This window comes from Cimex lectularius, unplaced genomic scaffold (genome assembly GCF_000648675.2).
Source record: "Cimex lectularius strain Harlan isolate CLEC.00 unplaced genomic scaffold, Clec_2.1 scaffold144, whole genome shotgun sequence".
Taxonomy (NCBI): Eukaryota; Metazoa; Arthropoda; class Insecta; order Hemiptera; family Cimicidae; genus Cimex; species Cimex lectularius.
Window position 1 is genome coordinate 239075 of NW_019392700.1, and position 567779 is coordinate 806853.

Genomic DNA, 567779 nt, shown 5'->3' on the forward strand with positions numbered 1-567779 from the left:
TACAAACGAAGAACATGCTGTTCTAAGAATGTTATATAAGAATGTGTGGTGATTAGTGACCGTTAGTCGATTATTTGATTATTCAGAAATCGTGAGATGCGGTCTGGTATGATGTAGGTTTCATAAAAACAATTTCTTTATCGTGCCAACGTTTCGACCTTTATTGAGATCATCTTCAGGGCTCAAAATGTTTGTTTTCTGCGTAAGTGTGCCATTCTTGCGTGTCGTGTTGAGAGTTTTAAAATAATGTTGAGTATGCATTTACGCAGAAAACAAACACTTTAAGCCCTGAAGATGATCTCAATAAAGATCGAAACGTTGGCACGATAAAGAAAATGTTTTTCTGAAACCTACATCACACCAGACCCCATCTCACGATTTCTGAATAATAGTTATATAAGAATTGTGAAGTATATAAAATACTTATTACTATGAACTAAATTGCATAATTTTTGGTCGATTCTTACAGTTGTGAATCGTAATTCTTATGCTAGACATTGCCGGAGGTGTTTATAATTTTATACCTAAGGTTTTCTACCCACAATGGGTTCAGTACATAATTTGTGTTTTATAAACTTAATTTATGTGTCGTAGCTCTATAAGCTTTTTTTCAATCATTATTATTAACTCACTCGTTTTCTGACTAACTAATTTCAGCATATTTATCATTTTATCTATTTATCTCTATTACGCATTTATAATTTTCTATCCCTATTACATATTTTATAAGGGCTTTCTCTTTACTATACATCAATACATTCATGTACAGGCGGAAATCAATTTAAGATATGTAAGAACTTTTGCTGCAACAAGAACCTTACGATGCGATAATAATTATCGCGCTTGATTGAAAAAAAAAATCAAATCAATTTATTTCAGCTTTAAAAATGTATCTGAATTTACGATGTATGTAAAAGCAGGCGGGGAATTAATTCATCACCCGTTCGAGCCGATCAGCCACGAAATGGTGGGACGAGGATAAAAAGATAAGTCCGACCCCGAGGTAATCAACCCGAGGTACGCCTCTTTTCATATTTATTATAATATCGCCAAACGTATGAAGCACGAGCTTGGCAATTATTTACTTTCAGCACCTGTAATCTCGCTGCCCGACCGTTTAATAAATTCAGCACGTGACCTTTTTCTTACAGCGCGTACTATCTTTGAAATAGGAGATGTTCTGATGAAACACGTTGGAAGGAAAACGGCGGATTATTAACGGAAATTAGTTCAATGGGATTACTTATTAAAATCGAAAGTCTACCTTTGTTATTTTACTCGATTGGCGGATGATGTTACATTGTTGCGTATCCATTGTACTTACAAAAATCACTGTAAAACTAAACTAGTAGAAATTCAACGGTGAATAGTCTCTAAAAATCTGTCTAGCAGACGATGTATAAACCAACTCGGCCATTCTCATGGAGGTGTTCGTCCAATACCTCGAGGAAAACCACTTTCCAAAACTTATGGCTGAGAAAAAATATTCCATCTATTTAGATGAGTCGGCGACCCTCATGGCTAACCAGAAAATGACAAAACTGACCAAGGTACTACGAAAAAGCCAACATCTTCAACTTCTTAGACCTTTGTTTTACTTAAAAATAACAGCAATAGTACACATAGACCGCAGGTCCGGTATAATCCATTTAATACCGGAAAAACGACACAGAATGATTTTTAAAAAATCGCGAGAAAAAACGACTATAGAAAAGCACCATCTACAAACTATTGAAAAATGTTCAATAAAAAATTAAATACAAAATAACATCAAATCGTATACCAACAGTATATTTACTTACACAAGAAAAGAAAAGAACTTATTTTGAGGTTTTCACACGGACTTTTGGGGCAAAGTTCGTGTATGTGTCTCGCATGCGGGGAAAAGTTGCTCGATGTGTCCAACCTAATTGAAGGTGCATCCTTGGCTCCATATAGAGAGCGTTTAGGAATGCCACCAGATACGAGAATTGTGTTTTTGCACGGCTACGAGTACCTGAGTTCCCTGTTCCGTTCTTGGAAGAAACAGGGTTGTTCTATTGTATATAATACAGGTAGTTTCATGTAACTAACATTTGTTGAGAGATCACGTATTTATTAGCGTGAATGTGTAGTGTTAGACGGTCGATGGCGGAATATGAGGAGGTACTCGTACACCTTATCGACCCTCAATTAAAGTTAGTTGGTTATATGACAGGTGTAAAAGGCGATGGGGGAATATCGAGTACTACGCAACCTTATGAGTGAATGGCATGTAAATAGAAAAGAATTAATGAAATGTGAATAGGGTTTGAATTTAGGAACTGCATGCGTTGGGTGCTAAAATGACCTATGCCGTTGATAGCACCTGGTCGGATAAGACCCAGGACTGACCCCGGACTGCCAACGGTGGGTAATTCTCGAGGCCTGCCGGTAATTTATTGTAAAATTACAACAGTTGAAACTGCCGAGAAGTTATCGCTCAACTCTGCAAATGTTGGTCTGTATGTGTGGATAGAATATATATATATATATAGGGGTCGCAACAGCAGACGTCGTATCTACCCTCGGTGTAAGTATGTCGCGTTCGAATGCAGGGCCGCTGGACTCGAACCCGGGATCTTTACCTTAACCTTACAGTGATGAGCGCCGTGTCAAAGCCTAAACTGTTGCGGCCACCGACGCCCCGATTGCATTTGCTTTAAAGCAAAATTGTATATAGTTACAAAATAATTATTTTGATTTTTGCGATAGGGGCGATTTCACTATGCATGTATATTATTATTTATGAGTAATTCCTTTTTCAAATGTCGTGTAATCGGATTGGATCCTCGGCACACACAATCCGGTTACACGACATTTGAAAAATGGCAAAAAGGAGAGAAAACTCAAAAGGTGGGGTTGAGATAGGAAGTTGGTGTCCGAGCGGATCGAGGTCACGATAGCTCAAGTGGTAGAGCAGCGGCGTGTCTAGCCGAAGATCGTGGGTTCGAATCCCGCTCGTGTCATTGACTTTTTTATCTCAACTAAAAACCTTAATCAATTGTGATTTATGAATAATGTTTAATCATTAACAAAAATCCTCTAAGACAACTTTTAACCTACCTAATTGAATTTTCTTCCTACTCTAATTTATATTAATTACCATTTCCTTGAGCTCTTAATATTAAATCAAATATCAAGTACATGCAACATATCCGTGAATAAATCCAGAGTCATATTGTTATTCATAAGGGGTTTTGTATTGATCTATTCTGGATCTCGGACGCCGTCAGACAAGGGTTTCATTAGCATAAAGCAAGTAATTACCCGACAGGTATTTACATTTGAGGCGGCCGGTCTGTGATTAGTTTATGGTTATCGCTTTATGGTTTGAAAGGATTCGTTCCGAAAACAAATGATCGCTCACGGATTTCTCACCGGTTTCACCGTAATCGGAACTGTCTGTACTGAAAGAACAGCGATGGTCAATAGCAAGCTGAGTATAATTTTGATGTTGATCTTTTTATTTTTTTATAACTTTTATTGTCTATTTTGACTTACTACCTCAATTTTTTTAATGGGCAGGCTTTTTTCGCCGGCCACCATGTTTCGTGTAGTTTCGTCGGTACCACTTAATTTCTGACAAGTGCATTCCTGGCGAGTAAAGAGCGGCCAGAAGGAGGCAAGTAGCTGTCGAAAACACCCAAATTACCCTTAATGGGTCTGCCGGGTACTCCAGACAGGGCAAATTGAGGGTTGGACCACCCCGCCGCCGAAATGACCAGAAATTCTTAACGATTTTGAACCCGAGGAACCGATGACAAGGCCGGTCTTTGAGAATCATGGGAAAAAATGACAAACCCAACATTTACCTAGCATATGCGGTCCGAAAATTTTCCAACGATCCCACGTAATAAATAATTCCTACTGAACTAACCATAAATAGCATTCATGTAAAAATCTACTGTCATGATAATTAGATACGAAACATCGACGTCGGCATGATTTCAAACGGCTGAACTTCTCAGTATAAAATTCGATGTTTCATACAGAAAGAAAGTAGGCATTTCTTTCCTTTGTTACGAATAGTTTGGGCTTGATTTAATGAAAGTACGATTGAAATGTATTATACTGGGTTTATTATCTATCCGTAATGAAAATAATAAAACGCAAACAAATATAATTAATACAAACAATTATATTTAATAAAATCTACCTCATAAAATATAGGCAAAACTTTGATTCATTAAAAAATTCAATATTTATGAGACAATAATTATATAAAAGGGGCGTCGGTGGCCGCAACGGTTTAGGCGTTGACACGGCGCTCATCACTGTAAGGTCCCGGGTTCGAATCTAGCGGCCCTGAATTCCAACCCGACATACTTACAAATGGGCTTTTTTTCAAAAACACCGGCACCCCGAGGGTTGATATGACCTCTGCTGTTGCGAACCCTCTTAAAAAAATAATAATAATAATTATATAATCTTAGTTTAACGAATACCGGCTAACATAATAAACTGCGGAATGCCTAGCTAGTTGGTGCAAAACCGCCTTAATCGCCAGAGCCAATATAATTATAATTTGTTTGTATTTAACAAATTGTAACACCATGCCATGAACAAAAAAGGTATTTAGTTTACAAAGTAGACCACAAATGGAGAAATCACCAATTCCTTGATACGGGCCTGTACCTTTCAACATTCGAAAGATTTTTCTTTTGCTCTGCACAGAAAAAGCCGCCGTTCGCGTTGGTCCAGTCGACAAAGTCCCTTCTTTCTTTTAACTCGGTAAATATTTATTTTTCGATTTCGTGGGCTGAATGAATACACCGAATACACCCTTGGACTTAGTTACATTTTTTGCCCCTGTTTCGCATATAACGACATCTGTATTTACTAAACAAAGCGAAACATTCACACAAAGCCTTACTTTTTAAGACAAATTATATTATTGAATTATTTCAATAGGAAAGTGTATATAAAAATATTATGTTAATATCATTATATCTGTCGGGGAGTTTAATGTGTATAAATAAATGCTTGAGAGAGAGAGAGAGAGAGAGAGAGAGAGAGAGAGAGAGTGAGAGAGAGAGAGAGAGTGTGTGTGTGTGTGTGTGTGTGTGTTTGTAAGATTCTTTATTTTTAACATATTCCATAAAGCATTACTTGCCATTTGAACATCATAATATTAAAATTTTAAATATTAGAATTATTTAATTACGAATATGGCTTTACATGACGCTAAAATAATTTATTTATTCATTTAGTTTTTTAATTTAATTTATCTTTTTTTATTATTAATTTTTACTCCTCCGTAAAATCAACTACTTCGTCCACAAATCAAAATACGAAAAAATTTCCGGGTCCTATACTTAATACGTCGGTAAATCATCTCCTGTAGTAAACGATTCCTAGCTTGCTGGAGGATGTCCCAGTCCCACAATAGATGATCTACCGTCCGAAGTGCTGATGATTCGCAGGCGTATGCGGGGTTCTCTCTGAACAAGAACCGATGCAGATGTGCAGCCATTTTCTGTGTCCCGTGAGGATCTCCATGATTTGGATGGGTTGTTTTAGATGCTTCATTTTTGCCCGCTTTTCTACTGATGGTATGATCTGTACGGTCAGTGCGTCCGTCAATGAGTTTGCTCGGTGTTGTATATTTCTCAGAAAAATCCACCATTTTTTAGCAGTGAGGAGAAAGTTGCAGTAGCTGCTGGGAATTGCGCTTTCTTTAGAGACATTTTTCGCTTGTGTGTCCGCGTCAATTCCAATGCACCTTTACCAATCTAAAGGAAACACTGCTCCACTCTCATTAGCGCGTTTGATATCTTCAATGAGAGGGAGGTGGATCTTTGCATTACTTATTGCGTTCAGTGTAATTTGACTAGCTGTTGCAATATTTACCATTACTCTATGGAATACGTTGTCGTTTAGACATTCCAGAGCTTTGACAATTGCCGCCTGGTTGTTTGAACAGTGCCCATCGAGCTTAAATATTTCTTCAGCGATCAGTGTGTTTGTTTGGTAAACGGCGAGGGCGCATCCAACATATTCTTCTTCTGAGCTACCATCAGTATCGAAGAGGCCACTAACATCCATGTTGGTTAATGTAAATGTCCCTGGGTGATGACATTCTTTAAAATTTACCGGTTTGTCGAGTTTTGCTTCACTGAAGTTTAACGAGCTCTGACCATTCTCAACTTATTTGAGATGCATTACATCTTGCAGAATCAGCAAATCATCAGCAATTGCGCATGCTGCGCTGAGTAGGAGATTGTACGATACCCGACCGTACCAGGAACACTCATTGTACTCGTCCAATCTTTTTTTATTTATTTATGTCGCGTTTTAACGCATACTGCCATATGGGTACTGCATAAAGCATAAGAGTCAGAAAAGCTACTTTATATATTACTTTTTTCATCTCAACTAAAAACCTTAATTAATTGTAAAGTATTAATTGGTCAAGCGAACCACGAAAATAGTGAATTTATAGATTACGCATTCCACTATCAAGACCTAAGTGCACTTTAGCCGAACGTAAGAGAATATTTTCATTTACCAGCTTTTATTGTATATGTAATCTACATAATCCCTACTCATTATCGTGTTAAGTATGACCCCCTAAACATTTCCCATTATTCACTGTTGCCACTGTTTTATTACTCAGGTAAACTGAACACAAGTGAATTGTTCTTTTTTGGGATGTACAACACTTTCAATTTGGATTAATTGAATCGTACTTTATTATTCTTAGTCCAAGAATCGATACTATTAAGTATTCTGCTATCTTCTATTCTTAACTCCATTTCTGTTTTCCCTGCGATCATGTCGTCAGCGAAACCCATCATTTTGCTATGTCCTGGTAATGCAAGTTTTAGAAGGCTCTTATGGAATAATAGCCTTCTGGCTATTAATAATGGATTCTTCCAGGTCTATCCTCACCGAATTTAAATTTAAACTAGCCTTTCTTTCTGAAATATGCTTTAAAGATACTGGGCCACCAATGAAATAGATGGTATTAAAATCAAGTTCTTTCCTTTTCTTTTTGATATGTGCTTTCCAATTTAATTTTTACCTATTGTCGTGCACAAATTTTTTACTGAATTCTGGGTAGGAAGTACTTTAACAGTGAAGACAATTGGTTTGTCTACTAACTTTCTATTTCTGAAATTTACATGTACGGATTTCTGGTCATTTATTTTAACCCTACAAACATCTGTCCATTCATGGATGCTGTTTACTGCCATTTGCAGTCGGTTCATGGATGTACGAATACATTTTTCGACTGAGGGGGCAGCTGTTTCATCGGCAAATGTTGCGACAGTTAGGTTTTCCATGTAGGTCAGTTGTATACAGCAAGTGTAGCGCGGGGTCTAGCATGCTACCATGTGGTACGGCAGCCTTGATTTTAAACAACTCAGTGTATTAGTCTTGTAGTTTAACTTGGAACAGTCTTTCCGAAAGTTAGGAAGTAAAAAGTTCAGTATATTTGTGTGGTATTTAGTGACCGTTAAGTAATGATTGTTTGGAGATCATGAGATGCGGCCTGGTGTGATGTAGGTTTAGAAAAACATTTTCTTTATCGTGTCAACGTTTCGATCTTTATTGAGGTCATCTTCAGGGCTCAAAATGTTTGTTTTTTGTGAATATGTGTCATTACTTTGTGTCGTGTTGAGAGGGTGAATAGTTCAATATGTTGTTTTGGGAATATGTTTTTCAGCTTAAGTGCTAAACCTTCGTGCCAAATCTTGTCAAATGCTTGCGATACGTCAAAGAATAAAGCTGAATTATATTTTTATCTTCTAGAGCTTTCTCTATAATATCAGTGATTTTATTTATCTGATGTTTGGTTGAGTGTCCAAACTGGTTGGCTTGGTATAATGTTCGGTTTTCCAATGAAGAGTTTGAGTCTTTTTAGCAAAACTTTATCGAATAAATTTGAGGTGGAAGCAATGAGATGTGGGATAGGATGATTCTTCGTGTGGTGGATTACCTAGTTTTAGTACCATGATGATCTCAGAAACTTTTCAGACATTAGGAAATATCTAAATCTTGTTGCTGCATTAAATCAGTTAATTTCAAGATTCCTCTTTTGGGAAGTTTGTTCAAATTTTCTCCTGTTATCCTGTTGAATCCTGGAGCTTTCAAGAAATTAGATTGGTTTTTCTTTCTTTGGCTGTATCATATAATTGCATCAAAAAAAGTAAATGACCACTGATGTGCACTATAGCATCAAAGCCAAAGTTTTATTCCAATGAACAGATTTCAGCAAACGATTTTAAGATAATAGAAGTACAGATTGCCCAGATAATTTTATTTTCGAATAAACTCTAAAAAAAAGTTTTTCCGTCTTTCTCGGGGAATTTCATCAAAGGTCGAATTGGCGATATGCATGCTAATCGGGGAGAGAAAGCCCCCGCTATCAAAATTAAATGGCTTATAATTAATAATTACAAAAGCTCACCCACGTATCAGATGCGTCATCGATAAAATTAACCCCCAGAAAAATTTGAGAGGAAGAAAGAAGGTTAAACAATTCAACAATCCGTTTACCACAATAAAAAAATCACACAAACAATTGTTAAATGTTGTTATATTTTTCATTGTATAACAAGTAATAATATTATGGCAAATATACAAGTAAAAATAAGAACAAATAAAAAAATGGAGAACCTACCCACTGGTAGCACCCCAAAAGTAGACATACACTAATAATTTGATTTATACTATTTTTTTCAGTTTTCACTCAATCTCGTCGTCGTGTACAAAGGGAACATTTAAATATTTGTGTGTAATATTCGTTTGATACATAAAATGGAACGTAGAATAATTTTGCGAGAAATTTTTGAATGTGCGGTTTGAATACGTTGATTGCTTGAATGTATGGCTGAAGCACACATCTCAAGTCAATACATATGTATTGGTTTTAGTAAGAAGAAGGTTTAAAGTAGTATTTTGTTGTACAGTATTAAGTAGTCGGGGATTTTGTACCATTTCATCACTTCATATAATAAGCTGTGTGGATTCCATGTCCGTTTGTCTATGTACATCCCTAGGTACTTTGTCCACTGTTGGAAGGGAAAAATTATTGAAATATGATGGCTACTATTTTACCTACCATGGGTAAAGGTAGGTAGATGGATTTTTTTGCATTTAATTTCAACTTTTTTGTGAATTAAAATTTCAGCAATGTAAGATGATTTCTGCAGTTTTCGCAACGAAAGAACTGCTGAATAGGAGTAAAGATGGACATTCGTATATGAGATAGAATGTCAGCTGAGTATACTTGATATAATATAGGAGAACACGAGCATGGGGAGGTCAATACGCACACATAGCTTGCCTGTACGTGACTGGGAAAATTGGTCAATAGCCGTGCAGTATCGGGTAAAGAGGGTAGGATAAATGCTCTTGAGCATGAACAGAAACAGCTTGGGAGCCAAACTTTTGACCAACGTAAAGAAAGGCTCCAGAACAGTACTATCCTTACTCCAAAGGAGGAGGACAACACAGCCTACGCCGTGACAACACTAGGATAGTTGAGTGGCACTTGAAAAAACCAAATTTATGGTCAGGAATAATATTTTGAGATTTAAAGATTGAAACAATTCTTTTTAGCAAGAGCTTTTCTAAACATCATCCCAAAATGGGTTGTAGACTTATTTGGTCTACATGACTTTTGTCATAAGCAACTGATTAACTGATTACTGATTTATATAAGCTCGAATCTGAACATTCGTGTACAAATGCACACACATGTAGAAAGTTGAGCCACTTCTCGCAGTCCTCAAGGAAAACCAGCTTTTATAATTTACAACTTACAATGACTTAATTATCGGCAGGCCGCGAGGATCACCCACTCTGGGACTTGGCAGTCCTCGGTCTTATCGGTCCAACTGGCGAGGTCGGGCACCGGGTGCTGTCAATTTTAGCACCCAACGCAATTAGTTCTTAATAAATCTAAACCGATTCATATAATCACTCTTCAACACATTCTCTCCGATCACTCAGGATGGTCGGGTACTTGATAATCCTCCATCACCCTTTACACACACGTATTTTTACAACTAACCAAATTGAGGGTCGAAGGTACTCAATATTCCGCGATCGGCTCTCTAATGCTACAGTAATATATACATTCACTCTCAACATGTGCTTGGTATACAAAACTATATACAATAAAACAATCCTGCTTCCTCCAAGAACGGAACAGGGGACCCAGATACTCGTTGCCGAGCTGGAGCATTTCTTTCCATTCCAGACACATACGCGGGCTTTGGCACAAAAGTAAGTTCCCGAGTGTCAACCTCGATTTACTATATTATGATTATATGATAGATATAAACTTTTGTAAATATGCACGACAATACAGATATGATCTTGTTAATCAACTTAACGGTTAAACTGGCTGTACAATTTTATTTTAATTTCGGGCTTTACATGCATGTTTTTTTAAATAATGTTTTTTTATTGATGTTTTGTTTATGTATTCATTGAACACCCTTCGGCAAACGAAATTTCTATGTTGGCCCGTTCCTGTCTTTTATAGTTATTTGGTTTTATTTGTAGTACATATATTATTAGTGTTATTATTATTAATATTTTGTTTTTTATATAATGGCATTTTCGGACAAGTTTCTTATCTTCTAAAATTCCAATAAGTTTAATAAGTCCTCAAATATGTCAATATGACTTAACTCATAATTATTTTGTTTACGAACCGTGTGTCACTGTCGATAGCTGCGTAATAGACCGTGGATCAAAATAGGCGGATTGGATTTTGTATTTCTTTTCTTTTACGATAGAAGAAAACATTGTTTTTCATAATGTAATTTTAAATTAATTGAAAAAATAAATAAAAATGAAGTACAGAAATTTTGACAGATGATAATTAATTTACGTCATATTAAAATGAAAATGGTTATGAAAGAAGGTGCTTACATAATTCTCTATTAATTTTGGATTTAAATTATTTCGAACCGTAATGCGCTGTAAATGAGGAAATTCCATAACGCAATCCATGAGGAGCGCCATAAAACGAAAACAAACGAACCCAAAACAACTCGGTATTAATATCGTAATGGACCGTTTTCGATTAGTTTCTGAACGATTTTGTAATGGATTCGGCCCGTTCCGGAACGGGTCGATTACTTGTCGGATGGGAATCCAAACGAATGTTAATAGACCGGTCGAGATAGTGATCAAGGCGTGGCTATGTTTACATAGAAGATGCCCTATCAACGGGCACACTGTAATTACTCCAATACAGTCTTATTTCAAAAAAGGGGCGACCCTCCACGCTGTGCCACAAACATTTGTAAATGAAACACTGTCGTAATATCTCAATTTAAAATGATGAATGTGGAAAACCAAGGGAAAGTATAGGATGGTGTGTGAAAAGACAGTTTGAGCGGCTTTTAGTGTCTTGGTCCGTCGAGCCTCGCTGTTCAAATAGTAATATATTATGTTCACCATATTCAACAATCTTTACCATTAATGATATTTATATTTATTTAAAATAAATATGTAATATGTAAATTTATATTTATTTTATTATTATTGTTATTAACATTTTTATTTGGAGATCGTGAGATGCGTCTGGTGTGACGTTTTTAGAAAAACATTTTCTTTATCGTGCCAACGTTTCGATCTTTATTGAGATCATCTTCAGGGCTTAAGTGTTTCTTTTCTGTGTAGATATGTCATTCTTGTTCATTCACAACAAGAAATTTTAGCACATAAGCTTAAAAAATTATTCTCAAAACAACATATTGAACTATTCACCCTCTCAACACAGTAATGACGCATCTATACAGGAAGCAAACACTTTGAGCCCTGAAGATGATCTCAATAAAGATCGAAACGTTGGCACGTTAAGGCAAATGTTTATCTAAAAACGTCACACCTACGTCACACCAGACCGCATCTCACCATCTCCAAATAATCATTAACTAACTGTAAACTAAACATCACACTTTTTTTTATATGCTTTTTATTTCTACTTATATAACAATGATTATTAACAATGCATAATACAGGCATGGATCACAATCCGTCTGCCGATACATTATTAATATTTATTTTATTTCCTTCAGGGCAACACCCAATTTAGTAAATTCATTAAACCTTAGCTAATCCCATTTGTGTTTTCCCTTGCATATTTTTAAAGCGGTTTTTTTAAATCAGGTTTCCCCGCAAACGCAGGCAAAACAAAAGACAAAATGATTATATTATGAAGGTTGATCAAGGTTTAAAGCCCAGTGTCTTTCGCACTTCTACCATTAATAAAAAAGGGTCAGGTTGCAATCTGTATGTAAAAAAAAATTGTGAGGATGGGGCATTCGGCCAGGTTTTTTGGTAGTAAGGATGAAGATTATGATGTTAATGATGAAGATGTTGTTAAGACTTATTTCGACCAGGATGATAACTGTTTATCAGCCTGTAAGTTCACACTGGTATAATATTAATCATGTCATTCTGTTAAATGCATTTTTAATGTAAAATGTAACCATGTATGTATAGGCAGCCCTGCAGATGATTTATAAATAGAAATCGAAACGTTGGCATTGATGGAATAATCTTCATCCTTACTACCAGAAAACCTAACCGAAAGTCCCATCCACACAACTTTAAAAAAAAGTTAAATAAACTATTATCTATCTATCTTGAATGCATCCTGGGTATTGGCAACACTGATTTTTTGGCGTCAATCTGAAATGGCCATGTTGGAATCTTCTATGTCTAACATGGCTCTTCCCCCCACCTCTTCATCTTGTATCGATTGTTACATTTGACATACATAAAAGTTTTCATATCCAGTTCATAATCTTTTTAGCCCGTGTTGCTTCAAAGCGAAGGATTTAGGATAGTAGCAGTATTGTTCCTGCTCTGTTTTTGCCCGTGTTTTGGCTACACTGATTTAATTGGCGCCTGTTTAAACTCTCTATCACTAAACTAACACAACACTACGCCATAAAGGGTTGCGAAAACCATACATGGGTATGAATATTATGTTCAACATTTACTTTACGATATTTTGGACCACCTTTTTCATCCTTCAAGGAAGAGAATTGTAAATTTTATCGCTATCTGCTAAATCATAAAATTCTGACAAAACACGAGTTTCAGAATTTTCTTCCTTAATTATATCTAAAACCTATATTGAAAACCCTATAGCTGTTTGCTTGATTTACGCCAAGGATTATTATTATTATTTTCTAGCTACAAATGCAGGCTTATACCCTCCTTACTTGTGTTTATGAAGGCTAGGTCAGTAAACAGCAAGAAATCATAATCATTTAATTTAAAACAATAAATTTAAAAAACCCTAAAAATAAAATATATTTCGTAAAATGTTCAATCTTTTTTACGTGTAAGTAATGTTTCTATGGGTTCTCCATGAGTATGTGATAGATAAAGTCCGCTAATCTCACTCTATTGACCACCATTATCGTTATCGATTTTATTTGTATATTTTTACGTTCAAGGGTGAAAAGAAAGGATTGATTCAAAAGTAAAGAACCAAGCTATCTGGATGTACAACGATTTTCCGTTTATTCGGTCTCAAATAAGCCACACGCCGTGGGAACAAGGCTTTATGTATGCCATTATTTGTTATGGGGTACACAACAGAGGTCAAATCGCTACATATCATACCCGATACTCCAGTCTTTTTTTTAATCTTTGAAAACATTTGCAAATACTCTTGGTTTCGAAGATTACCTACCTTCGAAACCCTTCATTGAAGGGTCGCCGTATCAATGCTCTAAACGTTGTAGCCAGTCCTAGCTGTCTATTGCAGAAATGCTCAACTGTTATATGTAATATTTCATATTTTAGACAGTTTCTGTTATATCTCATGACTCAACGGTGTAATGGCATATTTCATAGTTCGTGGACACGTAATCGCGCGGTGAATAATGCAACAACGCACTTCCCATTAATATTTATAATTTTGCAAATCGTTGAAACTTCGCATATTGTGTTTTAGGGTGTGGTAAATTTTTTGACTAACCTATGGTGTAAAATAATAAATGGTAAATTAACGAAATATTCATGACAATTATTTTTTACGTTATTATTTATTTTATTTGATAAACGGAGACTATCAAACACAATTTAGTAAAATTATTTTTTATTTAAATGTATATTTTGGGGTGCTCGCTCTTTCAGCTGTTTTTAGCTTAAAAGATATCAAGTTTCATGGAACACTATAGGCTACAATTTACAACTTTAAATAAGTATAAATTATCAAACAACAAATAGAAGAAAAAAGAAGAATAATAACATTATCGATTTATGATAAATTTATTTTCATAAAAGTAATTAAAAAAGTGTTAGAACTTATTCCCGTTGTACGTTTTCAGTTAGATGCGTTTTGACATTCCTCATGCATAATCGGTAATATGAATTGTCTGACAAAAACACACAAAATTTCAAGCATTTCAATGCCAATTAGTGTTCATTTTCAAGTGTTTTCAGTTAAAGTTTTTCAGGGCTTTTGTTTTTAATTGCACACATATACCAAACGGTGAATCATGGAGAGCAAGGGGGAAATACCGAGGAGAATATCTTCCCAGCCAAAACTCTCGTCCAAAATAAATGGTTACTCATGAAATGTTCCGAAGGCTTCAGCTTAAAAATGTAAACAGAATGGGCCATTAATTTTCATTTGCCGCAGCGCAAAAAAATTAAATACAGTTGCTTTGAAATGTACAAATTCGTACAATCATGATTTTGCAACTACTACGTAGCCAGAAAACGCCGTGCCGTTTTTTCCCCATTTGTTATTGTTTTAATACATTTAATAAACATTTCTATTTACACGTTAAAGGATAATGCGATAGACCATAATGAAAAGATGTTTTGAACAGTTCCCTATAGATTATAAAATATTTTCTTTCTCAAACCCATAATTCGTGCGTGTTTATATCGTGTTAGCGACCAAAGCAGCTGGTAAAATTTGCAGTTCACTGATGAAACAATACGTGAACGCACTGTCCAAAAGTGGTACAAAAAGTTTAAAAAAATACTACACCAAACAACACGCATAACCTTTAGCTCATGAATATTCGTTTTCCCATCAATGAAAATGGATCATTTGGTGACTGCCAATGGCACGACATCCTGATGTTACTGGACAATACAGTAACTATTATCTAATTATATATGTTAAATAGTCGAATGTGACAATTCGGTCAAAAACGCCTCTCGTTTGTGCCGTGAAAGCAATAAAAGTCAAATGTTTAGACGCTGAAGTTTGTCAATTTTGAGGAATTCTTCTGCTAAGTCCATTATATTTGGTGATCCGATTGACCAAATAACTTCTTTCAATTAATTAATCTTTATGTAAGGTATTTGTTGAAATGAAAAAGCTAGTGCCACGAGCGGGATTCGAACCTATGAACTTCGGCTAAATACGCCGCTGCTCTACCACTTGAGCTATCATGACTTCGACTCGGACATCAACTTCTAATCTCAACCTACCTTTCGAATTTTCCCTCCTATTTGCCATTCTTCTGCTAAGCTTCCACATCATCTCTTGTCCATGTAAGCTTGAGCAAATGGACATTCTGGCGTGCTTACCACAATCCATTGCCATTCAAGACAGAATAGTCTACCAGACACTGGTTATTCTTCAATCCCCTTATTTCCAGAAGCAAACTTTTTGAACCAGTTTTGGATAGTATGCTCATTTAGTGTTTCTTCGCCGAAAGCAGTGCAAATTTTACGAGCTGTCTCGGCCGCCCTAGTACCGAAAGCATACAATAAGCACGCATGAATTATCGATTTTGAAGCCATGATGAAGAAAATGTTTTATAATTTACACTTCAGGATACTTTTTTTATGAGCTGATGCATTATCCTCTTGCTATTACGTATAAATACCAACCCTCTAATATGTAAGTACAAATATTTATTAACGGTATTAAGCCATTAGCAAATGAAAAACCGTCCGAACTTTTCTAGTTACCCATAGATTTGTTTAAATCCACCAAACCCACACTGGGTGTTGGTTTGCTTAAGAGAAACACTTAAAGCTTTTTTTTTTTTAATAAGGAATTTGTGCAAAAACGAGCTTAGAAATAACGCCTTCTAACAAATTTTGCGCTGCGAATTGTGGAATCAAAGGGTCCAAAATGGTAATTCCTATCAGTTCGGACTGGCCGACTCTGTCAAGTTGAATAATTATAGTAATTTTCCTTCTGTATCTTGCTACCCTGGACACGAAATACCGATTTAATATTCTTTTTATTGAATTCTTCCGGTACACGATCAATTACGCTGTTGCGCTAGTCAAGGTTTCGATAAGATCTGTCTGCTCGCATTTGACCCCCTTTGTCGTAAAACACACATATTTTTGCATGGTCCAATTTTCGTTTTCTGCTTGAGATCAACTGAATTTTACTATTATCCTAATTAACGTGATAGTCAAGAAAACTGCACATTACATCAGCTAGCACAATTGCCGTGCTTTGTTCACTTAATGCTTGGAAGTATGCCAATCAAGTTCCTTATAATTTTATAATTTAATAAAATGCATAAAAGGCTATTTTTAATATTTAATTGTATTTTGTAAATTTAATTAATGTGACGTAGCTCTACTATTGTTTCAATTCTCATTATCTAATTTTCTGACTAGTTACATTTGTTACGTTTCGTGGTACGCTTGACCAAAAAATTCTTTTCGATTAATTAATCTTTAATTAATCTGACTAGTGTTCAACATTTCTATCGTTTTATACTTATAGTTGGTTGTTGTACCTACTTGTTTATTTCTATCAACGGACGCAGGATATTTGAGGTCAAACAAATTTAAGTATGTACCAACAAAGAATGGGACAGAGGGAGAAACCCTTCCGTTGGGAACGGCACCATCTGCTGGCAACTGACGGATCTGGAACGGAAAAAGATTCGGTTCTAGAAGGCAGGATTCCCGGAATTTTTTCATTGCAAAATTGGTGTTCATTAATTTGAATAAATTCAAAAATAATAAAATAACAAATTGGTTACTCCAATTTCGTAATTCCTTAATTATATTGAAATTGACTGATATTTTAAACTTTGCAGTTTTGATAACCCTAAATTGTCAGGTTTCAAGAATCGAATAAATGAATATATTTCTATTTTCAGCATAAACACTAGCAAAATTAATAAATGGAGGGATGTCAAAAGAAAAGGACGAGCGCCGAACGTTGATGAAAGGTGTACAGTCAATTTCCAATTCTCTAGTGGAGTCATCGGCCCGCTAAAGAACATCCCTCTTCCCTTATTTGCTGAGCGAGATTGACAATTAACTGTTTTGTAATTGGTGTAGTGAAAAGGAAAACTAGCAACCTCGAAATATTAGGAAAGCCATTACCGGAACCCATTATAAGCCTGTTTGCGTTACGCTTTCCGCTCGTTCCTCCGGGCTAATCGCAGCTTATAGACTAAATTAAACTAAAACTTGTTTCTAAGTATAACCCCGGAGAAAATAAATTGTACTCGGGTAGGAAACAACAATACGTGACGGTTGTCAGCGACGGAGAATATTTTCGTCGATCCCATCCAAACGAAACGGAAACAATTGTTTCGCACAATAGAACAACTGCGCTGTTTGGACTCGATCATTTCCCCTTTCGTACAGTTTAAACGTGCATGATCTTTAAAAGCACACACACTATGATTCACTACACACTACATTCACACTATGATTATGACTAATTTATAGTTTAAAACATTTGGCTACGTTTGAGTAAATAGTTGTTCTTATTCGTGTGATTCAACATAGATGTTCACATCATTTCCAATGATAAATGTTACAAACATACTTTCTATGTAAGGTCTTGGTTGAGATAAAAAGTCAGTGACACGAGCGGGATTCGAACCTACGCCCTTCGGCTAAACACTGCGCTACTCTACCACTTAAGCTATCCTGACTTTCATTCTCTCGGACACCAACTCTCCATCTCAACCTACAACCGTTCGAATTTTCCCTCTTTTTGAAATTTTCAAATGTGTAATGAGGATTGGATTCTCAGCGACTTCTTTTACTTATTAAATATTGACCCATTTACATTTTAATGGTCAATTGACCAAGTTACTTCTTTCAATTAATTATTCTTTCTTTGTAAGGTCTTGGTTGAGATTAAAAAAAAAAGAAATATCACTTCACTAAAACAGCTCCCCGTGGCCACTTCATAAGTCGCTGAGAATCCAGCCCTGATTACACGACATTTGAAAATCGCAAAAAGATGGAAAATTCGAACGGTTGTAGGTTGGAATGGAGAGTTGGTGTCCGGGAGGATCGATGTCACGATTGTTCAAGTGGTTAGAGCAGCGGCGTATCGAGCCGAAGATCTTGGGTTCGAATCCCGCTCATGTCACTGACATTTTCATCTCAACCAAGACCTTACTTAGAAAGAATAAATAATTGAAAGAAGAAACTTGGTCAATTGACCACTAAAACGTAAATGGATTATAAACATTTTTGACGCTCTATTAAAATGATCACACTGCCAAATTGGTCTACATGGTGAGAAGAACCTAAAATGATCCGATTAGATAAAACTGCAACCAAAAATCTTTTGATTTGATTTTTTAAACGCTGAGAAGTTCTTTGCCAACTTTTGTCAATAGCCACAATGATACGCTAGGGAATTACTAAATTTTTTGAACACGAGAACCTACGGTCTTCGGAACTGTACCCTGACGCTCGAATCTCCTGAGCCATTTTTTTTAAATCTCAAATCTCGTTTACAAAAAATTAGTTATTACAGAATGGAAAAACCGATAAATTACCAATATTTGAATAATTAGAGGATTAAGAAAAAATTTCGAATCATCAGCCATGGGCAATTAACGGGACCTGCCGTGCCTTTGCGCTTTTATTGTTTTTCATTGCTCCTTATCACGACGAGTGTTAGTTGAAGTTTGCCAGAAAGAAAATAATTCAAATTATTTAAATAACAATTCTAATGACCGAATGGTCATATAAGTCTGATGAAAGTGTAAAGGGATAATTTAAAAAAAATTGTCGCCCTAGATTTTCTTGTTGGTGTGAGACAGGGATGCCTTTGGAGGTTAATCAGGACTGACAATGGGCTCTGGATTGCATTGTGTTTTGCCTGGCCGATCGTTGTTCGCTTCCATTCCCCGTGTCCAATCCAGTTGCCCAACTCCTGTCCTCCTTTCTGACCATTAACAACACCAAGGATAATTCTTCTTTCTAAAATGGCACCACGAGTCTGGACGAACGATAAGGCGAACAGAGACAAAAATACCATTATCAGTGTTTCATTATTAGTCAAAAGTTGACTTTTCGGAAATCTTATTCTCATATTTTCACTGTAAAAACTAAAACGTTATGGCTTAAACTTCAAACGATATTTGTAATAACTAATAACAATTAAACCACCGTATTGCAATTTTACGTTATTAGTAACAAACAAAAAATTCAAAATTATATAGCACAGTAAACCCCATACTACTTTACCCTTGGATGTGAACCGCAAGCATTCTGAAACGGTAAAAGCTCGACCTCGGTGCGCAAATCAACTGCAGTAGGAATCGTGATCATTTTGGAGGTCCTCCGAGTGGTCAAAATCCCCTTTCAGTAATAAACATAAATCCGGGGATGTCATTCCGTCAATACCGCGGGTCGGAATACATTTTCCACTTCTGATGTATCCTTGTGATTTATTGAAGTCGTCTTACTGCTGTTCGTGTTTGCTCAAGTTATATTTTAAAACTCACGATAACAACATAACCTATTTTATAAGAGTAAGCAAATAATTATTGTGACAAAGGGAAGTATGACGTTCAACTACCCGTTAGTATCGCGGACGGGAGGACAAAGCACTTTACAATACTTTCTTTCATATTATTCTCAATTAAAATTTTCATGTGTCATGCCGGGATCGAACCCAGAACCGCTAGCGTAGCAAATAAAAGTCGGATGCCCTAACCTCTCCTAACTTATTTTGATAAGATTAACAATGTTTCCTTCTCTTTTTCTAAAGTTTTCTTGCTTGTATTATTTTTGTTTTAGGTATATTAGGTTTTAGGTAATTAATTATACACCAAATGGATGTCGGAAGTGAACTGAGGCCTAACGTCAAGCGGGCAAATAGTTGAGAAGTTGTTAAAGAGAGAATTAATGCGTGCGTTCTTGCGTCGAAATCATATTTTATTTTGTTACAAGTTTGTTCTTTCAATGTTTTTCTTGTTCAAATAAAGTTTATCAGCTCATTTCGACTCCAATTGCCAAAGCCACTAACTATATCCTCTTTCCTACATACATCCATAGTAGAAATGATGAATGGTGGAGTGAGAGCGGTGTTCAATCCATTTATGAAAATAGTTCCTACTCACAGTAAGTTGTTTTTCAACGATCCGGATTTCGAGCTTTTAACTCATCATCAGGTGGAAGGAGTTCTACAACCGCGTCTGTCGACATGAATTGCAAAAGTGAACCCGCCGATACCCCCGCCAACGCGATGTTCCAATGAGAAGCTGGTTTTTAATGCCGCTCAATTTTGAACGTGCGAAAAGCGGGGTAAATATTATATTATCGTAGTAAATACTGTAAGAAAATAATTATAAATTAGTGATTAAAGATAAAAGATAAAAATTAAATTAGGATAATACCTTAATAATAGATTAGTAAATTGTGATAAAATTAATAACAATTAAATTAATTAATTTAATTATTTGGACGTTTCATATTATATATGTACATATTTAAAATGGGAGGTAGATATAATCTAGTTTATTATTAATGCATTTATCTCCATGTTCAATTTTACATTTTTTTATTTCAAATTTCTAAAACCAATCTAGTTCTCTCCCTTCGTTGAAACTGTTGTATTTAAATTTGAATTGAAATTATGTTTTCCTTCTTTTAGATGGTCTTTAAATTCCGAAAATTTGTTCGATTTAGGCCAGTGTACTTTAACTCTTGTTTTTATTTCTCTACCGCTTTGTCCTATATATTCAACGTCGCAATCATTGCAATTAAGTTGGTAAACCCCGCTTTTTGCCAAGTTGTCTACATTGTCGTAGGTTTTGAGAGGATGTTTTTAAGTGAACCCGTACTTCTAAAGCTATTCTAAAACCTTCTTGTTTAAAAATTTTACTTTTTCTAATAGTTCACCAATGTATGGCAAACAACGGAAACTTAATTATTTATGTTGGGGTGGCTAAGTCCTATTGTTGCTTCTTTTAAAGTTAATTTTTTCATTTTTTTAACTAACAACCTATCAATATATCGGCGGGTTCGCTTTTGCAATTCATGTCGAGAGACGTGGTTGTAGAACTTCTTCAACCTGATGATGAGATAAAAGCTCGAAATCCGGATCGTTGGTAAACAACTTACTGTGAGTAGGAACTATCTTTTTAAAAGGATTATACATCCATAGTATGCAGACTAGAAGTATTATTTAACCCTTGCACAACACAACTGTCTTATTTGCGACGATTCCTCTTCGGGTTTGAACTTTTCAATAGTTGATTTGTCTAAACGATTGATGGTTCAAGCCTGAAGAGGAATTGTGGCAGGTTCGTCATTATGACATAAAAACTGCGACCGATGCATGATAAATAAAAGAGAAAATTGCAATCTATTTGTAACTAAACAACTATCCAAATATTTAATAGTGATAAAAACAGAATAGAATTCGCATCCTGAGGTGTTGGCTGTTTACCTTTCAGGCCGAGTCTTGAGAAAGAATGCGCCTAATGGAAGCGTTTCGATAACTAAGAGCTAAACGTTGTTTTTCCATTACTCGTCCTCCGATCAAGTCCGTCTCCTTTCACTAAATTCATTTTTTTTTCTTTTTTAATTGCTTAAAGCGGCCCTTTTCCCGAGTAATCTATTGTAATAAAGCCGGCTCGCGATAAGACGGCCAGCTTAATTGCCATTCTCTCGAATGCCTTAAAAACTGTTACCATGTGTGAATCACCTCTTGGGTGGTTTTGGAATGGCTCGTAAAAGCTTGATAAACACTTCTAAGCTTCACCTTGATAAAACAGATCTTCTTTTGGTTCTGTACGATAAAGTAACAACCACCTTCAATAATTAATGGCTTTCTCAAAATTCTCATAAATCAGAGTTACCGACATTCAAAATAACCATTTTGGCGTTGTTTAAATAAATCAGTATGTTTGATATATCATTATAGAAATTTATCTGACGAGTATAGTTTTTCAAAACAAAAAATTATACAGCTCAAATATTGCACATACATACGTTCCGAAGATCATAAAAATGCCAACAACTTAGACAGCTTCTAAACAAAACCACGTGGATTATGTAAATTCGTATAAAATTATGTAGGAATTCCATTTAGTTGTACAGGTAAATTTAACAAAGCGGAAAACAGAGCTGTAGTCCACTCTTCATACCAAACAAACACTGTTTGATTCCATTGTGGTGAATAGGTGACATTAGTATAGTTGACAGTCTTCAAATAAGGTTTTAGACAACTTTATAATTTGCCCCAAAACTCCCCTGATCTCTTTATAAACGTTGAATTTGGTCTTGAAGCGCCTAGAATTCAAATACTCCAGATGCTTAAATTAGTTGATAAAGATATTAAAGCTAGAACGTGATTCACTTTTATGGCGATCATTTGATTACGCACTCAAAAACAGTAGTGTCATCATCAAAAAATATTATCATGGTGGTTGGCTACACCAATTGCAAGATTTGTTGGCGCTGGTTTCAAATCAGTTATGACTTACTGTTCTAATGTAATGAATAATATCATTACTGAAATTATTGAAAAGTAAAAAAAAATATTTATTCTTTAAACCTCGAAACGTGTTTAAATTCACAATATAATCCTTTTTTTAAATATCTTCTTTATATGAAAATACTTGCTTCTACACCGAAAATTGCAAGGAAAAGGAAGGCTAAACGGACATAAAACAGTCTGGTGGAACAAACATCTAGAACGACTGAGTGCTTGAGTAAGGACTTTATTCAACCGAGCCAAGGCCTATAATGAGTGGTACTGTACATACAAAAATTCCTTGATGCAGAACAACAAAGAAATCCGAAAAGCTAAACGGGACTCGTGGAGGAGATTTTGTGAGGAAATCACAGAAACACCTCAATGTGCCCGCACACAGAAGACCCTAGCCAAGGAAGGTACAGGGAGGCAGGTAAGCTTCCTCGCGAAGACAGATGGAAGCTTCACACAAACGGAAGAAGAAACAATCTCTCTACTGATTGAAAATCACTTCCCAGGAGCAGAAATAATCCACGAAGAAACACTCCTTGAACACTCAAAACGAATAAAAACTAAAAAAGAATAGTGGAAGAATGTGGCATCTACAATACAACCTAAAGTGTAAGCTTTGCACTTGGGAAGTTTAGCGCATACAAGGCACCAGGAGTAGATGGAATCTACCCAGCGCTACAACGAAAAGGTCAAGAGATTATCATGCCGTACTTAGTAAGACTATTCAGAGCCTATCTAGTCATGCTGGCCAAAGAGGGGGCCAACATGGACTCTCTGGGTGCTGACCCTACTGTAGTTTAGCATCCTGCCACAAAGGAAGATACAGCTTAAAATGGATTCTTAATGAGTCCAAAACCTGGTGGAACAATACTACAGGCATGAGACACGAGAAGAGATTCATAGAAGGGCCATCCGTAACTTACAAAAGAATTTCTGGAAGGCAACCTCAACCGAACCTGGATTCTGGTTGGAATGCTGACAGGACACTGCCACTTAAGAAAGCACATGCATCGGATAGGAGTACAGACAGAAGAAACACTGTGCAGATACTGCTAGGAAGAGGAGGAGACCGCGGAACACATTTTATGTTTCTGTGAAGGTCTAGGTGCAGGTTCTTACAACTGGGACAGGAAAAACCGCAAGCAACTTAGGAGCTGCTGGCTAGCCTATGGAGGGTGATTAACCACCTGAAGTTGGCTGATTAACAACTATAAAAAACAGGGGAGCACAATAGGTCTATGCAGGCCGAGGTTCAGAAGGGCTTGTGGCCTCTTCTTTTTCCCTATCCCTACTTGCTCTAAAATATAGCTCTAAATATTAGATTATTAGCTCAATTAGCTCAACTTTCAGAAAATTCATAATTAAGGTTTTACATTGGTGGACTTTGTATCTAATAAACACCCAACAGATTTGCCCTGTATGTAATCTGAACAAAGAAAACAAAATAATTATAAATTAATAATAATGGTTCTAAAAACAAAAACGAACGAAACATTGGTCCATTTCTGATTTGCACCATTTACAAGTTTTTGAGGGAAAATGTGCAGTTAACTATTACTTAAATAAGCCATCTATTTTACAACTTGGGGACCAATTATTGTCACTGCTTTAAAAAAAAACAAATTAATGATAATTAATTAGTGTTAGAAGAATAATATAAAATTGAGAATTTGTTAATAAAGGTATTTTTATGCGGTGAACTTAAGACTTAGATTTAGAAACCAATTAAGGAGGAATAATTGAATGAATGGATGAGTTGATGCGATAATGAAATAACAGATTAAAGATAAATATATAAATAAATACATATATGTTTAGTAGTCGTAATTGACCATATTAATTATTTCAATTAATTATTCTTTTTATCTAAGATCTTGGTTGAGATGAAACAGTGTTGAAGTGTGAATGTTAGTGTGAACCCATGACCTTCGGCTAAATAGGAGAATAAAATAGAAGGTGAAGGTCATGGGTTCGAATCCCGCTCGTAACTCTAACGGTTTCATCTCAACCAAGACGTTAGATAAAAAGAATAATTCATTGAGATGTATAAATAAATAAAATAAAATAAAAACGTAATTTAGATAAATGTTGTCGACCCTCTCACGCTAATAAATACATTCACTCTCAACACAAGGCGACACAAAAATATCAATACTATAGAAACAACCCTGTTTTCTTCAAGAATCGGAACAGAGTGCCCAAATACTCGCTGCCGTGTTCAAGTACAATTCTTATATCGGCCGGCATTTCTACGCGCTCTGTATAAAGCCAACGATGTAAAATATATACCTTTTACAACCTTATTTTTGTAGGCCTGAAACCCTGTTATGGATGTACACCATAATAGTAAGACCTTTACTTACATACGGAGCTATAGCATGGGCTGATAAAGCGGAACAAACAACCAAAAGGAAAGAACTCTCAAAAATACAGAGACTTGCATGCATCTGCATAACGGGAGCAATGAGAACATGTCCTACAATTAGCATGGAAAAGATATTGGGACTAATCCCCCTATACCACATGATAGAAAGGACAGCACAGAAAACTATAATTAACATCACTAGAGAGAAACCTCCAACAGGAATAAAACTGAAATGGAGAGACAGAAACAAACTGTGGAAAAACCATCCTTCACTCATGGCTCCAAGAGACGACATGAACAGGAGGTTTGAATTTAACCATAAATTCCGAATACATCTGGGCACCAAAAAGGAATGGGAAAAAGAGGGAAATAACTCCCTCAAAAATGGCACCATCCTTTGGTACACAGATGGATCTAAAACACAGGAAGGTACGGGGGCAGGAGTGTTCGGACCCGGAACCAAATACTCAGAACCCATGGGAAAGCACACCAGTATCTTCCAAGCTGAAATTCATGCAATTGAAAGATGTATCCAATTCAATCTAAATAAAGGATACAAAAACAAGAATATAGCTATCATGTCAGATAGCCAAGCAGCCATCAAAGCACTAAGCTCAAATACCATTAGTTCAAGGATGGTGTTGAACTGCAAAACCAAACTAAACATATTAGGTTCGCAGAATAAAGTCAGCCTCTGCTGGGTCCCAGGACACATGGGAGTAGAAGGCAACGAGAAAGCGGACACCCTTGCAAGAAAAGGGGCTGCCACACCGCTAATAGGACCCGAACCCTTCTGTGGAATAGGAATACACACTATTAACGAATATCTCAGACAGAAGGACAAAAAGAAAATGAGCGAACTTTGGAATTCACTTATTGGACATAGACAATCCAAGAATCTTCTAACCAACTTTAGCAAGAAAGAAATCACAGAATGTGTCAAAGGAAGCAGGAATAGACTGCGAATCCTAACAGGATTCCTGACAGGACACTGTAGATTAAATGGACATCTAAAGAAAATTGGAATAATCCAAGAGGCACATGTAGATTCTGCAAAGAAGCAGAAGAGACACCAACACACTTACTAACAAACTGTGGAGCTACACTAGCCCGCAGGAGGAAGTGCTTTGGGATGTACAATGTGACCATAGAAGAACTACAACCACTGAAACCGGGCCTATTAATCAAGTTTCTTGATGAAATAGGACTCACCGATGTGCTTTAGGCAGAGCACAGGGGATACAATAGCTCTTAAAGGGCGCAGTATACCATACCCTGAAATATTACATCTACATCTACATCTACAACCTTATTTTACATCTTTATATTATTTTTGTTTTAATTTACAACGCTTCCACTGTGAGCGTAACTTACAACTAACACTCAAGGAACTTCTAAATCAATGGTACATAAATCAAGATGTAGCTTTTTAAAATGGGTCTAGTCCAAGTACGTAAGTACAATTGACGGAAAATAATTGTCTCACTAATGCTTGAACTAGGTTGAAATGATTGATAGGAGGAGATTAAAGACTTCGAAAAAGTTCAGACTGTTACCATTAGAGACGGATTCGTCTGCTATGGATGGCGGAATAGCGATGTGTAATGACTGGGGCCGATTGTCTCAGCCAGGCCATGACATGGGAACCGAGAGCTAATTGATGAATAATGCCGCTACGCATTGTTTGTGGCCCGTGGGGGGTTGCGGGGTTGAAAATACAGAGGACCAAATTAAACTTCAACAATGATACGAACCTGCTTTTTGTCCGGGACGTAATTACAAAGGACATTGTCACAATGATATGTGCCCCGGGTTCTTTTCATAAGACACCGTCGACAAAAGGAGTGAAATGGAAAGTTCGATCAAAGGCCCCTTATTCAAAAAGATGGACTTTCTTCTCCGCCGGCGTTGCACAACTTCACATTGGGGCGAGAAGTTTGTTGTTCTTACATTCTTCTCATTTAATGAAAAGTGAGAGGCAATTTTTATCTAGACACGTTTATAATAGGCTGTAAGGAAGTTAAATTGTAAGAATTTTAAATCTGTAAATTGATGTACTGTATTGAGGCTGCCCCGATCATGCTGACCTCACAAATCCACTTGAAGATTACGGCTGACAGATCAAACCAACGAAGATAGGAAGAAAACTTCATGGCTCAACAGAAAACTTAAATGAGTTTGTGACATTTAACGTAAACACGTTTTAAAGTGTGCTTAATATGTTCATACTTGTACGTTTTCACATTATTGCCATAATCCTTTAATAATTTCTACACACGTTTTGGGGCCGACGAAGGTCATCTCCCCCAACGTACTTGGTATTCCTCAGGGCGGGTTTGAACCAACTCCTTATTCGATAATAACTTTTTGAGCTTTTACTCTCCAAAAACAACCACTTCCTTTCACGCTAATAAATACATTCTATCCAATAAATTAACATTAAGACAACACCTGTTACAAACATAGAAGTCTGGTCACATTCACTCCCCAAAGTACTTGATATTCCTCAGGGCGGGGTTGAACCAACTCCATTCTCAATAATAACTTGCTTTTACTCTCTATAGATCACACACTCACCCCCACAGTACTCGATATTCTTCGGGCGGAGTTAAACAACCATTTCCTTTCACGCTAATAAATACATTCTATCCAATAAATTAACATAAAGACAACACCTGTTTCAAACATAGAAGTCTGGTCAGATTCACTCCCCAAAGTACTTGGTATTCCTCAGGGCGAGGTTGAACCTACCCCTTTCTGGAAAAAAAACTTCTTTGGGCTTTTACTTTCCAGAGGTCACACACTAACACAAGGGTACTTGATATTCCTCGGGAATCACGCTAATAAATTACATTCATTCCAGTAAATTAACCTAAACACAGACACAACACAAACACACATAAAAACAGCACAAAACGTGCCCCAAGACTACCCTATTGTAAACTTTTGATTGATAAAGCAATTCATTAAAATACATAGTTCAATAATTGTTTTACACTATTTAATAGTATTGAATTAAGTATTAATGAAATTAAAAGTTCGGTTATTATAGATTGATTATTATTATTATATGTCGGAAATCAGTATAAAACATTGACGTTAATAAAATAAATTAATAGGTGTAGCTTTTTAGGGTTGTAATGTTTGAGTTTAAATACAAAAATATTGAAAAATATAATAAAATATTAAATCAACAATTAGACTTACAGATGTTGTCAAGCAGTGAAAACCACAAGAATCTCAAGCAGTCCAACATTACAAAAACGACTACTTCACATCTGGTGTAAATAGGTATCGCATGCTTATTTCCCTCAACTTCTTGGAACTCAGAAGAGGGTGACTGTTTTACATGGCCGAATTATTCATCATAATAAAAATTGGAATTAAGGACCATCTTCGACCAAATAATATTCAAGTTTCGATGGCTGCTGAGTAAGTATTACATTACAGTTGTATTTATTTTTTATCCTGTATTTAGATTAAATTGGGTACTCAATTAGATAAACCAAGGATTAAAGATATTGTTTTCGGTATCTGAGTTATTGATTTTGGGCTCTAGCACTTGTAGGGCTTTCTTGCTTACATATTTTTCCCACATTAGTTTTTGTTAATAGTTATTAGTTTATTTAAATACTCCGTACTTTAAACCTAAACATACCTAGCTTATCAACCCACATCTATAGAGCAATTGTAAATTTTTATAATTCATGATAAATAGCAAATTAGTTCCTATAATTTTTTTTTACTTATAATAAGGAAGACTTGAACTAACCTAAGCACATATTGTTTGAAAAAATAATCAACATGTTTTAAAAGAAATTGTGTGTCTGCAAGTGTACTTAGTTTAATAGATAGATACTTGGTTTTGATAGATAATGTGAAAATAGATGTTGTCTTTGTCTGTTAGTTCATTTGTTATGTATAGCATGTACTTGAATAGTCTTATTGATTGAAAGAACTCACATACCTACATTTAATGATGTGTTTAATACCTTTATTGTTGTGCATAATGACTGAGGTTTTAAAATATTTTTCTCCTAAACTATTTTAAGTTTAATGTATATTTGAAGGTAAAATGCTCCTTATATTTAATGCACACTAGGAGAAAAAGGTGCAATATTGCCCAGGAGCCAACTTAAAATACTTGTTTACAATTATGTAAACAGATTACTGTAAATAACAACTTTTTTCAAGTAATTAATATTTATGAAAGTTATTGGTCGAGATAAAAAATCAGCGTCACGAGCGGGATTCGAACCCACGATATTCGGCTAAATACGCCGCTGCTCTACTTAATAAATAAAATAGTTAAATAAATAATTAATTAATTGAAAAATGTTAATTGGTCAATCGGACCACGAACTGTAATGGATTTAATAATTAAACTGAAGTATATCAAATAGATTACACGGCATTTGAAAAATGGCAAAAAGGAGGGAAAATTCGAGAGGTAAGGTAGAGATGGGAAGTTGGTGTCCGAGCGGACCCAAGTCTGATAGCTCAAGTGGTAGAGCAGCGGCGTATTTAACCGAAGATCGTGGGTTCGAATCCAGCTCTTGACCAATAACTTTCATAAATATTAATTAATTGAAAAATGTTAATTGGTCAACGAACTGTAATGGATTTAGTAAATAAAACATCTACACAATACAATTCATAAATACATACATTTAAATACTTAGGCTGTTTTTCATGTTGTACCTTAAAAATATAAACGACATTACTGTTCTTTATAAACTGCATAGAAATAATTATGTCTTTTTAAAAGGGAAAAGGTAGGTCGAGGGAAAAATATTGACGTCTGATGCTTTTTTTCTCAGGTTGTCGTATGGTTGCAAAATTAGGATTCCGCTCTACCCGGCAGTGAGTTCTCTTTCAAGAAGGGACGCTCGCTCCTTCATTAGGCTTCTGGGGCCGGATTTTTTCTGGCCGTAATTTTTTTTTTAGGCCGTAATTCGGCAATTTAGACATATTCGGACAGATTCGTATTCCCACGTCCTGGGAAGGCATTCGTCCGGATAGTAATGTCGAAAAATGGCCATAATTTCTACCATCTGTACAATTACTGTAACAAAAAAAGGGAATTTTTGTGGGACAAAAGTCATCGTGAGATTTCATCATGCAGTTGGCCGAAGAACAAACAACAAAATTTAATTACATCGACATTACAGCCTTTTAAACATTCAGCCAGAAAGCCAACAAAGTAACTTGCAATCTTAAAAGTTATTGCAATTAATTAATCTTTTTATGAAAGGTATTGGTTGACATGAAACAATTAGTGTCATGAGCGGGATTCGAACCCACGATCTTGGCTCAATAGGCCGTTACTCTAACCACTTGAGCTTATAGCAGCGGCGTATTGAGCCGAAGATGGTGGGTTCGAATCCCGCTCGTGACACTAACTTTTTCATTTCAACCAATACCTTTCATAAAAAGATTAATTAATTGAAAGAAGTTATTTGGTCAACAGACCACAAAATATAATGAATTTTAAAGGTTATATTAAACCACTGCCCAAAACTTTTTTACCAAATATAATTCATTATGTTTTGTGGCTATACAAGTCAAATGTTAAGTTTTAGACGGTTCACTTTTGTCCTGGAAAGATCGTTGTGCATCAACAAAATTGAGATTTTCAGAGGTCCCTCAGATCACGAAAAAAGGCTTCCATTCCAAACCTAAGAAAGAATGCGTTTAGTAATGAGCTCATGTCCAAATTAATGAGCTTCCTACAGAGTCATCACCGTTTCAAGCGAAAACATCTGTAAGACTGTGTGATTAAACTCATTTCTTCTTCACATTATTTTTTTTCACTGGTACATTGCTTCTATGTAGCTCAGGGAGTATTAAGGCGCATGTTATATTGATGTGGTAGATTTGAAATAAACTTCCTTTGGTCAGTGGTTCTCGCTAAAGCCAAAAACAGTATTTAAGGTTGTTGTTAAACAATTTTTTAAAATACATCTATCTATGTTTTATCTTATTAATACTAACATATAAACTGTTCAAATATGAATAAGGATATTGCCAATTTTGTAGTATTTACTTTCTCTAGCGTATTTATTTCATTTTTATTATAAATTGCATTAAAATGTATTGGAAATTATTATGTTTTTACTGAAAGAAAATTTAATTAAGGGATTTTGAAAAATAACGAAATAAAAGGTTTTAATTCCATAATTTTGTTTATTGAACACAATAATTTTTTTAAACAATTAACGTCGTGTATAATGTCCTCTATTAGCTGAAACCTCTTTGCCCCAGTTATGCATACTGTTAATAAGGCCATCATTAATATTCATAGGGCATTTCACTCCCTAGGTGTTAGTACGCTGCACTCAGTTGTTGCAGGTCATCGCTGTGGATGGTGATCGAAAAGCCTTCTCTGCAACGCATCCCACATGTGCTCAATGTGATTGAGGTATGGTGACATTGATGGAAGGGGCAGATGGGAAATTCCCAGGTTTTCTAAGCATTGATGACCAACTCTGCCTCTATGAGGTCTGTCATTGCCATCCAGAAATCGAAAATACCTGCCAATGAGATACCGGTTTGAGGGATGTATACCTCGATAATTTCTTGAACATTTCTTGAACATGCGAACGGTGAGGTCGCCTTCAATAATATGCTGTCCAGTTCGTCTTCCAGTGTAAATCCCAGCCCATACCATTTCACCGCCTCCTCCGAACTGCACTGAAGAGAGCACGAACTGGGGCATTGTACGCATCCCTCGTTCTCAGTGCACTCTTCGGCGCCTGTTATCACTATATATTCAGAAACGCGACTCATCAGTAAACATAACATCATTCCAATTGGTGTTCTCTTCTAAGTGCTCGCTGCTCCATATTCTATCAGACACCCATATGGACTGGTAAACCGGATCCCTTCCGTAAGGTCGGGGGATGGAGCCGGATTAACTGAACTACGGGTGCAAGCATCTTTCAGCCCAAATGCTTGCAATTGCGATTTGGATTCGTAGTGGTACGTGGTGAGACCCCTGGCGGGTACTCGGAGAGAGACGATTATCCGTTGTACATACACTGGGTAGCCAGAACCAAGGGCTGTGCGGCACACGGTCAGGTGCATTGTTTGGCTGACCCACCCCCTCGGACGGGGCAAGTGGGGAAGAAGGCCGCTTGGATCCCAGGGGCTTGGGCGGTTTTTCTACACCAAGCTCGTGGGCATGGCACTAACCGCCCGCGAGCAGAGGTTCGTCGCCTCCCACCTTGAGAAACAGACGTCTGATAAGGCCATGTGACAGGTGCGGACGATAAACAACCTCATTGTCTTTCTCAAAATGGTGTGACCCAAAAGGGAACTTCATGCACCATATTCTCCTGAGTTGCTGGTGGCCGGCTGTAGCTGCAGGTCGTCTCAATTTACGAATCGTTCGTGTTGATAAAAGCCTTGCCAAAACATCTTGTACTTCATTTAGGGTCTGGTGGGCACAATGGAAAGAGTTCCATCTTGCAGCAATGACAATATTTCTGTCCTACCTTAGCGTCGTAATGCGTAGTGGACTACCAGGCCTCCTATTGGTACTTCCAAGCTCTCGGAATCGGTCTATAGCCCGGGAGGTCTAAGCGTGGCCAACCCGTTTGTGCTGATAAAGACCTTACCAAAACATCTTGTACTTCATTTATGATCTGGCAGGCACTATGGAAAGGGTCTTTTCCAAAAGATAGTTCCTACTATCTTATCCTACAATCCAGACTCTCGGAATCGAGGTAAAGACCTGGAGGCCACGCTCTGAGAAGCGCCAACTGCCTCTGCGATATCCATCTGCCGGTGACCTCGATGAAACATTCTTACAATAATATAACGAACTTGTGGTTCAAGATGTTGTCTTTCCATGGTCAAAGAGAATACAATTGGATTAAAATGGAGAAAAGACGAGAAAAGGTGCTTGTTTACAGAATGAATAATCTTCATGTTTACTATTCTCAAGAAAATCCGTTTTTAACAATGAGGATTAAAAACTTTTTTTGTCTTTGGTTTGTATGTTATATTATGTTTTGTCCAACGAACAAGAATATATTAGCTAAATTAATTAAAATTAATGAATAAAAATAAATTACAAATATCTTTATTCATTTTTGATCAGTTTATGTAGTTGAATAGTTTCATAATATTCTAGGTACCAATTAAATCATGAACCCTTTCCCCTTGGCATCTGCGTGGTGGGGAACGATTTTGGTCGTTTCCGATTAGTTTGGTCGGCTTATTTTTGCTGTTTTGGTCTGTCAAGCACGTTTCATCGTGTAAAAGACTCAGCAATGAGGATAGCGAGAAGTCGTCTAATAAAACAAGAAAAGGATGATAGGCAGACCAAACAGATTGAAAACGTTCAAACCATACGAAATAAATGTTTACTTTCATCTTTAATTCTCCATTTATTTCTGATTATGTTCTATTCAATTTATCTATTTTTTAATTGTGTAAGCAGTTTATCATAAAAATTGTGACCACCACTACAGTTTTCGTTAGTTTGTGACATTTGCCACTTGAGTTGAACCACAGTTTGCTTTTCAAAATAGCATCACATTAGTATATAATTTTTTTATTATAGTATCATTTATAATAAAGCATATTTAAATCGGTCGCCTGTTTAAAACGAATAAAGCTTTTGTTTTTGATTTAATATGAAAGTCAATTGAATAGTGAACAATTTCTAACTCGCGGCTGTAATGAGCCCGAACACATGTCCCCCAAAGTGGCTCGGCGCCTCCCAGACCCAACTAAAATAACTCGATGCCTTTACCCTTTTTTTACCAAATTTTTTTTTTAATATGCCTCGAGGTTCATTTATCCGGACGCGGACACCTCACGCGGTTTATAACGACGGTGTTGACTGTATTATTTTTAGGCAAAACCACTCTCCTGGAGCAAAAATGCTAAAAGCGTTGTCACTTTTTCGCCGTTTGGCCGCAAGGCGCAGGTGAAGATTAAAATAGAACGGATCCGAGTCCCGAATATCGATAATTACAATTTAACTGTGCCTCAATTTTGCCTATTGGAATGCCTCCGTGGTCTAAGGTGTAAAAAATCCTCAAATTTGGCATACGCTCGATATTTTACATAACAGATTATCGACCACTTACAATTAAGCTCCTTTACCAGAAAAGATTTTTGTGTACTGAGCATATCTTCTTTGACTTCCACAACAATCAGATAACTTTTAAAAGATCCTTAATTACATTTTATTTTCGAATGAGAACAAATGTTTATACAATAACTATACAAGATTTTGTAACAATCGGGTGAAGCCGTCCAGCGATGTTCACTGATTCGTGTTCTTAATGATGAAAAGTGTATTATTTTTAATTATTTGGACGATTCAGTGTTGTAGTCAAGAAATTCTAATGGACGATATAAATAAACGACCCAAATTTGGTATTATTAGTTCAATGCGTAACTTTAAAAAAATCAAAGATAAAATATAATTAATTATATTGTGCTTAAGTATTCACCTATTTATATATTTCTTTCTACTCATGTGATTTCACTTTATGTTTTGGTGAACATAAATTAATAATCTTTATGTTCATTGTCTGAATGAATTCCAACCATATGTCTTGGTTGAAATGAAAAAGTTAGTGTCACGAGCGGGATTCGAACCCACGACCTTCGGCTGTTCTAACAACTTGAGCTATCGTGACTTCCATCCACTCGGACACCAACTTCCCATCTCAACCTACCTTTCGAATTTCCTCTCCTTTCTTCCATTATTCAAATGTCTGTAATCAGGATTCGATTCTCGGCGACAAATGAAATGGCCACGGAGAGCTTTAGTGAAAATATACTTCATTTTACTTATTAAATTTATTATATTTCGTGGTCCGATTGACCAAATAACTTCTTTCATTTAATTAATCTTTATATAAGGTATTGGTTTTCATTTCAACCAATACCTTACATAAAGATTACTTAATTGAAAGAAGTTATTTGGTCAATCGGACAACGAAATATAATGGATTTAATAAATTAATAATAATTAGGAATTTAATTTAATTCTGTAGGAAAAAATATTGATGAACTGAGAAATAAGTCGAAACCAAGAAGTATTTCAACAAGATAAATAAAGGTTTTAACAATCTGGATGCAGCCCTGAAATTGACTGTTAAAAGAGCTAGCAAGCCAAAATAAAAGTTGATGAACTCATCTCCCTTCTTTGCGAGTCTTATTTTTTATTTTTTCATAATCCTTAAATTTTTGGTTTAATCAGGAAATTATTTCACCAACTGATTCCATCAGCTATAAACAGTCTTTTTAAAATCCGTGCACCTACACCTAAAAGCACCGGCCTGTGCGGGTCGGAAAGTACAGCCCCCAGGGCTCGGGACCACCCAGCGACCCAGGAGTCCGATGGGCCATTATTTACAGAGTACAAGACCAATTTACATTCTCCCTTCATCAACATCTACATCGATTCAGATAGGGCAAAATGATATCAACATCGATTTGTACCGTCCAAAATTGTTAATGGCACTGTTTTACGAGATTTTTGAGTATATTCAAGGATAGAGAAAAAAGTAAATAAAAACTAGAGCTCTCCATATAACAAACAACAAGTATGTGTGTACAATTTAAATAGCATTAGAATCAATTATTCCATATAAATATGGTTAAATATTATTGGGCATAAAATTATATAGTATCATATGAAAGTATGAACAATGCAGAAAGAAAAATTGTGGCACATACACAAAGTTAGAAAAGAAAATGGAAAAGCAAAGATTCTAATAATACAAAAGAAAGAATGATAAATAGAATAAACAAATAAAAAGTTAGCAAGTGAAACTAGAAGAAATATAATAATAAAGGATACACAGTTAAGTAGATATATTGATTGAAGAGATAAATATGTCTATGCATAGCTACGTATATAGTTAAAAGAAAGGGAGAAAAGTTTGAAAAACGGTTTAGGCGTTGAAACCCCATCAAGGTGAAGGTCTCTTGTTCGAATGAATCCAATTTTGACATACAAATGACCTTTTTTCAGAAACACCCGAGGGAGCACTTCGTTGTTGAAATACTCTCGTTATAAATAAATAAGCAAAAAGAACTAAACGTAATTTGGAAGAAAAACGAATGCTATGATAATAAGGTATTTATACAGATGTAAAATAATAAAAAACGAGAAAGCAAAAAAATGGTGAAACTAAAACAAATATGTTGTTTATTAAACTCTCACAGAAAAAGAGATAGTGAGGGAGAAGGAAAGGGACATTAACATGTAATCGAAATAGAATATAAGAAAACTTTCAAACAAGAGAAAACCATAAATTTAGAAGAAGATTAGAAGAAAATTTTACATAGAAAAGAAACAAGCCTAATCGAAAAGTAGGTATTTAACTGTGGTTATAACTTTCAATAGATTTTTAATCTTTTATGTAGCACTATCAAACCACATGATATTAACTATTATTGTTAATAGGATATAAGAAAATTTCAAGCCAGAGAAAACTATAAATTAGAAGAAGACTAGAAGAAAATTTTACATTGAAAAGAGACAATTTTGATTTACAAATACCAAGGGGTGGAAATGATTGTTTTAATTATGAAAATAATAATTTTCAGCCCATTTATATATATGAAAATGATATGTTTTTTCTTTATAACTATGTCTATATATCTTTTGAATAGATATTCAAGATGGTGTCATCTATTTGTTTATTGCATGAATACATATTACTGCAAGATTTACTATGATTTTTTTATATATGTATATATATATNATATAAATTTAGTGTATTATTTATTTATATATTTACTAACGTATTTCATTATGTATATAAACAGCAATAAGAGACGGAGACTAATTTCACCTTTAATTGCTGTATTGTTGGCGAGGGTTCAACAGCTCACCGACCGGCCAGAAACTTGTCACCATCTCCGCTCAATAGGCAACGCGTTTTCATTTTTCAGTGGTTTGTTTAATAATACCTTATTTGTTTCCAAAAATTAATTTGGCGAGTGGAAAAGTTGTTTAAGTTGTGTTCCTCTTGAAAAATCAACAACACCTAAAAATAATGTCTGTTTTGGTGTGCCTCTTCACTCGGATTTGATACAATTAGGCTGTAAGAATGTACAACCGGGCAAATGTTATCAAACGCAAAAGATAAAATTTAAAAAAGGGAAAAAGGTGGTATTTATAAACGTATTTGTACCTACATGTAAAGGTGTATACATAGGACAGAGGGGGGAAAAAAGTTCTTAACAAAAATAAATGAACACAAATAAAATCGGTTAATCCAGATCATCGGAATTTAAGGATCACCTGCAAGAAAGTAAACACCCTTTTCAATATGTTGACACAAGTTGACTTTCTACACATAGAAGACAAAGGCCCGATTACGGATTGGAAAAAATTTTGAAATCCAGATCCGGAAGAAGAACGCTTAAATAAGATTTCCCATCCTTCCCAACCTTGAATCTCCTAAAAAGCAACCTTAAAAGAAAGTTTGGAATCCCCGACCAACACGTCTAAAACAGAAATTGTATCCAATAAAAAAATACTTCACATCAAAAAAGTCCAAATTTCGGCCCAAAAGCAATGTTCACATAATTTGTTCCCAGTTTTTGTCATGATTAAATTTAATGTTTATTCTTGCTTTGTAGAAAATGTGTAATAATGTCACTTTTAGTTCATAAATACGTATCCATTCGTCCCGTAGCTCATCCAATGAGAAAATATCGAAAGAAACGTAGGGGGTTAGTATTTTAAGGATGTTATGCCACAGACATGTACGAAATGTAAAAGTTATCGCCTCCTCCTTTCGGGTCTGACATGCTGGGATGCTGTGTAAACTCAAAGGCATCCCCCCAACTACATACTACCTTACTTCTGAGTAACATGGTTCTTCCCATTCACCCGTCCATCTTGTCCAGACAGGAGTACCACAAGGTAGTATTCTTGGTCCAATCCTGTACTTTAGATATATTGCTGACATACGTCCTAATACGTCAATACTTCCCTATTCATATTTGCATATGCCACTGCACCTCCTGTCCACTCAGATGGATGATCCTGCCGTTGCTGTTCTACAGTCTCACCTTACCGTCTTCGAACCTTGGCTTCGAAGACCAATGCCAGTACAATAATTTTGCATTACCGCTAGCATTCCTTCATCCTGTATATCTCAACCGTGTTCTTTCTATCCACGACAAACTGTGTTCTCTACTATAAATCGACAAACGCCTTACGTGGAATCCCCAGACTTAAACGACATGTACTCAATAGAAGATACAACCTCTTTCTCGACTCTTAGACAGACGATCCAAACTATCGTTTACATTAACTCAACAACTCTAACCGGCATGGACTTATGGGGCTCAGCCAAAGCGTACAACTCCTACCGAATTCAATCTTTCCAAAACCCTCCATTGTATTACAAATGCTCCTATCTATTTGTCTAATCGTATCCTTCACAATGACCACAACCTCACTTAAGTTTCCCACGTCATAAAATCAAGATACAACAAATTCCACTCCTCACTGGAGCGATCCTAATCTATTAGTAACCCCCCAACTTTTCTCAACCACACTTCCCGATATTCCACAACACCGGGACTGAAACGCCTCATGGTCTCAACTCGAGTGGTAGCGAATGAAATGCTTAGGTTTACTTCCATCGGAATCACTATTGAGTGACTTCTCCACTCAGGGCAATAGAAGTCAATTATATTCTCTATCGTCGTGGTATTTGCTTGTTGTAGGTAATTTTAAATTTGTAAATCTCAAATAAAACGAAAAAATTCCAAATTATGCTGAGTACTTCCACCGAAAAAAGTACAGCCTGTCAAGTCGCAACAGAATTTTGGAAGTAAGAATAGCCTGTAAATTTTGTTGATCGATCGTTATTTAATTGTTCAATGACCACAACCAATTGATCAATGGAGGCTTTTTTACTAAAATAAAATATGTATATCCTAAAATGTATTCGTTTCAGCGAAATAGTAAGCCTGAAAAAGGCAAGATTTTGTCCTAAAATATTATACAATATGTGTACAGTATGTATGAAGTCTCAAGTGCCCATACTTTCACTCTAAGCCAGAAATGTCATATTTATCTGTTAACTTCTCTGTAAACTTGTTCTGTCTCGATCATTCAAACAAATCGAGTACTCTTGAATGACTGATATCCTGTGGACAATATTTGTATGTCATTATTCTTTTCGAAAGAGGACGAATCGTTTTTAATCTACATTTCGGCCAGAATTCCCATTTAATTGTATATTATCCGTTTTTCTGAATATCGCTAGAATGGGAAGAGGTCTCGACAAACGGTCGCCCAGCACGGTTCCGGTTCCAAACCGGAGTTTTTATCTCATGCCGGTCCAAAGGAAACGTCGCCGCCGACTGAGGAATTTAGCGATAACACAGACGGATAAGAATTAATTACGCAACTCCTGGACATCCTACAAGATGGTTCATTTAGATGAGAGAGAGAGAGAGAGAGAGAGAGAGAGAGAGAGAGAGAGAGTACTTGAAAAGAAACAGAAGAAACGGACAATGGAGCTTGAGATGCAATTAAAGACGACCGCTCTTGTAAAATGCAAATGGGCTTCACTCTCCGTGAACCAGCTGACCCCTTCGCCTCTCTTAATTCAAACATTCTTTCCACGTGGAATAATTTTTAATCATATTTACAAACAGCGAAATCAAACGAGCCAGTAAAAACGTGACGATTGGAATGCAAAAAACACAGTTGCTCAACTGATTTTTTGAATTCAAGAAGCACCTGTGCTCACTTGAATTTACTTTTCCTCAGTTACTTTTTCTGACTTTTACTCCGAGCTCTTGTCAAATTCGTTAAATTGAATTAATTCAATGCATTTTCGGCAGTTATAAACAGGGTGTCATTTTTGGATGGCCCAGATGAATTTCCCTTGAACTGACGACGCTGTCACGAAAGCAAAAAATAAGTGTATAATATTTTTTAGTCTAGTTTCAAATTTTTACCTTTTTTTGAAGAAAAATTATACAGATACCTCAAACCCAGTTCAACTTCAAAATTTCAAATATGACCCTACATATCCTGACACATCATTTAAAGAATTTTTTACGCTGAAAATAATCGGATTTTAAATTGGTCAAAAAAGACAAATTTAATGCAAAAAGTTTGAAAAAATGCATTTTGTTTGGTTCGTTGTTAATTCAAATAATTTGCTTCTTCACTAAAGTAAACATTAGTTTCCTTTATTGTTTAGTATGCTATTAGTATGTGAACTTGGTTTCATCAGTCCATAGGGTTATGGAAGAGTGTTTTCTTCAGCCACCCAAATCGACATTTATGCAAGGAACGTTAGACGCCTGTCTTAATTAGAATCCCGAAGTCCCTGGACAAGATGAGAACGATACGACTTAAAGTTGAAATACCCTCGTTAAATAAATCAGCCTAATTTTATCGAAGAATTGTATCATGTTAGAGCCGATGAGCCAACCTCTACACCGTACATACAATTTGTAATATAATTAAAAATAATGAGAAGAGCAGGGGCCTAAGAATACAACATTGTTTAACTTCCATATTTATACTAAACGCAGTGCTTCTTCTCTCCTTAGACTAAACATCCCCTTGTATCCCCATGAGTAGGGTCATTATAGACCCTTTGAAAAACTCCTAAGCTGTGTAGCTTAAAACAACAAAGAGAATGCCTATCTACAGAGTCGACTGTAGAAAAGTCGGCAAAAAGGCGTAGACCTGCTTTTTCACGTAAGTTTAATTTTAATCAAATTTACAAGAGTAAATAATTTGACTAATTATTGTGGAATTCAATCTAAATCTTGCTTGAAATTCCCTCACGAAGTACCTTGTAACACCTTATTTTCCCCAAAATGGCAATTTGTTCAAAAAAAGGCAGGCATACAATTTTGTCGCAACATTGTTACATTGATATACCCTGTAATTAGCCACAACATTACAATTTCCTTTTTTAGGGGGAAAGTACCAATTTTTTAAATAGATGGCAATCTATCAGTCATTAAATAGGTTCAACATCCAACATTTTAGGGGGAGCATTTCTGAAATACTCATAAGGAATGCCCGTGCATTACTGTTTTTTTATCCCACTCAACAGACTAAAATTATTAGAAAATTACACTATTTTATTCCTAACTATTGGAATTAAGTAATGAGAGTAGTAGTTCTTTTTAGTCGTCGAGGTGTTGGAGATGGTTGGCAGACTATTCAAGCGATGGTGTGGTTTTGATGGTTTAACATCCCCCTGACTCTATCACATCTGTAACTTCCTAATGATTCTGAGTTACCTCCATTTTCTGAGGTCCGTGTAATTGATTGAATCTGTAATTTATTCGAAATAATTATTTTGTGGTTGAAGGCAAAAATTAAAAACAGAGCAATAAAAGAAGAATATCAACCGTAGAATGGTTGAATACGAGCATAACCGTTGAAGAAAACCTGCTTCTAAAACTGCGCGGCACCAGTTTATGTTTCACCGAATAAAAGGAAACTCCATTTTCGATGCGGAAATCACAAAAGTTTACATAACTTGACACATCTGTCAGTTCATGTAGGGAGCTGAGGTCCTAGAGCCTAGGCCAAATGATGAACATTTCTCCGGATGAACTGTACAGAAACTTCCATTAATCTTTCCCGAAACTGACAGTAAACCTGATGCCCTCTAGTGGTGATTTGATGACTTGTGCAGTAAATGGCGTAACTGTCGTAACTTCAGATAATTGCAGTACAGCTCACAACTTGGTATTTTTTTCGAACATGAAGGACTTCAACTCTTCTAACACGAACGGAGACATCACTTGAAAGGGCGATAGTTGTTTAGGATTAGTTTATCTTTCTATACCTTTTTTGAAGCTGAGGTTTTTGAAAGAAAGGAAAAGAATTCGGATTTGATAACAGAAGCGGTATGGTGAGATCCGTTCGTGGCTGGAATGCCATCACGGTTGGCGATTTGTCGACGATCGATTATCTAACAGAAAGGCGATTGTCGGCCTCATTAAGGCCACGCGTGGACAACTAAATCCCGCATCAGGTGTGAATGAAGGCGGCCGGCAGTGGTCCAGAGTTGATAACATCTCGAAGCCCGGCAGCGATTTAAACGTGGCCCTAATCGCTCCCAGCCAGCCTGCCGTTTTCTCATGAATTGGCCCGCAATGCTTCGACGTAATTTATCCAGCCGGAGGGGTTATTTGTAAGGAAAATGGGTCAAGGTAATGGCCAAATTTGATTATTCCATACTTAAAAGCTAAAGGGTAACACTATATGGTACACTAATAAAACAATTAATAGGTCCATTATATTTCCGATTGACCAAATAATTCTTTCAATTAATTAATCTTTATGTAAGGTATTGGTTGAAATGAAAAAGCTAGTGTAGTGTAGTTGAAAAATGGCAAAAAGGAGAGAAAATTCGAAAGGTAGGTTGAAGTGGGAGGTTGGTGTCCGAGTGGATAGAAGTAACGATAGCTCAAGTGGTAGAGCAGCGACGTGTTAAGCCGAAGGTCATGGGTTCGAATCCCGCTCGTGACACTAGTTTTTTCATTTCAACCAATACCTTCCATAAAGATTATTAATTGAAACAATTAATAGAGTTGATTTCAACCATTATTTTATAAACAATAACCATTTTGACGTACGATTCGTGAATTTATTAAATTAAAAATAAAGTTGAAAAACATGATTTTCAATCAAGGAGACGGAAAATTTACTAGGAATGAAAAATGGCACTCCCAGTATAAAAAGAAATGAATTACAAGAAACATTTTGGCGTCAAACTAACACTTACACTATTCATAGCCCTCCATGTCACATTCAAGCAAATGAGTTAAAAATTAAACCTTAACTTATTAAACCATGCCTGTAAAGATCTAAACGTATGTCTATGTAGAGCCTGGAAAGATGCAGAACTCCCATAAAATGTAAATATCTCAAATTTTCCGATAATCACTTGACTATGGAGTACTACGTTTCTTGTTATTAGGATTTTTTAAAATTTGCTTTGCATGATTGCACATCTTCGTGTTTTGGGGCGCTAAGCTGGGATCATTCGCTGCTTAGTGTGTGTTTCCCAAAGTGGCTCCACGCGTGGGTAAGAATCATCAGTACGACTGAGACAAAGAGCTTTAGGGCAGACATTTTAGAACTCGCTAATCTCCATTTTTCAGCAATGAACAAGAAAATACACAACATAGGGTGCTCTGCGGTATGAATGGGTTTTTAAAAAATCCAAAGAGTTGATTGTGGACACACTATACAGATCTTTTTTGGTTATACAAAACGTAAAATTGAAAAAAAAAATTCTCAAATGCTGTCGGCCATTGAAGTACCAGGTTAGAAAAACAGTGCCGTTTCGTTCAGTGGCTCGATGGCCATTAGCCGACCGTTACGTAAACACGGACGGGAAAAAAGTGGAAAGAGGATAGTTAGGAGGCAGATGTTGGTTCCGTTCATTTACCGGAGACGGTGCCAGCTAATGTCCTGTCTTGATGTCCCTTTAAGGGCCCCGGAAATTAGGTTCCCCCTTTCACCCCACGCGACCCGGCGCTCATCTATTCCATCTAATATGACCAGCCATTGAGATTAAACGATAAAACTTATGAAAAAGGTATTGTCGATTTGGTGCCCACTGGACTCTAAGGACAATTTTCGTTGTTTAATTAAGGCAAGGGAAAAGAAAGATATTAGAAAAGAACTGAAAGAGAGAGAAGTGAGAAAGCTATGAAAATGAGAAAAAGATACTAACAGAATTGTTATTATAGTAATATAAACTGCGCAAAAATGAATGGGATATTTGTAATTTATTCTTATTCTAATAAATTTAAATACATTATCTGATATATTCTTGTTAGTTGGATAAAACAAAATAGAAAATACAAACAAAAAAATATTAATCCTCGTTTTTAATAACGGATTTACGTAAGAATAGTAAACATGAAGATTACTCATATTGTAAACAAACACCTATTCTCGTCTTTTCTACATTTCAATCTTGTTGTATTCTCTTTAAACATCATCTTGAACCAGAAGTTCGCAATATTATTATGAGAATGAGTCATCGAGGCCACCGGCAGGTGGATATCGCAGAGGCAGTTGGCGTTTCTCAGAGCATAGTCTCCTGAGCTTTAGCCCGATTCCAAGAGAATGGAGTGCAAATAAGAGACCTGATAGTGGATCTCAACTCATAACGATGCTAAGGGAGAACAGAAATAATGTTATTGCTGCAAGACGGAACCCTTTCCATAGTGCCCGCCAAATCCTAAATGAAGTACTACATGTTTTGGCAAGGCCTTATCAACACAAATGATTCGTAATCAGAGAAAAGTTGGCCTCACATCATATCCCCCTTTGAGACAACCTGCAGCAACAGTCCGCCGCCGGTAACCTCGAAGAATATGGTGCAGCGAACGGCTAGAACAGAACACCAATGGGAATGCTGTTACGTTTAATGATGAGTAGCGTTTTTTCTGTATAGTGATAGCAGGCGCCGAATAGTCTACCGAGAACAGGGGATGCATATAATACCCCGGTTCGTGCTCTCTTCAGTGCAGTTTGGAGGAGGTGTAATGGTCAATGGGATTTACACTGGAGAACGAACTGGATTTCATATTCTTGAAGGCAACCTCACCGCAGTCCGTTATGTCCAAGAAATTATCGAGGATACATCCCCCAAACCAGGGATCACATTGATAGGGATTTTCAATTTCCGGATGACAATGCCAGACCTCATAGGACAGAGCTGTTCATCATTGTTTAGAAAACGTGTGAATTTCTCTTCTGCCCTTCCCCCATTGTCTCCAGACTTCAATCCCATTGAGCGCATGTGGCAGCGCAGAGAAGGCTTTTCTTTTTATAGCGTCTGTGGTCCAAGAGAAATTCAGCAAGAGGGAGCTAAAAAGGACACCCTGTATAACATTGACGATAGGGAAAGGCGGTACAGAAAGTGTGATTGGTATGCAGTTAGAAGAATGCTTCGAAGCCCGAAATTTGAGGTGTTATCTATCCCCAGCGGTTATAGGGGCTAGATAGCCTAACAGAGTTCACTGTTTTTAAAATTTGATTCGAGGGATAATTGATAATCATATTTATCTCCGGTAAAATCCTTGCTATCAAATCAACAGAAGCAAAAGTGAGTTTCCACGTCACCTACTCCGATGGGATTTAAACGATAAACTCAGCTTGTTTTCGACCCGGCCGGGCAATGTGAACAAGAGGGCTGTGTTGATTGGAATGCAGGTCGGGGTATAATTAATATTTCTTTGGCTAAGTGGTTGGCCGTGTCTCGGCCCCCGTCCTCTCTTCTTCTTTCTTTATGGTGGGCTTTATCTCGAGAGTGCAGAGCCTTTCCGAAGAGCTGGCTGAGTCACTCTAAGCCCTGCTTTGTGAATCATTATTTGTATAATCGGTGAATAATTTGAAGTTTAATACTGCTCATCATCATTTCCATAACGATAACATATTGTACTACAGTATATATTATTTCCCCACTACATTTTACAATTTTCAATTAGTCTTTTCAGAGGATCTTCGGAAGAGGTCAAAACAGAGAAAACTTCCTTACAGTTTTTCGCCTAGCTTTCGACAGTTTTATACTGTCATCTTCAGGGCTTTAAAATCTTAATAGGAAATTAAACAACATGGTGTTTTGGGCACAGAAGTACATTATGTTTTTTGGGGCTCAGCATCTCATATAAGTCTGAAAAACCAATAAAAGCCTCCTTTTTTTAGTTTTTCAGGTACATGTGATCACAGTACGTTTCCCAAATATATATACATATACAATTAACTTATTTTAAAATTTAAATAACAATACAGTAGGACCACAGATCAAAACAATAAAAACCGATAAAACAAAAAAAAAGAGAGTTTGGTTTTATCGGTTTTTATTGATTTGATCTGTGATCCTACTGTATTGTTATTTAAATTTTAAAATAAGTTAATTGTATATGTATATATATTTGGGAAACGTACTGTGATCACATGTACCTGAAAAACTAAAAAAAGGAGGCTTTTATTGGTTTTTTAGACTTATATGAGATGCTGAGCCCCAAAAAACATAATGTACTTCTGTGCCCAAAACACCATGTTGTTTAATTTCCTATTAAGGTTTTAAAGCCCTGAAGATGACAGTATAAAACTGTCGAAAGCTCGGCAAAAAACTGTAAGGAAGTTTTCTCTATTTTGACCTCTTCCGAAGATCCTCTGAAAAGACTTCTTGTATCCAGCAGGTCGATTATCTAGTTCATCGTTAAATTTTCAATTAATTAATCTTTATCAAAGGTATTGGTTGAGATAAAAAAGTCAGTGCCACGAGCGGGATTCGAACCCACGATCTTCGGCTAAATGGCAAAAAGGAGGGAAATTCAAAAGGGGTTGAGATGGGAAGTTGGTGTCCGAGTGGGCCGAAGTCACGATAGCTAGTGGTAGAGCAGCGGCGTATTTAGCCGAAGGTCGTGGGTTCGAATCACGCTCGTGACACTGACTTTTTTATCTCAACCCATATCTTACATAAAAATTAATTAATTGAAAAAAGTTAATTGGTCAATCGGACCACGAACAATGGATATTTTACAATCTTACGAATGGATATGAGAAGAAACGAAAATTCCCACCTTCGGGACTTCTTCGGGACTTCCCAAACTTCTTGAGGTTCCGCCGACCCTAGCTGGAGAAAAATTAATAATTACAAAAATAAACGTAGAATGCATAAATAAAATTAAGAAACTAAGAACAATGAGTACTGAAAACGAAAGTTTTTTTATTTTGCAGCAGCAATCATTTTGTTCTTCAAATACTTGCTTTAGCTGCGAAAAAAATGCCAGCCTCTTTCAAGAAAGTATTAGATGAGTCTGTGCAAATTATTAATTATATTAAGTCGTGGCCTTTGAAGTCAAGACTTTTCACAATAGTATGTATCGATATGGGATGTCTTCATCATTCCGTTTCCCCATACAGAAATTAGGTGGCTGTCCCGTAGGTAAGTGCTTTCAAGATTACAGGAATTATGTTTGAAGTCTTGTCTCTGTTAATAGACCACAATGTCAAAGATTTCAAAGACGAGAAATGGCAATGTATACTGTCGTATTTTTCAGATATTTTCATTAAAATTAATGAGAGGAGTTGTTGTTTGCACGGGAAATGTATCACAACTTTCCACGCTAATGACAAAGTTCACGCCTTCAAAAGAAAAATCCAGTTTTGGATTGAATCTGTTCACAAGGGAGAGGTGGAGGGTTTTTCTGTGTTTTTATCTCCAGATTATCCAGATGTAAAACAAACTGGAGCTTGCGAACGGCACGTAGATTGATGAAATATGGGAACACCTTCGAAGTTTGGAGATGTCCTTTATCAAACTGTTTTCAATTTCGACAAAGCCAACCCGTCTATCTTCAAGTGAATACGAATGTTGATAGACATTACTTTAGATTCCACCTAGAAGTCTACTTTCGAGTCCGATATTTACTCCAATTTTTGACTCCGTCTGGAATACAAAACAAGCGGTTTCTTTTTCAACCGCTCGTTGAAAAAGAAAAACTTGTTCTTCTTCCATTTGCTACAACTTATGCGAAACCGGATTTTCTATTTATACAGCCATGAACACTAAATACAGAAACTGTCTGGAAGCTGAAAATTAAACATATCCGAATTGTACAGGCTAAAACAAGCTCACTCTTCTCATTAATTCATCAATCATTAATGTTCAAATTATTACTTTTGAATTTGGTTCGGGTTTACTTCCCTTTAAATTCCATTCTGTTCAATTTGAATTTTGTATTCCGGATTTAGTAAATAAAGTTAAGTAAATCTAATGTTTGTTTTCATAGTGATAACCCTCTCCATCACCTAATTACGAATGGACTGGCTGATTTATAAAACTTTAATTTACTACATATACTATAAGTATTTGATTTTAAATACTTGAGTGTGAGGGGTACGCTCTGGATTTTGTTCTGTGAAAGGGGTCCGTTGGCTAAAAAGTTTGGGAAGCCCTGTTATACTCTAAGGAGTTCCTGAGGACGATGTCTCAATATTTGTCGCATGCTTTTGACTTGTTTCCACTGCCCCTGACGAATATGTAAAATAGTTGTTTGGGGAAAAGAGTATTGCCGAAAATTTGGAAAGAAAGAAGCATATATAATTTTAATTAATAAATCAGGGTTAGAAAATATGTCGCTATACGTAAAGTTCGTCACATTACAATTGCAGCCAAATTATTAGAAAAATTACTAATAAATATAACACAGTCAAATAATAAAATGATAGTTTTTTCAAACTACCTATCTCAGATAACACACTCCCGCGGATGATTTCATAATTTTGATAAGCGGAAAAGACAGGAAAGAACCAATGATGTAATGGAACAAATTCATGCTTGAGCTCGTAAAAACAATAATTCTAATATAATAGGGTAGAAGATGATTTTGAAATAAGCATGTACACTATATGTATTAGTAATATATGTTCTCCAATTGTTGTTTTGATGTGCAAGATCAGCAAAATAAAATGGGGATTAGGAAGAGGGGCACCGAAAGTCATATATGATATATATAATGGAGCCATTTAAACATTTCTAACGTATGCTGCTTCGGTGTGGTGCAAAGCTCTTGGGTGTAAAGAAGAATGCAAAGTTGCAAAAAGGTGCAACGAAGAATTTCTTAACACATTATAAGGTCGTACAGAAGTGTATTGTTCGATCCCAATTGTTTATGAGCGAGAATCCTTCCCATACTTAGAAGTAAGAGAACTCGAAGCATCCTGTAATGTGTGCAAGGGACATCCTTCCATTGAAAGACTCCATCTGGAAAGTTGGAACGATCCGCAGAAGACTGATTATCAAGCAGCTTCATCCTTCTATTCAGTACCATATAAGAACGACAGACTTACCTGACCATGGTAATACTACGGAAAATATGCGGACTTTGAAGAACAGACTTAGAGGTGTTTTAGATTTTTTTTAGTCTTGAAGTAGGTTTTTGTGCAGTTTGGTCAGACTGCTCTTTAACAGTTTGTTCCTGATCCAACATTCGTGAATGACAAAACTGCTGAAGAATAACTATCCCATTACAACCTTCAAACATTTTACGTTTGCTTTTCGTGTTTTGTCTTGTTTTCAGACTAAATAATACAAGCACGTACTAAATGCAACCAAACAAGTTAAAACTAGGCTAAAAAAAATTTTAAAACTTGTTATTTGAACAGCGCATGAATAGACACTAGCAAAACTACGTTCACCTATTTTGCATAATATTTCGCAACAATCTATTCATTTTCAGTTTTGTAAGGCTGTTGAACCTGCGACGATTTGGAAATTTCACTTTCTACCAGTTGGACGTTACTTCATCGTTCTGCGTTTATTCGAGCAATTGATTCAGCCGCGATGAAGACAATTTGTCTTGGCATGCACGAAGTACAATCGATGTAAACAAAAGGTATATAATAAATAAAATTGTAAAGTTTGAAAGTAATGCTACCTATTTAATTAGCAAATGATCATAGTAATCATATGCCAAAAATATTGACATAATTTAACCTGAACAAAATACGTCGCTAGTACGAATTAATGACAGGTTAATTAAAAAATTGTTGTTAAAATATACAAACACTCGAACAAAATATCATGTTTCATGTAAATGAGATAATAAATCCCACTTTTATATTAATTCGTCTTGGTAAGCATAATTTGAATGGTTTATTTCAAATAGTAAAGGTATATGATAGAGCATAATATGAGGTATCAAATTAAAACATCCATGTTTAAAAAAACACATACGCACACACTCTCTCTCTCACTCACTCTCTCTCTCTCTCTCACTCTCTCTCTCTCTCTCACTCTCTCTCTCTCTCTCTCTATCTATCTATCTAACTACGTATCTATCTCTTGGTCTTTCTTAAAAATTTTCTTGTCGCCCATTTTCTCAAGTTAAAACAATATTTTCTTAATTACCATTATTTAACCTGAGTAAATGCAAAAATATAAAACAATATCAATTACGGAATTATTAACATATTCATGTTCTTGATCCATACAGTAAAATTTTATAGCTTTATTAGGTGGATAGAATATATTGCCAAAATGTGTGTTTTGTGCAGGACTAAATGAAAGTATATACATTTTGTATACTATATGTATAGATTATTAATGATTATATAGATAAATTTAAAATAATTAATCGAAATTTCAGAATAATCATAACAAGCAAACATTTTGATTTTTAACATAATCAAGGCTAAGCTGTCCAAAAATTGTTTATAAGTGAGAAATTTTCTTGGCGTAGTAAAGACGAACATTGAGCAGGCCAACGGGTACCCTGAGTCACCAAATACTTCTGAAGATGTTGCCTCGCACAGGGAGAAGGCTGCTACTCTCAAACTAAGTGCATGACCATCTGGACCGACTTGCACACTCGAACAAGCCGGATTATTTTGCACCTATACAAAGTGTGAGTACGCGCGCGTTTGATTGCTAAAATAAATTGAAATATGGAAAAAGCCACCAATGACTAGTATTCTATTTCAATCTTAATATAGTTTTGCCCGAATAAAAGAGCATGTTTTCAACTTTTTCTTCGGAACGGGTCCCGTTTTATATGAGATAAAATAAACCGTTGCGAATGCAAATCAGCACTTGATTATTATTCAAATCGCTCAAGACTTTGGCTCGCTTACAGAAGAAAGTGCGCCGCGGTCTGGCGCCGGCTGCACCCCGCCAATGAACCGTTCGACTGAGAAAGTACCAACTGGTATTACTGGGATATTAAAGATAAGAAAGATATTTGAGATGTTTCCACTTTGCCTACTTATGCTTCGAAGAGGGATAAAAACTGGCTTGGAAGCTTTCAGTCATGTCACCGTTTCTTTGATCAACGATAAGTCAAGCATAGAAATCATTTAAAATTACTTCCAAATTGGCGGGTCATAAAAATTCCACGATCGTAATGTCCAGTTAAGTTACCTTGCTTGTCCAAAAAGGCAGAAATCTTTAATTCAATATTACGAGGGCGATGATATATCGTTAACTTGCTAACAACTCTTCTACTGAGTCTTTTATACCTATGTTTATACAGGTCGAAAGGCAAAAAATTCCACCCAATTGATTTTTGTTCTATTTTCTTGATAGAATAAAATTCTGCCCTTAATCTGTCTCATCATTTTTACCATAAATATTTGTTTATGGTATGTTTTAAATTGGGAATATCAATTAGAAGTAAACACACTTAATCCTTAATCCAAACCAAGGATAAAGGATTTTTCAATGTTTACTTTTTACGGAATTTTAAATATTTGTACAGTTTCATTTGAATTCGGAAGTAATAAGCTGTTTAGTTTTCATCTTTGTTTTCTTAATTTCAATTTTTTAAACATAAAAATGACACTTACTTCTGAGAATGTTGCGCGTGGTGTGGCACTTGTTGATGATGGACGTTCCATGATGAGTTACCTACGAAACTCTGCGAGACGCCGTTAAACATTTTCGAGAAACTGGGTCCTACCATAGAAAGCCCGGTTCTAGACGCCCTAGGGTAACAAAACCACAGGATGACCGTTTTCTGCCTTTGAGAATTTTGCGAAACCCGCACTGTACTGTTGTTCAAGTGATCAGCTCCAGGAAATTCGAGGTGTCCAAATTTTTGAACGCACTGCTCGGAGAAGATTACATCAGTATGGACTGACGGCTTTTCGCCACGTAAGAGGACTAGAATTGACCAGAACACACAGAGTTGCACGGCTCGCATTTGCTCGAGAATACAGCCATTGGTCTTTGAACAATTGGTCTGCTGTACCTTTTGTAGATGAGTATAAATTTGTTCTACGATCTCCAGATGGGCGTGAAAGAGAGTGTAGAAGGCAAAATGAAAGGTATGGAGCCTGTAACTTTTCCCAGTGCCAAGCTTTTCAACGCTATGTGGATGAAATTTTGGAACACCATGCCGTTGCATATCCTCGATGAAATCATCGACAATCCTATTCTAATGCACGATAATGCCCGTCCTCATGTCGCTCGCATAGTACAAACGTACCTTCAACAGCATAACATCAGGGTGTTAGCCTGGCCAGCCCATTCTCCAGATTTGAACCCCATCGAACATTAACAGGATAACAGGGAAACTGATCAACTAGACAGACATTTTCGAAAGTTGGCTCTTTAAAAACATGATCTTTCGTCTATGAACACAATCGACTAGAAGGACGTACTATGTGTTTACATAGAAAATTTCATAGTGGGGGAAAAATTAATATGGCGGTTGCTTTGAAAAATTGCAGAAAATTAAATTTAAAAATTTTAAAATCTCACAGTACGAAATTTTCATGTAACGTTATTGATTTGATTAATTAATAGTTATTGTTTTTATTTGGTTTCATTTTCTTTGATATTTTGATATATTTATTTATAAAACTACTAAATAATTACTCCTAACTATTGTTCTTCGTTTGATAAACCATAGCTGAATACGAAATCAAAAGTTTTTCCGGATTTTCAGGTAAGTTTGTGAAAAGAAAAGTAAACGGCGGCCAAGGAGGGTAGTCCTACTTAATCTCAGGTTGTCCATTATCAGGCGCCACGTCCCGGTGGCATTCTTCGAACCCCGGGCTATAAACAGCGAATTATCCCTGGAAATTGGCACAAAACAGATGGAAAAGATAACTTAACCATCCCTAAGTGGAGCCCTTCTTAGCAAAGTAAATGCTTTCAGTCGTATATTTCTTATTGTCAACCATTCTTATCCACACCACTTACCATCTAGAAAACCCATCTGTGTTTTCTATTTTCAACGTACTAAAACGATTTTAATGATCCGTTTAAATCCATTATTCCAAATTATCTCCAACGACTCCAAGAAGACGATAATTTTTGTTTTTCCTATTTATTTTTTCCAAAACAAAACTATTTATGTTATATTTTATGAAGTTTTTCTATAAGGTTTTTGTTTAATTTTCTGTTTTGTCAAAATTGAACAACATATACTACAATTCTTTACTGATAATTGTAAATGATGTATGTCAGTTTGTCTGACAGATAGGGTTATAAGGTATAACTTATAAGTTTAAATTTTGTCCCTCAAAAACATCTCTCAAGCCTAGTCCACACTTGGACAAAGTTGCGCGTCGTCAGGAGTGTTGAGATTCAGCCCCGCAACATGTCCTCTTGAATCTGGAGTGCATCGCGGGTCTACGTGAAACAAGATTTACAAGTCCCATCGCAACGGGATTTAGTGATACAATGTTGTGCAACAGTGCAAGTATAGATGCATGTTGCGGGAGCAGAAAGAGTGAGGTTGAGAGTTTCACGGTGTTGGAAATTAAATTTATAATTTTTATGTTTTCTTTAAACACCTTCGGTGCAACCATTTGCAAAAGATTTTCAAAATCTTTAGGTCTCATCTTTAAAAAGTTGACAGACCCCGATCCATATTCTAGCCTTATTATGTCCAAAAGATGGCGGCATGTACCATTGTTGTTACTAAATCATTTTCGGACCCACCTTCTTCTTTGATTTCTTTTATTTATATTTTTAATTAATAATAACAACGACAGAGAAACACTCGCGAGGCCTAACTCCTGACACATTTTCTAGGGAACTTCCTGTAGACGTGAATTATTGTTGCCCACAAACAAACGCGCAACATAGAATCTGGGCTGTTCCCAATCAAGACGCGCAACCTCGACCCTAGTGTGGATTAACTTTTATGCAAACCTATCATTTCCTTGGAAATAGCCTCAAAACAGAAAGAATTTATCCAAATACAAGTGGAGCCCTTAATAGAAAGTACGCCTAGTGAAAGTACACCCTAACACCAGGAAGTATATTTAAATACATCCATTAATCATATTACATGTATGATGCCGATTCAAAAATAATTTCTACAAAAAAAAAGGAAAACAGGAATATGAAGATGAACAATAAATCAAAAGTAACCAAACTCAATTTCAAAACACAAAAGAAAACTTTTGAAGAATTGACAGACTTGAATGAAAAAATAATTTAATTGTTCAGGAAAGTAAAAATGGAATTCACTATGTCCACAAAACAGGGCAGAATGTCAGGACTCAGAAACCTCGTACTTTGCCGGAGGCCTACTTATGGAGTAACTCCAGCAGTGGTTATTATTTTAGTATTTATATTGTGGCGTGCCAAGTGACATATTTTTAGATCCGCAAAAAAAATATATGTGAGAATACTGCAAACATTTCTTAAATGTATGAATAAGTAGTCAGTTAGCTGGTCCAAATAAAAAACATAAAATATACACAAATATGTTAAAAGCGTTTAATTGACGATTTGATTAGTTCATGGTGGAATAAAGATGTCTTTTTTAAAACATAGTAGAGTAGGAATGGAAAGGAACGATTTTGAATTGGTGTGTGAGATTTAAAAAGTAGATCACCGTGCACTGACACTACAGTATGTGCTATCAGGAGTTTTCGTTGAGTACGACGTGGTCCGGAAAACGAACAATGACTCGATGCCCCGGTGCCGGAAGTGACTCACTCACCTATGCTTCCTATTTGCTTTCGGTCCCACGTCCTTTCCAGCCGGCGCCTGCGATATCAGAAACCCTTGGGAAGAATATGGAGGGAAAAAAGAGTAGTGATAGGTAAAGCCCCCCGTACACCTATGAACAAATTGCACAACTGAGGCTGTTGTGCAAACAATTGTATAGTATATGGTGTTGTTTGAGGCCCTGTGCAACTAGTTGTAGAAATACAAAACTGTTTGAAATTAATTGCACAACGAGTCGCGTTGCGCAACTGTCGCATGTTTTTGTATAAATGATGTTACCATTTCTAGTAATTCATCAAAAGTTATGGGGTCCATTCGCAAATAATTTTTATAGCCAAGTGGTGAACTCAATTGAAGTTCTTTGAGGAGATTTGTGTGGCTAAAAACAGATCTTTTCTTTAACCACTCTGTGTGTATGGGGGACCCTGTTTGCACAACAGGCTGTTGTACAACGTACGTCTGCACCATTTGATCGTAGGTGTATGGAGGGCTTGAGGTTTTATTTCATTACGTCTCAAACCCTTTACCAACTCAAACCATCTAGGTTTCCTTAATCTTTCACTCTTATACCTATCCTTACACCTTATACCAACGCATTTCTCTGTGCTTTGAAAATTATCCACTGACGTTCTGTTTCATAAACCAAACCTGTAACTCTTCCTTAAATCCTGTACCCTTCCTGTAATTGTAAAATACGGAAATTTTAAAAGCCGCTTTGTCATCATTTCAGACTATTCAGTCATCATCTTATATTTAGATCGCTACAGCTCTACAAAACAGTAATGCCATCGCGTTTTGTACGTCATTTCATCTTCCCTTGAGATAAGCAAGTTGTCCACCATTTGGTAGTTCTCCTCACATGTCTTCTAGTCTGTTATTGTTTATGTCCCTATTACTTTGTTGTTTTATAATTATAATTAACTAACAGGTGTAAAAACCAATAAAAAATATTTGTCTTTAATTTTGCCTTTAATTACCTTCCACCATTGTTGTTTGTTTGATTGTGTTGTTAACTTCTCCTAGCCCATTTGCTTAAAAACCTCTTTTGATGTGTGTAGTAAACAATTTGACGAGAAGATATCTTATTACATTGTTTGTTTGGGTATTGGCCTACCGTCTACACTTAACGAGTGGCTTTTTGTACAATTTTATGTTTATCTTCAATAATAAAAAAAACAACTAAACGTATTTTACGCAAAATGTTTTGTAATTTCAAAAGTTTATTTTTTACTAAACCCACCAATTTTGTTGAAATATAGTTTTTTCAATGGATGAAAATTGGTGATACCTTGATTATAAGGGAGTATTCAACCAAAATTACATATCTGAAAAGTTTCCATTATATTACAGATTCCCAATAAAATTAATGTGTGGTGATTAGTGAAGTTAATCGATATTTATTTAGAAATCGTGAGATGCGGTCTGGTGCGATGTAGATTTCAGAAAAACATTTTCGTTATCGTGCCAACGTTTCGATCTTCATTGAGATCATCTTCAGGGCTCAAAGTGTTTGTCTTCTGTGTAATTGTGCCATTCTTACGTGTCGTGTGGCACTCTCGACACGATACGCAAGAATGGCACAATTACACAGAAGACAATCGCTTTGAGCCCTGAAGATGATCTCAATAAAGATCGAAACGTTCGCACGACAAAGAAAATGTTTTTCTGAAATCTACATCACACCAGACCACATCTCACGATTTCTAAACAAATAAAATTAATGGGAAATAAAATTGCGCTTGGACTTCTACGAATGTGTTTTATTCTTTATGTTAAAGCACCACTGTAGAATCGAGCATAAATTCTTGCCTACATCGGGAGACAAAAACGACCAGTTTGAGAATAGTGTGCTTGACGTTTAGGACTTTATTCGTAATTCTTCTCTGCAATGTTTCCGATAGGATGATAGAAAAGGCTGCGAGGCTGATGGAATGATCTCATCCCAGCCCCATTGTTTGCATGTTTTGTAAAGCATGTGGTGTCTCTGGATGTCCTTGTGAAAATCGATTATGGAAGGAGCCACGCCAAGGACCTGCATCACACTTTTGTAGGTTCGAAAGATTTTTTTTAAACTTGAATAATTAAAAACTAATATAGAAATAGGTAAAACATTTAAAGTTTGAGATCCTGGAAAACTCGTTTAATTTGTTATCTTCTTGAAAGTCTTCCAACTCTTTTGCCGAATTCATAATAATTAGAACTTCACCTGCATTGAACTTCATGTCAAAAATTTACTTTTTCACCCAGGGCATTGTATCAAAGGAGAAAATATTCTTAACAAAATATTTGGATTATTTTTAAGACAGCAGATTATTTGGACACATGCTGAACGGAAGCTCAAAAATTTACCATTTCTTTATCAACATAGTTCATCCAGGTTTCCTGTTATTTTATAGGTATATTTTAGGTGTTTATTTATTTATTTTTTTTTTTAATTTCAACCTAATGTTTAACCTAAATAAATACAATGAAAAAAATGTCGATCAGAATACGAAGGGGGTCTAAGGAAAGAAACTTCAAACTACAGGTCGAAGAGAATGGGATTCACTACAATCCATACTTCATTTACTCGCGGGAGAAAAAATGTGAAATTTAACATATTCGGTCCGTCTTTTCTCGCTTTCAGACGCTACTTATAGTTCTCGGGCGTAGAATAATATACCGACATTATGCTGTAACATAAATTTAATTTGCACGCCACTGCACAACAACATAATTGTAGTGGCTTTAGAAATTCGTCGAGAACATGTGATATTGGGTGAATTTTCATCTCCACAATGTTGTTATTGTAATATGTTGGTCAAAATTTATTGCGGTCAGTGGTACGCACATTGATCTGTGCTTCACTAATGATTGATTTATATAGACTTAAAACTGCACACGCACGTACATACGTACATCTTTACGTGTGTAAAGATTTCAGAGTACTTCTCGTAGTCCACCGGTAATTCCAGCTTTTGTAATTTACGATAAATTACCGGCAGCTAATCAGCTACCACAGGTGTTGGCAGTTGGTTCATCCGTTCAGCCGCCGTGGTTGAGCTCCAGGTCTATCAACAGCTAGGTCATTTCAGTCTCCAGGTCCAGCCCCCCAAACTCTTTCCTATTTACATACTAATGTCTCAGTTTGGGAGGTGTAGTACTCGACGTTCCTCAACTCTCACTATACGCCAATAAAGACATCCACTCTCAACCCAAACTAGCCCACACAAAACTATCATGACTATACAATAAAACAACTATATTGCTTCCAAGAATTGGAAGAGGGATGACCCGCTGCTGTGCTCAATCACTGTTCTCATATTGGGCAGCTCTCCTAAGCGCACTCTATATAGGGCCAAGGAATTGTACCCTTTAATCAGGTGGGACACATCGAGCAGCCTTCTCTTTAGGCTCATACGTGAGCTTTGGCCAATCCTACATCGAGTGAGGATGGCTCTTCTTCTACGAATCAAGTCCTCCGAATGCTAGCTATCGACAGTGCTCTTCATTCATAAGAGCTTCTCTGCCGATTTGGCCCATCGTTGCTTCAATTTTCTTTTAATCATGTTTTTTTATGGTACTTTTAGAGATGATTGAGTCCGGAGGTTGGAACGCCCCGGCATTAGCTGCCTCGTCCGCCTTTCGTTACTTTCCAGTCCTAGTACCCAGACAACAACCACCGTTTTACCGAAGTGTTCCAGCTCATGTATCTCCCAAACAAGAACACAATGGGTCGACAGAGAAAGCAAATGAAAAACTTATAAAGTAGAAAACAAGGAAACTAAAACAAGTTAGTAGTCCCTTGTGTGCATAAATTTTCAATATGTTGATCCCTGTATTAAAACCATACACATTCAAGTTCTATACACCCTGTATAAATATTTTCGTAAAGTGTTTTGCCTATGACGAATGATGTACATCTTGAATTTGTCCTAATCGGTTCGGTCGGGATCTGTTTCCACCACAACTCGATTCAATTTGGAGCAATTAGCCAGTCTTTTCCGTAGATGGATCCCGATCGTTCAATAATAACCATAATCCCCTCGCAGCTCGCGCCGGCCTGTTAATTAAATAACGGCTCGTTTCATTCGAATTCGCTGCTGACCGGTGCGGCGCCCGTCTGATTGCTCCAATTGGACGGGGCAATTAGTCCGCCAACACAGCCCCCGTACGCAAACAACACCGGCCTTATTTTCAAATTTGAAAATAATCACCCGAGAAAATTGAAAAATTACAAAGAATCATAAAACCTCTTCGTCGGACATTCTTCTTTTCTCTCTCATTCAATACAAACTTTTACTTTTTAAGCCCCGCGCAAGAAAAAACGCTATTTTAGAACGAATCATAGATGGTAAGAACGTGATCAGTTGCAAAACAGGCAAGCATTCTATCAATCGAACTTTCGTTATAAAGCCCCGCTAGCCACAACTTCGAATCGAAGGGAATAATAATTACACTGCGAACAATAGTAAGCCTGAAACAACATTAATCGGAATCCATTGGCTATGGTCTTCAAAAGCGGTGGGATATCATCTCTATTGTTTAAGCCTATTCAGCTAACAAAGATTTTTTAATAATTATTTAAAGAAAGAGATGAATATTATTTGTTTATTGTTTAGATTTAATATCGAGTAGATCTACGGTGTGACCGACGTTATATGCTTCACTCGCTTTGTTTTAATGTAACAAATTAAAAAATTAAATTAAATAAAATACAAATATTTCATGTTTGCTGATCTATTTTGGCCGATACAGATTGATTTTTCTTTAAATATTGCAGAATACACCAACAAAACTTTTTTTTGCAAATGGGGCCCCTATTACTACGTACTTCCACATTTTTAATAGCGGTTAGTCTCATAAAAATATTTTTAAAAAAAGATTTTTTAAAATCGGGCATGCCCTTCCAAATTTATTGTCACTTTTGTGTGAAAAATAAGTTGCTCCCCTATAACTCCACACCTTCTTAAAGATTTCTCAAAATGCTTTTTAATATGTCTCAATGTTTCAATTTTATGTAAAAAAACAAATACATTTTTTTTAAATTTTTTTTAAAATAAAATAAGAAAGAAATTTAAACAAAAAATCAAAAAAAAATTTTGACAGCTAAAGAAGCCGTCGATAAATGTGTTATCGGGACTGTAATAAACAGTTGAAAAATGAAATATGTATCCCGCGGCTTAAAACCAACTACAGCCCTTGTCAACAAGGTTGTAATAAAATGGTTGTATAACTTTTTTATACAGATAAAGATTGATTTATTTCTCTAAATACTACAAAATACATCAATGAAGGTTTTGTTAAGTTTTTATTCTCCCGAAAACATAAAATATATATTTTTTAAATCGGATATGCTTTTCGAAAGTTATTCTCAATTTTGTGTGAAAAATCAGTTGCTCACAACTTTTTGTCACATTTTTGATAGTTTTTATTTTCCTGAAAACATAAAACAGAATTTTTTATATCGGCCACACCTTCCCAACTATGTCTCAATATCTCAATTTTATGTAAAAAAAAAAAAAAAAAAAAAACATTTTTAAAAAATTTATACAAATTGTCAATAAATTTCTCGACAGCAAAACAAGCTGTCGATATATGCGGTAGTTCTGTAATAAAAAGTGGAAAAAATAAAATACAATAAGTATCACTCGGCATAAAACCTACTACAGTCCTTGTCAGCAAGATTGTAATAAAATGGTTGTATAACATTTTTTTTATACAGATAGACACCAATGAACTTTTCTTTTTTTTTTTCAAACGGGGACCCTATTAATTTTTGTCACATTTTTGATAGTTTTTATTTTCCTGAAAACATAAAAAAGAATTTTTTATATCGGCCATGCCTTTCACAATTTATTCTCAATCTTGTGTGAAAATAAGTTGCTCCCCTATAACGACACACTTTAAAAATGTCTCAATATCTCAATTTTAGGTAAAAAAACAAAAACATTTTCAAACATTTTATACAATCAATTTATCTTTTTATGCAAGGTATTGGTTCAAATGAAAAAGTTAGTGTGGGATTCGAACCCACGAGCTTCGGCTCAATACGCCGCTGCCGAAGGTCGTGGGTTCGAATCCCGCTCGTGACAGCTTCTCTTACTGTCGATAAATTTGTTGATTACTTGTTTAAATTTTTATTATTTAATTTATTAATTCATTTTTGTTGGTAATGTAGATTTTTTTTAATGTATTTGATTTTTACATCAAATTAAGACATATTTAAAAGCATTTTCGATTTTTTAAGGTGTGGAGTTATTGGGGAGCAACTTATTTTCCACACAAAAGTGAGAATAACTTTTGAAAGGGATTTCCTATTTAAACAATTCTTTTTTTGATATTTTCAGTAGACTAAAGACTATCAAAAAGTGGAAAGAAGTAATAAAGTACCATTCTTCTTTTTGTGTATATTCTGCAATATAAGTACATGTATAGCAAAAATTCATTTGCATTAGCCAAAATAAAATACATCAAAAACCTTAAACGTGTATTTTATTTATTTGCCTTCTTTGAAAAAATGGATTGAACATTGATCACCCTGTATATTGTAAATATAATAACTAAAAGAGTTCAAATTAATGTACCATTTTATTTAAAGTAACGAGGTTTCATCAAAAAAATAAATAATTTGGTGTTATTTCCTGTAAAAACACCTTTTCTTTCTTGCTTCAGGTGTCGTCGAGTTTTGTGGACCAGGTTCTGTCGTTGTGTACTTGGTATCGACGGCAGAGTCCCGGCTCGATCCTTTCTCCTCCTCCAAGTTGAACTCTTCTACGGTAAACTGATTAACAGCCAATAACGATTCCTCGGTTCCAATGGACAATTTGACACATTCGTTGGACGGCTCTTCGGGGCGGCCGTCTTTGCCGATGGACAGTCTTGTCGCGCTCGGTTCCGTCATGGGATGGACGGGAACGCTTCTCGACTTGAGCTGCTTTGCCAAGCCAGCTCTGAGGATGTCGTACTCGCTGCCGGCGACGGATCGTAAGTTCGACCTCAAGTCCGCCTCCGGCTCGTCCTGCTTCACAAGACTTCGGGCCGACTTAGGGAGGTCTTCCGAATTCTCGGTCATTTTTCTCAGATCGATCACTTTTTTGCTTCTGAACAGGGAGGCTTTGGGCCGTTTTCCTCCCAAGTAACTGCTTTTCGCTCTCGACGGCTTAATCCCCTTGAGTTTCTTCTTGTATTTCTTCTTTGCTACGGAACTCTTTCTCTTTTCCGTTTTGGCAGTCCTACTCTTCTTACACTTCTCCAGTTTGGCCGGCACTGCAAACCGAAGGGACTTATAAAACACCCCCAAGCCGGTGATCGCGTAACCTTGTTTAGAAATTTTACTGTTTTAAGAAATTTTGAACGTTTTTTCAAGGTGTAAAAGTGTAATTAACAGCTGTTTCGAAAATTATTAAAATAATAATTTACAAGTTAGACTCGTTTCATGCATTTTTATTTTTATAAATTATATGCACGAATCATGCATCGTAATTCAAAACATGTTTTTCCCAAGTCCAAATTATATACATGTCACACAAACAAAGCCTTTGAATGTTTGAAAATAATTTGGGTAGAAGTCATTTTTTTTTCATACAACAGAGCAAGAAAGAATGATCTCCCATGAATTACACAATAAATTCGGTAGTCAAACTATTATTCAATTTTATTAATTTTGGACCAAGTGTTTTACATTTTTATTCAGTCCCAGACTAATCCCATAAATCAATCAAAAACCACAATTCAATGGTCGGAGGAAAACCAACAAAATAAATGCCCATCCATTCCAAAATTCAAAAACAATTATTAATATTTGTTGTTAGAATTTAATCAATTATTATTTAAAATATATTTATGTTCAGTGGTCTAATTGACCATATTATTTATTTGAATTAATTATTATTTTTATGTAAGGTCTTGGTTGAGATGAAAAAGTTAGTGTCAAGGGCAGGATTCGAACCCACGATTTTCGGGGTAATAAAAAAAATAACTGAAATAATTATTTTGTTTAAAAAATAAATTAAATAAATACTACTTCGTCGAAAAAATCAAACAGGAATTAATTAAAAAAGATACCTATTAACTATCCCAGTATTAAAATTTTTTTTGTTATATACGTGTTTCAGAGCAAAAATGTGCTTGAGAAATAACTTTCTTTATTAAAATATCTCTTCAGTTTAATTTTGCTCATGTCACCAGGTGGAGCAGCATTCCAATCAAACTAACTTCCTTTCTTGGGCAAAGCAATTTTTCTTATCTTAACTTTTTTCCTTTTAAGGCAAAATATGGTCTCCGGATCTAGTCGTCTCTTAAAATAATTCATTTTTTCAGCATCCCAAATGGAAAATTTAAGTTGCTTAAAATGGCAAATCGATAAATACAAAAGGTGTAAAAAGTCCAAACGCCTTGTTGACTCAGAAGTGAGTCAGACTAGAGTGCCCGTCTGGAAGGAGCCGGCGTTTATTTTATTTTTCCAAGGGTGACAACAGGATAGCAAGCTGACCGTTTCATTTATATATTGGATTTGAAAAAGACACGATTACTAAATGAAAACACCAATTTTCACTTAGGCCAACGAAGAGACTCTCGGTATAATTTCATAAGGTATTTCTTTCTAGGATTAATTGTAAATAAACAATTCGCTTTTTACCAATTCTTTACAGCCCAAAACCGTCTGTTTTCTCATCTGTTTACCTGTCAAAAAATGATTCAACATATGTATTTTATCCCTTTATGGACCCTTCGTTTGTGAAGAAGCTATACATACACGCCTTGGATTATCCGTTAACTGGAGAGTGAAACGTAGATTTTATATAATGTACTAATAAATAAATGATATTTTATTGGCCTTTAAGAATAAATATCTAAGAGCCTTAATAAAAGGGTTGGTTTTGATATACAGCGCCTAACAACATAATAATAGTTTTACAATGGTCCAAATAGAAAGAAACAAAAGATACAATAAATACTAAAAAGTAATGAAAAAGCAAGTGCCACGAGCGGGATTCGAACCCACGACCTTCGGCTAAATACGCCGCTGCTCTACCACTTGAGCTATAGTGACTTCGTTCCACTCGGACACCCACCACCCATCTCAACCTACAACCTTTCGAATTTTCCCTCCTTTTTTGCCATTTTCCATTTCAATCAAAAACCTTATATATAAAGATTAATTAATCGAAAGAAGTAATTTGGTCAATAGAGAACTAAATATATTGAATTTACTAATAAGTAACTAAAATAACTACAGATCCTTACTTTTCCAAAAAGGTGACCAAAGATACCAGCTCCTAGTAGAATTTATATATAGCTGTGAGTTAACAGTGTAAAACTAGAATTAGATAAAATATTATTTAATTTAATTGTTAATTAATTTATATTTGTTTAAAATTTAATTGTTTAAAAAACAAGCGTAAACATATAGTAGAAATGAAAAAGCAAAAAGGCCAAGGAAATCTGTCAGTTTTACCATTTAAATATAAAATACTTAAACCCAACGTATTCTTGAGTTTATGAAAAATTGTAGTCCAGGCTAAATACTGCAAGAATTTGATAGGATAAAATCATGTCACATTGGATATAATCTTTAAGATTTTTAATTAAAATAATATGAAAAAGTGTTTTGACCCCTTGCCAACTATTTGAACGTCAAGCGCTCCGGTTTATTGGAAATATTTACTCAATTGTGCTTCGTCTTTGCCATTCTATTATATATTCAGTTGCTTTTTTATTATTTATAGTGAGATTTATTGTAGGAATCTGCAGTTCGATCAACTTATAATTTTGGTACTTTCGTACGCGTTTTGCATTTAGCTAACTTTAATGGTGTGTGTTTTACTTTCACGAATATGTTTAATGGGAAAAGACGAAACTATTTGTATTTACGTAGCATTAGTTGTTGCTCTTTTGTTTTGTTTTTTTAAATTTGTGGTGATTAGTGACCGTTAGTCAATGATTATTCGGAGATTTTGAGATGCGGGAGATGCGGTCTGGTGTGACGTAGGTTTTAGAAAAACATTTTCTTTATCGTGCCAACGTTTCGATCTTTATTGAGATCATCTTCAGAGTTCAAAGTGTTTGTTTTCTCAGACTGTGCTGTGAATGTTTATTGAGAGTGCCCACTCCAAACACGACACACAAGAATGGCATAATTACGCAGAAAACAAACACTTTGAGCCCTGATGATGATCTCGATAAAGATCGAAACGTTGGCATGATAAAGAAAATGTTTTTCTAAAATCTACGTCCCATCAGACCGCATCTCACGATCTCCGAACAATTAGTTTTTACAATTTTTGAGAAAAAGGTTAAAAATTGTCACGGTTCACTATAAAATATTTAATAAACAAACACGTGCTTTGTTTAAAAGCTGAACAATTAAAGCGGCCGACGGGGAGCGGATGGGGTAATGTGTTGAAATTACTGTAATAGCCGAGGGAGGCGACCTCTCCGGTTCGCCTCGGCTACTTTTACGCCGACAAAAGCTCATTCAATTAAATTTAATGCAGGTTATTTTATTTGTTCTGACGTGATTGCTTGATTATTCGAATTATCTTTATGGACAGATTCCACGGTAAATGCCTCCCCCCTCCGTACTCACGGACCGATTGACTTGATAATCTAACCGCTGCTGAGTGGCTTTAATAAAATATTATTAAGTTTTACTTTTTTCTTATTTGGGGTTTTTAGCCTCTCTACAAACGCGCAGTCATTTAGAGGAGGACGAAATAATAAAATTCCCCTAGTTAAGGGCAAGCTCGTTTCTTTGCCAAAACGTTATCCATACATAATAAGCTATTTATCCAATCAATGCATTATTACCATTAATTAATTTTTTTTTCAAAATATCTATATTCCTAAAGAAATTTAAAATTCAAAATACATTTTTGAAGATACATCTGTTATACACATTCTCTTAAAAAATTATCTAAAGCCTCCGAGAGCAGAGCTCGGTTTAATTTAAAAATGCTATAATCATAATAGCATAATCAATATTTTGGTTAGGAAAAGTGTCAATCCGTCAATAAAATTTAATAGAACTTACATAGAACTATTTATATACGCTATAATGAAAACTTTTTTCTTTATAAAAATGAAAAATTCCCTTATCGAAAGCTCTGGAATTATTTAAGAATGACTTACTGATACGACGACAGTCCTAAAAAATTCCAGAGGCTGTTTGGATTCGAACTTTTAAGTTGTAATTTTCAAATTAAGTTGGGAAACGCTTCGTCAAGAATAAATACGCGCTAAGATGTTTTATTTTCCATTTGACTGGATATTTGTACCCATGTCCGATCATATAAGATGGTGAAATCTAGAAAGCAACCAAGCTACTATTGTATCGGACAAACTCTATATTTATAAAAGTAAATATTTAATAAAAATACTGACTAACTTCAGTATCGAGACGTTATTTAAAAGGACTGAAAACTATTGTCTCCGTTTTATTATGATTAATTTTTCAACGGTTGCAGAAACTTCCTATGCATTCGATTGCGTTGTCTAACCTGCACGATATTGTATCTATCCTCCAAGAGAAAGAGTAGAGAGTGACATCGCCATCATAAAAAGCCATTTTTACGTTATTAGGGATATTTTGTTGAAACATGCAAGGAACAAGATGAGCCCAAGGATAGATCCTTGAGGAACACCAGTAAGGAAACACACGGAAATGTCTGGATAAGAGATAGGAGTGGACTATTTTTATTATGAAGGAAGGGAAGCTTCCATCAACCTGCTGGCCATACCATTTGCCAAATAGTGTCAAAGGCCTTTTGGATATCTATTAAAACCGTGCCAGTTTGCTTTCTTACTGGCTAGTACTATAAAGACTAGCGTTATGTTACATACTATCCTGGTGATTGGGTAGTGCCAATTAAAAGCCCCCCCCCCACTGAGATTGCTTACTTAGGGCGAGGTATGTAAAAGGTAGAGAAGGCAGCAACTTAATACCTCTCGATGGAGAGATAAAGACAGGTTATAGCTTGAAACTGTTTAAAATGAACCTCGATTGAGTCGAACGTAAGCAAGTATACATATGCTACCACTTATATTATCAGATTAAAAGTCAATTACCACTGCCATGTTTAAAAAGATTCTTGTGTTGGTAATGTCCTGATGATTCATTTCTATATCAATGTCTATTCATCATTAAACGTGGTGATAATTGTTATTTTTTTCGTTTTTATTTCTATTAGTGGGTAGAACGTGTTCTGCACAATAGAATGCATGAAGGCGTTTGCCACGTTAAATATAATCCAGAGTGCAAGGCTATTACACAAAGGTACGTAACAACTCAGTAGATTCAAAATAATACAAGAAATAAATTGTAAAAGCAAATCTTTCGATAAAATTTTCAAAAACAGAAGGAATCAATCTTAAAGGTCTAGACTTACACCGCTACATGCATTACGTCGCGCAATATTATAACCGTCTTTTGTTTTGTAATCGAAAGTAATCAATTATTTGTTTTTTATAACTTATATTATCAGAGAAGATTTCGGCCTTAGTTGGTAAAAAGGTCAGATCACACTGAAGTTAGTAATATCTGGCCTAGATCATTTTGATTCCATTGCTATCCGATTCAAACTGCATGCCACTGTCTGCTAACGAACAAATGGCTGGGCTGATAAAGCAATGGTAATATATTGGCTTATATTTGTAAAATTCATGAAGGTGAACAAAACATTTTGTCAAGTTTTTTAGTCACAATAAATTTGTAATAACCCAGTAAAAGATACTATGTCAAAACAGGGCCACATTTTCTATATTGATCTATATTCTATATTTTATAATTGATAAGGTTGACAATTCTTTTGCCTGCTACTTTACTGACGTCATACTTTGTTAAATTCCCCTAAACGTCAGAAATATCAGCCAACTTTAGATTCCTCATCCGCGTTTTGTTCCCCGGGTTTACAAGTAATAGAACCAGGCGTTCATCCGAGAAAAGGCGATAAGCATTTTATCTCGCCGTGCGTCATAGGGAACAACGTCGGTTGTCGCACAGCTCGATAATTGTCGGTGGCGCCGCAGAAAATAATCGATAGTCCGAAATCCGACGGTTGTCTCCGGCCCCTCCTTCCGATATTTAATAAAGGGCAGGAACCGTAGGAAACCGATGAGGAATTGGCCAGGGGCAATTTTCGGTACACTCGTCACCTCCATCCATTATTGGTACAGTTACCATCCATCCATCTTGGGTCGCATAACACCTTAGATTGAGGCTGGATTGTGAGATTAGGAATGGCATTGTGGTTGGAGAGGGGTGTAGGGTTTAGGAGGTGACAGGTCCAGCTGCTGTTCCTCCCTACCCCTCTTTCAGTCTGATTGATTAACAGGGTACACCCGCATAAGTTTCGTGAAGGTGTCTATTAGAGACGCATCGTACCCTGGTAGTAGTAAAAATGACTTACTCATCACAAGTGCAGACAAAACTAACCTCACTGTAATTCATAATCATCACACCACATTGACAAAATTAATCGTTTTACTTAAATAAAAATAAACTTAAACTGTAAAAAGATCGCACGAACAAATACTAAAAAAAATGAGCCACCATTTGATTATAAATCCAAAAGAGAAATACACATACAGGCAAAAAATTCTACCCAATTGATTTTTATTTTTTTTCATTTTCTCGATAAAAGAAAATTCTGCCCTTAATTTGTCTTATTGTTTTACCAATAAATATTAGTTTACGCTATGTTTTAAATTGGGAATATCAATTAGAGGTAAACACACTTAATCCTTAGTCCAAAACAAGGATAAAGGATTTTTCAATGTCTACTTTTTACGGAATTTAAAAAGTTTTAAAATGTTTGAATTTGAAGGAAACAGTTTCGTTTTCATCTTTGTCTTCTTAATTTCAATATTTAATCTTAAAACTACCACTAAGTGCAGAGGATGTTGCGCGTGGTGTGGAACGTTCCATCAGGTATGCGGTTATTGCCATCGGAGTTCCCTATGAAACTGCGAGAAACGTTTTCGAGAAACTGGGTTGAACGCCCGGTGACAAAACCCCAGGAAACCGTTTTTTGACTTTGAGAATTTTGCGAAACTCGCACCTTACTGTTGTTCAAGCGATTCATCTGCTCCAGGATGTTCGAGGTGTCCAAATTTCTGGACGCACTGCTCGAAGAAGATTAAATCAGTAAGGAATGATGGTTTCTAAAGAGGACCAGAATTGACCAGAACACACGTAGTTGCACAGCGCCCATTTGCTCGAGAGCACAGCCTTTACACGATTGGTCTGCTGTACTTTTTACAGATGAGTATAAATTTGTTCTACGATCTCCAGAAGGACGTGAAAGAGTGTGGAGAAGGCAGAATGAAAGGTATGAAGCCAGTAACTTTTCCCAGAGCCAAGCTTTTCAACGCTATGTGGATGAAATTTTGGAACACCATCCCGTTGCATATCCTCGATGAAATCAGCGACAATTCTATTCTAATGCACGATAATGCGCGTCCACATGTCGCTCGCATAGTACAAACGTACCTTCATCACCACAACATCAGGTTCTTAGCCTAGCCAGCCCGTTCTCCAGACTTGAACCCAATCGAATATTTAAGCGATAACCTCAAAAGACAAATAAGAGCACGTCCACCACTTCCTAATACATTCCACGATCTTGAAAGGACTATTCGTAAAGAATGGGCTAACCTCCAGCAAAGAGACATTTCCAGACTGGTAGAAACTATGCCGAGGTGTCTTCGAGATGTAAGACTATAAGAAAAGAAAAAAGACATACGCAATATTGAAATGTTAATTAAATGTATAAAACAAATTTAAATCGACTTTTATCTGTCCGTCTTTTTTTAGACAAAGACTCAATTATTAAAGTTAAAAAAACGTGAAACTTTGATTAATATATAAAAATCTATAAAAATCAAGTTCTATTACAAGTGGGTGGAATTTTTTGCCTGTCAGTGTACAAATACACTAACATGAGCCCACAAAAGCAAATTCTCACAGGTTTTACAAAAATACATAAACAAAACATGCCAATAAGACCTGTTTATGAGAAACTGATGTTGTTTCTTCCCAATTAGTCTTATCTTTGACATTTGTTAACAAAATTGTACTGAAAGAGTTAGTGTCACGAGCGGGATTCGAACCCACGACCTTCGGCTAATTACGCCGCTGCTCTACCACTTGAGCTTCTTCGATCCACACGGACACCAACCACCCATCTCAACCTACAACCTTTCGAAAAATGATGAAAAATGGCAAAAAGGAGGGAATTTTTGCCATTTTTCACTTCAACCCAAAAACCTTACATAAATAGATTAATTAATTGAAAGAAGTTATTTGGTCAATAAACAACTAAATATTATGGATTTACTAATAAGTAACTAAAATCACGACAGATCTTTACTTTTCCAAAAAGATGACCAAATATCCCAGCTCCTAGTAGAATTTGTATATAGCTGTGGGATAACAGTTTAAGACTAGAATTAGATAAAATATTATTTATTCGTTATTTAATTTAATTATTAATTAATTTATGTTCGTTTAAAATTTAATTGTTTAAAAAACAAGCCTAAACATATACTAGAAATGAAAAAGCAAAAAGGCCAAGGAAATCTGTCAGTTTTACCATTTAAATATAAAATACTTAAACCCAACGTATTCTTGAATTTATGAAAAATTGTAGCCCAGACTAAATACTGCAATATTTGATAGGGCAAAATCATGTCGCATTGGACATAATCTTTAAGATTTTTAATTAAAATAATCCATCTCAACCTACCTTTCGAATTTTCGATCCCGCTCGTTACACTAACTTTTTCATTTCAACCAATACCTTACATAAAGATTAATTAATTGAAAGAAGTTATTTGGCCAATCGGACCACGAAATTTAAATGGATTTAAAATTGCAATATGGAGACATACTGACATGTATGTATAATATCGGATATTAATTCTTCTATCCTTTAGAAGTGATTAAAACTTCAGCTTAAGTTTTTAATAATATGAGTTTTATGAAAAATGTTTATAATGATTTGATTATTCTAGTAATAATGTATATCGTATAAAAACATCTTGTTTTATTAGGTTGTTTATGTTTGAGATGCACATGCAATATTGTCTTTAATTATGCTATTGTGATCAGATCTGGCAATCTTCTTAACAAGTCTGTATAATAGCCGTTCTCCGAGGGCCGTAGCCTTATAAATGCTTGCAATGGAAAAGAAACCGGTTCGGATCCGGCCCAGGCAAGAAACAATCCATGCATTCAAAACCAATAATTAAAACATTAACAAAGAGTCCATCCCGCCGGCCTCTTTGTCCCGGTTTGTTTTTGTTTCGTCTTAATTATTTTTCTTTTCATCTTTTGCCCAACGCATTGTCCGCCTGTAATGAGAGCTTTAATTACCTCCGGGAATTTTTGATTGAATTTATACCTCAATTTTTTTTCTATGAAGCTGACGTGGAATAAATATCGTTCCCCTAAGCAGAGAAATGCTCGTCGATCATGTTAATGCAATTTTCAAGAGCCCCTGAAGAACGATTTCGAACATATAAAACCAGTCTGTCAAACTGGTTTGCAACAAGATTACCAAATGGTTGTAACAAAAATATATCTTTTCTTTTTTAACTCTGTTCAAAGCAATTATTGGAATTTTGAACAAAAAATAAATAAATTCCCAAATCAAATTAAATCGAAGAACCTCGGTCAGGTCACTCGATTTCACTTGCTCTTCGTCAGGCACAAAGTGATAACATTTAAAATTATTATTATTACGTACACATCGAAAACAAATAAATTAGATTCTGTTTAGGGAAAAAATAATAAAATAATACATTTTGTAATTTTATGGATTTTATCATACATGTTTTCAATTAACAATGTCTTGAGAGGAGTTAGCAACCTCAGTTGTTCCTTTAACTTTATACGTGGACTAGTTCTGGCGAGAAGATCCAGGGCCGCTTTAGTCGTCTGACGGATTATAGGGATGGAGTATGATAAACATGGATTGGACTAGTGGTTGGGTTGAGGGAAGGATTAAACGTGGAACTGAGAAAATTTTGTAGGGATTAATTTATTTACAAATGGTATTTCGAGGTCATAGTAGTCTATGATTCTGAGGACTTTGGATTGGAAGGACTTAATTCGTTGGATATTTTGGAAGGTTTAGCGATAAATAGTTCTAGTGCATAATACACTGTTTAGATGGTTGGTGATATCAGGCCACACACCACGGTAATAAAATCAATTGGACATTGGACTGATATCATCAACCTCCTAAACAAAGTATTAAAGATGAGGGCCACAACATCCCACCGCTATATCGGGTTCTACTAGTCCATATGTCCAAATCAGTTAGACTATTGTTTTGTAGTGGAAATTTGTTTTATGTCGAGATGTTACATTTGCGTCAAAGTAGTTTATAAAGATGTCTGCGTCGGTGGCCGCAAGGTTTAGTCTTTGACTCGGCGCTCCTCACTGTAAGGTAAAGGTCCCGGGTTCGAATCCAGCGGCCCTGCATTCGAACCCGACATACTTACAAATGGGATTTTTTTCAAAAACACCGGCACCCTGAGGGTTTATATGACCTCTGCTGTTGCGAACCCTCGTTAAAAAGAAAAAAAAAAGAAAAAAATAGAAAGATATCCGAAGCGTCTGTTCAGTTTCTGTCCTTTTATTTGTGTATATCTGTTCCAGGTGAAGCGTGAGTCAAGTTCGAACCTAAGGTAGCGCACGCAGTCGATTTTAGAGATAGGAATGTTATTGAGAACTATTGCTTTAATATTTAATAAAATAATGAATGATCAATGTTCAGCTATGCCATTCCTATTGCTTTAACATTTTTTACTGTATAACTCTTTTGTACACTTTACATTTTGTGATTTACCTATTCCATTTATGTAAATAGTTTCATAAAAATTTTATCCAAAACTGAACAGATATTCACGGATGTTCTTAATCAAAATTACCTTAAGATCGACATTTTTGATCTATCTGTTCTGGGTAGTTCCGTACTGAAAATGACAGGAAGCCGAAGTGCGTAAACCAACGAGAATAGACGGACCCAGAAAGTGGTCGGTTTCGACCTCTTCAACATGTTAGGTTTTTTTTTCAAATTTTCTCACAATCTATCCGACATCGTAGAATTTTTAATTTAAGTAAGCAGTTTATGTAATTTCCAGATAATACATACAACTATAAATCTCACAGTTTACTTAATATTGTTTGGATTATTATTAATATTAATTGGATGTCCCAAATTGGACACTTCTAAAAACAGAGCAAGATTTGAAGGACTCGGAGGACTAATAATTGAGTTCTGATATGAATTGTTCAAGATAGATACCAAATAAAAGAAAACTATTACAAAGACATTATATAAAAGTAAAAAGGTCAAAACAGGTGAATTGTGATGTTATGTATAGAGTTAGCTTTTATGACTTTATTTTTAACAAAATACCCATCGAAAAATCGGGCAAGTAGTTTGATAGAGTTAGCTTTATGACTTTATTTTTGACAAAATACCCATCGAAAAATCGGGCAAATATTTTGCATAACTGGCAAATAAATCACTATCAAAAACTAATATTTCATATTGTGCGATTTTTTTAACTAACCCTCGGGGTGCCGATGTTTTGGAAAAAAAGCCCATTTGTAAGTATGTCGGGCCGCTGCATTCGAACCCGGGACCTTTACCGTACAGTGATGAGCGCCGTTTCAGCTCGCTTAAACCGTTGCGACCACCTTCGCCCCCTTTACCATTAATTATGTTCAAACTTATTATTCTAGTTTATGGAGTTTATTAATTAAGACTTTTTGAAGCCATTTGAGTCAGGTTTGAGTTAAGCACCTATTGAATTGACCAGAATGTTTTCTGCCTACATTACTTGAAAATTTCTAATTTAAAATTTAATCGGGTTGATATTCAAGGCTTTAAATTATGAAATTATCTAGTGGATAGTGCTGTTTTTTTCGTTATTTTTTTCCTTTTAATAATGACACCGTTTAAACGTCGTTTGAGCGTTATGGACGGCCGAGGAAGCATAAAACATCAGCTAACAATCCGACTTGTCGTGATTTCGGCTTTTTCCCAGGGGCTAAATTTATAAGAGTTATCGCCGGAGAAATACAAGGCCAGGGGCATAATAAACATATATCCAGCCACCGGCTGACAATTACATATCGCTCTCCGGTTTCCCGATTCATTACCCTCTAAAATTAATCCAGGGTGAGTCTCATGCCGGGCGGGGACCGGGAAAAAGGTCGGCAAATGAATTCAACACCGTTTCAAAACCAGCCTTTTCAGTCTAGATAGTTTGACGATTGCCGTTAACCTTTTGAACCGCTTGTTCTCGCTGTTTTTTACAAGAAGAGTCGCCTGAGTTTACAAGAAGACACCTAAGTATCAGTTATGCAATATTATTGTGGGGTACTCAGCTTGATTTAAATTGATTTTATCCAGCCAAAGAAAGACAGTAAGAATTGTATGTGGGTTGAACTATGATGCCGATTGCAGAAGTGAAAAAAATTACGTTACCTTGTTTATATATTTTTTAAGGTATTAAATACGTTTATCAAACTTATAACTACAATACTAGGAAAGGATACTTAATAAAGCTCCCTAAGAGTAGATTGATTAATTAAAGTAAGAGTGTTAATTGTAGGCGTTAAATTTTTAATATTTGGCCCAAAATTATTTGAGAGAAAGATTAAGGATTTCTTTACCACTGGAGCCTTTTCCGTTTAATAAATTTCTTGAGACAAAACATTATATGATATGAGCCTATCTTTCATAATATTATCTTGTTTGCATGTTTCTTTCAATTTTTCTTTTCTTTTTGGCCGGCTAACTTATTGCCGGTTTCTCGCATTTTTGTCCTTCTCACGTTATTTTATAATCGCGAAAAAATGTATTCTTTTCTGCGTTTTTCATCACTTTTCTGCCAAATACCTTTCGTTTCAAGGCGATCTATTTGTTTATTGGTATTTTGTAATTATTATGTTTATTTACCTATCTTCCACATGCAATATTCCTAGAACACATATTACATACACACTCATGCTACTATAAGATTTTATTCTAACGTATGTTTGTCAAGTCTCAGAGTACAAATGACCCCGAGTACCCACCCCTATAACTAATTGGGAGTCGGCCAGGTGAGAGTCACTTCGTCAATCACCCGTCATTCACGCCAATAAATACGTTCATTCTGAGAAATCTTTCATGCCGTATTTACAATTAAAACTGGCAAGACCCTTTTTTATTGCCCAGCACCACTCCCGCTAATAAATACATGCACACTGGACGGGTTCAACGGATGCCGTCGAGCCCTTCCTTCATATTTCTCTATAGATATTAAACCTAATTCGGTGGAGCCGTGGGTACTCAATATTCCGTCACAGCCTCACTCACGCATACTTCATTCGCGCTAATAAATACAATCATACATAATAAGAGCGGGGAATGCAACGTGTGGTTGTTTATTCGCATTTATTGATTTTAAATATACCATGAGACTATCTTTATAGAACATTTGACATATCTTCAGGTAGGTCGTACCATACTCTGTGCGGCGCCAATCGTTCGCATTCTTCTAAAACGTATTTCACTGTTATAACTGCGCCGTACAAAGGGCACTACATGTGTCCCTTTCCAATGAGGAGGTGACCGTGGGTAAGGCGAGTGTGGCCTATCCTCAATCGTGTGAGAATAAACCTCTCCCTCTTTTTCATTTTTTCCACGACCCAGGGTTTCACTCTCTGTTTCACCTCTTTTAACTTCTCAGTCTTAACATTGCAGCGGATTTGCCATTCATTCTTATTGTTTTCATTGCGTTTTCGATGTCCGCTGGGCTGATCGAGGTAGCCTTTCAAAAATTGCATTCCAATAAAATTCATTTTATTTGTTTCATTTACATTATATTGATTTACTTAGTATTTGTAACGTATAAATATGTAATAAACTATATTAAATAATATAGTATTATAATTTATGCAACCCTTGCCAAAGAATAGTAGCATTTTAAAGTAATGAAATTTGATTTGATTTAATAATCAACCTGTAAATAATATAGCTAATTTGTTTGACTTATTTCTTTTATATATCTCTATCTGATAATGTTATTCACTTAATTCTTGGATGTGATCATGACTCCTCCCGCTTGCCAATGACTTCTCAGCTATTTCATGCCTTGTCTTCTGTCCATTCCTCACGAAGTGTCACGCTATTTAACAGCACATTTAAGCCAAATCACATCACTGCCGTTTGACCCAAACATGATATCAGCCCGTGCAACCGGAGACCGGTTGTTACCCAACAAGGAACCCACTTCCGGAAACGAGACGCCTGGAAACAGGCCGATATGGGAGAAACTATCGTATTTCCGTTGATAAAAGTCTGCCGAGGCGCCGCGTTTCGAAAACGAACGGCTGCGGGGGAAAGTCGATGGTAAATATTTGCTGTAATCGAGGGCTGCCGACGCCGCAGCTGTCCCTCGGTAAATATTTGAACAAACTCGGCTCGTATATCGCAATAAACGTCAATTGCTTGATGGGGTTTTTAACCCACCCCGTGATTTTCCTCTCTTAATGATTGACACATCATGAAATTTTTTAGAAAACGACAGCCACTATTTCTCTTAATAGGAGTCACGATCATTTGGCGTTAGTAACATTGAAGCGTTCTTTTTATTACAAATACGAACAGAAACCATTTTGTTTAGAACGAAAGACAATAATAATAAAGGTAAGTACATTTTATAACAAATAACCAAAAAACCTAACCTATAACCCTAGTTTACACGGCAATATGGTAAAATTATTTTAGTAAGTATAGAAAGAAGGTATTTTCTAAAAATGCAACGACATGCTAGAAAAGATACTTTTACTTTCTGGCATGACCAATTCTTGCTGAAATCTGAGTGAGACATTTAGTCTACCCACTATAACAAGAGAATACCTAATCTCTTCAAACAATCCTCGTTGTTTCAATTTAATAAATTTTGCTAAAGGAGCTTGGGACTATAGGAGAACTAGCGTATCACTTTTCGCAGCCCAATTCCAGTTTTTGTAATTTACAATAAATTACCTGCAGGCCTGGCACAGACTCATCACACAAAACTTAAGACACAACTTAACAGAAGACTGACAAATGACAATTACAGACTTCTAGGACCGAAATCTTGACCAACGAAACTAAACTAACCTAAGACTTTACAGCAACCGCTATGGACATACGAAGTGGAACTATGGGATTCTGCGAAGCCATCCAACATCCAGCACATCAAATCCTTCCAATCAAAAGTCCTCAGACAAACCGTCAAAGCTCCTTACTATGTCACTAACCTCTTTATCCATAACGACGACAACATTCTTAAACTATATTGTATTGTAAATTATTTGATGATCTTTCAATCATATCAAAGTTCACAATTCACGCATGAATTCCATAACATTAAATACGTCTTGTAAACTTTCTTCTGTTTGTCTATCGTGCTAACATATAAAAACTATTGTTAGTTATTATTATGTAACAATTAATTAAGGTTTTTAGTTGAGATAAAAAAGTCAATGGCACGAGCGGGATTCGAACCCACGATCTTCGGCTTGATACGCCGCTGCCCTACCACTCGAGCTATCGTGACTTCGATCCACTCGGACACCAACTTCCCATCTCAACCACACCTTTTGAATTTTCCCTCCTTTAGCCATTTTTCAAATGTCGTGTAATCAATTTGATTCTCGGCGACAGATGAAATGGCCACGGAGAGCTTTAATGAAGGATATTTCATTTTAAACTTATTAAATTTTAATCGTGGGTTCGAATCCCGTTCGTGCCAATGACTTTTTTATCTCAACTAAAAACCTTAATTAATTGTATGAAATTGGTCAAGCGGACCACGAAACTAGTGAAATTATTATTTAACGTTCAATATGACAATGTTTAAGTGTGTAATATATTTCATACTGATTAAAACATTTTAAACCTTTTTAATAGGTAAAATAGTGTTTTAAATGTAATAGGTAAAAATAGTTATAAAAATCCGCTTTCTTCCATTTTAGAAAGAGCAATACTGCTGTTTGACAGGTCCACCCACACTGGAGTTCAAACGCTGATCTCAACCTCAAATACATTTATCTTTGAGCCAAAAAGGCAAGGCGTATTCGATTTTAAATCATTGAACAAATCGTGATAAACGGACGGGATTGTAGTTCAATTAATGCCACAAATATTGCTGTAAAATAGTGTATGAGAACGATTTGTTTCAAAATATTATACAGTTCCACTAAATAAACACTCGAGCAATGCCAGTTTGAAATTATGAAAATTTAACAGTGAATTTGTAAAATCTTTGACCAATATTTCTTTTGATATGAACATTGAATTCCAATTTTGTCCTAGCACGTCATATTAACAAGCTTGAGAAAATTCAAAACCAATTACTCCGTCTCGCTACAAACTCACAAACCTTACATGGTTTTGATGAAAGGAGGCAATTTAATATTTACTATAATTCAGACGAGTAACGACTTCCTCAAGAACCTAATGGTAACTATCCGCCGCAACCTGCCTAACTACCTGCCCAGGCAACACTAGCTCGCGGGGCGTCGGTGGCCGCAACGGTTTAGGCGTTGACACGGCGCTCATCACTGTAAGGTAAAGGTCCTGGGTTCGAATCCAGCGGCCCTGCATTCGAACCCGACATACTTACAAATGGGCTTTTTTTCAAAAACACCGGCACCCCGAGGGTTGATATAACCACCTCTGCTGTTGCGATCTCTCGTAAAATTAAAAAAAAACACTAGCTCGCACACGAAAAGTTACGAGAAAAATTAATGGAAATAGGATAGGACACTTTGCCATATATTCTATACTTGCTAGACCTGTCGACAAAAGATTACTACCCTTTCAGACCCTCGACAATAACCTTAGGCGAAATGTTTGAAAACCGAGACAACTAGAAGGTGCTTATGTGCAAAGATCAATCCAGGAAACAGGTAACCCACTATCGCTAATAAAAAGCACAAAGATAATAGATATAAACCATATGTAGATGGACTCAATCAACAAATCTGCAATCCATAGTTTAGATTACCGTACGTAATAAATGTTTAGTAATCATCTGATGCGATTTAAAATCTTTTCTTTAGAACATTTAGCACAGCGTGGAAAGGTAGAGGAAACAAAACGAAAAACTCATCCGTTAGAACAAAAGATGGTTCAAGATCGCTTTTAACATAAGATCCCTCCACGATCTATAACGAGTAACTTTACCGGCAATTATGTGTAAATAATATCCATCGGCCGGATCCTCCCCCGAGGACGAGGGCGGTAATTGAAGCCGGTTGGTATATTGACTGATTCCTCGTAATGACTGGCCGCGGGGCCTCCTCGTCTGCCATTGTCCTAGAACAATAAAAGCCGTCCCGGACGGACAAAAGAAAAAGAAAAAAGACGGACTCGTTTGCCCCGGGGCACCCTCTGATAATAAATTTACACAAAACACACTCGGGAATCGTGATTAAATAAACAACCAGTTTAAAATTTAATGAAGGTTATGCTGGTTGATGTTTTGATGTCAGAGGTATGGTATAAGAATGAAAATTATTGCACAACCGCCAAGCTTTCGATATTTATTATGCCTTTCACAAAGCTATCATAAACAGTAATTAATATAAATATATAAAGATAATTGGACAGACAATAGTGCATTTTTTCATTGTTACTAACTTACTTAGGTGTTAAGTCAGTTTATAAATAAATTTATACCTATAGTTACACTATTAAAATCTTTTTCTTTTTTTTTACTATACACCTCTAACAAATAGTGTCTGTAAATAAATAATTAACTAAATAAATACTATAAATATTCACTTAAAAACATTTGGTTTTTCAAGTACAATGTGACAAGGTAACATACTCATACTGAGCAAACCGTATTTATTTATAAAATAAACTTACAGGTTTTTTTATTATTATTTTTAGCTGGTTTAATTATCTATACTATAATGTTTTGGGAGTTGTCCAGCCGTTTATTGTAGTCTGATGAGGTTTATTAAAATAACAACCTTGATGAACTCTCAAAAAATATGTGTGTAATATTTTTTAGTCTAGTTTCAAATTTTTTCGAGAAAAATTATACAGGGTACTTCAGGCCCAGTTCAACTTTCAAATACGACCCTATACATCATTTCAAACGATTCTTTACGCTGAAAACAATGTTGCAATCGGATTTCAAATTGGTTAAAAAAAGACAAAGAAACAGCGAAACAGCAAGAGAGGAGAAAGAGAGAGTAAAATGAAAAATTATGGAGACACGGAAAAATACAGAAAAGAGGGTTTAAATGAGAGAAATAATCAAAGAAAAATTGTGTTTGTGTGTGTGTTGTGTGTGTTTAACAAACTAGTACATACGGTAGAATCTTTATCCGCGGTTTCCTACCTTCTCCCCTAATTAACTTCAAGAAGAGATACCTCAGAAGAGGATAAAAAAGAAGAAAAACAAGAAAGGAAGATAAAAAATTAAATCTTTCGATTAGATAGCTCAAAGTTTGAAAGACAAAATCATAGAATATGATTCAATAGCGGAATGAAGCATCGACGTAATATGACTGCTAACTTAAGCATTGGGTCTACTCTAACAACATTTCTAGCGGTTGAAATCCCAGACAAAGTAGCCTCCTATAATAATGTTCTGTGAGAAAGATGAAAGAAGCAACTTCTGTGATTTATCAATATCTACTTGTAGAAAAAGTTGAAATAAGGGTACATAAATTCATACGCAGGGTGTCCTTTTTAGATGGCCCGGCTATCTCTTGAACCAATTCGCTATCAAAAAAACAAAAAATACGTGTTTTTTTTTTTTTTTTTTTAGAAGAAGAATTATACATACACATAACAATTATACAGCTCAGTTCAGCTTTAAAATTTAAGTACGACCCTAAACATCCTGGCACATTATTTTAAAGGATTTTTTACGCTGAAAACAAGGGTGCAATCGGATTTTAGTTGGTCAAAAAATGACAAAGTTATGGCAAAAAGTTTGAAAGAAACATTTGGTTTGCTATTTATTAGTCACATTGCCTGCCTTGCATAAAGATACAAAGATTTGCTCTTTTTACCCACACCGGTGCTTAGAGCGATCGAGTCAGGGGAGATGGATTGACAAGCAATTTCTATCTTTTATTGCAGTATTTCAACTGGGGGGTTATGGTTTTTTTAAATGGCCCTTAAATTAAAGCAAACTTAGATTCATCAGTCCAGTATGAAAAACGTTTTCTTCAGCCTCCCAAATCGACACGTGTGGAAGGAACATTAGACGCCTCTCATAATCAGAGTACCGAAAGTGCGGAGTACATCTCTAATTTTATTTTTTGAAAAACCAAAACCCTTCCAACATTTCGGAGAGGAATTCGAATTTTCGCGAAAATACAGTAAAATAATCAGCTCCTAGTCGAAATTAGGCTGTCGATTTCTTTTTACCATAGCTTTGTCGTTTTTTGATCTATTTAAAATCTAATTGCATCATTGGTTTCAATTGTTTTCAGCGTAAAGAATTGTTTGAAATGGTATATCAGGATGTGTAGGGTCGTATTTGAAATTTTGATGTGGAACTGGGCCTGAGGTACCCAGTATAATTTTGTTCCGAAGAAAAGTAAAAATTTGAAACTTTTTTTAATTTTTTTGAAACTCAAAAATATTAAAGACGTATTTTTTTGTTTTTTGGATAGCGTCATGGGATCAAAAAAAATTCACCGGGAGCCCCTGGGTAAGAAGCATATCTTAACCACCCTTCTTTCTTTTATCCAACGTTTATTGGAGAGAGTTTCCGTGGCATAAATGACAATTAATAGGGTGGGGTAAAATTTCCTCAACAAGAAGTTAATACCTCTCCCTAGTAAAAATATAAGGTGTTTCAACCGCTCTATCTTGTTATGATGCTTAAGTTTGGGGTATCGAGACGTACTACGTGCCTGAGAGAATCTACTATTTCTTTATAAAGAAATAGTTTCCCTAACTTCTGATATACCTCATTAACTGCTACATCTCGAAACAGAGGTGGAGCGTCATTGGTTCAAGAGAAATTCAGCCGGGCCATAATAAAAACGACTCCCCGTATAAGAGACAACCGGAACCAATTTGATCACAGAAAATTCCCTCTATTATTTGAATATTAATATCTCAGATAAGATAAAACATATCACAGAATGGCGCTATATGTTGCCCTCAGATTATTTACATCTGTTTGGATATTACATGCACTTCTATCTTTACATATATACATCTTAAGTCAACATCCTATCTAGGGAATTCTCAATTTCGATTATTCTGATATTGCCAAAGTTGAAAGAGTAGTTGTGAACTCGGCAATGTATAGAGAGGGTATAATGTATAAAGAAATGAAAATTAGGTATGAGATCCTCAATTATAGTTTGGCCATAATATTGGCCATATATAACTTTTTGGTAATTATTACAACTTATGCCGTAAATTAGGTTCCATCTCTTCTCCTTTGGGTCCATGCGTTTATACCTTGAAAACATTGTTCTTTCAATTTTGTTATGAAATTTAAATAACACCTTTAATTTATCACAGTTCGTTTTAAATAAGCGTTTTAGTTTGTTGGAAGCACCAGTACGAACGGGCCATAACTAAGAAAGTATTACGAACGCCAGGGTCAAACTTTGTTCGTCGTTATTATTTTGTAGTTATTGAAGCCTACGCATATAAAAACTGTCAAGCGTAATTTTCCCTTTCCAAAATTGTTTCCAAGATTAAAAATTACACGGAAGAAGAAAGGAGAGGGAGCGCCATTTCCCAACTTAACTGGGATTCCTAGTTCACCATTAGGGCAAGCCGTTGAAAAAAATTGGACAAGACAAATAAAACTTACTGATGTTAAATACAATGAGACATCTTCATTCCCTTGCAGCCATTTCCCAACATCACTTAAGCGATTGTGTTTAAAAAAATGTTAGTATTTAATATCCTTGACATGGTGACTCATCACTGAAAGGCAAAGGTCCGGAGATCGAATCCAGCCGCCCTGAATTCGAACCGACATGTTTACAAATAGACTTTTTTCATAAACCTCTGCTGTTGAGGCGAACTCCGTCAAAAATCCATATACATGGGATGTTTCATTTCCGGCGTATTTCGAACGAGACTTTCATCTGGATTATTCTACTTGCTATACATAAAATTTTGGAATGGTTAACAAAGTACTACAAGAGGGAGTCCTTGTCTGACACCCAGGTGCTCATATCATCCAAAAAATTAGAACAGGGGGCATCGGTGGCCCTAACGGTTTAGGCGTAGACACGGCGCTCATCACTGTAAGGTAAAGGTCCGGGGTTCGAATCCAGCGGCCCTGCATTCGAACCCGACATAAACATAAAATGGGCTTTTTTTCAAAAACACCGGCTCCCCGAGGGTTGATATCACCTCTGCTGTTGCGCACCCTCGTTACAAAAGAAATTTAAAAAAATAAATAAATAAAAAAATTTTAAAAATGATAATAATAATAATTTTAAAAAAAGAAGAAGAACGCAGAATTAGAAGAAATGAAAACTTCTTCTCTGGTAACGGACATAAGAGAAATTGTGAATAGTACAAACTACCAGGAAACGTAAAATTGTCATAAGGTAGTCCCCCATGATGGAACGATGAAAAATATAGAAGCAGATGACTTAGTAAAAAAAGCGCAGCACAACTTCACTCATCATCACTTGACGGAAGAATTCTATCAGATATCATCTGCCTACATACTTTGCAGATCATCCACTCCAACACGGCCATCCTGACCGGTAAAAACTAATTCAGTTATTACCGCCAAGCTTTCGACCTTAAGGTCATCATCACAGCAAAACAATTTTAAATATGTCTGCACATTGACAAGATTGTTTTGCCCTGATGATGATCTTAAAATAGGTCAAATGCTTGGCAGTAACAACTGAATTTCGTTTCTTCTTCAAAGCCATACTTTGATCCAAAGTGTTCTTAATATAAGATAACTATATAATGATGCATTGAGTTCAAGTTCATTGTTGGCCTTAGTATAACCTCTTGTAATTTATTAGAAATGTGTGGTGATTAGTGACCGTTAATCGATAATTATTCAGAAATCCTGAGATGCGGTCTGGTGTGATGTAGGTTTCAGAAAAACATTTTCTTTATCGTGCCAACGTTTCGATCTTTATTGAGATCATCTTCAGGGCTAATTGTGGTATGGGGTAATTGTGCCATTCTTGCGTGTCGTGTGGGCACTCTCAACACGACACTCAAGAATGGCACAATTACATAGAAGACAAACACTTTGAGCCGTAAAGATGATCTCAATAAAGATCGAAGCGTGGGCACGATGAAGAAAATGTTTTTCTGAAACCTACATCACACCAGACCGCATCTCACGATTTCTGAATAATTATTTATTAGAAAATTAAAACTAAATTAAGCCGCATTGGATATGTATGTAGAGTAGAGAAATGAAGCAAAAATTTTGTTATAAACGGCATATTTTACGAAAATAATCTTCATACATTTCATCCACAAAGTATTTCATTCATTCACGGAAGTTTCTTCGTGAATTTTTACAGCTTAGATTTGTTGTTATAATCGATTGATTAAATACAGTTTTGTCAGAAAGATTTATTTATGCCTCTATGTTTGCCTCAATTGCCATGAATTGTGCTTACTTTTTCTAAATTAGGCACAATAATAAAGCAAACTACTCGTAAAAAAACAGAAGCTAAATACTTTCTTGGCTTGAAAAATTGTTCTTTTATTGTTCTTTCTTTGTTCTAGTAACCTTCGGCGGACATTTGCCAAAAACCTTTTGGCAGCGCGGAATGTTTGTCGGAAAAAAAAACTCCGGTGGACGAAATCATCCCGCAGGAATCCATTGGGTATGGCTCGCGCTTTGGCCGAGTATTTACAGAAGAAACCACTTAGCATTGCCTTTCAACCCGTCCAGCCATATATCTTCCTCCAGAGATACCTCTCCTCCTCAGTCCTCACCCACATAGCCGCAATGCCCCTCCAGATTACGGATCCATTACTGCCCAGGCCGGAGATGTTTCAATAAATATTTCCCCCTGACCGAAACCGGTTTGGAGATTTTTTTCAATTCAAATAGCTCCCTCTTCATTAAACCGCTTTTAAAATAGGGCATATCTGCAGTTTTATTCGTTCCCTGGTATCATAATTTCAGGGTTTTTTCATTTTTCTCTTTAACGAGCTACATACATATCTATACAAGTTACAATCTCTGGTCCGTCGTCTTTTGCAGTTGTTCGTGGTCTCAAAGATTATCTTATCTTTTTAACTTCGTAGTTTCATCAACCTACATGTACAGAATGCATTAAATAACGGCATTATTACACACTAATAATGAATAAAATAAATAAAATGTGTTTGAGGACCAGATAATCAAAACATTTATTATTTTTAGTTTTAAAAATCCTTCGAAAAAATCATAGATCATTAAATAACTAAATCAACTAATACTAAGGTCTGGAGGGTAATGAAAAGCAGGACGAGGCAGCTAAGGCCAGGACGTCCCAACCTCCGGAATTAACAGCAATCCAGCTCTCTGTCTTTTAAAAATGCGATAAAATCCATTATTAAAAGAAAATAGTAGCGTTGGTGGGCTGGATCAACAGAGCTCTCGCAGTGTCAATGATGAGAAGATATGACCCATAGAAGGGGGGTCATCCTTACCCGATTAAGGATTGGCCATACGAGGTTGATACATGGACACTTAATTTTGGGCCAAAGTCCGCCTATCTATTCGGCATGCAGAGAAAGGTTGCTCAATGTGCCCCACCTAATCGAAGAGTGCAACTCCTTGGCTCTATATAGAGAGCATGTAGAAATGCCACCCGATATGAGAATTGTAGAAGTATCTGGGTCCCGTGTTCCTATTCTTGGATGAAACAGGATTGTTTTATTATATATAGTGTGGATATTGTTGTACACCATAGTGAGTGTTGAGAGTCAATGTATTTATTAGCGTGAATGGTAGTGTGAAATGACTGATGGCAGAATATTGAGTCCTCCATCAACCCTCAATTAGATTAGTTATATATCATTGAAAATGGTGACTGGTTCATTTGGTGGATTGTGGATTTAGGAATTGTTGGTATTGAAATAAACTAGATGTTGGTTGTTAGCACCCAGAGCCCAACCCCAGCAGCCGGATGAATAAAGCCGAAGTCTGACTTTGGACTGTCCACACCTGGGGTGGGTAATTTTTAAGACCTTTCAGTACTTTGATGTACATTACAAAAGCTGGAATTGCTGATGGACTGCAAGAAGTGACGGGCTAAATGCTGTATATGCATTTATGTATGTACATGCACAGATTTGAGCTAATATAATTCAATGATCAAACTAGTACTAAACATAAGAATGTAAAGTCACACATAATTCAGTGCCCTAGCTTCATACAGAAAAGAAGTAAGTATGCCATTCGATTTGAGCTGTACATAAACATAACAAAACGTTGGTGGTGGGTGTTCGTCTCTGAGGACAGCAAAATACATTTTCTATCATATAAGGACCAGGACAAAAATATAATTAATAAATTATTGTTAAAATGGATTTGAATGTAAATGAAATAGATATACCTATCTCTAGTATATTGTTAAATGCATTTTTTTTAATCATCACAAAATTTTGGATAAAAATTTAGTTAACTATTTAAGTAGGTCCAAAGTAATAATATATTGAACGAGCTATGGTCAGGATTCAAAAGAGATATTCAACTACCATTAATTTACTAAGCTTAATTACTACAAAACTGAAAACTAGACAATAAAAATGTAAGTTGTATTTATTATTGTAAAGCAGTACTTGACAATATAAAGACCTTTTTTTCATAAACTAACTAAAATAGGGATTTCTACTAAATTCTTACAACATGGAAAACATACATTTATGTGCAATGAATACTCTGAATGCTTTTACATAGGACCTGGTGTCATGCAAGGCTGTGTTCTAAGCCTACTGCTGTTTAACCTTTTTAACATTTTCTTAAATGATACATAAACATATGGGGGGGTTCAAAGGAATCAGGATGAGATGCTATCTTTAGACCATAATTTTTTGGTGGTATACCTGAAAAATGATAAATCAGCTACAGAAATATTACAATCAATGGGACTTACAATCATTAAGGAAAAATCAAAGATTATGGTCTTGAGAAAGGGGGAAAAACAAGAAATAGTAATTAGGAAACAAAAGAATCGATAATTATGATAAAGGTGGGGTATGTTGTTTAATCTCTTTACAAGTTACAATTTTGACAAAAATATTTCTTAAAGAGATCAAAAGAATTGATGTCATTGGCAGATAAATATACCTGGGGTTACTTTTTATGCTGCAGTTATCTTTCAGATAGCATTTATCCAAAAAGTGTTTCGACCTCGATTAATCCAATTGGAAAGCAACAAATCCCTTGTCAACTTAAATAACAGATTTTTGTAGTGTTTCAATGGTCATAGAGCTTTTCATCCTAGGGATGCAGATTTCAAATGGGGGGGCAGACTTCTCAGGAGTAGAAGCAAGCCATTTTTTAAGGAATATATTTTCACAGACAAAACAAACACCAAACTACAAAGTTTGTCTTTAAAAAGAAGCTGTTGTTGAAAGCCAGTTTCCCTGAAAAACTAGTAGGCGAGTTTTGATTGATGTGTTACACCTGCAATCCATTTTACAATAAATCAGTAGGTATCCTTGGAACACAAAAAGTAAATAAAAACAAAAATTTAACAATTCTCAGCAGTTAATAAAATATGTAGAGTTAAAAGAAAACTTAATTTTATCAATAAAATTGAAATGACATAACACTCCTATAATAATAAAGATGATGTTCTCGAACAGTTGTTAATATTATTATTATTATTATTATTAATTTCATTAGATTTTGTAGTCCAATTGACCAAATAACATCTTCTCTCAATTAATTATTCTTTATGTAAGGTATTGGTTGAGATAAAAATTAATAATAATAAAATAATAAATTGATTAATTATTAATATTAAGAATAACCGCCAAAAAGGAAGAAAAAATTAATATCCAGAAAAATAATTTTAAGTCAAAATGTACATGTATTTAACAAATTGGTAAAATCAATAACTGACATTTATTACCTTGTCCACATTGGTGAATATATTAAAAAATAAAACATTTTAAATGTTTGATTTTGGAAAAACTGATATATATGTGTATATGTAAATAGACAGACTTTTCAACACTTATGCAACACAATAAAAATCAGATATTAATGCATTTCCTTACATGTTTTCTACATAAAATTTAAGAAAACAACTAAAGAATACACGTTACAAACTTTAAAGCTAATAAAATAAAAATTATATTAAAAGTACAAACAATATTTAGAAATGTTTATAATTTTTCAAGTATGAAACAATGAAAGAAAAAAGGGAACTATAATAAATTCTTTTATCTAGACATTATTTATAATTATTTTTAAAAATCTGAGACATTTAGCAAAATGATCGGCTAAATTGTTCATTTCAAACTCAGAGAAACTGATAGGAGGTATTTAGAAAATTAGAAGTTTCTAATCATCGATGATTGGCCTGTCTTCTCAGAAGGACGTATATCTTCTCCTTTATCCAGTCTTTGTTGTATGGTGCATACGTATTTGTACCTTTCTGGTATCTGTAAAAGTCAAATCAGTAAAACAAAGCGTTCTATGATTACTTAAAAAGTACTTGTACTTACACCAAACATGAGAGATCAGCCAGAGCATCAATGAAGTCGAACAACTGGCTTATGTCATAAGTAATAGCAGGAGTGTTTGGATTCTGCCTCTTTAAGTGTTCTTCATAAATCTTGCACACACCTAAAATAAAAATGTTCAAATTTTGCAACTAAATCATTAACAAATGATTTTATACGTATATTTTTGTAAAGTGGTTTCCTTCATCCCAAGCCCGACAGATGTAAAGTTATCACTATTACGTAATTTCAATAAGGCACAACACAATTTAATCATTGCCAAAATAGTCAGTAAGGAAATTTTTTATTAAAATTTTTTTGACAAATAAGGAAATTGTGAGATTTCCACCTGTGGTATGCTGGGTAATGAACCTGTTCCTTCACAGACATTCTGTAGAAAGCAAAATGTCAAAACGCGTCTGACAGTCCTACCCAGCAAGGATAGGCAGAACAAAGATGATCAATAAGGATCAAATTTCAAATAAGGAAATCACTTGTATCCTACAGAAAAGCCTTCTTTGTCTCAGCAAGTCACATTCTCAGAAAGAAGCCTCTTACTTAAGACAAGCTCCATAAACACTTATCCGATAAAGCAAAAAGTGACATAAAATGTTTTGCCCCTCATCCCTGCAAATAGAAATCAATATGCCAAAAATTGCTAAAGAAACAGTCAAACCTCAGATAAGGCCATTCAAACTTTTTTTTTCATTTCCTGAATAGCCATATCCAAATACCATTTTTAACATTTATGTTTTAATTTGTTATTTATATTTTGTCATTTAATATCTCTCAAAAAGTTTACAATTGATCTGTAAACTTGCAAATTATTTGAACTCAGTAGAGCCAGATATTGAAAAATGGAATTGATATATTTGGGGTATATCATAATAAGATGTTCGACTGAATCTATTTCTTTTGAATTAGTGATATTTATTTCCAATAAATACTCGTATATAGCATGGTTAGAGCGTATGTATTCCCCCGTGCACATCTGCCCGATGCCACACAACGCTACCCTACTCTACGCTATGCAATGCAACCAAGTTCTCCACTGTCCAGTTTTTCAGCAACTAGCATCGAGTACAGTCTAAGACAAACGAACCAGACACATATTTTTTTTTTCAAACTAAATGTATTATTGCCGTTATATTAATTTCACACTTATTTTAATATAAACCAAATTAAGCGAGATTAAAAATTCATTAGTTTTTATTTTTAAAAATTAATTTTAAAGGTTTGGCAGAAAATTGAACAAAACACCGGAATACCCTTTTTGATAGAATGAATTTAACTAACAATTTATTACATCGTTTTGCTAATAAAATTTAACTAAAATTTATTACACGGTTTTGCTCATAAAATTTAACTAATAATTTATTGCATGGTTTTGTTCATAAAATTTAACTAACAATTTATTACATGGTTTTGCTCATAAAATTACATAATTTTACGTCGAGTAGCATCAGAAGCGGACACTCATGTTTTTTGTATTTTATTTCAAACTATGTATGTCATTTTGTCGTTATATTAATTATAACATGCTTATTTTAATGTATGCCAAAATAAACGACATCACAAATTCATGAGTTTTTATAAAAATTATTTAATTATGATGGTTAGGCAGAAAATTGATCAAAACACCAGAATAGCATTTTTGATAGAACAAATTTAACTAACAATTGATTTGCTCATAAATTTAACTAAAATTTATTACACGATTTTGCTCAAAAAATTTAACAGATAATTTATTAAATGCTTTTGTTCACAAAATTTAATTAACAATTTATAACATGGTTTTGCTCATAAAATTACATCATTTTCATCGAGTATCTATTTATGTAATTTTGTCGTTATATTAATTACAACATGGTTATTTTAATGTAAGCCAAATTAAACGAGATCATAAATTCATGATTTTTTATAAAAATTATTTAATTATGATGGCTAGGCAGAAAATTGATCAAAACACTGGAATACCATTTTTGATAGAATGAATTTAAATAACAATTTATTACATGGTTTTTCTCATAATAATGCATTAAGAACAAAACAAGCGTTGCAATGTGATACTGATTTGTAATACACGCTGTGTGACTGTATGTGGCATGCGCTTGATGTTGAACAGATGTGCACACCCTATCAAAACAAGACAAGACGTAGTGTAGCGTTGCATCGGATAAATGAGTTCCCTGCTTTATTGCTAAGCCAGCCATTGACTTTGTTTAGACTTTCTTGCATTTCTTCTCCAAGAGTAATGACTTTTTTTTTCCTGACAATGAACAACTAGGCCGTCTGAATAAAAGCATTCCTTTACATGGGTTTTTATGTGTTTAAGTGCTTCATTGTAGGTCCTTCATTGTCAGAATTAGAATTAGAATTACGAGACATCCTAGGACGCCTCTGGCATCTCCCCGGGGGAGTCGCCCACCTTTGTGCCTGAGCGACTCGGAGGTTGGGTTCTTATCAGGCACCATCGACTTCTCTGGTCATTTCGGCGCCCTTACATTCTCTAAAACTAGTCATTCTCACACTCATTCATACAATAAATACATACTAGGATAAACAAACCCAATCACATATGCATATCCTGTTTCGAATCCGGGTCGGAGAGTAGTCGATATTCCACCCTGACCCAGCTTGGTCGAGCAGCAGTGGAGCCTTGAGATAATATGCCGCCCAGCATACTCCTATTCTATCATAAACTTAACATATGACCTATGAGATAAATACCCCACTATATACAACCCATTATTCCAATATCTCTCAAAAACCTAAAAAGTTTTTCTTTAAACTCGCTGCTCAAGCATGGCTCCTACACTCCGGCAGTATTCCATTTCGGTCCTTATACAGGGCCAAGCTGCGACACCCCTCCAACACGTGCGACACCGTGAGTCTGTTATCTTGGCATGCTGGGCACACAGAAAAGAGTTGGACTGAGTGCATTTCCCTGCAGTACATTTTATTGTATAAACTCCTCTGAGAGAGAAGCTCCTCAATGCACCCTAAACTATCATTCCTCTAGAAAATTCCTAATGAAGGTTAACGTATTACCGTTTATACCAAAATACTGTCCAGAATAAGACTCCTCAAAGTTCTGTCAAACGAATTATGCACATCAGTTAATTCTCGTAACTAATATCGTTACCCTGTGACCCATACTGTCAAACTAATCAAACAAGTCAAATAGTCGACATAAACGCAATTTTAATTGTTAATAAACCATGGGATTTTTTTACACTTACCCTCGAGGCATTCGTTGACGGATTCGTAGTCTGAGTAAGTCCTAGTTTCGGCTTTTGGCCCCGGTTGGATCAGCATGATTGTATGTGCCTTGAAAAAAATTGAATTTGAAATTTCAAAATTGGACATTCTCAACTTTGACTCACCATTGTCAATCTTCGGAGTCGAATCGGCCTCAACTAACAAACGTCCGCCGGTTTGACGGCGCGGTTTACACTTATTTCAATAGTGATGAAGACGGAGGAAAAAAGGTTTAAAATACGAGGAGTGATCGGCGAGGAAACAGTGGACAACAAACTAGTTGGGATGTGTTCACCGACTCGATATATCAAAATATCGATACTTTGGCATAAAATCCCTATACTATTGCTTATTCTGCATTTACATAATTCATTTTTTGTTTAAATATTATTCTATGTTCGTAGATATTCCTCTGAAACAAGAAATTTTACTTTCTCTTTTTAATTAAATACCTCAAATAAATCGATGGTTCAACTTTTCGATTTCGATACATTGATTCGATATTTTATTTATTTTTTATGTATCCACTTAATTTATTTATTTTATTTATTTGTTCCCCCATTTACAAATATGTACCATAAAAGTATAAAGGTTATAACTGTACATAAATTTAGAAATATTTATAATTTAAAAAAAATTAAATTTTATTAAAACAATTTGAAATCTGTATTAAAACGTTATAATTATCAATTAATAACTATAACCAAATTCAATATTCATTAATTATATTAATGATACAATGTTTAATTTTCTAATAATAAAATTTGCAAGGTCATCCGACAGGCTCTTGCGAGACAAGAGATGGCCCTCTGTGAACCTGAGACGGAGACGAAGGATCATCCTCACCTGATTGAGGATTGGGCATACACGATTGACACATGGACACCTGCTTTTGAGCCAAAGCCTGCGCAGGTGGTGTCCCACATAAGAGACATGTCATGCCTTGACTCCGTGCAGAGAGCGTGTAGGCATACCGCTGGATTTAAGAATGGAACTCGAGCCTAGCAGTCGTTTACTTGGTCCTCCGTTTCATTTTGTAGAAGTCATGGGAGTATTTTACTGTATATAGTTATATTCCATGCGTTTTGTCATTATGTGTGTTGTTTGATTGCATGTATTTATTAGTGTGAGTGGTGAGGGGTGATGGTGAAATATAGTGTCACAACGCCCTCAAGCAGTGTGTGTATCTAGGTTCGATGGCAGAATATTTATAAAAGTACCTCACTGACCCTAATTTAGGTTAGATTATTAATACTGTGTATAGGTCGATGGAGGAATATCCAGTACTCCACTGACTAAAAAGAATGAGTGCAATGTATTTGTATTAGATGGATTTATTTGTGCAAGTGATCTATACAATTTAGGCAGTAACAATAGCTAGATTAATTTAATAATCAATGTCACAGGAGTGAGAGAAATGCCATAAAAGAGCAATGGCTCTGATTGATTAACTATAAAATATATAAAAATAAATTTAAAAAAGAAAAGAAAAAGTTCAAGCCTGCAAGTACTGGAATAAAAAAAAGACCCCCACATTAGTTTCGGCCTTTCTACATTCAATCCCGTATATATACTCACTACATAAAAGCTTTGCTGACCCTTTATACCAGCTAGATTATAGGACTTTGACAAATAACATTGACACAGTGTTTTTAAAAGACTACTCGAAGTCCGCTCAACACTTAGTACAGAAGGAATTTATAGCAGACATGGCTGAAAACTATCCAGACCACCGGCAAATTTTTACGGTTGGATCACTCTTGGATGGCAGGGCAGGTTGCGCTATTTTCGATTACAAAAGTAAACATAAAGAACAGTATGCTCAAACTCAATCACTGTCTACACTGCGGAATTAACCGCCATAGCTAAAGCGCTTGAATACATAAAAAAAAGGAATGAAACTAAATTCTGCATATTAACGGACTGACGAAGCGCTGGAGATAGTATAAGTAATGTAACCCCAAGCTGCAAAGTTAATAATTATATCATTGCGGATGTTTACCGAAAGATCTTTGAGCTAAAAAAAGATGGAAAAACTGTGATAACATGCTGGATTAAAGGTCATGCGGGTATTCTTCATAACGAAACAGTGGATGCGTTGACGAAGGAGGCCACTGTATATGGTGTACCTCATCAGTTGAAAATTCCTAAAACAGACGGAAATTTTTTTTTCAACAAATTGTTCCAATCTATGGGATAAAGAATACAGCTCAGCAACAGCTCTTGATTACTATCGAGCTTTATTCCCAAAGCTTAAAGCAAAGCCGTGGTTTTCGGAAGGAGGCAGGCAAAAGGAATGCTCCTCTACTATTTTCAGAATCAAAACTAACCATGGCCTGTGGGGGAGTTATAGGCATTGAATTGGAATGCACTTCCCCTAACTGTCCAACATGCGATAGTCCATCAAATCCCAGTCATCTAATACTAGAATGCCCAGAGTACAATAACCAGAGGAAACAATTATTGGATGATCTGCATAGGGACCCCAGTATAATGGGCCCAATAAATCTTGAAACGCTGTTGGCAAGTAACAACATGACGGTCTTGCATTTAATTTATAAATTTCTTAAATCAATCAACATTTCCTTTTAACGTCCGGGAGAAGAATAAAAAATTTAAATAAATGAATAAATATTATATGGCAATATTTCCAATGGGGAAAAAAACAGAAGAGTTGACAATAGTATGGTAATATAGTGTAAAAACCTTTTTTCAACCGCTTTTATGTGATTGTTATGGATGGATTGAAAGGGAGCCCAAAGAGGAAATTGGAAATTGAGACTAATTACTCTATCAATATTTTTTTACACATCCATACAGAGTATAATATATTAAGATATAAGGAGAGAATAACTTAGATAAAAATAACTTACAAAGTAATAACAACTTAGATAAACAAGTTATAAAGAATTTCCGGGATCACATTCATTTCTTTTTCATTATTTTCTGATTTTATTAATTATTTTTGTGTGCCTGAATTCTTTAGTTCTCACCCAATTTTATTGTTGGAGCCTAAATGAACTTTTCCTAGTTTCTCCTTGTATAAATCTTTCCAATGGAGGTAGGTTTAACAGAATTTCTAATGCAATAGGTAGGGTTGTTCTCATTACCCCTGAGATATACAGGTTTTAATCTTTATATGCTGTCTATGTTTGGGCAGCTTGTTTTTGTTGAGCTTTGGCCACCCAGATTACTGATGCATAGGTTATTTTGGGTCTTATTACTGCCTATATAGCCAATGGGCCGTTATCACTGGCGTTTTTGTGGTTATTAGCAATATTTTCCTTTTTGTTATGCTGTGTTGCAGGTGAGGGTTCCACGTAATTTTTTTTATCAAAGATTATCTCGAGGGATTTAACCTCGTTTTTTAACTTCATTATAGAAGAACAGGCCTTGTATTTCTGTTTCTTCTCTTGGTAAATGCTCCTGATCTTCCATATCCATCTTTCCATCCTTTATTTAACATGGTACACCCACATAAGCTTTGAAAAGATGGAAAGTCGGATTTGTGTATTAGAGGCTATTAGTGGCCTTTGTACCCCAAACTGGCAGGATGATCAATAGCTTTATTTTTTCTTTATTTTTAGTTTACCTTTATTTTAAGTTTATTTTTGATTGGTACATTTTTGTTTTAAGTACATATACTAATTTGTAAAACCTAACGAACATCCATTGGATAATTTGCAAAAGGATCTTTTCTTTAACCTAATTTGTTGTTTAATTTGAATTATTATTACTATTATTATTGGCCGAACCATCACTAACACATTTTTCCCTTCGTCGGCTCTTTTCACCTCAAAGAAGCCGACGCCTTATAGAAAAATGTCTTTTCTATACCGACATACTTCCCCACCCCTTCAAAATCCAACGTATATAAACACAAAATAGCAAAATCTCACTGGCACTCTCGACACGACACGCAAGAATGACACAATTACACAGAAGACAAACACTTTGAGTGAGTAGAAATACTTTGGTTGAATATATAAAAAATATGTATTGCATTGTATAAATTCACTTTTCCACATCCAAAATGTAAATGTTATATGTAAACAATGTTTGTAAATCCCAGGCCCTGAAGATGATCTCAATAAAGATCGAAACATTGGCACGATAAAGAAAATGTTTTTTTGAAACCTACATCACACCAGACCGCATCTCACGATTTCTAAATAAGTTTCAAATAATAAAAACCGTGTATTCCTTAGTATCGATTAATGAGGATTCAGCAACATCAAAGGTGGAAAAAAGAAGAGAACGTACGTTATTATAAGATATCATTATTTCAGTTTTACAACAATAAGTTTCAAAAAATATGAAAACTCTCTACGCAAGCCCGGTGAAACCTTACGAAAATAAATTGTTACTGACCACAAACTAAATTAAGTTAGGTTTAGGATTATTCAGGTTTTGCTACCGATTTCTAAATAAATAAATTACTATTATTAATTTTTTACACGCCCTAGCATTTAAACCTTCTATCTTAGTAAATCCATTATATTTAGTGGCCTGATTGACCAAATTACTTCTTTCAATTAATTAATCTTTTTATGTAAGGTCTTGGTTGAAATGAAAAAGTTAGAGTTACGAGCAGGATTCGTGCCGAAGGTCATGAGTTCGAACCCCGCTTGTGACACTAATTTCTATCTTAGGTTAGCCTCATCATAAGCCCTTATGATTGTTAAAAAGCTCTGACTCCAAACATTTACTCATAAACTACTATCCTATTGCCATCCAAAGCTTTAATTTTTCCTTTTAAATTACTTAATTACTTAAATTACTTAATTCCTGTTCTTTAATTAAAATTTCGAATATTTGGTTAGGGAGTCAGATAAGCAATAGTTTCAGCAGGAGTACAGGCTCATAGTTATCCTTTTATTCTTCCGTTCCAATACTATAAATACATTAATGCTACATAACAATAATAATAATAATAATAATAATTTTGTTTTGGCATTGTAGTTTATTACCCCGTAATTCGTATTTTATTTTAGTTCATTTTTGAATTATGTGCGGTTTCATTCCATCAAACATTTTTTTTAATAATCTTTTAAAAGGTTGTTTTACTCCAAGAGATTTTCCATAGGTAATTGATTTATGATAGTTTTTGAAATTAATAATTTTCTAGCTTTGCCCAAATTTTCTTTTCTTGTATGATCCATTGTGGGCTCTAGGCCTTTTTTTATATTTTTAATTCATATCCTTTTGTTGTTATTTCATTATTTAATTGAATTATTTGAAGCTTTCGTCTTTGGAAATATAGACAAAGGTGGTTATATAAATATTGGAAAATTTTAATTAAATTGTTTGAGAATCTTATTTTTTCACCTTCCACTTTGCCTAGACCACTGATTCTGAAATTTAAAAAAAAAAAAAAAAAAAAAAAACGCTCATTTAATTATTAGGGAAGAAAGCAAATCTGAAAAGTTTGTCGTCTAAATATGGAATTCAATAAAATAAGGTCAATAACATTTTAACAACCATGAAAATAGATTCTGCATACCCCTCTGAGTTTTGGTAATATTTTGCACTTGAGACTATTGAAAATGACACGAAAACCAATCAAGGGGCAAAGTTGAATGACCACCAATTTTTTATATGCAGATGAAGGTCTCTAGGCTAGTACAAGGGGCATAAAAGAGCAACAAGACGGCCTATTTCTTTGCCAACTGTCCAAAGGCCATTAGGGACAATCATCCAATTGGGCTAAGCCGGATTTTCTACAATTTTTCTTGACCTAGGAGCGTCGTCGGAAGAGATTAGAGCTTTTTAATTGGTAGATAAGATCACAAGGTCAATAAAGTGATTATTCACTTGATTGTATTTTTCCCCGTTTATAAACCTTGTTTGGTTTATTCATCCTTCTGCAATTTTGTAATTACTCTTTCAGTAAATCCATATGGAAAAAATTGAAAACACAATAAGAATGTTTGATATATTGTCAAATTGTAAAATTCTATCGGCCTTCTCTCTCTAATGTAGATAATTTTCACTCCTGGATGAATGCCTGAAGAACATCTTATTTCATGTCAAACCAGAAATAATTTAATACATCATTAATAGAAATAATAAAGGTAGGGTGGGTATGCAGTAGATTCACTAACCAGGACCATAACAATCATTCACAAAAAGAGAAGAAAAATTAAGTAGCTCTTCATCAACTCCAGAATATTTTTAAACAATTACACGATTTTTGTAATTTCCTTAACTTTTAAGGCTTAATTAGACAAATTGTATATATATAATGCAATAATTTTATGGCCAAAGCTGGAAATTAATTATATAAGGTTAATATCCTCGGAATTTTCATTCGGGAACAAAATTAAAATGCCAGAGAAAAGGAATTTTATAAAATTATACATAATTGTGATAATATTCATTTTTTTTACCATTCGTTTTATAATATTGAAATCAGTGCAATTTTTATGTCTTTACATAATTACTTCACTGCAACAAGTCCCTCCTCTGGATTGTCCAAATCAATTACCTGTGAAACTGAAGTTTACACTGTCTTTCTTTCGTCATAGTTCCATAGATGACATTCAGGATAGTTGAAGGACTTGAAAGGTCGTCTTTTCTCACTAATTATAACAAACTTGTACAGGTGTTCTACGATCAAAGATTATTTTATTCTCTTTCCTGAAACAGCGACATTTATGTGATAATTGAAAATATACTTCAGAAATATATGCTTTTGAGAAATTTCCATAAGCCGTTTTGACCATTATCTTACTTTCCTCACTGAAACGGAGTCTGCAGTCAAGTTTATTAATCAATCAATAACCAAACTTTAAAAAAATCATGAAAAAAATGGACATCACCCCATGTTTTAAGCATTTTGCTTTAGAATTACAAACTGCACAGGATTATTTTGCTGACTCTGAAAGGTTCAGCCTTTATCAAAAACCAGAAATAAAATTGTACTTTGAAAAATAATTTTATGATTATTTAATAATCCAATTGAATAAATGATGAATAGAAACGCTAGCTTCGAGGATCGCCAAAATTGGAATCTATGTACCATATTATGTCAAAACATAAATTAATTCGATTTTCTGATTTTTACTTGCCTTGCAGTTTATATTTTTGAAGAACTCTCGCAATAAGTAATTTTAATTGGGCTAAAAACATTTTAAAATATGTTTGGCGAATGTATTTGCTACCAAGCTGATGCAAAATCATATTGGGACATTACCATTGTTGTACGACCACAGTAGAAAAATATTTATTCATTTATTTATTACAAAACATAAAACACAAAAATTCAATAATAAAAATCTTATATCTACCTCATATATGTAAAACATCAACTAAAATTATTCGTTTTTATTTTTTAGGCTTGTTGTTGAAAATTGTTTTTATATAAAAAATCAGTTTTTTGATGTTTCGGCAAGTTGTGCTATTTCAAGAAATTTCTGTCTAAAGTGTTAGATGTGTCGACCATTCTGGTTCTCGCGAATAATCTGGATTTCAGTACGGTCTGGATGAAAAAACAGTTACATTTGTTATTTGTCATGCTTTTTGACCTATTTTAAAGTCATCAGAGCAAAACAAACGTAAAAATTGTTTCAATTTTTTTTAAGACTGACTTGGTCTCAACATTGCCAAAGGCTGACTGACCCTGGGCTGTTGGGGCTGAGTCAGTCTTAAAAGAAATTTGAAAGAATCGATTAAAAACTTAATTATGCCAATGCAATGCCAAGGACTTGCATTATTGCAATCTGTACAGTATTAAACAATGGAATGCATTTATGACCAGACCTAAAATAGGTCAAAATTTTGGTAGATAACTGATTTTTTTAAATTCTAGATCATTCATGATTTTCAAGAAAAGAAAATATAAATATTCTATAAAAACTAACAAGTATAATAAGAAATTTCTTAAATTTATTACTTCTTCTTTTTTTCTTTTTTTTAATCGCACCTTATCAGTATTACAGAAATCAATAGTACTACAATTATTACCAATAGATACAATTCTAGAAATGCCAGCGTGTAATAAATAATTATATTTTTCAGTTTGTAACTGCAAGTCAAAAAATTTCGAATATTATGAGTGCTAACATTGAAGGAGATTAAGCTTGACAATTGAGAACTGTTGAATTTTTAATTAATAAGGCTATATGTTAGCTAGGCGCAAATGGTGTGGGTGTGTGAGCATAGACTGTCGGTTGGTTAGTATTATGTATGAATACATGCAGTGTGTTAGATAGGCAGGCAAGTCACTGAGTAATATTAAATCCACGGCGGCTGCCCTACTTTTATTTATACATTTGAAATATTCTACTCTGTATGAATGTATTTATTAGCCTGAATAATGGGAGGACGTCGCGGTTATGACTCTGCCGACTTACCAACTGTAGTTTTGTAAATAATATTTTGTACACTGGCTTTAGGAGTTAGGCTATTTCTCGCGTCAGCATCAATGTGTAAACGTAGTCATGGCCGTGATATTGAATTAGGAACATACAGCTGCGAGTGGAACGGTCGATCATGTATTGAGACGATATATCGAGGCCGGGATCGTGTGAGTGCACTAGTGGTCCGTGACGTTGGCGTTGGCTGAGGTCCGGGGGCCGTGTGCAGCAGTTGGCCAGTATAGCCAAGTCGGCTGTGTTGAGAAGGCGAGATCCAGGCTAATGCTGCGAGTACCCTTGCTGTCGTTGTTGTTGTTCCATTAGTGATTGGAGAGAGCTCATCGGGTAGACGAGTCTTGAGGTATGATGTCGTGCAGGGAGACTTAGTAGGGAAGACGAGTCTGAAGTTAATGGAGCAGTGCCCCAGCTTATATATTAATGAATTCTACTCTGATTGGCTGCAGAATGAAGGGCGAAACCATTCCATAACCGTAGTGGCACCTAGCGGGTACCGTGGTAACTGCAGGTGGTCACCACAAAGTGTACATATATGTTCATACCCGATATCCATGGAAAGGATTTTTAGTTTAAAAGCCTTAAAATTGTATTTTTTACACTATCAAGTATTTTCAAAGATAGTTTTTATTTGATGACCAAACAGGACTAGCAAACTCAAATGTATACTCTCTATAATATGTTTGGGACAAAGCCCGCGTATGTTTGCGTCAAGCAGAGAAAGGTAGCTCGATTTGTCTCACCTAGTTGAACGGTGCAATTCCTTGTATGAAGAGAGCGTAAGAATATCACCTATATCATAATTATGCTTAAGTAGTATCTAGATCCCCTAGACCGATTTTGGAGGAAACAGGATTGTTTTATTGTATATACTACTGATAGTTTTATGGCCCTAGCAAATGGTGAAAATGAATGTATTTATTAGCGTGAATGTACAGTGTGAAAGGGCGATGGCGTAATATTGAGTACCCAATAGGCCCTCAATTAAGATAGTTATGTAACATGATGGAGTGATATGTAAATAGGAAAGCGTTTGGGGGGCTGAATCTGGAGAGTGACTTCGTTGGAGGCTGAAATAACCTAGCCGTTGATAGGCCTGGAGCAGCTGGTCTGCCAGCACCTGTGGGGTGGCTGATTATCGAGACCTGCAAGTAATTTATTGTAAATTACGAAAGCTGGGATAGGTGTAAAGAGTGAAGAATGTATTTAAGAGTGTGGAGTGTGAATTGGTTTATATTTAGAAACTGATTGCTTTCGGTGCTGAATTGACCTAGCTGTTGACCCTCGGTGGCTGGACGTATAAGACCCAGGTCTGACCCCACACTGCCAACACCCGGGGTGGGTTATTCTCGAGGCCACATACAAGCTGGAATTGCCAGAGGACTGCGAGGATGATAGGCTCAACTCTGTCCATGTGCAGATTTGAGCTTATATAAATCCAAATTCAGATCTTTAATTTGATCGCAATTATGTAGATATATATGTCTTGTAATTTATATTTATGCAGAAACGCCATTGAATGATGTTTAAAAGTATAATATATTGAATAAATTGTGTTGTAAAGTGTGTAGTATCTATTAGCGAGTTGGAGTAAGGTTAGAACCTAAAAAGTCGTAGACTATCTGATCTCTGTAAAAGACAGTTCGTGAAAATTAATTTGTATGCTCTCGCACTCTCTTCACACTCTGGTTGGAAAAGTGTGCCGAACTGGAACGTTTCTAAAAGTCTCTAAAACTTTGTTACTAGTCCTCTGGGTTCCACAGACAATGAGCGGAAACAAAATTTGAGACAAAACAGTAGAAGCTGGAACGTGCCAACCAGTTGGAAATTAAAAGGACGTCGCACCAAATCGAAAAGAAGAGTTTTGAGTATCTCGATAAGCAGTCTGAAGGCAAACTGAAATTGAGTGACATACCACCCGATACAAAAGTTGTTCTTGGACCCAGCAACGAGATTAGTCCGCATTTGAATTGAATGAGCCCAGTCCTTGCCCAGAATCGCCTTCCAAGACCGTTTAATTTTGTATCCCCTTGATGCTGATTAAATCGACCTATGTCAAGAGTCATCTACGTCTTTTTTAAATCTGTTTTGCCATTCGTCTTGTTTTCGAGGATTTAGCAATTTATATTATTACCTAGTTGTTATTGCTTACAGGTTATTATTTATTAATACTCTTCAAGATAGTTTTAAGTAACATTAAAATAAATTTTTAAAAATATTGCATTATTAAACAAAGATTTTTACAACACATTTTATCTTCGGCAGACGGATCTTCAGATCGATGTCGCATTGGTTCTAATACTTCACGCTATAATTTTTAAATAGAACGTATTTTCTATTCAGTTCTATTCTAATATAATTTCTCAAGCTTTGTATGCGAGATGCTTTAAATTTGCAGGAATTTGCTTGTACTGTTTAAACCGCTCAGTATGACGAAATATAGGTATAAAAGCTTCTTTTAATTTATTCTACGTGAACTTTACGTTGAGGCGGTTAGTTTCAAAACGGCTCAATTATGGTTTAGATATATTTTTTTAAATTAATTTTTATAGGGAAGAAGGAAGGCCTCCATTGTATTATTTCCAGGTTGCCAAAAATTTAAATTTAAATTTTGGATTAGGCTGGTTTTGAAGCAATCTGTTTAACTAATTATTTTGGCGAAATATGTTGAAATTACTCTCAATTTATTGGTCCTAGTCCCACCTATTTTCGGAATCGTAATTTAAATTAAAAAACAAAACAATATTCTGATTTCTTAGGTAGGGAAAAAAAAGTAAAATGGAAATATTGATCTAAAACCACTAGTGATCTAAACCCATGAGTTTGGAAGCATTTTTATACTGGGTTGAGTCGTTTTTGTTCAAAACGTCTCTCCTAGTGATGCATTGAGAACTTGTGAAAACTAAAAACGAAATGTTTTACAAAAAAAAGTGGATTAAGCCGGTTTTCAAAATAATCGCCTCAGTTATAAATTGCCGTAAAGAAATTAAACTTCCCAAAAAGTATAATGTAAAAAAGATTTTGCGGTCCGTCTAGTATCGCGGTATTTCAGTCTTTTTTCCTTTTGATTTCTGTAACATCCAGGTGAAAAGGTCAGAAGCCGAGTTCAGAGATCACACGACAATCATTTACAATAAATAATTTGTTTAATTTCAAAACAAAAATTAACTATTTAATTTGTTTTTCCAATGGTTATGCTAATTATTTGTTCGATTAATTGTCTGGAAATAGATTTAAAAAAACTACAGTGGTTTAATGAAACAACACCTTTAGGTCAATTTTGTAACATAATTTATTTTAAAATATCTTCTCACCTGAGCGAAGAGTATGCCCAAGAATTTCCCAAGAATATGTCCTGTCAATTTTGATTTCTTAATTTGAAAATACGCAAAAATAAGCGAACAAACAACCAGTTATGGGGTGGACCACTAATTTAAACAGTTTTCACGAATATTTGGTCTTCGTATTTTACACGTCCGCGTCGGAAGATCGTCTCGAACTAGGAGGCTGGCAAGGCCAAGGTTCTCGTCTAGTTTCGCTTGTCCGGGAGCGAATCAGCCTCCCTGGCCCCCTCTCTTTGGCGAATCTTCACCTTCGTTCTCCAAGAGAATAAATATGCCTTTTAATCTTCATTCGACGCCGTCAGTTATGAAGATTAGCATCTGTGCAGTCCTCCTCGCCGTCCTCTGCCAGGGCGTCCTCTCTGGATTATCTCGAGACGGTATGGACGACTTTTTATAATTAACTCATTTCGAAATTGGGAAAGGAATATTTTTAAAAACCGTTTCCTTTTTGAACCTGTTGACGTCTGGATTATAACAATGTCAAAATAGTGACGCGAAATAAACCGAAATCAACGTTTTAAAATTAATGTCGCTTCCAAAGCTTCATTTTAGAACCCCTTCCTATTTTTAAAAGGTACTTTTATGCAATGCTACCTAATTTTTAAGGAAGTATGACCTGGAAGCTTCCTAGTAAATGATATAATCGAATCACAGAAATAATTTTTAATAAAATGGTGAAAACTATTCGAAAGAGAATATTTGATTAGAGTAGTTTTTCTCTACAATCCCAGTTAACCAATTTTTGTCAAACTTATTAAAACCATTAAATAAAAAGGTTTTATTGATAAAATAAATATGTTTATTTTAAAACAAACATCACTTACTTGAAATACAAACCACACTACACATTCACACTAATAAATACATGCAATTTCAACGCACAGAGAAAAAAAAACATAAGGCGAGATATCTATCAGTACTATACAACAAAACAGCTCTGTTTTCTCCAAAAACCGGAAAAGAGGACCATGCTCAAGAAAAATTTTCATATCGGGTTTTCATACTCGCTTTTTATATGGAGCCGAGAAATGACGCCTTTTAATTAAGTGGGACAAATCGAACAACCATGTCGTACACATATGCAGGTTTAGACCCAAAAATAAGTGCCCGTGCGTCAACTTCGGATGACTTATGCTTAATCGGGTGAGGATGAACTATACAATCCAGATCCTCCGAGGATCTATAGGCCGTGCTCTTGGTACATGAGATGTTTTCTGCCGATCTGGCCCATCGACGATCCAATTCCTTTTTTTAGTACAATTTTAGCGTCTGAGGGTCCGATCGCGGTGGTTTAGGTCTTCAGACACCTTTTCCGCCTTTTTGTTACCCTACATTCTTCAGGCCCGTGTTTCCCTGAAACTGGACGACCACTACCGTTTTGCCGAGACGTGCCAGTTCAAAGTGTCTTTCCAAGAAGAGTAGGACGAGAGGTCCACGGAGGACCTGCCAGAGATCAATGGTGAATTTATAATTTGAAATTCTGTTATTTCGCGAAAGTAATGTTATTTAAAAGATGTGAATTTAATGTATTAAGCACAGAAAACTTTTGTTTTGACTAACAATAAGTTTGGTTTTCAAAACATTGATATTGAGATTAAAGGAAGAGTGAAACAAGTAGTTTATGATTATTCGGATTATATGCATTTTCCCCCCCATTCACCACCCTACCGTATCTTAGGGAGACACTACACCGTCAGACACTGCAAACTAAAAATTGGGGGTGTTAAACAGAAAAGATGAAAATTTGGAGCTCATCGTCTTTCTCAGGCCTTGAATTATGAAGGTGAGGCTCGAGGAGTGTATGGGGATTTATTTGCCTTGAGTTTATTTATCTTAAAATGGGTTATTTTATTTATCTTTGTATTTTCATTTGTATTATATTATTATTTTATTTTCTACCATGTTTAATTCATTTATTTGTTTATATATATTTTTTTAGTTGATTATTTTGACTAGTATCTAGAACAGAATACTTGCAAAATTGAGGAAGGGAAACAAGGACAGACTAACTTTATGACCCTATAGCATATTTTACCGTTAATTAAGTAAATATATAAAATCAAAGACTCATTCTTAGAACTGACTTAGGGACTGACTATATGATCCCGGAAACATTCTTTACAACATCGTATAAAGACTCAACAGACTATAAAGGAGAGGAGAACTCAGGAGAGCAACAGATACAGTGATGTAGTGTACAGATGGCTCCAAAACAAACGAACCGGATCGGGTGTTTTTAGTACAAGTCCAAAACATGAGTAATCTAACTCATTAGGGAAGTACACTGCTGTCTTTCAAGCAGAAATACACTGCTTCCGCTCTAGAAAATCTTAAAAGATGTAACAATGGCAAAAAAGTCCTCATAAAATTAGATAGCCAAGCAGCTATTAAAGCATTAGCGAGTAAAAAAATCACATCAAAAGTCAGAGAATGCATCCAAAATCTCAAAAACCTAGGGAAACCCAACAACTTGGCATATCTTGGGTGCCAGGGCACAAAGGGATTTTGGGTAACGAAAAAGCAGACATGCTGGCCAGATGAGGATCTGCAAGACCATACATACCCGAACCTAATCTTGGGTTATCAAAAACATATACATAATCCTTCATCATAAAAAAAAACTCACTGCTGCAGTTAGAACGGGCCAGACTCAGAGGAGTGATACGGAACAGAAGTTTAGTTGCATGCACTGTTTAGTGAAAAGTATATACCACCAGATGGTTAAGTTACAACATAACTGTGATAACATCACATTAAATGCCTTGGAAGAAAATATTAAACCCAATCGCAGTTATTTTCAGGATATGTTACACTGACGCTGTAAAATAAATTTAAATGCAAGAAGTGAATAGTTGCGATTATTAATGATGCAGATAATTTATTGATAAGCATTACACAATTAGACAGTAGGACCCCTGTTTAACTGTATGATCCGTTTCAATTATGCAAGATCACAGAAAAACTTTTTAGACCTTTATCTAAGTAAAAAAGTAAGGGAAATCAAGCCATAAAAATATTTTAAAAAATTGGACACCATGTATTTTCTTGTTTATTTCAAACTATATGTATTTTTATAGTTATATTAATTACAACATACTTATTTTAATGTAAACCAAATTAAATGAGATCAGAAATTCATGAGTTTTAATTAAAAAATATTCAATTGTGGTGGTTTGAATGAAAAATCACCAAAACACTGGAAAATTATTTACTGGTAGAATTAATAAGTGATGGTCAAAAATTAAAAAAATATCACTGGCTCAATTAATTTATATTTATTAATAAATGAAGTTCAGATTTTTGGAACAATAATAATCTTAAATTTCTATTTCGGGCCTGTTGAGTAATGATGGCAGGGTAAAGATTATATGCATTGGTGGGAATTTTCCCTACTCTCCTTTTTCGTGAAGGCCCTTTTCTATTCTATTTTCCGTCTATTTTCATAGATTAAATAAAAAGCTTAACTCCTTTGATCTTACGATAAACGTGAAACAATTATTGTTTCTGAGTGTGTTGGCATAAAACATCATCAGTGGTGAAAACCGATTGAAAATATTCACAGAATTGTCTTTATAAATTGTATAATCAATGGATGTTAACAAAATGCTTAACTTTCTGGACTTTCAAACATTAATAATGAACGGATTTGGAAAATTTGCTCCTTGTGCTTGAATTTTGTTCTTCATTTGTATTAACCAATAATAATTTTAATTTGATTTTTAATGTTCCCTTGGTCCATAATTACAGATATATACTTACTTAAAAATTCTTTTGTTAATTGGAGGAAAAGTGTGGACATGGAATATAATTTGCAAACTGGTTAGAGCAGTAGAAAAAAATTAATGTTTGATTTTATCAAACCATCAGAAAACTTGTCAAGCTTGTTTTAACATTTAATGACCTCGTGGGTTATTAGTTGAAAAGGAAAATTTTCCTTATCCATTCTTTTTATATTTTGCCCTATAGTTTTATTTTATTTTATTTTTTTTTTCCAGTGATTGAATGTGTGCCCGGTCAACTTGTCTGGGTGCAATGCAACCTTTGTACTTGCAACAGGCAAGGAATACCAAATCAAGTCTGTGCCAAAATGTGGTGCCCGCCCATGCCGAAGACCACCACTCAAAACTCGGCGGAAACTGACGAATAATAACCTTACCAAACAAACAAAGGTTCTGTAAATTTCCCATGTATATGAAAAAAGATTATTGTAAATATAATTTTAAAATGTCTTTTGTTATTTATTTGTTTTACATTACTCTTTTCCAAATTACTATATGATGAACAATATGCATTTCTCCATTGTTTTGAAAATAATTATAAAATAATTGATTTTTCCACTTAACATCCCATAACCAACTAATGGTAATTAGTTAGTCATTTGGAATACCTATTTATTATTTATTTTAAAGGTACAAATAAGCCCACTTGTATGTAAATATTTTAGAAATAAATTTATTTTTATAAACATAGTTAAATAATAATAATAGCAGCAATAATAATAATATAATAATAGGAGATCACCTGACTATAAAACTTGAAACAAGCAAGAACTCCGCACCGGAAAAAATGGAAATTTAATAATGAAATATATAAGATAATACACAAAACAATAATGGCAATACATACTGTTTAAAATATTAATTATTTATAATAGAATGATGAAAACATATAACGTAAGCAAAGCAGACAGAGAAAAAATTAAATGGAAACGAGTAAAGAAAAGGATGAGGGAAGGAAAAGAGAGGATTCATGTCATTTTTAAAAATTCAGATGCCATGAACCAGAAACAAGCCAGAGAGGAAGCAGAACGTACTTCCCAGGGAAGCAAATTCCACCCTGCAGGGTAAGGAATATGGGGAAAAAGTTTATAGATGGTTAGATATTAAGGACATTTATTTGATTTAATTTTAAATATATACAAAATTAAAACTCTAAATTTATAATTATTTGGAAATCGTGAGATATGGTCTGGTGTGATGTAGGTTTCAGAAAAACATTTTCTTTATTGTGCCAACGTTTCGATCTTTACTGAGATCATCTTCAGGGCCTGGGATTTACAAACATTGTTTAAATTTAACAAATACATGTAGGATGTGGAAAAAAGTGAATTTATACAATGCAAAAAAATATTTTTTATATTCAATCGAAGTATTTCTACTCACTCAAAGTGTTTTTTTTTGCGTAATTGCAACCTTAAGAAGAAAATGTTTTTCTGAAACCTACATCACACTAGACCGCATCACACAATTTCTGAATAATCATAGACTAAACATCACTAATCACTACACATTTCTAAATTTATAATGTTAAGGTTGCTGAATGGGGGGGGGGCACGGTAGCCGAGTGGTTAGCGTGAGAGACTCTCGGCTCGTAGACCTCGCGGACTTGGGTTCAATTCCCACCGTTGCCTCTGGCCCTTTTTTCACAATACCCTTCCCCCAAAATGAATAAGCATAACATATTGTCTGGCATTGGCTAATTATGCATAGTACATAAAGCCATTAAAAAAAATAATAATAATAAAATTAATAAGGGTGGCATTGATATGAAGTTTATTGGAAATTAATAATAACTGGGATTTGTTAGTGTTTAAAAGAATGCCATTATTATTTGGCCATTCATTGAGAGAATGTAGATCGTGGTTGAGCAAAGAGATAGATATATTGCTTGTAGCACATTGAATATGAGTGGCATCAGCATATAAATGAAATCGGAAGAAATTAAGAACTAATAGAAGATCATTTAGGATCATGAAAAAGAGTAATGGTGCAAGCACAGAGCCTTGGGGCACACCAGCTAAAATTAAAAGAGAAGAGGAGGTAGAATTTGAAGCATTAACTCTCCGTTTTGTCAGATAGATGAGATTAATAGCAGTAGAAGAAAAACCGGAAAGATGTGTCAGTTTCTAAATAAGCAAATTTTTATTTACGGAACCAAATGATTGGAAAAATCAAGTAGAACAATAATAGTCAACTTATCAATGCCTAGGTGAATATCATCTGAGATTTGTCACTATGAAATTTTCGGAAACCAGATTGAAAAGGAGAAACGCTTGAATAGTGTCAAAAAATTGGCGACTTTTTCTTGATATTAAAACTCTCATGGGAGATAAAATTTACACTTCTAACTCCAAAAGGGTTGAGTTAGGCCTACCTACAAAATGGGACCTTGCTTTATATTTTAAGTATTGTTTTAAAATTAATGTTAACCTGGGTGGAATTTATCAACAAAATGTTTAAGAAAAGACAAACTCACCACGAAGAGTTGCAAAATGTCAAAAAACAAAATAAAATAGGATGATTTGAAATGACCAAATTAGAGGTTCATCACCCCACAAGAAATCTCACAATCTCTGCTATTGTCAACTGTCAGAAATTGGGTATTTAAAGAATAAAATATGAAACGTACATATGATTATATTTTGTGTTTTTTTAAATAATATATACAACATTCAAGCATATTACAGTGTAACCCCATTACAGAGGAAGGCCGTTATCACAAACACACACACTTAAAATATTATAAATGTATTCATATATAAATTTGTATTCAGGCTTTAATGCCACATGTATATATGCATTTAAATATATGATAGTGTATATAGTTTATAGTCCGTATTTATATATAATGTGTATTGAATATCAAAAAACACTATCCATTTCAAGTGAGCATTTTCTGGAAATAAAAGGACGTTCAACAATGAACAAGCAGTCTCACCGATAATTGAAATTGGCCGGATCGGCCTTGAGGTATTTCGCCTTACTGTTCAGTTCTGGTTCTGCCAAGTATGGCTTGTCAATCTCTTCAACGAGATTTTACATTAACTAAAGCTAACATCTAGCGCACTAACCTATAAACCGACTACTCCTGGACACAATCACAGTTTTTTTTTTGGCTGTTATAACAGGAGTCAAAATTGATGTAGCAGTTTAAAAAAAAATGTATATATAGTTTGTCTTTATCATCCAACTTTTCCATTCTGAAACTGTTTATTATTAAAAAATTATAGGATTAGTCGTAAGAGTGTAAGCTAGTTTGTGCATGTCAGTAATAAACTCTGGATAAAATACCTAAGTATCAAGTGCTTTAACATACATACAAGTACTTACTTTTTTTTTTTTTTTTTTTAAATAACGATGGTAGTTAATTCATGTTTTTAAAATGAATTAACAATGGCTGTTAATTCATGTTTTTAAAATATCTAAAATCTAGCAGTTTTAGAATGGAACTCTCTCAACAAAAGGTACATCATCTTAATAATAATAATAATAACAAAGAGTGAAACAATAAAATTCCAAAGGTTAAATTTTATTTGTTAAATTTTCTGTAAGAATGTTAGTTAGATACAGCCCCTAATTATAACTTACATAATTATCAGTATTAACTTAATAATTAAAAATTGTATTAGTTAAACCAAGACTTTCATTGTTAATTACGCTCATGCAATGTTAAAAAATTCCACTCTAAACTTCCATCAAGGTTCCAAGTTAACATGTGGATTATTTTCGTGATGTTAAGTATGTTTAATTGCCATTACAACATACTAGATTTTTTTGTATGCATAATAAAATAAGTTATAACGAATATAAATAACTTTAAAATGGATAAAAATAAAACAAATATCAAATTTAAAAATAGAACAAGGAAACTGTATAGATAAAGCAGACAACAGTAAGTGTAATTATTAAAAGATTAACCTTTGGAACTAGACTGAAACACTGGGCCAACAAATAACAATTATTTACACATAAGACAACAAAAGTGATGTTTTTTGTTTTTTAAATAAGATTTTGATTTTTTCTATACAAGAAATAACATATAATAGTAAGTTAATTTTAAAAGACCACTTAAGGCTTTTTATTGTAAGCAAAAATAAATTAATTAAATAAACAATAAATATATAAAACACGGTATAAACCAGTTTTATGATATACACTTTACTATAAAAAACTGATGTTTTGTTCCCATCTTTCTACAAGAAAATAAAATGTTAAAACAAAAAAAAAAATATTTTTTTCAACATAATATATTTTATAAAAATTATAAATACAAAAAATTAATTTCTGTATATTTAAATATTTTGAGTAGAATTATATTATATTACAAATATTAGAATTTTTAACTTTATATTACAAAATTTCACAATACCTCCGTGCTTGTACTTACAGTTGCACGAGATATTATATATTATATTTTGTACAAAAATGTTACTTTTCATACTCCCAAGTTTTTTCACATTATCATTATATATAAATAATTATTTATTGACATTTAAAACACGTTTTCCATTTTTTTCCGCCTCCCTTTTCAACACTATTTTTCGTTTGACAACTTTGCCTGTTGTCATGAGTAGCTCTTGACAGTCGTTTTAATGTTTAGCATTTTAAACGATGACTTATTTCTGGTAGCCTGTTATATGTTATTAATTTTACACTTGCTACCTGTCCAGCCTGAAAACAACAAAAACAACATTATTAGAATGTTTTCCATAAAGAAAACATGAAAACATTTACCTTCGCTACAAATCCTTCAGTAAAGCTGACTTCGCCGTCTTCAGTTTGTCCAGTCTCTTTTGAAGATGGTTGTTAGACGTTTCTAATTCTTCAACCTTAGCTTGAAACTCTCTTAACTAAAATAATTGAGAAAACATCTTAGTTGAACTTTTACCATCGAACTTCTAAAACTATCTTTTTATTTATTTATATTTTAAGAGGTAAAAACTGTATATTAAGAACGCACATCATCTATACTTTGACTTCCCAAGCATGTTCCTCCTCCCTCTAAAGTCCATCTATATATTAGAATAACTTATAGTTGGGGAGAAATTAAATTATGAAGAACTGACGTGGATTAAAGGGTAATGAAATGTTCATATTTCAATTAATTATTCTTTTTATGTAAGATCTTGGTTGAGATGAAAAAGTAAGTGTTACGAGCGGGATTCGAACCCATGACCTTCAGCTGCGTGGGTTCGAATCCAGCTCGTGACACTAACTTTTTCATCTCAACCAAGACTTACATAAAAATAATAATTAATTGAAATAAGTAATTTGGTCAATTAGACCACTAAATATAAATGGATTAATATTGTTCATATTCTCTTTTGGACATTCTACTCTTAATTACTTTGTTCATGCAGCTTTATTACGCTTTTTTAATCTGTTAATTTTAATTACAGCAATAAAAGTATAATACCGTATATATTTATAAGCCCTCAAAGCAATTGGTTTACAATGCAAATTTTCTTTATTCTACATTTGTTTGCCCGTTTCTTACAATATAATTCAAAGATTGCCTATTATAAAATCTATGATGTTGTAAGGTGCATGCATGCTAAATTGAAAAAATGCTGATCTCTTTGCTGAGTCTGACTACCTAATAATGTGATAAAAGTTGATCAGTTCAACATGCATTATAAAATCACTTGGAAATCTCAGATCAGTCATAAAAATCAGCTTAGTTGGAAAAATAATTTTCTACATTGCTTTATATTTTGGAAGTAGCCCAGAATTAATTTTTTTGTTTAAATAATAAAACGACTTCGAAGACCACAAAACATCCATATTTAATTTGAGATTTTTAACCATGACTTTTTTTTAATACATTATCAAAATAGACAAACTATAAATAAACTCTCAACACAACAGACAGGAATGACACATCTACACGGAAAACAAACACTTTGAGCCCTGAAGATGATCTCAATAAAGATCGAAACGTTGGCACGATAAAGAAAATGTTTTTCTAAAACTTATGTCACACCAGACCGCATCTCACGATCTCCAAATAATCATGTATAAATAAAGTATTTTATTTGTTTTATTATCTCTTATTCAAACTTTGGCACTAGCTGGCAGAAAGAAAATTAAATAATGATATAACTAACTGGGCAACAAGATAGACATATTATGATTTATTGTGTAATAGTAGGTAGTAAATTGTGTATGTCTAAAATACACCTGTTTCTTTTCTTTCTTTTTTTTTTTTTTTTGTTAATTACGACAGAATTATTTTAATCTAAACAAAATAAAATGAGATTAGAAATTCATGAATTTCAATAAAAATTCACCAAAACACCAGAAAATCATTAGTTAAATATTAACTTAATTAAACTACTAAATGATTTTCCAGTATTTCGGTGAATTTTCTTTCAAACCACTGCATTTAACAATTTTTTATTGAAATTCATGAACTTCCAATCTCATTTAATTTGGTTTACATTAAACTAATTCTGTTCCAATTAATATAACAATAATGTTAATAAACGTCGTTTGTTTAGTATATATGAAAACATACAAAAAATTTTAAACAGCCAATGACAGTAACCACTATTTAAGGCCCTCATTTTATATATTTTTATTTATATCTGATTTTTCTTTCTATCAAAAACCACGCACTCGGACTTTTTCATTGAGTAACAATTTTATGCTCTTTTAACTGCTCACAAAAAATAAATAAATAAAATTAAAATAAAATATAAAAAAACTGTATATAAATTCTCTAATTTGCAGTTCAAATGAAATTGTTCTTGTAGAAAAATCCTTTTACCTGCTTCTGAACTATTTAAATGAACTGTTGCTAGAAGAGGATTCTCAGGTTGGCTGAATGATGAAAAAAGCAAAACTTACTCAAAAGAACGGTGAAAAAAAGGATGCAGTAACCATTGTCTCCTCAAAATCAAGATACCAACCTTATATTGATGCGGAACATTTTTTTTAAACAACAACAAAAACCAAAATGTTAAGTTTTAAAACCATCGCACATACACTGCAAAACAAGATATTTAGTTAAGAATCTGAATTGTAAGACTTGGCCAAATCTGTTTAAATAGTGCATTACATGTCATTTCTGTTAAGAGTTTCCTCTATTCCACAATAATAATTGTCTAAAACAGTGTGTTTCTTAAGTGCAAGTCCCCCTTTTTAAAAATACAACCAAAGTTCATACGATTCAGCCTGCCTCGATTTTTTTTTTTTTTAAATTCGTTGTCCAAAACGAATGATCATATTTACAAACGTCATTTGATAAATTCAATCTATGTTATAAAAATAAAAAATAAAAAAAACAATAAAATGATAGTTCAAGAAAGGCCTCAGTGGTTATAATTTCACTTTCAAATTTCATGCAATCAATAGTGTGTAGTAGTTAGAAAGCAAAAAAATACTCTTCAAAAATTTAATTCTGAATTGTTAATTAATGCAATTATTAAAATAAAAATACAAGTTAAATCACAAGTAAAATAAAAAAATAAAAAATCGTTCGTGCAACATTCAATAATATATAGAGCCTTACCCTTATTACAATAATCCAAATTATGACTTACTGGGATGAAAACAAGGGTAAGAGCATGCATGAAATTGTGAAAAGTGCAGCAGAAGGAGAGGCAGATAAATTATATTTCAATTACAATATACAATAGAGTATTATCATAATTCTAAAGAAAAGTTTTGAAGTTTATAAACCGAGATTACAAAATGGAAAATAACATTTGCATTCATGCAGTGGTAATACAAATATTTGCTTATTTCTCTAAAAATACCCGCTAGGAAATCATGCAACCGCCAAGTTCATACGGTGGGGGGGGGGCAACTAAACTAAATATTATCAACTAATTATTTACAATCAAAGAGACTAGGGGATGCAATTCCCCGCATAGAATGTACAAAATTGAGAGAACATGAGAAATATACAAAAAACATAATACATTCCCAGACACATATTGAATATAAATTATAACTAGAAATGATACAATTATAAAGAGGATGTTTAGGCGCAGACCTCTCTCTGTAGTTTTCGCCTTTCAAGTTTCAGTTCATCTTCCACTTTCTCAGCCGCTTCAGCTGCTGTCTTATACCTCATGACTTGTCCTTCTAACCTTGCAACCTTAAAAAGGAAAAAGAAAAACAATAAGTTCACAGTATAATTGATTTAAAAAAATGTCTATACTCACGGTGGCTTGAAGTGTTGAAACATCTTGCTCTGCTTTTTGAAGCTTGAATTTATAATCTCCTAACTGTTTATTGGCTTCTCCTGTTAAATAATATATATTTTATAATATACTTTGGCTGTTTATTAAAAAAATAAATTATGCATTACTATACATTACAATAAAATTGAACATTTTTGATAAACAACATTAATAGTTGTGTTACAACTTTTCCAATCATTACATATCATTTTTACGTTAATAATGACGGGGAAGAAGGAAGCGTCTCTTATCTTGGATAAGAGTTATAATTTTTTTATTGATACAATTGTGTTGGTTAAAGGCTAATTTTAAAAAATGTTTTTAAAAAAAATATTAATTTTAATAGTAAAAAATTATGTACATAATTTATATTTCAGATAATGTCTATGTTTTCGTTTTCCTATGATGACACATTGTTTGAGCCGATGATCAAGTCTAAAATATCTATTTTTCTTCTTCAAAATATCGTGAACTGTTGCTTGTCAATTCTGAGGAAGGAGGAAATTTTTAAAAAAATTGTCACCCTTTTTTAACATTATTTTTTGTTAATAATTCTATTCCATTGTTATCAACTAATTTTTTGCAACATTTTGGCTAGCTGGAAAGCAAAGCAGAATTTAGGAAAGAATTTTTTTAGTAAACAAACAGCCCAGTAGTAAAATTTATAAAATCAAGACAATGTCACTCTTATTGTAAATAGCTCAAACTTATGCCCAAATAAATAAGCATACAAGTACATAAATCTTAAGCACATCCAGGTTAATTGAATCCTTGGATACTAGGGTTTCTACTGTATTATGTTTTCCTTACATTACAGTAGAATGTCTAGTTATTTTTATTAACAAGTGTTTACAAGATAACAAAACATTATTAACTAAACATTGGTAAAGAATTCAAAAGAAAAGTTTGCATAAACAAGATAGTGTAAATACATAAAATGGACAATATTATAAATTTGTGGCACAAGATAATAAATCATTAACATTTTTGGTATAAATCTACTTAAAAATAAAAACTTACGTTGTAATTCTTCGATGTCGGCAGGATTCGAACCGAACCGACTATTTTTCGATTTTTCTTCTTCCAATTCGAGTTTTACATGTCTTAATTCGTCTTGGAGTTCGTTTCGTTCTGCAGCCAATTTTTTCAATCGCACATCTGGTTATGGAAGAAAATAATAATTAAGAGTGTGGGATTACCCAATCTCTCTCACTCTCGTACACACGCATCTTACCTAAAGAGCCGTGACCTACTGAGTCTAAAAGTTTAGCCATATCTGAGGAGACTAGTGCTTTCCGGTGCTTTTCTCTGCCCTTGCGCTCGCCCCCTCCTGCATCATCTTCCTCGTCGCTCTCCGTTGCACTTGAAGAAGTCTCGCCACCCACTATCACCAATCCTTGTTCCTACAATCATTATTCGAAGAAAAGAATGTTATTAAACAACACATGAAAATGCATAACATTGAAATCATCTCATTCATTTATACTATTTTAAATCAAAGAAGAAAAAATTGTGGCAAAGAAATCAATGACAAACTTGCCACAAAAAGCCAAGACCGATGCCAGTACTTTTTTTTTATTGTTATTAAAAAAACATTTTCTCAATTTAACATATACAACACTCATTATATCTATTTTGCACAAACTCCAAAAAATTATTCTTATTTTGACATATATTTCTCTGCAAATTTGTTACATATTTTTTTCAACATTTTTATAAATTCACTATTTTTCGTGGTCCGTTTGACCAATTAATAACATTCAATTAATTAAGGTTTTAAGTTGAGATAAAAAAGTCAGTGTCACGAGCGGGATTCGAACCCACAACCTTCGGCTTGATACGCCGCTACTCTACCACTTGAGCTATCGTGACTTCTGACCAGTCGTGGGTTCGAATCCCGTTTGTGACACTGACTTTTTTATCTCAACTTAAAACCTTAATTAATTTAATTTTTATAAATTTTAGCATTAATGAACTTGTTTAGGGATGAATAAACATGTTATTGCAATATTTTTCTCTGAAAATAAATCACTATTTTAAATTGCTCAATTTGTACATGGTAGGAAAAAAAGAAAAAAAAAGAAGCCTTATTATACAAATTTCAAATGTTTCAGTTTTAACTTTCATATGTATTATTATTTAACACCATACGGTATTTACCATGGTGTATAATGTTAATTTACTTTTTGTTTTGTATACGTATCTTTTTGTTGTTAAATAAACATTATTATTATTATATTATTATTATGTAACAATTATCAATCCAAATTCAGAATTATTTTATAGAACTGGTGAAATTTGAACTCAATTTGAAGCGGTAAATGGTTTTGAGAGGGTATAATAATAATTATGTATAATGAGTTTTGCACCTCAATCAGTCGGTCTCTTTCTTGAAGTGCTGCCAAAGCTGCTTCGAGGTCTTTCTGGAGTTTTGCTTGATCCCTTTTATTCTGTTCTAGTTGTCTGCATTTTTCTTTATGTTCCCTCTAAATATAATTTTATATTTAACTTCAAAATTGTACAAAACTGTTTTAACAGTAAGGGGGGAAAAATTGTACCTGTAGTTGGTTGTGTTCTTCTTCTAATTCTTCGTACCTATCCTTATAAAGTTCCACTTGATACGCTGCTGCAGCTTTTTCATTGTCCAATTGGGCATTTCCTATCATGGCCCTCCTGAACTTGTCTTCGACCTCTCGAAGTTCACCCTGTAAATAACCGATAACATTATCAAAATGTGCAAAAGAATGTTTAGAACATTTGTTGTACGAATCGCCTCCAATTGCACCGTTTAAGAGATTATCAGCCTCTTCAGTGAGATAAAACTATGTGTAAATAATTTAATCATTTTATTTAATCAGTGACAACTAACCCGCACATCTCTGAGTGAAGTGTTTTCCTCCAATGAATCTTCAGAACTCCTTCGGGACGACTGGTAACTGTTGGAAGCAGAAAGTCTGCTATTGTTCAGCGTAGCTGATACCCTGGCTGATCTTGTAATCCCATCTAAAAATTAAAAAGCCTTTGTAAGCACAAAACTACTATAATTATAGTAAAATCAGGAATAAGGTAAAGTAAAACATTTCAAGTCTATTAACAATATTATTTGATAAAAATGTTATCCAATTGTACACTGGCAATCTTACTTACCAGGAGTACTGGGGTACATGTCATATATCCTGTCGGCATTTTCATCAGATTCTTTTTGCTGCCTTTCCAACTCTCTCATACGAATCTCCCTGGCCTCGGCTCTTGCTTGACGTTTTGCAGCCAATCGAGCTTCGGCCTGTAACAAAAATGAAACAAGGTGAGTTAAAAAAAAAAATAAATAAAATGAAAATAAAAATAAAGAGACAAGAAATACATTTGAGTAGGCTCTATGAAAATGTGAACAGTCAATAAGGAATTGGTTTCATAAGTCAAAATTAATTAAATACTAGTATAGATATAACAAGTTGAGAAATTACAAACATAATAATCCTTAACTGGCCTTTACTAGGTTTATGAAAAAATCAGGAAAAATGCATTTTGTACGTGTAACGTTGAGGTATCTCTTTTACAATTTCATAATTGACCCTGCCTGAACTCGTAGGAAACTGGTTATTTCTAAAATTAAATCTCAATTTCAGCTTCCAAAGATGCTTTAAATAGCACATTCAAAGAATTTTTAATTTGAATAACATGTAACCAAAAAGGAAACCACTTATTATAATATTTAATTGCTAAAAAAAATATAAATGGTGAAGATTTTATACATGTTTAAACTACAAAGCACATAGCTTTCAAATGTCACTGTGGTTTACATATATTGTGGTTTATATAAATAGTATTAAACATAATTTTTAGATTTATCTAATTTAACTGACTGTCTAATTATTTGGTTAAACCGTATTAACTAAAAAAAAATAATACTTTCTGTTCCGATGTAATGAATCTCTGCCTATGCTACAATTAAATCTCATCACAACTTCCAAAAATGAACAACACAATAACAGAAGAAATAAAGGAATAAACGAGCCTTGCTCTTGTTAATTGTCATTTGCTTATAGATGTTGGTAATTAATGGGTGGGGGACACAAGACCAACCCAGTTTTCCATGCAGTGCTCTTTGGGTAACACCTCAATGTTGCCGGCACCTCCTGCAAAGAATCATGAAGATTGAATAGCAATGTGGTGTTGAAAAAATAATGTATCAAACAGAGCCCTCAAAGAATTTGCCGACGTCCTATTGAATCCAGGCTTACCCTAGCATGCTTCATCTTATATCCCTAAGCTACATGTGGTAACTATAAAACAAAAACCAAACATCTGGGATAGGCCCAGAGGTCACCCAACCAGGAAGCAGTGCGAACCAAAATTCGTCCCAATATATGAGCAGATATCCTACAAGGGGCCATGACATAAGTCGCGATAGCTGTGGTAGAAAAATAATTGATGTTCAACAGTGCACTCACTGATGCTACAAGGTACCTGTGAGGATCAGGTCAGTACTGACTGGGGGGGGAGACCCAACGCTAAAGCCATGGAAGGATGCAGTCCTCAAGACTCTGGCGGGGGATGACACACCCAAACCAGTTGCCGGCACCACCTACATACCAGACTCCAAAACCGGGAACTGTATAGGCTCAACTCCCCCTTACTATGGAGGAAGAAGCAGACTCAGTAAGGGAGGCTGAGAGTAACACGAGCCCGCTCAAAAGGATACAACAAGGCCAACAGTAGGTAGAACGAAAGGAGAAGGATATCCCAAACAGGGGTACTCCACTTCAGCCCAATGATAGGACAGGTAGGACAGGGAGGAATAAGGGTACTTCAGGTCAACATCCTTTTGCCCACCATACAAGAGGTTTGAAGGGAGGGCCTGGATGTCACCCTGGTCCAAGAACCTTGGGTACACAATGGGTCTGTGAGAGGAATAAAACCCCAACAGACACAGGCAATATACCAAAGGACATCAACAACTACTGTAGATGACCCTGGTAAACGAACTCCTACAAGCATTGTAACAAGAAGAATAACAATAGTCTAGGCTATGCGGATGAACTTGCTTAGTAGTAGAGCCGTCATGCACACATTACGATAAATTGTATACAACAGGCCCTCAACTTGGTTTATAGGCGGTGCAAAAGGGAGGAGCTATCTTATCTATTAATCCCCACAAAACCATAATGATTCCATTTACAAGGAAAACCCCAATCCCATATTCCAAGGAGGCCAAATATCTACAGATCACATAGACCAGTAGCTTACATGGAGTCAATTCATTATTAAAACCACCCACAGAACCAAAATTGCCTGGGTGAAGTGCAGAAGGCTCTGTGCCAAAAACTGGGGATTAAACATCAAATGACCCTACAGCTATACACCTGCATCTTAAGACCAATACTGAAATGTGGTGTGGTGGGCCAAGGCCCTGCAGGCCAAAGCAATTAGGCTAATACTTGGCACCCAAAAACAGGCTTGTCTCAGTGACACTGGAGCCTTGAGTAGAACACTGGGGCTTTGGATGTGTTATTAAACCTCAGTACCACTCCATATTTCAGCACGGTTAGGCCATATAAATAAACTAATACCATACCACTAACACCAAATAAAATTTGTTACAGTTTTCCAATCTGAAATCAATTAATCAGTCAGGCAGCACTAAAGGCCCCTAGCATCATGCAAGGTAAAGGCAAAGGAAGGTGTTTGGAACTACATGGAGGCCCTGGAAAAAGTCTGTGACACCAATGACCTGACCCTGCTGAGTCCCCTAGGCATTCGGGGTATAGAGGCTAGGTTGACATGTTGGCCAAAGAGGGAGCTGACACAGACTCTCTAGATCTCGAACCTGTGGCCTGGCACCCTGCCACAAAAGAGGATCCCTCTAAAATGGATCCTTAATGTAAGTTTAGTGGAATAATACCTCAGACATGAGACGCACAAAGAGAGAATTATAGAATGGCCATCCGCAAAACTTACAAAGAAATTATTGAAAGGCACCTGCGACCAAACCAGGATTCTGGCCAGACAGAGCATTGCCACCTAAGGAAGGCACATGCACCGAATAGAAGTACAGGCAGAAGAAACACTTTGCAGATACTGCCAGGAAGTGGAGGAGGCTGCAGGACAAGGTCTCTAGGCAGGCGCAGATTTGTGTAAATAGGAGAGGAAAAGCTGCAAGCAAGATTGAACACTAAGAGCAGCTGGCAAGGCTTTGGAGGTTGAACAACAACCTGAAGATGGCCAGTGAGTTGTAAAAACCATAGGAAAATAACAGACCTACTGAGATGTCGAGGTGCAGAAGGCCTTGGGGCCGCCTCTTTTATCCCTATCCCTAGGTAATTAATGCCAAACTATGGTAACAGGTGTGACAAATAAGAAAGCTGAGTCATAAAAGTAGTTATGCACTCCATCTTCGTTGTAAATTAAATTATACAATTTTAATGGGTTGTAAACTAAATGTTAACATAAAACCAAAGAAATTGTATGCTGTTTGCTGTGCAGGAAAGGGCTACAATTTATGCGTCCGCCCTAAAAGTATTGTTGTTGATGAAAATTTAAATTTTAGAAACGAAGTGTGAGATTGAAATTGTTGTACCTCATGAGTCTGTAAGTCGAGAGCTGGCAGCTCTTCAGCATAGATGGGCTGCAAAATCTTGGAACAGACGACCGCCCCCATCCCAGAACAGGTGGCCGGCCCTTGAGAAAAACTGAAGTTCGTACAGGATTTCCTAAGAACTGTTTTTATGCCGATTGGAGTCAAACGCCGGTGTCAATTGATTGCTCAATAGTTAAACGATAGACCGGACCGGCTCCAATGACTAACTTTTCTATCGACTGTAGATAAAATGTTGTAAAGTGGGGAAAACCACTCGCAATCGGACGAAAGTACAAAAAAGATAAAAAGCTATAAACCCAAAGGTAGATAATTAAGAAATATCGTATGTAAACAGGCTTCAAAAAATAATAAACTCAACTATGACGGAATCGCTTCTTAATTGGCCCAAAACAAAAATAAAATTAAATCCTTGTGGAGGAAAATCCGCAGCGTTTATCTCAGAGGAAGTTGTGCTGTAGAACTTTTATTTACCCGCTTCAAAAATGCCAAGTATGAAGCATCACCTACTTCGGAAGACCTTTTAATGAAACGTCTTTAAATCAATCCTACGATGAACGATCTTCTGAGAAAACTTTAGTTTTTAACTTTTGGAACAATAGACATATCTACAGATTAAAATATCCGAAACAAAATACTATAACGGTTAATAAAACTAGCTTAAAAACTTATAAATCCGTACATAAATCTTTACTGGCGCCAAGAACATTTTGTAGTTAAATACAACGGATTTCTTCCTGCCTTTAAAAAAAATATATTTTGAAAAGTTTGGACTGAATAGAACATGTGATCGTAATAGGAGAAGGTAAAAAAAAAGCAACTCACATCACTGACGTTACTGACATTGCTGCTGGACCTGGTCATCGCCATTTTCGAAAAATGGAAAAGGAAACTTGGAATTGTAATTTTGAAGTGAACATCTCCGATGGTGCTCGGCCCCGTATCGACTCGGCGGCTGACAACTGTTCTGTTTGCTTCTTCATCGGACGAAAATTACGTTCAATAAAAAAAATCCGATCTTCTTTACGAAAGGTGGATTTTTAACTAATTCGACGATATTCGACCTGCGGCCGAATGCCTCGATAGGACAGACATCCTGAGGGAAAATACATTTTTGTTTCATCCGTTATAAATTTTGGATGAAATTTTCATCCATCTGTTTGACATGTTTGATTGTTGTTTTTTACCGTTATCATTATAATATTTTACTCTTAATATTGTGACGAAGCTCTGATGAAGAAATCCGCTTAACATCGAGTTTTAACACAAAATATTTAGCCGAGCATAAATGCGAATTTAACATGGAAAGAAACAACAAACCCTTCACTGCAGTAGGGTAGTATAAACATGCACACATACACGTAAGGATCAGTAATACGTTCCATCAAGCTTACATTCGTGCTAATAAATGCAATCACTCACACAAAATAAATTATACAATAAGATTTTCAAAAACGGAACCGGAGATTATGAAAGCCACTTTTAAAGTAAATGTATGGACCACTTTTTTTACACTCGAATAATCTGGATCTCGGTATAGTATTGATGAAAAAACAACACTCAAAACAATAGTAGAATTGATTTGAGGTGGGGTGAGTATGGCAATTTACTTTTCGGAAAAGATAGTTCTACTCACAGAAAGTTTTAGGCACCTATCCGGATTTCGAGTAATAAATACTCATCATCAGACACGTTTCTCGACATGAAAAATTTTTCTCCTACAATTCTTGTCGAGAGACGAGTTTTTATCTTCTGACTGATGATGAGTATTTATTACTCGAAATCCGGATAGCTGCTTAAAACATCTGTGAGTAGAACTATCTTTTCCAAAAAGTGCTTCGAAACAAGTGGTATAGATCTCTTGGCAATGTTGGGACTGAGTCGGTCGTCAAAGAAATTTGAAACAATCTATTAAAAATTTAATTATGTCAATTTATTTATATATTTAAGATTGTTTTGCCCTGATGATGACTTTTAAAATAGGTCGAAAGTTTGGCAGTAATATATTCGTGATAATTAATGTTAACAATATGCTCAGAAACAATTATATCAGTTGGCATACCTACTCGCTCTCTATATAGAACCAAGGCTCCTTTCCATTATTTGGAACTTATGGGACCTCAAGTGGGACAAGTTAGGTGACCACAAGTAAGTATCCTTTTAACCAATGGCCTATTCAATAAATGTACAATTATTTTCAACCCCTGCAATATTTTGGCGTAATATTCAAATTAATTTAGCTTGAACGTCGCTGTTTCAATTAAAAACGTCCTTCTGGACAATTTCAAGGGTTGTACTACGCAAATTGCTGTCTTTTTTAAACCTTTTTAAAAGTATTTTTTGTATTAATTCTCTTATGGAGGCTGAATTCGTCAAATTCCATCATTCGCATTTAACCCGTTGAACTACAGCCTATGTTTAAAAAAAAATTTTTGTTTTCATACCTCTCTATGCACCTATGCATATTGTAAATTAAAGGAGATGAGTTTTACAAACAAAAGAGGGAAAAAATGGTATAAATTAGCTAGTATAAAATGTAGCTTTATCAACCCAAAGACATGATTCTGAGGTAGAAAATATGCAGGCCCTTTGCATTATAAGTACACTTTGTTGTTTAGTCAATACATAAAAACAAACTCGAATTAGTAGTGTAAATTGTTTATTAGTCCCGAAAGTTTTTCGAGGCAGATGCTACCGACTGGCGTCATCATCTAGTCTTGGATAAACTAGAGCTAATTAGTATTTGGCTCGGATTTCGGGCCAAGGACACTTTTGCCTGGCAAGAATTTATAAAGGAAAAATATAAATAATTTATTGTGTTAATTGTGTACAATGGAAGATTTGAGAGCGACGGCCCGTTAGAACGTACCGCTTTGAAAGTGGACCTTTCCCGTTTTCGACCCGAGCCGATAAAACCGTGTCATTTTCCTTTATCGGCTCATTTTTGCCCTGACACCAATAACGGAGAGGAAAGCTTTTTAAACTTTAGACGACAGTTTTTTTTTCTTTCGAAAAGTGGTCAAAGTTTAAACGGAAAAAATGGATGAAGATTTAACTCATTACTAAATCAGAATCATTTCCGTTTGCACGAGAAATAATTGTAAAATGCAAGATGTAAAAAACCTTGTCAGAACTAGGAATGTTGGTTTTGATAGAAATTTCATTCCACCATGGGATCGCAGATTTTATTTAAACAATTATTTTTCCCTGTTGATGTAAGCTAGGAATTTGTTTTACAATGGATTCTACTGGGTTGTTCCACATGAAATGTCCATTTCCAAGGATTTTAGTTAAATTACTATATAAAAATATCATTTTATTCTAAGTATTTACCTTCATTTTCTACACATTTTTCCCAACGCGTGACCTACTTTTTTATGCCCGAACTGAAGAATTCTGAGCTTTGAAATGAAACAAAATCTGAAAACGCTTTTTGGACTTGAACATCATTTTCAAAAATTTTTTTTTGGCGAAGTTGTCTAAATTCCCAAACAGGTGAAAATCTGTTGGAGACAAGTCTAGAGAATAAGGTGGATGCTGAAGAACTTCGTAGCCAAGTCGTCTTTCAATTTGTTTACAGTATGTTTTAAAATATGAGGCGTTGTCGTGAAAGAGTATAGTACCTTTCCGATTTACCAATGCAGGTTGTTTTTTGAGTAATTTTTTATGCATTTCGTCAATTTCCTTGCAGTATGATGAAGAGGTAATGGTCTAATGGTCTCACCTATAGGCAAAAAGGAGTAATGAATAATTCCAGCCATGGTCCACCATAAATTTTTTGTGTAAATTTGGTTTTGGCATGTGTCCTCTTCTTTCGTCGATGTATAACATTATCCTGACCGACGCTGATTGTCATATGCAGTCGCAAGTGATTATTCTTTCAAGAAAAAACACGGTTTTTTTTGCCTGACGAGCAACGAAATGCATGTCTCAAGGCGGTTTAACTGCTGTGGCTCAGTGAGCTCATGAGAGATCTACAGTTCAAGCTTTTTGACTTTTCCTATGTTCCTTATTTGTCTTTACACTAGCTGCACTTACATTTAGTTGTGAGAGTCCTCTGACTGATAGTGGTTTTCTTCCACCTGAAGCTTAAGGACTCGTCAATTAAAGTTGGAGGTCTTCCGCGGGGTTTGTTTTCCAATTTGGTATTCCCTTCTGAAAACTTAGCAAATCAACGGTGAATGATCAGATCATTTACACTCCCTTCCCCAAACGCCTGATGTTTCTTGCAGCCTCAGCTACCCAATGACCGACTTTAAACTCGTAAAGGAATATTACACGAAAATCGCGTGTTTCCATATTCATATTTGGAGGTATACTAAAAAGTGTGTCACGGATTGCGGAGCTCATCATTATAAACAAAGTGGAGGATTAATAACTGCTTAATTATAATATGTAAACCAATTGGAAGTAAACAACATAAAACCGCTATATCCTCTCTGAATTTCTGAAATTACAAAATCGTACATTTCATGTGAAACAACCCAATAAAAGACGTGTGGTATTTAGTGATCGTTAATGATTATTTGGAGATCGTGAGATGCGGTCTGGTGTGACGTAGGTTTTAGAAAAACATTTTCTTTATCGTGGCAGCGTTTCGATCATTATTGGGATCATCTTCATAATAAATCCCAGGCCCTGATGATGATCTCAATAAAAATCGAAACGTTGGCCCGATAAAGAAAATGTTTTTCTAAACCTACGTCACACCAGACCGCATCTCACGATCTCCAATTAACCAATAAAAGACAATGATACAACTTAAGTAAATTCAGAATCACACTAAATTAAATTATGAAAAAAGGTACTTTCCACCAAAACTTTTTTATTTTATAAAGTGAGGCGAACCCTAAAACTAAGTCAACGTCCGGAGTTCCATGGGAGGGATTTTAATTATTGGCGTTGGGCAACAGCAGATCGTCTAAACGTCGTTTCCAAGCCGATTTTGGCCCCCAGCAGATTCTAGCCTAGGAAACTGGTTCGGAGCAAGTGGGCGGCATACGAGTTCAGCATGTCGAACGGGTCAAAAATCCACCCTTCCACAATTAACGCCCCGGAATGTAAATCTCAGCGGTGAAACTGGTCTTAAATCTCATTCTTAAATTGAGGTTATGAATATATTAGGGCGTTTGGGAGGAGAAATAGTCCGGGAATTCTCGGCATATCAAAATCGCAGCATGCAACTACGACCAACATTCGACTCGGTCTTTTGGTCATTTGACCACTTCCAAAATAAGGCGATTGTAGTGACAAAGCAAATTTGTAAAAATACTGTTTGACCTGCGAAGTTTCCTTGAAAATAAATTCTTTCTATGATAATTTCAAATAACGTGCTGAAAACGTACTATGATAAATCGTGTTATATCCATCACAAACATATAGTGTAACAAAACTAAATGGTAGAGTACATGTAAAATAAAGCAAAGAAAAATAAACAAAAACTGAAATATGTTTGTACTTTTTTTATCCATCAACAGTAAAGCCAAAAGCAGTTAAGAGATAAGAAGAAAAAAAAGAAGCGATACGGAAATTTTCAAATATTATACAGGTAGAATGAAAAATGAGAAATTTCCGGGGTTTTATAATAATATCGCATTATTAAGAAATCTGTTGCTTAACCGATGGGCAGGATAACGGAATAGTTCTAAAGCAGCGGTGCATGGTATTAAAAATAAAATAAAAATGTGGAATGTTTGAACACTATCGTGATATTGAAATTTAGATTAAAGTGAGGTAAAATAAGTTTAGTCGATAACTTCAAAAAGTTTACAAAATGTCATCATAGTCCGACTATTCTCATCGTATTATTTCGACAAATACGGCTTTTGACAGTTTTCAGTGGGTGTCGTAGTCCCCAAGGGAAATTAAAAACAGGGGTAATTAAAAATTGCCACCAACTAGCACACGCAATTCCCAATATACCAATAATTATTATCACAAATAAATTATAAGTGTCTAACGTAAATAAATGTATCCAAACGAAATCATGGTTTGTAATGAACGAAAGAAATATCTTCTCTGGGTACATTGAAGTTGAATGACAGAATTACACGGACTATTAATTTTTTCTACAAAAATCGGATAACACGGTAAGTATATTTTGTTTTATACGAGAAAAAGAAATGAACACTGTTTTCGTACAGGATTTTGCTATAATAGTTTCATCCCCCTAAAAATTTAAATGGAATGAATGAAAGAGAAATGTGATACGTCAGAATTGAATGGGCTGCACAAAGAAAGAATTCTCTTAAGACAAATCACAGAAATTCTCCTGGAAATTCAAGAAAGCGTAGATCCGCTACCGACGGCGATATTTTCCTCGCAGAGTCCTTGATTTAACTTAAAGATTTTTTAAAAATAATTAATGTTTTTATTTGTACCCTATGAATATCAGTACATATTGCCAATGTGATTACAGTACTTTTTTTCACACGATCTCAGCATTAACACTAATGCCAGCATTGAACCCGGAGCACATATGCCATGACAGTCATAGCTGGCACCAGTGTGATGAAGGAGGTCTCGAGTTCATCGTCGATGGCGAAGTGGGGAGTTCTCGGGGTGAGAATGTGTTGAGAGATCCCAAGCAGTAGGGTTAGGATAGATCAAGAGGTTAGTATGAAACTTTTGAAATCGGGAACGGATCATCAGTCGGTTGACAAAAGGAATGTTGAGGTCTTCGTGGATAGTGAGGTAGTAAAGACCTTTGACAATTTGACGACTTTTCGTTGGAAGGATTGTATGCGCTGGATGTTAGATGTCTAGGCAGAACCCCAGCTCGAAGCGGAATGTCCAAAGAGGTCGTAGGAAAGTTTTGTATCAGGTTGGTTGAGTTTTAACGGTTAGGACAGATTTCGTTCCTAGAAGTGTTTGTAAATGACCACGTTTTCTATTTTGTTGTTGTCCCTTAAGGCTTGTGAGAGGGCATTCAGGTCAGTAATTTTAGGTATAATAATAAGTTTCTGACTTGAATGGAAATCGATAACTGTTGTAGATTTACAGTGGAGGTCAAGAAGGTTTTTTTTTAATGTGAAGTGAGTATATTTTTCTTCATTCCGTCTTGCCCTCCACATTTTGCACCATTCTTCGGTAAGCTCAAGATATTCTTGGATGCTAGGATAGGATTGGATTAGAAGACAAACTTGGGATATCATCCGAGAAGGTGGTGATGATGGTACTGGGGTGGGCAGGTAGGTCAGTAGTACAGATGATACAAAGGATTGGACCAACAATGCTCCCTTGTGGGAAGCCGTCTAATTTCCGAGAACTCGATGCGCCTGCCTGAACCTCATGACTCAGCGGTCGCTTAGGTTTCAGGATAAGATAAGGAATGGGTATGAAGCGTTTAAGTTTGTAAAGCATGCCCGGGTGCCAGACCCTACTAAAAGCCTGTGCTAACATCTAGAAACGCACCCAAGCAATGCTCTGTTCTCTACAACTTAAAAATAATTTATTTATCGATTTTTTTTTCGTTCGGTTTGGATTGAAATATCATCGTTCATGCGGTGTGGCAACATGAAGCTAAGTCACGGCTCTTTACGGACAGCAAGAGACCGCAGAACTTTCCCTTCTCGCTGGCAAATAATTCAATCCCGCTATACGAATATTGGCACGGATTCCAATTTTTAATTTTGATCATTTCTATACTTTTTATTATATTAAATTGGCGCAGATGTTCCGGGCGCGACAACACTTTCCAATTTTCTGAAAACGTTTTTCAAGCTGAAGAAAAGCTTTTTATCTCGTAAGTTTTTATGTCCATGTAGCCACAATTAAAAATGTAAAATACTTTCTGTTTGAAAAATATAACTCGTACAGTTTTCACAGCTAAAAGTTTCAAAAAAGTTTGCCGTTGAAAAAAAGTTTCTGTAGGCTACGTTTTACAGCAAGTTAAACATTTTTCAGAAAAATACATAATATATAGACACCGGATTGAATCTAACATTTTACTTCAAGTTTTTCTTTCTCATTCTGTATTATCTTTATTAAAGAAAGAAGAGTTATAATTAAAAAAGGGTTCGTTCAAACCACTGAACCTTTGGTGAAGTGCGATTCAGTTTCGCTAAAATAGCCTTATGTATAATCTAACAACTTAACTACTTAGCTGGGGGGCGTCGGTGGCCGCAAGGTTTAGTCTTTGACACGGCGCTCATCACTGTAAGGTAAAGGTCCCGGGTTCGAATCCAGCGGCCCTGCATTCGAACCCGACATACTTACAAATGGGCTTTTTTTCAAAAACACCGGCACCCCGAGGGTTTATATGACCTCTGCTGTTGCGAACCCTCGTTAAAAAAAAAAAAAAAAAAAAAAACTACTTAGCTGTATAAATCTAACACTATTTGTTGTGAGGAGAGCAAAAAATTTCATATGGAAAAATTTCTATGAGTGATAGAAGTTCTCAGTATACGAGGAATCTGTTCAGTTTCAATCTAAAAAAAATCCTTGCCTATTAATTATAAACTACATAGGTCATAAAATAAGATGCCTATTTGAAAAAGTGTCATTAGACCGCAAGTCTATTCGACATGGGAAATAATCTAAAGCTTCGAAAAAGGATAAATTTAGACACTGACTTTTTATTAGAGCTAGAGCAAAATTGTCTCCCTGGTCTTGATGGGGATATTTAGTTCGTGCAGTTTGTTCTCGGATAGGAATGATCAATATTGACAAACCTATTGACAGCGATTCGATTGTCAGACCACCCATCTTTGATTTGTTGAGTCGATTGATGATGTAACGATTAGGAAAAAGAAATATTAAATGGTTGAATATGACTTAAGTCTATAATTTAATTTTATAATTTTTTGGACTAATTTTATTTCATGAATTTATTGACTTTTTATTGTCACATTAAATTAAACTTTTGTTTATTTGTGACTACATATTAAAAATGAGCATCTTTGTCCGAATATCCCCAGTACATTGGCAAATTGCAGATTCATGTATCAAAATAGTTTGCCTCCTTTTTTTTCGTTATCTTTTAGAAGGTGGTCGAATGTGATTCTCCACATGGGTGTGTACGACGGAAACGGCGGAAACTTTCTGAGCGATGACATCAGCTCCTAGTGCGGATGGCCCAGAGCTCACACGCTCCCCAAGGAGCAAATATTGTAAATTCAAATATATACTTTGTTCCAACGAATTCCACCAATCCGAGAGAAAGCATACTCTGCCAGAGGAAGAGCCGGCAAAATCGGCGAAAAAGATGATTTAAAGATTATGTTGAGTGTAACACCATGTCAAGACAGGAAACGCCCTAATCATCCCCAAATCATCCGAGACAATTTTGAACAACTTTCTTTTTCGTTTCATTAAAAAATGGGTAAAAAGGCAAATTGTTGTATAGGTCGTGTAAATTTAGAGGATAGTGTAAATCAACGTCAAAGATGCGACCAAATTCACTTTCTTCACTACCATGACAGTTCTTCCAATGAAAAATCTACCCACTGAAAGTCGCTAAAGGGAAGTGGTTTTGTAATAGCATATCAATATAATTGTTGCAGTCCGGGTAATGGAAGTGGATTCTTTGGATTTCTCATATTTTTCTGTCTGCAGTGCCTTTTCACTCGTTAACACTTGGTCATAGTCGGTAAGGAGTTTTATTTTCATATTTGTGTATTTTAACATTCCATCCAACTGAGGCATGGGAGAGTGAAGTAATAGGCTGGATCTAATTTATGCGTTCGAAGGTGCATTCAGGTGCATCAGTTGTATACAATTTTCAAAACATCTGTAAGACATCAGTTTTGAAGTATATACCAAAATTGAAGTATATACCTTTAATTTCCAATAGTTTGGCAATTAAATGTCCTCTTTTGCTTGATTATAATCTTTATCCGAAATATGTTTTCCTGTCAGTCTACTATTAAACACACTTTTTTTGAGTAGTTCCGTTTCATCCAACATTTCTTAAGTGATTATGTATTCATCAGGAAATAATCTTTTTTTTGTTATTAATCTCAAACTATCTCCATTAAAGGATATTGAGCCTTCTTTTAGGGATGGCAAATTTTTCTCAATAGAAGAAAGGCTCCTAGATAAAAACTTGTAAGAACTTATAAATTTTAAACCAAAATTATCATTAACCCGTTTACTAAAAGTAATAAACTTTTCTTCAGAGTGAGATATGACTTATTTTTTCAGTGTCGTAATCGAATTGTCTTATGATAAAATGACCGTCATACTCCTTAAATTGTAAATTATACCAGGTAAGAAATTAAGATTTTTTCCTTTAAGGTTACAAGATCTGTGTGCAGCTTCCCGTTAATTGACAATGGTCCCGTAATTTTTAGTCATTGGCCGTAAATTATACATCGTACAAATAACATTAGTATTTTCAAAACATATTTTTTCAGTTGGTGATATATTCATCGACAGATTTGTATTTGCGTCACTGATTTCTTTTGCAAGACCTACGACATACTCTACAAATTTTGGGGCGGCATTTGGTCCGGATAAGGCCTGGTGGGAAGAGAATTCGGCATTGCTGTAACATCCTTAGACTGTTTCAGAAACAGACAAAAGTCTTGGTTTCGTGTTTGTTTCATGCGTTTGTATATGTCGTATACTGAAATGCCTTCTTAATGTTTTATGTAAAAGTAGTGTATGGTGCTCGGCTAATTACATACTAACAACAAGGCTCTGTGATCGTGTAAATTTTTTTTTTTTTTTCCATCCCTAAACGGAACGGGAAAGGTTATACAATCAAAACTGTATAGATGCACTATATGACGATATGGCTCCTTTCTTTGTGGGAGGACACAAGTTTAACTATTATTGCATACTTGAAGCATCAAGTAGAGAGTCATCATTACAAGCTTCCTTACTTTCAATTGACCTCGGGAGGGGTATAAATGTACCGTTTTTCAACGGATTATGTTTATTTACCCTTAATCATGCCATCGACAGCCACGAATCGCCATCCACATGTAAACTACTTTCAAGTTCTTGTGTCAGTTTGCTAAAAGAATTTTCTAAAAATTCGTCTATGTCAGTTTCTATGTATACCGTCTTATTCTTTGACTTAAAGGTAAGGACTTCTGTAAAAAAATTATTTTTAAAGAATCGTTAATTCGAATTAAATTTGGTATTTTATTAAAAAAATCTTTGGTTTTACATTATTTAGAAATTAATCCTTATATGTTTAGCGGTCATAATTGACCGCATTTAACTATTTCAATTAATTAATTATACTTTTATCTAAAGTCTTGGTTGAGATGAAAAGGTTAGTCTACTCGGACACCAACTCCTCATCTCAACCTACAACTTTTCTAATTTTTCCTCTTTTTGCTATATTTTCATATGTAGTGTGATCAGGATTCGATTCTCAGCGACTTACAAAGTGGCCACAGAGAGCTGCTAGCGAATTAATTATTTCTTTAATTATTGTATGAATCAATCCTTGTACGTTTAGCGGTCATAATTGACCTACTTAATTGTTTGAATTAATTAGTTATATGTGTGGTGTTTAGTGACCGTTAGTTGATGATTATCTGGAGATCGTTTTTTTCACTTCCTACATGCATTTGTATAATTTAAACAATGTTTATAAATCCCAGTCCCTGAAGATGATCTGAATAAAGACCGAAACGTTGGCACTATACAGAAAATGTTTTTCTAAAACCTACGTCACACCAGACCGCATCTCACGATCTCCAAATAATAATTAGTTATGGTTTTATCTAAAGTCTTGATTGAGATAAAAAAGTTAGTCTACTCGGACACCAACTCATCATCTCAACCTACAACTTTTCTAATTTTCCCGCTTTTTGTTATATTTTCATATGTCCTATAATCAGGATTCTATTCTCAGCGACTTATGAAGTGGCCACAGGAGCTGTTAGCGAAGTAATTATATCTTTAATTATTGTTTAATCCTTATATGTGTAGCGGTCATAATTGATCTATTTAATTATTTCAATAAATTCACTTTTATGTAAGGTCTTGGTTGAGATGAAAAAGTGTCATGAGCGGGATCCGGGGACTTTTACAATACAGTGATGAGCACCGTGTCAACGACTTAACCGGTGCGGCCTCCGAAGACCCTAAATCAATTTCCTTTCTCAACTTTGTCACGGTCAAATGATAATATGAGTTTTAAAACAAACATACGAGTGAATATGTTAAATGTAGTCTGCGTTATTGCCAATGAAAGGACCGGCCAAGCGGAATAAACCGGGCAGATGACTCGGTTAATCATAACTAGGGGGAAAATACATAAAGGAAAGTCAAGGATTCGACACTGTATAAATAAAACCGGGCGAAGATCTCTGCCGAATTAAAAAGCGTGCCAACTTTTAATTTTGTAACCCAATTGCTAAGCGATTTTCACAGCTTGAACAATTACGCGGGACAGTTTTAATTTCAGGCGTTTTGTGAGCGGGAAGCCGCTTGTTTACAAAGACAAGAGTTGGCTTTCAGCTTTCTATAAAAGCGTTTTTTGCTATTACTGTTCATCCGCTGATTAAAGAAGTAAAACCGCATTAAAACCGATAAAAACTAAGGATAAAAATCCATGATAATTAAACAGAAAAGCTTATTTGTACCATTTAACCAACATTTTTTAATAACAATACATCATTTAAGATTATTTCAGAAAGTCTTCATATTCCAATTGGAACTAATAAATTTCCTGTATTCTTTAATAGTACTGATTGAAAACATCAAAAAACTAATATAATTTTCATTAAAAATTTGTAATTTTGTCATAAAGATTCCTCGGCCTAAACAAATTCTCCTATCGCAGATCATGGTATAACAATTATATCTGTGAATTACTAACTAATTTAAAGTAAGCGGGTATTATAAATTTTAAGTATGAAGGAATGAAGTCCGGAAACGTGTTAGGAACCAACCAAGTTTTTCTTTTTTATCGTACGGCGTGACTTTGGTGTAGCCTGGTGTTGAAACGAGCTGATAAATCTATATAAATGTTTGTCGGATGTGTAGATAATAATAAATATTTTCTTTCTTATCGACTGTTGGAATACCGGAAATGACGCATCATCACAGAACATTGTACGAAATCCTTTAAATACTCTAATGGCCAAAATTTTGTGATGATTTTGATCAGTTGGCCCTTTAAATTTGGACGGTTCAAAAGCATCCACCTAGGCTGGAGTATCACAAGTAATATTTAATGTTTAACCAGGCCAAAATTTAACATTTTTAGAGCTTTGGAACCAAACCCCCACAAAATAAAAATGTCATATTTGAATCAAGATAAAAACTAGGTATTTCGCCATAAAAAACCTGACAATGTTAATCCTCGGGGGGGTAATTTTAGATAAATACGCATTAAAAACTTTCATTGACCAAAGCTGTCTCTGTTAGTACAGGAGGATACAAGGATGGTTCACAAAACCGAAGCAACACGATACTATTGCTCCTGTTCCTCACTGAAGATGGCGCAATGCCGAAACGCAGTAGATCAACAAAGCCGCGAGTGAAAACCGACCCAATAAGTGACCCAATGCCGGATCAGCGTGAGAACTCAATACTATCTAGACACTTAATACAATAAAACAAAAACGAACACGTATAAACGAATTTAATTTTGTATACACCAGTGCTAATTTTTTCTTTTCTTTTTATTTTTTACGAGGGTTCGCAACAGCAGAGGTTATATCAACCCTCGGGGTGCTGGTGTTTTTGCATTGGCTGCTGGATTCGAACCCAGGACCTTTACTTTACAGTGATGAGCGCCGTGTCAACGCCTAAACCGTTGCGGCCACCGACACCTCTCAGCAATGCTAATTATCGAAGAATAGTCAAATAACATCATAAATCATAACAATCCCGCATATACACGACAATTACAAATACACGTCTAGTTTGTTAAAGCTGCAATATTATTCAATTATTATATTAAAAGTGGGAAAAACACAGAGATCCTCGATAGATATAGAATCCCCCCTTCATCAGAATTTTGAAATTATTATTAATCCATTATATTTCGTGGTCCGATTGACCAAACAACTTTTTTCAATTAATTAATCTTTATGTAAGGTATTGGCTGAAATGAAAAAGTTAGTGTTACGAGCGGGATTCGAACCCACGACCTTCCGCTAAATACGCCGCTGCTCTACCACTTGAGTGACTTCGATCCACTCGGATACCAACTTCCCATCTCAACCTATTATCAACTATTATTAATAATATTAAGGAGGTTAACAAACATAAACGCCTATTTACAATATTGAAACTTGTTAAGGCTATTATATGATTTATTACTATTACAGAGAATAATATTTGTGAAAAAAAACAGTAAAATTATAAAATTGAGTATGAAATTTTTTTTATTGATTTATAGCGACAAAAAGTTAAACATGAAGACCTTAATAAAAATTAGCATCATAAATACAGATTCAGCAGCTATTAAAGTTCAAACATCAAGTTTTTCTAAAAGTTTCACTTGTATGAAATAATTTTGAAACCTAAAGCGAATGAATTCACCCCCATGGCGTGAAGTTATACGCAGCACGTCGGCCGTTTCCGGCGAGGCTGACAATCTTAAGAGTTCGTTGACTGCCCTTTGCAAAACCTTGTCTAATAAATCACGAAAAATTGTAACAGCAGAGACTACCAGCAGATCCGACACGGACCCCGTAACGTAAGGATAACTCTTAACACTTGCGTTTTCCCAGGTCACTTGCGTTTTTTTCTTCCTCCGGACAATGTTTAAAAAAGGAACAAAAGAAACCTTCTATTGTTCCATTCAGCCCTAAAGAACAATCGACACGGAGGAAGTAAAGGAAGAAAGAGCGTAGATCATTTGTAGGACAGAGTTGCCGAATATCCCATTTCTCTAGGCGAAAGACTACCTTTTTAAGTCCCAACGCTGTAACCCAAAGCCGACCTTTCATCGAAATCCTTTTCGTTTTACTTACAAAGGATGATCTTTGTATCATTCTGTTATTACAAACCGGTTAATTCACGGCTAACCTCATTAGATTAACAAAAGGTGTTATTCAAGGGCATAATTATAACAGTGGCCTATATTTTCTAGAACAAAATTTAAAAAAATATGAACAAACTTATTTTTCCAACAGATTAACTAGTGCACAAAAAAGTATAAATCACTAAATACTTTGATTGAATCAAAAATTTATGTAGCATTGTATAAATTCATTCTTTTTTAATCTAAAATTTTCTAGCATTGTATAAATTCATTCTTTTTGAATCTAAAATATTCTAGCATTGTATAAATTCATTTTTTTATCTAAAATTTTCTAGCACTGTATAAATTCTTTTTTTTAATCTAAAATTTTCTAGCATTGTATAAATTCATTCTTTTTTAATCTAACATTTTCTAGCATTGTATAAATTCATTCTTTTTTTATCTAAAATTTTCTAGCATTGTATAAATTCATTCTTTTTTTAATCTAAAATTTTCTAGCATTGTATAAATTCATTTTTTCACATCCTACGTGTATTTGTAAAATTTAAACGATGCCCTGAAGATGATCTCAATAAAGGTCGAAACGTTGGCATGATAAAAAAAATGTTTTTCTAAAACCTACGTCACACCAGTCCGTACCTCACGATCACCAAATAAATCACAAAGACATTTTCAGTAACTGGTTTGTCTAATTTGACTTTTATATTGAAATATTTCATTGTTTTGATAACAATCATAATCTGAAGGCATAATGAACGATTCGTTTTTCATTATTTTATATTATAATTGGCAAATTGGCATGTGATACATCGAAATATATTCAGTTAAAATATTTCCCGTCAACAGCTGCATATTGAAACAAGATAGCTGACACAACTCAGGAAAAAGAGCTAATTAATAAAAGACAATTCTCGAGCAAGACCACCCACTTTTCAATTATGTTAGTACAACTTCCTAGTTTAAGGTAACTATCATAAAAGAAGGATTTTTATTTTTTTTACTATCGGACTGAACGGAGTGCTTATTTGCGGTTGGGTATCGGCATTTTTACTAGCTTAGTGGGAAACGAACTACCATTAACGCAGGATACTACTAAATATCATGCGCATTTCATGACTGAAGGTTCATTAGTACATATTAGTGTAACTGTATCTTGAGAATGGAACGGTCACTTCTTTCAAATAACGTTTCCGACTCGACTACTGCAGTGTTTTCCAAAAGAACATGGCCTGTCACTTAGCTTGTAACCCAAGCATCAAAATTGGCCAAAAGTTTGTCTTTGGGATCAAAACACGAGTGTTTTTCTAGCTTTACAGGGTTCGGAGTGTCCTCATCCCTCGTCCACAACGATGTACTTTGATATATTTTGTATCATTTTGACTGGCCCTGTGACTGGGGTGAACAGAGGCACCTGGCAGTTATGGCATTGGATCCTTCACAATTTATTTGCTCCTGGGAGATGTGAGCTCGGTTCAATTGACGTGGGATCTTTTGGCGTGTAAACAACGCGCCTTCTCCAAACGTGAGACTTATTTTCACCCGCCTTGTTGATTTACGAAAGCAACAAACTGCCTGCCCACCACCCTAATTCGTTTCCATCCTTCGGCTATTTTCAACAGATTAGAAGAATATTTACCACGCAGACGTTAAGGGAAGAGAAAAAAGATTAAATGTTAGCTTGATTTTGGAAAAAAAAATGAGAATCCTTTACCGATGTTTCTGCTGGTTGTTTACGTTCTACCGTACTAACATGCTATTTGCATAATAAACTAACGGCTAAAATTATCCGAATGGACGTATAGAAAAATATGTACACATTAATAAGCTTAGACATCTTAAGCATAAAACGTAAATTATTTTCAACCTTAATAAACATTGTTATGCACTGAGGACACAACTTACGCATATAGATTAAAATTCTGCTCGATGAGTTGAATAATGCAGAAAACTAGTATAGTTTCAGTAAAATAAATATCCACATGTAGTATATTGGACAGAAATATACATATATTTGGTGTTGTTTGTTACAACCTCGTTGAATTCATTCTACTTAGCTAAGGCAAGAAATTTAAGTTTTACAGTGAATTGTACATAATTTGCTTGTTTGTAAAATAACCATTCGGCCAAAGCCTAACAGGAAATCATCTTTCCTTTCCTCATTAGAAGAGAAAACTCTGGAGAAAAGTGCCTTATTCTAGAAAGGATCGCGCATATGTTTACATGTTGAATTGCCACATAACATATATGATGCAATTTTAACTAATCAATACAAAACAAAGATAATTGCGTTATCAATTCAATTACGTTGAATTGACTTATTATTACTGATTATTATTCACGTTAAATAATACAACGGATTTCTGACAAGTTTTTTTAAACTAAAATGTTTTGTTGGATAACTCGATGGTAAATTATAATCCACTGTGTTTAATCGGAATTGCCCATAAAAATCGGAGAGGAAAATAGAATCCACGACCACCGCAGACGACCTGAGCAAAACCTGGAAAGTTTCGTCGATAAAGATCAAGGTTCGGGCTATCGCATCCGGGTCCTCTGCTATTTGCCAAACCCTATGTTAAAATTGCTGCAGGGAAATTTTTTCAACCAGGTCTGCAACCTCGGTACTAAAAAAAAGTACGAAATGAATAAACGTGTTCAGTAAAAACGATAAGAAAAGCTTCTTTCTTAATCCTGCGGCAAAATAAAATTTAGAGTATTATTAAACTGTTAAAGCCTGTTACCACCTCTTTTTACTTTCAATATTCCAATATTTAAATAACTGAACGATTAGCACTTGTCGAATGGCAATTCGTCCAGAAATCTTCTGCCACTTAAATGACTTAAAATAACGGCAAACTAACAAAGATAAGATAACACTATTTGTCTCCTATTTAACGAATCAGAAAATTTCCTTTATCTCAAGCGTAAAGACTGTACGATTACTACTCCCAAGAATTTTTTTATTTTTTGTAACAATAAAAATTAGGAACATGTAATAAGTAAGAAGGCTTACGAAGGCTCAAATAAAACTTATTTATAAAGAATAATTAATGGTTCGTCATAGAGATATTATTTTATTTATTTCGGAATTTGAATATCGGCAATAAGCACAAAAGTCTTCTTTAGTGTAGGATGTCTCACTTGTATCAAAGAAATTATCCATGGAATCTGGCGTTTCTTGTCCTTTATAACAGAACTTATTTATTCTAGAAACGATGAATGGTGGAGTGAGTGCGGTGTTCAATCCTTATAAAAGGATAATTCCTATTCAAAGTACGTTGTTTTACAACGATCTGGATTTCGAGCTTTTAGCTCATCATCAGGTTGAAGGAGTTCTACAAAATGATAATGAGCTAAAAGCTCGAAATCCGGATATTTGAAAACTACTTACTGTGAGTAGGAACTATCTTTTTAAAAAGATTGAACACCGCACTCACTCCACCATTCATCATTTCTATTAATTTGCTTGTCAAATCTTTTGCAATTCATGTCGAGAGACGTGGTTGTAGAACTCCTTCAACCTTATGATGAGCTAAAAGCTCGAAATCCGGATAGTTGAAAACAACTTACTGTGAGTAGGACCTATCTTTTTAAAAGGATTGAAACTATTCTATGTTAAATATAAGCAACATACAAGAAAACCAACAAAACTGTACTAACATTTTACGATAAGTATGATTTTGTTTTGCCATTTAACTAGTTCGTTTATACAATATTTCAGAAATATAATAATTTTCATCCATTTAGGCCGTAAGGTTACCACACTTCACTTTGCTCTATCATGTTTACAATATCAGAACAGTGCATTTGAAAGTCAAATGCTCAATAATACATAATGAAAGCACTTTGGGACAGACGGCAGGCGACTTCTTCTTTCATAAGGTGAAAAGCCAAATAAAGCCATCGACCGGAGTTTAGAGAATAGCTGGTTTCACCGAGGAATAATTATCAACGATCCCGGATTCTTTTCATTTCACCAAGGAGCCATTTATCACGGCTGGGCACCCTCGAGGCAGTAAAAACCTTCATTCACCGGTGTGCTTATTAATTTCGGCTTTGGCGTTTGCGGGGAACCAAGAAGAAAAAGGCGTGTTCGATCCTCGGAGGTGACATCACCGTTACATTTGCGAAGTCCGGCTTTCTTGAAGCACAACGGCGGGTGGAATCAAATTGTTCTACTAATTCATCCTCATTAAATTTCAATTTATATTTTATTTCAAACAGGTGTCCGCTGGAAAAACAATCTTCATCACCCGCTGTTGCGTTCCACGAATAATAAATAAACACGAAATGCAATTGAGAAACCATCCTCATTGCGAAACAGTCAATTTTTGAATGCAGAACATGTGAAAGTCTGGTAGGAAATCCCCTGCCAAGTATGGAGGGAAATTGTTAAGTAATTATCAAATTCCTGTTAACCTAATTTTAGCGGATAATTTCAAATTTTAAAAATTCCACCTTTTCTCCCCGTTTTTTTAAAACCAATTAGTACAGCTTTTCAGTAATAAACAAACCGCTTAATTTAACAATGAAAGTGAGAAAGTTAAACGATTGCGCTTTCAGGTCGTCGGGAACAATGGCAAAATGCGAAATCTTTTCCCCTACGTTGCACGGAGGTGTCACTCTAATGGTTCCAAGGTAAAAGCAACAAGGAATTCAATACGAGTCTTTTTCAACTTAACTGTCAAGATCTGAGATTTTATCTAGAGGAAGGTCGCTGGTTTATCTTACTATCTCGACTGTTGTCCTCGGATATGACCCAAAAACCAAAGGATTCGTTAAAGCAAAGTCGGACTGTACAGAACAATACAGGTAGAGGTACAACAGGTAGGTGCATTCCAACAGATAATCCTTTCAAACGCCAATGGAGTAAACCTTCTTCTTATTATCATTATCACATAAATGAATATGTTTACTATCGTCTCGTTTATCATCAACCATACGATAGTAATGAGCCTAGTTATTTCTTTAAAATAAGTATAGAACAAATAATGCATTTTCACAATGCATATTGTATTAATGCAAATAACGATGTATAATGAAAACTGCATGAACCATGACAAAACAAATATAGACAAAAAATAACAGCAAAAAATTTACCAATACAAAATTTGACCGATTAAAAGTAGAAACAAAACGTGAAGTATACTCTAAAACTAGTTAACTTGAGAACTAAAAACTTAACCAAAGCCAGAAAATCGTATAATTTTTCAGTCATTTAAGATAAACTTAACCCTGTATAATTTGATGAAAACTTAAGTTACCGACGGATTTTGAGAGACAAATTATGGGCCTAATAAATAAAATACACTGCCGGTGAGATAGAGAGCGATAGGTTTTTTTTACATGAGCAAATCACGTTTTTTGTCCAAATATCACGAATTATTCGAAAACCGTAAGAAATCGGGCAAAATGGTGACCAATTTAAAATTTAAATTTCCTATCGATTGCTAAAAGGTGTCGCTCCAGGACGGTTTCCTGGCTTCACAGCTCAATTTGAAGTTTTCGTAAAACGTGCAAAAATTAACGTGTTCCGGAATTTTTGAATTTATTGAAGAATGACTGAAGCTAAGAAAACATTTCAAAAACCATTTTGTTAAGCTTACAATTTCCTAAAAAATGAGACCTAGCGCAGGTCTGGGATTTAAAAGGCTGAGAAAATATGCAATTCCAAAGTTTGCCAAAAACCAGGTGGTCGGTTTTTCTAAGGGCAGTGTAATTCTAATAAACAAAATGTGAATTAATCTACTTAGGAGAAAAATTGAGCCCGCCGGTTAAAAAAANATATATTATTATTATTATTAGCTCAAAACTGAAGCTATACTGTTACAACTCTAGCCTTTGTAAGCTATACTTGCCTATGAATTAACCGACTAGTTAAAGAAAGGGAAAGTACAAACTAAAATAATAAAAATTTTTACCAAAGACCGAAAATCGTACTATTTTTCAGTCTCTTAACCCACAATAACATATTTTTGACGAAAACCTAAAGTAACCGACGAATATGAGAGAAAACTATGAACCTAATAAATAGTTATATTAAAAAAATTGAGTTAATTTACTTAGGAGGAAAATACCTGCTGGTAAAAAATAGTATACTTTTACTGAGGCTGAACTGATTTAATCCTTGCTAACTATACCTCAACTGCCTAAGAATCAACTGACTACTTAAAAACAGGTGAAAGTACATACAAAAATAACCATTACAAATAATAACTATCTGTGAAATTTAAATAATCCACAATCCGTGACATTTAAATAATCTACAATCTTAAAAGTTATTTTACTACATTTAAACGGAAATAATCGAAATACCCTAAAAGTTTAAGAGGCAAACATAAAAAATTAAAATAATATATTAATGTAAAGTTTCAAAATAAAAACCACTTTTCGTGACGAATTTAAAATTTATTTTAAAACTAATCTCGATTGTTCTTGACGTTGACGGTGCGTTCGGTTACGTATCTATGTGAATGTTATAAGAAATATATTATACAACATTTTGACGTTACGTTGCCGGCCGCTGACCTGATAAAATGGGAATCGACCTTTAAGCACTATAAAAGAACCACATTTCGGACATACGTATGTCCTCAAGACATCCACCTCTATAGTCTTTCACCACTGCAATTCCCAGAAATCGAGAAAATAACCGCGCGCCATTGGGCAACCAGGATGGGGCAATTTTTCCTGTGTAAGTTTCAGCGAACAGATGATAGTGAAACGTGACTACCCAAAGGTCGAATTCAAGAAGAAAGTCAAACCACACATGCCAGGGATATAAAACGACAAAAAAACATCCTACCCCCGATAAACCCATTTTGAACTTCGATACGTTTCTAGAATATATGAAGGACAAAAATTAAAATGTAAAATTATCAGTTTTACTTAATGAAAGTGAAGCCAATTAGTAGCGCCTAGTCGCTCTGATTCTAAATAGATTTTAATTTGTTTTTCTAGATTATTAAAATATTTTAAAAGATCAGAGCTTAAAAATCTCATCAATCATTCTTGATAACATCCCTAGAACTATCAACCTTAACCAAGTAAAAAAGGAAATGAACTTTTTAACAACTTTGTTTTGAACAAAAACAGTAACTTTCAAGGAATTATCAATAAACATAGTCTATTATTCATGATTAGCCTCCCTGTATGTTTACTTGATATAAGCTTCTTTTTTTTCAACAGATGCCAAAGAAAAGATGTTAATTATAAAAGGAAAATACTGATGTATAATAATAAATAAACTGTGATAACAAAACCCGAATCATAAAAAATTGTTTCTTTTATTTAGTTATATTTATTTACTTTTATTTATATAGGAACCTGGTAGAATTCTTTGGAAAGAATAACAAAGCAAAGCAATAGTTTATATTTGATAGTGTGTTCTTATTTCTTTGTAACAACAGTTTGATTTCCAATTAAGTGTCCAAAACGACATTTGAAAATTTCTATCTTTCACCCTCACACGTAATCCCTGACCTCTGAAACTTATTCAGAGCTGATGATCATTAAAAGGCGTGAATTGTGGGTTTTGATAACCGATTTTATATGGTTCTTTAGAAAGAATAATGGTAACCAGACGAATGACATATGACCGTGATCGTCAATAGTCATCCAATGTGACCTAGTCGGTTCCAACAAAACAATAAAAAATGACTATTACTACTGATAAACACAACATTCCAAAGATATATGTTGGTGTTATGAACTGTCAAGTGGAACCAAGCAAAATGAGCCGATTTTAAAATAAATGACTTTTCAAATTGTTTTCTCTTCCATGTCCTCCAACCTGATCATTTACGTTCCCTCGTTAAAAACTATTTCGGGATACAAAACGTATGTATTTTCATCATAACCTCAGTTCGAGAAGATAAAAAGTTTTTGACATTTTAAGAAGTGTGTAGACCATCGAATTTGGACGAAATAAATAATACATAGGTATAGTTAAAGATCCCTATCTGTCTGATCGAACAAAATAGATTTTATAACACATTTGTTACAAATAGTTAAGAATAAACAAGATGTGTAGATTTTGCTCCATTTTCAACTTACTTTTTATTTTCTATGATAATTAAAGAAGATGGGGAAAACAAGTACGGTCATAATAAAAGCCAAAAGTGCATAAATCATTAACAATAAAAAATGAGTGTCATGGTGAAAATCATTGCTGTTATTGCTGCACTCAATTTTTCTATTAAGTTCACCAGGTCGCGAACCAGCTCGAGCGATTCAACAATCGTCTTTGTATAATTTGTTAGTTTTGCTGACAAAATCCTTAGCCTCATAGTTTTGGATGATCAAAATTAATAACTGATTAAAAAATGAAGACTTAATGTTATAATATTTACAGGCGCAGGTGAAATGCCAAAAATTGGCCGAGACAAAAAGCTTGGATAAGCTCACCAGGATGACCACGCACTATCAAGTCGCGGGCACTTTTATTGTCCTATCATGTACTCTATTGTCAAAAGAAGAGAAGAAGAAATTGGTCCTTTTTTTTAAACTTAATCAAGTCTGTTACGAGAATTTACCGTGTAAGCTTTTGTTTTGTTGATAAATCGGAGAAAAATAAAATACGGGGTTAGATAAACGTAGCACTTTGGCATATCAATATTATTAATGTTTGTTTGTGTTGTGTAGGCTAAGTGGGTTTTGTTGGCTCTGAAGACACGACGGAGATTCGAAAATACCTGCTTCGGGTGTGGCTAAATTATGATGGCTACAGAAAAAATCTAAAAATCAATTTAACGTGTTTATAAATGGCAGGTCCGAAGCTTGCTTGTGTATTACCGTAATAGATAATTCACTGGCATATAATTTTTTTTAATGTGATTTCAACATAAAAAATTACGCTCAAGTTCCATTCTTCATAAGAATACTGCCAGTCGTATTTGCAGACAGGTCTTAAGAATTCAGACTACGATTTTTATGGGTATAACGAAGCTTCACGCCAGGAAATTGTGTACAAAGTTAAAATACTTACAGATTCCAGTGTAGATGAGAAATAAAATTGAAACAGGGTAAAAATCACAAAATCACGTTATAATGAAAAATCACAATTCAATAGGAACCTACATCGTCGCCACTCTTTCCGAGGAAGTCGACGATGCCTCCTTCGTCTTCGGAAGAAGATTGGGTCTCCCCGAGCCGGATGATGGTGACACCGTCGCCGTCCAGGCAGACGCCGGATTCTGCAGAACCGTCCGAGAGGCAGCCGGACTCCGATGTTACATCGACGATGGATACGAAACGTCCACCGGTTTCCTCCTCGGTCATGCTGGAGCGACTGGTGTGCCGACTGCCGTGCCCACCCGGGCCCGCAGCCTCGTCCCCCCCGAAACAACGCCCCCCTCTTTTAAAACTGCAGCTGCCTCTTTTATTTTTTGTCTCGACCCACCTTCTCCGTTTACATTCTTCGCATAATAATAACGAAAATCAAACTGGAATGCCTGACGCCACACATAATTGAGGAAGGAAAAATCACTGGCACATTTTAAACGCATCAATCCTTTGGCCACACAAACTCTCAACAAGAGCCATTTTCACAAACTTAGTAAATTAAATTTTTTTAATATCTTAATAATAAATTAAATAAATACTTTTTAAGGATTTTTATTAGTTTTATGGCCTGCAAACTACAATGGTCTTTGCCAGCCTTATCTTCCTTTCATTTCAGTATTTCTTTTCTATCTTTCTCTCGCTTTAAACTTACTACTTTCTTTTACTGTTTCTCCAGCCAAATTATGATATTGTATTATACAACAGTAACCAACTCTCTCTTCCATTTATCCCATTGCTAGCTCTCTGTACCTCAGAGCCTCGCTAATAAAATAAAACAAATACACAGAAATATAAATAAAATATATTCTGAGGTTAGCATTCACTCTACCCAAAAGTACTCGATATTCATAGGGATAAACCCTGCCATTCACGCTAATAAGTTACATAAACCACAAATCATTCCCACTATCCCCAGAGCATTCGATATTCCTCGTGGTAATTGGGAGAAACCCTGCCATTCATACTAATAAATTATATTCACACAATAGACTACATTCACGCTACACCAGAGTATTCGATATTCCTTGTGGTAATTAAGGATAAACCCTGACATTCACGCTAATAAATTACATACACATACAACAAATCATTCACCCTAACCCAGAGTACTCAATATTCCTCGTAGTAATTGGGGATAAACCCTTCCATTCACGCTAAAAAATTACAGTTACAGCACAAACTACATTTACCACGCTCTGAGAAACGCTAACTGCCTCTGCGATATCCACTTGCCAGTGACCTGGATGACTCATTCTCACAATAATATTGCGATCTTCTGGTTTAAGATGATGTCTTTCCATCGTTAAAGAGAGTATAGCAGGATTAAATTGGAGAAAAGACGAGAAAAGGTGTTTGTTTACAAAATGAATAATCTTAGTGTTTACTATTCTTAAGAAAATCCGTTGTTAAAAATGAGGATTGACATTTTTTTGTTTTTGGTTTGTTTTTTCTATTTTGTTTCATCCAACTAACGAGAATATATCGGTTAATTTAATTAAAATTAACATAATAAATTACAAGTGTAAGAATAAATTACAAATATCCCTATTCATTTTTTGCGCAGTTTAGATGAATATATTTGTTTGCTCTAACAATATTCCATAAATGCGTTTGATGTACATTATTTATAGACAATCTTCGCAACGTTAAAAAGACAAAAACATAGTCTGCACTTCTGGCCAGTCACTGCCACTCAATTATTAACTTACCTAATATCTAGTTATATCATCTGAATCATTTGGCTCAACATTTTAATTATAATAATACTAATCATAAAATATAAAGATAAATTTCCACTAACCCTCAAGAAAATACAGTGCTTTCTGTTTAAACAACTTTTTCGTAACTAGTAAACTAGTTTTACAGCAAAATATCTTTGAATTTACTTATCCCACATTGAATTTACATATTTCACATAGCGAGGAAAACTAGGTTCAGATGCAATTATTGATGAAAAACTATAATTGTTCTTTTATACTCGTCTAATAAACGATTGTATTGTTTTTGCGTGTACAAACTCACCTAAGTTGTTATTTCCCGCTCTCCTCAAGTTTTCCTAATATTAATCAGATAAAAGAATTGCTACCAGTTAGATATCTTCTATAGATTCTTTCCTATTTAAAGTTATAATCGTTTTCAATAAGAAGGGTAATAAAACTGTTAGTTTCACTTAGCATAGAATTAGTTAAGTTTGATTTTAACCAAATATCCATTTATAATCAAAATCAAATCAAAATGAACATTAACGTACGTTTAATGTTGATTGTACAATGTGTAATTTACGACTGCTTACTATAATATATCACAAAACGTGCCATTACCTCGAATAATAAATTGTATACATGATATAAACTTTTAATAATAGATTTGGTAAATTCTTAACCAACGCACGATGCTACAGAATTATGCAGGATTAATTCTATCCTAACAGTATAAACTAATACTGTTAAATCGAAAATAACCAAAAAACTGGGGAGTGGGCTGTCTTAAGAACGTGCTGAATGGTCCACGATCATTGTCAAATGTGTGGCTGTGAATAAAGTTCATTGCAAAGAATCTTATGTTACGTTAAGATCATCAATCCAACCTAATAACAAGAGAAACAAAATGATCTGAAAGCAATTTGAAGTACAAATCGAAAAATAAAAACCACACCTACCTAAATACAAACATTCGGCATATGGTATACAGTAACCCCACGAAGTCAAAAATAAACTTGAAGCTAGGCTTGGCTGACCCAGAACTGACCATTATCTCCGCCAAACCATGATTACATTTACTTATTAATAGATTTTCCACGACAAACAAAAACAAAAAAGAACTTAGAGGACTAAATTCCATATCATCAAATCCTTCAAAGATGAATCATTAAAAGGGTTTATTGCAGTCAAGTACAAATACATTTTTCTTCAATTCTTGAAAGTTATAAATAAATTTTATCTTTTTTACTCAAGATCTTGAATTAAGGCGAAGTAAAGGGTAAAAGTATACTGATATTAATTCATTGCAGTAAATAAGTCATAAGTTGATAAAGTTGGAGTTCCACAAGGAAGCGTTTTGAGGAAATGTTCAATTAACTGGTGAACATAGGCGCTCAGATCAGTAAGTCTTGATGGATTTAACTGGAGCAAAGCAGATGCTTGGAGGTCAAAGCAGGAAATTACAGAAAAGCTGGAGAATGGTGTGATCATTGAAGCAATAAGACCAACTCGTCTAAATCAAACTTAGCACAGTAGCGCAGTATGTATACCAAAATAGTCTTTCTAATAAGGTTTCAATGTGGTCCCGTTTCCTATACAAACACATCAAGATTGTCCATTAAAAAAAACCCAACGAATATACTAATACATCTCGCGAGTGGTTTGGCGTCCGACTCGTGTTTGCCACTCTAGAAATCCTGGGTTCGCATCCGGGCACACCCTATAGATTTTTAATTGAGAATAGTATGAAAGAATATTGTTAAGTGATTTGACCCCACGTCCTGATAGTTGGACGTTAAAACCTCCTAGATGGCAGGAATTACTTTACTTACTTATTTTTACTTACTAAAACCTCTCATAGTGAGTCGTGTTATCATTCTGCACGTTAAAAAATTAATCTGCCTACTGTTGATTTGACCTGTACGGCAAATTATTCCACCTGGTGTTCTACCTCAGCGACTTTGACTGAAAAAGTACAGTTTGTGCAAATCGAATACAAATAGCTGCAGATAATTATTCGAACCATAGTACTATTCACCGAGACTTGAACGCCCGACGAAAAAGAAGTTCTTAAACGTACTTCTGAACGTCATTAACTCATTACTAACGACTAGCCTTACACTTTCAATAAATTGAAAACCCGCCATCACAAAGGCTAAAGATTCGAACAAAAAAGAACGAATCTTCACAATGGTACCAATTTTCGTGGTAACATAATTAAAATTTACTGCTTAAAATGGATTTTATTTACTTACTTTTTTTAAATTTATGTTAGAAAACATTTCCATGTGGTTTTTTTCAATAAAAAAGTACAAATATTACTTATTTACATGAAAATTAAATGTACATAAATTTAGTCATCTGTAAGGACCACCATTGTGTCCTACCAATTTTCCATGTAAGAGTAAAAGTACATATAATTACTAACAATATACTTCCTAATATCTAAATTTTTATTATTCTAATGCAACAATTTTTTATTATTATTTGGAGATCGTGAGATGCGGTCTGGTGTGACGTAGGTTTTAGAAAAACATTTTCTTTATCGTGCCAACATTTCGATCTTTATTGGGATCATCTTCAGGGCTCAAAGTGTTTATTTTCCGTGTAGATTTGTCATTCTTGTGAGTCGTGTTGAGAGTGCCCCTCCCCTTTGAGCCCTGAAGATGATCTCAATAAAGATCGAAACGTTGGCATGATAAAGAAAATGTTTTTCTAAAATCTGCGTCATACCAGACCGCATCTCACGATCTCCAAATAATCATTGACTAACGGCCACTAAAAAACACTACACACTTTTTTATTATTGTTGAGTTATTGGCTCACGTTCAAAGTGATCTAATAGAAAGACGAGTATTAAACTGAAAAGATATACAAAAAATCTCCTTCAAGCAAAAGGCCAAACGTATTTATTTTGTATCATGATGCGTACAATTTTCCTATTAGTATAAATCGTAAAATTTGCTCAGACTTTTTCTCGGAATCTTTAACGCAACAATTACACAACTTAAAAGGTAAATTTTTATATAGTTTGCGCTGCTGAATAATAAATAAAAGATAAAATTAACTTGTAACGTAGGTCGAGTAAACACGAGATAAGTATACGGCACGATTTTCCTTATGTGATATCAGCGTTTTTATTTACAAACTAAATTTCTTTTATCTATACTCAGTACATTTATTTTTAAGCTTTCGTTGAATTGTTACATTTCAGTGTTAAAATTTTCAATCTAATACAATTTTCTTGGCTAAAATATATTAACGATGTTTTCTTATATTTTGACCTCAACAGTTAATCTTATGATTCTTCCTTCTTGAAGGTGGGGTAATAGGTCATCTCAATTTGAGAGATTGAGATGACTTATTATCCCACCTTCAGAAGGAAGAATCATAAGATTAACTGTTGAGGTCAAAATATAAGAAAACATCGTTACTCTAATCATGGGAGATATCAACAGACATGCCAGTACTGCCCATCGGGGATGTGGTATGTTCTACAGACAGATCGGTGAAGAACACGGAACACAAGTAATGTTAAGTCTTAAGAAATGGTCTTCACTAAATAATAAGTTATTAAACACTCAACTCAAGAAAGAATTCTTGATAAAATGTAGAAGAAACAATGTCTTTCCTAATTATCTTAATAACGTGTTAAAAGTGGACATATTTTACCGGTGAGCACAGCTACTTACATCAAAAAACTAGATTCCATATTTTATAACTCAAAAAAGAAAATCTTAAACCTGGATATAAGCATTGCTTATTCCCAGAATAAAGGATTTGAAAGAGACATAGCTACAAAACAAAATGAATTAAATGGAAAGATTCCCCCCAATATAATTATAGAATTTAGGAGAAAACAGAGAGAATTCATTGATAGGGAAAAGAAGAAACGAAAATTAAAACTGAATAAAAAACTAGATAACCTATTAAATGAAAGAAACGGAAGAATTTCTAGTGAGCCCAATGAAGTCCAACAGGACTGAGTCGTAAACCTGACAGATAAGCCTATATCGGAAGTAGTTGAAATATTGTCAGTTGGACCAAAATTTAATGTGAAAAGTAAATTAACAAGCAAGACAGTCATGGACACAATCGGCGAACTGGAAGTTTTCCTAAGTAAAGAACAAGATGAAAACCTTAAAGGGGAAGTTAGGGCGGCAATAACCAATATAATGACAAACTTTCATAATAAATTAAAAAAATTGAGATGACCTATAATCCCACCTTCAAGAAGGAAGAATCATAAGACTAAAATATATTAATATTGTATTTCTTGGCTAAAATATATTAATATTGTATGAACGTCCTGATACTATTTAACCTGTAATTATTGAATAAGTTTACAAGCAATGATAAAAACGAATTAAACGATTGATTTCAGCATAATCTCGCTCAGCGACATCACAACTTATGTTAGAGCAATTTGAACTGAACAAATTTGTAATAATATTATGTTGAACAGATCTAATCTTTGTTTAGATTTGACACATTCGATGAAATCTATATATACAGATGAATTTTCTTTCTACCACTGAGCCCGTTAGGATGCCGAAACGCGTTGAAAGTAAATATAAAATGGTTTTTCCCAGGGTGCAATCAACTCTGAATAAGCAAACCTGCCAAAACTGGGCGGCTTCGGCCCGACTGAGAAATAAAAATACAATTTAAATATAAACAGCCGTTCGGTTTCCAAATGGGACGCTGCGCCGTGCCGAATGGAGGTTTTCAATAGTGCGTTCTCCTGTGCGTAAGTCATTTCGGCCTATTCTAACTTTTCACAAACCATTTTACAATAATCTATAAACTTATTTTAAACTTATCGCCACTCGATCACTCTACTGGGAATAGTTATTCAGATATCGTGAGATGCGGTCGGGAGTGATGTAGGTTTCAGAAAAACATTTTCTTTATCGTGCCAACGTTTCGATCTTTTATTGAGATCATCTTCAGGGCTGGGATTTACAAACAATGTTTACATTTAACANTGATGTAGGTTTCAGAAAAACATTTTCTTTATCGTGCCAACGTTTCGATCTTTTATTGAGATCATCTTCAGGGCTCAAAGTGTTTGTCTTCTGTGTAAGTGTGCCATTCTTGTGTGTCGTGTTGAGTGTGCCTACATGTCGTGTTTTTCTGAAACCTACATCACTCCCGACCGCATCTCACGATATCTGAATAACTATCGATTAACGGTCACTAATCTCTACACATTTCTACTGGGAATGTTTACTCTGCGGGGAAATAATCCCCTAAAAAAAACCTGATAGAGCAAAGTCCACATACGGCCAAGATTCAGGCGCACAACGGAATAAATACACGAAGAAGTAAGTATGTACTTAGGGAAACTCGACGTGCAAGTTACAAGTGCGGCACTTAACCCCGATTTCCGGGATCAATTCTGGCCCGGAAAACCGAAATAGACTCTGAATGAGGCCGTCGTTTCCAGGCTTTTCTTTTAAAGTTCTTTTTCGAACCATTAATAACAAATTTCGGATTCTCTTAATATCCCGAGAGAAAAAAACATCTAACTATTTTAGTTTTATCTTCTCTAATCAAACTGGTCCGTGGTCTTTCGCTGTTGAAATCGATACTGTTAACGATCAATCCAGTGATTCTATTAATCAAGACGAAAAAGTACGTTTATTATATTACGAACAACATAATGCACTGTGTGTTACTACGTGATACGTAATGCTATTATGTATAATTATGTGGAATTATTCATAGAGTTAATGAAGGACAATTTTAATATATACTATCTAGCATTGCGAAATTATTGTATAGAATATAAGTATGGAGTAATATGAAGTATAAATATAAGTGTTAAAGGTGATTTGGATCACTACATGTATTATTAAGTAATGTGTTCCATGCAACGTGTCCCAACATTCCATGCAACGAACGAAGGAAGAATCGACGCAGTCATCAAAAATAAGTAACTTTTGTAACTTTTGCTAAGTTTTCGACCTTTATTGAGGTCTTCAACAGGGCTCTACAAGTAATAACAACGTGAATAATTAATACATAATAAGCAACACAATAATTCTCAAACAACAATTTGATCTCACGTGTGTGTGTGTTTACTGTTGTTTTTAACCGTTATCATTATAATATTTTACTTTAATATTGTGATATTATCCACTGTTGCCTGAGAATTATTGTTATTTATTATTTATTAATTATTAACGTTGTTTTTACTTCTTTCAATTAATTAATCTTTATGTAAGGTATTGGTTGAAATGAAAAAGCTAGAGTGACGAGCGGGATTCGAACCCACGACCTTCGGCTAAATACGCTGCTCTACCACTTGAGCTATCGTGACTTCTATCCACTCGGACACCAACCTCCCACTTCAACCTACCTTTCGAATTTTCCCTCCTTTTTGCCTTTTTTTCAATTGCCATTGGTTAATCGGACCAAGACATATAATGGACTTGTTATTACTTTTAGAGCTCTGATGAAGAAGACCTCAATAAAGGTTGAAAGCTTGGCATAAGTTACAAAACATTGTTTTTGATGACCCCATCCTTAATCTCGAACTTTCTATATAATGCAACATTACATTATTACACACTGTATAAACTATTACAAGTAATGTATAATAAACGTATTATTCTTTGATGTATTAATATCACAAGGATTTAACTTGCAACTTATCCTAATACCATAAGGATAACAAAACACTACTGTATTTTTTAGTTTTGAAAAAGCAGAAGTGACTCATGCTGAATACAATGTGGTGGCTTATCATTCTTTCAACATCATATAAACAAGTGTGAGTTTATAAGCAGTTGAACGTGCAGTCATTTGATAAATATTGACAGAGTTGCTTTAATCGAATTGAAAGAAGCTGTTTGACAGTTTTACAGTATTGCAATTTAAATATGTGTCGATGCGGTTTTCATATATTTCTTTTAAGGGTTTTCCACTTTCACAATTTTCCATCGACCCTAAACGATGTGTAATACCACAGATTAAATTTAAATCCTCTACTTGAACTAAAAATATTCATTAGTAGGGGTGAACGTACTTCCCTTAATTATTTGCGAAATAACCTTTTAACGTTTGTGTACCGGCTATGTAAACATGAAATGGAATATTTCTACATGTTCGTGCAGTGGTGTCTCACCTTCGGGAAGTCGCTGGCAATCACCTCCTGAACATCAGGCTCTCCCCCCCGGCGTTCTGCGCTAAGGACGACCATGTTCTCCGCCTCCGAGTCGACGACTGGGACTGCCGTCGAGTTCCATGAAGGAAGGTCAGCAGTTGGACAGGAACCAAACGGGAAAACGGCGGAAACTGTCCGGGATTCGCTGTCGTCGCGTAGGAGGCAGCGTGCCAAAAGACGCGGACGTTGTCCGTTCATCTTTGCAGTCGAACAAAAGACGCGGAGGATAAAACAGCGATGTACATAACGACAAGGTCCTTGATTCATATAACCCGTGATACTGGGATAAAACGAAAATCGTGCAATATACATTACTGTCTAATGCACTTAGCACATGGGGGCTCTTACTGCTCTTAAATAAGATATCTAGCCCATGGGAAATTCATTAGGGAAAATTCACGAAATGAGAAAAACTCAAGTGTGAGAAAACTTGATCTTTATTAATACAAACGTTTTACTTACGATTTTTCATTCCCACATTTTTCAACAGCAAACGTCGGTCGGCGCTCTATATAAACACTAAACAGTTTGTTGTTAATTCTTTTACAACATTAGGACCCCGAAAGACTACATACATGGATAATATTCCTATTTGGTGAAAACATTTTAAAGGTCAAACCAAAACAGAATACTGTTAAGACATTGGACAGGATAACTGAAATATTACCATCATCGAAATAATACCAAAAAATCAAAATTATTATAGCATAAACAAATCTCTTAAATTAAATTTCCCTCTGTCTGGTCTCGCAGAAAGGCTAATATTCTGACATCGCATGATTCTTCTAATTTAAAATTAATTATTCCAAGATTTCAACCAAATACAGGATAAGTAATAGATTGATTTTTCAAATTTCAAATGTGTTATTTGAGAAACGTGTACTTCTGAAACGCTTTTTGAACGACTTTCGTCTATTTGCCCGCATATTGATCGTCATGCTGGTTTCTCCAGGTATAGAAGTATAAAAAAAACTACGTATAGCTTTAACAGGCGGACCAGGGTACGGGCGGTTTGTGGATTAAACTAAACAAACGGTCGAAGGATTGTGATACGAGTTTGGAATCCTAATTCTTAAGTTTTACACTACTTTCTTAAACAGTTTTACATGTTTTAACTTAATTCACTCATACAGATAGTTGCATATTCTCCGTTTCGACAGATTATGTTACAAGGCGTATTCATTAAATGTTACAAAATTAAACATTCCACTTACATGTTGATGCGTCCCATTTAAAAATAAACACCTTCCACGTTTGAACTAAATATACTTTATAAATAAATGATTTCCCGAGGTCGAAAAAAAAACTTTCTGCAATTTTTTATCTAACTCAAAAACTCAAATTATATAGTGGTTAAGTTAAAGGAAGTGACTAGGTCAAAGTTTAAACGATATTATAAATTAAAATCGTGCCGTTCCGCTAGTTGTTTGTTTACGCCTAACAGTAATATATGACTTTTCTTTTACAATTCTATATTAAATTTAAGTTAAAAACTTAGTTATTTTCTGCTATGCCGTGAATAAATTATATTTTTTATTGTGATTAGATTGTTAAAAATAATTGTTTACCCATTTTTTTTTCAATTTAGTACAGAAGCCATCATTTCAGAAGTACTAATCGCTTATGAAAATAAAATTTACAATATACATTCTACAATAAAAGTAAAATATATATATTTTTTAATTTGGCGTACTTATCCCCACACGGAGGAATATCCAGAGTACTCTGGGGGAGTCAATGTAACCAGATGTCTATGTTTGTATCGGGTCCTGGGTTTATGATTAATATACTGTAATAAATGTAATTTATTAGCGTGAAAGAGAGGGGTTGTTTAACCCCGCACCGAGGAATATCGAGTACTCTGGGGGAGGGCTTAGACGATAAACCCTCCTTTGAGACTGGAATTACTTTACTTATTTTTACTAGTTACTTAAAGTATGTACATTTTTTCATCAAGTTGAGAATGAACGTGGGGTTTTAGTGGTTTTAAACTTTCCTTCCAATATCTCATTTCATTTCAACTCAAAGTACAAATTGTAAAAACACTCGAAGTACGTACGTGGCAATAAAAAATAATAAACTTAGGATTTGAATCATTTGTAACCTACATTAACTACGTTGGACAAACATGCTCATGTTTCATCTTTATTGCAAATTCGAAGCCACCGAATGAAATGGAAATTTAAAAATTTTTCATTAGTCAGATTGGATTTTGAAACTGTTCGAGGCTATCTTTTTATGTATTGCGCCACGAAAACGAGTCGGAATGAAATTTGGCCTACGTACAAAAGCTTGGATCAAGGGCGTATGCAAAGCAGCGGAGCCACGATGCGATCGCCAGGAAATCAATTCGGTTTGAATGCATTCGGGCCGCACCGATATCCCATCCGAATCTGGACAAAAGCCGATCAATTTTGACCCACGGTGGAAATAATGCTCGGCTATTGACCTTTAACTCCATAATTTAAATATTACAACGACCTCCTCCCCTGGGACAACACTCATCCAGAGTTTCCATTTCCCGTTAACTTTCCATCCGTCAACTTTCACGCCCTGGACATTCTTTTGGACAACGTTTTTTTTCCAGCGAGTAATTAACCTTGAGCATAATCTTAGGCAAAATCGGCGAGAAATCGTGACTGGAAAACCCCATCAACACAGGGAATTTGTAAAAAGCTTTTAATTTCTTGTCAGGCTTATTTGACGCAAACGTGCCTTACAGAGAAATTCCTGTTCACTTTAACGGAACAATTTGACTGTCTAAGAGAAATTCAATCTGCACACTTCTAAATTTTTAATAACCATGTAAGCACTTGGCATATTTTACATAACATTTCTAGCAGGAAACATCACACGTGTACTACCCCCTTACTCACTCAGTATTACTCACTGTCGTATTGGATATTTTTGCGTTCATGGATTAAGTGTGTGATTATGTGTATTAAACAAAATAATAATTTGCCATGCGGGACGAAAAGTTTTGTTGTTTACGTTCATATTATAATTCCTCGATTCCTGGCAATCAATGAAAGGAACTCAATAAGGAAAAGCTCTCAGGAGAATTTGAATTACGGTTGTTAACTCCATTATATTTCGTGGTCCGATTGACCAAAAAACTTCTTTCAATTAATTTTTATATAAGGTATTGGTTGAAATAAAAAAGGTAATGTCACAAGAGGGATTCGAACCCACGACCTTCGCTAAATACGCCGCTGTTCGACCACTTGAGCTATCGTGACTTCGATCCACTCGGACACCAACTTCCCATCTCAATCTACCCTTCGAATTTTACCTCCTTTTTGCCATTTTTCAAATGTGTAATCAGGATTCGATTCTCGGTGACAAATAACTTCTTTCAATTAATTAATCTTTATGTAAAGTATTGATTGAAATAAAAAAGTTAGTGTCACAACCCACGTTGGTTGAGATGGGGAGTTGGTGTCCGACTGGGTCAAAGTCACGATAGCTCAAGTAGTGAAGCAGCGACATATTTAGCCGAAGGTCGTGGGTTCGAATCCTGCTTTGTGACACTAGCTTTTTTATTTCAAACAATACCTTACATAAAGATGAATTAATTGAAAGAGTTTACGTTAAAATTCAGGTTGGTGTTTTAAAAGATAAATTTGCATTTTGAGCATATGGCGGCGCGCCTGGCAAATCGAGGATACAAACACTTTTCAGCGATTCTAATAGCTTTAGATATGCCATATTCACATGCCGGTCGTTCTTCTAGAGATGGAAATACGTCCTTTCATCCACAACCCGATTTATTCCTTCTAGTAGGTTTTAAACGACTGCCTGATATAATTTCTTGAGTAATATCAAAACGATATAATATAGATTATAATGTAAAAAGGCTTATCGATGTATTAAACTGGACAATTTGAATATTTGTGAGCCAAGGACGGGTTTCGGCCCTTTTTCTGCGCATTGGTTGCGCCCACTCATCGGTAATTACTCTCCCTCGGCTGGTTATAATTTAAGAAGGCGATTGTGAGATGTCTGCCAACCAGTAGCAAAAAAAGTCTAAATTATGCTTCAAGTGGATAATCACGCATGTCAAAACTGACTGAAAGATCACAGCTCTTTAATATTTGGCCGACTCGGTTGAATGTTTAATAATGGCGAATTTATTTTTGATAAGTTAATGATTAAGAGGTAAAGATTTTTTTCTTTGTGAATGAGGAATCGAAGAAAATTCATGGATAAAACCCCGTATAAAATGATAGGGCACAGAATCGAGTTGGTGTATCATATTTAAAATTTTCCTTCGGCCTCATTTTGACTAGAAGATTAACAGAAAATCTACTGAAATAGAAGCCGACGTCGCCTTCATCTGCCAAAACGGCTGTGTTTACAGTTGTCCGCGCTTATAAATAAGGGAGAATGGGAAGTCGAGGTTTCCAGCTACGAGGGTAAGTAAACACGTCGATGTCATCCAAGCACCCGGCGCGTTTGCCTTTAAGAATAGTTCAAGTTCACGGTCTAACGAGCTAAGCAAACGAGCTCAAAGTTTGCTAGTTAGTTCGCACTTTCCAGCAATAATTGCACTGCTGATTAATTTGAGTCGACGTCAAGGAAAAGGATTGGACCCAAGTTCAATACTGTTTTTACTTGTTAAATCCATTATATTTAGTGGTCTATTGACCAAATTACTATTTCAATTAATTAATCTTTTTATGTAAGGTTTTTGGTTGAAATGAAAAAGTTAGGGACTCGAGCGGGATTCGAACCCACGACCTTCGGCTCAATACGCTGCTGCTCTAGCCGCTTGAGCTATCATAACAAGGTTGTCATGGGGAGTTGGTGTCCGAGTGGATCGACGAAGTCATGATAGCTCAAGTGGTTAGAACAGCGGCGTATTGAGCCGAAGGTCGTGGGTTCGAATCCCGCTCGAGTCCCTTACTTTTTCATTTCAACCAAAAGCCTTACATAAAAAGATTAATTAACTGTTTTTTACTTTTTTGTATGTAAATCAATCTTCTTCTCTAAATATGAAAAATTGTGCTTAGAATTGAATGTTCTTCATACTGACATCTTGAATACAATTTAATTAATTAATATTAATAATCTTGAATCAAAAATAGTTTAAAACTACCTTTATTAACTATTTGTTCATTTTAATACTTTTTAATAGCTTTTCATTTTACTTTTAAAAATTTTCCAACAATTTCAGTTTAAATCACTTACATTTTATTGAAATGTGGGTTTTGAACAATTTTAAGGAATTTAATTTGTGAAACAATCATTTTCATAAATAAATGTATAAATACCGTACTTTTTTAAATATATTGATACTAGTAGTTTTTCAAATTATTTGAAACCATAGTGATTTTTATTTTTAAAAAATTATATATTTTGATTATAATCTTTCTAAATAAATTTAACTTAAAAAAGTGATTAAATAAAACAGTTTATTAAACGTGCAAATCTTATCAGGAATGAAACGACTTGTGAAACTTGACCCTATTGAATTGTTTTAATATTTATCGATCCAAAATCGGATTTAGATCTGCACATGTATGTAACATATGCACAAGAATGTTAAGTCACTTTTTGCAGCCCACCGGCAATTCCAGCTTTTGTAACTTACAATAATTTACCGGCAGGACTCGCATATCAGCTATCACGGGTGCTATCAACAGCGAGGTCAATTCCGTACTCAACCTATGCAGTTCCTAGATCCTAACCCATTCACCCTCTCACTCATTTTTAAATACATTCTTTCCTATGTACATACCATTTGCTCAATTAGGGCGGTGTAATACTCAATATTACACTTTTTATATAACTAACTTAATCGGGGTACTCAATATTCCGCCAACAGCCCTACCAAACAAATAAACAATAAATACACTCTAAACACGCTAGGTAAAAACCTCCAACAATCAGAACAGATACTTCCTACCGTGGTCAAGCAAGATTCTCATATCGGGTGGCTTCCTAGCACTCTATATAGAGCCAAGGAGTTGCACCCTTAGGTGGGAACATCAAGCAACCTTTCCCTACAAGCCGGACACGTACGCGGGCTTTGGCCCAAAAGTAAGTGACCGTGTGTCAACCTCGCGTGGCCTACTCTTATTCTGGCGAGGATGACCCTTCTTCTACGAGTCAGATCCTCCAAGGGTTACCTATCGACTCTTGATACGTGAGAGCTTCTCTGTCGACCTGCCACCATCCAAAACGAGGTCCTGATTATTGATAACCTCACTGAAATACATGTTATATTTCCAAAAGAATGACTATTTCAACTTAGAAGGTAGCAAAACCGAACATTTTACTCTAATTAATATATTACTAAGCATAACTGAACTATGCTCAAGTGTTAAAATCATCTTCCACCGAGCTTTTTTTATTACTGGAGCTCTCAGGTTTTTCTGCTTGTAAACGATATTTTCAGACCGTTTAGTGTCCCTGTGGTCTTTGCTGAAATATTTAAAAAAAAATTAAGTACCAATTGCAACGACACTGTCTGACTTAATAAAATTAAGAAATTAAATTTAGAACTAGGAGTGCTGCCAGTGGGTAGTTTCTCCACTCTTGTTTATTTATTTATTGTACACTTTCATTTTTACTTGTTACCCAATTAAAATTTTAAAAAAATTTAAAAAAAATTTAGAATGGCTTTAAAGGCATCAAAATAATAGTGGAAACTGAGAGATGTCAAGATATTAAACTGCTGAAATGTGTATATGTTAATATGACATTTCGCACTGGTTAAGAATAGTATTAAATGCCACTAATAACTTGTATTTTCTTAGGGAAAATATACATTTAATTTATAAATGTATATATGACAGATCTCCTTCATCAGTTATTATTTTTTATACCGCGTTTATTGTCGGAATACCCAATCGATCCCTTTCGGTTTAAAGCTTAAAACTGAACGGTCTCAGGGCAAATCGACGAATTTAACTCGGTACGAAATTTTAGAAAGTCCGCCACGAAGGAGGCCGCTCGTCTAACGGCGAAAAGCAACCGACCTCCCTTATCACGGACAATGCCTACGCCTTCCGGATGTTATTCCACCTGGAGACAGGAATGGAATAGCAAACGTACCGACGCGTAGGTACCCCCACGTAATTAATATTCCACAGGGGCGTCAATAATTCATTTAAGCTCTGAAAACCTAAATAAAAATAAGGCCGTGTAAGTGGCAAATCGGCTTGATGACCTACGAAAGAGCATAAGTTACAAATGCTGAGGACGCCGCGATATGCTTTCTTGGCACGACAAAAAAAATAAGAGGTACGACCTTGTTGGCAATTTGCCTTAAAATTGCAATCTTCTCGGACACTACACACCATACACATATGCAAACAAGTTAGGTATTATTTCGACTTAATAAACAGTATTATTGCAGATTTCAACAAAATTGAGACGCGAATAGGCCCGTTCTCGTCGTCGGTCTGATTTAAAAACCAAATACACACATATAAAACAAATTCACGCTATCTCAGACTGCACTATAGGTTGAAAAACCATTTGTGTATGTTCAACAAAAGAAAGAACTATATTATTTGGGGGCGCAAGATATTTCCTTGAATATATTTATAAACTAACACATTTTTAAATTGTTAAGTAAGCAAATACCATTAATTGCTGAAGAAAGTTTGCCTAAAATATATTTGTTATTTAAAAATACTTTTTGTTTTTGAAAAATACTATTGTATTATGTTGACAGTGAAATACTGTAGGTCTTGGATTTGGATGTGGGGGCGTCAGTGTTAAGGCGTTAACGACTCATTTCACTTTAAGGCAAATGTCCCGGTTGAATTTTTTTTGTTTGAAATATTTTTTCAAAAAGAACTCCGACCGTTCATATGACTTCGTAGTTCATACTCTCGTCAAAAATTGAATTAAAAATAAAATAAAATTGGATGTAAATGTTTGCCGTGGATTGAACATAGAATTTCGAGTGATAAGATCGGAATGTTATTAAAACTTTAAACTCTGATTTATTTACCTATATAATATGGTATTTTTAACCAACCCCTTTCCGTAAATATTTGGTAGTATTCATGGATTTTTCTTTTACGCAAGGCATTTCAGACCGAAGGATTTTTAAAATTAATATTCTGATTTACCGACGCTAATATCTTTAATCTTGCCGTTGTAATGTTTATATGTACATGAAATGGGCGGAAAAAAAATCAGTAATATAAGGGAGTAAATGGAAGAAACTAGTAAGAAAGTTACTTTATACCGTGGTGCAGAAATGGATTTTCCGACCTTCGAAACTGACATATTTCCAGTCTTAAGGTCAACTGAAGACTGGCAAAAGGTCAATTGCTTTTTAAAATGCCGAAACAAGGCGACTACAGAATTGTCAATGAAAAATAAACAGAAACGCCGATCTTTACAGAACGAATTGCGTCCTCTCTAGCAAACAAGAGACAGCACGAGCAAACATTTCGGCCAATGATGAAATCAATGAAGTCATCGTCAAAATTACACGCGAGATTGTCGTGTCAACGAGTGTATTAAATATTCGTTCAATTGTAACTTTCAACTTCTGTTTTTAATCCTGTTTACTTTGTGTAGAGATTAGTGACCGTTAATCTATAGTTATTCAGATATCGTGAGATGCGGTCAGACCGCATCTCACGATATCTGAATACCTGTTTACTTTGTAGATAAAATATTATTTCTGAATATGGGCAAAAAACGTTTAACCATTGTTACCAGCATATTTCAAATATTTGTCTGGCATCGTGCAGTACAACTTTCCCCCCAGACGCTTCCCGAAAGGCTCATTCAACATGTAGATCACCATTAAATTCAAAACATATGAGGCAAAAAATGGGCCCATGTTTATATAGCAAAGCACAATAAACCTTTCTATTCAAAACTCGTAAACATTTTTTTTTATTAAACTATTGAAAATCCCACACAAAAAGGCTATATTTTTATTATAATTTTCCTATTTTGATAGTTTTGTTTACAAAAATTTATTACAATGATATTGATTTTCCTGCACCTAAATTTAAGTGAATAATATAAACAGAAGAATGTTCAAAACATTAACGTCTTTTTTAGTATTATCCTTTGATAGTATAAAGGTTGTTTTAATTACAATCTAATAAAAAATGTTTTACAGTCCACATTTAATCCGTAATATTGTTAATTATTATGAAATTATGTGCTGTGGGGCTCAAGTCGGGAGATTTGATTAGTCAATTACACTTTGTAAAAACATATCCAGAATGAGTATAGTATGCCTGCATAAAGATAACAAAAATATCACAAATTATTAATGAATAGAAACCGTTGGGGCGTCGGTCAGCATAACAGATTAGCAGATTATAAGACTAATTTTTGAAAAATTCTTGGGGGGCGTCGGTGGCCGCAACTGTTTATGCGTTAACAGGGCGCTCATCACTGTTAGGCTGTAAGGTAAAGGTCCAGGGTTCAAACCCAGCGGCCCTGCATTCGAACCCGACATACTTACAAATGGGCTTTTTTCTAACAAAAAAAAAACCGGCACCCTGAGGGTTCATAAGACCTCTGCTGTTGCGAATCCTCGAAAAAAAACCTTACTGATTAACGAAGTTTTGAACGAATTCAACTTACATAATCACAATTAATCTCTTAAATATTATTGGACAAGAATATTGTGTAAATATTAAATAACGAATAACTAGAAATTAACACTTGTACGATTGGTAAGAAGGACCGAAACGGAATCAATAAACATCCTCTATTCATACAAGAAAATACATAATGAACTTCTACAGTATTTAAATGATAACACTAAAATTAACATTTTTAAGAGCCGTTAGTAACTACTGAAAAATTCTCTGCATGCCTATTAATTAATAAATCTAAAATTATTACAGTAAAAGGAAAAAATTCACACGTCTTAAACCGACTTAAAGTTCAAGTTAACTACGTAATTTGTAATAGTTTTAAACAAACAACTTCGCCTATTTACCTATGTTCTAAGAATCCTTCCCTGAACTCCTCAGAACAAGGCATGCTCCCCAAAAGTGCTAGTAAGTTCAGGTTATTTAAGGCCCAAGTAAATTTTATCCCTCATCTATGGTTGGTAATTAAGTGCAAGCAGTGTACTTCTTGCCCTGAATGTTAAGGATATGCGACTATGAATACATTGTTTTGCTTCATTTGGTTCCAATTTCTCATAAACATGTGGCATTTGCTCAACTTGGCTCTAGACAGCATTTTTTATGTCAATGTTGTTGTTTTTTTGTGAATATTGATTTTATTTATTAAATTTTCTAGATTAAATGTTTCGATGATTTCTTTGTTTATTTTTGTTGGCTTGTAGCACTCTCTGTTTATGCCAAGATGTTTTTCTTTTTTATTAAATTTTCCAAGATTAATTAATCTATCTGAGGAATGATTTAACACTTTCCGGAATTTAATGCTTTTTCTACTTGGCTACTAATTTCTTGCATATTTTATCGGAAAATATGTCAACAATTATACATTATAACTTCTGTTTCAAATTATTCGATTTTGAATCAATTATTTCTAAGTTTTTTTATTGGCGGCTTGGGATGATTGGACGAATGTCATAAAATTGTATCAGCCTATCGTAAAATAACATTCTTTTTACATTCCCAATTGGACTAGGGCTATCAGATGACCTGTATTTTAAAATCCTCAGAATTTCGTCGGTAATAGCGCATCACCACCAGGTTCCTGGAGACAGGCAGAGACACCTCGGCTAGAATGAGAAATTACCCGGAGGATTTAAATATAATGTAAAATGAAAAGGAAACTCGCGGGTTTGGATAAGTAGGTGGCGGCCCACGTGGTTTTCCAACCGGTCCTCACTTGCCCACACTTCGGCTCACTCCGACATTGATACCCCTCTACGACTTACGTTTCTTTTTTACCTTCCTATCATGACACATGTTTATTTCAACAATTTTCAACTCGAATCGTGACAAAGATTTGAGCACATTTTATTTTAAGACGTCATTTGAATAAATTTACAAAAATGACCAATATTTAAACGATTGATTGGGGAGAAACTTTGTTTATTTCATATGAGGAAATGTTTTGGCATAACACAACATATACTTTAATACGCGAAAAAATTAATAACGAATAGTGCGTTATTTTAATTTTCGGATGGAAAACTGATCTGTTCTGACCATAATTTCTTGTTTATCAAAGTACTTATAATACTTGCAAATGCTTCACAAATATTGGGTGCTTCAATTTCTGCCCACCAATTATCACTGTATCAATATCGAAAAATGTCTGCCAACTGGGTGGACAAGATATGTTCCTCTCATTTTGTGCACGTGTATGCGCATATGTTAACCCGATTGGAAAAAATTCATAGGGGATCATCTAAAAAGCAATCCGCATAATCTCTAAAAATCGCATAAGAATCTGACAAAAGGTTTCAGAGATATAGCTGTTACGTGATTTTATGTTTGTGCATGGTATGCGCATATGTTAACCCGATTGGTTAAAGTTCATGGGATCATCTAGAAAGCAATACGCATAAACCCTGAAAATTTCATAATTATTCCACAAATACTTTCATAGATACAGCTGTGTACGCGATTTTACATTTGCCCTGGCGATGCCGCTGATCCGAATGGGATAAAAATCATAGACCATCTAGAAACCAACTTGCCCAATCTATGAAAATTTCATAAAAACTGGTCTCATGGTTTCGTTGTTTTTCCGGTTACAAGGAACTGACCGCAGACGTCAGACAGACAGACACGAAACCAACTTCATTGAGTAAGGTCTGAAACGCAAAATGCTTGTGGAAATTTTTATTTTGGAGGATAAAAATTTATTTCTCTTCCCGCATGAATACAAGGTTTCAGTACTTCAGATGCATTTGAGTATCAGAGTTGTATTTCCATTTATAACAGAACTTGATAGAATCACCAAACAATATTGTTATTGGATTGTTACTTAGAATGGTTACAATATTGTTACACCCTTTCACTCATTTTATTGGATTACCTTTATATAGCGGAAAGATTTACATTTATTGATTTACGCTGACGACCTTGGATTTCATCTTCTTGAATGAAACTCAAGAAAAGACTAATTTACTTCAGTCGCCACGTTTACGCGTTCTACACGAATTTAACATATAACATTTTAAAATTTAATCTTTTTAGACCATAAACATTTACACAAGAAGTTTTTGGCTATTAACAGCAACCATCCAGCCAGCAATGTCTAAAAATATATTTTAATAAATACTAGATTATTTCGAGCACGATAATACATATCGCATTCGTGACTGCTCTGGAAGGGAACCTAATCAAATTCGGACAACTATGAACTCTTTTTATTTAAAGACCTACTTTATCCGGCTACCGCATTTTTTATCAAGCGGACAGACTATATTTCAATATTTCTTGTTGAAATACTTTATTTTCCGAATAATACATTTAGAAACAGATAATATAGACGTGACAAAAAGTGCAAAATTATATCATTTCGAACGTAAAAGGAACTGGCCATAGCTAGCTGTTTTCTCAAAAGCCCCAGTGAAATGTACATAAGCTTGTCCTTGAAATTTTAAAACGGCCTAAAAACTTTTCAACATGTTTTTTTCAACGTGCGACCGTGGCAGCCAGCCTTATCTTGTTGATTGATTGCAGAATCATGGAGAACCACTACTACCGAGCCGTTATCAGGCTGAAATTTGTTTGGAACTACTAGCCAAACAGCAAAACAAGGTTGTTAGTCGAAAAAGTCGTTGCCTTGAATTTTGTGTACCACAAGAAAACAGGAAGACACAGCCGTTCGTACACTGAGGCAAAAAGTAGACAATAGTCAGAGTAGGCCAATTCTTGGCGGACTCCGAAGAATCATTCGGTTAACTGTTTTTCAAGATCATTAACAATTTTAAAAATTAACTCCACTGGAAAATACCACCAATATCAAGTGATTAAATTTTTTTTTTTTTGCCTTATGATCTTTGCATATTAGCCATGACGAATTCTTATGTATATATGTTGTTCAAATTGGGGGTTATCGGGAAAAAAGGGCCAGAGGCGACGGTGGGAATCGAACCCACGACCGCGGCGTGAGAGTCTCTCATGCTAACCACTCGGCTACCGCGGTCCCAAGTGATTAAATTAATAACTCTAATTTTCGATTTTTTCACATTTCACCAAACAAAATAGTACTAGAAGAGTTTCGCTGTCAAATATTACGTATACACTATTCTATTGTCTTGTGTTTGTTTACTTCTTCAAAACAAAAAATTTAACCACTGTACACGTTGTAGGTTATGGAAATTTTATTACGAAAAAACACTTTCACAAAAGTTTAGACGTTCACTTACATTCCAAAGATTCAATGGGCGCCACAATAAGAATTTCTATTGTTTATGGGAAGATGACCGGGCAATTTTGCAATTTTTTTACAAAACACTTGGTATACTGCCTTAAACTATTGAAGAATGACATGATTCAATGACATGACTATTAAATCGTTGTACAAAAAATTGTTATTATTTCAAAAATACTCGACTAGCACTAATTATTTTATTAAAAGAAAAAGCCACAGTATAATGCAGTAGATAAATAAAACATATATTAATTGTTAAATGTCGGTTGGTATATTTAATAAAATTGAAATGTTTTACTAAATTCTTTAAAATATCCCTTTGGTACTTCGGTTATACCTTAACTTTCGAGAAAGGGAAAGTCAATATCAGATTTTCGTATAAAAAAAAGTTGCTGAATGTTTTTCTGGCTATTGTGTGAGTGGGGATAATCGTTGAATCGGATGAACAAGGGAGATATAAGGGGAAAATGAAACGCCGAGATAGAGCGGACCCAATGAACAAAAGACCTGAGAAAACTGTATTTCATGAAGTGAAGTCAGTAGATGTCGGACATTCTTACTCAGACTTTGTCAGGAACACTGTTTCTATTACTACATTGCTACAGCTGATGAAAAATTCAAGTATTCCCGAGGAGTTTAGAAGTCAATTAAATCCAGTTATCTCGGTCGGAGTCAAATCCAGAGTGGGGCCCGTCATTTATATTCCAGTGGGTCGCGGGACCGTTAGCGTTTACACTCGGCGAAGGTAGCTAGGTTCCCGAAGGAATGTCCACTTGCAATTTCGTTCTTTGAGGTCATCGCACTCGGGCCGTGGGGCGCGACCTTGCCCTAAAACGCATTTCCGACGTGTAACCATTCTGCACCGTATCCATGAAATATCAATACTACTAATCAAAAAGAAAAACAATAAAACTAGCTAGAACATGTAGCATGTTTTACCACGCACATCGTAAGAAACACTTGTCTGCGAAATGACCTATAGTTTTGGCCGTCTCTGATAACCTTGGTCATTCGGAAACGTGATAACAAAACTATTTTTCAAAATATTTGTTAATTTATTAATAATGTAGGTACACGCTAAATTTTCTTTGCACAGAAGCACATTCTTAGGAGAATAAAAACAGCTCACAAAGTAGCTACTTCTACAGGGTCTTTTTATGGATATGTGCCAGAGCCAGAACACCACATTGGTTCACTTTGAATTATCAGAGTCCATTATTACTTGCATAATCAATCAAAATTAAGATTTTTCTTAAAAATCGATCAATTAAAACAACGTCGTCGATCAAAGTTCAACAGTTCGACTTCTTATCACATACACTTGGTGACTTCTTTATTTACTCTGTAAACTCGATTTCTTCAAAATCTAATGCCAATTAGAACAGATCGTACGTGTATTGTTTACATTTACTTTGTCGTATACTTTTTATTTAATAGAAGGGTTGAATGCCCTGCCACGTTAGCCTTTTTATACGATCTACCACGAACTCTGGGGTTTTCTATAAACACCGTCTCTCGCCTGTTGTATCTTCACCTTTCAAGATAATGTGTGATGCGGTTTTTTTCCTCTGCCCCACACAGTCAAAATTGTCCTTTCTTGTAGATCCATTGTGTTCATATGTTATTTCAATGGTAGAGTTTTTTCAGCATGGCTGTTCTGAAATTACCGAATGAACGTAATGGTTGCCAGTTTAGGTGATGGACCTTCGATAGTCTGGCTCTTAAACATGTTAAACATTTTTCATTGCTTTCTTTGGATTTGTTTAATTATGAATTGTTGCAAATTTTTTTAGAATTTCCTCATTAAGCAATTTCTCCGTTCCTAGGTTACTTGCCACAATACCAAAGACTAGATTACTCTTGAGCCGGAGGTTTCTAGCACATTCTTCTTCTACTTCACAGTAATTTCCAAACTGCTCTGCTGAGATTGTCCAGTAAAAAGACATTAATGGCATGTGATTCTGTATGGAAATCACTAGATTGACGTCTTCATGTGATTTAGAAAAAGAAAAATTATACCTTCATTATAATTATTTTATTGTTGTTATATTGTTTTTATCGTCATTTCTTCATTAGCTATAACATATCATTAGATTGTACACTCCAAAGCTGATTAGAAAAAAATGTGAAGTTCGTCACAAGGAAATATATGAAATATAAAATATTTCCTTGTTGGGAATGTTAATTTAAATAAAATAATAAGGAATAAGCCCTTACAAAGACTGGCTTGTCGGTCCACATGATTGCAGGCAGTTGCAGTATTAGTAACATAGGAAAACTGATGGTAATTTGCAAGGTTACATACAACCAGGCTATGATATATTTAAGTTTATGTTAGTGAATTAATGAAGCAAAATAATAACAATAATTGTAAGAAGGTGGTGAAAAAGTAAAGGCTTCACTCTGTAATTCCAATCAAGCAGCCATTAACACTTTTTTCAGATCGTTCAGCACGTCGCCTTTATAAGGAAAAAACGATTTACAGCGACAAAACTCGTGAGGGAGAGTTCATTTATGTTTTAAAAAAATACTTTGAGATCATCAACAAAAATATTGTGAAATTTAAAGCTCACAACTTGTTTTGAGAAGAAAGAATAAACAAGTATAAGATATTTATTCCGATTGAAATGAAAATTGGAATAAAGGTTAGAGAATGAAGAGAGAGAAAAAACCTAGAAACCTGTTTGTTGATACAAAAGATACTTTGTTGTTATTCTCGTTGTCATGGTGTGTCATGTAAAGTTTACAGTGATGAGCGAGATTTTATGGTCGAAATGAAATTTCCAGTCATCAATGAGACTAGCCATTTTTGGAATAGGAGCTGAATGAAGATTGAGGAACGCCTCGTCCATATAAAAGAACCAACAACACGACTTCACCAGTTGCATTTAAAAATATATTTCAACCGTATAGTAACGAGTTTTAAAGATATATAATAAACAAACAACTTAATATAATATTTACTTTTGAGATAATTAATGTTTTCAAAGTCATATTCCAGCACAATCTTTAAACGTTCTTTAGTTTTTGAAAATTAAATCCAAATGAGAGTGAATTGATAATTTAATTTAGGTCGATTTCCTTTGTAATGATACGACGATAGATTAAAGAATAGGTCTCAGGATTATTATTTTTTATTTAATAATTGTATGTATATCTACATTATAGTACCACGCTTAAATTTGTTTAAATGAAGCCTTCTTGAAATCTTATATATGTACTTCTACACTATGAAAAAATCTATATTAAAAACCTCTACAATTAATGCTTTCAAAAGAGTCGGCAGACAATTTAAATGTTTAACAATGGTAAATCAGAACGAGGATTTGTAGGGTCTGGTCTTCATAAATTAATCATTAATTAACCCTAAATGAAAATTATTATCAAATCATCTGTATCGTTAAAACATAATTGTCTCTTTCAATTAATTATTCTTTCTTATTCTAATGTCCTGGTTGTGATGAAAAAGTTAGTGTCACGAGCGGGATTCGAACCCACGACCTGCGGCTAATACGCCGATGCTCTAACCACTTGAGCTATCGTGATTTCGATCCACTCGGACACCAACTACACATCAACTCCCAGCCGAAGGTCGTGGGTTCGAATCCCGCTTGTGGCACTATCAGTTTCATCTCAACCAGGACCTTACATAAAAAGAATAATTAATTAAAAGACGTAATTTGGCCAATAAAATCACTCAACATATTGATAATTGTTTCTTTTAATTTTATAGACTACATTTTGAGTATAAGTGTAAAATGGATATATTTTGTAGCTGTTTTTTTTTAACTTTGCAATTGCTATTGATCTTTTGTATTTGTGTATACGAATCTAGATACGGCTCTATTATGTAGTATTTTTAAGCCCAGCATAAAGTTAATTTTCTTCTTCTTAAATCGGGACAATAAATAAAACCTATTACTTTCTCAATGCAGATACAAATTAAAACCTTTATTATTTATATTGTGTATATTACAATGTTTTCAATTTCATTAATGTCAAAGGCAATCGAAGTTGAAGAATTTGAAAGAAATAAGCGTGGGTGTAAAGAATTGAGTGTTGGTTATTTATGTAACTGAATTTGCAGTTTAAAGCCTTATCAAATATAAATTAGTTATATTCCTTTATATTCCTTCAAAATGTGTTTCACGCCTACCGTTATATGCACAAAAGGTTAAATTTGCTGGAAAACCGATAGATTTTCGTCGGAAGAGAATAGCAGCCGACATTTAGTCGGTTTCCTGTGAAAGATTGACTTTATATAGGCGGGCAACCAATAAACATCGATTTCATAAATTTAAAAATATGTATTCCTTTAATTGTCGTGTTGGTATATTGAAAATTGTACAACACCTTGTACTTGCTCCAGGTACTTGTAATTGTACCTGGAAGTTTTAAGGTGTGTTGGCCACCGGCCAGTAGCGGCTAGTTTTGCTTTTTAAAATATTTACGTTTGTTTTCTAAAGTGTACAACGTGAACAAAAGCGGATGTGTCAATTTGATCTGAGCTGACCAATAATAGCAGGATTAAAACGAAACGTGCAAGCCAAATTTTTAATTGCGACAAAGCGAATGTCAAATATTTCAAAAGAATTGTAGTTTCGGCTGAAAACCGACTGCTTTAGACTATAGAATCTATAAATCATACGTTTGTCAGTACATGAGTATATACTGACCCGCATAATATCACCAGTTGAGTGAACGAAATTTTTCAGCAACTCAGAGAACCACGAAACCACCATTATTCTAGCACGCTGGAAATTTTCCTATCTATGTGTATTTAAAAACATTATTATTTATTTACATGATTAGCTGTAATTATTTAATTAGTTATCTATTTATTATTAATTATTTCCAATTTTTCTTCTCAACCTTTCTTTGCATAAAAATTGGAAATAATAATGATTAGTTATAATGATTAAGCTACGAAATAAAATGAAAATAATTCTGTAAAAATCATTTCGTGCTTTATTATCGTTTATACTGAGGCCTCTTACAATGGAATTCCTCAAATAATTCTTGCATTTTTTTAAACAGTTAATTACTGTCACAGAGAACTTTTACTGTTCTTCACATTGGACCGCAGTTGTCAATACCATTTGATTTTTTTTTTTTTTTTTTTTAATAATTACCAAATAAAATCAGCCTGACTGTATCTCTCCAATGTACTCACCTGAAACAAAGGAAAAGGTTAATAAATAAATATAATTTCATAAAGCGATGTAAAGCTGTGATCAAACATTATTTATAGTTATTATACATTATTTATAGTTATACATATTATACATATAGTTATATATATATATATTATTTTTAGTTATTATATATCCCATGTTTGAATACAAAATCAGAAAGAGCATCGTAAACACGTTAAATAATGGTTTTCGTCCGGGATTCTCGTAGGGCGGGAATGCCCTGAGGGCATTGACTGGTCTAAAACTGCAGCAGACGGACGTAAATAGCGAAAGGACCCGGACCGGATACCATCCATAAAAAGAGGGAGTCCTCCTGACTACAGTAAAGTAAATCTCGGCCGAGTCAGAAATTAATATTTACAAATCAAATAGTTTTATAATGCAAAAAGATTGGTTTATCAGTTAAAAAAGCGCCTGTCGAATAAACAATGCTAAACCAGCAAGACACTCCGGTCTTGCAACGTTGTATTCACCTACAGGTAAAAATAAATATTTTGAAGTAATTGCTTTTTTAAACTAAATTCTACCTGTAAATCTAAGCTTAAATAACTACTTTAATAAATTTCTAGCGACCAATTACCAATTTATATTAAGAGAAAAACTAATAATAATAATAACTTAATAAGGTGTGTGTGGTGATTAGTGACCGTTAATCGATAATTATTCACACCAGACCGAATCTCACGATTTCTGAATAATTAACCAATAAGATCAAATTTTTGATCTTTGAGACGGATTCCTCAAATCTAATTGTACAGACTACCAGCACTCAATTGCAAATCTAATTTGTATACAGGGTGTTCGACCTATTCGTGTTACAAACTTTCCCAGTATATTCTACATTCAAAATGGAACCAAAAAGTCCTAATTAACTAGGGTCCGAATCTCAACAGTTTCGGAGTTAGTCCCCTTTTTGCGAGTTTTTAACATTTCACGACCTTGCTTCAAATAAACAATGATAACTCCAAAACGAAAAGATTTTGGACAAATCCGTTAAATTTCCAATACGATGTGATCAACATTAAACGTGTAAACGTGGGTAAAATAAGCGTTTTAGTGAACTTAAAAAATTAATTTTTAATTTACTTCAAAGTTGAAAAACTTACTATGGTGGTTCTCCACCCCATTTTAGCGATGTATTTGACTTTTTAATTGATTTAAAATTAAACCCCTCAAAATCCAACGTATATAAACATAAAACAGCATATCTCACTGGCACTCTCAACACGACACGCAAGAATGGCACAATTACACAGAAAACAAACACTTTGAGTGAGCAGAAATACTTTGATTGAATATAAAAAATATATTTTGCATTGTATAAATTCACTTTTTCCACATACTACATGTATTTGTTAAATTTAAACAATGTTTGTAAATCCCAGGCCCTGACGATGATCTCAATAAAGATCGAAACGTTGGCACGATAAAGAAAATGTTTTTCTGAAACCTACATCACACCAGACCGCATCTCACGATCTCTGAATAATCATCGATTAACGGTCACTAATCACCACACAAGTTTAGTATTGATAACATCTTATTAAAAATTTAACGTAGTTTTCAATGGTACCAACGGATTTGTCGAATTTTTTTTTCGTTTTGGAGTTATTGTTTATTTGAAGCAAGATCGTTAAATCTTAAAAAATCAAAAAGTGGATTAACTCCGAAACAGTTGAGATTCGGACCATAGTTATTAAGGACGTTTTGGTTCCATTTTGAATGTCGAATCTACTGGTTAAGTTTGTAAAACGAATAGCGAACACCCTATATACATATAATGTGGGAGGTTTACGGATCCCCTGCGTTTTCCATGTTTTTTCTGGTTTTTAACATGTATTTTGTTTTACACTGTAGCCATTTGAGCTATATCTAGCTACTGGCTCTGCTTTTATATAGTCATACTATGTCTCTATCCTAATTTTTTGCGCAACAGAAAGTCAGCTTTAAGTACTTGTTGTATGTGTTTGTTATATTCAACAGAAACAAACTTTTTACCCATCTGTGAACTAATATTTATAAAACAGAAAAAACGGGTAATAGTCCAAACTGGACATTCATACTGTACAACTTTCTTCTCCGACCAACATTTTAAACAAATGTTTCTTCAAAGTATCGTGCATTTGTTATTATAAATTTTCCCTAAAAGCTCCCCATTGAACCAACATTATCGCTTATTTATGTCTTAAATTATAGTCGTTTGTATATTTTGTAGGACGTAAGTAATAAATTATAACATAATCAGCATATTCAAATTTGTTTGTATTAATTCACTAGATATTAGTTTATCCGTCTTTTGACCCTGAACAAACCTTCGAATTGATTTATGGGGATGGATTTATTATCGGGCCACCAGACGACCCGTTCGCGGTCAAATTGCCCCTCTAATGCACTATTGGCTTTTTTGTCGTTTTTTAGTGAAGATAACCATTTTTTTCCAAACCAGACTACCTATTCCACATTTTTGTATTTTTAGAATTAACCTGGTAATAACCCGATAAGTAATAATACTATTTTTTTATCATACAAACCCATAATGTATTTTCTAGTTCTTTTCCATATATTTAATATCATTGAATTAAAGCATTAACTTTTGTGATACCTGCTTTTTAATATAAGATTCCGAAAACAGTTTTCCATTTTTTTTTTTTTTTTAAATATACTCAAAGACAAAAGACCGGACACCCTTCTTTTGTTGTTTATTGCAAACTATGGGCATATTGAGATCGATAAATTTATTACCGGATATTTACTTTAATGTAAACCAAATTAACGAGATCAGAACTTCATGAGTTTTAACAAAAAATATTTCATTATGAGATTTGAACGAAAATTCGTCAAACACCGGAAAATCATTTCCTGTTAAGAACAAAACATCAAGTAGTCTATGAATCTTTTTTTTTTTTTTTATATATATATAAACCCAACAGTAATATTAAAATGATCATATATCAAGACCAGACTAAAGTTACACCAAAACTGTTTTATTTATTAATGTTTTGTCCAAATATAAATAAAATATTTATAGAAATAATTATTGGATTTATATTGGTGTAAACATGTTTTTACATGGACTAAAACGAAAAAATAACAGAGAAAACGTGTGTGGAGGTATTCCACAATAAAGAAGCAAGACTGAAATTTTTTCCAAATAACAAACAAGCTTAAAAAGAAACAAAAAAATAAAAATGCTTTTTTATATGTTTATATTTATATATTATATATATTATTTTATATTTTTATATTTATATTTATTTAGATCTTATACTTTTTTTTTTGTAGAGTAATTTCCGCAATAAAGAAGCACGGCTTAAATTCTTAGCAAGGAACAAACAAGATAATCTTATTAACAAACAATCTTGTTGATCTTACAGCAAATGCACAAACAACCTACAAGGCTTTCTAAAAAGCGTATTTCAACAATGTTTTTTGCTTATTTTTTAAATTGTTACATCTAAACAAATCCTCAAGAATATTAATAATAAACATCATCTAGGGCCCTTGGCGCATAAAAATTACCAAAACATCTTTTCTTTCTAGAATTGTTTTGAGTATGAAACATTTTCTGCTTAATTTAAATTACTTACGAAATAATTTGGTTTTATAACTTTCTCGCTGTTTTAGTTTCAGGGAGGAAAAAAGTATCTGCATTGTTGACCAAAAACCTCGTATTATAAGTATTTTTTATTATTATAATTATTTTAACTATTTAACTAGATTTATTATAACCAAAATAGGTAGGTTTGATTAGGTCAGGTCATTAGAAGTCGGCCTCATTATGATCTTGTGCACCACGACCAATATAATCAAAACAATTAAATTTGATGGTAGACCCCTTTGTTTTTCATGGATAACCGTCACAATCATACAAATTTCTGTCGCAGATTCATCATCAAAAGGGCCATTTGTTAGCCTTAGAGAAATGTTAAATATAATATAATTAATCTTTATTAATGCCAGTCATTTAAGAAGTGTACGTTAACCATTTTTCGTTATAGTCTCTTCATTACTTAACTTACATCACTTCAAATCCATTCGCTCTAGTTTGTACTTAAAATCTAAATTAATGCATCATAATAACAAAAGCACGTGAATGTGAAACCACTTACATATAAAATACAACAAATAAACGGTACCAAATAATAAAGGGAAAAACAAAACAACCGTTGATTGTTAAACTGTAATTATGGGGGTTGCTATAACGAGCCATTTAACTGCTATTGTAGCCTTAATTCTGGACAGACTGAAGTCCTAATTCATCAAATTTCTTGATATTTAACCAGGTTGTAATTGTTATGAGACAAAAAATACTCACTCCACAATCTGATACTGTGTTTGATGGGATTTCCTCTGCTTATTTGGGATTCTACAAACACTTTGTTGGTTGCCTATCTATCCCAAATACCCACTTAGTGTGTCCTATCAACCAGCCAGACATATTTGAAATCTATTCTTTTTTCTTTGATTCTGTACTAATTACATTTCAAAACCCAGTAGGAGAATCTTGGATGGGTTGTGTCCAGTGATTAATATTGTTTTCTTGTTTTTCCCTGTCTTCTCGACAAGGGTAGTAGTTACAAGCAAAAGGATTCGGGTACCAGAAGTGAGACGACGACGTTTCTTGCAAGGGCATCTGCTCCTTCGTTTCCCTCAATTCCTGCATATCCTGGAACCCAGTAGAAGGTGACTCTGTTTTGCATGTCTATCCTATTTGGTTTAATATTGCAATTCAGAAACAACTTCGATCTGATCGTGAATGTATTCTCTGTTCAAATTAAATTGACTGTATCTCTCAATTGCATGAACATGGGCGTAAAAAATAGAAGATACAACAATACTGTAACAAATGTCAAATTTACTTGACGATCAATTGACCAACTTTAGATAATGCCCCCCCCCTCAAAAAAAACCTAGAACTAAATCATTGTTTGTTTGTCTACTGGTAGCTTAAACGTTTGTTTGTCCTACTATTCGTTTTCAGACTGCACTTGTCCTCATAGATGGACAAATGTGAATTATATAAGCATGTTTCCTCGAAATTTTAAACAAGGAAGATACAAGATATTTTGAAAAATTCCCCGATTCAAAAACAATAATAAATAAATCGGAATTGGTCCGGGGCCAATGTGGGATAAAATTCACGTCAGTTCTACCTTAACCAACTTATATCCCCGAAAATTGTGATTGGATCATCGCCAAAAAGAGTGGCGATTAATATGCGTGGGACAAAAACTATTTCAAGAAGTTGCGAAAAGATGCTCGTCAATGAGATACGAGTTTTACGATTTAAAAATAATACCAACCCACGATACGTACTTGACTTGTTTGTGTAGTTTTTCGTAAAGGCAGAGTTGGAGACCGAAATTAGAAAAGACAGACTAGGTTTATACGAAAAAAAAACAATTTGCTTTCACACCTTGCACCTTGCTTCACACAAGCAAAATGTCTTAAAAAACGTTACTTATTAAGAATCCCGACTATAAATCCAATTTCAGCCATTCAGTAAACAATAAAAATGGGCAACTACAAAAAGAATGGTGTTACTACATTAAAAAAAAAAACTTTAAAAAGCAGTAGGTACTCCTGTCGAAAGGTGCAAAGTAAACTGCAGATCTAGTTCGAACGATTATTCTTTTAAAAACCTTTCGTCTATTCATGAAGAACAATTTAAAATGGCCAAAGCAACAAAAAAGACAGAGTTTAGAGCCTTCAAAATAAAATTTGTTCTTTATTTTTCTTGTAAGCCCTACAAAAAAGGATTGAACGTCAACTCAATCATTAATTTAGTTTGATTAAAAGGATTCCGTACGGTTTTGTCTGAAGAATGCTGTACGGTCTCTGGGTATCCACCGATACATCTGTGACTTCTAAGGGAGAGTTCTATTTATTATTATGTAAAATGGAAGAGGACCGGAATACCCGAAATGCAGGAACCACCGTACAATTGGCAACATCCTTCTTACATCCCCAAATTACAAGCTGATGGACCTACACTTGTAAATATATGCACAGGAGGCCGCAAAACCGAAGGAATGTAGGTTAAGCATTTGTAGCCTACATGTGAGAAGACTGGAAAATTCCGTATGCAAGAAAAGGTTCCCTTGTTGCTCAAACAACCAAGCGCGGAACACTTATCCATTAGATTGGTGGCATTAGAGTTGTGGGAAAGATAAGAACTGTAGAATGGACGGATAGCGTGGTCGCAATGGAAGATACAGAAAATAGCAGGAATAGAAGAGAAATAGCAGATAGTATAAGAAGAAAGATTCATGAATTGTCCAACATCAACAGATGCCCTGTAACAATGCAATGGATGGCGTTCTTGGCAGACAAAGAAACCAAAGAAGTAGCAAAGGATAAATAATTAGATAACGTTTTTGCAAAAGTTCCAGCTTCCTTCAACCAACTGAAGATGAGAGAAGAAATCACTTTCGAGTGGGAACAGTTGTAGAAGGAAACTTCAAATGGATCTCACACAAAATTATTCTTCTCGATTTAAAGAAAACAATGTAAATCCCACTAAACTACAAACTAACCAAAGAGTTAGTAGGGCACAGAAAAAAATAAATCTTGTTTAAAAAGGTTCAAAACAACTGATGAAGACAGCAGTAATTTTTCGCCCCCAGACCCAACAGATATGGCACCATAAGTAAGTTTAGTAAAACGAATGCTCACTATTTGACACGCTTCGGTTTCCAAATATTAAAACGACATTAATCGTGCAATATGAAAAAAAAAAATTTACGACTGTTTTTGTGGAATATGTAAATAAAATTGACTTTGAAAATTGCAATGTAATTACCAATATTAATGATAATTGTCTTAAAAGCCTTAAGCTAAAGCTGCGATCAGGAACAGGTGGAAATAAACTTCCTTCTTTCCAGAGTTACTGGGAGAATAAAAAGAACTTGAAGGTTTTGTGTTCCAATAACAACATAAAAGAAGCCGGAATATTAAAGATTTTTTTTTGTTTTGTATCTATCTATAGCCTTTAATTAATATATATGTAAGTTAACTGAATGTAAAACAAGGTAGTTGTTAAAGTCCAGACATGCGTATAATTTCAGGTTTTACTCCTACTACAAGGTCAATTTTCAGTATTATTCATTCGTTTTTACATTCATACTCCCACTTGATGACTTCAGCTACAAATTAAATCGGGTAAAAATTTTCTACCATGTTGTATTACAAAATTGTCTTTAAATTTCGCCAAACCAATTTTGTCTTGCGATGTTGCTGTTCAAAATTAAAACTGGATCGGACCCAAAAATCGGTGAATTCCTATAACGATCGATAGGGGGTTTTAAATCAGCATTCCAATAGGGGCCAAATTGGCATTTTTCCGAACTCAAGACTAAAAAACACCACTAGTTGTGTATAAAAAATCAAGGATCGACTAGACGAAGGAACTAAATCTTTTTCTTTTTTTTTCAAATTCCCTGATTTGTTATATACAAGGCGGATATCAATTTTATCAGGAAACCAAACACCACTAGCAAAAAAAATCGCCACAAGGCGGTATTGTATGTATTATATATTTATTGCCTAATAACCGAGGAGGATTAAAATGTTTATCGTTATAACGCGTGTGACGAGGAATGCAGAAAAATAGTCACAGCGGGTGTAGAATCCCATTCGCTGCGCATCCCGTGGGACTCGTTTTTCTGTGTTGTGCTTTTAATGCGGGCTGTGCGAATGGAAAATGTCCAATTTTTCCCCGGCGACTCGAGGTTTCTCCTTCTCGCCAGGAGGGGCAAGGTAAAGGATGGCTATTCCAGGACTCTGTTTCCCTCCCGGCACCTGGCCTGTCTATTTCCAGCCCCCGGAACTCGGCCCAGGTAACGAAAATCTTCCGTCAACAACCACTGACCGAAAATCGGTCAAAATGCATGGAAATATTTTCTTGTATACTATTAAATTATTTTATTCTACGAAATCATAATAATGTACGATACAATACAAGGAGTAAAACGGGTAAAATGTTTTTCTTATAACTATTCTGCTCTATGCATCTATGTAATTTAAGGTCAGAGAGGACGGTACCATTTCTTAACAGATTGCACAAATTTAAAAGAAATTCGTATCATCCTCTAAGGTGCAGTTCCCTGTCAGAGGTGAACTAATTACTGGGCTAAAATGTGATCTCGACCCCACTGGAATAATATTGCAGACATACATGGCAATATTTAGTTTATGTTAAAAAACTAAATACTTAATGCTAATGAAGAAGAAATCTACCACGACGATTAATGTGTTTCGGATCTGCTTTCTGAACAGGTATTTTTCTTTCGGCCTTTATACGACCATCATCAGGGCCTGAATAAATATTACAACATTACATTATTACATTAATTACCGGTTTTTTGGTTTGTTTTAACTTACAGCATCCTATTTCTCATATTAACATTACAGAATGACGAATAAACCCCGACGACCTGACTAAATACTTAATGTTTAATGTGGTACAATTTGATTTCTATTTTTCTTTGTTTTATTTTACTTTTTGGCTTTATTGTCGTTCTTTAATTTTTTCTCCTTCTTTCACTTTTTGTATTGTTCTGTTCTTTTGATGATTTATTGGTTTTCATACGCCTCCGTCAGTCTGAATTTCCCACTGTTCTTATTATAAAGTTATTTTATTTTTTATTACTGAATTAACAAAAAAAGTACTATTATTGTTATTCATTTTTAAGGGCATTTTAACGGCTAAGGTCATTTTACGCCCAAACATTTAAACCTTCTATCTTAGGTTGGCTACATCCCTTCTGAGTGCTATAAAGCTCTGATTCCAAACGTTCACCCATAAACTAAAATATCCTATTGCCATCCAAAGCTTTAATTTATCCTTTTAAAATATGTACTTAATTTGAAAGGCCAAATCTATAGGGGAAAAATTAATTTATAACTGTGTGGTGTTTAGTGACCGTTAGTCAATGATTATTCGGAGATCGTGAGATGCGGTCTGGTGTGACGTAGGCTTTAGAAAAACATTTTCATTGTCGTGCCAACGTTTCAATCTTTATTGAATCATCTTCAGGGCTCAAAGTGTTACGCAGAAAACAAACACTTTGTGCCCTGAAGATGATCTCAATAAAGATCGAAACGATGGCACGATAAAGAAAATGTTTTTCTAAAACCTACGTCAAACCAGGCATCTCACTATATCCGAATTTATAAAATTGTATGGCCAATAATAATGAAGTCAGAGCATGAGTATAGGATCATCGTTATCCTATTCTTATTATTGTAACTATTAAAATAATACTCTTCGATAGTGGCTTAGATTGTTGATCAAATCGTTAAAATTGTTTTCTTCAGAAAAATACACTGGTAATGCATTAATTAGGCTGAAAGAAAACAAATACAAAGAACCGAATGACAAGAATGAACAAAATAGTTATTCCGGACGGGTACAAAATAGACTATTTTGTCATATCAAAAAGGCCTCGGAAATTTTCTACCTTCTAAATATTCGGCATGTTTTGCCAGTACATTTCTTGTGACTCAAGAGACGAAAATATTACTGAGAATAGACGAGCCGTGACAAGGCGAGACGGAACGAAAGAGACACAAGTAACATCTATAAATGGTATCGTTACCGTATATCATAAAACATGAAAAATGGTCTCGTTATATTAAGACCTGCACATTTAAGACGAGATTAGCTGAATCGTTCATATTGACTAAGTGAAAAAATTAGATTGTTTAATCGACACTATATTTTTAATTGTAAAATATAAAATCAGTTTCAACTGTAATATACACGATAATTCTCACGCTACAGCTACAAATCGAATATTAACAGGAAATAATGGAGAATAGGTCTTACACGTACGTCAAACAATTAGCAGCAGTTATTTTTTATTATAGCAAGATACTTAAACTTCAACAATATTACACACACAAAGACAAAAAGTTGACTTAAAACATAAACATAAAATTAATAAATTGTTGTTTACCTTTTTAATGTTACTAATCGTTTTACACTCTTTAGATTTAAAAAAATAAAACCAGTTCAATTTCATCCTTTCCACACAGCCACCTTTATCAAATGAGTTAATTGATATTTTGAATTGTTTTCTTTGGTGAAATAATTAATTTTGGGTAAAAAATTAATTATTAATGTGCAAAGATCTCGCTCGGGAAGATGCTGTGGCCAACGATGGACATACGGTCCGTTTCATAGCAGACGTCCTGGGTGTGCCGCGCTCTACCATTCATGAGGTCTACAGCGGTTTAGGGCCACCGTCAGTCTCCATCGAAGGTAGGATTAATCGCGATGTTCGACAGCTAGAGGTGATCGTTTTGTTGCTCTTACTGCACTACGGATAGTCAATTTCAAACGGCCCCTATAGTAAGTATGAGCTCTAAAACAGTCGTCAGAAGGCTTCATAAGAATAGCCTAGTCTCTAGACGTCAAGCATCAGATTCACTTCTACTGAAGAGGCAACGAGTAGAAAGGCGATTCGCAAATCAGTATCTCGCTCGGGCACTTGAACAATAGGGGAGGTCTGTTCTTTTCACATATGGGTGCTGGTTTGGTTTGTGGAATAAGATGACCGGGACCGTGTGTCACAACCTTGTCAAGCAGTTATGGTATGGGGTGGAATCAACGTCCATGCCCATACCGAACTGATTATCACACAGAATAGATCTTTGATTGCACTAAGGTACGATGAAGTTCTTCTGGAAGCTGTGGTCCATTTATTGGTGAAAAGTCGTGTTGATGCATGATAACGCTCGACCGCATGTAGCGAATTACTTGGACGTGCCTTTCCGTTCACATGGCGTGAAGAATGTCAAACTTCTGACCAAATTCGCCAAGCCACACGACGTAGGAACAAGCCTTGAGATATCGTTCGCCTTGAATAGCTTCAAACTGCTCTTGTTGAAGAATGGGATTCTGTTTCACAAGAAGAAATCCGGTCACTTATTTGCTCGATGTATAGGAAACTTAAGGCCCTCCGTGACACTTGAGGAGATATATCTGCGCGTTAATCAAAGCAAAACTAGGCAATAAAAAATCTATCTCTAAATGATTTTACAGTGGTTTGTTGGATTTTCCTTCGATTTATTTCTCTAATTGAAAGAATTCTAGCAGCAGACATTTATTCATCATTATCGTCACAGGTCGTAAAATTTGCAATGGACTACATTCAAAAACTTCCATATTTTCATTTTATACTGTTTAGTCTTTTGGAGTGATAGAGGTTTTTCATTCACTTCGATTAAACTTCTTATTATTCAAGATTGTTGAATGTCAAAGAGAAATACAATTTTAAAGCGTTTTGAAACGGTTTCAACTGGCAATATCGCAGGGCGGGAAGCTGTTTAGAACAAGTCAGCCTTTATTATCAACAGGCTTAAATGACAGCTAGCTTGCTGCCGCTAAACCCCCGTGTTTTCAGCCGTTTTCCATATTCTGAAAGGCGGCCAAGATTTTATTAAAAGATGCAACTTTCACGCCGTAAATCCTGAACGATAATCTGCCGGACAAGTAATAGTTACCAGGTGTGTTCGTCACTAATCTTACACAAAGAATCATTTTTTCGCTTTAAATTATTAAATATTTCTTATTTATTAAATAATAACTCTGAAAGGTCGGTATTGAACCAGCATCTCTCCTTTACTAACATATTATAAAAATAATGACTCATTTGATTTTAATTTTATGTTATTCAGATTTGGACATTCAAAGTCAGTACTATGTTTTGGGTTTTTATCAGTTTTGTAGGGATAAAAATAAAGTCTGTTTCTTCTAATTTAAATTAGATATTATCACATTAGTCATTCATGTAAGAAAAAATTTTAATTGAAAAAATTAAGAAATAATTTTGCGAAAATTCCCAATCACACTGATTGATAAATTTCTTTAAAGAGATTAAGTCAGAAAGGAAACTTCATAAAACTTTGATAATGATCTAAACATAGATCGTATTACAATTTCTTAATTTTATTTTTATTTTAAATCAAATTTCATTTTTTCCTTTTATTTGATCAATTAAAAAATAGCAAATTACTAGGTCGTAGTAAATATAAATAAATTACTAGTAGTAAACAACCCAATGCGCTACCTTGATTAATAAATATTATATCAGTTTTTTATTAGTTTATTACTGGCGCTTATATTTAAAGGGTTTTGTCTCAGTGGAGTATCCTGCAGTGTTATAAAGTTTTTTTTAACCAAACAAATGCCGAAACGCTACGAAAACGTCTTTGGACTAGTCTTCAAACTAGGTTCGACCATTTTTTCCACAAAAAATCTACTGAATTACGAGATCTAGAAGTCCTAATTTGAAAAGAACTTACAAAACTTATTTCATGATGTCGATGATTCAGTGAATCCGAAACTGTAGTACAGAAGATCTGTACACGTCTAAGACCTCAATTTGTTCGATTTTTTGGAAATGAAAGAAAATAATTTCTTTGATATTTCAATCAATCAACTACCATATCACTAGATCAGAAGGTCTGGACTATTAGACCGAAGAACTTAATCCCCTTCCTTCGCTTTATTGTACTTAATCTATCAGAGTTGCAGGACCCTCCAACCATGAAACAATCCTGCTAGAATGTTTGTTCTTTCTTTTTCTAACTGTAGTTACTGTATATTGTATATGACCGATATTATCACATACACTGTTTAATAGATGAAAACATAATTTTTGTAAATGTGGAAAAGAATAGTAACCAATGAGCAAGAAGAAAACTTTACTGACCTGCGGTGGAATTTTGTATTTTCGTATTTGCATTGTTTTTGTACAAAATAATGAAAATTGACTATAAATAAAAAAGTGAGCAACGAGAAAGGAAAAAGTTGATTGCATATCTCCGCGATATGGTGACTGCACATTTTATCAATCGAACGCCCATTAACTATACAAATACACACAAAAAGGGATAACTTCCTAAGCTGCATTTTTTACTAAGTCCATCAGCCAAAAAGATTACTTTTTCGATAATTGTTCAGTGACCCATCCCAAGTTCAGCAATTTTTCTCACCTACGAAACATTGCGTTATCATTGGGATAAAAATTGTATGCGTCAATGCAACCAGTTTTTAACTGCTACTCGCTAGCAAATGATTCCCGACCCATACCACTAAATTCATATCATGATCTCGTAAGTCTGCCCGAGATGACTAGTGATATTTAGAGATTTAGACTGGCAGAAAAGTTGGCTGGTAACATTTTAAACAGGATAAAATGATTAATTCAATAACCGCCAAAATGGAAAACTAATGAGGGATAACTTCCTTGTCCAAAAGATTCGTCGCTTTCCATTGATTAATAATACATTTAACACACGCTTTGTTCGTGATTTTCTGTAGCAATTGGATCACTCGATCAAAATTGACAGAATGTAAAAACAAAATCGGCTGGTACCGTGTGTACTTTCGGAATGCCCAGGATTCGTGCCAAGTCCATTCATCAGGAGTGTTGCCATCACCTTGCTTCTCTGTTTATCTGATTTCATAAATTATTTTTAAAAATTCTGCGTTTATACTGGTTTCCTCGGATGAAAATTTCGAGCACGTCTCCCTTTTGGGTAATTTTATCTTTTATGTTCTACCATCTAAAATTGAAACTAAACTGAATTAAAATAAATAATAATACATCGTGAATACTTTATGATATCGATTAATTTTGTACTAGAAAATGTGTTTTGACGCTTGATTTACATGGTATGGTGATACAGTATTTCTTGCACTGAATCCACTTTCAAATGTTAATTTCAAAATCTTTAAATGGGGTAAAATGACAAGTTTCATCCTATTACTGCCTTTTCGCGATGGTGTCACTTTAACCGGAAGTTCAGTCACGGGAAATTCTAAAAGGCAGTAGGTTTATGTAAGTGATTCATCATGGGGTGGATTCCATCTAACACAGAAAAGAATTAAAGACTTGTATTATTAAGTTTGGGTCTTGTGATTTTAAAATAAGCCAAATATTAAGCAAAAGGAGTCATTCCTGATAACCCAAAGAAAGCTTGTACTAATTTCAAAAAATTATGACACTATAGTTCATCCATGAGTCATAAAATTATCATTTAAAAATCTTATAAAATTCATCATGTGCCATAGTTATTTAGACGAGAAAAACGTTGAAATGTGTGGTTTTCTAGACTTGTACACCTACAAGCCTGAGTTGTTCTCATATTTTTAAAATGGTTTAAAACCACTTATGCAAGACTACTAACTCTTTAAAGCCAAAAGGACATAAAGGCCTTCGAGTCTCCGAATAAATTGGACTATTATTTTTTTTTAAATCATAACCTCCTTAAAGAAATAGTTACTTTCCACTCATTAAACAAATCGTATGACCATTAGCATTTCCGATATTAATTATTATTATAATTGTAAAGTATGGAACTGGTTTATGGTCAAAAAAAGAGGATAGAAACTGCATTCACTTGCCAATGTTTTGGCCTTTATAAGTCCATCCTCAGAGCCTAAACGTGTTTGGTAAATTTATTAATTTATTGTCATTATATTATATATATTTATTGTTATTATATATAATAGATGAACCAATATATTATTTATGAAATGATTTTGATTGTTCAATCTAATGAAATTTTCCACAATATAATATCATGAAACATAATCATGATAAAATGAGAAGAAATATTTTCAATATTTCGTAAGTACTTATATACATATCATATAATATACGTATTTTTGAAACCAATGTTAAACTGTTTGGAGTACATTGTTAAGTTTTATAATATTACATTATAATTTTACATATATATTTTTAACATAAGATAAGATTTTTCCATAGGAAAATATATCATTAGCACCATTCAGGCAAAATTATTTTTAAAACACCCACTAACTCATTTACACTAGTTGTCAACAAGTCATAACTTTTACAACTAATGCATTTCAGAAAAAAATTCAAAGATTTTGGGAATTCAGCTTTTTGCTATGCTAGAACCTTGGCGATCAAATATTTCCCACTGTGGTAATTTTACATCCCAAGCTGTAGAGTTGTACTTATACTCATCAGCAATGTCTTTTGTAATTATACAAAGAAAAAAAATGCATAATCGCTAGGTGAAAGTCTGCCAATCATGAAACACCTAGCATAAACTTGTGATTTGTTAGATTGTTATTCTATCCTCATAGTAATTATTATTATAACTTTATTAACTAACTTGAAAAAGTTCAATATTTACTACGTTTGCCAACTCACATATATATCGTTGTCAACGAGAAAACCCGTCGTCCAAGGAGTCGGTTTTCCTTGTGTCGATTCCCACTCGTGGTAGTTGAAGACATAGTGGAGGGCATTCATGATAACAAACAGCATCCTACTTCAGTGATGGCACACGACACTCTGCACCGGGGGACACGGGAGGGAGCAGATTCGAAATAGAACCATCCTCCAGATCCTTCCCCCACGTTGGGCTGGAAGGGGCGCTGGGCTTGGAATCAGTCCAGGCTTCCCTTACACATAACCCCTTCGAGTGAATTTAACGTCCATAACATAATATTAATCAATTTATTAAAATCATTATCTAACAATGAATTTATCTTTAACGAATAAATGAAAACTGATTTCATGATAGATTTTTTTTAAAAATCTGGTGCTAAAAACTATGAGTAGAAAATTTATTGTCAAATCTCTTAAAGATATAATTTATGTACAGTGATATTAACTAACTGAGAATATATTCATTCAACAGCATGAAAAAATTGACATGTTGCCCCTAAGTATTCATTTTTCCTAATTATTAAACAGCTCAACACTGTGTCCAATAAAAATTAACTAATGAAGCAGAACAATTTTCTACAACTAATTAGATCATAAAAATATTAATATACAACTTTCTCCTCCATTTTATTTTCAATCAGTTTTATTTAAGAGTTATTTTCATTGGTTTCAGTACTATTCATTATATTATATATAAGTAAATTTTTAAACACAATTTTGAGATAAAAAAGATATTTCCAAAGACCATTCATTTTTTTAATCTACAATTTCGTGTTTAAAATTCACTTATATATTTCATTAAATACTTCAATTCCTTAAACAGGTATTTAATGAAAATTGGGTGAAGACGTTTTGGCAAGAATCTACCGCTGACTCACAGGCGTTTTGTAAACTGAGGAATTTCTATATTGCAGGTCTAATAATATTCCTCACCCCCCACTTTGGGCCTACTCCCTCACACATCCTATTTTATAACACACGAGGGCTAAGCTAAAGGAATCCCTCGTCTTATTCTTTCTTGATCAAATGGGTAAACTTCGCTCTTCTAACGAAGAGAAAAAATTTAATTCTTGCCTAGGCGTACTTGAACATGAGGGACAAGTGATAAAATTGAAAATTTCCCAAAGCAATATGTCCTCCAGAAGAAGGGAGAAGAAGAAAAAAACACCCTTCCCAACATGTGTGACGACCATAAGTATTACAGTCCCATAACAAGAACAACACAATGAAGGTAAAGCTTATCATCTATTTGTTAAATTAAAAAATAGTATAATTTACAATTACAAATTTCCTATAAGGCCATAAAAAAACTTATTTCAGGATATGATTACTAACAATGTTAATAATCTAATCTGGATTTAATTTTTTAAAGGTTTTATACCATAGAAAAAAAAAGATTGTGTATAAAAGCTAATCCTTTAATTAATTTAAAATTTGTATTAACCAAAATCTAAGAATCAGAGTATTTTTATTAATATTTATTTTTAATTAAATTCCTTTTTCTTTTCCATATTTGGGTAGATGAAAAAAAAATCTTTTCCTAACAGTAAAAAGTAATGTCTTTTATAATCTATAAACAATCTAAAAAAAAATCAAAAAGTGAACATAATATTTATTATTTTAATACAATAGCAGTAATAATTTAAACTTTGCAATTGTTCCATCACAATTTAGAAATGCCTCAATTTATTAGAACCACTATACAAATAGGAAAAGTTAAGAGATAATATAAATAAAATGTAATGACACTTACCTCTCTCGCGATTTGATCCAAAGCCTGGTCTTCGGCTGTGTGGTTGGTCACACCCCTGCGCCTCCCACCGATTGTGTCCATTCCTTCGAGTATTATTTTTTCCGCAACATACTGGAAACGGGAAAATTCGTATAAACTAATTAGGAACTATGAGTTATGTAATTTTGAACATATAAAATGCGATGATTTTGAAAAACCGGTTTGAATTTAATGTTCTATCTTATTAATCTATTGTGATTTTTATCACAGTAAAGATATAATTGAAACATTTAAAAAACTTATGAAAATATTAATTAAATGAAACATCTAACAGGGCAGCAAAAAATAACAAATCATTAAACATAAGATATAAAATTGCATAAAAATATCAATTACACTGGGACATTTGCTGTTGAGGTCAGGTGGGGTGACCAACAGTAGGCAGACAAGGATGATCGTTGATCAAAATTAACAAAACTAATTTTAAAAATTGGTTAGAACATAGCTTAAAAAATCAAATAGACAAAATGAAATTCAAATTACAATAACAAAAAAAAAAATAAATAAATCACTTTGGGTACATAGAATGTACTATTTGTATTTATAAAGTTCAAATAACTGTAAGATAAAATAATGTTGACATTTTTAACAATTGATATGAAAATGCAATTTCTCTGTTATATACAGAAGTCCGAATTATATTTGGTTCTATTGTGATTCACACAACATTATAACTGAATTATGCAGTTGTTTTATATTGTTACAGTACAACACTAAAAGGAATCAATGGTAGATTAAAGTATTTAATTATATATATGGCAAGGGAGAATTTGAATACAAATGATTTTCAGGGCATGAGTCATGCAGTACAGAAAGGAATTTTTAATGTTTGAAAAGTAGAAATTACCAGTGAAATGTATTTTTTAGATAATAATTCCCTGTATTATAATTAGTACCACGAGTACTTTCATTTTCTACTGAAAAATTACTTCACAATATAAAGGTTATCATTAAAGATGTCAAAAACAAATATGAACCCAAGTATGTTTGAGTAGTTTTGTGATAAGGGACTGATCATAAGACAACTTAACTGTCCTGTCTGTTCCATACCAATGGGTTTCTGTTAATGTTCAAGTGAGACCCAATGCAATTTTGAATATAAGTGCAGGAAATGTGGAATAATGGACAAAACTATTCCTGTGTTCAGGAATTTGTTTTTTAGGAGGCATCACCAGTCCTACAAAAACAGTGCGACTAAGTTAGTCTATTAGTTCTAAGTCTATTAATTCAGACATATTATAAATTATGAACTTGTATAACACGAAACGTTGGCCACTTATTTGGCAACAATCTATGACTGGCTGGACTGAAGTTTGTTCATTTTTGGTAAAATGTCAAAATTCCCAAATGATTGCAGCCATCGAAACTGACAAAACAAAAAATCGGAAGATAAAACTATAACTAAGGCAGATTTGTTGAAGGAACTTGAGTGTTCGGGATGATTGAGAGGCAATTGCAGGGAATTCTGATTAGAATTTTGCCCCAATAACAAAAGATGCAGCAACGCTTCTCCTAATTATCTTGAAGTATGTGCAACCTGGTACTATTATTTCTGATCACTTGAATTCCGATTAGAACTTTGCCCCAATAACAAAAAATAAAGAAATGCTTCCCCCAATTATCTTGAAATATGTGCGACCTGGTACAATTATTTCTGACCAGTGGCATGCTTAAACTAGACTGGCAACTTTGAATCTTGAGCACCAGTCAGTCAATCATTTAGTCCACATCATAAATCCTACAAGTTTAGCGCACACTCAAACTCTATTGACAGAACAGTTCTGTCAATAGAGGGATTCACACTGGCGGGGTTAAAAACGTTTATGATCACATGGTAGAATCTCTTTGTTAGAGATATGTGCGGGTCAGGTAAGCGGACCCATTTATTCTTTCCTCAGGTCTGTAAAAGATTACTACTGTCAAAATACTTAACTGTTAACAGTGTAACAGTTGTGAAGTTTCTCACTAGTCAGTTTCTTTAGTACAAGCCCCCAATTTTACTTGGACAGTTTATACCTTTACATGATAACTTCATTATTTTTCATATTTTCCATTTAAACAAGAAAAAATCTAGTTTACAATAGCGTTACTGAACACTAGGACCATGAAAAAATAGTAGATATCGATTTCCAAAAACGGAGGCTAATACTCAAGAACAATTTAATTATATTGCAATGAATAAGTTATACATTTTGGAATGTGTTAGTTGATTTGTTGTGTGTAGCATGTACTTTAATATTCTTACCATCTAACTTATTTATTGAACTCATATACAGCAACTAATAATGTGTTTAATACCTTTATTGTTTTGTGTAACGCCTGGGGTTTTATTTTATATATATTTCCCCTGAACTTTTTTATGTTTAATGTATATTTTGAGATAAAATTCTCCTTGTTATTTATTTTATACTATTCTTTTATTTGTTTCCTTATTTATAGCAGACTAGGTGAAAAAGATGCAATAATGCCCTGGACCAACTGAATACAATTACAAGACCCTTTTTTTTTTTAAATGGCCTTATGAACTTTGCGTATTAGTCAAGGAATGTTATATCTCATATGCGATGCATATTATTTGTTTTTTCTTCTTTTTTTGGGGGGGAAGGGTTGCGTGAAAAAGAGATCCAGGGACGACAGTGGCCTACGTCCCAATGTAAACAAATCACTGCAAATCAAAATTTATATGCAATAAAAATCATAGATACATGCAAATATTCTGGAATTGAAACTAATTGATACACATATTCTTTATGTATTTTGAATGTGTACTTTTTTTGGGGGGGGGGATTTGTTTTATTTATTTTTTTATTTTATTAATTTTTTTAAAGATTGAAGTAGTATTGAAGTAGTTTTAATTCAAATTTGACAATTATTTATTAAGCAGAGAAGAGACCAATTAAATTGAAAAGATATTCGGCAAATGTGGTCTTTGGTAATTAAAAGAGTGTGGTAATTATGTATATCAAATAGACAGACACATACATACATGCTCACAAACACACGCACGCTCGCGCATGCACAAACCTATCCTCCTTAATTATTTTAATATTATATCCCATTGCCAGCAATAATATTAAATATATTGAGACATGTTTCTTAATCGAGTATAGAAAAAATGAACTTCACAGTGGTAGATCCTCATTTTTCCTCATCGACTTCAAGGCTGACATTTTGAAACCACATATTAGAGCCGTACTACAAAACCAAAGTGCCACTAAGTTATTTCAGCCACAGTATTATAAGTTATGAGTTTCTACAACAAGAAACATCTAATGATGACTTCTTCTACAACAATCTTGTAATAGATGAACTAATTTCAAGAAATTTGTTTTGGACAGAACAGCATAATTCCCAAATGATTAGCAGCCCTGGCATAATCAACGAAATTGGCAAAACAGAAATTGGAATATGAAAATAGACACACACAAACAAAACTCTTTCTTAATGCTTTTAAAATCCCATTGTCAGCAATAATATTAAATACTGTTTGTTGAGACGTGTTGTTTCTTAATCGAGTATAGAAAAATGAACTTCACAGTGGTAGATCCTCATTTTTCCTCATCGACTTCAAGGATGTCATTTTGAAACCACGTATTAGAGCTGTCCTACAGAAACAAAGTGCTACTAAGTTATTTCAGCCACAATATAATAAATTGTGAGTCTCTACAACATGAAACATCTAATGATGACTTCTGCAACAATCTTGGACTAAATGAACTAATGTCGAGAAGTTTGTTTTAGGCAGAATGGCATAATTCCCACATGATTAGCAGCCCTGGCATAAACATCGAAATTGAAAAAACGGAAATCAGTATATGAAACTAGACTGACATACACACCCACACGCACGCACGCATAAATCTATCCTTCTTAATGATTTTAATATTAAATCCCATTGCCAGCAATAATATTAAATATATGATGACATGTTGTTTCTTAACAGAATATAAAGAAACGGACTTCACAGTTGGTAGATCCTCATTTTTCCTCATCGACTTCAAGGCTGACATTTTGAAACCACGTATTAGCGCTGGCAAAATAAAAAGTAATGCAGGAAAGAAAATCCGAGTTGGAAATTTTGGTATTCCCCGTATTTTTGAGTACGTGCGGCGATCGGAATATCACAAATTCAATAAGGGCCAGAGGAAAAGCGAGTCCTTGCAGCATCTGTTTTCATGACGTTGATAGCAACTGACACTTCCCCGCGTTATCACTCATGCGATTGCAGGCCAAATTTGATGAAAACACAAGCGAAAATGGAAAGGAAAAGTGTGAACGAGACTAAAAAATAGTCAAGGGGAAAATTTGCCGGCTTTTCACATCTTCCGGAAAAGTCCGACTCCCTTTCCTGGTCGAAGTCCGTGCGATCGTCCATTTCAACAACGATGATGATCGGAACCCTCTACAATTTTACCCTCCCTATAAAAAAAAATACAAGTGTCAAATTTGAGTCAAAGGTTTGTAATTGTAATAGTCTTTTGAACTTGTGGCAGGGTTCCAAGGGGTCGATCGCCAAATCCGAAGAAGGATAAAAGGGCGCGAGCCGGACGGTCAGGGCGGGTGAGGAAAGCCGGCGATTTTCCGGGGAAAACGGGCCCAGATAGATTTCGGGAAAACTGATCAATGCCCAGTTCGGCTAATGTCAAGCCTACCTTGTTCGCCTGAACGGAACGGTGGCCCTTCTCGTCGTGCGAAACGGGCTGGCTCTTTATCGCGGCGAAGGCATCGCGTTGAGCCTCGGCCGAGCTGAATGCGAACGACTCGCGACACCGAATTTTATGATTTTTCCCCGTTTCACAAGCTAAAAATCACATGTGTGTGCCATTTATCGGGATCGCGACTGAGCGCAGCGCCCCCGATCTCGGCGGCCACCATCCAAAACGGGTCGCGCCTTCCCTCCAAAACTAATCGCCTTCAAACTTCAAACCCACCAACGACCACATTTTCTCTCATCATCAATAAAGATAGCAGATCATTCAAACCCTTAACTCATGATTTACTTTCATTCCCTTGTACCATATTTTTTTTTTTTACGAGGGTTCGCAACAGCAGAGGTCATATAAACCCTCACGGTGCCGATGTTAAAAAAAAAAAATTGCAGAGCCGCTGGATTTGAACCTGGGACCTTTTACCTTACAGTGAAGAGTGCCTTGTCAACGCATAAACCATTGCGGCCACCGACGCCCCTATTTATTTATTATTACTCTTTTATAACAAATTAAGGCCTATGATGATGTTGGTTTCATGCAACAAAATATTTAAATAAAGCAAACATAAATAAGACTAACATTACATTGAAATTATATTAAATGTGCATATGTACCTAATAAAGTAGCAAAAGAAAAAGTATAATAATAAATCTAATAGCATTCTATTAAAATAAAACTTTGAATCTAGTCTCCTCTCCTCTTTTGTATCTGTCAGAACTCAGAGAGTTAAAGCTTCAAATTCTCTCTCAGTTTCAGCTAGAGCTTTTTCTATGTTTCAAAATGTGTATATGAATATAATAAAGTAGCAAAAGAAAAAATATAATAACATTCTATTAAAACAAAACTTTGAAACTAATTTTATCTCCTCCTATGTATCTGACAGAACTGAGTGTTGAAGCTTCAAATTCTAACATCTTTTCTCACAATTTCAGTGGGTGTACCCAAGGCTTTAATCTTGTACCTTTACTCTTTTCTATGTTTCAAAATGACCTGCCAGTAGTTCTTAATTTTTCCCAATTTCATCTTTCATCCTAAATTTGCATCTTCTCTCCAAAATCAATCACCTTCAAACTTCAAATCCACCAACGACCACGTTTTCTCTCTCATCAATTAAGATAACAGATCTTTTTGCAAGAAAATCAGTCAAACCCCTAACTTATGATGTACATCCATTTCCTTGTATCATAATTACAAATATCATAATATTATTAAATTTATTTATTATTCCTTTATTATAGCAAATTAAAGCCTACTGAGGATGTTGGTTTAATAGAAAAAAAATTTAAATAAAGCAAACATAAATAAGACTAACATTACATTAAATGTGTATATGAATATAATAAAGTAGCAAAAGAAAAAATATAATAACATTCTATTAAAACAAAATTCTGAAACTAATCTCATCTTCTCCTATGTATCTGACAGAACTCAGTGTTGAAGCTTCAAATTCTAACTTATCTTTTCTCTCAATTTCAGCGGGTGTACCCAAGGCTTTAATCTTGTAGCTTTACTCTTTTCTATGTTTCAAAATGACCTGCCAGTAGTTCTTCATTTTTCCCAATTTCATCTTTCGACCTAAACAAGTTGCGTCTTCTCTCCAAAGTCAATTGCCATCAAACTTCGAACCCACCTACAAACACATTTTCTCTCCTCATCAATAAAGATTTACGGATCATTTCGCACCAAATTCTGCCAAACCCTTAACTCACAATGTACTTCCATTATTCTTTGTATCATAATTACAAATAATATTACTTATTTATTATCACTCTATTATAACAAATTAAGGCCTACAAGTAAAGTTGGTTTAATACAATGAACTATTTAAATAAACCAAACATAAATAAGACTAACATTACATTGAAATTATATGAAATGTGTGTACATATGTAATACAGTAGTAAAAGAAAAATATAATAATAAATCTAATAATATTCTATTAAAGCAAAACTTGGAAACTAATTTCATCTCTTCCTTTGTGTCTGACAGAACTCAGAGAATTAAAGCTTCAAATTCTATCTCCTCTTCTCTCTCAATTTCAGCTGGTGTACCCCAAGGCTCTATTCTTGAACCATTACTGTTTTCCATGTTTCAAAATGACCTTCCATTAGTTCTCAATTAATCTTAATCGTCACATTCGCTTTGTCATTCCATAAAGAAGTACTATGACCGCGGTAGCCGAGTGGTTAGTGTTATTGATTCTCAGCTTGTAGACCTCATGGTCGTGGGTTCCATTCCCACCATTGCCCATGTCCTTTTTTTTCCACTACCCTTTCTCCCAACTGAATTGATGATAAAACAATTAACTAAGTCCTCTGGCTAATATGCAAATTACACACAGACCCTTTTTTCAGAAAATTATGTGTATTAAAACATGCAGAATTTTAGTCAGCTCCAACCAGGTTAAATATTGACTGACTGACCAGGAAAGAAATAGAATTCATCAATGGAAAAATTTGTGTATGTATTAAGAAAACGATATATGTGGTATTATTTATACATATTTAGGCTGTTTGCTAGTGTCATCACCAGCCCCTGTTTTTTCCTCCTTTCCTTTGCACAATCTGTAAAATTGCATTCACAAAGAATGGCCAGGAGACCTTCTAGATGGGACTTGTACGAACTATCAACCAAAATTTAAAAAGCAACAGCAAGTCAAAGCTCCTTACTATCACAAAACTTGCTTTTATTTATTTGTTAAAGTCATTTAAAATCTCAGTTTTCCTGCTTTTTAATCTCATTTCAGCTTTGTAAAAATTGTATCCATATAGATACAAATCTAATTTATTCGTGTAGAAATAAAGAAACTACATATGAAAGATTATTTTTGTTAAAAAGACAATTGTAAAAAAAAACTCGTCATTGTTGGTAAACATTTAAATTTTATTTTTTTAAAATTCAAATAAATTCCAAATATGTATATATTTTTAGAATGCAAATATCAAAATTAGTTAGAAGATACAAAGTCGTATTCTAGATTTTGGTAATTTGCTGATATCATTGAGGAAGTAATTATTCATAGCAAATATCTTTGGCCTTGTTGTTGCAGGTGTTGTCATTGGGGTCTTCATATACATAGATGATTTGGTGGCCTTCAATCATTTGGATTTCCTTCTCCAGAGCATTGAGCTGTTCTTCAAGGAATCTCTTGCGTTTGATCTTTGGTGGAGTGTCATTTAGCATGGGTAAAAGCTGGAACTCACGTTGCAATCCGGCCCATGCCGTTTTCAATCCCTGAAAATGTATTGGTATTTTATTTTATTTATGCATAAGTTAAAATGATGAGTTACATTGAGTAGTTCTAGTCTTTCAGCAGAAGAGACTCGTTTAAGTGTTTCTGCTGCTTTATATTTTTCAGCACGTAGCCTCCATTTTTCTTCCTTCTCCTTGATTTTATCAGAAAGTTCTTTTTTTATTTTGTAAATGTAACCTGGTACTTTCCCAAATTTCTGAAAAATCAACTGTATAGTTTGAACAAACAATTTACCTAGAAAAAATAACATACCTCTCCCCAAACAAATTTTGGAATCAATAAATTGCAATTGTGGAATCGAATACCCTTTGTTGTCACGTATCTACTTGGTCCGGTCTGTGGTATTGCATTGTGCACTTTTTTAATATTCAGTTTTATAAAATTGGGTGTGGGTTTGTGTTCAATGATTTTCCATTCACCCTTCTTTGGCACTTGTTCTAAGACTTTTGTCGGAGGTTTAGTATATTCTGAAATTAAATAATATTTACTAATGTATTTTTCAAAAAATTAAAACTCAACTTACCAATCCGAGGCCTGCAGACAACTCGGGTGCCCTTTTTGAGGAAGTCTTTTTTTGGATCTGCCTTTGGAAAATCCGTGGCATAACCAAAAGTTTTGTGGCAGTCTTTTCCGATCCTCGATTCTTCCCGGACAAGCTTGCTGAACTTACTCTTGTACATCGGAAATTTGAGCTCTTCTGGCTCAGATCGGAATATCAGGTGCTCGATATTCTCATTTGAGATGTTTACACTTTCTTCATCCATTCTTGGAATTTATTTTTATATTAAAACTGAGCAAACAAGATTTGGTTGAGTCCTGGCAGCAAATCAACAAGGAATTAGTCAGTGGGGAGAACTAGAATCTTGTTGCCTACAAAACTATTGATTGATTTATCTTGTTGCTCAGCAATTTTCTTAAAGAAGGCACATGTTTTTTGGTTGCTAAGCAAATCTTTAGATATGTGAGATTTTAGCTTGGATCCTGATAACGAATTACATGTGCGTCACAATTTAATAATTTTGAAATAATATTTGACAAAATCTGAATACATTCATTATCATTGCATTAATACTAATCATTAATAAATTAAGGTTGTATGTTTTGTTTAACAGAATGATGACAAAGACAAAGACTTATATTAAAAATATTGAAATATCTAAATTTCTACGTCAGTTGGTTAAACAAGCCCTTTAGAATTCGTAAAGCTATCTGGCTGAAAAGAGTTTATGAAATATTTGTTCTAAAGATAATAAAGAACTGTTTTGTGCATGACAACAATATATAAATAGTTTATTCTTTAATAAATCTTGATGATGATGATGATGATGCAGTCTTACTTCGACTTCCTCCTTCAGTCATTTGCTATACTTTGCTTTGCGTGCCTTCAGATTCACAATTCGATTAAATATTTGTTCTAAGTCAAATTTGAGTATTGTTTTTCAAGGCAAAACAATCTTAAAGATGTTTACAAATTGACATTTTTTTACATTAGTTTTTGGTAGATGGTTTCAATGTTTTTTAAGACTCAGTACCAGCATTGCCAAGGACTGTGAATTTCTGTGTTAAGACAGTGAACACTTCAAACAGAAAGATTTGTTTGTTGAAACAGATATAGAATCAGCCCATTTCTTGTCCAGTTTTTGTCCCATGCTAATAAATTGTTTCATTATACTTTTAAATTTTTTTTAAATTAATTCTTTACTGTTTCTTAAATTATTTTATACATATTTTGTGCAAAAGTATGTTTATAATGAAACTGAACTGTGAAAGGCTTTCTAGTAAGTAATTTTGGGCTCACAAAGTAATTATGAAATATTAAACCAAGTGCAATCCCATCTCTTATTGTTAATTATGTCAAAAAGAAGGAAAAGGCATGAATAAGGAAGGAAAATCTTTTGTTATCTAAGGTATAAATAAACAATAAAGAAGCAAAACATAAAATAAAACCTCAGTGTTCTATGGAGAGAAGTTGTTAAAGTATAAAAGAAAAGATAAAATAAGAAAAATAATAATCATGTCGAAGAGAGAAGAAATAGTACAAACAATCATGAAACACAAATGGAACTGAGCACATAGTACAAAAGAAGACAAAAGTTTGTTGTAAAAATAGTATTTAATTAGCAATGATAATAATAATAATAATTTCTATTAGTAATAATAATTATTAGTATTTGTATTGTAATTATATCTTAGAAGGTATTGTTATACCTTCATTGTATTACTTGGTATGATGTATGTACGTTATTATATGTCATATCTTTGTGTATGTTCTTCATAATAAACTAAATAAAATCACTATTTACACTTGTTTTACCAATGTTTTAGCAAACAGGAATTGAACAAACCCTGTTTTTAATTTTTTTTTTTAAATTCTAATTTTAAATACCAATTACTAATTAGGTGTCAGGGACAAGGCTCAAATATATGAAATCCAAGAGCAATATGAGAACCAAATCCATGGCCAAAGAAACCCATACCCACTTGGCACTTGGGTATCATCAATTAATAAAAATGCTTATTAATTATTAGCAGTAACATCATTATATAATTAATGGTGGTAGAATATGTATAAGCCAAGCAGTGTTTTTATTGTTAATAAATAAAATCATCAGTTACAATCAACTTTATACATTTTTGTGTTTTTTAATGTAATATGACATTGCATTTAGTTATTTATATTATTAAGTTTTTTCACCTCACTGAAGGATGTGGGGATATATTAGTTTTAATATCAATTATTTGAAATTTAAACAGCTTACATCTAAACATTGATGGTTTGCCAAGTGATTTTCTACAAAACGACAGTCTAAAATTTTTATTTGACTGTCATAATTGTTGTTTAAAGCTGTTTGCCCAGAAGGGCAATGACAACAAGAAGAATTTTGCCCCGCCTCGGTGATTTTTTCCTTAAAAACAATTTGTCTTCTATTACCCTGAAATGTAAAATCGATTGAAATATTGTTTAATTTAAATTTTTACAACTCGATGATCCCATACATTGTCCATAAGGGACTTCCTATTCGGATTTCCTCTCCCTTGGGTCAGTCCACTGCTCAGGTATTTATTTAGGTAAAATGGGCAGATCGGTGAACGGGTGAAAATTGCTTCGCTGAGCACTTTTATGTAATTGCAGGCAACACGAAGTGTTTCTATTTTTGACAACTTCTGCTGATCTTCTAAATCCACTGGAAGATGACTAAAATATATAAATATTATTTTTACAAAGACAAGAAATTTTCCCATTTGCTATTATGTACTTATATTTTTGGTATGCTGGTCTTATTGCTAATCTCTAATACATACATCAGTTTTTCTAATAATTTAATTATTCATATTAGGATGTACTGTCCTTCAATTAAATGAAATGTATACATTTGTGAATTTTCTATTCCAAACAGGCTTCAGGCTTTCATCAGTTTCAAAACATGTCAAAAACATTAAATCTTTTTTTTTAAACTTTATACTTTATTTATTTTAATTGTTTAAACCAATTATTTATATTTTTTATAAAAATTAAATCCCTGCTAGCATTATCAGTTAACATAAAATTTAAATAAATAAAATCAAAATGACAGAAATAAAGCTGACCTCCTTAATTTATCAAGTGCAGCGTTAAGGCTGTGCATGCGATTTCTCTCTCTTGCGTTGGCTGTTGATCTTCTCAAATCTAATAACTTAAACTTTTGGCATGAACCTCTTCTCTGTCTATTCATTTTGTTGTAATAAAAGATTTCGGGATTGGGTTGTCTTTAATTAAAGGGCTAATCATTGTTATCTTCCCTTATTGACATTATCGATTCCCTTTCAGTTATTAGCTGAACAATGATGTCGCATTTTGTCAAAACTGTCTGTATTCACATGTATACATAAAAGTTTGTATTGATATTTTTTTTATACTTCGTTATCTAGATCAAAACTGGTTACGCCTATTTTGGTTTCACTGATTGTATAAACACACAGTAAGAGTTAAAATGTCATTAGATTTTTATAAAATACATTGGGAAAACTTTTCAAAAAACAAACTTTTTGTTCGAAGAAATTCTCATTTAGTAAAAAGCTGGGCAAACGAGTTGAGGCCTTATGGCCAGCTCTTTACTTGGGTATCTATCATCAAAGGTCAATACCATACTCAATTCTCATTAGAGTAAACATACAGATACTTTTTTTAAATATTTTTATTGGCATTATCTGTGACACTTTATACTGTGAAGTGACTTAATAGAACCAATGTTGAATTTCTGAAAACAGTTAACATATTTTCAAAGGGCATCCGGTTTCCTAGATGGTTTTTATCTCACTATCATGCTAAAACTGGATCTACACCTCAAAAACTCTAAAAATCAATGATTTACAAAAGTTCCAATATCTTAAGTTTGGAGTTTTTCAATTATCTTAAGAGTTAAATATTTACACTTTGCAATTTAAAATTGCATACATAATTTTAAAATCTTTAAAAGATGTAAGAGCCAAATGCTTTAAAGTAAAATACAACTGTTAATATTATAAAACATATGAAAGTTATATGCCTTATAAACAAAAAATTATTTGTTCCTTTTTTTAGTGTATATTTTTAACATTTCTATACAAAGTTTAAAGACAGATTGTATTATAGAATTACTCCTTTATTCGTCAATTTTTTTTTTTTTTATTTCAATGTTTTTAAATCCATTTAAAATGCCAGATAAGAGAACACCAGAAAAAAAAATGTCGCAGGCTTCCTCCCAACGTGAACCACCAAGAGTTCACCAAGAGGAAATCTCAACTCATCGTGACAAGAGGGCCATACGTAAGAAACATAATAGAAATATCAATCAACAGTCAAGACTTGCAGGTAATGAAAATGATACGCTATCTGAACATGGTAATACAGTTCGCATAGTGGCCAGTTCCTTAAGAAATTTGTTAACCTGGGGGCCAGAATTGCGAATGTTAGTGGCTGGTGAATTTTTGTTCCAATATGTCGGAGAAAGTGCTTCCCAGCTTTTAAGGACAGGCTATGCCGATAGCCTTGGGCTGGTTCCGATCGAATCATATTATTTAATAGAAATTCAGTTTTACATTGGAGCGTTGTTTGCAATCTTTATTGGCTGGCTAGCTGATGCTGTTATAAGTCAATACAGACTAATGGTAATAAGTTTATTGTTTTTTTGTATTGTACCTCTGTTTTGTTCCGTTGCTAGTATCCCAACAGTGATGGTTGAAACACGTAAAGGAATTCTAATGCTTCTGCAATATACATTCGCTGTTTTTACATTGGCTGGAGGCACAAGACTTGCATTCTTGTTTGCACAAGATCCACAGGTAGAAAGAAGTGAAAATTTTAGTACGTTTATCTTCTGGTGCATATGGATGAGGTATTTTGCAATATTAGTCCATGGTCTTGTCGCCCTGGTCCCATTTGAAACAACCTACTTACTCATGAACGGTTTTGTCATTTCTATTTCAAGCATGGTTTATGTTGGAACATTTTTTATTATGAAGTCTAATATGGTGCAAACGCCCCCTCAATTATCAATGGTGAACAACACTCTGATTTATTCATTAGTAGCAGTTTATAAAACGATATTGGAGATGTTTAATAAGAAGACAAAATGGCCTGAGCAACCACACTCACATAAAGAGGTTCAATTCAATCCCAATTCCCGCTATGCTCTAACCACTGGAAAACAGTTTGCCGTTTTGGTGTTTCTCTTTTTGCCTTACATAGGATATGGATCAGCCGAGTTCTTACTGGACAAAGTGTTTTACCAACAATTTCAATATTTACATGCTGGAAAGTTTTTTAGTTTAAGGCCGCATTACACTCCTTTAGAAGCTTTATTTTCGAGTGTTTTTCTCCTGGCAGTAAAATACTTGATATTACCTCTTCTCGATAAATTCAAATCTGTACACTTGAAAATCACACAATTAAAGTTAATGCTGATATCGTACTTGTTCTTGGGAGGTGCTCTGATTTGGGCTTACATAATACAATTGGAAATAGAGAAAATAAACCAACTCCCATCATTCACCATGGCTCAAGTTCTGATTTACAACGGGATCCCTGCAGCGCTGAGTATCAACTCGAGTTTTTTCAGTGCACACGTTTTAAAAGAAAGAGGTCTCTTCATCGGAAGACTCAACATGTCATTAACCATGAATCTTTCATATTCTTATGGACATGAAATACTATCGGATGTGATAGACATCACAACAGCAAAATCTATGAGTTACATTATAACTGAAAACGGTGTGCGAAAATTAGATGGACCCGATCCTATATACTCGTCCCCACAGGGTTTCAACTGCCCAGGAATGCCGACCACATTTGCTATTTCCATTGATGAGAATATAGTCGGCGATTTCAACATTATAGATTCAACGACAAATTTGTATGACACAACAGTTGAAATGGAATACCAAGAAAATAGAAAGTTCTTTAATATAAAAGGTGGCAGGTACAAAATCAGATTCATTGGCTACAACACAACAGAAAACAAAGATACAGTCAGCCTGTACATAGGAGGAGTGTACTCAATCGTGCTATTCACAGAACCGAATTTCACTATTGAAGTCTTCAATTTACTGGAACCAGCACCGATGTTGCCATACATCCTGGTCCCGGGAATGATGCTGAAGAGTGCTGCTATCGCTTTCGGCTGCATCCCGCTCTACCAATTCACCCATTCGGAGTCACCAGATCATATGACAAGTATAACGATGTCTTACATACTGTTTTTACAAACCATGGGCTTTGGACTTCCGCTCTGGACGAGTATAGGCTACTGGCATCTGCTGTCTACCTCGCATCACATTCTGATTCACATATGCATTCTTTTTATATTCTTCTTCATATTTTTTGCATGCGTTCTATTATTTTATAGAAATGTTTTTTGATCATTTTTACTAATTTAGAAAATAAATGGTCAATCAGTCAGTTGTTTTTCTTTTACATGTGAAAATTAATAAATTTTCTATTATTATTTTTTAAATGAACTTCAAAAATATAAGTTCGTCCTATCCTTTGTGTTAAAAATAATGTAGTAAATGTATGATTGTTGATGAGAGGGTGGAAAAAAATATGAGAAATACTTTGCCTGGGATAGTCAATTTAAGGTTTATTTTTTAAATTACAACTGGATACTTAACAAATACTGTATATGTTTATCAATGAAATAAAAAAATAAAAATAAAAAAAGGATTGACACGATTACCTATTAGAAAATAAGATTTAAAATTTTGAAAAAATATAATTATAGTTTTAAAAAATTGCATAGATTTTTAAAGCATATTTCCAATAATAATGCACAAATTTTGTTTAAGTTATTAATAATGTTATCATTTTTTACTTATTCTCTCTGTGCTTCTTTTTATTCTTCTTTCTTCTTCTCCGCCGCTCACTGTCTGATTCTGAATCAGATTCAGAGTCATTGGATTTACATTTTCGTTTCTTAGTCTTGAGCGCACTTTTCTTCTTGTACCTCCTTTTGCGCTCCTTCTTTGAGTCCTCATCATCATCTGAGTCAGAATCTTCATCTTCTCTCCTCTTTTTAATTTTCAAGTGCTTCTTCTTACTCTTTTTCTTCTCATGCCGGCGGTCATCCTCGGACGACTCTGTTGAGCTCTCATCTGTGTCAGAAGAATCTGCTGCCTTTTTCTTCTCGAGTTTTTCCAGTTTCCTTTAGAAATAAGTAAAATGTGAGAATTTGTTTGAGAATTTTAATCTACTAAAATATAATTAAAATGGAAATACTTTATATCTTTAAAAACTGAATAATAGACTGTGCCGTGTTATAAAAAGCAAGCACATATAAAATAAAATATAACAAATAATTTTAAATGTAAAAACTAAATTATTTTATTTAAAAATAAGAAGAGAAAAAGGAAAAATAAAACATAATTTGGATAGTACATGATTAACTATAGCTTTATATGGTTATATGTGTTAAAGAGTATAGCATTATTATGTAGTTGCAAAAAAAAAAAATAATAATAATAAGCAAAATTTTAGTTAAAGAAACAAAAGACAAGAAAAAAGATTCTTACTTCAAAAGTTTGAGTTTTTCTTTTTTTGACAATTTCTTGAGATATTCAACTTCCTTATCATCAACTTTATCATCATTCTTGTCATTTGGGATCATACCCTGCCAAAATTATTCACAAAAGAAAAATTGTTAAACATCATATACATTGTAAAAAATAAATAAATAATAAAATTATAAAAGAAAAGTTGCCTTGTATCTTGGAACTTCAACATGTTGCTGGGCATCAAGAGCAGTTTTCTTCAACCTTAAACCATCTTCACGCATACCTCTTAAAAGTTGAAGGGCATCAGATGATTCAGTTGCAATTTCACTAACTGTTGATTGGTTGTACAATGGGCATTCCTTGTCTAAACAGATAAAAATTTATAAATATTCTTTTTGTAAAATGATAATCATCAATATTTGATACTGCTGACAGTTTGATTTTAGTCCAAAGCTTACCTGAATGCCATTTCCACGATCTCTGAAGAAGTCTAACAATTAATAACCAAAAATTATACATTTTGTGGGGGTAAAATTTTCCACTGGTCCACTAAATTAAAACAATTTGAACTTTATAACTATGAAAATTGTGACTTCCATCAGAGAATGAAATTTTTAAACAAATAAAACATAAACTCACCAGTGTTGATATGGCCCCATTTCCTACACTTGATGCATCGTACATTTCTCACCAAAATACCAAATGGCTGGTCCTGAATCTCTGAGTCTCCTTTGCAATAGCTACAAGAATTACCAAATAAGTATAACACGACAAATTAAATCTTAGGAAAAAAGACACTTACTCCTCTCTTGGTGCATTGTACTTTCTCTGCCACTCGAACTTATACTCTGGCTCGTTATCTTCTTTTTCTCGTTCCTTCTTTGCCCCAGGTGGTGCTTCATACATGAAATTGACACTAAGTTTATCTTTGCTTTCCTTACTCAACATTGCCCTGAAAAATATTTTAAAAAAATGTTAATAAGATGTTTGAAAATAACAAAATTTCTATCATTACTTGTTGTTGTATAGATCTTGCTCTTTTTCATATTGCATCCTAAGTTCATCTTGCTTCTTTTTGTAAGCATCATCTTTCTGCTGGGCCATCCATACCTGAACAATATTTTTTTATTTAATTAATGGACATATGAGAAATATTAAAAAACAAATCTCCCTATCCTAGCTTATACTTTTTTTTATAATTATATGTGGGTATGAGATAAGTAGAAATACGGCACTATTAGCAGACATTTAGATTTTAAAAAATGTGTGATTATTTTATGCAATAACAACTTAATTCAACATTGGACTTCAATACGGGCGTTTCTAAATCAACAAGAGAAGCAAATGTTAAGTCGAATTTATCTTAAAATGTGTTTTATTATTTCTAATATTGGTTAAATAATCAAATTGATTAAAAATTGTTAATTATTTACTGGCTGTGTTTTTGAAAGGTGAATCTACAATCAATGTACTGTATTTGTAATTATTAATTACACTGCCAGCATCACGTTCAATTATGAATGGCATGGACTTTTTAGCTGTTTGTAGATAGTCCTCAGTTTTGTCACTGCTGTCCATCAAATTTAGATTCTGCGGTTAATCACTCTTAACACAAATAAAACCTAAAGCATAAGTAAAGGTTGATGGGATATTCTGCTGTTAATCTAACACTATACATCCACCCAATAAATTAATTAAACTAAGCAACAATGAAAGTTCTTTTTTTGTAGTTTAATATATTAAGTGGATTGGAATCTTATTCAAAATCATCGGGTAAACACTAGGAAAGAATTGTCAACTAGAAAATATAACCCAAAATTAGTTAAAATAAGAGCTATTTGCAGGGGAGGTCTGATATTTGACAGGTGTAACATAAAATTATTGCGCTGAGGTATTGCAGTTTTTTCAAACCATTACTAGATAAACCACAAGGAGCTACTGAGTTCCACTCAACTTAAATACTTTAAACTATACCTAAACAGCAAGCTAATGTGAAATCCCCACACAAGACTTAAATCACAACAACATAACAGGACCACAATGAACTTTTAGGACAAAATCTGTTTTTACTATCAAAACTAAGCAAAACAAGACATTACTGCAATCAATCTGGGAACTGTGGGGTTCCGTAAAGATATCTAATAACCAATACGTCCAATCCTTCCAATCAAAACTCCTCAAACAAAATGTCAATTTGAATTTTTTTTTTTTGTGAAGTGATCCTTTTGATTTACGGTTTAAAACATTATCCCCAACAACCACAATTTGTCGACAAATTGGCCCGATCCCATACCAAGCTTTCGGTTCATCATAAACAAATAACGCTTTCCCTCCCCGAGAACGGGAACCTCATCTTAAATGACATGCAGACTCAACTCTTTGCTACTTAATATTTCATATTGAGTGGCAGATTGGCTGGTTTCACTAAGCCTGTCTGCTCCAGTTACAATGATGGCCATAGTGACTGGGAGAAAAAAATTTAGTACTCATCCACAGAGGATACATACCAAGCATTACTGTAGATAATGAGAAGCGCAGATAACTGGAAAGACCTCGAATTTCATGCTTCCAATAATTTTCTTCTAACTGAACACAAATTGAAAATTTCTGTATCGTGAGTGCCTATTATCATGTATGAACAGATATACAGGCAGAGACAATATGACGAAGGGTGCAGCAAGTTATGCTCAGTTGATTTTCAGTTTCACCATGATCCCACTCTACTCTAGAACTCAACTGGTTCTATACCTCATCGATCACAGGTTAATTCTACAACCTGTGATCGATGAGGTATTCTACCATCAATCTTCTCACCATACAAACTTTATCGTAAGATATTAAAAACAATGTACAAAATATGTTTGTACATATTTCTTCAAATTACATTTTAGTGTACCATCTGGAACCAAACACTCAGAACCCATGGGAAAATATACCAGTATCTTCCAAGCTGAGATTCATGCAATCGAAAGATGTACCCGACTCAACTTAGGTAAAGAGGTACAAGAACAAGAATATAGCTATCATGTCAGATAGCCAAGCAGCCATCAAAGCACTAAACTCAAATACCATTAGTTCAAGGACGGTGCTGAACTGCAAAACCAAACTAAATATACTAGGTACGCAGAATAAAGTCAGCCTCTGCTGGGTCCCAGGACACATGGGAGTAGAAGGCAACGAGAAAGCAGACACCCTGATATGAGGGCTGCTACACCGCTGATAGGACCTGAACCCTTCACCTTATCAACTTGTATCTCAGACAGGACAAAAAGAAAATGAGGGAACTTCGGAATTCACTCATTGGACACAGACAATCCAAGAATCTTCTTGGGAGGGTCAAGGGAAGCAGGAACAAACTGCGAATCCTAATAGGATTCCTAACAGGACACTGCAAATTAAATGGACACTTAAAGAAAATTGGAATAATCCAAGATGGCACATGCAGATTCTGCAAGGAGGCAAAAGAGACACCAACACATTTACTAACAAACTGCGGAGCCACACTAGCCCACAGGAAGAAATGTTGTGGATATATAATGTGACCAATAGAAGAGCTTCAACCATTGAAACCGGGCCTACCAATCAAGTTTCTTGATGAAATAGGACTCACCGATGTGCTTTAGGCAGAGCACGGGGGAAACAATAGCTCTCAAAGGGCGCAGTATAATACACCCTGAAACCATATCTACATCTGGGGTCTTTTTGAGTTTTAGATCAAGAGTTTAAAAAAATACATCTTTATAACTGTATATGTAGATATATGTGCATCTGTGCTTAAGAATAGTTAACATTAGGGCATCAGGCCTATTCGCTCTCCACAAGGAGCCAAGGAAGCTGGGCATGTAAGTATCAAAAGGCTTTTGATAAGTTGGTTTTTTTAGTAGTTAAATAGTTTGTACTTGTAACTGTTAGTTCGGCTACTTTTTTTTATTACTATTTTCAGTTTTGGATCGTGTCAACTTCCAACTGGATAACAATAAACAAGCAGTCTCTTATTCTTGCACAACTTCAACCAACTGGCTTTGTTGGTCAAAAGCCCTATCCGAGGAATTACATAAAATAAAAATAATATTAAAACAAGCCCGTAAAGTTGAAATACTACATTGAAATGTTAACTGCGACGTAAAATTCAGGGTGGAAGGAAATTCGCCAACCCCCAATGCTCACCCTTTTCAGATTGTCCCGGGATGCAGGATGGAAGAATTTCTTGCACATGTAATTATTGAAGCCTTTTCCCATGATTGGTTATTTGTAATAAATAACTGAGAGATACGACTGAACAGTTGAAGAAGGAACAATAACTAGTAAGTTAGTAACGACAACAGTCAACAGAACGTCAGAACCCACTGACCACTAGTAGTAAGGTTGACCGTCGGGGGAAAAACATCGATCATCGATATTCAATATTGAACAAACTTTCGTTCAGAGATTTAAAAGTAAAATGTAATAATAAGAATATTTGGCATATAAAAATAATAAAAATCAATATGTACAAATAAAATTTTTTATTTTAATAAAATTTAAGTTAAAACATAATACCTGGACAATATAGTTTCCCGCCTTCTCGTTCAACATCTTATTAGGTATGACAAAAATGAAGTAAGTATGTTGTTTAATAGTTAGTGTTGTGTATATGTTGTTTAATGTCTTTAAAAGAAAAATAATTAATATTAAACTTCTTTTTCAAGACTACGCAACTAATCAACAGGTTGCTACAATACATTTAGATTTTGTCAAGACATAAAATTGATCGTTGTCTCCTTATTCGAACACTCATCCTTAGAATAAATGGTTCTCTCCTCAGCTGGTTTAGCTCCTATTTCCAAGATAGAAATCAAATTGTAAAACTTAATTTATTAACTTAAGTTAAATAAAAGTCCCATCTGGCATACCTCAAGGGTTGTTACTTGGCCCATTTCTTTTCAATGTATTTATTAATGATATTTCTCCTTGTTTTTACTCAGTTGTTTTCTCCCTCTGCTGACGACCTGAAAGTCTGTACTGCTATAATTTTCATTCATGATGCTGAGCTTCTGCCAAAAAATTAAACGTAAAAATAAATGTAAGGTTGTTTGTTATAGTTTTGGAGATAGTGTTGTCTTTTACAACTATGCTATACAAGAAATCCAATTTGGCATGCAGAACACTATTAAAAAAACCTTGGAATCACCTACTCAAACCACTTGATATTTAACTCTCTTTGCACCTCACTAATTAATAAGGCAAATCAAATTTTATGTTTCATACGTAGAAACACAAAAAAAATTGAGGATGCAGAAGCAATGATTGTAGTATTTAAGACAATGGTCATTCCCATTTTAGAATACTGCTCAGTTGTATGGTCGCCACATCAGAAAATACTATGTAATTCAATAGAAAATGTACAGTGATGATTTATTCTCACTTTCTTGTTTAAACTTACTGGCAATTTGCTAAATTTCCATGTTCCACTGTGTAACACCAGACAAAAAATATTACTTTCAAAATCTCATCATAATAAAAATTATTTTATATTTAGTCTGATTCCTCGACTCATGGAAACGAGTAATTAACTGTCTTTACATTGTGACAGTTTTTACCTTTCCTTACATCAATTTAAACATTTTAAAATATATTGGTCATGGCAATTGCATTGGATTTGTTTATATATTTCTGTTGTTTCATTAAATTTTTATCATTCTTCCTCACTTCTTTTATATTTTATATGTATGTATATTATGACAAATACAATATTTTATTTGTTTGTTATGTTGAACATATCCATATTTTTAATTATTGTTTTATGTATATATTACATATGCATATATATATATATATGTGCGTAAGTAAGAATAATAATAAATTATAATAATGAATAAATAAATAGAGGAATAAAGGGAAAATAGTCTAAAGCTGATTTATGACCTTAAAAAAATTAAAAATTTCACCGGTTTGACGTTTACAAAACTTTAATGGCCTCTATCGAGACCTTGAGGAGGTGTTAGGGAGGTTGTATACGTCCAGGTTATTTTTTGTTTTTCTCATCTTGTTCGAGTAGTGGTAGAAAAGCACTATGCCTAGTCATTGAGTTTATCTATAAATTGCCCATTTCATCCCCTAGCGCGATTGACGACCCTCTGGGAAAATGTCGAATAGCGAAGAGGTCAAGGAAGAAAGCGTTATCGATAGCAACATCCCTATCCCACCTAGGGAAGATCTGGTAATTTTAAGCTTTAATGACAGTCAGAAAAAAGTTAACAATTTTCTACGCACACACGAAGAAAGAATAGTTGCATTTTAAAATGCCTGCTCATTCTTATCATCACACAATATATTTTGCATATAAACTAATTAAAAACAATACTCCTAACAGTGTTGTTTAAGACATTTAACTGCTATTAAAGATAATTTATGGAATAAAATAAAAATGGATCATACTCTCTATTCAATTCAGATTTAATTTATACTAGTTGTCCATAATCAATTGTTAGTTGATTGCCATCCTCAGCGATCAGGTCTTGATCATCGAACAACCTGTGTGCAGAATTAGAGGTTTCCCATACTTATTGTAACATGTAGTTTTTAATACTTGCCAAAGCATCGTTAATGATGGCTTCAAGATTGAGTGTAAAACTTGTTAAAAAAATGTTTTTTCTCTATTATACGAGGTCGCAATTGACCAGGCTCCCTTTCTTCTAGTGCGACCTAAAAGACTATAGCAGTGGTTCTCAAACATTATTTTCTAGCACCCTTAGTACATTAGAATTTTTCTGTGGTGTCCCAGGACAAAACAATGGTCTATCTCAATGTGAATTTTACAATAACAGTAGTAATTCATTTCCGGTCCAGAAAAGCGTATCTAAACCTCTTATTGTGCCCGCAATGTTATTTAAAAAGTAATCAAAACTACTCTTTTTTATGAAAAACTTGCCTTTTGAAAAGAAATGATGCACTAAATAATAAAAGTTTAAAAGTGAATAATTTTTTTGGAGAGGGGCAATAATATAAAATACACAATTGCAGTTGTCCCGTTAACATCCATATTGAGATAGGATGACCACCAGGGTCTTATTTTTTAGGGTTTTACAAGAGGTTTTTTTTTTCTAAATAGGCAAACAACCACTAGGGTTAAAGCTACCTAAATTTCATTATATTTAGACATACATAAAGTTATTTACACAAAAATTAAATTAAGTTTATCAATTCAGTTTTATATAAGAATTCCATCAGTACATCTGTAATCTCTTGACAGTCACCCAGATTTTCTCATTAGCTGTGCGGCAAATTGTATTTGACTCGTAGAGGCGCATATTTTGTACAGAACACAAGTAGCAAATGCTTTACAGTTACTACCTCTCCGCATAAACATTGAGGTGGCGGTTCCCTCGCCATCAGGTGCCTATATGTAATCCTTCAATGATCAATTCGCAACCTAGCAAGTACTGTTTCTTCCTTTCTGTATTTTCAGATTGCTGTTTTCCATTGTCTAGTACTTGTTTTCATTTCTCTCACTTTGTTATCTTTTGTGTTGTATCATTTATTTCTTATAATTTCTTTTAAATGATTATTAATATCTAATCTTAATCTTTATGAGGCACTTTTTCTCATGGAAATCCTTCTTTAGTACCCATTTTATCAGCACGATCAGCCTGCTCATTCCCGAGTATTCCACTGTGTCCTTGGGGGGGGGGGTTTACTTTTAGGTGTTTTGTAAATATAAAAATTATATTTTTTATAGAAAATTTTTTGGCGCACTGTTTGGGAATCACTGACCTATCGTGTTTTGACCCATTTTTTATTTCCAAACTTTTAAAGTAATTAAGGTCAATTATTTTCCTTAATTCTTGTCTACTGAGGAAGAGTAGATTTTTGTTTTTGTGGTTGAGATGTTGAGGAACTTCTTTGATTCTTTTACACCTCGTGAATTCATTCAGTGAGAGGTCATTTCTTTCTCTATCCATTTGCTGTTTCGTTTTTAGCAAGCTTTGGGGTTTGCTAACTTGAAGTTTTGATCCGAAGGGTGGTGAGGTCTATTTCTGTTTTTGTTTTTGCTCATTTGTCCGCCTGTTCATTGCCTTCAATCCCCTCGTGTACTCATACTCTCATCAGACTTACCTGCTTAGATTTTCCCATAGCTGGAGATATGTTAGGCATTCCCACACCATCTTTGAATTGAAGGTAGAGGGAGGAGGATGGTTAATTTTTTGTTTCGGTATGTTTCATTTCTGTTAATTTTTCCCTTCTTATTTAATTTGGTACATTTTATTTATTTTTATGCTATTACATTTAAATCTCTATTTATATATTTATTTCAACATAAATTGTGCCAAATTTTCAACATTTTTGTTATTCAAGCGGGCTCAAAACCCCAAAATAAAATTTATCTTCTTTTACGTTTACATTTTGAAATGAGAGAATGTCTATTGAAATAATTACAAATATTCAATTGTGTGTCAGGTGAAGACTGCAGCCAGATTTCTTTCCTCCCAAAATGTTCTTCATAGCCCTATGGAGTCAAAAGTTGCCTTTCTGAAGAAAAAAGGCCTCTCGGATGCAGAAATAGACCTGGCTGTCAAGCAGTCCCAGGTGATTATCCAAAGCAGGGTGAGTAAGATGTCCCAACAGTTATTTTTCACTTAACAAGGTATGCCAAAGTAATATTTACTTCAAATTTTATTAGGGAATTTATTTAAAGGTTTATTTTCTGTTTAATTAAATTCAAACATTTGATTGCAGTCGTTTGAACACAGTAAAAATCAAACTACAGTACTACAGCCGTACATGACCCCATGGCCAGTACAGTCAAGGTGGTCCAAGTACCGTGATGTTGTAGATACAATCGCTATTATTGGTGCCCTTAGCTATGCTGTGTATTGGTTTTACAAGGTATTAGCTTCTATGCCATTCATAATATATATTAAAAAAATGCAAAATATTCAAGTAAACATTAATCCACTTCAGAAGTACCTTGCACCATTCCTGTTTGGTAGTAAGAAAAGTCTAGACACTCGAATTTCTGATCTGGACCAATTAATCACAACCTCAGTCTCCGACATAAAGTTAGACGTTGTCAAGATCAAGGAAGAGGTGATGAAAGCCTCTGAGAAGAAAATTGACAGCTTAAACAGACAACTCGAAGAGCTCAAGAATGAACTTGCTTCTCTAAAGAAAATACTTCTGAATCGGTAATAACTACATTTTTAAAGTTTAATTCACTTAAAATTTGTTATTATTCACATTTTAAGGAAGCAGTTTCCGAGCACAACAGTCGCAACACCTCTCTCCATCCCAGCATGGCAAATGGCTTCTTCCGAAGAGAAGGAAGTCGAGGAGGAGGGTGTCGGCTCTGGTACAAATGGAAGTGACTCCAGTTTAGAAATGATCAAAGAGTAGTCCAGACTTGTTAAAGAGAATAAGATCCTCTGTGATATTTCTATTTCTTCCTTTTCTATTAACTAACTGAAAAGACAAAAATATCAATTTACTTTTCTAAAAACATGATTGTTTTCAAATTGAGGATCTGTTATTGCATAACAAAATTGATAAATAACAAGTTAATAATGGCAGTCATTTTAGGTCAATTGATTAGGAGTGAGTGTATGGGCTTTTTTTTTTTTAATAAAAGAAAGTATTTATAAAATAGTAATGTACTTATTCTGGATAGGACAATTTTAAACTGATCGTTTATATTATATGGACTTTGTTTCAAAGGTATTTATATATTTTATTGTTATAATTTAAATGGTTTAATATCTGCAGGCCATGTCCATGTCTTGTGGTTTAGTAATTTTCTCAGTTGAACCCATACAAGCAATTACCTCTTCAACTTCCTGTTGCTCCCAGCTATAAACCACATTCCAAACCCCAAACTTCATTTTATTATGTAGTGCATTTACATTGTTATTTTCTAATGTACCATAAATAAATATACATAAATACACTTGATTAGCAATCAAGTTTCATTTTTGTTAGTGCACAGTTATATATGTATTTGACAATTTTTAATTTTATTTTTATTATTATTTTTGTGGTTATATCTAGTCTTAACAGGGAGTAAGCTTTATTTGTAAAAAGATTATTATTAATAAAAAGTAATTTCCGTAAGAGTATATTTAAGCGTATTTTCCTTCCTTTAATCATCTATACTTATATACTTTCAGAAGAAAGAAGTTTCCCCACAGTTAACGTATTTAAAAATTTTTACTAGACAATATGGCAAATTTCTAGCTTATTTTGAATGCTTTTGTCCTTTATCATATAATCATTTATTATTGGTAAGATTAAGATCCTGCATGCCAACAAATGACTACTACCCAAAATTGATCTGCAGAAAACCACCGGTTATTGTCAAGCAATCAAGGATGTCGCTATATAAATGTATTTTTTATCCTAAAAATGTAAAACATTCCAGCACCACCTTATTTTTAATAAAACGTGGGAAGTCAACAAACTGCTGATGTCATCGCCAGCCTTCTGCATGTTTTATTCCTTTACTTTTGTCCTTGAATTTATACAACTGTAAATATAATATATATAACAGTCTGTTAGCTAATTATATGGGACTCAGAGAAAAAAAAACAAAAAAACAATCAATTTACAGGTGTACATTTTTATTTATATTCTAATATACATTTAATTTCGATCATATATTTGTTTCCAACAATTTTATCGAGTATATATATTTTTTCCAGCATACATATATATTTTGACTAATTAAAATATAAGTATAAACATAAGATCTAGAAAAGCAATTAAATCGAGAATGGGGGAACATAAATATATTAAAATATAATTTCATATCTTCATTTTCAACTTGTAACGAATATATAAGATTATAATACATTATAAGTGATACAAGACGACATCATTTACCCTGAGGGAACAAATAATATTTTTATTATTGTAGGAATGATTATAACACAGGGATTATATGTATGTTATTCAATATATTAATAATAAGAGTATAAAGTAAAAAATAATAAGTAAATTTGTTTCTTTTAATTAATAACTTCATTGTTTAAAGCTTAGTTTATTTTAAAATATTTGTAATATCAATTGTTTGATAAGTTATGTTTGTAAACACAAGTGTTGTTTTGGGTAAAGAGAACTCTTTTTAAGTGTATAGCATGCAAGTTTTGATTTTAATTAAATTGATCTCCAAATTACCCAGTAATAAACAAAAAAGCTTTGATGCATGCAATTCGTACTGTTTATCCCAGTTTGTTTATTGTTCTGTAATGTCTTCCGATTCCTAGTTCAGATCTACCAGTTCAGCACCTAGTCTCATAGAGACCACTCCTTCCGATGTATCGCACCCACTTGATGACGTCGTGGTCTGAATAGTTGAGTTTCGGCTCGAACACTTTGAGATAACGCACTTTAAAGCCTGAAGGCGCAAAAGGTACCTGAAATAAATATAATCCTATATGTATGCACAAGCCACTGAGAATTTTTTTTTAAGGGTTTAAACAACCCCTCTTTTCACAGTAATAAGTTAAATTCATTCAAATAAATTAACATAAAGTCAACACAGAAACAACACAAAAACACTATATATACTTTTAAAAATCCTTAGCCCTGGACCACCAGAACAATAATCTTTACCCAGTGCCCCCAAGACTAAGCACAGGTCTGATCAAAAGCCATTTTCTATATACGTCAAGCCTTCTACATTATTCTTGCATAACGTGCACCTACAACGTCGCTATCCTTCCAGTAGTTGCCCTTGCATTATTCTTGTACCAATGGGTAATCTTGTCAGTGTGCCCGTTTCCCTTTGTGACCCGTTCTCCATGGACCAGGGACTGACATCTTTCTTAACTTGCCACAGTTTGGAAGGATGATTTCTATTGTTACAAGCCCAGCAGATTCTCCATTCTTCTTTTACAGCATTAAAAACTAATAACCTTAAATCCGCTGGGACAGGATGGGATCCGGCGGCCTCTTTGGCTGTCTGCTTCTTCGTCCTGACTATCCCTATATAGCTGGGAACTAACGCCAACACGACCTTACCATCTGTGTCGATGCTTTTTTTTTTTTTACTAGGGGGTCCATAGAAGCTCTTCTCCCGAGCTTCTGGACCACACTAAGTGAGTCAGTACATAATACAAAAGATTTATAAGATTTACTTTTTATGATGCCCAGTGTGAGGGATATGGCACTTAGTTCTGCTGTGCACTCACTTGTTGCAGGAGGGATAATGTTTTAATTTTTTCTCAGTGTATGTGGCATACCCCATGCCCTCTGCCGTTTTGGACCTGTTGTAAAGAAGGGCCTGTCATCTCTATATTCTCTTTTAGGGTTTCAAACTTTACTTTATGTGCATAGTGAGGTGTCTCGTTATTCTTTAATTTTGTTATATACCATCATATGTTGAAGGAAGAGTACCAAGGCAGCATTATATTAATTTGTTAAATAATAATTAATAAAAATAATAATTAAATAGGTTTATTTGATACATTTCCTTAGCATAAAATGAAAAGGTTGAAATTTATATTGTTGAGACTTTTTCAATATGTACTCGTTAAAATCAAATACCAGGTACAAGGGTAAGAATTGCACCCGGTACAGTTTTATAGAATTAAAAAACAAAAACAAAAGAATATTGACTCAAATCATACATATGTTAAGTTCTAAAATAAAATCCTATTTTTAGTTTGTTTTAAAACAATTTTGGATCGAATGTACTAAATTTTAAACAATGAGTGCAAAGCGGCAAAACTTTGAAGATGAGGATTCCAATGAAGAGTTACAGGTCAAAGAGGTATGGCCTGAATGCCAAGATGGAGATGCGATCTTGGACGAACTTAAATTTCCACAGTTATATAAAATTGAGCTCATGGTTGATCGAATAGAGATATCGGATGGGAAGCACCAAAACCATATTGCACCCAAGGATAAGCATGGGAGGAGAATAATGCGCTATGAAAGACTTGAAGAGACTGAGGAATTAGAGGATACTGAAAATGAAAAATCGGTAATAAAACAATTAACAACTTCCTCAAAGAAAACCAATAAGAGCTCTTCTAAGGTGACAAAGTCAAAATCAAAGTCCAAATCTAAATCCAAATCCAAATCATCGTCAAAGAGTGGGTCAAGATCACCAAAGGGTAAAAAATCAAAGAGTGGGTCAAAATCACCAAAGGGTAAAAAATCAAAGAGTGGGTCACCTAAAAAAAAGAAGAAAAGCAGCAGTAAACAAACTTCTTCAAAACAATCTTCAAAGCAATCTTCTAGAAAAAGTTCTCAAAAATCATCTAAGAGTTCATCAAAGAAGGAATCCAAAAAATCTACCACTTCAAAAAGTGCAATGAGTACGAAAAAACAAACTACTGTTGTGGAAGAGGAAGTAGGTGCTGGCGAGAAGATGCCAGGTAACCGAAAGAACATTCCTCCTTTGAGGGTTATTGTCAAAATGCTAGATTTTGAACCAATTTACATAACACAAATCGATATGGGGGAAGTCGACTCAGATTATGACAGTAGTGAAACCCCCAAGTCTCATTCCAGCAGTGAAGAGCTCAGCCCAGGTCCCGTTGACGCCAAAATGCTTACAGTTGCTTTAGAAGAAGAAAAAAAGAAACAGGAAGAGGATCATATAAAAGAGAAAAAAACTAAAGCTAAAACCAAGAAGAAAAGTAAAACAAAAAGTAAAAGTGTGAGCAAAAAAAGCAAATCAAAAAGTACGAGCAAATCAACAAGCAAATCACCAAAGAAAGGTGGGAGCAAGTCACCAAAGAAGAAAGGTGGGAGCAAGTCACCAAAGAAGAAAGGTGGGAGCAAGTCACCAAAAAAAGGAAGTAAAAAAACTACTACCACCAAAAAAAAATCAAAAACAAGTAAATCCAGTCGAGCCTCAAAAAGTAAATCTGCTAGTAAAACAAGTAAGAAAAGTAAAAAGGTAAAAAAGTCGACAACTAAAAGTAAATCTTCTAAAAAGAAGACGACAAAAGTTACTGAAACAGAACATGTTACCGAAGAAGAGTAAGTATTAGGTTAATTATTTTATAAATTAAATTGTGAAAATTTAAGTTTATTACTATTTCTATTGGTTGGTAAGAAAGTAATGGCATTTTTTAATTATAGGGTGAATTAGCTTAATATTTACATTTTTGGTCTGAATTATTTTTGTTTACAAATACACTTGTTTAAGCACTAAATTAAAAGGCTTTATTTCTCAATTTCTGTTTTCAACTTCTTTAGTTGTGTCGAATAATTTAATAGGTAATCGTGTCTTTGGAAAATGCATCTAACACGTTGTTTACTTTAAGAAATCCAAAAAGAGAACAATGCAACTGTTGAAAATGAAAATTTGGGTACAGTGTTTGGTACTAATGCTTTTTTGTTCTTCACTCCTCAGTCGTAATCTTACTTATGTCTTCATAGATTGGTAATAAGTGATGTAAAATGGTTCACATACATACCATAATCAGGGAAAAACATTGCCAACCAGGTCAAAGGTACTCAGTTGTTCTAAAACAACAAATGGAAGAAAAAAAGAAAAAAACCTGCTCTGTGCATTTAGTGGTCCGGCTCCTTCCATTTTGAGCTTTTACTACAAGGGCAAACGGTTATTAGCGAACTTTTCTGTAAACAGCTAACTTGTTTAGACTTTCAAACAAAGTAAAAACGGCCTACACTAGAAAACAGAAAAAGTGTAGCCTTTCACCACAACAATGCCCTCCTCCCATATTATTTTGAGGACCAAACAATTATCAACTAATTTAAATTTAGAAATTTTATCACACTGCCATACTCTATGGATGTTTCACCTTGAGACTATTATTTATTTTGGACATTACGTTTTTTTCCCTTAATGGCCAAAACTTTGAAAGTGTTAAAACAGCTGTTTAAACATTCCTGGACTCAAAAGAATAAACATAAATAATAAATAGAAGAATAAACATGGCATTAAAGATAGCAAAAAGTAATTGTAAATAAAGGACAATACTTCTCTGAATAGTTAAAAACATACCAGGTATAAAAAATAAAAATATATATTTTAAATAAAGTCATTATATTCTTGCCATCCCCAATATATGTGTATACATTTGCAGAAAGAAAAAACTGGGCACTTATATGTTGTTTATTTCTAACCAAATTAAGAACAAAAATTCGTGAGCTTGAATCAAAATTATTTAATGATGATTTGAAAAGAAAATATACCAAAACAGGAAAATCATTTAGTAATAGAATGAATTTAACTAACAATTTATTACCTCGTTTTGCTCATAACAAATTACGAGCAAAACTAGGTTAAAACAATTGTTAAATTTTATTCTACTCACTAAGTGATTTTCCTGAGTTTTTGATTTTTTTTTCAAACCATCATAATTACATATTTTTTATTAAAGCTCATGAATTTCTGATCTCATTTAATCTGGTTTACATTAAAATATGTTGTAATTAATGTAATGATAAAAATAGGTCAAAATAAACAACAAAATATGAGTTTTTTTGTCTTTTAGTGTATAATCATCAAAGTAATTTTATTTAGTTTTCTTGCAAAATATGTAAGAGAATTTGCCAAAATCATACTAAAAAATATATTTATATGTTGAATTGAGATAATGCAACATCACATAATATAATTTTATTTCATGTTTCAGCTTCCAAGACAATTGGTCTGTGAAGAGTGAACGGACTTTCAAAAAGGGGACAGCTTTAATGTATTCGACAGTGCCATACAAGTTGATAAGTGAGATGCAACAAGCACCGATCAGAATTGATGTGGAGAGATATGGAGGGAAGAAGTACAAGAATGGGCAAGGTGAGAAAATTGGTACAGCCGTTGTACGCTTCCCACTCGATTGGATGGAGTCGATTATAAGAGTCCAGTGTGGTGAAGTACTTGATGAATCTACTGAAGTGTCCAAGGGCAAGTTCCAGCTGCATTGCCAGCTTGAACAATGGTTCCCGATTGAGGACGAGGAAGGGAGCATCATCGGTGAGGTCCTCGTCAAACTGGATCTTGAAGGCTACTCGAATTACTTCACTTCGGGCAAATTTCCATCTGAGACACACCTCTACAATTCGTTTACAAACGTTGACCCCTCTGCGGCACCATGCACAGTTGTCAGCGCGTCACGGGATAAACTATCATCGTTTTACCATGTCTATCCTAGAGCGAAGAACTACAACTACCAGAACCTGTTCAACTTATAAAGTTTCAGTTTTGCCACATTTTCCACCCTCATCTGCAATGCCACTCACAAAAATAAAAGTTGTGATTTGGAATTTTGTTTTCTCACCATATGTTAAAAAAAGAATTATAATAACCTCATATGTTAAAAAATAAATATTAAATTTTTGTATATGTAATATAATTTATATATTCAATACAGAAAGGCTAGTTAGACTATTTTAGTCATATTGAAATTTAAACAATTTTAATAATAGTGTGAATTTGTCACAATAATAACAGTGATAAGAGAAGGACAATGAAAAGATCCTGGAATGAATCAAAGGTCTTACTAAGTGACCTCACTCAGAAAGACATCAAACTTCAAGTAAATAATTTATCACAAACCCTAACCATTCGGCATGTTGTGACACATTGGATGCAAATTTTCTGGTCCAATTCGGGAACCACAGTGAAATACTATTTTGAAATAAGATGACACATTCAGATCCAAGGTGCTTCAATGTACTCTTCTCAAGGCAGCAATACAGTCACACTAGCACCATTTAAAATTCTCAGGTACTCCTGAACTTCCTCACAAACTTAGATCAACATAAAAAGCCTGACAATTGAACAGCCAGTCAAGGGTTATCTGACCATTAAGTGGAGAAAACAAGACAAAAGAGTGTCCAACTGAGTCATATAACGGGCAATTGATGTGATCAATTTGGACTGAGGTATGAGTATGCTGAAATCGTTTTATTTTGGATGTGTCCATGTGATAATAGACAAACAGTACTACAAACAATACATTTGAATTAATACACTCAAAGAGGGGAAAAAATGGACACTCATATTTTGTTGTTTATTTCAAACTATATGTATGTATTTTTATCATTAATAATTTCAATACTACTACTTGTTTTGATGTAAACCAAATTTAACAAGATCATAAATTCATAAGTTTTAATAAATATTTAATTATGATGGTTTGAAAGAAAATTCACCAAAACACCGGAAATTCATTTAGAATAAAATTTAATACACTAAAAATTTATATCCTAGTTTTGCTCTTAATTACTAAACTTGTCCCATAAATGTTCTATAGGATTCATTTCAGTAGATGGCCAATTCATTGTGTTAATCCCTACATCTTTCAAATGATGGGTGACAACTTGAGCATTATTATGCTTTAAAATGAAGTCCACAATAAATGGAGCGAATTGGACCACAGCTTCCAGAAGAACTATCTCAATGTAGCTTAGTGCAGTCAAAGATCCATTATGTACGGTAATCAGTTTGGTACGGGCATGGACAATGATTCCACCTCATACCCTAACAGGCCGTCTTTGAAAACATGAAGCAAAGCGTTCTCCACGGTCCTGGTCATCTGATTGCCACAAACTAAATTGTCTAAAACTCGTCGGAAGAGACAGACTCTATTGTTCAAGTGTCAAGCAAGATGCTGATTTGCGCATCAACCTTTCCACTTGTTGCCTCTTCAGTAATTGAGAACCTGATGCGGGACTTCTAGAGACTAGGCTATTCTCATGAAGCGTTCTGATGAGAGCTGACCCTTACATTACAACCATTTGGAGTTGACTACCTATCAAGGAAGCTGTTAAATGATGGTTATGCAGTGTGGTAAGAACTATAAAATGATTGTCTCTAGCTGTTGTAGATTGACCACTACCTTCTCTTCGATTGAGACTTCCAGTGGCCCTAAACTGCGTTGTGCCCAGGACTTGGGCTATGCTACGTCTGTCATTGGCCAAAGCATCTGCCTGGATGAGATCTTGACTTAAAACCATGCTTTTAAGAAAAAAAAATGGTAATTAATTTATTTACTAAATTTATTGTTTCATGAAAGAAAATAATTTAAAAAACTAATTAACTCACTCAATAAGTTGGCTCTAGAAAAGATGCAATTGAAATAATTTTTAAAATTTGTAATATAGTGTAAAACAGAAGCCCTCTATAAAGGTAAACAACAATTTATTTATGTTGTGTTTAATTTTAGGTCAACTATTAATCTTTATACCTAGTTATTACGGAAATAAACAAATAAATGCAAGTGTCCGATTTTGTTTTCTTTGAGTGTATAAATTGTTTATATTTGATTTTACTAATTGCATTTCATTAAAAAGGACTTAGCTTAAAAAATGTTCAGAAAATGATAAATACCTCAAAGTTCATAGAGATTGGTGGTCTAGTCCATTTTTTCTTTGTGTCTGTTTCCAGCAATTCAATTTCCGCTGACAGTTGTGTTTCTTTCATTCCAGCCATTCTTTTGATCCTGATTTAAAAAAAAAAAAAAAAAAAAAAAAAAAAAAAAAAAAAAAAAAACATTAAAATGTTGGACTATAAAAGGCGGAATAGGAATTAAGAAATGTTTCTTACTTCCAGACAATGGCATTTTCAGATGCCTTGTATTTGGCTTTTCCTTTAAGGCAGATTAATTGGACCCCGGAAGTGTTCAAAGGTGTCGGAATCTTCACCTCCATCTTCTGGCCAAGCAGCGATGGTTTGAAATTGGATTTAAGCACAACCTTCACTTCCATCCTTGTCCTACCAACCTCCCTCACAAGTGGGATCACCCGGAAGGGAAGAGAGATATCTTTGGTTGTACGATACCTTAACAAAGTAAAATATGATTGATTAATACAACAGAACATAACAATTATTAAGGAAAATTGACTAATGTTAAAAAACCCTCTCCATTGTGATCCCTAACAATATCAAGTATAAAGATAGATCAAATTAAAAATTTAATAAATTACCTCATCAATTCAAATTCGCCATCAGGAGGTATGAAGCTGATTGAATGTTCCGTCTCAAATTTTGACAACTTGACACACTGATGGAACTGGCAGTCATCAATAACGACGACAGGCTTGCCTGAGGCTCGAGCAGCATCGTCTCCTCCAGCAACAGACAGGCCTCCGCTCCCAGCACCTCCTTTGCCTTTTGAGTCCATCACTATCTTGTCATTTATGCCGAACTTGCATTCAGGCATACCCGATAGGTATGACTTCATGACAACCTTCCCAGCAACATGGGCAGACAGCACCTGGCCTTGTGGGGACATGAGCAGGTTGACAAATTCGAGAACGTCCAAAAACAGCTCATTCCTCCTGTACTTTATACCTTCCCTTCTCCATCCAATTTGCCCTGCGGTTTTTGTTTTTATTTTGTAACAATAAATAATGAATAATAAAACAAATAAATCAACCAACCTGTAACCTGAGAAGTTATTTGTGCTTGTTCTTCTTTACTTTGAGACTTAACACCCTGCTGTGTTATGAATGTCTTTAGAACACCAGTATCTGAGTTTTGTGGGTATCCAAAATCAAGAATTTCTATTAAAAAGAAAATAAAAGTCAAATATTATAAAAATTCAAGTACGATAAGAAGTACTACTAATACAATGAATATGAAGGAGTACAATAAAGTTTTTTTTATTATAATTACTTTTTTTTGCTAAAATGATTTCCCTCTTTATTAACAACATTTACTGTTATTGGTATCATTTTAATCCTTTAAATTTATTTATTAATTATTTTGACTAAATGTATGTTAATATACCACACATAAAATTTTTGATTTGTACACCGTCTCATTGCCTAACAGGTTGCATGTGTGGCCAGTGCCGCTTTCCCCTCCTGGGGAGATTATTGGGGAAAGCGGACGTTTACCTTAGGACAGGGATTTTACATTGTTCACAAAAGGAATGTTAAGGTCATTATGGATTGTATGATTAAATAGAAGAGAGCATTTACTATTTATCAGAGGATTTTGGATAGGGAAATCTGAATACAATGATAGTTGCAATGTTTGGTTGAAACCTGCATTCAATGCCTTATTATCACCTTGTAAATGTATCCTTTGTTATGAAGCATCATTTTTGATCATTTGTGTAGAAATCGTGTTTCCTACTTTTTAGTGTCTTATGTGGATTACATGTCCTTTGCCAATGTATAGTGCAAAGTAGCAGATGTAAACTATAGGAAAGGATATACAATGTATGCATAACAACAATCAAACAGGTGTCATTTCACCTTATAAATAATTGTGAATGCCAGTTGCCCCAATTTTATGCTTGTTGAATATTTGGTTGATATTCCTTTAAAAAACTGAAATTGAAATGAAAAGTTCTGATAATTTGTGCTTTTTTTGGTGACCAGCTGTTCAATAATTTATTGGATTCATGAGATGCAGTCAAGAAGGAGGTAGTTTAGCAAAACACCTTTTTCATCTTTTTTTCTTCTTACTATTGACCTTTATTCAGGCCATCTTCAGGGCTTGGGAATTAAAACATATGTTGGTTGGAAAAATATAATACAATACAGATGTATTATTCTTACCACATAAAAAACAGCAGAATACAAATTCACACAATACCAATATGACACTACAAGAATAGCACCACACTTTATGTGTGAATGAAATACTAGGTCGAAAGTTTATATTTACATCTGTATTGTATTTTTTCCAATCGACAAATGTTTCGTAATTCACCCAGGCCCTGAAGATGACCCAAATAAAGGTCGAAACGTCGGCAAAAAAATGAAACAAGGTGTTTTTCTAAACTACTTCATTCTTGATTGCTCCTCACGAATCCAACAAATTAGTACTGATAATATTGTGATACATAGTAGCAAAAGAAAAAAAAACCACTCGATTTGCCAATTGAGGAAAAGTTTAAAACAACCCGTGAAAAAGATCCTTCTAACAGAACAAAATCCAGAGCAACTACAATGAACTGTGTACAATTGATCTTGATCATATAAAAATCATGATCATAATCATCATTGGCATTGGGAAATAGGAAAAAAGATGAGTTTCAACAAGATGTATACTTCTCCTGGATGCATACTTAATAACAGAAGAAAATGGAGTTCTACTTCACCCACCCATCTTCAGACTACTACCTCTTCCAAGCAGTGTTCCCCACTTTCTTAAGTGAAAATCAGTTTATATATTGAAAGAAATAAAAACTTTTGGCCTTGCCAAGGGCTAAAATGAAAAATCCACCATATGCTAAAATGTTGATAATTGTACTTAATTATTCCCTAAGTAATTAGCTTAAACTAAGATAATTAAATCATACACTAAGAATAAGTACAGAAGCTGACAGAAAGTCAAATGACTTTGATAAAAAAAAAAAACTTTTTTTTCTCACCATCAAGGAGTTCGTAGATAAGAACAAAATTGTTCTTGATGTTCTCTTCAGAGATCTTTCCAAAGTAAGACTGCATAACATCAATGACTTTCAGAAGAAACTCAAAGACCATGGCAGCATTGACATTCTGCTTGGTGACGGCAGCAAGCCAAATGTTTGCTCTCTTTAAAAAATAACAATTATAAATTAGCATACAAGTATTAATGAAAAAATTGGAGGGAGAGTATACTATTGTATTTTCAAAATGTAAGCTAAGTTGTAATAATAAATGTTTACTTAAGCAAAAGTCTAAAATTAATGTTCTATCTCTGTATATATTTCAACTGAAAAAATAAACAAGTAAATAATAAAATAAAATAAATAAAGCTCAATAAGCAAAAGCAAAAATTAAATTATCTTCATTGCTACTGTATGAACTTTTTATAGTTAATTATACTTTTTGTCTAGTCTTGGTTGAGATGAAAAATCTAGAGACACTAGTGGGATTCGGACTCACGGCCTTAGATATAGAGTTATACAGGGTGAATTGCTACTCGTGCTACAAACTTCTCCAGTAGATTCTTCACCCTAAAATGAACAAAAAAGTTCATATTGTCCATGGTCCGATTCTCAACCATTTCAGAGTAATTTCGCTTTTTATCGATTTTGAAAGATATCACGTCCTGGCGTCGGAAAATCGTGATATCTTTTAATCTAAACATTTCTCTGAAAATCTAATAGCACCGTTGAAATTCCCGTTAATTTTTCAATAAGAAGATGACGGTGGCAAAATGTTTGGGCTAATTTTTTGTGTTTTATTTCAGCCAGAACTACAAAAAGAGTGGAAAATTGTGTAAATCGGAAAGTGTATAAAGTAATCCAGAGTTTCTAATTTTAGTCTCAGAAGGCAGCAAATTTGAGGAAAACTACCTGATTTAATAACGCTTCCAACGCACTCGTCATTTTCTTATTTAGTGGTTGTGAGACCAAGATGTTGATGACAAAAAGAGAAAAAATGGTGGTTCAAGGATTGCTAATGTTTGAGAGTGACTTGCTACTCGTGCTACAAACTTCACCAGTAGATTCTTGACCCTAAAATGAACAAAAAAGTTCATATTGACCATGGTCCGATTCTCAACCATTTCAGAGTAATTTCGCTTTTTATCGATTTTGAAAGATATCACGTCCTGGCGTCGGAAAATCGTGATATCTTTTAATCTAAACATTTCTCTTAAAATCTATAAGCACCGTTGAAATCCCCGTTAATTTTTCAATAAGAAGATGAAGGTGGCAAAACGTTTGGGTCTTTCTTCCTTGACCTTCTAGCTGTTTGTAAACTTCTTAAGCATTACATACTAAATGGGCATTAAATTAAATTAAAAAATTTCAATGGAATTATGATTTTGATTCTCTCTAAAAATTAACGGGGATTTCAACGGTGCTTATAGATTTTAAGAGAAATGTTTAGATTAAAAGATATCACGATTTTCCGACGCCAGGACGTGATATCTTTCAAAATCGATAAAAAGCGAAATTACTCTGAAATGGTTGAGAATCGGACCATGGACAATATGAACTTTTTTGTTCATTTTAGGGTGAAGAATCTACTGGAGAAGTTTGTAGCACGAGTAGCAATTCACCCTGTATAACCAGCTGGAGAGGTTAGAGCAGCAGCATATTGAGCCAAAGATGCTATAGATGAGACACGCGAAGGATTAATAGAAGGGCCATCTGCAAAGCTTACAAAGGAATTACTGGAGGGCAACCCCAACAGAGCCAGGATTCTGGTTTGACTCCTGCCACCTAGGAAGGAACATGCACCAGATAGGAGTACAGACAGAAGAAACACTGTGCAGATACTGCCAAGAAGATACCGCAGAACACATTTAACATTTCTGTGAGGGTCTATGCAGGTGTAGATTCCTTCAACTAGGAGAGAAAAAGTCGTAAGTAAGATCCTACACTAAGGAGCCTCGGACAAAGCTATACAGGTTGATAACAGCCTGAAGCTAACTAGTGATTTATAAAATTAGAGGAGCACAGTTGGTCTATTCAGGTTGAGGTGCAGCCTTGTGGCTAACTCTTTTTTTTCTCTTATCCCCTACTGGCCCTCTGCGCTTTAATTTTTTTTTCCGCACATCTTTCTCACTGACTCATATTTTGTTTCATGTTTTCTTGGCTTGCTAGCCTCTCAGGGTTTTTTTTATCACCACAGCAACCCTGCAGTGGAGGAGGATATTTGATATGCTTCCATTACATTTGTTTTGCACAATTATGTTGAATTAATTTGGTTAATTTTGTGTGTGTGTGTGTGTGTTTAAATATTACACCATTAACAATTTAGTGTCAGATTATAAGAAAAAAATTATTTTATTTTAATCCTTTTTAAAAAGGATTGAACACCACACTCACTCCATCATTTATCATTTCTATTATTTTATTTTAGTCAATATATAATTTTTCAAAATCAATGCTCGTTATAAATTTAAAGAAAAATTTCAAGTGTTCTTTTATTAACGTTGGTTCATTTTGGGCCCATCGGATCCCTCGGAGTAGAACATGTTTTATTAATACCGGACTATCCTGCCATTGTTTTTCACAAGGTTGAAAAATTACTATTAAAAGAACAAGAAAAGGAATTACAAACACATAACACAGATTTTTAATCTTTCCACTCCCCCGGAAAAACCGCTAGTGACAGAAGCCCTCTCCCCTGGCTTAAACACTTGGACAGTGTGTAGAATCCTGCACAGCGCCGTCGAAAACCCATCACAACCAACCAGCAAGATAGCCAGAAGCATGATACACTCTTGTTAAAATTATGCTATATCAGAGCCCTTAAATATGTTTTAATATGTTACTGATATTGATTGAATGTAGCAGCAATAAAACCAAATAAATACAAAACGATAAACTGGATATTTCATCGGCTCACCTTAATGTGGAAGAAAGACGTCCGGGCTATGTTGGTGACCGGCGACCTGACCTGCTGCCTCGCATGAATGACATTGACGCGAAAGGCGTCCACCGCATTCCGCCCTATGTCATCCCGATAGACTCTTGATATGAGGACTTCCCCCTTGTGGTTGTACACAAAGAGCCCTCCAATCATCTTAATTCTCACCCAATTATCCTGACAAAAGGAGATATGTATGTATATATTTATATATATTTTTTCTAAACTTAATTTACATTTTTTGTGTTAGAAAAAAATCATGAGAAAATGAGCTTAAGGTGAAAGTGATATCACAGCTTAGTAATTTATATAGATTTAATTATAAATATAACAACTTGTATGAATTTAAAAAATATTACGTAGAAGTAAACCATCTGTCTTACCTATTGCTAGCTCTTAGAACCCATCCAACCTTATTTTGTATATTTCCTACAACATTACCGGGAAAGTTTGAGATAAAAGTTATTCTCTTATGATCAATACACGTACATGAGAAATCTCCTCCTACCGTGGAAAATTTCCGATTCTGAAGGCACGTTCCGGCGCACGAAGGGGGCGTTGAGTCGCCGGTCTTATGATTGAAGTAAACCCATTTTAAAAATAAATTTCTCGGTAATATTTTTTTATTTCATTCACAAAGCTTAATTACTATTGGCAAATGAAAATTTCGATAGGGTGAATTTGGATGTTTTGATGATTGCTTATGATGAGGAGTGGGGATTGAGTGAACGGCTCACCGCCAATCTTAGCCTTTCGAATCGTTCTTCTCTCGATTCAATACGTATGCATTTTATTGATACTGATGATTTGATGATGGTAGAGATGGATGCAAGGAAGCGGGATTTGTACTCCCCAGGCAATGCATCATTCTGGCTTATTGTACCTTCTTTAGTTCAGTGCAATCGACTCGATCCTTCGCCTAAGAAGTATTAGGTCGTTGACTATCGCTGCTACAATTTCATTCCGTTTTTTTCCGTAGGTTATGCCTCCATTGAGCCGTTGCTTCGCTTTCGAAGATATTATTCCTCCTCATTGCATATTCTGCAAATGGGATCATCATTGAATATGCCCAGTGGAGTTGTTTTGTTCAGGCATGAACATATTTTGCTAGATGTTCTCTACAACGTAAGTTTCCGCTATAAGTGAGGATACTTTTCATAATAAATAGAGTAGAAGATTAACTATTTCTATTGGCAGGCTATTATAGCGAAGCACAGAATAAAGCATCCACGTGGCTTCTGTTTTGCACTTCTGGCCTACAACCACCCTTCACAACCAGCCTCGAGACAAATATTCTGTCAGACTATGTCATCATTCCCAAAAAGGATAATGATGATGAAAGGAGGGGGTTAATGTTCCCAAGCACTACAGCCTTTTGCCTTATTGTACTTTTCTAGTACAGTCTATTGATTCGACCCTTCTTTTAAGAAGCATTAGACCAGTGCTGTAATTCTTTTCCCTGAGTCTTCTTTATACTCTACGTCATGTCCATTGAGCAGTTTTGTATTCGAAGTTGATATGGTTGGCTAATGTTTACTTCTCGGCAGTGGCGTATTGAGCCGAAGGTCGTGGGTTCGAATCCCGCTTGTAACTTTTTCATTTCAGCCAAGCCCTTACATAAAACATTAATTAATTGAAAGAAATAATTTGGTCAATCATGCCACTAAATATAATGGATTATTATTATTATTTGTAATATACTGTAATATCCAAAGAAAACGTTTCACCGTTGAGAAAACGTTGTCGTCATGGAAACGAGGCCGGGCTTTGAAGGTTCCGCCGACGATGCCGTCCGGTGCATCCTTGTCCCAGGCCGCGAGTCGTGATGGCCGCCGACCGTTGAGGCGACTTATCGGTGCGAACCTCCTCTCGTTCTCCCAGGAGCCGCGAGCCGTAGGAAAACAAAGGCGGACGATGCTTTCCCTGGGGCCCAGACCGGCCGCCCGCTGACCCTTCCGCCCCCGGCAAATGCTCAACAAAACTCGACCAAATGCTTAAGGAGTTGCAAATGGGTCTCCGCGCTTGTTATATGCTAGCATCGCGCGTGTGGACGTGTATTTGTTTTCTGCTCAGGAAACAGGTTAGGGCTGTAAGTATTTAACAATTTTTATTTAAAGATTTTAAGCCAATTTAATAAGCACGTCCTATTATCCTCTTTTCATCAATCACGATTATGTACAAACATTCCATCTCCCTTACATCCATCCATTTAATGCAAATATACAACAAAAATATATAAATAAAAACAAAACACTTGATACTCATTATTATTAATAATTTATGTGGGTAGTTGCGAAATCACTCTTGAAATTTTGATTTACAAACGTCTTTCAAGAAGTATATTTTCATACTGAGCATGCACAAAACAGAACAATTTATTTTACAATGCCTCCATACTACATAAACAAATTCCATTGTTGATTACTCATGAATTCATTTTGGTTTCATACTGCACCCTTCTGGAGTTATTTTATCTTTTGATCCAAACTTACTTAGGTAATTGTTCCATGAATTATATAATTTTCACCTGTTGCAGTGATGAAATTTTCTCTACATGTAGGTTCCAAAATAACTTCAGTGTTCTTCAATCTGATGGCAAATTTATCAGTCTTTTCTGTTTATTTGCTGAATGGACACTTCCTGTGTTTTTTCACGTCAATCCTTTTCAGATGTCTTTTAAGTTCATTGGTTCTGTAGTGCACTATTAAAAAACCTTATCTCTTAGAACAGTTTCTTCCTACATCCTAACATCTCATATTAACAAAAAATGCAGTTTCTTTAGCATTATTTTCCTTGATACAATTAAAAAAAAAAACAAAAAAAACTTGAAGTTCACTACCTGCAATGGTACCGCATTATACCAGCAAAACATTATAAAAAAATCTGTATTTAAGGTATTGGTTGAGATAAAAAAGGCAGTGCCACAAGTGGGATTCGAACCCACGACCTTCGGCTAAATACGCCGCTGCTCTACCACTTGAGCTATCGCGACTTCGATCCACTCGGACACCAACTTCCCATCGCAACCTCACCTTTTGAATTTTCCCTCCTTTTTGCCATTTTTATCTCAACCAATACCTTAAATACAGATTAATTAATTGAAAGATATACAGGATGTGCTGTGGGCTCTCTTTTTTTGTTTTTCACTAAGTGATAAGAGAATATTCAACATATAGTTACTTTTTGTGTAGGGGAAGGGTCTAGGAGTAAATGTGATTAACAATTAATTAGATAGATAAATCCTGTCATTGATTTTCAGTCAAACGAGCAAGCTTTTCATGGGGTCCAATAGCTTAATGAGATTCAATCCAAAATTCATCAATAAACCAGAGAGATATAGTCTTCAACATGTGTTGTAACACTATTCTGTCTTAAAGGCAAAAATAAACAACACAATTTTCAACCAACGTAGGCAAGTTAGCCAAATCTGGAATGAGTTTATCAATAAAAGGACTTAACCTAAATGAAGCTTGCCAATATTATCTTCCATGTCATCGTCAGCGCACTTCTGGGTTCTCTTCTGGACCTCTCTGGATCCTAGGCAGTCGACTTTATTTGACTGGTCACATTGCAACTCCAACTCTGGCACGCTGAATCCTCTTGAGTCCCAGAAAGAGTGTGACTGCTTACTCAACTCCCCGAGTTGACAGTAATTGTTTGTAACCTTTGTTTTCCAAATCAACCTCTTTTATAAGTTTTTCAATTAGAATAGGGAATAAAAGCAAAATCAAAAGTCTGTTGGGCCGAGTGGAATCGGGAGAGAAAAAAAAATTATTCTAAGATGGACATCGGCTTACAAAATTAATGATGTAAGATGTATTTCTGTACATTAGAACCCTTTTTAGCCGAATTAAGGAGGCTGATCTGTTTCAGATAATTTTATTTTTCGGGTAAACCATGGAGGCTGCAGACATGCGGTAAAAGTTGTAAAAAAAATAATTTCCACTTAAAACCATGTAGACATATATGTATACGAATTGTATGTATACGAACTGGAGCCAAAATGTCAATCAGAGAAAACGAGCTTTATTAATTGTTTTCATGATGAGATTGCTTGTGGTTTGGCACTTTACAACTTTTTGAGTTTAGGTTTACATTTTACCCACTGTTGATATCCCAACACCATAAATAGTGACTAAAACTTGCAATAACACAACATTCTCATGTACCATTTTTTACTGAAATTGTTTTGGTTAAGCCAAGTTGGTTAAAAAGGTTTTTACTGTATACCTATACAGTATGTATACCTACAGTATGTATACCTACAGTGCACCAGTGAGTTCATAAAAAAAATTGATTAGTATGCCTGGTTTCAGTGGTTGAATCTCTTCTATGGTTATGTTCTATGTCCCAAAACACTTCCTCCTATGGCAAATGTAGAGACACAGTTTGTTAATAGGTGTGTTAGTGTCTCCTTTGCTTCTTTCCAGAATCTGTAAGTACTTTTATTGGGTTATACCAATCTTCTTCAAATGCCCATTTAGTCCTGTTAAGAATCCTGTTATGATTCAAAGTTTTTCCTTCTTCTTTTGATGCATTTTGGGGTTTCTTTCCTTCCAAAACTTGATAGAACGCTCTTGGTTTGATTATATCCATTGAATGAATTCGATTGTTTCCTCATTTTATTTTGTCCTTTTGTCTAAGGTACTTTCTTATCGTGTGAATCCCTAGGCCACATAAAATAAAATAAGTAATCACGGTTATACAAAATGTAAATATAAGCAGTACGCATTCTGAGTATGCCAATTTTTACTTTCGGTATTAAACTTCTACACCCTATAAGTGTAAAACAGTAATCCTGCTAATCTGCAATACAACTCTGCAATGTTCTCTCCCTGGAACTGCACAATTTTCACTTTTGACCTCAGTCTGCACTCCTAACATGTAATGCAAACTGTATAAGTTAGGGTGTTTAGTGACATTTTTGTTCTCCAAAAGCTGTTCTGTATGTACTTTCAGAACACCTGTTAGATGTAATTTGTCTATGAGGTTTATAAGGTTGCGCTTTCCTCGGATTTATGGTTGTACTTATTCTATGGTCTGTGAACATTTCTTCACATTGAGTAAATTTGTTAAATTGTCTTCTTAACAGAATCGGCAGAATCAGCCCATCTCGTGTTTGTTGGCATCGATCAACTTATGCTCATTGAATCTGCAGTGCTCTGTCAAGGTATATGTTAACTCTTGTTTCTTCCTCTAAACATAGTGACATGTACTAACACATGTAAACCTCGAAAGTAGATTCTTGACTTTGTACACTGAGAAATTTACAATGTGCAATACTTCTAATCTTCAGTTTAAAAAATTAAACCGATAGTGCGTATTTATGCTAAGAAAGTAGAAGTTTTGGGTTTATTAGTAATATAAAAGGTATGTCACTTTATTTTATTCCTAAAAGATTCATTTTAATATCCAGAGTACACTCATTTGTTTATTTCCTTCTCTAAGAATTTAGTTAAAATGTATGTAATGTTCATTTTATATTAGCCCATTATATCTAGGGTTGTTTGTGGGGAAAAAAAAAAAAAGAAGGACAATTTCACCAACCATTCCAACATTTTTTAATAATTATTTTTACACAGAAAGTGTAAACAATTAATGCTTTGCTATCATTACATGCACATTTGCTGCCTTATCATTTTCTCATTTTTGACATTTTGTTCTTTTTTGCTATCAAAAAATGATAAAACAGTCAATAAATTTTGATAAAAGTAATTATCTATAATAATAAGTAAAATGTTGACAGAATAGTATGAAACTTTAAAGTTCAGTTTTGTGAATTAATGTTCTCAAATATTCTGCCTATTTCAAATATTTTTCTTCCTAGTTTAACCGAATGGAAAAAATTTGTACATGATAATTTTTGTATTTACCCTTGCCAATTCCAGTATCTACTATCCCATTCCCTTATTCATCAAGGACAAGATCAGACATAAACATTTGTTTTTCTCTGATAAGAAGAATCACAATTTAGATACAAATATTCTATCAGATAACTAAACATTTCTTCACGGTTCTGAACGAATATTTGTGTAAACTGACACCCAATGAGAATGTGCTCTGTTCTGTTTTGGTGGTTTGAGTCACACAATCATCATACATTTGAGTAATCACAACATTAAAATGTCCTTTTGACATGCAACATAATAGATTTTGTACTTAAAATATTCTTCAATGATAAATTTACAATTACATATATTAGGAATTAAACTTATAGTAAATAAAACATTTCCTGTTTTCATAAGCCCAGTTTAAAAAGGTAATGTGAATCAATATCAGTAAATTTGGTTTGGTTTTTAGAAAAGAAAATGAAAAACTTAATTGCATTGAATTTATTCCTTAAATGCCAAGCTGAATAGAAATCAAATTATAAATTATTCATTAAAAATATATCTACTATAAATATAAATAAAAAATATATCTGCTAAAGACGGTGTTGGGTATTTATTTACGATATTATATAGGTGTTGTTTCATTGTTAATGCTGATAGCTTATTTTTACATTAAATAATGTTAGACATTACTTTATCAGTTTGTAACCACTGGCTTTAAATGAACAATCTAAACTTTTTTGTTTGGTACATTTAATGACTAAGTATAATGACAGTGACAGTTTGTATTTCATTGATCTTGCAATCTCCGATCTAAAAAGTTGAACCTAACTAGTATAATAGGAGATTTTTTAATATTTGCCAATCCATAACAGACAGATAATTTTGTTTTAAATAAACAGAAAGTCAACTTAATATTGTCTTTTCTGTTATTCAGATAATCCCAAATTTGCTAAATGAGTGGAAACTCAAGGTAAACATTTTTTTTTTCTTTTTACTTGTTCTAACCAAAATGAAAATTCAGTTTCCTAGTGTGAGCTTGAGTTTTGTTTTTGTTCTAACAATAAACCTACTTTACTGTGTTCGCTGCCAAATAAAGGCCTTGCCAGATATCTTGCCCAACGTGCACGACCTTCACTAATATTTTAATATTTATCCTTTCGTTTCATGTCTTTTAGTGTGACTTTTTAAATATATTTTTTTTAATAGATTAACTACATTTTGTAAACAATCTGTATTTGTTCAACCAAATATATTTACAAATTGCATGGGGGATCGTTTTCTTAATCTTAATCAAGGGTTTTCTTTGTTCAGACTGATTCAAGGCAATTTTGTAGTTTTATTTTTTGGGTTAATAGTATTAATCTCCTATAATAAGCTACTGTTTGAAATTAATATTATTCATATTTTATGTCTGAAGGGTTGGACATTTCCCATGTCCATTGGATTGTTTATTTCCAATCCACAAGTACAAACATTAAAAGAAATATACAGATTACTAGCTATTAGGTTAATCTGCTTCAAATTTCATTACATTAAAAAAAATTGTTTAAAGTGGTTGAGATTTTTAGGTATAATAAAATCACTTGTCTTGTTTTTTAATAGTACATACATTATCTTTTAACAGTTAAAATTTCTTGAAATTCTGACATTTTTATAATTTTTTGTTCATTCATCCAATTTCTATTGGGATGTACCAACTGATCGTGTTTTCCAAAAGGAAAATTCCAACGCCAACTTTATTTACTTTGTATAAAAATTTAATAAGATAGAAATATATAAATAATAAAAAAAAAAAATCGAAGCATCTTATCTTGAAGAATCCTCTAGATTATGTAATTATTTGATTGCACAGTGCATCAAAACATACCAGGGATGAAAGTACTACAGATACATTAGTGAATTTTAGGTTACGGCAAAAAAAATTCTCATTTTGTTTATTTGCGACTGAAAAGTTCCTTTTAGTTAAAGACCAAAACTAAAAATACAAAACCACCTATGAAATTATTCAGTGGCCAGGAAGGAAAGAAAAAAATCATTATCTTGTGACATTTGCTTTTGCACATATTGACTTTTCAAGATCCTGGTCTGTGACCTATCCAGTATGGCATTATTTGCCCTATATCATAAAATTAACTTTTATTAAAAACAATATTACTTCATTTATTTGATGATTTCTTGGATTCTTGAGTGAGTCTTCTAGAAAAGTAAAATATAAAGATTAAAATACATATGTACATGCATATATTTAAAAAAAAATTGTTTTTAGGTAGTGCAGCATCAACCTGTAAAATACGAACTATTCCCGTTATCACCTCTTTCAAGGCATAGACTAAGTAAGTGTAGTTTTATTTAAATTTTTAAATATATTGCTTTGAATATCTTTCATTTGTTTTTAAATCGGCCAAACTCGACAGTTCAATAGATTGTGTTTTTTTAGTTAACATGGGTTGAGAAGCTTTTTAAAAAAATCTTTTTACAGAAAGTCTTATGTGTATTGATTAAGTTTTTGAATAATTGTATCTTCTTTAACCAAGTAATACTATTAATGGTATCACTTCTCTCCAAAAATTGCTTACAAAATTATAGATTTATTGCACAGGCTAAAATGAATATTAGCATTATTATGAAACATGCATCATTATTAGTTTAATCACCACTAACTTAAAATTTCTCTAAAATGTATTTTTAAATTAAACTTTTAAAACCAAAAAAAGTAAAATAAAAGAAAGACATTTAAAATATATTTTGTAATAATTTATCATAATAGATCCAACGACTGCTATTTTGATAGATATTCATCAGATTGTTCACATATGAAATTTTACAGAGAAAGTATAGACCTCAGTAATGTTGTACGTTATTAAAATTCAAATTGTTACTTATTTTGTAGAAATTAATTTTTAATTTTGTTTTAGGTATTGTAAAAAGAAAGGTGTTGGTACTCGATCTTGATGAGACACTGATACACTCACACCATGACTCAAATTCGCGACAGCTCATCAAGCCAGGGACGCCACATGATTTCGTACTCAAAGTTGTAATTGAGAGGAACCCGGTTCGGTTCCTTGTTCACAAGAGGCCGCATGTGGATTTCTTTTTAGACATTGTAAGCTACTCTCACAATAAAATACGAACTGACGTATTAAAAAATCTGCCCAATAGTTGGCATTCATTATGACAAACGGATTTTAGTAAAAATTATACTTAATCAGGTGTCACAATGGTATGAGCTTGTTGTTTTCACTGCATCGATGGAGATATATGGAGCGGGCGTTGCCGACAAACTCGACAACAACCGAGGCATCCTGAAAAGGAGGTTTTACAGACAGCACTGTACACCCGACCTGGGCACTTATACCAAAGACTTGACAGCGGTCACTACTGATCTCACCAGTATATTTATACTGGACAACTCCCCTGGTGCTTACAGGTCATATCCTGGTAAGTATCCATTATCCATATTTAAATTTTAAACAAGTACATAAAACTACATTTTAGCTGATATTTATTAATACTTTTTGTTATTACAGACAATGCCATACCAATTAAATCGTGGTTTTCTGATCCCATGGATACAGCACTACTTAATCTGCTACCTGTGCTGGATGCACTTCGATTCACACAAGATGTTAGATCAGTCTTGAGTAGAAATCTCCATCTTCATAAAATTTGGTAGCATTTTGATGTAAGTAGGTTTTATTTTAATAAAAAGACATGTTGGGTAAAAAATAAAATGGTTATTCAGTATATTGTTAGAGAACTTGGACTGTACTACTTTAGACAAAATATTTATTCAGTATAGTCAGGAAATATTGCAATTTTATAGTTTTTCATACTGAATTTTATTTATGTTTGAATGTAACATTTGGCCCAGTACTTTTAAAAAGTATTGAACACCACACTCACTCCATCATTTATCATTTCTATTTGGCCCAGTATGTCTCATTTTTAACTATAATAACTCTGAAACGTTGATTAACATTAATTTTAATTTTTAGGGTGATTTACTTTTTTATTGTCTAAGAAGAGTTGACATATTTATTTCAGACCAAGAAAGCAATCTCGTCCATTACAGTGGAAGAGGTGGGAAGGTTTTGAGAACTCCGTTTCTTCTTTCATTCGTTTTAGCCTCACTGCCCACGTTTTTACATCATCAAGTGCCTGATTTTAGGCCTCGTCTAAGGGTAAAGAATGAAGGGAGGAGCGCCATTGCTTCATACTGCGTGAATGTATCTGTGCATGTATAACTAGACACCTTATTTTAAAATATCCAAGTGTAAATACGTACTTGCCGTAAAACGGTAAATGTAAATTTAACTTTAAGTCGAAGTAAATCGAAGCATGCACATGTGCATTGCACATTCACAGTGAATGCACAATTATTATTAAGCCGATACTTAGATAACACCAAAGTTAGTGTCAGAGTCCTCAAAACTTTGTCGGATGCGAATCATTGTAAATTTCACACTTTCTCCAATGTACATCAATTGTATTATATAGATTTAGATAAATTAATTATAAATTTTTAGATGTTTTGATTAGTAATTCGTCACATTAGGGACCGATCTTTAAAAACATCTCTTTGTAATCATTGTACATTATTCGTACACCAACCTGATTGTTCTGTATTTCAACATTTAATTTTTAAACGTTTTAGTTTTTTTTAGTATTCAGCCAATTTTCCTTGAGGGCTTCCTGACTGAAAGAGCCTAATTTAGTTTTTTCTTTTTTTCTCCTAATAATTGTATATTAAGTCGCTAATTAAATGTAAAAATATAAAAGCGACATAAATCTATGTATATTAAATCTATATTTATTTAATTTTGGGAGTTCCTTGCCCTCTTTGTTAAGTGCATAAGCCCTTTTTTTGTTTTTAGTTTTTAAATTTATTTTAAAAAAATTGAATTGTAATATTGTTGATGTTGAAATGTCCATTTGTTGATTCTTGGATTGTTAATCAGTGTAATATTCAAATTAACTGAATTGTAGAAATTAATGGATGTAAAATTCGGGAGTAAAAAATTTTTTTTTTTTCTATTATTTGTCAAACGTGATTTTTCGAGACAGATAGTTTTTAAAGAAATGCCCCGACCATTCAAATAAATAATTATAAATAAACTTTACAAAATAAAGAGTTATCCTGTTTCTATAACACCACATATTTTTATACTTTTCTCAAGACGAGAAAGGACAAATCCTGCAAAGAAATGTAGGGCAAGCCCTCAGATACAACAAAAACATTGTGAAAATATCTTACAAACATGTTATGGTGTATGAAATTTACCTAAAATCATTTAACCCTTTTTTTATTGCGAATTATGTCAAAAGGACTCCCTCCCTTGAGATAATAAAAAGGAAAGCTGTAGGCAAGAAAAACAACAATACCCTTTAGTAATAGGGACTTTGAATGACTACATAGTATAACACAAAACTTATGAGAATGGTTCAATTCAGTCAAAATGCAAAAGTGTAGGAGTTTTAATAAGTTTTAATAATTTATTGTAGTTAACCAATTAAACTGTAATTTTGAAGTAGTTGTTTTTATTTGCCGAAAAATGTTTTCCTTTTTACAATTATAAAGCCAGAAGGAAAAATGCATGATATTGTCAATATCTGTTTATAATACTAAACTGGCTGACCTTTAAGAAATGTGACAGTGTAGAAAAGAAAAATAATATGGATTGAAAGTGGACAAGTCCTTAAACTTCTTACTTATTATTTTATTTGTGAAAAAGCAATTGACTTTGCCAGATAATAAGACTATACGTATAGACGTAAAACTTCTTTGTTTATTTTTTTAAAATATAGATTATAAGGCGATCTCGGTATCTGAAGGTCTAACTTTTTCAGCAATTAAATATAAATTCTTTTTTCCTCTTTGAAAAAATGAATTTATACAGACGTGACAGATGACACATAATATGCAGATTTTACGATGTGTATAACCATTTTTGACAAGAAAATGATTTTAAAATTTGTAAACATTAGTATATTTCAGCTAAAAATACAAAAAATTTATATTTACATAATGTTCTACAAAAGAAATTTGTTAAAATGTTATTTATAATGATGTGCCTTTACACCTTTTAAACTCTGAGAGCGTCTTCTTCATCCTGAAGCTTTTGAATATCAGTTTTGTTCATGAAATAGTAGCTTGGCTGTCTTCCTTTCTGTAAGAGAAAAACAATTGAATTAGACTGATAATGTTTACCATTAAAATATTTAAACTGTTAAGTTATTTACCAAATCTTTAAGAACTCTTTGAGCACCGGCGGCGATCAAGATTCTGCTGAGAGGTTCGACTTTCTCCACACCCATTGCATAATGCAAAGGAGTCCTCGAGAGCTATAACAAATGATAATAGTACATAGTTTTGTTTATTTCAATTTTTGAACTCACGTTGTCTCCGACATGCAGTGTCCCACGGTAACGATTAGCAATGTGTTCCACAATTGGCTCATTCTGAGAAAGTACTGCGACATGAAGGCTACAGCGGCCTTGTTGATTTTTTGCAAGTGCAAGATCTTTTTTATTAGGCGATTCCTCAAAGATAGAATTGACCTGCTTCAGACTTCCAAACCGGATTGCGCGATGCAATTTTTCTCTCCTCTCCTAAAATGTTTTTTTTTTCTTGTTTGTAAAAATATGTGTAAATAGCAATTTTTGTTATCCAAACCTCAAATGAAGTTATTCCTTTAAGAATTTCTATTGTACTCTCAAGTCCTCTCTCAGTGACAACATCCATTATGTTTGCTTCGTCTTCAGCATCAAGAATGTGATCATAGCCTTCTAGTATCAGTTCTTGCAATTTGCCATCTTCGCCTAAAATTTGTTGAAAAGTTCTTTATATTATAAAAAAGTTTTAATTTTTTATTTTAAGGTTAGCTTTGTTCTACATTTCATTACCTCTTGCTGCAATCGAAACCACATATTTGTCTATGCTCTGGACATTATCTTGAATTTCAAGCTGTTCTGCAATGTCTCTTGCTGTTCTGTATAAACCATCCCTCAAACCGATGTTGATGTCCATTTCTTGTAGAAGTTGAAATATAGCATTTCTTCCGTGCGACCTAGCTGCAGCAAAGTGGACCATACTCTGTCCATGTTCATCCTTTAAAAAAATAAGGAGGATAATTTTGAAATTAACAAGTCATTATAATTGTAATATTTACCCTGTTAGCTTGCTTAAAAGCTAACTTGGGCTCTGAATCTTTATCATCATTGTCTTCCTCTTCGTCTTCATTATCCTCTGCTTTGTAATCATCCTTATTGTCATCCAATTCACCATTTTGGACATTTAAGTTATTTTCATTTTCTTTCTCATCTTCATCATTTCTTCCTTTTATGCTCCTCACCTCCTTTTATTTTAGATGTTTAATAGAAATAATTAACATTCCACTTAAAAAAACAAACTTACTTCATTATCTGCCTTGTTATAATCAAGAAGGAAATGTGCCAGATGTGAAACGGGATTCCTTGGCCTTATTTGAGCTACCTCAGTCAGCCCTTTAATCAAAGGTTCACCCAATGCTAAAGCAAAAATGAAAGTTCTACACAATTATACAATGAAATTAACCAAACTTGAGACGTACAATTTGCCAGGTATCTTCCTTCTTCTGGGTTAAAGATGGGATATCCTTCTCTCATAAGCTCTGCACCTATTTCAAATAAATAGAATATCATAAAATTAAATTGTGGCTTGGTCTTTTTTCCACTTGATGTTTTTTTATGTTTAAAATTTTGTTTCTGTTATTATTAATATTATTAGCTAATATTTTAAGTTGCACAACTGGGGAAAAATTATATAAAATATTTGTTTGAGTTTATATGGTTACACTTGGTGCGAAAGTTCAGCCTGCTGTATTATCTAGAATTAATATTTATTCTACATTATAAATTTACTTATCAAAATATCCCTATTTTACATTTTTAATTAATTTTGAAACAGTTCTTGCATTAAAAATATAGGTCTTCAAATGTGAACTTGGACCAGTGTGAAAAAAAAATATATATATTACAGCTTGGGACAGTAAGCGAAGATTCCACATGTGTACATTTATTTTCTAATTACAGATAGAAACATGCACGTTTAAAATTCAAATTATAAAATTCAAGTGGGGATTTCTATAAGACTTGAATATTAAGCCTAGACTCACTGAATTATAAGAAAAATACACCGTGAAATATAAAAATGATGAAATGTCTGGTCAGATATCAAACTATTGCAATAATCCATTATATTAATATTTAAAGTCTATCTTTTATAGCTATATTTTAATGACGGGTGACATAAACAGATAAAATGGTTCAATGAGTGGATAATAAAGATTATACAAAAGCTAAATTAATTAATGGCAAGCCCTTAACAATGGGTCTACTGCCAAATTAAAAAGGTCTTGGAATGTAATTATGTTTTAAGAATCTAGAAAATATAAATAAATAATGCTTGCAACATTCGACAAAGAACTGCCATATTTGTTAAGAGATGAAATTGATAATAGATAAAACATTACATTTGCAACATTCACCAAACAATAATATCACAATTAAAATAATAAAAACGAGTAGAATTGTGAAAATATAATGTTAAGCATTGTAATAAACATTTCGGTGGTATAAGACTTCATGGCAGTCACAGACAGGACAAAAACTTATGCAGAATAAATATGTTTTTCTGAAATACTTACGTTGGATCACACAATAACAAGTGAATTAGGATAGAAACGGCAAAATTATGTACATTAAAACTATTTTTATTACTAAAAATACACTTTTAAAAAAATTGAAAAGTTTTAAAAACGTTTAAAAAAAAGTCCTAATAATGTTAATTGTGCAGAAAAGATTAGTATTGTAATACTAATTACAAAACTAAGTAAGTTTTGTAAATATGTATGTTTTATAAGTTTTATTATGTAACATGGATTTTTTAAAAACATTTTTATATTTATAATTTTTTTTAATAACTTTTCCATGTTTTGTTTTTTTAAATAAATTTTTTGTTTTATTTTTACATTAAATTTTTGGTAGTTTCGCAAATTTACACCCATCATCAGCATCTTATTTTCAAAAAATTTAAATATAGTTTCTTTTGAAAGAAATATGACCATTTTGCATCGACAAACCGTATGGCCAAAATGGAAGAAGGTTATGTATTGAATTTTATCTCGGCCATGGGGCTTGTCGATGCAAAATGGTTATATCTTTTAAATAAAAACCATAGAAACGTACAAAAATATTTAATATAAAAATAAAATAAATAGTTTATTAAAAAGAACCACATGGAAAAGTTTTATTACAACCCACAAATTATATGTATTTGTTTTGTGCTTTATCAAGATTCCCTTCATGAAATGTGAGGGTTGAAATACAACATATGTACATTTTTACATGTTACTGCTGAAAGCCTGCCTTCCTCTTTCACTCATGCTTTTTATTTTCTGATGACAATAGAAATTAAATTATCAGCCTGGCTTGAACGTGCACAAGTGTTGTAGTATATAAAATATACAATTTGAAATTTGCCTGATCTTGCCCAAATTTAAATGATAGATGCACACTTTTTTGAATGAAAAAGTAGAGATCGTGCTCTTATATCTTGAAATGAATCAGAGAGGATTCAACAGTTAAAATTTGAGAACATTATTTAATATTTACTGAACTCCGATTATATCTCAGGGGTCAACTCGGGCAAAGCCATGTGGCTTTTCAAGCTTCGCATGACTTTTACTAATGGTTTCGGATAATGACAAAGATAATCTTTGTAAAATCTGAGAGTTCGATCAAAATTTTAATATAAATTTATCACGAATAACGATAGGACTTAGTTACAGATACATTTGTTTTGAATGATACTGATTAATAGTTTTGCAATGCAAGGGAAAGACAGTTGCTATTTAATGGTTGACTTGGAAATCGATTTGAAGTCTATATAAGACCCTCCTCAAAACAGTCAATTGTCGAGTTTTCGTCTATTTTTTTTCGCGAGAAAGTTCTTGATTAAACTCGGTATTTGGACTACGGAAGTTTTTGACGAGAACTTCTCGGCTTCAACGATCATTTTAACGGAGTCTACGAACTTAAAAAAACAGTCGAATTCCGAGTATCCAAGGCAAGCTTTGTTTTTCAGCCTGAACCGTGTAGGGTTGGTGGTCATCTGCAGGTGTAGCCCTTGCTCAACGCAGAGCCGGTTGAGCGACGATTTGCTTTTTGCCAAATTCGGCAGGCTCAGAAGGACGTTGAAGCAGAGAGTGTTGCCGACGAGGCGAGGGTCAGTGGTCAAAAATCCTAAAACCGGGTCTCTAACGGATTCGACTTTTTCGTCTAACGAGCTAATTATGTCGACGGCGGTTATGTACGCACGTCCCGCGTGACCCCTGTGTTCCGGTGTGGTGACGGTGAAAAGTTTAAGGTGTTCTCTTATGTTGATCCATGCGGCTACGTCGCCATACGGGCTGATGAACACGCCTCGACCGTATGGCCAGTTGTCCGAGTTTGGGTCATCTATACCTTCGGCGACGAGAGACTCTTGTTCCAAGTCTTGCAGGACCTCCTTGTTCTCTGCCATCTCGTTCAAACTGTAGTAGGATCCGAAATTTTCACCCGATTCATCGATAAAGCCGCTCTCCTTGTTGCGCCTGTAGTAGCCGGTCATCACAGACGTAAGAGCTACTTCGACTTTTTCGAGGTCGGAAAGTTTGAGATTTTTCGGAAAAGAGACGGGAGACAGGTTCCTGGACATCTCGACGACGAATCCTTTAATTACATTGCCGGTCGGATCGAGGTCTATGGTTTCAAATTGCTCCTTTCGCTCCGACCAAAAGTTCCTCGCTGGCTGTTCACGCAATTCTTCCCCTGGAGATATTTCGTTCAATTCCCTTATGACCGGCATTATTATTCTTTCAAATACTCGGAAGCTCTCGTAATCCGGCACTTCGAGACCGGTGAAAAGCTTGTCTTTCAGTTTTCCCTTTCCCAACGCCAAATCGCGGACGCCCGGCCTGATCACGTCTATCAGGGTGTTGTCCAATCGCGTACATCTGTACTTCAACTCTTCGAAAACGGCCTTCGTGCAGTGCTTCTGCAAAAAGGTCCCCTTCCCTTTTGTCTGGACGAAGTGGAAGGCGGTCTCTAACCGGGCCATCAGCAATTCGTCGTCGATGTCCTGCCGACTGGACACGTTGTCATTTGCAACTGAAAAACACAATCGTAATCGTCCAATGGGGGTTTGTTCTCGTCATATTCAAAAGTGTGCAACTCCCAAAACGCATGCAAGTGGGGATCAGAGAATGAAAGCACATCACACCTAGAGAGAGAGAGAGAGAGAGAGAGAGAGAGAGAGAGAGAGAGAGAGAGAGAGAGAGAGAGAGAGAGAGAGAGAGAGAGAGAGAGAGAGAGAGAGAGAGAAGAAGAAGAAGAAGAAAAACTGTTTATTTACAGAGCTTACGACTTCCTCACCTTTATCGGCGTATCGGTTGAAGTTGAGTCCTGAAGTGTCGACCGGCACCGTTCGGTTCTGATATTCAGCAAGTAGACTCTCCCTCGTCAACTCAGCCCGATTTCTAAGGTAATCCTCCGCTGTTTTTCCAGCCTTATAAATTCACAATGATGTTCAATTATCTTTATTTATTGTAATTTAAAAACAAAATTATAAGACTTGAATTTTTATTAAAGTTTGAAACAGAAAACCAGGCAATTGATCTGTTTAATTTTATTTATGAAGCACTGTAATTGTGGGCTTTCATTGTCTATGAATGATATTTTATTTTTGCGTCATGTAATTATTTATTTTAGGTTTGGCGCCATATATTTAGGTTCTTTGTAATGTATTTTAATGTTCATTATTTAAGAAGATTGAATATTTATTTTTGTTCAGTTGGTACATCCTATTATTAGTATTATTAATTAATTAGTTTTATAAATAATAGGGAGATGGGGATAGGGATAAAAGAGGTGGCTACAAGGCCTTTTGCACCTCGACCTGTACCCCTATTGTGCTTGGATCCCCCCTGTAATAGCAATTGCTGAAATACAGTATTATTCTATCTATCTAGTGGATTCTGCGGAATAACACTGTTCGACATTGATACATCTAATGATAATGGCGGCTTAACTCAAAGATCATGGAGTCGCAAAACTTCCATGACAACGTAAGCATTTGACAACGTATTTGGTGACGCAGCCAAAATGGTGGAAACCACCATCAGCCTCCAATCTTGTCGGCTATCGTGACTTGATCTTTTACGGTCAGAGTACAGCAAACTCAACTCCAATAATTTATTTACCCCACCGTAGACGTTTTAATTGTAAAATCCCACTGTATATCTCTTCAAGCTGAAAATTGTATTTACGTTTAACCAACCACTTACATCATCAGCAAGGGACTTATCAGCCCCGAGTGTGACGAGGAGCGAGTAGAAGTGGCCGTTGTCCGGCAAAGTTGCTGCGTAATGTAACGGCGATCTACCCGCAGAGTCTTGAGCGTGCATCGTCTCAGGGAATCTCCCCGCTAAATAGCGAAGAACCTGAAATTTTGAATTAATAACAGTTTATATCGGTTCGTACATCTTCACTCTTGTGTGCAAGTTACTTTTTGTGCGTTTTATGGTATTGAAATCAAATCAAATATGTTTTATAAAAAAGCAGATATGCTACAAGAGATCAACTCCTATCTTTGCATTCTGATCTTAACAATCGCTTGGTCTCTCATACCGTTCAGGGAATTTTTTTTTAATTTGTACGAAAGTTGTACCTCCAGAGATGCAACAAACGATATATATTGCGTTATACACATATGTAACATCAACAATTCAATTTGCGTGAAGGCCGGAAAAGGTAAATTGCCCAATGAAGACCTAACATAGTAGTTATTAGGTAGGCTGTCGTTATAATTGGCGGATTGACCCGGCGGGACAAGAGGATTAGTATGAATGGTTATGGATTTATGGAATTTTGTGTAACGGGAAAGGATGAGTTCTTTGACAAAAGGAATTTGGAGTCGGTGTGTAGGGTAAGGTTCAATACGCAGAAAAGAGCATTGGGATCTTGCGGAGATCACTTTTTGACTCCAGCCACTGAAATCTTTTGTATTTGGAGCGTTTGGTTGAGCAATTTTTTTAACGAGAAACATGCCTAGATATTTTACTGTCTGCAGTTGGTGTAAGTATGTTGTTATAGTAGAGCGTTGGAAATGTCGCACGCCGGAGGGTAAAGGTTGTGTGAATATACTTAATTTGATTACTTTTTATACTTCTTTTGGTTCATTGATGGGCATCGTTTAGATGGGCCTGGGTGTTGGAAGAAGCTATTTTTGGGCTTTGATGCGAGGAGTGTATCGTCTGCGAATGTAGAAGGAATGTGTTAGCCTTTAGAGGGATAACGGCAGTGCATGTTGTCTGTAGGAGAGAACCTAGGATGCTTCTTTGCGGTCCTTCAGCCCCGACAAGGAAAAAAGAGGAAAGATCTTCACCTTGTTTGACTTGGTAATACCTATCGGACAGGTAGGATCTTAGCATCAGATAATTGGTTGAGGGGAGAAGAGCCTGTAACTTGGAGAGAAGCTTCGGGTGCCAGACTCGATCGAAGTCTTGCGCCACATCAAGAAATACTCCCCTCGCTCAAACTGGACTACACAACTCGATGCTTCTGTTAAATGGTGCTGTGGTATGAACGGAAACTAAATTGGTGGTTTGGTATTATGTTTTGGGACTTTAGGATGGGAGAGGTACGCCTAATGAGAATTTTCTCTAAGTCTTTCCAAAGAAATGAGAGTAAGGAAATAGGTCTGTATAAATTCGTTAGGTGGGAAGATTTATTGGGTTATGGGATCATAGTAATTATTGAATAACGGGCTGTTCTAAAGACTGATTTGAAAAGGTGGCTGGAAGATTTTTTAAGCTTATTTTTTACAAACAGTAAAAATGTACCTTCTTACTGAAGAGTTCGCCTTATACAGGGCGTTGTAATTACTCGTTTTAGACTTAAACTCGGGAGGAAGGAAACAATAAAATACTAAGAAAACCACAAGGAATTTAAATTTAAATTGTCGCCGGACATTGCAAAGAAATGAATAGAAACAGGTTGTAGTGCAAAGAATAGCGATTTTACATGTTTGCAATCGATTGGCTCGCTTTAAGTCCCATCAGTTGTCTGTTGAACATTAAAAGACGAACATCAGAACCGTTTTCCATTTGTTTTTTCAACCAAGAAATATTGAAAGTAAAAACGGTCACATGTAATATGTTATGCTGTTAATATTAATCACATAGCAAATTTTCTTTTAGATGTGTGAAATCGATTCGTATCAAATGAGGACAAGGCACGCCATTGTTTTCACATAAACTTTTCCCTTATTTGCTTCTTTTTTTTTCAACCAATTTCATAATTTTTTAGTCAAAATCGTATTTAAGTTAATAATCTTTTCAAGCAATTTCATAATAGTTAGGTATATCTTTTATTTATTTACAAGTTATTTATTATTTATTTTTTACAAGTTATCTTGCGTAGGAACTTTGATCTTTTGAATGATCAAATTGACGTGGATTTGACAAAATCTGGTCACCCGGGTGATCACGTTGACTACTCGAGCTATGCCATCTACGTTGTGGTAAAACACCCAACAGCAGCCGCAGGGAGTACTTTCGTAAAATTTTCTTTATATTTTTATCATCTGTACTTACTGTAACTTGACAATTTATCGATTTTCTGGATAAACTTTTCTTTCAATAACTGTTTAATCATTCAAAGGTTCCAAATCCCTTCACAAGATGTAAACAACAGTTATGAAATTGGTTGAAAATATTACGATTTTAATTGGAGGAAAAAAAATTGATTTGTTGTTAGTTCGCTTTCCGGTCCGCTTAGTCTCGTGAGTTCCGTCAATACTTACACTCGTTCGTCCGAATAACGCGGCGACGTGAAGCGGCGTCGGCTTGAGTGGGGTGCTGTTGTCCCTGGCGACTGCGAATTTGCGTCTATCCAGAGAAGTCTGCACGCCTCTGAGATCTCCTTCCCTGGCGGCCTTGTGCACCCGTTCGATCTTGGCCTGAAATAAACCCCCAGTCATTTTATCAAACCATCTGCTAATGCCACGACTATCCTGTTTTTGTCCGTTCCCCCTGGCTCCGCCTGTTACGGATAAAAATCGCTCTAAACCTAATCCGCTTAAAACGATTCGTTCAGCTTGCTAAACCAAAGGTCTAATCAGTTTCAAACAGCACGAATCTTAGCTAATTACAATCAAAACATTGGCAGCGAGCAAAAAAGTCATATATCAACAGTACAGACTTGGACCCCACCAAATCCGAATCATTATAGTCCTATTTTATATTGTCAAAGTGTCATTACACCTATATATATATGAAAACAAAAGAATTCAGCAGTTCTGACAGGAAAGTACAAGTAAAAATGATAGATTCGTCCAGAACACTTGAAAAAATATTGTTTGGTTTGTTATAACTAGGGAGCTTATGTGTTTACATATTTTTGTAAAGCCACATATTGACACATTACGAATTATTATTGATATTTTATGACATTTTGAAGCAATTTAAAACATGTTAATGCTGCATATTTTACATGTTTTAGAGTAAATTATTTTTGATACATATTTCCTTCATTTAAGTGTTTTTATCGTTTATTCATTTTGGCATATTTCTACGTTACCATGCGATAAGGAAAATTGGAAAACCCTAAATATGTCACTTATTGAGAGCTAAATCAACTATTAAAAACTAGAAACAGCTGGAGTGCAATTCGGTAACAAAATGAGGAAGATGATGGAAAATATGCTGCTTAAAAATTCTAGATTTAAAGAGCTAAAGAACATCTCTGACACCCTGAAAGGTATGAAGGAAAAACTTCAGAACCAGAAATGGAGTTAAACTCAAATGAGAGTTTAAATTTTAAATTCGCTCCGATAAAATCGGTAGATAAACGCTCCTTTACCTGATGTATATCCATTTCCAAACCTGATCGTCGCCGTTTAAATTTTGAAAATTTAAAATATCTTGTCATTCCCAATAATTTTAAAGAATGAAATGTTTCAATTTTGTTTTGTTTGTTATTTTGAAACTGATCTTTATCATACAAAATTTATTTTGCTTTTGATTTTTAAACTTTTGCTTTTCTTGTTTTTAAACATATTTTATTAAAAATAAGCTCACATTTAGTAAAAAAAAGGCTGATACAAACAAAAAGATGGAGTGGCTATGAGAGGTGTCTTATCAGCTATCTTGGCTGATATTCTGATGACTGATATATGGGATTGGGTTATATCACAGCTTCACTATGATGTGAAATTAATGTTTACGTTCGTTGATAATCTTTTGGCTATTGCCCTTAAGACTCTGGTAGAATCGACATTGGACTTACAACTCACAATACAATTAATTGTATTTACATCAGAAGTGGAGGTTGATGGAAGGATTCCATTATAGAACTACTTATCCAATATCGGGGATATGAATGGACATTTGATAATGGATTGGCACTCAAAGCATTTCTAACAAATTGAATGGTATTTTTATGCATCCTACCATTAATGTTAAGACTGTTTTCATTTATAAAAACTCAAGAAAAAAAAATTCTTTCATTTTTAAACTTACCACATGTAATTTATGGAGTTGAATGTAATAACTGTGATCTAATCCATACTGTCAGACAAAACAGTCTCTAGGATTGCGAATGGACCAACACCGTGCTGATTGCACTAATAAAAATAGAAATGGTACAGGATTATCAATACATAGCCAATCATTTCTTTAAATTAAATAGTCTTGAGATATTGGCTAGAGAGACGGCATTGGACAGAAGGCTCCTTACAGAAATTGTATATTTTTCTAAAACCTAAAAACTGTTATCTAAAGATAGATTCACTTCGTTCTAGTATGGCGTACTCCGGTATTTTAAATTTTATAAAAATTTAAACAACACGACACGCAAGGATGGCACAATTTCACAGAAGACAAACACTTTGAGCTCTGAAGATGATCTCAATAAAAGATCGAAACCTTGACACGATAAAGAAAATGTTTTTCTGAAACCCACATCACACCCGACCGCATCTCACGATATCTGAATAACTTTATAAAAATGAGGGAAACCGATTTAAACGTAAGGAGATCAAACCTGCTCTGGTGTCAGAAAACCTTTTTGCTGATTAGATGTTTTGATATTGCTTAAAATATAATTTGCACAAAGAATCGTTATTACCCGTAGTCTTCTAGTTGTCTCTCAGGGAACGCTATTGTCATTATTATATATATATANTTATATATATAACTCCTTAAGTTTTATGTACCTCCTCTACCACAGAACGTAATATTGTTAGATGGTTTAAATTTTAAAGTAGAACGTTATTGAAATTTTTAGGATTAATTCTTGATCAAAAATTGCTATGGAAGCACCACATAGGGAAATTAATAGAAAATGGTGAGAAATATCTAAATATCCTCAGATATTTTACAGCAGCTAGGTCGTTATGTTAATGTTCTATAAGGCGTGCATAAGAAGAACGATTGACTTTGGATCGAATCTTTAAGGCGCAACAAGCGAGATGCAGTTGAGAAAAATGAAGGTTTTCCGAAACAAATGTTTGAGACGCTGTACTGGATATCTTGAAGACACACCGACAAGCGTCATTGAACATGAATCTTGTGATACCCCTTAGGATTAAGATTAGAGAGATAGGCAAAAAATTTTGTGTTGAAACCTTTTCGGTCTAACCTAAACCGAAAAGGTCCTAACGCAGAACTACTGGATCAAGAAAAAGAGCACCCCTCTTTTGGAAGCATATGTACATAGTCAACTCATTAAAATTACATATACGGACAGCCTACATCACAAGTACGCCTTGGATTACGCGGTCTAAAGCTGTAAAAAAGAGTCATATATAGTCAGTCATATTTATGCGATTATAACGAGGTACCTGATGTATGGCCAATAAAGTTCTGTGGGAAGATCTTAGATCATTGATGGTTCTAAGAGTGCCAAAGGTGTAGGATGCGCTTGGTACGATGTCCAGACAAAAGAGAATGGAAAACACAAACGTAATAATGAACTATCTTCTCAGTGGAACTAATCGGCATTCGAACGGCATTGGAAGCCATTTAGGAGGAAATTTGAAGGAAGAGGAAGTGTTTATCCTGACGGATTCAAGGAGCTCAGAGAGCATTAAAAATTTCACCTTACAGTGAGGTTGCCTCTATATGGTGTCCAAAATTATGGAACTCAGCCATAGGTTATTTGAACGGCAAGTCGAATGCACCTTCTGGTACGGGGCGGGGCCATGGATGAGTCTAAGGCAAGCTGTACAAAAGAGCAAAATTTAGAATCCCACATTGAGGAGTTCAAAGCAGTTTGAAAAAGGAAGTATATGATGACAAGTGGAACAAGCAACTAGACTCCTACTCCACTGGTAAATTTTACCGGGATATAAACTCGACGATCAGCAGGAAGCCGTGGTTCCTTAAACTTCTCTAATAAAAAATTACTTACTTTCTATAATAAAAAACTTTAAAATCTCTAAAAAAGATTGCACTACAATAAATAAAATCAGGTCAAACCACGGAATAAATGGAACATATTTGAAGAAAATAGAGCAAAGACGAAGTGACCTTTGTTTAGTATGCGAAGAGAGGGAAGGCCTGGAACATCTCATTTTGGAATGCAAAAAGTATAATAATGAAAAAACAAAAATGTCAGACAGTCAGTACAGCCTGTACTGAACTCGAAAGCTGATCAAGCCGTTTAACTACAAAACCGTTCAGCAATTACAAGCAGCAGTGTACAATGTTTTGGATTTTCTAAGGGCTACGGACTTAAAAATTTGATCAGATTGTCTCTGAGCCAATTGCCAAAGAAGCAAAGGCCAAAAAAGTATTACGTATAAATTTATAAATATTTATTGTAAAATTTTTTAAAAATTACCCTTTAGTTGCCTGTAGATGTCATTAAATATACTTCTTTTTTAATGCTAAATAGAATAATAGTTGAGGAAGTACTACTGTCACATTAATATTATTGTAAATTTTAAAATTATTTTGTTAAATGTAAATTTGTTAAACTTAGGCAAGACTGTCGTATTAAGTTATCAGTTGACCTCCTTCCGGTCCTTATCAACTTAATTAAAAAGAAAGAAGTATTTACGTACATATTTTGACTTTTTTAATACATAAACATCCGCTCCCTAGTTATAAATGGACTTTATAATTTTGCCGTTCGATATAGTAGATTAAAGTACCACGTGGTGCCAGAACAAAGATAAAACATCTTAATAGGGGTAGTGTTTCGCCGTTTGGCCGGGTGGGAGATTTTACACAAAAAAAAAGAAAAAAGTACTCGGTTGTTACAAAAAGTATGACGACTTACCTTACACGACGACTAGCCTGGCGTGGGATGGAATGCCGTGTGGACGTCTATGATTACATCGACCACGACCCCTTTATGTAATATTCAATCGAGATAATCGAGACTCACCAAATCGATGGAAATTCCACCCCTCCGAAGGTCATGATAAATTAATTATTTATGCATTTTAATACAATAAAGTTCTTGCTTTAAGAAAGTAGTAGTTGAACTATAAAAGACTGTGAAAATTGATATTCCTCATCTTTTAAACTAATGAGCCAACACGAAAACATTTTTTCTTTGTAGTAGCTTGTTGTTGTTCACACAATTCTAAATTTTTAGCTTTAAAATTTTAAAATGCCTTTCTATTTCAATCCTTAGAATAATGTGTTTAAAAATTAATAAATAATACGATCATCCAACATTATTCAAACGACATAAAATATTAAAAGAATAAAATAAGAAGAGTTAAAATTAAATTAAAAAGGTATAAACGTGGATTAGATGACCATCGACAAAGTGGATTAATCGTTGAGTGTAAAAATCTTGGGTTGTATTCGAAATGGGTAGAATAAACGATCGAAAACTTGACGAATCACAACAGTAATTAATTGTAACAAAGACCACATCCTTGATCCTAACACTCAACAATTAAATTATAAAGTTAATATTTACATAAGTTATGGAGAAGTAATAATAGTAATAATTAATTTAGTACGATTTTGATACATATTTTCCATTTACACCGTTCGGGTGAATTTGAAATAGTATTTTTTTGGGCAATTTAGTCTCTAGGTTTTAAACTTGTACTAGAATAACATCTACACTTTCTTTAAAGCCGAGTAAACTCTTTTCATGTAGAATAAATAATTTGGCCTGAATTGAAAAAATGTATTTTGTTAAGATTTAGAATCATTTTTATTAGTATATGGGTCACAGCATTAAAAAAATTTTATTCTACTAAAACTTTATTGCAGTTTGTACTATGCTGCTTTTCTTAATTTCAGTTTAATTTTTTAAGCAAAATGCTGTTGATTTGACAATATAACTATGTACATAGTTAATTAAATTAAGTTAATTGTTATATAATTATATGTAATTGTTAAATATTTAATTACATTAGTAGTTGGCACCTGAGGACCTGACTGGTATAAGAAGGGTCATCCTCACCCCATTGAGAATAGGCCATGTGGGGACGGACTTACACGGACACACTTTTGGGCCAAAGCCGCAAGTAGGGAAAGGCTGGTCGGAGTTCCGCCTAATTGAAGGGTATTAAATTTCTTGGCTCCGTATAGAGAACGTGTAGGAATGCCTAGGAACAGGGTTGTTTTATTATATAGTAATGATAGTTTTGTGTTCCTAGCGTGTGTTTGAGTGTGAATATATTTATTGACGTGAATGTGTAGTGTGAGAGGCCGATGGAGGACTAATGACTATTCATTTACATTCAATTAGGTTAGTTATATAATAAGTGTTAAGTGAGATGGAGCAATATCGACCACTCCATTTGCAACCGAGTGAATGTTATGTAAATAAGTAAAAATATATTCATGATTGGATGAGAGTGTGAATGGATTTAGGAACTGTTTGCGTTGGGGATGAAATGACGTAGGTAGCCCCTGGAGCCCAACCTCCGGGCTGAATGGACAAGACTGAGTTCTGATCCCGGCTTGCCAACACCCGAGGTGGTGTTTCCAAGGCCTTTCAGTAACTTATTGTAAATTACAAAAGCTGGAATTGCAGTTCGACTGCAAGAAGTGCTCTTGTTTGTACACGCGCGTGCAGATTTGAGCTAATATAAATCAGTAATCAGTAAAGACACTCTTGGTTTAAAACATATTTTCAGAAGATTGTTTAAATTAAACTCTAGTTCGACACGTTTAAGAGTTTCTGAGCTTACTCTTTTACCTATAAAATTTTCATTTTTAAACTGACGGAACTTCATAATTTTTTCAGAAATTCTAGTTTTCTAACTTCTAGCTTATGGCTTACTGATGTTATTCTTTTAACGAGAATAAAACGTCTCAAAACAGTAAAAAATCAATTTTAACCTTGTTTTGTCTATCCAAAATTAATAAACCATTTAAAATGACTTTTTTTAAAAAGTAAGCATATAATTGCGTAGTTGTTAATAATAGACGTGTTTTTCAGGTTTATTGATTCCAATTGTCGTATTAAGAGAGAGCTAACGTTATTTTCTAACCAACTATTTTAAACAACACCTGGTTTTAACTATATAAGATAAATATTAATTTGAGACAATGTAGGAAGCTAAATCGTACACAGATTTTACTTCTGACTTTGTGCTAACTGTCATAAATATCGTTCTAGGCTATTCATTTTCATTGATTTATCTGATTTCCTCACCCTATTATTTTGGTTTATTCGACAATTATCGTTTGTCACGATGGATATTTGTTACATAAAGGGGCTTAAAAAACAATTTTCCTTTTTTTCTATAGAATCTTTTTATTCACTTGTGCCTACATAACAATTTTTAGGTATGTTAAATCGTTTTGACTCCGTCTTTCCAACCGTTAGGTCTCTAGATCCTGGAATTGTATAAAGATTTTAGTTTTTTCATTCGTAAAAAGGTGCGTTTGGTGGTAATCTTTTTTAGTAACAATTCACCGTTTAGCTAATTCGTTTATTTGACTAAAGAACTACTTTTGATACGAGAACTTGAACAGTATAATAGTATTTTATATAATTTGATTTATTTAGTTTATCGCACTATTTAAAAACTATTGCTGCCTTTACAACAAAGCAATAACTACTCTCCACATGCTAATCTAAATAGTAATAAAATAATTAATACACTATTCAAACTTTACTACAGAATTTGTTTAAATACGTTAATAAATCACCACGTTTAATATATTTCAAAATCTATAATATCTTGTCTAAAATAATATTACACCCTTGAATATTTAATCGAATCCTTACATAATATGTTTAGTTCTAACAATATTGTATTTGCTTTGGTTTTGTTGATTTTTAAACATGTTTGAGCGAATTTTACACGTATTTGAAACATATCCATATTAGAAAGAATACAGTTGCGTTATTTGTTTATAAAATTGTTTCACTTTTTTTTTATTTACTGGATTTTTCAAGAAAAAAATTAGCTATAGTTTTAAAAAATAAATAAAAATTAAACTCAGTAAAACAATTTTACCAAAAATATTGCTATGGAAACAATGAAGAAAATGTTCAATTCAGTATGTCCTCAACCTTTGCATTCAACGTGGCATCGATTTTATGAGGTTTTGAATATTTTCGTACTCCTCCAACAGGGCTATTCAATAATTCCTGAAAATTCTCTCGCATCTTTGGGCGACTTTTTACTCTCTTTGACAACTCGTCCTTGTTCTCTGTATTCGATAAGGTTTAAGTCGGGGGAGCCGGTTCCATAGCTGTGTGGGGCCTCGCATTGCCATGGATAAAAATAAAATCGTCGCCAACGAGGAGCATTTTTTTTCTGATAACATTTAATGTTTCGCGCTTAGGGAACCCTCGATGAACATCAAGTTTGGGCGAACTTCCATAGAAATGCCTCTCCAACCCATAACACCACCACCTCGATAGCTTCTCCGGAGTGAAAAATTTGCGGGAATATATCGCTCTTCTGTTCTTCTCCAAACCCTCTCTCAAACAATACCTTGACTCATCAGGAAACAAGATTTTAGTCCAATCTTGCTCAAAACTATTGACGCGATTTCTTGCGAAACTTAACCGAGCTGTGCCTTGTCAGAAGTTCTGGACCAGAGGCAGGCTTTAAGTAATCCAGCGTCCGAAAGTCTTCGCATAAATTGTCATAAACTTTTCTAACTTGTTGAGTCGTTTTTTGATCTCAACACGGTAGAATGTCGATTACGGACTACATTCGAAACAATAAAACGATCATCTCTCTGAGAGTGACACGATGGCCTACCCTAATCGATGCCTTCTTGAATAACCTCTAGGATCGTGCTAGCGATAGAAGAACCTTCGGGCAGTTTTTCTGAAGTGCTAAGCACCCTGGCCACATACGCTTGACCTTTCCCATCTTCCAATAATGCTATAATTCTAGACGAATCAGTGTCACTTAAAACCACTCAAACAAATTTGAAACTTAAAAATGATACAACATAAAAAAAGTCAAACCACCGGAACGTTAGAAAGAAGCTTTACAGAAAAAAAGATATATTGACTATTCAAAGATTTATTTAGAAAATCCAATTGTAAACACAAGTGGGAGATTTTATTTATGTTTTATTTACTTCTAACCCTTTGAAACAGACCCAAAGTTGTAAAACAATTAATGGAGGATCGTCCAACAGATAATTAAAAATATTAAGAGTGGCCATTTTTTTTGCCTCTTAGAGTAGTAGAGTTTCTCACATTTTTACTCTCTTGCCAATGCTTTAAGCTTTCTAACAAGTCGTAAATCAGAAAAAATGAATGAACATGAAAATCAGAAAGAAAGAGATATACAAGGGAAGGCGTTCGAAAGACAAAGAAGAGATAGAATAAATGAACGACTAAAATATCACAGCACAGTTTTTTCAAGTTTTTCAAGATTGATGAAAGTAACTGAAAATTTTCCTCACAATTATTTATTTTGCCTGTTTGAGTAGTGTGATGCAGAGAGAGAGAGAGAGAGAGAGAGAGAGAGAGAGAGAGAGAGAGAGAGAGAGAGAGAGAGAGTGTGTGTGTGGGCGCGCGTGTGTGTGTGGAGTACGCTGAATCTTCTTTTAAAAATGGCCCGGCTGAATTTCTCTTGAACAGATAAAATCATCGAAAAACCGAACAATACGTATCTACTATTTTTTTAGTCTACCTTTAAATTTTTACTGCTTTTTAAAAATATCTGTTGTCAGGATACTTCTGAGCTCGTACAACTTTGAAATTTTAAAGGAACGATGGTGCAATCAGATTTTAATTGATCAACAACAAAGTTATGGCAAGAATGTGAAAAGAACCTTTATTTCGTTTTTATTATTATTTTCAATAAGTAAATTGTTGGTTAATTTTAATAAAAATTCTGTGTATTGTTTTTAAATAGATTATTGTTAACAATAAGCCGCGTGAAAAACAAAACAAAGTACCTAATAAACATAAAATAATAAAACATTCTAATGGAGCGGGAACTGATTGAACTAAATTTCTTGGGATGTTGTTGATGGGTCTGCTAGCAGTGGATACGCACGTTTTTTGTACACTGTAGCATTTAAAAAAATATGTTTTGACCATCAATCAAACAGGAACGAAAGACCCGTCAATATCATCCCCAGAATTTCATAAAATCGACTAGCACCAAAACAGCAAATGAAAAACTTGTTAATAAAAATGATATTAAGGTATATTTTTTCACATTCTGTATCATAACGTTGTCATTCTTTGACCAATTTAAAATTTGAATGTGCCATAGTTTTAAGCGTAAAACAATCTTTTAAAACAATGGGTAAGAAGTATACGTTTTCATTTACAATTTCAAAGTCGTTCAAAGCTCTTGGGAACAAACATTTTAAAAAAGCAGTAGAAAACTAGACTAAAAAATATTGACGTATACGTATTTTTTGGTTTTTCGATAATGTTATCTGTTCAAGAGAAATTCAGCTGGACACCTATACAGTGTGTCCTTTACCCTGTATAAACATTTCCCACTGGTAAAAATATTTGTAAATTGATTAAATATATTCAGTTTTTAGTTCTTAGTTATTTATATTAATACATGTATACATGTTTTAGTTGGTCCTATTAACCAAAGTAATTATTTTAATTGTATTATTATTTTTTATGCAAAGTATGGTTTGAGTTGAAAAATTAGTGCCAAGAGCGGGACTCGAACCCACGACCTCCTGATCCGGGGCACTGATTTCGAGTCTCGCTCGTGATACTAAATTTTCAATTCAACCATAATTTGCATATAAAATAATAAATCAGTTATGCATGTATTTTTAACCCAATCGCGTTTTAGCGTCTTTTGATTTGTTCAAAGCTTCAGAGTTGTTCGATATTAAACAAATATATAATTTCTTCTAACAGGCTATAATCTAAGATAAAAACTTACCTTGATCTTCTCAAAGAATATCTTCCACCCAGTCTCCCATCCGGGTGTTTTCTAAATGAGCACAGACTGTTAGTTCGGTGGGTTTTGACCCCCTTTTGTGTGTTTTCAACATAAGAGTTATTTTTGTCCTCGGCAAATCAGAAAACCACCTCAAATCGATGAAATATTTCAACAATTTGTTTTGTTTTTGATAAATTAAAAAAAATGTTCAACCATTGAATGTCCCTATCTTTCGAATTAGTTACATTTAAGGATTTAGGTTTCAATGTTTCAAAAACTAGTCTCCGATAGTAGAAATAGTTTAAGGTAGAATCAAAAGTTAAATTATTATTATAAAAATAACAGAAGGGTCGGATTGAACCACTCACCATGTATTGCGGGACGTTGTTTATAAAGAGTTGAACATCCGGGTTATCGCTGGTGAGGCCCAGAAGGGCCGATCCTTGCCCTGCAAGCACCATTTCAGCCATCGCTTCCATATCACCAGTCTTGACCAACTCCTCGGCAAGCTGCTTTTCCTCTTCTAGAAAACAAGGAAACTTTTAAAGGTCGCGTTAGGAAGGGCGGCCAATCGCTGTCCAAGACCTTGGCCATCGACTTTCAACAAATAGTCACACAAATGCCAACTTTTTAATTTGGCCGCTGTTTCTGGCAATGGGAGAATAGTAGAAGAGGAGCAATCGATTGACTTTCTTAAGTATTTTATTGTTGTTTGTTCGTTTCTAGGAACGTTGTCTAATTTAGGCCTCTAGATTATTTAACAGTACTACCGATTGCTGCCTTCCTTCAACCTGTTTCAGTACTCCATATATTTCTCAAAAATACGTCTTACAGCTTATAAAATTTTACATTTGTGTTATTAAACTAATTGTTTAATCAATTATGTTGTCTAAGAGAAATGTTAAGCACGTCCAAATAAAAACATCTCACAATCAATGTGTTTGAAGATTAGTAACTAATCTGTATCGTCCGTTATTACATATCTTCTGAAATTTCAAATTCCCAAAGATTAATGACTTTCCCCAATACCAGCTTGAAAGTAGACTAGAAAATAGTTTTAATTTTAATTTTATTGTAAACGCTTAGAACAATTTGCGGCTTTCTTCAATTATAAACCTATTCATATTTCTAGAGTTTTCTTCTTTTTTTTGGTGAAAAACAAAAGGTTTTTTAAAAGTATTTTATAACTTTGATTTTCATACAATTTTTTTTGTAGATCTTGAGTTACAGTTGAGCAAAAACAAATTTGAAAAAATGAAATGTAAAAGCTAAATCTAGTTTTTAAGAAACCTTTTGAGAAGTTGAAAAAATGCTAACAATTAAATCAAATCAATAATTTGATTTGTACTATGTCTATCTATCTATTAATTAATAATATAAAAGAACGAAGAAAATTAATATATAAGCAATAAAAAACGTGCCTATAAAATAAAAATTTCCACAATTTTAATTTGTTTATTAATATTTTAAATAAGCTAAACAAGTAGGCCTATAGGTAAAGATCGTTTCCAATAATAATCATAATAATTTGGTTGGTATGCAAATTGTTAACAATAAAAATTATACAACATAAAAATTGTCCGCTGTTTAATCATCCGTAATCATATTCACCCACTCATTCTCGCTTTAAAAAATCATTACGTGTCTTCTATCAAACGAAGGAAAATATAGATCCATTTCAGCTAATAATTTTTTTACGAGGGTTACAACTGCAGATGTCATACCAACTCTTGGGGTGACGGTGTTTTTGAGAAAAGCTCATTTGTAAGTATGTAGGGTTTGCCGTGGATTCGAACCCGGGATCGTTACCTTAGTAATGAGCGCCGCGTCACGCCTTAACCGTTGTACCCATCGACGCCCCTCGTATAGTAAATTTATTAGACATTTATAATTTTGGTCGTCTTGATAATTTTAACCGGCTTAGAATAATTTGGCTGGGTTGGTCCGTCAGATGCATTTCGGCATTTCGCTGTCTTCAGTGAGTCTCAATTCAATCCACATTTTATAATTTATGACACATTTTATAATTTACAATGGCACATTTATAATGTATTGATTCAAAAATAGAATTTAGTTAAAAAAAGAAAAAATATTTTAATTGTCGTTCAGTTCGAGACTTTAAAGGGCTATGGCAAAATTATAATCAATCAAAAACAAACGATTTGTCTGTAGGAATTGTGTATGGATATCTCATTTTTAATCCTCCTTCACATATCTTAATTGTTCACTATGTTGACCAGCAATTTTTTTATTTAAAGAATAACAAAGCACTGTTATTATGCCTTAATTCAGAGTTTTATAAATATTCCCATGAAATATTATTTAATATATATTATATTTATTTAATTGCATTTATAAAGATGATTTAACTCCACCATCATTTGATAGGTCCATCATGTTTCCCTTATTTAAGAGGGGCGATATCAATGACGTATCCAATTAGAGGGGAATTTCGTGCATTGGTATAGCCAAAATTTTCACGGGATTACTTCTGAAACGATTAGATACTTTTGTAAAGGGCAACTGCCTTCTGAGTGAATATCATGCCAGATATTGGCTTGGATGTTCCGCGATGGATAATTTGTTTATACCAACCAATATAATCCATCCAAAACTGTCGTAAAGAGGTCAAAAAGTTTATTTTTATTTATTTTTTTATTTTATTTGTAGATTTTTTTGCTACATGTCCAGTGTTAACAGAATTCACCTTCGGCTAGATATGCCGCTGCTCTACCACCTGAGCTATCGTGACCTCGATCCACTCGGACATCAACTCCCCATCTCAACCCCACCTTATGAGTTTTCCCTCCTTTTGCCATTTTTCAATTAATGATTTAATTGGTCAAGCGGACCACGAAATTAGTTAATTAATGAACCAAAATGAAGTACCCTTCACTAAAGCTCTCCGTCGCCATTTCAATTGTCGTCGAGAACCCAAACCGATTACACGACATTTGAAAAATGGCAAAAGGAGGGAAAACTCATAAGGTGGGGTTGAGATGGGGAGTTGATGTCCGAGTGGATCGAGGTCACGATAGCTCAGGTGGTAGAGCAGCGGCATATCTAGCCGAAGGTCGTGGGTTCGAATCCCTCTCGTGCCGTTAACTTTTTTTCATCTCAACTAAAAACCTTAATTAATTGTAATGATTTAATTGGTCAAGCGGACCACGAAATTAGTGAACTGTAGATAGTTTGAATCTAGTAAATTATGCCCGCTCCGCTTGGCGTTACAGATATCATTTATTTAAAGAATTTAATCGTTAATTTTTATATTGTGTTGTATTATTGTCTATCATATTAAGCAATGTAAATTAAATATATTTTAGTTTTTAATTAAGCGTAATATTAAAATGATATAATTCTTGTGCCGTTATTGCTATCTTTACACTAGTTTTCTTCTGTATTTTTTTATTAATGATTATTATTATTTTTATTATTATGAAGTCTGGCTTGAAAAACCATCATACAAACCCACCACTGTACATAAATGCTGAAATGCGTTTGACAGACCAATCCAGCGAATATGGGCACACCAAAATGGTAAAGACCAAATGGTTCGTTATGCCAAATACTACACGAAATCGCACAATTGAAAGTATTTTAGATATGAGTGAGTCTTACTTATTCCCATTGATATTTTTCAGTTTTAATTCCGGTTTTAAGAACGAATTTATGTATCGACAGTAAACAGATTTCAATGCAACATGCGCTGGCTTAAGCATGGCTTACCATGAACTAGAAAGAGATGGCATTTTACATTCAGCGGAAATTATTTCGCCTCATTTATAATAACAAAACTTTTAAAAAGTGAATACAACTGGGAAACAAATAATTCTAATTAAATTACATTTTTATAGAAAAGTGAAAAACATATTAAAGAAGTGTGTTGATAAAATTTATAAATTGGTTTAATTAGTCTGCCTAAAGTTGTACTCACTTTTGATTTTCGAATCTGAAAGAAGTAAGGATCAAAAGCTTGTCTTAATTACAAAAAAAGCCTCCTACAACAGGTAGCAATTATTTCAGCGTTCTGTTTTATTTGTTTAACGTTACAAATGTTAAAATGTATGTTTATTTTTATTTGTTATTTTATAATAATGTTTTATTTTAAAGTTTAGGTTTTTTAATTTAATAAATTGGTTTAATTTGTGACATGGATATTTTAAGAGTTTGAATATTAGGGTTTAGATTTTTTTAGTATTATTTATTTAGTAGCTGAATATCGCACCTGATATTTGTTCTTCAACGGCCTTCTGTGTATCGCTATCCTCTCCGACTTCAGGTGGGGCAGGGGTTATCGCAAGAATTTCCGCTCTGCTTCCGCCGGCGGTCAATACTCTTTCAGGCGTCTCTGCTTCTTCTTCGCTTCCAGAATCTCCCTGAGCGCTTCTAGAACCATTGGCCTGAAACGGGCCGGTGCCTGGCCTGCTGGACTGACCTGAAATGGATGGCCTGCTCTCTGTTTCAGTATTTGGGTTTGATTCAGTGCTATTGTCAATTTGGCGCGATATCATTTCTGTATTTTGATTTAAGCTATCTTGATCTTCTGACTCATCATTATCATTGTCGTTTACAACATCACTAGATTCTTTTTGATTTATGGTGCTTGATGGCCGGCTTTCATCGCTATTCATAGTTGTCGAGGTTGGTCTGGAAGTTTCTCTCGATTGGCTGGAGCCTTCTCTATTTGTGTCATTCATTCCCCTCTGATCAAGTGGTGCTCCGTTCGTACTATCTTCCATCATCCCACTAAATGGTCGATTGAGGCTACTATCCATTTGTCCACTTACTGGTCTACTAGAGCTACTATTTATTTGCCCACTAATTAGTCTACTGGATGTTCCTTCAAATTGTGCATTAATTGGTCCACTTGATCTTCCAATTTGCCCACTAGTTGGTCTACTGGAATTACTTTCAAATTGCCCACTTATTGGACTGCTAGAACTACCCTCTGTACTCCCACTAATTGGTCTGCTGGATCTTCCCTCCATTTCCCCATCGACTGTTCTGCTGGATCTTCTGTCCAATTGTCCACTTATTGGTCTGCTGGACCTACCCTCAAATTGTCCACTTATTGGTCTGCTCGACCTACCCTCCATTTGCCCACTTATTGGTCTGCTGGAGCTATTCTCCATTTGCCCACTTATTGGTCTGCTGGATCTTCCCTCCATTTGTCCACTTATTGGTCTGCTGGAGCTATTCTCCATTCGCCCACTAAACGGTCCGCTTCCTTCCATTTGCCCACTTGTTGGCCTGTCGGTACTGCTTTCCATTTGCTCACTAATTGGTATATTGGAGCTATCTTCAACTTGCCCATTTATTGGTTCACTGGAACTTCCTTCCGCACTACCTAATCTATCGGAATCACGCTCACTTTGCCCTCTAATTAGTATGCTGGATCTTTCGTCTATTTGTCCACTTGATGGTCTACTGCTATTCATTCGTTCTCTAAAAGGCGTCCCAGATATTCCTTCTACTAATTCACCACTTGTTGATCCGTTAGAGCTACCTTCCATTTGTCCACCAGTTGGTCTGCTAGAAGTCCTAGCGATTTGGCCAGTGGTTGGTCCATTTATAAGACTGATTGAGTTACTTCCACGAGTAGTTCTTCTGGATCTTCCCTCCATTTGACCATTTAACGGTATGTTCGACCTTCCTCCCATTTGCTCACGTATAGAATCACTTGGACTACCTTCTATTTGTCTACTTGACGGCCTGCTATTTTCTCCTTCATCAGACATTTTTATATTCGTACCCGAAATGGGCCTACTAATACTTTCTCTTTGTCCACTCGTCGGTCTCTTAAAAATATCTTCTATTTCATTATTTTGTGAAGCCAATGATGAACTTGACTCGTTCCTTCTCTCGTTTAGCTCTAAAATTCCGATTTGATCTGATTCATTCAATTCTCCGACATCTTCAACAAAATCGTGATTGATTTTTTCGCCGAAAGTTTCTTCGCTTTCTGTTTGTACGTCTTCGTTGCCGCTATCGTAATCGCCTAAATTCCCGCCCCTGTGACCCCGCCCGCCGAATAAACTCCTTGTCAATGTGAACGTCTCCCCTAGTTTGGCTCCTGACAACTCATCTTCCCGGACGTCCTCTTCTGAAAAGAAGAAACATGTCCGCTAGAGACCCATAGGTGACAGTAACTGGACGCACAAGGGTGCCTGGAGGGAACGTTTCGAGAGAGCCGTCGTCCGTGATCTTCAGGAAAGTGGCATCTCTCGCGATAACAGAAGGCCGTGAACGAGGATCTCAAGAAACGTTGCCGTGCTGGAACACAAGTGCTGTACAACACAGAACACATAAAAGACAATCGCAAACGAGTGAAATGGGATGTGTTTGGGCGGTGCTGGTGAGGGGGATGGGTAGTTACCGTTCGTAACGTCACTCTCTGGAGACAGCGTATCCCCTGCCGACGCTGGAAACTCAGACCCGACACCTTCGTCTTCTGACATTTCGGGTCTCATGGCCTCAGCTTCAGCAGGCTCGCTTTGTGCGGTTTCAGGATCCAGGACAGGCTCCGATTCCACTTCGGGTGTTTCGCTTGCTTGCTCCATCTCTTCATCATCGTCTATTTTTGGTGCTAATTCTTCCTCTTCTTTAGTTATTTTTTCATCATTTATGTTTCGCTGAAAGTAAAATAATAGCAAATCACAAATTTTTTAAATTATAAGCAGATTAAATTGGTTAAAAATCTTTGAAACAACATTATTACTAAAACAGCAAATATTTGCGGATACATACGAACGAATTTAAGTTTTAGACATTGAATTTAAGTCAGGCATATAATTTGGCGTTTAACCTAGCCATTTCTTACAATTTTTTTTTGTTGTATAGTTTTGAAAATTCCTTAGATAATAATGCAGGGTATCAACATTAGCACTTGAACTCGTGTTGAATTTTGACTATAAAGAAAAAATATTTAGTAGTGTATGGTCAATTCTAGGTAGGTATTCCACGAAGATTCTATTATTAATAAAGTATATCAATTGTCTTAAAGAAAACTATTTAAAAAAAAGACTTGTACTTGTAAAACAATTATTATTATGGACAGAATAGATACAGATAAATTCACTATATAAGAAGAAAAAAATAGAACAATGTAATAGTTCAAAAAGGTACAAGGTAATATTATGTATTATAATTTTTTGACATTATTTAAATATTGCTTAACATTTAGGTTTTTATTATTAAAGTTTGCACGAAAAAGCATCGGTGTGAGTATTTATCAGGAAAAGTGACATATTTCGCATTAAATCAGTTTTCTTCTTGTTTAGTGAAGAATTTTATGCTGTACCGGGGTCACATTTTCACATTACGAAAAACAATTGTTAAATCAATTGTACAAACATGTTTGTCGTAAAGTGAAATTAATATAAGCCCTGATGACCTTAAAGTAACAAATGTATTTGCTTTTTTCTTCAAGACCATATCTTGATCTAGAGTGTTCGTGAATTATTAATTTCTTTTTCAGTTTCATTTCTTTTATTTTAATAGCATTCTTAATTATAATATTGTTTTTCTTTTCGTAATTTTTTAATATTTTTTTTAACTTTTACTTATTTCATAGTTTCAACGAATTATTTTAATGTTTTAATTACAATATTTTTAATAATGGATAAAACCTTTATTATAATAATTTATTCTTCAATAATTAACTTTGTATTTTAAATAAATAATTAATCCTGACTCCACGAAAAAAGTACATTTGGGTCAATAATAATTTTAGGAAAACTTACTACATGGGTATTTATGCTCTTTTGTTAGGTTTGTATGTTGTCTGTTTCTACCACAAAGAAATTAATACCCTTACAGTCATTCATTGGCCAGCATTATCGTTAGGGCAAAGAAAATTAAATTACTGAGAGCCAATATATGCAAGAAAAGTGTCACACCTCAATAGGGGGTAGTACAGTTAGATTTTTAACTTTTGTGTTTTTGCTTAATCCTTGGAGAAACGAAAGACAAAATTGATGGATCATGTGTTTTCTTTGTCAACAACAATAATGGTGTGTATTTAATTCGAAAGTAAAAAAAAAGTTCCATTTGTTTCTCCTGTAAAATTTTCTTTTGTTGAGTTGTGTCACTTCCGTTGCAAGTGTGCGATATGTATTACATATACAGGATGTTAGACTATCTCGTGTTACAAACTTTGCCAGTAGATTTTACATTCAAAATGGAACCAAAGTGTCCTAATTAACTATGGTCCGTATCTCAACAGTTTCAGAGTAAATCCTCTTTTTGTGATTTTTTAAGATTTCACGACCTTGCTTCAAATTAACGATGATAACTCCAAAACTAAAAAGATTTTGGACAAATCCGTTGATACCATTGAAAACTACATTGAATTTCCAATAAGATGTGATCAATACTAAACGTGTAAACTTTGGTGAAATAAGCGTTTTAGTAACCAGAACATTAAAAAATAATTCTTTTATCAATGTTGAAAAGTTACTACGGTAATTCTAAACTACTATTTCCAAACCTAGCGACCAGCAAATTTCAGAAAACATACTCCATTTAATATCCTTTTGAGTGGTGTAATTTCTTTGTAATTACTTTTTCAAAGATGAAGAAATTGATGAAGAAAAGAAAAACCGTAGTTGACGGATTGATAAGGTGAAAGATTAATAATAATGAACAATAAAAAACTTATGGAAATTTTGAATGAATGAATTAAAAACGTTTTGAATCTCAAAATTCTTTCATTCCGGGGAATAATCCTTTAATCAAAGTTGCAGTCGTGTTGGTTAATAAATAAACAAGTACACTATTTCGTGTTCGAATTCAAATAAAAAAACGTTTAATAAATTCATTCAAAATTGCCTCAAGTTTTTCATTTTTTTTAATCTTTCGACCTTTCCAATCCGTCAACCACGGTTTTTATCTCTCCTTCATCAATTTCTTCAACTTTGAAAATGTAATTAAACAAGAAATTGCACCACTCAAAAGGATATTAAATGGAGTATGTTTTCTGAAATATGCTAGGCTTGGAAATAGTAGTTTAGAATCACCATAGTAAGTTTTATAACATTAAAAAAATATATATCTTTCAAAGTTTTGGCTACTAAAATGCTTATTTCACCAACGTTTACAAGATTAATATTAATCACATTTTATAGGAAATTTAACGTAGTTTTCAACCGTATCAACGGATTTGTTCTCCTTTTTCTGTTTTGGAGTTATCATTGTTTATTTGAAGTAGGTTGTCAAATCTTAAAAAATCAGAAAAAGGGGAATAACTACGAAACTGTTGAGATTCGGACCACAACTAATTAGGACTTTTTGGTTCTATTTTAAATCTAGAATCTACAAGCAAAGTTTGTAACACGAATAGCCGAACACCCCCTATGTATCGTTCTAATGATCTTTAGTTAAATGCTCAGAACAGTGTATTTATGCGTAATGTGTGCTAATTATCATTATTTCATTATTCCTCTTGATCCTGTAGGCATATATAGTAATAATTCATGAATATCTATGGTGACTCAATTAAGTTAAAATGACGTGTGGAACAACTTTCGGTAAATGGGTATTACTTCATTTCTCTCCTTCAGTCCTGTCTGAGAAGAAACAAAACGAACGGAATAGGGTTTTATCGATTGAGATGTTTTGTTCTCACTTGCGTGTAAAGCATGACGTGCAACATGACAAGCATCATGTTGATGTGTTTTATATATATTCGGCCGACAACAAGCCTGGAGAAGATTACTCACGATCGTCTCGATCTGAGGGGAAGTCGCCGTGCTCGCCGTTTCCGCGTCAGAGCTCGTTGTAAGGAGCCGCCAATCCCAAGACGGAGGAAAAATGTGTGCCGTCCGAGGTGCGTTGGGTATCACAGACAAGTATTGGGGCCCTTCGAGCTCGCTCGGCTTACCTTTGTAGTGGGAAGGGGTGTTACCTTTCTGAAAAAAATCCAACAGTCAACAATGGTTCGAATGAGATATTTAAACTAAGAACCTTGTCTTCGAGGTGGTCAATTGCCCCGGCATCAACGAGATGTTGGTACATGGCGTTCCTATCTCTCAAACCGGCGGCGTAATGAAGCGGCGTCCTGCCGATGTTGTCTTTGGCATTCACCGCCTCTGGTGCTCTTCGCAGTATTTCCTGCACGATTTCCATGTTTCCCAAGCCTGCAGCCTGAAAAGACAGACGAACCGGATCGTTCATAAATGGCTTCATAAAATAGCATCCTACTTACCTTATGCAGGGGCGTGAGTCCGTTTGCGTCTTTGCTCATAAGGATGTCCTTCGGCACGGGTTCCGCCGACCTCGCGAGCAGCAGTTCCAAATCGTTGTTGACCGCAGCCGTGTGCACCTCTCGGATCGATCCCTACGGAAAAAAATTAGCCATATTGTTGAAAGCGGAAAGAAATTCGATTTGATCAATTTGAATAAATAAGCTCGTATAAACCGGTAATCGACGTCATGTATAATATATTTGCCTGCTTTGTCGGTGAACTGGGGTATTCAAGCTTTCAAAGACAAAAATTTGAGGTAGAACCAAAAATAATTCAATTGTTTTCATGACGATTTTCTATTAATCTCCGAATATGAATGAAAAGACAAAACAAATGTGGTAAAGCCGGCAAGGTGCTGAAACAACAGGATTTTAGCTAAATAATTTAATTAATAATTTAAATTTCAGGTAAAATGTACAAAAATAATTTATCAGTTCGCAAATACAATATTGCAAATTAATTACAATTTATTCATTTTTTTAAGAAAATGATTAAAATATGTCGTAGCAAGGTATGAAGGATTAATTTAAATAAATGTATATGTACAATTTATTTTGAAAAGAGAGGATTGCTGCATATGCACTGGTTACATTGAATGAAAAATTACTTAGCTTTTCGTGAGGGGATGAGTGGGCAATAAAAAAAAAGCGGCGAACGAAGCGAGCAGGGAGCAGAGCCCCTTGTATTTTAAATAATCAAAAGTGCTTCCTCTACTTGCTACACTTGAAGGTTAACTTATTCAAGCCCATTATGTAAAGTTGTTATACAAATAAAACCAATTTATATGAACACACACGTATTATTTATTGTAGTCTCCAATTTAACTTACAGACGAGGGCGTTTCGGTGAAGTACTCCTGGAGGAACTGTGACAAGTACATGACTGGCTGGTAAACTGTGTGGGCTCTATTGGACGATTAATCTGCCGTCAGTCAATAAAAAAATGACAATCTGTCTCTTAGATATTTATGGAATCTATAAGAGCCTATTTTTTATTCTTCGGAGTCAATTGGCCCTCCGAACAGACAATGCCTTCTTTTGCTATTATTGATGTTATAAATTGTAGAACAAAACACGGTGGGACGGTGGTAAATTGAATGATTCTGAACTTTTGTTGATAAGTAAAAAATGTGATGTGAGACCGTTTATAAATCCAGCATCCAACTTTCAATCTCCTAAATGGAATTCAAAGACAATATAGAAGTCATAATTTGCACTTCAAAAACAAAAAATATAATTTCTACGATAACTTCATAAAGTAGATTTAATATTCACTATTTAGATTAATGTATGGTGTTTAGTGACCGTTAGCCAATGATTATTTGGAGTGACGTAGGTTTTATCATGCGCACGTTTCGATCTTTAGTGAGATCATCTTCAGGGTTCAAAGTGCCGGCACTCTCAACACGACAGACAAGAATGACACATCTACACGGAAAACAAACAGTTTGAGCCCTGAACATGATCCCAATAAAGATCGAAACGTTGGCATAATAAAGAAAATTTTTTCTAAAACCTACGTCTCACCACACCGCACCTCACGATCTCCAACAAGTCATTCGGATTAATCTCAAGCATTTTATACAACTGTGAGTCTCATCGTTATTTATAGCTATATATAGCATCGTTATAGAGCTGAATATAATACAGATAGAGCAAGTGAATCTCAATATTTGAGAAATATAGATTGTAGGAAACATTTTTGGTCCAGCCATGAGGATGTAAGCTAAAGAATTTGTAGTAACGCAGTGCTGGCGTGTGTAATTATGGCCAGAGCCAAAGCATCAGAAAAAGCTGTTGACAAAAAATTCATATGGAAAAAGGTTAAGGGAGGCCGAGAATGAGATGGTTGGATGACGTGGAGAATTTCATTAAACATTTAAATGTGCTGAGGTATCGACGCATTGTTGAAGATAAGCAGGAATGGAGATGCATGGCTTACCATTTAGTACACGTAGTAGTAGTATTTGTGTTCTTACATGAGCTCACAAATACTTCATAAAGAGTACATAATAATCATAACTAATCTGATTTTATTTGAATATCTTTATATTTTGCCTTTTCCTATTTGTACAATAATGTAGTTATAGATTGAGACTATTTCAGTAAACGGTTTAACTTCTATTTTGTACTATTAGTGTATTATGTATGTAATAGTTATGTATAAAACATTCCAACAAACCATGATGTAAGGTACAGCGTTTAGAAACCTCCTGACCATAGGTTGGGTGCTTGTTTCCGTCCTGAGACGATCCCCCATACCTTCCCAGAGCACCCTCTGGAGACGTCCTAGGTCCTTGTCGTGGATCCATATTCGAATGTTGGAAGGCTTGATCACCAGGCCTGTAACAAAATGTCCATCATATGTTAAATACTTTTAACAGTCTCCTGGGCATTTTCCGTAGTATTTAAATTTAAATACATCTTTAAATGGGGGGCTTATTATGAATTAATGATAATGGGATTAAAGATTAGATTATTAATATTTGTGTGCCGAAAATTATAATAATACAATCTATTGCTTTGAAGGAATTTTGCATAATTATAAATTTTAACTTTATTGTTAACTTCACTACTTTCATGGTCCGCTTGACCAATTAATTCAAAAATGGCAAAAAGGAGGGAAAATTCAAAAGGTGCGGTTGAGATGGGAAGTTGGTGTCCGAGTGGATCGAGGTCACGATAGCTCAAGGTGGTAGAGCAGCGGCGTATCAAGCCGAAGATCGTGGGTTCGAATCCCGCTCGTGCCATTGACTTTTTTATCTCGACTAAAAACCTTAATTATTTATTGTTAACTTGACAGTTTTAATGTTAATACTTTGTTTTCCTTAATTAAGATTCTTTGTTGTTCAATAGGTATTGTAAATTATACCATCCTTGATACCCAGGCCCACCTAAAATCGATAACAACTAATTATTTTTATAAATTGTTAAAAAGTTTTAAATTAAAATCTCTCGTGATTTGGACACGCTAAAATGGTTGTGGAAACAAATGAAATTCTAAAGGGCCGGTTTGTTATTTGTTTGGGCAATGTACCACTCTACGCGACGTCCTTAATCGCCTTGGCCTACTTAAAAAAATACTATATCCTTTTCTACTGTTTAGGATATTGTTCAAATTTATTGAACACCACGTAAATCTTTCAAGATTTGATAGATACGTTATGTAAATGAGTTTGGCTAATTCACAATTTCTGGGTAGCATTTAATTTTTATTTTATGGTTTGGTTATTTAAACACAAACAGCGTTTTTATTTCCGTGTATGTCACTCGCAAAAGAAATGTTTAACAATATTGTTTCCTCTTGTTTTGAGGTGAGAAACTATCTTGTCAGTTGGTAACCCCTGGAGCTCGGCGGTTAGACGGATAAGACCGAGGTCTGACGTCAGACTGTCGACATCCCGGGTGGTTAATTCTCGAGACCTGCCGGTAATTTATTGTAAATTACACAAAAGCTGGAATTACCGGTGTTCTGCGAGAAGTGATAGGATCAACTCTGTATATAAGACGCGTCCGCAAATTTGAACTTATATAAATCAGTAATCAGTAAAACAAAATACAAAGCAGCACAAAATACACAAAAGTAGGATATAAATTAGCCCCCAAAAATAAAAACTTCTATATTTATGTATTGTTGAATATTGGCGGCATGGCAATAATTCCTTGACTACTTTGTCTGCTCTGAAGCTAGTATTTATTTAAAACATAATAACAATCATTTGTGTTAGTTTTAGTTTTTATATTATTATTTACATTAAAGCCGTATAAAAATTAATAATTAATCACCTGGTTTTGCTCTTAATAATGAACTAAAGCAAAACAATGTAATAAACTTCGAGTTAAATTTTAATCTATTATTAAATGATTTTCCGTTGTTTTGGTGAATTTTCTTTTCTCACACCGTCATTAAATAATTTACTACCTTTTAATTTGGTTTATATTAAAATAAGCGTGTTGTAATTAATACAATATAACGATAAAACAACGATAAATCCAGTTATTTTGTCTTTGAGTCTATATAATTAAAAATATAAAAGATTTTAGTCTAATTGATATACTAATATTTCTTAAGCCTGGGTTTGTTGAGTTATTCAAATGGAATATTCTCTTACCTCTGTCGTGGGACATGTCGCATTGGAAACGCGGACGAGACTGATGCGAAAAACTTCATTGATCAAAACGACCAAAATTGATGCCTTTTACCATTTTTAGAATGGGAAAAGTTTTACTTCAAGGTTGAATAGCCGAATCGAACTAGAGCAATGACTTGAGATAGTGAATTATTAACAACTCGTAGTATTAATTACAAAACGGATTCTTACGGATATGAAATACAAGTAACTACACCGTGAATATTGAGAGTTTTATTTAGAGAGTTTTATTTTTATTATATGTTTTGTAAGATTTCATCTTGTGGTCTGCAGCGCGATGAGCCTAGAATTCAAATGCTACTATATTTTTACATGCCAATTTTCCAATGTGTTTTATAAATTATGGATTAATATGAATACACTGAAGATGCGAAATGCTGAAACGCATCTGACAGAACATGGCGAACAGCGAGGATAAAAAAACCCAAAATTGTCCGTTTTTTAAGGTTTTCAATTTTGCAATTCTGATTTATACATAATAATAACTTTTAATCAATACAATTATTTTATTTAAATAAAAGTAAAAATCAAAGCAGTATTTGTGTGTTGTGATTGTTTGTCTATTGAATAGTAATATAAGGGTAAACTATTTTTTTAAATTATCCTTCATTAATTTATTACATTATGGATTTTTATGTGAAATTTTTAGGCCATATTAGAAGGAATGTTTTTGGACTGATTAAATTATATTACATGTAATATTACGTAGAATAAATTAAATTATAAATTGATTATACTTAATTGTGCTGGGCGATAACACTACTAAAGGTTTAGTGCGTACGTATTTACTACTACCTTTCTTATTGGACGTATAATTTAATTCATTTATTAGGTTTTTTAATGACATTTATTTTATTTTGTATCCTCCACGTGAATTATACACTTTATAAATTGTTCTTTATGCTATAAAATCCCGGCTACAACACGAATATTATGGCTAGCACTGCACCGTAGGAAACGTGATATTAGAACCAACGAATGCTGGAATTAAATTTACTTTCGTGTTAAGAAGGTGGAATTTCGGGCCCACATTCGTTTGAGGAGATGAGGAGAGTTCTTGGGATAGGAAGTAGTGGAGAAGGCTTGAACAGTAGGGCTACGATGAGTGATAATTGGAGTGATAATTGAACGCATCACTTCTTTAAATATGAAAATGATAGGAATTGTAAGGAGTTTGGACGACTTCTTCTGAGGACCTTTGATTGGCATGCTTGGCTTAGCAGGATATTAGATGGCTTGGTGGTCCGCATGTCCAAATTGTCGAACTAGTGTTTTGTACAACGTTAGTTTTTCCTTTACTTGCCAGATTTCGGTCTGATTCTTCTTTGTTGTCCAAATTTAGTTTTTCTTGCTTGTGTTTCCCCTTAGCATTTTAGTTGTGTAGATGTCGGTAGTTCTTTACTTTAACGTATATAGTTGGCAAAGCTGTTTATTTAACGTGAGCGTAATTTGGGTGAATTTTCCCCTATTCTGTTTCATCTTCCACGCATTGCACCATTTTTCAATGAGCTCTACTGGAGATTGGAAATGGCTTGATTAGAAAAGGGTGTTGTACTTATGTATATGAATTTATGTATATTATTGTTTATTGTGTTTATTAATATTGCTTTTGTTAAAATCTTTTATTAGAAAGAATAAAATCGCGTAAACTATTTTAAAAGTTAAAGTACATGTCCAACAAACAAGTAGACTTTATGAACAGTATGGGATATACTAAACATTCAATGTTGTTATAGTAAAATTTAATTTTTCTATATAATATTGCATGTATTAAAATGTAATCAGTAAAAGAACGTACTTTGTAAAACGGCTTATTAAACGAAGAAATTAAATTAAAAGTTCAAGAAGATACCTTCCTTAAAGATATTTAATGATTTTTTCGTTTTTTTTTAATTTCTCCAAAAATAAAAGTTCAAGAGATACGAGTAGATTTATGACGCAAGCCTTAGATGTTCAATATCTGCGAACGGGTTGAGAATCTGATCAAGGTTCCATAGGACTATACGAACTGTTTTGTTGCATTTTAAGTGTAGAAGCATCTGACAAACTTGGCGTACGAGTGACAAATCATCATGTATAAATAATTTGGTGTACAAAAAAGAAACAACTGAATCATTTGTTCAGAGAGAATATATATACTTTTATATTTATAATATGAAAGTATTTGACATAGAAAATAAAATAAGAAAATATCAGGAATACAATACAACAACAAAGGTAAAAAGTAAAAAATATGCGTCAAACCAGCAGTAGTTCCCAAGGCTTGGTTCTCGACTCTCACTGTACCAAGAAAGGCACTAACAGCAATAATCAGATTACGATTAGGCAACCCCCAGGCTCAATAGTCTGTCCCCTCACTTATACAGATTAGGTTTGCGACAAACCTCAACATGTGCGTGCAACGTAGAGATATGGAAAGATGCCGATCATATTCTACTGTCTTGTACTCGCATCTCGGAGGGAAGAGAAGAATTCATAAATAGTAAATAATTGCACCCCCTACCCACAAGATGCAATTGGGTAGGGTGTAAAACAAAAATTAGTCAACGCCATGGGTGTACTTATGGGTAGAAACCACATAGAAATTTAATACAATCAAAATAATAATAACTAGAAATGAATACTAAATAAAAGTGAAATAAAGTACCTAAAAAAGAAGAAGAGAGGCATGGTTATACACTTAAAAGAACAAGGCCAAAAACAAACTTAATCTCCTGCGAGTGGTCGACCTTGTGACTGACGTGTTATCAATCCTCTACAAAAAATTATGTTAAATAACGAACGTATTAACAATAGATGTAATTATAATAAAATGTTAATAACAATAGTGTATATTCAAGACCAGGATATTTAAAAACAAATTTACTTGATTATGGTACATTGATACTATAACGCTGAATGTATTAAAGTTTTTTAATTTAAAAAGTAATCTATTTTTTTCTGCCCCTCACACTTTTTCCTCACCCTCTCACTCTCTCTCTCTCTCTCTCTCTCTCTCTCTCTCTTCCTCACACACACATACATCTCTTTCCATCTCTAAGTATTATTTAATATGATATGCCAAAATCTTTGCACAAGATAACTAATTTTATTAATTATGGCGCAATGTAATTATTTTTTGTACGTTTTCAATTTTTTCTGTAGGAATGAAAATTGTTTTTCTCCGAATTCAGAAGTACTCTGACTCACGTTTATTGGCTTGATCGATTTCACAGCTTATCGATTTGCAAATGTCAACATTTCCCTGTTAATAATTCAACAAAGCTGTAATTAATTTTACAATGTTGCATGTTTGATAGTTATTACATTGGAAACAAATAAAATATCTTATATTGACATAATCACTCTCGCCAGTACAAGTTTCTAATAACTTTAAAAAATAAACTTCAAGGTTTTAATGTCATGCTCCTACTAAACCTACATCGCATATTCCTTCAAAGTTAACCATGTCCGCTTCCTTAGACTGTAGATCGGCAAAATACTATGGAATGGGACCACTACTGAACTAACTATACGTTACAAAACGCCTCAGGAATTTTGACAAACTGACTTCACAACGATACTAAAGCGGGTTTAGAAATACAGCATCAAACTATGGGGTTCAATCAAACATTCGAACTTTCATCGCATTCACATTTCCCAATCCGCAATCCTCTGAAAAGTAATAAACGCCCCCTTCTGTGCATTCAGTCATACAGTCCATAATAACCTTAACCTTTGTTTGTGAAAGATGTCATAACATCCCAGTACACAACTTTCAGATGTCAAAGCATGCCGGTACACAAAATTCCACAAATTCCTTTCACTATACCCAAATATTAGTCTTAGTACTTACTTAGTACTATCTTCCCATCCCATTCCCAATATTCCTTCCAGGAAGTTGAAGTGACAGTGGCCTGACGACCTACTGGGCAGTGAGACTCCTGTCCCACAGGGTTTACTCGTCGAAACTAGTAAATTCAAGTTGCTACTTTCCACTTTCTTTTTTTGCTTTAATGTGTAAGTTATGGCCTTCTATTCACATGATTCCCGAACCCTTGCAATCAGGTAGTTTCTGTTCTCAATGTATATTTTGTACACTTCCGACTTAAGCATAATCCACACACGAAAGTCCAGCAATTTTTTTGCAACCTTTGCCCAATTGTGATGCAAATGAATCGATTAAATCAATTAGAAAAACTTGATGGTATTGCATTTCAGTATAATTCAGATTTTGCTCCCGATTCTTGCCGGTAATTTACATTCTATTGCGTTTGTATTGCTCCCTTACTCTTCCAGTTCATCTCTAACTCGCTCTCTCTCGCTCTCTCCGCTTTCTCTCTTTTTTAACACGAACGGAAACCATCAGGTGTTCTTCCATTATACAAATAATAACAAACAGGAATAGTAACGCTTAAACAGCATAAAAAATTGTGTATTTTCTAAAGTTCACGGCGCCTCGGTTATACTAAACCATCACGACTGACAGGTCTTGTAAAACTGTCGCTCTCTTTCCCGTACTTTTTCTATGCTTCACTTTCGCTCGCCTTCAGTTCCTCGCGTTTCAATTGCTCCCTTACTCTTTCAGTTCATCTCTAATACACACTGACTCTCTCTCTCTCTCTCTCTCTCTCTCTCTCTCTCTCCCTCCCTCCCTCTCTCTCTCTCTCTCTCCTCACTCTCCAATTACCAACTTTACCCAATCAGGTGAGTACTTTTTTCACTAGAACAGGAAAATTATCAGGTGTACTGTCCCCCCTGAACAGTTTATTTAAACCAAATTAATGAATGCATGCATCTATTTCGTTCTTCTATCTATAGTATAGATCCATTAATATAACGTTAAAACAGCATAACAAGTAATTTTGTATTTTCTAAAGTTCACGGCGCCCACATTATACTAAACCATCACGACTGGTAGGTCTTGCAAAACTGTTGCTCTCTTTCCTTTACTCTTTCTATGCATCACTTGTGCTCACCTTCAGTTTCTCGCGTTTCTATTACTCCCTTACTCTTCCAGTTCATCTCTTCCTCTCTATCTCTCTCTCTCCCTCTTTTCTCTCTAGTAAATTTTACTTTACCCAGCAGGTGTGTTTTTTTAAATTCGAACAGAAAAATCAGCAGGTGTTCTGTCCCCCCTGAACAGTGTATTAGAACCAAATTAATGAAATCATGTATCTATCCGATTCTTCTATCTATCAATAATGCAGATCCATTAGGCAAATGATAACAAAAAAACAGGAATAGTAACGCGTAAATAGCGTAACACGTAATTGTGTATTTTCTAAAGTTCACGGCGCGAACATTATACTAAACCATCACGACTGGCAGGTCTTGAAAAAATGTTGCTCTCTTTCCCGTACTCTTTCTATCCATCACTTGCGCTCACCTTCAGTTCATCGCGTTTCTATTGCTCCACTACTCTTCCAGTTCATCTCTTCCTCTCTCTCTCCTCTCTCTCTCTCTCTCTCTCTTCTCTCTCTCTCTCTCTCTCTCTCTCTCTCTCTCTCTCTCGCTCTCTCCCCTCACTCCCCAATTACCAACTTTACTGATGCAGGTGAGTACTTTTTTAACAAAAACATGAAAATCATCCCGCAATCATTTACCTGAAATTGGTGACAATCTTTGCCCTATTGTGATCCAAAGAAACAATCTGAAATAGTCGATTACGCATACAGATGAATCGATTAAATCAATTGGTAAAACTTGATGGTTTTGCATTTCAGTAGAATTAGATTTTGAATATAATTTGCATCCAGTTGTAGTTTTTGAAGTTATGAATAAAGTTTGCACCCGTATATACGTTCGATTAGATTCATTTAATTTATATATACCCTAATTAAGCAATATGCATAAACCAAATAATGTTTAAAATAAACTTTCTATTATCCCCCTGGGAAACGCCCGGTTTATACATCTGTATATACTGAAAACACATACAAATTAATAGATACTTATATAGTGGGGGTGAGGTATTTTTTAGGAACTGATTGCGTTGTGGGATGAAAGGACCTGTTTGCAGCTCACCGAGCCCAATCTCGGAGGAGCGAGATTATCGAGGCCTGCCGGTAATTTACTGTACATTACAAACTGGAATTGCTGGTGGACTGCGAGAAGTGATAGGCACAACTCTGCAAATGTGTGTTTATTCACGAGCATCTGCGGATTTGAGCTTAAATAAATCAACAATTAGATTATCTTAGTATTGTAAGTTTTTGTGTTTATATTATGTTGTAAGTTTCTTACTGTACTATGAATTATTTTAATCTTACATTCTGACTTTTTGACTCTGTCATAGAACTGCATTTTGCTTTGTTTAAAATACCACCGAAACGATAGAATAACGTTCGTAGAATAACGTTAATATTCTTACTAAAATTCAAAAGAGAAGATGTGTTAATACAACATGTACCAATGATGCCAACAGAAGCGTCTTTCCAATTCAAATGATTGCAATTTCCAGTTAAACTGGCTTTTGTACAGACGATAAACAAATCACATGGTCAGTCATTGCTATTATGTGGATTGAATTTGAAGAACCCTTTGTTTTCCCATGGAAAATTATACGTTGCATGCTCCAGGATGGGGAAATGGTTTTTGTGGCATCACGAAAAACATTGATACAATGGATAATCCAAAAGTATTGCAATAAATTTAACGCGGAATACAACAGTAATTACAATTTAATATAATGTAATCCAAAACAGAAATAATATTGCATGTGTAGTGAATGACTTTAATATGATGGCTAAATAAAATTATTGATATCAAACATTCAAACATTCAATTGTGTTCATTTAANTATATATATATATATGTGTGTGTGTATGTGTGTGTAAACCTGATATATATTAAACATGTAAAATGATATTGCCCAAGAGTATAGAAAAAAGGTGACAGCATTTTATGAAATACTTCATTTTAGGTTAGTTAATAATTTTCCTTCGTTTATAGCGTGATCAGTTATAGGTATTGAAAAATTTGATCTACCTTGTTCCTGTTTATGGGCCCTGGTGTCCGGCAAAGGAGGGCGCAGTCGTCTCGGGTGCAGCATGTAAAATGCGGGCGTGTTGCCTTCCGAGTCGACAGCCTGCGTGTCAGCCGCGGCCTCGACGAGTCTGTTCCAAGTTTTAACACAGCCACCGGCGTAGTGAAGCGGATTTCTTTTCTCCTGAAATAACGGATTTGAAAAAGGTCATTTACACATATGGAGAAACACTTATTGAGAACATTTACGCCGTCAATACAGCATTACAAATAAAGTGAAAAAGGATGGAAAGATTTTGATCCTTACATGCATTACAACACATAGTAAAATTCATGTTATCGTTTTTTTTAGGTTGTAAACCATTTGTTAAATTTAACATTCCACAAAGATCGGAAGATGTTGGTAGAATGACTTTTCAAAAATTCAAAGACTACCTTTGTATTTAGCCTTCAAGAAACAATATTCCCACCAAATATTCAGGACTTAACAAAAATACAGTCATTACATGAACGATAACGAGCGATCGGACATGCGAAATTGTATTATTCAATGCAATAACGTGGACTATCATAGAAGGTAAATATTTGCTCAATAATTGAACACATCAAACAAAAAAAGAACCATCACTTTAAGAAACACGTAAGAACTTTGTGATTGATATTAAACAAAGAAACAATGTTGAATAGCTATAAGCCAAAGACCTAAATCGGGCATTACTACACTGAATTAGGATAAAACATAATACTCCCTACTTTTCACGTTTGACGATGCCGTATTTCAATCGAAAGTAAATGAACTTTTTAACGCAAACGTCAATATTTCCAATACGTTTGTTTAGACGACATTCATTTTTTATTGACAATACGTCAATGTCTGTACAGCTTTCAAACGCCAACTCGGAATGAAGTCTTTCGACGTTTTCTTTTATTTTACCAAGCTCTAAACGGTGAAGCCCTGACCAATGGTTGATACGCGAAATCACTGAAAATGACGCAAAATCGATAATGATTGGATCTACCATCGCCGAACACGTAACGTTTTACTACAATGGTCATAAATTCTTTAGAATAGGATCGCCTCTAAATTGTGCGCTTAACGTCCGCCAATCATAATTTTTATCCTATTTCAAAACAATCTAGTTGTTTTTGGAAAATTTGTGATTTATAAAGGCCGTACAATTAACTAAGTGGTGAGGTAAAAGTAAATCGTGGAAGCTATTTTGTGATACGCTATGTTCACTAAAATTTTGCATTTTGTAGGAATATTTTTCAAAATAAAACTTGAAAAGTATTTCTGATATATTATGATAATAAAAACATAATTATAAAACTATAGCATTCAAGATAAAAAAATTAGCATTAATGTTATACGTTATTAGTTACAGTTGTATTAATCCATACTAAATAATAAATATTTTTCTTTCAATAAAAATATTACGTTTTAAAGTACATTTTTGTTTCCTAACATTTTACAATACTGGTTAATTTTAATTTAATATTGCTGAATATTTATTATCAACTTTTAAGTAAGGACTAAAAGAAAATATGCAATTTTGTAAGTATTATTGATTTTAAGGCCCTAGGAACTTTTGAAAAATTTGATTTACGTTTTATGATAAAGGTAAACTTTTTCCACAGGTTGCTCATTTGTGAAGGTTTTTTGAGACAGGTATTTATGCTATTACATATAAATGTAACGATAAATACGATAAAAATATTTTAATTATAACTTGTTTATTGATATATTTGTTATTAACACACAGCGTGAAGTGTTTAATTTTTTGAAAAGTGTTAGTTCACACGTGCGCTTCTGTTTGTTTCTGTTTTGTCGAGGCCGTTACCTTGGCTGGTTCCTGGGGAGCGGCTTTGCGGTAACTGGACGTCCTTGGGCAACCCGGTCCCCAAAACCACCCCCACCTGGCGAACCGAAACCACCCCCGAACGCCATCCCGCCATCGCCAACGTATCGTTTAGCGAGGGAAATCATCACCTGCCACGTTGATTAGAATTCCTCCGATCAACATTAGGCAACATCTGGCTGAACCGATTTCGGATATTTGTGGGGGTTGTAAAGGTTTCGTATTAATCGGTTTAAATCACTTTTTTGTAGATGAAAAAGGCAAGATTTACTGTTAGACGAAAATTTGGAATTAATGGCGTCAGTAATACATTGTTTAATGTGTCTAAGAATAAAGAACCCTCACACGAATTAAAGTTAAGTTTTTTCATTAATCCGATACTGTTATCAATTAAAAACAACATTTGATGCATTGATGTTGATTTATCACTGTTAATAATGAAGTTTTTGAAGGAGTGCGCAAGTTTTATAAAAAATTTATTTTAATTTTAGTTTTGAGATTACTATTATATTATGAATACTATTATATTATTATTAGAGTGAAAAAAGAATATTTTTTAACCTCGCCCCGAAGAATATCGAGTAATCTGTGAAAATGAATGCGACCAGACTTCTATGTTCTATCGGACGTTGTGTTTATGTGAATTTATTGGATCGGATATAATTTATTATCTTCAAAGGGAGTTTATATATGCAGACTTATATGTTTGTATAGTTAATATTCAAATATTATTACACTCAATATAATGCCCCTTTCTTTCAAGCTAATAATTTAAGTCCGTGGCAATGTTAGGACTGAGTCGTTCTTCAAGGAAATTTGAGATCGCCTGTAAATTGTTTTGCCCTGATGAAGACCTTAAAATTGGTCGAAAGCTTGGCAGAAACCACTGATTTTTTCTTATCTTCAAGGCCATACCTTGATACAGAGTGTTCGTGAATAATATAATATTCAGTATATATTGTAAGTTTTATGTTTATCCCGTAGTTAACAACCTGAGGTACAAATGAGAAGCTAGCATTTTAGGATATCGACAGACAGATAAAAGCATACATTTCCTGTCTTACTAGGTGTCCTGAAAAGTTTCAAATATAAAAGTTTAAAACCGCAACTAGCAGGAAAACCATGTCAGTCGCGTTATTCCATGAGAAGCTTATTTTCAATGCCGGTCACTTTTGAAATGCAACACAACTAAATATTATAGGTTTTTGGTGATGTTATTATTTTAATTTATTTTTTCCTATAATACTTATATTGTTCTTCGTGAACAAAATAGTAACATAAAAAAAACTATAATATTTAGTTGTGTTGTAATTCAAGTTTTTATTAATTTTATTGCAAAATGCACTAACCTATCGGAGATTCGGCTTTTGCATCTAAATTTTTCTAAATTGAACGTGACACAGGTTATTGACTTACTGCTTAATGATTACAAAAATTTAATCAAATATGCTCGCCACGCCTGGCACTATCGCCAAGAGTTAATATTAGAATTTAATTGTTAAATATTTTAAAGCCTTGTCATTCTAAATTGCTGGCCCAAATAATTTATATAACTATACTTATTGTAAAATAAACAAAGAACAAAAATTATTGTTTATAATGTATGTTAGTAATTAATGTAATTATTAAAACTTAAATTATCAATTGTAATATTAATTTAAGGATCAATTTTTTCTTTTTTTCTTTTGTACTTTTTTCTCTGTGTCGTCCAAAAATTTAAGTCAAATGAAAAACGACCTCCGGCAGACGGACCCTCCATGCCGTAATTTTACTTTAAATTATATATTATGTAATGTTTATAACTTTTCTTTTTTGCAATAAAATATTATTATTATTATTTATATTATTAATACTTATATTTAGTATGTCTCCATTTTTAAGGTTTTGGTCCCGAAAAAGTAATTTGCCGAACAGCATTGGATGGGCTTTGCCTACATCACGTTCGATTCCCTCTACGAACGCGAAGAACGGGCCTCTATCTACATTTTCGAAACGGTTTCGCTTAAAGTTCTTTCTAAATTTGGATTGTTTTCGCTTTCGTTGTATTTCAGTTTTTAGGAGGAGGTACTGAAGGCAAGCGAAAGTGATGCATAGAAAGAGTACGGGAAAGAGAGCGACAGTTTTACAAGACCTGCCAGTCGTGATGGTTTAGTATAATGTGGGCGCCGTGAACTTTAGAAAATACACAATTACTTGTTACGCTATTTACGCGTTACTATTCCTGTTTGTTTGTTATCATTTGCATAATAGAGTTATACTCTAGACCGATAGAAGAATGAGATCCATACATGATTTCATTAATTTGGTTTTAATAAACTGTTCAGGGGGGACAGAACACCTGATAATTTTCATCCTCTAGTTAAAAAATACTCACCCGCTTGGGTAATGTATAATGGACAGAGAGGAGGGAGAGAGTGAGATAGACATTAACTGAAAGAGTAAGGGAGCAATACAAACGCAATAGAAAGTAAATTACCGGCAAGTATCGGGAGCAAAATCTGAATTATACCGAAATGCAATACCATAAAAATTTATCAATTAATTTAATTGATTCATTTGAATGCGTAATCGACTATTGTAACGCTATATATAGCGCTATTAGCCCGGCCCGGCCGAATTTCTCTTGAACTAATGACGCTTTAAAAAAAAACAAAAAATTGTTGATTATTAATTTTTACCTTTCTTTGGAGAAAAATTACACAAGAAACCTCAGGCTCAGTTCAACATCAAAATTTCAAGTTCGTGCAGTATAGTTGTGCTCACAGAAATTTCCAGAGTAAACCATAAAACGTTTATTCGTGTAGCTCGAATTTGAGGAGATACGGATCACTTGCTGTTCCATCACCAAGAAAAAAATCTGAAGGTCTGAAAATACCTTTCCGTCCAACTCATTTTTAAATTTGGAAAAAAGAATTTCAATACTATTTATATTTACACCTAGAAATGTTTTTTTAAACTTTTTTAGAGTTTGTTAATATTGTATATATATATATATATAAGATACAAATACAAAAATAACTACGTAGATAGCAAATATGTGCAATGTAGGAGTGCTTCATGTCGTACGGGAATGTCTCGGAAACTGATTGTCACCTATGTCACGCAAATTTAGATACGCAAGCCGAGCGAATTGTGCCACTCAGGTTTTTACGTAATGGAAAATTTTCCAGACCTCTATTCTAGCTTGTTTTATTCATTTTGTTGTATAAGTTCTTCAAATCCTTCTTCTTAAAAATCAATTAAAGGAAAGAAAGTTGCATTAAAGTTGAGGATTTATAGTCGTTATACTGGTTTTCGCACTAGTCTAATCTATTTTTTCTTAAAGTCCGAAAAAAATTCGTATGTGCACTGCTGGTGGTTGTACTTGTGCGTGTATGTCTTTGGTTTTATTTATTTACTTATTAAGAATTACATTACATTAAATTTTATTTAAGTTTACATTACAATTAAATAAAAAAAGAAATTATCAATAACCGTTTTTCATTTTAAATGACTAACTTTAAATATCACCAGTAAATTAAAATAGGACATTATTTTCATGCTCAGCTTTTGAACAAAACTTTAAGACTTTTGGATAACAGTTTAGTATTGAATATAAATATTTTAATAAATGAAGTCATTTAATTTAAAGTGTATGATTTGAATCTACAGGTTATCAAAGTCTATAGATGCGATAAAGCATTGCATATCTGAGGACTTAATCATCTGACACCAAATCACTTATTCTATTTAGGAGGACACTCACCACTCATCGTCACCAGGAATTTCAATAGGGAGTTTTCATGTACGAACAAACACCGGTGAGGTCCCATTTGTTTAGAGGTGTTGTTACAAGGGCAAACATTGTTTTGTATTATATTTATTAACCTGTGAAGGTGTGCCACTGTTCTTCCTATGACAGGATCATACGTGATATTAAAGAGTATAACTTGTGACATATTATAGTTGGGAAGAAGTCTTGACGAGATCTTATTTGAGAACAAGCACATCAATTTTTCCACATGTGTATTTTTACGTATTTATACATAAAACCGTTTCATTATTATTATTACCAGACCTAACAATGAAGATGACAAGAAGCCGAAACGCTCTAATAGATAGGCCAAAACAATCCGAAACGATCTAACTACGTTATTTATTAGTTATGAGCTTCAAATTTATTTGGTGATATTGATTCATTAGAGGATTGAATTTCTTCCTATTTTTTACAACCTCGCAGTTTTTGTCGTTGGCTAAATAATTTTTATTGCATGATACACATGTGGCTTGTTCGTAGGACCAGCATCTTCTAGTCAGCTATTAAGAATAACATTATTTCATTAAACCAAATTTAATCTATGTCCAAAATTAGTGGAGGCCGCCTCCCGTCACAGGGCGGAGGTAAACCCGATGTATATAAAGATGAAATCATTAAACTTTACTTCCAAAACTTTTTTCCAAAAAAAATTCATGATAAATACGAATCCCAATAAAAGAAGTCTAGACGACTCTCCTAGCTCGTTTAAGAAGGTAATAATTAAGGAAAAACTGAAATACGAGGAAAGCGAAAACGATCCAACTTTAAAAAGAACTTTGAACAAAACCGTTTCAAAAATAAAGATAGAGGCTCGTTCTTCGTGTTCGTCGGTGGAAACGAACTTGATGTACGCAAAGCGCACACAATGCTTTTTGGCAAATAGCTTTTTCGATTCCATAATAATGGAGACGTACTATAAGGAAAAAAAGAATTAAAATAATAACCAACAAAAGACGATAATATTTAGTTGTGTTGTAATTCACGTTTTTTTACTTCAAAATTGACCGGCATTAAAACCAAGCTTCTCATTGGAATGCCGCGACTGGCATGGTCTTTCTGCTAGGTAGAGTCTTAAATTTTTAGACTCTAAACTTTTCAGGTCACTGACTATTATATTATTCACGAACTCTCTGTATCAAGGTATGGTCTCAGCTGTTTGTGCCAAGCTTTCAACCTATTTTAAGGTCATCATCAGGGCATAACTTAATTAAAAATTAGTGACAAGGCGACTTATCTCTGTAAGGGTCCCGGATTCGAATCTCAGCGGGAGTACTGAGTACAGTTTTATAAGGAGTACTGACAGATGAGCTTTTTTTTCAAAAACACCGACCGTTTACCGTTTTTACATTAAACATCATTTAATAGAAGCATGGAGCTTAAAACTTTATTAATTTTTTAAAACTTTATACTCCGTTTTTCCATAATGGACAATTTTTATTGTACTGATCATGTGATTTCTTTTATTAGGTTACGTTTCGACCAATCACATTGTAGAAGGTGGGTTGATTGACTAATATTCACAATTACATTGATTTTGTTGGCTTCCTGGTTGGCTTCAACCAAAATAATCACAATTGTAATGCAAATGACGGGTGATAGATTTCTTCCGCTGTACTAAGCTCAACTCATAAATTCCTAATTCTTGAAGTTATAATATCGAATATTGTATGTAGATATTTAAATTTGTTTTGTTTTTTTAATTTAACGTTTAAGTTATTATTAATGGTTTCAAAATCCAGATGAAGAAATATTCCACGAAAGCTACGAAAAAACAGTGTTTTTTGTTCTTTCAATTTCGCCTGATCCCAAACTATAATATCAAGTCTGATATCAATCGCATCAAGAAAAATAAATAATGCAGATTTTTTCCCGCGAGCTTAATTTTTACATTTATAAATCCAGAAAAGACTATTTGAATTTTTTTACCTTTAAACGTGTTGGATGCGAAAATTTGAGAGTACCTTGTCGAGGACGTGAACTGTGTCCGGATAGTTTTCGATGAGCCATTCCTGCAAAGGGACGTGGTTGTGAATGACGGCTTTGTGCAGCAGACCAAGTCCTCCAGAATCCGTGCTTAGCTCCAGGTGGAATCGCGGCTCCCGGCTCAGCACGCTATCCACCTCGTCCACCTGCCCACGAAGGCCGGCCTCGTGCAGTTCCTCGATCCTTCTCTGAAATATCAAACGGCATTTTAAAATATTACATTATCGATTTCGGGGTTACCGGCCTGGGGTCGTTGTTTGACCGGAAATCGTGTGTTTATTATTTACTTCCTATTCTTACGTTTCATGTCAAGAAAAAACCTTCTCTGCCAATATTTTAAAATAATTATTTCACTAATCTTTAGTATGTTTTGTTATTTTTTGTTATAAACAATATAATCATATTTGTTATTACGGTCAGGAAAGCGTTGACATTTATCGATAACAGACGTTCACAAACGTTTTATCTAAAAGGGAAGTCGATAGATGATGGAATCAGATTGGACACGTTACCTATTACATGAAAACGTATGAAATTTCAAAGAAACTCAAACCGATTGATTGACCCGGATTGACGGAGTAATAATTAACTGTTCGAAGAATTACATTTATTGATGTGTTTTATACAAAATTCCCTTTAATGGCTACTATGATTTAAAAAACAAATAACAACATTCCTTTCCGTTTAGAAGTATGAAAGCTACTTAAAATAAATTCTATTTAAATTACCTATGATAAATTATGAGAACATGACATATGAAACTGTTATTTGTTACGACAAATAAGTGCCTTATCATAAATATTATTAATCTTCTTTTGTTGTTAACTTACAAATAAAATTATAAAAATTATTATACAAAATATATATTGCATTGTACAATACATTTTCATTTTGTTAAGATTCATTCGTATTTCATAGAAGAAATGTAAAGTAAGATTTGTGAGAATCTTACTGACGATTACTTTTTATGACGATTATTTTAATGTTAGGATATAAAGCAATGACCAGTTATTAACAATTTATCCTAAAATAAGGACTTAAAATCATTGTAAAAATAGAAAAGGGCTGAGACAAATTTATGTTTTTGCGGAACAAATGTGAGAGTGTTCTTTTAGGAAAGGTCTACTATCTTGTTCACACATATTCAGTATGCTGGTCCGCTGGAGTGCATATACCAATATTAAAGATCTTTTAGTTGAACTAAAAATTGCTAGAGCATTGTCTTATAAAGGAAGAAGTCAGACTCGTGTGTAATCTTGGGGCAGGGCAACGAGCACAGATCGCTGTTCCGGTACTTCAGGGATATAAGGATTTTTAAATGCTTATAGTGTTTGTGTCATGTCTGTACGTGTTTGTGTTGTATTTATCTAAATGTATTAGAATTAATGTAATTTATTATCGTGAAAGGAAGGAGTAGTTTAACAGAGGAATATGGAATATTCTGATGGGAGTTTGTGACATCTGGGGAGCAAAAGGAAGTTATAAGCGAGAAGGGAGTGGGTTCAACCCCCGAAGAATATCGAGTACTCTGGGGGGGGGGTGAAGGTGAATAGATTTCAATGTTTCTAGCGGATGGAGATGCATCGAATACTTTTATCAATAGGATCTCTTCCAGGTTTGTGAACAAGGTAACCCTTATTTGGATACCAGCACATAAAGGACACCGTGGCAATGAAAAGGCAGATAGCCTGGCCAAAGAAGGCTCTAATACTACGTTTGTCGGGCCACAACGGGTATTACCTCCCTCTATGAGCACAGCGAAAGAGAGTATTAAAAACTGGGGCATGAAACAATTCCTTAAGGAGTCGAATCTATCCCCCAAACACAGGCATTCGAAAGAGTTTGTTATGGTGATCAAACCAGCAGAATCGAAATGGCTATTCTCTACCTCAAGGAAGGGAATTAGAAGGCTGATAGGTATCCTGACGGGCCACTGCCCACTGAGAAGACACCTCTCCGTAATGGGTATTCTACCAGATCCTTTTTGCCGTTTTTGCGAAATAAAAGAAGAATCGGCGAGGCACTACCTCGCAGAGTGTGATAGGTATGCTAGGTCTAGGTTTGAAATCTTTGAAGGAGCGGACATCAATAAATCACTCCCCGAGATAAAATGGTCCAAAATCTTGGGGTTTGTGAACAAGTCCAAGAGATTTATGTAGAACACGTGAGCCGACCAAGTCCCGGACCTTTTAGGGATGAGGTACGAGTCTACCCAGGCATTTAACCCCTCGGGTCTTGGTCGCCCACCCTGCGCAATATATATCGTAGCTTTGTGTCTATTCTATACTTCACAACCTGAGGTGTAAACGAGAGGCTAGTATTTTAGAAAATCGACGTACTATGCATATTAAAGCAGAGAGTCAGTAAGAAGATCAAGACGCTGAACTGGCTGCATATTAAACAAAATACGCGTGAAAGACCAGACAAAGAAGGAAAACACGCAGAGGGCCGGCGATGATCTTAGCTGTTTGTCGGCCCATAAACGTACCCTATTATATCGCACATCCGCAAATCGAAAAATTATAAAAACCGTATTATTTAGTTGTTTTAAGTATTCGGGTATGTGATACTACAGAAAAAATTACACAACTGTAGGTGAACTCTTAGCTGCTAGGCAGCACCATGTGCCACGTTTGAATTAGCGGAAACACAATCTCACCTCACGAAAAGTGGCACATGTTAGTTCTGTGTCGAGCTTTGGAACATCGGTGTGAGTATTCATCAGGAAAAGTGGCACAGTTGGTTTAATAACCAACCAATATTTTTAATAAACTATGCCTGCATGTCAAGGGATCAATAATTTTCAAATTATAGCATTGATACATTCATGATTTGAAATTTATTTGCATGCATATAAAATATTTATAAAATTTACTTTCACATCACTTGGACAAACTGATTCTAAATTTGTTGACAACCAACAAGAAGGAAACTAACATCAATGATAATAATATATTCACTAGTTTTCGTGGTCCGCTTGACCAATTAATATTTTTCAATTAATGATAATAATAGTCTGTCAGTCTTCAAATTCCACCCTTTGGCAACTACTTTAGGGCAGAATGTTATGGATATTGGATCTTCTCGTTGCACTTTGATAACAGGTAATGAGAAGAAAGGTTTGATCTATAATGCTATAATGCTGATAGTTCTAGCTCTTCAGATTTCACTAACAAATCTGGAAATCATGAATGCTCAGCTTCAAAATTACAGCTCAAAAATGTTTCAGAAAATCAACATATTGTAAATACTGAATTACCACAATTATATTTTATGCAACGAAGGATGATTGCCTGGCGTTAATTGAATCTTACAGCATTCCTAGGTCCTATGCTACGTTTTTCTCTTCTTGATAAAAGCAAGGTAGTACTAATTTTGAAAAATAATCTTAGTTTTCATTGTTAGAAGTATTGATCACTTTTTCACTCACAAACACTCTGGGTGAAAGTTTGATAATTACAATTGTTAAATCAATTGTACAAATATGTTTTTCGTAATGTGAAATTAATATTAGCCCTGATGATGACCTTAAAATAGGTCGAAAACTTAACAGTAAGAACTGAATTTGCTTTTCTCTTCGAGACCATACCTTGATCTAGAGTGATCGTGAATTATTTTAGTTTCATTTTTTTTTTAAATAACATTCTTAATTAGTTTTTCATATTGGTTTTAACACTGTTGTCTTTTTATTTAACTTTTACATTATTTTATATCTTCAGCGATTTTTTTAATGTTTTGATTAAATATGTTATTTTTAATTATGTATATTTGATAATCAATAAAACTTATATTTCAATAATTAATTTTGTACTTTATGTAACGAATTAGCCCTGACTCCAGGGAAAAGCAAATTAGTTTGGGTCAAAAAGAATGTTTATTTAATATTGTTTTTTCATAATATTTTAAAAAGCTTGTCTTTTAATTTTACATTATTTTATAGTTTCAACGATTTGTTGATGTTTTAATTACAATATCTTCAATAATCAATAAAACTTTTATTTCTATAATTAATTTTGTATTTTAAATAACGAATTAGTCCTGACTCCAGGAGGAAAGCACATATAAATATTCTTAGTAAAAGGTACTATAAGGATATTTATGCACGTTTGTTCGGTTCACGTATGTGTTTGTAGTTGTCTGTTAATATCACAAAAAAATTAATACCCTTACAGTCTTTCATTAACCACCATTATCGTTAGAGCAAACAAACTAACTTATATTATATTCAAGAAAAGTGTCACAACTCTAAAAGAGGTAATTTTTTAGGGCTAATACAGATGGATTTTTAAAGTTTTGTGTTTTCTCTTAGGTCATGGACAAACGAAAGAAAATATAAACAAATCATTACAGTTTTTATTGCCAACAACCGTATTTGCGTGTCCTTAATACGTAAGTAAACTTCCATCTGTCTCCCTGTAAAAATTTTTTTTTTTTTGAGTTGTGTCACTTTTCTTGTAGGTGTGGGATATATATAAAGTAAGAATGGAACACTTGTTTCCAATTTTTCAACAATACTGTTTTCTACGACTTTTTATCTTAATGTCTATAGAGATTTAAGAAAATTTAAAAATATGGAGAAATAAGATAGTAAAATTCAAAACTTCAAATTATAAACTGAGGAACCCATTGCAGTTTGTACTGCATTAGCCTAAAACAGTACTAATGTTGAAATGTTTCTTATAGGAAAGCCCTAAATGAAACAAAGAAAATTAAATATGGTTCTTCAACCAGGTGATCTCAAATCAAGTAATACAGTGAATTTTTAATGCATTCAATAACTCCATATTTAAATTAAAGATTTAATAGTTTCACAAGTTACCCAAAGTTGGTGAAAAAATATTATAAAAAGAGATTGCTTGTGTATATTACTAAAATCCTGGGAAGAGAGTTGATGAAGGCTCTTGTTTTGGAGTCGGGTGAATATTCTCCAACAAGGGTAGCTCCTTCCCCTTGGAGGATGAGTTCCATCAGCCTTTCTATCTCTCCTCCCCTCAGCCATTGACGTACTATCGAAGGATGGACCGGGACCGCTAAATCACGAAACAACATACAAAATGTTCAGTATGGTAGGAAGACAGGTTTTGCTACATGGTTTTACCTGTGGGTGGGCTCGAGTGGACGTAGAGGCCAGTAGGCTGCCTGGTAGGAATTTTGCTTCGGCGAGACCACTTGGCGCTCATCCCGGCTCGTCTTCCTTACGGCCAAAAGGAAATTATTAAAAAATGTTAATTTATTAATAAGCTCACTCCTAGTTTAATATGAGAGAAATAAAAATAATGTAATAATATTCCGTGTTATGATATTCCGTGCATTGTACATAGGGAAAACAGAAAATTGCAAGAAAAAAAATTACTTGTTTAATTACAATTCTTTCGATTTTATATTCATAAAGAAGAATTGTTTCAAGCATTCAATAAGAACTTTCCGTTAAATAAATCAGTAAGGTTAATTAAATGAAAATGAAAAATTAAAATGAATTATGAACTTCAAAATGTTAAAATGGATAAAAATATTTAAAATAAGGTAGAGTCGAGAAAGAGAGAACGTGTGGAGTGAGAGAGAGAAAGAGAGAGAGAGAAAGAGAGAGAGAGAGAGAGAGAGAGAGAAGGAGACAGTGAAAGGCAGTGAGTGTTACCATTTTAAAATAACTACCATAAAAATATTACAAAATTTTTATGCTTATAAATAATACAACTATAAATACTTATTTAAAACGGTTATTAATTTTCTTAAAGTTCCTTTCTTGTTCACATCCTGTACTCAATGTATTCTGCTTACTTGTCATACTCCCAACGCATAATTTCAAAAATTAAACCATTCTTTTAACCCCAGCACCCAAGAACACCTTGAGTTTATCACCGACTGGTGCCAAAATCGGAGGACAAGACTGAATGAGCAAAAGTGTGTACATTTACATTGAAAAACAGTCTTGATACACATAAATAGACATGGCATCTCCATAATAGACTTAACTGCGAAAACTTTTAGAACTGAAATTTTTTTGAACGTGAAAACTCAACTAACCCTATGCAAGATATTACTGCGACCACTATGGGCCTAAGCAGTGGATTTGTGGGATTCCGCCAAGAAATTCTACATCCAGTGCTTCCAATCAAAAGTCCTCAAACAAATTGTCAAAGCTCATAACTACGTCGCTAACCTCACTATTTACTACGCCATTAGCACTCCTTTTCACAACTAATTGATCAGATCCCGCTTCCAAAATGTCCACAACAATCTTTCGATCCATCCTTAACATTCTGCTCACTTTCTATCTACGCTTTCCCTTGGATACCGAATCGTCGTCTCAAACCTTAGCTGGTTTCTCTTAACCTGTGTCCTCCGGGTGCAGTGTTGGCTGTAGACTGGCTGTAGTGTTGGATGTGACGGGTACAAAAAAACAAAAAATAAAATAAAAACACTCGCAGATTTGTAATATGAAATTTTTATACGTGTATACAGGCTACAAATAAATGATTTATAAAAAAGTACTAAATATTTCTAATAACTAATGCTTTAAGTGGAATCAATTGAAGTTTTGTTTTTGCAGTAACGGTTCAAAATCATTTTAGTATGTTGTACGATATCGGAATTTTTCTACGTTCCCGAGTTTAAAACAAGAAATAGTGCGAGACAGGGTAAAATAACTTCTTACTTAATAATTTTTTGTACAATTTTATGGGATAAACGTTTATTATAAGTACATAAATTCAAAAGTGTATAATTAATGTTAAATATTTCAAGGGTGATTAGTTCGTTGTGAAATATTGAACCTGTTTTTCGTGATTTGTTTTTTTAATAATAATATTTCTCATTTCAGGTCTTTTTCGATTCACCTTGAAAATATACAATAATTATAGCTATTGATCGTTTTTTACTTCGGGTAGGCTTCATTGACTGTATTCATTAAAAATAAATGAGTCAATTAGTTTTCCAACTTGTAGTACGTCGTCAAACGATTGTATTTCAACACATTACGCATTATGTCAACGGCAATTTGTTTATTCATGATCATCCTTGAACCGTTCTGTTTATAGACGGTCGTACTTTTTAATTTAATGTGTATGTATTTCATAACAGTAGAAAGACTTTACATCTTCGTGCCTGAAAAATCACTGATTCCTGAGATGAAGTAGCGTGTTTTCAATACTTAGAAGTGCACGCGACTGCAACAGGCTTCAATTAAACAAGATGGTCCCATTGGAGTAAGCTTTCCTTCATACACGGAACTGCAATTGTAAACAATCCATGAAGTGATTTCAATTATAGATTACTTTGAAGTGAAAAAATATATGTTTTTAATATTCTTATTCTGTATGTTAATGAAGTTTTATTTCATTCGCCCAATAATTGTTGATTCTTTAACTTTAGAATGTAAGTTTATAAGGAAACTAATTTTCTTAGCATTTTCAAACGATTACTGTTATTCGAAAGAAGAAAAGGTAAGTTGAAAGTTTTACAAAGTAATTGAAATCTAGTAAAATTGATAAATATAAAAATGCTAATAATATCATTTTGAAGAGGGGCGTCGGTAGCCGTAACGGTTTAGTTGTTGACACGGCGCTCATCGTTGTAAGGTAAAGGTCACGTGTTCGAATCCAGCAGCCCCCTTCATTCGAACCCGACATACTTCCAAATGGGCTTTTTTTGAGGTTTGCTGCGAACTGCTATTGTGAACCATCGTAAAAAAATATATTATTTTAATATTTCTCTAACTGTGGGGTGTGAACTTGTAATTTGGTCGTTACCAATCAAGACCTCTTGGTCTGTCAGACGCGTTTTAATATTTCGCCATTTTCAGTATTTTCATATTATATTAAACGTTGAATTATCAACTTTCTAATGAAATATTACAAAATTGATTAATAAATAAAAAACAAAATACATTTTACTGTATGTATTTTCAGAAAAATTTGAATGGTTTAGCCACGACTATCTATACATTTTATAATGTTTTCTTTATCCATACTAAATAAATAATAAATGTAACTAATATTATATTTAGAGCTTGATGATATTAGGCCACAATAAATAGACTATCAATGTCCAATTTTTTTTTTTTTTTCAGGCATTTCGGTGAAAGGTGAAATCCCCCTCAAGAATATAGACACATTAAACACGTTTTTTTATTATGAAAGCATGTTATAAATTATGCAAAAATATATACATTTTTCTATTTTCAATTGTACAATTTGATAGCACAGTATAGATTTTATACGAAAAAGTTGCGGCTATCTTTATAAAAAAAACTATTCTTTTATTTATTTTTTGTATCGTCTTATAGTAAAACCTCATTAACAAGTCTTGTTTAATTATGTTTTGTTTCACGTCAATTGTAAAAATAACTTATAACAACTATATCTTGGTTATTAAAAAGTTATTTAAAATTCCGTGTAAACTGAAATAAATGAAATATCTTAGCTATTAATGTTATGATATAAATGCCATTTTGCAAGAATCGCCTTCCTATCAAATTTAAATCCATTTCTAACAATAAAATAACCCTACAATACTTAAATTAACTATTATACTTAACGTAATTAACTGTAAAATTGTAAGCATGCTTACAAAACTGATTTTTTAAATTATGTATTTATCAATATATTGAAATAAAATCTATACTCAACACTAAATTTATTTTTAAAGAGTTTAAGTAGTATTTTAGGAGATAAAAAAATATACCAATGAATTATGAGCTAATCAAAATACAATTAATGAGCCTAATTTATTAATGTTTTTTGATCATCAATTTTGCTATTATGTTGGTGGAAAGTTGAGTTTCTTGACAAAAAGACTTTTTTGCTTAGCAAAGATACTTAATTTTATTTGAAACCTAACCATCCCTATTATTTGAGTTTACAAGTAATATATAAAAAAAATAAAGGTGGGGTGAGTATGTCGATTCATTTTTTGTAATCGATAGTTTTACTCAAACTCTGTGAATAGAACCATCGTTTACAAAAAGTGAAGTTATAAATATGTTTTTAATAATCAACGCACTGATATAAGTGATTTTTACAATTAATGTAAAAAAAATTAACAACAGACTTGATAATGAGGTTTTACTATATGTTCATATAAAAAGAAAATAAGTACATTTACTTTACATAAATTTATGAATTAATGAACGTTGTACTGTAAAATTGCATGCCACAATAAATAGTAATAAAATTAAAAATATATATTAATGTTCATTGCAGTTGAAAATAAAGTATTTTCCAAGGCTAAGAAGCATATGGTTACATAGGAAGTTATAATAATATTCAAACATGATAAATTTAACAAATAATGCTAACGATGTTGTTATTTTCTTTTTTAACAAGTGAATCTGCTACATTCTCTTAGTATTAAATTTTGTTTTGTTTTTAATGGTCAAGATATTAATAAAATTTTGTTTTATTTTTTTGGCCTTTTGTGAGTCTGTTCAAGAATGTCGAAATAGTCGCGAATTTCGGATCCAGACAAGGCTAAGGAAAATTTTTAACTTTAATATAAATATTGTAAAGGTGGGGTGAATATGTAGGTCCACTTTTTTAAATGATGGTGCTACTGACAGAATTTGTTGTTTACAACAATTCTCAACTTCAACCTGATGATTAGCGTTTAATGTTCGAAATCCGGATTGTTATAAACGACTAATTCTGTAAGTAGAACATCAGTTGATATTTGAAACGTGCATTTTTCATTCAATGACTTACAAACATTCTCATCTCAGAGTCGAATGTCTGAGGAAGTGTTTAGTCGAAAATTTTCCGATTCCATTGAAACGACGTGACTGAGCGTAGCAGCACGTCCACTTGTTGTCTCCAGTTGGACGATGTGAAGGTGGCAGCGATCCAGCCCGGTTTCATGTAATTCAATTGGTGGCAGCCTAGGATTTTGCCGGCAAAACTTGTCCGTTGCCAACAACAATCACTGTGGAAGGGGTCCTGTCTACTCAACGTCCAATAAATGAAGACCTGGTCAATAATAATCCCTGACTGCGCCAATAATTTTTTTTATATTATTTTTTGACGAACGGGCTTAATTGCAATGTGGCATTATCTCAGACATTACGCCAAACGAAATGACCCTATCAACTTTTCATTGGCATTCGAGTGTATCGACATCTTTCTTTGATATCGTGTTGTTTACAATTGGCTTTTCATAACAATCTACATTAAAATTGAATAAAAGCGCACTTTGACCACAGGAACACAAGTTATACATCAAATAGAGCAAGTGACATTTTCTTTAAATTTAAATGGTGAAACCCCTGTTTTAATGGCATTAAGTGCACTCTAAATAGGCAAATATAATAGTAATTTTCGAATAGTAGGTGGATTTAAAAGAAATAGATTTTCTTTTGTTGGAAAAGGGATTAAAACATTCATGCGATTAGAATAGATGCTCTAAACAATAAGCGGAAATCAGTGATAAAATTTTACTGTCATTCTCCATCCGTTCCATTATTGTCAGTTTAATACCAAGGCTCAGAACTAACTATAATGCCTCTTGAATGCTATTCGGAAAAACATAGATACAGCACAAATCAACAGAAACAAAACAAAGATACCAACTGCTAGCAATGTTTAAATAGAAAGAAGGTTGTATGTAGATTAAGAAATTATGGTCAAATCATATAATGGTCGTAGTGTTGAGTGGAACAGTTTTTAGTCTGTGAATCATGTGTCGTAGAGCTGAAATATTGTGTTGACGTGGCAGATTGGACTTGATTAAGATACTGTAGGTTCCAGTGGATTTTCTGTATAATTAAAAGCCGATTTTATTATCGGCTCTGGTGAATGTCCAAGAATTAGATGTTGTTGTTTTCAGTTTCTAGGTGAATGTAATGTTTTTGGGTATTGTGTTAAGGTTGTTTAGTACGCTTTTTTGTGAGGAGTTGTCTGAAGTGTCCTCGAAATATCTAAATAAATGGAGCATTCCGTTCTCAGCCATTATTTTTTGGATATTCTATATATAAATATCTTAGAGATTTTGGAGCAACACCTCTGCAAGAATGGCCGATGTTGGGTTCCCCATCCCTAGACCGTCTTGGGTGTATTGTTGAATTTAAAATAGTTTTGTTCAGTGGTTATTTCTGTAAGTAAGTAAGTTATTAAATTTTTATTAATTTATGTTATTAAATTTTAAGTTAAGTTATTAAATTTTTCTACTAGGTCTATTGTGTTTTTAACACATAATGTGTTTTTTAATTTTAAATTACAATGAATATTATGCCATTGGTTTTTACATATGCCAATATTGTTCTTAGATCGATCAAGATGTAATATTTTTTCTGTTCCACTGAAATTTGTGAAATGATGAAGTGCATATGACCGACCAAACTGCGAGGATAGGCAGACCAGAATGATCGGGAAACGTCCAAACTTCAACCAACAAAAAGTTGTTAACTCGCTTGGCCTTTATATTAATTTATTAAACGTCATTAAGGAATAAGCGTTAAGGATTTTTTTACGTTTTGATTGACGTATATTTGCTGAGTAAATTTACCTGCAAACTCGCGTGACTGGATCACAGTTCATCATAAAAGCAGACATGTTTCGGAGTGATTAAAAACCGGCTTTCCATCGCAAACACAGCTCCTCGTGATGCCAAAATTAGGAATAGTGTGATTTTTAATATTCGAATTTTAATATTGTAATTTACGTGTTTTATGATTCCGAACCTGGTATTCAATCTGTTGTGAATGTCGTCAAATTTAAAATATATTTCATCGCGTTTTTTTTTAATATTTCGGATGTGGCATACTAAAAAAGTTGACTAAAAAAATAGATTAAATCTTCACTTTGGAAACGTAAAAGTTATTACACTATAAAACATTGTTTTATTGTTTTTAATTTTTTTAATGATTTATTTGACAAAGCAAGTGGGTTTATAAATAAAAAATTACATTCATATCTAGGACGATCAAAAAACACATGTGGGTGAAACAACTTGATATTTGATCCAATATTTCTAAAATTTCCAGCTTGTTTTCAAAATAACGTATTTTTTTAATTAGTTTTAGTATTCGTTGCTTTTAACAAGGCTGTTTACTCATTTAAATTCCCTTGAATATTGACCGGACGTCATTTCAATTGATTAGACAAATGGTTAATGATTGCTTCTTCGCCTCATGTTTTCTTAATGACTAACTGGCCATTTGTTTGCCGAACAAAAAGTTCATTGCTACGACTTGCTTAATTATTGTATAAAAATATTGATCTTGTTGAAAAAGATTTTTAAAACTTTAAAACAGTGTACGTTAAGTAGGATGAGACACCAGAACATATCCTCTCAAATTCCAAATTATTGCAAATAAGCTCTGTACCCAGGAGATAAGAAGGAAAATATTGCAACGATACAGACACCTTTAGTCAGTCAGGAAGCAATGTAGGTTACAATGAGATTATTTGTTGTTGACTCATTTTCCGATCATCTTGGTCTGTCTATTCTAGCTGCTTGGTAGAACAACTTAGCTGCTCCCCGCGTCTGATAGTCTGGGTGTGCACCCTGAACACAGCACAGGGTGATAATTTTCCAAATTTATCGTAATGCGTCGTATTTGAAGGATGATTTTGCGGGATCGATATTCCGACTATCCTCGACCTCGAGTATCAATAATGTAAGGGCACAAGACCATCCAGAAAGACAATAACCGATAACTATTTGCCGGTGCAGAACAAATTAGGTTTTAACAAACCCGAAGGACATATCGACTTGTGTCATATTATACATGAAAGACTAGCAGCGTTCTGTTTATACCAAAAAGACTGCTCGATGGTTTCTACTGGTTTTTATTCGATTAAAAAGTGTTTTTTCCTCTAGGTGTAAAAGAAGTTAACAGTTGAAAACATATTTTGCAAACCATAAAAACACAGATTAAAATCATACATCTACATTTACACAATTGTAAAATCGATTTGACCGTTTTAAGAATTTTGTAATAACACATATTTGTTTTTTAATGCAAAAAGTGAATTTTCCGACGAGGTAGTCTTCAAAAAAACAAAATTCCCAACCATTTCGTCCAATGCTGTCTTACCTTGGCATACTCTTCTTCGACCAAGTTTTCGCCATCGACTAAAATCGGAGGGCGTTTATTTTTTGCGTCACCGATCAACATCGTTCATAATTTATAGATCGTTGAACCGAGTTCATGTCACAACCTTACCAAGTGACAATGACCGACAGAATTTTTTTAAAGGCCTGTACGCGCTTTTAGACTTATGAAGAATGAATCAAACGGGCTTAAAAGGACTTAAACTTTAAGCTTACATTTTGAGCTTTTGCTGAAGCCCCCTTTGAATTTTTCGACACTGTTGCTCTGCACCTTTCTGCATGCCCTTTTCTCATGGAATGAGCATAATATAATTATTATCAAGCCTTAGAAAAAACAAATCGCCAGGGCCTGACCGCTTGCCATACGAATTTTATAAAAATACTTACCTAATTTGTTCATAATTTATATACTTCTTTAACTACGTATAAATTGTAGCTTAGTGAAATTGCCCCATCATTAAGCAATATATATATGATATTTCCACTTTACAAGCAAGGAGACCCTAACAATACAAACAATTACAGAGGTATATCTTGTTTGGACTTTATTTCGAAAATATCTTCTCTTCACAAAAATCGTCTATAATCATTCATAGAAGAAAAAGATCTGTTTTCAGTGTTTCAGGGCGGTTTTATGCCAAATCTATCTATAATCTATCTATCCATAATATTTTTATATTGGCCATTCTCAATAAAATTAGTCTTCTCGACAAAAATAGAAAAATAAATCTGTTTTATCGACTTTACATCAGCTTTTGATACATTTGATCATTTCTCGTTGTATGATCCATTTTACCCATTTCCTCGAAGTGTAAAAACATTTTAAACGTCCTGTATACACAAGCAGCATCTTCAGTTCGTGGGTCAGATGACATTTCTAAATTTTTTTTAAAAGGCGATGGCGTGAAAGAGGGATGCGTACTGAGTCCCACCCTGTTCTCTTTATTTCTTGATGGTCTATGTGTTGTTCAGGTAGCAAAATCAAGATATTACTGTACGCAGATGACGCAGTCCTCATAGCAGACAATCCAATCTTACAGAGAAACTTTTTTCCTCTCCAAAATTAAAATAGTTGTTTTTCGCAATGGTACTAAATTAGCTGCTTGTGACAAATATGTTTTTAAAGGAGAAAAAGATGAGGTTATAAATCAATACAAGACCTGGGACTTTTGCTAACCTCTCGAACCCCCTATTTACAGTAGAAAATACCGCATACCGAATTTAGATTTAACAGGGTGTGGGCTAAACATATACAAGACCAACATACCCTTGGACTCTAAAATAAAAGTTCATAGAAGTATATTACGAGGTTTGGGAACTTCCTCAAAAAACTGCTTTTTCCCATCAGTCACCCCTAAATGCTAGCACTAGAAACTGAAATGAACCCTTATTTTCATATAACCACCAGCTTCATTTGTCTTGATTACCAAAACTCACTGCCGTAGATCTTAGAAGTCTCTAAAAAAAATCTCTAGTGGTTCAAGCAATAGATTTCTTTGATACAACAGCATCATTCAGATTTTTCGGAGACTTTGAACGATTTTTTTTTGAATCCCAGTTGATTGGCTTGCCTGGCAAAATAAAAGCATCAAAGATTCAAAAAGCTCGGCAACAAGTTTCTATGTCTGATCGCTACATTTTGTACAAAGCTTATAGTAAATATTAATGATAAAAAGAATTTGAAAATAAAATTAACGACCTATGTAAATTTCCTCGAGCTTCGTTGGCTTTTAAACTAATGAGAAAACTGCTGTTTTTAAACTGTAAACCATGGCTCTAAAAAGATACCTTTGCTAAAAAATGTTGCCTATGTAATTATAATGTTCCTGAAGGTACAACTTATTTTCTGGGTCAATGTCCTTTGCGTGCTGAAGTCAAGTTCAATTATTTTGCATGTAAAGAGACGGGTTAAACATCGTTCGCCTGCAACAAGCGTTAAACAGCTTCAAATCGCTCTAGATGTAGAATGGGATTCTGTTTCATAAGACGAAATCCGTCGCTTATTTATTCGATGCCTAAGAGAGTTAAAGCCCCTCTTTGTGTGTGTTATTGAAGCAGCATTCTTGAGCATATATACAGGGTTGTTTCAACTTCTATAGACCACCCATTTAATTCAAAAACGTTTAACTTTAGCAAAAAATTGTCTTATACCAACCCCAAGTTAATTTTGGCTAGGGTTCGCTTAGTAGAAACAGATTTAACATAACTTTCTCATCTAGCTGCCTTGTTCTCATGAAGAGAATTCAAAAGCTGTGGTTCCAACAAGACGGTTGTCCCGCTCACCAAAGTCGGGTCGTTACCAATTACTTGGACATGAACCACTCAGGGAGATGGATTGGCACACATGATCCTATTTCGTAGCCACCGAGGTCGCCACATTTGACTCCCTTAGATTACTTTCTTGGGGGGGGGGGGGCATTGAAGAATCGAGTATCCATCTCCAGTATTGACTGTCCAAGAATTGGAAAAACGGATTGTTGTGGCTTGCAAAGAAATCTGCCCAGAAATAATATAAAAGTCCTCAAATGAAGAATTCCTGAAATGAGCAGAGCTCTGCGCATCAAACACCTGTGTATCGTATTTGAGCATTTATTATAAATATAAATTTTAATAAATGGTCAAACCTGCAACAATAAATAATAACAGCTGAGAGTCATTTTAAAAATAAAATGGACTGGATGATGATAAAAAGAATCCTTTTTTTGTAACGAGTTCTTTTTTTTTCATAACTTAATACAAGCTAAGAGTAAAGCAACCCCATGATCCCAACACTCTTCTGAGGCGATTCCTATCCTAAATTAACTTGCTAATGCTAATCGTTTTCGAAATAAGCGGGGAGGGACATCTTGTTACAAGAAGCATACCCCCTCACGCGTCTTCCGTTGAGCATAACTCAGATGGTCGATCTATCAAAATTTTCCTTGCAGTAAAAGTGGCATAAAATAAGCTCTAAAATCAATTGTACAATAACAATATGGGATTCATATTTAAAATAACAAAGATAGTGCCATTTCCCAGCTAGATGAGAAAGTTATGTTAAATCTATTACTACCACGCGATTCCTAGTCAAAATTAAATTGAGGCATGTATAACACCGTGTTTTGCTAAAGTTAATCGTTTGCGAATTAAATGGATGGACTATAGAAGTTATACTCCCTGTATACATCTTACAAAAAAGACAACCGGTTGTAACTGTTCTTAAAAAAAAAGTAACCAACAAGATATTTTTAAAGAAGCAACCTTTAGAAGAAAAACATTTAACAACAAAGTTGTATGATTCCCAATGAATTATAATTGGGGAATAAAAACACTGGATATGCTAGCTAGGAGAATGAGGTAGAGGACGTTCATTCGTAAATAAAATTAGAGGATGTTGGGTAAAGGATGGATTGGATTTTGGAAAATAGAACTAATCTGAGAAAAGACTAATATATTTTAATAGTTCACCTACATCGGCTTGAATCCTGTGAATAGATTGTAAAATATAAAATATGCCAAATTGAACTTCCCGCTCATTTGTACACGTGCTAGCTGTCTCGTTCAAAAACTGGAAGGTTTCAATTGTTTATCAACAGAGAGGGTAAACACATTAAAATCACTTGAAGTAATGATATAAAACAATGAATCCTGTATTCACGCATGAGGGAGATTTTGTGCGATTCTGGTCAGTAGTATATTCAAACGTCACTTCTGTTTAGTTTTAGTTAAATATTTCATCATGAAAACATAATCATCAAGGACATAGTTGTTATATCAGTTTTTCCTTTATTCAGGAAGGACGTCCCAGATGTTTCTAGCGTCTCCTTCCAGGACAGCGTCGATGAAATCTACCAACACTCTTACGTCTGCAAGTCCTTCAGATGTGAATTCGAAGTGGAAAGCACCTTTACAAAAAAAGGTTTAAAATCTGTGAAAGACGGTGATGTCAAACTGGACGAAAAACAAGTATGTCATTATGAAAATCATTTTTGTGAAACAACATTTCAAAGTTTTCTTCTGTCACAGAAACTGGCTATTGACATGAAAGTGCCAGGTTTCACATTGAAATCGTATATTCCACAACAATCCTGCTTCAAAACTTCAGACATGGTTGAACTCTTCAACATAACTCTACTCATGAGCCAGGGGAAAGAATTGACTCATGAACAGCAGAAAATGCTCGCTGTAAGTTTTTTTTAATGTTTTTATTCATGCCATACTAATTATCACGTGTCAGTAGGGTATCATTACTCCCCTAAATCATTGTATGTCCAAAATCTCAAAGAAACTTCTAAGGAGAATTAAACCAATTTAAGAATATTATGCCTTAAGGCACGTTCTCATGAGTCGACTTTTGTTAATCGATTTCTAAAGTCGAGGGCAACAAATCAGTTTTTGATTACATGCTTCAATAAAAACTTTCTTTTTTATCTTTATCAATTTATGATTTGCAAACCATTGAATGTTCTCTAATCATCTTGATTTTTTTTCTTCAAATCAGCCATAGAAAGTCCAGGTTTCTTTTACAATAGAACTCAACACATTTTCTCACAACTTTATTTTATACTTATCGAGTCATACCATTATATGGCTCTTGGGGTTCATAAATCATAAACGTCAACATTTGTGTCAAATAGCTACATAGGTAAATGTCCTAATTTTGCACTAGTAGATCCGACAATAAACATTTTTTTGATAATGTAGAACTTTTTTGTTGTAAAATTCTAAAAGTTTTAGCAAATGAATCCATTAAAGTTATCATAAATGTCAGCAACCTTCATACCAAAGATGCTGCATAGGCACATGTCTTAATTTTGCCCTATAAAATGTGATAATTAATATTTATTTGATGATAGAGAACTTCTTTAATTTAAAAAAAAATTGTGTGCAAAATTCTAAAAATTTTAGCAAAAGGATCCATTAGAGTCATCATAAGTGTCAGCATTCTTCATACTAAAGATGCTGCTTAGGCACATGTCTTACTTTTGCCCTATAAAATGTGATAATTAATATTTATTTGATGATAGAGAACTTTTTTAATTTAAAAAAAAATTGTGTGCAAAATTCTATAAATTTTAGCAAATGGATCCATTAAAGTTATCATAAATGTCAGCAACCTTCATACCAAAGATGCTGCATAGGCACATGTCTTAATTTTGCCCTAGAAAATCTAATAATTAATATTTATCTGACAATAGAGAACTGTTTTTTCCACAAAAATTTTGAAAGTTTTATCAAATGGACCATTAAAGGTATTATAAATGTCAGCAACCTTCATACCAAAGATGCTGCATAGGTACATGTCTTAATTTTGCCCTAGAAAATCTAATAATTAATATTTATTTGACAGTAGAGAACTTTTTTTCCCGCAAAATTCTGAAAGTTTTAGCAAATGGATCCATAAATGTCAGCAATCTTTGGGCCAAAGATGCTTCATAGGCACATGTCTTAATTTGGCCCTAGTAAATTCAACAATTAACATTTGACAATAGATTTTTTTTAATGCAAAATTGTAAAAGTTTAGCAAATGGATGCATTACAAATATGTATTATTACAGTAGCAAAGATGATGCATACATTGCTTGGTTATCCAAGGCAGAAGGCAAATGTCTTAATTTTGCAATAAATAAATTCAGCAATTACCTTTCTTTTCTCTTGATTATGATTTCTGTAAATTTGCACATGTACATGTATAGTTGTGCCTAACACTTCTCACAGTCCACCTGCAATTCCAGCTTAGTTACAATAAATTACCAGTAGGCCTTGAGTACAGGTGTTGGCAGTGTTGGGTCAGGCCTTGGTTTTGAACGCCTAGCAAGGTTGGACCCTGGGTGCTGTCAACAGCTAGGTCATTTCAACACCCAATGCAATCATACTTAAATTCAATCCTGTCATACTCTCGCTTGTTCTTAAATACATTCTATTCTTTTTATATACCATTCACTCAATTAGGGTGGTTGAGTACCCGATGTTTCTCCATCACCCTTATTAAACCAAAAGGGTTGATGGAGTACATCAGCCCTCTCACACTACATATTCATACCAAATGCATTCACTCTCAACTCTAAGGGCACAATACTATCATTACTATATACAATGAAACAATCCTGGTTCCTCTAAGAATCGGACAGGGGACCAGATTATTAATGTTTACCATCAAATTATACAAATTTCATACTGTATCCACTTGAGGCTCATTTTTTGAAAACTATTTTATAAACAAAACAATACCCATAGTGAAAAAGTTGAACAGGGAACAGTCATTTGAGATGTTCTCGTGTTTCAACTTGAACACAAGTCTCAACTTGAATGACAAAAGTTAGGCTGGATGAAACTTTACTTGATCAACTGAATACTGTTGAACTGAATGTTCACACTACAGATTTTTTTAAATCTTAGCTGATCAACTACAACAAAAGTTGAATCGTGGGACTAACCTTCAGCAGTTGTGCTCAACATTACATTTTACAATCTAATATTTTTTACTAATTATATTTTGTAGGAGCACTCACAAGCACTTCAAAACGAGCAAGCTTCATATCAGAATTTTGCTATGAACCAGTGGATGCACTTTGCAATGAACAAGCATTCCCAGATAACACCAGAAGTCATGAAATATGTAAATAAATTTTGGAAAGTAAGTGTCATTACAGTATTTTCATCATCTTCTTTTATTTATTTCGTTAGTTTATTGTTTGACATTTAATTTAAAAACAATTTTTTTAAAGTTTTTGTTTTTAATTTTTTTAGCTTAAATTAGAAAGGGTGCGTGAATACCCAAAGTATTTCTCTAATGTGATGTCAATTCCTCTCAAGGATAACGATCTAAATGCTAACTATAGAGGAACATTTACATACATCAATACTGTCGCCCACATCGTAAGTTAAAATTTATCTTAACAATAAAATTTGACTTACATTAACTATTTAAGGGCAAGAGGACTGCTAAGTATTCTTTTCCACATTTGAGAATGTTCCTTGTCAAGGCCCAGGATGTTTTTGAAAAAATGAACAATGATTTGGATGCTTTGGCCTCAGATAATACCAGTACAAAACATGGCTGGCCACAATACAAGACGGTCTATAAAAATTTATTGTATGCCCAATATCATCCAGAAGGTTAGTTTATTTACATATTTTATAACAATTAGAGAGCTGATAGCAAAATTTCCATCTATCATGTCAGTATTTTGTATGTTTTGTAAATTATATGTGGAGCACTCCATAAAAGCAATATTTGAATATTGATTGATCTTCACTCCACTTTGTTTTATCTTTGCCAAATGAAAATTGGACATAGAAAACTATCTTAAATGTTAATATGTTCTCAGCAGAGAAAACATTTGATAAAATGTAGTAAAAAATAAATAAATAACATACATTGCAGAAATTAAGATTTTCTACTAAGACTAGAATTTCAATTAAGACAATCACACATAAGTGTTCTAAAATAAACCTGGCATTCCAATTTCTAATTATTTTAATTAATTTATAAGGGTTACTTTGGTATACAGGTATGGGCGCTGCATTCACATGCAATAACAGAAATGAAAAATTTACCTTACCATCATTATGTAGCAGCTATACTCCTGAGATTGTTACAATAACAAAGTGCATGAATATTTTAGTCCAACTTGATGTGCTCATCATCTGTTCAGACTCATCATCAGTATTATTGACACTTGAAAACAACTTTTCCTTGCTCTATCTCTCTAATCCACAAAATTCTACTTGGTATTGAATGCTTAAAAATCATGGAATAAAAGTTGTTTTATGTGGATTCTGGCCATGGTGGGATATCAGGAAACAAAAGGGCAGATTTTCTAGCTAAATATGCAATATCAGATGGAGATTGAGTAACAAAAGCATCAATAAGACGTGATAGCTTCTTTCAAAATAAAATGTTGGCGTTTGTGGTAGGATGAATCTCACTCGACCAGAAATATCAAGGTTAGAGAAATTAAAGATTATGTGAAACTTTGGATCTCATCCATCATGGGATACAAACATGAAGTAGCTAAAATTTCTAGGCTTAGGATAGGAAGCTAACCCAGTTTTTCCTGATTTCTGAGGGGACCTTCCTTTTTGTGACAGAAGAGTTGAGCGTAAAACATCTGTTGGCAAACTTCAAACAATATGAAAATTCCAAAAGGCGCTATAACATCTCTAACAAGATTGAAAACACTCTTGCTGATGACCGTACAAAGATAGATAAGTTGTTGAGAGCTACAAAATTGATACATAGAATATAGACTGAAAAATGAAGATTGAAGTAAGGAAATGGGAACTAGAAACTTAGCCTAGTGGTTGTGAAGTATTCATGTGAAATAAGGGGTGAGAACCCTCCCAAATTTTCTGTTTAAGGCGGATTATAACCTAAATTGGTTGAGTGCCTTTATAAGTAGTAACAATTTTTATATTAACATGAAATAACTAGTGCAATTCATAGTTGATTTTGCTGTTCATACCTTTGGAGAAACTCAACTGGCCTTCCAAAATGATATAATTTGTGAATAGTTTTTTTCTATTAATTAATCTTTAATTAAGATTTTGGTTGAGATAAAAAAAGTCAGTGTCATAAGCAGGATTCGAGCCCACGACCTTCGGCTAATTAGCCGCTGCTCTATCTAGCTTGACCTATCGTGACTTCGATCAACTTGTACACTATTCCCATCGAAACCCCACCTTTTGAATTTTCCCTCCTTTTTGCCATTTTTCTTTGTGAATAGTCCTAAAAGTATAAATCATCAACACTTGTGACTACACATGTACAAACAGAAGAAACAACAATAACATCAACCTATAACAAAAAATGTCTGCTATTTAAAACACATTTAGATTTTTTTAAATGAACCTATGAATATGCATAGTTGTTAAAATTTGAAATTATTCTTCTTTCAACAGCATTAATGAGATGAGATTTTTTTTTAAATTTCAGTTTCTAAAGATAAAAAGGCAGAGTCAATTGCTTATAACTCCGATGTGCAAATTGTAATGTCAGCTAGTGCATTTTGTGCACTCATTAACCATTCTGGCCATGAATCCTCTTGGGATATCTTTGTGTTAGTAAAAGAAGTTGAAAGAGGTAAATCATAATGTCAAATAACATCAACATATCATTTAAACTTTTTTTTTTTTTTTTAATAGAAACGGGTGTAAAGAAAATAGTATTTCTTGACAAGAAACTTCCACCAAAGGCCATGACTATTGTGGACAGACAGAAATTCTTTATGAAAAAGGCCATAAAAAGGTTACTGGTCAAACCTGCCACAGAAATGCGGTAAAGACCATTTTTAACGTTTATTTTCACGACTTTCATTATTATAATATTGTTTTCTAGTGCGCAATTTCCCAAAATGTACGACTGTACTGAATTGGAGACATTTGGAATTGACAGCGGCTCGAATAATTCTATTAATCCACAGCCAAGTGAAAATACCTGTCTTTCAACTGCGGTAGAAGACGACTTCGAAACAGACCAGTCTGTTCATTCAGATGACCTGTGTATTGAGACCGACAAAGAAGATAACGAGTGTGGAAAGGATACAGAAAGTTATAATAGTGACAATATGGTTGATGGAAATCAAAATAAAAAACGGAAAGAAATAAATGAAAAATCTTCGGTATCATCCCATAATGGAAAAAATGTAAATTAATTCACAACATATTCATTACTCTAGTTGTACTAAATTGACAAAAATTTAAATTGATAGCAATAAAATGTGTAGCTCAATCTACTTAAAAAGTTAATTTACTTAATGCCAAATTAGATTTGACAGTTTACTACTTAATTTAAAAAAATTCATAAGACAAAAAATGTACTGGGCAAGGAATGATTCCTGTTATTACAGCCTAATATAATTTTTTATATTTATTTTTGTATTTTTCATTATGTATTGTATTTTCCTGTAAAAATAATACCATTCTGTATGTCCTTAGGAAAATCGAACTACAAATTTCATAATTAACTACAATTTGTGGGAAATGAAAGCTTGCCATGAAGAAAACGTTTTGTCCAAGAAGACGAGGCTCAAGGACTTGAAGTTGCTAGTCAGAGTATCACACGAAGGAAGAGGTGTAAGTCAAAATCAATGCAGTAAATACTTTGTATAATGATCTTTGTTCAATTAATTTTTTAGACTTTTGCCTACTCTAAAATGGGCCGTTTTAAACTGTCTGCTAAACTTGAATACCAGCCTGAGTATGGTGCTGAGTCAGTTACCTTAGAAGAATCACTCAAAGACTGGTCCAGTATACTTTTAAGGCCAAACACTATGCTTGGAAGAGGTTTTTTTCATTTTCTAACTGAACTGTTGGCAATGTTTCATCAAATAGGAATTTTATTATTTCAGTTAGAATGGATCCGATAACAGGTGAAATGATACAAGTAGAAAAGAAAAACCTATTAGATCTGACAACTGAGTGTCGGCGGTTACACAATTTTAATCCTTATGACCGGCTGAGAGCAGCCCATACAATTCTCGACAAGCTGACCGAACTCAAGCCTGGTTCTTACATCATCAACCATGAATATGAAAGCGAGTCTTTTGTAACAATATTCAAAGAAACTGACAGGTAATCGGCAATTATCTGAAGTCATTTTGATTTTTTTTTCATTTATTTATTTTTCATTTTTCTATTTTTTTATAGGAACCACACACTCAACTTATCTTTAAAGTATTGCACAATTAATGTCGAGGACGTTGCCAGTCCACATTTCCCTTGGAGGCCTCTTGATACTATGGTTATAACGCCAACTTTTCACTATTTCAGGAGAGTCCCGTGCTGCTTTGTGACATCTAGATTTAAAAATCCTGGTATGATTTGTTACTTTTATAAAATATATAGTTCTAACAAAGTATGATCATGTGATTCATCAAATAATTATTTATTAAATTAGGTCAATTGAATAATGGAGTTGTGATTAACAATAGGCTTTAAGTACAAAGAACATTTTAATAATTCATTACTCTGGAGTCTCCACGACATTTTACAAGTCACTTTTTGACAGGAAAGCAAATGAAAAGTGTAGTTAACATCATTATGATTAGTTACATCTTCAAATTTCATAAAATCATTCCTTCTCACAAATCCAGCTTCCATTCTTATTATTCCATGATCTAATGAGGTTTCAGAATTGTTGGCACTTCTCCTCTATTCTAAAGAGAAAAGAGAAAGCTCAATGTCTCGGAGATTAAAGTCACAGCGGCTCAGGTAACCACCTGCAGAGGCAGCCAGAGAATTGGATACAGTCCCAAAGATCATGGGTTCAAATCCCATCCATGACATTGGCTTTATCTCAAATTTCATGTTTAAAAATTTATTTATATATAATATAATGAATGGAATTAAAACTAATAAAAAATTTCCCTTAATAAATTCTGTACTATGTTGGAATTGACATGATAGTCATGAAAGTTGAGCATCTATATGATGTGTAACTTGGACTAAATTATTGCACAAACCTTATATGTTGAGACAGAAAGGTCGATGTCTATAAGATCAGTCACAGTCAAAAAATCTTAAATTTTGTGTTTAAAAATTAATTTATATATAATATATAATGAATGGGACTGGAACCAATGAAAAATAACCCTTAAACAGAGAGCTTGGGTGCGTTCCTAGATGTTAGCATAGGCTTTTGATATGGTCTGGCACCTGGGCATGCTTTATAACTTAAACATTTTCCTACCCAATCATTATTACCTTATCCTAAAATCCTATCTGACCACTGCTTTAGAGTGAGATGCGACAACGAGTTCTCGAAAGTCAGACAAATACAAGGTGGACTCACACAATGAAGCATTCTTGGTCCCATCCTTTATACTGCTGACCTACCTGCACACACCCCAATACCACCACCACAATTTTTTCATCGAACTTGAACTATCCCAACTACATCCAAGAACACCTTGAGCTTATCGGTGGTGCACAGTGTTGGACAAGATTGAATAAAGAAAAATCTACTCGTACAATGAATCAAAGTTGCTCAGGTCGTTAGAGCATCGGTATCGAAGACAGTGGATTGAAATCCCATCCTGAACTTGATTTTTTTAAATCTCAAATTTTGTGTTTAAAAATTAATTTATATATAATTATAATGAATGGGACTGGAACCGATGAAAAATAACCCTTAAACGAAAAGAGCATGTGTGCGTTCCTAGATGTTAGCATAGGCTTTTGATATGGTGTGACACCTGGGCATGCTTTATCACTTAAACATTTTCCTACCCAATCATTATTACTTTATCCTAAAATCCTATCTGACCACTGCTTTAGAGTGAGATGCAGCAACGAGTTCTCGAAAGGCAGACAAATACAAGGTGGCATCACACAATGAAGCATTCTTGGTCCCATCCTTTATACTGCTGACCTACCTGCACACACCCCATACCACCATCACCACAATTTTTTCATCGAACTTGAACTATCCCAACTACATCCAACATCCAAGAACACCTTGAGCTTATCGATGGTGCAGTGTTGGACAAGATTAAATAAAGAAAAATCTACTCATTGTACAATCACATTAAAAAAGAAAAGAAAAGTCTTGCCTTCCACTATACATCAACAACAAAGAGATACTGATTTTTATTCGAGTCAAATATTTAGGACTACCTACACAAGACTTGAGACAACTTAACAGAAGAGGACAACTACAGACTTCTAGAACCATAATCTGTTTTTACAGCCAAAACTAATTATGGTTAGTTAAAAATTTACTTGGCTGTAAAGTCTAAACACAGAAGACTTTACAGCAACCACTCTGGACAAGGAGCTGTGGAGTTCTGCCAAGCCATCCAACATTCAGTGCATCCAATCAAGTCCTCAGACAAAACCTTCTTACTAGCCCATTAACCACAATGATATCAATACTCCTTTTGTCAACAAACTGGGCCGTTCCCGATTCCAAAAGTTTCACTCTTAACCCTACTGGTCATGCCTTTTCTCCACATCCCATCCCAAGAATCTGCCATATCGCTTTAATCGAAATAGCCTCAAGACCTCCTTGTCTCTTAATCCCACACTGAGTGCAAGCATTGGCTGGTTTCTCATGGTGTGCCCCCCAGGTGCAGCTCTGGAATGATGACCATGTAAAAAAAAGTACTGTGATCCCATTTGCATATGTCCATATACGTTAAGGTGCAAATAAAATTTAAAAACTCTTCTAAGTTATATCATAATTATTAAGAAGAGGACTTAGTGCTATGTACCACTGGCAAATGTTAGAACATTTAAAAAGGAAATTTAAAAAAATTAAAATTAAAAGCCTTACATGACCTCCAGGGTAGTGAATTAATATTAACAAAATATCAAAACATTTGCTTTGAAAATTATACTTAATAGAAACTTAATGTTCTGAATTTCAGCTCAAAAAAAGGCACTGAAGATAAATGCAAAGGACAAGACAGTGACTTCAAAGAAAACAAAAAAAAGCAAAAAAACGGGCAAAAAAAATGTTGCCTTAAATTTCTCTGATACGAGTATGGATGTTGTATAAACTGTGATAACTGAATGTTCCTATTTGGGTTAAATTATGATTTATCCATTGTATTTTTACTAACTGATTAAACTTATGTAATTAAACCAACTGTAGTTACATTTGTTGAGCTGGTGAAAAATCCACCTTCTCCTTATGGATCATTCCTTTATAAGGATACAATTCCAAATATAGAAATTGGAGGTCAAAACAGGTTGACCCCAAAAGAGCAATAAAAAACCTAGATTTTTGTAAAACATGACATATAAAAACAGGCAAGCAAGCTGGTTTGCTGCCAACTCTTATTTTAAAACCATGAGTCGCAGAAAAGCCTTGCTTGACCCTCTGACGTGGGGGGGGGGATTTTCAAAAATAAATAATATTACAGTCAAATATATTTTTTTATTAAATCACAACTTAACAGCTTCGCTAGATAACAATTAGACAGACACTCGGAAAGAAAAAGTAGAATTGCTTAAGAGGGAAATATCCTTGGAGGATCCTTTTCCGATTCAAGAGGAAAACAGGAGACCAGATATATAAAAATAAAAATATATGTTTTTTAATCCTACAACTGACTTTTAAAATTGTCTACTTTTGACTTCTATATATATATACAATTGCATTTTTTTATGTAATAAAAAAAACAGTCTCATTCGCACATTTTTTTATTGAAATAACTCTAACATACCCTGGCTCACAACAATATTCAAACGACTAACTTTTAGTGTTTTATATACTATTAATAAAAGTACATTTTTATAATAGACTAAGGATTAAAATGTAAAATTGAAGCAAAATTTCATCATGTTATAAAATTTTTTGTTATAAAGAAAAGGAGTCAATTACTCAACCTATTAAATGACAAGCTCTAGCAAAATAAATATTTAACAAAACAAATTTGAAAAAATCTGAAGACCAAACCATTTAAATCCAATAATGGACAGTCTTACAAAGTATTAATGAGTCGGTGCTAATGTAATATTATAACTGCCCTAAATTGTTTTTAAACGCATGTACAGTATTTGTGAAATTTATTTTTAATGAAAGAATATCGTTATGAGCCTTTTTTTAAATTACTGAGTAAAATTAATAAACAAAAAAAATATGTCAACAATCAAACTAATTTTGTTAGTTTTTTAATAATGCCAACAAACAAGAAAGAGAAAAAGGAAAATTAAATGATTTATGAAAATATTTTATTTCCAGGTTTTTATCAGACTTATCCACATACAGATGAATGAGATTATAGCTGATTTTTTTAAATTTTTTTTTAAAGTTTTTTTTTTAGTTTTAATTTGTATATTTTTATATATATAAGTAAATTTAAACTTCTGTTCTTTAAATACAATTAGTTAATTTAAGAGAGTTTCTTAGCCTTCTGATATAGTGTGTCAACGACTTTACCCATGCTGTTGATCGTTTCAAGTGCCATTTCGTAAGTCTTGTCGACAGCCGGTTCTTCATAGACAACCAGGACGCCTTCTCCTTGGTCAAGGATCCCATTGAACTTCTTATCTAGGATCATCTGCGACAGCTTCTTTTCGACCTGTAGTGTTGGAAGTTTGATGGACTTTGAGACAAACTCAACTTGGACCCTGGAATAGGGCTCGATGATGCGGCACAGGTTCTGCTCTAGCATGTTGTCATAGAGGGTTCCCAGGTGGGCCCGTACGATGACATCTTCCTCCAGTTCCTTTTTGTAGTTCTTCAACGTCTGCTGAAAATCTGCCAGCGACCGTTTGTGGCTCGCTTTGGCGACATTCTTCATCGCGTCGATGTCCCTACCTGCGTGCTTAAGGGCTAGCTTCCCGCTCACTAGCTGCTGCACATCTTCTGGAGTGTTGAGCATGATTTTGGATAGGAGCATGTATTTGAGGGCGACGAGCGCCTTGGGGCTCTCCACGCTGTCGTACCCTTCGAACGCCTCGTAGAAATAGGAGTAGGCCGTTTTGAAGTCCTGTTCGTCGGCGGCGTGGAGGATGCCAGACTGGAGGTCGAGGGCGGCCTGCATCTTCGGAGGGCAGTAAATCGAATTGGCCGTCGTCCGGGCAGAAGTGAGTGCGGCCCTCGCCTTCGAGAGGTTGCTCAGCGCGTGGTACGTCTTAGACTCAAGGAGAAGTACCTCGACGAGCAGATTCTTGTCATCGAGCTTTTTAAGTTCCTTAAGGAGGCTGGAACCGAGCTGGAGTGCCTCGGTGAACATGCCGGTGTCGAAGTATAGCGCGATCAGCCTCGCCTCCAGCGACTGCCTCAGGAACGTCCTCTTCTCGTTCTTCGCCCATTCGATGCATTCTTTGCACAGCTGGACCTCAATGCCGATACCGGCTTCCAAGTCGAGGAAGTAGTCGACCAACGACCTAACCAGCTTCGCCGCTTTGGCTTTGCTGATCTGGCTCAAGAAAGGCCTGGTAGCCTTGATCAGTTCCGCCAGCTCCTTCGCCTTCCCTTCGTTCTTGTACTGCTCCCCCAGTTGGAGGATCCCCTGCTCCTTGCTCTTGATGTTTTCATCGCTGTCCTCTTCCAGATTGCTGAAACTCTTTTTGTTTTCCCTGCTTTCCGTCGAAACGGTTCTCTCGAATAACATAGCGCCCGCCATCTTGTTGTGGACTGGTTCAAGTCTGTCGGGTTAGTCAAGTAGCTAGGTCATCTTCTCACGACTGACGCGCGCTCGGATCCCCAGTCTCGATTCTCAAACATCGATTCATCCATCAAATCTCACATAATAACAACAAGAAAAAGCATTACTAAAATTTTATTATTATATACTAATGATATATTTGTACAATTAAAAAATAGTTTATATTTTTTGTTTGTTTTATTAATACGATTGTTTTCTAACGTCAAAAAACAAAAACGCATTGCCTTGTATATATGTACATTTATCACAAACTTCTGATCCCTTCACAATTTTCAGTATTAAAACATTCACGTAAAAAATTCATTTTCTTGCTATTTTAAAATTGTAGACATCCATACACATAAAAAACGGCGTTTGAAAAATTTCTCAACCAGTTTAGAAACAATCGATCACGTTTCCTCGTTCCCTCTAAAATTTGAACGATTCTAATGCGCACTTGACTCTTTCAAACGGTCCCTCCGAATATCCCAAAAAAGCTTGCAATCGTTTATTTTTAAACATCACAGTATGAATAAATGATCAATGATCCTTCGTTGATCGACATTGAATATTGTAGTCACCTTTCTCGCAATATGCCCGTGAGAACTTGCACACCATGCAACATCTCTCGCTCCAAATCAAAACAGTATCGACTCAAAAACGGATATTTTTTTGGGTTAATAATTTATTAGGAATCTACAAACTAAATTGTATGACGCAACAAATTATATAAAAAAACTATTTCTTAATTATTATCTAAAAGGTAATGCATTGGGTAGATTTGTTGAATTAATGACCCCTCACATCAAAACTGTTACAGACTAGACATAAAGATGAATGAACCTTAGTACTACATTTTGGTTTGTTGATAAAATTTACGAATTTCAAGTTGCTTCAGTTTGGAGTGTTACTTGTTTGTAATGATTTCTATACCTATTGTATGTTTTATTCTGTATTTGACAACCTGAGGTTCAAATGAGAACATTTCAGGGTATCGACTTAATTTTCATATGAAAGCAGAGTCAGTAATAGATCGAGGTGCTCAAATGGCTGTAGTCTAAAAATATCCCTGATAGACCAGAAAAGAAGTAAAAAAATTCAGAGAACCGGCGATGATCTTAGCTGTTTGTCATAAACTTCCCACAATGTTATTATTATTATTATTATTACTTAGGTGGGTAAGATCTAACTAATTTTCTTGGGAAATGCACGTACGTTAGCATTACATTTTCAATAGGTTTGATGATAAAATTTACGAATTTCAAGTTGCTACAGTTTGGAATGTTATTTGTTTGTAGTGATGTGTATATGTATTGCATATTTTATTCTGTAGTTGACAACCTGACGTTCAAATGAGAGGCTAGCATTATAGGGTATAGACTTAGTTTTCTTATGAAAGCAAAGTCGGTAATAGATCGAATGCTCAAATGGTTGCAGGCTAAAAAATACAGTGATAGAACAGAAAAGAAGCAAAAACACGCCGAGGACCGGCGATGACCTTAGCTGTTTATCGGCCCATAAACTTTCCACATTATTATTAATAATATATAGTATTTAGTGACCGTTAATTAACAACTATTTAGAGATCGTGACATTCGGTCTGGTGTGATGTAGTTTAAAAAAATTTTTCATTATCCTGCCAAAGTTTCGATTTTTACTTATATCATCTTCAGGGCTCAATAAAGATCAAAAATTTGGCACGATAAAGAAAATATTTTTCTAAACGTACATCACACCAGGCCGCATCTCACGATCTCTAAACAGTCATTATTATTACTTAGGTGGATAAGAACTATCTAATTGAAAATCGTGAGCTGAATTTAAAATTTGAATTTTCAAATAGGGAAGCGGAGGTAAATTTTGTTGGGAAGGTGGCGGGCGTTGTTGGTGAGACTGGTACTCGTCTTTTATCCATTTTCGCCATATTCGATCGTCGAATTCCACTGCTGTCCAAACCTCTGAACACTTGGCGAGGATTTTTCTATTTTTGCCGTTTACCAAATCCAGCGGCCTTTTTTTCATTTGAACCGAGACCTAAATAAAGACGATATGAGCGATCGAGAAGGGTCATACAATAGAGATGTGAGTATAAGTATTTTTATTCCGTTTCCACCCACGCCGGTCGGCGTTTACCGTTGTTTATTATATTTGTTGTCCATTTTTTAAATTATTTTTTTTTAATAAATTTTTTTTGATGCGTTCAATTATCGTTGCATTTTTTCCTCGACACATGATTCAATTCGTTGTGAGACAACCCGGCCGATTCGTGTTGTTATCCCGTCCTTTGTTTAACCCTCGAGGTTAACCCGCGTTTCGCTTTTTTACGCGACACCCAGTTTACGCTCGAAACTCGGTTTTATTTAATTAATCGTTGGATTTTTGTTTTCAGCCTCCCGGACACTCGAAGGTAAAAGTAGAAATTTGTTTATATTTGAGTCGTTATTGTCTTTTTGGCCTTCATCGATCCCGCCGTTTATCGACCAAGCACGCGGTCCCGGGCCTTCGTTACCTCTAATCCTCATTCCTCACATTAAATTGCCAATGTCATCCTATTTATTTGGCATAATTCAATCATTTTATCAACACTCAATAATTTACTTAAAACAACTTTATATGTAAAAACGGCCCAAACTATTTAACAAAAAAAAAAAAAAAAAAGATTTTGTACGGTTTTCTTTGAAAAAGACAACTAGTTAAACAAAATAGATCGAAACTTTTCAATAATGTTCACATTGTTTTGTTATGTACTGCAATTTTCGGTCGTTTGTTGACGCGTATAAAAATTGGTCTGATGAACCAAACTAGTAAGACAATGCAAATGGTACCTTGAGATGTGATCTGAATTTGTTCTATTCATAAATCAGCTTGTTTTTGACAAAATTCAATAATTCTATTAACAGTCAATAATTTACTTAACTTACAGAATTGGTTTGTTGGCACATGCTGAAATGGGTTTGATGAACCGGACTAGTAAGACTATACATGTGGGTGGTACCTTGAGATAAGTGTTGAATTTGTTCTATTCATAAATCAGCTTGATTTTGACAAAATTCAATAATTTACTTATAGGAATTGTTTGTTGGAACATGCTGAAACAGGGTTGATGAACCGAACTAGTAATACTATACATGTGGTACCTTGAGATACGCGATGAATTTGTTCCATTCATAATCAACTTGTTCTTGACAAAATTCAATAATTTTATCAACAGTCAATAATTTACTTACATTATTCAAATATAATATTTAAAAAAGCAAAGATTTTGTATTGTTTTAAAAAGACAACTAGTTAAAACAAAATATATTTCAACTTTAAAATTGATCAAACTTTTGATTAATGTACACAGTTTTGTCGGGTCCTGCCATTTTCAGTGGTTTGTTGACACATGCAGAAATGGGTTTAATTAACCGAACTAGTAAGGCAATACAAGTGGTGTACCTTGCTATATAAGATGAATTTGTTCTATTTGTAAATCAGCTTGTTTTTTTGATAAAATTCGATAATTTCATCAACAGTCAATAATTTACTTAACTTATTCAAATGTTTTGTTGGCATATGCTGAAACGGGGGTTTCATGAACTGAACTAGTAAGTTCACTAGTTTTCGTGGTCCACTTGACCAATTAATATCACTCAATTAATTAAGGTTTTTAGTTGAGATAAAAAAGCCAGTGTCATGAGCCGAGAATCAAATAGATTACACGACATTTGAAAAATGGCAAACAGGAAGGAAAATCAAAAAGTGGGGTTGAGATGGGAAGTTGGTGCCTGAGTGGATCGAAGTCACGATAGCTCAAGTGATAGAGTAGCGGCGTATCAAGCCGAAGGTCGTGGGTTCGAATCCCGCTCGTGACACTGACTTTTTTATCTCAACTAAAAACCTTAATTAAGTGAACTAGTAAGACAATTACCAGACAAAAGTGGTGGTACCTTGAGATACGAGTTGAATTTTTTCTATGACCGAGTTCATAAATCAAAATGCTCTTATCTCTAAACAATTTACTTACCTCATTGAAATTAATTGAAATGGGATTAATTCGTACCGCCCCCATAATTAAATGTACTTTTGGACATATGTTGGATGCAAAGAAAATAAAACCAAATACATACAAGCATATGTATGTATGTACACATAGCCTAAAAAAAATGGATTTAGGGGAGCCAATTAGCTTATACATTGTACAAATTAAATACTGATTTATATAAATTCAAATCTGCACGTGTACAAACATCCTTGCATGTAGAGTTGAGTCTCTCATTTCCTGCAGTCCACCAGCAATTCTAGCTTTTGTACTTTACAATAAATTACTGCCAGGCATTTAGAATCACACACCCGTTGTTCCGAGTTCAGATCTCTAATTTGTTGTGCCATCAGGGTTGGAATCTTTGGGCTCCTCCCACCAGCTAGGTCATTTCACCCCCAACACAGTTAGTTCTTAAATGCATTCACACTCTCATTTATTCTTACATTCTTTATAAATTCTTTCTTATCTCCATTCTTCTTCTCCAGTACCATTCACTCAGTTAGGGTAGTGGAGTACTTCGATTTTCCTCCATCACCTTTACACCTGTTATATAACTAACATAATTGAGAGTCGATGTTCAACCCTCTCACACTCCACATCCATGCCAATAAACACATTCACTTTTTAACACTACAGACACGCTATTATATACAATAAAACAACCTTGTTAACTTCAAAAATGATGAAAGGTGGACCCAGATACTTGTTGCCTTGCTCATGCACAATTCATTCTCATATCGGGTGACATTCCTGTACACAATCTATATGGAGCCAAGGAATTGCACCCTTCAACTAGGCAGGACTGGTGGAAACTAAATACTTTATTGATTCACTTCACTCTTGTCATTGGGGATCTGAGCGACATTGTGGTTGTGACATCAACATAACAGGTTCATAACTGAAGACAAAATTTCAACCTATTGACTATGGAATAAGTTTTAACCTAAAAACTAGTTATGAAGGTAAGGGAAACGCATGATGATTTTTTGAGATGGACATAAAATAAAATGTCTTTTAAGCCATGGAATAAGTTATAACCTAAAAACTTTTCAAGTTATGAAGATAAGGGAAATGCATTTTAAACTAAACTTGTACAACAGAAAGATTTACAGTATACTTTCTCAGATAAGTTGATTAATCATCATTATCAAATGTTAATGTATATTAATTTCACTTTCTTTGATAGTAACTGATTTAGTTTTTCTTGAAATCTATGCTACTACCAAAATCATCTGACTCACTACGATTCCACCTTCCAAATTAAACGAGGTAAAAAATTACCTCAGAGTACCGGTGCATTTTTTTACAAGTTGTAATAGCTAAGAATGGTTTATATGTAGCAATAACTGTTTAATTTTTAGCAACATAAAATAAATTATTTGTCACATGTTCCTTATTTTAATTATTTCAAAAGTTGCAGTCAGTTGATAGTTTTCATTTTGATGTTCTCATCTTTGCAGGGTCGTGACACTCCATCTGGCAAGCTCTCTGAACAATCTGAAGAAGAGAGAAAAGTAGTTTATCACAACAACTACATGGGAAAAGGAAGGAGTGAATCTCGATCACCATCGATCCATAAATCTAAACGGAAATATTCACGATCGAGGTTAGAATAAGTCATTTTTGTTTAACATACTTGCTAAACCATTTCCCATGCTGTTTAAGCAATTATGTTATTCTTGTAATACTGTTAAGTTGTATTGTTTGTTTTGTTTTAATTTTACTTTAATAAAATAACGTAATATTGATATTTAATTTAATATATCATATAAGTGTCGATTAAATGTAAATCTTCGTGGTTTTTCAGTTTAAGTAATTGGCTATGTAATTCTTCTCTATACATTTTTATTTGGGTTGAACCAATATATATTTTTTGGATTCATAAGAGTAAAGATAAATAGATCGAATTTAATAAACAAAAAAACAAAAAAAGAAACAAAGGAAAGACTATTTAAAACTAAATTATTTTCGCTGTTTAGGTTATTAAGAAAAAGCCCCATGGGATGAAAAATGAAAACAATTCAAAGACACTTACCTACCCGAATGAAAATTGTACGAAGACTATCAAGAAGACTATGTAGATTTGTCAATTTCACTGAAGACTATCAAGTTCTCAAAATAAGTTTTTTCAAGAAGGAAGAAAAATTTGTGTTAAAAAATTGAAGGTAGGGATTCCGTTCCCTGGCCTTATATTTCCTCCTTTACCTTGCTTTTTCCTTCCTTGACTTGAAAAAATACCTATTTTTATTGTTGTAAATTGGTAAATTGGGGTTTGCTTTTCCTTTCCTTTTTAATTTCACCCTTTTATTATATTTTAATAATAAAGTGGTGTAAAGTGTTGTGAATATTTTCATCAAATCCTTAATGGGATGCTTTAACCAAAAATAAAATTCATCAAAGTAACCATCCTATTCCATAATCCCATCACAGCTACCTTTATCTCAGCCAGGTGAACAGATATTCGTTTTCTAATTATATACTATTAGATAAATTGTAAGTTTATTAACAGATTTCCATTATGGATAACTCCGTCACAAGATGGTCTTTTTATTCAAGATTTTGAAAACAAATTTATTTGAAAACAACTTTAAGAGAGAGGTGAGACGATGAAACTTTTTTTCAATATCATTTAAAATTTGTTGTTTATGTTTATAATACACCTTCTAACAATTTTATATCCTTATTAAATATAATATACATATGTAATACATATTTACATATGTATTAGCTCATAATTAAAAGTAATTTTTAGCATATTAAGTCTAGGTTTGTTAAGTGTGTTTAGTAATTTATTGATAGCCAATAGTTTTATTTGTAATTCAGAATTAGTCACATTATTTTCAAATTCATTTTAAGCAAATCAAAATTAATATTTAAAAGAATTATATATTTAAAGTCATAATTTAATTATTGATCAGTTACAGAAATAAATTTTGGTATCTGTTCAATTTTAAGTTAGTTATACTTTTGAATGTTAATTAATGAAATTCAAATTTTTTACATATATTTACATATATTATTTTAAGATGTTGGTTGTCAATAAATAATTTTCACTTCTGATATAAAATGCTTTATGAAGGTGAAATCTGGATTAGTGATTCTTACGGTTTCAAATTCATTAAAGTTACAAAAGTCATCTATCTGTATAGTTAATTCCAAAAGTTATTGTTGCATCTAATTATTGTTCGTTTCGAACCAGGTCACGTTCAAGATCGAGATCACACCATAAGGGTCGACGATCGTCAAAGTACCGTTCGAGATCCAAGTCCCCAAGGAAATACCGTTCTTCAAGATACTCGAGGTCACGGAGCTACTCGAGATCGAGGAGTGGTGGCTCCTACTCACCCTTGCCTTACAGGGGAGGCCGTGGCAGGGGCCGCTCACACTCCAAGAGCCCGATGTCTAACCGAAGGCGGCACATCGGGAGCCGGGTAACGTACTACAACAGTCGGGTACTCCTCAGTCATTTAGATACTGCACTTATTCCATTTAAAACTTAATATCCTTCCTAATTTGTAAATGATTCTCTTCTTCGTCTTCAGAAACAAAGATGAGTTTGTAGAAGTTTTGAAAAGTGGTTTTTATATTGATAAGATTGCTTTGAACATAGTTTTTTGTCTTAGTTTGAAAATGTCTTTAGAAAAAGTCTGGAGATTTTATTTATTTAAAGTAATGATTTACTTTTATAATTTCTTCCTACCCTATTAAGCTTTATTATCTGCCACTTACAAAGCATCAATTACACAAACTTATATTGAATTGAACATGAAATGCACATTAAATTATTAATATTTTGTCAATTATATTTTCAGTATTACATATTTATTTTATTTTGAAATTAGTTTATCAAGTTGAGAACATTCACATTTTGTATTTAAAGGTACATTTCAACTGCATGCTTTGAGTACCCATTTATTGTAGTCACTTGAAATTAAAAGTTAAAGTATTGCATGTATTTTTTTTCCAGTATTAGAAGTATCGACCACTTTTCACTTAAAACACTCTGGATCAAGGTATGATCTTGAAGAAGAAAGCAAATTTAGTTGCTAATGCCAAAAACTTAAATCTGTCAATCTGTTGAAATATTTAAAATTGTTTTGCCCTGATGATGACCTTAAAACAGGTCAAAAGCTTGGCATTAGCAACTAAATTGGCTTTCTTCATCTTCATAACCATACCTTGACCCAGTTTTTTTTTTTTTTTTTTGCAGTGGTCTTAAAAAATCAACAAATAAATAAACTGTTTCATATTATTTTTTTTTTATACTTTTGTTTTGTAAAAGTTTTTATTTATAGTGAAGAAGAGATGGATTTATAGGTTAATAAGGGTTAATAAAATAAATGACATTGCACTACAGTTCCGTTTAACTGAATTTGATGTGTTAGTTTAGTACTTTAAAGTTAAACAGAAATAAATCAATTATGGTGCAAATGACTTTTTGGCAAAATTACATTTTATACAATTGTAATTAAAATGTAGAAATAAATACACATACATATTTAAAAAAAATGATTAAAACAATTAATTTTATTTCAGGCTGTGAGAAAATTGATTTCTTTTTTAAATTTTGTATTTAGTTCTTTAATTAGATCGACTGACTACTAGCAGCCATAGAAGTGGCTATATTACCCCTCCTTGGGATCCTCCTTGTGTAGGTGCTATTTGTTTGATTGATGTCCAAGTTCAGTATTTATTTTCCGACTTCATAGTATTGCTAATATCTAATTTGTAGTCGGGAGGTCTATGCTTTAATTTTGTACAGCCATATCAATGGCTTTGAACACAAGGTATTGTCAAAGGCTTCTTCTACATCTGTGAAACAGCAGAGTGCTATTTCCCTTCTTCCAATGATTTGTCAACATGCTCTACCAAATTGTTTAGGACTGTTTAAGGGATTTATCCTTTCGGTATGCAAGCTGTTGGTAATGAAGAGGCTTTGATGTGATTGTCATTAATTTGTTGGCCTATAAGTTCCTCGATTTTCTTATGGAAAATTAAGGATGGTTAAGGATTCCAATCCCTGTTTGCAGTAAACACAGGGAAAATATTGTTCCCTCCTGGTGATCTGTAGGGATTAAAGGTGCTTATTGCCCATTTAACTTTGTTGGGAGGAAGTATTTTGCCTGAGATGCTCCTGGCCTTTTTGAGCAGTTGGTAGCTTCTGCTCTGTTAATTCCAGGTCTCCTCATTGTCACCCACACGTTTAACCCTTGGGAAGTGGACTGCAATAATTTCTTCCAGGGTTCTGTCGTCGTGGGTTCTACTCCCATCTGCCTTAAGAATAAATTGAATTTTCTGTATCCTCGTCACAATGGGAAGCTTTATCCATTCCTTTACAGAAATTCTCCACAATTTTCTTTTTGCTTCTTTGCGCTGTATTGTATTCAGTTAAGGGAGTTTTTGTATTCATCCCATTTACCTGTCACTTTTGCTCCATTTAAAAGTTGTCTAGTTTTGGTTGCAGACCATTGGATTCGTAGATTGGAACTTCTCTATTTGTCTCTTTGGTATTGATAACGAGCCAAATCCTTCATAGGCTGTAGTAATGGCCTTAGTCAACCTTTCAAATAGTTGATCTAGTTACTGTATATTTTTAAACTGCAGCATTTAGTCACTTCTGTTTCTAGCTTAAGATATGCTTTATAGATTGACCAGTTACTCCTCTTAAGATCTCCAAAAACTGGTGTTTGATATATTTATTTCCACCACCACAATGTGTATGATTCTGTGATCAGACATCTGGACATTTATTCCTGAAACGTACCAGTATAGACAGATCCAGTGAATTATACTCTAGCTAACTTGCATTTTTTACTATCTTTCCAACTGCTGATAGTTTTATTGTTTACAATTTTTTTCACATGGCTAGTAGGATATTTGTCAAAGATAAGTGGCCCAAAACGACGGGCCCCTGACCCATTGACGCTTTAGCCTTACTACCTTCTCATTTCCCTTCAAGGTAAATAACGAGTGTAGCTGTGCTGCCAGTACCAATTTATAGCAATTCTGGTAGTGTGTAGCCCATCTGTAACTTGTATTTGAGCAATATATTAAGAGTGATTTTTCTTACGTGGTGTGTAAAAAAAATTAAATGCCTGCAAAACTGAAAAAAGGAATCATTTCAAGCAAAAGAAAAAGCAAGTTGAGAGTGACAGCCCAAAACAGAAAAAATTGGAAATTAAATTTTGACTGCTGGTCTGTTTATTAACAAAAAGCGACTACAATTTTTGAACAAGCAACTGCATGAAAAAAGTAATTACCATATTCCCCAGAATATAATCACACTGAAAAGAAAGTTTAAAAAAAAATACTGAAGGCTGCCTATGTAAAAACACATTGAAGGGAGGATATTCTCTCCAATAATTTAAATTGTTATATTAAAAAAAAAAAAAAAAAAAATTGCAGTCGGTTTCGGATTCAGTTAAACGGTACTATGTAGTGTATTTACTTACAGCTAGACAGCAATTTAAAGTATATGAACAATATTCAATTTAAAGCATGCTCAATGTTGGATTGGAAAAAATATCCATCCAATACATGCATTTTTGTTTTCCCTTTTTATTACATTTTATTAATTTTTAATGACAGTCGTAATTATTCAAATACATAAAGTAAAAAGCCTTACAAATTGGTTATTTTGCTGTTGAAAACCCTTTTAATAATACCTACTGTTTCAGTTTTGAGTTTATGCTGATGTGAATATACTATAACATTTTGAAAGTAACTTCTTGAAGCTTATCACATTGGTTCTTCTTCAGGACAACCCACAGCCGAGCAAGTGCCTAGGCGTCTTTGGCCTCAGTACACACACTTCCGAACAACAGATTCATCACATTTTCAACAAGTATGGGAATGTTGAGAGAGTGCAAGTCGTCATTGATGCAAAGGTGGGTAAATCAAATTTAATTTGTAACAGAATCTATCCATACAATGGAAGAAAAGGTAAAAGACTATTTTTTAGCCATTAAACTTTTTTTTGTACTATATCTGTCAGGTTTTGTGTGGAGTGATGATTCAAGTCCTGTGTTGTATGTGAGGACAGCGTGATTTTGCAAGAATAAACGGGCCTTGAGATAATTTCTTTTGGCCCACCTGTCCCTTGCTATAAAAATATTTCATAGAATATAATTTGCTTTTGTACCAAATTTGGCAAAGGCTAGATTATTCAGTGATAACAATGAACGAAGATATATACCAAATTGAAGGACAAGTTAGTAGGTAATATATTTAAGCCATGTTGGTGGGATTTATCAATGCAAGTGCAAGCAAATGCGAAATTTGTATTTCGTGTTTTCCTGAGCCTTGCAAAATCAATTTTTACCTGAATAAAATGGGAACTACACTCCTAAATGCGTGTAAAGGACAAGAAATTTTTTTTATTTTTTAAAATTATAACTATGGAGGATGCATTTATGGAAAAGTGGTTTTACCTTACTCCTTTAGTCTTTCATGTTTGAAATTTTAATAATTATGTGAATACTTAAAAATTGTAATATACATAATATTTCAACAATTATGTTAACTAATTTTTATTTATACTTTGTTTGCAAGAAAAAACGGGCCTCGGGAATATTCTTCTGGCCCACCTGTAACTTGCTAAAGAAAATAGTCATGAAATACTGCTTTTTTTAGAAAATTAGAAAAATCAAGTAATTCAATGAGTACAAGCAGTTTACAAGTGAATCGTGTTCTGAAACATCGTATGTTTTTTTAATTGTAATTCGATTTACCTTATCACTTTAATTCACGCTACGTGATCCCATCTATCCGCTTCTACATGCTTTAATTTGATATTAATGAGAAATTAAACACTGTTTATAAATAGTAATAAATTCACCACCCTTGAAGCTTTGTGTAAACATCAGTACAAGGGTAAACAATTGCAAAACATATTTTCCTGAGCCATGAAAAATCAGTTATTTTATTTAATGAGATATCAATTCAAAAAATGAAAAAATCCTAATGATTTTCAAATATGTGTCACTGTATGTATAACAACGTTCATGACTTTAAAAGGTTGGTGAAGCTTATTTTAAATTTTTTTAAACATTTAGTCTGATAGATTTTTCTAGTTGATCTCAAATTTTTATATAAACCAGCAAGAAAAAACGGGTCTTGAGAATTTTTCTTATGCCCACCTGTACCTTGCAAAAGAAAATACACAAGGAATATTGCTTTTCTAAAAAATAAGAAAAAAAGCTATTCTGTGAGAACAAACAAAGAACTGAACTTTGAAAGATAATGTCTGAACGATAATGATAATGTGTAGTTCAATTTTAAGTAAACATAAATTAAAGCCCAAATAGTTGCTTATGAAAATGGTATAGTTCAAACTTAACATTATATGAAGCACTAACATTAATTCTTCTGATTTGACTACAAGTTTGTTACAATTGTCATGTTTTCTTCCAGACGAACAAATCGAGGGGCTTCTGTTTTGTGTACTATGAGAACTATGAAGATGCCCGTGTGGCCAAGGAACAGTGCACAGGAATGGAGATTGATGGCCGCAAAATTAGGGTGGACTACTCAATCACACAGAAGGCCCATACTCCCACCCCTGGAATCTACATGGGCAAACCTACCTAGTAAGCGATGATTTATTTTGTTCAATTTAGTTATTACAGTATGTTTAATATATTGTTATAATTTTCCTCCTTTTTTCCTTCAGCTCTGATGAAAGATATAGGAGGGAGACAAGAGATTATGGGTAATTTCTTAAAACCATTTTTTTCCTTTTTGTTTTTTAAAATAATAAAGTAAATCTTTCAGGGATTATTACAGTAGCTACCGAGGGGGTGGCCGGTACAGGTCTCCATCACCGTACGTCTCAAGAAGACGGCGATATGATCGGTCCAGGTCACGCTCATACTCACCAAGTGAGACTATTGTCAAACATTATAAACAACCATTTCAAAGCCTTCTCTAATTTATGTTTTTTTTAGGACGTTATTAATCTAATGTATAAAACCCCATCTGCGCCTAACGTGAGGTCAGTTTGAGTTATGAAAAACCCCAAAAGGAAATTATTCGTGATAATGTGGACTGTATATAAGGGCAAAAACAAAGCGGAAAATAAAACTGCTATAATCTTCCCCCATTTGATGAAAAAGCATTTTAAGGAGACAAGCATTTTCCAGTGCATCAAGAGAAAGAGAGTGGAAAAGAAGAAATTACAGAATGGTTGTTTTTCTTTAGTTTACTCCATTTTTATTTTGTGTTATTTTTCCCTGTGTTCCAATGAAATTGCTTTTAAAAACATTTTTACGTAATTATGACTTCATACATTTCCCCTTTTTTCATTTTTTACAATGTATGTTCCTTATTAATTATAAAATAATTAATTTTTTTTAAACAAAATAAATTGATTTGACATTTTCTTGTTTTTGTACAGTATTTTTTAAGAATTGAGCACTGTATTTTCTACTTACGTTTTTTATAGATTAAGAAAACAATGTGTTACCTTGATAAAAGATAATAGTTTTATATGTTCTTTTTAGAATTGTTTAGTTTTCTCAGATATTTTCCATTTGTATATTACATATTTATAGAAACTCACTTTTGTTAATCTTGTAAATAGGTTTTTTTTAATTTAATTTTTTTTTTGTGTTAAATGTTCTGCTAATTATTTAGTTCTCAAGATAGTAGAATTGCCTTCTTTAATAAGCTGTATTTTAAGGCTTTATTTAGTCTAAGTGACTTCCTGAAATTTGTATTTTAAAGAAAATATCCTTCCAAAAAGTACAAAATACTAAAAAAAAAACAATTAAAAATCAAGTGAGACATTTATGACTGAATCATAAATGTATGTAGTTGCACTTTGTGCATAATGTTTTCATAAATGTCACACTGTATCTGTTACTGGAAAATAAGTAATAAAGAGTATAAACAACTAACTAGTTTATGAAAGTTTGACTACCCTACTCTATTTTGTTATGTGTCGGACATCCAATTCGCATATTCATGTTATTTTATTATGTCAAAAAACTGACTTGTAATAATTTCGCTGAAGGTCTAAAAAGAATTGTTTCCTATGCAATCAACCAGCTTTCACTATGATTACAATTAAGGTTTTTAGTTGAGATGAAAAAAAGTCAATGGCACAAGCGGGATTCGAACCCACGATCTTCGGCTAGATACGCTGCTGCTCTACCACTTGAGCTATCGTGACCTCGATCCACTCGGACATCAATTTCCTATCTCAACCCCACCTTAGGAGGACGTAACGAGTAATTGTGTATTTTCTACAGTTCACGGTGCCAGCATTATACTAAACGTGTGGTGTTTAGTGTCCGTTAGTTAATGATTATTTGGAGATAATGAGATGTGGTCTGGTGTTTAGGAAAACATTTTCTTTATCGTGCCAACGTTTCGATCTTTTATGAGATCATCTTCATGACCTGGGATTTATAAACATTGTTTAAATTGTACTAATACATGTAGGATGTGAAAAAAATGACTATAATGCTAAAAATTTTAGACTTAAAGTTTTCTGTGTAGATGTGTCATTATTGGGTATTGTGTTGAGAGTGCTAGTGAGATATTGATGTTTTATGTCTACATATGGTGGAGAAGGAAGAAGGGATAGAAAATCATTTTTATATGAGGATTCGGCTTCTTTGAGGTGAAAGGAACCGGCAATGGGAAAGAATGGGAAATGGTTCGGCCTGATTATCCTTTCAGGATTATATAGATGGGGATAATTAGGATAAGGAAAGCCAAATTGTTGAAGTTAAATTATACGTGTGGTGATTAGTGACCGTTATCGATAATTATTCAGAAATCGTGAGATGCGGTCTGGTGTAATTGTGCGCTCAAAGTGTTTGTCTTCTGTGTAATTGTGCCATTCTTGCGTGTCATGTTGATAGTGGCACTATTACACAGAAGACAAACACTTTGAGCCCTGAAGATGATCTCAATAAAGATCGAAACGTTGGCACAATAAAGAAAATGTTTTTCTGAAACCTACATCACACCAGACCGCATTTCACGATTTCTGAATAATTACATTATATGTTTTGTATAATGTGATGATGATGTATGTTATTGATATTGAATTTTATTAATGATATTATTGTAGCCGCAACTGAGTTTACACGTGTCTGTTTTGTAATTGATGCTGTGTTTATCTCTGTTGATGTAAACCATTTATAGTTATGTTTATGTTTGTTTTATTCTGTATGTAATATTTTTGATTGCTAAAGTCGAAATTGTGTTGGAATTCAAAATGGTGGGTAGCCAGTGCTGTAGAATTTTGTTTGGATTTTTTTCAGTCATAGATATGTTGCTTTAGTCATCCAGATATTGGGATGTGAAGTTGAGGTAGCGATCTTCTTGGTTTTTGATACCAATCTGTCATTAATGTGCCATCTGGTTGTTTTATTACGAGTGTACCTAAAAATAGCATTGTTTTGTTATTTTTGATTTCATGTGTAAATTGTAGGCATGGGTGAAAGTTGTTGTTAAATGTTAAATGTATCTAATGTAGTTTGAATTTGATCTGTGGAACTGCTGTTAATATATCATATATGTATTTAGTGAGGAAGGGTAATGTGAAAGGAAGTTGTGGTATTACTGTGTTTAATAGACGTGCCATAGTTATATCTGCAAGTATCAGGCCTAGGTTGCTACCCATGGCTATGACAAATAGTTGTTTGTAAAAATGATTGTTGTGTGTAAAATATCCGTTAATACAGAAGTATCAAACTATTGTTATGAAGGTGTTTTTTGATAGACGTGTGTGGTGTTATGTTGGGCCATTTATCTTTAATAATGTTCACTGTTGCGTCTATTGCAATGCTGGTGAACAATGAAAAACATGGATATGAGAGAGTAGTGTGAGGGGATGTGAATATTATTAATTTGGTTAATGAAATTAAATGAATCTGTTAACTTATATGTGTTATCTGTATATTGGTTAGGTATTTTGTCATGTGTGTAGGGTAATTTACAAATGAAATTATTGGTCTTAGAGGTTGTTCAGGTTTATGTGTTTTGATAGATCTGTATAGCTTTGGGAGCGTTGGAGAATTGTTTTGAAGTGATTGTAGGTGTATTTGTCAATTTCGTTTTGTTTAAGTGTTTCAGGAAGGATTTTGTTTGTCTGTTTGATGAGAGAAGGAGTAGGGTAGGATTTGATTGACACAAACACATACTGCACAAATCATGTATCTATCTCTATCTTCTATCTATCTATAGTATCGAACCATCATGCAAATGATAACAAACAGTATTTTTAACGCGTGAACAGTGAAACAGCATACCAACCAAATAATTCAGTATTCTTAAGTTCACGGCGCTAACGTTATACTAAACCATCACGACTGGCAGGTCTTGTAAAACTGTCGCTCTCTTTCCCGAACTCTTTCTATGCATAATTTTCGCTCACCTTCAGTACCTCGCGTTTCTATTACTCCCCTACTCTTCCAGTTCATCTCTTCCTCTCTCTCTCTCTCTCTCTCTCTCTCTCTCTCTCTCTCTCTCCCCTCACTCTCCAATTACCAACTTTACCCAAGCAGGTGAGTACTTTTTTTACTAGAATAGGAAAATTATCAGGTGTTGTGTCCCCCATGAACAGTTTATTTAAACCAAATTAATGAATGCATGTATCTATCTCATTTTTCTATCTATAGTATAGAATATTAATGCAACGCTTAAACAGCATAACAAGTAATTGGGTATTTTCTAAAGTTCACGGCGCCCACATTATACTAAACCATCACGACTGGCAGGTCTTGTAAAACTGTCGCTCTCTTTACCGTACTATTTTCAGACATTTCTTTCACCCTCTCTCACTCCTTCTCAATCATTCCTTCTTTATCCATCATATTCTGTTTTTCATTATGGGTATGTTTACTTTTTAATCAAATAGAGACTGCAGAAAAAGTACACACAATAATTAATTCATAATGTGTGATGATTAATGACCGTTGCCAATGATTGTTTGGAGATAGCGAGATGCGGTCTGGTGTGACGTAGGTTTGAGATAAACATTTTCTTTATCTTGCCAACGTTTTGATATTTATTGAGATCATCTTTATCAAATTTAACAAATACATGTAGGATGTGTAAAAAAAGTGAATTTATACAATGCAAAAAATATTTTTTATATTCAATCAATGTATTTCTATCAAATTCAATATCGATAACATACATATATCATCATCACATCAAACATTTCTACATAATCTAATTTTTCAACAATTTGGCTTTCCTTTCCCTAATTATCCTCGTCTATATAATCCTGAAATGATAATCTCTCCGAACCATTACCCACGTTTTTTCTCATTATCGGCTCCTTTCACCTCAAAGAAGCCGACTCCTCATATAAAAATGTCTTTATTCCGATTTCCTTCCCAACCCCTTCAAAATCCAACGTATATAAACATAAAGCAGCAATATCTCACTGGCGCTCCCAACACGACACACAAGAATGGCACAATTACGTAGAAAACACCCTTTGAGAGAGTAGAAATACTTTGATTGAATATAAAAATACTTTTTTTGCATCGTATAAATTCACTTTTTTCACATCCTACATATATTTGTTAAATTTAAACTAAGTTTGTAAATCCCAGGCTCTGAAGATGATCTCAATAAAGATAGAAACGTTGGCACGATTAAGAAAATGTTTTTCTGAAACCTACATCACACCAGACTGCATCTCACGATCTTGGCACGGACTTGGCTTATTTATTATGAACTTATTAATTCATAATGAAAAACAAGAAAGAAAAGATAAATAAGAATAACATAAATGCAAGAATTCACTCATTAATAAACTATAAAAAACTAACAATAAATAAATCAATTTTTATCTACATTCACACACTTAAGAAATAGTAACAATTTTGGGACATTAGAAACGGACTTGGTTGAAATTTGTATTATTGCTTAAAATAAATCACAAATAACATGTATGATTATCCTTGATCATTTGGCCTATTTTTGCTGTTTATATTCGTTTTAGATTTTTTTTATTTTACCAATCAGTACCTTAGAAAACTTTTGGTTTTAAATTATTTGGTGTCAAAATTTCAATAAATCACTCAAATAATAATAATATTTTATTCCTGCTTGTTTAAAAAAAATCAATTTTGAAAAATATTACTGTAAGATTTTAGTATAAAATGGGTTCTGATATATTTCACATAAATGCTTATTAGGTTTTGGTGAAAACATATCTGAAAAGAAAATATGCTGTAAATTATTATTATTTTTACGCCGTTTTTCCATTAAATACAATTTTCTTTGAAGTTATGCTTAAAAAAATAGCATAATGAGAAAAATATTAACAGTATTTTCTTCAGTTTCCAAAAAATAGCTATATAGCGTTAATACAGCCCTCCCTCGCGGAAGTTCGTCAAATAAAGTTAGAAAAAATCATTTATACATAACTAGCTTTATAACCAGACATTGACCAGGGGAATAATAAAAAGTGTTATTTAGTAAATTACTTTGAATACACATATTGATATTGCTAGATAGGAGCATATATATAAATTAAATGAACACAATTGATTGTTTGATATCAATAATTGTATTTAGTCATCATATTTGATATTTACATATGCAATATTATTTTTGTTTTGGATTACATTGTATTAAATTGTAATTACTGTTGCATTCAGTGTTAAATTCATTGCAATGTTCTTGGATAGACAATATTTTTGGTGATTCCATTTGTTGTATATACAAATAACAAACCTCCACCCTGGAGTATTCAATTTGCTTATCATTACTGCAAAAGTCAGTTTAATTGGAAATTATGTGAATTGGATAGGCACTTCCGTGATTATCACTGAAATATGTTGTAAGGCACACATATCCTCTCCATTGAATTTTAGTAAGATTATTAATATTTTTCTACGAACAATATGCTGTGGTTTTGGTCACATTTTAAACAACAGCAAAATTCAATTCTACTACGGAGAGTCAAAAAATCAGAATGTAAGATTAAACATAATTCATACTATTGCAAAATCATCACAATTAATACTGAACAGTAAAAAACTTACAAAACTAATTTAAATAAAAACTTACGAAACTAAGATAATTTACTACTTCATCTTGATCTATAATAGTGTATGATTGTTGATTTATATAAGCTAAAATCCGCAGTTGTTTCTGGAAGCAAAAAAAAAACACACATTTTCAGAGTTGAGCTTCTCGCAGTCCACCAGCAATTTCAGTTTGTAATTTACAGTAAATTACCGGCAGGCCTCGAGAATCATGCTCCGAGATTGGGCTAGGGGAGCTGCAAACAGCAAACCTGTATAAACCGGCCGTTTCCCAGGGGGTAATATGAAGTTTATTTAAAACATTACTTTGATTATACATATTGCAGTTGCTTGGTTTGGGTATATATAAATTAAATGAACCTAATTTAACGTATAAACGGGTGCAAACTTCAAATGAAGTTTCCTTCATATTCCTTCATTGAATACCTTCAACAAATACAACTGGATACAAATTACATTCAAAATCTGAATTTTACTGAAATGCAATAACATCAAGTTTTACCAATTGATTTAATCGATTCATTTGCATGTCTTAATTCTACAATTGCAGGGATAAAACAACGGATGATTTCATGTTTTAGATAAAAACGTATTCACCAGCTTGGGTAAAGTTGGTAATTAGAGAGTGAGGAGAGAGAGAGAGAGAGAGAGAGAGAGAGAGAGAGAGAGGGAGAGAAGAGATGAACGGAAAGAGTAGGGGAGAGAACTGATAGATAGAAACGTGAGGAACTGAGGGTGAGCAAAATTGCATAGAAAAAGTACGGGGAAGAGAGCGACAGTTTTACAAGACCTGCCAGTCGTGATGGTTTAGTATAATGTGGGCGCCGTGAACTTTAGAAAATACACAATTACTTGTTATGCTGTTTAAGCGTTATTAATGTTTGTTTCTTATCATTTGCTTAATGAATCTGTACTATTGATAGACAGGAGATAGAGATAGATACATGATTTCAGTAAGTTGGTTCTAATAAACTGTTCACGGGGACAGAACATCTGATGATTTTTCTGTTCGAGTTAAAAAATACTCATCGGCTTGGGTAAAGTAAAATTTGCTAGAGAGAAGAGAGAGGGAGTGTGTGCGCGTGAGAGGAGGGGTGAGAGAGAGGTAGAGATGAACTGAAAAAGTAGTGGAGCAAAAGAAACGGAGGAACTGAAGGTGAGCAAATGTGATGCATAGAAAAAGTAGGAAAAAAAGAGCAATGGTTTTGCAAGACCTACCAATCGTGATGGTTTAGTATTATGTTAGCGCCGTGAACTTTAGAAAATACACAATTATTTGTTATGCTGTTTAAGCGTTATTAATACTGGTTGTTTGTTATCATTTGTATAATGGATCTATTTTACAGACAAATAGAAGATTGAGATAGATACTTGAATTCTTAATTTGGTTTAATACAAGTTCCGGAGGAGCAAAACACATGATTCTGTTCCAGTTAAAAAATTCCTCACCTGCTTTAGTAAAGTAAAATTTGATAGAGAGAAAAGAGGGAGAGTGATATATATATATATATATACAGAGAGAGAGAGAGAGAGAGAGAGAGAGAGAGAGAGAGAGAGAGAGAGAGAGAGAGAGAGAGAGAGAGAGCGAGCGAGCGAGCGATAGAGATTAACTAAAAGAGTAGGGGAGAAATAGAAACGCGATATTTATGAAGGGTTATGATGAGGGAATCGTATTTGTCCGTGATGAATAAATTCCAAAATACCATAATATTGGCGTAACAATGAGAGCAAAGTGTACAAAGAAGGCCGACCAAGTACGCGTCCATGGTTTTTTTCTGCAGTTGTTATAACTTCAGCAGTAGGAAAAACAATATTTGCAAAAGAAAACGGGTAATTTAAGAATATGCCAATCAAACAAAACCACGCATTATTAATGAATATTAAAATAAATATAACCATTAATTTATTACATTATACTTTTTATATTTCATTCACATATATTTTGGGTTTGATCTAAATTTCAGAAATGATACATACAAAAAAGAATATTTTAAAGCATAAACGCGATTTATGTCATTCTGATTTACTTGTGAAATGGTCAACTCAAAGTACAATCATAAGCTAAAAAGACTTGTCAAATTGATGATGATGATGAAAGGAAACTAGGAAGTGGGGGTTGATATTCCTTAAACCCGGTAGCCTTCTGGCTTATTGTACTGTGCTAAATCCTTAGTTTAGTCTGTCCATTCGATCCTTCTTTTGTCAAGTACAAGGTTATTGGTTGTCGTTGCTAGAATTCCTTTCCTTGGTTTTTATTTGTATCCCAGGTTAAGTCTCCATGTGGTCGCTTCACTTTCGAATATGATATGAGACGGAGTTTTTTCCTCCTCATTGCATAACCAACAAATGGAATCATTGAATATGCCAATGTTGTGTATATGCTTTCTCAGAAGCCATTGACTGGTAAATTGTATCACAACTCTGAGTTTACCACTCTCTAACTCTAGCAGTGGGTTGTTTTATTATTAGCTGAGTCTAGCACCTCTAGTGTTTATCCTTTTCTTTTGTTCTCTTTGTGATGTTTGAATGATGGTGATTCTATTATGGAAGATTCTGTGTTTGTTTTTGTAACCGCAAGAATAGGGTTCAAGACGTACATATGCCTTGCAGATCCTCCTCTGGCCAGTGTGTCTGCTATTCTTTTACCCAAAATTAACTGGTCTCCTGGCACCCAAGGATCAGGTTGTTCCCTATGTTTTCAAGATTTTGGATGCATTCATTGTGTTCGCTACTATACTTATTTTGGAAGTTTTATAAACAATAAATATTTAGTGTTGGAAAGAGAGAACCACACTTAGCTTTTTTTACATTATATTTTACTTTAGAGTAATAATTTGCCTCTCTTGCTACAGTTTTCCTGCTGCTCTGCAAGATGGCAGTGTCATTTAAATACAAAAAGTCAAGTGCCTTGCATACTATGAAGTGTAATAATGTTTCTGTACTATCATCGGCCGCAATACTTCTTAAAATCCCACCATAATATCGAAATCGTGGATGTGTCCCAACATGCTTAGAATGTTCAATTCTAAAAAGGTAAAATATTGTATACAATTTTTGTGAACTAATGCGGTGATGTCCGATTACTAAAGCTTTCCTCGAGATTTAGTTAATCAGAAAATGGTTTTTTATGCAACATAGATGGCTTTGGTTAAAAAAAATTTCATGTTTTGTTTAAATTGGAATTACTCTGATGTCAAATTTTATAAAAGTCAATCAAAAGCATGCTAGGAAATTAGATCGATACACAGTTATTTTTTTAATTTATTTATACTTGTAACAGAAAAACGTACTTTTGAGACAAAAAATGTTTTTCTAGTTTAATTTTACACTAATATTCATTATGATCATTGTCCTTTTTCTTTGTCTTCTGTTGCTTTTTTATCTTTTGTTTCTTTTTCTTCTTTTTCTTTTTGTACTTTTTCTATTTCTTCATTTTCTGTGGTCTGAATTGATTTTTCTGATAAAGTTGTTGCCAAGGGTAGAATAGTGCTATTTTTGACGTGCAGCAAGAAAGAATAATATTCGTATTTAACAGCTAAGAAAATAAAAAAAATGGTGAAACAAGCGTGGAAGAATAAGAAGCTGATTATAGTCGGAAGGCGGGCAATCTTTTCTTCTGGGACGAAGAAAACTCTACTGATGTTGTACACAAAACCCAAAATGCTCAGTACGGTCGCGAGAACGATGGGCGGCGTTTGCGACAAGGTAAATTTTAAATTGTACTGTTTTTTCATTCCACTGGCCAGGCCAAAAATGATAACTGAAGGCAGAAGCCAAACTTTGTTGAGGACTTTTCCCTTCCAAACGGAAAATATTTTCATCTGCGGTACGTTATTCTCTTCAAATATGTAAATGATTGAAATTGACATCATTTCTAATAATAGAGATGACGCCACCGAGAATGTTTCTTCGGTTTTCAATTTGTTCACTACAACCTCGTAATGTCCCTCTTCGACACTTATGGATTCCAGGGGGCTTTTGGGAGAGGAATTGAATGACACGACTTTATTACTCTTACCCCTTAAGGTCACTTCAACATCAGGAATCGAACTTAAAACGTAAATCGACGCTACTTTTTGACGATATACAGTAACCGGAACGATGCCTATTTGCTGGATGCCATGTTGTGAAATTGTGTAAACGGTGGATCTTTCCTCACCTCCGACGATGGCTGATTTTTCGTGAATGTGGTTTTCTTTGTTGTGAGCCTCGATCACCCTGCTCTGCTTTTCCTCATTCGATTTTTTAATTGTAAAAAACAACTCATGAGGACGGATGGTGAGATTTCGATCATTTAACTTTATAAACGTCGGCGTACTGAGTCCGTTGATGATCCTCACCTGTGAGTATTTATTATCGGGAACTTCAGTCGAATGGTTCTCTATATAATATTGAACAGCGGCAGTGAAGGTAAAGCAAAAGAGAAGTAAACCGAAACTCAGCCCTATTTTTTGAAGATCGGTTGTTAAAAGCTTAAATTTTTCAAAGAAAGGAAAGATGACCATAAAAGCGATCGGCAATGTCACCATTGTAGAAATGTCACTTAGTACTTCAAATTTTTTGAATCTGTAAATGAATACATTCATTGTCGTGTATGTGTAGTGAGATTGATGCTCCCAAATAGTTGCGAGGGTTTTGGCCGATACCTCAAAAGCCACCATTGGGATTAAAAACCAAAATAATTTTTTCAGTCTATTTACAGAGAGGCTCAGTTTGTCATCTTTGCCGTCCTTTATTTCCGTTATAGTATATTTTTGAAACTTCTTGATTATATCTCTGCATAACGTTTTTACAATGTGATAATGTATATTGAAATAAAGCCACGGCTGTTTCAGCTTTTTAAATAAAACGGCAATTAAAAGTAATTGGAACATAAGAAGTAATGTGCCCAACCCAAAAATGCACATTAAAATTTCTTTTGTTTCATTGACCACCTGTACCATTATCAGAAAACAGCTTAAAATTGCGACGTACAGCCAATGAACGAGAAATACGAAAGAATCCACTGATATAACGCGTTCTACTGACTTTACTTGGGTGAGAATCGTTGCAGTTAAGAGAGGAAAAACCACGATCGTAGAGTGCATTAAGACGAGCACCATGTTTAATGCGATACCTTCATCTTTGCCGAACAAAGTAAGTAAGTCGAATAGTACTATTCCTAGAAGACTGGTACACAGCGATGGAAACAAAACGTAGATTCTTTTAACAAAAGATTCGGCAAATATGGATATGATCAACATGATTCCATGGCATAAAGCGAGATGATTATCAAAGGATATGCCGAAGGAATCATACTTGTTTGTGATGAATAAATTCCAAAAGACCATAAGATTGACGTAACAATGAGTGCAACATATACAAAGAAGACCGACCATGTACAGGCGTTCATAGTTTTTTTCTGCTGTTGTCATAACTTCAGCGGTCGAAAAATGTGTCCTAAACCAAGACATTTTAAAAGAGAACAAAAAATTTTGAAATATCTGAAAGAAAAAAAAAGTTAACACATGGTAATTATAAAATCCAAATTATATGCGTCGTTCATTCTAATCATCTTGATAATAATATTATTTCACGACCTTAATATCATAATTCATTCTATTTTAGTTTGTAAAAAATATACACAATTATTATGATTTCTGTTTAGTATTTGTTAGAAGCTTGGTAAATTTTCAAATAATTTTGTATGACCCATATCGTCCTACCATTCGTAATAAAACTTTGTATTTATAACAAGTTAGAAGTCATTCAGTAAGAATATATTAATTTATACAATATTTTTACTTCATTTATTTAAATCTACAACTCTATAAGCATTACTATACTGTTAGTTTGTTTTTGCGTAATGGATCTATGCTTAGATAGATAGAAGATTGCGATAGTTACATGATTTGACTTCTAATGCACTGTTCAGTTGAGAGAGAGGGAGAGAGAGAGAGAGAGAGAGAGAGAGAGAGAGAGAGAGTGTGTGTGTGTGTGTGTGTCTGGGATGAGTCTATTAACAAGTTACCCCAAACGATGCTCGCCACTATCAGCGTCCACAGCATCATCAGTGCCTTTTCGGTTTCTCTATAGGCGTAAGGGTAGAAAATAAAATCAAAAGTCGGGGTATTTCTCACGCCGCGGGTGGACCGGTGAAGACGGTTTATCATGTACAACGTCGCTACATATTTTTAACCTTATGACAACCCTTCAGTACTAAATAACTCGATATTAGTTATTTATTTCATCGGTTGTCCAACTATTGAAACTTTGTTTGTCTGCTTCGTGAGAACATCCGTGGCACCCGTCTGGGTCTGCGACACCTTCAACTTTCTTATTTATTTGATCAACTGTGTAATTATTGCAGGCCAAGATTTCCCTGGTTTGGGAGAAAGGTCATGTCGCTCCCGTCTGTGCTCCCTTTGACCAATAATTAATACTTGATTATTGCGGAGTTATTATTCCCAGATTGTGGGGGACGTCTCTTAACTTCTGTCCGGTTGATCGCCCCTTCCAGATTTATACACTTTTTTGTGTGGTCTTTTAAACTATTTTTTTTTGCCCTTATTTTAACCAATATAACATTCTAATACAGGGACCGGCTTACATATCTCTTTCGTTCACCTTCAGTTCCTCTCGTTTTCTATTGCTCCCCTACTCTTTCAGTTCATCTCTAGCGCACTCTCACTTTCCTTTAAAACCAAATAAAGAAATCAAGTATCAATCTCAATTTTCTATCTATCAGTAGTATAGATCCATTATTTGAATGATACCAAACATTATTCGTAACTGTTTTTTAAATTTGTAATAGTATCCATCCTAATTTTGTGGAACTCCAAAATAAGACGAGTAGTAAGAAATAAAAAGAATCCTATTGTGGAAAAGACAATTTATTTTTTACCAATCAACTTAGTATTAATACCGCTTAAGTAACATAACACACAATTGACTTTAACGTAACAGTAACATAACAATAATTGTGCATTTCTAAAGTTCACGGCGCCAACATTATACTAAACCTTCACGACTGGCAGGTCTTGCAAAACTGTTGCTTTCTTTCCCGTCCTTTTTCTATGCATCACTTTCGCTCACCTTCAGTTTCACGCGTTTCTTTTGCTCCACCACTCTTTCAGTTCATCTCTAATTCTCTCTCTCTCTCTCCCCCTCTCTCACCCTTCTCACAATTAACTTTACCTTACCCAAGCAAGTGAGTACTTGTTTAACTAGAACAGGAAAATCATTAGGTATTCTGTCCTCCTGAACAGTGTATTAAAACCAAAATAATGAATTCATGTATCTATCTCTGTCTTCTATCTATCAATAGTACAGATCCGTTAGGCAAATGAAAACAAACAGGAATAGAAACCCTTAGGGGCGTCGGTGGCCGCAACAGTTTAGGCGCTCATCGCTGTAAGGTAAAGGTTTCGGGTTCGAACAACTATTTGCTTGTATTTGGTATTTAGCAAAGTACAATAAGCCAGAAGGCTGCCGGGTTTAAGAAAAATCAACCCCCCTTTCATGTTTCCTTTCATCATCATCAACTTGACAAGTTTTTTTAACTTATGATTGTACTTTGAGTTGACCATTTCAAAAGTAAATCAGAATGGCATAAATCGCGTTTTTGCTTTAAAATATTTTTTTGTATGTATCATTTCTGATATTTACTATCAAACCCAAAATATATGTGAATTAAATATAAAAAGTATAATGCAATAAATTAATGGATACATTTATTTTAATAACCCTTGATAAACATCGCGTTTCCATTTCTCCCCTCCTTTTTTCTCTCTATCAAATTATCACATTTTACTTTACCAAAGCAGGTGAGTAATTTTTAACTAGAACAGATTCACGTGATTTACTCCCCCGGAAATTATATTAAACCAAATTAAGAAATCAAGTATCTATCTTGATCTTCTTTCTATCTGGAAAATAGATCCATTATGCAAATGATAACAAACAGTATTAATAACGCTTAAACAGCAAAACAAGTAATTGTGTATTTTCTAAAGTTCACGGCGCCCACATTATACTAAACCATCACGACTGGTAGGTCTTGCAAAACTGTTGCTCTTTTTTCCGTACTCTTTCTATGCATCATTTTCGCTCACCTTCACTTCCGAGGTTTCTTTTGCTCCACTACTCTTTCAGTTCATCTCTACCTTTCTCTCTCTCTCACTCTCTCTATCTCTCTCTCTCTCTCTCTCTCTCTCTCTCTCACACACACACACACCACACACACACACACACACACACACACACACACACACACACACACACACACACACACATACACACACACAACACACACACACACAAACTCTCTCTCCCTCTCTCTTCTCTCTAGCAAATTTTACTTTACCCAAGCCGATGAGTATTTTTTAACTCGAACAGAAAAATCATCAGATGTTCTGTCCCCGTAAACAGTTTATTAGAACCAACTTACTGAAATCATGTATCTATCTCTATCTCCTGTCTATCAATAGTACAGATCCATTAAGCAAACGATAAGAAACAAACATTAATAACGCTTAAACAGCTTAACAAGTAATTGGATATTTTATAAAGTTCACGGCGCCCACATTATACTAAACCATCACGACTGGCAGGTCTTGTAAAACTGTCGCTCTCTTTACCGTACCCTTTCTATGCATCATTTTAGCTCACCTCCAGTTTCTCCCGTTTCTTTTGCTCCACCACTCTTTCAGTTTATCTCTCTCCCCCCTCTCTCTCTCTTCTCTCTCTCCTCTCTATCAAATTTTACTTTACCCAAGCAGGTGAGTACTTTTTTTAACTAGAACATGAAAATCATCAGGTGTTCGGTCCTCCTGAACAGTGTATTAAAACCAAATTAAATAATGTATCTAACTCAATCTCCTATCTAAGCATAAATCCATTATGTAAATGATAACAAACTAACAGTATAGTAACGCTTATACAGTTGTAGATTTAAATAAATGAAGTAAGAAAATTGTATAAATTATTAATATATTCTTACTGAATGACTTCTAACTTGTTAAAAATACAAAGTTTTATTACTAACTATGGACGTGTGTACTTGGTTGGTCTTCTTTGTATATGTTGCTCTAATTGTTACGTCAACATTATGGTATTTTGGAATTTATTCATCACAAAAAGTATGATTCCCTCGGCATATCCTTTAATAATCACATCGCTTTAAGCTACGGAATCATGGTGATCATATCCATATTTGCCGAATCTTTTGTTAAAAGAATCTGGTTTGTTTGCATCACTGTGTACCGGTCTTCTAGGAATAATACTATTCGAATTCCTTATTTTCTTTGGCAAAGGTGATCGTTTTCTTCCTTCTTGGATAATTTAACTTTATCCAACAATCTACCGCCGGTAAAATAATGAAAATAATTTTAGTGTATTGTTTCGTATTTCTTGTTTACAGGCTTCTTGACTAATGGCATCAATAATTTTGCTGTCTTTGATCATCAAAACATTTAACAGCTTAACAACATATGTTTACTAATTAGTTGGATTAGGCACATGTCTTCTCTTCCTTACAATTATTGTACGATTTAAACTATTAAAACTAGGTTGATTTTCTTCAATGTACATATTGAACAAACATACGCACAATTATTATAAAAGAGACATGTTTTTGATATTTGTTGAGTTTTGACATGAGATGCATTCATTTACACATTACCAACGTGAAGTTTAAGCTTTTGAGAACCGATCTTCAAAAAGTAGGGCTGAGTTTCATTTACTTCTCTCTTGCTTTACCTTCACTGCCGCTGTTCAATATTATATAGAGGACCATTCGACTGAAGTTCCCGATAATAAATACTCGCAGGGAGGATCATCAACGGACTCAGTACGCCGACGTTTATAAAGTTAAATTATCGAAATCTCACCATCCGTCCTCATGAGTTGTTTTTTACAATTAAAAAATCGAATGAGGAAAAGCAGAGCAGGGTGATCGAGGCTCACAACAAAGAAAACCACATTCACGAAAAATCAGCCATTGTCAGAGGTGAGGAAAGATCCACCGTTTACACAATTTCACAACATGGCATCCAGCAAATAGGCATCGTTCCGATTACTGTATATCGTCAAAAAGTAGCGTCGATTTACGTTTTAAGTTTGATTCCTGATGTTGAAGTGACTTTAAGGGGTAAGAGTAATAAAGTCATGTCGTTCAACTCCTCTCCCAAAAGCCCCCTGGAATCCATAAGTGTCGAAGAGGGACATTACGAGGTTGTAGTGAAAACCGAAAGTGTCTCTCAACAATTGAGCATGGTCAGTGCCTTTAAAAATTTCAAGAAAATGGTTTTTGGCAGATTTTTGTCAACGGAAGCTGATACTCACCTATTTCACTATTTTATTCATTTTCACATCCATTCCAATATGAGGCCTTTTCCTAATGATACCATGGCGCAAAAAGAGTACTATTAAGCCCAGCCAAATTTGATTAAAAAGTCAATTTAAAACATTAAAAAAAATAAAATAATTACAGATTGCAATTTATTCACATATGTCAATAAATGTATATCAGTTGCTTAGCTAAAAACAGCTGTTAGCTAGAACAATTGTATAAGTTATAATAAAAAATGCAAATTTTTCTTTATCCTATCCAGATCTGCAATAACATCGAGCATTTCATTTCTTTGTATAATTCTGCAGTACAATATTAAAATTACCATTAAATGAAAACACAGTAAATCAAGAATATACACCCATTTAAATGGATATATCCATTTATCGCGAAATAATAGTATTTTCTGGTTCCCTAAATTATGTTAAATTTTTGATACCTACTACTGTAGGTCGATGGAGTAATATCCTGTACTCCACCGACTAATCAGAATGAGCACACTGTATGAATGTATTTATATGCATGAATGTATTTATTTGTGTGACTGATATCTAATTTAATTAGTATTAGGCTAGATTAAAGTTTGCGTGCGTTTAGGGCTGAAATGACCTAGTTGTTGATAGAGAACAAAATTGGTACAAATTAACAGGTACGAAAGAAAACTATGCATTTATATAACAATAGTTGATTCTTTAGGCATCCTTGAGTAGATTCTGTTTAAGGGCTGCCAATAACACAATAATAAAAAAAGGAAGGGTTGAGGGTACTAATGAATGGGTAACATAACATTACTAAATGTGGAGAGAAAAAAATAGTAATAATAATAGTTACAACTTGTAAGAATAAATAAATCAAACATGAAAAAATAAAGATTTTTTTAAAAATAGTAGGTACTAATTTTTGTTTTAAATTTTAGCCACATACTAAAATAGCCAAAAGTTGCATTTTTGAAAATGTTTTGGGATTTGCTTCACATTTGGTCAAATTAGGGGCCAAAAGGAACCTCATATATAAAACAATTCAAAATAATGTTAATTTTGGTTGGGGCAACACAATATTTATAGGACAAATAATATCAAATTTAATTTTTTTAATTGTCGATATAATTCCACCTCTAAGTATAGCTATGACAAAGGTGTGGTATTTGAGGAAGAGTGGCAGGGAGTGTCCAATTGACTATTGTTGTTTTTTGATTTTTTGATGGTTGAATGTGGTGTCAATAACTGGTTCCTTTCCCTGTCGAAATCTGGTACATATAGATCAATAATAGGTTAGTTTCCCTGTTGATAATTAGTTTTTCATGTCAACGATTGGTGAAAAAAACTTGTCATCGATCAATAAAAAACTCTAGCATTTTGCTAAAAATTATAAGGAAAATCTTTAAAATAAACCTGGACAAGTTTGAGGGAAAACTTTGAATAATAATTAATAAGTTAATTAATATAAAAAGTTATTTTTGTGAAATATTAGAAAAATTATATTAAAGTATCAATAATTGATGACAAACACTCTGGATCAAGGTGTGTCTTGAAAAAAATCAAATTCAGTTGCTACTAACAAGCATTTTTCCTATTTTCAGGTCAGTTTTTTACAGGCAATCTCAAATTTCTTTGAAGACCGACTCAGTCCTAATATTGCGAAAGTCACAGTCCTGTAGTGAGTCGGTCTTCAAAGAATTTGAGATTGCCTGTAAAAAACTGTGTACAACAGCGGAGCGAGTATTGACCCTTGCGGCACACCTGCATGCACTTCTTCCGTCTCAGAAGTCGCCGTACACTGGTTTACTGCGAAAAATGTCTCCTTAAGGTATGATTGTATAATCAGATAATAGGCCTGGAGTAAAAATAATTTTAATAAATGTAAAAAAGTTGTTCTATGTGGAATATTGGTGCGATGATGCTCTATCGATACCGCTAGATCGATGTGTCACTAAATTCAACGTCGTCGCTAGTTCGTCCCGTGGCCGACTGAGCGTTGTCAAACACAGCCCGCAGCCGACCCAACAGAAGCAGACTCAGGTTTGACTTGCTTCGTTTCTGCAAGCCGATCAGATACCCATCCGCCGGCGTCTCCGTTTCCCGTCGACCGAGGATGGCTCAGCGATTTCCGAACGCCCAGCCCGTCGGGCCGAGCCCGGGCCAGCAGCCGCAACGCTATCCAACGCCCGGGGGGCCACCTCTCAGGCAATACCCGGCCCCTAACTTCCCGGTAAGCTAACATTGAACATAGCATAACCCCCTTCTTCCAGGCCGGCCCTCTTCTCCAGAACATTATTTCCACCGATATAAAATATCACAAAGAGCATTAATTTAGTCTTCCTACAGATTGCTCTTCATCTATGTATACCACACACTAAAAACGTCGACCAAAACAAATTTGTTTACTTTCAGTATTAAATAATTAGCAGGCTTATTGCTTGTTTTAAGAAATTCTTAACACTTCCTGTCGTCATTTTAAATAAAAAAATCTAGTTGATAACAGCGATGAAAATCGTTCATTACTTTGTGCTTGATTGCATATATTTTTCCTGCCTTTCTCCGGTATTTATGTTACAAAACGACAAATATAATAAGTGTTCACGAGCAAAATATTGAACAATAATTGTTTATTTTTCTAGACTGTTAGGCTGAAACTAACAATCAATTTTTTGTACAACTGCATACAAAATTTATCGTATTACAAGGATTACATGTGCAGAATATTGTATGCACATTTACATGTCTGGTGTGGTTGATTTGAATGGCCACTATCCAGAGAGTCCAGAGTAATTGGCCATTGTGGCGTGAAGTCAAGAGCAGACCCTACAGTTGCCAAAGTTATACTTTCTGTCAAATGGTCATGAGGCAGAAGTTCAGTCTTCTAAGAGGGTTGGAAGAAAGGGCCGAGCTGGACAGGTTGCAAATTAATATGTTGCCATGAGAAGATATTTTGGGGTGAAATTTATTGTACCATGAGTGGACCAGGTTTGGGACATAGAGTATGTTGAGATCAGAGTGGGTAGTGAGGAACTAGAATAAACGCCTTTGACTGATGGGAAACTTGGCTTTAAGGGTGTTAAGGAAAAATAAATTATCTTGGTAATGGTAAAACCATCTGACAATTTAACAGTTCTTAACACAGCTTTCTTACCAAAGAGTCGAGTTCCAAGAGACAAGAAACATGTATATTCACCATACCAGTACTTTAATTCTTATGTATAGACTAAATATATTCCATGCCAAGAGCATGCATGCCATGAGACGTGGTTCATGTCATCTGGTAACCATTTGGTTTTCGTTTACTTGTCTCTTTGTTTTCCAGGATTTTGTAGAATCTGCCATCTGACCAAGCTTTGATATACTATTTCTTTCTATTACTCTCTTAAAACATTATACTGATCAATAGTGCGACCCTAAAAAAAAGGATGCAAAAATAAATTACTGTACTATATACTAAAAGGCTTTTTTACTCACCTGAAAAATACCAATTTTTGCATTCAATTGTTTGACATTGTAACAATGTTATACTCCAATATATAACTCTGAGTGATGCACTCAGTTTTCTAAAAAATTAATGATATTTTCAATAATACAAAATATATATAAAAGGAATTAATAAAAAAATTGGCCCAAATGTCTGCATTTTTGCTGCACTACCATACTACTCTTTCATGCAGGAAAAAGGAGGGAAGGAGGGTACAAACTGTTGAAATGCATATAAGCAATGAGAAGTCCATTTGTACAGGACCTTTGTGAGCAAAGTGTCAGGCCTTGTTCACCTCGTGAGGCTTTGCTCAGTCCTCACACCAATTCACCGTCCCATTTTATTGGGTACTGTTTTGTCTAAAAAAATCAGTGCAGCACATCAATGCCTCCACTGGCATTATAAATAAGCAAAAACCCAAAATTGTAACTATTTAATAAATTTAAAAAAAAGCTTTCATATGTGTCAAAGTTTTCTGAATCAGGAATAATGTAGATCTCGGTATGGTTTGGATGAAAAAGCAAATTCGATTGTTTTTGAAACTATTTATTAAATAATTAATTATGTCCATTTGCAGACAAATTTAAGATTGTTTTGCCCTGATGATGATTTTAAAATAGTGTGGTATTTAGTGACAGTTAATTAATGATTATTTGGTTGGACCAGACCGCATCTCACGATCTCCAAATAACTTTAAAATAGGACAAAAGCTTGGAGAATTAAATTAGTTTTTCATCCAGACCATATCGAGATTCAGGTTATTCGTGAGTAAAATATTGGTCAATACGTCTAACACTTTAATCGCAAATAATGACAGAATCGTTAAATGGTTCAGATCAAAAACAAGACTTTAAAATAACATTTTACATTACAATTAGCACTTTATATTTTGGGTTACCGGCTATTTTTGACCATTTCTGTTAATAAATTATGTTTATACCAATTAATCAAATTTTACAGCATTATATCTAACCCTAAAATATTATTTGATTTTGGAAAGTCTTGGAAATATTCATTTATATTTATTTACTTTTTTTTCATTTTTCTTATGCTTTATGTTGAAAATATAGTTTAACCAACTGTTTATAATATTTTATTTTCAAGCATATTATTTCAAATACACCTTATTTTAATCCTTTTTCTTTTTCTTTTTTTTATTTTATTCCATTTTTTCCCTCTCCGATTGGTAAACAATCAGATGCAACAAAGAGGGGCTTTTGTGCAGGGTCCAGGCATGGGAGTGCCAGGAATGGTCCAGCGTCCGCAGCAGCCCCCTTACAATCCCATTAGGCCTCCGATTCCAGGACAGGCACAGAAACGTCCAGGAGATGTCAGGCCACCACCTCAACAACCACCCAAAGGGTATGTTTGCATTGTGTCCCTTAAATCGCTATTTTTTAAAATTATTTTTATTCATTATAACGGAGGATAAAAGAGAATTTTTGTTTTCTGTTGATTTTATTTTCTTTCATCCTCTTTTTTTGTTTATTAAATTTTTGTGTATCCGCAAAACCAAAAGCACGCATATTTTGTGTTGTTTTATTGCATTTGTTCATTTTTTATTCCCTTTAAAAACCTCAATATTTGACTTTCCTTATTCTTTAGTATTTTCAACTAACATTCAGTATCTTCAGTATTTTTGTGCATGCTTACACTTTAGTTATATATCCCATAACAAAAACAGTAGATCAAAAATGCCTTTTAGTACTCTTCATTTTTGGGATTCTCGTGGCATGCCTTGTGATTCACTTATACACTTTTTTTAAACACAGGATTTCTAGTTACATCCTAAACTATGGTTCACAATTATGGTGAATTATAATGAAAACATTATATAAACATCTGAATACTGTCTTGCATATAGTGACTTTGTCATAAAACCCAATCTTACATGGCCTATTCGGTTTCAGATGAGAACAAATATTTTTCCCTGACTAAAATGCTGAAAGAGTCATCAGCTAATTTTTTCCTAAAAAATTACTTGTCTTTTCTTCTAGTTACCATCCAACAGTTGATCGCCACTATGGTCAGGTCAGATAGGCATTAGTTGTTACTATAACGTAAATCTCATTGAATAACAGAAAACTTTTCCATTGTAAATTTGTCCAAATTAATTTTTTAAGGTGGGCCAGATAATGAATTTTTTTATGTTGTTGTTAGGGACTCCATTTTTACCACTTTCTAACATGTAGATCATAGCTTGCATGAAAGACTTAATTTGTCTTTTAAATTCTTTTCCTATTTACCAGTAGGCATAAAATTAACTTTTTATTTTTTCAATCTTATGGACATGTAGGATTTCACCTGTTCTCTGATGGAAAAATTTTTTTCTTTCAGAAGATTTGAATAATTCTTTTAACACTCGCACTGTCACACTTTTAGACCCAATATTTTTTAAAATGCAAAAACTATGATACCAAGGTGTTTTTTCATTTTATAATGTTTATTTTATATGAACATACCAACTTATAAATAAAAAAATTCATGTGTAGGTATGATAAAATTTTATGAATATTATTTTATATTATTACTTAATTATAAATTTTAAAATATTTATTGTCGTTGCCAGAACAAAAACATCTACCGTCAAGAGAAATGTTTTGTTCTTCTTTCTGATTCCAAAATGTTTCAAAATATTTGCGCAAGTAAAAACAGAGTTAGCATACTTTTGCTTACTTTCACACAGAAAAGTGAGAGGAGCTTTGGGGTAAATGAGAAAAACCAGGACAGTAGATTTAAGGGTAAGGGATTAGGGTGCCAGTAGTAAGGCCGTTTTTGCTACCTGAGTGAGTAAAGTGGGATACTAACAATTATAGTTGGAAAAAAAAAAATTGAACTAGAAAAAAAATGACATAGACGATAAGTAAATAGACCCAAGCATCTTTTTCTGCAAACCGAGCAATAATGATTACATTTTGCAAACAAAATTACTTTTCATTCAGGAAAGACCTAATACAATGGAAGGTAGATAAAAATAGACTAAAAAGTGAATAACACAGTCAGAAAAAAAAATCATTTTCTGGGTCTTGAAAGACCCACTACAGTGGTGCGAGTATTAATAAATAAATAAGAATATTATTTTACTGTTATAAAATTTAAATATTGTGTTATCGAATTTTGATAGCAAATGTAGATCTTTAGATAAAGGAAGCTTTTATTGAACAAAGATAATAATTATCCTATTATTATTCATATTTGCCACGCTAGCAGTCCTGGGATCGAATCCCGGTACAGCCCATGGTTTTTAATGGAGATTAGTATGAAAAAAGTTGTAAAGTGTAAGGCCCCTCGACCACAAATTCCAATGGGTAGTTGGACATTAAGCCCTCCTGTACGACAGAAATTACTTTACTGTTTATAGTTTCTGTATTGCATTGAAAATTGTTACTGGGTAGATCTTATTTTACATATTTGGCATGTTGTTATTAGCATTATTTCCTCAAGTTCTTTATTTGGTAACACTTTTATAAAACCAGTAGTCATTAAATATTTGTAACACAAAATATAATATTAACTATGGGTAATTATTTGGACTGTAAAATATAAAAGGGTTAAAATCATGTAAGACCATTTAGCACATGCACTTTGTAAAAGCTTTGGATACTAACACATCCCGTTTCTTAACCACTTTCACCTCGTTTTGCCTATCCCTTTCCGTCCCCTTTTCGTTTTGCGGGTACACAGGGATTTCACTCATCCGACGGGTGGTGCCTCTTCGACCCCCAGCAGCAAAAAGAAGAAGAAGCTGGCTGACAAAATATTGCCGCAGAAGGTGAGAGATCTCGTCCCGGAGTCACAGGCCTACATGGATCTAATTACGTTTGAAAGGAAACTCGATTCAACGATCATGAGGAAAAGACTTGACATTCAGGTACTGTACAGTTTATTTTGTCCGCAAGAAAATAATGAAGTTTTATTAAAAATGCTTGTTTTTATTATTTTTGTATTATATTTTTCAAACTTGTCAAATATCCTTACAAAAAAGATCTTCAATCCAATTTCAAATATTAAAATACTCTTAGCTTTTGTTGCAATAAAGACATTTTGCATTTCATTTCCTGATGCACTTTATGCTTAATAATATACATGAAGTTCAAGCTTGTTTGTGCAATTTAAAGAAAAGTTTTTTAGTTAATTGGTAGTAGTAGACTTTAGTGTTGACCTCATCTGGTGAAACATCCCACTGATGATGCCTTTGAGGTGTTATCCACAGTGAAAGTTGTTAAGGCATAAATTATAATATTATATCTAATTTTTATGATGTAAGAGTTTAGAAAATATACAGGGTGTCTCAGTTCCTTCTGACGAAACTCAGGGAATCGATTCTATTCTTCGTTTGGAGCAAAAAATGCCCAGGAGAAAACTTTTGGAAAGCTCTCTATTTTGAAGATATTTGTCAATTTAGGTTTTTTCAACTTTCAACTTATGGTTTTTGTGAGATTACAGATATGACATTTTTATTTTACGAAGCGAGTTCTAATTGATTTATTTCTAACCCCCCACCCTTCAAATTTACCTTAGCTCATGTTTTCGAACATTCAATTGTTATTTTTCAACTCTCCTAGAATGTTATTTAAAAACCTGGATATATCAACATAAAGCATATTAGATGAAGAAGTTTTTGTGAAATTTGACAAGTTGTAGGTATTTTTTTGTAACCTCAGTAGAACGTGCAATCATGACCAAAATTTTAAATTTTGTAATTTTGACATGTTCCAACTGATATTGGCAAACATTTTATGTCATTCAGATTATTGCAAATAGAAGTATCTTACAGCAAATTTAGCGTTCTTTCAAATGGTGTAATTGGATTTGTTGTAGTCTCAACATTTTGGAAATTGTAAGTGTTTTTATGTGGTAACGTAGTGAAAAGTTGAAAAAACCTAAATTGACGAATATCTTCAAAATAGAGAACTTTCCGAAAAAATTTCTCCTGGTCATTTTTTGCTCCAAATGAAGAGTAGAATCGATTCCCTGAGTTTTGTCAGAAGGAACTGGGACACGCCATATATACTCAATAGCAACTGCATAAAACATTTGGATTCATTCAGAATTCTTATTTGGTCTGTTAAAACATTATTTTGTTCAACCTAAGTTACAAGGCCTACAAAACATAAATGTTTTACCATTATTTTCTTAACAATCTGATGTTACATATTGTTCTATTTGTTAATTATTATTTTTTCTTTGGTTGTAGGAAGCTCTTAAAAGGCCTATGAAGCAAAAAAGGAAGTTGAGAATTTTTATATCCAATACGTTCTATCCTGCCAAAGAAGCAACAGAATCAGATGACGGAGGTATTGCTTCATGGGAACTCAGAGTGGAAGGAAGGCTCTTAGACGATTCTAAAAATGACCCCAACAAGGTTTTTATTTTGCCTAGTCTTCCGCAGTTAATTTTCTAATTGTCGTATGTTGTGCATTTATTGTAGCACCCACCTCTGCAGGTTAAAAGAAAATTTTCAAGTTTCTTTAAAAGCCTTGTTATCGAGTTGGATAAAGATTTGTACGGTCCGGACAACCATCTTGTTGAATGGCACAGGACTCCGACAACACAGGAAACAGACGGCTTCCAGGTGAAGCGTCCTGGGGACAAGAACGTCCGTTGCACGATATTACTACTTCTCGATTATCAGCCGCTTCAGTTTAAACTGGATCCTAGATTAGCCAGGCTTTTGGGTGTGCACACACAGACCAGACCGGTTATAATATGCGCCCTTTGGCAGTATATCAAAACGCACAAGTTACAGGTACAGTTCTTGTAATAGTATAACCAAACAAACAATTATAACAATTTTTCTTTTAGGATCAACATGAAAGGGAATACATTAACTGCGATAAATACCTAGAGCAAGTGTTCGGCTGTCAGAAGATGAAGTTTGCAGAGATTCCGCAGAGGCTTAACCCTCTTTTGCATCCACCAGACCCTATTGTTATCAACCACACCATCAGGTACAGGTACATCTGTTTTGTTACTAACAAGACGCATGAGCCAACCCTACTAACATTTCATATACCGCTTCGATAGGTATCCTATGTCATTTTGACTGAGTGGAGGTCTGAAGTGGCGGTTATGCCACAAATTTGATATCTTGTTTGTTTTAGCGTTGAAGGCACTGAACAGAAGCAAACAGCTTGTTATGACATTGACGTTGAAGTAGATGACACTTTAAAGACCCAAATGAACAATTTCTTGCTTTCTACTGCAAGCCAGCAAGAAATTCAGGTAATTAATACTATTCTACTGATTTAAGTATACAGTTGGCTAATTATTATCGTTGTCCAACAGGGTCTGGATAATAAAATACATGAAACTGTTGAAACTATCAATCAGCTGAAGACAAATAGAGAATTTTTTCTTAGTTTTGCTAAAGATCCGCAACAATTTATAAACAAATGGATTGTTTCACAAACTAGAGATCTCAAGGTACACTATTTCAAAATTTATAATAATAAAATCTTAAAAATTGAACAATTCATTATTTTCAATGTTAAATTGTAGACAATGACGGATGTTGTCGGAAATCCAGAGGAAGAACGCAGGGCTGAGTTCTACTATCAGAATTGGGCCCAGGAAGCTGTTTGCCGTTACTTTTACACAAAAGTGCAACAGAAACGTGCCGAATTGGAACAGGCACTTGGAATTAGGAACGCCTAAATATATGTTTTTAATTAACTCTTTTTCCTTATTATATCAACACGCTTTTGTTAAAAACAAAAGTCTGGCATATTTAAATTTATAATATTGTACTCCTCTTTACTTGTAAATAAACCTTAATACTTTTCTGAGTGTTATTCTGTCGCTTGAGTTAATTTTTTCCTTTATGTTTAAAATCTTTAAATTCTATATTGCAAATGAGAAAGAACCACAGTGAAAAGTTTAAAACTTTAAGCACGGATGACGGGGATCGCCATCATTTTGATGCCCTTCTCAAATATAGTTACGGGGATCCCTGTCATTTCTGTTTTATTTTTTAAAGTAACTGTTATAGAGCCGCAGGTTGTAAACATTACTTTTCAGGCCTCAGCAGCATTTGTAGAAATGCATCGCCCGTTTTTGTAAGTTTACATCCTTTGTCAATGGATCTACTTCTTAAGGAAGAAGAAAGTTTTGATAAAGATGTGCAAGAATGATAGTGTAATTTGGTTGCTTCTGATCATTTTGGTCTGTCAGATGCATTTCGACTTCTTTAGTGATCAAATTATTAAAAACTAAAGATGGCGAGAAGTCGAAAAGTGTCTGACCGATTAAATCAATAAGGATAGGCAGACCAAAATGTGTAAACGACAAAACTACAGGAGTACAGGTAGTTAAGTTTGAAGCTGGCAAGACCACAATAACTGACAAATTGCTATAATCAAATTTAACTGGAAAATATCAAAGTAATAAATGTCCACTAGGCTTTGAAATGCAATGGCATGAAATGGATTAGCACTACTTTATCGTATTTTTAAAATATGTATTTGTAACTGCAAGGCTTGGCTTAGTTAAGGAACACACTCCACAAACTATTTTATTCAAGATACAATTTTTAAGAAAATCACATATCCTTGAATATACAATCAACAATTATAATACAACAATTGAATACTTTAATGATGACGTTAACACATTTGTAGCTTTTAACTTACAACACGTTTATGCTGGCTCATTGCCATAGTTTTCTTTGGTAAGGGACATGACTTCTTGAGTCAGAGACACTGGAGCTTTGTCATATACAATAAACTTCAATATACATCATTCACAGTTAACTCATTAAAAAAGAAAATATATATATTCACATTTTGTCACAAAAAGATACACTTCAAATTTAAGTCCATGCTGATATGTTCAATTTGTGCTCAGGTATAATAACTGTAATATTAGGTTTGGTGTACCATCATCTTGATGGATAAATGACAAACAAAAAGAGCTGAAAGCATGAAAGAAGTAGACCTAAGGCGTTTGGATACTGAAACAAAAGGTATAAATTAATTTTTAAGGTTTTCTTTCAAGTTTCAGAAACTTACAACAATAAAGGTATCGTTTATTAAATATCCATAAGAGGTCCATAATAAGGTGACAATCATTGTCATTAAGATGACAGGAAATGGAAGTGTTTCACTTGATTTTGTTTTTATCACTTGAGCCTGAAAAACAGAATAATCAGAACAGTTTTATTTAAAAATAAATAAAATAAAAGGCAAACCAAGTTGGCCAGTGGTGCTGCGAAAAAGGAAAGTGTCACCGCACAACAAATCATCCCAAATCGCAGTTTGAGAATTTCCTTGTCTTCTATAGACTTTTTATATGCATAAGCCGTAGCTATGAATAATATTGAAAATAACATTTGCTTCAGTATGTTATTCTGAAAAGAAGCATTGGATTTTAGAATGTACTTTTTTCTTTTTTTTAATTCTGGGTACCTTCTTTGTTGTGTACGAGTAGACAGTTACCACATAACCAAAAAAGAGAGCGGTACCGAGTATGTTTACTAAAGTTATCGCCATCTCCTCAATCATCATGCCATAATTAGTCCATAGCGCACATCTGCAATCAATATTTCACTTTATTCTTTCATAAGATAAGTTAATTTTCTGATAGATTGTCTTATTTAATAGGGACAGCCTTTATTAGTTTGCTATTCCTCTCCCTTTTTTGGTTGATTGTCTTTTCTTCGATGAAAGATTAAAACAAATAAATACTGAACTGCTTCAACCAATTTGTTTATTGATGATGATCCATTTCGAGGCCAATTTGGCTCCCCTGTTCAGGGCTCATAGGAGTAAATCAGTAAATCCACAATTTGATATTACTCCGAGCGCTGAAGAGAGGAGCCAGATTGGCCACGAAATGAAATAGTTTTTTTTTTTCCCTTTTAATGGCCTTATGATCGATGCATATTTAGCCAAGGTGACAATTATTATGTGTATTCATATGGGGGGGGGGGGTTAAAAAAAGGCCAGAGGTGACGTGGGAATCAAACCCACGACCATGGCATCTATGAGACGAGAGTCTCTCATGCTAACCACTCGGTTACCGTGGTCCCCGAATTTATTAGTTTGAATTCATGGTCTAAAATCAGTGAAAATGTACCATGTTAAAAATATGTGGTTTCGATGCATGCAGGAAAAAACTTTTCTTGATATACAATACCGCTAAACAGTCGACAAATTTATGATGTACGTTCACAAAATGCCTCAAAACAATAAAAAAAGATGTGAACAATTTAAATACAGTAATGGTAATATGATACATATTACAACAAACATGCCCGTTGTTTCTAATAATTTATTATAAAGTGGGCTACATCCCTTCCATTTTTCTGTGCAGTTTATCACATGTCTAAGTGATAAACTGTGAGTACTTGACGTTTATACGGATTTTCATGCAGATCAAAAGTCTGTGCATTCGGATCACCTTTTGAAACAATCAACTGTGCAGTTTATTGTACAGTTTGCCCAGTTACCATCTGGCGTCTGATCTATAATTATGTCCACTGTAAAAAAATGCACTTTTGATTTACAGAAGAGAACCAGTCTTGAAAACTAATATCAGTTGCTAGGAACGGAAGAGTAGCCATTAGTCTAACATGAGGTGATCTTGCTTCACTCAAGACTGTTCTTTTTTTTATCAGGGGAGAAATTTGCTCAGTACTATACAGTTGAAATGCATGTTAATTTCTAAAATTATTAATTTACCGGCATACAAGTTTTAATCATTTGATAAAACGCTTCTTTGCAAAACCCAATCTGATGGCATTTTTCCTTGTTCCTACTTCTTCTAGCAAAACAGCCAACAAACTGTCTCTTTTTTCTGTCACCGATTGTCACTTTGCCAAAAGCGACAGAACTGAAGAAAATATTGTACGGAGGAGAAAACTGAATGTAGCCTAACACCCTCAATTCAGTCAATTGTACAGATTTTTCCACAGTTATTTAAGACTGTTAATCTTATTTCATAACGATTTGGCCTTTATAAGTTTGCAACTCCTCTTCCTTTTTTGGTTAATTGAGTCCTGGCCAACCTAGCTCCCCTCTTCAGGACTCGTTGGAGTAATCATTAATTGTTTGACATTGCTCCAATGAGACCTGAAGAAGGGAGCCAGATTGGCCCAGAAATGCATCAGCATCAATAAATGAGTTGGTTGAAGGAGTTCACTATTTATTTGTCCAAATTTGCTAGTTTGATCTCATGGTCTAAAATCAGTAAATGTACTATGTTAAGAATATTTAGTTTCGATGCATGCAGGATAAAATTTTATTGATATACAATACTGCTAAACAGTCGATAAATTTATTATGCATGTTCACAAAATGCATCAAACAACAAAAAAGAAGTGGACGTTTTAAATACAGTAATGGTATGGTAGTATGATACAATAGACCTTCACAAATTACAATAAATATGTCTAACTGTCAGACAAACTGAAGCTGTGTACCTCCCTTAATGCAAGTCAATTATAAATTTAAAAAGCAAAAAGTGTAATGATTAGTTATTTCGTTGAAGTTGCTTACGAGGTGTAGCCACAGATGAACGGTAAAGCTGATACATCGTTTGCAGAACCCCTTTTTATAAATTTCCTGCACACCAAGCTGTTAAAGTTAATTAAAAAAATGTTAAATTTGTGTTCGAAAAGTTTTTAAATAAAAAAACATATTACACTTACACCCCAGAAAGCAACTGAATTATTTGACAGAAAGAGGCAGCAACAGCCAAAACATCTTTGAACTCTGAAGTCATCGTGTCCCGACCGTCGAATTCAGTTGTAAATATTGTATCTTCTCATCATTTCTTGCTAAAGTTTTCCCCTCAAGTTTACTACCAAGTACCACGTACCAAGTGACAAATACCAACTGCCAATTGGGAACTACCAAGTATCAACTATAAATAGGTTTCAACGATTGCCCCTCCTAAAAGCAACCGGTAGTATGATACTGTGATAACACAGGTTATGTTGAAGTACAGCAGGCTTCCATCGTGACCTATGAACAATGAGACATCATCATCTTCCACCAGTCTTTAATTCTAGTCTTCTTTCATACAAAAAAATATTTTTTGTTCATTTCATAAAATACAATTCAGCTTAGAACAGAAAACAAGCAATCATTTTACTATTGTACAGGCAAGATACGTTTCAATTATTATAACTTAATTTTTGGTTGTCTGCACATAGTCCATTCATTTTGGAAGGCCCACCAGTCATGACTCATGAGTTTAGTAAACACATTAAGCCACAAAAGTAACTAAAATTTTCTACAGTTTAGTATTATAAATTAATACGTTTCAGCTACTACTACAGTACTATTCTGACACTATTATATATAACTTTTGTAAACATTGACCTTCTTTTACACAAAATCCACATATGGGATATCATGTTCTTGCATGGTTTCAAGATTATCTTAAAGAAATGTGTGGTGATTAGTGACCGTTAATCGATAATTATTCAGAAATCGTGAGATGCGGTCAGACCGCATCTCACGATTTCTGGATAATTATTATCTTAAAGATGGGTTTCATATTGTTAAAATTTGTTTTTCCCTTTCTTTTAAATTACATGCTTCTTCTGGCATCCCACAGGGATCTCATTTAGGACCACTATTGTTTCCTTTTATTTATTAATGATATTGATTCTTCCATTAATTTTGCATATTTTCTTATTTTTACAGATGGTCTTAAAATTTATTATGAAATTTTGAGTGTTGAGAACATGATTCTCTTATAAATGTTTACCTCGTAACAACATAAACATAGTGTGACTAAAAATGCTTCAAAAACCTCTGTAATATCTTTCTTCTCAGTTCTAAAAAATCCTACTTTTCTTATAACATTAATTTTTATATTTTTTAAATTCCAATTATTTTAAAGACCTACGAGTCACGAATCAGTCCAAAATGTCCATTTCACTAAGAATTTTATCAATGGTAAATAAATATTTTAAGTTTATAGGACTCATATCCCGCAGTTCTCATAATTTCAATAATATTATAACCTTTAAACAGCTCTATAAATATTTGTCCCTTTTAATTCTGAATTTTCTTCTCCTGTCGAGTCTCCTTATTTTCTCTTTCAGAAACACTCATTAGAACAAGTTCAAAATAAATTCTTTTAATTCATCTTCTTCAAATTAAATATTCCCTATATAATACTATAGTTAACATAATTTGCCTTATTTCCAATCTACTATTCACTTATCTTCATTAGAATCTTTCAGTTATTTTGATTTTGTGTTTATTTATAACTTAATAAATAATAGAATTGATTGTCTTTTATACTTTCTAACAGTGGACAAATTTTATCAGGCCACAGTCGGGTTTCTGATTCATGTTTATGAAGGATTTAAATATATCAAGTTCTCTGATTGTAGTATCATAATTTATAGGGTCAAAATTTTATGTGTTATGTTTGAAATAAACTGAGCCAAAGTATTGAACAAAGAGGTTAGTGATTTGCACAGGGTGCTTTGACATGTTGTAACTAAGTAACAATAGAAGCATATTTTTTCTCGTTTATTCTAAATGTAGGAGTGAAGACTTTTTGATTGGTATGAAAATCGTGTTGCGATAAGTGTAAATAATTTATATGCCAATTTTATTGTTAATTGTGAAAATGCTTTGTAATCAATGTCTCAACCTGACATTCTAAATTTTTTATGGGCTATATTTTTTGTATGTATTGTAGGAATCCATTGAATGGACCATTAGTTTTACAATTGCCCATCATATCAGTTTAGTATAATAAAAGAGAAAAGTATTAAAAAAATTTACATTGTGGTTTTGTTAATTAAAATATAATTATTTTTTATGCCATATATTTCAATCGCTTTGCATTTGAAACCAGTGAGTTCTATTTGGCTCAAATAATAGCTTTGCCTGGGGACCAGGGAAGTGGCCTGAAATGCATAGCAATTGTATGTATATGGCATAAAAAATAGTTGGTGTGTTAGTTTAAAAATAAAATAAAATATAAAAAAATAGAATATAAAACATTTTACCAACAATTAAATTAATAAAAAGAATTTGAAGTATTTTTTCCTGGCCATGTTAAATTGAAGCATGAGAAATGTTTAAATTTTAGTGTTTAATTATAAATCTTGCAAGGCAATGTTAGTACTACTTCATATGTGCCTGGTACTTCTAATATCAGTAGTTTTCTTTCAATTATAAAAGCTAAAAGAACTAATAACAATAGAACTAACTTGCTTGTATGTGTTACAAATAAATATTAACACTAAATAACAGTTATTATTACTAATTGTTCAGTTCAAGTTTATAACATCTATAAAATTGAAACAAAGCTACTCATAATTATTGCAGGTGTTATGATCATTACTATAACACATTAATTATCGTTATATAAATAGTAAAAGAGATATTAAAAGAAATAGTGAACAAGAGAAGGAAAAAAATAATATGTTAAAACTTTAGAAAAGAAAGAATTTTTTAAAGCATAAAGATCTTTTAAAATATTCCAATTTATAGTAACACTTTTACTACTTGTCATTGCTACAATTTATAATTAAAGTATGTTATTTTGACATTAAATACCATTATTTATAAGTTATTAGATCAGTATTTTGCATCTACTGCTGTTACTATTCTTCTGAACTCTTTTATATAATGTTATATATTAATGTCAGAAAATGATTGTTGTAGTTTTTTGGAACAATGTTAAACCTGATCAAGGTTGATCATTCCTAACAAATGAAGTACCATTTTGTGAGACTATTATGATGTCATGAGGTGAACAATGTTTGTTTTTTCCCCCCTAATATACAATTATATATTTATGTTTATAACCTAGATTGTAGGAAGAGGAAATAAAAATTGTATTCTGTAATATTTTAACTGACTTAAAAATACCCTTTTAGGCGATATCGCGTAAGTATTAGTGGTGTTTAATCATCGTCATTAAAATTTCTATGTGGCCAATTTGACATAAGTCAGGCGTCAATTGTTAAAATTTATTTGGAAAATTTTATTTTAACCATTTTTGAACTTATGGTAGTGAAAGGCTTGAGTTGTTGGTCATGTCGATACTGATGATTACTGCTGATGATGCAGTACAGTTGAAATGATGGAACTAGGGAAAATTCACTAAACAGAAAGAATGGCTAAGGCAGTCCATTCTATGATAAATCCGAGAACGCATAAAATGTAGAAGCTGAAATGTTTAAAATGTTTGTCATAAATTATCCAAATAGATCCTTTAGTTATAATTATTAAGGTTTATCTTCTGTAAAAAGAAGCTTAAATGATCATTCTCTTTTACAGTTTAGCAACAATCAAACTTTGTTATTAGCTGTTTTCTTTCTTGCTAATGTGATGATGATGTGGGTTTCAAAAAACTAACAGAAAGAAATGTTTGAAAAGATACTTTTCATTTTCACTCAAAACTGAAGATCATGTACTTCTATATTGCCTGGAGAGATTTTGAAGCTTGCTTACAAAATTATCTATTATATTAAAATATTGGAAGGCCAATTGCAGCAATAAATATTAATGAGCAATATCTCACACTATCTTTAATGTAAGGGGACCTTAGTAGCTGAATTGATTTGGCATCCAGCTTTTATTTGCCATGGTACTGTAGTAATTAAATCCTGGCATAGCTCATGGAGTTTTATTTGAGATTAATTGGGTTCCAGCAATCCTGAATTCAGTCCCAAACCCCTTCGAAAATGAATTTCTTCAATGGAGGAAAACCAGCATAACGGGGGCTCAATTCACACATACGTGTTGTGAGCTCCCAAAAATGGAGGCAGGAAGGAGTTTAATAAGCTGCAAAGCTGCAGTGCTCGGGAGAACTCTAATTCCTGGTATCAAAAAAAAAAAAAAAAATCTAAAAGGGTGTATACAAATAATAGAACACAAAATCAGAAATATTTACAATAACATTTACTTTTTAATTGTAAATAAGACACATAAGAATATAGCTTTTTATCATCCATGACCTGCATTTACATAAATTTGTAAACTTAGGCCTCTTTTAAACAAGGCGGTTTGTTTGATTCAACTAAGTTGCCTGGTTGACTTTCAATTAGTTAAGACTCTTTCTTTGCTGGTTTCATACCAGGCAACTTGTGGAATCTACCTCTTCCCAACAGGAAGTCAGTACGATGTTAGACCTGAGGAAGCAGGAGCACTTCTTGTGCTTGCTCTTTTGCAAAAAGAGAAGCAAAAAAGGAGGAAACCCAGTAAAGAAAAGTGTGGGTTTATCCATTATTATAAAATTGGAAAACGGGCGCTCTCTCACAAATACTGTTGTGCTACTTCCCTCCAAGCTTCGCTTCTTTTAATTTTGTCGCTATACTCCTCCACCTCATGTCCTTGACTCAACTAGGTGACTGGTGTGATGGACGAATGCCGAAAAATGTTTTTTTGTGTTGAGTCAACCAGTGATGAGAACATGAGTGGCATTTGTACCTGGCTGGCCACCCACCTGGGCAGAGAAGTTGACGGCCAAGGGGTTGGCGCGGTTCCCATCATTTGCTACTTGGGCTACACTCCTTGACACTAGTCCCCGTTCAACTTGTCGCCCCGTCTGAAAGAGGCCTAAGGGTTGATTAATATTGAATATTTCAGAATGTTGGTTGGTGGACATGGAAATGTTAATCCCAACTCTAATTATATGAAAAGCCGTGGGCTTTGGCTGAGTTACCTCATTGGTATTCTCATCCTGCATCTGATACTGCTTTCAGTCCCTATGCTTAGCATCCCTATGGCTTGGACCTTAACAAACCTCATACACAATGCAGTAAGTGAAAATTATTATGTTGAAATGCAATTTTGTAATGGTTGCGCTTTTTCAGTTGCACTTTGTTTTCCTACATCTGCTCAAAGGGACTCCGTGGATACCGGAGGACCAGGGCTTAAGTAGCCGCTTAACCCACTGGGAACAGATCGACGATGGGAAACAGTTTACAAAAACAAGAAAATTTTTAACAGCTGTACCTGCTGTACTGTAAGTTTATTATTCACTATAAAATATATATATTTTTTATTAATATAACTTTTTTTAAAGGTTTTTTCTTACATGTTTCTACACCAAACATGAACCTGTACACTTCGTAGTAAATTACATTGCAACTCTTCTCGTAATCATACCGAAACTTCCGCAATTTCATGAAGTTAGGCTGTTTGGGATCAACAAGTAAATGTTTTAATCCTGATTGGTGAGTAAGAAATAGCCACGCAATTTTAAGGGCCATTTTATGATGGACAATTTGAATCGATTTTATGTTAAATAATCAAAATTTTATATTCGTCTTTTCAATTTTGTTATTATATAATTACAACTAACATTTTCAATGTATGATAATGAAATTTCCATGGCTGTGGGGCATGGCAATACTGTTTAGTTAAAGAATGATATAATTATATTTTTGTACATATTTTTCTATGAAGTTTATAGTTTTATGGCAATTGTGATAGTATTATTATATTTTATTTTGAAAAATGTGATACAAGTGCCTCTGAATATGTTGGCCAACATTTTCATTGTTGTAATATTTCATTAAGAAATATTTTTAATCAAGCAGTTTAAAAGAATCAATTTCTCTTTGCAAAAGCAATGTGACACAACTTACTGAGAACATTTACAAATTTTATTACAGAAAATATCCTGTTTTATTTGTGTTAGCACATAGAAAACCTATCATTCTATTTAACCAAAGTCATAAAGAGATAATACTAAGATCAATCATTTAAGATGTGAGGTTTTACAATTATTTTTAAAAGGGACATGTATTATTTTCCTCCTTCATTTTTCTGAACTGTTCCACCAGTTTTTATTTTTTAATAGCTTTTAGGCCAGTGCACGCCCCTTTCAGTCTTATGTCATGTGGGAGAATAATGTTAAAATCTTCCTCTGAGGGGCCTTGTGCTTTCCTGAAAGCTATTGAAAAAACAAAACAAAAAACTGGTGGAATTATTAAGCAAAACACCACCATTTCAACTTTCACATAGAACATATATGTTTATGTTTGTTTATAAAAATGTTTATGAAAATAAATAAAACTTTTCATGCAGAACACAGTTTCTTACTTCTTTGTTAGTAATTTCAGTACCTAAGTATTTGTACTTAGTCTGTTAGCAGACAATTTTAATTTTTAACTAAACCATTTTTTAACCTTCAAACCATTATTAATAGGGAAGGAAGGTCAAGTGATAATAATGAACTTTATTGCACAAAAAATAAATAAATAAATGCAATAAAAATATTATTTTACAAATAAATATATTAACTTAAATCAGCATGTAATTATCTACCGATTTTCATGTCTGTGCTCAGGTTTAACATATTTTTCCTGATAAATATTGTTTAGATTTGAAAGTTTAGGTGATGCAAGGTATTTTAAATTTTTTGAAGTTATTTTTATTTCACATGTTTTAAGAAAAATACATGGTTTTACTATTTTGCTCAGTGCTACATATTTACAGTAGATAATCGTATGACTAAATGTTTTTAACATTTCTTTGAAAATAAGACCACAGTGGTTAGAGCATGTTACTTGTTTATGCAACACTAGTAATTCCAGGTTCAAATTCTGGCAAAGCTCATAAAAATTTAAATAAGAATAATTTTAAAAAAATCCCCCCTCATCCATCACATCCAAAGGGTAGTGGGACTTTAAATTCATTTTTAATTGTGAAAGTAGGCAAGCCACCGAATTTTTACCAAAAAATTATACACCTTGTGTTTAGGCCACACAAGGGATCGAATTGTAGAAATGGTGAGAATGCAATTTTTTATGTTGATTTTATATCGACTGAAAATATATATATATTTTTTTAAGTGCTCAGCTGAATAAGAATTCTAAAAAAGAACTTATAGTACAGAAATACAACCCCCCCCTTCAGCCAATAATTTACTTGATGAAGTATGACCCGGAAGTAGCCCACTGTTATTCTACAAATTTATATAAATGTGTCAAAACACATTTTTGTCAAGATGTCAACTTGGCTAAAACATTGATGGAAAAATATAGCTTAAAGAATTATCTCGCTCTCCTAAGTCCTACATGTCTGCAAAACAAATGAACATTTTTCTGAACTGTATTGTGGGGTGTTGAACCTGTAATTTGGTCATTACCAAATTCGCAGACCAAATTGATGGGTAACAGCCTAATTTTTATATCGCCAAATTTGGCATTGTAAACTTTTCGTTTTTATTTAAAAAATTAGAATTTTAGTTTTCGTACTTACTTAAAATTATTTATTATAAATTTATTACTTTATCTTCAAATTATTTTATAAACTTCTGTTTTCTAGTTATGAATATCAATTTTTTTTAAAATTATTAACTCTAGTTGCTTGATTATCATCTTAAAAAATATTTGTCATACAAGTCCATGAAAATGAGAAAATTACTACATTTTTACATACGTTCATTCAATTTAATTCATTTTTTACTTTCACTTAATGTACCTAATATTTTGCCTATATGTGGACCCTTTTAAAGTGGATAAAATCCCTTTCCCAAGTAGTGTCCGGTAATGGGAAGTTTGTCTTATATAATTTGCATCAATAGTGATTAATTATTGGGGCGTCGGTGGCCGCAACGGTTTATGCTTTAAAAAAAAAAAAGATTAATTAAAGGTTTAATAAATAGTTGGCTAGTTTGAGTAATGGCAATGAAGATTTCTACCTGCAGCTACTGTGTTCTTATAAGGCATTAAAATAAAAATAAAATAGATAAACTATTAATTTTATTTATGATTAATTAGTCAACAATGATACAAAGATTTTAAAAACATTGGAAAATGTTTTATATTTAAACAATGAAAATAAATTCAAGTACTGTTCAACAAAGTAATTTACAAAATTATTATAATTAAAACAATTTTTTTCTTTCTTACACTATTACTATTTTACACAAAAGAAGAGACAATGTTATTTACACAACAAAGAAAAATAAATGAACAAAGGTCATATATTATCAAAATGATTCGTATTAATAAAATTGGTTTAATGACTTTGCAACTTAAACTAAAAGCTTTTAGGGTTTAAACTCTGTCATTTAGTATTTAAATATTTTAAATTGCAAATTCATTATGATGATAATAATACTGTAGAAATTGACGTCATACAAAATCCAGTTTATGACTTATAAAAAAACTTACAAATTTATGGCAAGTGTTCAGCATTTCTGTTACAAAAACTCACCTATTTGTTTAGTGTTCAAAGTGATGTTTCGCTTGTGATCACATGTGTCTTGAATAAGGTCGATACTGACAATGGAGAGTAGGGGTAGGTGAGATGTTAAAGTAGCTAGGGGTGTATGACTGATTAGAAAACCGACGGCAGTGGACAGAATGCCCTGAGCAAGACATGCATTCGTCAGAGGGGCTTGAAAGAGTGTCCATGTCCCTGTTTGATCTTGAAGTCTTCGATAGAGACGGCGGGAAGAAAGTGAATGACTTCACACGATGTTGAGGCATATCGTTTACAAACCTGTTGAACAGGCGAGTAAGTTTTTAAGTCAAAATTTCATATTATAAAAGCAGTACCTTGATGAAAAATTGCCGCTCTTTCCTGACTTGATGCTCTCAGCTTTTGAGTGCTGGGCTGTGGAAGAAAAAATTGAGGCCGAATTGTCTGCTTCCCACCAATACGGTGTGGCGATGTAATCATCAGGGTATGGATTGGTGAATGCATGCCCGTTGGTGTATAAAGGCCGTACACCTTTTGATGTACCATCACCGATGTTTAAACCTTTTATTCTAGTCTCTATTGACCCTTCTCTTTTTGTTGAATTTTCTATGTTGCTTTTGTTTAATTGAGGCAATACTTGTTCTTCAAAGTGGCTAAAACTTTGATTTGGTGATTCACTAAAGAAAGAAAATAAATGGTCTCATAATTTATGATGCAATATACACAAAATACAAAATTACACTATTAAAAAATACATACACTGGTGTTGATGTTGCAGGTACATAAGTTTTAGACGTGAAACCATTAAACTTTGGTTTTGGTTCAATTTTTGACTTTTTAGGTGTTTTGACATCAAAGAATATATGGGCACAGATTAGGCATGAAATAATACCAGAAACAGCCTGTAAGCAAATTAGAAAATTAGTAAAAAAGGTCATACATATAAAATAATGTGAATTCAAGGAATTACGTCAGGCGGTTCAATCTCAGTCTGTGCATACAATTAAAATTAATAAAAGCCTTCTATCTCCCAAAGTTAACTTTGTTTAACTTCAAGTTCTATAACATGAAGTTTTATATTGTATATTCATAAATTAACTACATTCAATTGCAATAATTATATCATATATTTTTATTTGATAAATGATTTCTATTCATGATGTTCCGATTCCCTTCCTTCCATTGTTTGTTGTCATATGGATTACTTACTTCAAGAGAAAAATTCCAGCCGTTTAGGTTAATTGAATAAAAATTGAGAAACATATTAAAAGCCCAAGACACAGCGTTAAGGGTGATCAGATTTGAACGAGTCTGGTAAGCGCTGTAGACGTTAAAAGCAAATCCAGAAATCAGAAGTACGCTGCACTGGTTGAGTGCTGACGAATACACATTCCATTTCGGTATGTTATTTAAAACAATTTTTGTCTTGGCAGCGTTTTTAATTAAATATCTGTAAGTCAGGTTTGAGTAGTGGTCCCAGGGGAATCCGTTAATCCCGTACATCTGCATATAAGCCGAAAACGTCAGGCACAATGATAAAATAAAATTGACTATCAAAGCAAATTTTCCTGGTTGATTGGCCTAAAAACATACAATTACATTAGAAAAATATTTTTAAAAAAGGTCATAAAAAATTTACTTTTCTATTAGCATTAAGTTTTCTAGGAACTAAGAAATCCTGCCTTTCTTTCATGAAAATGTCATAAAGAAGGTGGTCACATTTGTTGCACAATTTAAAGCAGTTATCCAACTGAGCCCTGTGAAATGTTTGTTTTTAATTTTTTAAATTAGCATATTAAAAATAGCCAAAATTGTTTACTTGTAATGCTCAATTTCCTTGTTGTAATTTCTTTCACTTATAGGCACAAACTCGGCAAGCAACTTCACTTTGAGCTCCTGGTTGTAATTGCACATTTTGCACAGTTCGTTGACAGTCTTCCAATCGTTTTTGCACCGTCCTTTTATTGTCACGGGGAAATTCATCTTCTCCTCATATTGCCTAAATATAGTTTTGTTGTAGTCTCCATCCTACAAAACACACAAAGCTTGTATTCAATGATTTACCTAATCATATGGATCACTTTTACCTTTTTAAATCCGTTGTATTGATCACAGTTTGGACAGTGCCAGCTGTTCGAACTCTGATAAGGTACTTGAGTGTTGTGATGGCAAAACCAACATTGGACTGACTTGGGAATGGTGTACCTAGAAAGAAAATTATAAAGTTTAATTATGATTTGGTAAACATTAATCAGCTATTTGAAAAGCCGTGGTCATTCTAAGACCAGAATGACAGACGTCTATTATTGCAGTCAATTTTAGGCAAAAATCGAAGTGTGTTGATACATCTATGATACTCTCTTCATCTCAGTTTTGATTCGAAATCACCCAAGTCCAATTATGTACGGTTCTGTGGTATATGTTAGGTTTATTAGGACTGCACACCTAGCTTTCATGTGAATTATGAAGTAAGCAATGTAGTGTCAGGAAATTTTGGAAATGTGTGGTTTCCAGGGAAGATTTTGATCAAGGTACCACAAAGTTTTTTTAACAATGGAGCAGAAGGAAATGGCTGGTTGTTTTGATTGTGAAAAACGGATGGATGGGAGAGATTTGAGGAGGTATATCAATGGCTTTGGACTTTCTAGGATTTAATTCTAGGTTGTTTTTTATATTCTTTACATTTTGGGCATGTAAGTTGGACGGATGGAAGGAATTATAAATTTGGGAGTCCTAGGCATAGAGGTGGTAATCTCGCGCTGAGTGGTCGGGAAACATTTTTTGGGTACGAGAAAAATCCATACAGGACAAATGGCGACTAGTGTCTTTAGAGTTGAGCCAGCCAGGCTGCATTTGCTGACCACCTGCCTAAGCGGATAAATTGACTGCATTTGAAGGAGTTTGAGAGGCTTCAAAGCATTTGCAACCAGCTACACTGACACTTGCCACTAATTCAACTACACTAATTACAAATTACTACACAAAATTAATGCACCACTCTGAAATTTTAATGTATTGATGTTTATTCATATTTTGCATACCAAAAATAGGTTTGGTTGTAAAAGTAAGTCATTAAAAAAGAAAATGTTTTTATTACCTAATTTAAAAAATTGTTGTCCCATTTAATGCAAATATTTACACTTCTGGCACAAATCACATTCATTAAACACCTTTGCATTCCTTGGAAAAGATTTAAAAGATTTTTGGTAAAATCCTGAGGAATTCTTTCCCATTCATCAAGAACAGCCGTTTCCAACTACTCTACTACTAGGTCTAAGGTATTAGGACCTAGGTTTCACTATCGCTTAAGTTGGTCCTAAATGTGTTCGATTGAACTGAAATCTGAACTTCAAGTTGGCCGCATCAAACACTCAATTCCAGCATCAGCAAGAGTCTCTCACTGAGGGGGGGGGCAAATGACACCACAAGTTATTCGATTACGTCTTGTAAGTACCTATGTGAAGTTATAGATCTTTCTCACACAACAACCAATTCGGTGCGGGCATCCAGAAACCATACAGCATGGGGGTACCTTTCTCCTAAGCATCTCCATATGAAATTATGCCCATCTGAAGATTTGTAGCACTCTCACCTCACCTGTAAAGAAAACTCGTACGTAATCTTCCTATGTCCAATTCACATGTACCTATGCAAATTGAAACCTGGACTTTTCTAATATGTATGAAGCGGTCCATGAGCCACGTGCCGGACCCTGAAGTTATTTTCGTAGAACTTACAGTCCTGGAGGAAACAAACATTTCAGACTTGTCTTCAGATTCGTAGAGCCTGATGTATCTATCGACTCTCTGGTCTATAGACTTAGGTCGACCCTGTCCTGACCTCCTAGTGCGAAGCCCTGTTTCTCAGGAGCGCTGAAGAACCCTTCCTATTTCAGAGTGATTTACACTCAGTCTCCTGGCAACTCTGTGCTGGCTATACTCTTCCGCTAATAATGTTATGACCCTGACACCGTCAGACACACTCAAATGCCTGACTGGAGTCATTAAAAAAGGTTTAATAATAACAATATCAAATGAAATCAACAAAGGAAAAAGATTGACTGAAAGTGATCTTTAGGGGTAGCAGAATGGTAGGGCATAATTTTACCTTTTGTGCAAATGGGAGTAATCAGTACAAAAGCAAACAAAGCATTTTTTACTGTTTATTTTGAATGGAGTAGTTACTAACTACCAATGTAGAAACATAATGGATTTAATCCTTTTTAGAAAAGATGGTTCCTACTTACATTAAGTCACTTAATGTGAGTAGGAACCATCTTTTTTAAAAAGGATTGAACTCCACACTCACCCCATCATTTATAATTTCTATTAATGGATTTAATTTTAAACTAATTAAATTGAGTGGTGCATTAACTTTGTCAATCTGTATAGTTGAATCAATTAACTGCCTCGTGTGAAAGAGGTAGTTTCAAGAGAAAACGATAGACCCCCTTTGTATTTTACACTGGATACTTTTTTCCAAATACAGAAACAGCAACTAGATACTCAGCCAGGTGTAGCTACCTGCTGAAACCAGATGTATTCCTCGTATGATTAGTCAAAACTATTGTTGACCAGTCATGCAGTCTTGATGCAAGCTGGTTAGCAATGACTCAGGTCCTGCCCCTGGGCCTTTTACAATAAATATTCACATACATACCTCAGCCATACCAGGAACTCTCTGAATATGCAGACTACGGCAAATCCGAGGACGGCCGTCGTGATCGCCCCTGGGTCCATGTCTTAGTGTTAAAACTGATAAATCCTAGATGCCGGCTCCGATCGTGAATCGTCCAAAATCTGTATTATAAAAACACGCCGGCCCTCCGGCAAAGTCTTCTACATACGCGACCATACACAGATATACAGAATAAAACAAATATACAGATATCTACTATACTGAACGTATATACAAAACAAATGTAACCTTTGCCGGTAATGCAGGAAGGAATTTTATCACGCGGTGATGGCTGCCACAATGTGCTTTTGGGCGGCAAATATCACTCTTAAGCATAAATACAAATAATTATAAAAATATGTGCATATAAAAATTGTACAGTGATGTATTAATATTTTTATTTTATTGCTTTTATATTATGCGTAAAATATTGTTAATTGAGATTATTTTAAGATAATAAAGTTAATTACCTGGAGATTACACTGCTGTTACAGGTTTCTCTTTATTGTAGCCTCTAGCTTCACAGTAGTTTTGTTTATGCTATCCCTGGGGTGCAGTTTTTCTCAATTTTCACAATGAACCAGCAAATTCCGACGGAAATCGGCCCGGACGCCGGTGGAAGAATGAAAGTGAGTTCACCATTTGTCAATTTGACAAGATTTCATTCAATTCGTTGGTCATCAGCGTTGAAAAAGCTATGTTTCGTCTTAAGACATTTTCCTATGAATTACTAAACAAACCAACCCTAAATCAAAAATGGACCAGCCAATTTAAAAGTTTTGTAAGCGGGCGTCGTCGCTCTATATGCTTATTGTTATACTATGATTGTAGTGAACTCTACTTCATCAGAAGTCAGTGTTAACACTAGGTGTATATTGTGACTATAGGTTGGACTGTAAGTTGCCCCCGGTTTTATCGAAGATGGAAGACGAGTATACGTATTCTGTGGAAAATCCACATTTAAAAGTGTTGAGTTGAGCGGTAGAATTTTTTTTATATAATATTTCTTGTATCCCGTACATGAATTATAGACCTTACAAATTGTTCTAATGGTATAAAAATCCCGGGGAAAATATTATCACTACTGCCAGTACTGCACTTAGAGGACACATGTGAGAAGCCAGCCAATGAGTGCCAACTCAGTTATGTTAAGGCGAGGAGGTCTTGGATCCATCGCCGTTTGATGGCTGAAAGATCGAATGGAAACTTGAGGAAGTAGGTGCGGATCAGTTCTTTGAAGGAGGGTATGTTAAAGTCTGTGAAGAGTGAGATTGGAGAATTCTTCTGAGGACTTTTGATTATAAAGCTTGAAAACGTTGGATGTTAGATGGCTTGGTAGTACCCCACAGTTCCGTTCCATATGTCCAAATAGGTCGAAGTAAAAACCAAAAATACTAATGAATCGTTTGCAGCAAAGGATGATATGGAAGAATACCGAATGCTTTTTTATGAAAATCAGTGATGTTTTGCCATTTTGGCCTACAAATATCCCAATTGTGGTATACACTTATTATTGAACAATACTTATTAGTTTTTTCTTATGATCTTTTTTAGACTTCCCCATTCTATTGCACAATGCGGTGGACTGTGGTAGCTGACTGGTCAGCGTGATAGACTCAGGCTTGTAGACTACGCATTGATTCCCACGGAAACCCCTGGCCCCACTCCTTTCCCCAACTAAATATATATGGTACAAATATGTATGTACTCAGAATAACATGTGAGTTCATAAGGCATTTAAAAAAAAGAAAACAAAAGTATAATACACAGGGTGGACTGAACATCAGAATAGATCCTTGTTTGAATGGTGGACATATTCTGATGTGTTCGTACATAAACTAACAACGCAGTCACATGCACTATAAGCACTTTCATAATCCATTTGTTATTTGATCATATTAATTAATTCAATTAATTTTTTATGCTAGGTCTTGGGTGAGATAAAAAAGTTAGTGTGACACTTTTTTAAAAATTTTGTTATTTATTTATTTAATTTTTTTAAATATATTTTTTTATATCTTTGAAAGTTGAAAAAGGAACTTAAAAATCCTTTCCTCCTCTTCGACCTATATAGATCTATTTCGGAACTCCTATAACTTATATCCATACATTGGAAAGTGCACTTCTTTCTATAAGACTTAAGCACTTTCCTTAGTGCCTCATTGTGCACATCTTTTGGTGTGAGAATTGCCTTACCGAAGTGGCTGTACCATAACCAGGCTAATGCTTCATGTTCTTCAAGGATATGTGCCGATGTTTCTGGTTCCTAGTTCAGAGGCATATAATTTTCCTCAAACCCTGGTTGCTGAAGGATTTGGCTTCCATTAGAGTGATTTATAGATCTCTTAGCTTGCTTCATACCTGGTGTTTTTGTCCAGTGCTTGAGTTTTTCTTTCTCGTCGTTTTTCTAGTTCCAACTTACACACACACTCCAGTGCACCTAGTTGTGGTTCTGACCCCATGGGTGAGAGAAAGAGCTACCTTTTTTTGGGCTAGTTGGTCAGCCTGTTCATTTTCACATTGCAATAAATTCTATTTACATGTACGTTTTCAACTGTTGTCTTGTTTGTTTACTTTTTATACACTATTTTTATCTATTGTTATTATGACTGTTGTTCTATTTTGACTATTATATTTTGGGGCTGCTTCCCTATTTGGACTATGTAATAAATGAATAAATATGTAAGGTTGGAAAGTGGAGTGTTTCCATTGCTGTAGTGGAGCAGATATGCACTGCCCCTGTTTTACACTTGACTATTAATTTAATTTTTTATTATACAGCGTTAAGCCCCCATAAACCTACGATCAAATTGTGCAAATGTACGTTGTACAACAGGTTGTTGTGCAAACAAGTCCCCCCATACACTACACACATTTTTTTTGCAAACTCCAGTTGCTTTTGTCTTGTTTTAATGATAACATGGTGTCTCGCAACGCAGCCTATTTAGCTATAATAATTTCTAGTGCGTTGGATGTTGGTGTTAAAAAAAGAAAAAGGAAGCAAAGATGGTTAAAGAAAAAGTCAGTTTCTAGCCAAGCAAATCTCCTCTTCAATTGAGTTCACCACTCGACTTATTATTTGCAAATGGACCACCCCATGACTTTTGGTGAATTACTAGAAATGGTAACACCAATATGTCGCTAGAGCCCATACACGATGCGACATTTGCACAGCACCTCAAATAACACCATACACTATACAATTGTTTGCACAACAGCCTCAGTTGTGCAATTTGTTCGCAGGTGTATGGGGGGCCTTTAGTTTTAACAACTTGGAAGGAATACAAGTAATTTGTATTTAAAAAAAAAATAATATACATAATATTTAAAACAATTACAGGGTGTTACTGTTGTGAAGCCTATCGTTTATGGGAATGTGGCAAGGTATTTTGGGGAGAAAAGAGAGGAGGATGGACACACCCATCAATGGACTGTTTATGTCAAGCCATATCACAATGAAGACATTTCAAGTATTTAGCGATTTCAATTTTTGTAAATAAATTGCTTTTATTTATTAATCAAATTGATTAGGTTATGTCAAAAAGGTTCATTTCAAACTTCACGAGAGCTATGCCAACCAGAATCGGGTGGTTTTGAAACCACCCTATGAAATTACTGAAACGGGCTGGGGGGAGTTTGAAATAGTCATCAAAATATACTTTCACGACTCGAACGAAAGACCGGTAATTTTAACAAATTAAAAATTGTGAAATAGCTTTGAATTCAACATAATTAAATTTTAAGGTTACCCTATACCACGTTTTGAAGTTGTTTCAATCGGAAAATGATGCCCTTCTGGGGAAGAATACATTAGTCGCTGAATCGTATGAAGAGATCGTTTTCCTCGACCCTACAGCATTTATGCATCACGTTTTGACGACAACTCACCCTATTACATCTGGAGTATGGAAGCACGAAACAGACTGTAAGGAAGATATGTCCATCTGGTAAGGAATAGATTTAAAACTATTTTTTTAAAATTTCTAGTTGAGCAAAAAAAGCAGAATTCCTTGGACAACATAATGGCTGGCAAGGCAAAAATACGGGAGAAAATACAAGAGTTAAAGGAAAAACTCAAGCTGGCAAAAGAGACCATTGCAAAGTTCAAATCTGAAATCGAACGTTCCAAATGTGAATTCACATGACCTGAGGAAAAGGGTAAAAAAAGACTGTAAATTCAACCACTGTGTACTTTTGTATAAAAGAGACTTTTTGTTATTATGTATATAAAGTGTGGTGCAGCATTAAAAAATGTAAGCTGATGTAATTAAGAATTTTATACCTTACAATGTAATAAAGTTTTATTTTATTATGCTGATCATTATTCTTAAATATAAAATATTTAGGTAAAATTTGTAAAATATTTAAATAATTTTATTTCTGATTTACTGGCCTAAAAAAATGTATATATTTATTTAAAATTGTTAATGATAGAAAAAACAAAAAATTGGGTTGATCCAATTTTGCAATCCAGCTCAGCAATCAAAGCTATGTATGAAAGTATGCAAATACATAAACTTGGCACCTTTAAAAGTAGAAAATTCGTACAAAAATTCTATTCAAGTTGAAGCTCTATGGAAAATAATCATCTAATTGCCTAAATTTAAATTAAAAAATGGTCTAACCACTTCTAAAAGTTATATAGTTTAAGGCATTATTTCTGATTAAGGGGTTTTATATGAAATAACAAAAAACCACTATTGTAGTTAAATTTTTATATATTTTTTGGTCATATATAAAATTGATTTACTTACAGTTTGGTACAAAAATAAATTACAAATATAACTATTATCACTTTTTGTTCTTTTGTGGGTTTTTAGGGAGACCGAAAAAGTAGTGCTAAATCGGGAACCAGAAGGCTGTTGGGCTTTCAGGTAAAATATCCTTAGAAAGTTCCTGAGGTCTGAAAGCGTGTCTTCTAGGTGCCGATTTGACCTTTGCATCCTTTTTAATTGCCAGCGGTTGCACCTGTGGCTGGGGTTTTTTCGGAGTACATGAATCACTCCTGGATGGAGTGCGCCTAGTCTTTTTGGCGATGGCTGACATAGGGGGTTGCCTTATTTCTGGAAGTTTAACTCTTGTCGTTGGGGGTTCCTGCTCTTTTTCAAAGACTTGGCCTGGCTTCTCCTTGATGGGACCCCTCACATAAACGGGCTCCAGCACGTCGTAGGTCTTCTCCCGCATAAGCACGGGTGGCCTTTTTATTGCTGGAAGTGGTGAGTATTTGGAAAATTTGTCCTTTGTCATCACACCATTACTGAACGACTCCCCTGCCTCCCTGTTTCTTATCTTCAACACGTGAAGTTTGTCCAGGTCGAGGCCAGAATTCACAACGTCTCTCCTCAATGTCTTATAATACTGGTCACCTCCAGCTTTTCTGTGTGTCGGCATCTGGGACCCACCCCACTCCACCCTCGCTGACCCACACTCCTGCCTGAAACAAACAAATTAAAATTTAATAATGTGTTTTCAACAACTGTTATAATTTAATATGTTTGTTTAACATATTGTTGTTGTCCCCTTGTTAAACAAAGGGATTGAGTACTGCCCCTGCATTGATAAGACTTTTATAAAATTTTAATTTCCAAAAAAGTACAACTATAATTAGATTCCAACTATTTAGGAAAAATGTAGTTTGGATAACACATTTAATGGATATTTTATGTAAGCTCTTCAAAACTGTTTATTTAATTATTAAATGTCAGTTATTGCAGGTGAACTTATTTATCTGGTATATTAAATATATTTAAAATACATTTCCATTTGTGTGTATGTTACTTTGAAGCTAGGACTTTTTTTATTAGATAAGGAGAATAATTTATGGCTCAATGAAACTTGTTTTTTTTTTTTTCAATTTTTTATGCTTGAACGTAAAATACTCTGGGAGTAATTTATACTGAGGAAATTTTTTTTGTCTGTTTTACATCTAATTAATATAATATTTAATATGTAATTTAATCTTTCCAGGTCAGTCCAAAGTATTTTTACAAGTTACATAAATTTTCAAGTCAGAATTTAGTGTCAATTTTCTTCCCTTTCAGAGTTTGTCAAGCCAATCGGCCGAGCTTTCCAGTCAGGTGATACCATACTGTTAAAAGTAAAATGTCGTAATAGTGTTGAATATAAGTGGCGCCTACTTACAGAGATTTCGACCTAAACAATTTGTCCTGAAAAGATCCTCTGAAAAATTTGTTCTCTCCGGCTAGCCAGTCCACACCGACATGTCCACATTTCAACATGACACCCTCGAACGACTAACAACAATGGAATGTTACTGAATGAGCTTGTCTTATTTTACAATTTGTCAACTAACTAAAGATAAATGGGTTGTAAAAATTTGGAGGCCGTTGTTGATTTTGCAACAATCAGGATTGAAAATGAAATGCTTACTTTTTATTTACGTTTTTTGTTGAAAATATGTCCTATTTACTTTCACAAAATACCATTTTTACAAATCTCAAAGTATGAACTTTAATTGGGGATGGACTATCTTTAAAAAAATATAATTTAATTATTCCTCTCTAATTAAAAAATAAATTTAAATATGGTATTTTATTCAACAGAAATGGTAAATATTTGACTACTTAATCAATAATCGAAGGTGTTTCTGTATTAAAAGTTTGATTACAATTGTACAAAGAATACCAGTGCAGCAGTTAAAGTATAGCATTTACAAGTTTATGTCTTTTCCAAGTCAAGTGTAACTTCTTACAAATCAAACGTAGCACTTTTAAGGTCACAAGCAATTATTTCCAAGACAAATTTAAACCTTTCCTAAGCAAGTCGTTACTACTAACAATTGTTACTCATTTTATTTCAATTGTTACCATTAGAAAAAAATTCAAAGATTTCACGTAATGTAGAAACATACAGTTGCTATAATTTTTGTAAAATAAGCTTAGAAGAAACTGTATTAAATTCAGTTTACATTTTTGTACTTTCTGAAAAAACGAAATAAACTTTTTTAAATTTTTTTCTTCATTTTTGTAAAAATGAATAATTATGTTTTATAAGAAAAACTTCATTTTTCAAAAATTAACTTTCATTAGCTTGATGTATATTTGTGCTAATAAAAGTTTTGAGGGGGAAAAATATATATATATATATAAACAAAAAATCGTGATAATTTCTACCAGTGAATTCTGAGGCCCATCACCTATTTATAAAGTGAACATTCAAAAAAGATTTCAATGGTAACAATTGAGATAAAATGGGTAACAATTGAGTTGTAAGGAGTTGCATATGCTTTGGAAAGGGGTTCAAGTCATATGGATAAGGCTGCTTGCAACTTTGAAAGGGTTAAATTTGATTTATAAAAGCTTACACTTGACATGGAAAGGGTTGCTTGCAACTTGGAAAGAGCTACATTTAATTTGAAAAAGCATACACTTGACTTGGAAAGGGCTACGTTTGATTTGAAAAAGCTTACTCTTGACAGTGAAAGGGTTTCTTGCAGCTTCGAAAGGGTTAAATTTATTTGAAAAAGCTTATACTTGACATGGAAAGGGATGCCTGCGTCTTGGAACCATGTTTTCTCTAGCAATTGATACCTCGTTAACACAAATTCATCAATACACGTCTATAAATTTATTTTTAAAAACATCGTTTCATGCATGCTACATAGAATAACAAAACGACGTAGCAACGAAGGGCAATATGAAATAGTTTATTATTCTACTTTTGTTCCGAGTGGGCGAAAGCCTTTTCAGGATTAATTGCGTATACATGTGTATTTTCCCCTTTGAATCACCGTCGTCGATTGCGGCTAATAGCAATAATTGGAGAATCTTCATTTTGTGGAACTGATTATACGATTTATCGATGAGCTGTGCCTTATTCAAAATCTAGCCGAGAAAAAAAAATTACAGCGAATTGTGCAACATATTTGATGTATATGTAGTAGTTAAAAATAATAGGACTATCGGGAATTGCGGCTTCATTCACAAGACCACGTGGGCGTTTTTCTTCCAGACTCATTAGGAAAAAGACAATCCCACTCGTCGGAAAAGTGTGTAAACGTATTTTGATCGAAGTATTAAACGTAGAGCCGTGTAGATGGAAGTAGGAACAGGTCATCCTACAGCTAGACCTGGTTGATCCACACGTTTAGCCCAACAGCCAATTAAGAAGAAACTGTGTCTTAATTAACATCTTATTTAATAAGATGGTAAAATTTAGAATCAGATGAACGGTTGTGCTTAATACGGATCATATCAGATAATTACAACAAAAGCCTTCATGCTTAAAACCAGCTGACAAATTGCATGAATTGAAATATAGTTTCTTCACGTTTAATCAGTTGAAACTAGAAAACCAAATCAGCAAATCACAATTTGGATTTCGCCACAGACTAGGAACCAGAGAAACAGTCCTAATACAGAGACGTAGGGAGGTCAACCATCCGGTATTTCTGTTTTATTAATTTCGAAAAAGCTTAAGATAAAGTGCAACATTAGTGGATGATAAAGGTATCCACATTATCGCAATCCTTTACTGGAACCAAAAAGCAAATGTTAGGAGAGAAGGAAGACCTTCTTGCTCCTTAATCCCTCACACAGGCCAGCAATGACTGGTTTCTCATGGCGTGTGTCCTCCGGGTTCAGCGCTGGCATTAGTGTTAGTGTTGTGACCGTGTGAAAAAACGTGTTGTAACCACATTTGTAATACGTACGAATGTGTACAAGGTACAAATGAAATAATTTAAAAAAGAGAGAAGGCTACACATCGGGTGACATCAACATAATGGTGGGAGACAGGGGTGCATCCACTACTGAGGGTGTAAAAGTGACAGTACTCTAATAAATAATACCCGATATGCGGACGATGATGCTTTAATCGCAAACAGCCAAGAAGAATTACAAAACCTACTTGATACTTTTTTTTCTCGATGGTAATTTATTTAACTAAGAGGTTATATAAATCTCGTGAAGCTGGTGTCCTTTACAGTGATGCCTTGTCAACGACTTAACCGTTGCGGCCACCGTCACCCCTAAAAGTCTTCACGACTAAATTTATGGTTATCAATAAGACATCTATCACGGACGTAGATGCTGATGAACTGGTATCACCTTAGAGAGGGTCCAAAAGATGAAAGTCGTCAGTTGAACGACCTATGGGACCATTAAAGAAATAAAAGCAGAGGTAGAAAAGGCATGGACGGCATTTATTAAAATGAAATGGGTACTGTGCGGTCACGAACTTGATCTGGGATTAAGGATAAGGTTATGCTACGTCTTTTCCAATGGTGCCGAAGCTTGGACACTAAAACAAGCTTGAGATATTCAAGATGTGGACCTATAGAAGGATGCTAAAATTAAGCTGGACAGAACACATCACAAACGCGGAGGTACATAGAAGAATAAACAAAACAACAAAAATTAACACAACAGAAAAAAACTTGGGTATCATGCTCTACCCCACCCGGAAAAATATGAACTGCTTAAGATTATTCTAGAAGGAAAAATCGAAGTGAGACGCGGTCCTGGTAGGAGAAGAATTTCGTGGCTGAAAAACCTGCGGCAATGGTTCAGCCAATGCTCCGGATTCCTTTTTAAAGCGAATAGGTATACACAAAGAAGAAGAATCAGTTGAATTGTACAAATAAATTATATTTCGTGGTGACGTACTGTATCAAGTTAATTATAACTTTAGAATCAGATGACATACTGTATGAAATAAATTGTAAATTGAATTGATTGAATAAAAAAAAATATTTTGCATTGTATAAATTCACGTTTTTCCACATCCTACATGTATTTGTTAAATGTAAACAATGTTTGTAAATCCCAGGCCCTGAAGATGATTTCAATAAAGAACGAAACGTTGGCACGATAAAGAAAATGTTTTTCTGAAACCTACATCTCACCAGACCGCATCTCACGATTTCTGATTAATTATCGATTAACGGTCAGTAATCACCATACACATGTAAAATTCATACTTATAATTAAATGTCAACAGTGCGAAAAAATTGCCTTTCTAGTTAGAATCAGATGGCGAACTATACGAAGTAAATTATATAAAACGTACAGACTTGAGAGACTGTAAACTAATTATGTTTAGTTATAATTAAGCTATAATTTATAATTAAGTTGGAGAGAATGAAGTTGACCTCCTTCCGTTCAACTGTAAACTAGTTTTAAGATTAAAAGTAATCGGCCTTTTTACGACCTTGCGCACCGCAACCAATCTCCACCATTGCCTCGAGTTTTTCATTAAGATTTTTTACCAGATCCTAAAATTTTGTACAGGACTCCCATGTGTATCCTTCAGGCCTTGACTTTTCCACACCCAGGAGTAGGAATTTCAGTCTTCATAGGCCTTCGTACAAACGAAGGATGTGTTCCTTTGTTTCTCCGCACAAGCTTGTTTCTGCTGGTCGGGGTTTATACATATGCCTCAGTTTTTCGCATGTCTTTGTCTTAGTTTACTGTCCCATTAAACCGAGGACTTATTCTTATAAGTTAAGGAACAGAGAATATAAACTAACCGAACAAATTTTAAATGGCCTTTATAGTCAGACGATAAACCGTACGATTAAGCATCGGTAAACGTCTCACGTGAAATTATCATACCAGCCTGAACGAAAAGACAATACGAACTTCTCTTTCGACTTTTAGACCTCAATAATAAAAGATTAACCGACATGAACCTTCTGGTATGCAAAGAGCTTAGCCAAAGCCCTGCCTAAGTTGAAAGTAAATTTTTATATGTCCAATCTCATCCTTCCTCAACACACAATTCCTGCATCAATAAATACTCCCAAAATAAAAATTTACACTCCTCCCTTCATTATCATCCTAATCCCTTAGTAACTCAGCGCCAGACTTTCTGATAGACCACAAACCGACTGAAATGGCCTTGTGATTTCATCCTCAGTGATAACGAGTGACAAGTTTTTACGATTGTATCAAAAAGTTAGAATTAACAGAATCAATTGAAACACTGCATGAAAAATATTAAGTCTTTCCAAAGGTGAATATCTAATCTAGAAAAATGTTAATCTCTCCGGCCAATTTAAATTTGGCAGTACAAAAAATTTTTGGGTTGTGAAATGATAAAACAAGGCCAAACTTTCAACTCAGCATTATAATTACATAGATGTTTTTTGTAATGAAAGACATGCTACTACATGAAACGTTTCCATTTTTAGGAGAGAATCGTTGCGCAAAATGAGACATTGTAGGCGTATTTAAAACAAGAATTTACAAGAAAAAACCCAGTTTGTTCTTTTTTCGTATACGTCATGCCAAAAATGGACATTTTATAAAAATATGCCTGGGGAAAGGATTTTCGTGCCGTACCCAAATTTTTCGACTCCGTTCCGCCGAACGAAATTGAGGTTTGCATAAGATCTACAGTCACACATTTTACAAAACCATCTGTGTGGGAATGAGGGCGATTTTCTTGGTTTTAATGTAGGCCCCTTCACGCTAGGTTTTATGGCTAGACGATTTCTTCTTTACTTGAAATTAGTCGCGATGGTTAGTTGCAAGAAGTTGAGCAATGTAATAAAGTTCGAAACTTTTCGAAAATAACCTAACATTTTGGGTTATGTAATATTCACTGCTACGTTTTGCCAACAAATTGCTTAAAATTGTTCAGAAACAATTCACTGGAAGAAAGATGGGCGTAAGTTCTCCGTACAATTTCTGATGCGAAAAAATGTTAGAAATTTTTGGACCTGAAGCACAAAAACATGTCTCAGGCAAGAAGGTCTTAATTATCAGGTAACCTATGGCGTTTTTGCTAATCGATACTTTGAAAGGCAGGCGAAACGATTTCAGATATTTTGTTAACAAGCCAACCAAGTTTTAAAAAGTACTGTTGTATGATTTTATGCTTGTGACATAAAAACTGTCCAATGATGAAGCAGTTTTTCCTAAAATTATGTTCGGTTTTTGTATAGAAAATTCATTATTCAAGCCTTACGCCTAAAGTTGAATGTGAAACACTGAAAGAAGCCGATCTTCCTATAGAAAGAAAGTAACGAATTTTCGTTGAGCAGACAGAGGTCTAAAGTTGTGCAAGCATTTTTTCGAAAGAAAGGTTCTTCCCTGCTTGATATCTGCGTCCTTCATAGAGAGATTAATTATGAAGTAGTGTTCTTTCTGTACCATGTAATCTCTTGGGATTTATTAAAGAATGTCTGTTTATTTTTCAATTAATAATTTTTTAAAGCCGAAAAAATCTACGAGAAGAGAGACTGACAATGATGGTGATTTTGCAAAGATAGAAAGATTAATTTTTTAAGACGTAGATGAAGCTATTAAAAAAGCATAAGAACATAAGAAAAGAATAAGGTCAAATATTGATACACCAGACTATAATTGTAAATGAACTAAGCAATTTTACGTTGTAATTTCCTTCTCGATCTGGAAATAGGATCAATTCATCGAAAGATGAATAATAAAAAGTTGTACCTTCTAAATATAGCAAAATTTATGGATTTCTTAGGCAACACATTTGAGACGCCGTTAATAGGATTTTTACGTGATTTTGCATATTGGAATGTAAAAAGTAATGAGTGAAAACGCATTTAATATTTATTAATGAAGATTTTAATGAGTCTTTAGTGATACAAGAAATGTCTTACTATTTTATTTATTATTACGAAAAGTTTAATTACGAACATAGTAAGAATTAAGGATTTCACATTTTTTTTAAACCTAAACGTTTCTGAAACAAGATTCAACTGTTCTGTAAAGATATGCAGATCGGATGAAAACCAATTTTGAAAGCTTACTTCTGCTTCACGAACTATAATTTAGATGTTAATGACTTTCACACCAATGAAAAAAACAATTATTATTATTCAATTGAAAGAAAGACGGGCCAAGATCTTCGAAACGCAGTTCCATGTTTAAACTGTCGATGCGAAATTTTTCGTACCTTGCGGAAGGAAGTAAAGTGTCTAGTTTTGTTTGATTTCAATATTTTGAGACGTTTTTCAACTTCAAAGAAAAAGCTTCAAGCTATCTTTCAATGGAATAGAGATCATAGACAGTACTTAGCAGAAGACAGAAGAATAGACAATAGACCTTAGAGACCTGATCGAATGAGCAATGTTGAAATATGTAGGTTTTGAATAATACACTAATGATGGACATATTTAACGCACCATTCAATATATTTAGTATAAATTATCTTTCTACATTAGTTAAAAGTAATTAGGAGCTATCACTTCAAAATAAACAGTAAATATTGCTTTGTTTACTTTTGTACTGATTAATCCCATTTACACATAAATTATCATTATGCCCTTCCACTCTGCTACACCTGAAAATTTTCAGTTAATCTTTTTCGTCGATTTTATTTGATATTATTCTTAAATCTTTTTCAATGGCTCCGGTCAGGCATTCGAGTGAGTATGATAGTCGGGGTTATAATATTATTAGAGAATGGAGACAGTCACCTGCTGAAGTCTCCAGGAGATTGAATGAAAATCACTGTACAATGAGAAGGGATCTTTGGAGCTTCAGAGAAAACAGGGGTTCTCAATAGAACGCCAGGACCTAGGTCTACAAACTAGAGAGACGATGGATTCATTCGTCATCAGGCACTATGGAGCCGCAGCATTACGGGAAATAAGATAAGAAATTTGATAAGACGAGTCCGAAATGTTTTGATTTCCTCCAGGACTGTAAAAAAAAAGGCTCAATAAAAATAACCTCACCTAACGCCCGGCACCCGGCTCATGGACTGCTTCGTACCACAGCTCAAAAAACACCAGGCTTCAGTTCTTTACAGGTAAGGTGAGAGTCTGCTACAAATCTTCAGAGGGGCGCAATTTCATATGGAGACGCTCAGGAGAAAGGTACGCCCCTTGCTGAGTGGTTCCTCAGGTGGCATTTCACGGTGGGTCATTGATGTTCTGGGGTGGCATTTCCTTGGACGCCCGCACCGAATTGGTTGACGTGTGAGACGATCTCTAATTCACATAACTACTTAGAAGATAATGGAAAAACACGTGGTGCTATTTGCTCTCCACTCAGTGAGAAGATACTCTTGCTAATGTAGGATAATGCCAGGACCCAGACAGCACATATTGTGAATGACTATCTGAATGAGGATGGAATTGAGTGCCTGTTGTGGCCAGCTCGAAGTACACATATGAACCCAATCGAACACATTTGAGACCAACTTAAGCGACGAGTACGACAGTGAATCCTTGGCCATAACACCCCAGAAGAGTTGGAAAGCTGTTCTTGATGATTGGGAAAGAATGCCTCAGGATTTTATCAGAAATCTTTTCCAAGGAATGCAAAGGCGTTTTGGATGGAAATACTCGGATTAACTTTTTTATTTTTAGAAGTAGGTAATAAACATTTTCTTTTCAAATGTGTTGTTTTACAACCAAACCTATTTTTGGTACGCAAAATACGAATAAACCTTAATAGATTAAAATATATTGTTGATTCGTTAATTTTTCCCATCAGTGTATTTGACCAAAGAGAATTTTTTAAAATTCGAAATAAATTTTTAAAATATACAATAAACTATAAATAATCGTTAAGATATGTCAGTCAGACAAGGACGGAGCTTTTTGAATTGCCGAATCAACAGGAGATGACCGTTTGCCTATGACAAGCGTCCTTGTAGCGCAATCTAAAAATCGTGCTTTCTCTGCCAATCTAGAAGACGATTCTGCTGTTCCGACCTATTTCCATGCAAAAAGATTTATTTTACACGATCGGTTGTTTTTTTAACCAATTAACGTTTTAATTTTTAATTTCATGCCAGGCTTCACTCGAACGCCGTCAGGTTGAATCTTCCACGCTTGATCGAAGAGCGAAAATAGTTCTTTCTCAGTTATCAAAACTAACTAGTTCAAGTTAGCGCATTCATGAGACTTATTCTACCTACTTCATCGACAGGATTTATTTATAAATCTCTGAAGGTGAACAAAGTTTTAGTCAGATACAATAACTGTGAAAAAATCTAAAGTTCACTTTTCATTATTTATTTTTATAACTCGTATTACGACTGGTCAAATCAGAAATGCCCCTTAACGAAAAATCAAGTTTTACAACGTTCCAAAATAAAAATGAAACTTCCCAGCTTTTCGAGCTTAGCAGTTAGCCCTTCGAGCAAAATAACTGAAAACCATTTCGAATTGGTAAAATGTTAACAAGAAGACTTGTTGCACGACTAAAAACTATAGAAGTGTGAATATTTAGAGGTTTTTTGGGACTGGATCAAGTCACTATTTACTAAGTTCCATTGAGTATAATTCGCTACGACTTCAGTAGATGCTTTTGAATTCATTTTGTTTGTATTATTTTTTAGACCTTGTAAACTTTTGGTAATATGTAATAATTATAAAGATTTCAGATAAAATTTGATTTCTTTGCAAATTGTGGTAACTCAGAAATTAAGTTGTGCTTTTATTTAGAAGTTTTCTGCGATTTTGTGTAGTCGGGGTAAAAAAAATGGTGGCTGAAGACTTAAGAAGATAAAGCATGTTGGAAGTTCGTTTTCCCTATCAATCTCGACTAAGGCTGTTTTTCGATCAAACTTCACACTTTTCAACACAAAAAAAGAATATTTTCCCATGTTCCTCAGGGACTTCGGTCAACTTACGGCCCGTCCTCTTGTGGTGTGACCCTCTTTTTCCCGTGATGGCCAGACCCTGGTAGGCAGAACGACGTTCGACGACGGAGCCAGTCCGAGAATCGGCCCATTTGGCAGGCATCACGGTGGGCCAGGAGTCGCAGATATTCGCCAAGCCTGTTCGCCGTCCTGCTCCAAGCGGGCCGACGACTGCAAGAAGACTGGCACAGGGGAGCACCGGCTCTGCCAAGACGGATCAATCGCGCAGCAGAAGAGCGGAGGGGTCGCCGGCCAACAACCAAGGTCCTATGGCAACCGATGTTGTCAGGTCTTCCGACCTGGCCGAATAAAACGAAGGATCCATCGACACCTGGCCAATCGATAACGCGCCACGACGAATGACAGCCGGGTTGGTTATAATGGGAAAATTAACAAGAAACTTTGAATAACAGAAAGAAGAAAACTTCCTGGGTGTTTTGAACTGTCCTTATACCATGGTGAACTACAGTTTTGTCTCAATCGTTAACACCTGCGTATAGCACATGCAACTGTTCATTTAAAAAACTTAAATTTTCATGTAAGAGTTTATTAAAATATAAAAAAAATGCTGAAATTTCAGAATTTCGAAACATACTAAATGTACCAATAGTTCGTAACAGTATAAATTTTAAGAATAAACAAAGGCATCAACAGTTCGTTTTTCTGCAATTGTTATTTATAGTCATGCACGAAGAAAATAAAAACAATTTGCCCTAATGGCCAATGCATTTCCGTCTTATTAAGGTCATCTTTTTCCCTACAATGACGAATGAACCTATTTTTTACTTTTAGACTAGTTATGAATCAAACCTTTAATGAATTGCCTAATTGGCTCCGTCGAATTGACTTCGTTTCGTCCATTAGCGCCAATTAAAACACTGTTAGTTGATTAAAATTTTTCCCGGAATTGAAAATAAAGGTTCCAACTAAGTTTAGGAACATGTTTCCGGACGTCCAGATGCTTGATTGGGTTTTGGAGTAAATTGCATACAGAAAGATATTCTCAAAAACTATCGTAGCCTAATGGAAGTTATTAAAAACGTCGAAAATTCTAAAACAAGTGACCTGATTATTTGGAACAAAGGGAATCAAGTTATTTTAAGTTCCTACAAGTATGTTTTCATCACCTCTGTTGAAGTGAAAATTCTTTTAGACATCCAAATATTTTTAGAGCGATAAATTCTGTGATAAATTTCAGAGAAACTAACTCTGAAATATTTTCCATTGTTAATTTGAATTCAGATCATAAACCTAATTAAGCGTAATTATTTATTTTGTATGTTTTAAAGTAATGTTGTGGGAGCAATTTTCTGACCTATTATCTTCAAAAATGAATACGTACTAAATAAAAAAAAATTAGTATAACAAATTATTAATTGGGTGATGTAACTGATATCCATGCCGTGTATTTTAAGTATTTATTTATTTATTTTTCGTGTGAATTATACTGTATACTTTCAAGTTTTTTAGTGCATACAATATTGCATAGTTAAGGTTTTATTAGTGCATATTGTATGGTCCATTTGAGGAACTTTATTGCATACTATCCGGGCTCTAATCATAATATCGTGTCCATAGGTTGCTATGCAAATGGGAAATTAATAACAATTTTCCGTTGGATGGTAAATATCAATCGTACAACAAATGACAAACTGCTAACACTATAATCATCAAACATAAATTGATTGATTAACAAATGACAATCATCCATTGGATGCATTTGATGAGAAACTAATGATGATTCTCCGTCAGATAGTAAATATCAATCATACAACAAATGACAAACTAATTGCTTAAACTATCTTCTTCAGACATAAGTTTAGTTAATAAAAAATGACCATTCATTGGCATATAAATGAATTCATTTTATTAAGAACTACAAAATAACAATCTCACATTTTATCGTAAATATTTAGCATACAGCAAACGACAAACTAATTATTAACACTATCATCAAACATAAATTTAGTAACAAATGGCAATCATTAATCGGTTGGAAAGCAAATGGAAATGATCCATTGGATGAGAAACTATCTTAAGTTTGATCGTAAATATCAATGGAACAAATGATCTCAAACAACTGACAAATTAATTGCTGACACCATCATCATCAAATATACATTTGGTCAATGGCATTCATCCATTGGTTTGGCGTACAATTGGCAATGAATCGTTTGATGAGGAACTAAGGACAATTTTTCTTTTCATATTAAACATCATTACAACAAATGATATCACACAACCACTAACAGTCTAGTTGCTAACACCATCATCATCCAACACAATCTAACACCATCAATAAATTAATGCATTTAACTTAGTAGAGTGGACACGAAATGTACGACCGTTCCATTCTATTTTACGACTGTACAAATTTAATCTTACGTCATAGAAATTGAAATCATCATCCATCAGTTTTGAATTTGCTGTAAATGGCCACTTGAAGTAATGCAAGTGGAAATCGTATATTTGAAAACATATAAATAGAAATGATAACTTCGTTGATAAAAATGACTATCGTAATGATGAACATCATTAGATGATACATAAAAATGGGTTCCCAAATCAGAATAGTTTTCATCATATCAACATGACTATTTCACTGTTGGTATGTACTGTATATTTTAAACGAAACTGTTTTGAACGACTTCAAAGTTTTTTGTTTTTGAATTGATCATGCACGTGAAAACATTTGTTTAATTGCAGTAAAATTAATATTCTGTTATTAATATTTATATAGTAATATTTATTTCTTAATAAATTATATACAATTACCAAATTATTTATTAATTATTACAAGCTTGTCAAAACCTCAGTAACTGATTATTTTCAATATAATGCAAGTTTACGTTTTTTTAAATATCGATAATCAAATTTTGATATTGTGTTGTGCAGAAATATTTCATAAAATATCAGAAATACATTAAGTTGGGAAATTTTTCTCCGATGCCACGGTCTGGTGGAGAAACCGAATGTCCTCCGGAGATAATGAATGTTCCACGGATGTGACACCGTCCCGATTGCTACAAAATTTCTTCATATCGGCGATGAGATTTTTTTTTATATGGGTTTGCTTGAATAACGACCGAGGAAAGGAGAATGTTTTTTGGACCTTCAAGCTGAAATAATCGGCATGAAATTTAGATATTGCGTTCCCGCGCAGTCAATGTTGTACGTCAATGAATAATAGTTATCTTGACAATCTCGGATTTAAACACGCGACATTCCCCAAACCGATATTTTATTTGCTATATAAACAGAATAAAAGGGGTCAATTGGTTTAAAATTGATGAACACGGAAATCGTTGAAAACCAAAATGACGATATGTTGTAACAGTATCTCTTATATTGCCCCAATAAAAAGTTCAAATTTAAATTTAAAAAAGAATTTCCGAATCACCTAGTGAACTATACCATAATTCAGAAAAGTTTTAAACAATCTGAAATTCAAAATGAACACAGGATGGTATGAGATGTTGGAGCTTGAACTTTCGTTATTCAAGAGCGTTTGAACAAAAGATTTTGGAGCTGGAACTTTCTTTGTTCAAGAGAATTTCAACAAAAGAAAATGAAGGTAGATCATAATGATGATATTGATGATGCTGTTTCTTAGCTACTCGCTTTCATATAAATTCTGGCTAAGTGCTGCTTTGTGAAAAATGATTATTTGAGGATCGTGAAAGATGAAATGAAGAATGAAATGAAATCGAGAGATTTGTGAAAAATTTGAATTTTTTTTATAAAATCATCTTTCGTCCTTGGGTTGGTCATAAAGATGAGAGTTGGATTTAAAAAAAAAGCTCTGCTATTTTAAGTAATTAATAATCATTGCTATTAAAGACAAAATTTATACTTTTGCAATACAAATAATAATTTCAAGTAAAATAAAATACACATATAGTTATTTTATTTGCACGAATGGTGAATATATAAGAAAAATCTCAGGGACACCCGGAAAAGATTATTGCAATTCTAAGTTTCTGACATTTACTAAAGCAGTCGATTGGAAAGTCACTTTCAACATCAAACACAATAAACGGCCATAAATATTAAACTTCTCAATCAACGATGACCACAGGTAAGAATAGTATTAAATATTTATTAAATACCTTTTTAGGCGATGGGCAAGGGTTATGTACTGAAGATGGTGAAATTTCGATATACGTTTAATCGAAAAATACAGAGAGATGAGCCGACAGGGATGATCATGGGCGATCAGAACTGCGGACATATAAATCTATAATGTTTCAAATACTCCTTGATTCTACAACACTGGAATAAACAATCTTGCTATACGTAAACAAATGCTCACGGATTTTTACCTTTGATAACAAAACTTTTAGAACAATTCAGAAAGAAAATAAGTTACAGCAAATTCCGTTCAATGTAGGTAGGCTTGATCCTGTTAAGAAACGATACACTAACACTTCGGTTTGAAACTATCCTGACTTTCCGTTTTAATCCAATGGAGCAAATCCGTCAGCAATCGGGTTAAGAGAGGGTTATGCAAGGTCCGACCAGCCGCATATGGTAACCGATGCCTTTTAAGCCCATTCGGGGAGGAATCGTTTGACATCCCGGAGTTTTAACATTCGGATTTGGTATTTTACAAAATGACAAGGAAAGTCAACAACCACTGGCCATAACAGGTTAGAAAAGAAGTAAGGAATATGAACAAAAGAAGGGTATCAACACAAATAAATGATTGAACGAATATTGAAGAATAAAAATTAGTAAATCATAAGAGTATTTTTGTACTCTAGGAGCAAAACTAGATAAGTTAAAGGCACAAATTTTAATGATTGCAATTTTAAATTTAAGACCTTTAGTACAAATTCAACAGTTGTAGTAACGTTTTGTTATTGTGCTCACATTTTAACCACCTTTGTACGTAGTTACCCTGGTAAATAAGTTTTTTAGTTTGTTTAATTAAATCTTGACTTTTCATTAAATATTTCATATTATGCACCGACATATTCTTGGTTTTAACATAGATTTAGTGCACTTTTCGTTTATTGTACTACCACTTGTGCAGTTATTCACGTAAACTACGTTAGGTTGAATAAAAAACCACTATATATTATAGATGAGATACCGCAATAATTTAAAATTATCAACGAAAAAATGCTGATGCAAGCAGGGTAGGTAAAAACAACATACTTTATAGGATATAGATTATGCTATTTTAGTTTATGAGTTACTCGAGTTTACAGATAAACAAGTATTTTATCGAAATGTTAACGTAAATTTTTCAGATATTTAAAAAGGAACATTGCGTTCAAATGGAAACTTTTTTTCTGGAATTGTACTATCATGCCTTAAGACTTACTGGAATGTACACTTAGCTCATTTTGCCAAAATTTGAGTTATGCAGTTTTGCCCAGAGGGTGGAGATTTGTTTTTAGGCAGAAGGCTAACTATTGCACAGAATCCAAAAGCTCTGCATAGTTTTGAAATTTATGAATATTGAATTAAAATCTATTCATATTTGCAGTTACTGATTTTTTTATATGTGTTAACTTAAACGTAGATAAGGTGCAAAACATCAAAGAAAAATCAAAAAGTGGTTATGATGGTGTGAATAAATCAATTCAATAATTGGAAAGTATGGTTCTACTCGCAAACTGGGACTTTGCTGCTTAAGTTTTACGACGAACTGCAAAGCTGTAACTTTTATTTAACTTGCATTGACTGATGAGCGATTACAGCTCGAAATCCGGATCACTGCGATACCAGTTTGTGACCAAGGACCATCATTTTCAATTATTCAAAAAATTTGTTTTGGCAAAATTAAAACGACTGTCAGAAAAAAGGTCGAGAGAGTTAAGAGGATGTACTAATTAAATGGAATTACGTAGTGGATAGATTGTTAGTGATTTTGGGGAAAAACAAAGAGATACGCAGAAAGAAAAAAAGAAAGAGAAAGAGACAGAGAGAGAGAGAAAGAAAGAGAGAGAGAGAGAGAGAGAAAGAGAGAGAGAGAAAGAGAGAGAGAGAGAGAGAGAGAGAGAGAGAGAGAAAGTGAGAGAGAATATAGAGACATAGAAATGACATTGATTGATATATAGATAGATAGAGATATAGAAAAATTTGATTTGCTCTGCCTTGACCACTCTTACATCCAACGTCTAAGTTGGTTATAGGTAAAATATATGGTTAAAAATTTAAAAGAGGACTGAGAAAGAAAGAGGGATAGAGGAAGAAATATAATGAGAGTGGTTGGTGTAGGTGTTTGTGTGTTATTTTGAAAAAAATATGAGTAAATGATATATAACTAGAGTTACAGATAAATAGAGATAGACCGAAGGAGAAAATATGAAAGAGAGAGAGAGAGAGAGAGAGAGAGAGAGAGAGAGAGAGAGTGAGAGAGAGAGAGAGAGAGAAAGAGAGGGAGGGAGAGAGAGAAAGGGAGAGAGAGAATATTTCTATTTTTTTAATGGAAAACAGAGGTAGAGAGGGTGAATGGTGAACGTGTTTGNGAGAGAGAGAGAGAGAGAGAGAAAGAGAGGGAGGGAGAGAGAGAATATTTCTATTTTTTTAATGGAAAACAGAGGTAGAGAGGGTGAATGGTGAACGTGTTTGTGGGTGTTATTTTGAGAAAAAATGTGGGTGAAACATAACTAAAGTAATAGATAAATAGAGAGAATATGAGAGAGAGAGAGAAAGAGAGGGAGGGAGAGAGAGAAAGAGAGAATATTTTTATTTTTTTTAATGGAAAACAGAGGTAGAGAGGGTGGTTGGTGTACGTGTTTGTGCGCGTGTTATTTTGAGAAAAAATGTGGGTGAAACATAACTAAAGTAATAGATAAATAGAGAGAATATGAGAGAGAGTGAGAGAAAGAGAAAAAGGGAGAGAGAGAAGAGAGAGTGAAAGTGAAACGGGAGTGAGGGGGAGCAAAGCCCCCAAAAAGACACACAATATTACCTTATTTGTACATCCAACAATATCTATTTGAGATTGCATGTAATGATTTTTCAACTAGCTTTTTAATTATAGGGATATCATTAATTAATAGATCTTACATTTTATCTATTTACCAATTTCGATTGGATTTCAGCATTAGCATCGACTTCTTTTTCACTCACGAACACTCTGAAGAAGAAAGCAAATTCAATTGTTGTCAAGCTTTTATTTTAAGGTCATCATCAGGTCAAAACTTTTTAAAATATGTCTTAGGTCGAAAGTTTAGCAGGAACAACTGAATTTGCTTTCTTCTTCAACTCCATACCTTGATCTGGAGTGATCAAATGGATTTGTTGTACTGATATTAAGAACTTATCAAAATTCCTCTTACAAGACCCAATTGTCCGTTCTCCAGTTGGAATTTTAAGGAAATAGAAGGAAAATGAGGGAAAGAGGTAGAGATATGAAAAACTAATGGGAATTGGATTAAGAGGTAATTGACGTTTCCAAAACCTGACCACAGCGATTCCCCATTTCCCAGGCCTATTCCTCCACAATTTCCAGATATCGGAGCGGGCTAATAATGGGCCATTATGCCCATATCCGTGAAAGGGGATTATTAATCGAGTTTCATTGAACTTCAGAGACTAGAAAAATGGTACTAATTTTGGTCAGGTAACATATGAGGGTTGATTTATATTTAATATTGGCGGTAAACAGCGTTATTACCAATAAATAATAAGCATTTTAATATTTTTTTGGTTGTTAATGGTGAGAATTAAATATTAAAATACTATGAATATTACTTTAATTCTACTCTAAATTATTTATTTATAATACTTACTTGTGAGAAAGATATGGCGAACATGAATACGTTTTAAAAAGCCGGTTAAGATTCACAGAGTCTTTTTTACGAAAAGCCGAAAAAAACAGGGGTTGGGATTTGAAAACTTTGTTATACAAGGCCGGAAGTTGATCATGTGATTTTGTTTTATATCTCGCAGCTCTCATGGCCATGTGTCGCTTTGTAATTACAATTTATCCATAACAAGACAGTTGACAAAAGCCTCTCAAAAAAACGGAAATCATAGCAGGCGAAAAACTAGACTCGACGAGTCGTCGGCGCGTACGTGGACAGATTCTGGCACATGTCGGGCTTCAGGGCTCTTCAAGGTTTGAAGAACATGAAGCAATTTTCCTGTTTACCAGAGCAGCGTGTCCTCCCTGGTTTCGGAGACATTACGACGGCGTCCCAATTGCGGCCACTTCCTCAAAAATCAAAACTCCAACCGATTCAGAACAAAGACGACAGTACACGAAAGGTTAAATCAACTATGGAAACATAATAGCCAATTTCTTTTTACTCTAAAAACAGAACACTCGAGAAACAACTGATGCGATGTATTTTGTTTTTTTTTCTGTCAGCAGTTGTAACATATTTTATTGTTCACGGTAACAAAGAACTCGAATCACATCTCGTTTATACTTTCGAGGTCAAAATTTAAGCCTGGCCTAATCTAGAAAGAAGCTATTAGTTCAAAAAAACCACTAAAGAAGGTGCAGAAAGTAAATGACAATTTATAAAAGAATAATACAACGTTTTGCATTTGAAAACAATGTTCAATCAAAACTTTCAACTTTACGGAAAACTACAATGTACTAATCTACTGAAAACCTGTTGAGCTTTGTTATTCGACAAAGAATTTTTAACTTTCTTCCAGCGTAGAAATCGATGCATTGCAACCGATGCACTGACTGACTATTCATGAAAAGTAAAAACAAAACATGTGGTAGACCATGTAGAAAGCTTATCCTTTGAGATGCTCTCTTATTCTTCCGGTTAAAGAAAGTCATCAACAAATTTTTTGATCAAATGCATATGCCCAACACTGCAGCTCAGTCAAAGTAATTGACATCCAGACAAAAAGTACGGCCAATTAAATTTAATGTACCCTACATCACGAATTTATTAAAATACTTCTAAATTACATATTAAGATCATTTAAGATATCACGACTATTTAATAGGTCATAATTTATCCGAAAGTGTGGTTGAACTCCACAGTTCAATGCCGTACGTCCAATGGTCTTTATTATCGTACTATATTATCGTTTATTGTGAAACGTCAGATCGTTTGTCTCGTAATAATGAGGATGATGTGTAACGTCTAGTCCGTTCTTGCTTTTTTTAGTCTTGTATGTGGATTCCAAGTCTTTTGTCGATGTACATCCCAAGGTAACGGACGTGGTAAGAAGGGATATGATGTAGGAATAGTGGTGGCATTGTTCCACGACCGAGAGTAAAAGTGTATTAGCCTTTATTCAGTTAATTTCACAAAAATTTACAAAAAACTAAAGGTTTGAATGAACATCATTCCTCATTAAACACATTTTGCTAACTGAAGTCCTACATATAAAGCGTTAATAGTAAAATAATTAGAACTTAGATAAAACAGAATTTTTTGCTTTGAATGGCAAATAACCCCGAAGAAACATTAAGTGTATATTCTATTTTAATTTGATTTAATTTATCCATACAGTGTACAGTGTGGGTCCGCTATTTTTCGCTTGTTGAAGATGTACAGACTTTTTATTTCAAATAATAATGTTATTAGACAATTTATACCGGAGCCATTTTATAAAATGTTTTATTGTAAATTTTAAAATTTAGAGCATGTTAACTTGGGATATTACTTTAGACCTAAATACAGGAGTGTAAGCCGAAACATCGTCAGCTGAAGGGGGTAATTAGAATTAGTCCGAAATGCATTCATTTGACTAAAGAGAAACAATATTGGAGTTCTTCAAAAAATTAAAACCAATGTCTATGGATAAATAGAAACCAGTTAAGCAAAGAAACCTAGAACTACCATTTTTTGTCCATCAGCAATTTTACACCATATAACACAAATATATTATATAAGTTTATATAATATAAGCGAAGAATTCCGACTTTTAAACGATTTTTTGAAGATTGATCTAGATTAACATTTGTCTGGTTTTGAGACGAAGCTTTTTACAGCAGAGATCACAATTTATGAAGCATTATTGCAGACGGTTGTTAACAGTCAGTACTATCTTGATAAGTAAAGGATGTCTGAACCACTTTTCTTCCAGTATTACAAAGCTACATCAACTTCACCCTAGGAAATGAATTTTCCAAATGATTTCTCATATTGGAAAACTTGGCGAGATAATTGGGCTATCTTCAGAGAAATTTGAAGCCATTTATTAAAAAATTAATTTTGTCTATTTATATACATCTTTAAGATCGTTTTGCCTGATGATGACCTTACAATAGGTCGAAAACTTAGCAGATAACAATTAAATTTGTTTTTGTTTTTTCATTGTGGTTGCGAGAGTTAAAAGTAAAATCCGAATTTTAAATTGGTTTAGACAATCAGACTACCAGCCTGAATATATAATTGTTTATATAAGCAATTTCAAGACTTTCTTTGTAAATAGTTATCGAACATTTTTGTTGTTCAAAGTTGATTTTCTGCATTTATTATTTCGCAATCGCAAAACCGAAGAAAATTCACCGTTATGCACGTTCGGCTATGAGATAATTGACGTTTTTGTCTCCAGCAGAATAAATTGACCGATTGATTAGACACAGTTCCATTAAAAGGGAGCGAAACTAAACAGGAAAAGCGATATCCAGTGAACTTCATAAATGGGAAAAATTGAATTCGGACCATATTCAAACGCAAAGGAATGACAGTCAACTCTAAAGAATAATTTCACTTTTAGTTGTTTTACCGTTGTTTTTAGTAATCCATGAGTCGGAGTCGTGCGAGGACGGTGATGTGGTCTCATCGAGCTAGGCACACCAGCTACTGTGACTGATCTTGCTAGTGCCGCTTTCACTCCTGAGATCTTTCGTGCGAAACGGACCAGGGGTACCAACTTTTCAACACCAATGTACGATGTAAGATTTCCCATTTGGATGTTACCAGCAACAAGTACCTACGAGAAAATTTCTAAACTCAAGGAAATCTTATATTCTTCGGCATACTTCTGTATTTGATATTTTTTTGCACATGCCTAACTTTTTCTATGTTGAAAAATAGTCTATGTTAAAGACATAACCTCGACCAGTCTTGCAAGTACAATCTTTTTATTGCTAGGAAACATTTAGTAAGGAAATAAAAATAAAACCCTTTTATATTGTTTTATTTTATTTATTACACCCTATTTTTTAATTGAAACACGGACTATCATCTTATATTCAATATTGCATAAAAGACATTTAAGATGTAAGGGAGGTTAATTAAATAACAATTGTTTGAAGTTCGTAGTACATATTAAAAAAATCAACTGATATGATTTGATAACAGCTGAAGTTTTCAAAAACTTCCCAAAAAACCTGTTGTATTCCTGCCGTCTTGATTTAATGCATTATTGAGAACTATACTATTTCCCGTATAATGGAAACTTTCTTATATTAAAATGATTCCAAAGCTACATAAAAATTTAAGCTCATCTTAGGGTTCTATTTGTTTGTTACCCGGTGCGTAAAAATTATCCGAAAAATTCATAAGTGAATTATCTCCATTGCTATTTCGAACATCTTACCAGGCCATCAATTTGGCTTTGGAATACATCACTGTACTTCTCATCACCTTCACAGTTACAATTTCATTACTTCATGTCTCGAGCAGAAACTGTACGCGATTGGAGTGTTTTTTCCTCAGGCTTTCGACAAAGTATGGCATAAAGGGCTATTATACGAATTAAAATAATTAATAACTGAATAAAATAATAAATAACCCCAGACCATAATCAGATATGACTATACAATCATATCTCAAGTGGAGATTTTTCGCAGTGAACCAGATCAGAGACTGTGATTGCAGAAGTGACCAGGGATGAATACTCGCTCCGCTGTTGTATACGATTATCATTTCTGATATGCCCATAAATCAGAATACACTTACTGCCACATACGCAGATGACACCGCGGTATTAACAAGTAACCCCTCTTCTATACAACCATATTACAAAACCACATGCCAACAATGGAACAAAAATGGAACAATGTTTGGAAAAAAAGTGTACTCCACAAAGTAACAACACAGCACCTTTTCACTCCGTTGTGACGCTTGTCCTAGGATATATAACAAACCTGTAATTTAATTTAACAGAAGTCTAGTCGGACTCCACATATACGATTAAAATAAACATACATAAACAATTTAAAATGCTTTATTACCTACCGAACCGACAGTCAAAATTATCATTAAAATCAAAACTTTCAACACAAATTTACCTACTCAACCCTACAAAGATGTACGGGAGCCTAGTTTTCTGCTCAGTAAAATATTCCAATATTCAAAGACTACATTAAAAGACTACTCTTTCTAAAAGTGAGACACTCACAAACAGAAATCCAATTTGCTGTTCGTACATAATGTACATACAATACTATACATATGCAATATGTATATAGTTGTACATGTACATAAATGAAGTATAAACAAAATAAAATTCATATTTTCGTATACACTAATTTATCATATTTCAAAAAGAGATCGTGGACTTTTGTAGAATTGAAATGTTCCGAATTAATTGTAACAAATCATAATGATAACTTTATTGTTTTATAAAAAAGTGTTAAAACACTTTTTCAAACCAATATTTCGAAATATGAGATTTTTAACAGTTAATTTTGCCATTCAAAACTTACAACTTGCTTAAATAAAGGCTGGATGTAAGCTTATTAGTCCATTTAGAAACACTTTAGTAAAAATGTACAATTTGATCGTCTGTAATTTTTTTTCAACTAATATCGTTTAAGTTTTGTAAAGATGAAGGAAAATTATGGTTTACTGGATAAAATGGTGGACTAATAATATGACTGTCTAAAATTAGTGAATTTTTCTTTTCGATATAATCAGTCGATAAAATATATCCTATTATTAGCTTTATAAAATAACTACTAGATCACGTCTTTTAATAATATTCCGTATAAAAAAATAGATAAATTTCGCATCATAATGTAATTAAAGTTAAAAAGCATTCAAATTTTAAAATTTTAAATTAAAAACCCGAGTGTGAAAGTGTGAAATGGTTATGAAATGTAAAAATCTCGGTTGATAATCGGACCATGCTAAAATCAGATCTTCTGTTACAAACGAGCTTTAAATGGCAGAATGAAAAGTCTGTGGGCTGAAGAGGGCTCTTTTTCTATCTGTCTTTACTATCTCTAGCTCTCTCTCATTATCAACAATTGCCCTATTGAACCTTCTAATTCTCCGACTGATTTCATTCTACGTACTTATTTTTGCCTTATTTGGTGTTTTTTTCTATGCTCCTCCTAATCATTGGTCAGGAAACATGAAATTCATATCATTTATCTAACTTGCACCCTACCAATCTTTAAACGCCATAGTTGATAAGAATTGCATCGAGGATATCTGAAGGAATAAAATGTAAAATTCCGATTTGCTATCTTCATTATTACAAAAGGGCTGCAAAAGCGAACTATGGATAAAATAGTGTAATGACATGCTATTGCATCATAATGGGGCAGGTTTTGGTCCAGAATGGTCTGCTCGTTTTATCCATAGCTCAATAAAGTATACATATTTTTATATATATGTAAAAGCAAAGTACATTGTTTTCTTAAACTAGAATAAACCAATATTGCAAGTGCCGCTTCTGCCCGTTTAAGCCAGATAAAATAAATGAAATGAATGAAAAATAAAGGAAAGAGACAGCTTGATTCACTCACCCTGCTTATATCCTTACATTACGTCAATTTTTAGCAGACAATGACACTGGAAAGTCGATTATGTTTTCCATAAAAATTAAAAATTTAATACTCTCCCTCTTCTCTCTTTCCTTTTTTCTGTCTGTCTCTCTCTCTCTCTCTCTCTCTCTCTCTCTCTCTCTCTCTCTCTCTCTCTCTCTCCCTCCCTCTCCCTTTAAATATGGTAAGTGATAAGTTATAACCTTATGAATAAATGGCTTCCAACAATACATAAATTAAACTATTTTCAATAAATATTAAAAACGAGTCAACCCATATATCTGTAAGAAAAAATAAAAATGTTTAATGAGCCAGTTAGATATTGTGCCAGAAAAGAAAAAAAAATATTGCCATTCCAACATGTAGAACAAACGAAATAATGATAATAAAACTCTTTTCTTCCGCAAACTGCAGAAGCGTTTAATGGATTACCTAAAGAAATTAAACACCTGGAAAAAACTAATTCATCCAAAACAAACCTCAAAAATAATTACTTCAAAAGTGAATTACTTGCACTAATTTTACTTACAATTAGTCTTGTTCATCACTTTTCTTACAATATTTTCTACAATTAATTTTAATTTTTTTCTCCCAAATATTTGTTGACATTATTTTTTTAAATTATGTTTTAATACACATTCCGATTGAAAATAGTAATGTTATTTAATACTTAGGACTTACTTAATTAGGAGATAGTGAGATGCGGTCTGGTGTGACGTAGGTTTTAGAAAAACATTTTCTTTATCGTGCCAACATTTCGATCTTTATTGAGATCTTCTTCAGGGCTCAAAGTGTTTGTTTTCTGCCTAATCGTGTCGTCATTCTTGTGTGTCGTGTTGAGAGTGCCAGTGAGATACAATACACTCTCAACAGGACACACAAGAATGACGCCACGATTAGGCAGAAAACAAACACTTTGAGCCCTGAAGATGATCTCAATAAAGATCGAAACGTTGGCATGATAAAGAAATTTTTTTTTTTAAACCTACGTCACACTAGACCGCATCTCACGATCTCCGAATAATCATATTGACTAACGGTCACTAAACACCACACACGTTATTTATTACAGTGTTTTTATTGGTATATAAAGCAGATTATTTAATGTTTTTCATATTATCACGTTTATATGTAAATTGTAATCTATGTTGTATGTAAGAGAGGTCCAAAAGACGTAATTCTGCGTGGCTAAATAAAACTCTATCAATCTCTCTCTCTCTTTCTCTCTCTCTTCTATTTGGCTATCTCTTTACTGATTTTCTATCTATTTACCTATATATTTTTCTCTATTTTATCCTTGTTTAATTTCTTAACTAAATTAGACTAGAATTAGTTATAGCATCCAGTTGGGCGTGATCCTCCAGTTAACAACAGTTTATCCCACAAATAATCGTTTACTGATTCCTACAAACCACATTTAAAAAATAAATAATAGTTACGTAAACCCTTTAATATTTTACTTGTTTGACTGTTATACAGGATATAATTCTAATTCGAGAGGGTGTAAAAGATTAAATCTTCTATATTTGACCAAACAGCGACATGGACCATTCATCGTCCGTTCACTTCGAGTGGAGGTCGGCGTGGGCTTAGTTGTGCTGTCTGCCCTTTTCCAACATGACCGCTTGCTATTATCGTCGTTTTTACTCATTTCTCTTCTCAAATAACTATAAAAAGAAACAAATAAATGTTGATGTCTTCGAGTTATTGACCGATAGACCACGATACGGTTCACATATCTTGATCTCTTCACAAAATGTATTCTGAATTTAAAAAGTTTAAACTTGGAGTATCGACTTGAACTATTATAAACGTTTGTTGGTGAAAACACTGTTAAAACCGTAAACGCCATTCATCATGAATCCATGGCCATAAATACCTAATAAAGTCAATATTGGTTGCTAACAATTAATGTGAGAAAAATTTAGTCAATAGGAACATTGAAAAAGTGTGGGAGGATGTAAGCACACGATTGCATACAAGATGTAAATAAATATCATTTCATTATGTTAAAATTAACCCAATTTGCTAAACCTAAGAGGGGGACGTTGCTCGTGGGCTTAGTTACATATAAAAAATGTTTTAGCTTTGTTGTATCAAATTCGGTTCATAACTATTTATCGACCACTGGAAATTGAAACACTTTCAAAATGCATTCGAGAGGTGCAAGTTCGATAATGCTATCGTCAATTTTGTAATGTTTTCCAAATGTTTGGTTGTAAGTCGACATTTGCAATCATTTCAGAATTGTGAGATCGATAAAATGATTGATATCATTAATTTTAAAATGTTTTAGGATGTTCGAGGACTGTTGGCGCTTACAATTTCTTATGTGAAATTTGCGCATTTGATAACAGAGATTTCGTCCATTTCAAGTGCTTTTTCAAAAATTGTAAGCAGGAGAGATAAAAATAAGGTCAACAATTCTAATTTGGTAAGATCAAGACTTTGCCATTGGGCTTAAGTTTTGTCGTACGAAACAAAAAGTTCTTTTTTGTATTTAACGTATACTTTTATTAATACATTTATGCTTAGTGGTATAATTGACCTTATTAATTTATTTCAATCAATTATTATTTTTATGCGAGGTCTTGGTTGAGATGAAAAAGTTAGTGCCACGAGCGGGATTCGAATGATTTAATATAATAAGTAAAGAAGTAATCACATCACTAACAGCTCGCCGTGGCCATTTTCATAAGTCGCTGAGAATCGAATCCTAATTACACGACATTTGACAAAATGGCAAAAAGAAGATTGTAGATTGAGATGGGGTGATGGTGTCCGAGGAGATCGATGTCGCGATATTTGAAGTAGTTAGAGCAGCGGCGTATTGAGCCTAAGGTCCTGGGTTCGAATCCCGTTCGTAACACTACCTTTTCATCTCAACCAAGACCTTACATAAAAAGACTAGTATAATATTATATCGACTATTGCAAATGTTGGTTTTTTCGTTGGAGGATGCGAGTCGATTTTTGCAACTTGCCACTTGAACGTTGCTTATTAGATCAAAACATCGATTTCAGGCGTTTCTAAGCACGAATTAAGTACTGTCTACAAAGGAAAGAAAAACTTTTCATGGGCTAAAGACAAGTCTCTGGCTTTTCCTAAGAGAGCTTAATTTTCAATTTATACCTACATCTTGTTTTATTATTTATTTTATGTTTATATTAAGCTATACTTTGTCGTTGTTGTATTTAAGTACTTAATCGTTGTTGTGAAAGTATGTAATTCATAAATACGAACCTTATCATTTATTCTCTAGTTTTAGTGGTCCACTTGACCAATTAATATATTTCATTATAATTATAATTAATCAAGGTTGAAGGTAAGAACCGTCAATGAAATAAACATCTTTCAATTAATTTATCCATACATAAGACTACGATCATAAACCAATGCTATTCATAAAATGTCCTAGCTACAGTCGATAATATTAAAACCCAATCGATCCCGATTTAAAAACTTATCCCTGAAATAAATAAAAATTGTAGGAATTCTTGATCTTTCTACATATATGGACAAACAGATGATACCTGGTTATTAAATTTTCCACTTTAGTCATCCGTCAAAATTGTCATGTTACAAGTATTTTCGGCGCCGAAAATGACCCGATATTCAGATGTGCGTGCCTTGGCAAAGTGCGTACCTTCGTAAAGTGCGTTTCGTGAAAATCGTGTGAGCCGGCACCCCCATCGCTGCCGGGTTCGAGATTGGTACTGTTGTGACGGGACGAACGGCCGCGTGGGGCGAGGATTCGCGTGGGACGGCTGTGACTCAGCTCGGACCCGGACCCACTGGACAAAATAACCGGGGGACTTGGAGAGAAAGAGATTAAGTCGTACTTACGTGAAGCCCTTCGACCGAAAATCGTAGTGTGACACCAGGTATTGCTGAGGTCTTCGTGCATTCCTTGAGGCCATGGCAAGCTGGCGACACAATTCTGGAAGCGTCCACGGTAACAAGCGACGGCGATGGATTCCCTTCGGTCCCCCGGCTGTACTTTGTCTCGCCAAAAGTAAACCGAACGTTGGTATTCACCGTTTTTTGTTGACTTTTTTGACTTGTCTTGTATTTGATTTCACTGGAATTTTGACAATAAACATGTGTTTTCTTGACCAATGAGTAGGTAATCTTTTATCTAACTAACTTCTCCGCCTTACTTCCCATTAACTCCTGAGCATTAAAGAGGTGTTTTTCCCCTCTAAATTTTAAAACTAATATTGGACTAACTTTGAAATATTTTGCAGATGTCAATAAGTAATCTTTTCCCACGTGGAAAATTAGAAGTTTGCATATATAAAACAAAAAATTAGAAGATTAATACTTTCTTGTCAAAAGAAAACCTTTATCCAAATGGAATCAACAGATTTTTTACTCATAAACAAGTTTTCATTGTAAAATTAATATAAATACATCATTTATACCGAAATGTATAAACGAAAATGAAATGAAAACTCCAAAATAAGTTGGTGCTAAGATTTTAAAACAGTAATTAGGTAATGAAACTGATTCCTTTCACGTAAAAAAATTCCAACATTTCTAATAATTTTTTACGAAATACATATATGAAAAACCATTTTGAAACAATAGTTTAATATAGTATTCTGATTAATATAGTAGCCCCATAAATACCACAAAAAACACTGAAAGCCAGAGGTTGTGGTATAATCGGTATTTTAAAAAATTAATTTAATAAAAAAATTGTATATATATAAAAATTGTATATAGGTTATAGTTCGGTATTCCCTCTTTGTGTAGTTCTGGGTATCTATAAGTTTTTCCGTAAATTGTAGCATCTCGATTTCTATTTCAACTATCACTTTTGTCACTATATCCTGCTAGTACAGAAGTTTTAATTTCATTCCATGAACCTAATGATAAACTGCCAATAACCTCGGTTGCTTTGCTTTTAATCTTCGCTTTTGTGCTCCTCACAAGGCATACATTTTGAAAATCGTTACATCCTGCTTATCGAAAAAAATTTCTATTAAATTATCTGCAATTTGTGAGAAATCATACAATAGATTTGTTTCACCAAGGAATTCTGGTAAAATATCTAAATTTTCTTTTTTTAGGACGTTAAGTGCCATTTTTATTTATATATTAACCCATTTATGTTTTAGTGGTCAATTGACCAAGTTACTTCGTTCAATTAATTATTTTTATGTAAGGTCTTGGTTGAGATAAAAAAAGTCAGTGTCACGAGCGGGATTCGAACCCACGACCTTCGGCTAAATACGCCGCTGCTCTACGGCAGCTATCGTGACTTCGATCCTCTCGGCCACCACCTCTCAACCAAAACCGTTCGAATTTTCCCTCTTTTTGCCATTTTCAAATGTCGTGAAATCAGGATTCGATTCGCAGCGACTTAAGAAGTTGCCACGGGGAGCTGTTAGTGAAGTGATACTTCATTTACCTTTTAATCCATTTATGTTTTAGTGGTCAATTGACCAAGTTACTTCTTTCAATTAATTATTATTTTTATGAAAGGTCTTGGTTGAGATAAAAAAAGTGTCACGAGCGGGATACCTGACTTTTTTATCTCAACCAAGACCTTACATAAAAGATTAATTAAATAAAAAAAATTATATTATTATTTTATTTATAATTATTTATTTATTTAAAATACTTATTATATTTATTTTATTTTTTTACGTTGTTTCGATTTCTCCTAAATTTATTAATTATATTTTGAAGTTTTGAAAGCAACTTACAATTTAATACTTGGAGGATCTTCATAAGAGTTGTCGTTCGATGGTAGTGAGTTTGATGTTCCCGATGAACTGGATTCGCAATTTTCTGACTGATGAATCAGTAAAGTTCGTATGCCGCGAATCCGAAAATTGTTGACTTGTATCAACTGGCCAATATATGTATCGGTGAAGTATGAGATAGAAAGAATGTGGTGGGTAGGAACATGAGCAGCATGCCCGGGTGATCAACTTGATCAACAGTTTAGTTTACAATTAATTAAGGTTTTTAGTCGAGTTAAAAAATCAATGGCACGAGCGGGATTCGAACCGGTTGAGATGGGAAGTTAATGTCCGAGCGGATCGAGGTCACGATAGCTCAGGTGGTAGAGCAGCGGCGTATCTAGCCGAAGATCGTGGGTTCGAATCCCGCTCGTGCCATTGACTTTTTTATCTCGACTAAAAACCTTAATTAATTGTGATATATTAATTGGTCAAGCGGACCACGAAATTAGTGAGTTTAGTTTACGTCGAGAAAGGCTCAAAAACACACTACCAACTCGAGGAAGGAGGAAATAATGTCTTCGACGCGATCACTCTGTTAGACATTGAGTGGCAGTTGCGAAAACCAAATTGATGGCCAATGATTATATTTGGTGATTTTGGGGTTTAGAAGAATTTTGTTTAATAAAAGCTTTTCATAAAAAATTCCAAAATGAGCAGTAGAATTATTGGATTGTATGATTTACTACAAAGTTATGAAATTATAGATAGATACATACTTAAAGAAACAAAATTTGGTTAGCCAATGGTTTTACGTAAATCCGGTAACAATTGATAAAATAATAAATTTATTGTTCAGATGCCCAATATGTTTATGACATGACCAATCATGTAATAAAATTGTGCTCACAAAAACAAAAACAATTGATAGCCCTGAGGTCTTTTCACAGAAACTTATACATGCAATCCGGAAAATTAAAAAATTTATAGAATAATAATTTTTTAGTTGAGCTAAAGAAAATATTCATTCAAAATCAGGTATAAAACAAACAAGAATTTACATAAATAGTCAAAATCATGTAAAATGACGTTGTAAGCAATAGAAATTTTGGTAACAATATACTATTTATCTATCTATCAACATTTTTATGGAGATGTTGGAGGATTTTTAGAGGAAAAAACAATGAGCTTTTCGATTTGAGATGTTGTATGGTAAAATGAATGTCAACAGTTTAAAAAGCCTCAGGAAAACAATGTTAAAATGGTTCCGGAAGTACCACGAAAGGACCTCTAAAAAACAAGATAAACAAAATTATTTTAAATAAATTATTAACCAATTATCTAAATATCTGATTATGCAACAATTATAATTACTAAATGGAAGTCAACTTAATTGAACTCGTAAAGAGAATTTTTAACTTTTTTATGTGTGCTGATTCAATCAGCACGGGGTGTTTTAAAGATACTTGGTGTGGGTTGACGTCGTTAAAATTTGTTAGACTGCGAAATTACGCTGACTGTTGATGATTGTCTCTGATTTGCCAATTTTCTCTGTAAAAGTTTTACAGGTGAGCAGACAAAGCCTCCACGCCAAAACCGTAAGTATTAGGCCTTTTGGAAACTTTAATTTAATTGGAAAATTTAATAAGTAATTGAAAATTCGTGATTTGTTGATCGTGTGAAGAATAAAGTTTGTACTCGTTTCTGTCCAAAAACGGGATTTCTTTGAAAGCATGAAAGCCAGATTATGTGTCGTATAAGAAGTTCTTGTGTGGAAGACATCTATTTTCACAACGGTATTTGATAAAACTGACACTTCTTTACCGTGAGGTCCTTTTGTATAGGGTTCGTGTCCGCGGAAAATAATCAGAGCGCGAAGTTGCCAAAGCGTGTAATTTTTTTTTCTCAACATTTAGGCCGTTTGAATCTTTACGATACCGGAGGATTAAAATCCGGTTTTAAAAAATAACGGGGTGATGATAAGTGAAGGCATGGATCGATGGAGTTTTGATGACTGGGTATTAAAATAAATCAATATCGAAATCGATAAGGTTAGAAAATCAATTTTTTTCGTCATCAGTTTGTAAGTCTGTGAGAGTGTTGGTCCGCCTCTCCTCGCTGTTTTCCAGAACCAAGACGGCCATGAAAAATCAAAAGGGTGACAAAGTCTTAACTACTTACACATCATATAAATGGAGGTAATTTCAATTTTACATATTGTAATGATCTTAGTACATTGTTGTTTACAGTGGTTTATTATAACCGATGGCTTAAATAAAAGAAAATAAGTAACAAAAAGCCTAAGTAGATAGAATTATGCATAAACGCTTGTGTGATCACTGCATTCGATCAATAATAATAAATTATCTAATTACTTCCTTTTCACACGTGTCATTTTTTTTAATTAGTACACACTATGGTAATTTATCCCATAGTCCCTAAAGGAAATTAATTCTATGCGGAGAAGATAGAATCTCTCAGTGTGCATAGTTGAACGCTGGGACTTTCTAATTTTTTAATTTGAAATACAGTGAACGTTGGCTGAATAAAACATTACGGCCTTCATTATGTACTTTGCTGGTGGATGGTGCAATAACCGTCGTCGAGTGAGGGCTTCAAGGTGCAAAATGACTGAGGTCCGACGGCGCACGACATGGAAGACTGCTCGCCGTCGTTACTAAATAGAAGTTATGGAACAAACAAAACAAAAACCTACAATTTATTAAAAAATATATGCTATTAATTAAGAATTACTACTGAACTGAGATTTTTATACCATTTCCTACCTCTATTTGTGTTAATCTAATGACTAGAAGTAGACCCCAGAAAATAATCAGGATTTCTTGAAAATCTTGTAACAAAATCTGATTAATCAGAATGAACACATCTATGACAAGGAGAAATTGACAGACACCACTATTTAATCTGTTTATTATAGATATACAGTCAATTTGATCAACTAGAAGCTTTCAAGGCCTTTATTTTTAAGATGACCAACATTTATTTCACAAACAACAAGGTAATAGTTTCTATTTGAGAACAATATATATTTGTCCTAATATATTTCTATTTAATAACAAATACATGTTTTAATTATAAATTATTTTATCACTACATAACCTATCATTACTATTATTAAGAATTCAAAAAAATTCGATGTAAAATTAATTGCAAATTTGTATGCACATAAAAAAACGTGTGTGTAGTGTTTAGTGATCTTTAGTTAATGATTATTTGGAGATCATGAGACTTCATCTCACTATCTCCAAATAATCATTAAAAAAACTTTTAGTGTAAACCATTGTAGGATTCAAACAACTCATAAAGTGGATGATTGGAAATTAATTTAAAAAGAGCTCATTCATAAGATTCAGAGTTAAAAAAACATAAATCAGTACCTCAGTATGTATGTTTTATGTTACAAGTGGTACAAATCACTACACATCCCTACGTCATTGTTTATTCCATTACTCTCTTCCTTTCAGTATCAATCACTCCGTCTCTCTTTATCTATCTATCAATCTATCTATCTCAATCTTTCGGCCCTTTTATAACGATACATTTTCCATTAACTAACTTATAACCTTCCAATCGTTTAATCTTATCTTAATTTATCTGCCTTTCTTGGTCTCTCAAATTCTCTATCCCACTCATTCTCCTTTTTCGTATAATCTTTTATTTTCATTCTTACTCTCTTTCTCTCTCTCTCTCTCTCTCTCTCTCTCTCTCTCTCTCTCTCTCTCTTCCGTTTATTGTAAGAGATCATTCGCGACCTAAATTTGCGATATTTTGAATATATTCATTTATTCATTTTCCCTCTCCCTCTACCCTCTCTCTTTCATAAATTTAATTAGCTTGTATACTTTTCTTTCTTTCATTATTTTTTTTTTGTATCTCGATTGTTTTGCATGTCTATCAACTATTCTTTCTGATTATTTAAGTAAATGTCTCTCTGTCTTTCTTTCTTTTTCTTTGTGTTTTTCTCTGTTTATGCTCCGTTTAGCTATTCTTTTTGTCTCGCAGTATTATTCTATCCCTTTCTCCTTTTAACCAGATCTCTCTCTCTCTCTCCCTCCCTTCTCTCTTTCTGTCATCCTTTTTTATTTTCCCCGTATTCTCTTTTCTCTCAGTTGATCTCTCGTTATACCTTACTGTCTAGGATAAATAAATAAATATATACATTTATTTATATATTTTTCTCTGTACTGTCGGGCAGTTTCTTTGGCCTGCCGTTTCTCTCTCTCCCTATTTCTCTCTCTTTCTCTCTTTCTCTCTCTCTCTCTCTCTCCCTATCTCTCTCTCTTCCTCTCTCTCTCTCTCTCTCTCTCTCTCTCTCTCTCTCTCCCCCTCTCTCTCCCCTATCTCTCTCTATCTCCATGTACCTATCTAACTATCTATCTCTATTTATCTATCAGTTTTGTGATATTATCACTTACTCAATTTTCTTCAAAATAGCACACGTACAAACACCTACACAATTCTCTCTCTCACTCTCTCAGTAAGACCTAAATTTGTGAGATCTTTTAAAAAGTATCTGTAGTATATAGTAAATAGAAACAAAATCTCTGTATTTGACTATCGATCCATTTTCCCAATTTATCTTTATATCCATCCTACTATTTACTTTCAAGGATTAATGTATGTTATTACAAAACAACTTAAAGAAAAACTTCCTCATAACTAATTAATATGATCAATTTTGACCACTAAAATATATGGATTAATAAAATAAATAATTGTAAGTATGTGCAGGAAGGACAAGCGTTCATTAGTATTTGTTATTGTCAATCTGATTTTTTCGGTTACCTAATTTTCTTTCGTCCAAGACTTCTCTGGCATATATACAATATAAAGCAAATAATATCTACACAGGCCTTGAAAATGTAATTATTCTTTTAATTTATCACACCTTTCTTCACAGTCTTGTAAAAACTGGTATCATGTGGCTCCAAGAGATGAAGGACGAGGCGACAAAGAGATCGAGGATTTCCACTGTAAATAATGTGTCATAGTATTTGTAAAATGCGTCCTTCCATTAAAAAAAAATTGTATTAACCTCACGATTTTATTTGTTATTTTCAACCAATTTATCATTCCCTTACGTTATAGTATCGTACAAATTCATCTTGTTTGACGTTTTGACAACAAAGCCTCCACTGACCTTGCCCTTGACTCGGTCAATATTCTTGTTTCATGTGTACACACTTTGCAGGTTCATTGACTCGAATTGAAAACGGAAGATGAGCCCTTACTATTTTAATTGACAGAACGTTGACAAACAAAACAGAAAATTTATGGAGAATTCGTTGAAGAGCACGCTGTGGTTCGATATGCGTGAATTATTCATGTTTAGAGACTTTTATATCCGCACGCAATGATACTACACGAGGGAAATCACGTCTTGTCGTTAAAAAGGGAAAATGCCCACCTTTCACACCCCTGAGGTTTTTACTGTAATTGGATTTTCCTTGGCATTTATCCTGAATTGCAAGAAGCCAAATGCGGATTGTAAGCAAAGAAATCTGGCTAAAGGCTGAACTGAGTACGTCATCTTTCAATTTTATGCATCGGTATTTTTTGATTGAAGTTAAAAAAATATGTTGTGCCCAAATGATTAATCTCTAAAAGATTGATTTTCTTTATAATAATTTATTATTTCATTTCATCCCAGATAACTCTTTTAGAATACATTGATTTGAATTACATGCATCATTCAATTGTTATATTATTTATCCTATTCATACAAACAAAAGATTTTTAATATAAAATAGTTTTGTTATCAATAAAGACGTGTAGTAGAAAAGGGTAAGACATTTTTATGTATTTAAGTTTATTTTCCGTTAGTTTGCGACACCTTGTGAACTCTGATAGTGAAAAAATAAATAACAACTTTAAACTCATCTTCATCAATGGCGTTGCAGACCGCTAATGGTCCTTGGCCTCTTCCTCAGGACCTTTCCACCTATTTTCTCTATCATTGCTTGTTTCCATTTATTTAGGCTAAAATATTTCACGAATTTGTTATTATTATTACTAAATTGATTATTAATCACAGAAGATTCGCCGTGTTTAGTGTTGTTTTTTAAATTTTATATGAGTCTTTTTAAACGTGAGAAATTATTGATTCATGATTTAATTTTTTTTCTAATGTACAACTAACATTTGTCTTTAAAAATAAGTGTATGATCCAATTCTTTTCTAAGTTTTTTTTATATTTTAATTTGTGCGATACTGTGTTCATACTAAAGATTTTTGTATTACTTACCCAAGAATTCTAGTACAATTTTTACAGCCAAATCTGCCTTAAAGAAAAACGAAAACTATTCAGCAACCTGCCGACATTAGTTCTTCTTCATGAAAAGGCATTAGCATGAGAGACTCATTTTAATTGGTTGGAACGATTCATTCTCTGTGAAACCAGTGTTACTGTTCATCCAAAAAAAGGAAATGACCGATTCATTTGACCTGTCTATTTTCGTCCAGTTTCCACAACTGGGAAAAAGTTTGAAAATCTATAGTGAGTTTTGTAATCTTCCGGTATTGCTAATACAGCCGTTACAAATATAACACAATATAATGTAAAAATGGCCACTTTGATGAAGCAAAGTTCCCTTCGACTTCCACCCTCGGTCATCTACTAAACACATCTACTTTAATGCTTCGCCTACCCTCGAATTCACAAACTTTAATATAAGAGTGAAAATTACAAAAAATTATACAAGTGGATTGATCACGAATTTATTATACCTATTATACCTTATTATACTTTATTCAGTCATGAACGCGGAATGTTCCAAATTTTGCATCAAACGGACTAGCGAGACAAGTCGGACCACACGCGTTGAAGACACTTTTTCCAAATTTGTTCAATCGCACCTCAACCGACTGAGTTAGGGTTGGATAAATACTAGGCGTTTTCATTTTAACGTTGCAGACTTTCACCCAAGCTGGGTAACTGAGCGTGGAGTGTCTAATTGCAGGGACACCTTATCCGATAGCGGAAAAGTGAGCTTTGGCAAGAGGATTTGACGAGACTAATTATATGGAGGGGATTCAACTTTTCTTATTGCCTCGTATCGGCATCAAAATGAGAAAATATGACACTTCTTGCTAAGATGATGTCTTCTGATATTTAGACATATGTAATAAACATTACCCAATTAAAAAAATGCAAGTTCTGAAAAAGCATAAAACAGCTTATGTGTTCAATAAACTGTTTAGAATGTCTTTTAATAAAAATCAATTAATTACTTTAAAACGTTTAAAAAAATAGTGGTTGTCATGTCTTTATTGAGTCTTTCACAATACCTGAGGTTCTAAGATGAATAGTGTGTAATGAAATGTTGGGAAGTTGTTTAAATAGTTTTTTATTTTTGAATTTGGAGTGGTTAACATACGGTTTATTGTTTGCTATATGTCAGTTTATAAAAAAACATTCAAGTCAGGCAAAAGAAAGTGAAATCGGGGTGCATTGAGTAAAATACGTTGTTTGTATAAATACAGTGGACAAGAATTGAGGAAACTAGAAGCCAAGAGTGTGAGAGATGAGAAGAAAGAAATAGAGGGCAAGTGAGAGAGAGAGAGAGAGAGAGAGAGAGAGAGAGATACATGGAGATAGAGAGAGAGATAGGGGGAGAGAGGGTGAGAGAGAGAGAGCGAGAGAGAGAGAGAGCGATAGAGAGAGAGAGAGAGAGAGTGATAGAGAGAAATTTGATTTGGCCATCTTTGACCACTCTTACATACTACACTAGACATACTACTATATGTCTTTATTGTTTAATATATACAAAGTTTACAGATCGGCAGTATATATTACAGCAAGAAAGACGTTCCTCATGGTTTAAAACCATCTGAGGGTTTGAAAGAGGGCTGAGAAAGAAATAGAGGTAGAGGAAGAAATAGAGTGAGTAAGTGAGTCAGTGAGACGGGAGAATGAGAGGGAGAGAGAGAGTGAGAGAGAGAGAAATTTGATTTGATATATTTTAATTTCTGTAACAGTGCTCAACTTTGACCACTCTTAAATCAAATGACGAGAAAAAGCGATAGATACATATATAGATGAAGTATATATATATAAACGAGGAGATAAGAGGATAAGAGATAAGATAAGATNTATATATATGTGTGTGTGAGAGAGAGAGAGAGAGAGAGAGAGAGAGAGAGAGAGAGAGAGAGAGAATATAGAGAAATAGAGATGAGATTGATAGATATATAGATAGACAGAGAGGTAGAGAAAAATTTGATTTGGTCAGCTTTGACCATTTGTCCCCTCTTACATCCAACGACTAAGTTAATTATTTGTGGGAGAAAGAGCGGGTGAGGGAGAGGGAACGAGAGAAAAAGAGAGAGAGAAAGAGAGAGAAATTTGATTTGATATATTTTAATTACTGTGGTAGTGCTCAACTTTGACCACTCTTACATCAAATGACGAGAAAAAGCGATAGATACGTATATAGATTGTGTGTGTGTGTGTGTGTGTGTGTGTGTGAGAGAGAGAGAGAGAGAGAGAGAGAGAGAGAGAGAGAGAGATAGAAAGGGAGAGAGTGACAGACAGAGTGAAAAAAAGGGGTAGATGGAGAGATTGTTAAATGGATGGAATTTGTGTGCGTGTGGGCCTGATTTGAATTGTGATTTCAATGAGAAGTAGTAGCCCTAATAAAATCACATTTTGCTGGCGCAATGTTTTATGTTTTACATGCTAATCTCTCTCTCTCTCTCTCTCTCTCTCTCTCTCTCTCTCTCTCTCTCTCTCGCTCTCTCTCTCGCTCTCTATCTATCTGTCTATCTGTGTATCTATCTATCTATCTATCTATCTATCTATCTATCTCCCTATCTATCACTATCTCTCACACATAAACTCCTACCCGAGCAGCGATTGAACTAGAATTTTAGTCTTAAAATTATTTTTTCACCAACTCCTCATGGCTTCTCTAGATGAGAAAGCATGATGTTAACGGCAGAGTGAATATAATTGCTTTCTGCTGCATTCCAGTCCATCGTAGGATTCTCTTCAACATTTAGACGTGAATAAATGTTTATCAAGAATCCGATATATTGCGGCATTGTCGTCTCACTCACGCCTCGATCAGCTAATCGATACATAGGCCGATTCGCTAGGAGAACGTGCATAACCGCAGTGCAATGCTGCACATCCGAAATGGTCCGTTTACCTATTAATTGCCTTTCTTCTCTACGTTGGATATTTCAACATTCATTTTGATAGGGTTGTATTGATCCTACTCGACAATCACTTTTACCATGCGGAACAATTTACTTGTTCAACATACTGTATATGCGAGAGAAAGCCATCTTTGGTCATATCTCGATGCTTTCACTTAATCTTCAGAAGTAAATTGTTTAAAAAAAATTAACTGAGAAAGGAGTTGCTTTTACGTACTTCACGTTGTATACTAAATCAGTTTTGTCATACATTGTCATACAAATTACCCTTACCCGATAGAGTATAAGTGCTTCACACACACACACACACACACACACACACACACACACACACACACACACACACACACACACACACACAGCAATTCGACGTTTCCCAGTGAAAACAAATGTTAACTATTTTTAAACTACAATTTTCAAAAAATTAAATCTGAATTTTTATTTAAATGAAATAGTCAATATCAGAATTAATGAAAATTATAATAGGCGAGCTAGCAATGAATTTCCCACCCTCAGTTTTCTCCATATTATTTCACAGGGAGCCATTTCTGAAGTTTGGCTTGTTTCTCATTATTCATTCATCCTTAAAAATCTACAGTGTTTGTGAGTTCATGAATAGAATTAGGAGATATAGTGATGTATTTGTAATGGTAAAATTGACATATTATGCTGTTACCTTTAAATTTTAAGCAGAACATTTTAGTTCCTTACATTTTTGAGAAAGGATAACATGATTAGTTTCCCTATCAAAGTACCAACTTGGCACAAAAGTCCACAAGAAAAGGACTATACATTATTGACCGTTATTTGGTTCTTTCCAGGATAAGGCATCGTAATAGTCATTTTAGTTTTGATGTTTCAATGCCTGCTACTCCAGCATTGAAGTGATCCAAGTTATTGTACAGTTTTGAAAAAACTCGCTCTTTGGATGTGATGGAAGATATTTTTTAATTAAAATTTTCTCAGACGTTTCATCAGCTCAATAGAGTATATGTAAGAAGAAGAAGTAATGCAGGAACAAGAAGAGATTCTGCACGCAGTTCCTATCCCTGCTTATCACCCTGACGTAGGGCCATATTTTCCAATTACACGCTTTTTGAAAAGGCGTTGTTTCAAAACTACGAGGATGTTATAACTCAATGAGAGGAGTAACAAGGAGAGAAAAAATAAACCAAAGAATATATCAACGCATATTTAAAAGCAGGCGGGTACAAATGATAAAAATAATAATGGTATTCATTTTGAGAGGGAATTTCGTTGTCGCTATCTGAATTTATTTAATATATTATCTATTTATCTTTTTCATTTTGCTATTAGTTTCTCTGTTTCTTCTATGTCACTTTTTTCATGTAGTTTTCTAATTCACTTTGTCATTCTCTTCAAATTGTATGTTTTGAACCTTAAAACCTTATGTAAAAATGTGCCACTCGAATAATATGTTATTTGGAAAATGGAAGTGAGTTGTTAAAATCAACATTTGGTTTGACAATAAGCATTGCTGTATTATTCAATACGGGAGCTTCTTGCCTCACCTTGCTTATAACCCAAACGTCGCGCCGCTTTTTGGTCGAACGTTTGGTATATCTGGTAGGAAGTAATGGCTTATTTAGGTAAATTATGAAAGTATGTCGTATCATGATAGAAGAAAGAAAATAAGGAAGGCCATCTAGTATGGTAAACATAACATTGCCGCTTAAAGGAAACAAGCCGATGGTGGTAATATAAACAAGAAGCTCAGTGTTGTCTGAGGTTAGATCGAAACTGATCGATGTCTTTATATGTCTGACATGATTAATAGCAATGAGAACGTAAAGATCCGATTTAAGTTTCGATCAAAGTTCTGATTACGTTTCAACTTTCAGACTGCCCAGCAGGTATTTGATAATCTTGTCAGGAGAACGCCGTATCAACTCCTTTCAACCGTCAAACCGACTATTATTAAAGGGTATTCGCATGTTTTTAAACATAACAAGAATAGCAATGCAGGGAGTCCTCCTGTTGATAGTAATGACATCATGCCTGATGATAATCGACGAGAAATCAAAAACTCATTTAACGAAAACTAAGAGTATCACGAATAAAGTTTCCATTCGCTATCAATCCATCGACCTACGAATCCATCGTTCCACTTTTTGTCAATTACGTGTTCAGTCTAAATTTAACAATACAGATAACATCGACAAATAATCAATAGTAAACATACTAACCCGCAATATTGTAATGTAAAAACCCGATTTTTAAATATACAGGTAGTGAAGGAAAACGAGCGAGGGAGAGAGTAAAGGAAAAAAATGATAGTAGAAGAAGGAAAATGAAGATGTCTGGAAGAAAGTCAGGAAAATAAAACAAACAAATTGGTTTGGTAAGAAAGTAATGTCGTTTTTTAATTATATGGTCAATTAGATCAATATTTACAATTTTGTCTATAATTTTTTTGTTACAAATACGCTCGTTTAATCCCTAAATTAAAAAGCTTTATTTCTCCACCGTTTCTGTTTTCTACTTCGTTAATTTTGTCGATAATTTAATAGGTAATCATGCCTTTATATGAAAGGATAATATATCTCAGAATAATTACAAACATGCCAGGCATTAAAATAAATAAAAATATATACTGCAAAAAAGTCGTTATTTTCTTGCCAATCCAATATTTTTAAGGTTATTTTATATCAGTAGATTTGTTTTATTACGTTCAATAAGAAAACTACTTACCGGAATGTATTAAATAGTTAAAGTTAGAAATGTAAAAAGTTGCAAAATCCAAAAGCTGTTTGTTTCTATTTTAAATAACCAATACCCAGCAACCAATTGGGTATGTAAAGTAAAAATATACTTTAAAAAAGTCATTATTTTCTTCCCCCTCCCTATAGATATTGCGTACTAAGCGCTTTTATTCCCCTGACATAAAAATCTTTATTTCGAGTTACAATAAAGTCTGGGAAGGAGTTTTCTTTCGGCTTAACTGCGTTTTCTAAAAATGTTATCCCTCAATCAAAATGCCAACAAAGGTGGAAGTCTGTAGGCGAGAGTTTCATATATTAAGGACTTATCCTTAAGGATCCGCAGGATTAGCGTTACATGTGGCCTGGCTTATCGTGAAGAACAATCGGCCTCTTACGGTTTACGTGCAAATAAATTGCAGTTTCACGTGCATTTTGTCAATTTTTTGGCAATATTTCTCTGCTGTGATAGTTTCACCATAATTCAAGAAATTATATTGAACATCTCCAGCAGTACAGTGCCAAACATTCACCATAACCTTTTTGGGTGCAGATTTGGTTTCGGGGAGTGTTTCGGCGCTTCATCATTGTCCAACACTGACCTGTAAGCTTCTTGTTATCGTATAGAATCCATTTCTCATCGCACGTGATGATTCGTTCGAAAAATGGATCATTTTGATGGTGCAACAGAAGACACGTGCAAATTTCAAAGCGTCGATTTCTTTGGGCTTCCGTTTGTTCGTGCGGTACCCTCTTGTCGAACTTTTTTACTTATCTATTTGCTCCAGATGACAAACTACAGTTGACGGTTAACAATAATCTCTTCCGCAATTTGGTAAATTTTCTTCAATCAGTGTTTTGAGTTGGTCATCGTCCACAACGGAAGCACTACCGCGACCTTCCCTGTCTTCGGTATCTTAATCTCCAAGATCCAATCTGAAACCATTGCTGCACCTACATTCGCTAATGCTTTCCTCTCCCACACTGATGTTACACGCGAAGACCGCACATCGCCCAAGTTTAAATTCGTACAAATAAACTTGACGTTTGGACATATTTAATTTCGCAGGTCCTCACGCTTATAAAATTCAATACTAACTTCAAACGTTTTGCATAAAAGATAACAGTTAAAAATATTTATTATAATCCATAAATTAGATTTGAAGATTTAGCTTTGTTTATAAGGCAAGCACCTGCGAACATAAAACAAATTTTCAAAACCTGCATTAATTTTGCACCAACTCAATAGAAAATTATGAAAATAACTATATAATATCGTTCTCGATCTCGACAGCATATTATATAGTTTCTTACTATTTTTGTTATTTTAATGATAAGCAGAAATTGATTATACTAAGAAGGGTCATTGTATGAGTAAAAAATGGTACATATAATAGTGTAATATTTTTGAAATATAATTTGACGCTTTGATCTTTCAAGTTATTTATTTCAGTGTCACTTCTTGGGGGGGGCTATGGGCGTCGGCAGTATAATGGGTTTTATAAAGAAGATTTGTACATTTGTTTATGACGTAATTCGGTCCATATCGATGCATATTTATCGAAAAGAGATTGTGATGGCCAGATCACATTTCCTTTATGTTTGTTCTTCAAACTGGGGAATCAATTAGGTACGAGAAGATCGACCTTGGGGCTGTTTGCCCAGTACAACATCAACCCCTGTTTATCCCTTAATTTGTGATCGGCTATGCGTAATTGCGATACGGCCCACTGGGAATTTCACATGTTCCCAGGCGACGTCGCGTGTCCTCGTCCGGAAAGAGGACGATCAAATATTGATTTTACACTCAACGTTGTCTTGACGAATATAACTTCCTACCCCTTATCGGCAGTATCGGATTATTAGGCTGTCACGTTTGGATAAAATAACAAAGTGTATTTAATAATTGGATGAATTTGAACAATATTTGTCAAAATTGATTATAAATGTATCGGCTGGTATTCTATATCTATAGAAAGAGATATAAGTAGAAAGTATATAGAAAGATTCATAGATGTAAACCTTGTAAATTAATAATAATAGTTTCACTGATCTGATGAAGGTGATATATTCCTCGAAAATTTGACGAAAGAACTGAGAGTTTTCTGTCAAATTGGCCTTATAATATTATTTTTTAGTTCTTATAATATAAAACGTTGGTATCAATTATATCGGGAATAGTCATGTGTATGTGTAGAATGAGATGTAAGTAGAAAGTATACAGGGTGTTACAGGGTTAAATGTCAATACTGCCGTAATGGATTCACTAAATTAAAAGTAGTTCAGTGCCACCAGAACGAGTTTTCTGTCTTGAGTCTTTCCTGAGATATTAACATTTTTGTGATGTTAGTCTGAAATCAGATTTTTTTAAAACATAAAATGGTAATTTCTCAACTTTCGCGACAGTAGAATACAAATCTTACCTTCATTTCCCAAAATACATTAAATTGTCCAAAAAATAACATTTGAAAAATTCCCTTTTCCGTATACGCAGTAGCCGATCAAAGAACAACAAATAATTTTTTTTGAATATTGTGGCTCGTGCAATGATTTTTCTATCACAATTTTCGGGGATTTCACCAAAGTTGTCTTATTTTGTAAGTATTCCAAGGACATACTCACTTTTATATTTCTAGAACTTTTCTTAGCGAAAACTCTTTTGCAAGGTTGAAAAACGTGATGTCGAATCCAAGGAGAGCATCAACTCTCATTCTACGTACGTGTCATATTTTTTATGAAAACTTTTATTAGTTGGTAACAAAAATCCGATCCATTCTTCTCATAAAGCGTACATAAGTAAAGAAAAATTACAATGAAAATGAAACATTAATAAATGATGCATTTTTTGCAAATGAACTAATGTATTATTGTTGCTTTTTTTCCCGAGGCAGAGGTCATATCAACCCTCAGCTCAGGGTGCCGGTGTTTTCGAAAAAGCACATTTGTAAGTATTTTTTTAGAAATCGTGAGATGCGGTCAGGTGTGATGTAGGTTTCAGAAAAACATTTTCTTTATCGTGCCAACGTTTCGATCTTTATTGAGATCATCTTCAGGGCTCAAAGTGTTTGTCTTCTGTGTAATTGTGTGTCGTGTCGAGAGTGTATTTGTAAGTATGTCGGGTCCGAATGCAGGGCCGCTGGATTCGAACCCGGGACCTTTTGACGTATGTTGATGTATGTGCGAAATGCTTTCTTTCGTATTGGATATACAAGCGCGAACGTAGAGCAACTGATGAGACTGCATGATTTCTTCCCTTCTCTCCCTCATGCCATTTCACGTGATTTTAATTTTCTCTATGAGCTCTTCCTTAATTTCGATGGGTGTGCTGTACACTGCACTTTTCAGATTTCCCCATATGTAAAGATCTAGAAGGGTCAAATTAGGGCTCCTTGCTGACTATGCCGCAAGAAGAATGTATCTAATTTTTGTTACCAACTAATAAAGGTTTTCATTAAAAATATTACATCTACGATTTCTTCAGTTGATGCCTTTGGGTTCGATATCACATTTTTCAACCTTGCAAAAGATATTTCGCTAAGAAAAGTTCTAAAAAAGTAAAAGAGAGTATGTCCCTGGAATACAAAAATAAGGCAATTTTGTTGAAAAAATTTTGATGGAAAAATCATTGCACGAGCCACAATTGAGTATTTCCAAAAATAACATGGATTTTGCCATTTGTTATTCTTTGATCGGCTACTTTGTATTCAGAAAAAGTGAATTTTTCAATGTGGGCAATTTAATGTAGTTTGCGAAATAAAAGTCAGATTTGTATTTTAATGACGCTAAAGTTGAGAAATACGATTTTGCCGTTTGTTTTCTTTGATCGGCTACTTTGTAATCAGAAAAAGTGAATTTTTCAATGTGGACAATTAAATGTAGTTTGCGAAATAAAAGTCAGATTTGTATTTTAATGACGCTAAAGTTGAGAAATACGATTTTGCCGTTTGTTTTCTTTGATCGGCTACTTTGTATTCAGAAAAAGTGAATTTTTCAATGTGGACAATTTAATGTCGTTTGCGAAATAAAAGTCAGATTTGAATTTTAATGACGCTAAATTTGAGAAATTACGATTTTATATAAACAAAATCTGATTATAGATTAAAATAAAAAAATGTGAATACCTCAGGAAAGAGCCAAGACAGAAACCTCGTTCTTGTGGTAGTGAACTACCTTTTATTTAGAGAATCCACCATGGCAGTTTTGACATTTAAACCTGTAACACCCTGTATAGAAAAAGAAATTAAGAATAAGAAATGTAGAAAGATTCATAGATGTAAACATTGTAAATTAATAATAAAACTTTCAAAGACATATTTTCTTCGCAAGCTGTATCATAGATTTGAAGATGATCTCAATAAAGATCGAAACGTTGGCACGATAAAGAAAATGTTTTTCTGAAACCTACATCACACCAGACCGCGTCTCACGATTTCTAAATAAATAGATTTTTAATTTTAAATTATAATATTAAAGACTGATTTTACATACATCGGAAATAGTTACATATATACGAATTCGTAGGTCTGTTTCTTGTTTCTTTAATCGACAAAGGCAGAATATTTGTATTATTGTAAATAATATCAAAGTCACAAATTAAGTTATTTTTAATTATTATTATTAGGAGCTATTATAATATTTAGCCTCTACAATAAGAAAAGAGTTCCTAGTATTACTTTTTTAAATGTAAATATGTTTTATAATTTGTAATTATGTTATTTTTATTATGATGTTATACCTAATTTAGTGGGGTATGATGTACAAAAATAAACAAACTACATATACAAACAAACACACTTTCTCTTTCTCATTATCCCTATCTTTCTAAACAAAGGCAGTAATACAATGGTTGGATGTGGTATTTTTCTGTTAGATTCATGACAATAGTAAGTTGAAATTTTGAAAATTGGAGCACAAACAACCAGATAGAACCCTAACGATTATGAAAGTAAAAATACGGCTTTTAGACAAAATTCATGAAACAGGCCCAAAGATTTTATCGTATTTTTCGATATAATTGGATAGTATAATGCCATAAACCAACAGTTAATTCTGGTGAACCAATACTACTCCCCGCAGTTTCTACAATTATGATGTTACATTGGGTGTGAAGCGTACGCATGAAATACATGAAAAATGAAAAGGCCCATACAAAAAGAGAGAGGTATATAGATATATAGATAGATGATAGATACATAGATAGATAGAGAGTTTTGAGAGAGAGAGAGAGAGAGAGAAAGAGAGAGAATGAGAAGAAGAGAAAGAGTGAAATTGAAAGAAAGAGAAAGAAAGAATGAGACGTTTTCATGTTGATTAAAATACGTGCCAATATAGATAATGTATACGTGAGCTTATTTAAATAATATGTTAGAAGGTTATTTAATTTAGATTAATGTACTTTATCAATGACTGCAATGTGTTCAAGGTGGGTGGTATTTGCGTTGTCAACTATAAAATCAATTTTTTCACTCACCTCTTAAATACTAAATTTAAGGATAGTATTCAATAATTTTATTTTATATAATATTATCGGTATTTATATTATATTATTGATACAACCGTTGGTCGACTAGTTTAGTATTAAAAGTAAAACTTTTTTTTTCTAAAAAGGATCAACAGTTGATACCCTATTGATCGTATCTACAGCGTGGGAAAGTTTATTCATGGGTTAAGTTGGCGGAATCCCTCTCTCTTATGAAAAAATAAATTTGAATACACACCACTCCATCAACGTTAATCACAAACTTCCAAGATTAGTGTTATAATAAAAAATAAAAGTTATTTAATTAATATCAGAAGATAATCAGTTCAAAATACAAATATTTATAAAGAAAGTCCTGTGGGATTTTTTTTTTTTTGAAAGTTAAAAGTTCGCTTTATAGTAGGCAAAATTGTGGCTTTTGTGAGAAAAAATAGGTAATGATTAGGTAAAAACATAACTTTCTTTACGAGAACAATCTTTCGGGATTGTGAATAAAGAGGGTCATCAGGTGAGTTGAACTTTCTGACAATTGTTCTAAAGCTCGAGGTTTTCAAGTTACCACCATTGCTTTATGACGGGTTTATTGAACAATTACCTTTGAAGAACAATGAACCGAGTTTCAATCGTTGTTTCTTCTTGAAAACAAACAAAGCCGTTAATGGACAATTCGGCCATGGGTATTCAAATGAGATTAGATAAAAGCATACTTAACTTATCTGTAATCTGATATATTTTTTATATCGTCCTTGTTTGATCATATGTCGATGAAAGTCCGTATGTTTAATATAAAGGTTAAACTCGGAATGTGTGAATGTTGAGAGGTAGATTTTCATCTTTGCCATCTTAAAGGGGAGTTGCACATTTGAAGTTTCGACTTACCAGAAAATCTGCATTGGGGCAGGGAAATGGCGTGCCCGTACAGAACTGAGCGAACATCACGAAACCTTCCGCAAACAATATCTTCTTAACTGGGCCGTACCCGACGGTGGAGGCCACCGGTTCGTTTATTTCTTCCATCTGAACGCTGGAAAATCGCTAATCGCTTTTCTACAGAATGGTCGATACGCCTTTTTGCCGCCTTGAACCGCGTTTTAGGTGTTTGGAGTTTGGGAACATCTAAACAGGCCACGGTCGATTGTTACAGAAATCTGTTAACTGATTTATAACTTTTAACATCCTCAATTGAACTGCTTTTAGAATCGTCCTACGTCGTCTAGTTTCATGGGTTCATTGTATCATCGTTACATTAAATATTACTGAGTCGGTTTGCCAACGGATCAGACAAGAATGAAAGGGTATCAGTTTAGCTATCAAAACAAAATCAATTAACAAACCAATAACTGACTCCTTGAACAAAAACCAATTAAAACTACCGTGGGTAATCATCTTACGAATCTGGATCAAGGTATGGTCTTGAAGAAAAAAACAAATTCAATTATTACTTCTTAACAGGTACAATAGTTAAATGTCTTCTGACCATGGTTTTGGCATATTTCAATACTTCAATGAAGTACTCGAGAAAAAAATCAACCGGTATTAGTGAATACAGGTGCCAAAATATCAACCATTTACTATTTGCTCACAAAAGTAAATTTTTTTAAGGAGGGCAGGAATTGATGTTAGGACGATTCAATTTTTATATTATAAATTGATTAAAATAAAGAAATTCACATAAAAAATCAAATAATTTGACATAATAATATTACAATAGCAGGATAACCTACATAAATTTAAAATTAATTACATTACTCGTATTACTTAGAAAATTTATTTTGTATGTGTAGTGTTTAGTGACCGTTAATAAAATTAATGATTTTTTGGAGATCGTGAGATTGTCTTTTGTGATGTAGGTTTAGAAAAATCTTGTCTTTATTGTGCCAACTTTTCGATCTTTATTTAGATCATCTTCAGGACCTAATCATTAAATTTTTTAAATAAATTTAAAAAGGGAAAAAATAAAATTATAAATCTTATAAAACTTGAGAGCTGTTAGTGGTTGTAAAACAATGCTGTTTTAATTTTAGGTAAATAATATTAACATTTTTATTGTTTAATACCTGGGGTTATAATTTTGTGATATTATTATTATTATTAGTGTAGTGTGATATTATTTTGAAAATTATTATTTTTAAAGGAAAAAAATATTTAACCGGTATTCAATTGAATTAATTAACATATTTGCTAACATTTGACATTTGCGATTGTCAGCCCTCAAAAAATTAATGTTTTAGTGTGAGTGCTGGAGATTATTTTTGAGGCAATTCAATTTTTATATTATAAGTTGGATAAATAAAATAACTAATAAAATAATTTAACATAAATAATATTAGGGTAACCCGAATTTTTTTACATTGGTTATATAGTATTTTGTACATTATTTTTTTAAGTAAATTTAGAAAGGAAAAATTGTTCAATTTAAAATTATATATTTTGGAAACCTTGTTACAATGTAATGCTGTTTTAATTGTAGGCAAAATGCCATTAAGATTTGCATGAGACCTGGCGTTATAGTTTTGTAGTAAATATAGATATTATACAAATGAATATATGAGAAATAAACAAATAATTATTTTACGTTAAATACTGAGAAATCATTAAGTAATGCAAACGTATAATAAGTTCGTTCTTTTTTAAATTAATTTTTAAACGGTTTTTTAAACAGCAATTAATGGATTTATATACACATCTTTTGCACAACCCAACCTAACTAAAAATAAACTACGTTTAACAATTTGATATTTAAAAATTTTTCTGAAAAGTAGAAATTTATCGAACTTTTGCTTGTTGAACAATATTGTGTTATTTAAATTTCAAATTTGAATAAAAAATTATTCAAAGATATTTTCATTTATCGACGAATTTTATGACATCACATTTACTATTTTGGTTAACGTTTATCTGATTTATAAGCAGTTAGCCATAATCCTGTTTTAACCGAGTAATAATCATTTTCTAGTTTTAAATAAATAGTTTCTAATGAATTATTTTCAATTATAAATATTGTATCATCCGAAATACAAAAATGTTTTGAATTTAAAGGCTAATATAAAATATCATTAATATAACTTTTTTTAATCAGCCACAGCGCTGCTAACACCAAAAGTCATTGTTAATTCCTCACTAGAAACATAATTTTTTAATGAACTAGTTTGTGGTTATGTAAATGCAATTTAAAACATTTCAGCGATATGCCTCTAAAACTATATTTTTGTATTTTACTTATTAAAACCTCATGGTTAACCCAATTAAAGGCTTTTTGAGATATCTAAAAAAAGTCCAATTTATTTTAGAATTTAAGAAAAATTAATTAATTAATTTTAGAGAAATGAGAAATGAATTGCTTCAACCATTTATTCATTAATGCCTAGGTAGATCATTGAAGCAATTCATTATTTCTTTGTCTGAATCAATCAATTGAAGGAAAGACGATCAACCCACAAAAAACGAAGTGGAATATAAATTTTAGAATAAGTTTTTGTTACATTTGCAACCCACGATTTAATTATATTTGACTTATCAACGCCAAGTCGGTGACAGGGAAACCAATTTAAAGATTGTCCTATCAATTAATTAACGCAGCTAAAAGCTTTAACCTTAGACTTAATTAAATGTAAATTAATTAGGGGCGGTTTCATCTCAATTTGATATCGTTCGCGCAGTTTTTTTAGTTAACAATAGACATTTTGCCCCGAAACCCTCTCAAAAAAGGGTGAAACAGCGCTTGCGTCGGAAGCAACAAGTGGCATAAGCTTTTGCACTTATGATTTGGACTTCGAGCCAGAATCATCTCCTACGATGGTAACGTATAAAAAAACCAATCACAAAGCTTGATAAAAGATATTATTATAAATCAAATCTCATTCAATGATAAAATCCCTTTAAATACGGCTTAACATTAAACAAATCACTGGGTATAGTCAACGTTTATATGAACAACATGGTATGTGTCAAAATGACTGACCTGGTATGTTGGTCAGTATTAATTAGGCACAAAATATGAATTTTGGATATACATCGGTCGTTTTTCCCATAAAGAGTATTTAAATTCGCCAAAAAAATTATTGGTAACCTTTTTTTCCATTTAAATTTAACTGATTTTAAATTTTGAGATTTCTCTGAATGATCAACCTGTAATTTGGTCGTGTCCGATCATTTGGTCAGCCTATCCTCGCAGTGATGCTCTGCTTGAGAATTTCGCCATCTTCATGAGTCTGTGTGATGTGTATTATTCAAAGTATTTTCTTATAAGTTTTCAGGCAAAATTAAAACGAGTAATATCCGTTCGAACAAATAGCCATATCTTAAGAAAAATTCGAAGTTACCTATAAATAACTTTTTTCAAATTTTAGTTGCTAACCTTTGATTACTCTCTTGAAAATATTCGAGATAACTATAAAAATTGTCTTAGGTAATTGATTAACGCTTAATATCTTCTCTTTTTTTCTTCCTGACCTGGTGGATTGGCCAAATTTAATGTGTTAAAAATGATAACATACCAATTTGTCCATTGAATTTATAAATCTTGCCTTTTTACGTTTCAATTGTTTTGTAAGTGAAGAGAATTAGTAAGCACTATGTTCACAACGGTAGAAAACAAAGATTTTGCAATTGAATAAGGAGTCGATCCGCATATTTTTGTTCAAATTTTTTCTACTGTTTGACCTCTTTTTAGGGGTTTAGTTCATTCTATTCTATCAATGTTTTGGAATTTGAAAATGAGCTTGAATTATTAAAAGTACTAAGAGCCAGTATGGAAACGCCAGTTATCTCGCTCTGATATGCAGCCTGCGAGTTGAATACTTTATAATAGTTTGGACTTTTTTTCTTTTTTGTCATTGTTTTGGACTCGGTTGCCTTTTAGCTTTTTTGTCAGCTTGACCGACATTAGTAGGTCAATTTTTTTGGTGTAGTTTTATTTAGCAATTTCTACCTTTCATGTTGAACCGGCACGCGGGCACTACTGGGTCTGTCTTCACCCGCGAGTGAAGACAGACCCAGTAGTGCCCGTGTGCCGGTTCAACATGAGTTCGCCAACTCGCAGACCAAACCCCATCATCTACTATAATTTCTACCTTTGTTTAATGTAATCTATTAACTACTGCTCGAAGACAATACGCGGACATCTAACTGAAGTCGTAACAATTCTATACTGGACGATACATAAATAAATAATACCAGCCAGACTAGGAACATGAGAAAGTTTTTATTTGAGCAGTCTCAAAGTTAAACATTTGTCAACATTTCGTCTTCTTCTGTAAGCTGTAGGGGATTTTTAACAGGACGTATAAACAGGAATGGCGCGAGAGACAATACACAGACATCCCCTGTGGTCGAAATGCCAGAATCATTCTGAACTTAATGAAACAACGAACAAACGCAAATGGGCAAACTTCTGGGAGAAGAAAATTAGTTTGTCAAGTTTTTTGGTTTGTCTATATTTGTTGGCCATTTATCAACAGTTTGAAGTAGTTTTGTAAGATGGCTTTGCCGAGATCAAACTGAAATTGAAACGCTGGCCGAAATCAGTCTGTACTGAACGAAGCATAGAGATCATACTAGTCAGATCAGGGTTAAGGGGAAGTTTTTATTTGAGCAGTTTAAACATTTATCAGCATTTTGATCTACTTTTATTTTCATGTAAGGGATTTTTAAAAGAATTTATAACCATAACTGGTGCGAGAGACAGTATACAGACATCCACTAAGGTGGAAACGCCAGAACCATTTTGAACTTAACGATTCATGCAAAAAGAATGATCAAGAACGATCAACCTTCTGGGAAAAGAAGAGTGGTTTGTTATTGTGGTTAGATTTCTGGCTGGTTTACAAGCTGTTGAACATTTGTCACATTGAACAGTTTGAAGCAGCTTTGTAAGATTGCTTTGTCTGTCTGCATGTTAAGGAAAAGAGAATTGTCGATTCGATTTGAAAAGTGCGTGTTAAACATCTTACTAACGTATCAAGTAGTAGGTATGTTTTTTACATACCTTCTTGTATGTAGGTGCAGGAAATCTGGATTGTTTACAGGATTTATAAACAGAACTGACGACAGAGACATTACACTGACATCTCACTGAAGTTGAAAAAACATGTGAATAGGCGGACCTGGATGAGATTTGACAACAAAACAACTGACATGAGGAAAGATGATTTTACATACTATCACTTTCCAAAATTACCTCCTTATTATCAGTATTTTGTACCCGATTGAATAATATTTAAACACTTTCTTCAACGGGATCTATTCATAATACTTTCTAGAATCGGATGATATCAAAACGACAATAGAAATTCTCCGAGGTTGTTGGACTCGGGACGAATCCATCGTCGACACTGATGGATGGTGGGAAGTCGTTCTCACCTTATTTTCAATGAAAAGACCAGAAATTAAATAATAGGCCGTCTATAGAATAGCACGAATAATTTCACTCGAGCAATTTATGCACAACTTTCGACGGGATGATCCTTACGGTATGTTACGTCAGATTGAATCTAAACGTTACATTTCTTGAGCGTAACGCATCGCGTGCAGGCGTGTGTTATTTTAGTACACGACGGGTTTTACGTAACGTATGTTTTAATTGCTTTTTCACAATTGTCTTGGTCCGATTAATCACATATCACTTCCCTAGAAATTAATTATTTCCAAACTTGCAATATAACCAACCAACCTTTCTAATTCTGGTCTCAAGTTACCAGAATTTTGGGCATATACTTCTGCAATTGTAATTAAAAAATAAAGCGACCCAAATTTCTTCTTGAGTTAAAGCTAAAAAGTCTAACAGATCAGAATGATGGTACTGACCAAACTTCAACCGTCGTATTTGGAAAATGAATCTCTGATCGCAAATTTATCAAATGTTTCCCATATTGATATGATTTAACTTCCTAATTGATTTAATAACCCTAATTCTAACTTAGCTTTTATTGTTGCGGTATCATTAAATTATTTTGTTGTTCTGTTGGTATGGTATGGTGATAAGGATACCATACCAGGAAGCAGGGTTTGTACTCCCCTGGCACTGCAGCCTTCTGGCTTATTGTACCTTCCTAGTTCCTTAGTTCAGTGCTATAGACTCTATCCTTCCCCTTAGAAGTATCAGGTCATTGACTGTCGCTGCTACAATTTCATTCCCTAAGTTGTTCGTATGTTAGGTTGAATCTCCATTGAGCTGTTGCTTCGCATTCGAAGATGATATGGGTGGCTGTTTCCTCCTCCTCATTACATAATCTGCAGATGGGATTATTATTGTATACACCCATATTATGTAGATGTTTTCTCAGATGCCAGTAACAGGTTAGCAGTCCTATCACTCCTCTGAGTTTAGCCCTCTCTAGTTGCAGCAGTGATTTTGCCAGTCTTGGAGAGGGTTGTTTCATCATAAGTTTACTATGTCTAGCACCGCTAAAGTTTGTCTACTTCTCCTTTTGTTTTGTTTGGATCCATTCTGCGATGGAGGATAATCTATATTTGTTTTCGTTATCCCGAGTATAGGTTCGGGGGCCTATGTATGGCCATGCGAATCCTCCTCTGTCCAGTCTGTCTGCTTTCTCGTTACCCAAAATTCCTCTGTGTCCTGGCACCCAAGATATCATCAGGTTGTTGTGTTTCCCCAGGTTTTGGAGATTTTGGATGCATTCACTGGCTTGTTGTTCTGTTAGTTTCTTCCAATTAATTGCCACTGTTATTTTCTTATTCATTGTTGTCTATATGTATATTTCTTTAAAGGAATGCTGATTTTTCTTTACAACCTTTTCCATGCCGTTTTTGGTTGATTTTACTAGTGCCTTTAATCTTGCCATATTATTTACGCCATTAATAATGTTTTGTACAGTTATAATATTGCCATACAGTTATAATATTATTACGAAATTATTGGTGATGTAGTTTTGCTGGTGGTCTGTTTATTGACGAAAATTTGTTCATTATCTGATCATTCCTTAACTGTACTCACAAGCATTAATTAAATTTGATAAAAAAAGAAATTTTTTTAAAAAAGAATTAAAGGTGATGAGTGATCGGATGGTTCGCTGTGTAATTCTCTTTTAGAAAGTGCACTCTCTGACACGTAATAAAAGTGGAAGAGGCGAATTTTCTGTTATTAATCGCACCGCCTCATTGCCATTCTCACAGGGTTTTGAAACTTCTTCCCAGCTTGAATTGGAGAATAATAAAAAATTGTTCGAACGGCTCGGTTTGTAACGATCTCCGGCTTGGCTTCCTAGTCGAAAATCGTTGGGTCTACTGATTATGACGTAAAATTTTTTCCCCGAATAAAACCAATTGTCCAACCAATTCAGCAATTGTCCGAGGAGAAAGTCGATGCTGAACGACCGTCATTCCAGCGTGGGCTGGAAAAGTAAACAAGTTATGACCTTCAGTCGTCATATATGGAAGATAGGGAAAATTGACCGCAGTTTATTGCTCGGCAATTAATTAGTTTAACGAGCTTGCGTTATTGTCACCATAAAATCTTTATTTCTTACTTCTCTTCCCTACTTAATTTTCTACTTTTACCTTCTCACAGAACTGGTGATTTGAAAATTATTCAACCGATTGTGTAAATGCAAATTTCTGCAGGTATGAAGACATCTCGCAATTTGTTGAAATCACATTTTAAGCAGGAATATTTTATTAATTATAAAATTAGTATTCTTAAAAACATTTTGATTAGAATGGGTCCGCCTAATATCGCTTTGATTCTTGCCGGCATTAATCGGATCCAAAACATTGTTGCAGACCTCTAATAAAATTTTGTTCATTCCTCGGCGAATTAAATACCGTTTAAACAAAGCATTTATGCTAAGTAAAACAAAATTTCTTTATCCCACTATGTTTTAATCTCATACCTTAAAATCGCAGTAGTGGTGGAGTTGTTGTGGGAAAGCACTGTTCCTCTTCAATAATGAGTAGAAGTAAGACAAGGACGATTTCACAAGTCATTGAAATTAAACAATAATGTCCAAAGTCCAGAGAATAAGGCCAATGTTGGAAGGTGATAGCTTTTATTTGAAAAAATTTATAGTTCCAAGCATAAATTATCATTTTGCAAAAAAATAAAAATAAAACTGTTTCAAGTAACCATGCGTCCTATTATTGTCTGATTTGTTGGAATATTGCAAATTCCAAAACGATAAATCCATAATACTGTAATATTTAACATTATAATTTCACTAATCTAATGCAATTTCACATTTCTTTTCTTTCTTTCTCATTTTAGTTTTAGCCTATTTGTACTAAAAAAATAATTTTGAGAACTATCAAAGAGTTATCTATTTGTTGTTTTCTTATTACAAGTCAAACTTCGTCTATTTTAATTGTTGGAGATATAAGACAAAATAATACAGCTAACATTTTCAGATTTTCTCACTTGGTCAACTATTCTACAGTTCAATTTCAATAATTCTGAATACATCTTTCTATTCTTTATATTTTTACTTTATATTGCGTTTTAGGTCGATTTATTTGATATTTCTCACATTAATAAAAACAACTACCAGCCAACATGAAAAATTGAGAAACTGTGGTACCAAAGACCATTGTCAGGCCAAGCCCTCAAAAAATGCTAGTGTACATGACTTCTCCAAGATTGAAATGTAAGTCTATCTGAATTAGTAATAAAGCACAATAGTGATGTTGTATTTACAGATATAGGGAAAATCCATGCTCCTGCGACGACAGGTGCATTGAATATGGTGACTGCTGTGAGGACCGGCTGAACGAGTTGGATCACGACTACAAATACAAAGGAATCAAAAACAACTGGACATGCAAGAACATATCCAGCAAAGAGGTGAACTTGATTCAAAGAATTTTTACATAAAGGAATTTTAAAATTATTTCTCTTTTATAGTTTGTATTTATGGTGACAGAATGCAAGAGAAACAGTGTCCTGGCAACATTATGTTCAAGAAAAGGAGTAACAGACTATCATTACATGCTAGATGTGCCAGTTTATAGCAAGAAAACAGGTATTATTCACATCAATTTTAACAAAAATAAATAGTTAAACTGATAAAATTTGGCTTCATTTTTCAGGAATTATGTATGGTAATATATATTGCTCTATTTGTCACAATGATTTTAAAAACTTGGAAGGTGCGAACATGACGATCATGTGTACAGATGAGAGCATTACAATAGAAGATGTAAGATATCTAACACCATCCGAATTAACGACACATTTTAAAAAGTTAGCTTTTAGATAAACAATAGAGGGGAATACTGGCCGGGGATGAACATGTGGACGATTGGAAATGAAACATGCAAAATCCAGACAGAGTGGAATATGAAAATTAAAAGAAGAAAATGTGTTCCATCTGTCAGTGAATGTCCAAAAACCTGGGACAATTGGCTCGTTTCATCAAAATGCAGGGGCTACAAACAATTAGTGCAGGATCAAGATGGCAAGGTTTGTTGTTGAATAAAAACAACATTTATAAAAAGTATAATTTATAAATAATGTAATAAGCATTGTTTATTAATTCATAAATAATGTACAAAATGTTCTCAGTCAAATAATAAAATTTTGTTTCAGATATATAAAAATTCATACTGTGCAGTTTGCAATGGTGTAGATCCCGCCTCCATCCGATGCTGGCACAGACTAGACTATCGCGTATGGCCGCACATTCACCCAAATCCATCCTTGTCAATGATTATGAATTTCAATTGGGATTTCAGTTCTTGCGAGCTGCCAGAAGTTTGGGACGGGCTTTTGTCGTTATGTCGTGACATTTCCTGCCATCACCAGAATCAGCGGTGTCCCATGTCCAACATTTTATACGACAACCTGATCGCTTCACAAATCGAGGGCTATCTCACAATGACTTGCCTCATGATTTCAATCATTTGCCTCTCAATGCACAACATTATATACTATAGCTTGCCAAAACAGCAGAATTTGCCAGCACAAATTCTTAAATCACTTTCATGGTCTTTACTTCTGGCACAGGTGGTTTTTCTCGTCGGTGTAACTCCTGTTATAGAAATATCACATATAGTCTGTCAAGGGATTGCTATCATGGTCCATTTCTTTTTCCTCGCTTCTTTTTTCTGGATGAACACAATGAGCCTAGATATTTGGCGAACATTCTCAAGTTCTTACTTATCACATTCAGCAGCCAGGAGTTACTTCAATTATTCAATCTATGCATGGGGCGTCCCTTTGGTTCTGGTCATGATATCTGTGGTTTCTGATCTTACCAGTGCGATACCAGAAGAATACAGCCCTCAGTATGCCAATCTCCAGGGAGTCTGTTGGTTTGCAAGTAGATTCGGTTTAGTCATATTCTTTTATATCCCAATTTGGTCTCTTCTCTTAGTCAACACTGTATTATTCATTCACACACTCAGCTGTTTTCAAAAACAATCTTACCGTGCAGAACTGGGCACTGCTTCTGGGAGAAAGGAATACACTAGATTTTCGCTCTATCTCAAATTGTGGACAATCATGGGCCTCTCATGGGGTTTTGGCATGGTTGCTTCGCTGGCCAATATTCCAGATTTTTGGTACCCTTTCATCATTCTTAATGGACTTCAAGGTGCATTCATTTTCATAATGTTCGATCTCAAACAGAATATAATGGAGATGGTAATTGACAAATTTAAAATTGACCTTCCTCAATTTAAAAAAGGAGTCTCAACCCAAATAACTAAACTCAGTTCTTCTTCGTTGTTTTCAAAAGACACTGGAACTAAAATTTAATTTATTCATAGGTAAAACAAAAATATTTACAAAATTAATTGACACATAACACATTTAACATAAAAGTTTTCTACTATTTATGTCTTTTATGCATCTAATGTAGTATACTAATAATAACATGAAACTTATATTTGAAACTAATATTTTACTGTTTTTAAAGTAATTTTATAAACGTTTAACAAAAACTGAAATATAAAAGTTTTAACATAGGCAGAGCTTTTAGAAATCAGATAAGCAAGCATTTACAAAATAACTGGATAAAAATTTTAATCATCCTTCTTTCGTACAATGAATAATTCAAGCTTTTATGAACAATTTCAATTCAATTCTGTCTTAGTTTTGAAAAAGAAAACTAGTTTAAAATTAGGAAAATGATTTTGAAATATGCAAAGCTTACAGAAATATTTAACAAATTAAATAACAAAACCAAGAAAAGCTGCAATATATTTTAAATTTATTTTTCTATAGATCTATAGATTTTTATCAAACAATGGGGACTTTTTTTAACAGTAAGATTATTGTTTTTTTGAATTTTTATAAAGCAGGTGTTACATTTACTTTGAACAACATTTATGATAGCATATAAAATTCATATATTTATTAAACAAAAAATATATAATTTAACTTCTTTCCACCTTTTTTTATGCATCCAGCAATTAACTTGTTCTTTGATCTCATTGTGCTATCTTTGTTTGCATTCAGTTTCTATAGGTTCTAGATCCTTATGAATAATAGAATCTTGCCAGTCGATTGTTTTTTATTTAAAATATATTATTTTGTTTTGTGTGAATATGCCTTTCTTTTGCCGTACAGTCCCTTATTAGCTATATCTAAAATCTGTTAATATTGCTGAAATAAATGATGTCTGAGAAAATGCCTTGTAGATCGTGTATGCAATATTTTTACCTTATCAAAGCCCTGCTCATTTTATTAATCATTTTCACATTATGAATTATTATTTGTTGAAAAATATTGTGTTCTCCTTAACTTTTTCCATTCCAGTGTCAGCTAGTCAGATTGAGGCTTGTTTACCACAGTTTTGTTTATCCTCCGTTAGTGAATAAACCTTTTATTTTGCTAATTTCTAAAAGTTCTTTGACCATTAAATACATCTTTAAAATTTACAGTATACACATATGTATGTATGCATTCTGAGAACAAATCTAAAAATAATTTCCTACACTCATGCTGAGACTGTTGCTAGTCTAACTCCATTATTATTATTATTATTATTATTATTATTATTAGCCATATTATGGGAAATGTTTAAATTATGGAACAAAAATTCAAAATTCTAATTTAAAAAACAGGAATAAATTTAATATGTAACTTAAAATGGGATTTTTGCATACATTTGGCCTTCCAAATTAAGAATTTTAAAAGGATAAATTAAAGCTTTGGATGACAATAGGATAAATTAGTTTATGAGTGAATGTTTGGAGTCAGAGCTTTATAGCACTCAGAAGCTAACCTCAGATAGAAGGTTTGGTTGTTAGGGCGTAAAATGACCTTAGCCGTTAAAACGTCCTTAAAAATAAATAATAATAATTAAGTTGAAATTGAAAAAAGTACTGATGTGCTAAAATCTATTATTTAAATTGTTGAACCGGCAGTGGGTTATTTACTGGGGTCCATCTTTACTTGCCAGTTAGTAACCAATAAGAACACTCCGGATTAATGTCTGTTCTTGCAGAAGAAAGCAAATTTAGTTGCTACTGTCATAACTGCTTTAGTTGCTACTGCTTTAATATGAAAAATTTATGCAAGTATACATTTGAGAGCAGTAATTGCAAGATACATTTAAAAAATCAAAATTTCAACCGTTAAGCCATTTTATAACTGTGCAATTATAATAGATTTGTATTTAAAAAATCAAAATTTCAACTATTAAGCCATTTTATAGCTGTGCAATTATAATAGATTTGTATTAAAATATTTGCTTTACTATCATGTCAACATGCCAATATATATCAAACAATTCAAAGGATTTCATTCAAGCTTATTTATTCATAAATTAAAGTTCAATATATTCATTACATTCTTTAATAAAGATGTGTTTCAAGCTTACATTGTTACAATTGTTGTTATATATCACTCTCGATCTCAATCTCCCTCTCTCTTTTCCTTTTTCTCTCTCTTTCACTCTCTCCTGCACATCTCACTCTCTCTCTCTCTCTCTCTTTCTCTCTGTCACACTCACTCACTTTTCTCCTTCATTTCTCATACGCTATATCTATCTTATCATTAACTTATGCATATCTTTTGTTTTTGCTTTCTCATTTACTCTTTCCCACTTACTTGCCTTTTTTTAAATATTTTTCCTTTTTATTTTTACTCACTTCTCTCCTTCTCTCCTTTTATCTAAAAATTTAACCTTTTGTCTTTATATCTAACTTTGGTTTGTTGTTACATGTAAAATCTATGTAAAACATAATTTATATTTTAAATTATTTTGGTTATAAATAACAGTGAGGCTAAACAACTGTACTATAAATTTATTATTTTGCAGACTTCCCCAAGGAATAAAAACTTATGCTCTAGTTTGCTAGTTTAAAAGTATGTTAATAGTTATTTAGGTATTCACTTTTTTTAATGAATGGATGAAGGAATAATCAGCAAAATTGCTGATTCCAATCTTTGAGTTAATTTTGATTTCAAATGGTACAAATTGAAATGCAAAACATATCCTATGAACAATTTTTTATTGGCTACTATTTTCTCCTTACAAAGTGCCATCCTTCGAACAATTTAAGAAATGTTACCATTTCCTTTTTTTAACTTCATTCTACACTGATGGACAAAATTAACACACCACTCAATTTATTTATTTTAAAATTAAATCCATTGTTTACAGGTAATTAGGTTACCTAATTAATGTAATGATATAATGATATAAAGTAATGTAATGATATATATTTATTGTTATATATTATAATACAATATACAGGGTGTATCAACTTCTACACTCAACCCATTTAATTCGGAAACGATTAACTTCAACTAAAAATGGTCTACAAACAACTATTTAATTTTGGCTAGGAATCGCGTGGTGGTAACAGATGTAACATAACTTTCTCTTCTAGGGAAATGCGATTCTAGAGCTTATTTTATGGTACTTTTACTGAAAGGAAAATTTTGATAGGATCGACCGTTTCTGAGTTATGCCCGACGGAAGACGCGTGAGGGGGTATTCTTTTAGTAACAAAAAATTAATTTGGGGTTTGTATAAAACCATTTTGTGCTAGAGTTAATCGTTTTCGAAATAAACCGGGAGGGCTATCTTGTTAAAAGCAGCATACCGCCCACGCGTCTTCCGTAGGGAATAACTCAGAATTGGTCGATCCTATCAAAATTTTCCTTTCAGTAAAAGTGCCATAAAATAAGCTTTAGAATCGAATTGTACAATAAAAATATGGTATTCTCATTTAAAATAGCGAAGTTAGTGTCATTTCCCAGCTAGATGAGAAAGTTACGTTAAATCTGTTACCACCACGCGATTCTTAGCCAAAATTAACTTGAGGTTTGAATAAGTCCATTTTTTGCTAAACTTAGCTGTTTTCGAATAAATGAGTGGACTATAGAAGTTGATACCCTGTATATAAATTAGGTTAATTAGGTAATAAGGTAAGTTTACTTTTGCACAGATTAATCCCATTTATACAAGACGTAGTAGCATTGTGCTCTTCCATTCTGCTATGCCTAAAGAGTGCTTTCATTTTATCTTTTTACTTCATTTGGTATTACATATTCTTATTCTTAAACCATTTTCAATGGCTCCAGTTAGGCATGTGAGTGAGTACGATAGTGTCAGGGTCATAACATTGAGAAAGGATACAGCCAGTACGAAGTCGCCGGGAGACTGATACTGTACAATTAGAAGGTTTATTCGGCACTTCAGAGAAACAGGGCTTCACATTGGAAGGCCAGGGCACGGTCGATCTAGGTCTACAGTCATGAGAGACGATAGATTCATTCGTCATCAGGCTCTAAGAAGCTGCAGCATTACGGGAAATAAAAAAAGAAATCTGATAAGACAATTCCAAAATGTTTCGATTTCTCTCAGGACTGTAAGAAGTAGGCTCAATAAAAATAACCTCAGGGACCTGCCACGGCTCGTGGACCTCTTCTCACCACAGCTAAGAAAATGGCCAGGCTTCAAATCGCACGGGAAAATATGAATTGAACATTGGAAGATTGGTGACGAATTCTTTTCACAGATGAGGTAAGAGTTTGCCTCAAATCTTCAGATGGGCGTAATTTCTTAAGTAGATGCTCAGGAGAAAGGTACGCCCTATGCTGTATGGTTCCTCATGTGGCATTCCACGGTGGGTCGTTGATGTTCTGGGATGGCATTTCCTTGGACGCCCGCACCGAATTGGTTGTTGTGCGAGGAAGATCTCTAATTTCACAGCGGTACTTACGAGACATACCGAAGAAAATGTAATGCCATTTGCCCCCACATCAGCGAGAGATTCTTGCTAATGGAGATGCCAGGACCCAGGCAGCACGTATTGTGAATGACTATCTGAATGAGGATGGAATTGAGTGCTTATTGTGGCCAGCTCGAAGTACACACATGAACCCAATCGAACGCATTTGAGACCAACTTAAGCGACGAGTACGACAGCGAAACCCAGGTCTTACACCCTAGAAGAGTTGGAAATGGCTGTTCTTGATACTTGGGAAAGAATGCCTCAGGATTTTCATTCCATCAGAAATCTTTTCCAAGGAATGCAAAGGCGTTTGGGATGGAAATACTTGGTATTAAACCTCAGATGGCATTCCACGGCGGATCATTGATGTTCTGGTGTGTCATTTCCTTGGACGCCCGTACCAAATTGGTAGTTATGGTAGAACCATCACAGAGGTACTTACAAGACAGAATTAAAAACATATGGTGCCATTTGCTCCCCACTCGGTTGCTAATGAAGGATTATGCCAGGTCCAATGTCATAGAGCACGTATTGATGATGACTATGTGAATGACGCTGGAATTGACAGTCAGTTGGAATGTCAACATTTGAACTCAATCGCAAATATTTGAGACCAACTTAAGCGACACGTACGACGACAAATCCCAGGTCTTAAGACCTTAGAAACGGTGGAAATGGCTGTTCTTGATGATTTGGAAAGAATGCCTCAGAAATCTTTTCGAAGAATGTAAAGAAGTTTGAGAGACGTGATTGGTGTCAGAGGTGGAAATACTGGTATCAAAAGGTGCACATTTTTTTTTTCAATTTTATTGGTGTAGTAAACATTTTCTTTTTAGATGTCTTATTTTTACAACCAAACCTATTTTTGGTATTCAAAATATGAATACGTTAAAATTTAACGGTCGTGCATTCATTTTGTCCATCAGTGTAGTTTAGGTTTTCATTTTTAAATTTTTTAGGGTTATTGAGTATTTAAGTCCTTCATAGATGGTAGGATCTGACCCAATTTGGTAACCCCTAACTCTGTACCTTATTGTCATATGTTATTCATTTGGTAAAAAAGCAAATAGATCATACACATTATAGGTGCATTGTAATCATTGTCGATATTCCGGTATCGACAGCAATAGAAGTACAAAGGGAGAATTGACAGGCGGAATGGACGGTTTGACAACCATGAAGGTGCCCTAATAAATGGCTGATCCACGATAGAATGGATACGTCTTCACCTGGGAGGGTGAACGCACTTGGTGCCACGTCCGCGTTGGTCGATCCCCTCCGCGGCTATCGAGTCTCTCCCACTTCAACAACTTCCAGATCCGGTCAGAAGTTCCAGCCGTGCCCAACGCCATGGCTTGCCTCGTCCTCGTCCTTCTTTTGCTCCTGCTATGCACTTTCGACGTCTTCTACTATCTGAGGATCGTTTCGACGATCTTCTTCGGCCGTCTCTTCCAGAAGAAGTTCAAAGTCACCGACACCTTGACCCTCTACGGTAAGTACGAGCGATATATCGTTAAGCAAACACGTATTATTCTATACTTTCACTATAATTTCAAATTAATTAAATATTTCATAAGTTATTTTTAAATGAATAACGTATGTCAATAAAGTTAGGGGTTTTTGTTATTTGTTGTTCAACTCTGTATTTGTCAGTCATTACAGAGTTAGGGGTTTGCAAATTGGGTCAAATTCTACCACCTAAAAAGGACTTAAATTTTCAATAACTGAAAAATTTAAAATTTAATTTTCAAAATGAAAAGTGTAATATTCATAAATATTTTAATTAGATTTAAGGAAAGATCTCTTCATTTGACGCAATAGATTATAAATAGTATAGAGATGGTTTTCCACGAAATGAAAATGCTTAAAATCAGTTCAGTGACAACCTAAAGATGAAATTTTCAAAATTCAAAACTGATTTTATTAAAGAAATCATCTAAATGCACTACTATTTTTGGGATTTTTCAGGTTCTTCTAGTTTTAATGTTTGCTTCATTTAGCAGTTTCAGATCCAGGATAACATGATCAAACTTTAGGGATTTCTAGACTGATTTAGCAAGGTGATAAAATTTAAAATGCAACAAAAAGGTATCCAGGGATAAACGTCGAAGCTTTAGATTAAAATGAAGTTTACATCAAAAGTTTAAATTTTCTCAATATAACACAAAACGTAAAAATACGTTAATAGAACGAAAACGCTTAAAAATTAACAAAAAAAGTTAAGTGATGCTTTAAAGCTTTAAAAGCCTTGCTTTAAATAAGAACAGAAATATATGCACATTGGTTAGTATAATGTCTTCATTTTTTATTTATTAGGGACATAAGAATCTAGATGACAAGGTCATACTTTTATAATACTCAATAATACTTTATAAGTTGAACTAATAATACGGAAAATACTTAAAACCCGTAGAAAATTGTTTGGGTAAAAACATGGATTAATGCCATTTGTATTGTAATATTTTTACTTGTATTGTATTATTGTATTGTAATATACTGTTTTAATATAAAATTATACAAATTGGAACGGTTTTTAAAATAATTTGAAATTATTTCGCAGGGTTTTTTCATGTTTACTCGCCTGTTTTTGATTCTGGCTAACATGTTTTAATTGTAAAATATTCATTATTGTTCTAACAAAGTTAAAACGCTTATGGGTCCGGCATATAGAGAAATGTTACTCCATGTGTCCCACCTAATTGAGGGATGCAATAACCCCAACTAGGGCTCCCTATAGATGTAGGTAGGGAATGTATTTATTAGCGTGAATGTGTAATGTGAGCGGGTCGATGGCGTCGTCGTCTTATATTGAGTCCCCCATCCTCCCTCAATTAGGTTAGTAATATAATTTGTTAGGGTGTGATGGAGGAATATTGCGTAGCAAGAGCACTGTCGATAAATAGCCCTCGGAGGACTTGACTAGATGAAGGGTCATCCTCACTTGATTAAGGATAGTCCGTGCGAGATTGGCAAACTGATTCTTCCTTTTGGGCCGAAGCCCGTGATAGTGTACGTCACGCAGATAAAGGTTGCTCGATGTGACCAACTAATTGTGTGAGTACATTTCATTGGCTCCATATAGAAAGCGTGTAGAAATGCTGTTTGTTGAAGAACTGCGGCAAAGAATAGAAAATGCATCAACCCATCTCCTCTGACACTTACGCTCTGAGAACCGGTGAAGAGTGGTTAAAAAAAAGCAAATCTTTGCAGCTTTACGCAAGGCAGGCAGTTCGTACATGAAATGTGATTGATAAATAGCAAACCAAATGACTGTTTTTTTAAAAACTTTTTGCCATAACTTGGACATTTTAAAATCCATTGTTTTCAGCGGAAAAAACCCTTTAAACTGGGGGCACCAGCCTCCCCTCTTCATATCGAAATCGATATCGATATAATAAAAGGATTTTTGAAATGGTCGTAAGTTCCTGAAAAAACACCAAAAAAGATCTTAAAACAAGCGAACAACCAAGAAGAAAGAAGAGAAGAATAAACCTTTAAAATGATGGCAGGATTTATAGGGTCGTATTTGAAATTTTGAATTTGAACTGTCCTGAGGAACCCTTTATAATTTTTCCCCAAAAATAAGGTAAAAGTTTAAAGCTAGTCTAATAAAATATCAAAAACTTTTTTTTTATATCGTCATTGGTTCAAAAGAAATTCAGCCGGGCCATCTAAAAAGGATACCCTTTATAGTAAAGATAATTTTGATCCTTTTAAAAAGATAGTTCTACTCACAGTAAGTTGTTTTCCACGATTCGAATTTCGAGCTTACAGCTCATCCTCAGGTTGAAGGAGCCCAAATTTCAATCTGATGATGAGCTATAAGCTCGAAATCCGTATCGTTGAAAACAACTTACTGTAAGTAGGAACTATCTTTTTAAAAGGATTGAATACCGCACTCACTCCACCATTCATAATTTCTAATATAGTTTTGTCTCCCCAGCGTGTTTTGAAAGTGACTGTATTTATTAACGTGAACGTGAAGTGTGAAAGGGATGATTACGTAATAATGAGTACCCCAACATTAGGTTAGTTATATAATAGGTATAAAGGGTTGATAGAGGAATATTGACTACTCCACCACCTTAACTGAATGAATGGTAAGTAAATAAGAAAGAATGTGTTTAAGAATGAATGAGAGTGTGGCTGGGTTTGGATCTAGCACTACATGCCTTGGAGAAGAAATGATCTAGCGTCCTAGCTGTTGGTAGTCCTTGGAGCCTAACTTCTTTTGCTGGACGCATTGAGGTCTGACTCCGGACTGATTCTCCAGTCCTGCAGGTAATTTATTTTTGGGTCTCTTGGGTAAAGCCAGGCTTCAGGGCTGAAGGAAAACAGGACGAGGTAAGAGAAAAGTTCAAAATGTATTAATTTTAAGTGTTATGAAACGTGTTTTGTTTAGTACAAAATTAACTCGATATTAATGTTATACTCGTCCTGTTTTTCTTTATTTCCCACAAGTTTTATAATCATCACATGATCATAATATTAATATTCTCTGCTGGTTTAGCACAGTGACAAAACGTTAAAACCCATAGAAAAGTGTTCGGAGATAAACTGAACGAAATCGGATCCAACTAATTTTAGATCAAACGGAATTTTACTGAAAATACACGCTTGATGACAAATTTATCCTGCCAGTCGACAATTTTATTTACGGTAGAAAGACAAATTTTAAAAAATCTTTATTGTTAATTTAACTCTTCAATTGGGTATATTTATTAAATTTATTCTGCAGTTCTGTTATTTTTCATTATAAGTAGAAAGTTCTGTTAATCCTGAGTAAAATGAAAGTTGAGAACTGTTTGGAAAACATTTTCTTAAATTTTACACGTCCTTCATATAAAACAAGTTAAATTCCGTTACCATTTACTTTATAAATTAATAATCAACACAGTTTACTAATCTTAAAAATTGAACTTTAAAACAGACAAATATTTCAAATATAGATATAAAATATAGTTCAGCAGATCGACTGTTTATCTTTCACATCTGTACAATGATTATGATAATCAGTATTGATCGAACCGATCACAGTAGGATATCGATTGCATCCTATATTACGAGGAAGGGTGGTCATAACAAGTCCTTCCTTTTATTCCTTACTTCTTGGCCACCATTTGCAAGATTACTTTCCACGTATGTCATATTTTTAAGCTTTAAAAAATGAATTTTTACTGGTTCTAATAAAAAACCAGCCATTTCTATTCAGATGTTGTATTAAAAGCATAATTAGCGGACAAACAATAATTGTCGCAATGAAAATTATTGATATTAAGACAAATTTATAGTTTAAAAAAAAACTTTCGTTCCATCACGAAATTCTGGACTTGAGCTATCTCAGACACAGAGTGAAAATCAGCAACACATCTTTCGAAGTCATTAGAAAGAATTTGCAGTACACAACAAACCGAACTAAATCACAAATGGGACCATTTAACGACCCTGCTAGTCGAATTATAGCATAAATATTTACGACAACCAAACAAGCAATTTGTAACGAATAAATAACTGCAGCTGTAAAGGAAATTATTCATTAATGAATATAAATAAAAACATTTTCTCAGTGACAGTACAAAGTTAAAGGGCAAAAATAATGTAACTGAAATTAATGCAAATGTAAAAACAATAGTATTCAATTTAAAAAAAAAATGTATATGCTTTTTAATCTTTAGAATATAAGATATTGTGTTTCATCCTAATTTCACATCATTGTAGTTTTCTAAAGTACCATTCTTGAAAAAATGGCGTAGACGGGTCATTAAGGGTATAAGGAGGGAGAGGCAAGGCCAATGTTAAGCGTGAACGAAGTTCAGAATGTTTAATGCTGCATTTCTTTACTTCCAATTAACAAAATGAGACATTTTACTTTTAAACCTTCAAATACGAATCGGGCTGTTAGGAATTCTCGAACCTCCAAGACCGTTTCTACAAGGAAAAATGTTTTTATATTACCTTCAAATATTCAAATAATCCTTCATTACTACTATCATTGTTGCCCTCCTGGACTACCCTAACAAGTTCGGATTCTTATGCAATTTTCAGGAATTATGCGGGGTGCTTTCTAGATGATCCCATATGAATTGTATTCCAAGCTGATTAACATATGCACATAGGATTGCTTAAACTGTGAGAAAGCTAAATTTAAAAAATATCGAGAAGGAGACTTTAGCTTTGAAGTCAAAGAATATCGTGGAATGATTTCTTCCCTAGATAATGATGTTCTGCGAGCTTGGCATCCCAGAACAACCGTTCAAGAACTTGCAGTGAATCTTTCAGTTTGGAAATCGACCATCGCAGACCACCTTACGGCAATTGGAAGGGTGGTTCCTCATGCATTAAACGACTGCCAAAAAAAATCATCGTTATGAATTTGCGCAACACTTCTTTGCCGAAACAGAAACGAACCTTTTCTGGATAGAATTGTTACTTGTGATGAAAACTAGATTCTGTTGTATCTTGGTTATGAGGTTCTGCCTCACCCACCTTATTCTCCAGACCTCTCGCCTACCGACTACCATTTTTTTTCCGGCACCTGGGCGACGTTTTACAACATAAAAAATGTATTGATCAAAAGTCGTTAGAAAATCGTTTACAGAATTAGTTAATAATAAAGTCTGAAAGTTGCCATCATGTTGGAAGAAGTATATTGAGTATGATGGAGGGTATTTTAATTAATAAAAGTTGTTTAAAATCATTTATTTAATTGTTTTTATTCTATAATCATAAACCTGCATTATTTTCCAGACAAATCAATAGTTGCAAGACATTGTGTTGTTAATCAATTCAGCCAGTTATTATTTTTAATTTATTAAAAAGTTTTCTTCTATTTCACTGAAGGTGCTCGGAGACTTTTATTACTAAGTGTATTATCACAAAGATTAAAAACGTGCATATTGATGATATGATATGATTTCTAATAGTGTGAAGCATAAAAAATTACCGTTTTTCTTGCTAATTTAAAAATAATTTTATTTGGGCAGTTTTTTTTTGTTTTTTTTTTTAAATATTCAAAGTATGTACAGTTGTGTTCTATGGTTTGTTGCCATCTCGAGGCCAGGTTCTAGATTCCTTCACAATACCACCCTTTGGGTTATGAACGGAAGAATTCTACAACTCCATTTTGAACCTCATCCAGAGTTTTCCCTTGAAGATAATGAGCCATTGACCGGAACAGATTGTAGTCGGAAGGAGCTAAGTCTGGTTTGTAAGCAGAGTGAGGATTCCATCAAAGTCTGTAATTTTTTATTCGTGTAGCGAGAAGTGTGCGGTCGGGCGTTATCTTGTTGAAACAAAACACGATTTCGATTTACCAATCCTGGGTAACGCTGGGTAAAAACATTATACATTTTTTCTAACTGCTCACAATAAAGTTTTGAATCAATGGTTCGACCTTCTAGAATGAAATCGTACAGAATTATGCCTTCGTAATTCCAAAATACAGACAGCATTGTCTTTTTGTAGAATTGTCCTTGTTTAACGACTGGGTAGAGCAGGCTGATTGCAGTTTAGCCGTTCTTTCTTGGTCTTGGAGTTTCTCCAATATATACACTTTTCATCGCAAGTACTTACATTTACTTTTAATGAACCGAAGATCATTTGAGTTTTTCAAAAGAAATTGACAAATTTCTACACGACGTCGTGCCTGGTAAATGGTCAACTCATGAACCACTTTTAATAAGCGGTTCACTTTTCCCAGATTCTGCAGTCCAAGATTTATAGTGGATTGGAATACTCCAAGCTCTCTTGCAGATTCCCGAGTACTTTTCGTTGGGTCTGCTTCAACAGCATCCCGCAGAGTTTCCCCATTGAATGATGATTTTTGTCCAGAACCCTCTTTCCTCCCGAGGTTGACGTCAGCAGATCAAATTTCTGGAACCGTCTGCACACTGTCCGTTCGCAGAGAACATGCTCTTCATCAAATTGCCCAAACGGGTTGTTTCGGCAGCAGAAAACAGGCGATTACAATTTCAAAAAAAAGGAAATCGATCATTTTTTATTACTATCACCCTATTACTATCATCATTTCAATATTACAAACTAAAAGTATTTTTAAAAATCAGCTTTGGTGAAGAATGAATAGACAAAAATTAATTCATACAATCGTGACTAGCTTAAATGAAAACAATGACCATATTTTATCAACGGATTATTAAAAAGGCATTGTATCGTTGACAAACAGGAAAAGTTTTTATATTCATACTTATTGTTTGTTAAAATGTATTTTTTTTATCTCTTCCTTTTGTACTTATCCTTAACTGGCAGGAGTGATGCGTTTTTGATTCCGTCTGGATTATCTGTACAAATTAGCCTATTTTTCATACAGTACCGACCCTGCTCGTTCAGGCTTAAGACGCCTCTGCCAAGGTCTCAAGGTCTTCTAGTACAGAGTGTTTTTCGTTTTAATGACAAGATTTTTATTGTCTAGGAGACTATTTTTCAAATTTCAATACATGCTTCTACAGACAGTTGATTAAAGTGTCTCCTCCCTTGTGCTCTTTTTAGTTTGCCTTTTGTGTACTTCAACCTTTTGTGTCCGAGAGACTGTTCCGATCCACTTCCGCTTTTGTGATGAACACGTATCGCGTGGCACGAATCGCATTTCATCAGATGTGTCTCGCGAATCCCCCTGGGAATTTAAACCCGGCGGGGAATCGGATGGTATTCATCAAGTGTATTTTTGGAACACGGCAATAATAGCAACACGGCCATACAAAAAGCGTTGGTTTCATTTCAAAATAATCCCTGGGTAATTTTCCAGTGGGGTTCAAGGACTACCGCTCCGAGAGTTGTAACGTTTGGAAAATAACTGAGAAAAGTTCTAAAAATAAAATCCCATTATATTCAAATGACTACCGATTCTTGATTCCATCGCTACACATCTGGGATTTTAAAAAGAATATAAAGTCCCTTTAAAAAGATATTTCTAGCACCACTTTCCTCAAATTGCTTTCATCTGGTTTTGCAATTTCAAAATAACTGACCGATTATGTACTAATTTCCAATGATTTTAACATAAACTTCATTCGAAAGTCTTTTCTCAGACTGATCAATTTTATAAACTACTATGGATTCATTTCTTCCATTATTTGCATATTAAGTGTATTATATTGATTGTTGTTATTAACATATTTGAATATGGTCATATGTTGATCCTTAAACATCAATTATGTTCCAACATAATTTTTGCAACTGTCACTGAAGTACGGTCACATCAATAAAGTTGCTATTGTTTGATAGTTACCCTAATCTGGGGATGGATAACTATCACACAATAATCAAGGTAGCAGAGACGTTAGCATGATAGACACTCGGCTTGTAGACCCTGCAGTCATGGGTTCGATTCCCACCATCACCCCTTTTTGTCACACAACCCTTCACCCCCAAAAGATACACACGTTCTTTAGCTTACAAAAAGACCCACAGACCACAGAGGAAATCTCACAATAAAGTTTCTATTATTTGATAATTACCTACCATCCTGATCTGCCTATCTTAGCTAATTTGTGTTAGTTCAGGAGTTTTGGCTATTCGTCATCTTCAGCATTTCACAGAACTCACCCAAACCAACTGAAGATGGCGAAAAGCCAAAACGCATCTTAACTAATAAAGATCAACAAGGTTAAGCACACCTGTATGATGGGTAACTATCAAATAGGTTTATTACCCCGCAGACCACAGGAGTAAATCTCACAATAAAATCTTTGGCACATGGCAGCGAAGCCTTAAATTTAATTAAACAATTTTATATTGAGTTTTGTTAAAATGAACAAAATTAAAACGTGCAAGCTAAAGGAAATTATCAGATTGCAATGTTAGTAAGTTAGTTCTTCCTAGTGATGCAATCAGCACTCTTCCCCTCCAACTAATGATTCAACAGTCCTAAAAAAACAGGGTATGTTTTACTAATTTTAAATAATTTGAATCACATTGTAAATTTTCAACTTGAACTAAATAATTTCCATATCATTTATTTTTTAGGTACTAAAAATCTTGTTAAAACCATCAAAATTCATGTGATCAACCATGAGAGATTGCCTTTCTTACTGGGGATCGCAAGTCATATTAACTCCTGGGGTGTTTTTTTTTTTTTTTTTTTTTTAATGAATCCTATTTGCAAGTATGTTGGGTTCGAATTCATGGCGCTGAAATTGCACATGAGTCTGGTTGATACCTTAACCATCGCAGCCACCAACACCCCTGGACCTAAGCTTCAGTAAAAATAATTAAAAACCCATAAACATGGTTCAAAAGTAGCAGTAACAGAATTTGGATAAAAAGTTTACATTATGTTTAAGATCTGCAGATTTGACAATTTCCAGTACCTACACAGAATTCACATATTGCAATTTTTCCTCTAGTCAGTTCAAAATTTTCAGACTAATTCAAATGTTTCAAATATTTATTAAAGGAATCATTGTTGTTGTGGATCAAAGGATTGTTGATATGATTCCATGTAAACTTTAATTGGTTAAAAAAAGAAACATTGTGAGGTCAATGCAAGTTGAACAGGCTCTAATTTCCCAGATCTGCTTATTTTCGTTGGCATGGGTCTGCCAGATAGATTTTGGCATTTTGTGTCTCAATGAGTAGGTCTGTGTGTTATTTTGTTAATAAATGTATAAACGAAACAAATAAAACAGGAAGACTATGATGATCAGAGATGTCAATAGATCATCTCTGATATTGTTCACAGAGATAGTTTAGGCCTTATAGTAAAATGTTATATTTTATTGATGTACAAATTGTGCAAATGCAATAAAAATTGGATCACAAATAATATATAAAACAGTTTGATGGTTCACTTTTGTTAACATTTATTTGCTTCCATTAATTAATTTTACAAAACTTCTAGGTTTCTGCTTCACCCAAGATTTGGATCTCGTGTTCAAGCATATGAACAATGCCCGATTTGTTAGAGATTTGGATTTTGCTAGATTTCACTTCTATGATAGAACCGGTCTTTATGAGGAGATGGTAAAGAGGAAGACTGATGCTTTGCAGGCCGCTACGAATATCAGGTACAGGAAGGTAATACCGATCTTCACCTTCTACAGGATAGAGACTAAAGTGAGTAAATTACTACATTTGTTGGTTTTATTTGTCATTATAAAATATTACCGTTCACAGATGATATACTGGGAGGACCGATCGGTCTACTTGGAGCACAAATTTGTCACCAATGACGACTTCATCCGAGCGATTGTACTCAGTAAGGCGACCATGAAAGAAGCCCCGGTTGACGAAGTCATGGAAGCACTCGAAGCTGGCCCAAGGCCTGAGCTTACCAAAGATTTGGACTTCTGGATCAAGAGCATGGAAGCATCCAGCGAAAAATTGAAAAGCGATGCCTCCAGCAAAAAGACTGATTGATGAATAATTTTTTGAAAATTCATTTATTTTTAAGGCAGATGTTTATGTTTTTATTTAAAGCTTTTTTTTAAACAATCATGTTCTTAATGAATACCTCCCCTTTTTATTATATTATAAAACATAAAATAGAAGTTTTTAGTAGCAATGATTAAATTTATAAATGGATGTGTTATTCAATTATATAAACATTTGTGTAACATTATTAAAATTATTTTTTAATGATTTCAAGTAATTCTTGACATCTTTTTTGCCCTTATTTTTAATTTTTTCATAGCTCATTCATTCTTTTTTTTCATTTTTCTTTTATCAGACATATTTACAAAATTAAATATCAAATTCTATAGAAAATATCAATATTAAAACGCTAGATTAAACAGTACTTTTAAAACATACCAGATCTTTGTACTTATGATTAACAGTTCAATGTTTGCATAAACAACATTTTTGTAATCTAGATCACATAAATTAAAAACATTTAAACAGTTATAAAATTATACAACTACATATATTGTTTTACAAAGGTAAAACACCCAAGTAAATATTTACAAAATATTTATGATCACAGTTGATTTGTTTGATACTGATTGGAACAAATTTCAAGCTTTCTTGAATTTCAGTATTAGTATACTCGTCGAGAGGAAAATCAAAGTCCATACTATGTTTGAGACGAATCCTAAATATACAGTGGACTGCGTCATGTCCCACCCTCTGCCCATCATGGCCCTCATTGAATTTGTAGGATAAGTCAGTGGTAGGAAGTATGTGATCGGCTTTAGCGAGGCGTGCATGCCTTCAATTGGCCACATGACTCCTAAGCAGAGAATAATTTACATTGCTGATGAAATGCGACCTCATATTATGGTACTTACCGCAGAGTTCAATAAACGGCAGAAAACTTCCCATAGATACGTACATCGCTGTCCTTTCAACGCTGCACACGCAGGATATGACAAACCCTGGCAATAAAATTAAGACAATCAAAACAGAAATTTTCTATTTTAGAACTCTTTTACCATAACTCATTCCGCAAATCCCTGACATGAGTGTGAGTATATAGATGAGAAACACATTTCCACAGTTCTCTACATGAAAAACATAAACACTCAGCATAATCATCATTAAGCAGACTCCAATCAGCATCGCCAGCTGTGTTATAATAAGTGAAGACAATATCTCAAATACAGTTATCCCTAAAATCAAAAATGAACAAGTGATACAATTATAATTGCAGTGTGATAATTGAGAAATTTAAAAGTTACACTTTCTGCTGAAACATTGTTATGTTTTTTATTAGCTTTTATAACTGTTAAAATTTACCTAACATAATAATTAATTATGCTGTAATAATCAGTTGTTTGCTATACCTGTGACAAGACAGCGTTCAAAAATTCCTTCATTTCGCTCGAAAAGCATTGACCCAGACGTTGTCAACACAGATAGGAAAAAAGCGATCCTGTTAACATGAAACCTATGTTATTATCCTAGCAAGATTGTGACAATTAAAATAAATTATTAAGTGCATTACATAATCAAGTAAAATTTTTAGTATTTTGAAAGAGTCTTACGTTAATAGTACACCTGGTGCCATGAAACTATTGAAGTTAGGCAGATTACTACCATAAATTGGCTTCTTAAACTGAAATTTATAAACTTTGTAAGTATATTAATAAATTATTGATAATATTAGTATAATTATTGCACTAATTGGCACATACATGAACAGGTGACATAAGTACTCCTTCTGTCAAATCACAGGCTTGCGTCACATCGGTTGCTAAATCTTTCAGGCTGAGAATCAAATCACGCCGAATTATATAAGCCAGTTGTTGGTCTAAAAAATTAATTAATTAAAGGGGTTTGTGACTAGTAAAACAAAATATGCACTAAATATGATTATGATAGAGTAAATATATCGATTCAATAGTTGAAAAGGCTAGTTCTACCCACTAACTGTTCAACAAAATATGTTCCAACCTGACATGTCCATATGTATGCCAATTTCGCTTTCCTCCAAAGTGGTTTCATTTGCCATTTTTCCATATTCAAATCTATCGGCCAAGTTGTCAGAAAATCTTTCAGGAAAATCAATGAACGCCCAGGCCCATCCTCTTCGCACAGCTTCAATCGCTTTGTCGTAATCTTGGTATGGCACCTGGAACAATTATTTATAATTAATTATTTTATTAAGCATGAGACATTTTTCTATAACCACCAGTTCATGGTTCCGCTTGTTAAGGTGTCGAAGAAATCTGCAAGATAGCATTTTCAAATCACAGGACGAGTTGTACGAGCATAATATGTTCTCAGGAGATTCCCGATTTAGAACTGCTAATTTCAACCCTTTAGGGTCAGTTCCGACGGCATTGTAGAATAGAAACATTTCAATAAGCGGTAGAAAAAAGATGAACAGAACCATACTAAAAAGTAACCATGGGTAAATATTTATCTTCATTTTAGAAATAGGCAGCAGCTTTATAAATTTACCCATAATTTCTGATCATCCAGAGTGCGTTTTTCCAAACCAGTGCTTTTATGTGATGGGGTTTTATTAACATTGTAATATCTTTCCAAATATCCGTTTTCTCTTCCTTTACCTCCATCTCTTCAACCTCCTAAAGACATGAAAATAAATTGAAAATTTTGAATATGAGATTTTTTAAAAACTTACAGGTTGAGTAGGTGTAACTACAGGTCTTTCGTTATTACTATGTCTTGAAACGTTCTGATCATAGCTTAACTTAAGGAAGACTTCCTCAAGTGAATTTAAACCAAAATTTTGTAACAAACCTAAAGGAGATTCTTCTATGAGCAGTTTTCCTTTCCTCATCATACCTATCTGAAAATGAAAATAGTAAGCCAACTAATATAAAAATTTATATTTATAATAATTAATACTTTGTTAGCCTGTTTGGTTTCGTCGATATAATGTGTGGTTATAATAATTGTGGTTTTATTAAGCGTTGTTATTTCCACAAGATGCTCCCATATTCTGAAAAATATATTAATGTGTATTTATGTTACAAAAATGCTTAAAATCAAAAATCAATAAAAATAAAAATGCTTAAATTTTACCTTTCTCTTAGCACTGGATCAAGACCTACAGTCGGTTCATCTAAAATAAGAAGTTCAGGTTGGTGTATAAATGTGGCGACCATTGAAACCCTCCTCTGCTGCCCTCCACTTAAATATTTGACATAAGCGTGTCTGTTAGGGAGCTGCATGAGGTCAAGGAGAAAATCTGCCCTTTTTTCTACGTCCTTTGCAGTCATTCCATTCACCCATCCAAAGTACCTCAGCGTCTCCCATATCGTGAATTCCCCGTATAAAGCAACTTCCTAATATACCATATTATTAAAAAGCCAATTTGGTTGAAATGGGTTAAATGGTGTTTACTTGTGGCATATAGCCGACCCTAGGGCCAGGTATTCCGCTTCCTTTGCTCCCAGGATGGCCTCCTAAGGCGTAAATTTCTCCAGACTGGATGTGCTTCCTTCCAACTATGCAGCTTAGAAGAGTAGTTTTACCACATCCTGATGGGCCGAGTAAACCATATCTTTAAAAATAGAAAAATCTATAGAAATTTGGTAAAGCTTAAACCATTTTCAAGATATGATAAATGACCGATGATGAAAAATTTCTATATTTCACCTCAAAAAAATCGAAAAACAATTTATCTAGTTGAAATATATTCTACAGTGACTTTAAAATAAGTCTTTCTTTCTCTAATAAATTCATACATATATGTAAAATTTTCACTCACATCGATCCTTTGAGCACAGTCATATTCAGGTTGTCCAGTACAACTTGACGGTCACCTCCAGAACCGTAAGCTTTGTACGCTCTTCTCACCCGAACCGCCTGCTGCTCCAGGTGCACCTCTTGTAACATCCTGTAAATATACAAAAGGTTCTAATATGCTGTACTTATAACTTCAAGTATAAGAAAAATAACCAACATTAATAAAATGTTTCAATATTTGAAATTTCTAATTTAGTAATTGAATTTCCTTACAAAGAAAAAATCTAAATAATAATTTTTTTGTTATAATGTTCATACATAAATTTCAGTGAAGTGAAGCATTAATCAAAATTTACAAAATTGTTTAGATTATTTATAAATATGTTTTTTAAAAAGTTTTTTTTAAGTTTTGCAATTGCAAATTGATGCGTTCAAAACATTCAATAAACTCAAAAGCTCATTATTAAAATAAATTGTAATGTTTGGTCATATTAAGCTGATCAATTATCAAGATACCACATATTTCATAGTCTAAAACATGTCTTAGAAAATGCCTTGTGATTGCTTTATAGCATACAAAAAACATGTTTTGTGCCTGGTGGCCCCTCACAAAGCATATATAACATATTTATACCCTGAGGATGAAAAAACAGTTTTTGATTAAGAAACAAATTCATATAATATTGCCATTTTTGATAAAATTCTACCTATCTGTAATGAGATATTAAAGTAATATACATAATTTTGCAAGAACCTTGACATATAGTGGATGTAGTTCCTACTTTTGTTTATTCTACAACAAATTATAACTGACTCATTATGGTAATTTTTTGAATTTTTATTTATTTTAAAGCTACAAATAAAACTTTAAACACCCTTACATTTACATATTTTATAAATAAATTTAGTTTTATAAACACAGCAAAATAATAATAACAATAATAATGATAAGGAGTGTTGGTGGCGCAACAGTTTAGGTATTGACACAGTGCTCATGACTCTAAGACAAAGGTCCTGGATTCGAACCCAACATACTTACAAATGTTTTTTAAAAAAAAATTTTTCCTAAAACACCGGCACCCTGAGGAATCACATAACATCGTAGTTGAAATACCCTCATAACATAATAATAATACAACATACAATGAAATAACAAAATGATAATGTCAATAATATATTAATTATTTATAAATGAATGATGAAACCATATTACAACAGAAAAGCAGAAAGAAAAAAAATGAAAAGGAAAAGAGAAGAAAAGGAGATGATTCATGTCGTTTTTAAAAAACTTAGACCCAATGGATCTGAAACAAGCCAGTGAGGAAGACGAGTATACTTCCCAAGGAAGCAAATTCATAATCTTGACCCTGCAAGTCTGAAGGATAAGGCTAAAGTTTTAGAGGAGTTTTGAAGGCTTAGTATATGATTGGTACATTTGGATAAAAAATGTGGGAAAAAAGTTGATAGATATTAAGGACATTTGTTTGATTTCATTTTAAATATATATATTAAATCTCTAAGTATATAATTGCTTAGAATGTTAAGGTTGCTGAAGACATTAATACTATATAATTTACAAGTATACAGAAAAAAAATCAAATTACCAATTTTTGAATACAATATTTTTTATCGATAGTTATACTTTAATACAAAACTGGAGAACATTATAAAATTTTGTTGTAATTATAAAAATTCTATAAATTAACATTTTTGGAACTTAATTGGTTTAATAATTAAGTAAATAAGGTTTTACTTCTGGACTTTTTTCCATCAATTTGAATGAAAAATAATAGAGACCTTATTAATAATTAAAGGGTGTCTCTCAATCAAACATAAATTATAGTAATTATTAAATAAGGCCTTTTACTGTCATGAGACGGCAGTATTGGGTTGTCCGGAAAATAATGCAGGATTTTAAGTTTTCATTTAAAAAAATCTATATAAAATATTCTGTTTACGTTTACAGGATTACTCATTTGTATGAATGTCAACACTTATTAATCCTCTTCCAAATGATATTGTTTGNTATTTTGATTAAAGAACATTGCTTTAAAGTAACTAGTTTCTTTTTTTTTGTTTAATACCAAAATCCTGCATTATTTTCCGGACAACCCAATATTTTGTGTCCTTACGGTATGTAACCAGTTGAAAAGCTAATAAAATATTACTGTTAAAAGCCAGGTTGAACAGGAATTGGAGAACCACTTTAGTTCCAATTTTCAATGTTTAATAAGGTAAAATTGCTTTCATAGAAATAAAAGTAAAGGGTAACTGGTTAACAATGGATTCACATTTTGTTTTTAATACAAACACCCGATGGGTTGGCAATGTTAATTACACTTATTTGTCTAAATCCATCCAGTTGCTGGTTCGCTTAATTATTTTAATGATTAGTTACTAAACTAGTTTTTTCAAGACCGCAATTAGTCATTCATGTCAGTGTCAGACATAAACACTATTTGTAGAGAATAAAATTGTCAACTAATTACTATAAGCATAATTCTGTTGTGAAATGAATATTTGCTAATTCTAAGATAATTGTGAACTTTATCTACATGAACAGGTTGGGCAAAAAACACTTATAATACATACATCCCCCACTTACTGTAAATGTACTAGAGTATATTTTACAAATATGTACATTATGTACATTTATAGAAGTAAGTAGAGAAGAGATGTAATATGTAGCTTGCTCACTGAGCAACATAATTAAACAAAACTTTATAAAATTAATTTGTATCGAATTTTTTCGGTAATATTATCTAAATGTTGTACATAACGTATTTAAATGATAGGAGTTGAAAATTCATTAGTTGCTGTTTTTTATGTGTGCTTCATGCATTATCTCACTAAATTATCGATATAATTTCTTCGAACATCAAACTAGTCACAACTATTGTGGCAACAATTATAATTAAATGAGTTGGGTGATTCTAGCGCATTTTTTTTATATTTTAGGAATAAAAAAAATATTTCCTTTAATAGATTACTAAATGTTCGATATAATTAAATGAAACGTCCAAGACTTATAGACCTGATATACCATCAAACTTTGTATTGAGGACCTCACACAGGGTTTGAACATGACTTTCATACTTAATACTTAATAAGTAAGGGGTTATTTCAAATTATTCTTGTGCTGTCACAGTGGCAGTTAAAGCAAATTTAATTATTATGTTAATTGAATAAATTACTTATTTTATTTTAAATGAAAAATTATTTAGGATTACATCGGTCTGAAGACCGTTTTGATGTATAATCCCAAGTATTTTAATTTTATTTATTTATTTAGTTATTTTTATAATATTTCAGCAGCCTCGGTGTCGAGTAACATTTTGGAACGATATTCCATAATGTGGAATGTAGTCAAAATGAAAAAATAGAATTATTTGATGAGTAACATGTTCTTTGATGAAGTAACTTCATTTTGTCTTTCTGAATTGTCATACTTCATGATGTGTATTTTGTAATGTGGCTTTTTTTAAGAAGAATTAAGAATTGAAATTGAGAAGTGAACTTCGAGCATCTTCTTCCTAACTGTGACGCGGAATTCCGGATTTGCTCGTTTATTGATTCAAACAACTTAACGAGGTACCAATAAAAAGAAATAGGGGGGGCCTTAAACCGTAGAATGGTGGCATTATTCAATCATTCCTACCGAGGACAACGTGTTATATTTTTCAAAAAAAAAAAGACCAGTGTTTCTCACGGACTTGTTCGCATTTGTCATTTGATCGAATTTTTTTATGGTACTTCCGGCAGGCAGCCTTCCACCCAAGTCCAACGCGTCGGTTTTAATTACAAAACCGGCAACAGTATGCCGACCAAAGAACGATTTCCAAACGAAAACACAGTTCAAATACGTTAACCTTCAAACCAACTAATATCGGTTTCAATCAATAAATGTACATATCAACTTGTAACAAGGGGCATCTGGAAATATGAAAGCTTATAACAGAAGCATAAAAGAACAGCTATGTGTATGAGTAAAAATTATACTAAATATTTAAAAAATGTATGAGACAATGGTTTAAAAGTCATTCAACTGCCGAGCTTTCTGTGATTACTTCGCCGTCACCAGAGCAAAAACAAACCAAATCAGTAGTCGTCAGTACGCCTTACAAAGCTTGATAAGCATGTGTTCTTCATAAAATGTCAACCAAATGTGTGCTACATAAACCATAAGTTTTTAGATTGAATTTAATTTAAATTGATTATTTTATACTTATACTTACTAATTATTTACGTGAAATGTCGACAGATAGATAAATAGATAGATTGATAGTTAAAAGTTTATATGTAGGTAGGAGGATAGAAAGGTAGAGATAGATGAATAGATATATAGAAAGATAGATAGAGATAGAGAGAGAGAGAGAGTGAGAATAGATAGTGAGAAGTGGAAAGAGAGAGAATGGGAGCGAGAATGATTAAATATTTTATTTTAGCTTGCAAAATTAGGTCTTTCTTAGTTTTGATTGAACAAAGATTAGCCTTTGTAATAAATAGAATGAATATGAAGATAAATTAAGCAAATGGATTGATACTTAAATACATGTAGATAGAGAGCTAGGTGTAAATCGATAGAAATAGATACAGATATATAGAGTGAGTGAGTGAGAGAGAGAGAGAGAGAGAGAGAGAGAGAAAGAGAGGAGGGAGAGAGAAAGGTAGAGAGAGAGAGAAAAGGAGTTAGAGGAGATGAAGAGAGGGAGAGTGAGTGAAAACTAACTAATAAGTGAGTGAAAAAAAGAAAGACAAATTAAGAGTAAGAGTTAGATAGGTAGCTAGGCTGATAAGTGGAGAAAGAAAAAAGAGAGAGAGAGAGAGAGAAAGAGAAAGAGAGAGATAGGAAAGAGAGTGATAGAGGGAGAGAGAGTGTGTATGCAGTATAGTAGTATAAAAAGTAAAAAGAGAAAAGAGAATAGTAGCAAGATAGAGGGAAAAATGTGAGAAGAAGAGGAAAAAGCGACAAGGAGGGAGAGAGAGAGAGAGAGAGAGAGAGAGAGAGAGAGAGAGAGAGAGAGAGTGAAGTACAGAGAAAAGAAAGATAAAATGAGAAATAGATAGCTAGAAATATAAAAGGAGAGAGAGAAAAAAATAAAAAGAGGGAGAGAGAGAGTAAGATAGAGGAGAGAGAGTGTGTCTGTAAAGTATAAAAGTAGAAAGTGAACTGATAATGACAGATAACAAGATGGAGGGAAAAATGTGAGAAGGTGAGGAAAAAGCGAGAGGGAGAGAGAGAAATTGAAGAAAGTATAGAAAAAAGATTGATAAAATGAGAAATAGATGGTTAGAAAGATAAAAGGAGAGAGAAAGAAAGATAAATAAATAAATAGAGAGAGAGAGAGAGAGAGAGAGAGAGAGAGAGAGAGAGGAGGAGAGAAAAAGAGGGAGAGGGAGAGAGAGAGAGAGAGAGAGAGAGAATGAGTGAAGTATAGAAAAAAGAAAGATAAAATGAGAAATTGATAGCTCGATAGATAAAAGGAGTAAGAAAGAGAGAGAGAGAGAGAGAGAGAGAGAAAGAGAGAGAGAGAGAGAGAGTGAGTGAGTGAGTGAGTGAGTGAGAAAGGGGGGAGAGGAAAGGATAAAAGTACGTAAGAAATGTATTTGCATAAAATATATTTGTAGTTAACATTTTATTCTCACCGAAAATTCAACCCCAGAATGTTTAAGAAGTGTCTTTAAGTAAAATATCTATTAAAAGTTATATCTAGTTTCTTTATTATTTAATTAAAATTCGATTATACAAAGATCTTGTTTATTATCTAACCCCAAACCTTGAAGTGGACGGGCGCGGATTTATAAGTAATTCCTGGTGTGCTATTAAGAACGAGCATTTCACCATATATTAAACATATATTGAGACATATTGGCGTTTATTATTGTGTAAATTTAAAAAAATGTATAAAAATGAATATTTAACTTTTGTGTACATTAAATAATTAATGCTTTTTGACAGAAAACCTAGAAAACTAGTTCGAAAACAAAATTTATATTCAAGGCCTTAATTTCAAAATGTGAATAAATATTGTATTTAAATGTTTACAATTTTAATTTGGTTTCTGTGTAATTTAAGCAAAACTTTTAGTAGAAACAAAAGCAAATGTAAATATTTATTTTTCTTAATCGAATTCAATAAAATGTGTAGAAAAACAATTTGCAACAAAATAAAACTATGATTTTAAACTTGAATATAAATAAACTATTACAATACATAGTGTAAAATGTGATCAATTTTTTTTTAAATCCAATTACACACAGTGCTCAATATATTTATATATTCATTTATACTGTCTTCTAAAGAAACGAATGTACAAGGTTAATAGTTGTAAATTTTACACATGGCCGTATCGAAGCTCATATGAAAATAAACAACTCAATCTGTTTAAAAAATCTGCATAACGCATTTTTTTGAAAACTGTGCTTTTGAGTTAGCAATCCAAAAATTCCAATTCAACAGACGATCGTTGAATACGGAAATCATAAAACAGGATGAAAAAGTTAAGGCGTAAAATGTCCCTGTTTATATTTATTGTGCCGTTTTGTCTGTCGGCCTTTTCTGAAAGATTGCGAGAGGACTTTATATATCGTCAAAATGTTTTTTTGTTCCTGGTTGTGTACTATCAACTTTTATTATCCATTTAGGCCAATTTAAATCTATTTTCACCTTCCACGGCTTAATCAAATAAATTAAATAAATTAATGATTTTTAAAGTTTGAGTATTGAGAAATAAATATGACAACATTTTTCTACAATTTTCTATCATTTGTGTAGCAACACGATAATCGCGTCTGGGTATAAATCTTGCCCAATGCGATTCCGGGATAATTTGCATAACGCAATCTATTCATTAAAAAGTCATCGCTCATGTTGTAAACAATTTAATCGAATTATTCTATTAATAATAACATATAGTTTTATCTTGATTGGTAGAAAGCTGAGATATTTCGGAGATATCGACTAATCGACTAACTCCTTTTTGAATTTAACAATTCACGAACTTTATCGCCCCATCGAAAATTGCCTCCAGTGTGTTTGTTTAGTTAGTTGCTTAACGGTTTTAACGAGGGCGTAGTTTGTTTTCTTGTTGTCTCAGGATAAATTCTTGAACGTTGATTTTAATATTATATTGCATTATTTATAAATGTGCATGTTTTCAAGAATTTATCCCGTGAGACTCTCCAAGCTAGCTGTGAACAAAATAATCAATCTATACCACTCAAGTATTTTTCTATTGGCAAAAATCGCTGCTCTAACAGAGGCATTTCTGTCTGAGAAGTACTGGTTAAAGAAGAATTCTCCCCCTATTGTAAGCGCTTTCCTGGCTGTGACCCCAGGCATACACTCACAAAAGTAACATTTACCCTACGTTTGAACTAGACTACCCCAGGGCCACCAAAAATAGTGAACGAACTTTTCATGGCAGACATTACTATGGCGGTACCAGACTCCCAATTAATATTTACTGATGGATCATTATTAGTAGGACGAGTAGGCTGCGCTATATACGACCCCTCAGACAAGGTGGAAAAACTGTTTTCCCTTCCCAGTCAGGCATCCATTTTCACGCCGAAATGTACGCTCTTGTCTGCGCTCTGGAGTACATTGGGACATTTAAGGACACACGCTTCGCTATTGTATCAGACAGCATGAGCTCCATCGAGCAATTAGAACGTTTCCATCCCAACTCAAAGTGCGATTATTTAGTGACACATTTAGTCAATATCGTTTGTGCCTTACGGCATCGCCACATACAAACAGCTTTCTGTTGGTGTCGCGGACACTGTGGCATAAAAGGTAATGACATAGTAGATCAGTTAGGCAAATGAACGACAACAGCCGGAAAATACCAGGACATAAAACTGCCAAAGACAGATGCGAAACGTATCGTTAGTGGACTGGCGCAACTGGTACAACAGTGGATCAGCGGGAAACTTCTACAAATCGCTACACCCAGAATGTTGACTTTTCCATAAGACATGTCATATTTTGTAAATGGTTTTTATCCACATCCTCCTGAAACACCTGTTTTATGAAGAACAGTAGCCTCTTAAATTGTGTAAAGTGTGGACGAGAGCTTCCCCGGGGCTGGCGTTCTGCGGCCAGCGGGGATCCCCCCTCGTAGGACGGCTACTGGCTTCCCGAGTGTTTGATCTTTATTTATTCTATAGTATTTATTGTAGTTAGTTGATAGTTAAATATTGCATCTGTTACTTGTTATTTATTTATTAGTTTGTGCCTTCAAATTGTTAGTTTTGTCAAAATGTAATTTGTTATTTGGTAGGTTTGCACTTTTATCTGTTCATTGTTGTTTGTCTTTATTTATCCTTTGTTGTTGTTCTCGTACCGAATTTTTGATTTTTAGTACTTATCGTGATTGATCAATATTTATTGCTCTCGTTACTTGTTATTTATTTATTGCTTTATGATTCTGAATTTCTAGTCATGTTAAAAAATGGAATTTAATATTTCATAGGTCCGTACTCTTGCTGAATGTTCCAAAACAAAGCAAAAAAAAATGTTTTCAAGAATGAACATTTGACGAAGGTGAGGCGACCTCCGAGTAATTCATTCCAGCACGTGCAAATACTGTCGGTCATGGTCAGGTTTGTTCCTCATTGAGACAGTTTAAATAGTTCTAGTAACAGTCTAGTGACCTTTTAAGAAAATACAATAAAAGTAGTGTCTCTTGATTGATTATTTTTTTATAAAAAGTAAAATTTATCTTTTAATATCAAATTTCTTTCAAATCAGGAATAAAAAAGGTGTACTAATTATCAATTTTATATTAGTTTATTTATAAATGGTTTTCGTTGAAGCATCGAATTTTAAATTTCAAGATTTGATCAAAAGAGAACAGTAATTTTTTTTACTTCATTTATTTTCATCTGCAACTGTATATGTATTACATGTGCCAATTTGTGACATTGAGGACATTTCATAAGGTCTTTTATCCATATAGTTTTCAGTCGTCTATTGTGGGGAATAACAGTATTTCTGAGTTAGTGTGATTTTGTCATTTACTCTGAAAACTTCTGCATTATGTTTTGAATGATGAAAAAAGTTGGCATGTGTGTATCTATGTAAAATGAGTTATTATTTACATAAGAAGGGGTAGAAATAATTATTCGTAAAATCTTTCAAAACTTTGGAATCTTTCAATATTGGAATATTTGGCAGATCCGTAAACTCGGCATAAATACTTCCAAATCGTTTGAGAAGGTGTAATCGCAAAAGTTGTAAGTTTAATGGTAATTTGATCGTCGGGTCAGTAGGTAGAAAAGCATTTTAAATAGTTTATTAAGTGTCTGTTTTTTTAAACTTGTGTACGGATTGCAAATACCAAATATAAGTCCTGAATATGTAACTTTGTCGGGTTAAGGAACAGGTTAGGACAAGTCTCACAGCGGAGTGTAAAGTTGATGTGTTGTGACTTACAGGGGTTAAACTTTATTTTCCAAAGATTGCTTCATTTTTCAATTTGTGGTTTTGTAACATAAGAGAAGCTTGTGTAGAAGAGAGATAACTTGTTCATATGGCGGTGCCATCTGCGTGGAGGTAAGTGCATTGTCATTTGTGGGCATGTCAGAAGTAAAAATTGTCTACAACAGCCGTAGAAATAAAAAAAAAACATTCCTCCGTTCACTGACATTGCAGTCTTGTGCGTCGTTGTAATTCAGCAGATGCGCGCTGATAAATTTCACAATCGCGAATGTTTAAAATTCGTACGAGTAGATGATAGGAACAGGTCGAATCCATAAAAGCCGACGATCTTTGAGTTGGATGAAGAAATAGGTGGATAATCCAGAAATTAAAGATACCGCTTTGGGGAATGTTAAGGTCTCAGCCGTGATCCTTGAATTTCCAGATCCACTTTTTTCTGCATCCATTTTTTCCTTTCTAAGGCCTTGTTCTGACTGTTAGTATTTAGTCGAGTCGCGAGTAATTTAGTGATTACAATCTCTAGCTATTGCCCTAAAAATCTTTATATCTACGGTCGCGTACAGTGCACAAATCAGGGATGTTTTGTAGGATGAACATGTTGCAAAGCAATAAAGCATAACGGCTATTTTAGAAGAGTTGTAAGAAAAAAATGTTGTGATAAATAAAAAGGCTACGAAGGAAGGAAATTGCAATATAAGATCCCAAACAATACTTCGGAAAAATGTTAAAGATGTTTTTCCTCCCAGCGAAACATTTTTAGAGACAACTAATTAAATCGACTAAAACAACAGGTACGCACTTGTTTAGTTGATGCACCACTGAATCGTGGTGGACACATTACTCGAAAAAATAGAACAATATGGATTGGCCCTACTATATCACTCAATAAACTTTTCGACTAAAATTTTGTTGTTCAGACACATTTAGCTGCTAAATTACTCCTTACTCGACTAAAATACTAACATAGTCTGACCAAGATATAAGTCGTAGAATTGATTTGAAGTTGGGTGAGTATGGCAATTCACATTTTGGAAAAGTTAGTTATACTAAAAAACTTTCGTGGCTAGAACTATCAAACAAAAAGTAAAAAGGCAAAAGGTCTGATCCCTCTTTTGCATGACACAAATGGCACAAACTTCCAATAATGTACGTTTAGAGATTTTGCTATACATACCAGTCAGTCATCAGCGTTTGGCGTTTTTTGCCTACACGAGATCAGAGGTGATTTAGCATTTTTCAAACAACGAGAGTTATGAGTGGGGAAAACCAATTTGTCGAAATTTGTCGAAAATGTGTCTTAAAGTGATTAAAAACAAAATTGTTCTCGCCATTTTCCTCAAAACCAATCAACATCGCAAACACACCGTAGTATGGGAAGGGTATACAATTTTTAACGTTGTAGCTTTTCTTTCTATCAACGTCTTATACATTAGTTTTAGAGTCAGTGTCACGAGCGGGATCCGAACCCAAGACCTTCGGCTAAATACGCCGCTGCTCTACCAATTGAACTATCGTGATTTCCATCAACTAGGACACCAACCTCCCATCTCAACCCCACCTTTTTGAATTTTCTCTCCTTTTTGCCATTTTGCAAATGTCGTGTAATCTATTCGATTCTCGGGGACGAATGAAATGACCACGGAGAGCTTTAGTGAAGATATACTTCATTTTGCTTATTAAATCCATTAGATTTCGTGGTCCGATTGACCAAATAACCACTTTCAATTAATTAATCTAAAGTCAGTGTCACTAGCGGGATTCGAACCCACGACCTTCGCCTGTTGGTGTCCGAGTGGATCGAAGTCACGATAGTTCAAGTGGTAGAGCAGCGGCTTATTTAGCCAAAGGTCCTGGGTTCGAATCCCGCTCGTGACACTGACTTTTTTATATCAACCAATACCTTACATAAATATTAATTGTTCCAAACATTCACGAACTTATCATGATTTTATTTTGAGTATAAAATAATTGTTTAATGTTAGATATTATATACATCGTTTGCGGAACAAGGCCCTAGTTGAGTGTGGAGGAACAGAATATTTACGAGCATATTAACATTAAAATTCTCATTTCAAACTATATTTTGAGAATTATAGGCATTTTAAATAATCTTTTAGAAATTATTTATTAAGTGTTTCAAATCTGGAATGTATAAATGATCGCTTTTAACAAAACCGGAAGTTAAAGAAATGATAAGTGAAGGTACATGTTCGATTATTGTAGTAGTCAAGGTTGACTAAGTACAGTTATGTGATGCTCCATCCTACTTAGACGACAATATGTTCCGCAATGTGCTATACGGTAAATTTAAATGTTAACCACATTCAAGGCCTTTTCCACTATCAAAGTCTTTAATTTTTTAAGAATCAAGGACCATCCGCATATCCAAGCCCAGCAAAAAGCCCGTGGGATAAGTTCGCGTTTTATAAATTAATTCATAGCCCGTACAAAGAGAAACATCCTGGTTCATTATAGCACGCTTTTTCGACTGAAATGGTTTCTCCGTTTAAAGCGTTGTTTACAAACTTGGAGAAAAATCCTTGAAACTTTGTAAATCGTTATGGTCTTGAGGAAAATTATGATCTCCTTCTCTGACGAGACAGACGAGCTGGTCGATTAGCTGGTAGATTAGACAAAAAACATCTCGGATGATCTACGTGTTGCAAAGTGATGGAAGTAGTTTGACCAATATTGGCTGACTCGGGTCCGCCTACATTCTAGGTCCCAGGCCGGGTCATTGTACTTGTACGTAGATAAGTTTAAAAAAAATAGAAAGAGGACGCAAAATGTACGGCCAGAGGTAGAAAATATCTCCATCAGCTAGCTCTTCAATACATATGTACATGTGAGTTTTTATAAAATCCTTTTATTTTTGTGATGCCTATTTTATGGCAAGACTGTGTATGGTGTTAAAAGTAATTTTTCACGTATAATCTACTGGTGCTATTAGAATTTTAATTAAGTTGGCGCGTTAAGCCATGATGGTTAACTTTTTTAAATGTAGTCCTTATTTTTTTTACATATTTTGAAAGCCCTTTCCATTCTAAAAAAATATACCAGAAATTCAAACATTCATCGATTTGTTTGGGAGATATTGAATTTTTCCTACAAAACTCGATAATTTCAACTTATCGTTTAACAGGTTAAAAAAAGAGAAAATTTAAATGATCGTGTAACTGATTATTGTTGGTTAAAGTTAGGTTTAAAAAAATCAACACAAATTAATTTTCCAATTTGTCCTTTTTTTAACCAGTTGCACGATAAATTAAAATTACAGAGTTCTGAAGGAAAACCTCAATATCTCCAGAACAAATCGACGAATTTTTGAGTTTCTTGTATAATTTTCGTTAGAATGGAAAGGAGTTTCAAAATTTGTAAAAAAAACTGGCATTACATTTGAAAAAAAGTTCAGTATTACTTATTAAAATTCTAATAACACCAGAAGAGTCTACGCTAAAAATTACGTTTGGAACCATGCTTAGTTTTATAATAGAAGGCAGCACAATAAAAATAAAAGGGGTCGGTGGCCGCAACGGTTTAAGCGTTGACACGGCGCTCATCACTGTAAGGTAAAGGTCCCGGGTTCGAATCCAGCGGCCCTTCATTCGAATCCGACATACTTACAAATCGGCTTTTTTCAAAAACACCGGCAGGCACCTCTGCTGTTGCGAACCCTCGTAAAAAAATAATAATAAAAATAAATATATAAAAACAAAAGGTTTTGCCTTTTATAAAACTCACACGGTACATATACGTATATCTCGTTAAGGCTAAGTAGGCATTATAAGTGTAAATTAATAAATAAGCATTTAAAAAATCATGCTGATCTGCAAATACAAACTGCCAAGTAAAAATTCAATTCAACTCCTGAATTCATTCATACATTTTTGGTTTTTTCTCACTTCGATTATTTTATTTTCTTGTCCTACAAAAGATTACGTATAAAATAAGCTAATTTTAGCAGGGATTCGCTAAATACTTTTTTGGATAGTTTAAATAATCAATTTTTATGTTGATTAAATTATAAAGACTGTGTTTTTTTCTGATTTCTTTCTCGTTCGTTAAATGAATTGTAATGTAAGGTAGTAAATACAGAAAACTAACTTTTTTTTAAAAACAGTTTTTCAATATTTTCAGTCCGCCAGATTTCGTGCGTCATGGAATGATTTCCGCCTTAATTGATGATTATAATGTTTCCATAACCGCGATGTGGGTTGTTCTTGCGTCCTTGATTCAACTGTTGTCCCATTCACGATTTATTGTGTTGTTTTCAATATTGTTTAACTTTTGTTTGGTTGTTGTTGAACAAAAATAAATCAAAATCTTTGTTCTCAATAAAACAAACCTACAGATTTGTATTAAAGGTACAATTAGGTAGAAAGATTTAGATTTTGAAACAAGAGAGGCAAAACTGTACAATTTAACAAAATTCCCATTCGTAAAAGGATTTAGATAATTGTATATACGTGGGAAAATGTACAAACAATCTTATAGAAAATTAAACTTAACTCGTTTAAAAATAAACTTTCAATTCAAATACATTATACGTGTATGTCCTGTGGAATTCAATAATAATAAACTAGATGCTAAAACAGGAATACTAAGTGCAATGTAGAACCGTTTTATCATATCGCAATAATTTAAATTCCACAAGAGATATTTTTTTATTACTCTGATCCAATTCCAATATGAAATAAATAATTGATCAAAATAATCAAATGTGTGTTATGTAATTTTAAATATGTCGAATTTCAACAGGAAAAAACCTATATAACTAAACCCAGTTATAATATTTATTAACCTTAAGCAGCAACGGCCTTAATTTACAGACGATTTAATTATATGCCAAGCTTCAAGATATTAAGTTTTTTCTTAAATATCCTTGGATACTGGTCCATTTCCTTCGGTCAACTGGTAAAAAACGTCGCCATCTTCATTAGATGTTAAATACAACATAATTAATGTTGTATTTAGCTTTTATTGGTTTTGTATGGCGAAATAAATTGATATGCCCTTTCAAAAATGGTCCGGTTGATTTTGCCGTATACTGAGTTGTTCTCCTTTATATATAGTATTTTTCAGTCAAATGAAACTTTCTTTCAATCAAATGAAACCTTTTTCCAAGCAAATGAAACCTTTTTTCAATCAAATGAAACTTTTTTCAATCAAATGAAACCTTTTTTTCAATCAAATGAAACCATTTTTCAAGCAAATGAAATCTTTTTTCAAGCAAATGAAACCTAAAACCTAATGACAATAATTATGTGGAAGAATAAATAAATGACATTATAGTACTAACAATAATCAATGTAGAGTTTGATCTACAAACATCATACTAACAATAATTTTTATGATGATTGAATATTAATATTACAATAATTGAATGTAAGGCTTAGGTCCAAGAACGTTTCTTGTGAAGATCCGTATTCACCAAACTTTTCTACATCCACCCCGTTGAAGTTTAATTAAGTGGGATAGAAAAGAGGTTTTGAGCGAGCAACAACTTTCTGTGATAGAAATTATGAATGATGGAGTGGGGTGGAGTTCAATCCTTTTTAAAAAGATGGTTCCTACTCACAGTAAGTTGTTTCGCAACAATCCGGATTTCGAGCCCTTTAGCTCATCATCAGGTTGAAGGGTTTCTTCTTCATGAATTGCAAAAGTGAACCCCCGATACCCCCGCCAACGCGAAAACGCGTGATGAGCTAAAGGGCTCGAAATCCGGATTGTTGCGAAACAACTTACTGTGAGTAGGAACCATCTTTTTAAAAAGGATTAAACTCCACGCCCACTACATCATTCATCATTTCTATCACAGAAAGTTGTTGCTTGCTCAAAACTACTTTTCTATCCAACTTAATTAAACTTCGACGGGGTGGATGTAGAAAAGTTTGATGAATACGGATCTTCACAAGAAACGTTCTTGTACCTAAGCCTTACGATTCAATTATTGTAATATTAATATTCAAGCATCATAAAAATTATTGTTAGTACTATAATGTCATTTATTTATTCCTCTACATAATTATTATCATTAGGTTTTAGGTTTCATTTGCTTGAAAAATGGTTTCATTTGATTGAAAAAAGGTTTCATTTGATTGAAAATAAGTTTCATTTGATTGAAAAAAGGTTTCATTTGATTGCAAAAAGGTTTCATTTGATTGTCTTCTTTTTAGTATAAATAAAACTTTTTGTGTTTATTTTTGATTATGATTTTTTTAAACATGTTCGTTTTTTAGAACGTCTTTTGTTTTTAACTTCGTATTTTGCGCAGGTCCTATCGTTAAATTAGAGTAAATGGGACTAGAGGTCAGCCCTCTACTGGGTGTTTTTCTTTTATTGTAATTGAATAAACTCCTGAATTATTAAGGTTTACTGAGTTTTTCACCTTTAGATCGTGTTTTTCAACTTACTTGTATGTACAAGGAGAGTAAGTACGAGTCGGTGTTTTATCCCTTTTTGGTCTCTTTTTGGTAATATATATCTTTTGTTAATTTCTGTACAATTACTAATTTTTGCATTCAGTACGTGTTTTGTTTTTAACTTCGTATTTTGCGCAGGTCCTATCGTTAAATTAGAGTAAATGGGACTAGAGGTCAGCCTTCTACTGGGTTTTTTTATTGTAAAAATAAACTCCTGAATTTTTAAGGCTTACTGAGTTTTTCACTTTTAGATCGTGTTTTACAACATACTCGTATGTACAAGGAGCGTAAGTACGAGTCGATGTTTTATCCCTTTTTTATAATATACAACTTTTGTTCATTTTTGTACAATTACTAAGTTTTTGTTTTTAGTAGCTGTTTTGTTGTTAAGTTCGTTTCAGTAGAACAAGTGTCGTGTTTTGTAAGTAAAAATCGTATTTCGTGCAGTCCTGGGGTCTGTTCAAGGAGAGGTTCAAGGAGTCGTTGTTCAGGCTCTTCCCTATGTCATTTTAAATAATAATTATCTTTTTTGTGAGCTTGGTTGGTCTTTGTTTATACACTAACTGAGTTTTATCTCATTTATCGTGTTGAGTTTGTAATAATTTGTGCAAATCCTCGTTCAAATATCAGTGAAAATAAACATAAAACCCATACAAATACTTCGCGGTTTTTTTGACATCGTATGTGAAACAATCAAGGGAAGTAGGTAGATGTTGTTATTAAATCTCGTCTCGCTGTATTTTTTAATAATAAATAACTTTTAGTCTGGAATTGGTCGGTCTTTGTAAAATTGCAATTGAGTTTTTCTTCTTTAAATCCTGTTTTGTTTATGGGTTCGTATTTTGTGCTGGTCCATGATAGTCAATGCCTGTAGACACCTCTTTTCTATTGTTTGTTTTGTCAGTATTTAAAACGATTTTTTCATGTTTATGTGTAAGTTCTGCAATCGATCCAAGAAAACTTACATGGGCCGGATCGCCATATTTGAGTTAAATTTCGACAAAATCGAACCATCTATTAAACAAATTTAAATTTTGGGCAAGGTTTTATCGTTAGGTAACAATATTAAGCCTACAAAGATTTTTAAGATATTTTAAAATATTTTAACTTTGAACACACAATTTAACATTTTAGAAAAACATAATATTATGTTAACTATGGCAAAAAGTTAACTGCTACCTACTTGCTTATTTACTCTATACTAATTTTTTCAATTTGTTATTATGTTTTTTTCATAATAAAATGTTAATGAGTGTAGTTTAACATGAGTACTCAAAAGTACCACAAAGTTCCACCGAGCTTTTTATCACATTTTGTAGGTTACATTTAGAACTAACTTTATTTAAAAAATCTCAACCAGATCCCCCAGCTAACATTTTTTGAGAGGAATTTTCCAGCCAATAATTAGTTGAAGCTGCATTTTTTCGGAAAAAAAGTTTGATATAGGGCAGATTTGGTTGAGATTAACGTAGTCCATGAAGTGGAACTTAAGTTACTTTTGATTTACCAGTTTAAACTACTCATCATGAAAATTTATTAAGAAAAATTTTTAATTACAAATTGAAAAAATGACTCTATACTAAATAAGCAATGTATAGCGATGTTAATTTTTACTGTAACAAAATTTAAACGTACAAAAATTAAAATAATGTGTTTTTGTAAAATGTTAAATTGTGAGCTGAAAATACAATCAACGTTGTTTTTAATTGTTTTTATTCTAAAGGTTGCTTCTTTTTCCAGATGTTGCAGGTTAATTTTTTGTATATTTTTGTATCCGTAACTTTTTATGAAAAAAATTACCTACAATATTTTCAAAATCATTTGTAGCCCTCATATTGTTACCTAAAGAATAAACTTTGCTCACAATTTCATTTTATTAAAAGGGGTTCGATTATATTGTATCTATTGCCTAAAATATCGCTATCCGGCCAACTATACGGCGTTTAAGGTTTTCTCGGTGTTTTTGTGGATAAATTTTGTGGATAAAATTTTTGTAACTATCGACTTTTGTGCAGATCCAATGAGAGTGTTGGACTATTTTTTGTGCGGGTGCTACGGCCAAATTAGAGTCAAGACTGTAAGATGTCACGTCTCTACTTTTTTCTCTGGTATTTAACCAATGACGTCAATCTTCAACTTGTTGTTTTCTGTCTTTAAATTAATTTTCCTTTAATTGCGTGTTTCATCCGGTCGGTTTTTAACGTCTGTTATGTTTGTTATCTTTAAATCATGTTTTGTTTGCAATTATGTACAGCTTTTTTCCAGGTCTTTTTGGTCCAAGGAGAATAAGTGGGAATGGCACTCAACCTCTTATATCTGTCAGCAGAAATTCCCTTTTGTGATAAACCCATATTTTGTCCCATGAATTTGATAGGGATTAGAAGAGGAATCTCTTCTCTGTTTTTTTTTTAATTTAAATTTAATTATCAGTATTTGGTCATTTATTGGGGCCGTTTTCACTCACGGGTTTGTTGAAATAGTCAAACGCGTCAAGCGCCATCTTCAGTGAGGAACTACGAGCATAAGTTAACTGACTCGCAGAAACCAAGCATCAATTCAAGTTATCGGTGTTTTTCTTGTTCCGCCTGTCTTTTTTACATTTATTTCTCTCTTTTTAATGGTATTTATGTAAATTTCCAGTTCATCTTTTATTTTTCTGAGGGTGCGTTGAAGTATGCGTGAAACTCATTCTAACCGAGATCGTAAAATCGTTTACAAAATTATTTTTTAATTGAATCAAGCAGTTCGAGCAGATCAATTTTCTAGAAATTTACATAAAATATCGAATTTTTGGAAAAACTGTAAGATAAGTGTACTCAAGTTTTCAATAAATTTACCTCTTTTCACGCAATATACGAGATATCCAATTAGCCGTTGTAAGACAATTAAAAAAATCTTGGCCTTACCTACTTTTAATTGTATTTATGCCAGTGAATAGTTTGCTCTTTCATTAATACTTTTGGTACTAAAAACAGCATAAGCGAACATTGAAATTTTTTTAATAATAATTTCTTTAACTAGAAAACGTTAACTGCTTACTTAGTCAGCCTGAGATTGACTTTTTTGGAGTTTCTTATTATTTAAATGGGTAAATTTTTTACATTTTTTAAAGTTTAACACAAAGCATAAACTCATAAAATAGCTAGTATGACTTTCGAATGAACCTATCTGTTTTGGATGATCAGAACAAATAATTTCTGATATAAATTTAGCGTTTACACAGAAAAAAATTGTTCTGGGATTATTTTTGGAATAAGGGGTGCCCACAATAACATCAATATCCATATTTTAAGCCATAAATTAATAAAATCTGGTCTCCCAAGCCTATTCGTCCAAAATGTGATTGATTTAATGATTGGAACGAATATGTTTTTCTGCGTTAATGGGTCCCCAGCGTACTACTAAGGGTCTCCCCCAAGGGAGTATTCTAAGCCCGTTATTGTACTCAATCTATGCAACAGACCTGACTCAGTGGTATCAGACGGGATAAAAATTATCCAATATTCGGACGATGTCTGCTTATATACAGTAGAAAGCACCATATGAAAATGTAAGTTATCGTTGAATAAAATGAATAATCTATCAGAATGGATGTTCTGTAGATATCCGAGCAAAAGTCGTTTATTATGTCCTTTCTCGAAACAAACGCCAAATCAATTTTGCAAACGCTGCATATTTAGGAAACTTCCAATTCGTGGTTAAATATAGTGTCAAGTTTCTTCAAGTTTCAATCAAGTCATCAAGTCATCCAAGTCAATTTCCAATGTTCATTTGGATAGAAAACTATCGTGGGATCCTCATATAAAGCGTCCATAAACAAGTTGCAGAAAAATACTCTCTGTCTCAAAAAAAGTTCAAATCAGCATGTACTGGAAAAAAGAATATCCTCGCATTAGTTTTGACTTTTCTCCATTCTATCCCCTACATACACATGCTTTTATAAATGCTTCCATTTATCCAGTTAGAGTATAATGCATAAGCAAATAACACTAATACAGTATTTCTAATAGACAACTCACCACTTAGGACAGAAGCCATGGTAAATGAAAGCAATATGGCTGAAAACTATTTAGATAATATTGAACGGAAGGTCAGGTTGAGCCTTTTTAGATTGGAAAAACAAATTCAAAGAACAGCAAACTCCACTCTTCTAAACTCCATCACCGTATTTTCAAAATGAAAACTAACCATGGCCTGTGAGGAAGCTATATGTAGCTATATATAGGATGGGAATAAACACATCCCAAACTGGGCAACATGCTACAGCTCATTAAATCCCAGCTTTGTAAAACTAGAATGCCCGGAATATGAAAACCAGAGGAAAAAATTGTTGTCAACAAAAAATACCCAAAGCATATCTTCCACGAAGATTTCATACTGCGTACTATAATTGTCAAGTGGAAATTTACAAGGTTGCACAGGCGGCTGCCTTGGGTTGACCGTAATTAAAACCATGGGAACCTATGTTAACGCGTAAGGTCGGAAATTGTCTCGATTGTTGTTTTCCATGTAAGCAAGATGATAACAATTGGTGAGAAGAAGGCAAAACACGAAGTTTTTAGCGAAAGCTTTATCGCCGGTCAAGAACAATGTTGCATGGGCTTCACCGGACCTTGATCCTTTAGTTTGTATGTTGCTTTCTTTAATTATTTTCTTCCGGGGTTTTATCTTTTAATATAAATTCCAATTGCGAGCCTCGAACATCAATAAGTCTGTTTTTAACAGGCCAATTTATGTTTGCGCCTATAAACACATCCGGCTGAGTCATGTACTGAATAGTTTTCTTATGTTCCAAGGAGCTCGTAATTTTCTTAATGACGTACTTACGACTGACTCTGGTGAAGGTTCTGGTTCAATCTTCTCGCAAAGTGTCATTAAAAATTTCACAGGCAAATTTTGCAAGAAAACAATCTGTTCGTACTTGCTGTGTATTATGGGCCATTAAAGTCTCTCCATCATTTTGGTGGTTGTTATAAATAAAATCCATAGCTAATTTATTAACAATAACGGCCATTGTGAAAAAAAAACATTTAAGTTTCCCTGATGTTAGTTTTCAGATGTTTCTATATGTTTGATTATGTGAATTTCATTAATTTTTCGTGCTTGCTCTCTCTTAACAAGTCTGACATGGTCTATGATGCTTCGTAGCAGAATGTTCCTTTGTCCCGTCAAATTTTCTCCCTAAGCCTCGAAAACCTAGGAAATAACATTTTTTATTATTCTACGTAAGCGTAAGATTTCATTTTGTTCTTGACCTTTTTCCGTCCTGAGCTTAGAGCAGTAGCTCAACTTGCTAGGGTAGTAGACCACTTTACCGAAGGTTTTAATATCAAAAGCCACGCGATGCTTGTTCTCCTTGATATGGAAAAAACCCATACTCCTTCGACATCATATAGCGTGAAAGAATTTTTTACAGAACGATTATAATTTTCCAAAGTATGTAATCATGATCGTGCATTCTTATCTGCAATTGAGATTTTTCGTGTCGCCCTTCGTAACTCCCTGTCTTCACATTTCTCTAATAAAGTCGGCGTCCCTCAAGGATCAATTCTGGGTTCAACACTTTTTTAAATGCTCTTACCAAAGCTAAAAGCAACCAACTGGATATGATACGCCGATGATATTGCGCTTTACAGTTCCTCCTGGAGGATTTGTGCGATTGTCAGAAATAATAAGGAGCTCGAAAGAGTAAAGCGTTTTTGCACTAGATAGAAACTAAAAATAATTACTTCCAAAACAGAAGTAAGGCCCTTGCTCTCCCATAATATTATAATGAGGGAAAATCCATTAACTGGACAAAGATGATAACCTACCTAGGATGTAACACTCGATTCAAAATTAATTTTTGGCGTTTATTTATTTCTTGTGGGCAAAGGCAAAACGGAAATACGATTACTTTTCCTTTGCTCAAGAGTCTGGTATCCAACAAATTATTAAAATTTAAAACCGTAGTTAAGCCGATGTTGCTATATGACCAACATGGAATTTTACTAGACAAACAAACATTAATAAGATACAAGTAATTGAAAATAAATATTAACCGCCGACCACCGCTTCTGCCAGAAATTTACGGCTGATCGATGTGCATGAAAATACAAACATGGAATGGATAAAAGAGAAAATACATAACCGGTCAAAGAATTTTTTAGGCATATGGGGGCCTCCACAAATCCGATTTGCAGGTCCTATGCGTCTTAGCCCATTTCAGCTAAATGAAAACACATGCAAATTAAGCATTATGTGCTCGAGCTTTAATCTAAGTTAGAAATTAAACTTGCCTTTCATAACAATATTTATTTATTTAATTATTTACTATGGTATATGTATCTTTTCTATTATGTACACTCTTGTATGTTAAATAGCTTTTCTGTACATATTTAAATGATATTGTAGTAGGAAGTGTACGCCAATTTTCCTACGCTCGATTGTTATATGTATTATACAGAAATTATGTTAATAAACATTCATTCATTTTGTTCTTGGACGATTTCGATTAAAGGATAAGATAGTATTGACACATGATTTCATTTGATCATTTAACTAATGAGCCTCCATTTTAGAAAATTGGTTTCGTTTCCAGAACGTTATCGTTAAATTATTTATGTGCACAATGGCCTCGTTATACTTGCAGATCACACGTTGAAACATCTCTTTGATCCGCAGCATCAGCTGCTTGAACAACTCTTTTATCACTTTAAACTCAATACAGCCTTTATTCTACACTCTACCCTGGTGATATTCAGAATGATAAACCTGTAAAAGTATAAATATGGCTTTTTTTTCCTGATAATTTCGCTTGCATGAATTCATAAAACGCTCACTATTCATAAAGATTGTAACTTTAAATATTAGACGTTGTGAAACAATTCTTGATTTTTTGGACTACTTTTGTTTGATATTTTATTTTTATTGCATCTAAGCTATATCTAAGTTCTCAAAAACACGATTTTGTTTTGATAATAACACTTTTTACTTAGTTTTGGTTATTTATTTTAGTTATCACTAGCTGTTTTACTGACTAAAACTTTTAACTAATTAAATAAATATTTAGAAAATATTAATTGAAGTTTTGGAAATTAAAGCCACACTAGGGAGGGGAAATGTTTTAGCGATTGAGAAAGCAACATTAGCACTGGATTAAGACTATATGTGAAAAAATTTGCCCAGTTTACCTTCGAATAGGCTTCTAATGAGTAGGATTTCAATCTTAATAAAAACATATTTTTAAAAAAACCTCTCACGACCTTCCCCGTGGAGATCCACAAATTGGAAATATTTCCTGAAGGATATTTATTCCAGATTGCCATTTATGAGGGAATCTTTTAGCTTTTAAAATTGTTTATTAAATTTTAATTAAGATAAAACCCGGATTTTCATATCTCGGTCGTTTATATTGTCGCTAGATAATGTGTCAATTTTATAGTGCTTTATCAAAGTGGGAAACCACAAATTAAATTTGTTTCATCTATAAACCATTATAAATTGAAATTAGTTATTGAATGATTGTTTAAGGGTTTATAAGAATACCAAAAGTTGCAGGACTGCAGGATAAACGGATTTATTTTGCCAGTTACTGGCTTAATTTTTCTATACGTTTTTTATGCAAATATGCTTGGGGGCAATGTGATAATGTCCTGATCACGTTTTCTCTGTAGCGAGTGAATGAAACATGTGAAATATCCGCATGCTGCATGCGGTCCGCCAGGCCATCCACACCTTAAATACAGACTGGCCAGTACGAGCCGGACGTCGGAACGGGTTTTTATAGAATCCCACTTGTTTACAAGGTTTTCTGCAAGCAGGACCGATGACGAAGCAGATGGTAATTTCCACTGGCCGGTCCTCGTTCAAAGCTCTACTTTTTTCTGCCGGGGTCAGTACTCAGGAGGAGTCCGGTTTTGTCGCGGTAGGGAATCCCACTGTTGAGATTAGTGATGAAGAACCGGAAAGGCCTTAATAAGCTTTACGACGTGCAATTCGATTTTAAAACATTTCAAATATTAAATTATTTCGTGCTATAAACATCATTAACATTGAATTAACAAAACAAATTTATATAACAGTGAGACGAGGACAAGTGCCACACAACAGGCGAATAACAAACAGACAATTTACATGTTAATCTCTAACTAATTAAAGAACATATATATGCACATAAACTTCTACCGACAAACGCAATAATTCAAACCTGTATTATTTATTATTTATACAAAAATTGCTGTTATTATTATTATACCAAATAATAACAGTATACAGGGTGATTCACTACTCGTACGATAAAGTTCGTCAGGTGCTTCTACTACTCGCATGTAGCAAAAAAAAGTACGGTCCTATCTCAACCCTGTCGCAGATATTCAATTTTTTTTTCAAATATCTACGGTTTTCGTCATAAATCTACTTGTAGCTCTTGAATTATTCATTTTTTGGGTAATCCAAAAAAAAATTGAAAAGAGCGTTAAATTTCCTATAAGAAGGCACTCTTCTAGAACTTCCAATTTTTTTTTAAGCTAAATATTTTAAAAACTGCTAAATTTAAATTTTGTAAAAAAACTAAATTTGCAACCTCGTTGGAAAAATTCTGTGTTCGGGGGATGAACATACATTTTTTCGATTTTCCTAATATTTTAGCTAATCTATAATAGCTGTTTTGGTCTTTCTTAGACTTTTCGTCATCTTCAGCGGTGGGTTTCTGTTATTCTCGTTATATATAAAAGGAATCAGACTAAACTGAAATTAACACTGAACATGGCGAAAAGACGAAAAGCGTATCATAGAAAAAATAGCGAGGATAGGAAACGACCAATCGACGTAATTTATTGGTCAAGTTTGAGCTTCGCTAAAACATTTTTCAAATATGTGATGGTGGTATTTATTGAACGACACAACCTCTTTGTTTTACTTTTTATTTTCTAAACGTATATCGAGACCACTGCCGGTACCCCTTTTCAAGGCTAACAACAAAGCTGTGGTCCTGAAATACGCGTAGGAAATAAAACAAAGAGGTTGTGAAGTTCAGTAAATACCCAATCACATAATGAATTCGACAACAGCCAAAATAGAAGGAGAAGGAGTTTCATCTTTCAAAAGGTTTAAATTTTACACATAAAAAATACAAACGTATATTTCAAATGTTTATATCTTTTTTCTCTCCAGTTTTATGTCACAATAATTAATTTGCTTGCACGGTAATAACGCGATCTGTCAAAGTATTTAGGATTTGGGAAGTGACGCCCTGAAGATATACTAAGAGCCAATTTTGTCTCGTGCTGCCCTCGTGTTGTCCGAGGAAATTAATAAAATAACAAATGTAAATAAATCACGCCGAATCCGACGGCAAATCCTCTGTATGATAAAAGGGTTTAGAGCAATATCTCTTGAAGCATCAAGCATCATACCAGGGATGATACCAATAGAAGTTCTTTTAAATAAGCTGGTAGAAGATCAGGACGTATGGAAAGGAATATGCTTAAAGACCAGAGTGCACGAAAAATTTGCCAAATTCACCATCCCCAATGATAACATTCTAAATGCTGGATCTATTTCAACAGCCAAAAGAGAGCTTTATAAAATATATATATAGTATTTTTACTATCGGAAGACGAATAGATGATCGAGTGGGATGCGCATTCGTTGGATCCTTCAAACTGAGGAGTATCATTGCCCAAGTAAGTAACAAATACAAACATGTGTACCAATAACCAAGTAGAAATGCTTACTGTAAATAGGAGTCTAAAATGGCTCCAGTCAGTAAAACGGGAGGTAAACCCGTACATAGCTATTAGGACTGACAGCAAATCAGCATAGGATCAAATAAGGAATTGTAAAAATTATTATCCATTGATGGACACAACAATCTGCTGGAAAATGTAGAATTGGAAAATACTAGGGCAAAGCCCATGGCGGAACCGTGGGAAACATAGAGGCAGACATAGCTAAGACGGCTGCGATGGATTAAACATTGGTGGATGGCTTTCACAGGAAACCATCGAAGGTAGGACTTAAAACATGGGATGTGGGAGCATCAAATGGATCTTAAAAAAAAAAGAAAAAAAAATTGGCCATACAGGGTCAGATCCGTATACTTCTATGGAGTACTACGGTATATTCCGTCATCGGCCTTCTCACACTACACATTCGCGCTAATAAATACATTCACTCTCAATACACTCAAAACATAAAAATAAGACAAGATATCTATCAAGTACTACAGTAAAAGAATTATGTTTCCTACAAAAATCTGGCCCTAATACTTGCTGACATGCTTAAGGACAATTATTATATGAGGTGCCTATACGCTTTCTATATGGAGCTAAAGAATGACACACTTCAATTAAGTGGAGCACATCGAGTAACCTTTCTCTGCATACAATAAACGAGCTTTGACCCAATATTAAATGTCTGTGTGAGAACCTAGTATGGCTTATTCTTACTCGGTGAGTATGATTATTTTTCTTCGAATTAGATCTTCCGAGAGCCACGTATCGACCTAGCACTTGATACATGAGAGCTTCTCTGCCAATCCGGCCCACTGACGCTGCCATTTCTTATTAATTACGTCCTTCGTTGGCCAAAGCTTCTGCCCGGGTGAGATCTACTCTAATAAATTTATTGTTTAATCAGAGAAAACAATTTAAAAAAACAACTGACTCGACAAGTAGGATGAAATCGAAATGATTTTCTTTATTTTTAATCTAAACAGTGTAAAAAGATTAGTAACATTCTATAAAGGTAAACAACAAGTTACGTTATTTGTGTTTATGTTTTAAGTCAACTATTAATCTTTATACCTAGTTATTATGGAAAATAAACAAATAAATACAAGTGTCAGGTTTTTCATTGAGTGACTTTATAAATAGCAATCCAGTTATTTGTATTAATTTACGTATGCCCTTTCCGTCTGCTGTGTTTGAGCTAAAAGATTACGGAATTTAGAACTCTTGAGTGTAACAAAGTTTAGTTTAATTATTATTTTTATCTTAAATTTGATTTATGTAGTTTTTCATTGCAGTAGATTAAATTTGCAATTTCGATCAGATTTAACTCAAAATATTAGGTATTCATTAGGTATTTCTTCTACAGGATGCCACAACATATAACTTTTTCTTATATTCTTAGGCATCCTAAGTATTTTTGGTGGTTTGTAAATATAAGATTTTTCAATTTTTGCTTAATTATTCTATAGAATTCATAGGAATAAAAGCAAAGCAATATAAATTTTTTATATTTAATTCTTAGGCATCCTAGATATTTTTGTGGCTTTTTAAATACTACATTTGTGCTTAATTGTTCTATAGATTTCATAGGAATAAAAGCAAAGCAAAATAACTTTTTCATATATTATTCTTAGACATCCTAGATATTTTTGTGGCCTTGTAAATACTAGATTTTTGAATTTTCGATTAATTATTCTATAGAATTCATCGGAATAAAAATAATCCAATAAACTTTTTCATATTTTATTCTTAGCCATCCTAGATATTTTTTGTGGTTTTTTAAATACTAGATTTTTGAATTTTTCTTAATTATTCTAACACTTCATAGGAATAAAAACAATTCAACATAACTTTTCATATTTAATTCTTAGGCATCCTAGATATTTTTTGTGGTTTTTTAAATACTAGATTTTTGATCTTTCTTAATTATTCTATAGAATTCATAGGAATAAAAGCAAAGCAAAATAACTTTTGCATATATAATTCTTAGACATCCTAGAATTTAGAACTCTTGAGTGTAACAAAGTTTAGTTTAATTATTATTTTTATCTTAAATTTGATTTATGTAGTTTTTCATTGCAGTAGATTAAATTTGCAATTTCGATCAGATTTAACTCAAAATATTAGGTATTCTTTAGGTATTTCTTCTACAGGATGCCATAACATCTTTTTCTTATGTTTTTAGGCATCCTAAGTATTTTTTGTGGTTTGTAAATATAAGATTTTTGAATTTTTGCTTAATTATTCTATAGAATTCATAGGAATAAAAGCAAAGCAATATAACTTTTTCATATTTTATTCTTAGCCATCCTAGATATTTGTTGTGGTTTTTTAAATACTAGATTTTTGAATTTTTCTTAATTATTCTAACACTTCATAGGAATAAAAACAATTCAACATAACGTTTCATATTTAATTCTTAGGCACCCTAGATATTTTTTGTGGTTTTTTAAATACTAGATTTTTGATTTTTCTTAATTATTCTATAGAATTCATAGGAATAAAAGCAAAGCAAAATAACTTTTGCATATATAATTCTTAGACATCCTAGATATGTTTTGTGGCTTTGTAAATACTAGATTTTTGAATTTCCGATTAATTATTCTGTAGAATTCATGGGTATAAAAACAATTCAATATTACTTTTTCACATACAATTCTTATGCATCCTAGATATTTATGGTGGTTTTGTAAATACTAGGTTTTTTAATTTTTGCTTAATTAGTCTATAAAATTCGGAAGAATTAGACTTATAGAATCAGAAGGTAATTCACTGTAAGCACTGTCAGACTTTGAATGCAAGTTACGTTAAACTTAAATAAATAATTTTTGAGTAATTTAGTAATTAGTACTGAAATTAGTATTTTATTTAAATTAATAATTACGACTAGTTTCGTTGGGCTTCTTCTTTTAGTCATTTTCATCGGAACAACACTTCAGATTCGTGAATTCTTTTATTAGATAGTGTCCAATGTTGTAACTCATTAATAAACAGATTACGAAATGGATAGTGTTGAACGAAATACTTACATAACTTTTAACATAGATTTTTCGTTGTGAAATTGATTTAATGCTGTAAAACTAGGATTCTATTCAGTTCAGCCACATTTCATTTATTTTGTCTTACTTTCGTGGCTCAAGTCTTTGTGTTCAAATTTCGTTTTCCTCCGCCTATTGAATGAGTCGTACAAAATAAAGATTTCGTGGGCGTAGTGCTAAATTAAAACTTCCTGGCATTTAGTTCATTTAATAATATGCTGTTGGAAATTGTACAATTGCTGTAATAGAGAAGAAAAAAAAATTCAAGTGGATTTGTAACGTCTTATCGCTGTGAAATCCAGACAGCTTGTTTTGATCGTATGTCCTTGGTCATTCGCTTCCTGCATATTCGTGTTTATAGAGAAAGGATAAAACAAGAAGAAGAAACCCCCAAATGAATATCATTGACAAATTGGCGTTTTGTACTTCATTTATTTCTCATTTTTCTTCTCAACCCTATTTGCATAAAAATTGGAAATAATACTTAATAATTAACAGAGAACTAATTAAATAATTCTATATTTATCCGAGTCAAACCACATTAGAATTGTTTACATAGTATAATAATAAAGCAGGTAGTTTATGTATTCAAATATGCAAGGAACGTGCTGAGGTGAGGGGGTAAAAAAATTAAAAGGTTAATTTGGCGCTTTAGTTTATTAGGTCGTCCGAAAAATAATGCAGGTATATGGTTGTAAAAAAATGATTTTAAATATTTTTTAATAATTAAATTACCCTCCATCATTTTCAATACACTTCTCCCAACGTGATGGCTACTTCTCTATACCCTCTGAATAGAATTTTGAGTCTTTATTATTAACAAATTCTGTAAACGCATTTTCTAACGACTTTTGAATAAATTTTTCATGTTGTAAAACGTCGCCTGTCTGAAAAAATGGTAGTGGTAGGCGAGAGGTCTGGAAAATAAGGAGGGCGAGGAAGAACCTCATGACCGAGATACAACAATTGTCGCGTTGTCACATGCGAGACGTGAGGTTGTCGCGTAACAAAACAAAATCGGCCTTTTCCGATTGAACAGAGATGGCTTGAATAACTGCAGTAAATCAGCCCAAATGAAGCCCACCAAAGAGCCACCATCACCTTTTTTTCGATGAGTTGGTGGCTTTGGAAAATGTGACGCTGCTTCTCCTTTGTAGAGCCACTGACCAGTACGTCTAATGTTATCGTAGAGAATCCACTTTTCATCATAAGTGACAATTCTATCCAGAAAAGGTTCGTTTCTGTTCTGGGTTAATGCATGAGGAACTCAACTTTCGAGCTTTTTCACCTTCCCAACAGCCTTAAGGTGATCAGCGACGGTCGATTTGCTGACTTAAAGATTCTCTGCAAGTTCTTGAACAGTTCTGGTGGAATTTTCGTCTACCAGAGCTCGCAGAACTTCATCATGTAAGGAAGAAATCCTTCCACGACCTTCTTTCTCTTCAAGGCTAAAGTCTCCCACTCGGGGAAACCAAACCATCCCTGAACGGTGCTCTCACTCACACTACCATCGGCCCAGACATCGTTAATGTTTCTGGCCGTTTGACCGCCGTTCCGACCGAAAAATGAAATTATGCGAAAGTCACGCGTTGGCATCTTAGTAAAGACTGAATTATTCCCACGTAACGAAATGCTACTGAGGTAAACGAACATTTTTGTTTGGAAAAGGATTAAAAAGTATTGACATTCTAACAAAAGAATAATCCATCAAACGTAAACAGTTTATTATATAAATAAATAAATAAGGGGTAATTGAAAAAAAAAAAAAACGAAAAACTGCCTTATTTTCCGGACAACTCAATAAATCGATAATAAGGTGGAAATAAATTATTTTAAAAGTATGTAAGGTTTTGGTTGAAATGAAAAATTTAATGTCACGAGCGGGATTCGAGCCGAAGGTCGTGGGTTCGAATCCCGCTCGTGACACTATTTTTTTTCATTTCAACCAAAACCTTACATAAAGAGATTAATTAATTGAAAGAAGTAATTTGGTTAATAGACCACTAAATATAATGGGTTTTTAAAAGATTTATTTTACACATTCTGACCTTAAACGTGCTTTGACCTGTCCAAGGTTTATAGTCAAAAATAAATACAAAAGACTTGACTATAAAACTCGAGATTTTGCCTCAATTAATCTTTTAAGGAATTAAAAAAAAAATGTTTTCGTGTGGCGAAAATATCATCGCCTTAGTTTGTAGCTATTAAAGAAGCTTTTTCACCAATTATATGTAGTTTTATATTCGATTTTCTTGCTAAAAGTTCAACAAAACAAAAAAGCAGTTTATTCTCATTTTGCTACATGTTAAAATTCTAGAGTTGTCTTCTGGAAACTTGTTTTGATATTTGTTCAATCTAACCCTGTCAGAGGTTTTTCAGTATTTACCTCCGTTCTTTTACTTTTTTAAATTTCACACATTTTTTATTATCTGGCATGTATTTTAAAAAACTATAGTCGTAATTGTGCACCTAACAATTGTGACTTTTATTAGACCTTGGCTAATAGATTATATTCAGGAATTTTGTATGAATATACATAAAGAAAAACAAGCGTGTATTTCAGGTTTTAATTTCTTTTTTTTTCGCACGAGTTTTGTGCCCTCTTTTTCTCAGATTAGCAAACTAAAAAGCTGTTTTTCCAAGTCGAGGTCACTATTATATAATTATGAACTAATTCACATCTAACATAGAAAAACTTAGATGTGGGATATAATCAAACAAAAAGCATTAACCAACTTCTAGTCCCTCGAATAACTTTAATAATATATTCAACTGAGAAAAAGATTATATAAATCAATTATTACATAATAATAAATTAAATATTATGACAGGTTTTACCCTAAGTTAGAATTCTTAGAGTAGTTGTAGTTCTTGTAGTAGTTCTGGTTACTTGTTATGTTCCAAATCAAGAAAAACTGTCAATTATAATGTTATGTCGAAACACTCAACAATAACACTTCAAACATTATAAGCTGTTATTTGTATATTCAAGAAATTCACGAATATAAAATTGTGGGGCGTCGGTGGCTTCAACGGTTTCGGCGTTGACACGGCGCTCATCAGTGTAAGGTAAAGGTCCCGGGTTCGAATCCAGCAGCCCGACATACTTACAAATGGGCTTTTTTTTCAAAAACACCGGCACCTTTAGGGTTTATATGACCTCTGCTGTTGCGAACCCTCGTAAAAAAATGTGCTTAGTAATGGTCATATGTTTAATATGGCGAACAACATTTTATTCCTTGCCTTACTTTAAACATAACAGCATAAACTATTGCCAACTATTGCCATAAGCCTAGTCTCGAGTTACAATATTGAAAAATTTTAATTCACAAAATTTATACTAAAGAACATCGACATGTATATTTTAGAAAATTATTTATATAATTAAATTATTTTAAAATAAAAATTTATTTTACTTATTATAAAACTGTAACGTAATGTAAAATGTATTTATACGAATAAAGTGAATTTACGAGTCAAATCCTCCGAGGGCCACCTATCGAAAATGCTGTTGATATGTTAGTGAACATCATCATGATTGTAGTTTAGAAGAATGGACGTTTTAGGAGGTTGGTAAAATAAACAGTTAACATATATTAAACAAGTGTTAGTACAAATTAACAGGTCAACTTTGATTAATTGTCCATGTATACTGTTTTTGGTAGCTTATTCATTGTTTCTAAAAGTACAGTAATTTAACCATTTTTAACTGATTTTAACTGCAAATTGTACTAATGCAACAACAAATTGTACTATTATAGAACATCTTGATTTAAATTTACTATATCTACGTATACATCTATAATCAGGGTGTCCTTTTTAGATGGCCCGGCTGAATTTCTCTTCAACCAATGCGGCTATAAAAAAAAAGAGTTTAATATTTTTTAGTCTTGTTTCACATTTTTAACTTTTTTTTGTAGAAAAATTATACAAGGCCAAGTTCAACTTCAAAATTCAAATACGATCCTACACATACTGAGACATCATTTTAAAGGATTTTTTGCACTGAAAACAATGGTGCAATCAGATTTTAAATTAATCAACAAATGACAATGTTATGGAAATAGTTTAAAAAACTCATTTCGTTGTTAAGTCTATAATCTGCTTCTTCACTAAAGTAAACATTTATTTAATACATTCTGTCATTGTTTATCAAACTCGTATTATGAGTGCAAATCTTAAATCCTGGAAGTAAATAAATTTTACTATAGTACCTATTCGTTTCATTCAGTATTCTATTCAAAATGAACCGAAGAGCACATTTTTCCGATCTAAAGCGAGTTGATATGTACGACTGCTTTATGCTTTGCTATTGGTGCATCGTGCAGTCGAGTTGTACTCCTAGAAATTTCCTGATTACCCCAGAATAAACCACAAACTTTACTGTATGTGTGTTTTTACCAACTGTATTAGTTGATGTTCCTCTGCAACAACGACAAAGAATGATCCTCCATCTTGATGGATGCACCGTACACAATTCTTTGCAGATGAGACGTTATTTGGATCGTCACTTCCGGGATAGGTGGATAGGACCTCATGGCCCGATTTAACTCCACTTGACTATTTTCTGCGGGGCCAATTAAAAAACAGTGTCTACACCAATCATAACCCACCAACCTGAAGAACAGCGGCAAAGGATAGAAAATGCTTGTCAATCCATCTCCCCCGACTCTATCGCTCTGAGCATCGGAGAAGAGTGGTTAAAAAAAGCAAAACAAAACAGCAAAAGCATCAGTACGCACGGCACTCAGTTCGAACATGATTTGTGATTAATAAATAGCAAACCAAATGACTGGTGAATAATTCGATTGCACCATTGTTTTCGGTGTAAAAATCTTTTAAAATGATGTGTCAGGATGTATAGGGTCTTATTTGAAATTCTGAAGTTGAACTGGGCCTGAGATACCTTTTATAATTTTCCTCCAAAAAAAAGGTAAAAATTTGAAACGACTAAAAATATTAAACACGTATTTTTTGTTTTTTTGATAGCGTCATTGGTTCAAGAGAAATTCAGCCGAACCATCTAAAAAGAACATAATAAAAGAAACATAAAAGAACATGATAAGACCAATCGATAAAATTAAAATTTAGAAAGATTTAATTTTAATGGTTTTTCCAAAATGTAACATTCTCACTTCTTTACAATTAATTCAAGCGTTATATAATTACAACTATACTTATCATACTGGGATGGAAAGTATCACATAAAACGCCTGTGAGTGGCCTGATTTTTTTTCCTTTTTGATTACGATAATTGCATTGTTGTATTGTTAATGATGTATATAATACATACAATGTTGAAAATAGCTTATTGTAAATAAAAAAATAATCGTAAAAATGATATTTTACCGAAAACATTAAGAATTTTATCGATTTATTTGAATTTTTGATATGCAGTACGTTGCTATTAATAGACCATAATTGCAATGTGATTTTGAATAATTGAATTTAAAAAATGCAGTTTTATTATTTTGGTTACTTTTTAGCACAATGACTAGTTTTAGCGGAATTCCGAGGTTTACCCACGTTGACAAGAGAGCGCCTATTCTCTTTACTAAATAAACCCGAGTGCTTAAAATTAGTAAAGTTTGCGATGGAAGCCTGGAACTACAGGAAAGAACTAGTTTTTTATTTCAATTATTACATGTTTAATGTGTATATAAGAGACACCCTGGTTATTTATACAGGGTGTCCCAGTTCCTTCTGACGAAACTCAGGGAATCGATTCTACTCTTCGTTTGGAGCAAAAAATGCCCAGGAGAAAATTTTCGAAAAGTTCTCTATTTTGAAGATATTCGTCAATTTAGGTTTTTCAGCTTTTCGCTACCTTACCACGTAAAAACGCTTACAGCTTCCAAAATGTTGAGACTTCAACAAATCCAATTACACCATTTGAAAGAACGCTAAATTTGCTGTAAAATACTTCTAATTGCAATAATCTGAATGACATAAAATGTTAGCCAATATCAGTTGGAACATGTCAAAATTACAAAATTTAAAATAAATAAATAATAAATTTTATTTTACAAAGCGAGTTCTAATTGATTTATTTCTACCCCCCCCATTCAAATTTTCTTAGCTCACGTTTTCGAACATTCAATTGTTATTTTTCAACTCTACTAGAACGTTATTTAAAAACCTGAATACATCAACGTAAAGCATATTAGATGAAGAGGGATTTGTGAAATTCGACAAGTTGTAGGTTTTTTTTGTAACGTCAGTAGAACGTGCAATCATGACCAAAATTTTAAATTTTGTAATTTTGGCATGTTCCAACTGATATTGGCTAACATTTTATGTCATTCAGATTATTGCAAATAGAAGTATCTTACAACAAATTTAGCGTTCTTTCAAATGGTGTAATTGGATTTGTTGTAGTCTCAACATTTTGCAAGTTGTAAGCGTTTTTATGTGGTAAGGTAGTGAAAAGTTGAAAAAAACTAAATTGACGAATATCTTTAAAATAGAGAACTTTCCGAAAATTTTCTCCTGGGCATTTTTTGCTCCAAACGAAGAATAGAATCGATTCCCTGAGTTTTGTCAGAAGGAACTGGGACACCCCGTATGTGCTCAAGTGTATGTATTACTTATTGTATACATAGATATGTTATTTTAGTTTCCTTATTTATATAGTTTGTTTTTCTCTTTTTTTATTCCTTGAGAAGACATTTTTAGTCCGGTTTTGTTTGTTTATTCAAAATTTATAGTCCGATGCTTTTTAGTTATGTGCAATTTGTTTTCTCTTTTGTTTATCTAATAAAGTACTTGTTTCATTCATTTTGGCACGACAAAGAAAATGTTTTTCTGAAACCTACATCACACCAGACCGCATCTCACGATTTCTGAATAATTATCGATTAACGGTCACTAATCACCACACATTTGTATATAGAACAAAAATTTATTGTTTTAATAAACTTAAAAGTTAATTTAAATAAAAATTAAACTTACGGTTGTTGCAAAGTTAATGAAATTTTCTGACCATTTGGGTTATTACTTATCATTTCTTATGAACTGTTAGAGTTGGGATTTTGCTAGTCTGAGGAATCCATCAAATAGAATTTTCCCACCATTATTTTATAAAAAGTTCGACGAAGTTAAATCTTAAGTTCTTTCTTAAGGCGGACCCGATTATAAAATGGCCAGGCGTTAGATAATCAAGTCTTCCGGGTTGGCCGACATTGACCAAAGCTGCCTGTAATTCACGACTGCTTCTGTGCGTGGGCAATTTTTCGTAATGAATTTTTTCTGCGCTCTTGACGTGTCTTTCGCGCTTTTACTATAGCGTCCAAAAGCCGCCAAATTCTGGTGCATAAAATTAATTAAAATGCCCCTGAATTCCTTAGGTAGTGGTGTTGTGTGAAATAACTTATTCGGTGGCCTCGGTTTCTTGCCGTACAACTCCTTAAGCCGTTTTCCCGCCTTTATGAAATTAATACCACAATCTGCAGAGTAAGATAAAGATGACACATTTGTTAATTATTTGCAAAATCCTGCGATCTCAAATGGAAGGTGGAATAGCTAGATCGTTCTTCTGCAAAAGTATTACCTTGTCTTGACCAGTTTACCCACTAACCTCGGCCTATGTTCTCAATATTTTTTTTCACATAATAAATTTAATTGACAGCCGGTTTATATACGTTTTCGGAACGTTTAATTATCAAAGCTAATTATATAAATTGACAATTTTGTCCTTGATACTGATTCAAAATAAGGCTTTGTGCAAAAGTGTGGAGTAATTTTGATCACGTTTCGGAACGGCTTAAAATTCTCTATTTCCTTAGATTTGCCAACTCGTAATTTGTCTTTTAAGAAAACTATTCAGATTTTACTATTTTTTCTAATTATTCCGGCTAAATCTGAAAGTTAATTTTATTCATGTTAATGCTGACTTTTTTTTGTTATGAGTGTAATATGGTAAAAATTTGCAAATCACAAAAAACTTTAATTAGAACTAAACTAATAAATGCTAACGTGCACGAACTTCCAACCGATCAAGTTTTCATTGATATTTAAATATATATTGCTTATATAATATGCACATTTGCATATTTGCAAGTTAAACATTACAAATAGAGCTTACTCAATCTTGAAAGAACTATATTAAGGTTTGACAGTTGTTTTTTTTTTAATTTTTTGCTTTTATAAATAGAAAATATTTTAATAAAAAAATAAGTAGTCTTTCCAGCAATCTCTGATGCTGCGTAATGCATTAAAGCTACGTTACTCAGCAGCCTTCTGCTTTTCTGTCGGTTCAAGTAAACTATCAACAGTAAAAATAAATAATAAAATTTCAATTGTTTGGCAATAATTAAAAAATTAAAATTATGAGAAATTATTATATTCTTAGAGTACAAGTTCGAATTGAATTGTTTTGCATATTAAACTTGTCGAATATTTAAAAAAACATTTAAAATATCTTCACAGAGAATGGTCTCATTAAAAAATATGTTTGGATTTGGCAGTTTATCACCATAGCTTTAATAATTGCGCATCGCAGGCCTAGAACGTGACCCAGAAAGACGATATCTTAAATTCCATCTGTATAAACAACTTTGATCAGTTTTCCATTTCTATTTGGCGACACAGCTGTAGCTATATTTGAAGAACTTGAAAATATATTACGTTACGTTTACGTTTCATTTCGTGACATTGGAATGATTTGGATAAATATAAAGAGAGTACAAAAGCTGTAATATCTTCTTCCAACTCGATCGTTCGAACATCTGGATGTTCATACTGTGAAAAATATATTTTTTTTCATTTAATTATTTTCGAGTCAGGCCAAATAAGTTTCATGGTGATTTTGATCAGAATAATTTCGGCCTTAACGTTATTGTAAATAAATTAGGGCTGTCAAGGGTAATCTATTGGTCACTTTTCAGTTTATTCTTTGTCTGACGAGCAAGTGAATCATTGCAGACATCCTAAATCCCACCATCAGCTATCTTCTCAAAGGAAATCGTGTAAAGGGCTGAAAAGCGCTTTGAGAAAAACCTAATTTTGGAATTTTGCTACAACCATGCCGGCTTTACGTATAATATAATAGTATATGGCAAAGGCCAACACTATTACCGAATATGACCCTTAGGATGGTTTCTACTCAATATAATTACCAGATGTGTCATTTCCTGTTAGAAAAATCTCTATGATTAGATTTATTTAGATTATGATCTATGATTAGATTTATTAAGCAAACCCCATTTGGCAACGAACTGAATCAGGCAAACATCTATGAAAATTAATCAGAATTTTAGATAATCAAAAACAAAATATGCAAAAGTTATCCAAGAACTCGATTTTTTTCAAATAGAAAGAAGGTTAAAATTATATATATAACTCTAACGAATAAACACGTCGAAAATATGGATATTTTTTTCTTTTTTTTTAATCGGAGATTAGATGGCACTTTAACTCATCAAAGAGCAAATAAATCTATGAGGCAGCAGCTACAATCGGACTAGGATCAATTTAGGACCAAATAATCACCTTTCAAGCACCAATATCGTTTTTGAAACATTTTAGTGTATTTTTCTTCATTGTAAGACTTGTCATTTTAAATGAAAACCCTTTGTCTTTTTGAGATTAAAGATGTTGGATATTGATGATGATTTTGAATTGTAAGCCTAATTTTTTGACGTTGTTTAATTTCTTCAATATATACAAAATATGAGGTGTTGTCATCATTAGGGTGGCAGGATTTTTGAAAATAAGAAACTTACGTTTATAGTTTGAGGGTTGGTTTTCCAATTGATTCAAAGGGCAGTTTTCTCCTCTTTGTTTTGTTAGTACCCTGAAATCGCAGTCTGATCCACGTGTGTATCACACGTCGTTGCGATGTTGAAGTTCGCTTAAAGACTGATACAGCGAGTTCCAGAGTTCCAGGGGGTTCCTCGGGGAATTTTCAAGGGCGAGCCTGGAGGGGAGCCAGGTCAGTACCTACGATTCGGCAAAGACTCGGAATGGCCCGATAACGGTTTCACTGGGAGTTTTTAACTATTTTTTCTTTCATCTAAAAATGGTTTATTGGGTTCTCGTATGACATGTCTACGCACTTTTGTTTTATTTATAGAAATATTTGCGCTCACGATTCACTCAATTTAACGGACAAATGACTGTTACAAAATGTAATAGTTTTTACCCCTCGCCATTTTTTAATTTTTTCTATTTAAATTACCAAAATGTTATACTGAAAAAGTACTACAAAAATACGTTTAATGATTAATAACATTTCGTTATGAACATAATAAAAAGAAGCGAGTAAACATCAATATTTCTACATTAATTACCAACTATTTTCTTTCAAAAAGGATAATTTAAAAATCAACTTTCTTTTTCGCCAATAATCGAAATTAAAGACAGAGGGTAAGTAAAATAAATAGATAAATACAAACAAAAACACGCGCCCCTACCGTCACATCCACCCCGACAAACCGAGAAACCGAAAGAAAGTTGAGAGAATGGGTGAGAGTGAGAGAGAATGATTGATTAATTCTTTATTTATAGTCGCAGTGATTTAGTCAGAGAGAGAGAGAGAGAGAGAGAGAGAGAGAGAGAGTGAGTGATTGGCTGGCTGGTCGATTGACTGATGATTTATTTACAGTCTCAGTGATTTGGTCACAAAGAGAGAGAATGAGTGAGTGAGAGCCAGATTTATTTATTTATTGATGCTTTATTTATAGTCGCATTGGTTTGGTTAGAGAGTGAGAGAGAGATTGATTGATTGATTGATGCTTTATAGTCGCAGTGATTTAGTCAAAGAGAGTCCATGAGGGAAAGAGAGTGAAAGTGAATAAATAGGAAAAATAGAAATGTTGTAGAAACAAAATACAAAATTCTTGATAAATAGAGGTACGTACAGATAAAAACATGTGCAGTGGTCAAAGAGAGAAAGATTGAGTAAGAGTAAGAGATATATTTGATTGATTGATTTGATTGATTTGATTGATTTGATTTATTTGATTGATTTGGTTGATTGATTGATTGATTGATTGATTGATTGATTGATTGATTGATTGATTGATTGATTGATTGATTGATTGATTGATTGACGCTTTATTTATAGCCCCAGTGATTTGGAGAGAGAAAGAGTAAGTGAGTGAGAGAGAGAGAGTGAGAATGTGTGTGTGAGAGAGAGATTGGATGAGTGATTGATTGGCTGGTCGATTGATTGATGATTTATTTACAGTGACAGTGATTTGGTTACACAGGGAGAGAGTAGAATGGGTGAGTGAAAGCAAGATTTATTTATTTATTGATACTTTATTTATAGTCGCATTGGTTTGGTCAGAGAGTGAGACAGAGATTGACTGATTGATGCTTTATAGTCAGCAGTGATTTAGTCAAAGAGAGTCCATGAGAGAAAGAGAGTGAAAGTGAATAAATAGGAAAGATAGAAATGTTGTAGAAACAAAATACAAAATTCATGATAAATAAACATACATACAACAGATAGAAACATGTGCAATGGTCAGAGAGAGAGAGAGAGAGAGTGAGTGAGCGTAAGAGATTGATTGATTGATTGATTGATTGGTTGGTTGATTGGTTGGTTGGTTGGTTGGTTGGTTGATTGATTGATTGATTGACACTTTATTTATAGTCACAGTGATTTGGAGAGGGAGAAAGAGTAAGTGAGTGATAGATAGAGAGTAAGTGAGTGAGAGAGAAAGTGTGTGTGTGTGTGTGTGTGTGAGAGAGAGGGAGGGGGGAGTGAGAGAGAGATTAATGCTTTATATATAGACGCATTGGTTTGGTCAGTGAGTGAGAGAGAGAGAGGGATTGATTGATATATAGTTGCAATGATTTAGCCAATGATTGATTGATTGGTTGGTTGATTGAATGAATGATTGATGCATAATTTATTTATTTTCGCTGTGATATAGTCAAAGAGAGGGAAAGAGTGAAAGAGAGTCCATGAGAGAAAGAGAGTGAATAAAAAAAAATAATAGACATACATATTTAGATTTATAGTTTACATATAATTTCTTTTGATTAAAATAATTGGTCATGAAAGTAGATGATGATAGCTTTATTGATAAATAGATTTGTTGATAGATTTGTAGAATGATAAGTCATCAAATGGGTAGATAAGTGATAGGTCATTATATATTTATATATGGATATTTTTGTAGATATTACATGTATAGAGAAATAGGTACAATTAGTAAAGGAATCAGGTGAGGTTATATAGAGATAGCTACAACGATATACATATAGATAAATAAATAATGGATAATGTACAAATATATTTAATAGAGATAAGGAGAGAAGCGAGGTGAGATATTTAGAGAGATGGTGAGAGCAATTGAATAAAATGGGTGAGAAAGAGGGGGAGGACAAGATACAAATAGATTATGAGTTTACTAAGTACTCAACTTTCATTATTAAAATGTTTATAAGTTTCAAAAAGGAAACGATTTCATATAGACATTTTCCACAGGCATTACATAAGAGAGAATATTAATTACATTATTACAAAAGGGAATTGACAAAGTTAATATCTCAGAGATCAGCAGTTCATCCATTACTTCGGCCATTTATCATCCATTTTCAAGTCATTTCATCATCCTGATAATGATGTCTTCTCAATAATTTATAATTGACAGCTACAACATACAGGTTCTGTTGTAACATAGCGTGGCTATTATTTTACTAAAAACCAACAGCACACAAAAATATGTGTGCTTCTTTAAAGCTAAAATCTTATTGGCCTATTGAACTTTTGACTCGTGGATTTATAATAACTGCCTTTCATAGTACATTTATCATTAAATTAATGTAAAAATAGATTTAGCTCCAAAAAATCTTATAAGAAAAAAATATATACAAATCAAAGCATGACTAAATTACATGGTAAGGCATCACTGGCCAAAATAGTTTTGGTGTGGCGGTCGCCACTGTAAGTTAGAGGTCCCAGGTTCAAATCCAGCAGCCCTTTGTTCAAACCTGAAATACTTACAAAATGGCATTTTTCAAAAACACCAGCACCCCGAGGGTTGATATGACCTCTGCTATTGTGAACCCTCATAAAATAATAATAAATAAAATTATATGGTACATAAAAATCTCATATTGTTACACTGTATGATTGCCCATCATAGCTCATTAGGAATGTTATGACATGAAATTATTTAAAGATCGTGAAACAAGGTCTGATGTGATATAAAAAGATTTTCTAACCTATATCATACAGATTGTATCTTGTGATCTTTAAATAATCAGTAATTAACAGTCACTAAATATTACAAATTAAATTAAATGTTTTCATGATATAATGTAAAACATATGTAAAGCATATGTCATTTTAAAAGAATCTTTCAATAACAAACAAAAAGTCCTGCATTCGACAATCATGATGCCAGCGCCGTCCAACGCAATTAAGAAGAGAAAAGTTCAGAACTTTTGTTTTGATGAGAACTCCCAGCCAAAGGGAACAGTGGGCAAAACGCTCTCTGCAGGCCTACTGAAAAGAAAGGCTCTTAGCAACATCAGCAACTTGACCCATGGTACAAATGAAAAGGAGACTAAAGCTGTATGTATTAAAAAACCAGGTCTCGTTCATCAAAACAAACAACGATCTTTACTGCCTGTCAGGAAAAAGTCAGTCAACATGAATAAAAATGAACCGATGAAAATATTTACTAAAGTTGTTCCAAACAATGAAGAGAAACTTCCAAAGTTGGCCGATGTTGAAGATATAGATGAAGTAAACAAAGGGAACATTTTTTATATCCCAGAATATGCTTCTGATGTTTTTAAATATTTATTTCAAATGGAGGAGAGGTACACGCTTAAAAAGTGGCCGTTAAATGTCAATGTGAGCAAGTTGATGAGAAAAAATGTTATCAATTGGCTTACTAGCATTAACAATCATTACAACTTGCTTCAAGAGACAATCCATTTGGCTGTCTCACTCCTTGACAGATGTTTATCCTCAGATAATCTACCAAGAGAGAAAAATCTCAAGCTGATAGCACTCTGTTGTCTATCAATCGCTGTGAAGTATGAAGAAATTTCACAAGTATCGCTGACACACCTCTTGCCTACGATCGATGAAAACATCAAGATAAGCGATTTTTTGCAAACAGAGAGGGAAATTCTTAAAACTCTCGCTTTTGATCTCGCCAGGCCTTCTACAGTCTACTTCCTGAGGAGGTTCAACATGGTCTTGAGGGCAACAGCATTACAGTATACATTCTCTAAATTTTTGGTAGACCTATGTCTCCTGGACTCTTCATTCTGCCATGTCAAACCTTCCTTGATAGCAGCAACAGCTGTGTTCATATCGATGTGCATCTCTAAGACAAACATCAGCCCGCAGTTCTGGTCGGACAATTTAATTGTATACACGACTTACTCATATCAAGATATAAGACCAGTTATATCAAAGATGGCTTTGAATGTCATCGACTCATCAAAACAATTCAACTCGGTCGTTGAAAAATATTCCTGTGCTGAATTCCTATGTGCAGCCCAGCATATGCTTGGGGAAAATGCAATTCTGAGAAAGCTATGTTTGATATAAACCTAGAATAACTTCGTAATTAGATCGATAGGCAAAAAAGAGCATCTGATGCATGCAAATACTCTACTCTTAGATTACAATATATAAAATATATAAATAAACAAACCCAGATAGTTTTTTTTTCTCCAAATATAACCTTTTTAAGGCAAAGTAGGAAGCACAAAGGCAACTCCCAGGTAAAGTAGAATGCATAAAGGCAACTCCCAAATAGTTTTTTTGAGTATAAAATATTAACAGCTAATAAAAAAATTTTGGTTTAAAATTACTGTTCAACCATTAAGATTTACTACTTTACTACGGTTTGTTATGGATTAATATGACATTTTAAAAAATAAAATAAAAAACTTCAGTTAGACAAATAGGTTGTGATCAAACAATCAAAAAGAAATATATTTGTGTAAACTTATATTAACATAAATAATTTATAGAAAATATTACATTTGTTTCAGAACTTAGCCTGCCATCACATAAGAACAGATTTGTAATAGACACACAACAAAACTATAAAAAGAAACTTTTTTTAAAAACCAACCCATGATTTTTATTTTAAAAGCACAACCATTGGGCTCACTCAGACAAACGTTCATAAATATTCATACCATATTTATAAAAATTACAAATATTTACAATAAAACTTTTGTTATCAACAATAGAAAGTATGGGCCAAAAATGTAACCATTCTCTTCTGTATCACTTAAGTCAAACAGCTTAAATAATCAGGATGACTCTTCAGCATTCTGTTTTCTCTTTTTCACTAAATCTGCTAAGTATTTATACCTTTGCATACACTCTTCCTATAAAATAATAATAATAATAATAATAATGTAAAATAAAAATTTGCCTCAAATTTAAGTGTAATACATACTTTGGTTTTTCCAGGGACAGCTTTGGCTATATTTTCCCATCTGTCTCCTGGTGTCCCTTTACGATAAATTGCCAGAGCTTGCTCCAAGGATTTTTGCTGTACTTGTGTCCAGGTACCTTCCTCTACGTCTTCCGCCATTTTACCACCTTTTGTCTTCATTTTCTTACGCGGTTCTTCTACAACGGTGCTCTCCTCGTCGTCCTAAACATTTATTGTTATAAAGAAAAAAAAATAAAATAAAATTTGAACAAACAACAACCTTTTTGGGAGGTTTGAAACCATCGTCTTTCATTTTGTGTGCCATGTGTGCGACTTCAAAAGGCGCCCTTTTCATCGATTCGCCTATTTTTTCCCACCTAGGAAATTTTTCTTGTTAGTTTCAACATTTCATTAAGTCATTGTAAGATAAATCCTTACCGTTCTTGAGTACCCGTTGGGTATTTTTTCATTAGGCGTATCAAATCTAAAAGGTCATCATCAGTCCACAGCCCACCAGACACCACAGGTGTGGGTTTGGTAGGAGCAGCTTTGGGCTCATCTTTGATTTTTATTTCATTGTTAGAGTCTAATTAAAAACGTTTACATCATTTTTTTATATTAAATATTAATCTGAATTTTAAGAAATTTGAACATACCTTTCATCTCAGGTATCTGGAACGCTTTTCGCCTCCTTGGACCTCTTTCTCTTGGGACATACACTTCCTCTTCAGAACTCGATTCTCTGCAAAAATAAAACCACTATGTAGTAACTTACTAAATTAACAAAACAAAAACTTATTTATAAAAATTATTATTTTTGAAGTTAAATACATCATAATTTTTAAGTGGAGAAGCAGACACCCACTCTTTTTCTTCTTCCTTCTCCTTTCTTTGGGAATATTCTTTAATCCAATGTATCACTAATGGAGGAGCCTTGACAATCAAAAACCAGCATAGCCGGCATATCTGAACTGGAAGAGTGCAATAAACGCTGAAAATAAAATAAGTAAAGATTATTTAATTTCATCATGGAATAGTACTTATTTTAAAAAAAACCTTGGTTTTGGAAGATTTGTGACCAATTCAGGAAGCACTTTGATGGCTTCCATGTCCACCATTTTTCCTTTTTTCTGCCTTTTTTGAAGTTTTTTACTCTTAATACTAACAAATTCTTCCTTTAAAACAGTCCAAAATTAATAACAAAATTCTGATTAAAATTTAAAAATTTTTACTTACCAATACATATTTCTTTTCTAAATATGATGCCCAAGCAACAAGATACTGCCCGATGGTGATAATTCCAAATAAAATTAGCATTAACTCCAAAAGACCCATTTTTTTATAGCGCCTGTAGTAATATACAGGGTGTTTCCAGTCTGGCAAGCCATTTTTTAGTACGTCGTTATATTTGGTACGTTTGGATTGGTCTTTGAGGATTTCAAAGACGGTCACTAAGTTTCTGAATTGGGTTTCGGCATCTGGGTGGTTGCTCTTGTCAGGGTGTACCTTCAGTGAAAGCTGTCTGAAAGCTTTCCTGATCTCATCTGGCTCTGCAGTCTAAATTCACATTTGCAAATAGTCAAAATAATCAAGTCAACACATTTTCTTATGTACTTATTTAGCTTACATGAGATACCCCAAGTAGTTCATAAAAGTTCTCTCTTATCTCCTCGACGGCGTCAAAAACTTCTATGTCTTCTTGGTCCCAACATTTTACCGACGAGAGGGTAAAAGAGGAAACAATTGTAATCAGCGTAAGTAGATGCATCTCACTTTAATTCACTTTAGTAAGTAAACTTCAGCATTTAAAGTGTAACCTATTCATATAGATGAGGAAACAATTACTTTTTTTTCGCAAAATAAATAAATATCACACAAAATATGTTCTCAATTGAGTTGATCTCAATCAGTTGATCATAAGGTAATTAAAAAGATTATTTTAGAACGTGTTTCTCAACCATTTTTGTGCCATGGCCCATTTAGACTTTTCAAAGTTAAAAATTATTGTGAAAATCACTATAGAATAATTGATAAAAGAGAGTAGATAAAAATGTTTAAACCCCCAAAAGCCATGTTCCGCGTCTAGGGCAATGGCACAAACATAAGGGTTAATAAATTGTTTGATCTGGAACTCATCTTGTGATGATCTTCAATTTTTAAAATAAGTTATACTCCTTTAACACACCAATATAAAAAGACTGTGATCAAACTTGATAAGATCGCATCAGTAAGAATCTAACTTAAAAAATAAAAATAAAAAAGCAGTCGCTGGTGGACACTAAAAAGTTTGTTGGTTCAAGTCCAAAGTACTTTTAAAAAGGGCATCTGGTATACCCAAATTATACTTCATACCAAAATAGTTGACTTGTCGCATTTTAACACATGCATCATTGAAACATATTTGCTGGACATTAATTAATATCCTTATTAAACCTTATTTTCTCAAAATGAGTAAAAACACACGTTGATTTGATTGAAATTTCCAAATTTAATCAAATATCTGACAGCTTTCTTCATGTGAATTATAATCTTAGAAAGTAATATGATTCTTGGAATGTATTTCAATCTATTTATTTTCCTTCACTTGGTAAATCAGTTATATACAATAGCAAAATACTAATTAATATTAATTCTTGTTAAATATTGCAGTGTTTTGTTCAGTACAAAAATCATCACTTGCACTGATCTCGATTATCAAGTTTTGTGCGATTAAATAGGTTTGTTTTGTAATTTATGGGGCTCAGGCTCGTAAATTTCATTTAACATTGAAATTATCATACAAAAATATACGGATTATAATTTGCACAGTAGTGTTTGTATATAAAAATCAAAATGCCAAATCTTATTTTCAATTCATTGCTTTACAGATTTGGAGTTAATTGTGGAGGTGTTGATATGCAAAAGTCAGTATTGGTAACAAATTATATAAGCCTGTAAGATTACATTTACAGTATTGTTTAAATTTATTAAAATTTTAGTTTTAAGTTTGTTTTTCCTTTTCATAAAAACACGAATAGCTTGTATCTTTTTGCATATTAATATTCATGCTAAATTTACCCGAAGATTGAAAAAAAAAAAAAAATTGTTTGTCATTGTTCTAGAATTAGGACCTTTAAAAACTAAATTAATATAACGTGACAACGTAATACACATATAATTTATCTGACACTTTAATAAAATATACTGAATTATGAAAAAGCGAGACTATAAAGATTTTAATGAACCATAATTTAAATTACTGCAGCAATGACGATAAGCCTTACTTGAAATGCGGTGAAATAAGATACCGACAGAAATTATAATGGGATAATGAAAAATAGCACGAAATGCTTGAGGATTGGAATAACCCAAGGTCTTACAAAAAAATTCAGTTATTTCATGGCGAACAGAAGCTACTATATTCAATGATTTTTTAACTAAATGATAAATGAAAATTGGCACATAGTTGACTAAAAATCTAAACGACTTATTTTCAAAATTGCTTCCCTTAAAACTCTAATTGTCCCTCTGGGGGGCATTGGCCAGAAACACGGCTTTAGAGGATTTTTGATTTACCATAAGCTTAGTTTATAAGTATAAACTGAAGAAACTGGTAAACTCATAAAGGGGCACTAACTGAGGGCACATGTCTCTTGGCCCTTTCAAAAATGTCTATCAAGCGGAATTGCTAGCTTTAGAAACATGTGAACATTAAATAAATAACAAACAGCTCAACAGTGCAACAATAATAATACTATCTGCTAGCCACACAGTTCTAAAGGCTCTCCGAGTCTATGAGGTCAACTCAAAACTTGTCTGGAACTGCCTGAATATCCTTAGAAAGGGGGATCGTTATGTATGAACAGCTAAGGTAGGTCCTAGGTCATGAAGGAATTTCAGACAATGAGGCAGTAGACATACCAGCTAAAAAAGGAACTCTCAGAACAACTCATACAACCAAATCTATTGAGCAGCATAAACTCTAGCCTCATAAAAAAGAAATTAAAAAAAGAACAATAAATACTAGGATGTATTCAAGACATGGGCCAAGGTAAAAGTTAACTCGCAAAATTGAATAGTGCAACTTTGCAAATCCACCCAATATGAGACTTGTGCTTGAGAATAACAGCGAGTATTTAGGTCTCTTTTCTGTTTCTTGGAGGAAACAGGGTTATTTTATTGTATTATGTATATTTTTGAGTGTTGAGAGTGACTATCTTTATTAGAGTGAATGTGTAGTATAAGAGGGTCGATGGATGAATATTGAGTTCTCCACCACCCCCTAAGGAAATAATGTATTTAATAGTGTGAGAGTGGGTTTAGATCTGGAATCAGTCGAATGCGTTAGGGGCTGAAATGACCTAATTGCTGAAAGCCCCTGGAGAACAACCTCAGTGGCTGGATGGATAAGACCAAGCCTTAACCCATACTGCTAACACACAAGGTGAGCGACTATCACGACCTGCCAATAATTAATAGCAAATTACGCAAAAGCCAGAATTACCAGCTGACTGTGAGAAGTAATACGCTCAGCTCTGTGTGTACGTGTACGATCCATTCAGCTAATATAAGTAATCAGAATTTAAATATTGCGTTAAAGGTGGGGGGTTAAGGGCAAGTTTAGGGGTGAAAATTAAACCCAAATATTGCAAATTTTGATGAGAGAACCGTTGAAATACAACACTCATGTGCAGCAAGCCTGCCACCCCTCCAAAAAACTACCATTTTGACTTCTGATATTAACTGAAAGATTCTAGCTGCCACACATTGCGGCTGGGAAGACAGTTAGACACTGTTGGTATATAAAATAATTTTCATTAAAGTATTCTACATTCAACACATTCAGAGATATCATGTCTATCAGAGCATGACTCTTGGTCTGACAAAATCAGCGAGGATAGGCAGACCAAGATGATAGATAACTATCGAATTATAGGTTCGTCACCCTGCAGACCCCAGGAGGAAATCTCACAAACACAATCTAGATTAAACTTACTATTCAACTCTCACTTATACATCTGTTAAATTAGTTTTATTTAAACTCAAATGTTATCTTTGAAAGTGAGATGTGTTACAGTAGGCTAAATAATGTAGTATATCGTCAACCTGACATCCAGAAACACTAGGCACTTTCTTCCGACTGCATTCAAAGTACTTACTACTTTTAAAAGCTTAGTTTATCAACCCAAGAGCATTTTAACTTTCACTTTGCGTTTATAATAGGCAGAAAGAGGGAAAACCCGACCACCGGTTGAAATGAAGCGTGAAACCCCGAATCTACCTATCGGCCGCGTCAGAGCGAGAAAATTATCGCTTCGAGTTGCGTTAAAGCGAGACGAGCGTAGTTAAGTAACACATTTTAAAAGAATACTGCCCGGTTTACCTTGTTTCTATTATATCCCTTGAAATAAAGCGTAACTCATTTGGCCGATATTGTCCACTTCATATAATTTTCGTGGGAAACCCCTGTCCAACGAATACCATTTTCATAAGGGAAATATTCTACGAAACAGTAATTATTGGACACGTTTTGCTGAAGCCGCACTCAAAAATTAACGGTTACACATCAGAAAGGTTATACCTTTCAGCACTGACGTTTTAATGCCTAACCTTTGAAACGGATGAAACCCCTCTATAGCGGACAACTCTCTGAACCTCAATACATCCTCCCATCCTCACCGTCAGTACTCATCTGAGTAATTGACTTCTTTATAACGGACAACTATAAATATACTCAAACTAAGAGAAAAAAAATTATTTCAAACTCTAATTATTTTTATTTTTCTATTAATTACAACATACTTATTTTGATGTACACCAAATTAAACAAGATCAAAAATTTATGAGTTTTAATAAAAATTATTTAATTTTGATGGTTTGAAAGAAAACTCACCAAAATACTGGAAAATCATTTACTTATAGATTAAAATTTAACTAAAAATTTTGATCTTAATCATTTATTTTTTATTTCAGAATTTTATTAAAATCTGCAATTTTTTGTTACAATATGTAAATTACAACTGCACTGATGGACCAATAAACGCACCACCCTTAAACTTTCGTGTATTTAGGTTTATTCATATTTTGCATTCCAAAAATAGGTTTGTTGTAAATATAAGTCTTTTAAAAAGAAAATGTTTATTACCTAATTCTAAACAAACAATTATTGAATAAAGAAAAAACTAATTTAAAAAAAAATCTTTGTCTCCTGTAACACTGAGTATTTCCACCTCTGGACCGAATCACGTGTGTTAAACGCCTTTGAATTCCTTGTAAAAGATTTTTAAAAACAGGAAAAACTGTTTACATTTTTTTTACTTTTTGTCCCCATTAATACTATTTCCACTCTGGCACGATTCACGTCCGTTAAACGCAAAAAAATCTGGTTATTTAAACAAATTGAATGAGTGGAAAATGAAGTTTGTTAAGAATAATTTTTTTTAACCGAACAAGTTAAAATCCCCTGAAGTACTGAGCAACAATACTTAATTTTCCGTCTCTTTAATTTCCAGTCATTGGAGGTTAAAGCTTTAAATACTATACAGCTGTTATCCTCTGGCTGCTTTTAAAATGTCAACAATGACTTGAAACGTCTTCCTCAGTTTAAAAAAGTGTATATTTATCTAATATTTTTAACGCCATGGATTGGAAGTCATTATCCACCGACGAGGTAATTAGTTAAATTATCTGTTGTAGAATGGCAAAATAATTTTTTTGTCTATTTTGCACTGGGTGATAGTAAGCTTTTCCAATGTTTTGTGATTTTTTTTTTAATGCGTTTACATTCACATCCTCCTCCATAAACAGTTGAGCCACAACATACGACATTCACAACATTGGAAAAATCAACATCATGAATAATCTGGATCTCGGTGTGGTGTGTTTGTAAAAAGGAATTCAGTTCTTACTGCTTAGCTTTTGACCTATTTTAAGATCATCATCAGGGCAAAACTATCTTAAATATACTCAATTATACACATTTTTTTTTAAATGAAACAAATACAGTAATAGTTTAAGAACATTTAACAGTTACTGTTACTATATTTAATATAGTTTAAGAACTATATTAAATATCAATACACTTGAAAATAGAAGAACTATCTGTGATGTAAATTTTATATTTAATCTATTATATAACTGTGTAAACTGCCCTAAATTATTGGAAGAGATAAAATTAATATCATAATAATAATAGGCATGTAGAAGGCTCAATGAATTACAGATAGGTATATTTTGTAATATCCAATTTATGTTCAATAAAAAATAATAATAACTATACGTGCAACTATTAATGTACTATGCGTTAATATAAATAATGCATAAAAACAATGTATAAAATTGTAATGTAATAATGTATTATATGCATTAAAATAATTGTATATTTGCTGTGAAAAAAAGGTTTAAGGCCGTAAATAACAATTTTTTTAAATCAGACTTTTTACATTTATAGAAATTTTTCAGTATAAGCTGGAATGTTAGATGGACTTTGGATGAAGAGTAAGGGGTCAGTTTGTGGTTTCTTCAATGAGCAAAACCGCTCTTCTGCTATGCTATTTATGAAGGGTTTTGCAATCACATCTCCTGGTTCTTAACTTGTAATTCAAATTCTTACTACTTATCCAAAGCAAATAATAATAATGATTTGTTAGAGACTGCACAGCCAAAATTTCAAGTTGGAAAGACATTCCTTTTTACACCACCTCTGAAAGATAATTCCTTTTCCAAATGAATGCTAGGTTTCATCTACAACACCCTGCCAGATTTTACTTAATCATAATAATCATAAGGGCGCCAACAATTAGAGAATGGGAATCCCTCAAAAAAGCATTTTGTGAGAAAAAAAAATGTCCGATTCAAATAAAGTCAAAAACTTGGCAGAACAGTATTTAAAAAAAAAAAAAAAAACTACCACAACCTCAATCATTATATTAGTATACGATTTAAGATTTTTGTCCTGATTATGACACTAAAATAAGTCAAAAGTTTGTCAGTAACAATTGAATTTGCTTTTCATCCAGACCATACCAAGATTATTGAGTAAAAAAGTGGTTGATACATCTAACACTAAAACGTGCAATTTTTTAAAATATTTATTTATTGTAATTGTTCTGTAACAGAAATTGAAATTAACAACATATCTGGCTGTCAGTAAAACGTGTGATGACGTTGGGATGAACAACACTATTTTCGGCAAGTTCACCGTCAACAAGGATGCCAAACAGCTCATCACCGAGTTCATATGGAAGAAGATGCAGTGCTATGCCACCGACCTTGAGCATTTCGCTCGGTGAGATTCATTGATTGTTTGAAACTGTTTTTCAGCCAATATGAACAATCTGACAAATTTCGCAGGCATGCTAAAAGGTCGAAAATAAACTACGATGATATCAAACTCCTTTTCAGATACAATGAAAAAATTGTGAGCAGAAAAAGATTTTTGCAAGATTTAATGTTCGGTAATTATTAATTTATTTTGCTTTCTATTTTATAAGCTTGAAGCGATGACGATACTTGAGAAGGAAAAATCTGCAACACAAAAGCCAGGGAAACGAAAAAGAGAAGCAGAAAACACAACAGAATAATGTGAATAAATTTTGCACTCTAATATTATTTTAGTAATTAAGCGAAATTTTATTAAATATTCCTTTTATTCCAGCTTATATATAAAAAAAATAACCACATTGCTGTTAAGAAAAAATTGACTTTTAAAAAATAAAAAATACAAGCAATACAGCTCAGCCAAAATAGTTAATTAACAGTGAAAATGAACAGATTTCAGAATAGGATTTAAATTAAACCTCATAGTCAATTTTTTTATCAAAATGTGTGATCCTAATCTGTGATAAATTGCCTTTTTTTTATTATTGAAAAGTCTTAACTCATATTTATATATTCCTGGTGTTAATTTCGTTATTAATAATTTAATGTAATAATTATAACAATTTGTACATGTTAATAAACAGTGCCTTTTTATAATTGTCATTTTATGTTTGTCATTTAGATATGAAATATCAAACCTACAGTAACAAAATGGCAATCTTCGGTACAAAACACTTGGCTCTCAGAAGTAGTTTTTAGTAGATTAAGGATAGGACATGCTCGATAAACAAACAGACATTTAATGGCAAAAGACGGATCTTTTGTTGTACACACAGACAATCTATGATGTGCCTTGATGTGAACATGAACATCAGAAAAAAGACTAGACTTTGAAAAACCTATAAAGAAAACTATTTATCAAGCTGAATTGCTAGCGATAGATGCATGTGAACATGAAAATAAATAACAAATAAATCAAGGGTGCAATAATAATAATACTATCTGATAGCCAGGCAGTTCTAAAGGCTCTCCAAGCCTATGAGGTCAACTCAAAACTTGTAAAAAAAAAGATTTACAAATAGCCTAACATTAAGGTGGGTCCCAGGACAAGAGGGAATTAAAGGCAATATGTGGTGTTTAGTGACCGTTAGTTAATGATTATTCAGAGATCGTGAGATGCGGTCTGGTGTGATGTAGGTTTTAGAAAAACATTTTCTTTATCGTGCTAACGTTTCAATCTTTATTGAGATCATCTTCAGGGCCTGGGATTTATAAACATTGTTTAAATTTTACAAATACATGTAGGATATGAAAAAATGTTGCAGTTGACTAGCTAAAAAAGGAAGCCTCAGAAATGACCCAAATCTACCTCCATTTCAACATACAAGAATTTTCAAGTTAACTGTTTAATATTCAGCCCCCAAGCTCTCAACATGATTCCGCTGATTCTAGCGATTAAGGAAATGCTACCCCAGAGCATCAATGACCACCTTGGAAAACCACCTGAAGAACTTTGCAGCATTTCTCCTGAATCTCCCCATATGAAATTATGCTCATTTGAAGATTTGAGGCCAACTCTCACCCCCATCTGTAAAGATGTCTCCAATCTTCCAATAATATCCAATTCACATGTTCCTATGCGGTGTGGCAAGAAAAGGTGGGTGCGTCTCTCTCTTGTCTAGGTCAACTGTGTCCTGGCGTTCTAGTGTGAAGCCCTGTTTCTCTGAAGTGCATAGGAACCCTTCCTTGACTTCGTACTGGCTGTATCTTTTCTGTAATAATGTTATGACCCTAACACTGTCATACTCACTTGAATGCTTGACTGGAGCCATTGAAAAAGGTTTAAGAATAAGAATAATATCAAATGAAATCAATGAAGGAAAAATATTAACTGAAAGCAATCTTTACAAAGGGCATAGTACTACTTTTTGTGCAATTGGGGACAATCAGTACAAAAGTAAACAAAGTAAGGAAAGAAAGCAGTATTTACTGCTTGTTTTCACTATGATCGCTCCTAATTACCTGTAACTAAAGTAAAAAGATAATAGATTTAATTTTAAACTAAATAAATTGAGTGGTGTATTGAATTTGCCCAACAGCGCAGTTGATGATGCATCACTTTCCCAGATTAATTAGTTTGAAGTGTAAATAAACACCGTCAGATAAAGAATGGATTCTGTGGGATATTTTGAGGTCATCTCCAAATAGGAGAAAGCGTGTCATTAGAGCAGATGCAATATCATTAATGAAGATGTTAAATAGTAAGGGGCCTAAGTGATCCCTGGAGGACTCCAGAGGATGATAGGTAAAGAAAATACTAGGTTTTTAACTTAATATATTGTTCTTGGAAAGATAGTAGGAGAACTTAAAATAGTGCCATAGAAATCATGAACAGCTACTTTGGCTATAAATAAGTGGGTGATCATCAAGTTCCTCCTCAATGTAGATGGCATCAACTTGCCACTTTTCAGCAAGAAGTTTAAAATAAAGTTCAGGAAAAGATGGTTTGTAGTTGTGGATTTTTCTTTGATGAAGACATATTGTTGATCTTTAATAGCGTTAAGAATGGAGGGTGCTAATTTATCCTTCTTTGTGAATAATCATTGTTAAAAGTTCTGTAGTACATATTATTTTTATCAAGATGGTCATAACTAATTACATATATATATAAGACCAAAAAATGCTAATAACTAACCATCCCTAATGGAACTTTTTGATGATTATTTTGGACCAATTTTGGACAACCTTTGGTACAAGTTTATTACTTATGGATTCATTTTGCCTTTAAATGTCATTGCCAAATCAACTATGGCCAAAAAAGACAAGTGGTTGCCAGGAGTTATTATAATGTTAGTAAGAAGTTAAGAACTTGAGAAGGAAGTCAAATTGTCCAAAATCGTCGTATAATGTTAGTAAGAAGTTAAGACTTGAGAAGGAAGTCAAATTGTCCAAAATCGGCGATACATCGATGACGGGTGACAGTGGTGGGGACTGGTATAACTTGTAGTTGGTACTTTGGTAGGTGGCCAGAAGGGGCATCCACCCATGCACTGTTCCTCCCCCAGTTCATCCATTATCATTCCTGTTTTATTTTGTTCGGAGCTGTTTTAAAAACGGACCGTTGTCCTTTTTCCCCCAACACCTTCTTCATTTACGAGTTGTCCAGAACCGAAAAATATCGTAAGAACGGTCCGACGATAGCGCCTTGCTTTCTGGGCCAATTGACTGGTAAGTGATCATCAACCAGATTGACCTTTGGGTGCCTATAAATACAAGCTCTTTGCTTTATGTGTATTCTGGTATTGTGTTTGAAAAGAAACTATTACTATTTAACGTGTTTAACAAGAACATTCAATTGAAAGAACAACGAAACAATGTGTATTTAAATAGCAACATTATTCTTGTCTTTTTATAGTCATGTCCTTCAGTTTTACCTTTTTATTTGTGTAAAGCGTCACTTTTATTGAGACAGAACGCGATTCAACAAGCTTATTGATCACCTTCAGCATGAATCCACACATATTGTAAAAAGTTAGTTGTGATTTTAACAGTTCATGTAAGTGTAAACAGGTCTAATTTATTCAACTTGATTTCACTTTTAGTTATTAAAGTTTGTGTTCGGATTGCAGCCATTGACCAGCTTATTTATCACCTTGAATATTCTAGAGCTGTTTTCATAAGGCCATATTTTATATGAAGTCAATATTGACTTTAGGAAACTTCTGTGATAGATTAAAATGTTGACTAACCAATGCATTCCAGTCAACTAAGTTGAAATAGTGACAAATCATTGAGAAGCTGTTTGTATGGCCAGCAACTACTGAATTTGTTGAAGATGCCTTTAATTGCATACAGTAGACAACTGTTAACCACTCTTTCATTCATCCCTTTTGTTGACTTTTATCGTTTTTAGGCGTTTAATAATTTTTCTCAATTGTTGTGATGCCTTGCATAGGTGCATACCAGTTGATGTATGTACAATGGGTTTCCTGAATAACTATGTACGCTATTGTGCATTGCATTTTTCTTATTTAAAACCAAAACCTGACTTATGTGTACATAACAATGACGATAGATGTGATACAGAAAGTGTCTAATTAGTATGTATATAGAAGAAAATGCTTCGAAACTTGAAATTTGAGGAGTTTCCTATTATCCATGGTGCTGCTTGGTATGGCAGGTAGATCTCCTGAATAGTCTACTGTATTTTATTCATGTTATTGATGTTGTGAATTGTCTTAAGAATAGCCGTATTTGAACCATCGAGTCAAAACTGGATAAGTCAAAAAACTTTTCAGGCTTTCTAATTTATCGTTTAGACATTTGGTACAGATTCAATTGTTTTAATTTTTTTTATTTTATTGTACTCACATTTCATCGATCTCAATGTAGCTGTCTTAGTAAATAGATTTATGAGTTGAATTTACAAATATACTAGTAGAATTTAAAAAAATAAAAGTTGTAACTTCTCAAGATGACTAAAGAGCAAATTACGTTTAAAACAAAATCGTTTCTTTTTTTTTAAACTTCAATTATAGATTCTGTCAAGCCTGAAACTTACTAGAATAAGCAATTATCTCATTTTGCCAAAATTTGACCATTTTACCCCAAGCGTGCAAAAATTTACTCAACAGGAAACATATAATATGACAGATTTAATAGTTTAAAAAAAATGCTTTTTCATTGAGAATGCATTGTGTAAATTTGATTTACAGTTTGGATTTGATAATTAGAATAATATTAGAATAAACAATTATTTCATTTTGCCAAAATTTGACCAGTTTTACCCTAAACGTGCAAAAATTTATTCAAATACAGGAAACATAAGATTTAATAGTTTAAAGAAAGAATGCTTTTTCATTGAGACTGCATTGTGAAAATTTAATTTATAATTTGGATTAGATAATCTGGCTATTCTACCTCAAATCTCTGGTCATAACCGATCATTTTTATCTGGTCTGTTAAAGTTTAAATTGACTTTTTATCAAGAGGTTAGTATTTAATTATCAATAATGTCATTGATCGTCATTGACAAGTTTTAGAGTTTGTTGAGATGAAGATTACAGTTCCTATCTGTATTGGCTTGATTTTCTTTATCAAGATGTTATTGTTTATTGTCAACGCTTTCGTTAAAATGCAAGCTGGCCAGTCCCCAACTAAACTCAGATGAAGATGCCTTCATGTTAGTAATTTTATTCATACTATTCAACCGTGTTTAAAACATTTACTTTCTAAAAACTTAATGATTCCCTCATGTTTTAAATCTCATTGACATGTCCTAGCCATATTGACTTTTTTAAATCATGACAGGTTCATTTTTTAATAAGCTAACGCAATATCAACAATGAGTAATAAATAAATACCTTTTTTAAAAAGTAGTTGCGCTTTGTAGAAAGTTTGTAGTTCTGTTTAGTTGGCCAGCTTTGATATGAAATCTTAGTGACCAATACTGTACTATTTATTGACCAGAGATTTACTGACAGGTCCTAAGTACATTGATCATATTGACCATCAGCACTGGTTTAAGTTAAGAGGTCTATGGTCATTTTTGTTATTTTCTGTAATATATTCTGTAAACAACTTAAATCCGTCAATCTATAGACGGTTAAGGTTGTTTTGCCCTGATGATGACCTTAAAATAGGTTGAAAGCATGGCAGAAGCAACTAAATTTGGTTTCTTCTTCAAAGCCATACCTTGACCCATAATATTCACAAATTCGGTCGGTACTTCTAATACTAAAACCATTGACATGTTAATGTGAACAAACCAGAAAGTAGGACATCCTACCTATAATTCACTTGATTTTTCAAGAGGGCATGAAGTTTAGTGTTAATTTTATTTAGAAACTTATTGGAGCTTTAATGTTTTGATTGGTTTGGAAATTCCAGATGTGCATAAGATCAGGACTGTTCAAATAGCCATTTTTGATTTTGGAGCATTTTTGACATGAGTTTTACATCGATTGATGTATGGATATGATAAGATGCCATAAAATTAAGATTTGTAACCATTTTTATCAAGTAATTATTCTTTTTATGTAAGGTCTTGGTTGAAAAGAAATAGAATAAATTAATTTGGTCAATAGACCACTAAACATAATGGATTTTTATTGAGATTTAAACTATTGACCAAATCATTGATTCCCATACCTCAAACATGCCGAATGACTGGTCAAACTTGATACCATACCTCTGCTTTAAAAGAATTACTTTTAATATATATTATCCGTATATAGTATCGATAGTGTAGAAAAATGGTTTATTGATATACTGAGGAATGAATTGTATGAAATGGTAACTTATTCCTTTTAGGGATACAATGTAAAAGCAGACTTTTCATTTAAAATAATCTGTTATTTATCATAAATATAATAGGACGATAAGTGAAGGGTACCGCGGTATTTTGCGCAGAGTGGTTATGGTGTCCAACTCGTGTTCACCATGTTAGCGTACTGGGTTCGAATCATGGCAGAACCCATGACTTTTTGGTAGATAATGGCATGAAAAATGTTTTGTAAAGTGGTTTGACCCCTCGTCGTGACATGTAACTGTCAAGCCTACTTATTTATTAAATATGATAAGTGATAATTAGTACGAGAAAAATGATTATGCATGTTTTTGTTTTAGGTCTGTATGTTACAATTATACAGATTGTATTTTATAAAAGGAAGATAATCTAAAGTCTAGAATTTCTAAGCAAAGAAGAAAAGTTAAAATTTATTATTAAAAAAAAAATTGATCCCAGTCATTTAATGGCAGAAAGTGATTTGGTTTTTAACTAAATCGTTTCAATTGTTTTTATTTAAAGGAGAAATACTCTGATCATGTCAGAAGAAAGGTATTTATTTGTATTTACCAGGGTAGTGATATAGTTCAATAAACTTTTTCTCTTTTGGAACATAGCCCTAGTCCGAGTTTTGGTTTGAATAAGGAGTTCACATTTATGATGAGCCAGCGAGGACGTAGGCTGGTTGTCGTAGATGATTACAAATACTGCAGAAGTGCCATGTCGAAGAACGGAATAAGGTATGCCTGTACAAAGAAGCTATGCCGTGCATACTTATTCATGGCCCCTGATGACAAAGCCATCCTTGAGTTGACGGGCACTCATCACCATCCACCTCATGCTTCGCTCCCTCTGGGAAACAGAAAAAGGGCTTTGGCTGCCCAACCTACCAGCACTGATTATAGTTACTGTAAGGAAGAGAAACCTAAACCTTCAGTCGAGAGGAAAATTCTGCCGAAGAGGAACATCGTGCCTCCAAAAAGAATAACCTATCCTGCTCCTGATGATAGGCCAAAAATGAAACGGATGTCAGTTGCAGAAAATGTAAATAAATGTGATTTGCTTTGCATGTCTGTTCTTACAATGGCAGTTTTCTTTTCAGAACGTCAGACTGATGACACTCATGGCAATTAATGAAGCTTGTACCGACCTCTCGAGCGACAACAGTCTGTTTGGAAAATTCACAGTGTCTGATGATGCCAAAGAGTTAATGGCAGAATTTATATGGAAAAAGATGGAAAATTACGCTGAGGATGTAGAAGCATTTGCAAAGTAAGAACTAATTACTTTTACTCTCTTAATAATAATGGTACTTTATTTGTTTCAATTCAAATATTTAAAATTATAATTTAACAATATAATGTAAGCACCATAAAGCATGGAAAATTCCATCTGCCGCATGTCAATGAATAAGTAAAAATAATAATAAATGAATGATTTAATTCAAGAATATAGAACAAAAAGTAAAGCCAAAAACTGAAATAATGTACAGCCTGTTTACTCTATTAACTGTGCTTTAAATTCTTTTCAAAAGTATAGATTATCTGAAATTTAAAATTTGTTACTGTTAAATTTAAAATGAAAATATCTTGAAATTAAAATTGACCAATGATTCACATAATTAATACTAGGTGATAAATAAATATTATATATATATTAGTTTATATCTGGGACGGAGTGGTCATGGTTAGAGAAAGATGAACTCATTCCAATCCGACATTTTGGGAATATACAGAAATGACAAAAAAAAAAAACAGACATTCATTTTTTTTCCTATTTATTTCAACTGTATATATTGATTATTTAGAGATCGTGAGATGCAGTCTGGTCACCACCATCTCATGATCTCTAAATAATCATCGATTAACGATCACCAAATGCCACACACTATGAATTATTATCATTGTATTAATTGCAACATACTTATTTTAATATAAACCAAATTAAACAAGATCAGAAATTCATGGGTTTTACTAAAAAAATATGTAATTATGATGGTTTGAAAGAAAATTCACCAAAATAAAAAATCATTTAGTGGCAAAATTTATATTTACAATTTATTACCTTGTATTGCTCTTAATAACACATATTACTTCCTGGAGGGCCTGAAGTCTCCTAAACATCGAGTCCGACTGGGTTTCTTCTTGTGAAACAGAATCACATTGTTCAGCAAGAGCAGTTTGAAGTTGTTCAAAGCTTACTGTAGTATGTGAACGATGCCTAACCATCTCTTTATCATACCTCATAAGTCATCCATAAAGGAAAACATGCTGGCCAATTCATTGTGGTAATTCCTACACCCTCTAAGTGACAATTTGAACTACATGCGGTCTAGCATTATCACTAAGTTTTCCCTAATAAGTGAAGCGAAAGGGACCACAGCTTCCAGAAGACTTCCTCAATGTACCTTAGTGCAGTGAAAGATCTGTTTGATAATACCATACTATAACTGGCTGTCTTTGAAAAGGTTGTGTCTCACATGAAGCAAAGTATTCTTAATGTCCTTGTTTTAGTCAGCCATTGAATAATGAATTGCTAATTTTAAACTTATGTTGAGGTGAGTGGCCCCAGAAGAAAAGTCCAAATGCTTCATTCAAAACATTTATTGACAATGTTTTGGACGTCTCACGTCCTTCATCAGGTACATAATCATTCTTTTTCCAAAGAAAAACTCTAAATTGCTATTGGTCTGGGACGCCGGAAAGGGTGTTACTGACACAAAAAAAATGATTATGTATCTGATGAAGGATGTGAGACGTCCAAAACGTTGTCAATAAATGTTTTGAACGAAGCATTTGGACTTTTCTTCTGGGACTGCTCACCTCAACATAAGTGTAAAATTAGCTATTCTCAATGTCTTTTCCACGGTCCCCGGTATATTTCTACTCGATACCGTTCCAGTAGTAGAGAACTTGAAGTGAGACAGACAAGGCAATTCTCAGGAAGCGTTCTGATGACTGTTTTAGAGCTATCGTACCGTTATCAAGGAAGCCATTAAATGACGGTTCCGTAGTTTGGCAAGAGCAGTAACACAATTTTCTCTAGCCATTGTACATCGTGATCTACCACTAACTTGAATGAGGTCTTCACGATTTAAAATACTTTTTTAATCAAATTTATTGCTTCATCAAAGAAAAAAATAGAACTACAATTTGCCGGTAAAATCTTTAGAAAAACGATTTGAAATCAGCCTAATGTTCACTCTGTAGATTTCATTTATTTATTTTTTAACGATTTTTAATGTCATATTGAATTACCTTTTATGTTTATTTTTATTTATCAAATCTTGTTAATAATAGAAAGTTGTTCTTTATTCTTCTGAGTTTCTCCGAGAAAAAGGGAAGATATAATATATAATTATTGTATTTAGTTTGTTTCACTTTCTCTCATCACTCACCCCGTAATAAAAAATAATATTCTCAACAAGTAATTGAAGTGTAAAAACTATGCTATTATTATTTAACAATGTATTTTTTCCTTTTCCAGCCATGCTGGTCGATCAGTAATAACAACTGATGACGTTAAGCTTCTCTTCAGAAGAAATGAACCTCTGGTCTGTTGCTTTATTTTACCCAGTGCTGTTTTTATCATTCCACCCAATATTTACTTATCTGTTTATGTTTTAGTTGGAAAGGTTTAATGACCTAGAGACTGATACCACTGTGATCAAAGAGGAAGAGATTTCAGGGGACGAGATTTATACGGAATTTTCATAATTGGCAATATTTCTTAGGTTGTGTTTGGGTTAAGATTTTTTAAATATGTAAAAATTGTAAATATGGAAATAATTGTATATATTGAAAGAGTATTAATATATAATATATTATAAATAGTGAGAATTTAATTTACAATATGAGTTGTACAAATGTTTTATTTCAATTGTTTGAAAAATAAATATTCTCTGTGGAAGCTAGTTGGACTATGAAATTTTCCATTACAGGAGAAAAGTTCCTTTCTTTGATCTTTTCAAGTGAAATGTAATCCCTCATGTCTTCACCTTTGACAGACATGGATCTGCAAGTTAATTATTGTTGTTTTTAATTGTTGATCCATAGAAAAAAAAAGAAAAAAGTGAATACCTGATAAGACTAATAAGCTCCTTAGTTTTAGCTGTTATCGAACTAACAACCTTCTCCTCATCCATTTCACTATCTGCTAACTGCTCCATGAAAAGAGCAATATCTTTATGGGTTTTTGTCACGGGTAATTTATCTATAAAAAAAAAAAAAGTATGGTTTAAGATTTAAGATATATATATTTTTTAATATTTCAAATTGTACCTTTTGATTGAGGGGAGATTGTGATTTCCTTAGCCGGCAAATTGACAAGTACATCATAAAGATCACTCCTCAAGAATACTGAGTTATCACAACACCCAGCGATGTAATTTCTCCGAGACTGTAAAATTAAACTGAATTTACTTTCACATGGGGGATTTATAATTTTTCAATTTCTGAGTTATTACCCTTAGTTCTGAAATGTCTTGATCATTTACTTCAAACCAAGGGATCAAGTGGTCATCTATTTTACGATGTGCGATAAAATAAGGGAATGACTTCAACCACTGAGAGATATCAATGATAAATAACAAAACTTGTTCACAGAAATTGAAAAATTGGTTTTATTCTACCTCCAACAATACTGGGAGTGAATGGTGGTAAACGATCAGCCTTTTCTCAAGTAAAAGAGTATTGTAAATCAAAATTACTTCTAAACCAAACATTTTAATAAGCTCTGAAAAATTAAAATAATTAATGACAGAAGCAAAACTTGCTGTAATAAAACAGACCTTTGATTCTTGAAGACTTAGAAGTTTTCTGGGAACAAAATTCTTTAAATAACAGTGACCCATTATTGTTTGGAGTGATGTCTTTTGTCACCACACTTAAATAAAATTGAAGCACTTTAGTCGGATCACCTGCAATTCCAGAATTCAATTTTACATGCTAACAGATTTATTTATGTGTTTCTTAGTGACCTGTTTTTTCATAATTTGTTGAAGCCATGAGGAGCGGTCAATAATGAGGTAGTTTGGAAAAACTTTTTTTCATTTTTTTGCGGACATTCAACCTTTATTCGGGCCATCTTCAGGTCATAAAGTGTGGTGCTATTCTTGTGGTATCATATTGGTGTTTAAGTGTTATCAACAACCCTGAAGATGACCCGAATAAAGGTCGAAACATCGACAAAGAAATGAAAAAGGTGTTTTTCCAAACTGCCTCATTCTTGACCTCTCCTCACGACTTGAACAAAATATTCATTTTTATTATTTTTTTAATGGGAGTTCACAACAGCAGAGGTCATTTCAAACCCCAGGTTACATTTTTTTTTGGGGGGGGGGAAAGGGGGCTGCTGGATTCGAACATAGGACCTTTACCTTAACCATGCTTTATACTGAGCAAAAATCACTCGCAAAACATGTCCCATGATGTGTATACCTAGCTATATTTCCTATACCTAGGATATTTAAGGGTGAGCCAACCAGCTGTCAGTTTTTTAGCGTTTCTCTGTGTGAAACGCACTTGGCTTGCGTATGAGAATGAACTAGAAGGACTGCATTCAACTTATCCAAACGTATGACTGACTTTTGTGGGATGCTAGAGATAAAAATCATAACAAGAACAAAGGAAATGAGCATCAAAATGGAACAAAGACAAAAAGTATCGCCATGATAGCAAACTCTGGCGCAGCAGTTGGTGTAATTATAAACGGCATGCTTGTTACGATCAAACTGATGGCTCACTTTGTTTTGCATCGTGGAAATGACACCTGAGACAGTGTTTCACGAGTAATTCACATTTAATTGCGAGAGATTTTTTTTCGCGCAATGGAAACCCAGCTTTACAGTGATGAGCGCATGCTAATATAATTAGGTCGATCTTATAGGGAATAAACTGAAACAATAACTGAAAAAAAAGTAAAAAATTTTTTACAATTCCTTTTTCTTCTTACATAGGAGAATTAGGTGTTTACATAATGTAATATCAACATAATAATGCGTTAGTTCATTAAGAAAAAGTGTTTTGAATAGTTCACCGTAAATTGTAAAATATTTTCTCTATCGTGGCTTCAGAAGCCATAATTTGTGCAAGCTTATTGTATGAATTTAGGCACTTGGGCAACCAAGGCAGCTCGTAAAATTTGCACTGCATTCAGTATGAAACAATAAGTAAGTGCACTGCACAAAAGAAGTTCTGGGAACGAGGGCATTGAAAATGAATAACTGGTAGACCATTGGTGGTTTAGGGTCATTTGGTGACAGACAATGGCTCGATGTACTGGCGTTACTGTACAGGATCTAATTTTAACCTTTCTAAAAGATCTTCTTTAATCTCTTTTAAATACTCACCCAACCTTCATTCTAAAGATACAGTTTTTGTCAGAGACAATCCGATCAAATAAGTTTCTTTATGTGCTGTGTTATAGAGTTTTTTTTTTTTTCAATGGATACCAGGAACTGGAGGAGTTCCCTCCTGAGCACTGCAGCTGTACAGCTTATTGTACTTTATCCCTGGCTTCATTTTTTGGGGGGCTCGCAATATAAGTGTGAATTTGAGCCCACGGTGTGCCAGTGTTCTTCCATTGAAGAAACTCATTTGTGAAGGGGGTTGGGACCAAATTCAGGGTCGCTGAGATCTGATCCCTCTCCTTCCATTGATGAGTGCTGTGTCAATTTCTTTCAATTACGGCCACCGGTCCTCTTAGGCATCAGAAAAAGTCCGGAGGCGAAGGTGGGGATCGAACCCACGACTGCGGGATCTACTAGCTGGGAGTCTGACGCCTTAACCACTCAGCTACCACGGCCCCTGTTATAGAAGTTAGAATTACCTGATTCGTTATAGACCCTGCTTAACAAAGACGCAAGTTTCAGGTACTGATCTGGCTTGAAATCCTTCGCCCAAACTACAATGCCGATGTTCTCAATCTGAAATCAAGGCTGCATGTACAGAACGTTGATGCTTATTGCTAATAGCTTACATTCGGCAGGATCGCCTGATTGCATTCCGTAACATGGATGTAAAACCAGTTCTTGAACTTGCCGTAAAGCGAAAATTTCAGATCGCTCAAATGACACTTATCCTCTATGTATTTCCTCTGTTCATCTTTTAAGCTGGGGAAGGCCCATGACCAAAGAACATCTCCATCGTTACCCTTCTCTGAAAGTATTTTTATACAAGACATTAAGAAATATTAGAGTAAAAATTCAAATAGTAAGTTTCTTATATTCAAATTCTTCCAGATTAGTTAATATTCACAAATGACCAGACAAAAGACTTACCAATTATGTTATAGGCAAGTAAACAAGTCATTGTTTTTGATATTTGAGTCAACTGGACCACATTGATGTCAATTGGCCGATAAGGAATCCGGCAAATCGCGCTGCCTGGCGTCTGTTATCGTGCTGATAAGCATTCATCTGATGCTAGTTTGTACTGTAGCACGTCAGCACTTGACAACGCAAGCGTAATATTTATAACTATCTTGAAAATAACAAAAAAGAGGTATAGCCAGGATTTCGTCGCAGTTTTCTCCTAGACAAAAAACAAATAGTGCAAATAAATGACAACTTTTCTTGTTGAGAAAATGTGTTATGTAGAGTATCGCAAGGATCGACTCTGGGCTCTGGGATATTGTTTGTTGTTTATATGAATGGCCTGGATTTTTGTTAAATTGATAGCTTTAATAACGTTAGACTCTACCAATTTGCTGATGATATGCCTTGTGACCAATTGTGATAAGCATTTATTTATAGAAATATTGGATGATAATTATATATGTACAATTATTTTAATTCCAATTCTCATTTCTAAATGTTAATAAAAAATTACATTCAACTTAAAAAGACTAGATAAATGTGCACAATTTACAGGTTTAACTATCGTCAGAAAGTTAAATTGGCATGGTTAGGGATGGTGTATAGTTTTAAGAAGATGAACATTATTATGGAAAAAATTCTAATTATACAAGAAAGAGAATTAAGACTAATTTTTGGAGCAGAAACGAGAGATCATTTAAAATTGAAAGTCATGTCGGTACTTCATGAAAATACCCATATAAATTTATATATAGTACCTGGAACAGTAACAACAATCTAGTTATATCATATTATAAAAAATCCAACCATAATATATTCTAATAATCCTGATCTATTCATCTTAGGACTTTTCAACATATTACCACTCAATATAAGGAAATTGTTAGACAGTGTATAAAAATAAGGAGAATTGAATGTTTGGGGATGGACATTAACAATTTGGATAATAGCTTATTTATTTACGATTATACAAATTATATCTAAAAATGGTGGGAGGGTAGCAACAGTCCTCTTATTAATATGTTATAAAATATGAATTTACTTTCATTGAAAAGGTGGTCATTGTTGGCTGGAGGGAGTCATATAAATAGCCCAGAAGTGCTGTTTCTTTGCCCAAACTCGACCTACTAGGTGATGGAAAGATGTGTTTGGCTGATGTTACTTTTTTTAACTGACATTTGTTAAGTCAAGAGAGTGAATTTATGTTGAATTGTCTTAACACTCTTCCTGGTTCGTATTGTCCCTTTAGGGCCAAACCCACATGCCACCTGTAGTAGTATTGCCCGGCAATTGGCCATTTGTGGTAAAGAATATTTTCCTCCTATTTCTTATTTCATTACAACACCCAATTTTTAAAATTTGTGAATACGAGAATTGAGAACAATACCTAAATAAAAAAATATACAAATGAAATATTTTTTCTGTTATTATTTTATTGTATATTATGTATTGTATATTTATTTTGGTGTATTACATGAAAACTGTAATTTCATCTCTGCCAATAATAAAATAGATATTCAGTGATCGCTAATGAGCTCATTTAATTAAACACTGGTGATCCAACATAATTGAAAAGTTTACTGATCTGATCGGTTTAAGATTTTGTTGTTGTCGATATTAATTTATTTTGTAGGTTGTGAAATAGATTATTAGGGATGAATATAAAGAATTTATATATTATAGTGTGTTTGTTTTTGATAATTTTGGATGAAAAAAAAAATTACAAAATGACAAACAAATCTCAAAATTTTTATACGGTTTATGCAATAATTAGGGTTATTCAAAGGTGACCCAAAAAGATATTTGCCATCATGACTTTATTTTTGTTGGATATGTGTTTCAGGAGGATTTTTTTATTTTTTTTTTATTTTTAAGAATTAGATAATAGGGATGGGGATAAAGAGGTGGTCACAAGGCCTTGTACACTTCTATTCTGCTCCCCTGTTTTTTAAGCTTCAGGTTGTTATTAACAGCCTTCATAGCTTTGCCAGTGACTTCTTAGTGTAGGATCTTGCTTGCGGTTTTTCCTGTCCTAGTTGCACCTACATTGACCTTCACAGAATCATAAAATGTACTCCTGTGTGTGCGGTCTTTCATCTTCCAGGCAGTATTTCTTCTGTACTCCTATTCGGTACATGTGCTTTCTTAAGTGGCATTGATCTGTCAAGAGTACAACCAGAATCCTGGTTCAGTTGCAGTTACATTCCAATAATTATTTTATAAGTTTTATGGATGGCCCTTCTATGAATCTCTTAGCGAGCTTCATGCCTGTGGTTTCACCAGGTTTTGCACTCATTAAGGATCCATTTTAAGATGAATCCTTTTTCGTGGCAGTATGCTAAGCCACAGTAGGGTTCAAGACCCAGAGAGTTCCCATGTTGGCCCCCTCTTTGGCCAATATGTCAACCTTTTCGCTGCCTCTATGCCCCAAGTGCCCAGGGATCCATAATTAGGTAATAACATTTTATTTTAAAATGTTTTATTTTTACAACCAAACATATTTTTTGTATGCAAAATACGAATAACTTAAATACAGTCAAATTTAAGGGAGGTGCGTTAGTTTTGTCCATCAGTGTATTTTGAATAAAGATTCTATTCTATTGTTCATCATGAACCAACGAAAGTGGTTTGCGGCATAATTGAATCCAGCGGGAAAATACTACAACGACGTGTCGGTTTTTCAGTTTTTATAAGAAATAATAATAAATCCGTCTGCTAATTCTTAAAGTTTAATTTAAAGCGGTGTCTTTTTTTCTTTTTTGCGTATTTGGTACGAGTTAAAATCTCGATTAGGTTGGACGGAAATGAGATGTTCGTAGTGCATTTGGTTAGAGAGGCGCGGCCATATTGGAAATCCACTTCCGTACCATTGGTGTCCATCGGACTCGTGGCTTTCTGTCCGGTTTTCTTCGGATAGTTTTCCGTTGTTTTTTTAACGGTGACCAGGCTCGAGCTCTTCCGCCCATCCAACGGCCAAATCGGTTTGAAGAGGCGCATCTCGGACAATGGCCAGATACAGCCAGAGGCCGGAAAATGCCCTGAAAAGGGCCAACGGTAAGTGACAGACGGCTCACGTGTCGCCCGGACGGGACAAAGTGGTTTTCGAGGGGTTTGCCGCCCCCCGGCTCCGCGCAGATCCGCCCCCGGCAAATTTCGCTGCAACTGTGATCATCCCCGATAACAGAATTCTATTTTGACGTTCCTTCCCCGATAAGGTTGACAACTTTCCGAACCCATTAACCTCCCTGTAATCGTAATCTTGACTGTGGGGGGGTCGTTATTTAGAAAAAAGTTAAAATAATTTTTTTTTCTGGTTTTATTAACTTAAATCCCTTTAAATCTTCCTCTTTTTGACAAATTTATATGATGAAAGTAGATCGGCATTGGTCGATAACTTGAAACATAATGAAGTACCCTTACTGGACAACTGGGAAAAAAAGCTGAAAAGCTCCTTTGTACGACTTTTAACCTTAATTTAAAACAAAATTGTTCATTTATTATCTCATATTTTATAGGTTTATGACATTTAACATGCTGTTAAGTCAAATTGCTCAATAGAATGGCCTATGCTCCAGATTAAACATTTTTCTTGGACCATACTGCAGTGCCATTAATTTGATTGACATTCTCTCAAACTAATAATCACTTCTATTTTCTTTGATAGAAATGTTGAGTTTCTCTAGTGTTTTAATCAATTGTCAGCGATCTTGACTGAAGAAATTGAAATTGAAACTCAATTTCAACAATCCCAAAATCAACTGAAAATCAGTAGGTGCTAATACTGTAGAGATGTTAAAAAAACCTTCACACAATGTTTTATAAATTCCAGTTTATTATTCTTTTTGTTTATAGTTTTTGATTGAGATGAAAAATTAGTGGCACGAGTGAGATTCGAACCCAAGACCTTCAGCTCAATACGCCGCTGCTTAGACCACCTGAGCTATCGTGACATCAATCTCCTTAGACACCAACTCCTCATCTCAACTTAAAACCATTTGAATTTACCTTCTTTTTTCCATATTTGAAAACTATTTGAAGAGGGAAAATTCGAAAGGTTGTGGGTTGAGATGGGGCGTTGGTGTCAGAGTGGATAGAAGTTACGATAGCTCGGGTGATTAGAGCAGTGATGAATTGAGCCGAAGGTCGTGGGTTCGAATCCTGCTTGTGACACTAATTTTTCATCTCAACCAAAAACCTTAGATAAAAAGGATAATTAATTGGTATTATGACTACCAAGCAAGTATGGATTAGTTTTATAAGTTATTGAAATTGAATAATTGAAGGCTACTTATTGCTCAATAGAAGCTCGGTGCTCCTTATTGATACATAATTTGGCCAGTAGCCAAAATCTGTGAAATTTCTTTATTTTCCTTTCTTTTACAATATGCTTATTTCAATAGTTGATTTATCTTACTAACTGAAATGCCTTTCTGGGCTGACATCCATCCAAACTGAAAAACTCCTTTGAGCGATTTTTAACCCTAATTTAAAATATAATTGTTCATTTATTATCTCATATTTCATACATTTATGACATTTAACATGCTGTAAAGTCAAATTGCTCAATAGAATGGCCTTTGCTCCAGTTTAAAACATTCTTCTTGGATCATACTGCAATGTCATTAAGTTGATTAACATTCACCCCACGAATAATCACTTCTATTTTCTTTTACACAAATGTCAAATTGACTTTCTCTAGTATTTTAAATCAATTGTCAGCGATCTTGAATAAAACTGAATTTCAACAATCCCAAAATCAATCCAAAATCAGTAGGTGGTAAGGTGTACTTCGTACTATTACTGAAGAATAAAGAAACCTGCTCACAATGTTTTATAATTTTTTAAGTTTAAGGTGTTGAGGGCTACTTATTACTCAATAGAAGCTCTGTGCTCCAGACTGATACTTAACAAGGGCAGAAGGCAAATCTGTGAAGTTTTTCTCTAAATTACTAATTACTTTTATCAAGATGCTTAATTCAGTTGCTTAAGCATATTATCATATCAAATCCTCGTGATATTGATTTGACTGATAGCCACTCAAACTAATAATCACTATTTGAAGATCGTGAGATGTGGTCTGGTGTGATGTAGGTTTATAAAAACATTTTCTTTATCGTGTCAACATTTCGATCTTCATTGAGATCATCTTCAGGGCCTGGGATTTATAAACATTCTTCAAATTATACAAATACATGTAGGATGTGAAAAAATGAATTTATACAGTGTTAGAAATTTTAGCCTCAATTGAAGTCAACATTTTGAGTGAGTACAAATGCTTTGATTCTAAAATTTCTAGCATTGTATAAATTCATTTTTTCACATCCTACATGTATTTGTATAATTTAAACAATGTTTATAAATGCTAGGCCCTGAAGATGATCTCAATAAAGATCGAAACGTTGGCACGATAAAGAAAATGTTTTTCTAAACCTATGTCACACCAGACTGCATCTCACGATCTCCAATAATCATTAACTAATGGTCACTTAAACACCACACACTAATAATCACTTTTACTCTATTTTTCACAAACTTTAAATGAGTTTTCTAGTTTTTCAAATCGATTGTCCACAATCTTAATGGAAAGTTAATCCCAATAATCCCAAAATTAATCAATCCATAATGAATAGCCAAAATGAAAACGTGAGCTCTTCAGTACTACTACCTACACACAAATAATCTTGTATATATTTTTGACATTTAATATGTTGACGACCACTTCTTCAAATCTATCTGTTCAAAAGAATTGTCTGTGCTCCAGATATAAACTTAATTTGTGTGATTGACAAATCAGTTGTTTTTCGTTAAAGTACTGAATTTTTCTCTCTATTTCAAGATGTTTATTTCAATAGTTGATGCATCTTATCATATAAAATTCTTTTGGATCATATTGCAGTGTCTGTAATATGACTGACAGCCGCTCAAACTTTTTTTTTTTCAGATAAATTACAAATTTAGTTTTCTTAAAATCAATTGTCTGCACTAAGCATTGAAACTCAAAATCAGTAAAAAAAGAGTTGGATATTACAGTTTCTAGACTGCCAGTCAAACTAATAATCATCTCACTTCAATTTTCTTTTAACCTGATTCTACATTGAGCTTTCTAATTTTTTTTTTTTTTTTTTTTAATAACGACTGTATTCACTCATCCAGTACAAATTTTGATCAATTGGCAATGTAGGGTAAGGTGGGCTCTATGGTAGCTCTACAGAGAGTATAGAAAAATCCTAGACACAAATAATCTTTTATAAATTTTTGGCATTTACTCTTAAGCTGAAGTCTACTTATTGCTCAATAAAAATTGCTCAAGATTTAAAATTACAGTAGTAGAAAAATCACTGAAGTTTTTCCTCTATATTACGTAATTTTTCATTCTTTTTCAAGATGCTTATTTCAATAGTTTAAACATCTTATCATATAAAATCCTTTTGGATCATAGTGCAGTGTCCTTAATTGGACTGACAGTCACTCAAATTAATAATCATTTCTATTTTCTTTTAAATAAATTCATAATTATTTTAATAAATTGCTTGTACTCTGAATTGAAACTGAATCTCATCACTCATCAACCCAAAATCAACAGGATACTGTCATAGAGAGTCCTACTGATAGCCTCTCAAAAATTAATAATTACTTATATTTTCTTTTAACCTGTTTCTGAGCGGTTGAACTGTATTCACTTTGGATCAGTTGTAGTCTACGGCAGTATTGTAGAGCGTGTTATAGTATCTTGTAGAAAATAAAAACAAACCATACAAGTAAAGTTTTGTACATTTTTGGCATTAGGTAGGTTGAAAAGATTACATATTGCTAAATAGAATGGTCTGACCTCTGGTTTGAACCTTAATTATAGTAGTCTTTTCAGAGGATCTTCAGAAGAGGTCAAAACAGAGAAAACTTCCTTACGGCTTTCGACAGTTTTATACTGGTTATGCGAAAACTGTAAGGAAGTTTTTTCTGTTTTGACCTCTTCCGAAGATCCTCTGAAAAGACTTCTTGTATCCAGCAGGTCGATAATCTAGTTCATCCTTAATTATAGTGTTAGAAAAATTTGTAATACAAATCTTTTGAACAAATTAATTGGTTTTCTATCTTTCTATCTACAAGATACTTTTTTTTCTAGTGCTTATCCATGTTTTTATATCACGTCCTCTTGAACCTTCATTTGAATTTTAAGAAATCAGCTTTACAGTTGCAATAGTGTTGTTAACTTTTTTCACATTGACATAATTCTTTGATAATTAATACAATTCTGCACATGCAAAATAAATTTGATTAGAGCACTGATATTTAAGGAAAGTATAGTTCTCATACAATATCTACAATCAATAATTTATACATCTAATCAAATTGCAGCAGTATCATTTTGTTATTAGTTAAATTTATTATTCTTTTTTTTGAAGATAATCGTAATAATAATTACCTTGCGGTCCATTAAAATAACTTAAAAATAGCCAATTTGTATTTATGATTGTATAGTTGTATATGTAATGTAATATTATTTTTTGATAAATGAAATATAAATGTTTAATAAAAAAAAGTTGATTGTTTTAGAGTTTATTGATGTCGGCAAGCCTGCCAGAGCACTCGATACTCTTTATGAAGTATTTCGAAATAAAAAATGGGCCTACAACTGGAGCGAGAGCCTCTTGGAGCCGATCATGTTCAAATATTTGGACCTCTGTGTCGAACTCAAGAAGTCCCTCATCGCGAAGGAAGGCTTGTTTCAATACAGGAACATGTTCCAATCGGTGAATGTCGGCTCATTGGAAAATGTGATCAGAGGCTATTTAAGGATGGCTGAGGAGAAGACTGAATCTGCCAGGGAACAGTCACACCAAGCAGTGATAGATATTGATGACTTGGATAATGTAGCAACCCCAGAGAGCCTTTTGCTCAGGTATAAAAAAAAATAAAATAAAATAAAAAATCTGGAAGTAGTGAGGATAGTGCAATGCATTTCATGCAATTTTCCCAGTTCTTTTCTTCCTGGCTTTGTGGAGTTTATAAGGCTATATATTGTACAAATAAAAGGAATAGAAAAGAAAAAAGATTGTTCAATTCATTATCCTCGCCACTTCCAGAAAATAAAAAGAGAAAACAACTAAATAAAAAACAATATTTTTCAAATTTGTTTTAACAATTTTATTCAACATGTAGAGCTGTGAGCGGTGAAGACGCACATGATAGAAGTGATAGGACCATCTTAACTCCATGGGTGAAATTCTTGTGGGAATCTTACTGTCAGTGCCTCGAGCTTTTGAGGACTAATGCTCATTGTGAAACCCTTTACCACGACATCGCTCGCATGGTTTGTTAACAACTGTTTCTCCAAAATCCTCATGTTAATCTCGAAATAATCGGATTTTCCCCTCTTCTCCAGGCCTTTAACTTCTGCCTGAAATACAATAGGAAAACAGAATTTCGCAAACTTTGTGATAAACTTAGGAAACATTTAGAAGATATTAGTAAACTTCCTACTCAAGTTGCCAACGTTTCTCTGAACAAAGCAGAAACGCAGCAGTATAATTTGGAAACAAGGCTTGTCCAGCTGGATTCAGCTATACAAATGGAATTATGGCAGGTATAGAATTTTCTATAAATAAATAACTTTTAATCATTTCAATGATTTCTTAAGTTTATAATTCAGTGTTAATTCTCTAATTTGGATATGTTTATTTGTTTGTCTTAAAATAAGTAGCTTATATGTTTTAGATTTCATAATTATTGATCTGATGATATTTAAACTTTTAACAATTGAAGGCAAATATTGATTTGTTGGTCATTGGAGGCTTAATAATTTAAATTTAAATTGTAGGAAGCATACAAGGCAATAGAAGATATACATGGTTTGATGAACCTTTCCAAGAAGCCACCAGTGACTAAAACAATGGCTAACTATTACCAGAAGTTGGCTATGGTGTTCTGGAAGGCTGGCTACTATCTTTTCCATGCTGCCGCTTTATTTAAACTTTTCCAACTGAACAAAGACATGAAAAAGAATATCACTCCGGACGAACTTCAGAGGTGTGTGGTGGTATAATTTAATATAAAAACCGATTTCAATCCAAATATTGTAGGATGGCATGCTGTGTCCTGTTGGCGACACTGTCCATCCCGCTTCCATCAGCCCATCCGGAGTTCGATAGATTCATTGAAACGGACAAGTCCCCGTTGGAGAAAGCGCAAAGGCTTGCAGTACTCCTGACACTGCAGCAGCCACCCACGAGGGCATCTTTGATTCGTGATCTTGTAAGTTTATTTTTTTCTATTCGGTTTCTAAAGGAATTCATAATTTCTACAAAATAATAGGTGAGGATGAACGTCGTCCAGTTGGCATCTCCGCAGCTCCAGGAGTTGTACCAATGCCTTGAAGTGGAATTCAATCCTCTCACACTCTGTAAGAGAGTGAAAGCAGTGACCATGGAGCTTACTCAAGATGAACAGTACATCGCTCCGCTACAAGATGTGACACTTGTCAAGCTCATAAGACAAGTATCTCAAGTCTATCAGACAATCGATTTCAAACGTCTTCTTGAACTTGCAGTTTTCACGACACCTTTTCACTTGGAGCGGCTACTTGTTGACTGTGTACGACACAATGATATGCAGGTATTGTTGCCAATTATTTTATTGTTTGACACAAATCGCGCATCAAATAATTTTGGTTCAGATTCGCATTGATCATGGTGCTGGATGTGTTCATTTCGGTATGGACCTTTCGGAATCTCCTCGTGAAGATACAAGAGACGGCCCTGTCCTCCAGAGTATGCCTAGTGACCAACTCAGGACACAGTTGATAAACATGGCGAATGTTCTGAATGAAGCACTTCGCATAATCAACCCGAATGCGAACAAGGAAGAGAAAGATAAAGTCAGGCTCGACTTGGTTCATTATTACAAAGAAAACATGGCCAAAGAGCATGAAAGGATTTTGGCAAGGCACAAAATCATTGAAGACAGGAAGGAATATCTCGAAAAGCTCAACTCTGTCAGAGTAGGTTTTTTGTATATTGTAAAGTTTTCTTTTTGTAGTAAAATATATTTTTAAAGGAAGAGGAAGAGGCTAAGAGGCAAGGGGAATTGATACGAAAATTCCACTTGGACGAACAAAGGCGCTTGGAACAGGAGCGAGAGGAAAGAGAAAGGAAGAGGCAAGAAAATGAAATCCAACAAATTAAAGTACGTACTCACGCTATCCCATTATGTTTTAGATAATTTACCATTGTTTGTTTTTTCAACAGGATAGACATTTGAAAGAGAAAATGCATCAAATTTCACAAACACCGCATGGGCAAAAGATTCTCAAGAAGTTGGACGAGGAGAAACTCAAGGCTCTTGACGCTGAGCAGATTGCCCAACGTGAAGCTGAGGAGCTGCAGAAAGAAAGAAAGGAAATGCTGCAGAAATTGAAATCGCAAGAGAAAAAGATTGATTACTTCGAGAGGGCAAAGAGGCAGGAAGAAATTCCACTTTTGGAGCAGAGTTTTAAAGAAAAATTGGTAAATACAGAATAATGTTTGTACATTCAAATGGAAAAGAAAGATTTGTTAAAAAGTTGGGAAAATTTTTATAGATTGAAGAGAAAAAATTATGGGATGAGCAAGAAGCTAGGAGAATTGCTGATTTAGTTAAAGAAAGAGAAAGGGCTGTCCTGACGAGAGAGCGTCTAGCTAGAATGGCCAAAGATAGGCAAGAGTTCATGAATAAACTGCAAGCTGCTCGGGACAAGGTTTATCAGGTAAGCTTATCAATGTTTTACTTGATTTTTTTTTAATACTTATTAATTTATTGTTACCAACAGGAGAAATTTGCAATTTATGAGAAGAAATTGAATGAGGAAAGAAAGAAGAGGTTGGCCAAGAGGAAGGAAGATAGAAAGAAGGAGAGAGAGGCCAATTGGAGGAAGGCTAAAGAAGAAGAAAGAAAGAGAAAGATTGAAGAAGAAGAGAGGCAAAGAGCTGAAGAGGAGAGAATCAGAAAGGAGAAAGAAGAGGAGTTGAAAAAGAAAGAAAAGGCTGAGGAAGAAAGGTATTTATTTTATTATGTAAATTTATTTAAAATTAAGAAGAAATATATTTGTTTATTTTTACTTTTAAGAAAACGTATGGAAGTTCTCAAGAGACAAGCGGAGATACAGAAAAAGCGTGAGGAGGAGGCAATAAAGAGGCTTGAAGAAATAGAAATTTCTTTGGGCTTCAAGTCGGCTCCTAGTGATAAGAAGGACAAGAAGGATGATAAGCTTACTCCGTGGAGATCAAGTCGCATGCGTGAGAGGGAAGAGGCGACAAGAGGGGAGACTTCTTGGCGGGACAAGGATGACACAGATCGTGGTAGTTTTTCACGAAGGGACGATGACAGAGAGAGAGGAGGTTTCACAAGAAGGGAGCGGGATGACGATCGTGGATTTGGGCGAAGGGATAGAGATGATGAGCGTGGATTTGGGCGCAGGGACAGAGATGATGATCGCGATCGTGGATTTGGAAGGAGAGAGAGGGGTGAGGATGATAGAAGCTTTGGAAGAAGGATAGGCGATAGAGACGATTTTAGGAGAGGTGGTGATAGAGAAAGAGATAGAGACCGCGACTTTAGAAGATCTGATACTGTAAGTTTCTTTTTTAAATGTTTAATTCATTTAAAAAAAAAATAAAAAAAAATAAAATAAAATAAAATAAACTTTTTTCTTAGGCTGGTGTCGGTAGTTGGCGAAGTGCAAGAAATGATCCAGAGCCTCAAGAACCAGTGATGAGGTGAATATAATTTTTATTTTTATCTTTATATAAGAGTAGCATTTCGTTAATATAACTTGTGCTGTTTGTTTACAGAAGAGGACCTCCTCCTGAAGATAGACCTCCACAGAAGCAAATGGACAAAGGTTAATATTTGTTTTAGAACTGGAAAAAAAATATAATGCAAGGGATAGTTTTAGAAAAAATACATTTTCCTTTTTGCATGTTTTGTTTTGTTGTAGAAATATTTTAAATGTAAGTTTATAATATTTTTAAGGTGAGGACAAAGGTGACGACAGCGATTGGAAGAAAGTCTCACGTCGTTAACTTAGCAACTTGATCCTTTATTGGGCTCGATACAATTTCAGCGTCAGTCATCCTGTTTTTTTCTTCCTGGGAATATTTGGTTTTACATTTCTTACAGTTTGTTGGTTAATGTATTGTATAATCATGGAATTGTGTTGAAAGTAAAATTGAGTTGTTTAATACATTTTGAAATTTGGATTTGGGTTATTTTTCATTTCTTTATGAAATCCTTTATCACAAATTTTTGTTTTCTCTACTTGTAGAAAAATGATACACTATTTTTCTATATTATACATTTGCTATTACATAAAATCACTTTTCTAGTTTGTGAGGAGGACTTTCAAAGCTGGTTTTGCTGGAAACCCTGGCATATATTTTTTGAAACTTATTTAGACATATTTGTCATTATAAAGTTCGAAAAACCAACAAAGTTGGAGGTAATTTTACTTGCTCTGTGATACGCGTAAATCTGAGTTATGCAATGTGCACAACGCCTCATGAAAGTGCCGTTTTCTATGATGTTCAATAATAACTTTCAAGTTTTAAATGTTTATTTTTAAGGATAATTTTTTAAAAATAAAATGAAAATTTTGATATGTACAAAAAATTATGATAATATGTAGAATTAAAAATATTAATTAAAATAAATTAAATAAAACTAAAATTATGGTCATGTAAGATGTTAATATAAGAAACACACTCTATCTCATGCCATAAGTGATCAACGTTTATGTCACGTAAAGAAAGGCTCCCATGCAGTATTGTTTACACTCTAGGGATGAGGATATGTGGTCCACAAAGCTATGACCTGCTGAGTTGTGGACAAAAGCGGAACTGGTGATCTAGGTGAAGATTAAAGTAGTTGATGGTGATGAGGATACTAGGAAGCGAGGTTTGTGCTCCCCAGACTCCGCAGCCTTCTGGCTTGTACCTTCCTAGTTCCCAAGTTCGGTGCAATTGACTCCTCAGAAGGCATGTATTAGTCTTTGACTGTCGTTACAATTTCATTCCCTGGGATTTTTGTATCCTAGATTATGTCTCCATTGAGCCGTTGCTTTGCATTTGAAGATGATATGGGTGGCTGATTCCTCCTCATTACATAATCTGCAGATAGGATGATAGTTATATATGCCCATGCAGTGTAGATGTTTTCTCAGATGCCAGTGACCGGTTAATAGTCCTATTACTCACTCCTCTGTGTCTAGCCTTCTCCAACTGCAGCAGCGAGTTTGCCAGTCTTGGTGAGGGTTGGTTTAGTATAAGTTCTCTGTGTCTAGTGCCGCTAGAGTTTATCCACATCTTTTGTTTTATTTGGAACCATTCTGCGATGGAGGATTCTCTATTTGTTTTTGTTATCCCAAGTATAGATCTTGCAGATCCTCCTCTGGCCAGTGTGTCTGCTATTTCGTTACCCAAAATTCCTTGGTGTCCTGGCACCGAAGATATCAGGTTTGTGTTGATTAACATTAACACATTTGTGATGCATTCACTGATTAGTTCTGATGTGATTTTTTTTTTTTACTTTTCCTGCTTGGCTATCCGATCTTATGAGGATTTTTGCCAGTGTAACCTCTTTTAAGATTTCCTTGGGCAAAAACATGTATGGCATGTATTTCGGCTTGAAAGACTGAAGTGTACTTCCCCAATGATTTGATTAAATCGTTAAATTGGTTGCTCATAATTTGGGCTTGTACAAAAAAACACCCAATCTGGTTTCTTCATTTGTTTTGGAGGTATCTGTATACCATATCGTTGTATCTGATGCTCTACTGAGTTCTTCCTCTCCTTTATAGGCTGTTGTAAAGAATGTTTCTAGGATCATGTAGTCAGTCCCCATTTATAAGAATGGGTGTCTGATTTTATTAATTATAGTTGTGTGCCTGAATTGTTTAGTTCCTATCCAATTGATTGTTTTGGAGCCTAAATGAGCTTTTCCTAGCCTCTCCTTGTATATATGTTTCCAGTAGAAGTAGGTTTAGCAGTTTCTAGTGCATTTGTAGGGGTTGTTCTCATTGCCCCTGTGATACATAGGTTTGCTAATCTTTGTATACTGCCTAGTGATTGGGTAGCTACTTTTTGTTGAGCTTTGGTCCACCAGATTAATGATTAATAGGTTATTTTGGGTCATTAATATAAACTGATGTGTATATTAATGGGCCATTTTCGGTTTTAATCCTCAAGGTATGCCTAGGTTCTTCTTGTGGTCATTAGCGATATTTTACTTTTACACAAGGGAGTTTAGTGTAGGGACCAATCATTTGAGAAGGATCTCAAATATTTTTGAAAAGAGGGGAATTATAGGCGGGTTTTAGGAAACGGATGGTATTTCCAGAGCAAAAGGAAGTGAGTGGATAGTTGTCAAATTCTTCCTGGGTCTTTTTCTCCTTTAGGGCTCGACCCTCACATAACCCTGTAGTTGAATTGGTCGGCAAAAACAATTTACATTTCAAACATTTTCCTCCTATTTTCTTTTTCACTACAATAACACAGTCTGATGGCTCCAGACTTGTGGGATTCACCGAATCCCGACTAGTAGGGACAGGTGCTCAGTTATTCACTGAGCAACAATATTCGGCACTTGCTTTGCTTGGCTAATCGTCACTTCCTTGCCTACCTTAAAGTGCACAAATATTCGTGAAATATTGGAAATAACCACACATTCAGGAATCAACAGTACTGTGGGGATAAATTGTAATCATCAATCAACACTGCTATTTATTTTTCAATAATAAACGATTCTTAACTAGTATAGACGTATTAATGAAAGAACAACTTAGCATTGTTCCTATTGGTTAGGAATGGATTGACCCAACATGACGCTCTTGGAGTTTCTCAATCAGACCAAGCTGAACCAATAATTTGGTATGCTTCTCTTCCCAAACATAAAAATCAGAATGAGGTTTTCGATGCAAGGAAACGGATTGAAAGTAAGATGGGGCAACTATTCTGTGACCGATCTTGTAGCCACTAGGCAAAACAGTAACCACAGCTGCAGCAACGACAGTTTCACTGTTGTCCATCATGATTGGTATTGTGTTGAGGACTCGCATGGTACTTGGCAAATATGTATTTGCTGTTTCTGCACAAACTGGCTGGTTGTACAAACCCAGGTTGTATGTATACATAGGCGAATGCCAAGACGAGCATCCCAAGACTTGGAAAATGTTAGGTAGCAATCGGCATTTAGCGAATATCGCATGTCTTGAGCCACCTTAAAATTAAAATAGTTTGATTTTTAATTTGATTTGTAAAATTCAACTTTAAAAATATGAATGTCAAATTTTTTGTAATTATAAAATAATTATAAATAATAATCAACAAATCTAGCAGAAAATTTCACTACATTATAGCAGAGCAAAGCATAGATTTCAAAAACTAATGCTTAATAACTTTCTCGCACAAGCAATATAAATATTAGACAGCATTTCAATTTGTGAATTGCTTTATTATTAAAATAAATTAACAGATCATTAAACAGATAAATTTATGGACATACTTACATCTTTATAATAAACAATATAAACATATAAAGTTGATGGATATTTGCTTGGAATTCTGAATGAATATAGAGAAGGTGAATATTAGGTCTTTAAATTAATATTTTTTAAATGTATTTTTCATCTCTCTCAAAACTTTACACAATAAACATCATGTTTTTAAAACTATGTACAAGCAAGTTTGATAAATTTTATAATACATAATGGTAATAATTAATAACTTTCCTATCATAAGGTTATAGGCTAGTCTAGAAATTATCACTTTGGATATTACAAGAAAATAAATTAAATAATTCTTTTTGGTACAAATAACAGTGGTCAAATAGATACATATATAAATAAAATCATATCACGGGATCACATATTTTAAAAAGGCTTCCAAGCGCAGATGGCAAAACCGTCATCAGGAACATTTTTAAACGGCCTGGTACCGTCTGGTGCAACATACTGGTTTATTTGGTATTTGTTGAGAGGCTGGAAGCCATTTATAACTGCCAGTTGCTGTGAAATAAAATGCGCATTAGTAATAAATGTGTTGTAAATTTGGCTAGATTTAAACTAACCTGAGTAAGAGGGCTTGTGTTAGTGGTGAAAACACCTACGAATCCTCTTTCTTTTCCCATTTGCACAATGTAACTCTCGAGGATTTCTGTTATTTCAACATTTTCCTGTGGTGTCAGGCGCTGATCCGTACCCAACATGAACGAGTGCAACACTTTGCTTTTTGGTAGCATCGTATCCCTTTAAAAAATATATATTTTTTAAACAATGATTTTACTTTTTGTTTTCTATTAGGGTTATTTTTAAAAGGAAAATACCTTATTGGAACTTCTACATAATCGAGAAATTCAAGAACATACTGAATTTGGCAGTGTAAGTCGATTTCACCGGGTTCATCGTCCATTTGGAAAACAAGACTTGCACCCATTATCTCTTCACTGTCATTCAGTGCAACAATACTGAAAAGTAATTTAAATTTTTAAAATTAAAATGCATTTATATACACCGGACTGAAAAAATTCACCTGACTCTGTGTTTGACAAGATAGGGCCAAACAGCTTCAAGGAGGGCGATGTATTCTGCTCGTTTGACAGGAGGAACCATGTGGGTCTCGATATCAGATTTTCTGTAAAAGCTGTCAGCCACTATTCCGATTACAATTTCCTTGTCTTTTTCCTCTAATATCCTGAGAGTGTATTTGTTAAGGGATTGAGAACCATTCTGGAAATTTTCCTTTTCCTCCTTTTTGTACATCTTTCTGATGACGATACCCAGGTTGTCAGCTGTTATGAAATCTGTAATACCTGAAAAAAAAAAGATTATAATATTTATAACCTAAAAACAAACTTTTATTTTCAATAAAGTTAATTAAAAAAAAAGGTAAAATGAAAATTCTTCTATTCCAGTCAAAAGAAGTTACAAAAATGATCAAAAGGAAATGGCTCCGTGGGTTGGATTGGCAGAAATGCTTCTACATATCAGCAATACAGTCAATGGGGGACCCTTTGAAGATCTGAATCATAGAAAAGGGATCATCCTCGTCCTATTAACAATAGGCCATGCAAAGTGACACAAGGAATCTTAATTCAAGACTAAATCCTGCATTTACATCCTGCTTGTGGAGAGAGTTTGTACGATTACCCACTTAATTGAAGGGTGCCATTCATTGGATCCGTATAGAGAGTGTGTAGGATAGTCACCTGATATAAGAATTGTTCTTGAGCATGGAAGTAAGTTCATTGTATATAGTAATGATAGTTTTGTGTCATAACTTGTATTGAAAGTGAATGTATTTATTAGCATGAATGTATAGTGTGACAGAGTCGATGGCGGAATACTGAGTACCCCATTGACCCTCAATTACACGTTACATAATATGTGTAGAGGGTGATGGAGGAATATCAACTACTCCACCACCCCAATCGAGTGAACGATATTTAAATAGGAAAGAATGCATGGGAGTCTGAATGGATTTGGATCTCAGAACTGCACACACGCTCTCTATAAGGAGCCAAGGAATTGCTTCAATTAAGTGGAACACATCGAACAACCTTTATCTGCACACATGCTGGGCCAAAAGTTATTGTTATTAAATATACTATTATTACTAGCTATATTTATTCTCATTATTTTTTTATTATTATAACTTTTTTACTTGTAAGAATTAATTGTTAAACATATTTTTAGTAATATTTATTATTCGTTATTAGGTACACATATTGTGAATATAATTAGCAATTATTTTTTATCTGTAATAAGATAGAACGTTTTTAATTAATTAATTAATTATTTTAGTCAGCACCCCTGCCCATAGAGAGTTTATTTGTATTTTTATCTAGATAGAGCTTAGTTAAGTAGTCGTTAAATTGTTATGCTGGAAACTAACTCAATAAGATAGGCTCAGTCCCAACATTGTCAAGGATTGTAACAGTCCTTCGTTAAATGTTGGCAGGCAGTCAATTTTCATTGTCAATATAGAGATAGAACATAATATGTTGGGAATCATATATTACATCTTTGTTTGTGTGTTATGTACATTATAAGTGTAGATATAATTAATTTAAATTAATTTTTATTCATATAAAAAATGAGGCATTTCCAAATGAAACTCAAGTCTATTGGAAAACGTTGGCACGATAAAGAAAATGTTTTTCTGAAACCTACATCACACCAGACCGCATCTCACGATTTCTGAATAATTATCGATTAACGGTCACTAATCACCACACACAACTCAAGTCTATTCTTGTTTGATTTTTCTGTGTTTATGAAAAATAAATGTTGTCAGTGGTAGGATAAACTTTCTGATGAATTTTCTTGCAATAGTTTGAGTGCCTCACTGCTCAAAAATGATAAATCAACTCACTGATGAAAAATCCATTTTCTTTGAGTTTCGATATGGTCACAACAGAGTTGAGCGAGTTTCCCCCGAGTTCGTAGAAATTTGTTTTGCAGCTGATATTGCCTCTTGCCAAATGACCAAGCACCTCAGCTACAGTGGAAAACAGGCATTCGGCAGCGTCCATTTTATCTTTGGGGACAAAACTGTAGTCGAAGTTTATATTAGCTTCAATCGAATGAGCACCTAAAAATCATTACAAGTTAAAAAAAATTATTTATTTAATTTGAAAACTTACCTTCTCATCCAAATTAACTTTGTGCTTTAGCATTAAAAATTAGTATAAATTAAATGTTTAAAAAAAATTGTAAATGTTTAAAAGTAAAAAGTTGTAATAGTTACTTACTTTCAACTTCACGGTAGAGTGCAAGTAAACTCTGCCTGTCTACTTTTCCATTAACCAAATAAGGCATTTTTTTAATAATTAAGACCTAATAGAAAACTTCGTTTTTAAATTGTTGATTTCTGTTTAAATTTTTAGTCAGTACCTGTGGTTTGGCGTATTCTGCCACAGATTTTAAAAGTTCTTCTTCGATTGTTTTTTGATCGAGTTTCGACTCTGTTTCAAGAAGGACGAACGCTACTATTTGCTTTAAACAATTTTACAGTTATTTTAAATAGCTAGAGACAAAAAATTGGAAATGTACCTGGCCAGACTCTCCGAGGCGATGACACAAAACGACACCCTTTTGCACCCCTGAAATTTTATTAAGGGCCGTTTCCACTTCTGCGAGGTCGACCCTGTTTCCTCGCACTTTGATCTGGGAATCGGTCCTTCCTTCGAAGACCAAAGTCCCTTTGACGACGCGCCCAAAATCGCCGGTTTTATACACGGTTTTGTACGCTGGAAAATCCCAATCGTCAGATTTTGTAATTTGTGGGTATGAGCTTTTCACAGATACCTGGGTCGACGGTGTTGGGGTTGTCGACAAAACGGTAGGTGTCTCTTTTATTGACGTACCCGTCGGCGAGGTGGGTTCCGGCGACATACAGCTCGCCCATTTGGCCCACGTCGACGACTTTCATGCTCTCATCGAGGAGGTAGATGATTGTATTGTCCAAAGGAATTCCTGGTTGGATTAGGGTTCGATTAAAATCGCAATAAAAACAGATTTAAGGGCTTTTTACCTATCGGCACTTTTCCGTTGATGCTCACTTCCTCAAAAGAGCTCATTTTGTGATAAGTTACATCGCCCATTATTTCTGTGCTCCCGTAAAAGTTGTACAAGGATTGATTGCCGGAGGGGAAATTGTCGAAGAACTCGAGGGCCAGTGGAACCGAAAGTGTCTCACCACTGCACACCCATGTTTTCACACTGTCGAGTAATTTCTTAAAAAGAAAACAAAAAGTTAATTAACATATCTCAAATTGTGTAATTTAACGCTGTAATGGTATCATCCAAATTTTATACTTTAAGTCAAGTCGTAATAAGGCCGCGTGTTCATAAATCATAAAAATGGGCAATTTTTGGGCCAAAGATGACTGATAATCCGACGGCAAACATCTTAATTTACAATTGTGAATAAGGCAATTTCCATTTCTTCGACAATAAAACTATAAGTTGGAGATTCCTAAGGAAGTCATGCTTATGATAAAATTCTAAAAGATTTAGCAAACGAATTCATTACAGTTATCGTAAGTGTCAACAACTTTTTTGCTACATGATTGTTAATTCGAGGCAAAAGGCAGTCTTAATTTTGCAATAATAAATCCTATTGAAATTTTTTTTTTAAAAACCACTGCTTTGAATAAGTGATGTCAGATTTGGCATTATAAACTGATAAGAATATGCCATAAATATCAACGATTCAATGATGATTAGCGATGACTAAGTTTTGGGAAATATATTTTCGGACTTACTGCATTCTCTTTAGAAAGACCAAGGTAGAGAAGAATGCTTTTGAGGAGGGACGGCACAAGGAGGAATCTCTCGACCTAAAAACAAGCAATAGAAACGATGTAGAAAGTTCTCAATTGTATAATATATGAATGAAATTTACTTTATATTTGTTCAGCAGAGCGACCAATTTCTGAGGGTTTGTCGTCGTGGCAGAAGGGATGACGACGAGTGTCCTTCCTCTTGTAGGCTCAAGAAGTGGTGCCCAGATTTCACAGACAGAATCGACAAAAGTCAAAGAAGTCTTGAAAACAGAGTGGTCTTCGGTCTCGGCGAAAGGAACAACCCGCCATTGCCAGCGGAGTCGGTTGAGAGTGCTTGAATTCCTCAATCGGACACCCTTGCTGATTCCCGTACTGCCAGAAGTGTACAGGATGATGATTATGGCGTCCTGCTTCGTCGGGTAGGATTCGTCTTCTTCCAGGGTCGATTCGGACAGGTCTGCGGAAACGGCCTCAAGTCCTGAAAACTCCACGCATTCCGTCGGCGCGTAGAGATCACCTGTGCCACCTACGCAAGACACATTTGATCTGTCCGGTTCACATAGAAATTCTTTGCAAGTTTCATACTTTTGTCTGTCACGACCAATACAGGTCGGGCTTCCTGGACGATGTGTCTGGTCCGGTTGACCGGCGCGTTCGGGGCGAATGTGAGGTAAGAACATCCGGACTTCCAAACGGCGAGGATCGCGATGATGAGCTCCGGCGACGGCTCCATGCACAGCCCGATGACCCTGTCTCCATCATCATTGGGACTTTTATCTTTAGTCGCCAGGAGTAATGCCCTCGCCAACCTGTTGGACCTCTCCTCGACCTCTCCGTACGACAGGCTCTTGGTCGGATGCTTGCCATCTAAAAACATATAGAATTATTATACGTTTGATAAAGCATCGAAAGATTCGCCCTATATGAAAAAATTTAATTTGAGCTAAATATTTTAAATTTAAATCTCCATAGCCAATAATTTTTTCGTTTTTTATGTACTAAACTTATGAATCCATTTGACATTAAATATTCCCAAACTATACGCGGTGGTACAGTTAAATTAACCCTCAGTTTATGTACAATTTTTGAAACTACAGTAATCTATATTCTTATTACAGCTGTGTGAACACACGCTGAAAATTAAAATAATTTAATTATTTTTGCAAATGCGATTGGATATAATTACTATGTTATATACAGTACAATTAATTAAGGTTTTTAGTCGAGATAAAAAAGTCAACGGCACGAGCGGGATTCGAACCCACGATCTTTCACGATCGTTCAAGTGGTAGAGCAGCGGCGTATCAAGCCGAAGATCGTGGGTTCGAATCCTGCTCGTGCCATTGACTTTTTTATCTCGACTAAAAACCTTAATTAATTGTATGATATTAATTGGTCAAGCGGACCACGAAACTAGTGAAGTTATATACAGTTTCATTTCAACCAAAACCATACAAAAAAAGAATAATTACTTGAAAGAAGTAATTTGGTCAATAGACCACTAAATATAATGGGGTTATATACAGGATGAAGGTGTATAAATTTTTAAATCTACCTCCTCGTAGCGCGAGATACAGGCAGAACTAACCTACAATATAATAATAATAAAAAATATAATATAAATGAAATAGTATAATAGTGAATATGTTGTTTTAATAGCGATATTTAGGCGTCGAACTTTCTGAACGTTCTACCTTTCTAGGTCGAGCTGTGTCGTTAAAAAGACAAGGACGACCATGAGAATTTCTTACTTTTCAATTTTTCCGACAGTAATTAGTTAACGTCAAAGATTTATCGACTGTAAGAAGTTTTAGTAAAATTAGGTTGATCAGAATTTGTACTAGTTTTGACAATTCCTTTTTGAAACTTGATGGTGGAGTGTCCACTGTGTATTTACACTCAACTATTTCACCAATGTACAGCACTCAAAAGCCAGCTTTTGATTGAAAATTTAAAGCAATTAAATTTATTTCTTAAACAGGACTAACAAAAAGGAAACAAGGAAATGAACCTATAATTTTATTTACTACTTACAGTGGCTCAGAACGTTTCTTTTTTTTTTAATTTTCTGGACCCCATGAATATCTGAAGGTATTAATAACCTTGATGACTTAAGCATTTATTATTATATCCAATTTTATTTATTAATAGTAGAAAAGAGTCACAGATCAAATTGGACAGTCGTGACAAAAATTATGGGAAATCAAGGAAAAACATTTATTATTTGTGTGTTATTTTCTGAGTCATTAAACGAATATGATGCCTAGGAGAAAAACGACTTTTAAGATGTAATTTGAATAGTTTTATCGACAGATACAAATGTGTGGGTACCAGGAAAAGTGACACCATACCAGAAATTAATTATGTTGAACCGGCACACGGGCACTACTGGGTCTGTCTTCACTCGCGGGTTTTTTGTTTGAGTTATTCAAAGGCGTTTCGGCATTACGCCATCTTCAGTGAAAAACTTTTAATTTAGCGTAAAATAGAATAGAATAGAACACAACGTTTCTATGAGAAATAATGGATCGAGATTTTTAAGATTTTAACCATACGACAACCGTTCGATTTGGGGAAACCATTAATGCAGAGAAAAGAGTGGGCTCAAAAATCGAGCCTTGAGTAACAACTTTTAAAGGCACAGGGGCACAAAAAATGTCTTTAGTAGATATCGAATTTAATTTTTGTGCGGTTTATTTAAATTTTCCTGTTCAATAGGGCAAAGCTTGGTGTTATGCGAAGAATAATTTTAGTTAAATCTTTTAGGTGTTCTTTGCGTGATGTCAGATTTTCTAATATTTGAAGAAAGCCATGTGGAGAAGAATCTAACCTACTTAAAAGTAAGTAAAATAACACTTGTTCAGCATAATAACTATATTTTGCAGATTTCTTCCTTTTTGATGGTATAGTGGAATTTTTCTTTTCTCGCTGTCTTCAGTTAGCCGAGTTTCGTTTTCACTCACCCCAGCTATGCAATTTCTGCGTAATCTCACAATTTATAAAAAGGTCTCACAATTCGTCGATTTCTATGCTTGTGATGCGTCCGGACACATTCGAACAACCATCACGACCTGCCCATTTATTCGAAATTATTGTTTAAAATATTTATTAAGCCGTACGGTGGAAATTGTGGACATCCTGAGTGGATAACCGTTTCCAATTTACCCGTTTCGGTGTGAGTCGACGTGGAAATTCGAGCCGACGTCCTTAGTGCTTGTGGCACTATCTCTGATTGACACGATTTTGTTATTTCAGAACAAATTTACATGTAATAGGGGAAAAAACCCCAAAACCATACTGTTTCGCTCGTTACTCAAGCTAATGTGACATATTGTCCAAAAATTGTTTCAGTTTTGTCATGTTGCAAATCAATATCAGAAAAAACGACTATGAAACATTAAGTATAATTATATTGTAATAACACATAAACAGATAAGTTTTCGGTTTTAAAACATGTTAATGTGATACCACATAAAAATACATTTCGCTTTTGGCATTGTTAAGACTTTACCAGAAAAAGCTATGAACCAACCAAACGTCATTACCTTTTTAACTGGTCATAAACCTCTCAACTTAAATGATAAAAAATATCGAGATATTCTTGTTCTTGGTGTTTTTTGAAGTTTGACCTAATTTATTACTTTACCTACAAGAAATTTTTTAATGAAGCAATTTATAAACGTACTTTCTAAAAACTTTATGACAAATCTGTATAACCAAGTTTCTTGTAAAATTATATATATATTATTAGTAGTAGAGTAAATACTCATTTTTACAAGCATTTTATTATGACCAAAATAGTATTTTTATTAATTTTGAAATATTTTATAATTAAAAGTTGGAGATTTATTAAGCATGAAGAGTTCATTCAGTTTGGTGGATGCAAGATGACTAATCATCTTTAAAATTGCAGTTTTTTTAAGCCACGAGTGAACATCAATGAGAAATGACATTGACAGGGTCAATTGATTTCCGTTTGTATCAACCGTGGCTTCAATTGATTCAATGGGACGTCTTATGGACAGGGGTCGAGAAACGACGTCATCCAGCCAGTTGAGCTCGTTCAAAATTTCGTTCGTTGATTTATTTCCGGCGAGACAAAAACAAATCGGCTTAAATTCCCGCGTGAATCAGTCGTCTGTACGCGAGTGCAACGTGTTGCAAAACAATTTTTTTTGGAGGACACTGTCTTCCATTGTTTTAAACTATCGGGGTAATCTTTAACGGTGCTCTTTTGCAACCGGGCTCTTCTAACTAAAGGACGATCGAAGGATGTGACAAAGGAGTCTGAAATTATGGCGGTGCAATAAATTTACTTTCACACCACGAGGCAAAAATATTGTAATGCATATTTTATGAAAATTAGTCCTTGTTGAATATATTCATTTTAGTGAAACTTTTGTCAAAATTCGTTCTAAAGTAGGTGCAAGTGCTAATTGTTTTTGAATTAGTAAAAAGGCTATTGCTATTGAAATTTTTCATCAAAGACATCCGACTGCTAGAACTGCCACAATATCGTTCCTTTTAGTAAAATTCGTCATTTAAAAAAAAAGTTACTTGGGTGAACATTTATATAAAAGATAAACAATTTATAACCAATACTGATTCCACATTAAACAAATTGTGACCACAGCCGTTACTAAATTCTAGCAAGAATTTAAATTTAGAAAGTATATTCTATTTCTCATCACTAGAAACCGGACTTTTATGCAGTTGCATATTTTGCTTGCCACCACATACGACCGAGGAAATCAATTATCTATCCGATTGTATCTAGGAAGCTATGGGTTAAATTTTATAGAATACATTTTTGCAGATTTGATGAATATCACATAAAATTGTATATTTGAATAATATCGCACATTTGAAGGATTTTTACATACAACCTCACAAATTTTTAGTGACCGGTCACTATTTCACGAAAGACAATTTAGAGTACTTGTTTATTAACATTAATTATATTTCAATTAGTATAAAATATATAATTTAATTATGTAAGTGATAAAATATTTTTGTTAAATGTAAACAAACCCTAGGGGGCGACGATGGCCGCAACGGTGGCGTTGACACAGCGCTCATCACTGTAAGGTAAAGGTTCCGGGTTCGAATGCAGGCCGCTGGATTCGAACCCGACATACTTACAAATGGGCTTTTTTTGTATCTTGACCGGCACTCCGAGGATTCAAATAACATTTGAAATACCCTCGTTAAAAAAGATAGTAAAAAAACTGGTTTACTGCATATCATTGCATATTTTAACGTATTACTACTGCATATTATTGCATATTTCAGGGATTTCAACTGCATATTTTGACAATTTATACTGCATAAAAATCCGATCTTTGCTTATCACCGTAGTCAAAAAGCTGACGTCAGGGTATAGTCAGGGAGAGTCTGTCCTCTGTCGCTAGCGGATTCATTCCATATTTGCGAATTTTGCCCGTATCGATAGCCTTAATTTTATGGCATTTCTTTCTTGTGATTGTCAAAGCTTTGAAAACTTCACATGCTTCATTATAAAGCTTAGAGTTAATTTGAAACAATCGGAAAGGGTGAACAACTTCGCATACTTATTTCGATATGTAGGTTTTCTACTTCTATTTTCTAATTTTTAATTTTATTATCTAGTAGTGGGTGATTTTCAATATGTATCAAAAATGATCTTTTAGATTATTGAGAAAATTTGAGAAAAAACACATTAAAAAAAATTCTGTTTGGTTTGAAAGTATGACAGCGTTTCTAATCTGATTGAGACGAATATTCATTTCGTACCATGTTGGCAAAAATATTGGATTATGGTGGCATTTAGAATCTCAAGTGTGGCCGTTAAAAACCACAGTACAATGGTGCGACGTCAAGGATATAAACAGGTAGCGGCAACTCTGGCTCAAGACTTAATATCATCCCTTCTATTTTTTCGGATACATAAGCTTAGCCTTGTTCATAACGTTCTCCTGGTTGATCAGAGTTTTTTATTTCTAAAATACTACACGTCTTAAGCTGAACAGTTAAAAGTTAAGAACTTATAGTATTGACAGGACAAGCTAAAGTGCCAAATTACCTGCAATGGAACGGTTTTTTTTTTTGTAGCCAAGCTTATGCAATTGTCGAAAATATGTAAAAGAATTTTTATGAACATATTTTTACGGAGAACTGTTTACCAGCTCAGTAATGCCCATAGACAGAACTAATTAAACGAATGACACAATATTTTAAGTTTGTTCAACGTGCTTTTTTAAATTAATTATTCTTTTTATGTAAGGTCTTGGTTGAGATGAAAAAATTAGTCACGAGCGGGATTCGAACCGACGACCTTCGCCTCAATACTAGGTACTTTTTAAAATTCGTTCTTGTACCAAAAATAATATAATAAATATTGTATCTAGTACAGTCGATATGTAGCAGATATGGTCATATCATAAAGTACACAATACAAATTCGACAATAGCTTTTGTTACAAGAAGACAATGTACTTCCTATCTCAAATTGGCCTGCTTAAAACTGCGCCTACCTACGAACAAATTGCTAATTAAATAAATGACGACAATTGATTAATGACAGCATTTAAAAAAAAATTAAAGACTGATCGTGGTCGTGTACATTTTTTAAATTTTCTAATTGAAGAAAACTAAGAGTAGCAGTTAAATTGACTTTTGATATATCTATTTTTGTTTTTAATTGTGACAACTATTTTAAGTATTTTAATGCTCGTAAAATCTCGAATGTTGAATGGGACGAAAATTGTCTAAACAGCTGAAACGTCCAATTAGCGTATTGTATCATAAATTTGCATAATTTATCCTTGAGCCGAATACTAATGTGAAACAGACGTACGTTTAGATTACAAAATTGAAACGAATTGATCTAAAAACATACACTGCACTATTGAAATAGCTGTTTATGATTTAATTTATTGTTTTCGTGTATGTTAACGAGACGGTTATATTGAAATAATAATTTTTTTTTAGAAGAGAACAATATTCACAGGCTATGTGAAATCACCTCCGATCAACAAGGTTAATGTGAAACCCTCAATATAAAATTTGATTATAATGCGAAGGGTCGTTTCGAATTGTACTTTTACGTAATGAAGATACAAGTTGTCGATAATAAATCGTTCTTATTAAAATTTCAGGATCCTGTGTTCATCCAGGAAGTCTGCATTTTATCCGAAGATGTAGTATTATATTTATATTATTTATGGGATGATAAACATCTTCCTTCTGCGGTTTGCAGATGTCAAATTTTAATACTTTTGTTGCAATAAAATTGTTGCGAACCGTCAGCACATTACCCACTTGAGGATCATAACAATCTTTAAATTTAAAATGATTTAGTGGAATGGATTATTTAAGTTACTTCTTAACGTATCCTGAATTAAATTAATTTGTTTTAGGTTTTGATTTAATATTCATTTTATGGTTTGATTGTTATTTTAATGACAATTCATGAATAAAAAATCTAAAATTACATAAATTAAAAATTATGATTAAGCTATGTAATTTGGAGCTTGTTTAATTTAATTATGAGTTTAAACCTGGCTATAATTTCAAGATCCTTGTCACGTTCTACATTTTAACCTTGGTCTGTATCCTCCAAAATTCTCTATGAACGAACCAATGTACAACCTTTAGGCTTTTCTGTCTCGATTAGAATATTATTATTATGGATTATTTAATCCATAATAATAATATTTTAATTGCATGTATTCTAACCTACTGTTAGAAACTACTTAAAATACTTTTACTAGCGAGATTAAACCTAAAGGAAAAGTCCAGGTGACCCGTCCTGGATTTTTTTATCTTGGGATTTTTCCTCCAGAATTACACTTTTAAAATTTACACTTTTGCAAGACAAGTCTATTATTCCCTATGGGGTTCAAGGTTCACTGTATACAATAACTATTACAAAAATATTTTGTTGGAATATCGGTTGAGGTTTTAATGACGATAACTCTATAACTAGAAACATTAGCAATCTAAAAAAAGTACGATTTAGGCTCATTTAAATATATTTTTGTATACAAAAACGTGTATACTAGCAATTTTCTTACTCTGTTTCTATGCCCTGCCTCTCAGTATATAGAATATTAACAATTGTTACAACAGATTAATAATAATTAAATCTAATTAAATACCTAATCCATTGGTGAACGAGTGAAATTTTGATTGGATAAAAAAAGGTGTATGTTCGTATTTATTAGGTCTAAGTCAAATATTTGACATAATCGAATTTTGCAAAAAAATACCTTTTTTACTTTATTTATTTATGTCTACAACTGAACACGAATTATACACAACCAGCAGGTTGGGAGGAAAAATGGGTTATTACAATATTACGCAGATTCTTTCTAATTGATCAATTTTCCATTCTAATTGTTCAGGTATGTTACTTTTCATGGGATTTGCTTTATTCATTTGTTAAAGACCATAACGTCCAAATCAAGGATAATATTAAACATTTAATTATGCGGTTGAATAATATTTAAAAAAATATAATTTACGACTTACTAGTTGAAACTTTAAGTAGGTAAGGCAGGTCCTAAACTTATGGTACTTAATAAACGTTTACAATCTGAATAATTTTAATAAGACTACAACCATCGAATTGTTTTTTTTATTCATTAATACCGATCATTTACGACCCATTGAGTGACAAATCAATAAAAACGTACATCAACATCATTTTACTATTTCTTACGTTACTGTTGTTAAGGATTGATCAGAAAAAAAACATGTTTAGAAAAATTAAAGAACCTAATGAAAATGACATATTCTAATTTTCATATTTTGGTGAAATTAATTATTATCCAATTTCCAAATTCGCTGTACAAATTATTGCGATTTCACCGTAAGAAGTTAATAAATATGCACAATTATGTCTAATTTAATTCGATTTAATATTATCATTGGGCTTTCACTTGAAAAAATGTATCAAAAGTATTTTATTATCTCAACTAAATGTTTTCAATTGAAATCCTGTATACATTTTTGTGAGCTTAAAAAAAATTCTTTTGTACTTGTAATCTTTAATAAAGTTATAAAATATATTTCTGTGCAAAAAAACCACCAAAGAAGTTAATCAGTTTTCAAAGAATTGATTTAAAATCTTAAAATTAATTATTGTTCAAAAATGTTAAATAAATTACATTTTAAACGAACAACAACGAAACAAAGTTATGTGCCAGTTGGTGATGTTAAATTATGATAAATAACAGCATAAAATTTTAATTTTGATTAATGTTAGTGTTAAACAAAAATCTGCGAAATAGAAAAATTGCCGAAGTTAAATTTTCTTTATGATTATACATAACAAAAAGTAACCATGAACTATTTGCTTTGTTTATCATTTGTATGCTAATAGATCAATTTGTAAGATAAAAATCAAAATCAAGGTAGTTCGATGGAATTACTTTTAATCTAGGTTAATTGAAATATAATTTTTTTTAAATGCGTTCTTTGGCTCATGGCGTGGTATAGAAACCATAGGAAATTTAAATAAAATATATTATAACAAACCAAAAACAACCAAAATTGCCGCACAATAGGGATACCTATAACAAATTTATCATTTCTTGTCACTTTTTGTTTTACTTGCTAGTGGACATCGAATGTTTTAAAAAATCAATACTTTTTTTCGTAAAAAATCAAAAATATAGCTTTATTGCTATATTTGCAGCTATGTTACCTTATACTTATATATTATTATATAATACAAGCTTTGCACTATCATACCTTTTTTAATTACACGACATTAATTTAATATCAACATTACAGAAAAACTGTATTATCTTATATTGATAACATTATTGTTGACCTTTTATTCTATAGGTTGTTATTCAAATATTATTAAAACTACAAACATCAAACGGTTTATAAAAGACATAGTTCATATTTTTTTTAAAGGCTTTTAATGATTTTGTAATTAATTGACAGCATAAAAGTGTAGCTTAACTGTTTTATTAATTTAATAAGTACCAAAGATGAATTACATTCTTTTCACTCTTGACCATAAAAGTATAAAACTATCATTGCTTTTGTTTTTGATATTTGCAATGGTTATCTATCAAATTAACAAAAAATAATGAACAAAACATTAACTTATTTGGTGAAACGTAAATTCTCTTCTTTATACTTTCCAACGAGTATAGAAAACTATGTATATTAACACATTTAATATATGTCTAATCCTGTATAATTAAAAACATTATTGTGAGATTTCCTCCTGTGGTCTGTGGTGTAATGAACCTATTGCTCGATAGTTACCTGTCTTTTTGGTCTGCCTATACCCGACGATTTTGACATTCAGACGCGTTTCGGCATCTCGCCATCTTCAGTGTTGAGTTTGGGTGATTTATGTGGAGAGAAGTTGTAGCAGTCTTGAAAGAAAAGTACGGTGAATGCACTACACAAAAATGCACACCCAACACTGAAGATTGGGAAATGCGTGCCTGACTGACACAATCAGGGAGGATAGGCAGATCAAGAAGAAAAAACTTGTTTTATAATAATTTGATAGTATCAGAGTATTCATCATGTATTTATTAAAATAGGTTAATAACTTCTATTAAAAAACATCAAGACATTGATTGTCATAACCGTGAAAACTCCTAAAAATCGAAATTTGTATTTTATTTTCAACTGACTTTTTATACAAATTTTAATGTTGATTTTTTTTGGAAGGGTGTTAGTTGTCGTGGTCAGAATAGGTTGTGCAATACTATAGATAGTTTTTGTGATTGAAGTGAGGAAATTAAAGTGAAGAAGTACGAGAATGGCAACCTTCAGACTTTTACAGAAGTGGTCGAGCTTGATGGTCCGATTGACTTAATTTCCGGCTATCTTGTGCCAAACGCTCATCAAGTTTTTATATAATCAACGGCTTACCTTCTTCGCAGATCAAAGCTGTCTTTTCCGGATGCTTGGCCGCATTCGCTGAGAAGAGCTTGTGGAGTCTCGGCTTGTCAACGTTGCCGACGACCGGCCCCTTCAGGACGGACACTTGAGGGACGCTACCCATTTCTGAAACAACAGTCATCACGTATAGCGTATTTCAGCGTCGTACAGCGCGACCCCGTGCTATAATAAATCGGGACAAGAGGATGGACTCCCACTCTTCAGGATGGCCCGCGGGCAGTGGGGAGCCGAATCCCTACCTGTCGAAATTCAGAGTCATCCTCGAAGAAGAAAGCATTGATGCTTACCGACTTAGAAGAATTCGATTATTAAAGATTTACATTTCAAAATTTTAATACTGGCCAATTTTTCGGGTTTTTTCTGTGAAAATATTCTCTTCAAAAACAACCGGATAAATAAATTAACTAAAAACTGGTGAATTAATAATGTTAGCACATTGAACTGGTTTACACTGATCATTTCACTAGGTATACCTATTCTCGCTAGTTATGTTCCACTCATATACCATTTTCTCTGAGGAACTGTGTAAATATCAACTGAACAGATGAATTTCGAAATGCTTTTTTTTATTACATTTATTTGATATTTACAACGGCAAATGTTGGATTAAGTAAATATGTTCATACATGTTGAATTTGTCGATTGTTGCACGAGAATTTAACCAGTGGTAACACTCCTTCACACTGAAATCTTTTTAATTCTAACTCAACAAGAAGGTCAAGGGGTCACTCGCTTCAATCGTCCTGGAGGATTTTCAGGTATTTTTGGAAGTGAAAAATGTCGTAATAATAGATTATTTATTTATTTTTTAACGAGGGTTCGCAACAGCAGAGGTCATATCAACCCTCAGTGTGCTGACGTTTTATGTCGGGTTCGAATGCAAGGCCGCTGGATTCGAACCCGGGACCTTTACCTTACAGTGATGAGCGCCGTGTCAACGCCTAAACCGTTGCGGCCACCGACGCTTCTAACAGATTATTGTGTGTGTTCAGTGATTTATGAAATTTTTTATAGTGGGTTCATTACAAACGGGATATGTAGGTCGTTATGAATAGTGTAATTTGAAACGTAAAAAGGAGCATAATTTGATGGAGAATTTTAGATTGGAATGATTGGAGACGTTGGGAATTGGAATCCTTGGTTGAGCCCCACGTCTCACAACCTTACGCCCAGGTACCGTAGGAAGAGAGGTCTAATCATTGTCTTGTAAATTAAAAGTTTGTGTCTTATTTTGATCGTGAGTCAAGTAGTCTTTTTAATAATTTATAAGGTCGGTTTGTTTGCAGTCTTTACACTCTTGTGTGGGGATTCTAAGTGAGTCGTTTATCCATGAAAAGTCAGGTGGTAGGCATTGGGGATTACATTTGTACTCACTGCGGGACAGATATTTTTATATAAGGTAAAATTTATCTTGACGTTTTTCGTCAGGTTTATCTTTATTCTCCACTTTTTGAACCATATTGTTAATTCGTTCAAGTGTTATAACGGTTCAAGTTAGTGTAAGAATCGCCGTATCATCAATGTATTTGTTGAAATGTTAACATGTGTAGGAATATCTGCAGTGTATATTGAAAATAGAAATGGGCCAAGTATGCTTCCTTGTGGAACACCCGACCTAATGCTTTTATAAAGTGACAATTCACTTCTTTCACGGACTAGGCAAAATCGGCCCGTCGGATAAGATCTCGGTATGAGATCGTACGTATGAGGGAGGATGTTCTTCAGTTTCCAAAGCAAGCCCGAGTGCCAGACGCGCTCGAAGGCCTGTTCTAAATCAAGAACACAATTGTCAGATCTATGTTTGAACCGATTTTATCATTTTTGTACTTAAATTAAATGTAACTATCCGGGAGTGTACTTTAAAACTGACTAATTTAACTTCTAAATAGCTGGGAACAATAGAATACGTTAGTTTATCCAGTATTAATGTAAGTATTTGTTTACATAATTTTGTTTTGTGTAAACTGTAAATAATTGTCTCATATAAAAGGATACATGGCCTTAAAATTGTTCAAGTCAGACTAGAGTATAATAACAAAGGGAGAAATTGCAAGATTTACTTAGGGGTCAAAAAAAAAAAAATCTACGAGAAAGCTAATTATTTATTTGAGCGGCTATTAAACAGGAACTGATATCATTCCTCAAAATAAGCTATCTACTCAAATCTAACAAAGTCTGTTGCACAGGATGCTGACAGAGTTGCTTTATTTTCCCGCCTTTATTTTCTAAGGTCTTCTACACAGGATTTTGAAACCAACTCTCAGGTAGGAAGTCAAGGCATAATCACCCAAATTGTTCGACTGGGTAATTAATTTTTACATTTTTCTTAAACCATACGACAACAAACTCTTTGAGGGGATTATCCCCGTGGGGACTGGACAGGCACTGGCTACAACAGCAATAAAAAACACTCCAGGTTGAACCTTGGCTAGGAACTCATCTTTGCATCATCGAGCACCGACTACAAAACGACCATGGACCTCCTGTTAACTTCTTTAAAAGTCGAACTTTGCAAGTTGAGCATCGCCTCGGTCGCTGTTTCAACCCAAACGTATTGACTGGTCCCCGGTGTTGTCCAGTCGAGAGACCACAGCCTACATCAGTTCATCGTACACTTCAAGTTATTGTTTTTATTATTTTGTTATTATTTAATATTATTATCATTATTTTACTTTGCCATTTAACTTTCATTGTTTCTGAGCTGCCTGCTTGCTATTAGAGAAAACAGTTTTGTTTTCTTATTTTTTTTGCTCTGTAGACATTTCTTTTACTTTCCTTTAACGGTCCACACCACCACGTCCAATCCACAGACCATCGCTAAAGAAAACTGGTTATAACGTGTGTGGTGGTTAGTGACCGTTAATCGATAATTATTCAGACATCGTGAGATGCGGTCTGGTGTGATGAAGGTTTCAGAAAAACATTTTCTTTATCGTGCCAACGTTTCGATCTTTATTGAGATCATCTTCAGGGCCTGGGATTTACAAACATTGTTTACATTTAACAAATACATGTAGGATGTGGAAAAAAGTGAATTTATACAATGCAAAATGTATATATTTTTTATATTCAATCCAGTCCCTGGCTCTGAAGATGATTTCAATAAAGATCGAAACGTTGGCACGATAAAGAAAATATTTTTCTGAAACCTTCATCACACCAGACCGCATCTCACGATGTCTGAATAAATAACTGGTCATATCCAAAATCCAATCGACTAGTCCTCTGTGAATTACGGTTAGTACTAAAGATTTCTACTTAAATGAACAAAAAGTATCAAATATGACCAATATTTTGTAAGCTAATGAAAACACATTCAAAATTTGTTTTGGCTTAAGTAAAAAACCAAATTGAACTTCCTAACAGCATAAAACCTTTAATGTTTTGGCAAATCGTAATAGGAATTTTTGAGAACAATTAATTCGACGTAAAATCCTGTTCAATATTCAATAGCAACAATGAGAAATTACAATTTAATACAACATGAATTTTGTCTGTTTTTTACAGTAAATTCTATTAAATTTTGAACAAGTTAGAAAACAAGCTGGTTAAATATTTATTTTTCTTAAGCCACCATCTTGGTATTAATAAAAATAAAGTCAAAACACACTCTACTTCATTGTAAAATTTGTAAAAAATTCTGCACATTCTGGAAATTAAACTATTAATATTCATAAAGTCTTTAACAACTGAAAATCAATTGATTTTTTAAATAAAACAATACGTGTCACTTCGAATTTTTAAAATTTTAATACAAATCGTCTTACAATAAAAAATTTCAATATATTTCAGTATTTTACAAGCTCCAAAAGATAAAGAACAAAAGAATGGTTGTTTTGATAAACCTTGACAATTGGTGCTTATAAATAATAATTGAAATGGAAATTCTACGACAATGAATACGAGAAAGATGAAATAATCACGTTCGTAAATCTCCCTTTATAACAACAAGTCTTATCGGAAATTATTTAACTTTCAAATATAGGACTTAACGAAGTTCAAACTTAGCAGTGAATTATCGATGTGAAATAGCTTAATATGACTCAGAAACAAGTTTTGTTCTTTGTTTTTACTGTTCCTCAACTTTGGGTTTTTCCTTATTGTGACAAGATAGAAACGTCCTTACAATCACCTATTGTCCATTGAGATTATAAACCGGTTTTACGAGCTCATTACTTCTTCTCAATTCAAATTCATCAGAATTATGTTAATATCAAAATATGAACTATTCATTTTGAGTTTTTTAAAATAAACAAAATAGTGCGTTAAAAAAAGATTGATAAATACAGCGGAAATGCTAGTTACATATTGCTACTACTTCGTCATAAACCTGTTCCCTATTGGGATGATGCTTACTCAATAATGTATATGTGTCGTGTACTGTTTCATTTTTAAAATTATAACAGCAAAAATTGCAATTCTTTTGATCAGTTCGAAGTAATAAATATTTAATCATTAATTTAAGTACGAATCTTTATTATACGATTAAATTTTAAAAAGTCTGCATTCTAATTTTAATGATGATCGTATGATGTTTACTTTGATTTTATTATTTTGGAAAAACCTGGATTACGCTGGTTTTTATTATTCGCATTTTATTATATTTGCGAAATTTCGAAACAAGCTGCACAAAAGTAGAAACTCGGAAAAAATTATCAAGAAATGCCCAACTGCTGGAAATGTTACTAACAAAATAAAAGAGAAAATCTCCACATATTTTCAAATAAATGTTCTCACAGCTGAAGAGAACAGACGATAGCGTGATGGTGAAAGGCTCATGACCGTGAAGAAAAACTGAAAAAAAACCATCACGATCATGTATGACAATCTAAGTCATAATTCAGGAACAGGATAAGAGAAATTCTACAAAATATTGTATACTACGAAAGAAATCAACTTTAAAAATAAGAACTTTAATCTGTATCTCAATTATTGTCAATTTACGTATATAGTATGTGGTATTTTATATTATTTTATATGCAAATGTCATTCGGAAAACACTTGGAATAGCTGTAAAGAAAGATAGGTTACTGACTCCACCTTGTTTATCTTGCGAAACCCGAAGAAAGCCTTTGACCGAAGGACATCTAGATGTGTCGACATTACTATCACATACTACAAATCTATTTTTATCCTTGTAGTGTCCAGTTATGAAAATTATTTAAAAAAAAGATAATGATTATTTTATATTTAATTTTAACAGTCGAGATAGAATGGACAATGTCGGTTAATCCTTCTGGTTGTCTTTAGATATTTAAGACCCGATTACGATTAAGCCCAATTTTATTTATATAAAAAAGCCGTTTTTACGGTTTTCTAATTCGACACATTTCCAATTGAATTATCCATACCAGCACCTTAAAGCGATGTCATTGGTGATCGCATTTGTACATCCCAGTTTGGTTGTAAGTCCATGCCTTCAAGATATCCCAAAAAATTGACCCATCAATGGATGCTAGTTCGAGTAAACCAGTTCTTGTTGGAAGTAAAGGAATTTTTTCACTTTGTCAAAATTAAACGAAATGAGTTCACTCTCAGGATCTGTAGTCATTTGAATTTTAGTTATAAAATCAAGGCCTAAATGCAATTGACAATACAATGTAGGCACAATCAAGAATTCGTCCTCCAACGAAAAACATTTGATTTTTACTTTAAGTTTTGTTGTAAAATTTATTCGAATTTACTGAGATTTCCCTGCTATTAAAGAAAGTCACAATTGTTTTGTTTTTAACTTTTTGATTATTTAAATCTAAGTTATCAAAAAATTTCTTTTGAATACAAAAATAGAAATATCTAAGAGGGAAAAGCTTTTGTAATTATTCTGAATGCATAATAATCAATCTGATTTTGATGTAAAGCACTATAGATCCTGTTATTTGGTTTTTTGAAACCTGGTCCGACTAAAAACTGTGAATACCAGATTCTGAATATTTTCTTCCTGTTTTTTTTTTTCGGGTGAAAGATTGTTTTGTCTAATGACAATGAGGATGAACGAGAATTTACAACGGGATTATATTTTTTGGAAGAAATCTCATAATAAATATCCAATTGCAAGCTGTATTTGCCAGGATTTTGATTGTAATCTTTTGAAAGTAAGAATATCGATTATATAAATAAATTGAAAGAGAACTGTTTAACATCCTTGTGAAATTTTATAAAGTAATTTAACAGTTTACAATCTGTCAGATCGTATGGTAACTAGGGCATAAATAACAGGAGGAAAGACGTCAAATTAAATCAATGAAAGTGAATGGCTATAAAGGTAATTGGGGCCGACTCGGAACTATGGTAATATGTATTTGCAAGAATCGGAAATGGTTGTAAGGAATATATTTTTTTCCTTCGGCCAAGGATATCAATTATTACTGATCTTGTTCCGGTGCTGATTTAGAAACCAGGATCGGTTTAAGGTCGACACACGACACTTCCTCGGGGTTGGTTCCTTAGCTGGAAACCAAAGGATTTTCTTAAGGATCACAATAAAAAAAAAAAAAAAAAAATACTTCCTCCTGATTTATGATTTTTTTAAATTAAAGTATACAGGGTGTCCTTTTTCTTTGGCTCGGCTGAATTTCAGTTGAACGAACGAAGCTATCATAAAAACAAAAAATACGTGTTTATTATTTTTTAGTCTAGTTTCAAATTTTTACCTTTTTCGAAGAAAAATTATACAGGGTACCTCAGGCCCAGTTCAAGTTCAAAATTTCAAACACGGCCCGATACTTCCTGACACATCATTTTAAAGGATTTTTGTGCTGAAAAGCGAAACGATGATGTCAGAATGTATAGGGTCGTATTTAAAATTTTGAAGTTGAACTGGGCCTGAGGTACCCTGTATATTGTTAATAAAAATATTAAAACGTTTAAAAAAAAATTTTTTTTTATAACGTCATTGGTTCAAGAGAATTTCAGCCAAAGGACACCCTGCATATCTAAACAAAGTGATTTGACCATAAACTGGTTTTTGTAATGATACGTTTTCCTTTTATTTTTATTTTTTTAAACCGGAGTATAATCGACTATAAAACAGTACTAATTTTAATTTATATATATTAACTTAAAATTAGATGTAAAGCAAAAGATTCAAATTCAATATTTAAGTATCTGACTTATGGTACACGACTTTCATTGGCAACCACAAATTAATACTAATACTTCTCCTTTTATTTTTTCTAAAACCATACAAAATTTGATTAATATTGTTTACCTGGTTGAAATGAATAAGGTTAACATATGTTTTAATATTTAAACCCTGCTCATCTCAGATCAGACAGTTAATGCTGTCAATAAAAAATATTTTCAATTACTTCACTTGTTTGACATAAATTCAATATCTAATTTAACCGGAAATACCGGGAAATATATCCCAAAGCAGAAAATCCAGTACTTTATGAAATCATAATGATCATGAATATACCTCCAAAGGAGAAATGGAAATATATATAAATATAAATATGGAAATAATAATATGGACAGATAATATACACATATTGAACTAAAGTAGAGAGTAAAGTGCCAATAGTCAATAGTAATAATTTTAATTTTAATATTTAAACGTTTTAGTGTTTTAAAAATATTTACTTTGCTCTTCTAAACAGACTTCCAATTGCCATACAAATGAGTTATTTATTTAATAATATTAAGAGTTAAATTTTTGTTAAGTTAAATTTTTCTTTGTTATTTTTCGTACAGTTCGCAAACATTATGACTTGTCTGCTTCTTTCTCTATATCTGTTTGTTTATCTCTTTCGCTTGGTTTATCAGTTTATTTGCTTGGCTGTTTGTTTTTTCTCTCTCACCCTCACTTTGTATGTTTGTTTGTACCCCCTTTTATCACTTTACTTTTTCCCTTGTGTGCGTAAACAAATTAGTTTCATTCATTGCTAAGCAGATAAATTTTTATAATGAGAAATGAACAGAACAAAAAATAATTGGAAGAAAACAAAGAGGAAATTTTAAAAGATTTTCATTTTTGAACTTGAGTTTTGAAAAGACTACTAGTAAAACGTCAGACAAAATAATTTTAAAGTTATGTGAAAGAAAATAAATTTTGATATATTGATCATATGATGTAAAAAACGCAAAAGTTTGTAATAATTTAAAAGATGCTTGTTTAACGAACCAATAACAATTTGTAATCCGTGGATCAATTCTAAATTGAATACATACGAGGCAATGATAGAATATGCTTAAGTTTAGCTTTATTTGGATAGTAATATGAAATAATGTTTACAAAATGGCCTACTAATACAGTGTTCTTCAACATAAAAAAATATTGAGAACACGTCCTTGTTCAATAATTAAGTCAAATGTAAGCACTTTCAAGGAATGGATTGAGAAGGATTTTTTAACCAAGTGGGTTAAAGCGGTCATGTAATGTTAAAAATGTTAATTATACACTATTCATTGTAAATTATGAGATATGTAAAAACGTAAATGTGATATTCTATAATCACAATTTTATTACGGTGGAAATGGCGTAAAAACGACAAAGCATTGCGATACAAAATGCATTTCAAAATTTAATACTGTATGAAGTTGTTTTATTTGTATCTTTTTCACGATTGATTAAGCAGTTTTCAAATTTTAAAACATTTGTTGATTTTCGATGGGTAAACGTTCTGCAAGCATCAAGCAAAAATGAAACACGTTTGCGCCTTAGAAGTTTGTAAATTTCTGAAAGCTTACCTGATTTATATTCGAATTATTTTGAAGAGGTTGAAAAATCGTTGAACTTCCGACACAAGTCTTAGGTCGGTTGAGGAACTGCGATGACTGCGCGGTGGATTGTACTTGGGCTGCCCGCAAGTCGTATTGGAGGGGAATGAAAAATTGGTAAATACCTCGCCCAAGAACAAGTCGTGACCTTACTTCAACGGGGCTTCCAGGCTTTCCAGTGTTTTTCACAGGTCATTTTTCCTGTAAAGACGTTTTTCCCGCGCGTGGGACGACCGTGTGTCATCGGACCACGCGGGCTGAAAAAAAAGGAACATGGGCTCGTTATAACATCGCCGATTATAATAATTCAAATTGATATTATTGAGGCCACCGCTCGCCTTTAATCTGTACATAATAAATAACTAAAATTTACCTTGATCTCAAAATAAGCTAGATGGACAGCAGTTTAACGATAAGCCCAGTTAAACCCCCTTAGATAATTAACCCTAATGTTTATGACAACACATGGTTTGCACATTTGCCTTTTTCATCGGTCACATAGTTAAGAGAAAGTAAATTATGTTCTATTTCCATAGATAGAAAAGAAATTTGGGAAAGCTCGGTGCAAGTAATTTTGTTAAAAATAATCATTATAGTAACTATACATACACCAAGATTGGTCTTATTCAAAATTTTTCATGGGATTTCATATTTTCAGAGGCGTCATTTTTTGTACAACCTTTTAATTCTTCTTTATATTTTTTTTCAGTTAATAGACTTCTAATTTTTAAAATACTTATTTTGAGGCCTACACTTCTCTGAAAAAAGATTGAACCAATTTGAGTTGCATTGACAAAAATTTGAATATGAGGAGACACGTATGTATAGTTTTGATTGGCACATGAGTAGATTTAGTTCACAGGCAGAACGATCAGCAGATACTGATAAAATTAAGAGGGTGGTCACATATAAATACATTTTTGATAGAGGGGATGAATTCCTATAAAACGGTATTGATTACATTTTGATATAAAAAAGTCAGTGTCACGGGCGGGTTTCGAACCCACGATCTTCGTCTAGATACGCCGCTGCTCTACCACTTGAGCTATGGAGACCTCGGTCCACTCTGGCACTAACTTCCCATCTCAACTGTTAGTGAAGTTATACTTCGTTTATTAAATCCATTATATTTCGTGGTATGATTGACCGAATAACGTCTTACAATTAATTAATCTTTTTATGTAAGGTTGAAATGAAAAAGTCTTTATCACGAGCGGGATTCGAACCCATCCCAACCATGTCACCGAGAATCGAATCCCGATTTCACGACATTTGAAAAATGGCAAAAAGGAGGGAAAATTGGTCTGTCCGAATGGATCGAAGTCACAATAGCTCAAGTGATTAGCGAGCCGAAGGTCATGGGTTCGAATCCCGCTCGTGACCCTAACTTTTTCATTTCAAACAATACCTTACATAAAAAGATTAATTAATTTAAAATTTAAGTTTTCTTAGGTAGTAAGCCTTTTTAAAAGAAGTTTTCCAAAGCTAAAAAGCCTAAGGTTTATGGGCCTTTTCTATTTTAAAAAAGTATTGAGACCCCCGTGCCGACTAAATCGAAAGTATGGAGAAGGCGAATTGAAAGGTACGAAGCTTGTAATTTATCCCAGAGCCAACATTTTCACCGTAGCTCAGTGATGGTGTGGGCGGAAATTTCAATAGGAGAGTCACACAGAGTTAGTTATTGTTCGTGGAGGGTCTTTGACGGCTCGCTATGTGGATGAAATTTTGGACCATCACGCGTTGCCTATCCTCAATGAAATCAGCGACTATTCTAATGCACGACAGTCGCTCCGCATGTCGCTCGCATAGTACAAACGTACCTGCAACAGCATAACATCAGGGTCTTAGCCTGGCCAGCCCGTTCTGCAGACTTGAACCCCATCGAACATTTATGGGATAACCTCAAAATACGAAGAAGAGCACGTCCATCACTTCCACACTCCACCTCCAAAGGACTCTTCGTGAAGATGGACTAACCTCCATCAAAGAGACATTTCCAGACGGTATGCCGAGTGGACTTCGAGACGTATTTAAGGCAAGAGGATGATACGCGATATATCTAAAACAAA

General features: G+C 33.8%; 30 protein-coding genes and 1 long non-coding RNA gene across 63 annotated transcripts; 15 read left to right on the forward strand and 16 right to left on the reverse strand.

Annotated features, from left to right (window-relative positions):
• Positions 1-87612: 87612 nt before the first annotated feature.
• LOC106668512 (enhancer of rudimentary homolog) lies at positions 87613-91779 on the reverse strand. Its single transcript, XM_014397353.2, has 4 exons — positions 91620-91779; positions 91476-91563; positions 88237-88357; positions 87613-88173 (listed from the first exon to the last, which is right to left on the reverse strand). The coding sequence occupies exons 1-4, from the start codon at positions 91620-91622 to the stop codon at positions 88077-88079; spliced, it is 309 nt and encodes a 102-aa protein (XP_014252839.1). The 5' UTR covers positions 91623-91779; the 3' UTR covers positions 87613-88076.
• Positions 91780-103479: 11700 nt separating this feature from the next.
• Positions 103480-107439, forward strand: LOC112126651. Its single transcript, XM_024226093.1, has 2 exons — positions 103480-103587; positions 107206-107439. The coding sequence occupies exons 1-2, from the start codon at positions 103482-103484 to the stop codon at positions 107355-107357; spliced, it is 258 nt and encodes an 85-aa protein (XP_024081861.1). The 5' UTR covers positions 103480-103481; the 3' UTR covers positions 107358-107439.
• Positions 107440-111640: 4201 nt separating this feature from the next.
• On the reverse strand, positions 111641-194980 carry LOC106668441 (leucine-rich repeat flightless-interacting protein 2). 6 transcript variants are annotated; one of them, XM_014397210.2, is made up of 12 exons: positions 194766-194980; positions 190075-190185; positions 118326-118461; positions 118048-118181; positions 117737-117883; positions 117548-117664; positions 116413-116581; positions 116199-116336; positions 115161-115240; positions 114989-115093; positions 111724-111839; positions 111641-111660 (listed from the first exon to the last, which is right to left on the reverse strand). In XM_014397210.2, exons 2-11 carry the CDS (start codon positions 190153-190155, stop codon positions 111729-111731), a joined length of 1218 nt encoding a protein of 405 aa, XP_014252696.1. In that variant the 5' UTR covers positions 190156-190185; positions 194766-194980; the 3' UTR covers positions 111641-111660; positions 111724-111728. The 6 variants fall into 6 exon arrangements, with proteins under 6 accessions (XP_014252696.1, XP_014252695.1, XP_024081888.1 ...); XM_014397209.2 differs by lacking the exons at positions 190075-190185; positions 194766-194980 and adding an exon at positions 188301-188444; XM_024226120.1 differs by lacking the exons at positions 190075-190185; positions 194766-194980 and adding an exon at positions 154568-154819.
• Positions 194981-197727: 2747 nt separating this feature from the next.
• Positions 197728-200631, reverse strand: LOC106668442 (enkurin). Its single transcript, XM_014397214.2, has 4 exons — positions 198599-200631; positions 198328-198542; positions 198113-198271; positions 197728-198056 (listed from the first exon to the last, which is right to left on the reverse strand). The coding sequence occupies exons 1-4, from the start codon at positions 198837-198839 to the stop codon at positions 197835-197837; spliced, it is 837 nt and encodes a 278-aa protein (XP_014252700.1). The 5' UTR covers positions 198840-200631; the 3' UTR covers positions 197728-197834.
• Positions 200632-200810: 179 nt separating this feature from the next.
• LOC112126652 (neurogenic differentiation factor 1-like) lies at positions 200811-202429 on the reverse strand. The gene is made up of 3 exons (XM_024226096.1): positions 201664-202429; positions 201073-201271; positions 200811-201008 (listed from the first exon to the last, which is right to left on the reverse strand). The coding sequence occupies exons 1-3, from the start codon at positions 201786-201788 to the stop codon at positions 200811-200813; spliced, it is 522 nt and encodes a 173-aa protein (XP_024081864.1). The 5' UTR covers positions 201789-202429.
• A 2753-nt stretch (positions 202430-205182) lies between these two features.
• Positions 205183-210448, reverse strand: LOC106668527 (corepressor interacting with RBPJ 1). The gene is made up of 7 exons (XM_014397377.2): positions 210250-210448; positions 207098-207192; positions 206885-207034; positions 206722-206822; positions 206289-206446; positions 206101-206198; positions 205183-205733 (listed from the first exon to the last, which is right to left on the reverse strand). Exons 1-7 carry the CDS (start codon positions 210319-210321, stop codon positions 205400-205402), a joined length of 1008 nt encoding a protein of 335 aa, XP_014252863.1. The 5' UTR covers positions 210322-210448; the 3' UTR covers positions 205183-205399.
• Positions 210449-210625: 177 nt separating this feature from the next.
• Positions 210626-211132, reverse strand: LOC106668405. The gene is made up of 3 exons (XR_001340746.2): positions 210975-211132; positions 210804-210898; positions 210626-210729 (listed from the first exon to the last, which is right to left on the reverse strand). It is a non-coding gene; the product is annotated as an uncharacterized LOC106668405 (long non-coding RNA).
• Positions 211133-212065: 933 nt separating this feature from the next.
• Positions 212066-215703, forward strand: LOC106668431 (peroxisomal membrane protein PEX14). Of its 2 annotated transcripts, none has more exons than XM_014397175.1 (5): positions 212066-212281; positions 214519-214665; positions 214798-214947; positions 215023-215246; positions 215307-215703. In XM_014397175.1, exons 1-5 carry the CDS (start codon positions 212207-212209, stop codon positions 215452-215454), a joined length of 744 nt encoding a protein of 247 aa, XP_014252661.1. In that variant the 5' UTR covers positions 212066-212206; the 3' UTR covers positions 215455-215703. The 2 variants fall into 2 exon arrangements, with proteins under 2 accessions (XP_014252661.1, XP_014252662.1); XM_014397176.2 differs by lacking the exon at positions 212066-212281 and adding an exon at positions 213944-214273.
• A 1189-nt stretch (positions 215704-216892) lies between these two features.
• LOC106668430 (AP-2 complex subunit mu) lies at positions 216893-230831 on the reverse strand. 2 transcript variants are annotated; one of them, XM_014397173.2, is made up of 9 exons: positions 230788-230831; positions 230682-230727; positions 230278-230475; positions 227364-227526; positions 225418-225540; positions 224962-225352; positions 224582-224815; positions 224366-224477; positions 216893-217466 (listed from the first exon to the last, which is right to left on the reverse strand). In XM_014397173.2, exons 3-9 carry the CDS (start codon positions 230452-230454, stop codon positions 217332-217334), a joined length of 1335 nt encoding a protein of 444 aa, XP_014252659.1. In that variant the 5' UTR covers positions 230455-230475; positions 230682-230727; positions 230788-230831; the 3' UTR covers positions 216893-217331. The 2 variants fall into 2 exon arrangements, with proteins under 2 accessions (XP_014252659.1, XP_024081866.1); XM_024226098.1 differs by having other exon boundaries at positions 230682-230800.
• LOC106668429 (micronuclear linker histone polyprotein-like) lies at positions 218534-222297 on the forward strand. Its single transcript, XM_014397171.2, has 2 exons — positions 218534-220044; positions 221670-222297. The coding sequence occupies exons 1-2, from the start codon at positions 218762-218764 to the stop codon at positions 222223-222225; spliced, it is 1839 nt and encodes a 612-aa protein (XP_014252657.1). The 5' UTR covers positions 218534-218761; the 3' UTR covers positions 222226-222297.
• A 1213-nt stretch (positions 230832-232044) lies between the features above and the next one.
• Positions 232045-241663, forward strand: LOC106668454 (CTD nuclear envelope phosphatase 1 homolog). Of its 8 annotated transcripts, none has more exons than XM_014397242.2 (8): positions 232090-232387; positions 235391-235468; positions 237067-237102; positions 238399-238465; positions 239048-239238; positions 239345-239573; positions 239663-239817; positions 240180-241663. In XM_014397242.2, exons 1-7 carry the CDS (start codon positions 232289-232291, stop codon positions 239806-239808), a joined length of 846 nt encoding a protein of 281 aa, XP_014252728.1. In that variant the 5' UTR covers positions 232090-232288; the 3' UTR covers positions 239809-239817; positions 240180-241663. The 8 variants fall into 8 exon arrangements, with proteins under 8 accessions (XP_014252732.1, XP_014252728.1, XP_014252726.1 ...); XM_014397240.2 differs by having other exon boundaries at positions 232091-232387; positions 240131-241663; XM_024226099.1 differs by having other exon boundaries at positions 232091-232378; positions 240131-241663.
• A 363-nt stretch (positions 241664-242026) lies between these two features.
• LOC106668453 lies at positions 242027-300379 on the reverse strand. 4 transcript variants are annotated; one of them, XM_014397237.2, is made up of 23 exons: positions 300234-300379; positions 295634-295729; positions 295405-295565; positions 290514-290723; positions 282901-283081; positions 273963-274123; positions 271742-271873; positions 271501-271680; positions 271257-271445; positions 267914-268169; positions 265763-267640; positions 261903-262057; positions 251017-251172; positions 248498-248653; positions 247587-247719; positions 243725-243790; positions 243550-243662; positions 243305-243490; positions 243039-243243; positions 242809-242954; positions 242532-242744; positions 242376-242477; positions 242027-242302 (listed from the first exon to the last, which is right to left on the reverse strand). In XM_014397237.2, exons 2-23 carry the CDS (start codon positions 295713-295715, stop codon positions 242219-242221), a joined length of 5145 nt encoding a protein of 1714 aa, XP_014252723.1. In that variant the 5' UTR covers positions 295716-295729; positions 300234-300379; the 3' UTR covers positions 242027-242218. The 4 variants fall into 4 exon arrangements, with proteins under 4 accessions (XP_014252723.1, XP_014252722.1, XP_014252724.2 ...); XM_014397236.2 differs by lacking the exons at positions 242027-242302; positions 242376-242477; positions 242532-242744; ... (3 more) ...; positions 243550-243662; positions 243725-243790 and adding an exon at positions 245147-247322; XM_014397238.2 differs by lacking the exons at positions 242027-242302; positions 242376-242477; positions 242532-242744; ... (6 more) ...; positions 295634-295729; positions 300234-300379 and adding an exon at positions 245147-247322 and having other exon boundaries at positions 290479-290514.
• Positions 300380-307132: 6753 nt separating this feature from the next.
• On the forward strand, positions 307133-317149 carry LOC106668521. 2 transcript variants are annotated; one of them, XM_014397367.2, is made up of 14 exons: positions 307133-307243; positions 307353-307524; positions 307585-307743; positions 310061-310195; positions 310309-310437; positions 310491-310677; positions 312497-312643; positions 312706-312838; positions 312899-313205; positions 313498-313635; positions 313698-313845; positions 313911-314133; positions 314209-314375; positions 316929-317149. In XM_014397367.2, exons 1-14 carry the CDS (start codon positions 307200-307202, stop codon positions 317057-317059), a joined length of 2220 nt encoding a protein of 739 aa, XP_014252853.1. In that variant the 5' UTR covers positions 307133-307199; the 3' UTR covers positions 317060-317149. The 2 variants fall into 2 exon arrangements, with proteins under 2 accessions (XP_014252853.1, XP_014252854.1); XM_014397368.2 differs by lacking the exons at positions 314209-314375; positions 316929-317149 and having other exon boundaries at positions 313894-314038.
• A 1071-nt stretch (positions 317150-318220) lies between these two features.
• Positions 318221-322656, reverse strand: LOC106668427 (26S proteasome non-ATPase regulatory subunit 11). The gene is made up of 2 exons (XM_014397166.2): positions 322580-322656; positions 318221-319755 (listed from the first exon to the last, which is right to left on the reverse strand). The coding sequence occupies exon 2, from the start codon at positions 319635-319637 to the stop codon at positions 318399-318401; it is 1239 nt and encodes a 412-aa protein (XP_014252652.1). The 5' UTR covers positions 319638-319755; positions 322580-322656; the 3' UTR covers positions 318221-318398.
• Positions 321562-333578, forward strand: LOC106668428 (transformer-2 protein homolog beta-like). 4 transcript variants are annotated; one of them, XM_014397167.2, is made up of 8 exons: positions 321563-321740; positions 325143-325288; positions 326882-327134; positions 330441-330569; positions 332095-332270; positions 332354-332392; positions 332455-332561; positions 332628-333578. In XM_014397167.2, exons 1-8 carry the CDS (start codon positions 321708-321710, stop codon positions 332636-332638), a joined length of 894 nt encoding a protein of 297 aa, XP_014252653.1. In that variant the 5' UTR covers positions 321563-321707; the 3' UTR covers positions 332639-333578. The 4 variants fall into 4 exon arrangements, with proteins under 4 accessions (XP_024081889.1, XP_014252653.1, XP_014252655.1 ...); XM_014397169.2 differs by having other exon boundaries at positions 326882-327113; XM_014397170.2 differs by lacking the exon at positions 321563-321740 and adding an exon at positions 321899-322065.
• Positions 333579-350986: 17408 nt separating this feature from the next.
• Positions 350987-359288, forward strand: LOC106668489 (brahma-associated protein of 60 kDa). 7 transcript variants are annotated; one of them, XM_014397313.2, is made up of 9 exons: positions 350987-351240; positions 353720-353856; positions 356179-356365; positions 357692-357859; positions 357926-358243; positions 358300-358451; positions 358599-358719; positions 358783-358920; positions 358996-359288. In XM_014397313.2, exons 1-9 carry the CDS (start codon positions 351124-351126, stop codon positions 359149-359151), a joined length of 1494 nt encoding a protein of 497 aa, XP_014252799.1. In that variant the 5' UTR covers positions 350987-351123; the 3' UTR covers positions 359152-359288. The 7 variants fall into 7 exon arrangements, with proteins under 7 accessions (XP_014252799.1, XP_014252802.1, XP_014252804.1 ...); XM_014397316.2 differs by having other exon boundaries at positions 356221-356365; XM_014397318.2 differs by having other exon boundaries at positions 356224-356365.
• Positions 359289-359972: 684 nt separating this feature from the next.
• On the reverse strand, positions 359973-363525 carry LOC106668538 (sugar transporter SWEET1). Of its 2 annotated transcripts, XM_014397391.2 has the most exons (6): positions 363143-363422; positions 362991-363068; positions 360900-361023; positions 360683-360841; positions 360504-360623; positions 359973-360445 (listed from the first exon to the last, which is right to left on the reverse strand). In XM_014397391.2, the coding sequence occupies exons 1-6, from the start codon at positions 363214-363216 to the stop codon at positions 360374-360376; spliced, it is 627 nt and encodes a 208-aa protein (XP_014252877.1). In that variant the 5' UTR covers positions 363217-363422; the 3' UTR covers positions 359973-360373. The 2 variants fall into 2 exon arrangements, with proteins under 2 accessions (XP_014252877.1, XP_024081862.1); XM_024226094.1 differs by lacking the exon at positions 362991-363068 and having other exon boundaries at positions 363143-363525.
• Positions 363526-366264: 2739 nt separating this feature from the next.
• On the forward strand, positions 366265-369513 carry LOC106668533 (ORM1-like protein). The gene is made up of 4 exons (XM_014397385.2): positions 366265-366356; positions 368061-368232; positions 368288-368439; positions 368500-369513. Exons 2-4 carry the CDS (start codon positions 368062-368064, stop codon positions 368630-368632), a joined length of 456 nt encoding a protein of 151 aa, XP_014252871.1. The 5' UTR covers positions 366265-366356; position 368061; the 3' UTR covers positions 368633-369513.
• A 2161-nt stretch (positions 369514-371674) lies between these two features.
• On the reverse strand, positions 371675-376589 carry LOC106668511. Its single transcript, XM_014397352.2, has 8 exons — positions 376290-376589; positions 373718-373835; positions 373450-373658; positions 373270-373387; positions 372840-373211; positions 372390-372532; positions 371987-372307; positions 371675-371930 (listed from the first exon to the last, which is right to left on the reverse strand). The coding sequence occupies exons 1-8, from the start codon at positions 376367-376369 to the stop codon at positions 371681-371683; spliced, it is 1611 nt and encodes a 536-aa protein (XP_014252838.1). The 5' UTR covers positions 376370-376589; the 3' UTR covers positions 371675-371680.
• Positions 376590-376795: 206 nt separating this feature from the next.
• Positions 376796-380588, forward strand: LOC106668539 (YEATS domain-containing protein 4). Its single transcript, XM_014397392.2, has 5 exons — positions 376796-376936; positions 379648-379777; positions 379839-379990; positions 380052-380232; positions 380295-380588. The coding sequence occupies exons 1-5, from the start codon at positions 376883-376885 to the stop codon at positions 380450-380452; spliced, it is 675 nt and encodes a 224-aa protein (XP_014252878.1). The 5' UTR covers positions 376796-376882; the 3' UTR covers positions 380453-380588.
• A 431-nt stretch (positions 380589-381019) lies between these two features.
• On the reverse strand, positions 381020-409688 carry LOC106668487. The gene is made up of 4 exons (XM_024226091.1): positions 409402-409688; positions 402564-402770; positions 382449-382561; positions 381020-381741 (listed from the first exon to the last, which is right to left on the reverse strand). The coding sequence occupies exons 2-4, from the start codon at positions 402744-402746 to the stop codon at positions 381147-381149; spliced, it is 891 nt and encodes a 296-aa protein (XP_024081859.1). The 5' UTR covers positions 402747-402770; positions 409402-409688; the 3' UTR covers positions 381020-381146.
• Positions 409689-432347: 22659 nt separating this feature from the next.
• LOC106668390 lies at positions 432348-440718 on the forward strand. The gene is made up of 7 exons (XM_024226097.1): positions 432348-432425; positions 438083-438223; positions 438276-438420; positions 438481-438598; positions 438666-438775; positions 438832-439038; positions 439165-440718. Exons 1-7 carry the CDS (start codon positions 432388-432390, stop codon positions 440332-440334), a joined length of 1929 nt encoding a protein of 642 aa, XP_024081865.1. The 5' UTR covers positions 432348-432387; the 3' UTR covers positions 440335-440718.
• A 5353-nt stretch (positions 440719-446071) lies between these two features.
• On the forward strand, positions 446072-456288 carry LOC106668457 (protein THEM6). The gene is made up of 3 exons (XM_014397249.2): positions 446072-446259; positions 455623-455837; positions 455898-456288. Exons 1-3 carry the CDS (start codon positions 446118-446120, stop codon positions 456138-456140), a joined length of 600 nt encoding a protein of 199 aa, XP_014252735.1. The 5' UTR covers positions 446072-446117; the 3' UTR covers positions 456141-456288.
• LOC106668456 (ABC transporter G family member 20-like) lies at positions 455560-498372 on the reverse strand. The gene is made up of 16 exons (XM_014397248.2): positions 498219-498372; positions 459901-460029; positions 459534-459693; positions 459213-459475; positions 459036-459129; positions 458809-458976; positions 458625-458752; positions 458353-458557; positions 458115-458292; positions 457856-457971; positions 457706-457776; positions 457505-457593; positions 457154-457330; positions 457010-457096; positions 455889-456951; positions 455560-455818 (listed from the first exon to the last, which is right to left on the reverse strand). Exons 2-15 carry the CDS (start codon positions 460026-460028, stop codon positions 456737-456739), a joined length of 2079 nt encoding a protein of 692 aa, XP_014252734.1. The 5' UTR covers position 460029; positions 498219-498372; the 3' UTR covers positions 455560-455818; positions 455889-456736.
• A 3405-nt stretch (positions 498373-501777) lies between these two features.
• On the forward strand, positions 501778-503153 carry LOC106668540 (G2/mitotic-specific cyclin-B2-like). Its single transcript, XM_014397393.2, has one exon. The coding sequence runs from the start codon at positions 501848-501850 to the stop codon at positions 503018-503020; it is 1173 nt and encodes a 390-aa protein (XP_014252879.1). The 5' UTR covers positions 501778-501847; the 3' UTR covers positions 503021-503153.
• A 255-nt stretch (positions 503154-503408) lies between these two features.
• On the reverse strand, positions 503409-509437 carry LOC106668498 (uncharacterized protein F54F2.9-like). The gene is made up of 10 exons (XM_014397326.2): positions 509227-509437; positions 505492-505681; positions 505101-505421; positions 504921-505039; positions 504730-504855; positions 504521-504606; positions 504303-504450; positions 504145-504241; positions 503886-504086; positions 503409-503814 (listed from the first exon to the last, which is right to left on the reverse strand). The coding sequence occupies exons 2-10, from the start codon at positions 505630-505632 to the stop codon at positions 503737-503739; spliced, it is 1317 nt and encodes a 438-aa protein (XP_014252812.1). The 5' UTR covers positions 505633-505681; positions 509227-509437; the 3' UTR covers positions 503409-503736.
• A 622-nt stretch (positions 509438-510059) lies between these two features.
• On the forward strand, positions 510060-513054 carry LOC106668499 (centromere protein S-like). 3 transcript variants are annotated; one of them, XM_014397332.2, is made up of 5 exons: positions 510356-510513; positions 511961-512130; positions 512196-512262; positions 512336-512426; positions 512845-513054. In XM_014397332.2, the coding sequence occupies exons 1-4, from the start codon at positions 510484-510486 to the stop codon at positions 512423-512425; spliced, it is 357 nt and encodes a 118-aa protein (XP_014252818.1). In that variant the 5' UTR covers positions 510356-510483; the 3' UTR covers position 512426; positions 512845-513054. The 3 variants fall into 3 exon arrangements, with proteins under 3 accessions (XP_014252816.1, XP_014252818.1, XP_014252817.1); XM_014397331.2 differs by lacking the exon at positions 512845-513054 and adding an exon at positions 512500-512539; XM_014397330.2 differs by lacking the exon at positions 512845-513054 and having other exon boundaries at positions 510060-510513; positions 512336-512825.
• Positions 513055-515165: 2111 nt separating this feature from the next.
• LOC106668504 lies at positions 515166-522270 on the forward strand. 2 transcript variants are annotated; one of them, XM_014397339.2, is made up of 6 exons: positions 515166-515390; positions 518790-519000; positions 519066-519492; positions 519551-519720; positions 521935-522001; positions 522075-522270. In XM_014397339.2, exons 2-6 carry the CDS (start codon positions 518987-518989, stop codon positions 522162-522164), a joined length of 768 nt encoding a protein of 255 aa, XP_014252825.1. In that variant the 5' UTR covers positions 515166-515390; positions 518790-518986; the 3' UTR covers positions 522165-522270. The 2 variants fall into 2 exon arrangements, with proteins under 2 accessions (XP_014252825.1, XP_014252826.1); XM_014397340.2 differs by lacking the exon at positions 515166-515390 and adding an exon at positions 515455-515718.
• A 31-nt stretch (positions 522271-522301) lies between these two features.
• Positions 522302-525873, reverse strand: LOC106668503 (protein FAM45A-like). Its single transcript, XM_014397338.2, has 9 exons — positions 525728-525873; positions 525427-525605; positions 525277-525373; positions 523238-523366; positions 523079-523182; positions 522914-523012; positions 522729-522846; positions 522528-522660; positions 522302-522462 (listed from the first exon to the last, which is right to left on the reverse strand). Exons 1-9 carry the CDS (start codon positions 525756-525758, stop codon positions 522324-522326), a joined length of 1029 nt encoding a protein of 342 aa, XP_014252824.1. The 5' UTR covers positions 525759-525873; the 3' UTR covers positions 522302-522323.
• A 2692-nt stretch (positions 525874-528565) lies between these two features.
• Positions 528566-537996, forward strand: LOC106668478 (eukaryotic translation initiation factor 3 subunit A). The gene is made up of 16 exons (XM_014397281.2): positions 528566-528817; positions 533318-533663; positions 533924-534074; positions 534147-534347; positions 534582-534790; positions 534844-535015; positions 535076-535375; positions 535437-535760; positions 535817-535945; positions 536008-536265; positions 536340-536504; positions 536568-536794; positions 536864-537368; positions 537452-537513; positions 537589-537638; positions 537770-537996. The coding sequence occupies exons 1-16, from the start codon at positions 528769-528771 to the stop codon at positions 537817-537819; spliced, it is 3198 nt and encodes a 1065-aa protein (XP_014252767.1). The 5' UTR covers positions 528566-528768; the 3' UTR covers positions 537820-537996.
• Positions 537997-541305: 3309 nt separating this feature from the next.
• Positions 541306-566146, reverse strand: LOC106668519 (dimodular nonribosomal peptide synthase). Of its 2 annotated transcripts, XM_014397365.2 has the most exons (16): positions 566084-566146; positions 565681-565967; positions 556963-557097; positions 546662-546943; positions 546196-546602; positions 546056-546130; positions 545323-545524; positions 545097-545264; positions 544842-545038; positions 544683-544784; positions 544541-544625; positions 544162-544380; positions 542320-542599; positions 542114-542254; positions 541859-542036; positions 541306-541796 (listed from the first exon to the last, which is right to left on the reverse strand). In XM_014397365.2, the coding sequence occupies exons 3-16, from the start codon at positions 557093-557095 to the stop codon at positions 541662-541664; spliced, it is 2604 nt and encodes an 867-aa protein (XP_014252851.1). In that variant the 5' UTR covers positions 557096-557097; positions 565681-565967; positions 566084-566146; the 3' UTR covers positions 541306-541661. The 2 variants fall into 2 exon arrangements, with proteins under 2 accessions (XP_014252851.1, XP_014252850.1); XM_014397364.2 differs by lacking the exons at positions 565681-565967; positions 566084-566146 and having other exon boundaries at positions 556963-557181.
• Between the last annotated feature and the right edge of the window lie 1633 nt (positions 566147-567779).

Coding starts and splice junctions, on each gene's coding strand:
- LOC106668512 (XM_014397353.2), bottom strand. Junction 88,358..91,475: donor CGTCAACGAATGCCTCGAGG/GTAAGTGTAAAA, acceptor TTTTTATTTTAG/GTGTGTGCAAGATTTATGAA. Junction 88,174..88,236: donor GCTGATCTCTCATGTTTGGT/GTAAGTACAAGT, acceptor TGACTTTTACAG/ATACCAGAAAGGTACAAATA.
- LOC112126651 (XM_024226093.1), top strand. CDS start 103,482: ATGCCTTTTAATCTTCATTCGACGCCGTCAGTTATGAAGATTAGCATC. Junction 103,588..107,205: donor CTCTGGATTATCTCGAGACG/GTATGGACGACT, acceptor TTTTTTTTCCAG/TGATTGAATGTGTGCCCGGT.
- LOC106668441 (XM_024226120.1), bottom strand. CDS start 154,804: ATGAACGGACAACGTCCGCGTCTTTTGGCACGCTGCCTCCTACGCGAC. Junction 116,337..116,412: donor AGTAGGTCACGGCTCTTTAG/GTAAGATGCGTG, acceptor TTCCATAACCAG/ATGTGCGATTGAAAAAATTG. Junction 111,840..114,988: donor GGCGAAAACTACAGAGAGAG/GTCTGCGCCTAA, acceptor CAATTATTTTAG/TTAAGAGAGTTTCAAGCTAA.
- LOC106668442 (XM_014397214.2), bottom strand. CDS start 198,839: ATGGATGAAGAAAGTGTAAACATCTCAAATGAGAATATCGAGCACCTG. Junction 198,272..198,327: donor CAAAATTTGTTTGGGGAGAG/GTATGTTATTTT, acceptor TTGATTTTTCAG/AAATTTGGGAAAGTACCAGG. Junction 198,057..198,112: donor AAAGACTAGAACTACTCAAT/GTAACTCATCAT, acceptor ATACATTTTCAG/GGATTGAAAACGGCATGGGC.
- LOC112126652 (XM_024226096.1), bottom strand. CDS start 201,788: ATGAATAGACAGAGAAGAGGTTCATGCCAAAAGTTTAAGTTATTAGAT. Junction 201,272..201,663: donor GCACTTGATAAATTAAGGAG/GTCAGCTTTATT, acceptor TATATATTTTAG/TCATCTTCCAGTGGATTTAG. Junction 201,009..201,072: donor GGAAGTCCCTTATGGACAAT/GTATGGGATCAT, acceptor TTTACATTTCAG/GGTAATAGAAGACAAATTGT.
- LOC106668527 (XM_014397377.2), bottom strand. CDS start 210,321: ATGGGAAAAGGCTTCAATAATTACATGTGCAAGAAATTCTTCCATCCT. Junction 207,193..210,249: donor CCCGGGACAATCTGAAAAGG/GTGAGCATTGGG, acceptor AATATTGTTCAG/GTATGGATGGCCCAGCAGAA. Junction 206,199..206,288: donor TTGAAGTTCCAAGATACAAG/GCAACTTTTCTT, acceptor TAATTTTGGCAG/GGTATGATCCCAAATGACAA.
- LOC106668431 (XM_014397175.1), top strand. CDS start 212,207: ATGTCGAATAGCGAAGAGGTCAAGGAAGAAAGCGTTATCGATAGCAAC. Junction 214,948..215,022: donor CTGTGTATTGGTTTTACAAG/GTATTAGCTTCT, acceptor AATCCACTTCAG/AAGTACCTTGCACCATTCCT. Junction 215,247..215,306: donor AAGAAAATACTTCTGAATCG/GTAATAACTACA, acceptor TCACATTTTAAG/GAAGCAGTTTCCGAGCACAA.
- LOC106668429 (XM_014397171.2), top strand. CDS start 218,762: ATGAGTGCAAAGCGGCAAAACTTTGAAGATGAGGATTCCAATGAAGAG. Junction 220,045..221,669: donor GAACATGTTACCGAAGAAGA/GTAAGTATTAGG, acceptor TTCATGTTTCAG/CTTCCAAGACAATTGGTCTG.
- LOC106668430 (XM_014397173.2), bottom strand. CDS start 230,454: ATGATTGGAGGGCTCTTTGTGTACAACCACAAGGGGGAAGTCCTCATA. Junction 224,816..224,961: donor GGCGAATTTGAATTGATGAG/GTAATTTATTAA, acceptor TACTTTGTTAAG/GTATCGTACAACCAAAGATA. Junction 217,467..224,365: donor CAATCTCTATGAACTTTGAG/GTATTTATCATT, acceptor TATTTATTTCAG/GTACCTTTTGCGCCTTCAGG.
- LOC106668454 (XM_014397242.2), top strand. CDS start 232,289: ATGCTTAAGGAGTTGCAAATGGGTCTCCGCGCTTGTTATATGCTAGCA. Junction 239,239..239,344: donor TGGATTTCTTTTTAGACATT/GTAAGCTACTCT, acceptor ATACTTAATCAG/GTGTCACAATGGTATGAGCT. Junction 239,574..239,662: donor TGCTTACAGGTCATATCCTG/GTAAGTATCCAT, acceptor TTGTTATTACAG/ACAATGCCATACCAATTAAA.
- LOC106668453 (XM_014397236.2), bottom strand. CDS start 295,715: ATGAGCGCCAAGTGGTCTCGCCGAAGCAAAATTCCTACCAGGCAGCCT. Junction 262,058..265,762: donor CGTTGAAGAACAAATATCAG/GTGCGATATTCA, acceptor CTTGTTTTCTAG/AAGAGGAAAAGCAGCTTGCC. Junction 247,720..248,497: donor ATAAGTCCCTTGCTGATGAT/GTAAGTGGTTGG, acceptor TGAATTTATAAG/GCTGGAAAAACAGCGGAGGA.
- LOC106668521 (XM_014397367.2), top strand. CDS start 307,200: ATGAATCCTGTATTCACGCATGAGGGAGATTTTGTGCGATTCTG. Junction 313,636..313,697: donor TATCACACGAAGGAAGAGGT/GTAAGTCAAAAT, acceptor TTAATTTTTTAG/ACTTTTGCCTACTCTAAAAT. Junction 314,376..316,928: donor ATCTAGATTTAAAAATCCTG/GTATGATTTGTT, acceptor TCTGAATTTCAG/CTCAAAAAAAGGCACTGAAG.
- LOC106668427 (XM_014397166.2), bottom strand. CDS start 319,637: ATGGCGGGCGCTATGTTATTCGAGAGAACCGTTTCGACGGAAAGCAGG.
- LOC106668428 (XM_014397167.2), top strand. CDS start 321,708: ATGAGCGATCGAGAAGGGTCATACAATAGAGAT. Junction 321,741..325,142: donor AAGGGTCATACAATAGAGAT/GTGAGTATAAGT, acceptor TCATCTTTGCAG/GGTCGTGACACTCCATCTGG. Junction 330,570..332,094: donor AAGTCGTCATTGATGCAAAG/GTGGGTAAATCA, acceptor GTTTTCTTCCAG/ACGAACAAATCGAGGGGCTT.
- LOC106668489 (XM_014397311.2), top strand. CDS start 351,124: ATGGCTCAGCGATTTCCGAACGCCCAGCCCGTCGGGCCGAGCCCGGGC. Junction 358,452..358,598: donor AACCACACCATCAGGTACAG/GTACATCTGTTT, acceptor TGTTTGTTTTAG/CGTTGAAGGCACTGAACAGA. Junction 358,720..358,782: donor CAAGCCAGCAAGAAATTCAG/GTAATTAATACT, acceptor GTTGTCCAACAG/GGTCTGGATAATAAAATACA.
- LOC106668538 (XM_014397391.2), bottom strand. CDS start 363,216: ATGACTTCAGAGTTCAAAGATGTTTTGGCTGTTGCTGCCTCTTTCTGT. Junction 361,024..362,990: donor TTCATCTGTGGCTACACCTC/GTAAGCAACTTC, acceptor TATTGATTGCAG/ATGTGCGCTATGGACTAATT. Junction 360,842..360,899: donor ACTCGTACACAACAAAGAAG/GTACCCAGAATT, acceptor GCTTCTTTTCAG/AATAACATACTGAAGCAAAT.
- LOC106668533 (XM_014397385.2), top strand. CDS start 368,062: ATGTTGGTTGGTGGACATGGAAATGTTAATCCCAACTCTAATTATATG. Junction 368,233..368,287: donor CAAACCTCATACACAATGCA/GTAAGTGAAAAT, acceptor GCGCTTTTTCAG/TTGCACTTTGTTTTCCTACA. Junction 368,440..368,499: donor ACAGCTGTACCTGCTGTACT/GTAAGTTTATTA, acceptor CTTTTTTTAAAG/GTTTTTTCTTACATGTTTCT.
- LOC106668511 (XM_014397352.2), bottom strand. CDS start 376,369: ATGGACCCAGGGGCGATCACGACGGCCGTCCTCGGATTTGCCGTAGTC. Junction 373,659..373,717: donor AATACAACGGATTTAAAAAG/GTAAAAGTGATC, acceptor TGTGTTTTGTAG/GATGGAGACTACAACAAAAC. Junction 373,388..373,449: donor AAGGAAATTGAGCATTACAA/GTAAACAATTTT, acceptor AACATTTCACAG/GGCTCAGTTGGATAACTGCT.
- LOC106668539 (XM_014397392.2), top strand. CDS start 376,883: ATGAACCAGCAAATTCCGACGGAAATCGGCCCGGACGCCGGTGGAAGA. Junction 376,937..379,647: donor ACGCCGGTGGAAGAATGAAA/GTGAGTTCACCA, acceptor AAACAATTACAG/GGTGTTACTGTTGTGAAGCC. Junction 379,778..379,838: donor TCACAATGAAGACATTTCAA/GTATTTAGCGAT, acceptor CAAATTGATTAG/GTTATGTCAAAAAGGTTCAT.
- LOC106668487 (XM_024226091.1), bottom strand. CDS start 402,746: ATGGGAAATCTTACATCGTACATTGGTGTTGAAAAGTTGGTACCCCTG. Junction 382,562..402,563: donor ATGGATTACTAAAAACAACG/GTAAAACAACTA, acceptor CATTGTTGTTAG/TCGTTCGAGGGTGTCATGTT. Junction 381,742..382,448: donor TTGTTTAGGTCGAAATCTCT/GTAAGTAGGCGC, acceptor TGTTTGTTTCAG/GCAGGAGTGTGGGTCAGCGA.
- LOC106668390 (XM_024226097.1), top strand. CDS start 432,388: ATGATTTGGACTTCGAGCCAGAATCATCTCCTACGATG. Junction 432,426..438,082: donor CAGAATCATCTCCTACGATG/GTAACGTATAAA, acceptor ATTGCGTTTTAG/GTCGATTTATTTGATATTTC. Junction 438,224..438,275: donor GACTTCTCCAAGATTGAAAT/GTAAGTCTATCT, acceptor TTGTATTTACAG/ATATAGGGAAAATCCATGCT.
- LOC106668457 (XM_014397249.2), top strand. CDS start 446,118: ATGGCTTGCCTCGTCCTCGTCCTTCTTTTGCTCCTGCTATGCACTTTC. Junction 446,260..455,622: donor CGACACCTTGACCCTCTACG/GTAAGTACGAGC, acceptor CAAAACTTCTAG/GTTTCTGCTTCACCCAAGAT. Junction 455,838..455,897: donor TCTACAGGATAGAGACTAAA/GTGAGTAAATTA, acceptor TACCGTTCACAG/ATGATATACTGGGAGGACCG.
- LOC106668456 (XM_014397248.2), bottom strand. CDS start 460,028: ATGTTACAAGAGGTGCACCTGGAGCAGCAGGCGGTTCGGGTGAGAAGA. Junction 457,331..457,504: donor TGAACGCTGTCTTGTCACAG/GTATAGCAAACA, acceptor TTTTGATTTTAG/GGATAACTGTATTTGAGATA. Junction 456,952..457,009: donor GCCGTTTATTGAACTCTGCG/GTAAGTACCATA, acceptor TTCTCTGCTTAG/GAGTCATGTGGCCAATTGAA.
- LOC106668540 (XM_014397393.2), top strand. CDS start 501,848: ATGATGCCAGCGCCGTCCAACGCAATTAAGAAGAGAAAAGTTCAGAAC.
- LOC106668498 (XM_014397326.2), bottom strand. CDS start 505,632: ATGCATCTACTTACGCTGATTACAATTGTTTCCTCTTTTACCCTCTCG. Junction 505,040..505,100: donor TAGAAAAGAAATATGTATTG/GTAAGTAAAAAT, acceptor ACTGTTTTAAAG/GAAGAATTTGTTAGTATTAA. Junction 504,087..504,144: donor GTTTCAAACCTCCCAAAAAG/GTTGTTGTTTGT, acceptor ATAAATGTTTAG/GACGACGAGGAGAGCACCGT.
- LOC106668499 (XM_014397330.2), top strand. CDS start 510,484: ATGGATTGGAAGTCATTATCCACCGACGAG. Junction 510,514..511,960: donor AGTCATTATCCACCGACGAG/GTAATTAGTTAA, acceptor GTTCTGTAACAG/AAATTGAAATTAACAACATA. Junction 512,131..512,195: donor GACCTTGAGCATTTCGCTCG/GTGAGATTCATT, acceptor CAAATTTCGCAG/GCATGCTAAAAGGTCGAAAA.
- LOC106668504 (XM_014397339.2), top strand. Junction 519,721..521,934: donor GATGTAGAAGCATTTGCAAA/GTAAGAACTAAT, acceptor TTCCTTTTCCAG/CCATGCTGGTCGATCAGTAA. Junction 522,002..522,074: donor TCAGAAGAAATGAACCTCTG/GTCTGTTGCTTT, acceptor TTTATGTTTTAG/TTGGAAAGGTTTAATGACCT.
- LOC106668503 (XM_014397338.2), bottom strand. CDS start 525,758: ATGACTTGTTTACTTGCCTATAACATAATTG. Junction 525,606..525,727: donor ACTTGCCTATAACATAATTG/GTAAGTCTTTTG, acceptor AAATACTTTCAG/AGAAGGGTAACGATGGAGAT. Junction 522,847..522,913: donor AAGACATTTCAGAACTAAGG/GTAATAACTCAG, acceptor TTAATTTTACAG/TCTCGGAGAAATTACATCGC.
- LOC106668478 (XM_014397281.2), top strand. CDS start 528,769: ATGGCCAGATACAGCCAGAGGCCGGAAAATGCCCTGAAAAGGGCCAAC. Junction 535,761..535,816: donor AAAAGCTCAACTCTGTCAGA/GTAGGTTTTTTG, acceptor ATATTTTTAAAG/GAAGAGGAAGAGGCTAAGAG. Junction 536,505..536,567: donor CTCGGGACAAGGTTTATCAG/GTAAGCTTATCA, acceptor TGTTACCAACAG/GAGAAATTTGCAATTTATGA.
- LOC106668519 (XM_014397364.2), bottom strand. CDS start 557,113: ATGACTGTTGTTTCAGAAATGGGTAGCGTCCCTCAAGTGTCCGTCCTG. Junction 546,603..546,661: donor ATTGGTCGTGACAGACAAAA/GTATGAAACTTG, acceptor TGTCTTGCGTAG/GTGGCACAGGTGATCTCTAC. Junction 541,797..541,858: donor ACACAAGCCCTCTTACTCAG/GTTAGTTTAAAT, acceptor TTTATTTCACAG/CAACTGGCAGTTATAAATGG.